This window comes from Ranitomeya variabilis, chromosome 4 (genome assembly GCF_051348905.1).
Source record: "Ranitomeya variabilis isolate aRanVar5 chromosome 4, aRanVar5.hap1, whole genome shotgun sequence".
Taxonomy (NCBI): Eukaryota; Metazoa; Chordata; class Amphibia; order Anura; family Dendrobatidae; genus Ranitomeya; species Ranitomeya variabilis.
In genome coordinates, this window is record NC_135235.1 from 436,958,149 (window position 1) to 437,534,864 (window position 576,716).

Consider the following 576,716-nt stretch of genomic DNA (forward strand, 5'->3'; position numbering starts at 1 on the left):
TTTCCCATTTTCTAGTACACGTCATGGTAAAACCAATGATGTTGTTCAAAAGTGCAACTCTCCCCGCAAAAAATATGACCTCACATGGCCATATTGACGGAAAAATAAAAAAGTTATGGCTCTGGGAAGGAGGGGAGCGAAAAACGAACACGGAAAAATGGAAAATCCCAAGGCCATGAAGGGGTTAATATCACTGATTGTTTGCGTTAAGACGTTAGTAAAGGTAATTTTAAATACTGTATTTTTACACGGTGAATCAATTGTTTTATTATATCTGTACAGAAATTTTTTTTTTTTAGCTGTGATTTATTCCTGGGAGAGAGGATAAATCAATTTTTCAAGCTTTTGTCTAATGTGTTTTGGTACCTTAAGATTGTGAGCTGTGAGAAGGGAGGCTGGAGAGGGAGGTCACCTTACAGTTTATCTGCTTAAGGCCAGGATCACACACAGCGAGATACGTCTGAGTCTCACAGGTTAAAACCAAGCTCTGGCACCGGCACTCCAGAGCGGAGCATGCAGCCGCACAGCAATACATGGAGCTGCATGCTCCGCTCAGGAGTGCCAGTGCGAGAGCTTGTTTTTAACCTGCGAGACTCGGCCGTATCTCGCTGTAGTGTGACCCCGGCCTTAGGCTGGAGTCACACTCAACGTATAAAAAATTGGTCCATTTTAAATAAAAAGTGAGTGATTGTGATTTTAGGGTGAAAGGAATGGCAGCAGAAAATAGAAGTATTACATAAAAGAAGATCATTTGAAAGATTGAGAGTACTTAACTGTATAAGTAAAAAAAAAATGGGAAAGTAACTTGGACATTTTTTACACAACAGTGTTTGGTCAGTATTTTACATCAGTAGTTGTAAATTAAAATCAAGAGTGAAGCCTTTATGAAAAAGGACTATAATTGAAAAATTATAACCCGTCTTCTCTGTTTTAGTGCTGATCCAGGTGTAGGCATGCGAAATGATGAAATACTGGCCATAAGCAGCTCACAGCCATTAGGGAAAGTAAAACTCAATATTCCTTTTTTCCTAAGTATATACGTGATAATAATATCAGGGGACATGTTATTATTTTATATGTATATCTGCAAACAAAGTTCAAAATGAATTGCCAGTAAAAGATACACCTTTGTACTGATCTTTTAATTGTTTATTTGCTTATTAAAATTATCATGAGAGAACTTTCAAAATTATTGTTTACTGAAAAAATTCCTATAAGGTGCTGTAGATTCTATTCAATTCCATTAGATAGCTGCCTATGCTGCTGCTTCTGAGTGAGAGGTTCCAGAAGCAAAATTATTATTTTTTTAAATTTGCTTCAACAGTTGTGGCCAAAAGTATTGACACCCCTGTAATTAATAATAATCTTTATTTTTATATAGCGCTAACATATTACACAGCGCTTTACAGTTTGTACACATTATCATTGCTGTCCCCGATGGGGCTCACAATCTAAATTCCCTATCAGTATGTCTTGGGAATGTGGGAAGAAACCAGAGTGCCCGGAGGAAACCCACGCAAACACGGAGAGAACATACAAACTCTTTGCAGATGTTGTCCAAGGTGGGATTAGAACCCAGGACTCCAGCGCTGCAAGGCTGCTGTGCTAACCACTGCACCACCGTGCTGTAATTCTGTCAGATAATACTCAGTTTCTTCCTGAAAATGATTGCAAACACAAATTCTTTGGTATTATTATCTTCATTTAATTTGTCTTAAATGAAAAACACAAAAAGAATTGTCCTAAAGCCAAGTTGGATATAATTCCACACCAAACATAAAAAAGGGGGTGGACAAAAGTATTGGCACTGTTCGAAAAATCATGTGATGCTTCTCTAATTTGTGTAATTAACAGCACCTGTAACTTACCTGTGGCACCTAACAGGTGTTGGCAATAACTAAATCACACTTGCAGCCAGTTGACATGGATTAAAGTTGACTCATCCTCTGTCCTGTGTCCTTGTGTGTACCACATTGAGCATGGGGAAAAGAAAGAAGACCAAAGAATTGTCTGAGGACTTGAGAAACCAAATTGGGAGAAAGCATGAGCAATCTCAAGGCTATAAGTCCATCTCCAAAGACCTGAATGTTCCTGTGTCTACTGTGCGCAGTGTCATCAAGAAGTTTAAAGCCCACAGCACTGTGGCTAACCTCCCTAGATTTAGACAGAAAAGAAAAATTGACAAGAGATTTCAACGCAAGATTGTGCGGATGTTTGATAAAGAACCTCGACTAACATCGAAACAAGTTCAAGCTGCCCTGCAGTCCGAGGGTACAACAGTGTCAACCCGTACTATCCGTCGGCGTCTGAATGAATAGGGACTGTATGGTAGACCCCACTTCTTACCCGAGACATAAAAAAGCCAGGCTGGAGTTTGCCAAAACTTACCTGAAAAAGCCTAAAACGTTTTGGAAGAATGTTCTCTGGTCAGATGAGACAAAAGTAGAGCTTTTTGGGCAAAGGCATCAACATAGAGTTTACAGGAGAAAAAAAGAGGCATTCAAAGAAAAGAACACGGTCCCTACAGTCAAACATGGCTGAGGTTCCCTGATGTTTTGGGGTTGCTTTGCTGCCTCTGGCACTGGACTGCTTGACCATGTGCATGGCATTATGAAGTCTGAAGACTACCAACAAATTTTGCAGCATAATGTAGGACCCAGTGTGAGAAAGCTGGGTCTCCCTCAGAGGTCATGGGTAGTGTTGAGCGATACCATCCGATACTTGAAAGTATCGGTATCGGAAAGTATCGGCCGATACCGGCAAAGTATCGGATCTAATCCGATACCGATACCCGATACCAATACAAGTCAATGGGACTCAAGTATCGGACGGTATCCCTGATGGTTCCCAGGGTCTGAAGGAGAGGAAACTCTCCTTCAGGCCCTGGGAACCATATTAATGTGTAAAATAAAGAATTAAAATAAAAAATATTGCTATACTCACCTCTCCGACGCAGCCTGGACCTCACCGAGGGAACCGGCAGCGTTCTTTGCTTAAAATGCGCGCTTTTCCTTCCTTCCGTGACGTCACGGCTTGTGATTGGTCGCGTGCCGCCCATGTGGCCGCGACGCGACCAATCACAGCAAGCCGTGACGTAATTTCAGGTCCTGAATGCCTATTTCTGCATTCAGGACCTGAAATTACGTCACGGCTTGCTGTGATTGGTCGCGTCGCGGCCACATGGGCGGCACGCAACCAATCACAAGCCGTGACGTAATTTTAAAAATGCGCGCGTTTCCTGCCTCCCGTGACGTCATGGCTTGTGATTGGTCGCGTCGCCCATGTGACCGCGACGCGACCAATCACAAAGCCGGAACGTAATTTTAAAATACTGAATGCCTAGAAGGACCTGAAAATTACGTCACGGCTTGCTGTGATTGGTCGCGTCGCGGCCACATGGGCGGCACGCGACCAATCAGAAGCCGTGACGTCACGGAAGGAAGGAAAAGCGCGCATTTTAAGCAAAGAACGCTGCCGGTTCCCTCGGTGAGGTCCAGGCTGCGTCGGAGAGGTGAGTATAGCAATATTTTTTATTTTAATTCTTTATTTTACACATTAATGTTGTTTCGATACCGATACCCGATACCACAAAAGTATCGGATCTCGGTATCAGAATTCCGATACCCGCAAGTATCGGCCGATACCCGATACTTGCTGTATCGGAATGCTCAACACTAGTCATGGGTCTTCCAGCAGGACAATGACTCAAAACACATTTCAAAAAGCACTAGAAAATGGTTTGAGAGAAAGCACTGGAGAATTCTAAGGTGGCCAGCAATGAGTCCAGACCTGAATCCCATAGAACACCTGTGGAGAGATCTAAAAATGGCAGTTTGGAGAAGGCACCCTTCAAATATCAGGGACCTGGAGCAGTTTGCCAAAGAAGAATGGTCTAAAATTCCAGCAGAGCATTGTAAGAAACTCAGTGATGGTTACCGGAAGCGGTTGGTCGCAGTTATTTTGGCTAAAGGTTGTGCAACCAAGTATTAGGCTGAGGGAGGGTGCCAATACTTTTGTCTGGCCCATTTTTGGAGTTTTGTGTGAAATGATCAATGTTTTGTTTTTTGCTTCATTCTCTTTTGTGTTTTTTCATTTAAGACAAATTAAATGAAGATAATAATACCAAAGAATTTGTGATTGCAATCATTTTCAGGAAGAAACTGAGTATTATCTGACAGAATTGCAGGGGTGTCAATACTTTTGGCCACAACTGTATATTGAACAAAAATCTAAACGCAGCACTTGATTTTGCTCCCATTTTTCATGAGCTGAACTCAAAGATCTAAGACGAATATTGTTCACAAACGTGTTTAACTCTGTGTTAGTGGTTAGAGTTGAGCGAATTTGTTTAGGTCTCTGATTATTCGGCAAGTTAAAGCGCTTACCAAATAAGCTACAGAGGGAACCTGGATACCTGGAGCGCTCCGGGTGATCAGCTGTTTGGTGATGCAGCTGCATGTGTCACGGCTGTGTGACACGTGACAAGACAAGACATGAGCACTACTGAGAAGGGTGCACAGGTAGGTTCCCACACCATACGTATAGATAAGAACCCGGCACTCAACTTAAGTATATGATGCACTTAAATGTATTCGTAGTACCAACAAGACGTTTCTGTCAAAGGAGACCTTCATCAGTTACTACAATAATAGAAAATAAACAAAATAGAAGCAATAGTTACCATAGTCCAAACACATAATATACAAAAACTACAAAAAGAGAACCAAACAAAGTATATACAAAAAAGTAGAAAATGGTCATAATGCAAGCTGAGTAACAATATCCATACATGCAGACGGAGCCACAGGGTATCTAGTTGGAGAAGATAGATAGATGGAGTACTGGAGAAAAATTCATACCGTACTGGCGTAGTAGATAGAAATTTGTGAAGGTAAGTGATAAATCCGTTACCACGTAGTCTGATTACTCAGAGTTAAATGGCCATCTAGTCGGATAGAGGGAGATCCATACTTTTAGGCAAAGTGTCCAGGAGAAGACGCGGAGTCCACCGCTTGTCTTTGTGGATAGCATGCTCCAGAACTCCACCTATGCAGAGGTTACCTCAGGTCAGCCTGTGAGGGAGCGCAGGTTCGGTGACGTCACCACTAGTTACTGAGCCTGCGCCCGCTCCGTCTCATTCATTTCCCAGTAGCTTACAGCCGGGGGTGGTGGCATTAGCAGCGTTCCTGGTTGTAAGCTTCATCTCCCCCAGATACTGCGTCGTACAATCATTATATTGGACTATGATGGATTTTTATTACAGAAGATCGAGGGCTTCACTTTGGAATGGCAGAACAATAAAATGGTAAAACTGTGTATTGTTTTATTTCATTAAAATACTTTTTTCTGCATGTGTGTGTGTGTTTATTTAACCCTTTAATTACTATAGGATTAGTAATGGAGAGGGGTCTTATTGACACCAAAGCACCAGAATTGCAGCATCTAATAGATGTGCCTTTTCTAGGCAGCCGCGGGCTACTATTTTTAGGCTCGGGGGCCTATATCAATGGCCCCTTACCAGCCTGAGAATACCAGCCCCCAGCTGTGAGCTTTAGCAAGGCTGGTTGTCAAAAATGTGGGGGACCCCATGCCTTTTTTGTAATTATTTATTTAAATAATTTTTTAAAAAGCGTGAGGACCCCTCTATTCTTGATAACTAGCCTTGCTGAAGCTGACAGCTGGCTGTTGCAGCCCCCAGCTGTGAGTTTTGTCTGGCTGATTATCAAAATTAGGGGGGAACCCACCCTGTTTTTTTTTTAATTTATTATAGCGCAGGAGCAGCAGATGAATACTCCCATCCGCCGCTCCTGCTCTCACTGTAATTAGCGGCTGTAGGTGTCAGATGATGGGAGCAGTAGTCCCATCATCTGACACCAGTAATCGGAGGTGAAGTTTGCACCTCCGATCACAGCTGAGCGCTCCCCACTGTCTCATGACAGCGTGGGAAGTGCGGCTCTCTGACCAGTGGGGAGGATTTCCCCGCTGATCAGAAGTGGTGTTTGCCGCGCTATCATCCATATGACAGCATGTCAAACACTGTAATGTCAGAACCCCGATTCAAGTGAATGGGGATCGGGTCCGCTCTGCTGGATGACAGACTGTATGGATGCATTGTGCAGCCTGCCATCTAAATGTGGCAGAGCCGGGTGTGACGTCACATCTCTCCTTGACTTTTCTGCAGCAAATACGCTGCAAGAAAAGTCAACCTTGCGTATCTTGCCTCGTTTTTTCACCATCCATTCAAGTCAATGGGTGGAAAATGCTGGAAAAACGCTGAAAGAAGTGACATGCTCTATGTCCAAAAAACGCATTAAAGCACAAAATACTGATCACACAAAAACCAATGTGTGTCCATGAGATTTCTGAAATCTCATAGGCTTTTTGCTGGTACTGTAAAAAGCAGCTGAAAATTAGCATAAAAAAGCAGCAAAAAAAGCAACAAAAACGCCCTGTGTGAACTTACCCTAAATCTCAAAACTATCAAGGCATTCTGGAGACAAGTGTGTTGCCCAATGTCATAAAGATTGGTCTGTGTAGCAGATCATGATTCCAACAACAGGATAGTGATTCAAAACATGCACCACATCTGCCTAAAAAGTGCAATCAAAATGTAATATGTACTCCAAATTGGTATCAATAAAACCCTCAGCATACCACTTTAAAAACAAGCTATCACTCAACTCTGATGAAAAAATAAAAACATTACAAATGGTGACACAAACCAAATTTTTTTACAAACATATTTTTAATAATTTAAAGGGGTATTCCCATCTCCAAGATCCTATCCCATTATGTAGCAGGTTAATAATAATAACATTAGCAAATACCTCTAATTAGAAATGTAGTGTAGTTCTTCTGATCCGCTATGTCTCTTTCCACATGCAGGGAATTGCAGGACCTTAGGTATCCATGATTATGACCACTGATATATTGACAGTTAGTTAGCCAGTTGCTAGTGGTCGTAGCCATGGATACCCAAGGTCCTGCAATGCCTGCACATGGAGAAAGAATCATAGCGAATCAGAAAAACTATGCTACATTTCTAAGTGAAGGTATTTGCTAATATTAATATTATTACACCTACTACATATTGGGATTGGATCTTAGAGATGGGAATATCCCTTTAAATAATGAAAATAAAAATCTATGATGTTTGGCATCACCATAATTATACTGACTAGGGGAATCACGTTTTCAAGTCATTTTTTACAATACAATGACTATTGTAAAAACAAAATACAAAAAGATGGTATTGCATTTTTTTCCCCCTTTCCTCCCACTTTTAATTTTTTTTTACAGTTTCTCAGTTAAATTGTATGGTAAAATGGAGTCATTCAAAACTGCTACTCATCCCACAAAAAAACAAGTCACGCACCGCTATTTTGTGTTATGCATCTGCCATAGTCCGTTATATTTTCTTTCTTCTCCACATTGGGCTTTGCAAGTAGCCTGACATGCTCCCATGTGTTGTAATTCCTAGAGCTGTAAAAGGCCTCCCAAGACACACACCTGCGTCTTGGTATTTTATGATGACTTGCTACTAGTAACACTTTCGGTTGTCTGTGTACAATTCCATTTCTAAGTCATCAGGATGTCTCCCTTCTGTCTGTGATTTCCCATCCATGAGTTACTTGTCTGCGGTTTCAGTAACCTTGTTTCTTGTCAGTGGAGGACATCACCTTCTTGTTTGCATCTTTCAGGATGACTCCTGTCTGCTTGCGGCTTCCAGAACCCCCTTTAAGACTTTCTGTTTGCTTCTACATGTCTGCTTGCATCTTTCAGGACATCTATCCACTTGCGGCCTACAGGACTCCATTAAGACCTTCAATTTGCTTCTATGTGTCCGACTGTGACTTCCAGAAGTCTCCTGTCTGTTTTCAGTTTCAAGGACCCCATATGACTTTCAGTTTGCCTCTATGTGTCTGCCTGCGGCTTACAGGATGTCTCCTGTCTGCTTGCAGCTTCCATGACCCCTTTGAGACTTTCACACATTTTAAATCTTTCAGCTTGTGTCTGTATGTCCACCTGTGGCCTCCAGTAACTCTGCTAGGTGTTTCCCGTGTGCTATACCTCCCTGCTGCACTGATACCAGTGGGCAGTGCGCTCCCCTGCACCTTGGGCTTAGAGCAGGGATGGGGAACCTCAGGCCCTAGAGCCATTTACGGCCCTTGTATCAGGTCCCCGAGCAGATTCTCTGGGACCGCATTCTTGGGCAGGGAGGTGTATTTTGATTGCAACCAGCTCATTAATTTCTTCTTGATCTGTTAGAACCTTGGCAGAAAAAAGATTCCCCACCCCTGGCTTAGAGGATCCACCTCACATAGTGAGCCCGCATTTTGGAACATGTAAAATTAAAAATTAAAAAGTTATGACTTTTGGATTAAGGAAATAGAAAAATGTCAATATAAAAGCAAATATTGGCTACTTAGGGATAGGGTTAAATTATTCTGTTAGATGAACATTTACCCCTTCCTAATACATTCTAAATGCTACCCTAGTTAAAGAAAAGGTTGTAGCATTAGTGATTAACAGTAGCACAAGTTTAAGTGAAATAAAATCATTAGCAGATGATGTTACAGTTTTCTATCTGCCTCTCATGACATCAGCAGATATACATTTTTCTTGCCTGGCCTTGTACGTGTTCATGACTCCATAGTTCTTGTTTACATAATTCCACTCCAGTGTACAGTCCTGCCTTCTATTTCATATTCCAATAGGGTTATGATTGATTTACTGGGAACCATAAATAGAAGAGATAACAAAGACCTGAGGGATGGACTCTGTATTTGCCCATTATCTCCTGTCACTTACAAGATTTGTGCGTAAACCTCATCTTCACATGTGGTTACCTACTGATGAGATGGGTTTATGTTGTGAATTTGGATTCTGGGCTCCCCCGGTGGCCGCTTGTGGAATTGGACTTGTCATCCTCTTTCCTGTTTCACCTGATTCCATCAGTAGTGGGTGTCGCTATTTAAGCTCATTTCTCTGGTGGTTTCTTGCCGGTCAACAATGTTATCTGATGCCTCTCAGTGCTTGTTCCTGCTTCTAGACTACTACTAGATAAGTTGGACTTTTGTCCATGTTTTGTTTTGCCTATTTGTTCCAGTTCACAGCTGAGGTTTTGTTACTGTGTCTGGAAAGCTCTCGTTGATCAGGGATTGCTACTCTGGCGTTATGAGTTAATGCCAGAGTTTAAGGTAATCTCTGGATGGTGTTTTGTTAGTGTTTTTCTGCTGACCATGAAAGTATACTATCTGTCTTCTGCTATCTAGTAAGCGGACCTCAAATTTGCTAAGACTATTTTCCTGCTGCGTTTGTTGTTTCATCTGAACTCACCGTCATTATATGTGGGGGGCTACTGTCTTCTTTGGAATATTTCTCTAGAGGTGAGCCAGGTCTTATATTTCCCTCTGCTAGCTATTTAGGTCTTAGGCCAGAGCTGGGCATCTAGCGATAAATAGGAAATGCTACCTGGCTATTTCTAGTTGCGCGGCAGGCTTAGTTCATGGTCAGTATAGTTCCATCTTCCGAGAGCTTGTCCCTCTATAGGCTTGCTATGATCTCTGCCTGCAGAGATCATGACAGTTTGACCGGCCAATAAAGTGTTAAAGACCCAGGTTGAGAAAGGAGAGTTATAAGAAGTCTGCTGAAATTTTTTTTTTTTTTTTCCTCCAGTCTGCCTTGCTGCAGTCTTTTATGCATGATATTTTCCGCGATTTTCTGGATAAATTTATGATAATATATCTGGATGATATTCTGATTTTTTCTGATGACTGGGACTCTCATGTCCAGCAGGTCAGGAGGGTTTTTCAGGTTCTGCGGTCTAATTCTTTATGTGTGAAGGGGTCTAAGTGCGTTTTTGGGGTCCAGAAAATTTCCTTTTTGGGGTATATTTTTTCTCCCTCTTCCATTGAGATGGATCCCGTCAAGGTGCAAGCTATTTGTGACTGGACTCAGCCCTCCTCTCTTAAGGGTCTTCAGAGATTTTTGGGCTTTGCCAACTTTTACCGCCGATTTATTGCTGGTTTTTCGGATGTCGTTAAACCACTGACTGATTTGACCAGACAAGGCGCTGATGTTGCTAATTGGTCCCCTCATGCTGTAGAGGCCTTTCAGGAGCTTAAGCGCCGTTTTGCCTCTGCCCCTGTGTTGCGTCAGCCTGATGTGAATCTGCCTTTTCAGGTTGAGGTTGACGCTTCGGAGATCGGAGCTGGGGCAGTGTTGTCGCAGAAAGGTTCCGACTGCTCCGTCATTAGGCCTTGTGCCTTCTTTTCTCGCAAATTTTCGCCCGCAGAGCGGAATTATGATGTTGGGAATCGGGAGCTTTTGGCCATGAAGTGGGCGTTTGAGGAGTGGCGCCATTGGCTCGAGGGGGCTAGACATCAGGTGGTGGTATTGACTGACCACAAAAATTTGATTTATCTTGAGACTGCCAGACGCCTGAATCCTAGACAGGCGCGCTGGTCTTTATTTTTTTCTCGCTTTAATTTTGTGGTGTCATACCTACCGGGTTCTAAGAATGTTAAGGCAGATGCCCTTTCTAGGAGTTTTGACCCGGACTCTCCTGGTAATTCTGAACCCACAGGTATCCTTAGGGAGGGAGTAATTTTGTCGGCCGTTTCTCCTGATCTGCGGCGGTCCTTGCAAGAGTTTCAGGCGGATAGACCGGATCGTTGTCCGCCTGATAGACTGTTTGTTCCGGATGATTGGACCAGCAGAGTCATCTCTGAGGTACATTCTTCTGCATTGGCAGGTCATCCCGGAATTTTTGGTACCAGGGATTTGGTGGCAAGATCCTTCTGGTGGCCTTCTCTGTCACGAGATGTGCGAGTCTTTGTGCAGTCATGTGACGTTTGTGCTCGGGCCAAGTCTTGTAGTTCTCGGGCTAGCGGACTGCTGTTGCCCTTGCCTATTCCTAAGAGGCCTTGGACACACATCTCGATGGATTTTATTTCAGATCTGCCTGTTTCCCAGAAGATGTCTGTCATCTGGGTGGTCTGTGACCGTTTCTCTAAAATGGTCCATTTGGTTCCTCTGCCCAAGTTGCCTTCTTCTTCTGAGTTGGTTCCTCTGTTTTTTCAGAATGTTGTCCGATTGCACGGTATTCCTGAGAATATTGTTTCTGACAGAGGTACCCAATTTGTGTCTAGATTTTGGCGGGCATTCTGTGCTAGGATGGGCATAGATTTGTCTTTTTCGTCTGCTTTTCACCCTCAGACTAATGGCCAGACCGAGCGGACTAATCAGACCCTTGAGACATATCTGAGGTGTTTTGTCTCTGCTGACCAGGATGATTGGGTTGCTTTTTTGCCATTGGCAGAGTTCGCCCTCAATAATCGGGCCAGTTCTTCCACCTTGGTGTCCCCGTTTTTCTGTAATTCGGGGTTTCACCCTCGATTTTCCTCCGGTCAGGTGGAATCCTCGGATTGTCCTGGAGTGGATGCGGTGGTAGAGAGATTGCATCACATTTGGGGGCAGGTTATGGACAATTTGAAGTTGTCCCAGGAGAAGACTCAGCGTTTTGCCAACCGTCATCGTCGTGTTGGTTCTCGGCTTTGTGTTGGAGATTTAGTGTGGTTGTCTTCTCGTTTTGTTCCTATGAGGGTCTCTTCTCCTAAGTTTAAACCTCGGTTCATCGGCCCTTATAGAATATTGGAGATTCTTAATCCTGTTTCTTTCCGTTTGGACCTCCCTGCGTCCTTTTCCATTCATAACGTTTTTCATCGGTCGTTATTGCGCAGGTATGAGGTACCTGTTGTACCTTCAGTTGAGCCTCCTGCTCCGGTGTTGGTTGAGGGTGAGTTGGAGTACGTTGTGGAGAAAATTTTGGACTCTCGTGTTTCCAGACGGAAACTCCAGTATCTGGTCAACTGGAAGGGTTACGGCCAGGAGGATAATTCTTGGGTCAATGCATCTGATGTTCATGCTTCTGATCTTGTTCGTGCCTTCCATAGGGCTCATCCTGGTCGCCCTGGTGGATCTGGTGAGGGTTCGGTGCCCCCTCCTTGAGGGGGGGGTACTGTTGTGAATTTGGATTCTGGGCTCCCCCGGTGGCCGCTTGTGGAATTGGACTTGTCATCCTCTTTCCTGTTTCACCTGATTCCATCAGTAGTGGGTGTCGCTATTTAAGCTCATTTCTCTGGTGGTTTCTTGCCGGTCAACAATGTTATCTGATGCCTCTCAGTGCTTGTTCCTGCTTCTAGACTACTACTAGATAAGTTGGACTTTTGTCCATGTTTTGTTTTGCCTATTTGTTCCAGTTCACAGCTGAGGTTTTGTTACTGTGTCTGGAAAGCTCTCGTTGATCAGGGATTGCTACTCTGGCGTTATGAGTTAATGCCAGAGTTTAAGGTAATCTCTGGATGGTGTTTTGTTAGTGTTTTTCTGCTGACCATGAAAGTATACTATCTGTCTTCTGCTATCTAGTAAGCGGACCTCAAATTTGCTAAGACTATTTTCCTGCTGCGTTTGTTGTTTCATCTGAACTCACCGTCATTATATGTGGGGGGCTACTGTCTTCTTTGGAATATTTCTCTAGAGGTGAGCCAGGTCTTATATTTCCCTCTGCTAGCTATTTAGGTCTTAGGCCAGAGCTGGGCATCTAGCGATAAATAGGAAATGCTACCTGGCTATTTCTAGTTGCGCGGCAGGCTTAGTTCATGGTCAGTATAGTTCCATCTTCCGAGAGCTTGTCCCTCTATAGGCTTGCTATGATCTCTGCCTGCAGAGATCATGACAGGTTTAACATTGAGAATGAGAACATGAATAAGGAAATCTCACCCAAAATAATCTTATGTTAATTTGCATATGCAAGTTATAATGCAGTTTCTATTATATAATTAAAACTTAGTTTAGATGCCAATTTTGTTAAATTTGACACATGGCTAATTTTGCACTAAATTAGTTAGACTTTTATTGGCTTCATCACTTCAATTTAAAAGGAATGGGTCACTTATTTTTCCAGTGTTATTTATGTACTGTCCTGGTCTCCATACTTTCTGTTTGATCTAAACAGGCATGTGACCGCTGCAGGCAACCACTGCTCACAAACAACGAAAATCTTGTCACCACATTGAAAAAAGTTCTTGATTTTTAACCCCTTATCAAAATTCTCATTATATGTATGGCGCAAGTCGATGGCGGGTATATGGAGTTCACCCCATAACCTGCAGGTAATGGCTGTGTGGACCTGCCTCTAACAGCCGCTGCGGAGTAACTGATCTGTAAACACCGTAAACAGAAAAAAATTAAAATTGCCAAATGCTGCAATACTACAAAAATGCTGTGTCATATGTATCCCAAAATGGTATCAAATGTTGTCTCTCCCTGCCAAAATTAAGCCCTAACATAGCTTTATAAAAAAAAATGAAGGTGTTATGGGTAGAGATGGATGAACCCGGACAGAAATTTTGCCGTTTGCACTGGACAGTGAGTGTTTGGGGCCTGAACGCCAAACACGAACTTTCTCTTGATGTGGTTGTCCGTCGGTGCGCAGAGGATAGAAAGATTTTTTTTTCATTTCTTAGCAGTTCGGGAAACCATTATTTACAATGGGGTTCGGGTGGAAGTTCATGTACTGTCCTGGTACCCGAACAGAACTTTTATAAAAGTTCTGGTCAGGTTCTAGAAGCCGAACTTTTACTGGTCCACTTATCCCTAGTATGGGTCTTGGAAAATGGTGAAACAATCAAAATGCTTTTTTTTTCAAATGTCAGATTTTTTTCACCACTAAAATAATAAAAAAACTAGATAAGTTTAATATCGCTGTAATCTAACTGATGAGGAGAATCATATTGTTGGGTCATTTTTACCACACAATGAACACCAATAAAAACAATTCTTGCTGGTTGGTAGGTGATCAAATACTTATTACATACAATAAAATGCAAATTAATGATGTAAAAATCACACAATGTGATTTTCTGGTTTTATTTTTAGAGTCTGTCTCTCACAGGTGAAGTGTGCCTACGATAACAATTACAGACCTGCAAAATCGTCAGAGTATCAAATACTTATTATTACCATTGTATATACATTGTTAAATTACTTGGATACAGTATCTAATTTTATGATTGATGTAAGCACAGTATTTGAATACTATTCCTATCTTCCCTCTTTTTATGTTTATTATTATTTATTACATTAATATAATAAAACGATAGGAATTCAGTAACACAAGTGACTTCTATGGAGGGGTACAGACAACTCAGCCACTTTATTCATTAAGAACAGATGGGGTATATTAACCCCTTCCCGACCTTTGACGCCACGTAGGCGTCATGAAAGTCGGTGCCAATCCGACCTGTGACGCCTATGTGGCGTCATGGAATGATCGCGTCCCTGCAGATCGGGTGAAAGGGTTAACTCCAATTTCACCCGATCTGCAGGGACAGGGGGAGTGGTACTTCAGCCCAGGGGGGGTGGCTTCAACCCCCTGTGGCTACGATCGCTCTGATTGGCTGTTGAAAGTGAAACAGCCAATCAGAGCGATTTGTAATATTTCACCTATAAAAATGGTGAAATATTACAATCCAGCCATGGCCGATGCTGCAATAGCATCTGCCATGGCTGGAGACCCCGATCTGCCCCCCCCCCACTGCCACCGATCGCCTCTCCAGTCATCCTTTCTGCCCCGTCCTCCTGTCCACTCCCCTCCGTCCTCCTGCCCGCTCCCCCATCCTCCTGTCCGCTCCCCCCGTGCTCCGATCCCCCCCCGTGTTCTGATCCCACCCCCCCATACTTACCGAGCTCTGATGTCCCTCCCGATGTCCGTCCGTCTTCTCCATGGGCGCCGCCATCTTGGAAAATGGCGGGCGCATGCGTAGTGCGCCCGCCGAATCTGCCGGCCGGCAGACTCGTTCCCTGTACATTTTGGTCGCTGTGATAGGTTCTATCACAGCGATCAAAATAAAAAAAATAGTAAATAACCCCCCCTTTATCACTCCCATAGGTAGGGACAATAATAAAATACAGAAAATATAATTATTTTTGTTTTTCCATTAGGGTTAGGGTTAGGGGTAGGGTTAGGGTTAGGGTTGCACTTAGGGTTAGGGTTGCACTTAGGGTTAGGGTTGCACTTAGGGTTGCACTTAGGGTTAGGGTTGCACTTAGGGATAGGGTTGCACTTGATGTTGCACTTAGGGTTGCACTTAGGGTTAGGGTTGCACTTAGGGCTAGGGTTGCACTTAGGGTTAGGGTTGCACTTAGGGTTAGGGTTGCACTTAGGGTTGCACTTAGGGTTAGGGTTGCACTTAGGGTTAGGGTTCCACTTAGGGCTAGGGTTGCACTTAGGGCTAGGGTTAGAATTAGGGTTAGGGTTAGAAATAGGGTTAGAATTAGGGTTAGGGTTGCAATTAGGGTTAGGGTTACAATTAGGGTTAGAATTAGGGCTAGGGTTGGAATTAGGGTTAGAATTAGGCTATGTGCACACGGTGCGGATTTGGCTGCGGATCCGCAGCGGATTGGTCGCTGCGGATTTGTAGCAGTTTTCCATCACGTTTACAGTACCACGTAAACCTATGCGAAAACCAAATCCACTGTGCCCATGGTGTGGAAAATACAGCACGGAAACGCTGCGTTGTATTTTCCGCAGCATGTCAATTCTTTGTGCGGATTCCGCAGCATTTTACACCTGCTCCATAATAGGAATCTGCAGGTGAAATCCACACAAAAAACACTGGAAATCCGCGGTAAATCCACAGGTAAAGCGCAGTGCGTTTTACCTGAAGATTTTTCAAAAACGGTGCAGAAAAATCCACACACAAATCCGCAACGTGAGCACATAGCCTTAGGGTTAGGGTTGGAATTAGAGTTAGGGTTGGAATTAAGGTTAAGACTAGGGTTAGGGGTGTGTTGGGGTTAGGATTGTGGTTAGGGTTGGGATTAGGGTTTGGGGTGTGTTGGGGTTAGTGTTGGAGTTAGAATTGAGGGGTTTCCACTGTTTAGGCACATCAGGGGGTCTCCAAACGCGACATGGCACCACCATTGATTCCAGCCAATCTTGCGTTGAAAAAGTCAAATGGTGCTCTCTCCCTTCCGAGCCCCGGGATGTGCCCAAACAGTGGTTTACCCCCACATATGGGGTACCAGCGTACTCAGGAGAAACTGGACAACAACTTTTGTGGTCCAATTTCTCCTGTAACCCTTGGGAAAATAAAAAATTGAGGGCTAAAAAATTATTTACTTGTTCTCACCCACAAAGCTCTCCACAGTGCGGCACCCCCCTACATCTCCTCCCTCATTTCTGTCTATCGGCCTAGCCGACCGCTGCGCTCTGCAAACGACTTTCGACTAACCTCTGCACTAATCCGTACCTCACACTCCCGACTCCAAGACTTCTCCCGTGCTGCGCCAATCCTCTGGAATGCTCTACCCCAAGATATTAGGACCAGCCACAATTTGCATAGTTTTAGGCGCTTGCTCAAAACACATTTGTTCAGAGCTGCCTACCACATTAACTAATCAAGGTCATTTTATGTTTGTGTGTGTGTAGCCCATTCGCTATCTCCATCTACCCCCCACTCCCTGAAGATGGCTGGGCCATCATTGTAAATACATCACTGTAAATACACACCTGTACTTTTTATCTCCCCACCTTATTGTAGATTGTAAGCTCTCACGAGCAGGGTCGTCTTATTTTGTTTTATTCTGCTTTATTACTGTATTGTTAACATTGTTACCTATGACTGTTGTGTTTGAAACTGTTAAACTGTAAAGCGCTGCGGAATATGTTGGCGCTATATAAATAAAGATTATTATTATTATTATTATTATTATTATTTTTGAGGAAAGAAAAATGATTTTTTATTTTCTCGGCTCTGCGTTATAAACTTCTGTGAAGCACTTGGGTGTTCAAAGTGCTCACCACACATCTAGATAAGTTCCTTGGGGGGTCTAGTTTCCGAAATGGGGTCACTTGTGGGGGGTTTCTACTGTTTAGGCACATCAGGGGCTCTGCAAACGCAACGTGACGCCCGCAGACCATTCCATCAAAGTCTGCATTTCAAAACGTCACTACTTCACTTCTGAGCCCCGGCATGTGCCCAAACAGTGGTTTACCCCCACATATGAGGTATCAGCGTACTCAGAACAAATTGGAAAACAACTTTCGTGGTCCAGTTTCTCCTTTTACCCTTGGGAAAATAAGAAACTTATTGCTAAAAAATCATTTTTGTGGCTAAAAAAATCATTTTTGTGACTAAAAAGTTAAATGTTCATTTTTTCCTTCCATGTTGCTTCTGCTGCTGTGAAACACCTGAAGGGTTAATAAACTTCTTGAATGTGGTTTTGAGCACCTTGAGGGGTGCAGTTTTTAGAATGGTGTCACTTTTGGGTATTTTCAGCCATATAGAACCCTCAAACTGACTTCAAATGTGAGGTGGTCCCTAAAAAAAATGGTTTTGTAAATTTTGTTGTTAAAATGAGAAATCACTGGTCAAATTTTAACCCTTATAACTTCCTAGCAAAAAAAAATTTTGTTTCCAAAATTGTGCTGATGTAAAGTAGACGTGTGGGAAATGTTATTTATTAACTATTTTTGTCACATAACTCTCTGGTTTAACAGAATAAAAATTAAAAATGTGAAAATTGCAAAATTTTCGCCAAATTTCCATTTTTTTTTACAAATAAACGCAGAAATTATCGACCTAAATTTACGACTAACATGAAGCCCAATATGTCACGAAAAAACAATCTCAGAATCGCTAGGATCCGTTGAAGCGTTCCTGAGTCATTACCTCATAAAGGGACACTGGTCAGAATTGCAAAAAATGGCGAGGTCATTAAGGTCAAAATAGGCTGGGTCATGAAGGGGTTAATCTTGCAGGTAACCAATGCATTATATTATAATATTCTACAATTTCGCACATAGAGATATATGGTGAATAATATTTGGCATATATTACAAGCAGATCCAGTCCTCAAATCCAATACTTTGCTGTATAAATATTGTTTTCAGACTTTTTAAAAAAATGTATTTGGCTACATGCAACAACTCTAAAGGAAACAAAAAGAAATGCTTCATAATCTTCTTCAAGAACCATATATCAGAGTTCTTTTCATAGTGTCTATGTCAAAGGTTGCTGTTATCTTATGATTCTCTGATTATCTCGATATAAAATATAATAAGCAAATAACATTTTATTAATGGATAACTAAATAAAGATTTAAGGATATTCAAGACTATTGGCAAGTGTTATCATATCACTTACATGCTTAGATTTATCTGTAACTCATCATTTTTTTTCTAGCAGACTTCAAAAGTGCCATCTTATAAGAAAGCTGGATTGTGAAATATTGGTAATAGGAAGAATTGTACAATGATAATGGTAATCAGGGCTGTCATCAGAGCAGGGTGTAATGCAATGACAGAACACCACAGGCTGTTTACCCCTTAACGACCAGGGGTATTTCAGTTTTTTAATTTTTGTTTTTTTGCTCCACTTCTTCCCAGAGCCATAACTTTTTAATTTTTTTGGTCAATACGGCCATGTGAGGGCTTGTTTTCATGCGGGACAAGTTGTCAGTCATTTTAAACAATACCATTGGTTTAACTGATCATGTACTAAAAAGCAGGAAAAATATTCCAAGGGTGGTGAAATTGCAAAAAAAGTGCAATTCCACAGTTGTTGTTTTTATTTTTTTACCATGTTCACTAAATGATAAAACTGATCTGCCATTATGATTCTTCAGGTCATTACGAGTTCATAGACACCAAACATGTCTAGGTGCTTTTTTATTTATTTTCTATTTGCCAAAACAAATAAAATGGCGTCATTTTCCGAAACCTGTATCATCTCCATTTTTCATGATCTGGGGCTGTGTGAAGGCTTATTTCTTGCATGCCGGGCTAACATTTTCATTGATACCATTTTGGTGTAAATACAATCTTTTTATCGAATGTTATTACATTTTATTGCAATGTAGCGGAGACCAAAACAACATAATTCTGTCGTTTTGATATTGGCCCTAATTGTAGAAACCTAATTGCATCTGGTTAGTTCTCATTCATACATAGAACTATGAAGTGTTAGGCTATATGCCCACATTGCGGATTCATTTGCTGATTTTTCCGCACCGTTTTTGGAGCCTCATAGTTCAATCCATTAATTTTCATCAAATTCAGAGCTTCATTTAAAAAACAGACTCCCACAACTTTCATAAAGTCTAATTTTGTAATAATTTCTGTTGAAAGACTAAGGTTACTTCCAGCAGACTAGGGAAAGGAAAACTAAGGCACATCCAGCAAATTAGCGGAAGGACCTATTGGGCATTTCTAGCAAAAAAGGGGAAGGAAGACTAGGGCAATTCCAGCAGACTAGGGGAAAAAAGACTAGGACACTTCCAGCAGACTACAGAAAGGAAGACTAGGGCACTTCCAGGAAACTAGGGGAAGGAACACTTGGGGCACTTCCAGCAAACTAGGGGAAGGAACACTTGGGGCACTTCCAGCAAACTAGGGGAAGGAACACGGGGCACTTCCAGCAAACTAGGGGAAGGAAGACTAGGGCACTTCCAGCAGACTAGGGGAATGAAGACTAGGGTCACTTACAGCAGACTAGGGGAATGAAGACTAGGGTCACTTACAGCAGACTAGGGGAAGGAAGCCTAGGGCACTTCCAGTAGACTAGGGGAAAGAAGACTATGAACACTTTCTGCAGACTGGTGGAAATAAAACTAGACAATTCATGCAGACAAAGGGAAAAAAGACTAGGGCCACTTCCATCAAACCAGAGGAAGGAAGACTCAGGACACTTCCAGCAGACTAGGGAAAGAAAGACTAGGGCCACTCCCAGCAGACAATGGGAAGGAAGACGAGGACTACTTCCTGAAAAGCATAGCTTCTAATGTACTACAAAAGACCCTGCTAAATCCCAGCCAAATATCTATATAACAGCAAAGCTGTATGCTACCCTGCAGTCATAAATGCTTCAGATGCGGTATGAGTAAGCGATCAGTCCAATTATAACCTTAAAATGACCTACCAGCCCAAATACAAAATTTGTTTGTATGTAACTAAAGTATAAACACCATACCTGGTGCCTTGCATTTGTTCCTTGCTGTTGCATTTGCCAAGTGCTGGAGCTATATTATCTGTTTAAAAAATGGCACTGCAGTCGCACAGCTAGCTTGTGGAGTGTGCAGTCTGAACCATGCCCTTCACTAGCACACCCCTCCCCCACACACACTGTCATTGACAGGAGGGATGAAAGCATTGCTAATATCATCATCACTGGTCCATCCTATAATAGTGGAAGTTCATTTCTAGGATGAGCGAGGAGGTGGAAAAAGATGAACAGCATTTTCTCAGCATAGCATTAATAAGTGTCATAAATAAGAATCATACACAATAGGACTTTTAACTTCTGACATTGTGCCCAACAGAGCAAAACTTCATAAATCGCTTAAAGGGGATGTCTATTGAAAACAAGTGATCGGCAGAGCCAAGGGAATGAATGGAGTTTAGGTTGCACATGCTCACTGCCACTCCATTGTAACAGGGATAAAAGTTTGAATTCTGCAGAATGGTGCTGGTCTGAGTGGTCGGACCCCTACTGACCAACAAGTTCTATCTAGGTGATAACTTAAAGTGCTTGTCTGATGAAAACAAGTAAAGTCCGATCAACAGCTGCCAATGTTGTTACCTTTCTGACAACTCTCTGTACACAGTTGCAGGACCAATCAATATATTAAATGAATAGGATGCATCCATTGTGTGGCACATCAACAGCATAAGTGGTAATTTATCTTCAAATATAAAACATATACAGTATACAATGAGTTTTGGCTAGAGTAGCCTTCATTCAGCTTGTCTAGCTGAAATGCATTCAATACCCATTGTGTGTTTTATATTTCGAATAAATTACTGCTTCTGTTGTCGATCTGCCACATCATGGATGCCTTTTCATTTGCTACAGTGAAGACCATTGGTTGGGTAGGGAAGCCATTTTGGACACTGAGAAAGAGCCCACCACATAGGAACAGCAGCAGCTGAGATAGATCAAAAGCATCAGTACATTAGTTATGTGTAAGCAAATCTTTAATCTAGGCTGGAGGATCGATTTACATCTGTTAGCCAATATCTTGCCAAGGTTTCAATAGTCCATGTTCAGGAGAAAGTTGAAACTCTAGCTTTAGGTCAATAATCTATCTTCATTGAAGAGAAGTCGATGTAGAATTCTCTGAATACCCCCACCACTTCCCACTTTTGCTAAAAGGTTTCAGCTCATAACTCAGTGAATGGAAATAGTTTTTCACTTTCTCCCATGTTCCCCACTTCGAGGAGAAATTTAGACTAATTGTATTTCATTCCAAAGTATCTTCCTATTCATATACATCTCATGCTTTGATTATTATTGTGAAGAAATTAAATATATAAGTGAAAAACAATAACTGTAAAATGAAATGCCAAAATTGTCACTATAAATAAGACTCAAAGAAATAGTTGCATAAAATATGCACATTTTTATTTCAGGAATTATTGACATGGCAGTGTTGCATTTGAATTTCCAAGATTAATTCTACAAAAAGCAATAAATCCCCAAAAATGTGATTCACAAAAGTTTATATTAGCCGCACTCACAAAATGTATTATGAAGCAGCGATACCTGCTTTTTATCCCATGCCATTTGCAGTATGGGTTGATAGGGGAATTCCAGTTTCAACTATTGTATCTGCAGTTGTTTTATGTAAGAGGAAACATTCTCAAACCTTTGAACCTAAATCTGACCATGATACGACAGTAGTAAAAAATCCAACCCTATTGGATTTTGGGTCATAAATCTTCTGTAGCTGTAGGTGTGATGTCTCAACGTAACACCACCGTCTTAAAGGTGGTTGTCTAGTTAAAACAAGTTCTTAGAATAAGTAATAACGTTAATTGGTGGGTGTCCAACCACTGGGACTTGTACCAATCCCTGATGGGGATATTTAGCAAAATGGAGCGGCAGGATGGATGCCAGAACATCACTCCATTCATTCGCTATGGGGCTGCTGGAAAGAGCCGATCAACCCCATAGGGAATGATTAAAGCTGCAGGTCGAGGAGGCGCACTGGCAAATAAACGTTGCCCTTTCTGCCGATTGGTGCACGTATTGGCTACAGGACCCGAACGATCAACAACCTATCACCTATAATGTGGATCGGTGATGACTTTTTCACTAGACAATGCCTTTAATATATGTTTTAACACATGTTGTTGTATAGCTCATGCCTAAAATATTTCTTATGGAGAAAGGGGCATAAGATTGTGCATCAGAAAAGTCTATGAACCTGGCTTTTAAAAATAAGCTACTGTACATATTTTCTATCTTAGTCAATATAAGTGCCAGCCTTGTTACATGTTTATTACAAATCACAATTTCTTAAAGGAATCATTCAGGCATCAAATATTGGTGACTTCCTCAGGCTAGACCCTGGATATCTGATCGGCGAGGTCCAACACCTGTTAACTCCACCGATCATCTGTTTCCAGCCCCGGTAGATGTAAGCAATTAATAAGGCTGAACAGTACAGCTCTGTGCATTGTGTAGAGGCAGCTGCCAAGAACTGCATGTGATCTTCTGTTCAAGAGCATAGGAACAGTTCAGGGCGGTGGCAGCTACATGTTGAAAGGAGCTCTGCTTTTCAGCTCCATTCAGTTTTTGCATCCGACTCCCACTGGAGCCAATAACATCTGATTGGTGGGAGTACTGGGTGTTGAACCTCCTACTATTTGATATTGATGACCTATCCTGTAAATTAGATGTTCAGACAACCCCTTTAAGTCTGGCATTTTATAAGCCAGTTTTACTTTGAAGTGGGTGAAGTACAAACTGACAAATTTATTAAGCGGCGAACACATCTTTATGAATTTGGTGGATCTTTTGTTGTATTTAGGAAATTATGAATTATGAGCTGAATTATTAGGCTGTAAAATACAAAACATAGGAAGCAATAAAAATTAGCAATATGATCCTGAGTAAAAATAAAAAGGATCGAAATAAGTATATCCATCACAAGTCAGAATTTTTTTTATATCTTCAGGTACAACTTCAAGGTTAAGACCATTTGATTTCAAACTTTTTTCCAACCGGTAAAGAAAGATTCCCAATCTTCAGAAGCTGAATAAAGACAAGGAAGAATGGAAAATGTATTACATGAATACTTATTATTGAAATTGTATTGGGATAAAACTTTACAGATATCACATGTTTTGTTTGCCCTTTATTGAAGCTAACATGCAAGACTAGGTTCACCAAATGTAGACATATATGTGCACCAGTGTATTATGGGTCTGCCTAACCTACAAGTTGTACAAAGTTGTAGTATGGCACCACTAGCCTTATCTAAGCCTATTGGGTCATTTGGTGTTTTTTTGTCCAATTCTGAATGGATCTGAAAAAAAGTGGCATCTAATACTATATTGCAGAGTGTGACAAATCCGCCACTTGCTGTGTCCTAGGGACGCTGTGAGAGACAGTTCAGCCTCCCTGTGGATAGCAGGGACATGTCAGGCTGTATGTGTTGTGAGTGACAGCTCAGTCACCCTATCCTATGGATAGCAGGGATGTGTTAGGCTGTCAATGTTGTTAGTGACAGCTCAGTCGCCCTATGGATAGCAGGGACGTGTCAGGCTGTCAGTGTTGTGAGCGACAGCTCAGTCACCCTATAGATAGCAGGGACGTGTCGGGCTGTCAATGTTGTGAGTGACAGCTCAGTCACCCTATGGATAGCAGGGGCGTGTCAGGTTATCAATGTTGTGAGTGACAGCTCAGTCGCCCTATGGATAGCAGGGGCGTGTCAGGCTGTCAATGTTGTGAGTGACAGCTCAGTCACCCTATGGATAGCAGGGGCGTGTCAGACTATCAATGTTGTGAGTGACAGCTCAGTCGCCCTATGGATAGCAGGGGCGTGTCAGGCTGTCAATGTTGTGTGTGACAGCTCAGTCGCCCTATGGATAGCAGGGGCGTGTCAGACTATCAATGTTGTGAGTGACAGCTCAGTCGCCCTATGGATAGCAGGGGCGTGTCAGGCTGTCAATGTTGTGTGTGACAGCTCAGTCGCCCTATGGATAGCAGGGGCATGTCAGGCTGTCTGTGTTGTGAGTGACAGCTCAGTCACCCTATGGATAGCTGGGGCGTGTCAGGCTGTCAATGTTGTGAGTGACAGCTCAGTCACCCTATGGATAGCAGGGGCGTGTCAGGTTATCAATGTTGTGAGTGACAGCTCAGTCGCCCTATGGATAGCAGGGGCGTGTCAGGCTGTCAATGTTGTGAGTGACAGCTCAGTCACCCTATGGATAGCAGGGGCGTGTCAGACTATCAATGTTGTGAGTGACAGCTCAGTCGCCCTATGGATAGCAGGGGCGTGTCAGGCTGTCAATGTTGTGTGTGACAGCTCAGTCGCCCTATGGATAGCAGGGGCGTGTCAGACTATCAATGTTGTGAGTGACAGCTCAGTCGCCCTATGGATAGCAGGGGCGTGTCAGGCTGTCAATGTTGTGTGTGACAGCTCAGTCGCCCTATGGATAGCAGGGGCATGTCAGGCTGTCTGTGTTGTGAGTGACAGCTCAGTCACCCTATGGATAGCTGGGGCGTGTCAGGCTGTCTGTGTTGTGATGAGTAACAACTTAGTCACCCTATGGATAGCAGGGGTGCTGCAAGTGACAGCTCAGTTGTCCAATGGATGGCAGGGGCATGTCAGGCTGTCAGTTCTGTGTTTGGGTTTCCTTCAGGTGTTTTCCTTTCCAGATAATTGCCAGGCTATTTAACTGTCTGGCAATGTTAAATCATTGCCAATTGTAGCTGCAGCTAAGTGTTGTGCTTACTCTGTGCTCTGTATTTTGACATCCTAATGTTTTGTTGCTGGACCTTGCATTTGCCTTTTGAATACCCGTTTTGTATAACCCCTTTTGTATTTGACGTATTCTGAGTTTAGTAACAAGACCTTGAACTTTGCCCCTGGCTATCAGTTTGTCTTATCCCACTGACTTCGATGTACTTTCCTGGCTTTTGACCTTGGACCTCTTGACCACTCTGTATTATGGCTAGTTCATAAGTAGTGACTAGTGTCACAGAGAGTTTTTTTCCCCCTAAAGATATGATTTTATGGGGCAATATCTTTACTATGGTATCACACTAAGCTCAATGGTATTCAGAGTTCCTACATCTTTGCCATGTGCTTGGAGTCTTAACAGATATGGATACTTTCGGGGCACTGCTTTTTCCTTCAATCAATGCATTTTTGGCTATGAAACAATAGGGTATTATTAAAAAAAGTAGTTTTGTTTGGCTACATCTGCCTCTATGTATAAAAGTGCATTGCCAGCTGCAGAATGACATCCACAGTGAATCCAATACAGATCTCATACAACGCCATTATCTCTGATCTACTAAACAATTTTCTGAGATGATTTATGACCAAATTAAAGTTGTATTTGATGCTTATTTTGTCATAAATTAGTTAAAAAGATTGTTTAGGAGAGCTGAGATAAGGATCAGCGTAATTAGACAAGCTCTGACGGATTTCACTGGGAACAGCAATCTGCGGCTGAGTGTGAACTATATACAGAATTAATGAAGGGAAAATTAAAGGCTTGAATCAATGACTGACTGGATACTACTTGAGGACATATGTTTGGTTGGGCCAGCTTGCTACTTTAGCAATTGACAATCACATGCTCTGGCAGTACAATAAATACCTTTGTCTTTGGGATGTACTTGAAATTCTCATTGGCAGCACCATTAACCAGAACGCTTGTAGGAACAACTGGTACACCAAACACTGCTACATCCTTCAGTTTCAGTTTCTCTGCTTCAGGTTTTATTTGTATCACTTCATTTTTAAGAATATTCTGTGGTTTAGAAACGAGTGTGTGAATAATAAAAATGAACTGAAACTAGAAAACATGAATTAATCGATTGTAAATATATATCTTACATTTTGTGCCATGAAGAGAATTACGCTATAATCACCCTTCTTATGTGTGTCTAAGCTGTCTCCATCATCCCAGTATAGATCCCCTTTAGCAGCTCCATTTGCTGTAAGTGCTACAAAAAGGAATAGACTGTTCTTGCGGGTTTCTTCAGTAGTCATTCCTGGCTCCTGTGGATCAAATATGATAATGTATATAACAAGAAGAAACATCATTTTTATTCGATACTTAAGCAGGTTATGTGGCTCATAGAATTATCCACATTAATGTTTACTACATGACATCAAACTGGGCTGTAGTTCTGGCTGATACTCCCATAGTTTTCACATATGCCGTTTTACGCTATGGAATTCACTGGTAAGTAAAAAGGCCAAATAAAAGTACTAATGGCTATCTTTGTCAGTGTTGTGACCTGCCACTTCACTCCACTTCTCTTGACCATGTTCATGTGGCTAAGACAGAACTAGAAGGCAATGGGACCAGTCTGAGAATCAGTGGGGGCTCCATTGTTGTGATCTAACTGCTATCACCTTTCTTCTATATTGGTGAAAACTTGTTGAGGCTTCCATATTCACTTTTTGTTATAGATAGAACTGGGGTTTTCTCAGTAACTGAAAAGGGAAAGGTGGCAGCAGTCTAAGTCTACATTGAGCGAGAGGCAAGCAATTTATGGATTTCAAGAATATACTTTTATACATTTAAATGGAGTGTCTGATAATGCTGTAAGAAATAGGGTGCTATGCATAGATATCACCTCTCACACAGATACATGTGCTTCTCACAAAATTAGAATATCATCAACAAGTTAAAAAGTTAACTTATTTCAGTTCTTCAATACAAAAAGTGAAACTCATATATTGGATAGAGTCTTTAAACACGGGCTATTTATGTTAATGTTGATGATTATGGCTTACAGCCAATGAAAACCCAAAAGTCATTATCTCAGTAAATTAGAATACTTTATAACACCAGCTTGGAAAGCGATTTTAAAATCCGAAATGTTGGCTTCCTGAAATGTATGTTCAGTAAATGCATTCAATACTTGGTCATACTTTGCATCAATTAATGCATCAATGCAGCGTGGCATGGAGGCGATCAGCCTGTGGCACTGCTGAGGTGTTAAGGAAACCCAAGTTGCTTTGATAGCAGCCTTCAGCTCGTCTGCATTGTTGGGTCTGGTGTCTCTCATCTTCCTCTTGACAATACCCCATAGATGCTCTATGGGGTTAAGGTCAGGTGAGTTTGCTGGCCAATCAAGCACAGTGATAATGTTGTTTTTAAACCAGGTACTGGTACTTTTGTCAGTGTGGACAGGTGCCAAGTCCTGCTGGAGAATAAAATTTTCATCTCAAAAAGCTTGTCGGCTAAGGGAAGCATGAAGTGCTCTAAAAAATCCTGGGAGACGCCTGCACTGACTTTGGTCTTGATAAAACACAATGGACCTACACTAGCAGATGACACGGCTCCCTGTTATGATCCGGTGGTAGGATCACCAAACTGACCTGATAGGTAAACCTGAATAGTAGGACTAGCTCCGGGAATGTGGGAACTATACCGACTGCAATCCTGAACCTATCCACACACACTAAAGGCAGCCGTGGAGCGTTACCTAAAAACCTAGACGCCTCTTCACAGCCTAAGAAACTGGCTACCCCTAGAGAGAAAGCAAAGCCTCACTTGCCTCAGAGAAATAACCCCAAAGTTTAGACAGCCCCCCACAAATAATAAGGGTGAGTTAAGGGGAAAATACAAACGTAGGAATGAAAAACAGGTTTAAGCAAATGAGGCCCGCTAACACTAAATAGACAGAAGAAAGCAAGGGATCTGTGCGGTCGGTACAAAAACTATCAAAAACTATCCACGCAGAAAGTACAAGAACCCCCACACCGACTCACGATGTGAGGGGCGCACTCTGCACCCCAGAGCTTACCAGCAAGCGAAAAATCACATATAAGCAAGCTGGACTGAACACATCATATACTGAGAAACATATTCAAGGAAACAATGAGCAAAAAGAACTAGCAAGACTTAGCTTCTCAGAAAGAGACAGGTCACCAGGGAGATCCAGGAGAGGTCAGAACCAGTACTGAATACAACGACAGCAGGCAACAAGTAAAGGTCCAGGTGGAGTTAAATAGGAACCAGCATAGCAGGAAATGAGGCAGCTGAGCCCAGCTCCAGACCCGCAGTATCGCTAAAGGCCACCAGAGGGAGCCCAGACGGAATTCACAACAGCTCCCCAAACCATCACTGATTGTGTTAACTTCACAGTAGACCTCAACCAGCTTGGATTGTGTGCCTCTCCACTCTTCCTCCTGACTCTGGGACCTTGATTTCCAAATGAAATGCAAAATTTACTTTAATCTGAAAACAACACCTTGGACCACTGAGCAACAGTCCAGTTCTTTTTCTCTTTGTCTCAGGTAAGACGCTTCTGGTGCTGTCTATTGGTCATGAGTGGCTTGACACAAGGAGTGCGACACTTGTAGCCCATGTCCTGGATACATCTGTGTGTGGTGGCTCTTGAAGCAATGATTCCAACAGCAGTCCACTCCTTGTGAATCTACCCAAAATTTTTGAATGGCCTTTTCTTAACAATCCTTTCAAGAATGCTGTTATCCCAGTGGCTTGTGCACCTTTTTTTTAACCACACTTTTACTTTCCCTCAACTTTCCATTAATATGCTTGGATACAGCACTCTGTGCACAGCCAGCTTCTTTAGCAATGACTTTTTGTGGAGTGTGTCAGTGACTGCCTTCTGGACATCTGTCAAGTCAGCTGTCTTCCCCATGATTGTGGAGCCTACTGAAACAGATTAAGGGACATTTTCACGCTTAGGAAGCCTTTGTAGGTGTTTTTTGTAAATTATTCTAATTTACTGAGAAAATGACTTTGGGGTTTTCATTGGCTGTATAATCATCAACATTAACAGAAATAAACACTTGAAATAGATCACTCTGTAATGACTCTATATAATAAATGAGTTTCACTTTTTGTATTGAAGGACTGAAATAAATTAACTTTTTGACAATATTCTAATTTTGTGAGAAGCGCCTGTATGTGATAGGGTAACGCAGCATTGAAAGTACGGTACATCTAACAGATTACAGGGACATAATGAGAGATATGTATTATCATTAGGAGTGCTGGGATTATGTGCTTTGCTTGAGCCTTCATCTTACCTGTGAAGGTATAATATAGCCACCTCTAATATGTGTATTTATGGTGTCCAAAGGTGCTGATAGAGTAAACCATTCTCCTTTACTTTCAATCGCAGCAGCCTGTAAAAGAAAGAAGGATCAGAAGTGAAAAATAACAGTAGAAAAAATATACAATTATATGACTTTGGTGGAGTTGAGCGTGTAAATTTACTATTCAGAAAAAGCGTCGGCTATGCTAGAAGATAGTAAGTGGTTCTTAAGGGTCCCATTCGGCAGCTACTGGCTACCAATATGGCCTCTGGACAAGGGTCCTGCAAATCAATTCACTAATCTACAGACTTCTGTGCAAAAACATATAAAATTATTATTTAAACTTAATTTTAAATTAGTAAAAGCAACTCATTAAAAAATATTTTTTTTATGTTTTGATTTTCCATGCATTGTTATGGAGGCTGGCATCTTGCCTGAGCTTCTGTTAAAAGAGTTGTCTCATCTCGTTAAATGGATAAAATTGCTATGTGCTTGTAAAAACAAGCAACTTTGCCATTTACCTCTTATTGATAACTAGATGGTGGCCCGATTCTAACGCATCGGGTATTCTAGAATATGTATGTATGTGTGTATATAGCAGCCACATAGTACCGTATATACTCGAGTATAAGCCGACCAGAGTATAAGCCGACCCCCCTAATTTTGCCACAAAAAACTGGGAAAACTTACTGACTCGAGTATAAGCCTAGGGTGGAAAATGCAGCAGCTGCCGGTGAATTTCAAAAATAAAAATAGATGCTCCATACCATTCATTATTGCCCCATAGATGCTCCATATAAAGCTGTGCCATATATAATGCTCCATACCATTGATTATTGCCCCATATATTATCCATATATAGCTGTGCCATATAGAATGCTCTGCACCGTTCATTATGGCCCCATAGATGCTCCATATAAAGCTGTGCCACATATACAATGCTCTGCACCATTCATTATGGCCCTATAGATGCTCCATATAAAGCTGTGCCATATATGCTCTGCACCGTTCATTATGGCCCCATAGATGCTCCACATAAAGCTGGGCCATATATGCTCTGCACCGTTCATTATGGCCCTATAGATGCTCCACATAAAGCTGTGCCATATATGCTCTGCATCATTCATTATGGCCCTATAGATGCTCCATATAAAGCTGTGCCATATATGCTCTGCACCGTTCATTATGGCCCCATAGATGCTCCTTATAAAGCTGTGCCATATATGCTCTGCACCGTTCATTATGGCCTCATAGATGCTCCTTATAAAGCTGTGCCATATATGCTCTGCACCGTTCATTATGGCCCCATAGATGCTCCTTATAAAGCTGTGCCATATGTGCTCTGCACCGTTCAGTTTGGCCCCATAGATGCTCATTATAAAGCTGTGCCCTATATGCTCTGCACCGTTCAGTTTGGCCCCATAGATGCTCATTATAAAGCTGTGCCCTATATGCTCTGCACAGTTCAGTTTGGCCCCATAGATGCTCCTTATATAGCTGTGCCCTATATGCTCTGCACCGTTCAGTTTGGCCCCATAGATGCTCCTTATTAGGGTTGAGCGAAACGGGTCGATCATTTTCAAAAGTCGCCGACTTTTGGCTAAGTCGGCGTCTCATGAAACCCGATCCGACCCCTGTGCTTGTCGGCCATGCGGTACGCGACTTTCGCGCCAAAGTCGCGTTTCAATGACGCGAAAAGCGCCATTTCTCAGCCAATGAAGGTGAACGCAGAGTGTGGGCAGCGTGATGACATAGATCCTGGTCCCCACCATCTTAGAGAAGGGCATTGCAGTGATTGGCTTGCTGTCTGCGGCGTCACAGGGGCTATAAAGGGGCGTTCCCGCCGACCGCCATCTTACTGCTGCTGATCTGAGCTTAGGGACAGGTTGCTGCCGCTTCGTCAGAAGCAGGGAGAGCGTTAGGCAGGGTCCACTAACCACCAAACCGCTTGTGCTGCAGCGATTTCCACTGTCCAACACCACCTTCGGTGTGCAGGGACTGTGGAAGCTATTTTATTTTTTTTTTCCCCTCAGCGCTGTAGCTCATTGGGCTGCCCTAGAAGGCTCCGTGATAGCTGTATTGCTGTGTGTACGCCACTGTGGAAACCAACTGCTTTTTTCAAAGCACATATCCTCTTGTTCCTTCCTTTCTGCACAGCTATCTTTTTTGTTTGTCCACACTTTTTATTTAATTTGTGCATCAGTCCACTCCTATTGCTGCCTGCCATACCTGGCTTACATTACTGCAGGGAGATAGTAATTGTAGGACAGTCCCTGTTTTTTTTTTGTTTTTTTTGTGGGAGATTAAGATTGGCATTTCTGCTACAGTGCCATCCCTGTGTGTGCCATCTCTCACTGAGTGGGCCATAGAAAGCCTATTTATTTTTTCCGTGATTTGTGTTCTAAATTCTACCTCAACACAAAAACACTACATCAATCAGTGGGAGAAAAATATTGGCCTCAGTCAGGGCTTGTGTGCCACTGCTGTGTGTGCTATCTCTCATTCAGTGGGCTATAGCAAGCCTATTTTTTTTTTTTTTTTTTTTAATATTATTTGGTTTCTAAAGTCTCCCTGAAAAAAAAAAAAAAAACCTAAAAAAACAGTGGGAGAGTAATATTGCCCTTTCAGCTTGTGTGCCAGTCTTGACTCCTGGGTGTGCCACCTCTCTCCCTCTCATTCAGTGGGCCATAGAAAGCCTATTTATTTTTTTTTTTAAATATTATTGGGTTTCTAAAGTCTCCCTTAAAAAACAAAAAATACATAAAAAAACAGTGGGAGAGTAATATTGCCCTTTCAGCTTGTGTGCCAGGCTTGACTCCTGGGTGTGCCACCTCTCTCCCTCTCATTCAGTGGGCCATAGAAAGCCTATTTATTTTTTTTTTTAAATATTATTGGGTTTCTAAAGTCTCCCTGAAAAAAAAAAAAAAAACATAAAAAAACAGTGGGAGAGTAATATTGCCCTTTCAGCTTGTGTGCCAGTCTTGACTCCTGGGTGTGCCACCTCTCTCCCTCTCATTCAGTGGGCCATAGAAAGCCTATTTATTTATTTTTTTAAATATTATTGGGTTTCTAAAGTCTCCCTTAAAAAACAAAAAATACATAAAAAAACAGTGGGAGAGTAATATTGCCCTTTCAGCTTGTGTGCCAGGCTTGACTCCTGGGTGTGCCACCTCTCTCCCTCTCATTCAGTGGGCCATAGAAAGCCTATTTATTTATTTTTTTAAATATTATTGGGTTTCTAAAGTCTCCCTGAAAAAAAAAAAAAACATAAAAAAACAGTGGGAGAGTAATATTGCCCTTTCAGCTTGTGTGCCAGTCTTGACTCCTGGGTGTGCCACCTCTCTCACTCTCATTCAGTGGGCCATAGAAAGCCTATTTATTTTTTTTTTTAAATATTATTGGGTTTCTAAAGTCTCCCTGAAAAAAAAAAAAAAACATAAAAAAACAGTGGGAGAGTAATATTGCCCTTTCAGCTTGTGTGCCAGTCTTGACTCCTGGGTGTGCCACCTCTCTCCCTCTCATTCAGTGGGCCATAGAAAGCCTATTAATTTTTTTTTTTAAATATTATTGGGTTTCTAAAGTCTCCCTTAAAAAACAAAAAATACATAAAAAAACAGTGGGAGAGTAATATTGCCCTTTCAGCTTGTGTGCCAGTCTTGACTCCTGGGTGTGCCACCTCTCTCCCTCTCATTCAGTGGGCCATAGAAAGCCTATTTATTTATTTTTTTTAAATATTATTGGGTTTCTAAAGTCTCCCTTAAAAAACAAAAAATACATAAAAAAACAGTGGGAGAGTAATATTGCCCTTTCAGCTTGTGTGCCAGGCTTGACTCCTGGGTGTGCCACCTCTCTCCCTCTCATTCAGTGGGCCATAGAAAGCCTATTAATTTTTTTTTTAAAATATTATTGGGTTTCTAAAGTCTCCCTTAAAAAACAAAAAATACATAAAAAAACAGTGGGAGAGTAATATTGCCCTTTCAGCTTGTGTGCCAGTCTTGACTCCTGGGTGTGCCACCTCTCTCTCATTCAGTGGGCCATAGAAAGCATTTTTTTTTTTTTTCCTTGATTTGTGTTCTAAAATCTACCTCAACACAAAAACACTACATCAATCAGTGGGAGAAAAATATTGGCCTCAGTCAGGGCTTGTGTACCACTGCTGTGTGTGCTATCTCTCATTCAGTGGGCTATAGAAAGCCTATTTATTTATTTATTTTTTTTCTTATTATTTGGTTTCTAAAGTCTCCCTGAAAAAAAAAAAAACAAACATAAAAAAACAGTGGGAGAGTAATATTGCCCTTTCAGCTTGTGTGCCAGTCTTGACTCCTGGGTGTGCCACCTCTCTCCCTCTCATTCAGTGGGCCATAGAAAGCCTATTTATTTATTTTTTTAAATATTATTGGGTTTCTAAAGTCTCCCTGAAAAAAAAAAAATACATAAAAAAACAGTGGGAGAGTAATATTGCCCTTTCAGCTTGTGTGCCAGTCTTGACTCCTGGGTGTGCCACCTCTCTCCCTCTCATTCAGTGGGCCATAGAAAGCCTATTTATTTTTTTTTTTAAATATTATTGGGTTTCTAAAGTCTCCCTTAAAAAACAAAAAATACATAAAAAAACAGTGGGAGAGTAATATTGCCCTTTCAGCTTGTGTGCCAGGCTTGACTCCTGGGTGTGCCACCTCTCTCCCTCTCATTCAGTGGGCCATAGAAAGCCTATTAATTTTTTTTTTTAAATATTATTGGGTTTCTAAAGTCTCCCTTAAAAAACAAAAAATACATAAAAAAACAGTGGGAGAGTAATATTGCCCTTTCAGCTTGTGTGCCAGTCTTGACTCCTGGGTGTGCCACCTCTCTCTCATTCAGTGGGCCATAGAAAGCATTTTTTTTTTTTTCCTTGATTTGTGTTCTAAAATCTACCTCAACACAAAAACACTACATCAATCAGTGGGAGAAAAATATTGGCCTCAGTCAGGGCTTGTGTGCCACTGCTGTGTGTGCTATCTCTCATTCAGTGGGCTATAGAAAGCCTATTTATTTATTTATTTTTTTTCTTATTATTTGGTTTCTAAAGTCTCCCTGAAAAAAAAAAAAAAAAACATAAAAAAACAGTGGGAGAGTAATATTGCCCTTTCAGCTTGTGTGCCAGTCTTGACTCCTGGGTGTGCCACCTCTCTCCCTCTCATTCAGTGGGCCATAGAAAGCCTATTTATTTTATTTTTTTAAATATTATTGGGTTTCTAAAGTCTCCCTGAAAAAAAAAAATACATAAAAAAACAGTGGGAGAGTAATATTGCCCTTTCAGCTTGTGTGCTAGTCTTGACTCCTGGGTGTGCCACCTCTCTCCCTCTCATTCAGTGGGCCACAGAAAGCCTATTTATTTTTTTAAAAAAATATTATTGGGTTTCTAAAGTCTCCCTTAAAAAACAAAAAATACATAAAAAAACAGTGGGAGAGTAATATTGCCCTTTCAGCTTGTGTGCCAGTCTTGACTCCTGGGTGTGCCACCTCTCTCTCATTCAGTGGGCCATAGAAAGCATTTTTTTTTTCCTTGATTTGTGTTCTAAAATCTACCTCAACACAAAAACACTACATCAATCAGTGGGAGAAAAATATTGGCCTCAGTCAGGGCTTGTGTGCCACTGCTGTGTGTGCTATCTCTCATTCAGTGGGCTATAGAAAGCCTATTTATTTATTTATTTTTTTTCTTATTATTTGGTTTCTAAAGTCTCCCTGAAAAAAAAAAAAAAAACATAAAAAAACAGTGGGAGAGTAATATTGCCCTTTCAGCTTGTGTGCCAGTCTTGACTCCTGGGTGTGCCACCTCTCTCTCTCATTCAGTGGGCTATAGAAAGCCTTTTTTTTTTTTTTTTTTTTAATATTATTTGGTTTCTAAAGTCTCCCTGAGAAAAAAAAAAATAAAAATTAGGTGGGAGATTAATATTGACATTAGTGCTTGAGTGACAGTCCTGCGTGTGTGTCATCTCTGTGATTTTGTGCCACAGAAAACAGAGTGTGTAACATTGTGCCTGATTTTCCTTGTGGTCTCACCAACCTGTTAAGGGATATTGAAATCATACTGAAGTTATAGCTCACCGTGTAAGTTGTTTGACAGCAACAAATAAAGTTACTTTGGTTAAGATTTTAAAACAATGAGGAAGTCTGGTGCAAGAGGTCGTCGTGGGCGTTCATTGTCAGCTGGTAATGATGGTAGTGGTAGTGGAGCATCAGGTGGTCGTGGGGATAAAAATATTCCACCTAAGTCTGGAGCTGTGGAGCCAGTTTCGTCGTCAGGCTACACAAGGCCTCGAACGCTCTCTTTTCTGGGAGTAGGAAAACCGCTTTTAAAGGCGGAGCAGGAACAGCAAGTTTTGGCTTACATTGCAGACTCAGCCTCTAGCTCTTTTGCCTCCTCTTCCGAAACTGGTAAATGTAAAAGCAGCGCGTCGCTTGTGGATGTTCACGGTCAGGGACAAGTCGCTTCCTTGTCCTCCTCAGCAAAAACTACAACAAGAGAGAAGGATGCAGCAGGCGACACAACGGGTCACTCCATGGAGCTCTTTACACATACCGTCCCTGGCTTAGAAAGTGAAACATTTAACAGGCCATGCCCATTACAAGTATATTCTGACATGGAGTGCACTGATGCACAGCCACAGCCAGAGTACTATGCTGCTCCTTTGACTCAGACCACCACATTGCCCTCTCAGGGTACAGATCCACAATCAGACCCTGATGAGACTATGTTGCCCCGCCACGAACGCTATACCACCGACCGACACAGTGACACAGACGAAGTTGCACACGAGCTCGAAGAGGAGGTAATAGATGACCCAGTTATTGACCCCGATTGGCAGCCATTGGGGGAACAGGGTGCAGGCGGCAGTAGTTCAGAAGCGGAGGTGGAGGAGGGGCCGCAGCAGGCATCAACATCGCAACAGGTTCCATCTGCCGGGCCCGTATCTGGCCCAAAACGCGTGTCAAAGCCAAAACCTGTTGGAGCACAGCGTTGCCATCCGGTTAAAGCTCAGTCTGCAATCCCTGAAAAGGGATCCGAGTCTAGGAAGAGTGCAGTCTGGCATTTTTTTAAACAACATCCAACTGATCAGCGCAAAGTCATCTGTCAAAAATGTTCAACTAGCTTAAGCAGAGGTCAGAATCTGAAAAGTCTAAATACTAGTTGCATGCATAGACACTTAACCACCATGCATTTTCAAGCCTGGACTAACTACCAAACGTCCCTCAAGGTTGTAGCACCCTCGGCCAATGAAGCTAGTCAGCAACGCAACATCCCTTCCGTCACTGTAAGGCCACCATTTTCCGCACCACCGGCAGTATCTGTGCAGGTTTCTTTGCCAGCCAAAAGCAGTCAGGGTCAGGGAATCACCAGTTTTGTAGGAGGAAATATTGCATCTAGGGCACCGGCGGAAACAATACCGTCTCCAACCGTCTCTCAGTCTGCCATGTACACCGGCACACCCGAAAGTTCCACGATCTCCAGCTCTCCAGTCCAGCTCACCCTACATGAGACTCTGGTTAGAAAAAGGAAGTACTTATCCTCGCATCCGCGTACACAGTGTTTTAACGCCCACATAGCTAGACTAATCTCGTTAGAGATGATGGCCTACCGGTTAGTTGAAAGCGAAGCTTTCAAAGCCCTGATGGAGTACGCTGAACCACGATACGAGCTACCCAGTCGACACTTTTTTTCCAGAAAAGCCATCCCAGCCCTGCACCAGCATGTTAAACAGCGCATCGTCCATGCACTCAGGCAATCTGTGAGTACAAAGGTGCACCTGACTACAGATGCATGGACCAGTAGGCATGGCCAGGGACGTTATGTGTCCATCACGGCACACTGGGTGAATGTGGTGGATGCAGGGTCCACAGGCGACATCAATTTAGGGACAGTTGTGCCTAGCCCACGGTCTAGGAAACAGTTGGCTGTAGATGTTCGCACCCCCTCCTCCTCCTCCTCCTCGTCCTCCTGCAGAAGCTACAGCTCTTCCACAGAACGCAGTCTGCCAACCACTCCATCGGCAGATGACACTGTTGCACACCAGTTGTCCCATTATGGGCCAGCTACTGCCAAGCGTCAGCAGGCTGTATTGGCTATGAAGTGCTTGGGCGAAAACAGACACACCGCGGAAGTTCTGTCCGAGTTCTTGCAACAAGAAACACAGTCGTGGCTGGGCACAGTAGATCTTGAGGCAGGCAAGGTAGTGAGTGATAACGGAAGGAATTTCATGGCTGCCATCTCCCTTTCCCAACTGAAACACATTCCTTGCCTGGCTCACACCTTAAACCTGGTGGTGCAGTGCTTATTGAAAACTTATCCTGGGTTCTCCGACCTGCTCCTCAAAGTGCGTGCACTTTGCTCACATATCCGACGTTCACCTGTACACGCCAGCCGTATGCAGACCTATCAGCGGTCTTTGAACCTTCCCCAGCATCGCCTAATCATAGACGTTGCAACAAGGTGGAACTCAACACTGCACATGCTTCAGAGACTGTGCGAACAGAGGCGTGCTGTTATTTATTTGTGGGAGGATACACGGGCAGGCAGTAGGATGGCAGACATGGAGTTGTCAGGTGTGCAGTGGTCTAAGATACAAGACATGTGTCAAGTCCTTCAGTGTTTTGAGGAATGCACACGGCTGGTTAGTGCAGACAACGCCGTAATAAGCATGAGCATCCCCCTAATGCGTCTGCTGATGCAAAGTTTGACGCACATAAAGGAGCAGGCGTCTGCACCAGAGGAAGAGGAAAGCCTTGATGACAGTCAGCCATTGTCTGGTCAGGGCAGTGTACAGGACGAGGTAGCGGGCGAAGAGGAGGTGGAGGACGAGGAGGATGATGGGGATGAGTATATTTTTAATGCCGAACCTTTCCCGGGGGCACAGGAAATTGGTTGCGTGTCACGGCCGGGTTCTGGTTTTTTGAGGGACACAAGTGACGTAGATTTGCCTGCAACTGCCCCTCAACCAATCACAACCGGAGATTTGACAACTGGAACTTTGGCCCACATGGCGGATTATGCCTTACGTATCCTAAAAAGGGACACACGCATTACGAAAATGATGAACGATGACGATTACTGGTTGGCCTGCCTCCTTGATCCACGCTATAAAGGCAAATTGCAAAATATTATGCCACATGAGAACTTGGAACTAATATTAGCAACCAAACAATCAACTCTTGTTGACCGTTTGCTTCAGGCATTCCCAGCACACAGCGCACGTGATCGTTCTCACACGAGCTCCAGGGGGCAGCAGACTAGGAGTGTTAGGGGTGCACACATCAGAAGTGGCGTTGGACAGAGGGGTTTTCTGACCAGGTTGTGGAGTGATTTTGCTATGACCACAGACAGGACAGGTACTGCTGCATCAATTGAAAGTGACAGGAGACAACATTTGTCCAGTATGGTTACTAACTATTTTTCATCCCTTATCGATGTTCTCCCTCAACCGTCATTCCCATTTGATTACTGGGCCTCCAAATTAGACACCTGGCCAGAATTGGCAGAATATGCATTGCAGGAGCTTGCTTGCCCGGCAGCAAGTGTCCTATCAGAAAGAGTATTCAGTGCTGCAGGTTCAATATTAACCGAAAAAAGGACTCGTCTGGCTACCCAAAATGTTGACGATCTAACATTCATTAAAATGAACCACAACTGGATTTCGAAATCTTTTGCCCCACCTTGCCCGGCCGACACCTAGCTTTCCTATGAAAGGCTCTTGCCTGTGAATTACTTTTCTAATGTCTAATTTGCTGCAGCTGATTGTACAGCATACGACATGTTTACACCTCCCTAAATGGCCAAACTCCCCACACGGGGCCGTGGTATCGCGACTTGGCGCAAGCACCCGTGAGACTGCTGTTTGTCTGAAGAGGTGGGTGTGCTCGCTTTTGGTTGACGGCATTGCTACTGGGTCCCTCATAGTACAATGTAGTGTCTCTGGCGGTGGTGGTGCACACCCAACGTCAGACACACCGTTGTAACATGAGGGGCCCTGGGGCGGTCCCGCCGGCCTCTAGAGAGTTCCCCCCTACCCCAGCTCAAAATGTGCTCTACCACATGCAAAATTATGTCGCACAGCTCCACCAATCTTTAGTCTATTCGCTGACATCATTCAATGTCTGGCACTGACAATACAAATTTGTAGACATCTACGATGCAACTTAAAGTAGTCTGTGTCTGTGTCCTATATTGGCACCATTAAATAGTTACTGCCAAATTACTATGTCAGAAACTCAGCAGATGAGCCCACCCCTGTACCTAAGTATGCCACCTTTTTTTTTGTTTTGGTTGTTTTGCGAGACATTAACATCTATTTATATTTTGGGAGTACTGGGACAGACACTCCTTGCACTACTCCTCCACTCACCACCAAGCTGCCCGTGTATCCATGTAACCGCTGTAAAACTGCCATGAGCCTATTGTTTGTTATTTTAGGCCTTTGAAGCCTGTCTGCGGTCCCTCCTTCCACTAGTCCTCCACTGACCAGACCACTGCTGCCCGTGTACCCCTGGAACCAATTATAAAGTGCCTACAGCCAGCCCATTTTTTTATGTTAGGCCTTTGAAGCCTGTCTGCGGTCCCTCCTTCCACTAGTCCTCCACTGGCCAGACCACTGCTGCCCGTGTACCCCTGGAACCAATTATAAAGTGCCTACAGCCAGCCCATTTTTTTATGTTAGGCCTTTGAAGCCTGTCTGCGGTCCCTCCTTCCACTAGTCCTCCACTGACCAGACCACTGCTGCCCGTGTACCCCTGGAACCAATTATAAAGTGCCTACAGCCAGCCCATTTTCTTATGTTAGGCCTTTGAAGCCTGTCTGCGGTCCCTACTTTAAATACTCCTCCACTGACCACCAAGCTGCCTGCCCGTGTATCCATGTAACCGCTGTAAAACTGCCATGAGCCTATTGTTTGTTATTTTAGGCCTTTGAAGCCTGTCTGCGGTCCCTCCTTCCACTAGTCCTCCACTGACCAGACCACTGCTGCCCGTGTACCCCTGGAACCAATTATAAAGTGCCTACAGCCAGCCCATTTTCTTATGTTAGGCCTTTGAAGCCTGTCTGCGGTCCCTCCTTCCACTAGTCCTCCACTGGCCAGACCACTGCTGCCCGTGTACCCCTGGAACCAATTATAAAGTGCCTACAGCCAGCCCATTTTCTTATGTTAGGCCTTTGAAGCCTGTCTGCGGTCCCTACTTTAAATACTCCTCCACTGACCACCAAGCTGCCTGCCCGTGTATCCATGTAACCGCTGTAAAACTGCCATGAGCCTATTGTTTGTTATTTTAGGCCTTTGAAGCCTGTCTGCGGTCCCTCCTTCCACTAGTCCTCCACTGACCAGACCACTGCTGCCCGTGTACCCCTGGAACCAATTATAAAGTGCCTACAGCCAGCCCATTTTCTTATGTTAGGCCTTTGAAGCCTGTCTGCGGTCCCTCCTTCCACTAGTCCTCCACTGGCCAGACCACTGCTGCCCGTGTACCCCTGGAACCAATTATAAAGTGCCTACAGCCAGCCCATTTTCTTATGTTAGGCCTTTGAAGCCTGTCTGCGGTCCCTACTTTAAATACTCCTCCACTGACCACCAAGCTGCCTGCCCGTGTATCCATGTAACCGCTGTAAAACTGCCATGAGCCTATTGTTTGTTATTTTAGGCCTTTGAAGCCTGTCTGCGGTCCCTCCTTCCACTAGTCCTCCACTGACCAGACCACTGCTGCCCGTGTACCCCTGGAACCAATTATAAAGTGCCTACAGCCAGCCCATTTTCTTATGTTAGGCCTTTGAAGCCTGTCTGCGGTCCCTACTTTAAATACTCCTCCACTGACCACCAAGCTGCCTGCCCGTGTATCCATGTAACCGCTGTAAAACTGCCATGAGCCTATTGTTTGTTATTTTAGGCCTTTGAAGCCTGTCTGCGGTCCCTCCTTCCACTAGTCCTCCACTGACCAGACCACTGCTGCCCGTGTACCCCTGGAACCAATTATAAAGTGCCTACAGCCAGCCCATTTTTTTATGTTAGGCCTTTGAAGCCTGTCTGCGGTCCCTCCTTCCACTAGTCCTCCACTGGCCAGACCACTGCTGCCCGTGTACCCCTGGAACCAATTATAAAGTGCCTACAGCCAGCCCATTTTCTTATGTTAGGCCTTTGAAGCCTGTCTGCGGTCCCTACTTTAAATACTCCTCCACTGACCACCAAGCTGCCTGCCCGTGTATCCATGTAACCGCTGTAAAACTGCCATGAGCCTATTGTTTGTTATTTTAGGCCTTTGAAGCCTGTCTGCGGTCCCTCCTTCCACTAGTCCTCCACTGGCCAGACCACTGCTGCCCGTGTACCCCTGGAACCAATTATAAAGTGCCTACAGCCAGCCCATTTTTTTATGTTAGGCCTTTGAAGCCTGTCTGCGGTCCCTCCTTCCACTAGTCCTCCACTGACCAGACCACTGCTGCCCGTGTACCCCTGGAACCAATTATAAAGTGCCTACAGCCAGCCTATTTTCTTATGTTAGGCCTTTGAAGCCTGTCTGCGGTCCCTCCTTCCACTAGTCCTCCACTGGCCAGACCACTGCTGCCCGTGTACCCCTGGAACCAATTATAAAGTGCCTACAGCCAGCCCATTTTCTTATGTTAGGCCTTTGAAGCCTGTCTGTGGTCCCTACTTTAAATACTCCTCCACTGACCACCAAGCTGCCTGCCCGTGTATCCATGTAACCGCTGTAAAACTGCCATGAGCCTATTGTTTGTTATTTTAGGCCTTTGAAGCCTGTCTGCGGTCCCTCCTTCCACTAGTCCTCCACTGACCAGACCACTGCTGCCCGTGTACCCCTGGAACCAATTATAAAGTGCCTACAGCCAGCCCATTTTTTTATGTTAGGCCTTTGAAGCCTGTCTGCGGTCCCTCCTTCCACTAGTCCTCCACTGGCCAGACCACTGCTGCCCGTGTACCCCTGGAACCAATTATAAAGTGCCTACAGCCAGCCCATTTTCTTATGTTAGGCCTTTGAAGCCTGTCTGCGGTCCCTACTTTAAATACTCCTCCACTGACCACAATGCTGCCTGGAGTGCCTGCCTGTGTATCCATGTAACCGATGTAAAACTGCCATGACTGCCTACTGTTTGTTATTTTAGGCCTTTGATAGCCTGTCTGCAGCCCCTACTTGCAATACTCCTCCACTGACCACACCAATGCTGCCCGTGTACCCCTGGAACCTATTTAAAAGTTCATAGAGCCTAGTTATATATTTTATTTACTATTAATAAGGCCATGATGGACTACGCTGTACCACGCTACAAGCTAACCAGTCGACACTTCTTTTGCGAGAAAAGCCATCCCAACCCTCCACCAGCATGTAGAAGACCGCATTGTCCATGCACTCTGGCAATCTGTGAGTACAAAGGTGCACCTGACAACAGACGCATGGACCTGTAGGCATGGCCACGGAAGATTACGTGTCCATTACGGCGCAATGGGTTAATGTGGTGGATGCATGGTCCACAGGGGACAGCCTACTAAGTCTGTCTGCAGTCCCTAATTCAAATTGTCCTCCACTGTCTAAATCGGAGCTTCCACCTTCTGGCTTTCGGCCTATAGTATCAGAAATTAAACTGCATTTGGCCTTCAACTTTGGTTAGGGCCTACTAACGGCTTCTGCCCCTCCCTGGTGTTGCCCTCAACTAAATAAAGCTGAGCTTCAACCTTCCGGCTCTCATTAAGTGGTTTTAAAAAAAACAAAATGGTGGTTAGGGCCTACTAACGGCTTCTGCCCCTCCCTGGTGTTGCCCTCAACTAAATAAAGCTGAGCTTCAACCTTCTGCTCCAAATTACCATTTTAAAAAATGCAATAGGCTTTTCCGGCCTACTAAAGGTGTCTGTCTGTGTGCCCCTGCCTGGTGTTGCCCTCAACTAAATAAAGCTGAGCTTCAACCTTCTGCTCCAAATTACCATTTTAAAAAATGCAATAGGCTTTTCCGGCCTACTAAAGGTGTCTGTCTGTGTGCCCCTGCCTGGTGTTGTCCTCAACTAAATAAAGCTGAGCTTCAACCTTCCGGCTCTCATTAAGTGGTTTTAAAAAAAAAAAATGGTGGTTAGGGCCTACTAACGGCTTCTGCCCCTCCCTGGTGTTGCCCTCAACTAAATAAAGCTGAGCTTCAACCTTCTGCTCCAAATTACCATTTTAAAAAATGCAATAGGCTTTTCCGGCCTACTAAAGGTGTCTGTCTGTGTGCCCCTGCCTGGTGTTGTCCTCAACTAAATAAAGCTGAGCTTCAACCTTCCGGCTCTCATTAAGTGGTTTAAAAAAAAAAAAATGGTGGTTAGGGCCTACTAACGGCTTCTGCCCCTCCCTGGTGTTGCCCTCAACTAAATAAAGCTGAGCTTCAACCTTCTGCTCCAAATTACCATTTTAAAAAATGCAATAGGCTTTTCCGGCCTACTAAAGGTGTCTGTCTGTGTGCCCCTGCCTGGTGTTGTCCTCAACTAAATAAAGCTGAGCTTCAACCTTCCGGCTCTCATTAAGTGGTTTAAAAAAAAAAAAATGGTGGTTAGGGCCTACTAACGGCTTCTGCCCCTCCCTGGTGTTGCCCTCAACTAAATAAAGCTGAGCTTCAACCTTCTGCTCCAAATTACCATTTTAAAAAATGCAATAGGCTTTTCCGGCCTACTAAAGGTGTCTGTCTGTGTGCCCCTGCCTGGTGTTGTCCTCAACTAAATAAAGCTGAGCTTCAACCTTCTGCTCCAAATTACCATTTTAAAAAATGCAATAGGCTTTTCCGGCCTACTAAAGGTGTCTGTCTGTGTGCCCCTGCCTGGTGTTGTCCTCAACTAAATAAAGCTGAGCTTCAACCTTCTGCTCCAAATTACCATTTTAAAAAATGCAATAGGCTTTTCCGGCCTACTAAAGGTGTCTGTCTGTGTGCCCCTGCCTGGTGTTGTCCTCAACTAAATAAAGCTGAGCTTCAACCTTCCGGCTCTCATTAAGTGGTTTTAAAAAAAAAAAATGGTGGTTAGGGCCTACTAACGGCTTCTGCCCCTCCCTGGTGTTGCCCTCAACTAAATAAAGCTGAGCTTCAACCTTCTGCTCCAAATTACCATTTTAAAAAATGCAATAGGCTTTTCCGGCCTACTAAAGGTGTCTGTCTGTGTGCCCCTGCCTGGTGTTGTCCTCAACTAAATAAAGCTGAGCTTCAACCTTCCGGCTCTCATTAAGTGGTTTTAAAAAAAAAAAATGGTGGTTAGGGCCTACTAACGGCTTCTGCCCCTCCCTGGTGTTGCCCTCAACTAAATAAAGCTGAGCTTCAACCTTCTGCTCCAAATTACCATTTTAAAAAATGCAATAGGCTTTTCCGGCCTACTAAAGGTGTCTGTCTGTGTGCCCCTGCCTGGTGTTGTCCTCAACTAAATAAAGCTGAGCTTCAACCTTCCGGCTCTCATTAAGTGGTTTTAAAAAAAAAAAAGGGTGGTTAGGGCCTACTAACGGCTTCTGCCCCTCCCTGGTGTTGCCCTCAACTAAATAAAGCTGAGCTTCAACCTTCTGCTCCAAATTACCATTTTAAAAAATGCAATAGGCTTTTCCGGCCTACTAAAGGTGTCTGTCTGTGTGCCCCTGCCTGGTGTTGTCCTCAACTAAATAAAGCTGAGCTTCAACCTTCTGCTCCAAATTACCATTTTAAAAAATGCAATAGGCTTTTCCGGCCTTCTAAAGGTGTCTGTCTGTGTGCCCCTGCCTGGTGTTGTCCTCAACTAAATAAAGCTGAGCTTCAACCTTCTGCTCCAAATTACCATTTTAAAAAATGCAATAGGCTTTTCCGGCCTACTAAAGGTGTCTGTCTGTGTGCCCCTGCCTGGTGTTGTCCTCAACTAAATAAAGCTGAGCTTCAACCTTCCGGCTCTCATTAAGTGGTTTTAAAAAAAAAAAATGGTGGTTAGGGCCTACTAACGGCTTCTGCCCCTCCCTGGTGTTGCCCTCAACTAAATAAAGCTGAGCTTCAACCTTCTGCTCCAAATTACCATTTTAAAAAATGCAATAGGCTTTTCCGGCCTACTAAAGGTGTCTGTCTGTGTGCCCCTGCCTGGTGTTGTCCTCAACTAAATAAAGCTGAGCTTCAACCTTCTGCTCCAAATTACCATTTTAAAAAATGCAATAGGCTTTTCCGGCCTACTAAAGGTGTCTGTCTGTGTGCCCCTGCCTGGTGTTGTCCTCAACTAAATAAAGCTGAGCTTCAACCTTCTGCTCCAAATTACCATTTTAAAAAATGCAATAGGCTTTTCCAGCCTACTAAAGGTGTCTGTCTGTGTGCCCCTGCCTGGTGTTGTCCTCAACTAAATAAAGCTGAGCTTCAACCTTCCGGCTCTCATTAAGTGGTTTTAAAAAAAAAAAAGGGTGGTTAGGGCCTACTAACGGCTTCTGCCCCTCCCTGGTGTTGCCCTCAACTAAATAAAGCGGAGCTTCAACCTTCTGCTCCAAATTACCATTTTAAAAAATGCAATAGGCTTTTCCGGCCTACTAAAGGTGTCTGCCCCTCCCTGGTGTTGTCCTCAACTGAACAAAGCTGAGCTTCCACATTCTGGCTTTCGCCCTATACTATCAGATATTAAACTGCATTTGGCCTACTAGTGTGGTTAGGCCCTTGAAACAGTGTCTGCTGCTCTTGGGTTTGCTACTCCACTGAACAAAGCAATGCCGCCTGTTTAGTCCTGTTACCAATTTTGAACTGCATGTAGCCTACTTTATTCTTTGGCCCTATATCTGTTTCCTCCTCATCCTGCCCATTGCCCAGCCACTGCTAAATGAGTCTGCTGGTACATTGACCTAGACCACTACATTCCCCTTGTACTCTACACAGCCAGAATCTGACCCTGCTGAAAGTAAGGTTCCCCTTCCCGCATGTTATACCACCTTACACAGGGACAAAGAGGAAGGTGCAGATGAAAGTGCAGGTTCCTTCATCAGGTGGGGGGGCATACTCGTTGGCGACGTCACTGGCACAGGGCCCCTCAGAGTACGCAAAAGTGTCGCTGCTGGTGGGAGGCGCCCCCGCCATGCAAACACACCGCCATACTTTGAGGGGCCCTGTGCCAGTGGCAATGCGAACGAGTGGGCCCCCCCCTGCTTGCTCAGGATCACAGCACTTGCAACGTTTAAATACTTACCTTTCCCTGCAACACCGCCGTGACGTAGTCCGCATTTCCTGGGCCCACGAAAAACTTGAGCCAGCCCTACTCCCCCCACAACTTTCCCCCAATTCCCTATGCCCAACTATTATTATACAGTTAATTAAGATTGGCAAGCTTCAGAAACAAGAATGGATGTTTTTGGCATTAAAATGGGCACTGTAGGTGTTTTCCTGGCCTCCACTCACTGCCGACTATGCTTCCCCATTGACTTGCATTGGGTTTCGTGTTTCGGTCGATCCCCGACTTTTAGCGATAATCGGCCGACTGCACTCGACTCGACTCTGGACAAAATCGGGTTTCCCAAAACCCTACTCGATCTTAAAAAAATGAAAGTCGCTCAACCCTACTCCTTATATAGCTGTGCCATATATGCTCTGCACAGTTCAGTTTGGCCCCATAGATGCTCCTTATATAGCTGTGCCCTATATGCTCTGCAGCGTTCAGTATGGCCCCATAGATGCTCATTATAAAGCTGCCCCATATACAATGCTCTGCAGCGTTCAGTTTGGCCCCATAGATGCTCCACATAAATCTGTGCCATATATAACGCTGGTGCTGCTGCTGCAATAAAAAAAAAAAACACATACTCACCTCTCTTGCTTGCAGCTCCTCAGCGTCCGGTCCCGGCGTCTCTCCGCACTGACTGATCAGGCAGAGGGCGGCGCGCACACTATATGCGTCATCGCGCCCTCTGACCTGAACAGTCAGAGCGGAGAGACGCCGGGAAGACAGAGCGGCGCCCGGCGTGTGGAACGAGGACAGGTAAATATGCGATACTTACCTGCTCCCGGCGTCCCGCTCCTTCCCCCGGACAGCTGGTCTCCGGGTGCCGCAGCCTCTTCCTCTATCAGCGGTCACCGGCACCGCTGATTAGAGAAATGAATATGGGGCTCCACCCCTATGGGAGTGGAGTACATATTCATAAGTTTAATGAGTGGTCCCACGTGACCGCTGTACAGGGGAAGAGCTGCGGCACCCGGAGACAGTGTGACGGGCAGGGGGAGCATCAGGATCGCCGGGACTAGGTAAGTATGCCTCAGCGCCCTCTCCCCCTCACCCGCCGACCCTGCCACAGACCGTGACTCGAGTATAAGCCGAGAGGGGCACTTTCAGCCCAAAAATTTGGGCTGAAAATCTCGGCTTATACTCGAGTATATACGGTATATAGCACAGGCCACGTAGTATATAGGAGCCATGTAGTATATAGCAGACAAACAGTACATGGCCTGTACTATATACTATGTGGCTGCTATATACATACATACATACATATTGTAGAATACCCGATGCGTTAATACAGGCCACGCAATATATAACAGTGGCAACGCAGTATATAACACAGCCCAAACAGTATATAACACAGCCCACGCAGTATATAGCAGCCACGCAGTATATAACACTGGTCACATAGTATATAACACAGGCCACGCAGTATATAACACTGCCCACGTAATATATAGCACAGCCCATGGAGTACAAAACACAGCCCACATAGTATCTAACACTGGCCACGTAGTATATAACGCAGCCCACGCGGTATATAACACAGCCCACCTAGTATACAGCAGTGTGGGCACCATATCCCTGTTAAAAAAAACAATTAAAATAAAAAACAGTTCTATACTCACCCGCAGGGATCCAGCGAAGCTCTGGCGATGCACGCGCGGCTGCCGCCATCTTCCGTTCCCAGGATGCATTGCGAAATTACCCAGATGACTTAGCGGTCTTGCGAGACCACTAAGTCTTCTGGGTAATTTCGCAATGCATCTCTGGGAACGGAAGATGGCGGTAGCCACGCGCGCCTCGACGGAAGGTGAGAATAACAGGTTTTTTGGTTTTTTATTATTTTTAACATTACATCTTTTTACTATTGATGCTGCATAGGCAGCATCAATAGTAAAAAGTTCAGGACACGCAGGGTTAATAGCAGCGATAACGGAGTGCGTTACCCGCGGCATAACGCGGTCCGTTACCGCTGGCATTAACCCTGTGTGAGCAGTGACTGGAGGTGAGTATGCGGGCGCTGGGCACTGACTGCAGGGGAGTAGGGAGGGACTAATCGGACTGTGCCCATCACTGATTGGTCACTACAGCCATGACAGGCAGCTGGCGAGACCAATCAGCGACGCGGGATTTCCGTTACAGAAGTTGAGGACAGAAAGACGGAAGTACCCCTTAGACAATTATATATATAGATACTCTGAACTCTCAAGACTTGAGGGATTTTTATTTCTATAGATATCTGATCATTTAGCCACCTCTGCACCTCTTAGGTTACTTAAGTTTTTTTTTTACATGTGTGTTTATCGCGGTTTTAATGCTGTGATTTTTTTTTTGTCTCATTGCTATTTTGTGTTTTAAATAAAGCTGCCTTGTTTTTGATACTTCCTGGTATTTAGCTTTGACAAAGCTTTATTGATACAGTCATGTGCATATTACATACATTTTACTGCATTTCTGCAGCAGAAACACTCTAAAAACACATGCATTTTCTTCCTACGGATTTTCTGCATCTAAAATAATTCTATGGGAAAAATATGCACTTAAAACTCAGCGTACCCGCAAAAGAAATTGATTTGTTGCAGATTTCAAACATGCTTCACAGGTCAGTTTACACCATGTTAAAAACACAATGGCCATGAGATTTCTTCAATGAAGCACTCCTCCTCCCATCAAAGTTTTTAACCTTGTAATATATTACAGTCATCACATTATACAGTACTTTGTACTTACAATTGCTTATTTTGCCTTTCTACCCAGTTAATTATTTTTTCTCTGATCAATGTAGAAACTGGAAGTCTCTTTTCCCTGCATTTATCATTTTGCTCTTCAATTCCTGACCCAGCTGCTCTGATCATTTCCCTGCCAGGGACTTTTGCAATTACATCAGTCATACAAGGAAAATGTATCTCCTGTTTCTACCCTAGCTAGAAGGATTCAGCTAGTCAGTCTTTAATCACGTGATGTCAGACCTAATGGAAAAGAGATGAATTATCTGGGTAGAAAGGCAAAATGAGCAATTGTAGCAATTGTATGTACACAGTGCTATATAATATGATGATTGCAATGTATTAAAAGGATAAAGACTTTGATGACAGTGCTTCTTTAAGGCTCGTTCACACGTTCAGTATTTGGTCAGTATTTTACCTCAGTATTTGTAAGTCAAAACCAGGAGTGGGGTATAAACATAGAAGTGGTGATGTATTTCTATTAAACTTTTCCTCTGATTGTTTCACTCCACTCCCAATTTTGACTTACAGATACTGATGTAAAATACTGACCAAATACTGAATGCGTGAACATGACCTAAGTCCCATCCACGTTGCTGGAATTGTAAGGCATTGTGATTTTTGTGCAGTGTAAATATGCAATGTCAAAGATTCAGCAAAAACTTAATGTGGGACCTTCCTAACACCGTATAGAGATAGGCTTTACAGCAGCCACATACACCATGGGAATCTGTAGCCTGGAGATGTTTATGACACATCATTTTTTCTGATATTAAACTTTAGAAAAACTTAAAGTACAAAATAGTTGAAAAACTAAAATACATACCGTAACCAGATTATACCACACTCCAGCAGGAAAATATCCCTTTACGTCAGTGTTCCCTTCTTCCAACACAGGAGTGATATATAATGCTTCTCCCCAAAGAAACTGGCGATCAATTGTCCAGGTATTTCTATCAGTGGGAAATCTGGTGAAGACATGCAAACCATTAAATTATGTTACTTTTCAAAATGTATAATTAGGAAAAATCCCAAACTCCAGAAATGTAAATGTACTTACTCCATAAAAAGAGCTCTCGCCACAGTATCTCCTAAAGTATGAGCCTTGTGGAATAACGTGTATAGATAGGGAAGCAACCTATAACGCCTTAGCACAGCTCTCCTGATGGCTTTTTGGGATTCTTTGCTATATACATATGGCTCCTGTGACTGAAAATACACAAATAAGAAGAATGTTATGTACAGTATGATACCAATGTGCACGGATACGTGATATCCAGGGGATCTCGCAGAGGTCCCACCATTGCCAACAAGTTGTCAAGGAGCTGCCAGAGCTGACCAGCCAGGGGATGTTGCAGAAATCCCATCGATGTCTCCTTTTTCTCTTGAACCAACACTCTACTGCCTTCAATCGTCAAGCCAATTATGCATTTGACTGATGATTGATGGATGAGGCCACGGCTGTTTTTGCTGCTAGGCAGGTTATCTTGTGCTTCCCAGTGAAGTATAATATATACACATCTGATTCCAGCACATGGAATATATGCAGTCATAGCTGATAATGTTGACACCTTTGAAATTGTTCCAGAAAAGGAAGTACTTCTCCCAGAAAATTATTGAATTTACATACGTTTTGTTAAAAACATGTTTATTTCCTTGGTGTGTATTGGAATGGCACAAAAAAAACAGGAAAAAAAGGCAATTTGAACTTTTCACACACAACCTCCAAAATAGGCCGGACAAAATTGTTGTCACCTTTCCAAAGTTGTGAGTAAACAACTTTATTTCAAGCATATGATGCCCATCAAACTCACCTGTGGCAAGTAACTGGTGTCGGCAATATGAAAATCATACCTGAAACCACATAGAAAGTGTAGAAGTTGACTCAATCGTTGCATTGTGCATCTGTGTGCCACAATAAGCACGGAGAACAGAGAGAAGAAGAGAACTGTCTGAGAACTCGAGAACCAAAATTCTTGAACAATATCAACAATCTCAAGCTTACAAGCCAATCTACAGAGATTTTGATGTTCCTTTGTCCAAGGCGCGCAACTTAATCAAGAAGTTTAAAACCCATTGCACTGTAACTAATCTCCCTGGATGTGGACGGCAGAAAAAAATTAATGGAAGACTGCAACAAAGGATAGACTGCAGTTTGCCAAAATATATGTGAGTAAGCCAAAATCCTTCTGGGAAAGTGTCTTGTAGACAGATGAAAACAAGATAGATGTCACGCTTGCGCCCAGACTGGATGGCGTGAGCATGGGATTGTAGCCCCACTGTGCCATAAACCAGACTACCCTGGAAGGGGCATGACTAAGCAGCTACCTTGGTGTTCACTGGAGCCTCTGATGGCAAGGTCAGGCTTGTGCGGCAGGTAGCTGCCAGGTACCACTCCAGGGCGGTATCTGGCTGAAGCAGCTGATCCCACTGAGGGATGAAACATTAGTGACAGGTGCAAGCAAGTATGGACGAGCACGACTGGTACTCTGGCAGGCATGGCTGGCACTCTGGCGGGCACGGCTGGCAGGCAGGCATGGCTGGCAGTCTGGCAGGCAGGCGGGCATGGCTGGCACTCTGGGAGCCAGGCGGGCACAGCTGGCACTCTGGAAGGCAGGCGGGCACGGCTGGCACTCTAGGCAGGCAGACGGGCATTGCTGCCACTCTAGGCAGGCAGGCATGGCTAGTGGGACTGGAACTGGTTCGGGTAGGAAAGGAACATAGGCAGGTATGAATAGGGAACAGATAGGAATCAGTTCAGACTGGAGGGAAGGAACTGCTTCAGGAGACATGGGAGCACAGGCAGGAATGAGTAGGATAAGGGAGCAGGTATGAACCAGAACAGATTGGAAGGACAAGGACACACAGGGCATGGAGCGGGAGCAGAGCAAAGCTGCAGGATGCGGAGAGCAGGGCAGAGCCGCAGGAGGCAATACAGGAGGAGAACAGAACCGCAGGTTGCGGTGAGCAAAGTGGAACTGCAGGTTGCGGTGAGCAGTGTGGATCCGCAAGGTGCACAGCAGAGCAGAACCACAAGGTGCACAGCAGAGTAAAACCGCAAGGTGCGCAGCAGAGCAGAACCACAAGGTGTGCAGCAGAGCAGAACCCCAAGGTGCGTAGCAAAGAGCAGAACTAGAGCAGAGTAGAGCCGCATGATGCAGAGCAAAGAACAGAGCCGCAGGTTGCAGAGCAAAGAGTACAGCCGCAGGTTGTGGAGCAAAGAGTAGAGTGGCAGGATGCAGAGCAAAGAGCAGAGTCGCAGGATGTGGAGCAAAGAGCAGAAGGAGTGAACACAAGGAAACACAAAGCAGGATAGGAAAGGCTACAGACAGGGTATAGGACTCAGTTCAGACAGGTACAGGTACAGGAATAAGGACTCAAACCAGGCTATGTAGCCCCCTGGGAAGGCAGAAATGAGAGACACAGAATACAGGTACGGGCCAGGGTACGAAGCCCCTCTGGGTGGCAGAAACGAGAGATACAGCAAGACAGGCACAGGGGCCAGGGTACGAAGCCCCCTGGGTGGCAGAGACAAGAGAAATAGCAGGACAGGACCTGGCAACTCGGTAGCCAAAGACAGACTGACAGTTTCTTGCTCAGGAATGTTACAGTAGAGCTTTTTGGCAAATCATATAATCTTACTGTTAACCAAAAACAGAATGAGGCATACAAAGAAAAGAACAAAGTATCTACAGTCAAATATGGTGGAAGTTCAAACATGTTTTGGGGTTGTTTTGCTGCTTCTAGCACTGGGTGCCTTGACTGTGTGCAAGAATGAAAACACCGTGTGCACAGTCACACAGTGGTGCATAGACTTGGTTCCCAAACCATCAATATAAATAAAAGGATGTCTGGCACTCAACTTCAGCAAACGTAGATGAGATTTATTTGTAGCACTCGAAACGTTTCAGTCCATAAGGACTTTCATCAGTCACGTGCCAATATTAGCCAATGGGGCTAGGTTCATGGGAAAGAAGTAGAACACACGCAATGTACAAAAGCGCCGCCACACCTTGGGGCATGAGAGGTAAAGATAGCTCTAACTTAGAGAGAGTGCTGCTGTGGTGGGGCGATGACCACCGTTTGTGCTGAAGCACCCGCAGGCTGAAGAGGATGGTGACAGGAGTAAGGGGCTCACCCTCCAGACACGGAATCCACCGCTAGTCTAACTAGATATTCTGCTGCATATTCAAGTGCGAAAAATCTACTGCATTTTACAGTTTCATATTTTAGTCTAGGTTCACATTTGTACAGTGCATTCCGCTTGAAATATATGCCTAAATTGTCAAAAAACTGTATTCAGACATATATATGGCAGCATGAGTCTAAAATGAGCAAGATGTAGTAAAACATGTTCTTTTGATCACACTTTTGCTAAGTTTACATCCTATTGTGTGGCTTTTAGATGTCAAATAAAAATGTAAGGGTTTTTTTGGTCCCAAACAAAGTATAAAAGAAATATACATTTTTTTCTTCATTATTCTTAGTGGGAGACGTTTTGCAACATGCCTATAGCAGTTTCAATACGTCTAAAATGTATATGTTTTCCTAACTATAGGAGTAAAGCTTGGTTTGAAAAAAAAAAAAAATAGAAAAAAAGATGATGTTAAATGTAACTATAACAAGTAGGGATGAGCAGACCCGTGGATGTCCAGGTTTGCCGGGTTCGACCGAACTGTAATTCAAAGTTCAGTTCGGCATTTGAACTTGACTTCAAACCTAATAGAAGTCAATGGAGACCCAGTGGTTCAAAATGGCTGTAAAATGGTCATAGTAAGGGCTAGGGGGCTGCAAAAGGAAGCTAAATGGGGGTAAGAGCAGGACAACTGCCCTGCAAACAAATGTGGATAGAGAAATGACTTAAAATAACATAGAATAAAAAAATAATCCTGAGTCAGGAGGTGAAGGTCCAAGTGGTGGAGGTGGAGTAGGTGGAATAGTTGGAGGTGGAAATGGCAGTGTAGGTGTAAGAGGTGGAGGAAGAGGCAGCCAACACTGTTTTTTTTTGGTTTTTGATTTTTTTTACATTTATTTATTGGGGTGTTCTCTGAAAACAGGCTCTATGTGGGGACTCTGCCTAAAGTGTAATAATCTACTGGCCACTCTCTCTCTGTATAAAGACTATGTAATACTCTGCACTTTTTTGTGACGCAAAGAATGAGGGGACGTGTTGCTGGTGGTGGTGGTGTAGATGCTGTGGGAAGAGAGAGGACCTTGATGACCTTTTATCAGGCCCCGAGCAGATTCTCAGGGACCCCATTCTTGGGCAGGGAGGTGTATTTTGATTACAACCAGCTCATTAATTTCTTCTTGCTCTGTTAGCACACACACACAGTGTTCACTACTAAACACTGAAGGGCACGCAATTAAAAATTACGTCCTGAAACCAGTGCCAGAGTCAGGATGTACTTTGTGGGCGGAGTTTGTAAGGCCCCTGAAGGATAGTATAAATATCCAAATGGCCCTTGGCAGAAAAAAGATTCCCCGCCCCTGTTCTACGGGATAATGGGGAAGGAGAGAGTAGGTTCAGGGATTTCAGAAGTTATGGAGTTGATCAAGCCATAGCTCTGGTAGTGAAGGTGGCGGCAGGTTTATTGCTGGCTGTAAGCTGTTCTGAAGAGATGGGTTTTCAAGTTCCACTTGAAAGGTCCGAATGTGGGGATAATCAGATGTGCTGGGGTACAGAATTCTAGAGGAAGGAGATACTTAGGAGAACTCTTGCAGGATTGTGTAGGTGAGAAGGAGATGTTGGGAGGACCGGAGATTACATGATGGGAGATATCGGAAGATTATATCAGAGATATATGGGGGTGACAGATCATGGATGGCTTTGTAGGTCGATGTTAGTAGCTGGAAGTGGATTTATTGTGAAATTGGAAGCCAATGAAGTGATTTGCAGAGGGCAGAAGTGGAGGAGTAGCGAGAACAGAGGTAGATTAGTCAGGCAGCAGAGTTAAGGGCAGACTGGAGAGGTGCAATGATGTAACGGGGATGATGAGGTCCTAGACCCTAAATTAAGTCAAAGCCAGTGATGTGGGCAGTTTGGAGGAAGAGGTGTTGGTCATGCTGACCCAGCTGTACAGCAAAAGAGAGAGCAGGGTGTGAAAGCCATCCGGCTGTTGATGGGGATCAAAGAATAGACAGATGAGTGTTTGGTGCCACTGAATCTCAAGCCCAGACTAGTGGTGTGAGATAACAGACGAAACCTCGTTGGTTTGACACATATTCATTGCCTGGCGCATGTTCTGAATTTGGTGGTGTAGCTTCCTTAAAAATTACACAGAAATGTCAGAGCTGCAGCAGAAAGTGCGGGCAATCTGTGCGCGCTTTCGGCGTTTTCACCCTACTGCTGTTCAACAGTCTGCCTTGCAATGTCCCACATGACTTGTCAGTACCTTTGGCTGAATGGAGAAGTATACCAGCCACACCCAGCCATTGTTATACTTCACTGCAGTTTGTTCATTCTTTTTGCCATTCCCAATGTTTTGAGGCCTCCCCAAATTAAAATAAAAATGAGTGTTTTGCAGAATACACCCATACAGGCTATTTTCAGAGTACCGCCAATAAGGAAGTTTTGCACAGTACCCCATCACAGGCCGTTTTGCAGAGTAACCTCGCAGAGGCTTTTTTGCAGAGAAACCGCACACAGCTTTTTTGCAGAGTACCCCCACAGACACAGGTGCAGAGTAAGGCCTCTTTCACACTTCCGTCATTGGCTGTGCGTCATAGTGCAGTGAAATGATGTGTCCGTGAAAATAGAGGAAAATAGTTGTGAAAATAGAGGAAAACGTGTGTGACGCATCCAGTATTATGACGGATGCGTCTACTGAGTTCCTGGAGAGAGAGAGAGAGAGAGAGAGAGACCTTTTCCCCGGGTTTGAATATGCTTCCAATACAAATGACTAGCACACTCCAAAGTGTTGTGATGCAAAAAGGGGGATTTATTTACATACAGTAATCACAAACGTTTCGGTCGATACTGGACCTTCATCAGTGTGATAATTATAGCAGTATACTTGGTGGAGCCCCCAGATTAAGTTAACATTGCATCCAAAAAAAAGGCCTTGAAAGATATGGGCCACGAGAGCAGTGGAACCTGTCCACTGGAACGGAATACACGCGACTGTGTACCTCCCCTCCTAGGCTGTGCTGAACATTTTCTATACCATACGAATATGCTCAGAAGTAAAAACTGCATCCCTCACTTGATTTCTGCATTTCACAGTGTGCGCAGGATCCAGTTTCCATAGGCTCCCATTCTGTGGAACGACGTATGCCGCAGGAGGCGTCGGGGAACGTTTTTTCTACTGCAGACAAAAAACGTTTCATGGAACTTTTTTTGGAAAAGACGGCCGTCAGATTCCGCAGGATTCAGTGCACGACGGATGAAACGTGTCGCCATCTGTCGTGATACGTCACCAATACAAGTCTATGAGAAAATGCAGGATCCTGCAAATTTTTTTGCAGGATCCTGTTTTCTCAAAACACGACATATCTCGACGCGACTACAAAGATGCAAGTGTGAAAGAGGCCTAAAAGCAAAAGTGTTTTTTAGGATCAGTACTCACACAGGCACTGATACAGTTACAGTTAATTAGTGTCAAAATGTATAATTTGTGGAGAAAGGTTAAAATTAGTGAACCTAGGTCTTTTTTAAACTTATGCAACTATGTAACTAAAAAGTGTTTTTAGGCACAGTACTCCAACATACACAGGTGCAGACAAGAAAAAAATGGTTGTAAAAACTTGAAAACACAATACTTGCACAGACACGAGTGCAGAGTATTAAAAATTGGTTAGGCACACTACTCCCAGAGACATGGGTTCAGAGTATTAAAAATTTGGTTACACACAAACTACACACACAGACAAGGTTGCAGAGTATTAAAAATTGATTATGTACACTACTCGCACAGACACACGTGTAGAGTATTCAAAATTGGTCAGGCACACTAACTAATAAAGTGTTATATTTTACCATAAAGACTATGTGATCGTCCTTCTCTTTCTGTTTTTAGTACAGACATGGGTGCAGAGTATTTAAAATTGGTTCTGCACACTACTCACACAGACATGGGTGCAAAGTATTAAAAATTGGCATGTCACTCTACTCACACAGACACGGGTGCAGAGTATTAAAAATTGCTTAGGCACACTACTCGCACAGACACAGGTGCAGAGTATTAAAAATTGGTTAGGCACACTACTCACACAGACACGGGTACTGAGTATTTGTAGATTGTATGCTCTTACGGGCAGGGTCGTCATTATTTTTGCTTTAATTATTGTATTATCTTTAACGTTGTAACTTATGACTGGTATATGAACTGTTGAATTGTAAAGCGCTGTGGAATATGTCGGTGCTATATAAATATAAATTATTATTATTAAAAATTGCTTAGGTACACTACTCGTACAGACATGCGTGCAAAGTATTTAAAATTGATTAGGCACACAGGGGTGCAGAGTATTAAAAATTTGGTTAGGCATACTACTCGCATAGACAAGGGTGCATAAAATTAAACATTTGTTAGGCACACTACTACCACAGACACAGGTGCAGAGTATTAAAAATTGGTTAGGCATACTACTTGCAGAGACACTGGTGCAGAGTATTAAAAATAGCTTAGGCACACTACTCGTACAGACATGGGTACAGAGTATTTAAAATTGGTTAGGCACAATACTCATACAGACAAGGGTGTAAAGTATTAAAAATCGGTTACACACACTACTTGCACAGACACAAGTGCAGAGTATTAAAAACTGCTTAGGCACACTACTCATACAGACATGGGTGCAAAGTGTTTAAAATTGGTTAGGCATACTACTTGCATAGACACAGGTGCATAGTATTAAACATTGGTTAGGCATACTACTCGCATAGTCATGGGTGCATAGTATTAAACATTGGCTAGGCACACTATTGCCACAGACACGGATGCAGAGTATTAAAAATTGGTTAGGCATGCTACTTGTACAGGCTTGGGTGCAGAGTAAGAAAACTTTGTTAAGCTAGTTTCACACTAGCGTTCAGCAGGGCTGCGGACTTCCTCCGTGAAGCCCCGCCCACTGCCGTGCCTTTTCATTCAGCTCCGCCTACGGCTGCATGCGGCATGTTTACCCTATCTTTAACATTGGGTATGCAGGCCATGCAGATGTATGCGGATGCCGCCGCATGAGTCGTTTTGACTGTGCGACGACCGCACGAAATTGCAGTTCGTTGCGTTCGATAGGGTACGCACTCCGCATGCAGCCGTAGGCAGAGCTAAATGAAGAGGCACAGCAGTGGGCGGGGCTTCACAGAGGAAGTCCGCAGCCCTGCTGAACGCTAGTGTGAAACTAGCCTTAGGCACACTACTCAGACAGACATGGGTGCAGAGTATTTAAAATTGGTTATGCACACTACTTGCACAGACACAAGTGCAGAGTATTAAAAACTGCTTAGACACACTACTTGCATAGACACAAGTTCAGAGTGTAAAAAATTGGTTATGCACACTACTTGACAGACACAAGTGCAGAGTATTAAAAACTGCTTAGGCACACTACTTGCACAGACACAAGTTCAGAGTATTAAAAATTGCTTAGGCACACTACTCGTACAGACATGGGTGCAGAGTATTTAAAACTGGTTAGGCACACTACTTGTACAGACATGGGTAATAACAGATTGGCATAATTATTTAGAATATATATATATATATATATATATATATATATATATATATATATATATATTTGTCTCCAGGAATGTCTCAGGGGACTGACAAAGGCTGGTTCCGAAACATGTGTTGTGAGCCCCTCCCCTTTCATTGGTGTGCAATTTAAAGGTAATACTTTTTTTTGCTATGCTATTGTGTGTGTCATTTGGGCTATAATGCCCGTATTTGGAGTCTTCCCCTGTACACTGTGTTATTGCACTAAGTCACATCCTTAGCATTACCCTATACTTTTGTATCTGCACACCATACACAACATAACATATGGTTTTACTACAGGGCTTAGTATGTATGTATTGTGTTACGGATATGTAAATTATACTTTGTCGTTTCCCCCACCTTTTTCCTTGGTATCTAATAAAGTATTATATTTTACCATAAAGACTATGTGATCATCCTTTTCTTTCTGTTTTTAGTACAGACATGGGTGCAGAGTATTTAAAATTGGTTCCGCACACTACTCACACAGACACGGGTGCAGAGTATTTAAAATTGCTTAGGCAAACTACTCACACAGGCATGTGTGCAGAGTGTTAAAAATTGGCTGGGCACACTACTCGTACAGAGATGGTTGCAGAGTATTAAAAATTGGTTAGACACACTTCGGACAGACATGGATGCAGAGTATTAAAAATTGTATAGGCACACTACTCACACAGACGCAGGCAAAGAGTATAAAAAATTGGTTACGCACATTACTAATACAGACACAGACGTAGAGCACAAAAACTTGGTTATGTACAAGGTGTCCAGTATGAACCCTGAACTTTTCAGTTCAGGTTTTATCCTCTGTAGTAACAATCTGTCTGCCAATTTTTTTCAAAAACAGTGTGCAAGTTTAACTAGAAAAATTGGGGTTTTGAAGGCAAAGGTCTGTCACACCAAATATGGATTTGATTTAGATTTCTCTTTTGTTATTTCACTTTGCATTTTGTTAATTGGAAAAACAAAATATTAACACTTCTATTTTTGAAAGTATTCTTGCATTGTACCATTTTTTCAAAATTTTCCTTTGCACAGTACTGTATGTCAACTTATTTTCTTACCACTGCATCCATTGTGTTGTGATTCCTCATAAATGGATAAAAAGCTCCGACTTGACTCCAGCGCACACAAAGTTCTTCTGTTACATCTCCCACAAATCCACAAAGATCAGTTCCAACTAAAGGAATCCCATACATATTAAACAGTAGTATAGCTGTGAAGAAGCAGACAAAAAACTCACGTTAGAATTATTACAGCATACAGTTGGGTCTCTTCATGTCTAATGTCAATTCAAGAGGGAGAGAATGCTTAGACAACCCCTTAAAGGAAATATCAGGAATAATATTAAAAACATCATACCAGGTATAGAATAATACAACTGTTCCCAGGTGCTCTCGACATCTCCTGTCCAATGACCTGCATATCGACCATGACTGGCAAAGGTAGATCGAGAAATCACAAAGGGACGTTTTCCTCTAATCTTTATCAAAGCACTGCCATAATAGATGAAAAATTCTCAATGAATTAAAAATATTTTGATTTTGCTGCACATTGGCAGCCTACTTCTGTAGTTCATACTCCTTAAACATTGATTTGTTGAGACCCAATTCATTAAGACTGGCTTTTTTATGTCAGTTTTAATGAAGACTGTGCAGGAATGAAATGTTCAGAATTCATCGAAGGGCATTTGTCAGTAGAATCAACCCTCTTAAGCTGTCTATATGAGCATAGAGGTCATAGAAACTTGAATCAAATGATACCCTGATATTTGCAATTCAATGACTTATTCAAGAGAAATCCACATTTTTTTATTATGTAAATGAGCTGATAAGATCTATGAGTGGGGCAGCGATGTCACTGAAAATATGCCTCTAGAGCTTGTTTTATTTTTCAGTAAATATATTTATTGAAATTTTAAACAGGAAAAACAATAAAAAGAATCATTACAATGTCCAGAGCTATATATTACGCCTCTGAAAATGCAGCACAAGTGTAGTTGAACAAGGACTCTGGCACATAAAGGGTACATGCTTCTCATCTTGAGAATCACCTCGGGACATGGACCTTATATACAGAATACTGAACCTGTAAGAAAAGCAATTGTAGAATAGGAGAAAAGGAAAGAAAGAGAAAAAGAGAAAAAGAAAGGGGGGGAGGGAGGGAATGGGGGAGAAAGGAGGGAGAGGGGAGAGGGGGTTAAGGGAGACCCAGCAATGTACACGCCCACGTATTGAGAATCATGAGTATGTACGCAGCCAAGTCAGGAACCCTGTGCTCTCCTTGAAGGATTGCCAGAGGAACCAGGTGCGTCCCTGGTCATATGCAGCATCACCATCACCCGCCATCAGCGACTCCAGACGATGTAATCTATCCATTTCAGCTATCCGTTCCTCCGTGGAGGGAACCTCAGTGGACCTCTAATGTCGGGGAATTAGAGCTTGTTTTAAATTAAAAGCTCTCCGGTATCCAACGTCTTCAGATACAATAATCTTTTCAAATTCCTGTAATTTCTACAACTTGAATCAACTGCTCCTCAGACCTTGCTGCTTAACCTATCCTTTGCTGTAAGCATTACAAACTGGTATTCAGTGACTATTCATATAAAGCTGCAACCATATCTGCATTATCCTTTGATTTCTACAATCTGAATCTCCTGCTACCGGTTATTTAACTTATTGTCTGCTGTATGTCTTACAATTTGCAATCTAGAGACTGTTCACATTACACTTAATCATCTCTGAAAAAACTCCTGTGGTTTGTGCATCCTTTATCTACATCCTGATTCAGATCTACCAATTAAAAAAAAATCAGATAATTTTTATCGAAAAAACAACTTCATTACATTTTCCATTTTCCAAAACTTATCAAAATATTGCCCCAAAAAAGTAACACAGTAATGCTTAATGCACTATCCATATAAGACAATTTGAAAGTTGCATATTTCTATGTGGACACTGTAAGTCAAGCCTTTTGTCAAACTAGATGCAATATCAAGTAACAGTATTTCCTATTTTTAAGCAAAGATACATTGACAATTTTTACTCCCTCTCTCCATTATTATATATTTATATCCAAAAGCTAAATGCAACCTCTATTAATATTCATTTAGATATTTCATAAAAGTGCTAAATATATCAGCATCATCTGTTCTCTCAGACCTGCCATTTTATTTGCTTTCCAGTGTTTGTCTACAGTCTTGGCTCTGTGGCTTCTGGAATATATTGCTGTGCTTTCTTGCCTGCCATCCATCATGGCCCATTATTGTGGTCCTTGCTGCAGTGCTATCATAGCCTATCAACCTCGATTCTTGTGTACAACCTGACCTGAGGTTAAGTGGATCCTCATCACCAAAAGAGACCTCACAAACTTATCGTTGTTCCCATCACCAATTTTTTAACCATCCCTATACTCCTCTACACCTCTCCATACATCATTATTCGATAAAACTTTTTGGAAGCTCCAAAAGATTTTGGTTAGTTTAGGTAGCAGCCAGGAGATATGCAAAATCTCTTGGGAACCATTTTTCTGTAGCCTACCAATTTCCTGGGAAAATTGGTAAGTACCGTGCCTTTAAAAAGTATTCAAACCCCTTGAACTTTTCCACATTTTATTCACATTACACACAGAAACATAATTTGTTTTAATTCCATTTTATATGTTATGCCAACACAAAGTATTTGTGGTTATGGAAAAGAAATGCTGCATGGTTTTCTAAGTATTTTAAAAATATAAATCTAAAAGTTTGAAGCGCATTTATATTCAGCCCCCTTGAGGTAATCCATTGTAAGACCCCCTTTTACTGAAATTTCTATTTCAAGTCTTTTAGGGTATGTCTCTACCAGCTATGCACATCTAGAGACTGAAATTTCTCCCCATTCTACTTTGAAAACTAACTCTAGCTCAGTGGGATTGGATGGAAATAATCTGTGTACATCAATTTTCAAGTGTTCCACAGATTCTCAATGGGATTTAGGTCTGGACTTTTACACATGAACATGCTTTGATCTAAACCATTGTAGCTTTGGCAGTATATTTAAAGTGAATCTATCACCTTATTTTTCCTATCTAAACTATTAATATGAGCATACAGGTTATAGACAGCTATATCTTTATGCCTTATATCAGATGCCGTAGTGTTGATAAATCATCTTTTATCACTTCATATAAATAACCTCTTCCAGGCTATGGGAAAGATGTTGCCTGGAAGATAACTCTGCCAGCAGAGCTTATTTTATATGTACAGGGAGGTAGCAGTGTGATGTGTAATTTCCGCTCTCTGATCTCAATACAGAACTCTGTGCGATTATAACCGACACATCTACAGGTTCCTATCCTTCAGCTTCCAGCTCACAGGCAGACAGCAGAGCTCAGAGAGAAGCAAAAATTGTGTTTGCAAGAAGACAATTGTAATTTCTCCTGTTCTGTGTTAGTCACTTGGCTCACACTGGTAGCTCCCCTTTTATGTAAAATAAATTCTGCAGGCGGAGTTATCTTCCAGGCAACATCCTCCCCATGGCCTGGAAGAGGTCATTTACATATAAGACAAACATGGATTTCTCTGGAATAAGACATCAGATCGCACATATCAAGGTGTCTTTTTATTCAGCTTCCTATGACCTACATGCTTATATAGACCGCTCAGGAGGGTTGATTCTAGTGACAGATTCCCTTTAAGGTCATTGTCCTGCTGGAAGGTGAATCTATGCCCCAGGATTGCCCTGTATTTATCTCCATTCATGTTTTCATCAACTCTGACCAGCTCTCCTGTTCCTACTAAAGAAAAGCATCCCCATGGGATGATGCCACCACCACCATGTTTGATGTTGGGGATGTTGTTTTCAGGGTGATGTGATATATTAGTTTTCCTCCACGCATAGCTTTTGTATTTAGCCAAAAAAGTTCTACTGTGGTCTCATCTGACCTGAACACATTCTTCCACATGCTAGTTGTGTCCCCAACATAGCTTTCTCCAAGCTGCAAACAGGACTTGTTATGGCTTGCTTTCAAAACTGGCTATCTTCTTGACACAAGAATCAGACTTATTGTACTGAGTATATGACTAATAGTTGTCCTGTGGAATAGATTCTGAAACCTGAGCTGTGGATCTCTCCAGGTCCTTCAGAGTGATTATGGGTCTCTTGGCTGCTTCTCTAATTAGTACCCTCCTTACTTAGATATATGGCTGTGTTTTGGTAGATTTGCAGGTGTGCCATACTCCTTTAATTTTTGGACTATGGATTGAACAGTGATCCATGAGATGTTTAAAGCATGTGATGCTTCAAACTCACCTGTGGCAAGTAAAAGGTGTTGGCAATATACAATCACACCTGAAACCAGATAAAAAAAGGAGAAGTTGACTCTATATGTGCATTGTGTGTCTGTATGTGCCACACTAAGCTTGGAGAACAGAAAGATGAGGAGAACTGTGAGGATTTGAGAATCAAAGTTGATGAACAGTGTCAACAATCTCAAGGTTACAAGTCTAGCTCCAGAGATCTTGATGTTCCTTTGTCTACGGTGGGCAACATAAGCAAGAAGTTTACAACTCATGGCACTGTAACTAATCTACCTGGACGTGGATGGCAGAGAAAAAATGATGTAAGGTTACAATGCAGGATTTCCATGATGGTAGATAAGCAGTCCCAATCAAGTTCCAAAGAAACTCAAGCTATCCTGCAAGCTCAGGGAGAATTATTGTTAGCGGGATCTATCCGTCAACATTTGAATTAAATCAAATGTTATGACAAGAGACCCGGAGAATCCCACTGCTGATGCAGAAACATAAAACAGCTACACTGCAGTTTGTCAAAATAAATGTGAGTAAGCCAAAATCCTTCTGTAAAAGCATCTGGTGAACAGATGAGATAAAGATAGGGCTTTTTGGTAAGGCAGGTCATTTTATTTTCTGCACAGGTTGGCACTGAGGATCCCTGCGAAGGTACATTTAAAAATAAAAAACTCCCCTGGTACAATTTCATAAAACGGACTGCAGGTGTGTAGCGGTGCTGATTATTTTTCTCTTTATTCACGTGCACATCATTTTATTGTTTACCGAAAATGGAATGAGTCCTACAAAGAAAAGAATACAGTACCTATAGTCAAATATGGTGGAGGTTCAAAGATGTTTTTGGATTGTTTTGAGGCCTCTGGCACTGGGTGCCTAAATTGTGTGCAAAGTACCATGTCATGTAAAGAATACCAAAGGATTTTGGGTCACAATGTAGCACCCAGTGTCAGAAAGCTGGGTTTGTGTCCTAGGTCATGGATCTTCCAGAAGGACAATGACTTCAAACATACTTCAAGAAGCACCCAGAAATGGATGGCAACAAAGCTCTGGAGAGTTTTGAAGTGGCCAGCAATGGGTCAAGATATAAATCCCATTGAACACCTGTGCAGAAATCTTAAAATTGCCATTTCGAATAGGCACCCTCAAATATGAGAGACATGGAGCAGTTTACAAAAGAAGTGTTCTGTCCTCACTAAATGAGCCAGGCTCATATAGCTATACAGGCAGATAAACCGCTATACTGGGGTCCAATAAGGAGACTGTGGTTGAGTCTGTGCTTTTATTGAACGTGATAGTAAATTGGAAACTAGGAGCAATCATAAGACATGCAATGAAGTGCATGATACAGCAGAAATACATATTACACGTTATAAATTGTGCATGAAGGCTTACAAAACTAGTACAAAACTGACTAAGCTAGATGTTTCAGCTTGAATGCAGGGTGAAGGGAAATAGAGGCTGAGCTACCATAATGTATTGCAAAGGGGAGGGGAATCAGACATAAGAAATAGAAAATAGGACCATAAATATGACTTTGGCCGCTAGAGGGAGCCAAAACAGTACAGACAAAATAAAGATTATAAAACTTCTGAATATGCAAGTTTTCTATATTCGTACTAATGAATAACTGCGGCATTATGCAAAACAAATAATTAGAGGTAACAAATTAGATGTTGGAGACAGTACAAGAGTGGTCCAAAATTCCAGTTGAGAGTTGTAAGTGTCATGATCCAGACCCGGTTTTGAGTCCTGTTTTCCCTTTTTCCCGATCAGGTCATGTCAAGAGTTAACCTTTCTCAGCCTCTGTTTGGGTTCAGGTTGGCTATTTATCACCGCTGCTTCCTGCAGGTGATGTCAGTTATAGTTTTTGCCTATTACTGCTGTAGCTGACTCTGATTGCTCTGATTTGTCCTGCTGCGTTGCTGTCTGAACAAATGTCTCTTTTTTCTCCTATTCCCATCTTGACTCCATGTTTCTCTTCAGTGTGCTGACTCCTTGGTTTTGACTTGGCTTGTATCCTGACCTGCTTCTGTCTTTTGTCTTTTTGGCTTATCCGCTCCTGACCGATACTGACTCCCTGGCTTGACTGTGACTGTGAGTTTGCTTATTCCTTTGGTACTGTGCTACAGTCACAGCAGTGAGGCTGCCACCTGTGGTAGCCTCACTGCTGCCCTGCAGGCCAGCATTGTTTAGATACAGTCCTGCTTCCACTCTACTGCCATCTAGTGGACCCTGCACCTACCTGCATTGCAGCGTGACAGTAAGAAGCTTGTTGATGGTTATAGGAAGCGATTGATTGCAGTTATTTATTCCTAAGGGTGTGCAACCAAATTTTTGGAACTTTTGGCCCATTTTTGATGTTTTATGTGAAATTATGTTCAACTTGTCTTTTTTCCCTGTTTTTCTGTGTAGTTCCACTACACGCAAAGGAAGTAAATATGTGTATAACAAAACATATAATTTCAATATTTTTCTGGGAGAAATACTTCATTTTCTGGACCATTTTCAAAGGTGTCATCACTTTTGGACATGACTGTATCACCTCCTTAACACTTCATAAATACTTGCTATTTTGTGTTGATTTGTCACGAAGAATCCCAATAAAATACATTTACGTTTGTGATTATAACGTGAAAAAATGTGGAAAACTTCATTATGAATATTTTTTCAAAGCACTGTAAAACCCATTATGAATTTTATTATCTCAAAAGCTTAGATATTGAATTTGTGGTCTAATCAGGTTGGAAATGCTACATGGTATTACCATGAAAAACCAAAAGGTATGAAATGGGATATTTTTTTTCTGTCTGTTTGCATCATGTACATATAAAGGTGTGGCCTGCCTTTCTCTTGATCTGGGCATTATTGATGTGGTTTCCTTTGGCTGTGTGTCCACTAGTTGGGCTCAGTCCTTCTCAGCTCTCATCTACATACGTATCACTTGACAAACTGTAAGGTTATTAACATTAGAGTTAGGACTGTGCCAATTATGGTTACCGTGGAGTGGTGCAGCTGGCTTTTGCATTTTTTTTTTTATCAAAAAACATGTTAACTATAAGTACCGTTTATTATTTTCATGCACTCTGCTATTTATTTATTTACTGAAGGGTATTCAATCATTATGTTTCTGTCTTTGTTTTTTTCATGGTATTACCATGGGTTTAGTTTATGTTATGTACGAGTAGAAGATTTTCTTTCCATATCTCGATAACTTACTTATGAGATGCTATAGCTTCATGGAACCCGTACATGTTATGAAGGTTGTAGTGTGATGAGAGATATTGGTTACTGGAAGCACAGATAGTAGTATCCCTTAGTACACCTCCTACTACCCCTGTAATTAAAGTGAATAGAGAAAAATTAGTGTAAGATACTTGTCAACTATTTCCAACCAGTTCTCACACCTATTTTATTGGTATAAAAATGAGATATAAGTTTATGCACCACACGCTGCAAGATAATTTTCACTGCCCTATGTAGGAGAAATAGGCCAAAGGAGCAGGTATGTGCTTCCTAGAGGTATGGCGTCTTATAGAGAGTCATTCATTATTCACTAACATCCTCACAAGGAGTAACTTATGGCGCTTTTCAGTTTTTATGCCATCAAACTTCCAGGCAGTCCTGTATTGTGGAGAATGAACAACCAATATAGCCCAATATAAACATTGTAGCCCCCTAATAAATACAATGAAAGATAATTACTGTCTCCATTTATATTTAGAATTGAGAGTCCTCAGTGGTTGATACCTTTTAATGGCTAACTGAAAAGATGGTAACAAATTGCAAGCTTTCGAGACTACATACGTCTCTTCATCAGGCAAAGACTAAAACAAATTCTGAAGAATCACATATTTATGCATAAATGCATAAATATGTGATTCTTCAGAATTTGTTTTAGTCTTTGCCTGATGAAGAGACGTATGTAGTCTCGAAAGCTTGCAATTTGTTACCATCTTTTCAGTTAGCCATTAAAAGGTATCAACCACTGAGGACTCTCAATTCTAAATATTTTTCTATCTACTGGCTAACACGGTACCAAGATACTGTATATTCCTTTCCTGTGTCTCCATTTATATAATTGTAGTGCCTAATGTAAAAAAGCACAACCTTATTTACATATGTTGAAATCTAAAATCTCAATCGTACAGTTTGACCAAAAGTATTGCATTTTGGTTTAAAAGTGTGATTACTTCTGTCTGGTTGTTGTGGTGCCATTTTCCTGGTGATTTTAGTAAAGCAGAGCAAATTGTTGTCAGTTATAAGGATGAAAATTGTGTATCACACTGTTTTATTTCTTTAGGTGTCAGTTTTCAACATTTTTTGGGCTAAATATTTTGCATATTTTGTCATGGGTAGTCAAATTTTTGGGTAGTCAATTTTATTTTGTTTGTGTGTTTTTAGTTTAAAATATCGCAAAGACAAAGCCAAATTTATCACCAGATGTCAGGAAGATTATTATTCTGAGAGTGAAGTCTCAGAGGAAGCAATGGAATTCAACTGTTCTCAGAGTCAAGTGTCACATATAATAAAGAAAGTTATGGAGCAGCTGACAAACCTAAAAGTGGACGACCACAGAAAACTTTATCCAAAGTTCATCACATTATTAAGAAAAAGTAAGTATCTGATGCCCATAAAAGTGCTGTACAGATTTTGCACAAAATGAACAAAGAATATGAAGTGAAAGCGAGTCGCCACACTGTGGCATGATGGCTAAGAGCAGTAGAGTTGAATGCACAGGTTCCAGTCAAGAAGCCTTTCATTGCTGCAAAGAACTGGAAGTTCCGACTTGAGTTAGTCAAAGAATGCAGCCAATGGAAAGTGTCAGATTGGTTTAAGGCAGGGATGATACATTTTTTTGTGCCAAGGGCCATTTGAATTTTTATAGCACCCTTCAGGGGCTGTACTAATTCCGCCCATAAAGTACGCTTTGATGCTAGCACTTGTGTCAGGATGTAATCTTTCCTTGCACGTGCCTCAGCATTCAGTTGTGAACACTGCATATGGAGCACCCCCAGACGCAGGGCCGCGGGGTACTCGATACCGGGCCTCTCTGTCTCGGTCTTGGGGTTGTCACGGTGGCTAGACCTGGTCCGTGACCCTGCTAAGGGGCGTCCAATGAAAGATGAGATGATAGTGCGTGTTTTAGGTCGCGATGAATAATGAGGACACAGGGTTGCAGTCTCTTTACCTCTTTACTGAAGGCTTCAGGATCCGCAATCCAGAGTACTGCTAACAGGGCTCGCTGAGACCGGCCGGTCCGAAGGCACATCCAGAGTTCCCTTTGCAGGTGGAAATCAGTGCCTACCTTCTAGCGCCTGTGTGTTGTAGTACTTCCCTGCTGAGCACCACAGGATAGTCCTCACAACTGTTGTGTCTGTTTCTGATGTTCTTTCTCACAACTCGTATCTGTTCTGATGTTCTTCTCTGTCCCCCAGATGATATGGCTAGGACGCACCCGTATGACGGGTAGGCCTGGAGTTCTTCCGGGACCCTAGTGTCGCCCCTCTCCCACAATTGCCTCCTATGTCTGCTTAGGTGATTTAGGTGAGACAGCCAACCTATAATTAACTGTTCTGCTGTTGGTTTGAAGTAATGCTTGGAGCCCAATACTTCCTCGGCGTTCCGGCCACCGGCTACGCGCCTCAGTAGGATGTTGCCTCGATCTTACGGCATGACTCCTACTGGTATTATCTCCTTTTTGCTGTGATCTCGTTTCTCACTCTCCACAATAAACCTCGCTTCTTGTGCTTTCTTGAGATACCGCCGCAATGTAGTGCAGGCGCGGTTCCTTAACGCTCTGTCTTGTTCGCTAGGCCTCTGTCAGGATCCCACCCCTGACAGGGACCCCCCTGAATCTTTCCCCGCAACACCCTCTGCCACAGGATGTTGCCTGGTTCCAACCCAGTCAGCTTCTCACTAACTTCTTATCCAACCCCCAGTTTTACCAGATTGTGAGGAGTGGCCTAATACATAGTACCCTTTGCTCCCCCTGGAGGCCAGATTGTGAAGTGTATTGGTGTCTGTGATACCTGGTCAGGTGAACTCCTAAAGTGCCATCGGACATACCATCACTCCCCTTCGTGGCGGAGCAACAGTACTGCAACGACCAGGACTCTGGGGCGCTGCACATACACCTGCTCACAGAGCAGGAAGAAAGTAATGGGCCAGCTGCCATCAAAATACAGCTGCCAGCCCTTAGTACTGCAGTCACTAGGAATCTACCAGGGGGCTGGATAAAAGGTCATTGAGGGCCATAAACGGCCCTCGGGCCTGAGGTTCCCCACTCCTGGTGTAAGGTGTTGTGGTCAGATGAATTCAAGTTCAATCTGCTTGGTAGTGATGGCAAGTAATATATATGCCACCCAATTAGAAAACATAATGATGTAATGTAACAAACACCTACAGTGAAACATGGTGGTGGCAATGTTATGCTTTGGGGCTGCTTTTTTGCATTTGCCATTGGCCCTTTACATAGAATTGATGGAAATATAAACGCTACCATGTACAAGGATATACTGGAGAATGTAATGCTGCCACATGGTAAAACCAAAGTAGGCAGGAGCTGGAAATTCCAGCAAGACAATGATCCTAAGCACACATCCAATTTAGTGAAAAAATTGGTTAGCAAAGAAAAATGTTCACCTGTTGCAATGGCCATGCCAATCACCTGCTTTAAACCCGATAGCATACCTTTAGGATGAGTTAGAGAGACGAGTTGGGACCCATACCCATAGCAACAAAGATGAATTATTTGCAAATGAAATGGAACAAGATCCCTCAAGATGTTGTGAATACCCTAGCGGCTTCAATGCCGCATCAGTGAGGTGCAGTAATTACAGCAAGAGGTTATGCTACAAAATACTAAGTTATGACATTGTAAACAATGAATTACTTTCTATGTTGTCATCAATAAATAGCATATGCAAAACTTTTGGCAGTCAGTTTTCTTTAATTAAATGACCCTTCTAAGGGTATGTGTCCACGTTCAGGAAACGCTGCATTTTTGACGCAGCGCTGAGCCGCAGCGTCAAAAATGCAGCATCCAGATGTTACAGCATAGTGGAGGGGATTTAATGAAATCCCGTCTCCACTGTGCATTAAAAAATGCATGCGTTTTCCCCGCAAAAACGCACATGTGTTGTGTTTTTTCAGAACGCAGCATGTTGCTACAATGAGCAAAACACGCAGGAACACCGCAGGTGACCTGCCAGTGACCTCAGGTGCATTTTTGGTCAGGATTTTACCTGCATAAAATCCTGACCAAAGCCTGAAGCAAACCTGACCGTGGACACATACCCTTAAGGCTATGTGCACACGTTGCGGTTTTTACAGCGGAACCGCAGCATTTCTGCAGCTGCGGGTCCGCAGCAGTTTCCATTGCGTTTACAGTAAACATGTAAACCAATGGGAAACCGCAAACCGCTGTGCACATGCTGTGGGAAAAAACGCGCAGAAACACAGCGGTTTACAACCCGCAGCATGTCACTTCTTTGTGCAGAATCGCTGCGATTCTGCACACATAGAAATGCATTGATCCGCTTACTTCCCGCATGGGGCTGTGCCCACGATGCAGGAAGTAAGTGGATAATGTGCGGTTGCTAGGAAACTCTCCTCCAGGCCCTGGTAACCATATTTGTGGTAAAAAAAAAGAATTAAAATAAAAAATAATGCTATACTCACCTCTCAGCGCTGCACGCGGCCATCCGGTCTCAGGTTTGCTGTGCGAGCAGGACCTGCGATGACGTCGCTGTCACATGACGGTGACGTCACGAAGGTCCTTCTCGCACAACATCTTTGGAAACGGACGTCAGAGGGTGAGTATAACCATTTTTTTTATTTTTTTTAACATTACTATTGATGCTGCATATGCAGCATCAATAGTAAAACCAAAACCCGCAGCGGAAACCGCAAGACAAAATGTGATAAATCTGCAGGGATAACCGCAGCGGTTTTGCCCTGCAGATTTATCAAATCCGCTGCGGGAGAACCCGCAGGGACCTGAACCTACGTGTGCACATGGCCTAAGCCTTTTGGTTAAAATTAAGGTCTTGCATAATGATAACTTTTTGCACTTTCAATTCATCACCAGGAAAATGGCATCACAACAACCAAACAGACGTAATCATACTTTTAAAAAAAAAAAACTTTTGGTTGCTACTGTATATGAAACCTATGTATCTATTTAGAGGTTTCACATATGTATGGAGTTTCAGAGTTTAGCATATGTAGATAAGGCCCCCTTCACATATCCATATAAAACCAGTACCTGGCATGGTCGCGCAGTGGATAGCACTGTAGCCTGGCAGCACTGGGGTCCTAGGTTCAAGCCCCACCAAGGACCACATCTGCAAGGAGTTTGTATGTTCTCTCTGTGTTTGCGTGGGTGTTCTCCGGTTTCCTCCCACATTCCAAAGACATACTGATAGGGAATTTAGATTGGGAGCCCTGTCAGGGACAGCGATGATAATGTGTGCAAACTGTAAAGCGCTGCGGAACATGTTAGCGCTATATAAAAATAAAGATTATTTATTAAGATTATTACCTGAAAAAACAGTACCAGTACGGACATGTAAAGATCACCATAGGTTATAATTAGTGATGAGCGAGTGTACTCATTTCTCGGGTTTTCTCGAGAACGCTCGAGTAGTCTCTGAGTATTTGTTAGTGTTCGGAGATTTAGTTTTCATCGCTGCAGCTGAATGATTTACAGCTATTAGCCAGCTTGATTACATGTGGGGATTCCCTAGCAACCAAGCAACCCCCAAATGTACACAGGCTGGGTAGTAGCTGTAAATCCTTCAGCTGCGGCGATGAAAACTAAATCTCCGAACACTAACAAATACTCGGAGATCACCCGAGCGTGCTCGGGAAAACCCGAGCAATGAGTACACTCGCACATCACTAGTTATAATGGGTACAAGGGGTATCTGGACTGTAAACATAAACATGTGAAAAGGACCTATGGAGGTGTTTTTTTATATTAGCCTCTAAAATGTTATCACTGGAGACAGTGGAGATAATTACTTATTCGGTGAAGTCCGGAGCTGTACGTTCTCCACCGTCTCCTAATCTCTAAAGCTACTTACTATACTTCCAGTTGTACCAGTGTGCATCAGTAGAGAGGAGCCAGATAGGAGACCATGCCTGCCCACTGTGTGCATGTTTACAATGGACTGTGTGAGCGTGTAGCACAGCCAGTGTCGGTGCGCATCCACACACAGGGAAGAATTCACTCTAGGAAGCGAGCGCGGTCCATCAGAAACAGAGGAAGTCCACAAGATGCAAAATGAGGGACGTAACAGTTTACAAAGCTCTTAACCAAGCCAAGGCACCAGTTTAAAATGCATCTTGGGGGATGATGGTCTAGAAGCTAAAAATTAGTCGATATGTAATTGTAAAGCCTGATTTTAAAAAGAAATACATTATTCCACCAGTGCTGCACTTTGTATTGAAATTAATGTGTTCCCGAACTTTATAGTGTGAAACTTACTTGGGACATATGGAGGATTTTCAAATGTGTCGTTTGGACAGTTATCCACAGAACCATGTACGTTGTTAGCTGGTTCATTCATATCCTGTGACAAAAAATATGTATTAAGACTTTGGATCCTGTGAGGAGCATAATTAATGTCGAGATTTTTTTCAACTATTAATACATTTTGCCATGGGAGGGTAGTCCTTCTCTTTGTTGTCATCCTACAGGTATGGCATCATTTGGGCAATTACCAGGAAGGATATGTAGAATATGTTCCTCCTCCAGAAGAGCTCCCTGATATCTGGATATTTGTATAAGATTAGTACCATCAACAGGCATCTCGTAGATAAGGCATCTCAAACATCCAGTCAGAACCCTACTTTATATACAAAAAAGGCAATAGCTCCAAAATATTTATGTTTGTGGATGAATGTTTCTGGTTTAGCTGTCAATACAATCATGTTTCAAGGTTATTTGAAAGGTTGACCATTCACTTGGAGGTGGTACTAAACAGACACTCTCTTACTTCTGGATAAAAAAAATAAAAAAATCTCTTTTTTATATGAATTTCTAGGCATATAGAGGTGCAGTATCCACCACATGCACTACAAATAGAACAAAAATATGCTATGTATGACCTGTCCAGACATTTATAATAGTAAATAGTAAGAAATAATAGGAAATTGAGATGATCTTTAGAAAAAAATTTGAAAAAATGTTCAAATACAGACATGCCAAACTCACAGGTTATAACAAGATCATCAAGCAGATTTGATGTTATATCTGTAAAGAGTTCTCCAACAAAGAACAATGTAAAAAAAATCTGAAAACATATGTTTATGGTATATGTCAGTTTTTATATGTAACCCCTTCATGACCGGGCGACTTTCAGGGTTTTTTCATCTTCGTTTTTCCCACCCCTCCTTCTAAGGCTGGAGTCACACACACTGAATAAAAAATCTGTCCGATTTTGTCTGCCTAGAATATCACAAATGTTCTCCGTATGGTGATGCGTATGTCATCCGTGTGCTATTGCGACGATGCGTTTTTTCTTAAAAAAGTATCCGAGTCTCATCCGTATGTCATTGGTATGGTGAGATTTTCTCACATACTTGCAAAATGAGCAAATAATGGCTGAGCCTTTCCTGTCACCTGGCCAATGCCTGAGAATTTCTCACAAGTTACACGCATGGTTCGTGTGCTGTGCGATTTTTTTCTCGCACCCATAGACTTGCATTGGCGTTTCTCAGCTGAGATACGCGGACAATCACAGCCTGCTGCGATTTCACTCGCAAGTGTAATACGGACGAGAAAAAACGGATGATGTGAGCTGCTCCATAGATTAACATTGGTCCGAGTGCTATGCGATTTTTTTTATCGCTTAGCACTCGTCCGTATTACGCTGTAGTGTGACCCCGGCCTAAGAGTCATAACGCTTATACTCTTCTGTCCACAAAACTGAGCGAGGGCTTGTTTTTTCGCGAGACAGGTTGTACTTTTAAATTACACCATTCATTTTATCATGTGACTCACTGGAAAGTGGGAAAAAAACTCCAAGTGCATTGAAATTGCAAACATGAAGCTATTTTTTTATTTTAGTAGTGAAAAATAAATTTGGAAACTTGTAAAAACACTTAAAAGTTTTGCTTATGTTGCCATTTTCTGAGACCCGTCACGTTTTACATTTTTGGGATATGGGGCTGTATGAGGCTGGGGTCACACTACAGAAGTATATGGACGAGTAAGAGGTGCAAAAACAACACATTGCACACGGACCAATGTTTCCCTATAGGGCAGCTCCCATCAGCCGTATATTTCTTGGTCGTATTTTACGGGCTGAGAAAATCACAGCATACTGTGTTTGTCAGCGTATTGTGCAAAAAATCCACCAATGAAAGTCTATGGGGGGAGAAAAACACGGATTACACACTGACCATGTGTGACTTGCGAGAAATATGCACCGGTGTTCTATAGAAAAGCCGGGAATTCAGTGCCGTGTATAGTAAATTCACAATGACCGGTTTGAATAGAATAGATGGAATAAATGTCTACACATAGAATAGGTATATACTGTATATATATATATGTCATTGACACACACATATATATATACAGTACAGACCAAACATTTGGACACACCTTTTAAGATTTTTCTGTATTTTCATGACTATGAAAATTGTACATTCACACTGAAGGCATCAAAACTATGAATTAACACATGTGGAATAATAGACAACAAAAAAGTGTGAAACAACTGGAATTATGTCTTTATTCTAGGTTCTTCAAAGTAGCCACCTTTTGCTTTGATGACTGCTTTGCACACTCTTGGCATTCTCTTGATGAGCTTCAAGAGGTAGTCACCGGGAATGGTCTTCCAACAATCTTGAAGGAGTTCCCAGAGATGCTTAGCACTTGTTGGCCCTTTTGCCTTCACTCTACGGTCCAGCTCACCCCAAACCATCTCGATTGGGTTCAGGTCTGGTGACTGTGGAGGCCAGGTCATCTGGTGTAGCACCCCAGCACCCTCCTTCTTGGTCAAATAGCCCTTACACAGCCTGGAGGTGTGTTTGGGGTCATTGTCCTGTTGAAAAATAAATGATGCTCCAACTAAAAGCAAACCGGATGGAATTAGCATGCCGCTGCAAGATGGTGTGGTAGCCATGCTGGTTCAGTATGCCTTCAATTTTGAATGAATCCCCAACAGTGTCACCAGCAAAGCACCCCCACACCATCACACCTCCTCCTTCATGCTTCACGGTGGGAACCAGGAGTCCATCCATTCACCTTTTCTGCGTCGCACAAAGACACGGTGGTTGGAACCAAAGATCTCAAATTTGGACACATCAAACTAAAGCACAGATTTCCACTGGTCTAATGTCCATTCCTTGTGTTCTTTAGTCAAAACAAGTCTCTTCTGCTTGTTGCCTGTCCTTAGCAGTGGTTTCCTAGCAGCTATTTTACCATGAAGGCCTGCTGCACAGTCTCCTCTTAACAGTTGTTGTAGAGATGTGTCTGCTGCTAGTACTCTGTGTGGCATTGACCTGGTCTCTAATCTGAGCTGCTGTTAACCTGCGATTTCTGAGGCTGGTGACTCAGATAAACTTATCCTCAGAAGCTGAGGTGACGCTTGGTCTTCCTTTCCTGGGGCGGTCCTCATGTGAGCCAGTTTCTTTGTAGCGCTTGATGGTTTTTGCCACTGCACTTGGGGCCACTTTCAAAGTTTTCCCAACTTTTCAGACTGACTGACCTTCATTTCTTAAAGTAATGATGGCCACTCGTTTTTCTTTACTTAGCTGCTTTTTCTTGCCATAATACAAATTCTAACAGTCTATTCAGTAGGACTATCAGCTGTGTATCCACCAGACTTCTGCACAACACAACAGATGGTCCCAACCCTATTTATAAGGCAAGAAATCCCACTTATTAAACCTGACAGGGCACACCTGTGAAGTGAAAACTATTCCCGGCGAGTACCTCTTGAAGCTCATCAAGAGATTGCCAAAAGTGTGCAAAGCAGTCATCAAAGCAAAAGGTGGCTACTTTGAAGGACCTAGAATACAAGACATAATTTCAGTTGTTTCACACTTTTTTGTTAAGTATATAATTCCACACGTGTTAATTCATAGTTTTGATGCCTTCAGTGTGAATGTACAATTTTCATAGTCATGAAAATACAGAAAAATCTTTAAATGAGAAGGCGTGTCCAAACTTTTGGTCTGTACTGTATGTATATATATATATATATATATATATATATATATATATATATATTTTTTTTTATTTATTTTTTTTTAATACAGAGCTCGATAGCTTAACCCCTTCATGACCTTGGGATTTTCCGTGTTCATTTTTCACTCCCCTCCTTCCCAGAGTCATAACTTTTTTATTTTTCTGTCAATATGGCCATGTGAGAGCTTATTTTTTGTGGAAAGAGTTTTACTTTTCAGCGACATCATTGGTTTTACCATGTCGTTTACTAGAAAACAGAAAAAAAATTCCAAGTGCGGTGAAATTGCAAAAAAAGTGCAATCCTACACTTGTTTTTTGTTTGTCTTTTTTGCTAGGTTCAATAAATACTAAAATTGACCAGTTATTTTGATTCTGCAGGTCATTAGGAGTTCATAGACACCAAACATGTCTAGGTTCTTTTTTATCTAAGTGGTGAAAAAAACTTCCAATCTTTGCTAAAAAAAAAAAATTGCGCCATTTTCCGATAACTGTAGCGTCTCCATTTTTCGTGATCTGGGATCAGTTGAGGGCTTATTTTTTGCGTGCCGAGCTGGCGTTTTTAATGATACCATTTTGGTGCAGATACATTCTTTTGAGCGCCCGTTATTGCATTTTAATGCAATGTCGGGGCGACCAATAAAAGTAATTTGGGCGTTTCTAATTTTTTTCTCGCTACGCCGTTTAGCGATCAGGTTAATGCTGTTTTTAGTTTATAGATCAGATGATTCTGAACGTGGCGATGCCAAATATGTGTAGCTTTGATTTTTTTTTTATTGTTTTAGTTTTAATGGGACGAAAGGGGGGTGATTTAAACTTTTTTTTTTTTTTTAACTTTTTTTTACTTTTGCCATGCTTCAATAGCCTCCATGGAGCCTAAAAGCTGGTACAACTGGATCAGCTCAGATACATAGTAGCGATCATCAGATCACTCCTATGTAGCTGAATTACAGGCTTGCTATGAGCCCCGACCACAGGGTGGTGCACACAGCAAGTCGGCATCAGCAACCATAGAGGTCTCAAGGAGACCTCTGGTTACTATGCTGACACATCGCTGACCCTCGATCATGTGATGGGGGCCGGCGATGCGCTCATTTCCGGCCCGATGGCCAGAAGCGATAGTTAAATGCCGCTGTCAGCGTTTGACAGCGGCATTTAACTAGTTAATAGCGGCGGGTGGATCGAGATGCCACCCGTCGCTCTTGCGGGCACATGTCCGCTGTTCAAAACAGCTGTCCCACGCTAGAGTTCATATAAGTTTATGCCACCAGGGGGCGCAGCACCGCAAGTCAATGAAGCTGCATTCCATTCATTCCCCAGTTTTTACAGCCAGGGGCAGCTGCATTATCAGGCTCCTGGTTGTAAAATTATTTAACCCCTTCAGATGGATTTACATCGTGGGACATGACTGTACGGCGGACAGGTATGGGATATTGGTGTTTTTTTATTTTTCCATTTTTTTAGATGATTGAGGCTCGTCAGTTGGATTGAGAGTACAATAAAGATATTAAAACCCCATGTGTATTTATTTCATTAAAATACTTTATTCATAATGTGTGTGTTTATTTAACTCTTTATTACTATTGGATTAATAATGGATAGGTGGCTTATTGACATCTCTCCATTATTAACCTGGCTTAATGTCACCTTATTACCCCATATCCCACCGCTACTCGGGAGTGGGAAGAGAGTGGCTAAGTGCCAGAATAGGTGCATCTTACAGATGCGCCTTTTGTGGGGTGGATGGGGGCAGATGTTTTTAGCTGGTGGGGGCAATAACCATGGTCCCTCTCTAGGCTATTAATATCTGCCCTCAGTCACTGGCTTTCCCACTCTGGCAGAGAAAATTGCGCGGGAGCCCATGCCAGTTTTTTCCTTGATTTATCCCTTTATTCTAACACCTAGAGCTCCCAAATTTTACACACAGACACTTCTAACATTATTAGTGAAAAATATGTAAAAATATAAAGGATATGAAAAGGTTTACTGTATGTAAACTGTTATGATCCTAGTGGCAAGGATCGCAAGTAGGACTAGCTAAGTAACTAAACCGACTACAAACTCTGGGGAAGTGGTAACTGAATTGACCGCAACCTGATCCTATCCGCAAACAACTATAGGCAGCCGTGGAACGTTACCTGAAAATCCTAGACGTCTCTTCACGGCCTGAGAAACTGACTATTCCTAGAGGGAACAAAAGTCCTCACTTGCCTCAGTGAAATGACCCCCAAGATATAGAATAGCCCCCCACAAATATTAACGGTGAGTTAAGGGGAAAGCACAAACGCAGAGATGAAATTGGATTTAGCAAATGAGGCCCGCTAACACTAGAAAGCAGAAAATAGAAAGGGAACTGTGCGGTCAATTAAAAACCCTATTCAAAATATCCACGCAGAGATCGCTCGAGCCCCCGCACCAACTAACTGTGCGGGGGAAGCAACTCTGTACCCCAGAGCAAACCAGCAGAAGAAATCACATATTAGCAAGCTGGACTACACTCATCATACACAGAAATCATATTGCAGACTGATGAGCAAAAAATAATTAAACAGAACTTAGCTTCTCCTGAAGAGACTGAAACCGAAGATAATCAGGAGTAATCAGAATAGCACTGAGTACATTGACAGCCGGCAACAAGTGGAAGTGAAACAGAGCTAAATAGGAAACTCCCAAGTGAATAACGAGGCAGCTGATCAGCCACAGACCCGCAGGATAACAAACAAAGCCACCAGGCGGAGCCCAAAACAAAAGTCACACAATACCACCTGTGACCACAAGAGGGAGCCTGAAAACAGAGTTCACAACAGTACCCCCCCCTTGAGGAGGGGTCACCGAACCCTCATCAAAACCCCCAGGGCGATCAGGGTGAGCCACATGGAAGGCACGAACCAAATCGGCCGCATGAACATCAGAGGCGACAACCCGGGAATTATCCTCCTGACCATAGCCCTTCCATTTAACCAAATACTGAAGCCTCCGTCTAGAAATACGAGAATCCAAGATCTTCTCCACCACGTATTCCAATTCTCCCTCAACCAGCACAGGGGCAGGAGGCTCAACCGGAGGACCCACAGGCACCACATACCTCCGCAACAACGACCGATGAAACACATTATGAATAGCAAACGATGCTGGGAGGTACAAACGAAATGACACAGGGTTAAGGACTTCCAAAATTTTATAAGGACCGATAAACCGAGGCTTGAACTTAGGAGAGGAGACCTTCATAGGAACAAAGCGAGAAGACAACCACACCAAGTCCCCAACGCGAAGTCGGGGACCCACACAGCGACGGCGGTTGGCCAAACGCTGAGCCTTCTCTTGTGACAGCTTCAAATTGTCCACAACATGATCCCAAATCTGATGCAACCTATCCACCACAACATCCACTCCAGGACAGTCAGAAGGCTCCACCTGACCCGAGGAAAAACGAGGATGAAACCCCGAATTACAAAAAAAAGGAGAAACCAAAGTAGCAGAACTAGCCCGATTATTAAGGGCAAACTCGGCCAATGGCAAAAAAGTCACCCAGTCGTCCTGATCAGCAGAAACAAAACATCTCAAATAGGTTTCCAAGGTCTGATTAGTTCGTTCGGTTAGGCCATTCGTCTGAGGATGGAAGGCCGACGAAAAAGACAAATCAATGCCCATCTTAGCGCAAAAGGTCCACCAAAATCTAGACACAAACTGGGATCCTCTGTCGGAAACAATATTTTCAGGGATCCCATGCAAACGAACCACATTTTGAAAAAACAGCGGAACCAACTCGGAGGAGGAAGGCAACTTAGGCAAGGGCACCAAATGGACCATCTTAGAAAAACGATCACACGCCACCCAGATGACAGACATTCTCTGAGAGACCAGGAGATCTGAAATAAAATCCATGGAAATGTGCGTCCAAGGCCTCTTCGGGACAGGCAAAGGTAACAGCAAACCACTGGCACGAGAACAGCAAGGCTTAGCCCGAGCACAAATTCCACAAGACTGCACAAAGGAACGCACATCCCGCGACAAGGAAGGCCACCAAAAGGACCTGGCCACCAAATCTCTGGTACCAAATATTCCAGGATGGCCCACCAACACCGAAGAATGAACCTCGGAAATAACTCTGCTGGTCCATCTATCCGGGACAAACAGTCTCTCCGGTGGACAACGGTCAGGTCTATCCGCCTGAAACTCCTGCAGCACTCGTCGCAAATCTGGGGAGATGGCAGACAAAAATCACCCCTTCTCTGAGAATACCAGCCGGCTCTGAATCTCCAGGAGAGTCAGGCACAAAACTCCTAGAAAGAGCATCAGCCTTTACATTCTTCGAACCAGGCAGGTACGAGACCACGAAATCAAAACGAGAGAAAAACAACGACCAACGAGCCTGTCTAGGATTCAGCCGCTTGGCCGACTCGAGATAAATCAGATTCTTGTGATCAGTCAAGACCACCACACGATGCTTAGCTCCCTCGAGCCAATGTCGCCACTCCTCAAATGCCCACTTCATAGCCAACAACTCCCGATTACCGACATCATAATTCCGCTCGGCAGGCGAAAACTTTCTTGAAAAGAAAGCACATGGCTTCATCACAGAGCCATCGGCGCTTCTCTGCGACAAAACAGCCCCAGCTCCAATCTCGGAAGCATCAACCTCGACCTGGAAAGGAAGAGAGACATCTGGCTGACATAAGACCGGAGCCGAAGAAAACCGGCGCTTCAGCTCCCGAAAGGCCTCCACAGCCGCAGGAGACCAGTTAGTAACATCAGAACCTTTCTTGGTCAAATCCGTCAAAGGCTTAACAACACCAGAAAAATTAGCGATGAAGCGACGGTAAAAATTAGCAAAACCCAAGAACTTCTGAAGACTCTTAACAGATGTAGGCTGCGTCCAGTCATGAATAGCCTGAACCTTGACTGGGTCCATCTCAATAGTAGAAGGAGAAAAAATGAAACCCAAAAAAGAAACCTTCTGGACTCCAAAAAGACATTTTGAGCCCTTCACAAATAAAGCATTGGCACGCAGGACCTGAAACACCATCCTGACCTGCTTAACATGGGACTCCCAATCATCAGAAAAAAACAGAATATCATCCAGATACACAATCATAAATTTATCCAGATATTCGCGGAAGATGTCGTGCATAAAAGACTGAAAGACAGAAGGAGCGTTTGAAAGTCCAAAAGGCATCACCAAGTACTCAAAATGGCCTTCGGGCGTATTAAATGCAGTTTTCCATTCATCACCCTGCTTAATACGCACAAGGTTATATGCACCACGAAGATCTATCTTGGTGAACCAACTAGACCCCTTAATGTGAGCAAACAGATCAGACAACAATGGCAAAGGATACTGAAATTTGACCGTGATTTTATTTAGAAGGCGATAATCAATACAAGGTCTCAGAGAACCATCCTTCTTAGCCACAAAAAAGAACCCCGCACCAAGAGGGGAGGAGGAGGGGCGAATAAGTCCTTTCTCCAAAGACTCCTTTATATAACTCCGCATGGCAGCATGCTCCGGCACTGACAAATTGAAAAGTCGTCCCTTAGGAAACTTACTACCAGGAATCAAATTTATAGCACAATCACAATCCCTATGAGGAGGTAGAGAACTGAGTTTGGGCTCATCAAATACATCCTGGTAGTCTGACAAAAACGCAGGGACTTCAGAAGGAGTGGATGAAGCAATTGACACCACAGGAGCGTCGCCATGAATTCCCTGACAACCCCAACTTGACACAGACATTGCTTTCCAATCCAGGACTGGATTATGAGTCTGCAACCATGGCAGACCCAACACGACAACATCATGCAAATTATGCAGTACAAGAAAGCGAATCACCTCCTGATGAACAGGAGTCATGCACATGGTCACTTGTGTCCAGTACTGAGGTTTATTCGTAGCCAATGGCGTAGCATCAATTCCCCTTAGTGGAATAGGGAATTTTAAAGGCTCCAAAACAAAACCACAGCGCCTGGCAAATGACAAGTCCATCAGATTCAGGGCAGCACCTGAATCTACAAAAGCCATAACCGGGTAAGATGACAAGGAACAAATCAGGGTAACAGACAAAATGAACTTAGGCTGTAAAGTACCAATGGTGACAGATTTATCAACCTTTTTTTTGCGCTTAGAGCATGCTGAGATAACATGAGCTGAGTCACCACAGTAAAAGCACAACCCATTTTGCCGTCTATAATTTTGCCGTTCACTTCTGGTCAGAATTCTATCACATTGCATAGACTCAGGTGTCTGTTCAGAAGACACCGCCAAATAGTGCGCAGGTTTGCGCTCCCGCAAACGCCGATCAATCTGAATGGCCAGAGTCATTGACTCATTCAGACCTGCAGGCGTAGGGAACTCCACCAAGACATTCTTAATGGCCTCAGAAAGACCTTTTCTGAAATTTGCAGCCAGGGCACACTCATTCCACTGAGTAAGCACCGACCATTTCCGAAATTTCTGGCAGTACACCTCTGCTTCATCTTGCCCCTGAGAGAGGGCCAACAAAGCTTTTTCAGCCTGGTTCTCAAGATTAGGTTCCTCAGAGAGCAATCCAAGGGCCAGAAAAAACGCATCAACACTGAGCAATGCAGGATCCCCTGGCGCCAATGCGAAGGCCCAATCTTGAGGGTCACCACGCAAGAAAGAAATTATAATTTTAACTTGCTGAACGGAATCACCAGAGGAACGAGGTTTCAAAGAAAGAAACAATTTACAATTGTTCTTAAAATTCAGGAACCTAGATCTATCTCCAGAAAACAACTCCGGAATAGGTATTCTAGGCTCTGACATAGGACTGTGAACAACAAAATCCTGAATACTTTGTACCCTTGCAGCAAGATGATCTACACTGGAGGCCAAACTCTGAATATCCATATCAGCAGCTGAGTTCAGAGCCACACCAAGATTAAGAGGAGGAGAGAAGCTAGACACACAGCAGCTAGACACACGGCAAAAAAAAAAAAAAAAAAAATTCTCAAGGCTTCTTTTCTCCTGCTTCTGCCATGCAATTAACACTTTACCAGCCGGCTGTACTGTTATGATCCTAGTGGCAAGGATCGCAAGTAGGACTAGCTAAGTAACTCTGGGGAAGTGGTAACTGAATTGACCACAACCTGATCCTATCCGCAAACAACTATAGGCAGCCGTGGAACGTTACCTGAAAATCCTAGACGTCTCTTCACGGCCTGAGAAACTGACTATTCCTAGAGGGAACGAAAGTCCTCACTTGCCTCAGTGAAATGACCCCAAAGATATAGAATAGCCCCCCACAAATATTAACGGTGAGTTAAGGGGAAAGCACAAACGCAGAGATGAAATTAGATTTAGCAAATGAGGCCCGCTAACACTAGAAAGCAGAAAATAGAAAGGGAACTGTGCGGTCAATTAAAAACCCTATTCAAAATATCCACGCAGAGATTGCTCGAGCCCCCGCACCAACTAACGGTGCGGGGGAAGCAACTCTGTACTCCAGAGCAAACCAGCAGAAGAAATCACATATTAGCAAGCTGGACTAAACTCATCATACACAGAAATCATATTGCAGACTGATGAGCAAAAAATAATTAAACAGAACTTAGCTTCTCCTGAAGAGACTGAAACCGAAGATAATCAGGAGTAATCAGAATAGCACTGAGTACATTGACAGCCAGCAACAAGTGGAAGTGAAACAGAGCTAAATAGGAAACTCCCAAGTGAATAACGAGGCAGCTGATCAGCCACAGACCCGCAGGATAACAAACAAAGCCACCAGGGGGAGCCCAAAACAAAAGTCACACAATACCACCTGTGACCACAAGAGGGAGCCTGAAAACAGAGTTCACAACAGTAAACCATGTCTGTTTGATAAGGAGAAAGGCAAAAGCCGGCAATTGAATTACCAGCTTTTAAGCTATCTAGCTCTGTATTAAATATATATATATATATATATATATATATATATATATATATATATTTACAGTATATATATATATATATATATGTATATATATATATATATATATATATATATATATATATATATATATATACTGTATATAAGCCTATTCAATGTGTAGACATTTATTTTATCTATCAGTGGCGTATCCAGAGGGGGGCAGCCGGGGCATTTGCCCCGGGCGCAGCTGACAGGGGGCGCCAGCGGGGCCGCCTGATGATGTGGCATTGCGGCTGTCTCATCAAAGCCAGGCTCCTCGTCGGCACCGGCGCCCAGCGGCATTCTGCCGCCCCCACAGACCAGTAAGATAGTCCCGTGCTGCTGCGCTAGTACCCGCCCGGTTCCGGTTCGCTTGCTTGCCTGAGAGTGAGAGTGACAAGAGGAGTCCCTTCAGCTTAAGCCAGCGCCTGGCCTGCGCGTGCGCCCCTGACAACTGCTGAGAGGCGCTGACCGCCGCTGGCACTTCCGCATCAGGGAAGCGCCAGCAGCGGCTGACGTCACTGAGCGTGTGACAGGCTGCCGTTGCTGTTTCATTAGTCGTTGCGCCGCAGCTCCAGGTAACTCGTCACTCACTCGCTGCCTGTGTGTTGTTTGTTGCCGTGCCCGTGCGTGGTTGGAGTTGGATCGTGACGTCGTCGGTGGTGCCGGTGGTAAGTGCTCCAGACCGCGGCCGCGGGGACCGGGTGGAGCTGAAGTCTGAACTAAGTTAGTTTGAAGACACCGAACCGAAGAGCCTGCCTGCATGCATGATAGGGGGAGTGTCATGGTTCTCAATGGCAAGAGAACATAGTAAAGCATACAAAAAGGACTAGCTCTTGGAAGATGGGAACTCGAGCTGACTGTGAGCTAAACCTACCGCACAACTAACAGTGGCCGGGTAGCGTGCCTACGTTTTATCCCTAGACGCCCAGCGCCAGCCGGAGAACTGACTGACCCTAGCAGAGGAAAATACAGACCTGGCTTACCTCTAGAGAAATTTTCCCCAAAAGGCAGACAGTAGCCCCCACATATATTGTCGGTGATTTCAGAGGAAATTGACATACGAAGTATGAAGATAGGTTTAGCAAATTGAGGTCCGCTTACTAGATAGTAGGAAGACAGAAAAGGGAACTTCACAGTCAGCTGAAAACCCTTTCAAAACACCATCCTGAAATTACTTTAAGACTCTAATATCAACTCATGACACCAGAGTGGCAATTTCAGCTCACAAGAGCTTCCAGCCTCAGAAATAATCAATCACAGAGAACTGGAAGAAAAATGCAAAACAAACTTAGGACTACAAGTCCAACTTAGCTGATAGTAGTCTAGGAGCAGGAACGTGCAACAGAAAGGCTTCTGGTAACATTGTTGGCCGGCATAGAAATGACTGAGGAGCAAGGTTAAATAGAAAACTCCCAAATCCTGATGGAAACAGGTGAACAGAGGAGATGAAGCACACAAGTGCAGTACCACCAGAAACCACCGGGGGAGCCCAGAAACCAAATTCACAACAGTACCCCCCCCTCAAGGAGGGGGCACCAAACCCTCACCAGAACCACCAGGGCGATCAGGATGAGCCCTATGAAAGGCACGGACCAAATCGGAGGCATGAACATCAGAGGCTGTCACCCAAGAGTTATCCTCCTGACCGTAGCCCTTCCACTTGACCAAATACTGAAGTCTCCGTCTGGAAACACGGGAGTCCAAGATCTTCTCGACAACGTACTCCAACTCACCCTCAACCAACACCGGAGCAGGAGGCTCAACGGAAGGCACAACCGGTACCTCATACCTGCGCAACAATGACCGATGGAAGACATTATGAATAGAAAAAGATGCAGGGAGGTCCAAACGAAAGGACACAGGGTTAAGAATCTCCAATATCTTGTACGGGCCGATGAACCGAGGCTTAAACTTAGGAGAAGAAACCTTCATAGGGACAAAACGAGAAGATAACCACACCAAGTCCCCAACACAAAGACGACGACCAACACGACGACGGCGGTTGGCAAAATGCTGAGTCTTCTCCTGGGACAACTTCAAATTGTCCACCACATGCCCCCAAATCTGATGCAACCTCTCCACCACAGCATCCACTCCAGGACAATCCGAAGACTCCACCTGACCGGAAGAGAAACGAGGATGAAACCCCGAATTACAGAAGAAAGGAGAAACCAAGGTGGCAGAACTAGCCCGATTATTGAGGGCAAACTCCGCCAAGGGCAAAAAGGCAACCCAATCATCCTGATCCGCAGACACAAAACACCTCAAATAAGTCTCCAAGGTCTGATTAGTTCGCTCGGTCTGGCCATTAGTCTGAGGGTGGAAAGCAGACGAAAAAGACAAATCAATGCCCATCCTAGCACAGAACGCTCGCCAAAATCTAGACACGAATTGGGTTCCCCTGTCAGAAACGATATTCTCCGGAATACCATGCAAGCGCACCACATTTTGAAAAAACAGAGGAACCAGCTCGGATGAAGAAGGCAATTTAGGCAAGGGAACCAAATGGACCATCTTAGAGAAACGGTCACACACCACCCAGATGACAGACATCTTCTGAGAAACAGGGAGATCAGAAATAAAATCCATGGAGATGTGAGTCCAAGGCCTCTTCGGAATAGGCAAGGATAACAACAATCCACTAGCCCGAGAACAACAAGGCTTGGCCCAAGCACAAACATCACAAGACTGCACAAAACCTCGCACATCTCGCGACAGGGAAGGCCACCAGAAGGACCTAGCCACCAAATCCCTGGTACCAAAGATTCCAGGATGACCTGCTAACTCAGAAGAATGGACCTCCGAGATGACTCTACTGGTCCAATCATCAGGAACAAACAATCTACCAGGCGGGCAACGATCAGGTCTATCCGCCTGAAACTCCTGCAAGACCCGTCGCAAATCTGGGGAAACAGCAGATAATATCACTCCATCCTTAAGGATACCTGTAGGTTCAGAATTACCAGGGGAATCAGGCTCAAAACTCCTAGAAAGGGCATCCGCCTTCACATTTTTAGAACCCGGTAGGTAAGAAACCACAAAATTAAACCGAGAGAAAAATAACGACCAGCGCGCCTGTCTAGGATTCAGGCGCCTGGCGGACTCAAGATAAATCAAATTCTTGTGGTCGGTCAATACCACCACCTGATGTCTAGCCCCCTCAAGCCAATGACGCCACTCCTCAAAAGCCCACTTCATAGCCAAGAGCTCCCGATTACCAATATCATAATTTCGCTCAGCGGGCGAAAACTTACGAGAAAAGAACGCACAAGGTCTCATCATGGAGCAGTCGGAACTTTTCTGCGACAAAACCGCCCCAGCTCCGATTTCTGAAGCGTCGACCTCAACCTGAAAAGGAAGAGTAACATCAGGCTGACGCAATACAGGGGCGGAAGAAAAGCGGCGCTTAAGCTCCCGAAAGGCCTCCACAGCAGCAGGGGACCACTCAGCAACATCAGCACCCTTCTTAGTCAAATCAGTCAACGGTTTAGCGACATCAGAAAAACCAGTTATAAATCGACGATAAAAATTAGCAAAGCCCAAAAACTTCTGAAGGCTCTTAAGAGAAGAGGGTTGCGTCCAATCACAAATAGCCTGAACCTTGACAGGGTCCATCTCAATGGAAGAGGGGGAAAAAATGTACCCCAAAAACGAAATCTTTTGAACCCCAAAAACGCACTTAGAACCCTTTACACACAAGGAATTAGAGCGCAAAACCTGAAAAACCCTCCTGACCTGTTGGACATGAGAGTCCCAGTCATCCGAAAAAATCAAAATATCATCCAGATACACAATCAAAAATTTATCCAAATATTCACGGAAAATGTCATGCATAAAGGACTGAAAGACTGAAGGGGCATTTGAAAGACCAAAAGGCATTACTAAATACTCAAAATGGCCCTCAGGCGTATTAAATGCGGTTTTCCACTCATCCCCCTGCTTAATTCGCACTAAATTATACGCCCCACGAAGATCAATCTTAGAGAACCACTTGGCCCCCTTTATTCGAGCAAACAAATCAGTAAGCAGTGGCAAAGGATACTGATATTTAACCGTGATTTTATTCAAAAGCCGATAATCAATACACGGCCTCAAAGAGCCATCTTTTTTAGATACAAAGAAAAAACCGGCTCCTAAGGGAGATGACGAAGGACGAATATGTCCCTTTTCCAAGGACTCCTTAATATATTCCCGCATAGCAGCATGTTCAGGCACAGATAGATTAAATAAACGACCCTTTGGAAACTTACTGCCCGGAATCAGATCTATAGTACAATCGCACTCTCTGTGAGGAGGTAGTGAACCAATTTTAGGCTCCTTAAAAACGTCACGATAATCAGATAAAAATTCCGGAATCTCAGAGGGAATAGATGACGAAATGGAAACCAAAGGTACGTCCCCATGAGTCCCCTGACATCCCCAGCTTAACACAGACATTGCTTTCCAGTCGAGGACTGGGTTATGAGATTGCAGCCATGGCAATCCAAGCACCAACACATCATGTAGATTATACAACACAAGGAAGCGAATAATCTCCTGGTGATCCGGATTAATACGCATATTTACTTGTGTCCAGTATTGTTGTTTATTACTAGCCAATGGCGTGGAGTCAATACCCTTCAGAGGTATAGGAACTTCCAGAGGCTCTAAATCAAACCCACAGCGTTTGGCAAAGGACCAATCCATAAGACTCAAAGCGGCGCCAGAGTCGACATAGGCGTCCGCGGTAATAGACGATAAAGAGCAAATCAGGGTCACAGATAGAATAAACTTAGACTGTAAAGTGCCAATTGAAACAGACTTATCAACCTTCTTAGTACGTTTAGAGCATGCTGATATAACATGAGTTGAATCACCACAATAGAAGCATAACCCATTTTTTCGCCTAAAATTCTGTCGTTCGCTTCTGGACAGAATTCTATCACATTGCATAATCTCTGGCGCCTTCTCAGTAGACACTGCCAAATGGTGCACAGGTTTGCGCTCCCGCAAACGCCGATCAATCTGAATAGCCATTGTCATGGACTCATTCAGACCTGTAGGCACAGGGAACCCCACCATAACATCCTTAATGGCATCAGAGAGACCCTCTCTGAAATTTGCCGCCAGGGCGCACTCATTCCACTGAGTAAGCACAGACCACTTACGAAATTTTTGGCAGTATATTTCAGCCTCATCCTGCCCTTGAGACAGGGCCATTAAGGCTTTTTCAGCCTGAATCTCCAAATGAGGTTCCTCATAAAGCAACCCCAAAGCCAGGAAAAACGCATCCACATTGAGCAACGCAGGATCCCCTGGTGCCAAAGCAAATGCCCAGTCCTGAGGGTCGCCCCGGAGCAAGGAAATTACAATCCTGACCTGCTGTGCAGGATCTCCAGCGGAGCGAGATCTCAGAGACAAAAATAATTTACAATTATGTTTGAAATTCTGGAAGCGAGATCTATCCCCGGAGAAAAATTCAGGTAAAGGAATTCTAGGTTCAGATATAGGAGCATGAATAACAAAATCCTGTAAACTTTGAACCTTCACAGCGAGATTATCCAAACCTGTAGCTAAACTCTGAGGATCCATATTAATCAGGTGAAATCAGAACCATTCAAGGATTAGAAGGAGAGAGAGACGAAGGCTGCAGTAAGCAGAGATGCTAGTGAATCAACTAATGAGCAAACTCAGGAAAAAAAAAAAAAAATTCTCTGCAGGGTTCTTTTCTCTCCTTTCTTCTGCCAATTATTTTAACCCTTTTTGGCCGGCCAAACTGTCATGGTTCTCAATGGCAAGAGAACATAGTAAAGCATACAAAAAGGACTAGCTCTTGGAAGATGGGAACTCGAGCTGACTGTGAGCTAAACCTACCGCACAACTAACAGTGGCCGGGTAGCGTGCCTACGTTTTATCCCTAGACGCCCAGCGCCAGCCGGAGAACTGACTGACCCTAGCAGAGGAAAATACAGACCTGGCTTACCTCTAGAGAAATTTTCCCCAAAAGGCAGACAGTAGCCCCCACATATATTGTCGGTGATTTCAGAGGAAATTGACATACGAAGTATGAAGATAGGTTTAGCAAATTGAGGTCCGCTTACTAGATAGTAGGAAGACAGAAAAGGGAACTTCACAGTCAGCTGAAAACCCTTTCAAAACACCATCCTGAAATTACTTTAAGACTCTAATATCAACTCATGACACCAGAGTGGCAATTTCAGCTCACAAGAGCTTCCAGCCTCAGAAATAATCAATCACAGAGAACTGGAACAAAAATGCAAAACAAACTTAGGACTACAAGTCCAACTTAGCTGATAGTAGTCTAGGAGCAGGAACATGCAACAGAAAGGCTTCTGGTAACATTGTTGGCCGGCATAGAAATGACTGAGGAGCAAGGTTAAATAGAAAACTCCCACATCCTGATGGAAACAGGTGAACAGAGGAGATGAAGCACACAAGTGCAGTACCACCAGAAACCACCGGGGGAGCCCAGAAACCAAATTCACAACAGGGGAGGGGGGAGGGAGAGGGAGCAGCGGCGCCGGCCAGGGCAGCCTGCAGGGCAGGGGCAACAACGCAAAATGGGTATGTGTGTCTGTCAGACTCACTGTTGTCGTGAGAATGTGAGTCTGACGACTGTGAAGCTTAGCAAAGCACGGCAAAACCTTAGGGGCAGGCACTGGCAGCTCAGCTGGATGAAAGACTGGTCTGAGGGAACATATCATGATATGGGGGGGAATGGATGCGGATGGGTTTCAGAAATCAGGACATTAAGGGGGCACAACAAATCAGGACAGTATGGGGGGCACTGTGGCACAAATCAGGACAGTATGGGGGTACAAATCTGGACATTATGGGGGCACAAATCTGGACATTATGGCCCATACTGTCCAGATCTGTGCCCCCATAATGTCCAGATCTGTGCCCCCATACTGTCCAGATCTGTGCCCCCATACTGTCCAGATCTGTGCCCCCATACTGTCCAGATTTGTGCCCCCATACTGTCCAGATCTGTGCCCCCACACTGTCCAGATCTGTGCCCCCATACTGTTCAGATCTGTGCCCCCACACTGTACAGATTTGTGCCCCCATACTGTCCAGATTTGTGCCCCCATAGGGACAGGAATGTACCTTGCCTTGGTCATACAGTTTCAATAGAGTTAATATTCAAATGGGGGAGGTTGAGGGGGGGGGGGCGCCGAACTGATCCTTTGCCCCGGGTGCAGGAAAGGCTAGATACGCCTCTGTTATCTATTCTATTCTTACCTGTCAGTGGAATTTTACTGTACACAGCACTGAATTACCGGCTTTTCTATAGAACATCGGTGCGTATTTCTCGCAAGTCACACGCATGGTCCGTGTGTAATCCGTATTTTTCTCGCCCCATAGACTTTCATTGGCGGATTTTTTGCACAATACGCTAACAAACGCAGCATGCTGCGATTTTCTCAGCCCGTACAATACGACCAAGAAATATACGTCTGATGGGAGCTGCCCCGTAGAAAAACATTGGTCCATGTGCAATGCGTTGTTTTAGCGCCTTTCGCTTGTCCATATTCCTCTCTAGTGTGACCCCAGCCTCATACAGCCCCATATCCCAAAAATTGAAAAGGTGACGGGTCTCAGAAAATGGCAACATAAGCAAAATTTTTGAGTGTTTTTACAAGTTTCCAAATTCATTTTTCACGACTTAAATAAAAAAATAACTATTCATGTTTGCAATTTCAATGCACTTGGAGTTTTTTTTCCCACTTTCCAGTGCGTCACATGATAAAATGAATGGTGTAATTTAAAAGTACAACTTGTCTCGCAAAAAAACAAGCCCTCACTCAGTTTTGTGGACAGAAAAGTATAAACGTTCATATTTTTAAAAAAACTTTTTTTTAACTGTATTTAATAATCCCCTTAGGGGACTTGAAGCTGCAATCATCTGACCGCTTGTACATCAGCACTGCTATGTATAGTAAAAATCAAGATATTCTATGAACGTAAGCTACAGGCTATTTTCACGGAAAAATAGTCATGACAAGCACTGAAGTCTTCAGCAGACACCCAGTTGCCATGGCAATCCATCAGCACACCACAATAGTGTCCAAAAGACATACTGATAGGGAATTTAGATTGTGAGTCCCATTGGGGACAGTGATGATAATGTCTGTAAAGCACTGTGGAATAATATAGCGCTATATAAGCAATGCATAATAAATGAATAAATAAAATAAATGTTACGGGTGCGTCAATGGGCCCATGGAATGACTCGCTCTACTGTCATTTGTGTTTAAATGTCCTGCTCTGCTCTACCCATGGCTTTTATAGGTACATGATGGCTGATTAAATCAGCCATCATCTGCCAGGAAAGATGTGGGCAAGGCATTGAAGCGTTCCAGAGTCATTTCCTGACACTGGTCAGAATTGTAAAATTTGGCCTGGTCATTTAGGTGAAAATAGGCTTGGGGCCTGCAGAAGTTAAATGTGTTTATTTATGGTGACACACCTTCCACTAGAAGCAACCCACCAGATGGAGACCCAACTTGAAGTCTCCACATTTATAAAATTATTGCCAACCACCACTAAAGTGGCTTCAATTTCCAGAGAGTAGAAACAATATAATAGATCTCTGACACACCTTCCACTAAGGGGCAACGCACCAGATGGAGACACAATTTCAAGTCTCCACAATTCAAAAAAGTGTTTGTAACATCAGCAGCAGTAGCAACAGCAGTCACAGAAGCCATGACAATGGTGACACAGACTGCAATAATGCGAGATCAATGCATGACACTAAAATTACACCATCGCCCAGTCTGCGACTGGGGTGCAAAAGTCATTGGAGATCCATGACTTGTTCATTTTAATGAAAGTTAGGCAGTCTAAACTTTCAGGGGACAGCTGGATCCACTTATCTGTAAAGACACCACCAGCAGCGTTAAAGACACGTTCTGAGAGAACGCTGGCTGTTGGGCATAACAATACCTGCAAGGAGTGACAGGAGAGCTCAGGCCTCTTTTTCCATTTTTGAACACTAAAGTGCAAAAGGGTCCAACCCCCCCAATTGCATTGAGATTGAGCTCCAGATACTCCTGTACCATCCTCTGCAGTCGTTCACAATGTGTCAGACTTGCGTATGCCGCTTACACTGCTGCTGCTAATGTTTTTGTGATGACGCCTTGACATTGCCAGGGTTGGACATCTAGAACTGCGATGTACACTGTGTTCCTCACTGCAGTCTTGGGGAAAACCATTCTTAAGATTGTCTACAAGAGTGTTTCAATACTCCAGCATGTGCGCTTCTCTTTCCAGAAGGGGAAGCATCTGGCTAAATTTACTCTTGTACCGTGGATCTAAAAGAGTGGCAACCCAGTAGTCAGCACTATTTCTAACCCAAAGAAATTGGGCATCATGTTTAAAATAGTGCACCAAAAGGCGCTCATGTTTCGGACGCTTCTATGAGGTCCAAGTCCATGGTGTGTTGGTGGCGGGGTAACACTCAAGATTGTTTCCCTTGTACCCTCCTGCCAGCCACAGACAACAGAGAGGGGATCATTATCCTATTCATCTCCTGTTGCGTGTCCATCACTTATTCTTCCTCATCCTCCTCTTTTTGTTCCTCGGCTACTGCACCCTCACTAACAGTTTGTCTGGCACCATGAGTCACCCTTGATCAATGGTTGCCACCCTCCCATGGCACCCCTGTGCGATGACAGTCCAGAAATTTGAGATATTGTTATTTCTTTCGCATCCTCCTTTGCTTCAAAGTTTTCCTTTGGGACCATCACCTCCTCACACAGACTATTCAAAGTTGGCTCCAGCATGTAGATGACCGAAATAGTGATGCTGATGACAGCATCATCAGCACTAACCATCTTAGTAGCCATTTCAAAACTGTGCAGAAGGGTGCATGGGTCCTTCATCTGTGCCCACTCTACAAGCGTGATTTGCACCACATCCGTACTGCTTTGGCCGAGGCCATGCAAAAGGACATACTGCAACAGGGCTCGTCGCTGCTGCCACAGTTGCTGCAACATGTGCAAAGTAGAATTCCACCATGTCGAAGCATGATTAACCTTTAGGCCGAAAGACCTCGGTAGTGATGCAACTCGATGACTTGCGGGGTGCGATTGTCGGAAGTGAGCACACAGCGACCGTGCTTTCTGCAACACTGCATCCAGTCCAAAATAGTGGTGGAGAAAGTGCTGTACCACCAGGCTGAGGACTTGAGCCATGCAAGGCCTGTGTGAGAGGTTGCCCTGGCATAGGGGCACCGTTAACGCACACGGCTTTCCCTGATTCCAGGTTCAGTGGAGACAGCCATTGCTCTAGCTCAGCCTGGATACGTGTCCACAACTCTTGGGCTGTGTGACTGCGATCTCCAAGGTATATTAATTTGAACACTGCCTGATTGCAGTGAGCCATGGCTGGGCAAGAAGGAGGTGGGGAGAATTCTATCTGCACTGTTGGAATGCATGTGTGATTAAGGGAGAGGTTAAGGGCCCAGGTGGAGGTTCTTGAGGAGGTGGAGGAGCAAGAAACAGTGGAGGAAGTGTTAGATACAGAGGTTTGTCCCGCAAGCCTTGGCGATTCAAAGACTTGTGGAGCAGCCCTTTGACTGCCTTCCCCCACAGCCTCCAGAGTCACTCAGTGTCCAGTCAACTAGATGTACAGCCCCTGCCCATGTTTGATCGTCCAGTTGTCAGTGGTGAAATGCACCCTGGCAGACATAGATTTTTTCAGGGAATGGGTGATGTTGTCTGTAACATGCTGGTGTAGTGCAGGCACAGCTTTTTAGAGAAGCAATGGCGACTGGCCAACTGCTACTGGGGGATTGTGACGGCCATCAACTTTCTGAAACCATCTGTATCCACCAAGCGGAAAGGCAGCATTTCCATGGCCAACAAATTGGAGATGATGGAGTTCAAGCTCTTAGCTTTGGCATGTATAGGAGGAAATATTCTTTTACATTACCACAACTGCTGGACCATGGGCTGGCTGCTGTGCTGAGAAAGGGTGAAGAACGGAAAACAGGACAAACTTCAGGACTGTGAGTGAAGTGTAGGTGGAGATGTTATAGTGGATTGAGAAAGATGTGTTGTGCTAGGTGACACAAAAATAGCAGTCATGTCCACTTCTGTAACAGCTGATGGGTTCTCATTCTCAGGGGAGCCACATTCGTCTGGTGACGAGGGTCTGGATTCTGCTCAGACCCTACTTTGTAGCAGCCCTGGATCCAACATGAAAAATATTTTGGCATCGGTGCAGATGCTTTCCTCCTCTGGATTCTGTGAATCTTTGGAGCAGACCTCTGATGCCCATGGAATAAAATGTGTGAACAGTTCTGCACAATGGCTCATCTCTGGTTCCCCACAGTCAGTTGGGTGTTTGAAAATTTGTGAAGCATGGGGAAACAAAAGTGATGGGGTGCCATATCTGAGGATTGTACTGTGTGTGACGTTAAGGTGAAGGAAGAAGAGGAGAGACTACTTTATGCAGCGCTTGCCATCCACTGGCATGCTCTTTCTGGCCCTCATCTACAAAGCATACCGCTATGCGGCTGCCAAAAAAAGGGAGTCCAGTAGTCCGTCCAGTAACAGATGTTGTCAGTGGTCTTTGGATAGGATGAAACGGTGTTTGTTCAGTTGAGCTCTCATTAAAAATAACATCTAACCCACGTACACGTCGAACACCAATCCTATTCCCTTTTCCACCATAATTTTGCTTCTTCCCACTCATGTTGTATGTACCCCTCCCCTCTTTTAATCTCTTGTTTCACAACCTTAGGCCCCACACCACCTGTCAATCACCTGTCAATAAATGAACAATCACTATTTATATTCTTAGGCCTCTTTCACACGTCAGTGTCTCCGGTACGTGTACTGACAGTTTTCTCACGTACCGGAGACACTGACACACGTAGACCCATTCAAATGAATGGGTCTATGCACATGTCTCCGTGTTTTCACAGACCGTGTGTCCGTGTTGAAAACACGGAGACATGTCCGTGTTTCTCTGGCAGCACTACAGCAATACGTCCTGCACACGTGCACACGGAGAACAGTGTGCACTCTCCTCCGTGTGCACGTAGGGCCCGCAGGAGAGACAGCGCTACAGTAAGCGCTGTCCCACCTGTGTGGTGCTGAAGGCTGCATTCATCTCTTCTCCCCCGCAGGAGAGAAGAGATGAATGATCAATTTTTTGTTCTTTTTTGTGAAAAATAAAGTTTGCTGGGACCTCCCGCCTCCCATCCCCAGTGCGCCGCCCGGCCCCTTGCATAGAAATACTTACCCAGCTCCCGCGATGTCTCCTCTCTCCTCTCAGCGCCGGGAGCCTGTCCTGTATGAGCGGTCACGTGGTACTGCTCATTACAGTAAGGAATATGCGCATATTCATCACTGTAATGAGCGGTCCCACGTAACCACTCACACAGGACAAGCTGCCAGCGCTGAGAGGAGAGTGGAGACATCGCGGGAGCTGGGTAAGTATTCATATGCAAGGGGCCGGGCGGCGCACTGGGGATGGGAGGTGGGAGGTCACAGCAAACTTTATTTTTCACAAAAAAGAACAAAAAATTGATCATTCATCTCTTCTCTCCTGCGGGGGAGAAGAGATGAATGCAGCCTTCAGCACCACACGCATGGGGGACAGTGCTTACTGTAGCACTGTCTCTCCTGCACGTGTGGTCCTCAGGTGGCACACGGGCGGCACACGGCTGCCGCACGTGTGCCACACGGATGTGCCACATGAGCACACAGACACACGGACACGGATAACTCCGGTACCGATTTCTCCGGTACCGGAATTATCTGGACGTGTGAAACCGGCCTTAGATAGTGTGTCTGAACAGCACTCTTATACCTAACAATTTTGATGAGCAAATGTGTCCTCCTGATTCCTCACTGCATCACAGTTTTATCACAAACGAGTTGGATTAACAAATTGGGCCTCCTGGCTGCACCCCAATATTAGGCCTAACAATTTTTAAGTGGAAATCTGGCCTTGTGATGTCTCATTGAAACACAGTTTTATCACAAACGATTTGGATTAGCTAATTGGGCCTCCTGAGACTGCAACACAATTTTTGCACAATCTAGTTAGAGGTTGAAAGTCCGATTTCACATAAGACACGATCCTATCTAGCTAACTGACAGGTTCACTTGCAGCACTGTCAGGAGCGGCTTCTCTGCACTGTGACACTGAAAAAATGGCACCAGCAAAACAAAATGTCAGCTTTTGATATAGTGAAGGACATGTGACTTTGTCATCCAATCACAGAAGACCTTGTGTTATGACTTTGTAGATGGGTTTGCGCACTGATTGGCTGCCAGAATGTACGCACATTAAGTTATTAAAGACACAGGTCCTTCTCACTTCCGAAGCCCTTTAGTCCTATTGCCTGTCATAGAGGTCCCCTTTGAGAGTATTGCCATGAATGTAATATGTCTCCTAGTTAAATCTACATGGAGCCCTCAGTACATCCTAGTGGTCATGGACTGTGCAACCCGGTACCCTGAAGTGGTACCACTAAGGAACTCTTCGGCTAAGAGTATCGCTCTGGAGCTTGTCCATATCTTTGCTAGGACATGCCTGCCAAAGAAGATTTTGATAGACCAGGGAACCCCCTTTATGAGCAAAGTGATGATGGAGCTGTGTAGAGTCCTCCAGATTGCCCAGCTGCGAACCTGAGTTTACCATGAGCAGAATGATGGCCTGGTGGAGCGCTTCAATAAGACCTTGAAGGTCATGCTCAAGAAGGTCATTGGAAGGACAATCGAGACTGGGACTATCTGCTTCCATTTCTGCCATTATGCCAGAAAGGCCAAATTTACTTTCCTGAACCCTGCTATGGTTTATGCTGTTCCACAATAAACCAGCAGGTGATTTACCACAAGAAGCATTCCTGTGTCTACCTCGGGAAGCAGCTGAGTGAGTCAACCACTCACACATGGTGTTTTGAATGCAGGCAGCATTCCAGGAACATGCATAGAGGCTGTGGACAACTCCATGTCCTGGGTAAAATCCACCATCCAGTACGAGATGTCCGGCAGCATGGAGGCGATTTTGAAGCATCTGGTCCAGGTTCGGCAGCAGCAACAGCTGGCCAGTTAACATCTGCAAATGGTGCAACATGAGACAAATTTACTTTTGGAACAGCAGTTTCAATAGCAGCAGCAGTGACAGCAGCATGAGGCGCTAACGCAGCAAATGGAACTCCTCACAGAGGCGGTTCGTGGGAGGCGGTTCGTCTCATCCAGGTGATGACTAATACATCTGGAAAATGGTAAGACGAGTCATGCAAAACATGACAGCGGGGAATGATGTGGAAGCCTTTCTGACTTTTTTCGAGAGGGTGGCTGAACGGGAGAAACGTCCGCCAGAGCAATGGGCGAAGGTGTTGGTGCCATATTTGTCTGGAGAACCTCAAAAGGCGTATTATGACTTATCCCTCTAGGATGCCAAAGAATACGCCAAATTAAAAACTGAAATCTTGGCACGCCTGCGAGTAACGATGTTCGTTAGAGCTCAGCGAGTCCACTGCTGGGTGTATGCTGGCAACATACCCACCCTCTCGCAAAAGTTTGACTTGTTGCACCTAGTCCAAAAGTGATTGCAGCCTGAGACTTCCACTCTTGCCCAGATGGTGGACCGGGTGGTGATGGACAGGTTCATCCACTCCCTTCCCAGGCCAATACAGACTTGAGCTGCCCGGTGCAACTCCCGGAATGCGAACAAACTGGTTAGCCTGGTTGAGAGATACCAGGTTACTGAGAAATCCCTCGGGAAACCAGACATCGCCACTTCCCTGTACTGGGATACCCAAAGGGGGCTGGCTTACCATGGAGGGTCGCTAGACTTACAAATGGGGGGCATCCCAATCCCACAGAGGGGTTCCCAAAGGCTGTTACTAAGGACGTGGTCTGTTGGCGATATCACAATCTTGGACATGTAGTCGCCCAGTGTCATAGGTCCCCCTGAACCAATGGACTGCAGCCTAGGCAGGCGCTGCTCCTATTATTATGCCTATCTGGCCTGCTGTGTGGACTGTCAACCCAGTGAGGGGTCGCAGTCATGTACCATGTCCATCAATGGGGTAATGGTCTTGGACTTTTGGACTCTGGCAGTCTAGTGACCCTAATCAGTGCTACACTGCCTCAGCAGTTGATCCCTAATAAGTTTGTGGGCATCCATGCATACACGGAGACGCCAAGGACTACTCTGTAGCCAGAGTGACCATGAGAACAGACTGAGGCATTATGAAATTGGGGTAGTAAAAAACTGTCATACTGGGGCAGGATTTTTCACTGTCCCGGACAAAAGGCTGGTCCCTCTGGAAGAGACTCCGTCAAAAGTGAAAATGGAGGAGTTTCCCCTATGTGTCCTCGCTGGAGAGGAGGATGAGATGGTGACAAAGGAGTCCATCTTCCCTGAGCTAGAAGTGTTTGAAGAGAACTTTGGGACTGCTAAACTTAGAGATCTTACATTGAAGGGGATGTTTGATAATGTATGTAATGGGGATGTTCAAGAGCTGGGGGCTGACATCAGGTTCCCTCCTTTTGCAGTCATTGGTGATTTGTTGTATTGGGTGACCAAACTGTCAGTGTAGGGTTTTAAACATGGCCCATTTGCATGTTTTGGGGAGACATCTGGGGTGGAAAAAACTCAGGAGAGAGTAATGAGGAGGTTCTATTGGCCAGGATGTTACCGAGACATCCTAAATTATTGTAGGTCCTGCCCCACTTGTCAGATAGCCACTCTTACTTTTCACTTCTGAAGCCCCTTAGTCCCATTGCCTATGATAGAGGTCAGCTTTGAGAGAATTGACATGGACCTAGTAGGTCCCCTAGTTAAATCTGCATGGAGCCATCAGTACATCTTAGTGGTCATGGACTACATGACCCGGAACCCTGAAAAAGTGACACTAAGGAACTCTTCGGCTAAGAGTATTGCCCTGGAGCTTGAACATATCTTTGCTAGGACAGGCCTGCCAAAGGGGATTTTGACAGACCAGTGAACCCCCTTTATGAGCAAAGTGATGAGGGAGCTGCATAGAGTCCTCCAGATTGTCCAGCTGCGAACTTCAGTTTACCATCCGCAGACCGATGGCCTGGTGGATCACTTCAAGGTGGTCATTGAAAAGAACAGTCGAGACTGGGACTATCTGTTTCCCTTTCTGCTGTTATGCCATGTTTACTTTGCTGAACCCTGCTATGGTTTATGCTGTTCCACAATAAACCAGCAGGTGAATCATCAAAAGAAGTGTTCCTGTGTCTACCTTGGGAAGCAGATAAGTGAGTCAACCCCTCACACTATGATAAAAACAGATACCACATGTAAAGGGGGTCTAAGGTTGTGCTTTTTTATATTAACCACTAAAATATACACTGCTATGTATAGTGAAAATCATCATCTTCTATGAATGCCAGCTACAGGCAGACTTTCACAGTAAAATCATAACAAGCATGGAGATCTTCATCAGACCCCTGGCTGTCATGGCAACTCATTGGCACCCCGCAATCATATCATAGGTGCGTCGATGGGCACATGGAATGACTCACTCCGCTGCCAACACATGCTAAATGTTCTGCGCTGCTCAACTGATGGCTTTTATAGGTACGTGATAGCTGATTAAATCAGCCATCATATGCTGGGAAAGATGCGGGCAATTCATGATGTGGATGTATGTTATATGTCATGGATGGGTTAATACAATTCGCACAAAACTTCAGACCTGATTTAGCTTTGTCAACTTGGGCTATTTGTTATTTTGGTGCTATCATGCATAGATTCATGACAACAAAATGCTATTTTTTAGTATAAAACTGTTATGTAACTAAAAGTTTAAAAAGTAAAGGGGTCAGAATATTTTTTGAAGAGTCAGTGGCAACAAGAAGCAAATTGTTAAGAAATTTAGATGGCACTGTTCCTGTTGTGCTGAGTCACAAATGTGACGCTGAGTCACTACTTAAGGAAAACCTGTGAGACCAGGTAGTTAAGAGGTACAGGGTCAGTTACCAAGAGGGCTAGTCATAAACAGAGTGTAAAGGCCCCGTCTCACATAGCGAGATCGCTAGCGAGATCGCTGCTGAGTCACAAGTTTTGTGACGCAACAGCAACCTCAGTAGCGATCTCGCTATGTGTGACACGTACCAGCGATCAGGCCCCTGCTGCGAGATCGCTGGTCGTGTCGGAATGGCCTGGACCTTTTTTTGGTCGTTGAGGTCCCGCTGACATTGCTGAATCGGTGTGTGTGACACCGATCCAGCGATGTCTTCACTGGTAACCAGGGTAAACATCGGGTTACTAAGCGCAGGGCCGCGCTTAGTAACCCGATGTTTACCCTGGTGACCAGCGTAAATGTAAAAAAAAACAAACACTACATACTCACCATCTGTTGCCCGTCAGGTCCCTTGCCGTCTGCTTCCTGCTCTGACTGCCGCCGTAAAGTGAGAGCACAGCAGTGACGTCACCGCTGCGCTCTGCTCTCACTGTACGGCGGCTCAGTCAGAGCAGGAAGCAGACGGCAAGGGACCTGATGGGCAACAGATGGTGAGTATGTAGTGTTTGTTTTTTTTGGTAACCAGGGTAAACATCGGGTTACTAAGCGCGGCCCTGCGCTTAGTAACCCGATGTTTACCCTGGTTACCCGGGTGCTGCAGGGGGACTTCGGCATCGTTGAAGACAGTTTCAACGATGCCGAAGTCGTTCCCCTGATCGTTGGTCGCTGGAGAGAGCTGTCTGTGTGACAGCTCCCCAGCGACCACACAGCGACACAACAGCGACGCTGCAGCGATCAGCATCATTGTCTGTATCGCTGCAGCGTCGCTGTGTGTGACGGGGCCTTAAGACAAATGCATAGTCAGTTCACAGTCCAAGGTCAGAATTCCAGGAAGCTAACGGATCAAGACAGGTGCTAGGCAAATGAACGGCCAAATGCAAGGTCAAAGGATGGGCAGCAAAAGATCAGAAACAGAGCACTGGAAAACAAGGCACACACACACTAGAGAGCTAAAGCTATGACTGGCAATAACATTACTATTCAGCTAAATAGCCAGGTAATCATCTAGAATGGGAGACACCTGGAAGAAACCCAGCAAGCCCCTGCCTTGATTGGTGGCTGGATTGTCACTCTCAATACTGCCAGATCAACAAACTTGTGCCTCAGATTGGACGGCTGAGCTGTCACAATACTGATAGCTCAGCATGCCCCTGCCTCAGACTGGATGGCTGAGCTGTCACTCACAATACTTACAGATCAGCATGACCCTGATTCTATAGGGCAGCTGAGCTGTCACTCTCTGCGTCCAGGACACAGTGAGTGGTGGAATCATGACAGTTCCACTGGGCAAGCATCTGAGCTTTTCTCCAGTCCATCTCCATGTCATATCTGGCTTCACAATGATGCTGTGTTACTAAGAAAACCTGTAACTCTACAGCTTATTAAATGCTAATTACGGTAAATGGGAAAAACCTGAACCACCCTACCTATTAAATTTAATTATATAGTGCCTAAAATATATATGTATATATATTTTACTCAGAGACAATGTTAAATTGTTATGAAAGGTTTAGGAAAGAAAAACAAACTTTTGGCATAAACATTTTGATACTTTGATAGTGGCTGTACAGAAGGTCAATTAGATGTCATGTCACAAAAGCTTTGGACTTGCATTTAATTTACGGTATATGATGAAACTTAAACAGTGCACTTAAAATGGTTGAAGTACCATATATAGTTTAAGACTAAAAACTGAGAAGAACCTTTTGATGGAAGAACCTGTCCAACTGGTCTAGAATCGGTATATCAAACAGAATACAATTATTCACTAAATAGATATGTAAGGATAGATGACAGGTTGTTTTTAAAGGCACTCTTGAACTATTATGGAGTGTCTCGCATTTGTGATAATGCAAGGAGAGGGAGATCAGCTGCACATGTAGGTCTGTCCATATATACATTTCAATAAACCTCTGTTCTTACTGTTTTCAAAATGCAATTCGCCTCTTCAGAGAGGAAAAGGACTAGAACTCTAGTGCCAGCTATTGGAAGTAGCAATCCTAAAAGTCAATATTGACCCATCAACGAATCTCGCCTATGACTAAGGATAAAACCAAAACAAACTCAATTTGCAGACACGGTGTTTAGGGGTCCTACCCACCATCAGTGCAAAGTGTGAGATCTGGTTTGGCTGGACGGGTTCCAAGGGCTAACGTTTCTCCTTGTGAAGAGTGACAATGACAAGCCAAGCCTGACATGTCAATGTGAAGAGACTTTTAAGCCTTGAAATGCTCTTCTGAGAAATTAAATATGCAAATTGTTTCTTCTGAGAGAAAGAGAACTAGAACTCTAGTGCCACCTATTGGAAGAAGTAATCCTAAAAGTTAATACGGTCCCTTTAACGAGCCTTGCCACATGACTTTGGCAATGCAAAAGCATTGCAGAGTATTAGATCAGCGATCAGGGCAGGCAAAGTTGATGCCCCACGGAGGGATAAGGTAAAAAATAAAAATACAGTTTTAGAAATTTAAAAAACATATTTAAAAAAATCACAAACTAAAGAACAAAACGTCTGAAAAAATATTACAAATAATAAATACATATATTCATGTAAAAAAAGCTAAACCAAATACAGTGACATTTGGTATTGGCATGTCAGGAATAACGTCATCTATAAAACTGTCACACTAGTTAACCCCTTCAGTAAACACCGTAAAAAAACATGCTTTTTCATGATACCTTTGAACAAAAAAGTGGAATAGAATATGATCAATAAGTCATATGCAAATAAAAATAGTATAGCTGAAAACATAATCTTGCCCTGCAAAAAAACAAACCACCATACAGCTCTCAGTGGAAAAATAAAAAAGTTATAGCTCTCAGAACAAAGCGATGCAAAAACAATTATTTTTTCTAAAAAATAGTTTTTATTGTGTAAAAGCTGCAAATCATAAAAGAGTACACATATTTGGTATTGATGTGTCCAGAATGACCCAATCTATAAAACTGTCACTCTAATTAACCCCTTCAGTAAACAAAAAATAAATAAAAAACATGGCAAGAATACCGCCGAACAAAAAGTGGCAGAAAATGCTATCAAAATGTCGAATGTATATAAAAATAGTATAGCTGAAAATGGCATTATGTCTTGCAGAAAAAGTAGGCATACAGCTCCAACAGTGGAAAAAATAAAAGCTCTCAGAATATAGCAATGCAAAAACAATTCAATTTTTTCTAAAATAGCTTTTATTGTGTAAAAAAAGATTCCCCATATGAAGGAACTTACATTCCGAAGCGCGCGTCGGGGTGCGCAGTATCAAGACCTTGGCGGGATTTAAAGGTATACTCCCCTAATATATACTTTTTTGATCTCCTTATACATATGTGCATGGCACTTTAAGGATATGTATTGTATAGTATTTTGCACATGCACATGGCACTTTGAAATGGATGTTATATAGTATCTTGTGGATTTCCAAATATATGCACTTTACTTCACTTTTCTGATGCTATACACTGGTTTATATGGGATCCAAAATGTTATGTCTTTATTTCTCTCATTTTATGTAGTAATTTAATACACTTCCTTATTTATTTTATATATTGACTTTTAAATTAATTAAATAATAATAATTTTTTTTTTTTAATTTTTACATATAGATATATTTTTTGTACCATGTTTGGCATCTGTACTTCCTAGGGAAAATATTATAAATTTATATCAATTTTGTGAAGTATATCTTATCCGCAATACGCAACATTGGTCTTTTATTATACAAATTTAATCGATATCTACTATACTTTATTTATAGTGTATTTTCTATATAAAATTAATAAATAAATATGTACAGACTTAATTAATATATATTACTTTTCATCTGTAGCACATTTCTTGATACGCGCACATCTCTCCCATATATTTTAATTGTATATTTTTTATGCTTGTCTATTGTCAGACTGTTTCCAATAAAGATTTACTGCTTTACTATATATCATCACTATATATTCCTTGCTTCGGTGGATCTCGGCCTTTATTTATATTTAGAGCACAGACTATTGCGTAAAAAAGGCAAAACATACATGTTGTATCAGTGTAATTATACTGACCTGAAGAATAAATCAGCCTTATGATTTTACTACACGGTGAATGGCATTAAAAAATCAATTCCTGAATTGCTTTTTTTGTTCACTTTGCCTCCCAAAAATTGAAACAGAAAGTGATCAAAAAACGATATGTGACCAAAAATGGTACCAATAAAAATGTCAACTTGTCCCGCAAAAAACAAACCCTCACATGACTCTGTCAGCAGAAATATAAAAAAATTATAGCTCTCAAAATATGACAATGCACAATAAAAAGTGTTTTTTAGTGTGTCCCAGAAGCCAAGCAGAAAAAAAACAATATAAATGTGGTATCGCTGTAATCACATCGACCCAAAGAATGAGATTGTATAATCACTTATACAGCATGAGATATAGCGTAAAAGATAAATAAAACCAAATCCTCATCTATTGTTGATTTGTTCATTCTGCCTCCCAAAGATCGCAATAAGGCTCGGCTCACATTTATCGTGCACTATACGCTGAGCGCTTAAGTGGGGTTTCCAAGTAAATCTCTGAAACATATGATTCAGACAGAACCCCCGGCGGAAAATTCCCTATAAAGAGACAGATGGAGATACTTTGGACTGATGTGCACCTCTGAAAAGAAGAACAACCCTGAACAGAGGCCAGATGGAGTCCATAATAACTCTGTTGACTCATTATAGTGAATGTATCCCTCAGGGGTTTCATCTGAATCATATAATTTGGAGATTTAGATGGAAACCCGTATTTAAGTGCTCAGCGTAGAGCATAGGAAAAATGTGATCCAAAATGTCATGTTATATGTTCTCAATAAAAGCGTTAACTGAATCCACAAAAAAAAACAAGTTTCCACTCAGGTTCATCATCTGTTAATGGAAATATAGTGGATTTCTACATTACTGGTAGTACAAAGTCTTTGGAAAAGTGATATGGCTCCTCTCCACCCCCAAAAGAAATCCAATGAATTCTGCACTCCCAAATCCAAATTACCCCACCTCCTTCTAAGCTATACAATGTACCTATACCACATTTAGAATCCACATGTTTGACATTTCTGTAGCGATGAGCACTTGCATAATTTACAGGATGCATGGCTTCAAAAGCACGAGTTGGGTACAATGCACCTGCCCTATACTTGGCATTGCCATGCGGATGTAAAATTTTCACTCAGCAACATCTGTAGTTGTTTGTTTCTGTAAAACACCCATGGAGTCAAAATCAATAGACCTGTAGATAATATCCCAGAGCCAGAGGGGTGTAATTTCTAATAAAGGTTCGGTATATGGCATTCTGGGACTAAAACACATTTTTTGTGGTAATAATGTAAGTATTTTTTCTTCACTGTCCAATGGCATAAAATTCTGTGAGGCCTATGTGGTGTCAATATGATCTCTTCACCCTTAGATGAATCCATTAGGGAGTGTAGTTTATAAAATGAGGTAATATAGGGGGGGGGGGTTGCTGCTGTTGTGGCACTTCAGGGGCCCTGCAAATGTGACATAACACCCGCAAACCATATCAGCAAAATCTGCACTATATTATGGCGCTCTTTCACTTCTGAGATTTGCATTGTTTCTCAAAAGTAGTTTTTCACCACATATGGGGTATTGTCACACTCAGGAGAAATTGCGTGGCAAATTGAACCATTCGTTTTCTAATGTTTCTCTTGTGAAAATGAAAAATTTGAAGCTAAAGTAACATTTTTTGGGAAAAAAACTTAATTTTCATTTTCATGGCAAAATGTTATAAAATTCTGTGAAGCACCTGTGGGTTCACGGTGCTCACCGCACATCTAGATAAATTCCTTGAGGCATATAGTTTCCAAAATTGTGCACTTGTAGGGGGCTTCCACTGTTTATGCACATCACATTGCTTTGCAAACACAACATGGTGTCCGCTATCTATTCCAGCCAATTTTCTGTTCCAAAAGTCAAATGGTGCTCTCTCACTTCCAAGTCCTGCTGTGTGGCCAAAGAGTAGTTTTACACCACATATTGCATATCGCCATATTAAGGAGAAATTGCACAACAAATTGTATGGCCATTTTCTTCTGTTACCTTTGTCAAAATAAAAAAATTAGGACGAAAACATTTTTTGTGGGAAAACTGTGATTTTTTTATTTTTACGGCTCAAAGTTATAAAATTCTGTGAGGCACCTGGGTGTTGAAGGTGCTCACCACACATGTAGATAAATTCCTTGACAGGTGTAGTTACCAAAATGGTGTCACTTGAGGGGAATTTACACTATTTAGACACATCAGAGGCTCTGCAAATACAACATGGCATCCTGTTATGTTGGGCTGGTGGTTAGGAGCACTAGAAATGACCAGATGAGCAAACTAACAATACAGGACGAGCTCTGGGAAATGGGAGCTCTGCTGACCGCAACCCCTAATGCTATCACAACAACTAGAAATAGCCGTGGAGCGTTCCTGACTCTGCCTAGACGCCTCTTCACAGCCTAAGAGCTAACTACCCCTAAAGACAGAAAATACAGCCTACCTTGCCTCAGAGAAATTCCCCAAATAAATAGGCAGCCCCCACATATATTGACTGTGAGTTAAGATGGAAGTCACAAACACAGGAATGAAATAGGTTTCAGCATAGGAGGCCAGACTGAACTAAACAGACTGAGGATAGAAAAGGTATCTTTGCGGTCAGCATAAAAAACTAACAAAAAACCACGGAGTGTGCAAAAGAAACCACCACACCGACTCACGGCGCGGTGGTGCCACTCTGCATCCCAGAGCTTCCAGCTAACAAGATTAAATATAACAGCAAGCTGGACAAAAACACAGTGGTAACAAATAAGCTAGCAGGGACTTAGCTTTTGCTGAAGTAGACAGGTCATCTGAAAGATCCAAGAGAACTGAACCAGTACTAGGACATTGACAGCTGGCATCAAGTAACGATCTGAGTGGAGTTAAATAGAGCAGCCAGCCAAGACCTGAACGAGATCAGCTGGAGAAGGAATCTCAGAACCAGCAGCTCCACTCACAGCCACCAGAGGGAGTCCATGAACAGAACTCGCCGAAGTACCATTCATAACCACAGGAGGGAGCTCGAGAACAGAATTCACAACAGCATCCTCCATCAGATGTCAAATGGTGTCCTTCCCTTCCGAGCACTGCTGTGCACCCAAACAGTAGTTTTCCTCCAAATATTGGGTATCGTGTGCTCAGGAGAAATTTTCACAAATAAACACAAAAACTATCGACCTAAATATACCACTAACATGAAGTACAATGTGTCACAAAATAAATGTCTCAGAATCACTGGGATCCATTCTCGTGTTCCAGAGTTATAAGCTCATAAAGTGACACTGTGTCAGAATTGAAAAAAAACAGTCGTGTCAGGAAAGTCAGAACAGGCTTCAGGGTGAAGGGGTTAAAAAGCAATACAGATAGATGAAAAAAAGGCCCAAATGCAGGTTAAACAATTTCTGGCTGCTTTGTGTCTAATGCGCATCGACAGCTGCCTGTGGGTATAATATGACTGTGTTAATATTCCATTTAGTTATTTTGCCTCAAATTCCAACCTTGATATATTTCCGAATTGTAAATAGTTTCATTTACCAAAAATTGCTTTAAGTGCTGTCTCACTACAATAAAGTTGATGATCTATCCTTATGTATGCAGTATTCAGTTTTTGTACCCATGTCTAGCTGAAGTGTTACATTGCATGGTCCAAACCAAGTAGGCATTGTGAAAGGTAGTCAATGTTTAGAGACAATTTTCGGAGGTCGGTCCATCATTTGAATTACGTCACCATGGTCACTCTACATCTGCAAATCTGCAACACATTTATTCAAACTAAATTATTTATTATATCTCTTAAACCTTTTGAAGCTGATATATGTACTTAAAAAATTCATATGAGCATAGATGTTAAATAATTTAATAAAGATAAACTGAGCTAAAAATTTTATTATTAAGAAGCTTTCATAAAGAAACTTATTAAACAGTGTACGCAGTCTATATAATGATATCTAGTGACAGATCCCTTTTAGGTTTTGCTATATATAATGTCTAGTACTAACAAAAAGAAGAAAAAAAGTACAAAGAAATGATTATTAATTTATTACTTACAATCCACATGCCATCAAAAGGCACTTTATCGTGAAAATCCTTGAGCATTTCGTACCACCATTTATGTGCTTCTGGGTTTGTGAAGTCAACAAACACTGTTAGACCAGGCCAAACCTAAATAGAATACATTATTAAATATGTAAATTGTTGCCATACATTCTAACAAATGCATAATTGTGTTTCTTATTTAAAATTGTATCATTATAAAAACATAAAGCATAATGTGAGTTCAAGATAAGATGTTTAGGTTTGCTGTGTAGGGTTAGCATTAAAACGGGCTGTCCACTTTAGAGCTGAAAAAAAAATTGAAGTGATACACACTTCATCGATTATCATCAACTCCCATTTCTAAGCTTCTTTGATCCTCTACAAGTCCCTAAGTCCCGGTCTACAGGCTAAGACCCCTCAGCCAATCACTGGCCATTTCATTGACCCACTTTAGACAGTGATGGGCTGGAGTTTTCACATATCCGTATATCAGGGAAAAGTCAGACTGGGGTGTCTGTGGCCCACCAGGGGAACGGACTCTAGGGACCCTGTTATGATCCTTAGTGGATGAGGATCACGAATTACTCCAGCTAAGTAACAAACATAGGACAAGCTCTAGGGAGGTGGCAAACTGGACTAACCGCAAATCTGAACCTATCCAAACACACTAGAAGTAGCTGGTGAACGTGCCTAAAAAATCCTAGACGTCTCGAACCAGCCTGAGGAACTAACTACCCCTAGAGAGAAAGAAAGACCTCTCTTGCCTCCAGAGAAATAATCCCCAAAGATATAGAAGCCCCCAACAAATAATAACGGTGAGGTAAGAGGAAGGCACATACACAGGGGTGAAAACAGATTCAGCAAATGAGGCCCACTAACACTAGACAGCAGAAAACAGCAAGGGGTCTGTGCGGTCAGCAAAAAACCCTAACAAAATATCCACACTGAGATTTCAAGAACCCCCGCACCAACTAACGGTGTGGGGGGAGAAACTCAGTCCCCTAGAGCAACCAGCAAGCGAGGAGATCACATCTTAGCAAGCTGGACAAGAAACATGATGAATGCTGATAATCAAAAAATGAACGGACAAAAACTTAGCTTGTCTTGGAGAGTCTGGGAGCAAGGTAATCACAAGGAATCTGAAGAGCACTGAATACATTGATAGCAGGCAAGGAACTGAGTATCCAGGTGAGTTAAATAGGAAACGAGCCAAGGATAACGAACCAGCTGATGCAGCCAACCTGCAGAAGACAACACTACACAGTACCGCTTGTGACCACTAGAGGGAGCCTAAAAATAGAGTTCACAACAGTACCCCCCCTTGAGGAGGGGTCACCGAACCCTCATCAAGATCCCCAGGGCGATCAGGATGAGCCGCGTGGAAGGCACGAACCAAATCGGCCGCATGAACATCGGAGGCGACAACCCAGGAATTATCCTCCTGACCATAGCCCTTCCACTTCACCAAATACTGAAGCCTCCGTCTAGAGATACGAGAATCCAAAATCTTCTCCACCACGTACTCCAATTCACCCTCGACCAGCACCGGAGCAGGAGGGTCAACAGAAGGAACCACAGGTACCACATACCTCCGCAACAAAGACCTATGGAACACATTATGAATGGCAAACGATGCTGGGAGATCCAAACGAAAAGACACCGGGTTAAGGATTTCCAAGATCTTATAAGGACCGATGAAGCGAGGCTTGAATTTAGGAGAGGAGACCTTCATAGGAACATACCGAGAAGACAGCCACACCAAATCCCCAACACGAAGTCGGGAACCCACACCGCGGCGGCGGTTGGCAAAGCGCTGAGCCTTCTCCTGTGACAACCTCAAATTGTCCACCACATGGTTCCAAATCTGCTGCAACCTATCCACCACAGAATCCACCCCAGGACAGTCAGAAGACTCAACCTGACCCGAGGAAAAACGAGGATGAAAACCAGAATTGCAGAAAAAAGGCGAAACCAAAGTAGCAGAACTAGCCCGATTATTAAGGGCAAACTCGGCCAATGGCAAAAAAGTCACCCAATCATCCTGATCAGCAGAAACAAAACATCTCAAATAAGTTTCCAACGTCTGATTAGTTCGCTCGGTTTGGCCATTAGTCTGAGGATGGAAGGCCGACGAAAAAGATAAATCAATGCCCATCTTAGCACAAAAAGTCCGCCAAAACCTGGACACAAACTGGGATCCTCTATCAGACACAATATTTTCAGGAATGCCGTGCAAGCGAACCACATTCTGAAAAAATAGAGGAACCAAATCAGAGGAGGAAGGCAACTTAGGCAAGGGCACCAAATGGACCATCTTGGAAAAACGATCACACACCACCCAGATGACAGACATTTTCTGAGATACTGGAAGATCCGAAATAAAATCCATGGAAATGTGCGTCCAAGGCCTCTTCGGGACAGGCAAAGGCAAAAGTAAACCGCTGGCACGAGAACAGCAAGGCTTAGCCCGAGCACAAATCCCACAAGACTGCACAAAGGAACGCACATCCCGCGACAAGGAAGGCCACCAGAAGGACCTAGCCACCAAATCTCTGGTACCAAAAATCCCAGGATGACCGGCCAACACCGAAGAATGAACCTCGGAAATAACTCTGCTGGTCCATCTATCCAGAACAAACAGTCTCTCTGATGGACAACGGTCAGGTCTATCCGCCTGAAATTTCTGCAGCACTCGTCACAAATCTGGGGAAATGGCAGACAAAATCACTCCCTCTCTGAGAATACCAGCCGGCTCAGAAACTCCCGGAGAGTCAGGCACAAAACTCCTAGAAAGTGCATCAGCCTTCACGTTCTTCGAACCAGGCAGGTATGAGACCACAAAGTTGAAACGGGAGAAAAACAGCGACCAACGAGCCTGTCTAGGATTCAGGCGCTTGGCAGATTCGAGGTAAATCAGGTTTTTGTGATCAGTCAAGACCACCACACGATGTTTAGCTCCTTCGAGCCAATGTCATCACTCCTCAAATGCCCACTTCATAGCCAACAACTCCCAATTACCAACATCATAATTCCGCTCGGCAGGCGAAAACTTTCTTGAAAAGAAAGCACATGGCTTCATCACAGAGCCATCAGAGCTTCTCTGCGACAAAACAGCCCCTGCTCCAATCTCAGAAGCATCAACCTCAACCTGGAAGGGGAGAGAGACATCTGGTTGACATAAGACTGGAGCTGAAGAAAACCGGTGCTTCAGTTCCCGAAAGGCCTCCACGGCCGCAGGAGACCAATTAGTCACATCAGAACCCTTCTTGGTCAAATCCGTCAAAGGTTTAACCACGCTAGAAAAATTAGCGATGAAACGACGGTAAAAATTAGCAAAACCCAAGAACTTCTGAAGACTCTTAACAGACGTAGGCTGAGTCCAGTCATGAATAGCCTGGACCTTGACTGGGTCCATCTCCACAGTAGAAGGAGAAAAAATAACTCCCAAAAAGGAGACCTTCTGTACTCCGAAGAGGCATTTTGAGCCCTTCACAAATAAAGCATTAGCACGCAGGACCTGAAACACCATCCTGACCTGCTTCACATGGGACTCCCAATCATCAGAAAAGACCAAAATGTCATCCAGATAAACAATCATAAATTTATCCAGATATTCTCGGAAGATGTCATGCATGAAGGACTGAAACACAGAAGGAGCATTAGAGAGTCCAAAAGGCATCACCAAGTACTCAAAATGGCCTTCGGGCGTATTAAATGCTGTTTTCCATTCATCTCCCTGCTTAATGCGCACAAGGTTATACGCACCACGGAGATCTATCTTAGTGAACCAACTGGCCCCCTTAATCCGAGCAAACAAATCAGACAATAGTGGCAAAGGATACTGAAATTTGACTGTGATTTTATTCAGAAGACGATAATCTATACAAGGTCTCAAAGAACCGTCCTTCTTGGCCACAAAAAAAAATCCTGCACCAAGAGGGGAAGAGGATGGGCGAATATGTCCCTTCTCCAAAGACTCCTTTATATAACTCCGCATCGCGGCATGCTCTGGTATAGACAAATTAAAAAGTCGTCCCTTAGGGAATTTACTACCAGGAATTAAATTTATAGCACAGTCACAATCCCTATGAGGGGGCAGGGCACTGGACCTGGGCTCATTAAATACATCCTGGTAGTCAGACAAAAACTCAGGGACCTCAGAAGGAGTGGAAGAAGCAATAGACACCAACGGAGTATCGCCATGAATTCCCTGACAACCCCAACTTGACACAGACATAGCTTTCCAATCTAAAACTGGATTATGAGCCTGCAGCCATGGCAGACCCAAAACGACAACATCATGCAAATTATGCAGAACGAGAAAACGAATCACCTCCTGATGTACGGGAGTCATGCACATGGTCATTTGTGTCCAATACTGAGGCTTATTCTCAGCCAATGGCGTAGCATCAATTCCCCTCAGAGGAATAGGAAATTCCAAAGGCTCCAGGACAAAACCACAGCGCCTGGCAAACGACAAATCCATCAGATTCAGGGCAGCACCCGAATCCACAAAAGCCATAACCGGGTAGGACGACAAAGAACAAATCAAAGTAACAGACAAAATAAATTTAGGCTGTATCGTACCAATGGTGACAGGTTTAGCGATTTTTTTTAAACGTTTAGAGCATGCTGAGATAACATGAGTAGAATCACCACAGTAAAAGCACAACCCATTTTGACGTCTATGACTTTGTCGCTCAATTCTGGTCAGAGTTTGGTCACATTGCATAGACTCAGGTCTCTGTTCAAAAAATACCGCCAAAGGATGAACAGATTTGCGCACCCGCAAACGCCGATCAACCTGAATAGCTAAAGCCATAGAATCACTCAGACTTGTAGGGGTGGGAAACCCCACCATAACATTCTTAACGGCCTCAGAAAGACCTTCTCTGAAATTTGCAGCTAGGGCACACTAATTCCATTGAGTAAGCACCGACCATTTCCGAAATTTTTGACAATACACCTCTGCTTCATCCAGACCTTGAGAGATAGCCAGCAACGCTTTTTCTGCCTGATTCTCAAGATTAGGCTCCTCATAAAGCAGTCCAAGAGCCAGAAAAAATGCATCTACATTAAGCAATGCAGGATCTCCTGGCGCCAGAGAGAAGGCCCAATCCTGAGGGTCGCCGCGCAACAAGGAGATAACAATTTTAACTTGCTGAGCGGAATCACCAGAGGAACGAGGTCTCAGAGACAGAAATAACTTACAATTATTTTTAAAATTCTGAAACCTAGATCTATCTCCAGAAAACAACTCAGGAATGGGTATCTTTGGTTCTGACATAGGGCTATGAATAACAAAATCCTGAATACTTTGCACCCGTGCAGTAAGATGATCCACACTAGAAGTCAGAGTCTGAATATTCATGTCTGCAGCTGAGCTCAAAACCACCCAGAGTTCAAGGGGATGAAAGAAACTAAACAGACTGCAGCAAAGGAAAAGCGGGAAAAAAAAATGTACTCAGGTCTTCTTTTTATCCCACTTCTGCGATGCATTAAACACTTTTTGTGGCCTGCTATACTGTTATGATCCTTAGTGGTTGAGGATCACGAATTACTCCAGCTAAGTAACAAACATAGGACAAGCTCTAGGGAGGTGGCAAACTGGACTAACCGCAAATCTGAACCTATCCAAACACACTAGAAGTAGCCGGTGAACGTGCCTAAAAATCCTAGATGTCTCGAGCCAGCCTGAGGAACTAACTACCCCTAGAGAGAAAGAAAGACCTCTCTTGCCTCCAGAGAAATAATCCCCAAAGATATAGAAGCCCCCAACAAATAATAACGGTGAGGTAAGAGGAAGGCACATACACAGGGGTGAAAACAGATTCAGCAAATGAGGCCCACTAACACTAGACAGCAGAAAACAGCAAGGGGTCTGTGTGGTCAGTAAAAAACCCTAACAAAATATCCACACTGAGATTTCAAGAACCCCCGCACCAACTAACGGTGTGGGGGGAGAAACGCAGTCCCCTAGAGCAACCAGCAAGCGAGGAGATCACATCTTAGCAAGCTGGACAAGAAACATGATGAATGCTGATAATCAAAAAATGAACGGACAAAAACTTAGCTTGTCTTGGAGAGGCTGGGAGCAAGGTAATCACAAGGAATCTGAAGAGCACTGAATACATTGATAGCAGGCAAGGAACTGAGTATCCAGGTGAGTTAAATAGGAAACGAACCAAGGATAACGAACCAGCTGATGCAGCCAACCTGCAGAAGACAACACTACACAGTACCGCTTGTGACCACTAGAGGGAGCCTAAAAATAGAGTTCACAACAGGACCCACCCTACAGCTATAGGCAAATATCTGTAAGCTGTTATCCTTGTTATAGTGGTGCATCAACTGTAAAAGACAGGCGGACCCTGCACATCTACTGTGCGCCACCATAACTGGGATGTATAATTACGGTAGTTTACATTAAAGGGTTCTTTGGTTAAAACAAGTTATCACTGATCCATGGGCTCCACAGGATAGGTGATCGCTTAGGTCCAACCATTAGAAACGCCACTGATTGGAACAATGGGGTAGTTTTATCCATGATTGGACATTTTAGAATGGAGCGGTAGGTGGGATGTCTGATCGCAGCTCCATTCAATCTCTTTGGGGCTTCTGGAAAACAACAAGTGCGGCCACTTAGGAAATTAATGGATCTGTGGCTGCAGATACTATACATAGCTGGTTTTGAGGCATACAAGATTTTGTACCTTGCCCACGAGTGGCTGGCCAGTTTCATTGGTAATATAAACTCCTCTGTTAAGTCCATCTTCATATGGTAGATATCTTCTTTTAGGGCTAGTAAGGCCAATAGCTGGTTCCTAATAAACAGACATAAAAACAGGCATAAGCAAATACAATTATATAATAAAAGTAAAGATACAGAGGATCTGGAATTATTTTTAATTCATATCCCAATGCCCATGTAAACATGTTTTCAAAAAACTTCTTTGATGAGGTCATAGGATGAAGTGCAAGTAGATACCTTACACTCGCAACTCAGTTTAGACTCAATGAGTCTACAATTAAAAAAGTAACCAGCATTTAAATCTATTTTTTTTATATAAATCAATAGTATAAGTTAAAATAAGGAAATGAAAAATATAAAATAAATACTAAAAAAAATAAGTATGTTAAAATAAATCAATTTCTCTAATAAACTTCGTAGTAAATCTTTATTACAAAGTTAATCAGAGAATTCTGCTTCTGTTTCCTCTTGGGCTGATCACCCGCTCTTAAAGCACCACTACAGTGTTTTGGTTTGCTTTAAATGTAAGTCCCCTACTCACCCTTCAGCATCTTCCACATTTTTCGTCAACACTCCAGTCCCGTGACACAGTTTTGTGAGAGCAGCTCTCAATGTAAGCCTACGAGAGCCTGAACAAGGCTCTTATAGACTTGTACTGAAAATGACATCCGTGCCACTCTATGAAACACTGGATTTGCTGGAGACTGGAGACACTTTTAGCTGGAGACTGGTGGGAGTGACGCTGAAAAATGATGAAGGTGGCAGCAGGTGCATATCAGACAAGGGAATTACATTTAAAGCATCACTCCAATGGTGCAATAAAAAATACACTGGAGTGGTGCTATAATTCACAGGTAAAAGCTGTCGTCCATGAAGGAAGATTTCCGCATTACTAAGGGGTGGGATGAAAATTGATGCAGACACAGACATCCTGCTGCAAGTTTTCCTGATATTGCACTTAAATTTTAAAGGGATTGTCAAGTCAAGATATACTGATGATCTATCCAAAGAGTAGATAAATAATACATACTCAATAGGGGCCTAACATCCGGCATCCCTACCGATCAGATGTCAAAGTTTCCAATGGAAGCCAGATATAAACAAATTGAACAGAGCTGCATTGCACAGCTTCATTCAATGTGTAGCAACCACGGCTATAGCCTTTAACCCTTTCACGACATATAACGTAACCTCACATCATATGTCGCATCCCTGCCTTTGATGCCGGCTCGCATTTCGAACCCGCAGTCTTTCCCCGTACATGATGGCTGATTTAACATTTGATCCAGCCCTTAGTGGGTGGTAACTATTGTTTATACATAAGGCTGGATTATCATATGTAATGAACAGCCATGAGTAAGATTTTTTTTAATGTTCATTTTCCAATAACAAAGCTGCAAGTTTTCCTAAGACTGAGAACAGAGTGCTGGAAATCCTCTTTTTTTCTACAATGGCTATGTGTTCTATCCACGAGAAACATGGACAGCACACATACGAGAAATTCATACATGTAAAAGGGGCAGAGCAGAGGCCTTATGGATTTGTGTCAATGTTTGCAGAATGTCAAGGTGAAGGACTTAAACTTACACTTTAGCTGCAAATATTGTAGGACATTTTTAATGAATATTATTTAGAAAGTTGCTTTAATTTGTATTTAGGAAGTAAATGAACAATGAAAAAAAAAATCACATAGGTGTAAATTTAAAGCTTTCAATTCTTACCACAATTACGATGTATTTCATGCCATCTTGATGCAATTCATTCACCATTTCTGGCAAATCTCCAAAACGCTTTGGGTCAAAAGTAAAATCTAGATATGCATCCATATAGTCAATGTCATTCCACTGCACATCCTAGAAATTATAAAACACATATCTGAATATTGGTTCCAGAACAGTAGTGATTACAGATGGAAATTTACTTGCACTATGGTTAATGTAATGTTCATGCTTTAAAATCTTAACATCTGCATTCCCATGATTGCTATAAGAACTCACGCGCGGTGATGTCAGTCAGGTAATAGGAGTTGACCGTGAGACACTGAGGAGCGCTAGCACACGCTGCTCAGTGTCTCTTCTGATGGCAGGCTGTATAGTTGCATAATGCAACAATGCAGGCTGCCATCTGGATGTAGCAGAGCTAGACACATTGTGGGACAAATGGATTATTATCTTTTCGGTGGACAGGTGAGGAATATTGCTGTTTATTATTTTAATTCTGTTACAGGAGTCTATGGCTTCAGTGGACTGGGCGATGACGTGAGTATGGTTTAGTTTAGATTCATTAAAGGAATCTGTGTCATTCTTTCAATTAAAGGACTTTATTCTGGGTGTGTATTTTTTAATACAATATATGGGGTTAGTAATGGGGGTATCTTATAGATGCCTGTCCATTACTAACCTCTGGGCTTGACGTCATCTCACAATACAAAGGTGATATCAACCCCTCAACTATCACCTCACTTGCCACCTCACCAGTGCAAGTGGGAAGAACGAGGCTTATGGATGTGCCATTTCTGGAGCGGCTGAAAGATAATGTTTTTAGTCTGGGAGGGGCCAATATACATGGTCCCTTCCTAGGTTATTAATCTCAGCCCGCAGCTGTCTACCTAACCTTTGCTGGTTATTAAATATAGAGGGATCCTATAATAATAATAATCTTTTATTTTTATATAGTGCTAACATATTCTGCAGCGCTTTACAGTTTGCACACATTATCATCTGTCCCTGATGGGGCTCACTATCTAAATTCCCTATCAGTATGAATATTAATTTCTCTGCAATAGCGCGCACTTTGTCCTGCCGCAGCCACTGACTTCCAGCAGCGGCCGGGCGATCACGGGGGCTCACTATTTAAGAGAAATTAATAATTACCTCTCTCCACGCCCATAGGTGTCTAGCACAGTGAATATACATTCCCTTAAGTAGTGGGGACACGTGATCGCCCCGGAGCTGTAGCTGCTGGCACCGACAAAAGACGCAGGGAAAGTAAGTAGAATGGTTTCTTTTTTTAAGCTTTTCTGATGGGGGCAATGCATACAAGGATAGGGATGAGCAACCATACATACCAGGACAGGGATGAGGGGCCATGCATACCAGGATAGGGATAAGATGATCATGCATACAAGGATGGGGATGAAGGGACCATGCATACAAGGATGGGGATGAGGAACTATGCATACCAGGATAGGGATGACGAACCATACATACCAGGATCGGGATGAGGAGGCTATGCATACCAGGATAGGGATGAGGGGGCCATGCATACCAGAATAGGGATGAGATGGCCATGCATACAGGATAGGGATGAAGGGGTCATGCATACAAGAATGGGGATGAGGAACCATGCACAGCTGAATAGCGATGAGATGGTCATGCATACAAGGATGGGGATGAGGAACCATGCATACCAGGATAGGAATGAAGGGGCTGTGCATACCAGAATGTGTATGAGATGGCCATGCATACAAGGTTGGGGATGGGGATGAGGAACCATGCATACCAGGATAGGGATGAGGGGACCATGTATACAAGGATGGTTATGAGGAACCATGCTTACCAGGATAGGGATGAGGAGGTGGTGCATACCAGGATGGCTATGAGGGGACAATGCATACCAGGCTTAAGCTAGAGTCAATAAGTTTTCCCAGTTTTTTGTGGCAAAATTAGGTGCCTCGGCTTATACTCTGGTCGGCTTATATTCAAGTATATATGCTAACTAAAAATTGGCATCTTCATAAGTATCCACTCCTTTTGCAAAGAAGCCCTTAAAAATGTTCTTATGTAAGCAATTACCTTCATAAGTCACATGCTTAGAGAAAGGAAGTCTCCTGTATATAATCTAAGTGTCACATGGTTTGTTAGCATATACACACCTTTCCTGAAAGGTCACAGAAGCTGCAACACCATTAAGCAAGTGGCACCACTAACCAAACAAAACCATGAAGACCAGGGAGATCTCCAAACAAGTCAAGGACAAAGTTGTTGAGAAGTATAAGTCAGGGTTGGGTTAAAAAAAATATCCCAATCTCCGATGATCCCCTGGAGCATCGTCAAATCCATTACCATCAAATGGAAAGAATATTACCACAACACACCTGCCAAGAGAGGAACGCCCACTGAAACGCTCAGCCCGGGCAAGTACGGCATTAATCAAAGAGGCAGCACAGAGATCACGGTTTTCCTGAAGGAGCTGCAGAGTTCCCAAGCAGAGACTGGAGTATCTGTCCATATGACCACAATGTAACACTCACGCTCAGGCTGGTTGGCATGAGCAAGGATCGTGGTCCCACTGTGCCACAAACCAGTCTTACCCCGGAGGGGCATGACAAAGCAGCTACCTTGGTGTTCGCTGGAGCCTCTAGTGGTGAAGTCAGGCTTGTGCGGCAGGTAGCTGCCAGGTACCACTCCAGGGTGGCTTCTGGCTATTGCAGCTGACCCCCAAGGGGACAAGACACTGTAACGACAGGTGCAAGCTAGTACTTTAAATATACTGTCTGGTTCAGCTGATACACAGACAGGCAAGTACTGGCAGCCACGCTGGAATGCAGATAGGTTGGTGTAGGCGTGCACAGCTGATACTCTGACAGGCAAATGGGCACAGCTGATACTCTGGCAGGCAGGAGCCAGGGCAGACTAGACGGACAGGAACAGGTTCAGGAAGGAATGGGACACAGGCAGGTACCACTGGAATAAATGGACAGGTAGGACCCATTTCAGATTAGACAGACAGGAACAGTTTCAGAAAGGAATGTTGGACCCAGTTCAGACTAGGAGCATTTTCAGGAAGGACTGTGACACAGACAAATACGACTCAAATACAAAAACAGATAGGACCCAGTTCAGACTGAACAGACAAGAAGTCCAGGTGAGGAACAAGTGCAAAGCCACAAGTGTGGAAAAGATGCAGAACTGCATGAGTGGTACAGATGCAGAGCCACAAGTGTGGTACAGATACAGAGCCGCAGGTGTGGAACATATGCAGAGTCGCAGATGTGGAACAGATGCAGAGCCACAGGTGTGGAACACATGCAGAGCCGCAGGTGCGGACAAGCAAGGAAATTGCTGAAGCGGTCACGCAGGAAACTGCAGATGTGATCAGGCAAAAAACCGTGGACGTGGTGAAGCGTAGGACAATAACAAGGGCAAGTACACACAGGACAGGCAGAATAGAGTTCACACTAGAGCAATATCAGGACAGGTATGAGCAGTACACACAGGACCAGATTCATATAGGTACTTACACTGAAGTAGCAAGTGTACACAGACATCATTAACGTTGTACAGAGACAACAGAATAGAGATAGGTGCGGGTTCAGACACTGCAGGAATTTTTTAGATAAGTGTCAGTACAGACACTGCAGGTCTTTAGAGATAGAAGCAGGTTCAGACACTGCAAGTTTAAGGAATAGGAACAGGGACAGACATAATAGGGTAGGGAAAGATCCAAACTTGGATACAAACAAGTTCAGGGATAGGTCCTAATTCAGACAAGGACAGACACAGGTACAGGTTCAGGGTTCATGCCTGGGTATACAGCCCCCAGGGTGGCAGAAATGGGAACAGGCAAGATTAGAAACAGGACAGGACCTAGCAACTCAATAGTTGCACACAGACTGAAAGAGAATGTTGCTCAGGCCCCTTCCCATTGGTAGAGGTGCCTTAAGTACCAGATGCCTCTTAGCAATAGGCTGGGGACACATTAGCAATGCGCACACTGTCTCTTTAAGAATCTAGAAGGGCAGATGCAGCCGCACTAAGCATGCAGCCAAGAAGTATGAACACTGCAAGCAGAGGACACAAAGCTTACAGCATACAGCAAGCAGAAGACAGAACTCACTGCATGGCCTGGAGTGATGAGTAAGTCGGTGTACCCGCCTGGTGGGAGATGGGAAGCCATGCAGTGATGCCGGCAGGGATGTTACACACAATAAGCCATATACTTCATAGAGGTGGCCATTATGAAAGAGTGTGCAGAAAAAAGTCTTTACTTACACACAAAATTGTATGGAGGAAGGTGCTGTGGTCAGATGAGATCAAAATTTAACTTTTTAGCTACCAATGTAAACGCTATGTCTGGCACTAAACTACACAGCTCATCACCTCAAGAACACCATTCCACAGTGAAACATGGTGGTGGCATCATCATGCAGTGGGAATGTTTTCAGCGGCAAGTAGAGGGAAAATGGTCAGAGACAAGGGAAAGGTGCGTGGTGTGAAATACAGGGATGCTCTTGAGCAAACCTGTTTAAGTCTGTCAGGGATTTGAGACTGGGACGGAGGTTCACCTTCCAAAAAGACAATGACCCAAAGCATACTGCAAAATCAGAACTCGAGAGGTTTAAGGGAAAACGTAAATTGTTTGGCTTGGCCCAGTCAAAGCTCAGAACTTAATCCAATTGATAATCTGTGGTCAGACTTGAAGATTGCTGTTCACTAGAGGAAACCATCATACATGAAGGAGCTGGAGAAGTTTTCCCTTGAGGAATGGCCAAAAATCCCAGTGGCAAGATGTGGAAAGCTCATAGAAACGTATCCAAAGTGATTTGCAGCTGTAATGGCCACAAATGGAGGCTCTAGCTAGGACACTGAAGTTTTCAGCTATTTTATCCTATTTGTTGTTTGCTTCACAATAAAATGAAAACCAAATGTTCACAGTTGTAAGTATGTTCTTTATGTGAACTAATGTAAACCCTCAAAAACAAACAGTGAAATTCCAGGTTGTGAGATAGCAGAATACGAAAAATCCCAGTAGTGAAGAATATTTTTGCAAGCCACTGTAACTAATCACAAAAGTAATATCCACCCAATATACAGTGCCAGATACAAAAGTTGTATCCTCCTAAATAATAACCACCAAATATACATGACTAATTACAAAAGTAATAACCACCCAATATACAGCGTCAGATACAAAAGAAATACCCTCCTCATATAAAAAAAACCTGACACAAAAGTAATAACCACCTAATATACAGTGCCATCCATTTAACAGTGTGTATAATAAGACTCATGCCGGGTCAGTGTCAGCATCTGGCCAACCAAAACAGGTGCTGGAGCCCACAGTGCCTGGGATGGAGGGTTTTGTGGGTTGAAACTAACTTGGAAATATTTTCTTGCATTTATATCTGTCAATACTACAGCAGTAAAGTGTACAAGCAAATACATGTTGACAATTCATAAAGGGACTAATAAAATATGTGAAAAAACAGTTTATAAATTATATTATAAAAAAAATCTAAACCTCAAAGTTATAAAAAAATGAAACATCAACTGTTACCACAAAAACACACGTTGACTGAAGAGTCCAAAGTGTTTTATATTTCTAAGGCAAAATTGAAACAAAAACAGAAAAAAAAATAAGTCTATTCCTCCATTGTGTTAAATTTACACTATTATTCATTATATTTAGGCAAGGTTTCGATATATCAGTTGAGTAGAGCACCTTGTGCACTAGTATATAACTGGATAAGAAAGCACTCCAAGATACATTGCTACTCCATCTTTAACCCCTTAGTGACCAAGCCCATTTTAACCTTAATGACAAGACTAAATTTTTGAAATCTCACCAGTGTCACTTCATATGGTAATAATTCTGGAACACAACATATCCCAGTGATTCTGAGGTTATTTTTTCATGACGCATTGTACTTTAAGTTTGCGGTAAAATTAGGTCGATATGTTTTGCATTTATTTGTGAAAAAATTGGAATTTTGATGCATATGTATCACGCTGGAGGGAAGGAAAATGGACAGCTGGACAAAGGTCAACAATACCATCATAGAAACTAATGTGTATAATGTGCCGTTACTATCAAAGAATAGAATATTATAATTTGTTACCAGAGGTATTTTAGCATCTTTCATTTTTTTCACAGCTTGTCGAGTTATTTTAGAGCTAGTGTAACCCCAGCGACAGAGGTGGAATCCAAGGCCCCAAAATGGAGGCATAAAGGGATACCCTGTAATGCAAAATTAGAGCATTCATTAGAGACATAGAAAATAATCCAGTTGCACAAAAGATATGTACTGTATCTATCAAGTTCAGCTAACGAATGAAAAAGATGAATGAAGGCAGTGGGAATTAATACATTAGATTTGTTCTCCTATCCACAGCAAGGAATAAGGTTATAAGGCATTCTGTCCTAAAATGAAAAATTTCTCTTCTGATCCGTAATGGCAATCACACTGAACACTGAATCAACAAACATTAGAACGCTATACAGGTCCTTCTCAAAAAATTAGCATATAGTGTTAAATTTCATTATTTACCATAATGTAATGATTACAATTAAACTTTCATATATTATAGATTCATTATCCACCAACTGAAATTTGTCAGGTCTTTTATTGTTTTAATACTGATGATTTTGGCATACAACTCCCGATAACCCAAAAAACCTGTCTCAATAAATTAGCATATCAAGAAAAGGTTCTCTAAACGACCTATTACCCTAATCTTCTGAATCAACTAATTAACTCTAAACACATGCAAAAGATACCTGAGGCTTTTAAAAACTCCCTGCCTGGTTCATTACTCAAAACCCCCATCATGGGTAAGACTAGCGACCTGACAGATGTCAAGAAGGCAAGAAGAGGGTAAGACCCAGAAAGAAATTTCACAACAAATAGGCTGTTCCCAGAGTGCTGTATCAAGGCACCTCAATGGTAAGTCTGTTGGAAGGAAACAATGTGGCAAAAAACGCTGTACAACGAGAAGAGGTGACCGGACCCTGAGGAAGATTGTGGAGAAGGACCGATTCCAGACCTTGGGGAACCTGAGGAAGCAGTGGACTGAGTCTGGTGTGGAAACATCCAGAGCCACCGTGCACAGGCGTGTGCAGGAAATGGGCTACAGGTGCCGCATTCCCCAGGTAAAGCCACTTTTGAACCATAAACAGCGGCAGAAGCGCCTGACCTGGGCTACAGAGAAGCAGCACTGGACTGTTGCTAAGTGGTCCCAAGTACTTTTTTCTGATGAAAGCAAATTTTGCATGTCATTCGGAAATCAAGGTGCCAGAGTCTGGAGGAAGACTGGGGAGAAGGAAATGCCAAAATGCCTGAAGTCCAGTGTCAAGTACCCACAGTCAGTGATGGTGTGGGGTGCCATGTCAGCTGCTGGTGTTGGTCCACTGTGTTTCATCAAGGGCAGGGTCAATGCAGCTAGCTATCAGGAGATTTTGGAGCACTTCATGCTTCCATCGGCTGAAATGCTTTATGGAGATGAAGATTGCATTTTTCAGCACGACCTGGCACCTGCTCACAGTGCCAAAACCACTGGTAAATGGTTTACTGACCATGGTATTACTGTGCTCAATTGGCCTGCCAACTCTCCTGACCTGAACCCCATAGAGAATCTGTGGGATATTGTGAAGAGAAAGTTGAGAGACGCAAGACCCAACACTGGATGAGCTTAAGGCCGCTATTGAAGCATCCTGGGCCTCCATAACATCTCAGCAGTGTCACAGGCTGATTGCCTCCATGCCACGCCGCATTGAAGCAGTCATTTCTGCCAAAGGATTCCCGACCAAGTATTGAGTGCATAACTGAACATTATTATTTGATGTTTTTTTTGTTTGTTATTAAAAAACACTTTTATTTGATTGGCCGGGTGAAATATGCTAATTTATTGAGACAGGTTTTTTGGGTTATCAGGAGTTGTATGCCAAAATCATCAGTATTAAAACAATAAAAGACCTGACAAATTTCAGTTGGTGGATAATGAATCTATAATATATAAAAGTTTAATTGTAATCATTACATTATGGTAAATAATGAAATTTAACACTATATGCTAATTTTTTGAGAAGGACCTGTACATTTACATAAGTGTTTCACTGATTTTCTTTTTTTTAAAAAATCTTTGAGGCTTTTTGAAGTTTTTAACTGTCACCAGCTCCTGAGGTGACTCCACATTTTAACTCCTATGATCAGTGGCGTAACTACAGAGTTATGGGCCCCGATGCGAACTTTCAAATGGGGCCCCCCATACCAAAATATATAGGTGAATTAGAAATGGCGACACACAAACGTCATCTGCGTTAGTAATACAAGCACCATTACAGAATTACATATGTGTATGGCTATAATATGTGTTATGTGGCTATGTGGGATCATTATGGGATGTCTGCAGCTAGCCAGACTCTGCTCCACTATGCATATGGCTATAATATTTACTCTGTGGCTATGGGGGATCATTATGGGATGGCCGCACCCAGCCGGAAATCTGCATCCCATAAATTGGTGCATGGTTCCCACACCTCTAAGCTCCTGCCCGCAGAGTACATGACATGTGTGCTCCATACCTCCCAACTTTTGAAGAAGAGAAAAAGGGACAAAGTTTGCGGTGCGTGCAGTGTGCCGCGGCAAATTTTAGGCCACGCCTCTGACCACACCCATTTCACAACTAGTCACACCCAAATCCACATCCCAACCACACCCATTTAGCACTGCTGATCACACTGTTCCATAAACAATAATTATAAACAAAAAAATATGGCCACACATGATGCTCCATACTGTATAATGGCCCCACATGGTGCTCCATACTGTATAATGGCCACACATGATGCTCCATACTGTATAATGGCCCCACATGGTGCTCCATACTGTATAATGGCCACACATGATGCTCCATACTGTATAATGGCCACACAGTGCTCCATACTGTACAATGGCTACACATGGTGCTCCATACTGTACAATGGCCACACATGATGCTCCATACTGTATAATGGCCACACATGATGCTCCACACTGTACAATGGCCACACATAGTGCTCCATACTGTACAATGGCCACACAGTGCTCCATACTGGAAAATGGCCACACATAGTGCTCCATACTGTACAATGGCCACACATGGTGCTCCATACTGTACAATGGCCACACATGATGCTCCATACTGTACAATGGCCACACATGATATTGCCTACAGTATAATGGCCACACATAGTTACTCCTACACACGTGGCTGAGCTCCGTACACCTTGCACATGCGGCTCCCCTCCGTACACCTCGTACACACACGGCTCTGCTCCGTACACCTCGTACACACACGGCTCCGGACACCTCGTACACACCTGGCTCCGCTCCGTACACCTCATACACACCCGGCTCCGCTCCGTACACCTCATACACACGCGGCTCCGGTCCGTACACATCGTACACACCCGGCTCCGCTCCATATACCTCATACACACACACGGCTCCGCTCCATACACCTCATACACACCAGGCTCCGCTCCGTACACCTCGTACACACCCGGCTCCACTCCGTACACCTCGTACACACCCGTGTTATGATCCGGTGACCTTGGAGCCGCATGAGACTTTCTCAGGAGTAGGTGGAACCTGTACTGACCGCAAACCCTAAACTGCCACCGCAACTAGAAGTAGCTGTGGGGTGTGCCTAACACATCCTAGACACCTCGACACAGCCGGAGGACTAAATACCCCTATAGATGGAAATGGGAATTCTATCTTGCCTCAGAGCAGAACCCCAAAGGATAGGCAGCCCCCCACAAATATTGACTGTGAGTATTAGAGGAAAGACACACACAGGCAGAAATCAGGATTTAGCAAAAGAGGCCACGCTAGCTAAATAGGAAAGGATAGGACAGAATACTAAGCGGTCAGTATTAAAACCCTAAAAATATCCACAGCAGATAATACAAAAATTCCACCATCTAACTAAAGACATGGAATGTATATCTGCATCTCCTGAGAATCCAACTTGACTGAAATATCCAAACACATTCTAAGCTAGACAAGAAAAAACACTGAATAGTACTGAATTGTAAAGCACACAGCATGTGTGCTGTAGAAACAAAACCAGACGCTTATCTTTGCTGATTTGGAGCAGGGCAGGAGGAACCAGACAGAGATGCAAAACCAAAAGAACAATGGACAACTGGCAAGGGCTAATGAATCCTGCACACCTAAATATCCTAGTCAGAGCTGCAATCAGCAGGGACACCTGCCCAGGATTGCAACCCAGGGACAACTGCATTACTACCAACAACCACCAGAGGGAACCCAAGAGCAGAATTCACAACAGTACCCCCCCCTTGAAGAGGGGAGACCAAACCCTCACCAGAGCCCCCAGGCTGATCAGGACGAGCCAGATGAAAGGCACGGACCAAATCAGCAGCATGGACATCAGAGGCAAAAACCCAAGTATTATCCTCCTGGCCATAACCCTTCCATTTAACAAGGTACTGAAGCCTCCGCCTCGAAAAGCGAGAATCCAAAATCTTCTCAACCACATACTCCAACTCCCCATCAACCAACACAGGGGCCGGAGGATCAACAGAGGGAACAACGGGCACCACATATTTCCGCAATAAAGATCTATGGAAGACATTATGGATAGCAAAAGAAGCCGGAAGGGCCAATCGAAAAGACACCGGATTAATAATCCCAGAAATCCTATAAGGACCAATAAAGCGAGGCTTAAACTTAGGGGAAGAAACCTTCATAGGAACATGATGGGAAGACAACCAGACCAGATCCCCAACCCGAAGCCGGGAACCAACACACCGACGACGGTTAGCAAAACGCTGAGCCTCCTCCTGAGACAATACCAAATTGTCCATCACATGAGCCCAAATCTGCTGCAACCTGTCAACCACAGAATCCACACCAGGACAGTCAGAAGGCTCAACCTGCCCCGAAGAAAAACGAGGATGAAAACCAAAATTACAAATTGAGGGCGAAATCAAGGTAGCCGAACTAGCCCGATTATTAAGGGCAAACTCAGCCAATGGCAGGAAAGCCACCCAATCATCCTGATCAGCAGACACAAAGCATCTCAGATAAGTTTCTAAAGTCTGATTAGTTCGCTCGGTCTGGCCATTTGTCTGAGGATGAAATGCGGAAGAAAAAGACAAATCAATGCCCAGCTTAGCACAAAAGGCCCGCCAAAACCGAGAAACAAACTGGGACCCTCTGTCGGACACAATATTCTCCGGAATACCATGCAAACGAACCACATGCTGAAAAAACAACGGAACCAAATCAGAAGAAGGCAATTTAGGCAAAGGCACCAAATGGACCATCTTAGAGAACCGGTCACAAACAACCCAGATGACAGACATCTTCTGGGAAACCAGAAGATCAGAAATAAAATCCATAGAAATATGCGTCCAGGGCCTCTCAGGAACCGGCAAAGGCAAAAGCAACCCACTAGCACGGGAACAACAAGGCTTGGTCCGCGCACAAGTCCCACAGGACTGCACAAAAGAACGCACATCACGTGACAAAGAAGGCCACCAAAAGGACCTACCAACCAAATCTCTGGTACCAAAAATACCAGGATGGCCAGCCAACACAGAACAATGAACCTCAGAAATCCCTCTACTAGTCCAACTATCAGGAACAAACAGTTTCCCCACTGGACAGCGGTCAGGTTTGTCAGCCTGAACTTCCTGAAGAACCCGTCGTAAATCAGGGGAAAGGACCACCTCTTCTTTCAGAATGCCGACCGGTTCAAGGACCTCAGGAGAATCAGGCAAAAAACTCCTAGAGAGGGCATCAGCCTTAATATTCTTAGAACCCGGAAGATACGAAACCATGAAATCAAAACGGGAAAAAAACAAGGACCATCGAGCCTGTCTAGGATTCAGCCGCCTGGCAGACTCGAGGTAAATCAGATTTTTATGATCGGTCAAGACCACAATACGATGCTTAGCTCCCTCGAGCCAATGTCGCCGCTCCTCAAACGCGCACTTCATAGCCAACAACTCCCGATTGCCGACATCATAATTGCGTTCAGCGGGCGAAAACTTACGGGAAAAGAAGGCACACGGTTTCATCAAGGAACCAACAGGATCCCTCTGAGACAAAACGGCCCCTGCCCAAATCTCAGAAGCGTCAACCTCAACCTGAAACGGAAGAGAAACATCTGGTTGATGCAACACCGGGGCAGAAGTAAATCGGCGTTTAAGCTCCTGAAAGGCAGAGACAGCCACAGAGGACCAATTCGTCACATCAGCGCCTTTCTTTGTCAAATCGGTCAGGGGTTTAACCACACTGGAGAAGTTAGCAATGAAACGGCGATAAAAATTAGCAAAGCCCAAAAATTTCTGAAGGCTCTTCACAGATGTGGGTTGAATCCAATCATGAATGGCCTGAACCTTAACCAGATCCATCTCTATAGATGAGGGAGAAAAAATAAAGCCCAAAAAAGAAACCTTCTGCACTCCAAAGAGACACTTAGACCCCTTCACAAACAAAGCATTATCACGAAGGATCTGAAATACCATCCTGACCTGTTTCACATGAGACTCCCAATCATCGGAAAAAATTAAAATGTCATCCAAATATACAATCATGAATTTATCAAGATAAGTCCAGAAGATATCGTGCATGAAGGAGCATTAGAGAGCCCGAATGGCATCACAAGGTATTCAAAATGGCCTTCGGGCGTATTAAAAGCAGTTTTCCATTCATCACCCTGCTTAATACGAACAAGATTATATGCCCCCCGATGGTCAATCTTAGTAAACCAACTAGCCCCCTTAATCCTAGCAAACAAATCGGAAAGCAGAGGTAAAGGGTATTGAAACTTGACCGTGATCTTATTCAAGAGGCGATAATCAATATAGGGTCTCAAGGAGCCATCCTTCTTAGCAACAATAAAAAATCCTGCTCCCAACGGTGAAGAAGATGGCCGAATATGTCCTTTGTCCAAAGACTCCTTAACATAACTCCGCATGGCGGTATGTTCAGGCACAGACAGGTTGAAAAGTCGGCCCTTAGGAAACTTACAGCCTGGAATCAAGTCAATCGCACAATCACAGTCCCTATGCGGTGGAAGGGAACTTGACTTGGGCTCATCGAATACATCCTGAAAATCAGACAAAACTCTGGAATTTCAGAAGAGGAAGAAGAGGAGATTGACATCAAAGGAACATCATTATGAACCCCCTGACATCCCCAACTAGTCACAGACATAGACTTCCAATCCAACACAGGATTATGTGCCTGCAACCACAGAAAACCCAGCACGATAGCATCATGTAAATTATGCAACACCAGAAATTGACAATCTTCCTGATGGGCTGGCGCCATGCACATGGTCACCTGTGTCCAGAACTGGGGCTTATTTTTAGCCAAAGGTGTAGCATCAATGCCCCTTAAAGGAATAGGGTTCTGCAAAGACTGCAAGGGAAAACCACAACGCCTGGCAAACTCAAAGTCCATTAAGTTCAAGGCGGTGCCTGAATCCACAAACGCCATGACAGAAAATGATGATAATGAGCAGATCAAGGACACCGATAATAAAAATTTAGGTTGTACAGTACTGATGGTAAATGAACTAGCGATCCTCTTTGTACGCCTAGGGCAGACTGAAATGACATGAGAAGCATCGCCACAATAAAAACACAACCTATTCTGACGTCTGTATCCCTGTTGTTCCGTTCTAGACAGAATCCTATCACACTGCATTGACTCAGGCATCTGCTCTGAGGACAACGCCACAGCGCGCACAGTTCTGCGCTCCCGCAAACGCCGATCAATCTGAATGGCCAGAGACATAGAATCACTCAGACCGAAAGGCGTGGGAAACCCCACCATAACGGATTCAGAAAGACCCTTTCTGAAAATTGCCGCCAAAGCATCATCATTCCATTTAGTCAACACAGACCATTTTCTAAATTTCTGACAATAGAATTCTGCCGCTTCTTGACCCTGAGACAGGACCAACAAGGTCTTCTCCGCTTGATCCACAGAATTTGGTTCATCATATAATAATCCTAAAGCCTGAAAAAAGGCGTCTACATTAAGCAAGGCCGGATTCCCAGATTCCAGGGAAAATGCCCAATCCTGAGGATCACCACGCAGCAGGGAGATGACAATTTTAACCTGCTGAATGGAATCACCAGAGGATCGAGGTCTCAGAGCAAAAAACAGTTTACAGTTGTTTTTAAAACTCAAAAATTTCGACCTGTCCCCAAAAAACAAATCAGGAGTAGGAATCTTAGGCTCTAAAACTGGAGTCTGAACAATATAATCAGAAATACCCTGTACCCTAGCAGCAAGCTGGTCTACACGAGAAGCTAATCCCTGAACATCCATGCTAGCACAAGACTCCTCAGACACCCAGAGAAAAAGAGGGAAGAAAAGACAAAGCAGGCTACAGAAAAAAAAATGGCTCTTTCTTCCCTTCTTCTGAGATGCATTTAACTCATTGTTGGCCAGTTGTACTGTTATGAGCCGGTGACCTTGGAGCCACGTGATACTTTCTCAGGAGTAGGTGGAACCTGTACTGACCGCAAACCCTAAACTGTCACCGCAACTAGTAGTAGCTGTGGGGTGTACCTAACACATCTTAGACACCTCGACACAGCCGGAGGACTAAATACCCCTATAGATGGAAATGGGAATTCTATCTTGCCTCAGAGCAGAACCCCAAAGGATAGGCAGCCCCCCACAAATATTGACTGTGAGTATTAGAGGAAAAGACACACGCAGGCAGAAATCAGGATTTAGCAAAAGAGGCCATGCTAGCTAAATAGGAAAGGATAGGACAGAATACTAAGCAGTCAGTATTAAAACCCTAAAAATATCCACAGCAGATAATACAAAAATTGCACCATCTAACTAAAGACATGGAATGTATATCTGCATTTCCTGAGAATCCAACTTGACTGAAATATCCAAACACATTCTAAGCTGGACAAAAAAAACATTGAATAGTACTGAATTGTAAAGCACACAGCATGTGTGCTGTAGAAACAAAACCAGACACTTATCTTTGCTGATTTGGAGCAGGGCAGGAGGAACCAGACAGAGATGCAAAACCTCCAAGAACAATGGACAACTGGCAAGGGCTAATGAATCCTGCACACCTAAATATCCCAGTCAGAGCTGCAATCAGCAGGGACACCTGCCCAGGATTGCAACCCAGGGACAACTGCATTACTACAAACAACCACCGGAGGGAACCCAAGAGCAGAATTCACAACACACCCGGCTCCACTCCGTACACACCTGGCTCCGCTCCGTACACACCCGGTTCCGCTCCGTACACCTCGTACACAGCCAGCTCCGCTCCGTACACCTCATACACACGCGGCTGCGGTCCGTACACATCGTACACACCCGGCTCCGCTCCATACACCTCGTACACACCCGGCTCCACTCCGTACACCTCGTACACACCCGGCTCCGCTCCGTACACCTCGTACACACACGGCTCCGCTCCGTACACCTTGTACACACACGGCTCCGCTCCGTATACCTCATACACACACGGCTCCGCTCCGTATACCTCATACACACACGGTTCTGCTCCGTATACCTCATACACACACGGCTCCGCTCCGTATACCTCGTACACACACGGCTCCACTCCGTACACCTCGTACACACACGGCTCCGCTCCGTACACCTCGTACACACCCGGCTCCGCTCCGTATACGTCATACACATACGGCTCCGCTCTGTATACCTCATACACACACAGCTCCGCTCCATACACCTCATACACACACAGCTCTGCTACATCCACACAAACCCCTCCTGACCTCACACAAAAGCTTACCCTCCTCCAGCACGATGACAACCAGCACTGCACTACTGTGTCCTGCACTACACGGAAGCCCTTGATCATGTGACTCTGACTCCTCCCCTCCTGTGACCTCATCACAGGTCCTGTGAGCACAGAGCAGCTGCAGCCATAGTTGTGGTGTGCGGCTCTCTGCGGTGGAGGGGCTCTGCTGCGGGACAAGTGCAGTCCCACCCGTGATCGCGCATGCACTGAGAGAGTGCACGCGCACCAGGGCCTGTAAAGAAGATTTATTTAAAGGGCCGGTGGCCCATTTTGTAGCTCAGAGTTCTTAGGGGCCTGCCCAGTCTGCTGGACTGGGCGGGCCCCTAAGCACTGCGGGCCCCGTCGCAATTGCGACCCCTGCGACCGCGGTAGTTACGCCCCTGCCTATGATAGAAAAAAGGCTTGTTGCCTTTAGATATTTAATTAAAGTTTTTAGCAATAAAATAGGGCTTATGTTCTATTAGTCTGTAAGGATGGTGGACTGTGCTGTAGCGTTCCTACCCCTGATGACACCAGTCACTTCATGTGTATTGTTTAAGGTGTATTATGTCATGTGTCTTTGTAGCATATTGTCATGTGGTTATGTTGTAATGTTAGTATTGTGCAGTGTTGGTGTATAGTATAGGATACAGCATCATAAGATAGGTAGTATAGAGATAGATAGTAGACTGTAGCATAGGTAGGGACATAAGGGTATGCTAGAGTTAAAGTGGTATTCCCATTTCGAAGATCCTATCCCAATATGTAGTAGGTGTATTAATAATAATATTGGAAAATACCTCCGATTTGAAATTTAGAATAGTTTTTCTGATTCACTATCTTTCTTTCCTTTTGTGTAAGCATTGCAGGACCAACTAACTAACAAACTAATTGTTACTATATCAGTGGTCATAACTAGGGTTGAGCGAAACGGATCGTTCATTTTCATAAGTCGCCGACTTTTGGCAAAGTCGGCGTCTCATGAAACCGAGCCGATCCCTGTGTGGGGTCTGCCATGCGGTACGCGACTTTCGCGCCAAAGTCGCGTTTCAATGACGCTAAAAGCGCCATTTCTCAGCCAATGAAGGTGGACGCAGAGTGTGGGCAGCGTGATGACATAGATCTCAGTCCCCACCATCTTAGAGAAGGGCATTGCAGTGATTGGCTTGCTTTCTGCGGCGTCACAGGGGCTATAAAGGGGCGTTCCCGCCGACCGCCATCTTACTGCTGCTGATCTGAGCGTAGGGAGAGGTTGCTGCAGCTTCTTCGGAAGCAGGGATAGTGATAGGCAGGGTACATAAAGCTACAAACCGCTTGTGCTGTAGCGATTTCCACTGTCCAACACCACCTTTTGATTGCAGGGACAGTGGAAGCTACATTTTTTTTTTCCTCAGCGCTGTAGCTCATTGGGCTGCACTAGAAGGCTCCCTGACCCTGATAGCTGCGTTGCTGTGCCTGTGTGTACGCCGCTGTACAAACCAACTGCTTTTTTCAAAGCACAAATCCTGTTTTTCCTTCCTTTCTGCACAGCTATCTTGTGTGTTTGTCCACACTTTTGTGTGCAGCAGTCCTTTTTATAGCTGCCTGCCATACTTTTCTGAGATAACTGCAGGGAGATAAATATTGGCAAGTCTGCCTCTGTGCCATTGCTGTGTGTGGCATCTGTCTCTCATTGTGTGGCACCGAAAACACTGTGTAATACTTGGCCATTTTTTTTTTTTTTGGGTACATTCTCCCTTTTCCAAAAAAAAAAAATTAGTGGGAGATAAATATTGGCAAGTCTGCCTCCGTGCCATTGCTGTGTGTGGTATCTGTCTCTCATTGTGTGCCACCGAAAACACTGTGTAATACTTGGCAATTTTTTTTTTTTGCTAAATTCTCCCTTTTCCAAAAAAAAAGTTAGTGGGAGATAAATATTGGCAAGTCTGCCTCCATGCCATTGCTGTGTGTGGTATCTGTCTCTCATTGTGTGCCACCGAAAACACTGTGTAATACTTGGCCATTTTTTTTTTTTTGCTAAATTCTCCCTTTTCCAAAAAAAAAAAAAAGTGGGAGATAAATATTGGCAAGTCTGCCTCCGTGCCATTGCTGTGTGTGGCATCTGTCTCTCATTGTGTGGCACCGAAAACACTGTGTAATACTTGGCCATTTTTTTTTTTTTTTGGGTACATTCTCCCTTTTCCAAAAAAAAAAAATTGTGGGAGATAAATATTGGCAAGTCTGCCTCCGTGTCATTGCTGTGTGTGGCATCTGTCTCTCATTGTGTGGCACCGAAAACACTGTGTAATACTTGGCCATTTTTTTTTTTTTTTGGGTACATTCTCCCTTTTCCAAAAAAAAATTAGTGTGAGATAAATATTGGCAAGTCTGCCTCCGTGCCATTGCTGTGTGTGGTATCTGTCTCTCATTGTGTGCCACCGAAAACACTGTGTAATACTTGGCCATTTTTTTTTTTTTGCTAAATTCTCCCTTTTCCAAAAAAAAAATTAGTGGGAGATAAATATTGGCAAGTCTGCCTCCGTGCCATTGCTGTGTGTGGTATCTGTCTCTGATTGTGTGCCACCGAAAACACTGTGTAATACTTGGCCATTTTTTTTTTTTTGCTAAATTCTCCCTTTTCCCCAAAAAAAATTAGTGGGAGATAAATATTGGCAAGTCTGCCTCCGTGCCATTGCTGTGTGTGGTATCTGTCTCTCATTGTGTGCCACCGAAAACACTGTGTAATACTTGGCCATTTTTTTGGGGGGGGGTACATTCTCCCTTTTCCCCAAAAAAAATTAGTGGGAGATAAATATTGGCAAGTCTGCCTCCGTGCCATTGCTGTGTGTGGTATCTGTCTCTCATTGTGTGCCACCGAAAACACTGTGTAATACCTGGCCATTTTTTTTTTTTTGCTAAATTCTCCCTTTTCCCAAAAAAAAATTAGTGGGAGATAAATATTGGCAAGTCTGCCTCCGTGCCATTGCTGTGTGTGGTATCTGTCTCTCATTGTGTGCCACCGAAAACACTGTGTAATACTTGGCCATTTTTTTTTTTTTGCTAAATTCTCCCTTTTCCAAAAAAAAAATTAGTGGGAGATAAATATTGGCAAGTCTGCCTCTGTGCCATTGCTGTGTGTGGTATCTGTCTCTCATTGTGTGCCACCGAAAACACTGTGTAATACTTGGCAATTTTTTTTGGGGGGTACATTCTCCCTTTTCCAAAAAAAAAATTAGTGGGAGATAAATATTGGCAAGTCTGCCTCCGTGCCATTGCTGTGTGTGGTATCTGTCTCTCATTGTGTGCCATCGAAAACACTGTGTAATACTTGGCCATTTTTTTTTTTTTGCTAAATTCTCCCTTTTCCCCCAAAAAAATTAGTGGGAGATAAATATTGGCAAGTCTGCCTCCGGGCCACTGCTGTGTGTGGTATCTGTCTCTCATTGTGTGCCACCGAAAACACTGTGTAATACTTGGCCATTTTTTTTTTTTGCTAAATTCTCCCTTTTCCCAAAAAAACAATTAGTGGGAGATAAATATTGGCAAGTCTGCCTCCGTGCCATTGCTGTGTGTGGTATCTGTCTCTCATTGTGTGCCACCGAAAACACTGTGTAATACTTGGCCATTTTTTTTTTTTGCTAAATTCTCCCTTTTCCCCCAAAAAAATTAGTGGGAGATAAATATTGGCAAGTCTGCCTCCGTGCCATTGCTGTGTGTGGCATCTGTCTCTCATTGTGTGGCACCGAAAACACTGTGTAATACTTGGCCATTTTTTTTTGGGGGGGGTACATTCTCCCTTTTCCCAAAAAAAAATTAGTGGGAGATAAATATTGGCAAGTCTGCCTCCGTGCCATTGCTGTGTGTGGTATCTGTCTCTCATTGTGTGGCACCGAAAACACTGTGTAATACTTGGCCATTTTTTTTTTGGGGGGGGTACATTCTCCCTTTTCCAAAAAAAAAAAAAAAGTGGGAGATAAATATTGGCAAGTCTGCCTCCGTGCCATTGCTGTGTGTGGCATCTGTCTCTCATTGTGTGCCACCGAAAACCACTGTGTAATACTGGGCCTTTTTTTTTTTTAGGGTAAATTCTCCCAGAAAAAAAATAAAAAATAGTGGGAGATTAAGATTGGCATTTCTGCTTGAGTGCTGGTCCTGTGTGTGCCATCTGTCTCAAATTATTGGGGCACAGAAAACCTAGTGTGTAACATTGGGCCTGATTTTCCTTTCAGTGTCAGGCACCTATAAAGGTATATATAAATCCTACAGAAGTTTGAGTTCACCTGATAAGTTGTTTTACAGTAACAAATAGCGTTACTTTGGTTACGTTTTGCAAACAATGAGGAAGTCTAGTGGAAGAGGTCGTGGCCGTGGGCGGTCATTGTCAGCTGGTAATGATGGTAGTGGTGGTGGAGCATCAGGTGGTCATGGTAAAAGCAGTACAGCACCTAAGTCTCGAGTTGTTGAGCCAGGTTCGTTGTCTGGCTACACAAGGCCTCAAACGCTCTCTTTTCTGGGAGTAGGAAAACCACTTTTGAAGCCGGAGCAGGAGGAACAAGTATTGGCTTTCATTGCTGACTCTGTCTCTAACTCTTTCGCCTCCTCCTCGGAAAGTGCCAAATGTCAGAGCAGTGCATCGTCAGTGGATGCTCCCGGTCAGGAACAAGTCGCTTCCTTGTGTCCTTCACTAAAAACAACAGTGAAGGATGCGTCAGTCGACACAACAGGTTACTCCATGGAGCTCTTTACACATACCGTTCCTGGGTTACTGTTATGACCCCAATGGCGAGGGTCTCAGAGAAATAGGTAAGTCTGCGAAGTACAAAAATCCAGCTCATAGGGCAGTGGTAACTGGGTTGACCATATATCTACTCCTAAACGCCAACACTAGAAGTAGCCGGGGAACATGCCTACGTTGGTCGCTAGATGTCTCGCGCCAGCCGGAGAACTAACTACCCCTAGAAGAGGAAAACAAAGACCTCTCTTGCCTCCAGAGAAAGGACCCCAAAAGTAGGATACAAGCCCCCCACAAATAATAACGGTGAGGTAAGAGGAAATGACAAACATAGAAATGAACTAGGTTTAGCAAAGAGAGGCCCGCTTACTAATAGCAGAATGTAGTAAGATAACTTATATGGTCAACAAAAACCCTATCAAACATCCACGCTGGAAATTCAAGAACCCCCGAACCGTCTAACGGCCCGGGGGGAGAACACCAGCTCCCTAGAGCTTCCAGCAAGGACAGGATACAGATTAAGTACAAGCTGGACAAAAATGCAAACAAAAACAAATAGCAAAAAGCAAGAAAGCAGACTTAGCTTAATCTAGCAGGAACCAGGATCAGTAGACAAGAGCACAACAGATTAGCTCTGATTACAACGTTGCCAGGCATTGAACTGAAGGTCCAGGGAGCTTATATAGCAACACCCCTGAACTAACGGCCCAGGTGAGCATACAAGGGATGACTGACATACCCAGAGTCAAATCACAAGTAACCACTAGAGGGAGCCAAAAAGCAAATTCACAACAGTACCCCCCCCTTAGTGAGGTGTCACCGAACCCTCACCAAGACCACCAGGGCGATCAGGATGAGCGGCGTGAAAGGCCCGAACTAAATCGGCCGCATGCACATCAGAGGCGACCACCCAGGAATTATCCTCCTGACCATAGCCCTTCCACTTGACCAGGTACTCAAGCCTCCGCCTGGAGAGACGAGAATCTAAGATCTTCTCCACCACGTACTCCAACTCGCCCTCAACCAACACCGGAGCAGGAGGCTCAGCAGAAGGAACCACAGGCACAACGTACCGCCGCAACAAGGACCTATGAAATACGTTGTGAATGGCGAACGACACCGGAAGATCCAGGCGAAAGGACACAGGATTAAGGATTTCCAATATCTTGTACGGACCAATGAAGCGAGGCTTAAATTTGGGAGAGGAGACCTTCATAGGAACAAATCGAGAAGACAGCCATACCAAATCCCCAACACGAAGTCGGGGACCCACACCGCGGCGGCGGTTGGCAAAACGCTGAGCCTTCTCCTGTGACAACTTCAAGTTGTCCACCACATGATTCCAGATCTGCTGCAACCTATCTACCACAGAATCCACCCCAGGACAGTCAGAAGGCTCCACATGTCCCGAGGAAAAACGAGGATGGAAACCAGAGTTGCAGAAAAATGGCGAAACCAAGGTGGCGGAACTAGCCCGATTATTAAGGGCAAATTCAGCCAACGGCAAGAAGGTCACCCAATCATCCTGATCAGAAGAGACAAAACACCTCAAATAAGCCTCCAGAGTCTGATTAGTTCGCTCCGTTTGTCCATTAGTCTGTGGATGAAAAGCGGACGAAAACGACAAATCAATGCCCATCCTACCACAAAAGGATCGCCAGAACCTGGAAACAAACTGGGATCCTCTGTCCGACACAATATTCTCAGGAATGCCGTGTAAACGGACCACGTTCTGGAAGAACACAGGAACCAGATCGGAAGAGGAAGGCAGCTTAGGCAAAGGAACCAAATGGACCATCTTGGAGAAACGATCACATATCACCCAGATGACAGACATGCCCCGAGACACCGGAAGATCAGAAATGAAATCCATAGAGATGTGTGTCCAAGGTCTCTTCGGGACAGGCAAGGGCAAGAGCAACCCGCTGGCACGAGAACAGCAAGGCTTAGCTCGAGCACAAGTCCCACAGGACTGCACAAAAGACCGCACATCCCTTGACAAGGACGGCCACCAAAAGGACCTGGCCACCAGATCCCTGGTGCCAAAAATTCCCGGATGCCCTGCCAACACCGAGGAATGAACCTCGGAAATGACTCTACTGGTCCACCTAGCAGGTACAAACAATCTGTCAGGTGGACAAGAGTCAGGCCTACCAGCCTGAAATCTCTTCAACACACGTCGCAGATCCGGAGAAATAGCTGACAAGATAACTCCTTCCTTAAGAATACCCACAGGTTCAGCGACTCCAGGAGCATCAGGCACAAAGCTCCTAGACAGAGCATCGGCCTTCACATTCTTCGAACCTGGTAAATACGAGACCACAAAGTCAAAACGGGAGAAAAACAATGACCAGCGGGCCTGTCTAGGATTCAGGCGTTTAGCAGACTCGAGATACATCAGATTTTTGTGATCAGTCAAAACCACCACACGATGCTTAGCACCCTCAAGCCAATGACGCCACTCCTCAAATGCCCACTTCATGGCCAACAACTCCCGATTGCCCACATCATAATTTTGCTCTGCAGGCGAAAACTTCCTAGAGAAAAAGGCACAAGGTCTCATAGTAGAGAAACCAGGACCTCTCTGAGACAAAACGGCCCCTGCCCCAATCTCCGAAGCATCCACCTCAACCTGAAAGGGCAGTGAGACATCAGGCTGGCACAAAACAGGCGCCGAAGTAAACCGGCGTTTCAACTCCTGGAAAGCCTCCACGGCAGCAGGAGCCCAGTTAGCTACATCAGAGCCTTTCTTGGTCATATCCGTCAAAGGTTTAACAACGCTAGAAAAATTAGCGATAAAACGACGGTAAAAGTTAGCAAAACCCAAGAACTTCTGAAGACTCTTAACTGACGAGGGCTGAGTCCAATCATGAATAGCTCGGACCTTGACTGGGTCCATCTCCACAGCAGAAGGGGAAAAAATGAACCCTAAAAAGGGAACCTTCTGTACACCAAAGAGACACTTTGAGCCTTTAACAAACAAAAAATTTTCACGCAAAATCTTGAAAACCATCCTGACCTGTTCTACATGCGAGTCCCAATCATCAGAAAAAACCAGAATATCGTCCAGATAAACGATCAAAAATTTATCCAGATACTTCCGGAAAATGTCATGCATAAAGGACTGAAAAACTGAAGGCGCATTAGAGAGCCCAAAAGGCATCACCAAGTACTCAAAATGACCTTCGGGCGTATTGAATGCGGTTTTCCATTCATCTCCCTGCTTAATGCGCACAAGGTTGTACGCACCACGAAGATCTATCTTGGTGAACCACTTGGCACCTTTAATCCGGGCAAACAAGTCTGACAACAGCGGCAAAGGATACTGAAATTTGACAGTGATCTTATTTAAGAGCCGATAGTCAATACAAGGCCTCAAAGATCCGTCCTTTTTGGCCACAAAAAAGAATCCCGCACCAAGAGGGGAAGAAGAAGGACGGATATGCCCCTTCTCCAGAGACTCTCTAATATATGAACGCATAGCGGTATGTTCAGGTACCGACAGGTTAAATAATCTTCCCTTAGGAAACTTACTGCCTGGAATCAACTCTATTGCGCAGTCACACTCCCTATGAGGAGGCAGTGCACTGGACCTGGACTCGCTGAAAACATCCTGATAATCAGACAAATACTCCGGAACTTCCGAAGGCGTAGAAGAAGCAATAGACACGGGCAGGGAATCCCCATGATTTCCACGGCATCCCCAACTTGACACTGACATGGCCTTCCAATCCAAGACTGGATTATGGGTCTGCAACCATGGCAACCCCAAAACAACCAAATCATGCATTTTATGCAAAACAAGAAAACGTATAACCTCCCGATGTTCAGGAGTCATACACATGGTAACCTGTGTCCAAAACTGCGGTTTATTATCTGCCAACGGCGTAGCATCAATACCCCTAAGAGGGATAGGATTTTCTAATGGCTCAAGAACAAAACCACAGCGCTTGGCAAATGACAGATCCATAAGACTCAGGGCAGCACCTGAATCTACAAACGCCATGGCAGGATAAGATGACAGTGAACAAATCAAAGTTACAGATAGAATAAATTTAGGTTGCAAATTACCAACGGTGACAGGACTAACAACCTTAGTTAGACGTTTAGAGCATGCTGAGATAACATGTGTAGAATCACCACAGTAGTAACACAAGCCATTCTGGCATCTATGAATTTTCCGCTCATTTCTAGTCAGGATTCTATCACATTGCATTAAATCAGGTGTTTGTTCAGACAGCACCATAGGTGAATTTGCGGTTTTTCTATCACATTGCCTTAAATCAGGTGCCTGTTCAGACAACACCATAAGGGAATTTGCGGTTTTGCGCTCCCGCAACCGCCGGTCAATTTGAATAGCCAGGGCCATGGAATCATTTAGACCTGTGGGAATAGGGAAACCCACCATCACATTCTTAATGGCTTCAGAAAGGCCATTTCTAAAATTTGCGGCCAGTGCACACTCGTTCCACTGAGTCAGCACGGACCATTTCCGAAATTTTTGGCAATACACTTCAGCCTCGTCCTGGCCCTGAGACATAGCCAGCAAGGCTTTTTCTGCCTGAATCTCAAGATTGGGTTCCTCATAAAGTAAACCGAGCGCCAGAAAAAACGCATCAATATCCGCCAATGCCGGATCTCCTGGCGCCAGCGAGAAGGCCCAATCCTGAGGGTCGCCCCGTAAAAAAGAAATAACAATTTTCACTTGCTGAGCGGAGTCTCCAGATGAACAGGGTCTCAGGGACAAAAATAATTTACAATTATTCCTGAAATTTCTAAACTTAAATCGGTCTCCGAAAAACAATTCAGGAATCGGTATCTTGGGTTCTGACATAGGATTTCTGGTAACATAATCTTGTATGCCCTGCACACGAGCAGCAAGCTGGTCCACACTTGTAATCAAGGTCTGGACATTCATGTCTGCAGCAAGCTTGAGCCACTCAGAGGTAAAGGGGAAAAGAAAAAAAAAAATGAGAGAGAGAAAAAAAAAACTCAGAATTTTCTTTCCTATAATCCCGCTTCTGCAATGCATATAACATTTAATACTGGCCTGGCAAACTGTTATGACCCCAATGGCGAGGGTCTCAGAGAAATAGGTAAGTCTGCGAAGTACAAAAATCCAGCTCATAGGGCAGTGGTAACTGGGTTGACCATATATCTACTCCTAAACGCCAACACTAGAAGTAGCCGGGGAACATGCCTACGTTGGTCGCTAGATGTCTCGCGCCAGCCGGAGAACTAACTACCCCTAGAAGAGGAAAACAAAGACCTCTCTTGCCTCCAGAGAAAGGACCCCAAAAGTAGGATACAAGCCCCCCACAAATAATAACGGTGAGGTAAGAGGAAATGACAAACATAGAAATGAACTAGGTTTAGCAAAGAGAGGCCCGCTTACTAATAGCAGAATGTAGTAAGATAACTTATATGGTCAACAAAAACCCTATCAAACATCCACGCTGGAAATTCAAGAACCCCCGAACCGTCTAACGGCCCGGGGGGAGAACACCAGCTCCCTAGAGCTTCCAGCAAGGACAGGATACAGATTAAGTACAAGCTGGACAAAAATGCAAACAAAAACAAATAGCAAAAAGCAAGAAAGCAGACTTAGCTTAATCTAGCAGGAACCAGGATCAGTAGACAAGAGCACAACAGATTAGCTCTGATTACAACGTTGCCAGGCATTTAACTGAAGGTCCAGGGAGCTTATATAGCAACACCCCTGAACTAACGGCCCAGGTGAGCATACAAGGGATGACTGACATACCCAGAGTCAAATCACAAGTAACCACTAGAGGGAGCCAAAAAGCAGTGAAACAGTTTACAGGCCATGCCCATTAGAAGTTGAATCGGACATGGAGTGCACAGATGCACAGCCACAGTCAGATTACTATGCTGTTCCTTTGACTCAGACCAGAACATTGCCCTCGCAGGCAGAATCAAAACCAGCGGAGACTATGGTGCTCCGTCATGAACGCAATACCACCGGCTTACACGGTGACACAGACGAAGTTGCACACAACATAGAAGAGGAGGTCATAGATGACCCAGTTGTGGACCCCGATTGGCAGCAATTGGGGGAACAGGGTGCAGGCGGCAGTAGTTCTGAAGCGGAGGAGGAGGAGCCGCAGCAGGCATCAACATCACAACAGGTTCCATCTACCGGGCCCGTATCTGGCCAAAAACGCGTGGCAAAACCAAAACCAGTTGGAGGACAGCGTGGCCATCCGGTTAAAGAAGCTCAGTCTGCAATGCCTGAAAAGGTATCCGATAGTAGAAAGAGTGCAGTCTGGCATTTTTTTAAACAACATCCAAATGATCAGTGCAAAGTCATCTGTCAAAAATGTTCAACTACCTTAAGCAGAGGTCAGAATCTTAAAAGTCTAAATACAAGTTGCATGCATAGACATTTATCCACCATGCATTTGCAAGCCTGGACTAACTACCAAACGTCTCTAAAGGTTGCAGCACCCTTGGCCAATGAAGCTAGTCAGCAACGCTACATCCCTTCCCTCCCTGTAAGCCGACCATTTCCCACACCACCTGCAGTATCTGTGCAGCTTTCGTCGCCAGGCCAAAGCAGTCAGGGAATCACCAGGTTAGTAGTAGGAAACACTGCATGTAGGGCACCGGCAAGAATACCATCTCCAACCCTCTCTCACTCACCCATGTCCACCGGCACCACCGCTAGTTCCACGATCTCCAGCTCTCCAGTCCAGCTCACCCTACATGAGACTCTTGTTAGGAAAAGGATGTACTCATCCTCGCATCCGCGTACACAGGGTTTGAATGCCCACATTGCTAGACTAATCTCATTAGAGATGATGCTCTACCGGTTAGTTGAAAGCGAAGCTTTCAAAGCGCTGATGGACTACGCTGTACCACGCTATGAGCTACCCAGTCGGCACTTCTTTTCTAGAAAAGCCATCCCAGCCCTCCAACAGCATGTTAAAGACCGCATCGTCCATGCACTCAGGCAGTCTGTGACTACAAAGGTGCACCTGACAACAGATGCATGGACCAGTAGGCATGGCCAGGGACTAGTGTTGAGCGATACCGTCCGATACTTGAAAGTATCGGTATCGGAAAGTATCGGCCGATACCGGCAAAGTATCGGATCCAATCCGATACCGAAACCCGATACCAATACAAGTCAATGGGACTCATGTATCGGACGGTATTCCTGATGGTTCCCAGGGTCTGAAGGAGAGGAAACTCTCCTTCAGGCCCTGGGAACCATATTAATGTGTAAAAGAAAGAATTAAAATAAAAAATATTGCTATACTCACCTCTCCGACGCAGCCTGCACCTTACCGAGGGAAGCGGCAGCGTTCTTTGTTTAAAATTTGCGCTTTTCTTTCCTTTACTGAAGTCCCGGCTTGTGATTGGTCGCGTGCCGACCATGTGGCCGGGACGCAACCAATCACAGCAAGCCGTGACGTAATTTCAGGTCCTTCAGGATTTTAAAATTACGTTCCGGCGTTGTGATTGGTTGCGTCGCAGTCACATGGGCAACGCAACCAATCACCAATCAACGCAACCGATTTAAAACTGCCATGCCTGCCTATTGTTTGTTATTTTAGGCCTTTGTTAGCCTGTCTGCGGCCCCTACTTGCAATACTCCTCCACTGACCACACCAATGCTGCCCGTGTACCCCTGGAACCTATTTTAAAAGTTCATAGAGCCTAGTTATATATTTTATTTACTATTAATAAGGCCATGATGGACTACGCTGTACCACGCTACAAGCTAACCAGTTGACACTTCTTTTGCGAGAAAAGCCATCCCAACCCTCCACCAGCATGTAAAAGACCGCATTGTCCATGCACTCTGGCAATCTGTGAGTACAAAGGTGCACCTGACAACAGACGCATGGACCTGTAGGCATGGCCACGGAAGAGTACGTGTCCATTACGGCGCAATGGGTTAATGTGGTGGATGCATGGTCCACAGGGGACAGCCTGCTAAGTCTGTCTGCAGTCCCTAATTCAAATTGTCCTCCACTGTCTAAATCGGAGCTTCCACCTTCTGGCTTTCGGCCTATAGTATCAGAAATTAAACTGCATTTGGCCTTCAACTTTGGTTACGGCCTACTAACGGTGTCTGCCCCTGCCTGGTGTTTGTCCTCAACTGAATAAAGCTGAGCTTCAACCTTCTGGCTCTCATTAAGTGCTGTGTTTTTAAAAATTGGTGGTTAGGGCCTACTAACGGTGTCTGCCCCTCCCTGGTGTTTGCCCTCAACTGAATAAAGCTGAGCTTCCACCTTCTGGCTTTCGGCCTATAGTATCAGATATTAAACTGCATTTGGCCTTCAACTTTGGTTACGGCCTACTAACGGTGTCTGCCCCTGCCTGGTGTTTGTCCTCAACTGAATAAAGCTGAGCTTCAACCTTCTGGCTCTCATTAAGTGCTGTGTTTTTAAAAATTGGTGGTTAGGGCCTACTAACGGTGTCTGCCCCTCCCTGGTGTTTGCCCTCAACTGAATAAAGCTGAGCTTCCACCTTCTGGCTTTCGGCCTATAGTATCAGATATTAAACTGCATATGGCCTTCAACTTTGGTTACGGCCTACTAACGGTGTCTGCCCCTCCCTGGTGTTTGTCCTCAACTGAATAAAGCTGAGCTTCAACCTTCTGGCTCTCATTAAGTGCTGTGTTTTTAAAAATTGGTGGTTAGGGCCTACTAACGGTGTCTGCCCCTCCCTGGTGTTTGCCCTCAACTGAATAAAGCTGAGCTTCCACCTTCTGGCTTTCGGCCTATAGTATCAGAAATTAAACTGCATTTGGCCTTCAACTTTGGTTACGGCCTACTAACGGTGTCTGCCCCTGCCTGGTGTTTGTCCTCAACTGAATAAAGCTGAGCTTCAACCTTCTGGCTCTCATTAAGTGCTGTGTTTTTAAAAATTGGTGGTTAGGGCCTACTAACGGTGTCTGCCCCTCCCTGGTGTTTGCCCTCAACTGAATAAAGTTGAGCTTCCACCTTCTGGCTTTCGGCCTATAGTATCAGAAATTAAACTGCATTTGGCCTTCAACTTTGGTTACGGCCTACTAACGATGTCTGCCCCTGCCTGGTGTTTGTCCTCAACTGAATAAAGCTGAGCTTCAACCTTCTGGCTCTCATTAAGTGCTGTGTTTTTAAAAATTGGTGGTTAGGGCCTACTAACAGTGTCTGCCCCTCCCTGGTGTTTGCCCTCAACTGAATAAAGCTGAGCTTCCACCTTCTGGCTTTCGGCCTATAGTATCAGAAATTAAACTGCATTTGGCCTTCAACTTTGGTTACGGCCTACTAACGGTGTCTGCCCCTGCCTGGTGTTTGTCCTCAACTGAATAAAGCTGAGCTTCAACCTTCTGGCTCTCATTAAGTGCTGTGTTTTTAAAAATTGGTGGTTAGGGCCTACTAACGGTGTCTGCCCCTCCCTGGTGTTTGCCCTCAACTGAATAAAGTTGAGCTTCCACCTTCTGGCTTTCGGCCTATAGTATCAGAAATTAAACTGCATTTGGCCTTCAACTTTGGTTACGGCCTACTAACGATGTCTGCCCCTGCCTGGTGTTTGTCCTCAACTGAATAAAGCTGAGCTTCAACCTTCTGGCTCTCATTAAGTGCTGTGTTTTTAAAAATTGGTGGTTAGGGCCTACTAACAGTGTCTGCCCCTCCCTGGTGTTTGCCCTCAACTGAATAAAGCTGAGCTTCCACCTTCTGGCTTTCGGCCTATAGTATCAGATATTAAACTGCATTTGGCCTTCAACTTTGGTTGCGGCCTACTAACGGTGTCTGCCCCTGCCTGGTGTTTGTCCTCAACTGAATAAAGCTGAGCTTCAACCTTCTGGCTCTCATTAAGTGCTGTGTTTTTAAAAATTGGTGGTTAGGGCCTACTAACGGTGTCTGCCCCTCCCTGGTGTTTGCCCTCAACTGAATAAAGCTGAGCTTCCACCTTCTGGCTTTCGGCCTATAGTATCAGATATTAAACTGCATTTGGCCTTCAATTTTGGTTACGGCCTACTAACGGTGTCTGCCCCTCCCTGGTGTTTGTCCTCAACTGAATAAAGCTGAGCTTCAACCTTCTGGCTCTCATTAAGTGCTGTGTTTTTAAAAATTGGTGGTTAGGGCCTACTAACGGTGTCTGCCCCTCCCTGGTGTTTGCCCTCAACTGAATAAAGCTGAGCTTCAGTCTTTAGGCCGCTTGGCCTAAAGTATCAGATATTAAACTGCATTTGGCCTATTAGTGTGTTTGGGCCCTTAATACAGTGTCTGCTGCTCCTGGGTTTGCTACTCCACTGAACAAAGCAATGCCGCCTGTTTAGTCCTGTTACCAATTTTGAACTGCATTTAGCCTACTTTATTCTTTGGCCCTATATCTGTTTCCTCTTCATCCTGCCCATTGCCCAGCCACTGCTAGATGAGTCTGCTGGTACATTGACCTAGACCACTACATTCCCCTTGCACTCTACACAGCCAGAATCTGACCCTGCTGAAAGTAAGGTTCCCCTTCCCGCATGTTATACCACCTTACACAGGGACAAAGAGGAAGGTGCAGATGAAAGTGCAGGTTCCTTCATCAGGTGGGGGGGGCATACTCGTTGGCGACGTCACTGGCACAGGGCCCCTCAGAGTACGCAAAAGTGTCGCTGCTGGTGGGAGGCGCCCCCGCCATGCAAACACACCGCTGTACTTTGAGGGGCCCTGTGCCAGTGCCAATGCGAACGAGTGTGTCCCCCTGCTTGCTCAGGATCACAGCACTTGCAACGTTGAAATACTTACCTCTCCCTGCTCCACCGCCGTGACGTAGTCCACGATTCCTGGGCCCACTAAAACCTTGAACCAGCCCTACCCCCCACAACTTTTGCCAAATGACCCCCAAGTTCCATTGAACAACTATTATTATAAAGTTAATTAAGATTGACAAGCTTCAGAAACAAGAATGGATGTTTTTGGCATTAAAATGGGCACTGTAGGTGTTTTCCTGGCCTCCACTCACTGCCGACTATGCTTCCCCATTGACTTGCATTGGGTTTCGTGTTTTGGTCGATCCCCGACTTTTAGCGATAATCGGCCGACTGCACTCGACTCGACTCTGGACAAAGTTGGGTTTCACAAAACCCGACTCGATCTTTAAAAAATGAAAGTCGCTCAACCCTAGTCATAACCATGGATATTTAAGGTCTGTGATATCTTAGCTATAAGGGTCTGGATTTGGTCTTCTTCTGCCTTGAGTGACATCTGATTTTGATATATCTGGTCCACTGTGGACAACTCTAGTATAGAATCATATTAGATTTAGACTCCCTGACAGAAGTTATGTCGCTTATCCATGTTATGTAAATAAAAGCTTATAACCTGACGTTAAATTCATCCATTGGTTGTATAAATTATTCTTTTGAAAGCTGAAACCCTCCAAAATGTGGTTTAGGTTAAGAAAATAAATTGGCATCAATGCAGAAATATTGATCAGTTAATGGACACAGAATGGTCAGATTTTGGCAAGACAAAAGTTTTGTCGCCTGGTCATATAATACACCCAATCCTAGTTTACATCCTCACCTGTGCTCAGTAAATGATCGGTTAATTAGTGTGTGCATAAAAAGAAACCCAGCACCCCAGACCTTCACTTGAACTCATTTCAACTTGAGCTCTGACAACATGCCAAAAACCCACCCTGCGACCAAAGCCTGGATTATCAAGAGGCTGAACACCAGATCAACTGCAGAGGTGGCTGGCACTTTTAATGTGTCTCAGCGTCAAGTACAAAGAATTAAAAAAAGATTTGAAGAGACTTGAGATGTGTTTGACAAGCCCAGGTCCGGCAGACCCCACAAGACAACTGCTCAGGAGGAACGTTTGTTGGTTAGAAAATCCAAATCAAGCCCCTCTTCCACTGCAGCAGAGCTCCAACAGGCCTGGTCACCTCAAGTCTCTGTGTCAACTAGTACAGTTTGTAGGATTCTGTTTCGAAATGGCCTCCATGGTCGAATCAGTGCCCAGAAGCCAGCACTAAACAAAAGGCAAATAGAAAACCATGTGGCATTGGCAAAGTCCCACAGCCTGCTAAACAGATGGACACTGGAAAAGTGGCAGAAGGTGGATTTCTCTTCAGTAGAATTACACCACAGCCGCCGCAAATACTGCAGGAGACCTACTGGAGCCCGTATGGATCCAAAATGCACCCAGAAAACAGTTAAATTTGGTGGTGGAAAGATCATGGTCTGGGGTTACATTCAGTATGGGGGTGTGCAAAACATTTGCAAGGTGGAAGGCAATATCAATAGCCTAAAATATCAAGAAGTATTAGCTACCTCTTATATTCCAAATCATAAAAGGGGTTTATAAACTGTAGTACCAAGTGGGTTGTCTATAAGGCTACATATGAGTGCGGTATGGAGTATGTGAGAAAAACCAAGAGAGAATTGCGCAGAAGGGTCTGCGAACATGTCCGAGACATTCTGAACAAAAGAGATACCCCCTGTGGCTAACCACATGAATGTACATCATGGAGGTGATCACAAGAAAATCAAATTTGTGGGGATTGAAAAAATCATTCCCCCAGCAAGGGGAGGTGACTGGGATAAACTGATACTTCAAAAAGAAAGCAAGTGGATTTTCTGTTTGAAAACACCACAACCGAATGGCTTGAACGAACAACTATCATATAGTGGTTTTCTTTAAAAACACAATAGGGGCTTCTACCATCGGCCCACTACACATGACTCCTTACATTTCATACACACACCCTTACCCTATTCTTTTTGCAATATCGCAGGGCCATGTAGGGATATGGTAATAGGGAGAGAAATCGTTGAGTGGGGGTGCCATTCGCGCAGGATTTGTAGGGTGCCAACCTCCGCGTCAGGCAGGTAATCAGGAGTGTAGCCTGACAGTGTAGGATAATATAGGTTTTCAATACATTGGCGTATACTCCTCTCCCCCCCACCTCCTCTCCTTAAGAATTAATTAAATAACTACTTTTAAAATGTAATATGCAATAATATAGTAGTATACAATATATGTCCTTGGCATACAAGTTACGTATAGGGTTCACATATACCCCTTTGTATATCTTTTTTCTGCCTTTTTTGTATTGTAGGGCCTAATAGGGTGAGCTAAATAGGGATAGCCGCCGTTGAGTGGGGGCGTCAACTGCGCAGGATCCCTAGGGTGCCAACCTCCGCGTCAGGTAGGAAACCAGGAGTATAGATCTACATCAGGATAAATATAGGGCATTCCTGTGGTCTGTGGCATCCCTCACTATATACAATCATTTAACACAAAGAGGTATGAACCTTTGGGGCATGTATTTTCATACTATCTCTCTGGCCTCATTTCTCCATGATCCATGTTGGTACTCCCATATAAAAAAATCGGGGAAAATCCGGACCGTACTATTGTGGAAAAACAAAACGATACTATAATTTGCATAAAGATGAATTGCTCTGTTTAAATATAGTCGCGCGGAATCATTTCCCTATAAAGCATACCAATGGGTTTCTCCATGCAGACTAATAGGTTTGATGCCTCCGTAATACATATCCATGTGGCTCACCTTTTTTCATACTTAATGTCGCCTCACAATTATGTTTTGTAAAGGAACAAGGCATTGCTATGTTTCTTTAAGAGTTTGCATGTCACCGCTGATGGTTTATGCGTCTCATGCACTGCGCATGCGCATTAGATGCACCACGCAGACCGGAAGTGAGACTTGTAGACTGGAAATGTGCTGCACGCCGAGGATGCTGTACATCGCACGCGTCCCGGATCTACAAGGTATACATAGGACACAAGCAGGTACTGTGTAATGCAGCCAGACAGGTACTCTTGCACTCCCCTGATGAGTCCGAGACAGGACAAAACGCATCGGGAGACGCCATTTGATAACAGAGGCCATTAACCCTTCCTAAATGAAGATGAATGGGTTAGATCCAACCATTTTAATGAGACATCAGTGTGTATTTGGGCTAGATAATCATTACTAAAGCACCATATACTTATGCTATGTTACGGATGTCTTGTTAATCTAATGTCAAAATATTACGCATGGGATTCTCATATTAACCATGAAGTTATGAGACCCAAGACTGATGATGATTTTCTCTGTGCCTACTTCTGATCTCTAAGTGTCAGGTCTCTGAAAATGTTTTATTACCTTTTTATTAGTGTTGAGCGATACCGTCCGATACTTGAAAGTATCGGTATCGGAAAGTATCGGCCGATACCGGCAAAGTATCGGATCCAATCCGATACCGATACCCGATACCAATACAAGTCAATGGGACTCAAGTATCGGACGGTATTCCTGATGGTTCTCAGGGTCTGAAGGAGAGGAAACTCTCCTTCAGGCCCTGGGATCCATATTAATGTGTAAAAGAAAGAATTAAAATAAAAAATATTGCTATACTCACCTCTCCGACGCAGCCTGCACCTTACCGAGGGAAGCGGCAGCGTTCTTTGTTTAAAATTCGCGCTTTTCTTTCCTTACGTGAAGTCCCGGCTTGTGATTGGTCGCATGCCGCCCATGTGGCGGCGACGCAACCAATCACAGCAAGCCGTGACGTAATTTCAGGTCATTCAGTATTTTAAAATTATGCTCCGGCTTTGTGATTGGTTGCGTCGCAGTCACATGGGCGACGCAACCAATCACAGCAAGCCGTGACGTAATTTCAGGTCCTTAAGGATTTTAAAATTACGTCCCGGCTTTGTGATTGGTTGCATCGCAGTCACATGGGCGACACAACCAATCACAAGCCGTGACATCACGGGAGGCTGGACACGCGCGCATTTTAAAATGGGCGCGTGTCCAGCCTCCCGTGACGTCCCGGCTTGCGATTGGTTGCGGCGCGGTCAACCAATCACAAGCCGGGAGGCTGGACACGCGCGCATTTTAAAATGGGCGCGTGTCCAGCCTCCTGTGACGTCCCGGCTTGTGATTGGTTGCGGCGCGGTCAACCAATCACAAGCCGGGAGGCTGGACACGCGCGCATTTTAAAATGGCTTCCCGGCTTGTGATTGGTTGACCGCGCCGCAACCAATCACAAGCCGGGACGTCACGGGAGGCTGGACACGCGCCCATTTTAAAATGCGCGCGTGTCCAGACTCCCGTGACGTCCCGGCTTGTGATTGGTTGCGGCGCGGTCAACCAATCACAAGCCGGGAAGCCATTTTAAAATGCGCGCGTGTCCAGACTCCCGGCTTGTGATTGGTTGACCGCGCCGCAACCAATCACAAGCCGGGACGTCACAGGAGGCTGGACACGCGCCCATTTTAAAATGCGCGCGTGTCCAGCCTCCCGGCTTGTGATTGGTTGACCGCGCCGCAACCAATCACAAGCCGGGACGTCACGGGAGGCTGGACACGCGCCCATTTTAAAATGCGCGCGTGTCCAGCCTCCCGTGACGTCACGGCTTGTGATTGGTTGCGTCGCCCATGTGACTGCGACGCAACCAATCACAAAGCCGGGACGTAATTTTAAAATCCTTAAGGACCTGAAATTACGTCACGGCTTGCTGTGATTGGTTGCGTCGCCCATGTGACTGCGACGCAACCAATCACAAAGCCGGAGCGTAATTTTAAAATACTGAATGACCTGAAATTACGTCACGGCTTGCTGTGATTGGTTGCGTCGCCGCCACATGGGCGGCATGCGACCAATCACAAGCCGGGACTTCACGTAAGGAAAGAAAAGCGCGAATTTTAAACAAAGAACGCTGCCGCTTCCCTCGGTAAGGTGCAGGCTGCGTCGGAGAGGTGAGTATAGCAATATTTTTTATTTTAATTCTCTCTTTTACACATTTTTACATTAATGTTGTTTCGATACCGATACCCGATACCACAAAAGTATCGGATCTCGGTATCGGAATTCCGATACCCGCAAGTATCGGCCGATACCCGATACTTGCGGTATCGGAATGCTCAACACTACTTTTTATGCATTACTGCCCTTTTCCAAGATGGCGTCTTTGGTCTCATGTGCACTGTGTCTTCCTGCTATAAAACTCCACCCCAGCCTTCAGTCTGTGCTAGAGTATTCTGCCTTGCATCCAGCTCCTGACCTCTGGTGACTCCCTGGCTATATAGCTGTGCAGCGCCCCAGAGTCCTGGTCGTTGCAGTACTGTCGCTCCGCCACTAAGGGGAGTGATGGTACGTCTGATGGCACTAAAGGAGTTCACCTGACCAGATATCACAGTCACACATTACACTTCACACTCCGGCCACCAGGGGGAGCAAAGGGTTCTATGTATTAGGCCACTCCTCACACTCTGGTAAAACTGGGGGTTGGATAGGAAGTTAGACAGAAGCTGACTGGGTTTTGCCCAGGTAACATCTAGTGAGAGAAGAGCGTTGCTTGGGAAGATTCAGGGGGTCCCTGTCATGGGTGGGATCCTGACAGAGGCCTAGCGAAAGGACAGATCGTTACGGAGCCGTGCCTGCACTTCATTGCGGCGGCATCTTAAGAAAGGACACGAAGCGAAGTATATTGTGGAGAAGTGAGAAACGAGATCACAGCAAAAAGGCGACAGAACCAGTAGGAGTCATGCCCCGAGATCGGCAACATCCTACTGAGGCGCGTAGCCGGTGGCCGGAACGCCGAGGAAGTATTGGGCTCTACGCATTACTTCAAACCAACGGCAGGGCAGTTAATTTTAGGTTGGCTGCCTCACCTAAATCACCTAATGAAGACAACGGAGGCAATTGTGGGAGAGGGGCGTCTCTAGGGTCCCTATAAAATAATTCCAGGCCTACCCTGTCATACGGGTGCATCCTATCCATATCATCTGGGGGATGGAGAGAAAATACAGAAACATACACAACAGTTGTGAGGACTATCCCGTGGTGCTCAGCAGGGAAGTACTACAACACCCAGGCGCTAGTAGGTAGGCACTGATTTCCACCTGCAAAGGGAACTCTGGATGTGCCTTCGGACCGGCCGGTCTCAGCCAGCCCTGTTAACAGTGCTCTGGATTGTGGATGCCGAAGCCTTCAGTAAAGAGGTAAAGAGACTGCAACCCTGTGTCCTTGTTATTTACTGCGACCTACACCACCACCTACACCTTTTATTGGGCGCCCCTTAGCAGGACCACGGACCGGGTTGGGCCACTGTGACATCCTCAGAACCGAGAGAGACCCGAGTACCCCGTCGCCCTGCGTCTGGGGGCCGCACCAACTTGGCATCACAAACAGGATCTACTTAAGCCTGAAGAATCAGGTCATGTGTGCCTTGGAACTGTGATTGAATTGTGCTTGAACCGTGATTTATTGCAAAGACTGTGTATTGCTATTTGCCGCCAAAAGTTCCCGCCAAAACCGCCGCCATTACAGCGCACCGAGGAGCGCAGGAGAAAGAAGAAGGGTGTGGATTTGTGGGCGTGGACAGACTGACGAGCGTGAAGAGCAATGGCCGCCCAGTCTAAGTATTTCTGCACCTTGAGGACGTGTCCGTCAGCAGCCGAGATCCGCCTCCTGATTCTCAATGGAGGGCGGAGACAAAGAAAACGAAACCGCCCATGAAGGAGAGAGCGGGAAAAAGACCAGGAAGTGAGCCACGTGGAGGACACCATGGCCAGTCGCTCAGACCCAGAATGCGGGGTTGAAGCAGAGGACTCCCCCAGCTACCCGGAAGAGCACAGCAGCCAGATCTCCACACTTGGAACCGGCCTCCTGCAGATCAAGATGGAGGAATTGATTGAGCAGCTTCTCCAACTACGGATGGAAACCAAGGCTGCACCCCAGGAGACCCCAGCGGAGGATTCCCCGACATGAGTTCCTGTACCGCTGCCCGAGCTACTGCCGATGTCTCCGCCAGTGGAGCCAGCCACAAGGGAGGACGCCGCGCCGGCCGGTAAGCCCGCCGACCCTGCCCTACTAGCGGAGGATCTGCTGATAGGCCCCGTCGCAGCACCACCTCCCCCTGGGACCCATAGACTCCAGCACCTTGCACCCTGGGATCAGGCCACCGTTATGGAGCACCTCCTCAAGGCCCCGATCTCACCGATCACCGTGGCGGGAGAGGTCTATGCAGAGTGGACCGTATGCCGCTGGGTGAACCCAGGATCAGACTTCATGGGGTTCCCCGGGGTGAAGACGCGTGAAGGGGAGATGGTGGAGGCCCTTAGCTGGGAGGAATACCAGGCCCAGCTAGACCAACGGTGGGAGAAGGAGGAGAAGGAGTACCAGGCCCGGTGGGAGGCTCATCACCAGCGGGACCTAGCGGTGAAGGACCGGGCCCGCAAGGACCGCACCACCCACCAGGCCCCACGTAAGCAGGGCACCGTTATAGCCTTCAGACTCTGTGGGGGTTGGGGCTTCATTAAAGAGCCAGACCTGTATGCCGAGGTCTTTGTGAACCGACGAGATGGGGAGTCCCACCTCAGAGAAGGCCACCCGGAACGGGATCTTTACCCGGGAGACATAGTCACCTATACCAGGCACTTCGGGGAGAAGGGATGGTTCGCGCTGAACGTGCACAAACAACAAGGCCTAGTAACATTTACACCAAAAAGCGCCAAGGAAAGTGTCTCCCATGGCAGTGGTGCCCCCTCGTGGTCAGGCTACGGTTACTACAAAGACCACCGTTGCTACCCCGACGTGCACCATCGTCAAGACTACGACCTGCACTGTTGCCACCACCGCCACTGTGGTGGCTAGAGAACTGACCGCAGTGATGGCTAGTGCCCAGGCCATCTCAGGATCCAAAACTGTGGGAACCCAGACCCCTGTCTGGAGTGAGGGAGCTCCTGGTACAACATCTGGTAGTCGCAAGTATCTGGGCGGATGGCCTCGTCCATTGCTACCTGTGGAACTACGGCCACCAGAGCAAGAGTAAACCTCGGAGCCATGAAACTGTATATAGTCCTTTCAAATTGTTTTTCGTGTTTTGCTGCTAAAACCCAACTACGGTTAATTCTTAAAGGGATCCCTTCGTTTACCCCGGGATCCCTGTTGCTTTATGTGTGTGCAAGTTTCTCACGTTTAACAAAGACTGCCGAATCATGGACGGTGAATGATTCACAAACTGCTGCTGTAAATAGTTGCACCTTCTTAAAGGTGCCCTCTACTGGTTTTACAAAGGAAGGAGCTTTTTGAAGAGACTGTTCCTGGATACAGCGCAGAAGCTCTTGTTTATTGCAGACTTGCAACCTGAGAGTTGCACTACCTCAAAGAGACTTGAGATGTCCCTCTTAAAGGGAATGTTCATTGTTGTCATAAGCCGAAATATAATGTTGCCTTAAGAAAGTTAAATGGTAATAATGTTTAACATAGTAGTAGTATGTAGATTGAAAGATAATGATAAGGAATCGAGATGTTGATAATGACATGTGAATAAAATTGAAGTTAAAGTGATTATCGGAACTAATGATAGAGAGCCAAGGAAAGATGCAGTAGGCCCGTGGGGGTAGATGAGAGAGTCCTGCATAGGAGAAAGAGAGCTCAGGAAAATGTTGATTTGCACTTTTAGTTTTATAGTAGGCCTTTAGTGGGTACCTGCCTTACGCCCTTAAAGGAAAAGTTAAATTATTGTTCAGAATTTGCACTTAGTAGATAAAATGCCCGGCTGGGTAATAATGACCGTTATTTATAGTCAGTTATTTAATGAGTGTTATTTAAAATCTTAAGTACTATGTCCATATGTTTTTGTTTGTAACGTTCAAGTGTCGTTACCTCCCATAAAGGGAAGCACTGTTAATTTTCTTGTTTATTGCATTTCATAATTTTGTATGTCTTTTGCTAACATGTATTGTTGTTCTTCTTTCCCAGTCCGGGAGTACTGGATTTAACCGGGGGGGGAGTGCAGCGCCCCAGAGTCCTGGTCATTGCAGTACTGTCGCTCCACCACTAAGGGGAGTGATGGTATGTCTGATGGCACTAAAAGAGTTCACCTGACCAGGTATCACAGTCACACATTACACTTCACACTCCGGCCACCAGGGGGAGCAAAGGGTTCTATGTATTAGGCCACTCCTCACACTCTGGTAAAACTGGGGGTTGGATAGGAAGTTAGACAGAAGCTGACTGGGTTTTGCCCAGGTAACATCTAGTGAGAGAAGAGCGTTGCTTGGGAAGATTCAGGGGGGTCCCTGTCAGGGGTGGGATCCTGACAGAGGCCTAGCGAAAGGACAGATCGTTACGGAGCCGTGCCTGCACTTCATTGCGGCGGCATCTTAAGAAAGGACACGAAGCGAAGCATATTGTGGAGAAGTGAGAAACGAGATCACAGCAAAAAGGTGATAGAACCAGTAGGAGTCGTGCCCCGAGATCGGCAACATCCTACTGAGGCACGTAGCCGGTGGCCGGAACGCCGAGGTAGTATTGGGCTCTACGCATTACTTCAAACCAACGGCAGGGCAGTTAATTTTAGGTTGGCTGCCTCACCTAAATCACCTAATGAAGACAACGGAGGCAATTGTGGGAGAGGGGCGTCTCTAGGGTCCCTATAAAATAACTCCAGGCCTACACCGTCATACGGGTGCGTCCTATCCATATCATCTGGGGGACGGAGAGAAAGAACAGAAACATACACGACAGTTGTGAGGACTATCCCGTGGTGCTCAGCAGGGAAGTACTACAACACCCAGGCCCTAGTAGGTAGGCACTGATTTCCACCTGCAAAGGGAACTCTGGATGTGCCTTCGGACCGGCCGGTCTCAGCCAGCCCTGTTAACAGTGCTCTGGATTGCGGATGCCGAAGCCTTCAGTAAAGAAGTAAAGAGACTGCAACCCTGTGTCCTCGTTATTTACTGCGACCTACACCACCACCTACACCTTTTATTGGGCGCCCCTCAGCAGGACCACGGACCGGGTCGGGCCACCGTGACATCCTCAGAACCGAGAGAGACCCGGATCCGAGTACCCCGTCGCCCTGCGTCTGGGGGCCGCTCCACCTGCTCCTGTGAACTGATGGGGTTATCCTGCTACTCTGCTCTGAGTTCCTGCTGCATGCACCAGTTCCAGTAATCCTCCTTCATCTGCTGCTCGTGTTTGCTTCCATCTGCATTTGCAGGACATGTAAGTTGTTTCTGCTCTGCAAGAACCTGAGACTATTACCCAGACCTCCCTGGTTGAGCTAAGATATTATTTGAACTGCCTTATAAGCATATCTATCTGTGTTGAGGACTAAGCAAGGACTTATTCGTGTCAAGTATCCTCAAGAATAATTGTGCTTCATAGACTTTCTGCGTGATTGCATTTTCCTCTGAAGTTTCCTATAGACTGCTGAGCTGCATTTGATATTTGCACCAAGTGTTGTGGACTTGAGTTTCTCTCTGCACCTGTCTGAATCACCGTGTGATAATATAGACTTTACCACTTATAAAACTGTCCTATAGTGGTCTTGTTCCACGCAAAGAGTCTCCTGAGTTATCCCCTATAATTATTACAGGATACTCTAGCCTAAAAAAAAAAAAAAGGAGACTGCTGGAACAATGACTGCAGAAAGCAGACTAGAGCAGGTGTTTTCCATAATTAGATCACTGCAGAAAGATGTGGAAGGTCTGCAAAAGAAGTTTGGAAGCTTTGAACTCAATCAACAAGTGTTTGGACAGACTTTGCAGGACTTAAGCACCCGCATAGCAGCCCAGAAAAACAAACTTGCTGGCATAGAGTCCCAGTATGGACGGGCTTTTCAGGACATAAGCACGCAAATAGCTGCACAAGCGACTTTTCCCTCTGGGCAACCGCCACCAGCTAGCCCACCTAAGTTGCCCCATTCAGATTTAATGGTGATCACGACAAATTTCGTGGCTTTGTGAATCAATGTATGCTATATTTTGATGTGCATGCTGACCGTTTTCCTAATGATAGATCCAAAGTATTGTGTGCAATAATTCTGCTGACCGCACGAGCGCTCACCTGGGCGAATCCGATGATTGAGTCTCGTGACCCACGGTTAAATAACTTGGATGATTTCAAGGCCACTATGGCATTAATGTTTGATGATCCTAATTGCTGTGCAACCGCTGAATCTGCTTTATTGTCTTTACGCCAGGCAAAACGTTCTGTTATTGAGTATGCTACTGAATTCCGGAGATTAGCGGTAGATACCAATTGGGACAGTTATGCACAATTGCCTATTTTTAAAAGGGGTCTGTCTAGTATTGTAAAAGATGAACTAGCTCGCTCTGAGTCACCACAAGAGCTAGAGACATTTATACAGCATTGTGTGCGCATTGACATTCGCCTTACTGAGCGTAGGCAGGAGAAGTTTGCTGCATATAACCATATTTCTAACTTTTCCCTTCCTTCCAAAGAGCATGCAGGTAAAACATCTCGGGAGGTGGAGGAGGTGCCCATGCAAATTGATTCTGTTCAGAGGCGCGAGATCAATGAGCGCCAGGAGCATCGCCTTCGTGAAAGTCTATGTTTCTACTGCGGCCAGTCTGACCACTTCTTGATCAATTGTCCTAAGTGTCCTAGACAGCCTAACAAGGTGCTAGCCGCAGTAGGGGAGTATGACAACTGTGATGATGAATCTGACATCTCTGAATGTAGCCTGCCTTTAAACACTGTATTCCATTCACTTTCTATGACTTCACCCCCCAAGGAGCTTAAGGAAAAGAACTCTCACTGTTCTCTCCCTATTAAGATCCTGTTTTCAGGACAGTGGATTTCCAGTGCAGCTATGATTGACTCTGGTGCAGGTGGCAATTTCAGGGATATCGCATTTGCCAAGGAACATGGTATTGAAATTCAGCAAAGAGCCTCTCCAATTACCATGGAAACAGTGGATGGGTCACCTTTAATCTCTGGGCCTGTGGATCAGGAGACCGTACCCCTTGAAATTTTGTTGGAGCCTAATCATCAGCAGCAACTTTTTTTCTTGCTAATTTCTTCTCCTCATTTTCCTGTGATTTTAGGCATTCCTTGGTTGCGTTCTCAGAACCCAATTATCAACTGGGAGACCAAGGAGATTATCTTTCCAATAAGGAGCAACTCAGCGTTAACAGAAGCTGTCCCTGAGTCCACGGCTACGGAACCACATGTACAGGTATTTTCTTTACCTCCAGCATATAAAGAGTTCTCTGACATCTGTGACAAGAAGAATGCACATCAGCTTCCTCCACACAGGCATTATGACTGTCCCATTGAGTTGCTTCCTGGGGCAGCTATTCCTTTTGGTAATGTATACCCTTTAGCGGCACATGAGCTTCAAGCCTTAAAGGAGTATATTGATGAAAATCTGGCCAAAGGCTTCATACGTCCTTCTTCCTCACCAGCAGGGGCACCTATCTTTTTTGTAAAGAAGAAGGATGGGACCCTGAGAACCTGTGTTGACTATCGGGAACTCAATAAGGTAACCGTACGAAACTGTTACCCTTTGCCTCTGATTCCCGAATTACTGGAAATAGTCCGCCATGCTAAGGTGTTCTCTAAACTGGGCTTATAATTTGGTGCGTATTCGTCCAGGGGATGAGTGGAAGACAGCATTCAGATGCCGGTATGGACACTTTGAATCTCTTGTGATGCCCTTCGGGCTTTGTGACGCCCCTGCAACATTTCAACACCTTGCTAATGACATTTTCAGAGATTTGTTGGACCAGTTTGTAGTGATCTATTTGGACGATATGCTAATCTTTTCTGATTCTCTACAGGAACATGAAGAACATGTCAAAACTGTTTTAAGACGTCTGAAAGAGAACCATCTGTATATTAACCCGGAGAAATGCGAGTTCCATCGTTCTGAGATACAGTTCTTAGGTTATATCATCTCTCCCCAGGGGCTGAACATGGAATCTGGTAAGATTCAGGCTATCCTTGACTGGCCAGTACCCAAGAACGTTAAGGAGGTCCAACGTTTTATTGGTTTTGCAAATTTCTACAGACGCTTCATTCGAAACTTTTCTGATATTGTCCGTCCCATTACTTCCTTGACAAAGAAGGAAAAGCCCTTTAAGTGGTCATCACAGGCTCAAGAAGCTTTTGATCGGCTTAAGATCTGTTTCACATCAGCACCGCTGTTGATACACCCAGATCCAACACTTTCTTTCATTGTGGAGGTGGACACTTCTGATAATGCTTTGGGGGCTATTCTCTCCCAAAGAACTGGAGAAAAGGGTCTGCTACATCCTTGTGCTTTCTTTTCCCATAGACTAACCTCAGCAGAGAAGAATTACGACGTGGGAGACAAGGAATTGCTGGCTATTATTGCGGATTTCAAAGAATGGAGGCATCATCTGCAAGGAGCTGCACAACAGATCATAGTGCTAACTGACCATCGCAATTTGGAGTTCCTTAGATCCGCTAGATGTCTTTCTCCTCGTCAGGCTCGTTGGAACTTATTTTTAAATCAATTTAACTTTGTTATCTCGTACCGTCCAGGTTCTCATAATGGGAAGGCTGATGCTTTATCCCGAATTCATGCTGCGGATTCCGTACCTGGAACCCCATCCAAGACCATTCTATCTGATGCCAATTTCATCGGAGTTATCAACGATCAGGACTTGTGGAAGGAGTGCAGGGAGGCCTATGACGGTGATGTATTTCTGGCCAACCCACCTGTGGATATTAATCTTGTCTTTAAGGGTGGCATGTGGTTCAGAGATCGATGTATCTACGTCCCTGAGGTCATCCGTCTGCAGATCCTCAAGTTGGTACATGACTCCAAGTTGGCTGGTCACAGGGGGGTACAGAAGACACAAGAGTTCCAGAGCCGATTCTTCTGGTGGCCAACTTGCCTGAAGGATACCAAGGACTATGTTCTCTCTTGCGAGGTATGTGCTCATTACAAGACTCCTCATGTGGCGCCTATGGGTCTTCTACAACCATTACCTGTTCCGTCCCGCCCTTGGAGGTCTATATCAATGGACTTTATTGTGAAGCTGCCTACATCGGGAGGCATGAACAAAATCATGGTTATAGTTGATCGCCTGACTAAAGCTGCTCATTTTGTCCTGTGCACCGGCCTCCCCTCAGCTAAAGATACAGTGAACTTGGTTATACAGAATGTCTTTCGGTTGCATGGGGTTCCGGATGAGATCATCTCTGACCGTGGAGTGCAGTTTACTTCAAGATTCTGGAAAGGGTTTTGCTCTACACTCAATATTAATGTCGGTCTCTCTTCCGCTTACCATCCCCAGACAAATGGTCAGACTGAGCGTACCAACCAGACGCTGGAACAATATCTAAGATGCTATGTCAGCCATCTCCAGGATGATTGGTTGGAGTTGCTGCCGTTAGCCGAATTTTCATATAACAATTCTCAGAGCGCCTCCACTAAATTTACACCTTTCTTTGCCAATCTGGGTTATCATCCGTGTATCTTACCTAGGTCTCCAATTAATTCTCCAGTTCCGGCAGTGGAGGAAAGGCTGACTGCGATGAGGCAAAATCTGGAGGTTCTGAAGGAATCCCTGACCACAGCTCAAGAACGTTATAAGAGATCAGCTGATAGATTCCGTAAACCTGCACCCATATTCAAGGTAAGAGATTCCGTGTAGTTAGCAACTAAGAATCTGAAGTTAAACGTTCCTTCACAAAAACTTGGACAGAAATTAATTGGCCCTTTCAAGATCAACGGTATTGTGAGCTCTGTGGCCTGCTGGCTGAAGCTACCTAGGACTATGAAGGTACACCCAGTTTTTCATGTATCTTTACTAAAGCCTGTGTTGTGATTCGGTTCGTGGGCTCCCCCGGTGGTCTCTTGTGGTACTGGTGTCCTGCAAGCTTTGCCTTCTCAGTTCACCTGTTCCTATCAGGATGTGGGAGTATCCTATTTAACCTTGCTCCTCAGTCATTCTAATGCTGGCCATCAATGTATCCAGAGTGATTCTGTTGCATGTTCCTGCTCCCAGTTTTCTGCTCAGCTAAGTTGGACACTTTAGTCCTTAAGTCTATTTTTGTATGTTTTGTCCAGTTTGCACTTATGTGAATCTCTGCAGCTGGAAGCTCTTGTTGGGCTGAAATTACCACTCCAGTGGCATGAGTTGTCACATGAGTTAAGGTAATTTCAGGATGGTGTTTTGAAGGGTTTTGCAGCTGACCGCGAAGTCCTCTGTTGTATCTTTCTGCTATTTAGTTAGCGGGCCTCTCTGTGCTAAATCTGCTTTCATACTACGTGTGTCTTTTCATCTGCTCTCACCGTTATTATATGTGGGGGGCTGCTATCTCCTGTGGGGACATTCTCTGGAGGCAAGCCAGGACTGTGTTTTCTTCTACCAGGGGTAGTTAGTTCTCCGGCTGGCGTGCGGCATCTAGAGACAACGCAGGAATGCCCCCTGGCTCCTTCTAGTGTGGTGTGTAGGTTTAGCATCGCGGTCAGCTCTAGTTTCCATCACCCGAGAGCTTGTCCGTTTATTCTATGCTTCTGATGTTTCCTTGCCATTGGAAACCATAACAGTATGGCCAGCCCAAATGTTTAATCTATAGGCTGAAGCAGGAGAGAAAAGGAACTGTGTGAAACCTTTTTTTTTTTTTTTTCCTTCCTCTGAAGTTGCACTCCAGCTCTAATTGCAGTCTCCTGTTTTCCTCTCCTCTTAACCCCTGAATGGCTCAGACTTTATCTGTTGAAATATGGATCCCCAGAGTCTGGCTACCAATTTGAATAATCTTGCCTCTAAAGTTCAGAATATACAAGATTTTTTGTTACATGCTCCTCGGTCTGAACCTAAAATTCCTATACCGGAGTTTTTTTCTGGAGATCGATCTTGTTTTCTAAATTTTAAATACAATTGTAAATTGTTTCTTTCGCTGAGATCTCATTCTGCTGGAGATCCTGCCCAGCAAGTAAAAATTGTTATTTCTTTACTGCGGGGTGACCCCCAAAATTGGGCATTTTCATTGGCACCAGGGGATCCTGCGTTGCTCAGTGTGGATGCGTTTTTTCTGGCTTTGGGGTTGCTTTATGAGGAACCAAATTTGGAGATTCAGGCTGAGAAAGCCCTAATAGCCCTCTCTCAGGGGCAAGATGAAGCCGAAATATATTGCCAAAAATTTCGAAAATGGTCTGTGCTTACTCAGTGGAATGAGTGCGCTCTGGCGGCAATTTTCAGAGAAGGTCTCTCTGATGCTGTAAAAGACGTCATGGTGGGGTTTCCTGCGCCTACTGGTCTGAATGAGTCCATGACAATGGCAATTCAGATTGATCGGCGTTTACGGGAACGCAAACCTGTGCACCAGTTGGCGGTGTCTTCTGAAGAGGCACCACAGAGTATGCAATGTGATAGCTTTCTGTCCAGAAGCGAACGACAGATTTATAGGCGCAAAAATCATTTGTGCTTCTATTGTGGAAATTCTACTCATGTTATATCAGCATGCTCTAAACGAACAAAGAAAGTTGATAAATCCTCTGCTATTGGCACTTTGCAGTCCAAGTTTATTTTGTCTGTAACTCTAATTTGTTCGTTATCTTCTATTGTTGCGGATGCGTATGTGGATTCTGGCGCCGCTTTGAGTCTTATGGATTGGTCCTTTGCCAGGCGCTGTGGGTTTGATCTAGAGCCTCTGGAAGTTCCTATACCTTTAAAGGGTATTGATTCTACACCATTGGCTAGTAATAAACCACAATACTGGACACAAGTGACTATGCGTATGACTCCAGACCATCAAGAGGTGATTCGCTTCCTTGTACTGTATAATCTACATGATGTGTTGGTGCTGGGATTGCCATGGTTGCAAACTCATAACCCAGTCCTTGACTGGAAAACAATGTCTGTACTAAGCTGGGGATGTCAGGGAAATCATGGGGACACATCTTTGGTCTCCATTGCTTCATCTATTCCCTCTGAAATTCCTGAGTTTTTGTCTGATTATCGTGAGGTTTTTGAGGAATCTACTCTTAATTCTCTTCCTCCTCACAGAGATTGCGATTGCGCCATAGATTTGATCCCTGGCAGTAAATTTCCTAAGGGTCGTCTATTCAATCTGTCTGTACCTGAACATGCTGCCATGCGAGAGTATATTAGGGAGTCCTTGGAAAAGGGACATATTCGTCCTTCTTCGTCTCCTCTTGGAGCGGGGTTCTTTTTCGTAGCTAAAAGCGATGGTTCTTTGAGACCTTGTATTGATTATAGACTCTTGAATAAGATCACAGTCAAGTATCAGTATCCTTTGCCATTGCTGACAGATTTATTTGCTCGCATTGAGGGGGCGAAGTGGTTCTCTAAGATTGATCTTCGCGGTGCGTATAATTTGGTGCGAATTAAGCAGGGGGATGAGTGGAAAACCGCATTTAATACGCCCGAGGGCCATTTTGAGTATTTGGTGATGCCTTTTGGTCTGTCAAATGCCCCTTCGGTCTTTCAGTCTTTTATGCACAATATTTTCCGTGAATATCTGGATAAATTTATGATTGTGTATTTGGACGATATCTTGATTTTTTCGGATGACTGGGAATCTCATGTTCAACAAGTTAGGAGGGTTTTTCAGGTTTTGCGGACCAATTCTCTGTTTTTTAAAGGTTCAAAGTGTGTTTTTGGGGTTCAGAAGATTTCTTTTTTGGGGTACATTTTTTCCCCCTCTTCTATTGAGATGGATCCTGTGAAGGTTCGGGCTATTTGTGACTGGACGCAACCGACTTCTCTTAAGGGCCTTCAGAAATTTTTGGGCTTTGCTAACTTTTATCGTCGATTCATAACTGGTTTTTCTAGCGTTGTCAGGCCTTTGACTGATTTGACTAAAAAGGGTGCTGATGTTGCAGATTGGTCTCCTGCTGCTGTGGAGGCCTTTCGGGAGCTTAAGCGCCGTTTTTCTTCTGCTCCGGTGTTGTGCCAGCCTGATGTTTCTCTTCCTTTTCAGGTGGAAGTTGATGCTTCCGAGATCGGAGCGGGGGCGGTTTTGTCGCAGAAAAGTTCACATTGTTCAGTGATGAGACCTTGTGCGTTCTTTTCTCGAAAATTTTCGCCCGCCGAGCGAAATTATGACGTCGGTAATCGGGAGCTTTTGGCGATGAAGTGGGCATTCGAGGAGTGGCGTCATTGGCTTGAGGGTGCTAAACATCAGGTGGTGGTCTTGACTGATCACAAAAATTTGATTTATCTTGAGTCGGCCAGACGTCTGAATCCTAGACAGGCGCGCTGGTCGTTGTTTTTCTCCCGGTTTAATTTTGTGGTTTCGTATCTGCCAGGTACTAAGAATGTGAAGGCGGATGCCCTTTCTAGGAGTTTTGAACCTGATTCCCCTGGTGATTCTAAACCTACGGGTATACTTAAGGATGGGGTGATATTGTCTGCTGTCTTCCCAGACCTGCGACGTGCTTTACAAGAGTTTCAGGCGGATCGGCCTGATCGTTGTCCGCCTGGTAGATTGTTTGTGCCGGATGAGTGGACCAATAGAGTCATCTCGGAGGTTCATTCTTCTGCGTTGGCAGGTCATCTGGGAATTTTTGGTACCAGAGATTTGGTGGCTAGGTCCTTCTGGTGGCCTTCCCTGTCTCGGGACGTGCGTACTTTTGTGCAGTCTTGCGATGTTTGTGCTCGGGCCAAGCCTTGTTGTTCTCGGGCTAGTGGGTTGTTGTTGCCCTTGCCTGTTCCTAAGAGGCCTTGGACACACATCTCTATGGATTTTATTTCTGATCTCCCTGTTTCTCAGAAGATGTCCGTCATTTGGGTGGTGTGTGACCGCTTTTCTAAGATGGTTCATTTGGTGCCCTTGCCCAAGCTGCCTTCCTCATCTGAGTTGGTGCCCCTGTTTTTTCAGAATGTGGTTCGGCTGCATGGTATTCCGGAGAATATCGTTTCCGACAGGGGATCCCAGTTTGTGTCCAGATTTTGGCGGGCGTTTTGTGCCAGGATGGGCATTGATTTGTCTTTTTCGTCTGCATTTCATCCCCAGACAAATGGCCAGACGGAACGTACTAATCAGACCTTGGAGACTTATTTGAGGTGTTTCGTGTCTGCTGATCAGGATGACTGGGTCTCCTTTTTGCCGTTGGCTGAGTTTGCCCTTAATAATCGGGCCAGTTCTGCCACTTTGGTCTCCCCTTTCTTTTGCAATTCAGGGTTCCATCCTCGTTTTTCATCTGGTCAGGTGGAGTCTTCGGATTGTCCTGGAGTGGATACCATGGTGGATAGGTTGCATCTTATTTGGGGGCAGGTGGTGGACAATTTGGAGTTGTCCCAGGAGAGGACTCAACGTTTTGCTAATCGCCATCGTCGTGTTGGTCCTCGTCTTCGTGTTGGGGACTTGGTGTGGTTGTCCTCCCGTTTTGTCCCTATGAGGGTCTCTTCTCCTAAGTTTAAGCCTCGGTTCATCGGTCCTTATAAGATTTTGGAAATTCTTAACCCTGTGTCTTTTCGTTTGGACCTCCCAGCATCCTTTGCTATCCATAATGTCTTCCATCGGTCATTATTGCGGAGGTATGAGGTACCACTTGTGCCTTCTGTTGAGCCTCCTGCTCCTGTGCTGGTTGAGGGTGAATTGGAGTACGTGGTGGAGAAAATCTTGGACTCCCGTGTTTCCAGACGGAGACTTCAATATCTGGTGAAATGGAAGGGCTACGGTCAAGAGGATAATTCTTGGGTTACAGCTTCTGATGTTCATGCTTCTGATTTGGTCCGTGCCTTTCATAGGGCTCATCCAGATCGCCCTGGTGGTTCTTGTGAGGGTTCGGTGCCCCCTCCTTAAGGGGGGGGTACTGTTGTGATTCGGTTCGTGGGCTCCCCCAGTGGTCTCTTGTGGTACTGGTGTCCTGCAAGCTTTGCCTTCTCAGTTCACCTGTTCCTATCAGGATGTGGGAGTATCCTATTTAAACTTGCTCCTCAGTCATTCTAATGCTGGCCATCAATGTATCCAGAGTGATTCTGTTGCATGTTCCTGCTCCCAGTTTTCTGCTCAGCTAAGTTGGACACTTTAGTCCTTAAGTCTATTTTTGTATGTTTTGTCCAGTTTGCACTTATGTGAATCTCTGCAGCTGGAAGCTCTTGTTGGGCTGAAATTACCACTCCAGTGGCATGAGTTGTCACATGAGTTAAGGTAATTTCAGGATGGTGTTTTGAAGGGTTTTGCAGCTGACCGCGAAGTCCTCTGTTGTATCTTTCTGCTATTTAGTTAGCGGGCCTCTCTGTGCTAAATCTGCTTTCATACTACGTGTGTCTTTTCATCTGCTCTCACCGTTATTATATGTGGGGGGCTGCTATCTCCTGTGGGGACATTCTCTGGAGGCAAGCCAGGACTGTGTTTTCTTCTACCAGGGGTAGTTAGTTCTCCGGCTGGCGCGCGGCATCTAGAGACAACGCAGGAATGCCCCCTGGCTACTTCTAGTGTGGTGTGTAGGTTTAGCATCGCGGTCAGCTCTAGTTTCCATCACCCGAGAGCTTGTCCGTTTATTCTATGCTTCTGATGTTTCCTTGCCATTGGAAACCATAACAAGCCTGTATCTCCTAATACCTTCCAGGGACATGTTGTGCCACCTCCGCAGCCTGTGGTGATTGATGGGCAAGAACAATTTGTGGTGGAGGAAATTGTTGATTCCAGGATTCGCAGGAATCAGCTCCAATATCTGATAAGATGGCAGGGATATCCCCCTGAGGAAGACTCTTGGGAACCTGTCGAAAACATCAATGCCCAATAGAAGATTTCTCGTTTTCATCAGAGATTCCCTGAGAAACCAGGTCCAGGATCGTCCAGAGGCCGGTTCTAAGGAGGGAGTAATGTCAGGACTCTGAAAAAATTTTATTACCTTTTTGTGCATTACTGCCCTTTTCCAAGATGGCGTCTTTGGTCTCATGTGCACTGTGTCTTCCTGCTATAAAACTCCACCCCAGCCTTCAGTCTGTGCTAGAGTATTCTGCCTTGCATCCAGCTCCTGACCTCTGGTGACTCCCTGGCTATATACCTGCTCCTGTGAACCTGTGGGGTTATCCTGCTACTCTGCTCTGAGTTCCTGCTGCATACACCAGTTCCAGTAATCCTCCTTCATCTGCTGCTCGTGTTTGCTTCCATCTGCATTTGCTGGATATGTAAGCTGTTTCTGCTCTGCAACAACCTGAGACTATTACCCAGACCTCCCTGGTTGAGCTAAGATATTATTTGAACTGCCTTATAAGCATATCTATCTGTGTTGAGGACTAAGCAAGGACTTATTCGTGTCAAGTATGCTCAAGAATAATTGTGCTTCATAGACTTTCTGCAGGATTGCATTTTCCTCTGAAGCTTCCTATAGACTGCTGAGCTGCATTTGATATTTGCACCAAGTGTCGTGGACTTGAGTTTCTCTCCACACCTGTTTGAATCACCGTGTGATAATATAGACTTTACCACATAAAACTGTGTCCTGTAGTTGTCTTGTTCCACGCAAAGAGTCTCCTGAGTTATCCCCTATAATTATTACACTAAGCCTCGTATGCTGCTATTTACAATGCTGATTGAAATTAATATTGACTTATATACGCAGGTGTTTTCTGATCTACAGAAGTGATATGATTACTGGACTACAAATATATTTGTAGTGTCTAAACAAGTAACGGATTACTCTGTGGTCAGTGGGTCAGGAACAGCCCCATAGCTAGACAATACTATAAGAGGCTGATATTGCGGTTATGTAAATATAACATGCACGGCATTCTGCCCATTAGCGTATAGCCGGTTTGGAGAAGCAATAATTACATTTGCCAAAAACTAGACTGGCGTATGGTTATCAGTTTTTTAAAATCCCTTTTGTGTCTTGGGGATGGTTCAGTAGCCCTCCCTTTCCCGCTTTCTCACTGTGGTGTTTTTGGTATCACGTTGTTTTCTTTGTTTTTTGGTTTTTAACTAATAAAGTAAAAGTTAAGTTTTAGTCCATTTGCTACTTACATTTATTTTTTGGTGGACCATATCCTGCTATTCAATCAGGACAATAGGCAAGCAGCTTAGTGAGAAGGCAACAACTATTGGCACTATTACTAGAAAATGGAAGACACAAGATGAGTATCAAACTTCTTCAGTCTGGGGCTTCATGTACGGTCTCACCTCATAGGGTAAGGATGATTCTGAGACATGTCAGGAATCAGCCCAGAACTACATGGGAGGGCATGGTTAATGACATGAAGAGAGCTGGGACCACTGTTTCAAATATTACCATTAGTAACACACTACACAGTCATGGATTAAAATTCTGCAGGGCACACAAGTTATCCCTGCTCACGCCAGGACATATCCATTCCAGTTTGAAGATCGCCAATGACTATTTGAATGATCAAGGAGACATGGGAGAAGGTCATGTGGTCAAATGAAACCAAAATAAAACTTTTTGGTATCAACTCCACCCGCCGTGTTGCGAGGAAGAAGAAGGATGGCTGCAACGCCAAGAACACCGTCCTAACTGTGAAGTATGGTGGGAGAAACATCATACTTTAGGGGGGGGGGGTTTGCAAAAGTGACAGGACGACTGCACCGTATTGAAAAGAGTATGGATGGGGTCATGTATCGTGAAATTTTGGCCAATAACCTCCTTCCCTCAGTAAGAGCATTGAAGATGGATCATGGCTGGGCTTTCCATCATGACAATGGCCTGAAACTCACAGCGTCAAACCTAATAGTTAATATTTCTCAGTTCAATTAAAATGTCAATGTCTGTAGTGAATAAAGATAGTTATCTGTAGCTTGGATATTGTATTTTTGAACCAAACAGCTACTGTATCAACAAAAAATTACCTTTTTTTCTCCAGAAATCAAATTGCCTTCAGGCAACTTGTTATAAAATATGTCAAGCAAAAAATTTATGAATTAAACAGTTTTCTTACCGATGACATCCTGGTATTGCTTTACAACTGTTTTTGGGTCCGGACCCAGAAAGACATAAAAATCTAAAATCCCTCCTGTAGTTCTCCAGGTTAAAGCAGGAGCGGGTTGTAGTATGATATCTAGATGAATATTAACAAATATTATTTTGTGTAAAATGTTATGTAGTGTTTGTCATTAGTATGTAGAATATTACAGATGGCATATAATGTATATATTGCATCATTAGCACTTTTCATCATCACAGATTATCAATTATTAGCTTATTTCATGTTATATTACATACTTACCCATAGCATTGCTGTTAAGCAGAAATACTCCATGAGCTAAACCATCTTTTTCAAATGCAACATAAAAAGGGTGAGTGCCATACAGGTTTGCATCCTTCTAGAAATATGAGAATCAAACAGACGCTGTTACACATATAGGAAAATGATAAAATAAAAGGTTATATCAAGATAGTGTACTGTGTTTTGCCACACTTATTACACAACTCCTCAAATGCTAAAGTATCCCAGATAAAATAATAAAACAATTTCTCACCTCCATGCCGAAGATATTCCAGATGTGCCACCGGTGGTCATGTGGCTTTTCTTATACTATATGACAGCTGCAGCCAATCAAAAGCCTTTTATCAGCGGTAGCCATCACTCTTACGTGAGATGGAACAGTTTTAACTTAAAGAGTAACTGTTTTTTTTTTTTCATAAATGAATAGTATACATTGAAATAAGTAACTGTTATATATCTTATTAGAGAAATCTGCTTCTTTCTCCTTCAGGACTGATCTTTTCTTCTCAAAATTCTCAGTTCACAGCTAAAATCTGTCATCAGTGAATATATATTACCACATTTCTGAGATAGGAGATGACAGTTAGTGCTCATAAAGTTCTATGGAGAAATATAACTTTTGCTTCAGGAGATCTTGCAGCAGAATGTCTGTCTCTGCCTCTAGCTCCTCCCATCTCCATAGAATTTTTTGAACACCAACTGTCATCTCCTATCTGTGTTCATTGAATATAGATCTTACAGATTGTACCCATGAATTGAAAGTGAAAGATCAGTCCAAGAGGAGAAAGATGCACATTTCTCTAATAAGATATTTTACAAAGTTTCTTGTTTTCATTTGTACTATTGACTTATTAATTAAAAATTTCATAAATGAACAATGTGAGGATTTTGCAAGTCTTTGTGAAAAGCCTGGACAACCCCTTTACCAAACTAAATGATAGATAGATAGATACAGTAGATAGATAGATAGATAGATAGATAGATAGATAGATAGATAGATAGATAGATAGATAGTCGGATTCCACCTTCCTTACCCGAGGTATTAAGTCTCTATTCCAAAATGTTAATCTTGTCCAGTTCAAGTCAAGGTTAATTGAAGTAAGATGTTCACCCAGTCCATACAGAAAGTTTGAAGAAAGAGAGGTGGATATCTGAATAAATTGGTCTGCAAATAGCAATGGAGCCAGAGAAGTATTTAATCTAAAGGAACAAAAATGAAGAGATCTGCTATAACACAGAAAAGGCTGGGCTCACATCAGCGCTTTAAATTTAGTTCTGCTTATTATTAGGATTAATATGGTGCCAACCATCAGACCTGCAATGGAGCCTCCAAATTAACCTCATTTTTTGGCCATAAAGAAATATTCAAATGTCAATAAATGTTTAATGGGCCATGTTCACAGGGCACAAAGGTGCCATAGACATATCTGTAGCTAAGTGGACTTATCTCATTCCCACTTGAGTAAGAAAATCTAGATCTGCAGAGGTTCTCTTTTTTTTTTACAATATTTTTTAAGTTTTGTTGCCATATTTATTTTTACTTTATATATTTTTTATATTATTTGTCGTGTTTATTATTTTGATGAGTTTTCTATTTTTTATATACTGATTCTAGAAGATATACATATGAAAACAATTGACGTGCTGAAGATCTTTTCTTAAATCCACACCATTAATATCAATGGGCTACTAATGTGGATTTGTAGGAACATAATGCGTATTAAACCAAAAGATGGATTAGCCCTATTATAATTCAGTAGTGCTAACATGGAGGCTTTCTACAATAATAAGTGTATTTGAAAATTCACAACATGACCATTATTCTGGGCCAACTTACATTAATTCAGCTCTTCATTCCCTTCATCATAAGTTATCCAGTTTAACATGTAGCCCATTTATTTTGTGCTACTGTATATCTTATAATATGGGTGAAACTGCTGGCTCTCTCCCACAGTCCAGCTGATAGAAGCTGTAGGATGTGCTCTCCCGTCTTCTACATCATCTTTATCACATGTGGGGCTCATGCACATGACTGATTTTCTTAAACAAGCGCTACCCATGGTTTTCACGGAGAGCACTCATACCTATTATATTCTGTGGGGCTGTGCACAAGTCCAATTTTTTCCTTGGACCAAGTGGTCGGTGGAAAAAATTGGAGACATATCTGATCTTGATCTGAGTGTCATACCAAATCGTCAAAGCAAGTCTGTGGGTACCTGAAAAAAAATGGATCTTATGCCATTCGAGGGCGGTCTGATTTTCCCAGACTAACAGAATGGAGAAGGTGGATGATTTTTTTTTCTCTCCTTGTCCAAGAAAAACTGGTGGCACTCTTATCAGTGTTTGATCAGAGTAATCAGACCATTTTTCTTGGATGTGGAGAAAACAGTGGTATGACCCTACCCTCATAGTAACAGGGCTAGATTGTAGAGAGGGTAGAGGAGTAACTGCATTGTGGCCTCCAACAATTGAGGTCCCAGAGGTCATCTCCATCATCTCAGTTTAAGATTATGGCAAAATATTAAGCATCAGTTTTGCTCAGATTACTTGCAGTTGCCTAAAGTCACCACTTATAACTATCCTTGGTGTGGCCACTGTGTCTATTCGTACCAGTTGCTATTCTACCAGCAACACTTTAGCCTATATTATTTTCTTCTAAATTGTAGCATTATAACATATTTGTGATATTATATAACACCCCATCATCACACTGAACCAGCATTCATCAACAGACTTTACTTGAATTCCTTAAATATCCAGTTTTCCCTAAAAACCCTTACATGAATATCAGGCACATTTCAGCCTGATTAAAGTGCACTTTAGGGGGAAAGTAGACCATTCATATTATGCTCCGCTACTTCTCTGGCCCAATTTCGACTAAATTGACAACATTTGTTGACAATATTGTAAAAGATGCTTTTAGTCATCTGTCTTGTAGTTTTAAATTACAGATTTTGGTAGGTATGTATTTCAGTAAGAAATGTGCATAAAATTGGCATTCTAATATTGTACAGAAACATAGTACCCAGTGCTGTAGGGTAAAATATTCCTCCGCATTCCTACCGTAGATTGACTAGAACATTTGTATACATCCTCAGGCTTATATGGAAAAGCTACAGCAATAAATATTGAAAATAGTCTTATGCTCAGCTGCTCATATAAAAGCTCATCCATATTTATAAACTCTGCTTTACCCAATATATACAGTATATATATATATATTTATTTATTATAATTATTATTATTATTATTATTATTTATTTATATAGCACCATTAATTCCATGGTGCTGTACATGAGAAAGGGTTACATACAAATTACAGATATCATTTACAGTAAACACGTTTACAGTGACAGACTGGTACAGAGGGGAGAGAGGACAATATATATATATATACATATATATATATATATATATATATATATACATATATATATATATATATATAATGTTTTATTAACTTTTGCATAGTAAAACACTGAAAAAATATTTGTTTTTCTGTCCATATGCCATATTTTCCGGCGTATAAGACAACTTTTTAACCCCTAAAAATTGACCCAAAAGTCGGGGGTCGTCTTATACGCTGGGTACGGCGTGTGCAGGGAGCGATCCTGGATGTTCCCAGGGTCTGAAGGAGAGGAGACTCTCCTTCAGGCCCTGGGATCCATATTCATGTAAAAAATAAAGAATAAAAATAAAAAATATGGATATACTCACCCCTCCGAGAAGCCTGGCTGTCACCGCTGCAAGCGTCTGCCTCCGTTCCTAAGAATAGCAGAGCGTGAAGGACCTTCGATTACGTCGCGGTCAGTTGACCGGTCACATGAGCGGTCACGGACCAATCACAAGACCGTGACGTCATCGTAGGTCCTTCACGCTCTTCAATTCTTAGGAACGGAGGCAGACGCTTGCAGCGGTGACAGCCAGGCTTCTCGGAGAGGTGAGTATATCCATATTTTTTATTTTTATTCTTTATTTTTTACATGAATATGGATCCCAGGGCCTGAAGGAGAGTCTCCTCTCCTCCAGACCCTGGGAACCACACGCCGTATAAGATGACTGGGCGTATAAGATGACCCCCGTCTTATACAGCGGGCATATCCCAAATTCCATATTTTATATGGAAAAGTTGGGGGTCGTCTTATACGCCCAGTCGTCTTATACACCAGAAAATACGGTATTTTAAGAATATAAGTGTATGTGCACACATTGAGTATTTGCAGCATATTTTTCTGCACCAAAAACTTGGCAGGAAAAACAATGCATAACATACATGCATTTTTATGCAGCTTTGACATATTTTTTTATGCATTTTTATGTGTTTTTACTTGCATAGTTTTTTTATTAATCTGAAGGGCTAAAAAAGCTAAAAAAAAATTTGCTAAAAAAATTGACACGCTGTAGAGTTGAAAAAACACATTGTTGGTTTAAATTTGTAAGGAAAAAATAAGCAGCATGTGCATGAGATTTCAGGAATTTCATTAAAGGGGTACTCCATGGAGATAAAAATGTTTTATAATGTCCCTGCCCTCATAAACTATAAAGATGAGATGATCAGTGCATTTCTATTATCTTTAGAACACTTGTAATTCTATGTGACAGGAGCTGCTCCTCATTGCTCCTCCTCCAGTCTGGGACAATACTTCACACAGCAGTGTGAAGTTCCCCACTGTGAGTAACAACCAGTCTGAAAAGAGGGGATGTGGTCACGCCTCCTGTTCTATGCAGAGAAATGGAAGATGAGAGACTCCAGACCCAACAATGCAGACAAGCTGAAGGAGGCTATCAAAGCAACCTGGGCTTCCATAACACCTCAGCAATGCCACAGGCTGATCGCCACGCTTCATTGATGTAGTAATTGATGCAAAAGGAGCCCTGACCAAATATTGAGTGCATTTACTGATCATACTTTTCAGTAGGACAACATTTCGGATGTTGAAATAATTTTTCAAGCTGGTGATATAAAGTATTCTAATTTACTGAGATAATGACTTTTGAGCTTTCATTGGCTGTAAGCCATAATCATCAACATTAACAGAAATAAACACTTGAAATACATCATTCTGTTTGTAATGACTCTATATAATATATTTTGTATTGAAAAACTGAAATAAATTAACTTTCTGATGATATTCTAATTTTGTGAGAAGCACCTGTATAAAAATTTTTTACCAAGTCATATTTAGCAAAGCTAATAGAAATTCTGGCATTTATCCATTGCAGTCAATTACAGATCAGCTACACGGACAGTTTTCACATTTAGCCGCTGAAAATCCTGGGGAAGGAACTGATGTGAATTTTTATATTAATTGCATTTGTAATCGAACACATAAATAAAATAAGTCTGTGTGACTTGATGTGATTTGACACATGCCCAGTAGTTTTGAAACTGCCACCAGGTTATTGCTATCCCATCTGAGAGCAGCATGATGCAGTGACAAATAGCCTGAAACCAGTGATGTGTCAATTACTGTGCTGCTTGCTGCAATTTTGATAAATTACCTATTTCATCTGCTGCACATCTACCAGTTCTCTGAATGCTGAGCTTTGTGTAACCTTGGCCACAGGATGGTGGGGGCAGGATGGAGGACTACATGGCAGCAAGGTAACTAGTCCTCTAATGACAATCTCCTGCTGATAAAACAGGAATTTTATCAAAAGTACGGCAGTAAGTCATACATCACTGGATTCAGAGTCTCTGTCTCTAAATTATGCTGCTTTCAGATTACGCAGAAAAGAAATGGTGATAGATTCCCACTAATATCAGTTTGGGTAGGTTCATACTCAGCAAATTCATTACAGAAAGTAGACTCTATATAATATATGAGTTTCACTTTTTGTATTGAAGAACTGAAATAAATGAACTTTTTGATGATATCCTAAGTTTGTGAGAAGCACTTATACCTGTTGTTCATAGGAGAACTTGCAGACAATTCTTTCTTTCTTTGGCAATACCGTTTACCAATAATTACAAATGTAATACAAGTGGCCAGGTACAATGTTTTGGTGGAGGTTAGGAGTAGTAGTCTGTGCTACTTTGCTAGATTCAAGAAATCCAGAGGATGTGATGAGGGATTAGATCTTGACTCCTATCCTCCACCAAAAAAATTCTCTAGTCTTAGTCAAATATTTATGAATAATTGCATAAGAAGACGGTTGCCTAACTAAAGGCCCCGTCTCACATAGCGATTTACCAATGATCACGACCAGCGATACGACCTGGCCGTGATCGTTGGTAAGTCGTTGTGTGGTCGCTGTGGAGCTGTCACACAGACAGCTCTCTCCAGCGACCAACGATCAGGGGAACGACTTCGGCATCATTGAAACTGTCTTCAATGATGCCGAAGTCCCCCTGCAGCACCCGGGTAACCAGGGTAAACATCGGGTTACTAAGTGCAGGGCCGCGCTTAGTAACCCGATGTTTACCCTGGTTACCAAAAAAAACAAACAGTACATACTCACCATCTGATGTCCGTCAGGTCCCTTGCCGTCTGCTTCCTGCTCTGACTGACTGCCGCCGTACAGTGAGAGCAGAGCGCAGCGGTGACGTCACTGCTGTGCTCTCACTGTACGGCGGCACTCAGTCAGAGCAGGAAGCAGACGGCAAGGGACCTGACGGACATCAGATGGTGAGTATGTACTGTTTGTTTTTTTTTACATTTACGCTGGTAACCAGGGTAAACATCGGGTTACTAAGCGCGGCCCTGCGCTTAGTAACCCAATGTTTACCCTGGTTACCAGTGAAGACATCGCTGGATCGGTGTCACACACACCGATTCAGCGATGTCAGCGGGACCTCAACGACCAAAAAAAGGTCCAGGCCATTCCGACATGACCAGCGATCTCACAGCAGGGGCCTGGTCGCTGGTACGTGTCACACATAGCGAGATCGCTACTGAGGTCGCTGTTGCGTCACAAAACTTGTGACTCAGCAGCGATCTCGCTAGCGATCTCGCTATGTGAGACGGGGCCTTAAGTCATAAAGGCAAAATCACGCACCAGAAATGTGCTGAGGAAACTCTAGTGCTTGCTTCTAAATGAACTCTCTGGGTTTGAGCTTCTGAGGCCGTCACTGATCCCCAAAACAGGGGGTTCCAAAGTTTTCTTTGAGAATGGAATAGTAGTGAGCATTTGTGACCACCACTCTTATAGACAATGAATAAAGCAGTGGTCACACAAGTTCACTAGTCCTCCATTCCCAAAGGGGACCTTGCAAATTTAAATACCCAGAGGAACATTGCATTGACCATAAGTCTCCATTTGATGATTTGGCACGCTCCACAAGGAGAAAGTTTACCCCTGAGATCCCCTGTCAAAAGTCTCCTACCTAGCCAAATTGCCTCTCCTGCTTTGCACTGGTGAGGGGCAAACACCCCAAAACATGTGCCTTCAAATAGTGTTTTCTGGTTTGACTTTTATATTAAATCATGTTGCAAGGCACTTTAGAGAGTCAATAGGGACTTATAGTATTTGAACATTCAATCGGCTGCATTAGAGTTTCTGTCCTTTTCCTCTCAGCAGTGGAAATTTGCATATTCAAATTCCTAGAGGAACACTGCATCGATTATAAATCTCCTTTTGCCATCTTGGTATGCTTCTCCAGAAGAAACCTTACCCCTTACACCTCCTGTCAAAAAATCCTCACAAAGCCTAATCGGACCTCTTGCATTGCACTAATGAGGGGCAAAAATCTTGAAACACATGTCAGCAAACGGAGAGTAGAACAAAGCCAACTCACAAGTTTTCTCCATTACTTTTCCGATTGATGATTATGCCAAAGGGTTCTTCAATGATTTTTACATCATATTGCTTATTAGTTGGTGAACCATGAACATGTGGTGTTTCAATTGGAACTTCATAACGTTTTCGAGTTGGATCTTTTATCTTGAATAAAAAATAATAGAGAATTTAAATAAGCATATAAATACCAACAGTTATCTATAGATAGAGTGTAAATACCATGGTGTCAGTTTCTATTTACAGCAACATAACCTTTGATTAAAAAAGGTAAAGCTGAAAGAGTATAATTAAAAATGCACGTTTGTGTACATAAGAAATAAAAGTATTTGCAGTCATTATTTCTTGCTTCCAAAATTTTCCAGAAACTTTCCCCTCTGCAGGCATGGAGCACGTCATTCCACATGCCCATTGGTGTGCCTGTGACGTGATCGCGGGGCACTGATGGGTTATCATGACAACTGGAGATCTGCTGAAAACCATTGTGCATGTCTTTACAATCCTCCTATGGAAGCCATTGTTTAGCTGGAATTCAAAGAAGATCGTGATTTTCTGTATACATACATTAGCACAAGTGATCAGGCGATTTAAGCCCAAAATCCCTAAGTACAGTAAAAAGTGGAAAAAAAAGTTTTAAAAAACCCCAAACAAAGTTCAAATCACCCCCTTCTGCCCCATCAAAAAATACACATATTTGGTTTTGCTGCAATCATAAAAGTACAATTTATCAAAATTTAAAATAAACTAGTCTAATCCTTAATTTGAGTAAAAAAAATTAAAAATCTAAACTCCAGAATTATGGGGGGGGGGTTTTGCAATAAAATGTAATAGTAGGCGATCAAAACATTGTATGTACCCTAAAATGATATCAATAAAAACATCAGCTAAGGGGGAAAAACATAAGCCCTCACACAGCCCAATATCCTGAAAAATGAAAATGTTAACGGGTCTCAAAAAATGGCGAAGCAAAAAATTTTTTTTTTCTTTTTTTACACCACTAAAGTAAAAAAAAACCTATACATGTTTGGTATTTCCGTACTCATACTGACATGGGAAATCATATTGGCTGGTCAGTTTTATCATATAGTGAACATGGTAAATAAAAAAATAAAAAACTATTGTGCAATTGCATTTTTTTGCAATTTCAACTCATTTGTAATTTTTTTCCTGATTTCCAGTGCATCGCACAATAAAATGAATTATGTAATTTAAAAGTAAAACTTGTCTTGCAAAAAAACAAGTCCTCATACGGCTATGTGGGTGGAAAAATAACAAAAGTTATGGCTCTTGGAAAAAGGGTAGTAAAAAATGAAAGCGGAAAAAGAAAAATCGCCCGAGAGTGAAGGGGCTAATGTACTTACCTACCACTGCTCTCTCCAGTGTTCAGTACTGTTCTTTTCTGATTCTCATTATTGTTATTGCTCTGCACACTGTCAGGGTCAAACTCCGTGACCCGGAAGTCACTTTTGCAATGTAAGTCTTGCGGCATCAAAACAAGGTTCCTTAAGCTTTCATTGTAAGGGAAGAGTCACATGGTGGTAAAACTCAAATGAGGATCACAATGCAGTGCTTGGACTGGCTAGCGGCTCTTCTTACCTGAGCATGACAGCAAGTATGTCACGCTCAGGTTAAAGGAGCCTCTAGCCAGTTTGAGCATTGCATTGCGATCCTCATCCGAGTTATACGGCCATGTGACTCTTCCCTACAAGAGACTTCAGGCTCACACAGAGCATAGAGTGAGCCAGCTAGTCACAATTGAGGTGATATCATTCAGAAGAGGAGTAGAACGGTGCTAGACACTGGAGACAGCAGTGGTAAGGAAGTATATTAAAACACTCACACTACACTACATGCACATATATACACATTTAATAAATAAAAACCGTAGTGGGATTGCTTAGTTAAGGGCAATTAAAATGTAGGTTTTATTGACCAATAGCATATTTTAGGGAGAAAATCCCCTTCTTCAGCTGTACAATGGTCTGGGTACAGTCATATATAATGTTCAAAAAGGACCAAATGCATATGTGCGGACACAGGGAGGAGATAGCGTGAAATGACAATTCATGAAAATCGCATTTGCATCCACAAAATTCTTATTTTCTCCTGCTGACAACTTTCTTTCAAAAGGTAGAAAAGAGAACAAGAGGACTGGCAATCTTGGACCTAATTATTACTAACGGAGGAAATGGTTGAGGAAGTCAATGTGACTGGGAATTTCATAGACAGCGATCGTGTTATCCTCAAATTTTAGATTGCTAATGAAATGTATGTTCAGTAAATGAACTCAATACTTGGTCAAGGCTCCTTTTGCATCAATTACTGTATCAATGCAGCATGGAGGCGGTCAGCCTGCAGCACTGCTGAGGTGTTCTGGAAGCTCAGGTTGCTTTGAAAGCAGCCTTCAACTCATCTCATCTTTCTCTTGACAATGCCTCATAGACTCTCCCATAGACTCTCCCATAGACTCTCTATGGGGTTAAGGTCAGGCAAGTTTTCTGGCCAATCAAGAACAGTGATACTGTTGTTTTAAAACCAGGTATTGTTACTTTTGACAGTGTGGAAAGGTACCAAGTCCTGCTGGAGAATTAAATTTCCATCTCCAAAACGCTTGTCGGCAGAGGGAAGCATGAAGTGCTCTAAAATTTCCTGGTAGTTGGCTGTACTGACTTTGATCTTGATAAAACACAGTGGACCTACACCAGAGGATTACATTGGCTCTCCAAACCATCCCTGATTGTGGAAACATCACACTAGACTTCAAACAGCTTGGATTCTGTGCCTCTCCACTCTTCCTCCAGACTCGGGTACCTTGATTTCCAAAACTTCTAAAACTTTCATCTGAAAAAACACCTTGGATGACTGAGCAACAGTCTTCTGCTTGGCCCAGGTAAAACTCCACTGGCATTGTCTATTGGTCATGAGTGGCTTGACACAAGGAATGCGACACTTGTAGCCCATGACCTGAATACCTCTGTGTGTGGTGGCTCTTGAAGCAATGACTCCAGCAGCAGTCCACTCCTTGTGAATCTCCCCCAAATTTTTGAATGGCCTTTTCTTAACAATCCTTTCAAGGCTGCCGTTATCCCGGTTGCTTGTGCACCTTTTTCTACCACACTTTCCTTACACTCAACTTTCCATTAATATGCTTGGATACAGCACTCTGTGTACAGCCAGCTTCTTTAACAATGACCTTTTATGGCTTGGTCAAGTCAGCAGTCTTCCCCATGATTGTGGAGATAACGGAAACAGACTAAGGGATCGTTTTGAAAAAAGCCTAGGAAGCCTTTGCAAGTGTTTTTGTTAATTATTCTAATTTACTGACATAATGACTTTTGGATTTTCATTGGCTGTAAGCCATATCATCAACATTAACAGAAATAAACATTTGAAATAGATCACTCTGTTTGTAATGACTCTATATAATATATGAGTTTCACTTTTTGTATTGAATATTAATTAAATAAATCAACTTTTTGATGATATTCTAATTTTGTGAAAAGCACCTGTATGTAAGTATTGGATAAGAATACAGTAACTAACCAGAGCCAGTATAGGTTTGTAGCAAACAAGTCATGCCAGACTAATCTAATTATCTTCTATGATGGAATCACTGAATGGGTAGATCAGGGAATTGCTGTAGATATAGTATATCTCGACTTCATCAAAACATTTGATAAAATGTCTCATACTATTCTTAGAGAAAAAATTACCAAGAGTGGAATGGACAAGGCAATGGTTAGGTGGGTTCATAACAGGCTCAGTGATCGTACTCAAAGAGTGGTAATAAATGGTTGCACATCTAATTGGAAGGGTGGTTCACGTGGGGTTCCACAAGGCTCTGTCCTGGCCCCAGTGTTGTTCAACATTTTTGGAAAATTATTACGCTCGCCCCACAGACTGGATGGCTCGAGCATGGGGATTGTGGCCCCACTGTGCCACAAAACAGACTACCCTGGAAGGGGCGTAACTAAGCAGCTACCTTGGTGTTCACTGGAGCCTCTGATGGTGAGGTCAGGCTTGTGCGGCAGGTACTTGCCAAGTACCACTACAGAGCGGTGTCTGGCTGTGGCAGCTGATTCCACTGAGGGACTGAACACAATTAACAGATGCAAGCGAATACGGACGAGCACGACTGGTACTCTTGCGGGCACGGCTGGACTCTGGCAGGCAGGCGGGCACAGCTGGCACTCTAGGCAGGCAGGCGGGCACGGCTAGCAGGACTGGAACTGGTTGGGGTAGGACAGGAACATAGGCTGGTACAAGTGGGAAAAGGGAGCAGGTAGGTACCAGCTCAGACCAAAGGGCAGGAACCGCAGGGAGCGGAGCAGGAGCAGAGCAGAACCTCAGGATGCAGAGCAAAGCAGAACCATGGGATGCAGAGCAGAACCGCAGGATGTGGTGCAGCGCTAAACCGCAGAGGGCAGAGCAGAGCCATAGGTTATGGAGCAGTGAGCAGAGGAGAGCCGCAGGTTGCGGAGCAGAGAGCAGAGCCGCAGGTTGTCGAGCAGAGAGCAGAGCAGAGCCGCAGGTTGCAGAGCAGAGAACAGAGCAGCAGGTGGCGAGACGGGAGTGAACACAAGGAAACACACAGCAGGATAGCGTAGGCTACAGACAGGGATACAAACGGACACAGGTATAGGACCTAGTTCAGACAGGGTCAGGTACGGGACAAGGCACAGAAACAAGGATTTAGACCCGGGTACAAAGCCCCCTGGGTGACAGATACAAGAGATAAAGCAAGACAGGAACTGGCAACTCAGCAGCAAGACACTAACTGAGAAAGTACGTTGGTCAGGCATCCCCTAAGGAAGAAGTCCCCAACGTTTCTGACCTTGATAGCCACATCCAGCCTTGAGAGAGGGTCGTGAGCCACATCAAGCCTTGAGAGAGGGTCGCGAGCCACCTCCAGCCTTGAGAGAGGGTCGTGAGCCACATTCAGCTCCCGCTTCCTTACAATAATGGGAACCAAAGCTTTTCCACAAAAAATCAATCACCCCAAAGCAGTATACAAAGATCCATGGGTTCCTATAATACCCCCATTCAGTGTTCTCCTATAAAGCACTCCCAAGACACTGTCACATCCAGCTTCAAACACCTCCTCTGACAGGTGGTGTCATCTTGACTCCAGCGTACCATACTTAAATCATCTCAAAACCCCTAAGACCAGTATATGTGCATCCAGATCTGCTCTTTTGTGCAGGGCTGCTCACAAAATTCACCATTTTCAGATATGGTCTTCATAACTGTTTGCCAGCTTAGTGCAATAGTTCCAGGTGTAGCAGACAGCCGCAAGCCACAATTTATGGGATCGCGAGCCACATGTGGCTCCCGAGCTACAGGTTGGGGACCCCTGCCCTAGGGGTAGAGATGCCTTAAGTACCTGATGTCTCTTGGCAATAGGCTGGGGACACCTTAGGAAGGTGCTCCCAGTCTGTATAAGAAAGAGCAAGTGCCATGGCCACCACCCTAAACATACAGCCAGGAAGTATGCAGCAAGCAAGGACATGAGGCCCAGAGCATGGAGCCGGCAGATGACAGAACTCACATCATGGCCCAGAGGGGTAAGTAAGATGATGTATCTGCCTGATGGGAGATGGAAAGCCATGCAGTGATGCCCGCAGGAATGTTACAATATCCCCCTTTATGCTCCCTCTTTTTCAAGCCAGCTAGGATGATCTGCAGAAGAAGTATAAGACCACACACAGTCCAGCCCACCATGACATCTTTAGGGTAGAAAGAGGCAGGCGTGACATCAGGAATCTCGGAATGCCAAGTCTCTCTGTGCCCGACTAAATCAGCTCTCACTACTGAGGATACAATGACCTGGACCTCTTCTTCCAGTTCCAGGTTGATGTAAAACAGGGACTTTGAAACTTCCGTTTTGACATCTACATCAACCAGCCACCTGGAAACTGAAGACACCCTCACTGGGTCCAACTTCTGCCCGTTATCCCGAGAAAACTGAACCTCTTCCTCCAGGTTGATGGAAAACCGAGACACAAAAGCTTAAGTTCCAACATCTTCATCTGCCTGCCGCAAAGAATCTTAAGGCGTCCTTTCAGGATCCATCTTCAGCTCATTGTCCAAAGGAGAACATTCAAGCTGCAGGGATGTTCCTAAGAACAGATTACAGGTACCACCATTAGAGATGTGTGAAGAGAACGCCACTGCTTCCCTTTCTTTAGTGACATCAGCACACCATGCCTCAATGACCAGCAGATCAGGTGGAGAAGGTGACGACACTGTTGACTGACCTCGACGTATTGGAACTAGACACCTGTCGTGATTTGGTAGTTCCAAACACAGCACCACACTGGGTCTGCAGACCGGAACGGCAGGCAGGCACGGCTATCGGGTCTGGAACTGGTTCGGGTAGGACAAGAACATAATCTGGTATGAGTGGGAAAAGGGAACAGGTAGGTATCAGTTCAGACTAAAGGGCAGGAACCGCAGGGAGCAGAGTGGGAGCAGACCAGAACCGCAGGATACAGAGCTAAGCAGAACCGCGGGATGCGGAGCAGAGCAGAACTGCAGGATGTGATGCAATGCAGAGCATAATCACAGGATGCGTTATAGAGCAGACCGCAGAATGCGGTGCAGGATGCGGTGCAGAGCAGAACCGCAGGATGCTGTGCAGAGCTAAAGCCACAGAGTGCGGAGCAGACAGCAGAGCAAAGCCCCAGAGTGCGGAGCAGAGCAAAGCCACAGAGGGCAGAGCAGAGCCGCAGGTTGCGGAGTAGTGAGCAGAGGAGAACCGCAGGTTGCAGAGCAGAGAGCAGATCAGAGCTGCAGGTTGCAGAGCAGAGAGCAAACCAGAGCCACAGGTTGCAGAGCAGAGAGCAGAGCAGAGCCGCAGGTTGCGGAGCAGAGAGAAGAGCAGAGAGCGGAGCCGCAGGTTGCGGAGCAGAGAGCAAAGCAGAGCTGCAGGTTGCGGAGCAGAGCCACAGGTTTCAGGGTAGAGGTCAAATCAGAGCCACAGAGTGTGGAGCAGAGGGCAGAGCAAAGCCGCAGAGGGCAGTGCAGAGCCACGGAGCAGTGAGCAGTATAACCGCAGGTTGCGGAGCAGAGAGCAGAGCAGAACACAGACTGCGGAGCAGGGAGCAGAGCCGCAGGTTGCAGAGCAGAAAGCAGAGCAGCAGGTGGCGAGGCGGGAGAGAACACAAGGAAACACACAGCAGGAGAGGGAAGGCTACAGACAGGGATACAGATAGGCACAGGTATAGGACTTATTACGGGACAAGGCACAGAAACAAGATTCAGACCAGGATACAAAGCCCCCTGGGTGACAGACACTAGAGATGAAGCAAGACGGGACCTGGCAACTCAGCAGCAAGACACTGAGAAAGTACGTTGCTCAGGGGTGAAGATGCCTTAAGTACCTGATGTCTCTTGGCAATTGGCTGGGGACACCTTAGGAAGGTGCACACAGTCCGTATAAGAAACAGGAAGTGCCGGGGCCGCTGCCCTAAGCATACAGCCAGGAAGTATGCAGCAAGCAAGGACATAAGGCCCAGAGCATGGAGCCAGCAGAGGACAGAACTCACAGCATGGCCCAGAGGGGTAAGTAAGATGACGTATCTGCATGATGGGAGATGGAAAGCCATGCAGTGATGCCGGCAGGAATGTTACATAAATATTCTAGATAAGGGAACTGAAGGTAAACTAATCAAATTTGCAGATGAAGCAAAGCTAGGAGGGATAGCTAACACTAGAGAAGACACAAAAAGGCAGCGACTAATAGAATGGTATTTAACAAAGGAGGAATGCAAGATTCTATATCTGAAAAACTAAAATGAACAAAAGTGTATATATATATATATATATATATATATATATATATATATAAATTTTAGCAAATTAACAGTAATAAACTTATTTCTATAGTGCCAACATATTCCGCAGCACTTTACATTTTAGAGGGGACTTGTACAGACAATAGACATTACAGTATAACAATAAACACATAGATCAAAACAGATACCAAGAGAAATGAGGTCCCTGCTCGCTAGCTAACAATCTATGAGGAAAAGGGGGAGACACGAAAGGTAGATGGTTGGTAACAATTGCTTTCGTTGTTTGGACCAGCCAAAGTGAAAGAATCGGATGTTCATGTAATGCTGCATGAACCGGTTATCAGCCTAAGTATGTAACAGTACAGACACAGAGGCTATTAAATGCATAAAGCATGTGAGAAGATGATACGAGGAACCTGCTTAGGCCAGGGTCACACTAGACCGTAATACGGACGAGTGCTATGCGATAAAAAATCGCATAGCACTCGGCCCAATGTTAATCTATGGTGCAGCTCCCATCATCCAATATTTTCTCCACCGTATTTCGGATCCGAGGGAACTCGCATCAGGCTGCGATTGTCAGCGTATCTCGGCCGAGACTCGCCAATGAAAGTCTATGGGTGCGAGAAAAAATCGGATTACACACGGACCATGCGTGTGCATTGCGAGAAATACGCAGCGGTGTTCTATAGAAAAGCCGGTAATTTTGCACATACACACTACTAACATTAGTAGTGTGGAATATGCAAAAAAAAAGTGGATATGAGATGGTTTACTGTATGTAAACCATGTCTCATATCCTGTCGGGTTTGTGAAGGAGAAATGCAAAGCCGGCAATTGAATTACCGGCTTTTCACAGATATCGCGCTGAATGAAATATATTGTAAACCAGAAATAAATAATGCCTATAGGTCAAGAGAGAATCAAAGTATAACCAAATAACCTATAACTCTCAATAAGCTATATAAAACAATACTTTATTAATTAAAACCATAGAACACAACCACAGACATACCAACACTAACAACCGTGCTCTCTAGCTAATATCCTATCCTGGGGACACTGGATGCCTACTGCCTAGCAGTGGAGGTTGGCACCCTACATATAAACGAGATTGGCGCCCCCACTCAACGATGACTTACCCTAAATCTCCTATTGCTGCCCTATATATAGATGTGTAACAGCCGGGCAACCAAATATCCAACAGGAAATAAGATTAGGGTAACTAGATATCAGTAATCAGAATTACCCACTGGTAAGTAGGGCAAAAAATATATGTTTTTTTGATAGGGTGAGAGACACAGACATACAAAGTGCAAAATTAGTGCAGAATAAAGTGCTGAAAAAGTGAACAATTATTTCTAGCTAAACTGCTCCCTAGCCTCAGTACCTGCCTTGCTGTGGAGGTTGGCACCCTACTGTACAGCGGAATTGGCGCCCCCACTCTGCGACGGCTGTCCCTTGGATACCCTATGGGTAGCTCGAAGCAGTACCACAAACTAATATAAGTATATTTGATAAATTTATATCAGGAAAGGCAGAAATAGATGAACACACTGATTAAAAAATCAGTACCACATGCCACAGGCTGACAATGCACCTATAGAGTGTATAACCAAATCAAAGATATCATAACACTCATATATATAATTCCATATGAATTATTTTAGAGAGGCAATTCTCTTCAAAGAGGCTGTTATCCCAAGAGACCAATCATATAACACTCTTATATGGGACTATCTGCCTCATTTATAGTTCTTATCAAGATTATTTTGGCACATATATATGAATAACAGTGCAATGGAGCAGTAGACTAGAAAGGGTACTCATCGTAGTTCAGAAGATGTCATGGTGCGCCTCTACGCGTTTCACCTTACGGATCATCAGGAGGCTTTGATGTATGGATGTGTCATGGAATAACCAGCTCACTCATACTTATATAGATTCTGAAGTTGATAGATAATAGTAGCTACTAGAGGCATGACTACCCCTATCTTTAACATGTCTGCTGTATCAAACCTTTTGTAACACGGGAGTCTATTAAAAGGTATATGTTGTGCATATACTAGCCGCCATGTTGTTGTGGCCCCTCTGGTATATACATTCAATGTACTCCATACCGATTCCTGTTATCTCTTGTGCGCCAGTTAGGCCTCGCTGTGCTTGGCGTGCGTCTCAGCTGGAGCGCATATGACCGCGCCTTCATTAGGGCGCATGACCGGAAATGGTCAGCGCTGCCCAGGACCGTGATTGCGCATGCCCGATGGTATGTATTTACTAGGCGTACGTTCCAGCTGGAGCGCATATAGCCGCGCCTTCCATAGAGCGCATGACCGGAAGTGGTCAGCGCTACCCAGGACCATGATTGCGCATGCCCACATGGTGTGTATTAATGCTTAAAACAAAGCTCTGCTACAGCCGGAAAATCCCACTAGGACGCACATATCCGCGTCAGCAGCAATGCGCCGGACTTATCGGCTTCACTCCAAAGCGTCTATGGTTGCTAAGTAACGGGAGGTTCATAAAAGTAGCAGCGATCATGTTAATAAATATAATGCTAATCATAGGGAGACCTGTTCTAGAGCTTATACAAGCGCACTATAGTTTGTCATGTAAATACTTTGTTGTAGAAGGTCTAATATATTAATAACAAGGCACCGACTACACCCAATTTATTCATAGCGCTATGAAACACCATTTAAAGCTGAATATATTTCTAGTGCTACAATTATATTACTATATAAATAATTTGTGAGGAAGAATAACATATACAAAAAATAATAAGTGTTGATATTCACGGTAAATACCGTGTACCCTCTATAAACATGGGTCAGTAGAAGTGACATAGCAAATATATATATAGATACAGTAGTCCAGGTAGCCCTTCATGAAACAACAGTCGCATAGTAGGGACATTCAGTAAGTTTTTTGTATCTAGTGGCCTCATTAGCGCGAGAAGGGACAAAATAAGTCAATCAGAGAATAATAAATGAATGAATGAACAAAATAAAATAAAATAAAAATCAGCCAAGAAGAGGATGAATAGATTATTATAGGAAACATGCAAAGGACTGGTTTTCATTCAGTCCAGCTGGTGCTATACAATTTATACGATGGATCCATGCACATTCTTTCTGTAACAGCAGTTTATCAAAGTCGCCACCTCTTGGATTTGGCGTATAGACTTCTATTACACTAAAAGCAATCTCCTGCAAATTGCCCCGATGTGTGTCATTCATATGTTTGGCGATAGGTGTATCACGTCCATGTTTTATATCGCCTATGTGTTCACCAACTCTCCTCCTAAATTCCCTCTTCGTTTTGCCCACGTAATCTTTAGGGCACCCACAGGTAGCAATATAAACCACGCCTTTGGTCTTACAGTTTGAAAAATCACGAAGATAATATTCTTTGCCAGTAGATGAACTAGTGATGGATTTACATGGTTTCATATGTCTACAATTGACACAGTTGCCACATTTGAAAAAGCCACAGGTTTTTCTGTCAAGCCATGTGCCCTTGATAGCAGGTCTTTTAAAATGACTATGCACTAAGTTATCTTTTAGGGAGAGGCCCTTTCTGTATGTTATTTGGGGCTTTGCTCCAATCATATGGGTCAAGTCTGGGTCAGCAGATAAAACATCCCAGTGTTTTTCCAGGATCTTGGCCACTCTTGTATGCTGACAATCATAGGTACCAATGATCCTGATGGTCTCCAAATCAGTAGTTCGTCTCTTGCTCTGAGTTTGTAGCAGAGCATTCCTGTCCTGCACAAGGGCATGATTGAAAGCTGCCTCTACAACACCTCTGGGGTATCCCTTTTCCCTAAAGCGATTTTTCATATCCCCTGATTGGTCTAAAAACGTGTTGGTATCTGAGCAATTTCTTCTTAATCTTAAGAACTGACCTTTCGGAATACCTCGTTTGAGAGCTTGCGGATGGTGGCTCTCCCATCTCAGTAGGCTATTACTACTTGTAGGTTTACGAAAGATCTGTGTTTTTAGTGAGCCATCACCATTTATCTGAACAGACACATCCAGGAATGACAGTGCTTGTGAATTAATTTCGCAAGTAAAAAGCATACCTATGGCATTATCATTTAGTTGTTGAATAAAATTACCAAAGGCTTCCTGCGTCCCCTGCCATATAATGAAGACATCGTCAATAAATCTGTACCAGACCCCCACATGTTGATTCCACCACCTCACATCATCAGGAAAGACAATCGTTTCCTCCCACCAGCCCAGGAACAAATTAGCATACGATGGGGCGCAGGGACTCCCCATCGCTGTGCCCCTGAGCTGGTGGAAGTACTTCCTGTCAAACATAAAATAATTTCTCGTGAGTGTGAAGTGTAGGAGATCCAGTACAAAGCGATTGTGTGCCATACACTGGGTTGCTCTTGTCTTTAAGAAGTGGCTCACTGCCGCTAGGCCTAAGTCATGTGGGATGTTACTATAGAGAGCCTCCACGTCTATCGAGGCCAAAAAGGAGCCCTCAGCTACATGTATGCCATCCAATTTAAAGGGAACCTGTCACCACGTTTTTGGAAGATGGGATAAAAATAGCGTTAAATAGGGGCAGAGGTGGGCGTTACATTAGTGTGTGTGTTATGCGTTTATTACCCACCTAAGTTGCCGAAATAACTTTGCAAAGTCTCCGTTTTCGCCTGTCAATCAGGCTGGTCAGGTCACATGGGCGTGGTGTCTTCACCCAGATTTGGCGTAGTTTTCCGTTGGTGGCGTAGTGGTGTGCGCATGCCCAAAGTCCGGAATCCTCTTCCAGGGGATTTAAAATAGCGCGGTGTTCGTTATTGCATTGGTGATCGGTGGGCGCGGCCATCTTCCTTTGGCCGCGCGTGCGCAGAAGCGGCGCTCTGCTAGCCGCGGCTTCAGGAAAATGGCCGCCGCGATATCCATCTGCGCACGCGCGGCATCCCGCGGCCATTTTCCTGAAGCCGCGGCCAGCAGAGCGCCGCTTCTGCGCACGCGCGGCCAAAGGAAGATGGCCGCGCCCACCGATCACCAATGCAATAACGAACACCGCGCTATTTTAAATCCCCTGGAAGAGGATTCCGGACTTTGGGCATGCGCACACCACTACGCCACCAACGGAAAACTACGCCAAATCTGGGTGAAGACACCACGCCCATGTGACCTGACCAGCCTGATTGACAGGCGAAAACGGAGACTTTGCAAAGTTATTTCGGCAACTTAGGTGGGTAATAAACGCATAACACACACACTAATGTAACGCCCACCTCTGCCCCTATTTAACGCTATTTTTATCCCATCTTCCAAAAACGTGGTGACAGGTTCCCTTTAAGTAGCAAATCTGAGGTATCTCGAATGTAGGACGGAAGGGCTTGAACAAATGGTCTCAAAATTTCATCTATGTACACACCACAGTTTTGTGTTAGAGAGTCAGAGCCTGATACTATTGGCCGTCCTTTAATTGGGTTCAACCCTTTATGCACCTTAGGTGTTGTGTAAAAGGTGGCAGTAAGAGGATAAGTTGGTAACAAAAATTCAAATTCACTCTTAGATATCAAGTTACTCATTTTAGCTGTTGTCAACAGATTCTCTAACTCATGCTTATAAATGAGAGATGGATCTTTGGGTACTATTTCATATGTGCCAGTATCTCTCAATATAGTGTAGCACATGTGTAAATAGTCCTCAATTGTCATAATCACCAAGTTACCTCCTTTGTCGGAGGGCTTGATGACTAGATCATTACTTTTCACAAGCCTGGACAGTGCTTCATGTTCCCTCTGTGTCAAATTTGAACCATATGGCCCCGTGGGAATTTTCCGTAGATCCCTCTCTACCAGTTTTAAAAAAATATCAATACTGGTTACGTCTCCTTGTGGTGGCATTTTCTTACTTTTGTTTTTAAGTTTGGTAAAAGGACATAGATCATTTTCCTGGCTATTTTCTTCCAATAGGCCCATCAGAGCCATGTACCCCTCTAGGTCCTCATTAGCCAGACCTAGTCTCTCGCATTCAAGTCTATTGTTGGCTGCAAAGAATTTTTTCCACTTTAGTTTTCTACAAAACAGATTGATGTCTTTCAGCCAGCTAAAACAATCATATCTGTTTGTAGGTACAAAGTTGAGCCCCTTCAAAAGGAGACTATAATCATCTCTGGTTAGGACATATTTGGAGAGGTTGATTATCTGGCCCCTGTTTAGACCTTGGGTCGTAGGTAATAGCCTGTCCGTGCATTCCTCTCTAAAAAAGAGACCGATGAGGATGCTGAGGATGAGGACACATTGTTGCCATTGGGAGGGCCTCTCCCTGGCTGTTGTGATTGACCCCCTCTTTGGTGCCCTCTGGGATGATATTTTCCTCTGCCTCTCCATCCCTGTCTAAAGCGTCTGTTTACTCTCGGGGTGAAATTCCCTTGAGGGCGTTCTGTGTCAGATGTCTCAATGTCAGATGAAGAAATGTCAGAGACACTATTGCAACTAAAACTGTATGCCTGATTATCACTGAACGCCTTCAAGTCTCTTTGAAACTGCTGTTGCTTTCTATCTTTGATGAAAGATTGGTATTTCTCAACCGAAGTTTGTAGAAGGCCCTCCCTTCTATTAAAATCGGGATCTGCCTTATGTTTCAAAATGTTGTCAATTGATTTATTCAACTGCTTGGAGGAAAGCTCAAAAAGCTTCCTTTCCTCCTCAAGGAGTAAACACATAAATCTAATTGATGACTCAATAGACTCTTTTAGCCACTTGGTCAGTAGTTCAGATGAAGCTGTCCTGGGAGATGGATTTAGATTAATTCTCAAGCCTCTGGGTATCACTCTATTTTTAATATAGTTTTCCAGGGCTTTTATCTCCCACCAAGATTTAATGTGTTCTTTGTAATCTCCGTATAGGTCTCCAAATAATGATTTAAGTGACTGACTGTTGCTGTTCGGCCCTAAATCACTATTAGTGCTAAAGGCCTGATTGGCTTCCTCTACCCATGCTTCTGTGTTCACGGGACCTGACAAAAAACTTGCCATGCCACCTCGAAGTATATTGTAAACCAGAAATAAATAATGCCTATAGGTCAAGAGAGAATCAAAGTATAACCAAATAACCTATAACTCTCAATAAGCTATATAAAACAATACTTTATTAATTAAAACCATAGAACACAACCACAGACATACCAACACTAACAACCGTGCTCTCTAGCTAATATCCTATCCTGGGGACACTGGATGCCTACTGCCTAGCAGTGGAGGTTGGCACCCTACATATAAACGAGATTGGCGCCCCCACTCAACGATGACTTACCCTAAATCTCCTATTGCTGCCCTATATATAGATGTGTAACAGCCGGGCAACCAAATATCCAACAGGAAATAAGATTAGGGTAACTAGATATCAGTAATCAGAATTACCCACTGGTAAGTAGGGCAAAAAATATATGTTTTTTTGATAGGGTGAGAGACACAGACATACAAAGTGCAAAATTAGTGCAGAATAAAGTGCTGAAAAAGTGAACAATTATTTCTAGCTAAACTGCTCCCTAGCCTCAGTACCTGCCTTGCTGTGGAGGTTGGCACCCTACTGTACAGCGGAATTGGCGCCCCCACTCTGCGACGGCTGTCCCTTGGATACCCTATGGGTAGCTCGAAGCAGTACCACAAACTAATATAAGTATATTTGATAAATTTATATCAGGAAAGGCAGAAATAGATGAACACACTGATTAAAAAATCAGTACCACATGCCACAGGCTGACAATGCACCTATAGAGTGTATAACCAAATCAAAGATATCATAACACTCATATATATAATTCCATATGAATTATTTTAGAGAGGCAATTCTCTTCAAAGAGGCTGTTATCCCAAGAGACCAATCATATAACACTCTTATATGGGACTATCTGCCTCATTTATAGTTCTTATCAAGATTATTTTGGCACATATATATGAATAACAGTGCAATGGAGCAGTAGACTAGAAAGGGTACTCATCGTAGTTCAGAAGATGTCATGGTGCGCCTCTACGCGTTTCACCTTACGGATCATCAGGAGGCTTTGATGTATGGATGTGTCATGGAATAACCAGCTCACTCATACTTATATAGATTCTGAAGTTGATAGATAATAGTAGCTACTAGAGGCATGACTACCCCTATCTTTAACATGTCTGCTGTATCAAACCTTTTGTAACACGGGAGTCTATTAAAAGGTATATGTTGTGCATATACTAGCCGCCATGTTGTTGTGGCCCCTCTGGTATATACATTCAATGTACTCCATACCGATTCCTGTTATCTCTTGTGCGCCAGTTAGGCCTCGCTGTGCTTGGCGTGCGTCTCAGCTGGAGCGCATATGACCGCGCCTTCATTAGGGCGCATGACCGGAAATGGTCAGCGCTGCCCAGGACCGTGATTGCGCATGCCCGATGGTATGTATTTACTAGGCGTACGTTCCAGCTGGAGCGCATATAGCCGCGCCTTCCATAGAGCGCATGACCGGAAGTGGTCAGCGCTACCCAGGACCATGATTGCGCATGCCCACATGGTGTGTATTAATGCTTAAAACAAAGCTCTGCTACAGCCGGAAAATCCCACTAGGACGCACATATCCGCGTCAGCAGCAATGCGCCGGACTTATCGGCTTCACTCCAAAGCGTCTATGGTTGCTAAGTAACGGGAGGTTCATAAAAGTAGCAGCGATCATGTTAATAAATATAATGCTAATCATAGGGAGACCTGTTCTAGAGCTTATACAAGCGCACTATAGTTTGTCATGTAAATACTTTGTTGTAGAAGGTCTAATATATTAATAACAAGGCGATCGCTGCTACTTTTATATGATATGTGCGTCCTAGTGGGATTTTCCGGCTGTAGCAGAGCTTTGTTTGAAGCATTAATACACACCATGTGGGCATGCGCAATCATGGTCCTGGGTAGCGCTGACCACTTCCGGTCATGCGCTCTATGGAAGGCGCGGCTATATGCGCTCCAGCTGGAACGTACGCCTAGTAAATACATACCATCGGGCATGCGCAATCACGGTCCTGGGCAGCGCTGACCATTTCCGGTCATGCGCCCTAATGAAGGCGCGGTCATATGCGCTCCAGCTGAGACGCACGCCAAGCACAGCGAGGCCTAACTGGCGCACAAGAGATAACAGGAATCGGTATGGAGTACATTGAATGTATATACCAGAGGGGCCACAACAACATGGCGGCTAGTATATGCACAACATATACCTTTTAATAGACTCCCGTGTTACAAAAGGTTTGATACAGCAGACATGTTAAAGATAGGGGTAGTCATGCCTCTAGTAGCTACTATTATCTATCAACTTCAGAATCTATATAAGTATGAGTGAGCTGGTTATTCCATGACACATCCATACATCAAAGCCTCCTGATGATCCGTAAGGTGAAACGCGTAGAGGCGCACCATGACATCTTCTGAACTACGATGAGTACCCTTTCTAGTCTACTGCTCCATTGCACTGTTATTCATATATATGTGCCAAAATAATCTTGATAAGAACTATAAATGAGGCAGATAGTCCCATATAAGAGTGTTATATGATTGGTCTCTTGGGATAACAGCCTCTTTGAAGAGAATTGCCTCTCTAAAATAATTCATATGGAATTATATATATGAGTGTTATGATATCTTTGATTTGGTTATACACTCTATAGGTGCATTGTCAGCCTGTGGCATGTGGTACTGATTTTTTAATCAGTGTGTTCATCTATTTCTGCCTTTCCTGATATAAATTTATCAAATATACTTATATTAGTTTGTGGTACTGCTTCGAGCTACCCATAGGGTATCCAAGGGACAGCCGTCGCAGAGTGGGGGCGCCAATTCCGCTGTACAGTAGGGTGCCAACCTCCACAGCAAGGCAGGTACTGAGGCTAGGGAGCAGTTTAGCTAGAAATAATTGTTCACTTTTTCAGCACTTTATTCTGCACTAATTTTGCACTTTGTATGTCTGTGTCTCTCACCCTATCAAAAAAACATATATTTTTTGCCCTACTTACCAGTGGGTAATTCTGATTACTGATATCTAGTTACCCTAATCTTATTTCCTGTTGGATATTTGGTTGCCCGGCTGTTACACATCTATATATAGGGCAGCAATAGGAGATTTAGGGTAAGTCATCGTTGAGTGGGGGCGCCAATCTCGTTTATATGTAGGGTGCCAACCTCCACTGCTAGGCAGTAGGCATCCAGTGTCCCCAGGATAGGATATTAGCTAGAGAGCACGGTTGTTAGTGTTGGTATGTCTGTGGTTGTGTTCTATGGTTTTAATTAATAAAGTATTGTTTTATATAGCTTATTGAGAGTTATAGGTTATTTGGTTATACTGAATGAAATATAAATACAGAATATATATATATGTGTCTCAATGACATATCTATATATATATATATACTGTATATACGTTTTCCCGAACATTTGAGCACATAAATCCATTAGATGTCGGTTTTGCAAGCTTGCGAGAAAATCTCGGCATACGGATGCCATACGGATGTCACACGGATGTCACACGGATCATTTGATGCGAGGAAATCGCATCCTCGCACTGCACACGGATCACTGTTTTTGAAACATTTGTGCGATTCTCGGCCGTGAAAAACGGACCGTTTTTTTATACGTTAAGTGTGTCCCCGGCCTTATGGTAAAAATGTTGAATGGGCAACACAGGGATAGTTAGGTTAATGCGTTGAGGCGGTAGGCCAGTCTGAACAAATGCATTTTTAGGGCACGCTTAAAACCGTGGGATTGGGGATTAATCGTATTAACCTGGATAGTGCATTCCAAAGAATTGGTGCAGGACATGAAAAGTCTTGGAGATGGGAGTTTCTGATTATTGAGGATTTTAACCTCAGGTCATTAGCAGAACGGAGGTCATGGGTAGGGTGGTAGGCTGAAACAAGGGAGATGTAGGGTGGTGCTGAGCCATGGAGTGCTTTGTGGGTGAGGGTAATAAGTTTGTACTGAATTTTGGAGTGGATGGGTAACCAGTGTAATGACTGGCAAGTTCAGAGAAGAGCTACCAGGATGGTGAGCGGACTGCAAGCTATAGTCTACGATGAACAGTTAAAGGATCTGGGATTGTTTAGTTTGCAAAAAGTAAGGTTAAGAGGAGACTTAATAGCTGTCTACAAAAGGGCTGTCATAGTGTAGAGGGATCATCCATATTCTCATTTGCACATGGAAACATGAGAAGAAATGGAATGAAACTGAAAGATGCAGATTAGATATTACAAAAATATTTTTGACAAACTTTTTGACAGGGGACGATCAATGAGTCGAACAAGCTGCTACGAGAGGTGGTGAGTTCTCCTTCAATGGAAGTCTTCAAACAGAGGCTGGACAGACATCTGTCTGATATGTTTTAGTGAATCCAGTATTGAGCAGGGGGTCGGACACGATGACCCTGGAGGTCCCTTCCAACTTTAACATTCTATGAGTCTATGATTCTTATTGTAGCTAGATTTCAGGACCGATTTCCCTGCTCTTTTAAAGACTCCAAGAACAGTGATCCTACTGTGGGCTATGTCAGTAGAAGTAACTCATAGAAAATGAAAGCATGTTAAATATAATTTAAGTAGATTAAGACCATGTGAAAGAAGCTACAGTAAATACAGACTCAACAGGACAACTTGTCATACAATATATGCACAAACATAAAAAATTGACGATAAATAGTCCAAGGTAATAAAAAGTATAACATTTCATTCATGAACAAAAATATTACAGGACATTTGGTCAATTGTGTCACATCCGGTTACGACATCCCTTCCGATTCGCTCTGCCAATCCATTCATTAGCCCCACTTTTTAAACACTGCATGGTCACTCTAGCAATGCTCCCTGAAGGTATTTATACATCTTGTTCATGATGACAGGGCACTTCCCCTGACGAAGCTGGTTGACAGCGATACGCGTGGGGCTCTCTCACACCCCCGTGTTATCACATCTTTCTCTTGCCCTTTACCTCCCTCCCCCTCTTGAGCTGATGGCTTTGCTCTTCACTGTCGGGTATTTGACCCTTTATACTTTTGACAGACTTATTACAGCAGCCTGCTGTCTTCTAATTTTCTTAGAGGACAGGTCTTTTGGGGTGATTGCACATGTACGGGAGGTGGGATTATTGTCCTTGTGTGGTGTTTGGATCCATGGCTATGATACTGTAGGCTTGTGGGGACGCCAACTTTGCCCTCAGTTATGTAATTTATTTATAACATGTCTTTCTGCCATAATAATGCATTAGAGTATGTCATTTTTGCATTCTATGTTTGATTGACTCTGGCTCTTTTTTGCACTCAGTTGCACCTTTACGGATCCATTTTGGATTCTATGATTTTGTACCATTTGTCATACCCACATGGACACTAATTGCAATAGGGGGTGTTGTGATTTTTTGGTTTTAATTGTTTTTATCTTGTTGTCTTGCCATTAATAAAGATGTTTTTCTATACACAATATATGTAGGTGTGCACGTTTTATACGCATGTCTTTTTTTCATAGTTTCCCCCTGAAGAAGGTAGGACCGAAATGTGCATCGGGGTGGACGCGCAACTCCCTGAAACTTTCCTACAGTACTTGGTGTTTAAAGTATCCTACATTGATTCTTACAAGTTCATACAGTGCGCACTGACAATGTATATTAACATATTTCACATAAATACCTTAGCATCTTATTATAGCATATTGCATTGGTACCTAATAGGATAATCTGCATGATATTATACTGTATTGTATTAATACTCTGAAGGGATGCCCTGCATGACATTATATTGTATTGTATTGGTGCTATGGCAAGAATGTTTTGAACAATGTAACGTCCCTTCTATATCTGGTTCTATGCCAGGAGATAAGGAATATATACACTCACATTTCTGGAATTATTCCTATTGCATGCCCCTTTCCACAGCCTGTCACAGCACATATATTTGTGTCACCTCTCTCCTCCCATTTTGTCCTTTGATGTTTTTGAATAAAATGTGAGACTTTTTTATTACCTTAGACTATTTACTGTCATTTTTTTTTGTTTGTGGGCTATGTCAGTAGACAATAAAACCTACAATGTATTTGACAGTAGGCACTGGAACCTGGGATTTTTTCTTTATTCTCATTTTTATGACCATTGTTGCGACACATGTCTTAACACCTTGAACTTTTAATCTCAAGGTGATTCCCAAAAAGATACCTGTTTCTGGTCACTTCTGTACCCTAACAAGCTACTATAGTTGTTCTGACTTTCACGACATAAGGTGAAAACATCCACTATACTTAGTGTAATCAGTGAAACCAGAACACATGAGCTGCGCGCACGGTGAACAAGCCCGTAGAGACATGTTCACACCACCAAGAGACTTGAAAACACAAAAAAGCAAAGTAAAACCAAAAACACTCTGTTGCAAAAAAATCACAGTAGACAGCAAGTGCTGGTAAAAAGATGGAAAAAACAGGGTATTTGGTTGATACATTTTTTGCAAAAAATGTATATTAAGCCGCTATACCAAACGTCAAGGTATACCCATATCAGAGCAGTCCTAGCTAATGTATGTAATCCCTATCTGATGTATTTAAAACCTGGTCATATGTACAATACCTGTATGAGCAGGATTCAGAAAAGGAATGTCCATGTGGACACGCTGGACAGAACGGCTCCTGTGCTCCTGCTCATACAGGTATTGTACATATGACCAGGTTTTAAATACATCAGATAGGGATTACATACATTAGCTAGGACTGCTCTGATATGGGTATACCTTGACGTTTGGTAGAGCGGCTTAATATACATTTTTTGCAAAAAACGTATCAACCAAATACCCTGTTTTTTCCATCTTTTTACCAGCACTTGCTGTCTACTGTGATTTTTTTGCAACAGAGTGTTTTTGGTTTTACTTTGCTTTTTTGTGTTTTTTAGTGTAATCAGTGTAACTGCACGTACAATACTACTGTATGTGGCGCTTTGCATGTTTTGCAGTTATTTTGGGTATATTATTCAGAGGGTTATTTATGTACTTTCTTTCCCACAAAAGACAGTACCCATCAAAAATAGGAGTTTTCCTTGTTTTTATTGGAATGTGCACATTGTAGATTCAGACTGAATGTAGCAAAACCATGAAGGATAATATATAGAAACAAGGAGTTAAGAAACATGTGTGAAACAAATCAGAGTACATGTAAAACTTTAGACTCCTCAAATCCCCACCACCACCCCCATCTCCCAATGACAGCTTTAAACATCATTGGCATTCTCTCATTCTTGTTTCATGAGGCTGGTAAATCTGATGAATTTATCCCCTGCAGCGAAGGAAATTTTTGGTCTGCATTTCATGGGATGATCTTCATGAAATATAATTTCATCATAGAGAATGGTGGCTTTCAAGACTGCACTTGAGGATACTGTGATGCATCACTAACGGGTTGGGGAATACTCACTTATTCGCGATATAACACACACCAAGAATGTATTTTATTTAACAAAAGTCCATGCCTGGTTTTTTATACCTCCATAAAACATGGTAGGGCATTTGAACGTCACAGGACCGACATGTAGTCCATTTCAGCTGCGGTTATGTTCATACAGTTCATTATAGACATCAACGGAAAATAACAACCACCGACAGTCTGTTCCAATAGCAGATACTTCTCTGCTATTATAACCCCCTTGCTTGAATTACGTTCGTGGAGCTCCTGCTCCACACACTGACCTCCTGTCAGTCCTCTCTTCTGGGGAAGCTGTCGAACTGGGATCACCGTCCCTGTGACCATTGCACTCCCGACAGTCCAGATCCTCATATGGACGGTAGCTCCCCCAAACACAGTGCCATCTCTGACTCTGCAAACACAGCCTCTCTGTGTGCTGTTCAGGACGTCCGTCCCCACTTGCAACACACAGGCCACCAGGTCCAAAGCCTCACCATGTGCTCTTCAGGAAGTTAGCATCTCCAACACATAGGCCTTCCAGGACCTTACACATGGGCCAATCAAGTGCATACACTCTCTAACATGTGACCACACCATGGTCACATTATGTACCTGTAACCACTCCCATAGGTGGGAGATGTGTGTGGTTAGTCAGATCCACCCAGCTCTCCGACTAACCCTGTAAGCATCCCTTTAAAGCTACACAAACGCAAGGCTTGTAGGACTGCCGGTCCCAGAGCAACATTATCGGCTTACAGCATAGAGGAACTCCTCTGCGACATATACTGGCCATTTACAATAATGTCGGACGTTGTCTCACAATCATAGATATGCCTGCAACTGCCATGCATTCCCATGGCCTCAATATGCCTCTGTTGCGTATTCTGAGGACCTGTAATAGGGGTAACTGCATCACAATACCTTCAAAGTTCTAGCAAATTTCTGGATTGACTGACCTTCACGTCTTAAAATAAAGATGCACTGTCAATTATCTGCACTTAAGTGGTTCTTGCAATATTCTGGCTTAAAACAGTTGTGGAATATTGCTCAGCACTATATGGAACTGTGCACCGACTTCTGCAAAACTCACCTGAAGATCGCAAACATTTTCTGAATGGCGGTGATTCCACAAATGACCTTTTGACAAGGCATACCTGTTCATTGGAAACATTGGATTTCTCAAAGTACCCTCTTTTGCACTAATGAAGCTGATTGTGGGAATGCCAGGTAAGGAAGGAAATTCCTGTAAGGAATTGTTCACACATTGTATTTTTGCCGTGTTTTTTATGCAAATTAAAAGCTGTGTATTACAGCACTTGCAAAAGCTATGAGATTTCAGAAATGATTTTTTATTCTCACTGAATTGGAAAACTGCTGTATTTTGAAAATTTGCAGCATGTCACCTCTTTCAGCATTTTTGCTGCGTTTTTTCACCCATAGAAAGCAATGAGTAGGTGCAAAAAAAAGCAGCAAAAATTAAGATATCAGGTTTCGCTGCGATTTTGGTGCAGAAAACTCAGGAACTACAAGCACGTAACTATATAAGAATTAAAAACGCAGCAAAAAATGCAGCAAAACCTGCAGTTTTTTTTTTCTTTACTGCCAAGTAGTGTTGAGCATTCCGATACCGCAAGTATCGGGTATCGGCCGATACTTAGTGGTATCGGAATTCCGATACCGAGATCCGATACTTGCCGCGTATCGGATACCGGAATCGGAAGTTCCCAGGATTCAAACTTCACAAATTTGTACGAAATCAGCCAATGAGAATGACTCCAAGTGTGGGCACATCCTGTTCAGCATGGAGGGCCTGAAACTACTGGCAAGGCTGTGATTGGCTGCTGAAATGATGTCATGATGCAGTTTAAAAGTCTCTGGCGTCATTTTGCGCTCACTCTGCTGTGAATTCAGTTAGTGACAGGACGCTGTTTGCTGACTGAGGGCCAGTTTAGAGATAGCGATTTGCTTCTTTGTGCTTTCCAAAGGCTAATTTAGCAACCGCTGTGTTCACCTACTAATCACCTTGCTTTTGCCTTGTAGCGCTGTTTTCACAGCGATCTGCAAGGTCTGTGTGTGTGTGTGTGTGAGTGCAGCCCACTCTCTAGTCTGAGTGCAGCCATAGGCCATCCATAGCTGGTTGTATTCAGTTCAGGGAGGGTGGTTCATTGCCTCATACTGTTCTTTTTTTTTTTTTTTCAAGTAGTGTATAGTGTTGAGCATTCCGATACTGCAAGTATCGGGTATCGGCCGATACTTGCTGTATCGGAATTCCGATACCGAGATCCGATATTTTTGTGATATCGGGTATCGGTATCGAAACAACATTAATGTAAAAATGTGTAAAAGAGAGAATTAAAATAAAAAATATTGCTATACTCACCTCTCCGACGCAGCCTGCACCTTACCGAGGGAAGCGGCAGCGTTCTTTGTTTAAAATTCGCGCTTTTCTTTCCTTTACATGAGTCCCGGCTTGTGATTGGTTGCGTGCCGCCCATGTGACCGGGACGCAACCAATCACAGCAAGCCGTGACGTAATTTCAGGTCCTTCAGGATTTTAAAATTACGTTCCGGCGTTGTGATTGGTTGCGTCGCAGTCACATGGGCGACGCAACCAATCACAGCAAGCCGTGACGTAATTTCAGGTCCTTAAGGATTTTAAAATTACGTCCCGGCTTTGTGATTGGTTGCGTCGCAGTCACATGGGAGACGCAACCAATCACAAGCCGTGACGTCACGGGAGGCTGGACACGCGCGCATTTTAAAATGGGCGCGTGTCCAGCCTCCCGTGACGTCCCGGCTTGTGATTGGTTGCGCCGCGATCAACCAATCACAAGCCGGGAGGCTGGACACGCGCGCATTTTAAAATTTTAAAATGCGCGCGTGTCCAGCCTCCCGGCTTGTGATTGGTTGACCGCGGCGCAACCAATCACAAGCCGGGACGTCACGGGAGGCTGGACACGCGCCCATTTTAAAAAGCGCGCGTGTCCAGCCTCCCGTGACGTCACGGCTTGTGATTGGTTAATGGCGGCCATGTTGCCGGGACGCGGACCAATCACAGCAAGCCGTGACGTAATTTCGTCACGGCTTGCTGTGATTGGTCCGCGTCCCGGCAACATGGCGCCGTGACCAATCATAAGCCGGGACGTCACTGGAGGCTGGACACGCGCGCTTTTTAAAATGGGCGCGTGTCCAGCCTCCCGTGACGTCACGGCTTGTGATTGGTTAATGGCGGCCATGTTGCCGGGACGCGGACCAATCACAGCAAGCCGTGACGTAATTTCGTCACGGCTTGCTGTGATTGGTCCGCGTCCCGGCAACATGGCCGCCCTGACCAATCACAAGCCGGGACTTCACGTAACCAAGTAAAAGCGCGAATTTTAAACAAACAACGCTGCCGGTTCCCTCGCTGAGGTCCAGGCTGCGTCGGACAGGTGAGTATAGCGATATTTTTTATTTTAATTCTTTCTTTTACACATTTATATGGATCCCAGGGCCTGAAGGAGAGTTTCCTCTCCTTCAGACCCTGGGAACCATCAGGAATACCGTCCGATACTTGAGTCCCATTGACTTGTATTGGTATCGGGTATCGGTATCGGATTGGATCCGATACTTTGCCGGTATCGGCCGATACTTTCCGATACCGATACTTTCAAGTATCGGACGGTATCGCTCAACACTAGTAGTGTAGTCTGCTGCTCATTTTTAAAAAAAATTCCTATTAGTGTCTTTCCACCCGTCTCCAGCTAACTTGTGGAAAAACACTACATAGGATAACGTAGAGGAGGGTTTTTGGGCCTTGCAGCGCCGTTTACGGCTGTCTGCACGGTCTCCGTGTGACTGCAGCTCGCCCTGTAGTCTGTGAGCAGCCATAGCCTGGTTGTCTCCAGCTCAGGGTTCTTCACTGCGTCATACCGTAAAATCAATTTTCCTTTTGTTTTAAGTAGTGCAGGCTGCTGCACATTTTTTCAAAAAATTCCTATTAGTGTCTTTCCACCGGTCTCCAGCTAACTTGTGGAAAAACACTACATAGGATAACGTAGAGGAGGGTTTTTGGGCCTTGCAGCGCCGTTTACGGCTGTCTGCACGGTCTCCGTGTGACTGCAGCTCGCCCTGTAGTCTGTGAGCAGCCATAGCCTGGTTGTCTCCAGCTCAGGGTTCTTCACTGCGTCATACCGTAAAAACAATTTTCCTTTTGTTTTAAGTAGTGCAGGCTGCTGCACATTTTTTCAAAAAATTCCTATTAGTGTCTTTCCACCCGTCTCCAGCTAACTTGTGGAAAAACACTACATAGGATAACGTAGAGGAGGGTTTTTGGGCCTTGCAGCGCCGTTTACGGCTGTCTGCACGGTCTCTGTGTGACTGCAGCTCTCTCTGTTGTCAGTTCAGCCCAAAAAAAATAAATAAATAATAAAGTTCACCAAACACACCAGTGACACCACTTTACATTTGTGTAGGCCACATTAGCTCATATTAAAGTCTAGTCCACACTTTAGAAAATTAGTGTTTCTTATACCTGTTAGGAGTTGTTCAGGAATAAGCACACAAAGCCGTTAGTACTTTTCTGCTTATCTTTATCAGTCAACCAAGATGAAGAAGGCAGTGAGTAAGGCACGTGGGCGTGGGCGCGGAGCAGGGAGAGAACGTGAGGATTCTGTGCCTGCTGTGGGCACCAGTGACTCATCAGCACCCACTTTCACCAGGGAACGGTCCTTCATGCGCAGCTTTGTCGCAGAGCGCCGTACACCGCTGCTGCGTGAAGAACAAATTGAAGCCGTTGTCGGATGGATGGCAGCTAATGCATCAACTTCAATTAGTGCCACATCCTCTCAGACACAGAGCACTGGAGAGCAGCCATCTGTCTCTTCACCACCTGCCAAATTGCCCAGGCAGACAGAGATCCCAGGACAGGAGTCGTCTCTACTTCTGTTCTCTGAATCTCTTGGCTTGGAAACAGGGGGCCAGCCAAGCAGCATTGGAGAAATGGAAGAAGAGGCAGGGTGCAGTGATGACCAACAGCTTTTTCTCTCTTCCTCTGAAGAGGCGGGTGGGCCAGTGGCTCCGGTCACCACATCGCAGGACGCATCCGCTGATAACACTCAGGTGCCACTTTCTGGTGCGTGCTCTGCTGCTGAGACTACCCAGGAGGAGCAGTTGGGGGCAGAGGGTAGTGTAGATGATGAGGTCCTTGACCCATCTTGGCGTGAGGGACAGGAAGGTGGTGGGAGCAGCTCTGAGGAAGAGATTCCCCGTACGGCCCAAAGAGGGAGAGGGAGGGGGAAGACTGCGGATCCTGCAGCCTCCGCTTTGGCACCCGTTAGGAGCATGTCTCTTCCAAAAGCCAAAAAGGGCGCTCCCAAGACTTGCAGTGCCTGGTCCTTTTTTGACACAGTTGCAGATGACATTTGCTATGTCAAATGCAAGGTGTGTCATCACAAAGTCAAAAGAGGTCGAAATGTCAGCAACCTCAATACCTCCAACATGTGGAAACATGTGCGCACCAGGCACGTGGCGGAGTTAGAAAGACACACTGAAGAGCTAGGCCAACCAACAGCGGCAGCTACCACCTCTTCAGCTCGTGTTGCCTCTTCCTCCAGCTCACACGCAGCTGGTTCGGCTTCCTCCCAGGATCGCCGTGGAAGAACCTCTGGCCCTGTTGTCCAGAGACCCGCTGTAATTCCACCCGCAGCACCACTTTCCCAGTCATCCACACACTCCCAGCCCAGTGTACAGCAATCGGTAGTACAGGCATGGGAGAAAAGGCGGCCTTTCTCGTCAAACCACCCACGAGCACAGGCTCTGACTGCAGGCATTGCCAAACTTCTGTCACTGGAAATGCTGTCATTCAGGCTGGTGGAGACTGACAGCTTCCGTGACTTGATGTCATTGGCAGTCCCACAGTACAATGTGCCCAGCCGCTTTTACTTCAGCAGGCAAGCCGTCCCTGCCCTGCACAAGCATGTGGAGGGACACATAAAACACGCGCTACTGAATGCCGTCAGTAGCAAGGTCCACCTCACCACCGATGCGTGGACCAGTCAACATGGACAGGGGCGATACCTTTCCCTCACTGCCCATTGGGTTAATGTCGTTGAGCCGGGTACAGATCGTGCGAGTGGCGCAGGACGTGTCCTGCCCACTCCAAGGATTGCAGGAATCCATTCTGTACGCATTGACTCCTCCTCTTACACCAGTTCCTCAGAATCATCGCTGCAGGAGCCGTCACAGTCCACCTCCACATGGACCCGTGATGAACGTTTACCTGTTACGACCGACATGAGCACAGCCGTGGCCAAACGTCAACAGGCCATCTTGAAATTAATTTCTTTGGGGAATCGAGGCCACACAGCGCAGGAGCTCTGGAATGCCATCAAGCAGGAGAGCGATGTGTGGTTTGTGCCAGCGAATCTCCAGCCAGGCATGGTAGTGTGTGATAATGGCCGAAATCTGGTGGCAGCTCTGGGCCTCGGCAACCTCACTCACATCCCATGTCTGGCACATGTGCTCAATTTGGTCGTGCAGAGTTTTTAGAGTGTGCTCACTTGCGGCGTTCCAGCACGGCAAAAGCGCGCATTGCGGCTCTGCAGCGCCGACACCGCCTGCCGGAACATCGCATCATATGTGACCTACCTACCAGGTGGAATTCCACATTACATATGTTGGAGCGGTTGTGTGAGCAGCAGCAAGCTGTAATGGACTACCAGCTGCTTCAGGCGCAAAGAAGTCGCACTCAGCGCCATTCAGACTTCACAACCACAGAGTGGGCCACTATGAATGACGTCTGCCAGGTTTTGCGTCCCTTCGATTATTCCACGCGGATGGCGAGTGCAGATGATGCACTAGTCAGCATGACTGTCCCCCTTATCTGCCTGCTTGAAAAATCACTGCAAGCGCTAAGGGATGATGTTGTGGAAGAGGTGGAGGATGAGGATTCAGCATTTCCATCATCTTCTGGACAGTCAGCGCCACGTGGTTCCTCACAAACGCGTAGGCAGGGGACAGTTTGTGAGGAGGATGAGGAGGAGTCAATGGAGGAGGAAGACATCCGTCCAGAGGAGGGAGTTACACAATTGTCCAGTAGTCAGTGTGTACAGCGAGGGTGGGGTGATGGCGAGCGGGCAGAGATCACGCCTCCAGCAGGGGACAGCATTTCTTGGGCAGTTGGCAGTCTGCAGCACATGGTGGATTACATGCTGCAGGGCCTGAGAAACGACCGTCGCATCGCCCACATTCTCAACATGTCTGATTATTGGGTGTTCACCCTCCTCGATCCTCGCTACCGGGACAACGTAGAAAGCCTCATCACACCGTTGAACCGGGAGCGAAAAATGCGGGAGTACCAAGACACACTGGTGAATTCCATCATCTTCTCCATTCCAACTGAGAGAAGTGCTGCTAGTGCATTACAAAGCAGCTCAGTGCGTCCAGGCAGTGGTGGAGGCTCTGCACAAAGAGGGAGCAGAAGCAGTGCCTCTGCCCAAGGCAAGACCAGTATGGCCCAACTATGGCACAGTTTTCTGTGCCCGCCACAAAAGTCTACACCATCACAGACGGCTCCAGTCAGCAGGAGGCAACGGTTCCGTCAGATGGTGACAGACTACATGTCTTGCCCTCTTGCTGTACTCCCAGACGGCTCTTCACCTTTCAAGTTTTGGGTCTCAAAGCTGGATACATGGCCAGAGCTAAGCCAGTATGCATTGGAGGTGCTGGCTTGCCCTGCGGCTAGTGTATTATCGGAACGCGTCTTTAGTGCTGCAGGTGGTGTACTAACTGACCGTCGCATGCGACTATCCTCCGATAACGTTGACCGGCTTACTTTCCTGAAAATGAACAAGGCCTGGATCTCGCAGGAATTTGCCACTCCTCTTCCTGATTAAATAATTAGGTGACTGTCTACGTTATCCAGGTCTCCTGTTGTGTTCATCTTTCTACCACCTGAACTTAAATTCCTGGGCTCCAACACCGCCAGTTGAGGCTCTGAAGTGCCGTCTGCACAGTCAAAACATACGACCCAGTGTTATTGGGTTTCAGTAACGTCAGCTGATCCCCAGCTGTGTAGCCGGCAATGTGTCCTGCGACCGCCACGCTGACACAACAACTGAAATGTAAGGGAACCTGTCCCCCCCCCCCAAGGCGTTTGTTACTGAAAAAGCCACCTTGTGGAGCAGTAATGCTGCACAAGGAAAAGGTAGCTATTTTTGTTTAGCTCCTTGCACACGCAGAACTTAACACTTATAAAATGTGTCCACTGATACCGTAAAACCGTCCCGGTGGTGGGACTTTCCTTCGTAATATGACGCAGCACAGCTGTCATTCCTACCCCCTTGGCACCGAGCCCCGGCTTCTCAGCGTTGTTTGATTCCGTCCCGGAGCCTGCGCTGTTATGTTATCCCTTGGCCAGGCACACTTAGCGCTGCCCATCTTCTGACATCATTTGGTGTCAGGCTGGCTGCGCCTGTGCGGCCGCGCTGGCCGAGAGCCCGCCTCGCATTGTCTTCTGATTTAATCCCACTGGGGGCCTGAGATCCATGGACATGCGCAGTGCATATCTGAACCTCCGCCTCTCACTCATCTCCCTATGCCTTCTTCAGACTGTGCGCCATCAGCTGATCCCTAATAGCATGCCACGGCCGTGACGCCGCACAGTCTGAAGAAGCCATAGAGAGGGGAGTGAGAGGCGAGGATATGCACTGCGCATGGCCATGGATCCCAGGCCCGCGGTGGGATTACATTAGACGACACTGCTAGGCGGGCTCTCGGCCAGCGCGGCCGCACAGGCGCAGCCAGCCTGACACCAAATAATGTCAGAAGATGGGCAGCGCTAAGTGTGCCTGGCCAAGGGATAACATAACAGCGCAGGCTCCGGGACGGAATCAAACAACGCTGAGGAGCCGGGGCACGGCGCCGGGGGGGTAAGAATGACGGCTGTGCTGCGTCATATTACAAAGGAAAGTCCGACCTCCGGGACGGTCTCACGGTTTCAGGGGACACATTTTATAAGTGTTTAGTTCTGTGTTTGCAAGGAGCATAATGAAAAGAGCCACCTTTTCCTTTTGCATCTTTTGTGCTGCACAAGCTGGATCTTTCAGCTACAAACGCCTTGGGGGGGGGTTAAAGGTTCCCTTTCGACTTTCTCCAATCAGGCTTCGGCCTACATTGTGTTCCTCTGCTTCTCCTGCTGTCCCTGGGCTCCAACACCGCTAGTTGTTGCCTGGTAGTGCTGTACGCACAGTCCCAACAGTCCCTCCTCTGTTATTGGGGTTCAGTAACGTCAGCTGTTCCCCAGCTGTGTGTGTGGCAATCCCTCCTATCTCCTCCACCTCCTCCTCCTCCTGTCCCTGGGCTCCAACACCGCTAGTTGCCGTCCAGAAGTGCTGTCCGCACAGTCCCAACAGTCCCTCCTCTGTTATTGGGGTTCAGTAACATCAGCTGTTCCCCAGCTGTGTGTGTGGCAATCCATCCTATCTCCTCCACCTCCTCCTCCTCCTGTCCCTGGGCTCCAACACCGCTAGTTGCCGTCCAGAAGTGCTGTCTGCACAGTCCCAACAGTCCCTCCTCTGTTATTGGGGTTCAGTAACGTCAGCTGTTCCCCAGCTGTGTGTGTGGCAATCCCTCCTATCTCCTCCACCTCCTCCTCCTCCTGTCCCTGGGCTCCAACACCGCTAGTTGCCGTCCAGAAGTGCTGTCCGCACAGTCCCAACAGTCCCTCCTCTGTTATTGGGGTTCAGTAACGTCAGCTGCTCCCCAGCTGTGTGTGTGGCAATCCCTCCTATCTCCTCCACCTCCTCCTCCTCCTGTCCCTGGGCTCCAACACCGCTAGTTGCCGTCCAGAAGTGCTGTCCGCACAGTCCCAACAGTCCCTCCTCTGTTATTGGGGTTCAGTAATGTCAGCTGTTCCCCAGCTGTGTGTGTGGCAATCCCTCCTATCTCCTCCACCTCCTCCTCCTCCTGTCCCTGGGCTCCAACACCGCTAGTTGCCGTCCAGAAGTGCTGTCCGCACAGTCCCAACAGTATCTCCTCTGTTATTGGGGTTCAGTAACGTCAGCTGTTCCCCAGCTGTGTGTGTGGCAATCCCTCCTATCTCCTCCACCTCCTCCTCCTCCTGTCCCTGGGCTCCAACACCGCTAGTTGCCGTCCAGAAGTGCTGTCCGCACAGTCCCAACAGTCCCTCCTCTGTTATTGGGGTTCAGTAACGTCAGCTGTTCCCCAGCTGTGTGTGTGGCAATCCCTCCTATCTCCTCCACCTCCTCCTCCTCCTCCTCCTGTCCCTGGGCTCCAACACCGCTAGTTGCCATCCAGAAGTGCTGTCCGCACAGTCCCAACAGTCCCTCCTCTGTTATTGGGGTTCAGTAACGTCAGCTGTTCCCCAGCTGTGTGTGTGGCAATCCCTCCTATCTCCTCCACCTCCTCCTCCTCCTGTCCCTGGGCTCCAACACCGCTAGTTGCCGTCCAGAAGTGCTGTCCGCACAGTCCCAACAGTCCCTCCTCTGTTATTGGGGTTCAGTAACGTCAGCTGTTCCCCAGCTGTGTGTGTGGCAATCCCTCCTATCTCCTCCACCTCCTCCTCCTCCTGTCCCTGGGCTCCAACACCGCTAGTTGCCGTCCAGAACTGCTGTCCGCACAGTCCCAACAGTCCCTCCTCTGTTATTGGGGTTCAGTAACGTCAGCTGTTCCCCAGCTGTGTGTGTGGCAATCCCTCCTATCTCCTCCACCTCCTCCTCCTCCTGTCCCTGGGCTCCAACACCGCTAGTTGCCGTCCAGAAGTGCTGTCCGCACAGTCCCAACAGTCCCTCCTCTGTTATTGGGGTTCAGTAACGTCAGCTGTTCCCCAGCTGTGTGTGTGGCAATCCATCCTATCTCCTCCACCTCCTCCTCCTCCTGTCCCTGGGCTCCAACACCGCTAGTTGCCGTCCAGAAGTGCTGTCTGCACAGTCCCAACAGTCCCTCCTCTGTTATTGGGGTTCAGTAACGTCAGCTGTTCCCCAGCTGTGTGTGTGGCAATCCCTCCTATCTCCTCCACCTCCTCCTCCTCCTGTCCCTGGGCTCCAACACCGCTAGTTGCCGTCCAGAAGTGCTGTCCACACAGTCCCAACAGTCCCTCCTCTGTTATTGGGGTTCAGTAACGTCAGCTGTTCCCCAGCTGTGTGTGTGGCAATCCCTCCTATCTCCTCCACCTCCTCCTCCTCCTGTCCCTGGGCTCCAACACCGCTAGTTGCCATCCAGAAGTGCTGTCCGCACAGTCCCAACAGTCCCTCCTCTGTTATTGGGGTTCAGTAATGTCAGCTGTTCCCCAGCTGTGTGTGTGGCAATCCCTCCTATCTCCTCCACCTCCTCCTCCTCCTGTCCCTGGGCTCCAACACCGCTAGTTGCCGTCCAGAAGTGCTGTCCGCACAGTCCCAACAGTATCTCCTCTGTTATTGGGGTTCAGTAACGTCAGCTGTTCCCCAGCTGTGTGTGTGGCAATCCCTCCTATCTCCTCCACCTCCTCCTCCTCCTGTCCCTGGGCTCCAACACCGCTAGTTGCCGTCCAGAAGTGCTGTCCGCACAGTCCCAACAGTCCCTCCTCTGTTATTGGGGTTCAGTAACGTCAGCTGTTCCCCAGCTGTGTGTGTGGCAATCCCTCCTATCTCCTCCACCTCCTCCTCCTCCTCCTCCTGTCCCTGGGCTCCAACACCGCTAGTTGCCGTCCAGAAGTGCTGTCCGCACAGTCCCAACAGTCCCTCCTCTGTTATTGGGGTTCAGTAACGTCAGCTGTTCCCCAGCTGTGTGTGTGGCAATCCCTCCTATCTCCTCCACCTCCTCCTCCTCCTGTCCCTGGGCTCCAACACCGCTAGTTGCCGTCCAGAAGTGCTGTCCGCACAGTCCCAACAGTCCCTCCTCTGTTATTGGGGTTCAGTAACGTCAGCTGTTCCCCAGCTGTGTGTGTGGCAATCCCTCCTATCTCCTCCACCTCCTCCTCCTCCTGTCCCTGGGCTCCAACACCGCTAGTTGCCGTCCAGAACTGCTGTCCGCACAGTCCCAACAGTCCCTCCTCTGTTATTGGGGTTCAGTAACGTCAGCTGTTCCCCAGCTGTGTGTGTGGCAATCCCTCCTATCTCCTCCACCTCCTCCTCCTCCTGTCCCTGGGCTCCAACACCGCTAGTTGCCATCCAGAAGTGCTGTCTGCACAGTCCCAACAGTCCCTCCTCTGTTATTGGGGTTCAGTAACGTCAGCTGTTCCCCAGCTGTGTGTGTGGCAATCCCTCCTATCTCCTCCACCTCCTCCTCCTCCTGTCCCTGGGCTCCAACACCGCTAGTTGCCGTCCAGAAGTGCTGTCCGCACAGTCTCAACAGTCCCTCCTCTGTTATTGGGGTTCAGTAACGTCAGCTGTTCCCCAGCTGTGTGTGTGGAAATCCCTCCTATCTCCTCCACCTCCTCCTCCTCCTGTCCCTGGGCTCCAACACCGCTAGTTGCCATCCAGAAGTGCTGTACGCACAGTCCCAACAGTCCCTCCTCTGTTATTGGGGTTCAGTAACGTCAGCTGTTCCCCAGCTGTGTGTGTGGCAATCCCTCCTATCTCCTCCACCTCCTCCTCCTCCTGTCCCTGGGCTCCAACACCGCTAGTTGCCATCCAGAAGTGCTGTCCGCACAGTACCAACAGTCCCTCCTCTGTTATTGGGGTTCAGTAACGTCAGCTGTTCCCCAGCTGTGTGTGTGGCAATCCCTCCTATCTCCTCCACCTCCTCCTCATCCTGTCCCTGGGCTCCAACACCGCTAGTTGCCGTCCAGAAGTGCTGTCCGCACAGTCCCAACAGTCCCTCCTCTGTTATTGGGGTTCAGTAACGTCAGCTGTTCCCCAGCTGTGTGTGTGGCAATCCCTCCTATCTCCTCCACCTCCTCCTCCTCCTGTCCCTGGGCTCCAACACCGCTAGTTGCCGTCCAGAAGTGCTGTCCGCACAGTCCCAACAGTCCCTCCTCTGTTATTGGGGTTCAGTAACGTCAGCTGTTCCCCAGCTGTGTGTGTGGCAATCCCTCCTATCTCCTCCACCTCCTCCTCCTCCTGTCCCTGGGCTCCAACACCGCTAGTTGCCGTCCAGAAGTGCTGTCCGCACAGTCCCAACAGTCCCTCCTCTGTTATTGGGGTTCAGTAACGTCAGCTGTTCCCCAGCTGTGTGTGTGGCAATCCCTCCTATCTCCTCCACCTCCTCCTCATCCTGTCCCTGGGCTCCAACACCGCTAGTTGCCGTCCAGAAGTGCTGTCCGCACAGAGCCAAACACCTCGCCAATGTGTTAGTGGGGTTCAGTAATGCCTGCTGCTCCCCTGCTGTGTATACGGCAACGTGTCCTGCGACCGCCACGCAGGGACAACAAGTTAAATTTAAGGGAACCTGTCCCCCCCCCCCCAGGCGTTTGTTACTGAAGGAGACACCTTGTGCAGCAGTAATGATGCAAAGGGAAAAAGTGCCTCTTTTCGTGGTGCTCCTTGCACATGCTGAACCTAACACTTTTGAAATGTGTCCCCTCACACGGTTAAACCGTCCGGTCGGTGGAACTTTCCTTTGTCATGTGATGCAGCACAGCCGTCATTCTTACCCCCTTGGCGCCGTGCGCCTCCTCCTCAGCGTTGTTTGAATCTGTCCCGGAGTCTGTGCTGTTATGTTATCCCTTGGCCAGGCACACTTTGCGCTGCCCGTCTTCTGACATCATTTGGTGTCAGGATGGCTGCGCCTGTGCGGCCGCGCTGGACGAGATCCCGCCTCGTAGTGTCTTCTAATTAAATCCCACTGCGGACCTGTGATCCATGGACATTAGCAGTGCATATCTGAACCTCCGCCTCTCACTCATCTCCCTACGCCTTCTTCAGACTGTGCGCTGTCAGCTGATCCCTAATAGCATGCCACGGCCGTGACGCCGCACAGTCTGAAGAAGCCGTAGGGAGGGGAGTGAGAGGCGAGGATATGCACTGCTCATGCCCATGGATCACAGGTCCGCAGAGTGATTACATTAGATGACACAGCGAGGCGGGATCTCCTCCAGCGCGGCCGCACAGGCGCAGCCATCCTGACAACAAATGATGTCAGAAGACGGGCAGCGCTAAGTGTGCCTGGCCAAGGGATAACATAACAGCGCTGACTCCGGGACAGATTCGAACAACGCTGAGGAGGAGGCGCACGGCGCCAAGGGGGTAAGAATGACGGCTGTGCTGCGTCACATGACAAAGGAAAGTTCCACCGACCGGACGGTTTAACCGTGTGAGGGGACACATTTCAAAAGTGTTAGGTTCAGCATGTGCAAGGACCATAATTAAAAGAGCTAAGTTTACCTTTTTCAGCATTAGTGCTGTACAAGATGGCTCTTTCAGCTACAAACGCCTGGGGGGGGGTTAAAGGTTCCCTTTCAACTTGCTCCAGTGCAGGCTGCGGCCTACACTCTGCTCCACCTGCAGAGCCCGGGCTCCAACACCGCTAGTTGCTGTCCGGAAGTGCTGGCTGCACAGAGAAAAACACCTCGCCAATGTGTCAGTGGGGTTCAGCACCGCCAGCTGTTCCCCTGCTGTGTAGCCGGCAACGTGTCCTGCAACAGCCACGCAGACACAAAGCTGCCGCCAGTGCAGGCTTCGGCCTACCCTCTGCTCCCTCTCCTCCTCCTGCTGACCCTGGGCTCTAACACCGCCAGTTGGGGCCCGGTACTGCTAGCTGCACAGAGAAAAACACCAGCCAATGTGTCAGTGGGGTTCAGCACCGCCAGCTGTTCCCCTGCTGTGTAGCCGGCAACGTGTCCTGCAACAGCCACGCAGACACAAAGCTGCCGCCAGTGCAGGCTTCGGCCTACGCTCTGCTCCCTCTCCTCCTCCTGCTGACCCTGGGCTCTAACACCGCCAGTTGGGGCCCGGTACTGCTAGCTGCACAGAGAAAAACACCAGCCAATGTGTCAGTGGGGTTCAGCACCGCCAGCTGTTCCCCTGCTGTGTAGCTGGCAACGTGTCCTGCAACAGCCACGCAGACACAAAGCTGCCGCCAGTGCAGGCTTCGGCCTACACTCTGCTCCCTCTCCTCCTCCTGCTGACCCTGGGCTCTAACACCGCCAGTTGGGGCCCGGTACTGCTAGCTGCACAGAGAAAAACACCAGCCAATGTGTCAGTGGGGTTCAGCACCGCCAGCTGTTCCCCTGCTGTGTAGCCGGCAACGTGTCCTGCAACAGCCACGCAGACACAAGAACTGAAATTGAAGGGAACCTGTCCCCCCTCCCCCAGGTGTTTGTATGTTTTACAGCCACCTTGTACAGCAGTAATGCTGCATGTGTGCAAGGTGGCTCAGAAACTTATTCTCCTCGCACATGTGGAACTGAACACGTCTAAAATGTGTCCTCTGTGACCATTTAACCGTCCCGGAGGTGTGACTTTCCTTTGTAATGACACGCTGCAACCCCCTTGGTAGCGCTGCCCATCTTCTGGCATCATTGTTTGGCTGCCTGCGCCTCTGCGGCCGCCCTGCCCGACACAACGCCCCTCGGTGTCTTATTTATTTGGACTGCGAGGGTGTGATTGATGGGCATGAGCAGTGCATATGTTCGCCTGTCCCTCATCTCCTTCCGCCTTCCTCAGACTGTGAAGCGGGTGTAAGGACCCGAGTGTGAGAGGCCAACATATGTACTGCGCCAGGCCATGAATCCCAGCCCCGCAGTGTTTTAACTATGTCAAGACACTGCGGGGCTGGGATTCATGGTCATCGCAAACCGCAACGGCCGACATTAAATGATGCCAGAAGATGGGCAGCGCTAACAGCGCAAGGCCAAGGGATAAAACAACAGCGCAGACTCCTGTACAGCAAATAACAACGCTCAGGAGGCTGCGCCCAGCACCAAGGTGGGATTCTTGACATCTGTGCTGCGTCTCATTACGAAGGGAACTCTCGCCTCCAACACAGTTTGACTGTATTAAGGGCTAAATGTTATACGTGTTTAATTCAGCGTGTGCAAGGAGAAAAATTAAAAGAGCAACCTTTGACTTGTGCAGCACTACTGCTGCATAAGGCATGGCTCTTCTAGTTTGTAACCCCTGAGGGGGGGTTAAAGGTTACCTTTAAAATTGGTTCAATTAGGCTTCGGCCTATACTCTGCTCCCCCTGCAGATCCTGGGCTGTAACACCGCCAGTTGGTGCCCCGAAGTGCTGGCTGCACAGAGAAAAACACCTCGCCAATGTGTCAGTGGGGTTCAGCATCGCCAGCTGTTCCCCTGCTGTGTAGCCGGCAACGTGTCCTGCAACAGCCACGCAGACACAACAGACCCAAAGCTGCCACCAGTGCAGGCTTCGGCCTACACTCTGCTCCCCCTGCTGACCCTTTGCTCCAACACCGCTAGTTGGGGCTCTAGGAAGACAAGCTTGAATAGGTCCCCATCCTGGTTCCAGCACCGTCAGCTGGTTCCGGGCAGAGCCTTTGGCTTAGGTGCCTCCCTCTGGGTATCTGAGTTCCACCAACGTCAGGTGGTCCTTGGTAGTGCTTTCAGCACGGGTACCTCCTGCTTAGTAACCAGGTTCCAGTAACGTCAGCTGGTCCTCGGTAGTTCCATTGGCTCTTGGACCTTCGGGTAGCCATCCGAGTTCCAGTTCCATCAGCTGTTTCTCGGCATTTTCTCAGCCTACTTGTACCTTCTGCTACATTTCCAAGTTCAAGACCCTAAAGACGACGACCCGGAACACCACCCCTAAGATGACGACGACACCAGAGACGACAACCACTGAGATGACGACGACCCTGGAGACGATGACCCTGAAGACCACCCCGATGACGAGGACCCCGGAGACAACGACCCTGGAGACGACGACGACGACCTGGAAGACCGAGAAGCAGAAGAACAAGAGGCTGCAGAACAAAGAGCAGAAGAACATTAAGCATAAGACTAAATATCAGAGCAAAAGATATTATCTAAATTATAAGCAGAAGAAGACTAAGCAGTGTATGGGGGTGAGTCCGTTCCTCCTCGTGGTGCCCCTGGATAAAGCCTGATGATGCAGGCCAAACTGAACGCGGACAAATGTAACTGTTTTGTGACAGGCAGAACGGAAGGTGTAATCTTCAAACTTTTATAGATAACAACTACGGGAATGCCTGTCACAAATAAGAATATGATGAAGAAGTTGAATATGAAGAAGATAATAGTAAAATAAAAAGAATATGAACAATGTATGTAACAAAAAAAAAATAGGTAGAAGATGAAGAAGAAGATGAATAAGGTGAAGAAGTTGATGTCAAAGAAGCTGATGATGAGGATAATGAAGAAGAAAGTGTGGGAGAAGTAAAAAAGAAGGTGAAGGGCATGGAAGTAGTGAAACATCAATATCTGACAAAATAAAAAAAAAATTAACATAGTCAAAATCTTTCTAACGCCGAACGTCATAAAAAACAAAACAAAATCCTGCTATTCTATTAGATTGGGCTAAACCTCTGTGCCTTTAATGCCTCCGCCAAGTCCCCCAATACATCCTACATTATTCTTAGTTGTTTTCCTTCATGTAGAATGAACCTACAAGTTAAGAAAGGGTTTATTTTAATTCCGATATTTTCGTCCCATTGACTTGCATTGGGATCGGGTATCGGTACCGGATTAGATCCGATACTTTGACGGTATCGGCCGATACTTTCCGATACCGATACTTTCCGATATCGGAAGGTATCGCTCAACACTACTGCCAAGAGAACAGGTTTTGCCTGCAAAAATATGCCCCAAAACTGGAACGTGTCAACATAGCCTAAGCCTGTCATCAGGGCAAAAGGAGGTACTTTTGAGAAGTCCAAGGTTTAACACATATTCTGGTTTGTTTCACACGTTTTTTCTTTACTTTCAATATGTTCCTTTGTGGTTTTGCTGCCTTCAGTCTGAATCTACAATGTGCTCATTCCAATAAGAACAAGGAAAACCATTCCATGAAGAGGTGTGTCCAAACTTTTGACTGGTACTGTATACCAATAATGATAAATCAAGACATTTATTGAATTTGTACATTATGATAAAAACTTACAGTAAATCGCAGTCTGATGTCCGTCTCGTAGAAAACGTCAAGTTGTAAGACCATTACATCATTGGGCATGAATGTTTTGCTTGAGCGTTCAAGTGTTGAAGAACATCCATTCTCTGTGTTGACAACGTTGGTTGCTTTGTAGCTTGGGTAGTTGACAGGGAAATAACATGAGGGTTGTTCAGATTCTTGACCGTCAATTACATTAACGTAACAGCATCCACGGTCTTCACATTCAACTTTGCTTAATACCTTTTCTGGGCCACAGTCAAAACGGTTTGATGGTTCTAAATGACATATTGAAGGGTGACGGTCTTGTCCAAAACATGGCGTACAAAACAAAAAAAGCAGATGTAGACTCAGTGCTGTATTCTTACAAAGGGATTTCTTATTTACTCTCAAAAAATTCATCATGATGATTTGAGAGGCAATTTTCTCTGAAATGGAACACATAAAGTTTAGATATAACTACTTTTAGAGCCTAAATAATTAAATTAAAGGAACTTGTTACATTGAATTGTCTGAACTTCAGGAAGGATGTTATAGAGCTAGGGATGCTGTACAGAAAAAAATCACTAAAATCTCTACTATTTCTTAAAGCAATATGACCTAGTTAGTGACAGCCTTCATTTTATTACTTTTAATGCAGATATAGCTAAGGAAGACCTCCTGCCGGACTCCTAAACACAGAAATAGGTCAGCACACTGATTGCAGCAGACACTCGACTGATACTATTTACAAATCCAGACTTGGGCAAGTTTTTATGGCATTTTAGCAGTGTTTATTCAGTAGTTTTTTGCGTTGTTTAAAGGGGTGTCCACTTCTATAGGAGAGCTTCCTAAGCACATCACATATTGTGAACAGTGTGATCATGTGTTATGGGTATATAAATGATACCTGTCATAGTAGTTCTGTCTGTGATGATTATGGGATGACTGCTGAAAAGTATATTTTATGTCATGAAATAAAAATGTGCTCCTTTTTTTAATTAAAAAAAAAAAACATTTAAAATAAATACTTTATTTAAACCATAGATCATTTTGGTCAATGTTTCTTTAGGCTAAGTTCACATGTTGCACTTTTTGTGCAGATTATTCCACAGCAAACCTGCAGCAAAATCAGCTTTTGCTACCTGCTTCTTAATTACAGATTTGCCCCAAATGTCACCTTTTCCATTACAAAGGTCTGGGTGAATAATATTAAGAATTACCGTTAGTATATTTGCTACAATTTTAGTCAATCATGTATATTTTAAACTATAGATGTGCAAAAACTGGTGCATTATGGATGTCATCTGGATGTAAAAAATGGATGTATGGCTTGTACACAGATGTAAGGATGATAATACTAATGAAAATTGTCATTTTTTTTCTGAATGAAAATTGGACAATTTATTATACACTCGTCTGAACCCAGCTTAACAGTAATTTTTAGGCTATGTGCACACGTTGCGGATTTTGCTGCGGATCCGCAGCGGATTTGACGCAGCGGATTCGCAGCAGTTTTCCATGCGTTGTACAGTACCATGTAAACCTATGGAAAACAAAAATCTGCAGTGCACATGCTGCAGAAAAAAACATTCAGAAACGCAGCGGTGTTTTTTCGCAGCTTGTTAATTCTTTGTGCGGATTCCGCAGCGTTTTACACCTGCTCCTCAAAAGGAATCCGCAGGTGTAAAACCGCAGGTGGAATCCGCACAAAAAAAAGCACAAAAACCACGGTAAATCCGCTGCAAATCCGCGAGTAATCCGCAGTGCGGTTTACCTGCGGATTTTGCAAAAACAGTGCGGAAAAATCTGCACACCAATCCGCAACGTGCGCCTGATATTGGGTCTATTGTGTGTGGTGCACCTTACTCGTTCAGGTGATTTATATGAAAATCTGGCGGTCAACTATTGCATGATCGTGCAATCTTGAACTTTGGAGTTCTGTTCTGTGGAGCACAACCCATAGGCCACAAACGATGATAGAATATTCTGTTCTGTGCCCCAGTGACCTGGGTCCCATACTGTTTACTGTACCATGAGGATGAGTATACAAGCTGATAGTCCTTGTTAGGTAAATCTGTCAGCTGGTGTTTGCTACCTGATGTGAGAGCTATTTAGTGTTCATGTTCTAAAACTTCCACAGTATTGCTATGCAATAGTACTAATGAGCCAGCAGTCTGGAGTGATGCTGTAATATTCATTATTTGAGGAGCGCACTATGCCAGTGTACATAGAAAACATTGGGCCCCATTGCACAAGTCCTATTTGGGCTCCCCACCAAAAAAAAATCTATATATATTTGTCGGAGTAGGTGGGGTGTCACAGTGTATATGTGCAGCCACAGAAGGGTACACCTCCTAACTTTTACACAATATTCTGCCTCTATTGAAGCCTCTTAGTGTAGTCACCCACTAGGATAACCCTTTCATGGCCCCCACAGAGTATGATGGCAACAAAAATGCCCCCCCCCCACTCACCGCATGAAATGCCTATTTCTGCATTCAGTATACATAAAAAGAAAATACTGAATAAACAAAGGCACCGCGCCAACTAAATAAATAATGCGTGAGTGTACAAAGTGAGCATCTACCTGAACACAGCGTGACGCACAATGAAAATATAAAAAGTAACAATAACAAAGTGGATGCCTGTTATTTCCAAAGTTTCCACATAGAATGCATGGCTGCTATTAAGAAAGAAAACACACTTACTGGCTAATGATGTAGCTGTTTGTGAAGGTAAGAGCACGTTTTCAGAAGAGCTGCAGTAGTAGGAACAGGATCGCCAGCGGCCACAGAAATGAAACTAAAAATCCAGTATCCAGAATGGCGATGCCCAGGACAGTGACGTGGGGCGGCACAAACACCCAAAAGTGAAGGGAGCGTCCTCCCTGGTGAGTGTGTGCCCGCCGCACACGTCAGGAACACCGCTTGCCGGCACACGTGGACCAGGAGAAGCTGGTGCACAGAGCGGTGAAAGAGGGGGCGTGGTGAAGGTGACGTCACCAAAAAGAAAAAACAAAGGACGGATGCCGCACAGGACCACAATTGCCTACGCGTTTCGAAGGTCTACGGACCTTCTTCGTCAGGGCCCTTAATAGCAGCCATGCATTCTATGTGGAAACTTTGGAAATAACAGGCATCCACTTTGTTATTGTTACTTTTTATATTTTCATTGTGCGTCACGCTGTGTTCAGGTAGATGCTCACTTTGTACACTCACGCATTATTTATTTAGTTGGCGCGGTGCCTTTGTTTATTCAGTATTTTCCTTTATTATTCGACAGAATTAGCACAGTTACTGTCTAGGTACCTGCAGCCTTCTCCTTCATTCCCCTGGGAGCGCCGGTGTGTGTTTATTTTCTTGTTGGTTTTCTTATACATAAAAAGAAGTCTAGCACTCAACTTCAGTAGACGTGAACAACGTTTTATTTGTAGCACTCGAAACGTTTCAGTCCTTTCTGGACAGGGACCCCTCGTCTAACATTCGCCATGAGATTGAAACTATCCTTCAGAAATATCTACACCTTGGGGTCTTAGATCAGAAAACTTGTAACTACCTAACAAATTCCGATCCTATTGTCCCGGTTTTCTATACTGTTGTGAATTTGGATTCTGGGCTCCCCCGGTGGCTACTGGTGGAATTGAACTTGTGACATCATCTTCCCTGTTCACCTGTTCTGATTAGATCTGGGTGTCGCTATATAACCTGGCTTCTCTGTTAGATGCTTGCCGGTCAACAATGTTATCAGAAGCCTCTCTGTGCTTGTTCCTGCTCCCAGACATCTACTAGATAAGTTGGACATTCGTCCATGTTTTGTTTTTGTATTTTGGTTCCAGTTCACAGCTGCAGTTTCGTTACTGTGTCTGGAAAGCTCTTGTTGATCAGGAATTGCCACTCTGGTATTATGAGTTAATGCCAGAGTCCTAAAGTAATTTCTGGATGTGTTTTGTTAGGGTTTTCTACTGACCATGAAAGTATGCTTTCTGTCTTCTGCTATCTAGAAAGCGGACCTCAAATTTGCTAAAACTATTTTCCTGCTGCGTTTGTTGTTTCATCTCATATCACCGCCAATATATGTGGGGGGCTTCTGTCTCCTTTTGGGCATTTCTCTAGAGGTGAGTCAGGTCTTATATTTCCCTCTGCTAGCATTATTTAGTTCTCCGGCCGGCGCTGGGCATATAGGGATAAAAAGTAGGACATGCTACCTGGCTACTTCTAGATGATGCGGTAGGTTTAGTTCATGGTCAGTACAGTTACATCTTCCAAGAGCTTGTTCCTATAGAGGCTTATGCTAGTTCTCTGGCCATGGAGATCATGACAGTTTGACCGGCCCACTAAAGGGTTAAAATCCTTGGCTGAGAAAGGAGAGAAATAAGAAGTCTGCTGAGAGTTTTTTTTTTTTTTTTTTTCTCTGTGCTCTTAATTGGATCACTTGCCAGTCTGTCTATGCTGCAGTCTTTCTTTTTTTTCTCTCTCCTTATAATCTTTGAATGGCTTTGTGTTCACCTGTTAATAATGGATCTTCAGAGTGTAACTGCAGGTTTGAATAATCTCACCACGAAAGTACAAAATTTGCAAGATTTTATTATTCATGCTCCGGTATCTGAGCCGAGAATTCCTTTGCCGGAATTCTTCTCAGGGAATAGATCTAGCTTTCAGAATTTTAGAAATAATTGTAAGCTATTTTTGTCCCTGAAATCTCGTTCTGCTGGAGACCCTGCACAGCAGGTTGGGATTGTGATTTCCTTGCTCCGCGGCGACCCTCAAGACTGGGCTTTTGCATTGGCACCAGGGGATCCTGCGTTGCGCAATGTGGATGCGTTTTTTTTGGCCTTGGGCTTGCTGTATGAGGAACCTCATTTGGAACTTCAGGCAGAAAAAACTTTGATGTCCCTATCGCAGGGGCAAGATGAAGCTGAAATTTACTGCCAAAGATTCCGTAAATGGTCTGTGCTTACTCAGTGGAATGAGTGTGCCTTGGCGGCTACTTTCAGAGAGGGTCTCTCTGATGCCATTAAGGATGTTATGGTGGGGTTCCCTGTGCCTGCGGGTCTGAATGAGTCCATGACAATGGCCATTCAGATCGATAGGCGTCTGCGGGAGCGCAAACCTGTGCACTATCTGGCTGTGTCCACTGAGAAGACGCCAGAAAGCATGCAGTGTGATAGAATTCTGTCCAGAAGCGAGCGGCAGAATTTTAGACGGAAAAATGGGTTGTGTTTCTATTGTGGGGATTCTACTCATGTTATATCAGCATGCTCTAAGCGTACTAAAAAGCTTGATAAATCCGTTTCCATTGGCACTTTACAGTCTAAATTTATTTTGTCTGTGACCCTGATTTGCTCTTTGTCATCTATTACTACTGACGCCTATATCGACTCTGGCGCCGCTTTGAGTCTTATGGATTGGTCCTTTGCCAATCGTTGTGGGTATGATTTAGAGCCTTTGGAAACTCTTATTCCTCTGAAGGGGATTGACTCCACCCCATTGGCTAATAATAAACCACAATACTGGACACAAGTGACTATGTGTATTAATCCGGATCACCAGGAGACTATTCGTTTTCTAGTGCTGTATAATCTACATGAGGATTTGGTGCTGGGATTGCCATGGCTGCAGTCTCACAACCCAGTCCTTGACTGGAGAGCTATGTCTGTGTTGAGCTGGGGATGTAAGGGGACTCATGGGGACGTACCTTTGGTGTCCATTTCATCATCTATTCCCTCTGAAATCCCTGAGTTCCTGTCTGATTATCGTGACGTCTTTGAAGAACCCAAGCTGGGTTCACTACCTCCGCACCGTGAGTGCGATTGTGCTATAGATTTAATTCCGGGTAGTAAATACCCAAAGGGTCGTTTATTTAATCTGTCTGTGCCTGAACATACTGCTATGCGAGAATATATAAAGGAGTCCTTGGAAAAGGGACATATTCGTCCATCGTCATCTCCCTTAGGAGCCGGTTTTTTCTTTGTGTCAAAAAAAGACGGCTCTTTGAGACCATGTATTGATTATCGGCTTTTGAATAAAATCACGGTTAAATATCAATACCCATTGCCGTTGCTGACTGATTTGTTTGCTCGCATAAAGGGGGCCAAGTGGTTCTCTAAGATTGATCTCCGTGGGGCGTATAATTTGGTGCGGATCAGGCAGGGGGATGAGTGGAAAACCGCATTTAATACGCCCGAGGGCCACTTTGAGTATTTGGTGATGCCTTTTGGTCTTTCTAATGCCCCTTCAGTCTTCCAGTCCTTTATGCATGATATTTTCCGCGATTTTTTGGATAAATTTATGATAGTGTATCTGGATGATATTCTGATTTTTTCGGATGACTGGGACTCTCATGTCCGGCAAGTTAAGAGGGTTTTTCAGGTTTTGCGGTCTAATTCTCTGTGTGTCAAGGGTTCTAAGTGCGTTTTTGGGGTTCAGAGAATTTCCTTTTTGGGATATATTTTTTCTCCCTCTTCCATTGAGATGGATCCTGTTAAGGTTCAAGCTATTTGTGATTGGACGCAGCCCTCTTCTCTTAAAAGTCTTCAGAAATTTTTGGGCTTTGCCAACTTTTATCGTCGATTTATTTCTGGTTTTTCGGATGTCGTTAAGCCATTGACCGATTTGACTAGACAGGGTGCTGATGTTGCTAATTGGTCCCCTGATGCTGTGGAGGCCTTTCAGGAGCTTAAGCGCCGTTTTTCTTCTGCCCCTGTGTTGCGTCAGCCTGATGTGACTCTTCCTTTTCAGGTTGAGGTCGACGCTTCTGAGATCGGAGCTGGGGCAGTGTTGTCGCAGAAAAGTTCTGACTGCGCCGTGATGAGGCCTTGTGCCTTCTTTTCCCGTAAATTTTCGCCCGCTGAGCGGAATTATGATGTTGGGAATCGGGAGCTTTTGGCCATGAAGTGGGCGTTTGAGGAGTGGCGCCATTGGCTCGAGGGGGCCAGACATCAGGTGGTGGTATTGACTGACCACAAAAATTTGATTTATCTTGAGACCGCCAGGCGCCTGAATCCTAGACAGGCGCGCTGGTCATTATTTTTTTCTCGGTTTAATTTTGTGGTATCGTACCTACCAGGTTCTAAGAATGTTAAGGCGGATGCCCTTTCTAGGAGTTTTGAGCCTGATTCACCTGGCAACTCTGACCCCACAGGTATTCTTAAGGAGGGAGTTATCTTGTCAGCCGTTTCTCCAGACCTGCGGCGGGCCTTGCAGGAGTTTCAGGCGGATAGACCGGATCGTTGTCCGCCTGATAGGCTGTTTGTTCCTGATGATTGGACCAGTAAAGTCATCTCTGAGGTGCATTCTTCTGCGTTGGCAGGTCATCCTGGAATTTTTGGTACCAGGGATTTGGTGGCAAGATCCTTCTGGTGGCCTTCCCTGTCACGAGATGTGCGAGGCTTTGTGCAGTCTTGTGACGTTTGTGCTCGGGCCAAGCCTTGTTGTTCTCGGGCTAGTGGATTATTGTTGCCCTTGCCTATTCCTAAGAGGCCTTGGACACACATCTCGATGGATTTTATTTCAGATCTGCCTGTTTCTCAGAAGATGTCTGTCATCTGGGTGGTGTGTGACCGTTTTTCTAAGATGGTTCATTTGGTTCCCCTGCCCAAATTGCCTTCTTCTTCCGAGTTGGTGCCCCTGTTTTTTCAAAATGTTGTTCGTTTGCATGGTATTCCTGAGAATATCGTTTCTGACAGAGGAACCCAATTTGTGTCTAGATTTTGGCGGGCATTTTGTGCTAGGATGGGCATAGATTTGTCTTTTTCGTCTGCTTTTCACCCTCAGACTAATGGCCAGACCGAGCGGACTAATCAGACCCTGGAGACATATCTGAGGTGTTTTGTGTCTGCTGACCAGGATGATTGGGTTGCTTTTTTGCCATTGGCGGAGTTCGCCCTCAATAATCGGGCCAGCTCTGCCACCTTGGTTTCCCCGTTTTTCTGTAATTCGGGGTTCCATCCTCGATTTTCCTCCGGTCAGATGGAATCCTCGGATTGTCCTGGAGTGGATGCGGTGGTGGAGAGATTGCATCATATCTGGGGGCAGGTGATGGACAATTTAAAGTTGTCCCAGGAGAAGACTCAGCTTTTTGCCAACCGTCACCGTCGTGTTGGTCCTCGGCTTTGTGTTGGAGATTTGGTGTGGTTGTCTTCTCGTTTTGTCCCTATGAGGGTCTCATCTCCTAAGTTTAAGCCTCGGTTCATCGGTCCGTATAAAATATTGGAGATTCTTAACCCTGTTTCCTTCCGTTTGGACCTCCCTGCATCCTTTTCTATTCATAACGTTTTTCATCGGTCGTTATTGCGCAGGTATGAGGCACCGGTTGTGCCTTCCGTTGAGCCTCCTGCTCCGGTGTTGGTTGAGGGTGAGTTGGAGTACGTTGTGGAAAAAATCCTAGACTCCCGTGTTTCCAGACGGAGACTCCAGTATCTGGTCAAGTGGAAGGGATACGGCCAGGAGGATAATTCTTGGGTCACTGCATCTGATGTTCATGCCTCTGATCTGGTTCGTGCCTTTCATAGGGCCCATCCTGATCGCCCTGGTGGTTCTGGTGAGGGTTCGGTGCCCCCTCCTTGAGGGGGGGGTACTGTTGTGAATTTGGATTCTGGGCTCCCCCGGTGGCTACTGGTGGAATTGAACTTGTGACATCATCTTCCCTGTTCACCTGTTCTGATTAGATCTGGGTGTCGCTATATAACCTGGCTTCTCTGTTAGATGCTTGCCGGTCAACAATGTTATCAGAAGCCTCTCTGTGCTTGTTCCTGCTCCCAGACATCTACTAGATAAGTTGGACATTCGTCCATGTTTTGTTTTTGTATTTTGGTTCCAGTTCACAGCTGCAGTTTCGTTACTGTGTCTGGAAAGCTCTTGTTGATCAGGAATTGCCACTCTGGTATTATGAGTTAATGCCAGAGTCCTAAAGTAATTTCTGGATGTGTTTTGTTAGGGTTTTCTACTGACCATGAAAGTATGCTTTCTGTCTTCTGCTATCTAGAAAGCGGACCTCAAATTTGCTAAAACTATTTTCCTGCTGCGTTTGTTGTTTCATCTCATATCACCGCCAATATATGTGGGGGGCTTCTGTCTCCTTTTGGGCATTTCTCTAGAGGTGAGTCAGGTCTTATATTTCCCTCTGCTAGCATTATTTAGTTCTCCGGCCGGCGCTGGGCATATAGGGATAAAAAGTAGGACATGCTACCTGGCTACTTCTAGATGATGCGGTAGGTTTAGTTCATGGTCAGTACAGTTACATCTTCCAAGAGCTTGTTCCTATAGAGGCTTATGCTAGTTCTCTGGCCATGGAGATCATGACACTATACGCTACCTAAAGTCCACAAAAATTTAGAGAATCCGCCTGGGAGGCCGATTGTAGCCTCCACCGACTCCCTTTTATCCCCCATTGCAAAATATTTGGAGAAAATCCTCACTCCACTCATACAAAAATCCAGATCTTTCCTTTTGGACACAGGATCCTTCCTTAACCTCATTCGGGATACCCATTCCATACCTACAGATGCCCTTCTAGTAACTATGGACGTAAAAGACTTATACACTTCGATTCCCCATACGGAAGGCCTCCACTCTATACGCCGCCTTCTGGAGGATTCCGAACTTCTAACAGATCAGGTGTCACTATGCATCGATCTCTTGAGTATCATTTTGACACGGAATTTTTTCCTTTTCCAAGAGACATTTTACTTACAGATAAGGGGGACCGCGATGGGCTCGCACGCAGCACCTCCTTATGCTAATGCCTACATGATGGACTTTGAGGAGAGTAGCATTTACAAAAACCCGCTATTTCAGGACAACGTCATACTATGGAAGCGCTATATAGATGACGTGTTCTGTCTATGGCGTGGTTCCACCGATACTCTTCAAATCTTTTTTGACACGCTGAACACGTCATGGCCCGGCATCAGTTTTACCATGTGCCACAGCCCAGAAAGGATGAACTTTCTGGATACTCTGGTTATCAAGGATCCTAATGGTCTCTTGAGTACGGATCTATACACTAAAGACACAGACCGTAACAGCCTCTTACATTTCACTAGCTTCCACCCTCCCGCCACCAAGAAGTCAATACCTAGGGCACAATTTCAAAGAGTTAGTCGCATCGTGTCAGACACTACGGTAAAAGAATCCCGTCTTCAAGATATGACTAAGAAATTTGAGGCTAGAGGCTATCCCCTTCCCCTTTTGGATAACTCCAGGATAGCGTCTGATAGATCCGTTAGAGATTCGAATAAGCGTATTCCATTTGTCCACACATTCCACCCTTCCGTCTACATAATTCACAAGGCAATACGTAAACACTGGCCACTCCTGTCCACTGCATATCCTGAGGTTCCTGAGTTTAAACAACCATTCATGCCATGTTTCAAACGTGCCCCTAGTCTGAGAGACACTTTTGTCAAAGCCGACATAGGTCCCAACACCACAATACGTCAATGTTTTCTCAACAATCCAAGGGAAGGGACCTTCCCATGTTTGCATTGCGCGCAGTGTAACAATGTCCTTAAGGGGGATAAAATTACACATCCTCACTCTGGTAAAGAATTCAAGATTCATGGATACTTTACATGCAACTCAGCATTCGTTGTCTATGTCATCAAATGCCCTTGCGGACTCCTATACGTAGGTGAGACATCTCAACCAATCCGGGACAGGGTGTCCAAACATAAGTCTACGGTACGTTGCAAAAACCTTTTATTGCCTATACCCCACCATTTCATTACCAAGGGTCATAATATATCTCAACTCAAATTCAGGGTCCTTGAGCAGGTACCACCCCCACGCCGTGGTGGTAACAGAATCCTTACCCTAAAAAAACGTGAGGCGTTTTGGATCCACACCCTTGATACATTGTCCCCAAAGGGTTTAAACAGAGATTATGAACTGTCTGCCTTTATTTAAATGTGTATTGCCTTCCATGCTATGTAACTTTTGTTTTTTAGCACCTGTTTTAGTTCTATTCTCTAACATACTCTCTTGTTCTCCCTAGAGTCGTCTCTACTAGATTGAATGAAGGGGCACGCTAATCCTTCCACCTGATACCCTGCCACTCCACTACGGATCTATCATCTCCTGTGGATATCTTGTCACATCCTCCTTTAGGGCACGGTCATCTGTTATGGATTGATATAGTCATCACCACCATTTCACTGTATATTCTTTTACAGGTGTTCTGTCTCTATATCAGCGCGACACTCTGATTTTATATCCCTATACAGGTCACCCCAGCTCTTCACATATACGCCACCACAACATATGTGGTTTTTTTCTTTTTCTTTTTCTTTTTCTTTGCTCATTATACCCGGTTCCATCCATCTGCATAATACACTCGGTACTACTGAGCGATCGGCTCACAATGCGCAGCTGATGTGCGCACACTCCCCCTTTCCCCCCCCCCTTTGTTTCCTCCCCCAGTGTGGATACACACACAGTGGAACGCACATCATAGCCTACATTTACACCGCCATCTTCTTCCTGTCTGCGCTACTACCCGCAATGTCACTTCCGGTTACAGCGGTCCCGCCCCCTATACACGTGGCTCCATCCCTGGACGCCATATATTCTCCATGGGGCTTCCTCCTCCACAGACAAGCGGTGGATGCCGTGTCTGGAGGCTATGCCTTTTCCTCCCTCACCGGCACCATACTGGTAAGATTGCCGCCCCTATACGGGACGGTTTAACAGCCACCATGCCTGGTTTTTACTATAAGTCACTATACATGACTTTACTGTCTCTCCAGCTCCTAGGCACCACCTGGCGGACTAGTTTCCACTACGAGCATACCTCACCAAAGGTATCATCTTATACACCTCCTTTAGGGCACCCCCGTATCTCCACCTGGGTACTATATACATCTATATCATTTGTCTGCCCCACAGATTCTACCCTTCTTGTGCCATATTGAGTTCCTCATTTTGTTCCCTCTTTCTCTCACCGGCACTAAACTGGTAAGATTTTCGCCCCTATAACGGGCTCGCTTGCAGCCACCATGCCTCCTTTTTTACAACGGTCATTGTAGGTTACTTTACTGTTTCCCCAGCTCTCAGGAGCTATATTCCACCTGGCGGATCAATATCCACCACGAACATACCTCCATTTAAGGTACTATCCTATACTCATCCCTAGTAACACCCCTGTATCGTTACCATTTATATTTATATAATACACATCATCCTTATTTGTCTGCTTTACAGTCTGTACCTCATCGGTGCCTTATTAAGTTCCTCCTCTATGTGAGTATCACACACATACCACTATTCTCACATTACTATAGGACCGTACTTACCACTTTTTTCTTTGTTTGCCTACTTTTTCTTTCCATAACAGATCTTGGTTTATAGCCCCCATCTCCCCACTCTTTCTAGGCCTGGTCCCACGGGCCCACATTGGCACGGTATGTTCTAACTGCTCTTACTTATCACGGTTCAGCGCTCTACAGCTCCTTGTTCTCTTATACTGGATATAGCTATTTGACGGCTTCCACTGCATGTATATCTATTTCCCCATGTTGCGATGTATCATGACCTTAAACTTCTGGTAGACTTTGTATGTTTACCTGTTATGTTAGTTATATTAATGTTATTGTATATACTTTATTTACTATTTTTTTCTGTACTGGCTGTACTATTTATTTTTTCCTTATGATATTGTAGTGACTGATGAAAGTCCAGAAAGGACTGAAACGTTTCGAGTGCTACAAATAAAACGTTGTTCACGTCTACTGAAGTTGAGTGCTAGACTTCTTTTTATGTATACTGACGGTTTGGGAACCTAGTCTATGCACCACAATATAGCTGTGCACACGGTGTTTTTTCTTATTTCTGCATTCAGGACCTGAAATTACGTCACGGCTTGCTGTGATTGGTCGCGTCGCGGTCACATGGGCGGCACGCAACCAATCACAAGCCGTAATTTTAAAAATGCGCGCGTTTCCTGCCTCCCGTGACGTCACGGCTTGTGATTGGTCGCGTCGCCCATGTGACCGCGACGCGACCAATCACAAAGCCGGAACGTAATTTTAAAATACTGAATGCCTAGAAGGACCTGAAAATTACGTCACGGCTTGCTGTGATTGGTCGCGTCGCGGCCACATGGGCGGCTCGCGACCAATCACAAGCCGTGACGTCACGGAAGGAAGGAAAAGCGCGCATTTTAAGCAAAGAACGCTGCCGGTTCCCTCGGTGAGGTCCAGGCTGCGTCGGAGAGGTGAGTATAGCAATATTTTTTATTTTAATTCTTTATTTTACACATTAATGTTGTTTCGATACCGATACCCGATACCACAAAAGTATCAGATCTCGGTATCGGAATTCCGATACCCGCAAGTATCGGCCGATACCCGATACTTGCGGTATCGGAATGCTCAACACTACTGATGAGTGTCATGCAAGTGTCATGTGATTTTCATGCAAGTACATTCTGATTTTTCATACCTAGCATCCAATTTACATCCAATTTACATGGGATTGCTATCCGATTGCAATGCGATTTTAACATGAGCTTTTACATAGAGTAATTCTCTATGTAATTTACACATCGATTTCCAAGGAAATATTCTTCAAGATTATATATACAGGGTGGGCCATTTATATGGATACACCTAAATAAAATGGGAATGGTTGGTGATATCAACTTCCTGTTTGCGGCACATTAGTATACGGGAGGGAGGAAAACTTTTCAAGATGGGTGGTGAACATCGCGGCCATTTTGAAGTTGGAAATTTTGAATCCAACTTTACTTTTTTCAATGGGAAGAGGGTCATGTGACACATCAAACTTATTGAGAATTTCACAAGAAAAACAATGATGTTCTTGGTTTTAAAGTAACTTTATTCTTTCATGAGATATTTAAGTTTCTCATTGTTTACAGCCATTGACATGTCGCAGAGGTTAACACGTGACGAGTGGATAGAAATTGTGTTGATATCTGGTGAACGCAGTACCCGGGTCATTGCAGCAGATTTCAATGCAAGACACCCTACAAGACCACCCATCTCCCATGCTACAGTTAACAAACTGCTTGCCAAATTTCGTGAAACAGGTTCTGTGCTTGATTTGTCAAAATGTGGACGAAAGAAAACTGTCACTAATGAATAAACATCAGTGGCTGTCATAGCTTCATTCAGCAAGAGCCCAGAGCGTAGCACTCACCACATGTCACTGGAGAGTGGCATTAGTCGAACATCCCTTCGTCGGATATTAGCTACTCACAAATGGCACCTTTACAAAATCCAGCTGCTGCAGCATCTCAACGAGGATGACCCAGATCGGCGCACTGAATTTGCAGAATGGGCAAAGCAAAAATTGGAGCAGGACCCTCAGTTTACACAATTGGCAATTGGCAATTGTCTATGCTGTGAAGATACGAGATGTGCAGCATCTGAAACAACGGATACTGGAAGCCTGTGCTAGCATTTCTTCTGCAGTGTTGCTATCAGTGTTTCAAGAGTGGGAGAAAAAGGTTGCATTGACAATCCAACATAATTTGCAGCACTTTGAACACATTTTATAAGTGGTCATAAACTTGTAAATAACTCATGACAGAATAAAGATACATTAAAACAAAAAGTTGGATCCAAAATAGCCCACTTCAAAAAGGCCGCCATGGTCACCACCCATCTTGAAAAGTTTTCCCTCTCCATATACTAATGTGCCACAAACAGGAAGTTGATATCACCAACCATTCCCATTTTATTTAGGTGTATCCATACAAATGGTCCACCCAGTATATTACAAAATACTGTATATATATATATATATATATATATATATATATATATATATATATATATATATACAGTGGGGAAAAAAGTATTTATTCAGCTGCCAATTGTGCAAGTTCTCATACTTAAAAAAATGAGAGAGGCCTGTAATTGACGTCATAGGTAAACAACAGCTATGAGAGTCTAAATTGGAAAGCAAATCCAGAAAATCACCGTGTCTGATTTGGCAAAATTTATTTTGCAAATTATGGTGGAAAATAAGTATTTGGTCACTTAAAATCATGCAAGATTTCTGTCTCTCACAGACCTGTAGCTTCTTCTTTAAGAAGCTCCTCTGTCCTCCACTCATTACCTGTATTAATGGCACCTATTTGAACTTGCTTTCAGTATAAAAGACACCTGTGCACAACCTCAAACAGTCACACGCCAAACTCCAATGTGGTGAAGACCAAAGAACTGTTGAAGGACACCAGAAACAAAATTCTAGCCCTGAACCAGGCTAGGAAGACTGAATCTGCAATACGCAAGGAGCTTGGTGTGATGAAATCAACTGTGGGAGCAATAATAAGAAAATGGAAGACATATAAGACCACTGATAATCTCCCTCGGTCTGGGGTTCCACGCAAGATCTCAACCCGTGGGGTCAAAATGAGGTGAGCAAAAATCTCAGAACCACATGGGGGACATAGTGAATGACCTGCATAGAGCTGGGACCACTGTAACAAAGGCTACCATCAGTAACACACTACGCCACCAGGGACCCAGATGATGCAGTGTCAGACGAGTCCCCCAGCTTAAGCCAGTACATGTCCGGGCCCATCAAAAGTTTGCTAGAGAGCATTTGGATTATCCAGAAGAGTATTGGGAGAATGTCATATGGTCTGATGAAACCAAGGTAGAATTGTTTGGTAGAAACAAAACTCATTGTGTTTGGAGGAGACAGAATACTGAGTTGCATCCAATGAACACCATACCTACTGTTAAGCATGGGGGTAGCAACATCATGCTTTGCGGCTGTTTCTCTGCAAAGGGACCAGGATGACTGATCCATGTTGAAAAAATGAATGGGGCCATGTATCGTGAGATTTTGAGTGCAAACCTCCTTCCATCAGCAAGGGCATTGAAGATGAAAAGCGGTTGTGTCTTTCAGCATGATAATGATCCCAAGCACACCACCAGGGCATCGAAGGAGTGGCTTCATAAGAAGCATATGAAGATCCTGGAGTGGCCTAGCCAGTCTCCAGATCTCAACCCCATAGAAAATCTTTGGATGGAGTTGAAAGTCCATGTTGCCCAGTGACAGGCCCAAAACATCACTGCTCTAGAGGAGATCTGCATGGAGGAATGGGCCAACATACCACCACAGTGTGTGCCAACCTTGTGAAGACTTACATAAAGCTTTTGACCTCTGTCATTGCCAACAAAGGATATATAACAAAATATTGAGATGAACTTTTGTTAATGACCAAATTCTTATTTTCCATCATAATTTGCAACATACCGTATTTTTCCAACTATAAGACGCACTTTTTCCCCAAAAAAATCGTGAGGAAAATGGGGGGGTGCGTCTTATAGTTGGAATGCAGGCTTACCAGCAGTGCGGCGGCAGCAGAGGTGCGGGGATGATGTGGCGCGGTGAGCGGTATGGCGTGAGCAGAGTCCCTTCCACATTTGAGGTGATGCCGCGGCCCGGTATTGAAGGAGAGCAGCAGAGCTGGGTGAGTCACGGCTTTCCCGGTGGCGGCAGCCATCTTCCTGAGGCCGCGTGTGCGCAGATTGAGTTTTCTGCTTCCCGGGGCTTCAGGAAAATGGCCACGGGAGGCCGCGCGTGTGCAGATTGAAATCGCGGTGGCCATTTTCCTGAAGCCGAGTTCGCAGATTGAGATCTCGGCTTCAGGAAAATGGCCGCCGCGATCTCCATCTGCGCACATGTGGCCTCCCGCAGCCATTTTCCTGAAGCCCTGGGAAGCAGAGTACTGAATCTGCGCATGCGCGGCCTCAGGAAGATGGCTGCCGCCACCGGGAAAACCGTGACTCACCCAGCTCTGCTGCTCTCATTCAATACCGCCGCGGCGTCACCTTAAATAGGGAAGGGACCCTGGCCACCGCCACCTGAGGAAGTGACTGCACATCTGCCACCGCCACAGCACTGCCGCAACCTCCCCATGGACACCAGGCCATGGCATCGCCCACCTAAGCAGGAAGGGACCCTGCTCAGGTGCACGCCGTACCGCCCACCGCTTCAGCATCACCGCACCTCTGCTGACACCATGCCTCCTGTGACCCTGCTCTGCCACTGCCTGCCCTCAGGTAAGAGATCTTATATTTGGACAATAAGACGGACCCCCATCTGATAAAAAATCTTTTTTTCTGCAATCTTCACCCCAAATTTGGGGTGCGTCTTATGGTACGGTGCATCTTATAGTCCGAAAAATACGGTAAATCTTGCAAAATCAGACAAGGTGATTTTCTGGATTTGTTTTCTCATTTTGACTCTCATAGTTGTGGTCTACCTACGATGTCAATTACTGGCCTCTCTCAATTGGTGATTGACTAAATACTTTTTTCACTACTGTACATATTGCAAGATGACTGCTGGACACATAATGGATGGGAAATATGTATCACAAAGGCACATGTCTATACATATTACTAAGTGAAGTTATTCAGGCATGTTAGACCCAGCTCTAATTGTGAGCATCTGAAGTGTTAGGGCATGTCAGCTGCTCACCATATCTCCACATCTGGGTGTGGATCACAAAATAAAATGGAGTCTGTTTCTTTGACACATGGCATGTGTGCCTGGAAGTAAGAAGACCTTCTGTGTGATGCCCCTAGACTGAGCCAGTATACTGGATGGCAGGTACTAAATTGGGCTGAAATTCAGCCCTGGCATTTGAAATCACACAGGCCCATATTGTCCCCGTCCCCTAGCACTAGATGGGATATATTACTAACTAGATTGTGGCCCGATTCTAATGCATCGGGTATTCTAGAATATGCATGTCCCCGTAGTATATGGACAATGATGATTCCAGAATTCGCGGCAGACTGTGCCCGTCGCTGATTGGTCGAGGCAACCTTTATGACATCATCGTTGCCATGGCAACCATTATGACATCTACGTCGATACTGTGCCCGTCACTGATTGGTCGAGGCGAATTCGTGGCAGACTGTGCCCGTCGCTGATTGGTCGAGGCAACCTTTATGACATCATCGTCGCCATGCTGTGCCTGGCGGCCTCGACCAATCAGAGATGCGGGATTTCCAGGACAGACAGAAAGACAGACAGACAGACGGAAAAAACCTTAGACAATTATATATATAGATATTACGCTGGATGGCGGAAAAGAAAATTTACTACAAGACCAATATTTCAAATGATACCCGTGGCCTGGTGGGGTAAGTGACAGAGTCAGCAACTTTGTGCTCCATCACAACTCTTAACAGTATGAGTATCTTGAGAACACCGATTCTGTTAACAACGTTGCAGACAAGGCAGCCCACAACCAGACAGGCCCTTGTTGCATTTGCCAGAATTGCCAGATGGCCAGTCCGGCCCTGCTGGATGCTATATAGCCTGTGTGCCCTGGACTGTCTGAATCTGATCTGAATATTACACCTATATATTCTGATAAGCATAGTGTCCTTCTGACCCCCTCCACCTTCCCCCTTCCTGACCTCCTACAAAGAAAGATAGGGCTGGTTGGGCCCAATCTGCTCCCTGACAGGAAACAACAGCTACATTCTGAAGACTGAAGTTTTTCAGAGCAGTTTGGAAGAGTAAATAACACCTGTGGGAATCTTGAGAGGTCTGAACTGGAGCCTGTTGGGACACCATCAAGACACTTCACTATTACAGGCTCATCTTGAAATTCACCTATGACAGACTCATCCCAGCACTGTGCTGCTTCTGCTAATTAGGAATGATAATACTGCAGGAGTGTGTGCTCAGCGAGGATTGGATAATTAAAAGTCCCGCCCTCCTGTGGCTCGCAATGGCTGGACTCTCTCAGCTGCCTGTCACAAAGACACTCCTCCTTATCGCTCCCTCCACATACCGCTCATGTTTGAATTTTTGAATTTTGCACTGTTTATTTGCAGTAAAAACTTTATAAAGAAAACTCGGGCCTCTGCCAGTATTTTTTCCAGCAAACAATGTTCATTTAATCTATAAATCTTCGAATAAAAATAAGTTCCACAATTGGAACAAAAATGAGATAATCTTATAACTGTACCCATGCTGTGTACTGTGTAATGGCTGTGTCTCACCATGCCTGAACATACCACACCTCCTGGACAGGGGAGGAAGGAAAAGAGAGTACACAGGCATTACAGCATGGAATCTAAGCTGATTTTTTCTATGTGGTAAAGCTTTTTCTGCTTGTTATTAAACATGTTTTACCTCACAGAATGCAGCAGCTGCGATCCTATGCCCTGGTCAGTACCTGTGATATGTTCATACTGTGTTCCTGCATGGTCAGGCACAACCATTACACAGTACACAGCAGGGGCACATTTATAAGATTATTTTAGCACAGAAACACATCCTATTATGCAACTTTTTTTTATGAAGATCTATTATTTAAAATGTACTTTGTACATGGGAAAATCCCTTTAAGTATTACAATATACACACGCAGCCAAAATTGTTGGTACCCCTCGTTTAATGACAGAAAAGCCCAGAATGGTCACATAAATAACTTGAATCTGACAAAAGTAATAATAAATTAAAAATCTATGAAAATGAACAAATGAATGTCAGACATTGCTTTTCAACCATGCTCCCAAAGAATAAAAAAAATATAACTCATGAAATAGGCCTGGACAGAAATGATGGTACCCTTAACTTAATATTTTGCTGCACAACCTTTTGAGGCAATCACTGCAATCAAACGACTCCTGTAACTGTCAATGAGACTTCTGCACCTCACGACTAGTGTTGAGCGATACCGTCCGATACTTGAAAGTATCGGTATCGGAAAGTATCGGCCGATACCGGCAAAGTATCGTATCTAATCCGATACCGATACCCGATACCAATACAAGTCAATGGGACTCATGTATCGGACGGTATTCCTGATGGTTCCCAGGGTCTGAAGGAGAGGAAACTCTCCTTCAGGCCCTGGGAACCATATTAATGTGTAAAATAAAGAATTAAAATAAAAAATATTGCTATACTCACCTCTCCGACGCAGCCTGGACCTCACCGAGGGAACTGGCAGCGTTGTTCGCTTAAAATTCGCGTGTTTACTTCCTTACGCGAAGTCCCGGCTTGTAAATTGGTTGCGTGCCGCCCATGTGGCCGCGACGCGACCAATCACAGCAAGCCGTGACGTAATTTTAGGTCCTTCAGGATTTTAAAATTACGTTCTGGCTTGTGATTGGTCGCGTCGCGGTCACATGGGCGACGCGACCAATCACAAGCCGTGACGTCACGGGAGGCTGGATGCGCGCTTGTCCTGCCTCCCGTGACGTCACGGCTTGTGATTGGTCGCATCGCATCGCGACCAATCACAAGCCAAAACGTAATTTTAAAATCCTGAAGGACCTAAAATTACGTCACGGCTTGCTGTGATTGGTCGCGTCGCAGCCACATGGGCGACGCGACCAATCACAAGCCGGGACATCACGGGAGGCAGGACAAGCACGCATTTTAAAATGCGCGCGTGTCCAGCCTCCCGTGACGTCACGGCTTGTGATTGGTCGCGTCGCCCATGTGACCGCGATGCGACCAATCACAAGCCAGAACGTAATTTTAAAATCCTGAAGGACCTAAAATTACGTCACGGCTTGCTGTGATTGGTCGCGTCGCGGCCACATGGGCGGCACGCGACCAATCACAAGCTGGGACTTCAAGTAAGGAAGTAAACGCGCGAATTTTAAGCAAACAACGCTGCCGGTTCCCTCGCTGAGGTCCAGGCTGCGTCGGAGAGGTGAGTATAGCAATATTTTTTATTTTAATTCTTAATTTTACACATTAATGTTGTTTCGATACCGATACCCGATACCACAAAAGTATTGGATCTCGGTATCGGAATTCCGATACCCGCAAGTATCGGCCGATACCCGATACTTGCGGTATCGGAATGCTCAACACTACTCACGACAGGTATTTTGGCCCACTCCTCAAGAGCAAACTGCTCCAGTTGTCTTGTGTTTGAAGGTTGCCTTTTTCAGACGGCATGTTTCAGCTCTTTCCAAAGATGCTCAATAGGATTTAGGTCAGGGCTCATAGAAGGCCACTTCAGATTAGTCCAATGTTTTCCTCTTAGCCATTCTTGGGTGTTTTTAGCTGTGTGTTTTGGGTCATTATCCTGTTGCAGCAACTGAGACCAAGCTTTCTGACACTGGGCAGCACATTTCTCTCTAGAATCCCTTGATAGTCTTGAGATTTCATTGTACCCTGCACAGATTCTAGACACCCTGTGCCAGATGCAGCAAAGCAGCAGCAGAACATAGCAGAGCCTCCTCCATGTTTCACAGTAGGGACAGTGTTCTTTTTGTGATTTGCTTTATTTTTCCATCTGTGAATATAGAGCTGAAGTGCCTTGCCAAAAAGTTCCATTTTTGTCTCATCTGTCCATAGGACATTCTCCTAGAAGCTTTGTGGCTTGTCAACATGTAGTCTGGCAAATTCCAGTCTGGATTTTTTATGATTTTTTTTCAACAATGGTGTCCTCCTTGGTCGTCTCCCATGAAGTCCACTTTGGCTCATACAACGACGGATGGTGCAATCTTACACTGATGTTCCTTGAGCTTGAAGTTCACCTTTCATCTGTTTAGAAGTTTTTCTGGGCTCTTTGGTTACCATTTGTATTATCCATCTCTTTAATTTGTCATCAGTTTTCCTCCTGTGGCCACGTCCAGGGAGGTTGGCTACAGTCCCATGGATTTTAAATTTCTGAATAATATGTGTAACTGTAGTCACAGGAACATCAAGCTGCTTTGAGATGGTCTTATAACTTTTACCTTTAACATGTTTGTCTATAATTTTCTTCCTCTGGTCCATATTGAGTGTGATACACACCATATCACCAAAAAGCACAGTGAGTATCTGTAGCCCTATATACAGGCCCACCACACGCTGACAATCAAGGGTATTGGATTTTGAGGCTGATCAGGAGCACGGACAACGTCTCTCCTAGATGCTGAGGAGTCCTGTGACCTCCGGTCAGGGCAACTGCCGCTCCTTCCACTTGAGCGGCTACTCCTCTTAGTGTGCAGGTGACCAGGCATAGCACCTGGTAAGACTTCCTGCTGCTGCTGTAAGGGTTGCTGCTGTTCCATACCATCCTCCATAGTGGAGAGCTCTATAGATCTGAGTGATTCCCCTGTGGTTATCTGTAATAATTATAGGGGATAACTCAGGAGACTCTTTCGTGGAACAAGACAACTACAGGACACAGTTTTATAAGTGGTAAAGTCTATATTATCACACGGTGATTCAAACAGGTGCAGAGAGAAGCTCAAGTCCACAACACTTGGTGTAAATATTAAACGCAGCTTAGCAGTCTATAAGGAACTTCATAGGAAAATGCAAACACGCAGAAAGTCTATGAAGCACAGTTATTCTTGAGGATACTTGACACGAATAAGTCCTTGTCTTAGTCCAAACACAGATAGATATGCTTATAAGGCAGTTCAAATAATATCTTAGCACAACCAGGGAGGCCTGGGTAATAGTCTCAGGTTTTTGCAGAGCAGCAACAGCTTACATGTCCAGCAAATGCAGATGGAAGTAAACACAAGCAGCAGATGAAGGAGGATTACTGGAAACTGGTGTATGCAGCAGGAACTCAGAGCAGAGTAGCAGGATCACCACACAGGTTCACAGGAGCAGGTATATAGCCAGGGAGTCACCAGAGGTCAGGAGCTGGATGCAAGCCAGACTACTCTAGCACAGACTGAAGGCTGGGGTGGAGTTTTATAGCAGGAAGACACAGTGCACATGAGACCAAAGACGCCATCTTGGAAAAGGGCAGTAATGCACAAAAGGTAATAAAAAATGTTCAGAGTCCTGACATTATCCCTCCATTTAAGGAGGGATCTACTACGCTCACTGCCTCCTCCGGTACTCATTGTACTCATTGTGTGCTACTCCCCCCCACACCCCACCTGGACCCGCCAAAAGCCCCTGTATCCCAGCCGGCATCCATGCCATGGGCGCCGCCATCTTGGATCCGGCGCTCAGCACTGGTGTCATGCGGGAATGCCCATTCCCAGCATGACTTGAGCGCGACGCCAGCCGCACACCTGGAAGTCAGGCAACAGAGCCGAAGGCAGCCAACAGAGGGGGGAGAGCAGCGTGGCAGCCGCAAAAGAGCCCCAGGACCTCAGACTGTGCTAGACCGACACCCGCACATGTGCTTAAGCCCCACAGGACCAGGGAACGGTGCTTCCACAACCTGAAGGCCGACATGCAGGCGCCCTGCCTGCTCTTTCAGCGCCGGGACAGGAGTGGGTGAGTGGAACATCCTCAAAAAGAAACCACAGTAATTTCAGCACTAGGGCTCTTGTCAGGACAGGAAACCCAAATGAAGCGAGGGAACGGTACCGCCCTTTTATTTTCAGTAGGTTTCCTGTCCTGGCTCTCTCATGTTCCCTCTCTCAGGTGTTCTGTCATGGTGGAAGGGAAAAAAAAAAATATATATATATATATGCTGTATATATATATATATATATATATATATATATATATATACACTCACCGGCCACTTTATTAGGTACACCATGCTAGTAACGGGTTGGACCCCCTTTTGCCTTCAGAACTGCCTCAATTCTTCGTGGCATAGATTCAACAAGGTGCTGGAAGCATTCCTCAGAGATTTTGGTCCATATTGACATGATGGCATCACACAGTTGCCGCAGATTTGTCGGCTGCACATCCCAAAGATGCTCCATACAAGGCAGGATGGATCCATGCTTTCATGTTGTTTACGCCAAATTCTGACCCTACCATCCGAATGTCGCAGCAGAAATCGAGACTCATCAGACCAAGCAACGTTTTTCCAATCTTCTACTGTCCAATTTCGATGAGCTTGTACAAATTGTAGCCTCCATTTCCTGTTCTTAGCTGAAAGGAGTGGTACCCGGTGTGGTCTTCTGCTGCTGTAGCCCATCTGCCTCAAAGTTCGACGCACTGTGCGTTCAGAGATGCTCTTAGGCCTACCTTGGTTGTAATGGGTGGCGATTTGAGTCACTGTTGCCTTTCTATCAGCTCGAACCAGTCTGCCCATTCTCCTCTGACCTCTGGCATCAACAAGGCATTTCCGCCCACAGAACTGCCGCTCACTGGATTTTTTTTCTTTTTCGGACCATTCTCTGTAAACCCTAGAGATGGTTGTGCGTGAAAATCCCAGTAGATCAGCAGTTTCTGAAATACTCAGACCAGCCCTTCTGGCACCAACAACCATGCCACGTTCAAAGGCACTCAAATCACCTTTCTTCCCCATACTGATGCTCGGTTTGAACTGCAGGAGATTGTCTTGACCATGTCTACATGCCTAAATGCACTGAGTTGCCGCCATGTGATTGGCTGATTAGAAATTAAGTGTTAACAAGAAGTTGGACAGGTGTACCTAATAAAGTGGCCGGTGAGTGTATATATATATACAGTATATTGTCATGGTTCTCATTGGCAAGAGAACATAGTAAAGCATACAAAAAGGACTAGCTCTTGGAAGATGGGAACTCGAGCTGACTGTGAGCTAAACCTACCGCACAACTAACAGTGGCCGGGTAGCGTGCCTACGTTTTTATCCCTAGACGCCCAGCGCCAGCCGGAGAACTGACTGACCCTAGCAGAGGAAAATACAGACCTGGCTTACCTCTAGAGAAATTTTCCCCAAAAGGCAGACAGTAGCCCCCACATATATTGTCGGTGATTTCAGAGGAAATTGACATACGAAGTATGAAGATAGGTTTAGCAAATTGAGGTCCGCTTACTAGATAGTAGGAAGACAGAAAAGGGAACTTCACAGTCAGCTGAAAACCCTTTCAAAACACCATCCTGAAATTACTTTAAGACTCTAATATCAACTCATGACACCAGAGTGGCAATTTCAGCTCACAAGAGCTTCCAGCCTCAGAAATAATCAATCGCAGAGAACTGGAACAAAAATGCAAAACAAACTTAGGACTACAAGTCCAACTTAGCTGATAGTAGTCTAGGAGCAGGAACATGCAACAGAAAGGCTTCTGGTAACATTGTTGGCCGGCATAGAAATGACTGAGGAGCAAGGTTAAATAGAAAACTCCCACATCCTGATGGAAACAGGTGAACAGAGGAGATGAAGCACACAAGTGCAGTACCACCAGAAACCACCGGGGGAGCCCAGAAACCAAATTCACAACAGTACCCCCCCCTCAAGGAGGGGGCACCGAACCCTCACCAGAACCACCAGGGCGATCAGGATGAGCCCTATGAAAGGCACGGACCAAATCGGAGGCATGAACATCAGAGGCTGTCACCCAAGAGTTATCCTCCTGACCGTAGCCCTTCCACTTGACCAGATACTGAAGTCTCCGTCTGGAAACACGGGAGTCCAAGATCTTCTCGACAACGTACTCCAACTCACCCTCAACCAACACCGGAGCAGGAGGCTCAACGGAAGGCACAACCGGTACCTCATACCTGCGCAACAATGACCGATGGAAGACATTATGAATAGAAAAAGATGCAGGGAGGTCCAAACGAAAGGACACAGGGTTAAGAATCTCCAATATCTTGTACGGGCCGATGAACCGAGGCTTAAACTTAGGAGAAGAAACCTTCATAGGGACAAAACGAGAAGACAACCACACCAAGTCCCCAACACAAAGACGAGGACCAACACGACGACGGCGGTTGGCAAAATGCTGAGTCTTCTCCTGGGACAACTTCAAATTGTCCACCACATGCCCCCAAATCTGATGCAACCTCTCCACCACAGCATCCACTCCAGGACAATCCGAAGACTCCACCTGACCGGAAGAGAAACGAGGATGAAACCCCGCATAACAGAAGAAAGGAGAAACCAAGGTGGCAGAACTAGCCCGATTATTGAGGGCAAACTCCGCCAAGGGCAAAAAGGCAACCCAATCATCCTGATCCGCAGACACAAAACACCTCAAATAAGTCTCCAAGGTCTGATTAGTTCTCTCGGTCTGGCCATTAGTCTGAGGGTGGAAAGCAGACGAAAAAGACAAATCAATGCCCATCCTAGCACAGAACGCTCGCCAAAATCTAGACACGAATTGGGTTCCCCTGTCAGAAACGATATTCTCCGGAATGCCATGCAAGCGCACCACATTTTGAAAAAACAGAGGAACCAGCTCGGATGAAGAAGGCAATTTAGGCAAGGGAACCAAATGGACCATCTTAGAGAAACGGTCACACACCACCCAGATGACAGACATCTTCTGAGAAACAGGGAGATCAGAAATAAAATCCATGGAGATGTGAGTCCAAGGCCTCTTCGGAATAGGCAAGGATAACAACAATCCACTAGCCCGAGAACAACAAGGCTTGGCCCGAGCACAAACATCACAAGACTGCACAAAACCTCGCACATCTCGCGACAGGGAAGGCCACCAGAAGGACCTAGCCACCAAATCCCTGGTACCAAAGATTCCAGGATGACCTGCTAACGCAGAAGAATGGACCTCCGAGATGACTCTACTGGTCCAATCATCAGGAACAAACAATCTACCAGGTGGGCAACGATCAGGTCTATCCGCCTGAAACTCCTGCAAGACCCGTCGCAAATCTGGGGAAACAGCAGATAATATCACTCCATCCTTAAGGATACCTGTAGGTTCAGAATTACCAGGGGAATCAGGCTCAAAACTCCTAGAAAGGGCATCCACCTTCACATTTTTAGAACCCGGTAGGTAAGAAACCACAAAATTAAACCGAGAGAAAAATAACGACCAGCGCGCCTGTCTAGGATTCAGGCGCCTGGCGGACTCAAGATAAATCAAATTCTTGTGGTCGGTCAATACCACCACCTGATGTCTAGCCCCCTCAAGCCAATGACGCCACTCCTCAAAAGCCCACTTCATAGCCAAAAGCTCCCAATTACCAATATCATAATTTCGCTCAGCGGGCGAAAACTTACGAGAAAAGAACGCACAAGGTCTCATCACGGAGCAGTCGGAACTTTTCTGCGACAAAACCGCCCCAGCTCCGATTTCTGAAGCGTCGACCTCAACCTGAAAAGGAAGAGTAACATCAGGCTGACGCAATACAGGGGCGGAAGAAAAGCGGCGCTTAAGCTACCAAAAGGCCTCCACAGCAGCAGGGGACCACTCAGCAACATCAGCACCCTTCTTAGTCAAATCAGTCAACGGTTTAGCGACATCAGAAAAACCAGTTATAAATCGACGATAAAAATTAGCAAAGCCCAAAAACTTCTGAAGGCTCTTAAGAGAAGAGGGTTGCGTCCAATCACAAATAGCCTGAACCTTGACAGGGTCCATCTCAATGGAAGAGGGGGAAAAAATGTACCCCAAAAACGAAATCTTTTGAACCCCAAAAACGCACTTAGAACCCTTTACACACAAGGAATTAGAGCGCAAAACCTGAAAAACCCTCCTGACCTGTTGGACATGAGAGTCCCAGTCCTCCGAAAAAATCAAAATATCATCCAGATACACAATCAAAAATGTATCCAAATATTCACGGAAAATGTCATGCATAAAGGACTGAAAGACTGAAGGGGCATTTGAAAGACCAAAAGGCATTACTAAATACTCAAAATAGCCCTCAGGCGTATTAAATGCGGTTTTCCACTCATCCCCCTGCTTAATTCGCACCAAATTATACGCCCCACGAAGATCAATCTTAGAGAACCACTTGGCCCCCTTTATTCGAGCAAACAAATCAGTAAGCAGTGGCAAAGGATACTGATATTTAACCGTGATTTTATTCAAAAGCCGATAATCAATACACGGCCTCAAAGAGCCATCTTTTTTAGATACAAAGAAAAAACCGGCTTCTAAGGGAGATGACGAAGGACGAATATGTCCCTTTTCCAAGGACTCCTTAATATATTCCCGCATAGCAGCATGTTCAGGCACAGATAGATTAAATAAACGACCCTTTGGAAACTTACTGCCCGGAATCAGATCTATAGTACAATCGCACTCTCTGTGCGGAGGTAGTGAACCAATTTTAGGCTCCTCAAAAACGTCACGATAATCAGATAAAAATTCCGGAATCTCAGAGGGAATAGATGATGAAATGGAAACCAAAGGTACGTCCCCATGAGTCCCCTGACATCCCCAGCTTAACACAGACATTGCTTTCCAGTCGAGGACTGGGTTATGAGATTGCAGCCATGGCAATCCAAGCACCAACACATCATGTAGATTATACAACACAAGGAAGCGAATAATCTCCTGGTGATCCGGATTAATACGCATATTTACTTGTGTCCAGTATTGTGGTTTATTACTAGCCAATGGCGTGGAGTCAATACCCTTCAGAGGTATAGGAACTTCCAGAGGCTCTAAATTAAACCCACAGCGTTTGGCAAAGGACCAATCCATAAGACTCAAAGCGGCACCAGAGTCGACATAGGCGTCCGCGGTAATAGACGATAAAGAGCAAATCAGGGTCACAGATAGAATAAACTTAGACTGTAAAGTGCCAATTGAAACAGACTTATCAACCTTCTTAGTACGTTTAGAGCATGCTGATATAACATGAGTTGAATCACCACAATAGAAGCATAACCCATTTTTTCGCCTAAAATTCTGTCGTTCGCTTCTGGACAGAATTCTATCACATTGCATAATCTCTGGCGCCTTCTCAGTAGACACCGCCAAATGGTGCACAGGTTTGCGCTCCCGCAAACGCCGATCAATCTGAACAGCTATTGTCATGGACTCATTCAGACCTGTAGGCACAGGGAACCCCACCATAACATCCTTAATGGCATCAGAGAGACCCTCTCTGAAATTCGCTGCCAGGGCGCACTCATTCCTGTCATGATCTCTGCAGGCAGAGATCATAGCAAGCCTATAGAGGGACAAGCTCTCGGAAGATGGAACTATACTGACCATGAACTAAGCCTGCCGCGCAACTAGAAATAGCCAGGTAGCATTTCCTATTTATCGCTAGATGCCCAGCTCTGGCCTAAGACCTAAATAGCTAGCAGAGGGAAATATAAGACCTGGCTCACCTCTAGAGAAATATTCCAAAGAAGACAGTAGCCCCCCACATATAATGACGGTGAGTTCAGATGAAACAACAAACGCAGCAGGAAAATAGTCTTAGCAAATTTGAGGTCCGCTTACTAGATAGCAGAAGACAGATAGTATACTTTCATGGTCAGCAGAAAAACACTAACAAAACACCATCCAGAGATTACCTTAAACTCTGGCATTAACTCATAACGCCAGAGTAGCAATCCCTGATCAACGAGAGCTTTCCAGACACAGTAACAAAACTTCAGCTGTGAACTGGAACAAATAGGCAAAACAAAACATGGACAAAAGTCCAACTTATCTAGTAGTTGTCTAGAAGCAGGAACAAGCACTGAGAGGCATCAGATAACATTGTTGACCGGCAAGAAACCACCAGAGAAATGAGCTTAAATAGCGACACCCACTACTGATGGAATCAGGTGAAACAGGAAAGAGGATGACAAGTCCAATTCCACAAGCGGCCACCGGGGGAGCCCAGAATCCAAATTCACAACAGTACCTCCCCCTCAAGGAGGGGGCACCGAACCCTCACCAGATCCACCAGGGCGACCAGGATGAGCCCTATGGAAGGCACGAACAAGATCAGAAGCATGAACATCAGATGCATTGACCCAAGAATTATCCTCCTGGCCGTAACCCTTCCAGTTGACCAGATACTGGAGTTTCCGTCTGGAAACACGAGAGTCCAAAATTTTCTCCACAACGTACTCCAACTCACCCTCAACCAACACCGGAGCAGGAGGCTCAACTGAAGGTACAACAGGTACCTCATACCTGCGCAATAACGACCGATGAAAAACGTTATGAATGGAAAAGGACGCAGGGAGGTCCAAACGGAAAGAAACAGGATTAAGAATCTCCAATATTCTATAAGGGCCGATGAACCGAGGTTTAAACTTAGGAGAAGAGACCCTCATAGGGACAAAACGAGAAGACAACCACACCAAATCTCCAACACAAAGCCGAGAACCAACACGACGATGACGATTGGCAAAACGCTGAGTCTTCTCCTGGGACAACTTCAAATTGTCCATAACCTGCCCCCAGATGTGATGCAATCTCTCCACCACCGCATCCACTCCAGGACAATCCGAGGATTCCACCTGACCGGAGGAAAATCGAGGGTGAAACCCCGAATTACAGAAAAACGGGGACACCAAGGTGGAAGAACTGGCCCGATTATTGAGGGCGAACTCTGCCAATGGCAAAAAAGCAACCCAATCATCCTGGTCAGCAGAGACAAAACACCTCAGATATGTCTCAAGGGTCTGATTAGTCCGCTCGGTCTGGCCATTAGTCTGAGGGTGAAAAGCAGATGAAAAAGACAAATCTATGCCCATCCTAGCACAGAATGCCCGCCAAAATCTAGACACAAATTGGGTACCTCTGTCAGAAACAATATTCTCAGGAATACCGTGCAATCGGACAACATTCTGAAAAAACAGAGGAACCAACTCAGAAGAAGAAGGCAACTTGGGCAGAGGAACCAAATGGACCATTTTAGAGAAACGGTCACAGACCACCCAGACGACAGACATCTTCTGGGAAACAGGCAGATCTGAAATAAAATCCATCGAGATGTGTGTCCAAGGCCTCTTAGGAATAGGCAAGGGCAACAGCAGTCCGCTAGCCCGAGAACTACAAGACTTGGCCCGAGCACAAACGTCACATGACTGCACAAAGACTCGCACATCTCGTGACAGAGAAGGCCACCAGAAGGATCTTGCCACCAAATCCCTGGTACCAAAAATTCCGGGATGACCTGCCAAAGCAGAAGAATGTACCTCAGAGATGACTCTGCTGGTCCAATCATCCGGAACAAACAGTCTATCAGGCGGACAACGATCCGGTCTATCCGCCTGAAACTCTTGCAAGGACCGCCGCAGATCAGGAGAAACGGCCGACAAAATTACTCCCTCCCTAAGGATACCTGTGGGTTCAGAATTACCAGGAGAGTCCGGGTCAAAACTCCTAGAAAGGGCATCTGCCTTAACATTCTTAGAACCCGGTAGGTATGACACCACAAAATTAAAGCGAGAAAAAAATAAAGACCAGCGCGCCTGTCTAGGATTCAGGCGTCTGGCAGTCTCAAGATAAATCAAATTTTTGTGGTCAGTCAATACCACCACCTGATGCCTAGCCCCCTCGAGCCAATGGCGCCACTCCTCAAACGCCCACTTCATGGCCAAAAGCTCCCGATTCCCAACATCATAATTCCGCTCTGCGGGCGAAAATTTGCGAGAAAAGAAGGCACAAGGCCTAATGACGGAGCAGTCGGAACCTTTCTGCGACAACACTGCCCCAGCTCCGATCTCCGAAGCGTCAACCTCAACCTGAAAAGGCAGATTCACATCAGGCTGACGCAACACAGGGGCAGAGGCAAAACGGCGCTTAAGCTCCTGAAAGGCCTCTACAGCATGAGGGGACCAATTAGCAACATCAGCGCCTTGTCTGGTCAAATCAGTCAGTGGTTTAACGACATCCGAAAAACCAGCAATAAATCGGCGGTAAAAGTTGGCAAAGCCCAAAAATCTCTGAAGACCCTTAAGAGAGGAGGGCTGAGTCCAGTCACAAACAGCTTGCACCTTGACGGGATCCATCTCAATGGAAGAGGGAGAAAAAATATACCCCAAAAAGGAAATTTTCTGGACCCCAAAAACGCACTTAGACCCCTTCACACATAAAGAATTAGACCGCAGAACCTGAAAAACTCTCCTGACCTGCTGGACATGAGAGTCCCAGTCATCAGAAAAAATCAGAATATCATCCAGATATATTATCATAAATTTATCCAGAAAATCGCGGAAAATATCATGCATAAAAGACTGGAAAACTGAAGGGGCATTAGAAAGACCAAAAGGCATGACCAAATACTCAAAGTGGCCCTCGGGCGTATTAAATGCGGTCTTCCACTCATCCCCCTGCCTGATCCGCACCAAATTATACGCCCCACGAAGATCAATTTTAGAGAACCACTTAGCACCCTCTATACGAGCAAACAAATCAGTAAGCAATGGCAATGGGTATTGATACTTAACAGTGATCTTATTCAGAAGCCGATAATCAATACATGGTCTCAAAGAGCCGTCTTTTTTTGAGACAAAGAAAAACCCAGCTCCCAAGGGAGAAGAAGATGGACGAATATGTCCCTTTTCCAAAGACTCCTTTATATATTCCCGCATAGCAGCATGTTCCGGCACAGACAAATTAAACAAACGACCCTTTGGATATTTACAACCCGGTATCAAATCTATGGCACAATCGCACTCACGGTGCGGAGGTAACGACCCAAGCTTGGGTTCGTCAAAGACGTCTTGATAATCAGAGAGGAACTCAGGGACTTCAGAGGGAATGGACGACGAAATAGAAACCAAAGGTACGTCCCCATGGATACCCTTACATCCCCAGCTCAACACAGACATTGCTCTCCAGTCCAAGACTGGGTTGTGAGACTGCAACCATGGCAATCCCAGCACCAAATCGTCATGTAAATTATACAGCACCAGGAAACGAATAATCTCCTGGTGATCCGGATTGATACGCATGGTTACTTGTGTCCAGTATTGTGGTTTATTATTAGCCAATGGGGTGGAGTCAATCCCCTTCAGAGGAATAAGAGTCTCCAAAGGCTCTAAATCAAAACCACAACGATTGGCAAAGGACCAATCCATAAGACTCAGAGCGGCGCCAGAGTCAACATAGGCGTCCGTGGCAATGGATGACAAAGAGCAAATCAGGGTTACAGACAAAATAAACTTAGACTGAATGGTGCCAATGGAAACAGACTTATCAAGCTTCTTTGTACGCCTAGAGCATGCCGATATAACATGAGTAGAATCCCCACAATAGAAACACAATCCATTCTTCCGTCTAAAATTCTGTCGCTCGCTCCTGGACAGAATTCTATCACACTGCATACTTTCTGGCGTCTTTTCCATAGACACCGCCAGATGGTGCACCGGTTTGCGCTCCCGCAGACGCCTATCAATCTGAATAGCCATTGTCATGGACTCATTCAGACCTGCAGGCAAAGGGAACCCCACCATAACATCCTTAACGGCATCAGAGAGACCTTCTCTGAAAGTTGCCGCCAAGGCGCACTCATTCCACTGAGTAAGCACAGACCATTTACGGAATTTTTGGCAGAAAACTTCAGCTTCGTCTTGCCCCTGAGATAGTGCCATCAAAGTTTTTTCTGCCTGAAGTTCCAAATGAGGTTCCTCATAAAGCAAGCCCAAGGCCAGAAAAAACGCATCCACATCGCGTAACGCAGGATCCCCTGCTGGCAATGAGAAGGCCCAATCTTGAGGGTCACCCCTGAGCAAGGAAATCACAATCCTAACCTGCTGAGCAGGGTCTCCAGCTGAACGAGACTTCAGGGACAAATAAAGCTTACAATTATTTCGGAAATTCTGGAAGCTAGCTCTATTCCCTGTGAAGAACTCCGGCAAAGGAATTCTCGGCTCAGATACCGGAGCATATACCACAAAATCTTGTAAATTTTGTACTTTCGTGATGAGATTATTCAAACCCGCAGTTACACTCTGGAGATCCATTATAGTCAGGTGCACACAGAGCATACAGAGATTAGGAGGAGAGAGAGAAAAAAGACTGCAGCAAGGCAGACTGGAGGAAAAAAAAAAAAAAAAATTCCAGCAGACTTCTTATAACTCTCCTTTCTCAACCTGGGTCTTTAACACTTTATTGGCCGGTCAAACTGTCATGATCTCTGCAGGCAGAGATCATAGCAAGCCTATAGAGGGACAAGCTCTCGGAAGATGGAACTATACTGACCATGAACTAAGCCTGCCGCGCAACTAGAAATAGCCAGGTAGCATTTCCTATTTATCGCTAGATGCCCAGCTCTGGCCTAAGACCTAAATAGCTAGCAGAGGGAAATATAAGACCTGGCTCACCTCTAGAGAAATATTCCAAAGAAGACAGTAGCCCCCCACATATAATGACGGTGAGTTCAGATGAAACAACAAACGCAGCAGGAAAATAGTCTTAGCAAATTTGAGGTCCGCTTACTAGATAGCAGAAGACAGATAGTATACTTTCATGGTCAGCAGAAAAACACTAACAAAACACCATCCAGAGATTACCTTAAACTCTGGCATTAACTCATAACGCCAGAGTAGCAATCCCTGATCAACGAGAGCTTTCCAGACACAGTAACAAAACTTCAGCTGTGAACTGGAACAAATAGGCAAAACAAAACATGGACAAAAGTCCAACTTATCTAGTAGTTGTCTAGAAGCAGGAACAAGCACTGAGAGGCATCAGATAACATTGTTGACCGGCAAGAAACCACCAGAGAAATGAGCTTAAATAGCGACACCCACTACTGATGGAATCAGGTGAAACAGGAAAGAGGATGACAAGTCCAATTCCACAAGCGGCCACCGGGGGAGCCCAGAATCCAAATTCACAACACATTCCACTGAGTAAGCACAGACCACTTACGAAATTTTTGGCAGCATATTTCAGCCTCATCTTGCCCTTGAGACAGGGCCATTAAGGCTTTTTCAGCCTGAATCTCTAAATGAGGTTCCTCATAAAGCAACCCCAAAGCCAGGAAAAACGCATCCACATTGAGCAACGCAGGATCCCCTGGTGCCAAAGCAAATGCCCAGTCCTGAGGGTCGCCCCGGAGCAAGGAAATTACAATCCTGACCTGCTGTGCAGGATCTCCAGCGGAGCGAGATCTCAGAGACAAAAATAATTTACAATTATGTTTGAAATTCTGGAAGCGAGATCTATCCCCGGAGAAAAATTCAGGTAAAGGAATTCTAGGTTCAGATATAGGAGCATGAATAACAAAATCCTGTAAACTTTGAACCTTCACAGCGAGATTATCCAAACCTGTAGCTAAACTCTGATGATCCATATTAATCAGGTGAAATCAGAACCATTCAAGGATTAGAAGGAGAGAGAGACGAAGGCTGCAGTAAGCAGAGATGCAAGTGAATCAACTAATGAGCAAACTCAGGAAAAAAAAAAAAAAGAAAATTCTCTGCAGAGTTCTTTTCTCTCCTTTCTTCTGCCTATTATTTTAACCCTTGGCCGGCCAAACTGTCATGGTTCTCAATGGCAAGAGAACATAGTAAAGCATACAAAAAGGACTAGCTCTTGGAAGATGGGAACTCGAGCTGACTGTGAGCTAAACCTACCGCACAACTAACAGTGGCCGGGTAGCGTGCCTACGTTTTTATCCCTAGACGCCCAGCGCCAGCCGGAGAACTGACTGACCCTAGCAGAGGAAAATACAGACCTGGCTTACCTCTAGAGAAATTTTCCCCAAAAGGCAGACAGTAGCCCCCACATATATTGTCGGTGATTTCAGAGGAAATTGACATACGAAGTATGAAGATAGGTTTAGCAAATTGAGGTCCGCTTACTAGATAGTAGGAAGACAGAAAAGGGAACTTCACAGTCAGCTGAAAACCCTTTCAAAACACCATCCTGAAATTACTTTAAGACTCTAATATCAACTCATGACACCAGAGTGGCAATTTCAGCTCACAAGAGCTTCCAGCCTCAGAAATAATCAATCGCAGAGAACTGGAACAAAAATGCAAAACAAACTTAGGACTACAAGTCCAACTTAGCTGATAGTAGTCTAGGAGCAGGAACATGCAACAGAAAGGCTTCTGGTAACATTGTTGGCCGGCATAGAAATGACTGAGGAGCAAGGTTAAATAGAAAACTCCCACATCCTGATGGAAACAGGTGAACAGAGGAGATGAAGCACACAAGTGCAGTACCACCAGAAACCACCGGGGGAGCCCAGAAACCAAATTCACAACAGTATATATAAAGTACACAGTATAAATGAGTACAAACCCTTGGAAAAATAGAATTTTAATCTATATCTCACTGAATACAAGAACAGTTTTCAGGATTTTGACAAGACTAAGTTTAATAGAGCACTTTTTTAACCCATAACTAGTGTTGAGCGATACCGTCCGATACTTGAAAGTATCGGTATCGGATAGTATCGGCCGATACCCGAAAAGTATCGGATATCGCCGATACCGATACCCGATACCAATACAAGTCAATGGGACACCAAGTATCGGAAGGTATCCTGATGGTTCCCAGGGTCTGAAGGAGAGGAAACTCTCCTTCAGGCCCTGGGATCCATATTAATGTGTAAAATAAAGAATTAAAATAAAAAATATTGATATACTCACCCGTCCGGAGGCCCCTGCACCTTACCGCTGTTAACCGGCAGCCTGCTTTGCTTAAAATGAGCGCATTCAGCACCTTCCATGACGTCACAGCTTCTGATTGGTCGCGTGCCGCTCATGTGACCACCACGCGACCAATCACAAGCCGCGACGTCATTCTCAGGTCCTAAATTCCTAGAATGAGGAGTTTAGGGCCTGGGAATGACGTCGCGGCTTGTGATTGGTCGCGTGGCGGTCACATGAGCGGCACGCGACCAATCAGAAGCCGTGACGTCATGGAAGGTGCTGAACGCGCTCATTTTAAGCAAAGCAGGCTGCCGGTTACTACCAGGGCGCGTCAGAGGGTGAGTATATCCCTATTTTTTATTTTAATTCTTTATTTTTTACATGGATATGGATCCCAGGGCCTGAAGGAGAGTTTCTTCTCCTTCAGACCCTGGGAACCATACACTGGGAACATCCGATTACGATTCCCGATACCACAAAAGTATCGGATCTCGGTATCGGAATTCCGATACCGCAAGTATCGTCCGATACCCGATACTTGCGGTATCGGAATGCTCAACACTACCCATAACATGAAAGTAAGGATAATAATAACTTTCATTACAAAATCTTCAGTTTTTTCAAAGTAGTTTATGCACAAATTAATACACCCCACATCAATACCTACTACATCTAGTATTTTGCTTGACCTCCATTATTTTTAAAGGAGCTTTCCCATGAACAAAGTTCATTTTAATCAATAGATCTTGGAATATTAAGAAATTCCACAATTGGTTCTGTTCCAAAAAATGTTCCTGTGCTAAGATAATCTTATAAATGTGCCCCTGCTGTGTAATGTGTAATGGTCGCGTCTGACCGTGCCAAAACATGGTCTGATCATACCAAATTTCCTGGGCAGGGGAGGAAGCAAAAAAGAGTACAGCAATTACAACTTGGGATCTCACATAATTCTTTCTTTGAGGTAAAAAAACGGAGGGAAATGCTTTATCTCACAAAAAGAATCTGATGTGATCCAATGCTGTGCTATCTGTATACTCTCTTTTACTTCCTTCCCTGCCCAGGAGATGTGGTATGATCAGACCTTGTTCTGACATGGTCAGACACAGGCATTGCACAGTACACAGCACGGGCACATTTCTATGATTATCTCAGCCCACGAACTTTTTTTATACACATCCAATTGTGGAAATTATTATTATTCCAAGATGTATTGATTAAAATTTGTTTGTGGGAAAACTCCTTTCAGTGCAGCATCAAATCTTGTAGGCATGGACTGAACAAATTGGTGACATAACTTCATTTAGGATGTATAGTGATGCTCCACTTGACTCTTTAGAATCCCACAAACAGTTGAAACTAGAAGTTTACATACGCTATATAAAAAGACACATGTGCATGTTTTTCTCAATATCTGACATGAAATCAGAATAAACCTTTCCCGTTTTAGGTCAATTAGGATTACCATAATTATTAATATTTGGCAAATGCCAGAATAATGAGTGTTTCAAATGTATCATGGCATCCACATTCTATTCCAGCCAAAATAGCGCTCCAAAACTCAAACGGCGCTCCTTCCTTTCCGAGCCCTTCCGTGCACCCAAACAGTAGTTTTCCACCACAAATGGGATATTGGCTTACTCAGGAGAAATAGCACAACAAATTGTTTGCTCCATTTCATCCTGTTCCCTTGTGAAAATGAAAAATGTGGGGCAAAAACATTTTTGTGAGAAAAATTACATTTTTTTCACAGCTAAAAGTTATAACATTTTGTGAACCATCTGTAGGTTGAACGTGCTCTCCGCACATCTATATAAATTCCTTGAGAGGTGTAGTTTCTAAAATGGGGTTACCTGTGAGGGTTTCCACTGTTTAGACACCTCAGAGGCTCTGAGAATGCAAAATAGTGTCCTCTATCTATTCCAGACAATTTTGAGTTACAAAGATACAATCATGCTTCTTTCCTTCAGATCCCTGCTGTGTGCCCAAACAGTGGTTTCCCACCACATATTAAATATTGGCATACTCAGTAGAAATATTATGCACAATATGCACAATAAATTTTATGATCCATTTTCTCCTGTTAGGCTGGTTTCACACTTGCGTTTTGATCTGCAGCGTTTGTAAAAAAACTGCAGGTGGTGAAAAAACGCATGTAAACGCGCGCAAACGCTGCATTTTTTAGACGCATGCGTTTTTGCATGCAGTAAAAAAACGCGGCATTTTGACGCGTTTACATGCGTTTTTTCCTGCGTTTGCATTTTTTAAACGCATGCTGAGAAGTGTGTGACAGCTGCCAATCATCAAAATCAACTAGAAAACCCACTATTAATAGAATTAGCTAGGGTTAGGGTTAGGGTTAGGGATAGGGTTAGGGTTAAGATCCCTAGGGTTAGGGTTAGGGGTAGGGGTAGGGTTAGTGTTAGGGGTAGGGTTAGGGTTTGGATCTGTAGGGTTAGGGTTAGGGGTAGCTTTTTATTAGAAGAATGTCCTGGTCACCAGGTCACTGATAAGCCACCCCCCACCATCAAAGTGATAAAGGGATCTTATCGCCTCACCGCGACTCAATGTACTGTAAGTACAGATCACCCAGCTTTCCTTTCAGCACCCGGGGTTTACAGGCACGAGCGAGTGCTTTAGCGCAGCTACTGGCTGTAACATGATTTAACCCCTTCAGATGGATTTACTTCGTGGGACCTGACAGTTCATCCGAAGGTATGTATATTGTTGGTTTATTATTTTGCCAAGCGAGGGTCTTCCGGATGGATTGAGAGAGCAATAAAATACTAAAACAACCTGTTTGTTTATTTCATTAAAATACTTTTTAATAACGTGTGTGTGTGTTTTTTAACCCTTTCATACAATTGGATTAATAATGGATAGGTGACATAATTGACGCCTCTCCATTATTAATCTGGCTTAATGTCACCTTACAATAGCAAGGTGACATTAACCCTTCATTACCCCATATCCCACCACTACACGGGAGTGAGAAGAGAGTGGCCAAGTGCCAGAATAGGCGCATCTTCCAGATGTGCCTTTTCTGGGGTGGCTGGGGGCAGATGTTTGTAGCCAGGGGGGGCCAATAACCGTGGACCCTCTCCTGGCTATTAATATCTGCCCTCAGTCACTGGCTTTACCGCACTGGCGGAGAAAATTGCGTGGGAGCCCACGCCAATTTTTTCCGCGATTTAACCCTTTATTTTACAAGCTACAGCGCCCAAATTTTGCACATACACACTACTAACATTAGTAGTGTGGAATATGCAAAAAAAAGGGGATATGAGATGGTTTACTGTATGTAAACCATGTCTCATATCCTGTCGGGTTGGGGAAGGAGAAATGAAAAGCGGGCAATTGAATTACCGGCTTTTCACTAACACCGCTGCGTATTTCTCGCAAGTCACACTGCTGGTCCGTGTGGAATCCGTATTTTTCTCGCCCCCATAGACTTTCATTGGCGTATTATTTGCGCAATACGCTGACAAACGCAGCATGCTGCGATTTTGTACGGCCGTAGAAAGCCGTATAATACGGATCCGTAATATATGGCTGATAGGACCAGACCCATTGAGAATAATTGTGCTGTTTGTTTGGCGAGTTTTACGGACGTATTTTCTGCGCTCTTACGTCCGTAAAACTCGCTAGTGTGACGCCGGCCTTAGATGGATAGATAGATTGATAAACATGTTACAATTGTGATTTTTTTTTTTCCACACAATCATTGGTTTCTAAAAGGATTGTAGATAGGCTCACCTTTCTAACCCTGCTTGCCAAAAGGTTTAAAGTACAAAACCTCTTCTCTTTCATCACTTATTCAATTAATAATTAAAATTTGAAACATTTCACATGCATTAACCTTTGCAAATTTTTAATAACAGATTAGTTAGGTCATGATTATAAATTATTGTTTTTGGTTCTTCATTATTCTAGAAAAGTTACATAATAATGGACGCATGTGAATGATGACAACTCCTATGCCGCGCTCCACAAGATGTTGGCACTGTTCATAAGCAACATAAACTTAATTGAAAGTCTGCATTAACTTTTGAGCAGTACAATATTCTTATACTTGTTCTCCATATACTAATGAAAATCATTCACTAAAGACTTTTTGCTAGCAGTTTTTACTTTATATTATACAAATATATCTTATACTGTTTAATAGTTTCTAAAAAATAAAATGCATCCATTTAGAACAAATTAAAGACTTTTACAAAGGTGTAATAAGATTTTGCATCTACATACCAATCCAGGCTTCACGTTTTCTACCATCTGCTTACTATTAAAACAGTTCCTTTAATAGAAGTAGATCATGTGACTACCTAGGAAAAAGAGCTGATATAGCAAAAAGATTGAAAGCTAGGGCATAGAGCACAAAGAAATAGCAATAAACATATTACACAAACATATTATCTGTTCTGATCAGACAACCGATTTAAGGTGTAGTTATATCCTTTAATGTGCTTCTGATTAGGTGATCACCTGAACCAAATCTTATTTAACGAAGGAAAGTATAAAAAAAACCCTGCTGTGGTGTTCACAATCCTCTTCAAATAGGACAAGCTGGATGGAAAAACAAGGGCAAGTAATATCCCAAAAGTAATAGGAATGAAAAAATAACTTTTAACCATGTCAAAGGAGTTGAAAAGAAAAGTCTTGAGTGAGGAAAAGAAGGACTCAATTCTGCCTTTACTAGCAGAAGTACACAGTGAGCACCATGTTGCCTCTATCCTTAAACTTTCTAAGACGGCAGTCCAGTACCACAAGGTCAAGCACCAGACATTGGGGACAACACAGCTACAGACCGACAGAGGGCGAAAACGACTCTCCACTGACCGGGATAATCGTCATCTTAGTCTACGTTCACATTTGCGGTCGGCGCCGCAGCGTCGGGCGCCGCAGCGTCGCCGCATGCATCATGCGCCCCTATATTTAACATGGGGGCGCATGGACATGCGTTGCACTTGCGTTTTGCGACGCATGCGTCACTGCGGCGCCCGCGTCCGGGCGCAGAGGACGCAGCAAGTTGCATTTTTCCTGCGTCCAAAATCAACCAAAAGAAGGACGCATGCGTCGCAAAACGCAGCGTTTTGCTGCGTTTTTGTTTGCGTTGTGCGTTGCGTCGCCGACGCTGCGGCGCACAACGCAAATGTGAACGTAGCCTTATTCGAATGTCACTCAGCAACCGCAGGAAGACATCAAGTGACCTACAAAAGGAATGGCAAATGGCAGCTGGGGTGAAGAGCAGAGCAAGAACAGTTCGCCACAGGCTCCTAGAGGCAGGACTCAAGTCATGTAAAGCTAGAAAAAAGCCTTTCATCAATGAGAAGCAATGGAGAGCCAGGCTGGACTTTGCCCAAGAGCATTAGGATTGGACCATAGAGGACAGAAGTAAGGTAATCTTGTCTGATGAGTCTAATTTTCTGCTTTGCCCAACACCTGGTCATCTAATGGTTAGATGGAGACCTGGAGAGACATACAAGCCACAGTGTCTTGCACTCACTGTGAAATTTGGTGGAGGATCGGTGATAATCAGGGGATGCTTCAGCAAGGCTGGATTTGGGCAGATTAATCTTTGCAAAGGATGTATTAATCAAGTCGCATACAAGGTTATCCTGGAAAAACAGTTGATTCCTTCTGCTCAGGCAAGGTTCCCCAACTCCGAGGACTGGTTTTTCCAGCAGGACAATGTGCTATGCCACACAGCTAGGTCAATCAAGGTGTAGATGAAGGACCACCACATCAAATCCCTGTCATGGTCAGCCCAATCTCCAGACCTGAACACCATTGAAAACCTCTGGAATGTAATCAAGAAAAAGATGGATAGTCACAAGCCATCAAACAAAGAAGAACTGTTTACATTTTTGTATCAGGAGTGGCATAAGGTCACCCAAAAGCAGTGTGAAAGACTGGTGGAAACCATGCCAAGACGCATGAAAGCTGTGATTAAAAATCATGGTTATTCTGCAAAATATTGATTTCTGAGTTAAAACATTAGTATTGTTGTTTCTAAATGATTATGAACTTATTTTTTTGCATTATTTGATGTCTGCAAGCAATGCATTTTTTTTGTTATTTTGACCATTTCTCATTTTCAGAAAATAAATACAGAATTTATTGTTTTGAATTTTGGAGACAAGTTGTCAGTAGGTTATAGAATAAAAGAACAATTTAAATTTTACTCAAAATTATACCTATAAAGAGAGAATTCAGACAAACTGAAAATTTTGCAGTGGTCTCTTAATTTTTGCCACAGCTGTATAAATATATATATACAGTACAGACCAAAAGTTTGGACACACCTTCTCATTTAAAGATTTTTCTGTATTTTCATGACTATGAAAATTGTACATTCACACTGAAGGCATCAAAACTATGAATTAACACATGTGGAATTATATACTTTACAAAAAAGTGTGAAACAACTGAAAATATGTCTTATATTCTAGGTTCTTCAAAGTAGCCACCTTTTGCTTTGATGACTGCTTTGCACACTCTTGGCATTCTCTGAGCTTCAAGAGGTAGTCACCGGGAATGGTCTTCCAACAATCTTGAAGGAGTTCCCAGAGATGCTTTTCACTTGTTGGCCCTTTTGCCTTCAATCTGCGGTCCAGCTCACCCCAAACCATCTCGATTGGGTTCAGGTCTGGTGACTGTGGAGGCCAGGTCATCTGGCGTAGAACCCCATCACTCTACCTCTTGGTCAAATAGCCCTTACACAGCCTGGAGGTGTGTTTGGGGTCATTGTCCTGTTGAAAAATAAATGATGGTCCAACTAAACGCAAACCGGATGGAATAGCATGCCGCTGCAAGATGCTGTGGTAGCCATGCTGGTTCAGTATGCCTTCAATTTTGAATAAATCCCCAACAGTGTCACCAGCAAAGCACCCCCACACCATCACACCTCCTCCTTCATGCTTCACGGTGGGAACCAGGCATGTAGAGTCCATCCGTTCACCTTTTCTGCGTCTCACAAAGACACGGTGGTTGGAACCAAAGATCTCAAATTTGGATTCATCAGACCAAAGCACAGATTTCCACTGGTCTAATGTCCATTCCTTGTGTTCTTTAGTCCAAACAAGTCTCTTCTGCTTGTTGCCTGTCCTTAGCAGTGATTTCCTAGCAGCTATTTTACCATGAAGGCCTGCTGCACAAAGTCTCCTCTTAACAGTTGTTGTAGAGAAGTGTCTGCTGCTAGAACTCTGTGTGGCATTGACCTGGTCTCTAATCTGAGCTGCTGTTAACCTGCAATATCTGAGGCTGGCGACTCGGATTAACTTATCCTCAGAAGTAGAGGTGACTCTTGGTCTTCCTTTCCTGGGGCGGTCCTCATGTGAGCCAGTTTCTTTGTAGCGCTTGATGGTTTTTGCCACTGCACTTTGGGACACTTTCAAAGTTTTCCTAATTTTTCAGACTGACTGACCTTCATTTCTTAAAGTAATGATGGCCACTCGGTTTTCTTTACTTAGAATTTGTATTATGGCAAGAAAAAGCAGCTAACAGTCTATTCAGTAGGACTATCAGCTGTGTATCCACCAGACTTCTGCACAACACAACTGATGGTCCCCTCCCCATTTTTAAGGCAATAAATCCCACTTATTAAACCTGACAGGGCACACCTCTGAAGTGAAAACCATTCCCGGTGACTACCTCTTGAAGCTCATCAAGAGAATGCCAAGAGTGTGCAAAGCAGTCATCAAAGTAAAAGGTGAAGAACCTAGAATATAAGACATAATTTCAGTTGTTTCACACGTTTTTGTTAAGTATATAATTCCACATGTGTTAATTCATAGTTTTGATGCCTTCAGTGTGAATGTACAATTTTCATGGCCATGAAAATACAGAAAAATCTTTAAATGAGAAGGTGTGTCCAAACCTTTGGTCTGTACTGTGTATATATATATATATATATATATATATATATATATATATATATATATATATATATATATATATGTATATATATATATATGTATATATATATATATATATATATATATATATATATACTTATATATACTGTGTATATATATAATTTTGTCCTTATTGACAGCATCTTTTAATATCTTGTATACTTTGTCTTTGCATATCTTGTTTGACAATATGGTTTGATAATTTCTAACTTTTTTGTCTTTTCCATTTACGTAAACTATAATAATTCACTTGATGATAATGTGTGAAGCTATCTCCCACTTTTAATATATCCAAAACCAAGGTAAATTCTAGGTGATGCAATAAACACAAACATTCATTGTCAAGTTACAAAACTGATACATTGATCTTAAGTAGAATGAGGTGTACACTGGTTGGAATTCAACTGACACTGGAATGGAATGGCTGCTGTCATGATCCCAATGGCAGGGAATAAAACACATAACACGGGCAAAAACAGGACGAGCTCTAGGGTGATGGAACCTGAGCTGACCGCGATCCTGAACCTCAACACTCAACTAACAGCAGCCGGGGAACGTTCCTGGGGGGACTCTAGACGTCTCGCGCCAGCCGGAGATCTAGCTACCCCTATCAGAAGAATCACAGACCTATCTTGCCTCCAGAGAAATATTCCCACAGAAATAGCAGCCCCCCACATATAATGACGGTGAAATGAGAGGAAGGCACAAACGTAGTTATGAAAACAGATTCAGCAAAATGAGGCCCGCTTAAGCTAGATAGCAGAGGATACAAAAGGTGAACTGCGCGGTCAGCTTAAAACCCTTCAAAATACCATCCTGAAATTACTTGAACTCATGTGCCAACTCATGGTACATGAGTGGTAATTTCAGCCCACTAGAGCAACCAGCAGCAGAGAATTACATATCTGCAAGCTGGACTAAAAACATGAAAGCAAACATGAAACAGGGAAATCCAGACTTAGCTTGTCTTGAAGGCCTAGGAGCAGGTAGCAAAGGTAACAGAGACACACTGATACATTGATAGCCGGCAAGGGAATGACAGGAAAGCCAGGTTAAATAGGAAACACCCAGCCTCTGATGGACAGGTGGAAACCAGAGACCGCAACCCACCAAAGTCACCCAGTACCAGTTGTAACCACCAGAGGGAGCCCAAAAACAGAATCCACAACAGGCTGCCAGACATGTAGAGAAGCTGATTTTTATAAAACTGTGCAGTGGTCTCTTAATTTTTGCCAGAGCTTGATATCCTACTATATAATTGTCTAAGGGGTACTTCCGTCTGTCTGTCCCGGATATTCATTGGTCAATGCCTCTGTCTGTCATGGAATCCAAGTCGCTGATTGGTCTCGGCAGCAGCCTGTCATGGCTGCCGCGTCCAAACAGCGACGGCCACAGTCCGATTAGTCCCTCCCCTACTCCCCAGCAATCACTGCCCGGCGCCTGCTCCATAATCCCCTTCCCCTCCAGTCACCGCTCACACAGGGTTAATGGCAGCGGTATCGGGCCGCAGTGTAACGCACTCAATTACCGCTGCCATTAACCCTGTGTGTCCCCAACTATTTACTATTAACGCTGCCTATGCAGAATCAATAGTAAAAATATGTCATGTTAAAAATAATAATAATTAAAAAAAAAACCTGCTATACTCACCATCCGCCGCCTTTCGCGCTCCTAGCGTCGCTATGGTGACCGCTCCATGCAAGTGGCAGCTTCTGGTCCCAGGATGGTATGCCAGAAGGACCTTCCATGACGTCACGGTCATGTGACCGCGACGTGATCACAGGCCCTGCGAGAAGGACCTTCCATGACGTCGCTGTCACATGACCGTGACATAATGGAAGGTCCTTCTCGCAGGGCCTGTGATCACGTCGCAGTCACATGACCGTGACGTCATGGAAGGTCCTTCTGGCATACCATCCTGGGACTGGAAGCTGCCGCCTGCGGTCATCACGGTCATGTGACCGTGACGTCATAACAGGTCCTGCGCGAGAAGGACCTGCCATGACGTCACGGTCATGTGACCGTGATGTCATCACACCCTGGGACCGGAAGCTGATGCCTGCACCGCGCACAGGGCCAGGACTTCAAAGGGCCTATGGAGGGTGAGTATATGTTTATTTTTTATTTTAACTCTTTATACTAAGTGGCTCTGTGCTGTATACTCCGTCGCTGTGCAATATACTACGTGACTGGGCAATATACTACGTGACTGGGCAATATACTACGTGACTGGGCAATATACTACGTCGCTGTGCAATATACTACGTGGCTGGGCAATATACTACGTCACTGGGCAATATACTACGTCGCTGTGCAATATACTACGTGGCTGGGCAATACACTACGTGACTGGGCAATATACTACGTGGCTGGGCAATATACTACGTCACTGGGCAATATACTACGTGGCTGGGCAATATACTACGTGACTGGGCAATATACTACGTAGCTGGGCAATATACTACGTCACTGGGCAATATACTACGTGGCTGGGCAATATACTACGTGACTGGGCAATATACTACGTAGCTGGGCAATATACTACGTCACTGGGCAATATACTACGTGGCTGCGCAATATACTACGTGACTGGGCAATATACTACGTGGCTGGGCAATATACTACGTGGCTGGGCAATATACTACGTAGCTGGGCAATATACTACGTAGCTGGGCAATATACTACGTGGCTGCGCAATATACTATGTGGACATGCATATTCTAGAATACCCGATGCATTAGAATCGGGCCACCATCTAGTATATATATATATATATATATATATATATATATATATATATATATATATATATATATATATATATATATATATATATATATATAGCAGCAATGCAATATAACATTTATATATTCCATTTTCACATACACCTTAGCGTGCTTAGCTTGAAGTTGTGTTTGTTTGTATTCTTGTGCTATGCTGTCCAGTAGCCTGCACTTGTACATTAATTTCATTTTAACTAGGAAGCTCAGAATTATTTCATTTTTTGCATGAAAATCAAGACAGTAAATACATGTTCAGGCTGCAAGAAACATTGGCAGATACAATATATTGTATATCTGAACATTTGTAATCGGTATGGGATAAAAAGTAACAAAATTAGTAAAAAATAAATAAATAAATTATACTCATTGCAGAGATCAGCTACTCCAGTTCCTCTATTTCTTGGGTTCCTGTTGGGCTCCTCTTCATGATCCTTTTAATCTGTTTATTTCATTTCAATCCCAAACCCTTAGACAACCCAAGTCAACCATTAACCCAGTCTAAACTATTGCCTTATATTTCCATTTTGATACACTCAGTATAATGTTTAACACTTCAAATAGAATCTTCATCTCATAAACTTTGTGAATCTCATTCAAATAGTAATAGACTGCATTAGACACTGTGCACATAGGACATTTATTTTCTCCACCCACTATAATCCCACTAAGTAAATTTATATTTCAGCATTATTAAAATTCACACTTCTTTTACTAGACCATAACAAGGTCAAGAAGAAATATTTCCATATACTCAAAAATGTTTATTTTTTTCCCATCACAACACCCATTTAAAATGTGTGCAGTATGTTAAGTATACATACTCATCATGCTTGTTTATATCATGGGGTGAAAATATTGAAGACTAGAAAATTATTTTTAAGAAATTAGAGAATGTGAAGAAGAGATACATTTGTACTTTTGTATCGTGCGTTTAAAGGGGTTTAAATGGGTTGTCCAAGAAAAATGAAAAGATTCCCTGATGCTTTGATTTCTAAAAAGTAACTAAACAAATTGATACTTGCTAACACCCACCTGTATCTAGCACAGGCTGCTTCATGGTCTACATCATTCTAGGAAGTGGAATGTCACTGTTCCAGCAGCCACAGGTGATGTTGAACAGTGCATCGTCAGAAAAATATCCAATGATGCTCTGCTCAAGTAATTTTTCCACTATTTTGCTAAAGAAGTGTGTACAAATAGAGGATCTCTGCATAGAATGACTAAGTACAGCACCTTGTAGGGAAGAAAGCCCTTAATTTAAATTGTACCTTTAATGTCCAAATCTATTGCTGCTTTTGCCAAAAATTGTTTTATGTTCAAATATGCTAATAAGATATTTGGTGTAGCCTCTGAATTTCTGGAGGGCACTTCAAATTACTTTACCCCTGTCCTTTGCAGTCCAATCCATTCACCTCGTATAAAGTTATTGTCTCTGATGAAGCCCCTTTCAGACTTAGAACATCTGGAAGAATGATTGCCCACAAAAGAAAAGATAAGCGCTACCTAGAGTTCTGTGTCATGCTAATAGTAAAGTATTCATATGTTGGGTTGTTTTTAATACATGAAGTGGGCTCACTCACAAATTTGCCTAAGAACACATCAATGAACAAAGAACAGTCTCTAAACATCTTCCAAGAGAATCTTCTCCTTACAATCCAAGAGCAATTTGGTGAAGAGCAATGAATTTTCCAATATGACGAAGCACAACGTCAGAAGACAAAAGTGATAACTAAGTGGCTTGATGAACAAAACAATTACATTTTGAGTCAATGGGCAGGAAATTCTTCAGATCACAATCCCATTGAGAGACTGTGTTCAATTCTAAAAAATGTGGGTGAGCAAGCAAAAACACAGAGATTGGGATAAAGCGTTAAAATGTTTCACCCATACAGTATTCCATGCTCTGGGGTACATTTCTGTGATATATAAAACTCCAAAAAAGCATTAAAAATGTTGCTGGATTAAATTACTCACTCATACAGTATTCCATGTTCTGGGATATATTTCTGTGATATACAGCACTCAAACAAAGAGTAATTTTTTTTTCTGTATTCACTTAATCATTCATACAGTGTAGTGTGCTTAGTGAGAGACAGCGGAGGTGGCAGTAGCTTGTGGTCTGGAACTGGCCGCTTTGCTAGAACCACCCAGGCCTGAACCCAGGCAGCCACCTTCACCACTGGGATACTTGCAGACTGCGGAGGTAAGAGTCAGAACCCAGGAACTGGTGAGCGGACTGCGGTGCTTAGACTGGTAGGAACAGGCAAGGAGGCGAACCAGGATTAGGGCTGGAGAAATGCTAGGGGGCCTGCTAGCCGAAAGGTACCGACAGTTGGCATCCTTGGGGGTCCACAGAAGACCACAGCAGTTGAAGGGGGTCCATCGAAGAGTTTGAGACCCATCATCACATCTCGTTCAAACAGCAGGCAATAGAGACAAAACCCTTGCCTCGAAGGCTGCAAGAGCTGATGTCTAGAACCTGGTCAACTAGGACAGTTGACCAGGTTCTAGACATCAGCTCTTGCAGCCTTAGGATAGGTATTTCCTGGCTTTGAACTGTCTGAAAAGCCCTTATGAGTGTAGGATTACAGCAACTACAATTTAAAAATATTTGAATGAGGCTTGTCAGTTGTTGCCTTTCAGAGGTCTATGAATGACCCTCCTTTTAATTTTTTCCTTGCTTTGCACTTTCTGCAAAGCTTTTATTACATCAACTGCACTTTCGAATTATTTACATTAAATACATTTTTCTGGATTCAATTAGTCATCCATACAGTTGATGTGGTTATTGTTACATTACGATGATATGTAAAACTACAAAAACGCACTGAAAAATATTTCTGGTTAGAGTATTACGTTCTCTAGGGTACATTTTGATGGTATATAACTCTCAAAAAAATTGTTCAGAAATTTTTTAGTATTATATTGCTCATCCATAGAGTACTACGTCCTCTGAGGTACGTTTCGATGGTATGTAACCCTAGAAAACAGTTTACAATTTTTTTTAGGTATTATATTGCTCATCCATAGAGTATTATGTGTTCTAGAGTACAGTTCGGTGGTATATAACACCCCAAACATTTTTTCCGATATTATACCGCTTATCCATAGAGTATTCCATGTTCTGGGGTACATTTCTGTGGCATATAACACTCCAAAAAAGCATTCAAAAATGTCTCTGTATTCAATTACTCAGCCATAGCGTATTGCATGCTTTATGGTACATTTTGGTGGTTTTTAGCATTCCAAAATGATTCTGGATTGAAGTAATAATCCATACAGTGTAACTTGCTTAGTGGGCGATAAGCAAGGACGGACTGGGACTGAAATTCAGCTCTGGTATTTGAAATCACACAGGCCCATGCTGTTCCCACCCACGAGCACCAGATGGGGATATATTACTAATATTATCCTGCCTGGAGGAAATCAGGATTTACTATAAGAACAATATTTATAACAATACCAATAATATTTCTATATGAGATTAAATAATTATAATATCAAAATAATAATATTTCAATATTACAGACAAATACCAACAAACTATAACCAAATATTAGCAGCATATACAGTATTGTATACCATATATACCATGATCGTTAAAGGGGTTCAGGTTAAAGTTTATGTAAGTTCAGACTTCTGAATCCTCATAGCGCACACTGCAAAGATTTTCCGGTGCCGGCATTGGAAGTGGGTCATCATGTGACCATAAGTATGCGATTTTCATACTTCTGGCCACATTCCAACTAATTGTACTTGGTTTTGCTAATTTCAATGGAGCAAACCCGTGCAATCTAGTAAACATGCGACCGCATATATGCAAATCCCCCACATATATATAAATCCATATGATATCCCCCATAACCATCCCATACATCATGATGGTCACCACAGCTCCAACAGAGTATAACATATACCATAGACCTCCAGACAGTATAATGTCCACCACACCCACCCCACACAGTATGATGTCAACAAAACCATCTTACACAGTGGGGCTAAGTGCACATTAGTGTATCTGTGCGCAGCGTATCATCTGCATGCACAAACACATACCAAAATGCATGCAAACGCATGGTTACGCTGCATTTTTTAGCCGCATCAGCTTACGCATGACGCAAAAAAATGCTGCGTGTTCATGCATTTGTATGTGTTTTTGCCTCCATTTGCGTTCTTTATGCGCATCTGTTCGATATTTCCAGGAGGGCGTGTCTTCATGAGCATGTCTCAATCAGTTCCTGGACATGCGCAGTCCGAAGTACGCAAGCGCATCAAACTCATGCGTACGCATGTCCTTGCGCACCAATGCATTCCCATAGACAGTAATGCATTGCTTTGACGCACTCATCTGCATGCGCATGCCTGCGGATATTTGACACCTAAAAAATGCAACATGTTGCGTTTGCTGCACACCGTGAAACGACGTATGCGGACGCATCTGCATGCGAACTGATGCATACGCAGTTGAGTGGCCCAACCAGGGCAATGGGGTACTCGGTACTGAGTCCGGTCTCAAGGGGAGGATGTCATGGTGGCTGCGACCCAGTCTGTGGCCCTGGGGCTCAACATTAAAGGGAATGGTCTTTAAAGGGGAAAATGTTCAAAGTCTACCTGTGGTGTTCGGTCAGTAGTGGGGACCGACGCTGCGTTGAAGGGGTCCCCTGGGGGACGTTGAGGCAGCACAGCTGTTACACTTCCTACAGGTGAAGCGGGGTCCCCAGGGGTCTGTTGTGAATTCTGCTCTTGGGCTCCCTCCGGTGGTTGTAAGTGGTAGCGCTGCTGTCTCTGAATCGCAGTATTTATCAGGTGTGTTCACTTTTTGCAATTCTGACTGGGCTATTTAGTCTTGCTTCACCCTTTAGTCAGTGCCAGTTGTCCATTGTTCCTGGAGGATTCACATCTCTGCCTGGTCTCTCCTGCTTTGCAGTTCATTTCAACAAAGATAAGTTCTGGCCTTGATTTTTTGCTGTCCACATGCTGTGGTCTTATTGTTCAGTTCTTTTCCATGTTTTTGTCTTGTCCAGCTTGGTCTGTATAAGGATTTGTTTAGCCAAGCTGGTATCTCTGGAGATGCAGATATACCCTCCATATCTTTAGTTAGCTGTGGAGATTTTGTATTTTCTGTGGTGGATATTTTCTAGTGTTTTAATACTGACCGCATAGTACTCTGTCCTATCCTTTCTATTTAGCTAGAAGTGGCCTCCTTTGCTAAATTCTGATTTCAGTCTGTGTATGTTTTTTCCCTCTCCTCTCACAGTCAATATTTATGGGGGGCTGTCTGTCCTTTGGGGATTTTCTCTGAGGCAAGATAGTTTTCCCTTTTCTATCTCTAGGGGTAATTAGTCCTCCGGCTGTGTCGAGATGTCTAGGGAGCGCTAGGTACATTCCACGGCTACTTCTAGTTGCGGTGTTAAGTTCAGGGTCTGCGGTCAGTACAGGTACCACCTTCTCCAGAGTACGTCTCATGCTGCTCTTAGGCCACCAGATCATAACAGTACAACTGGCCTACAATGAGTTAACCGCATCTCAGAAGAACGGAAGGAAAGTGCTGAGCCATTTTTTTTTCTGTAGTCTGTTGTGTTTTTTTTTTCTTCCCTCTTTACCTCTGGGTGGCTCAGGAGTTCGGCGCTGGTATGGATGTTCAGGGATTAGCTTCTCGTGTGGATCAACTTGCTGCTAGAGTACAGGGTATTTCCGATTATATCGTTCAGACTCCGGTTTTAGAGCCTAGAATTCCAACTCCTGATTTGTTTTTTGGGGATAGGTCCAAATTTCTGAGCTTTAAAAATAACTGTAAACTGTTTTTTGCTCTGAAACCCCGTTCCTCTGGTGATCCCATCCAGCAGGTTAAAATTGTTATATCTCTGTTGCGCAGGGACCCCCAGGATTGGGCATTTGCCCTGGAACCTGGGAATCCGGCGTTGCTTAATGTAGACACCTTTTTTCAGGCGCTTGGGTTATTGTATGATGAACCTAATTCAGTGGATCATGCTGAGAAGACCTTGTTGGCCCTGTCTCAGGGTCAAGAAGCGGCAGAATCATATTGCCAGAAGTTTAGAAAATGGTCTGTACTGACTAAATGGAATGAGGATGCCTTGGCGGCAATCTTCAGAAAGGGTCTTTCTGAATCCGTTAAAGATGTTATGGTGGGGTTCCCCACGCCTGCTGGTCTGAGTGATTCTATGTCTCTGGCCATTCAGATTGATCGGCGCTTGCGCGAGCGCAGAGTTGTGCACACTATGGCATTGTCTTCCGAGCGGAGTCCTGAGCCTATGCAGTGTGATAGGATTGTGTCTAGAGCTGAACGACAAGGATTCAGACGTCAGAATAGGTTGTGTTTTTACTGCGGCGATTCTGCTCATGTTATTTCTGATTGCCCTAAGCGTACCAAGAGAATCGCTAGTTCTGTTACCATCAGTACTGTACAACCTAAATTTCTGTTATCTGTGACCCTGATCTGCTCATTATCGTTATTTTCTGTCATGGCATTTGTGGATTCAGGCGCCGCTCTAAACTTAATGGACTTAGAATTTGCCAGACGTTGTGGTTTCCCCTTGCAGCCTTTGCAGAGTCCTATTCCTTTGAGGGGCATTGATGCTACACCGTTGGCTAAAAATAAACCTCAGTTTTGGACACAGCTGACCATGTGCATGGCGCCAGCCCATCAGAAAGATTGTCGTTTTCTGGTGTTGCATAATTTGCATGATGCTATTGTGCTGGGTTTCCCATGTTTACAGGTGCATAATCCGGTATTAGATTGGAAATCTATGTCTGTGACTAGTTGGGGTTGTCAAGGGGTTCATGTTGACGTTCCTTTGATGTCAATTGCCTCCTCCCCCTCTTCTGAAATGTTCCTCTTCCTTTTCAGGTTGAGGTTGACGCTTCTGAGATTGGGGCAGGGGCCGTTTTGTCTCAGAGGAATTCTGATGGTTCCTTGATGAAACCGTGTGCCTTCTTTTCTCGAACGTTTTCGCCTGCAGAACGCAATTATGATGTCGGCAATCGTGAGTTGTTGGCTATGAAGTGGGCATTTGAGGAGTGGCGACATTGGCTTGAGGGGGCCAAGCACCGTATTGTGGTCTTGACCGATCATAAGAATCTGATTTATCTCGAGTCTGCCAAACGGCTGAATCCTAGACAGGCCCGATGGTCCCTGTTTTTCTCCCGTTTTGATTTTGTGGTCTCGTATCTTCCGGGTTCTAAGAATGTTAAGGCTGATGCCCTCTCTAGGAGCTTTTTGCCTGATTCTCCTGGGGTCCTTGAGCCGGTCGGTGTTCTCAGGGAAGGGGTGATTCTTTCTGCCATCTCCCCTGATTTACGACGGGTTCTTCAGGAATTTCAGGCTAATAAACCTGACCGCTGTCCAGTGGGGAAATTGTTTGTTCCTGACAGATGGACTAGTAAAGTGATTTCGGAGGTTCATTGTTCTGTGTTAGCTGGTCATCCTGGGATTTTTGGTACCAGAGATTTGGTTGGTAGGTCCTTTTGGTGGCCTTCTTTGTCATGGGATGTGCGTTCTTTTGTGCAGTCCTGTGGGACTTGTGCGTGGGCCAAGCCATGCTGTTCCCGCGCTAGTGGGTTGCTTTTGCCTTTGCCGGTCCCTGAGAGGCCTTGGATGCATATTTCTATGGATTTTATTTCGGATCTTCCGGTTTCCCAGAGGATGTCAGTTATCTGGGTGGTTTATGACTGATTTTCTAAGATGGTTCATTTGGTACCTTTGCCTAAGTTGCCTTCCTCTTCTGATTTGGTTCCGTTGTTTTTTCAGCATGTGGTTCGTTTGCATGGCATTCCGGAGAATATTGTGTCTGACAGAGGTTCCCAGTTCGTTTCTAGGTTTTGGCGGTCGTTGTGTGCTAGGCTGGGCATTGATTTGTCTTTTTCTTCCGCATTTCACCCTCAGACAAATGGCCAAACCGAGCGAACTAATCAGACTTTGGAAACTTATTTGAGATGCTTTGTGTCTGCTGATCAGGATGATTGGGTGGCTTTCTTGCCATTGGCCGAGTTTGCCCTTAATAATCGGGCTAGTTCTGCTACCTTGGTTTCACCCTTCTTTTGTAACTCTGGTTTTCATCCTCGTTTTTCTTCGGGGCAGGTTGAGCCTTCTGATTGTCCTGGGGTGGACTCTGTGGTTGACAGGTTGCAGCAAATTTGGGCTCATGTTGTTGACAATTTGGTGTTGTCTCAGGAGGGGGCTCAGCGTTTTGCTAACCGTCGTCGGTGTGTTGGTTCCTGGCTTCGGGTTGGGGATTTGGTCTGGTTGTCTTCCCGTCATGTCCCTATGAAGGTTTCTTCCCCTAAGTTTAAGCCTCAGTTTATTGGCCCTTATAGGATTTCTGAGATTATCAATCCAGTGTCTTTTCGTTTGGCCCTTCCAGCCTCTTTTTCCATCCATAATGTTTTTCATAGATCTTTGTTGCGGAAATATGTGGTGCCCGTTGTTCCTTCTGTTGATCCTCCTGCCCCGGTGTTGATTGATGGGGAGTTGGAGTATGTGGTGAAAAAGATTTTGGATTCTCGTTTTTCGAGGCAGAAGCTTCAGTATCTTGTCAAATGGAAGGGTTATGGCCAGGAGGATAATTCTTGGGTTGTTGCCTCCAATGTTCATGCTGATGATTTGGTTCGTGCCTTTCATTTGGCTCATCCGGATCGGCCTGGGGGCTCTGGTGAGGGTTTGGTGACCCTTTAGTCAGTGCCAGTTGTCCATTGTTCCTGGAGGATTCACATCGCTGCCTGGTCTCTCCTGCTTTGTAGTTCATTTCAACAAAGATAAGTTCTGGCCTTGATTTTTTGCTGTCCACATGCTGTGGTCTTTTTGTTCAGTTCTTTTCCATGTTTTTGTCTTGTCCAGCTTGGTCTGTATAAGGATTTGTTTAGCCAAGCTGGTATCTCTGGAGATGCAGATATACCCTCCATATCTTTAGTTAGCTGTGGAGATTTTGTATTTTCTGTGGTGGATATTTTCCAGTGTTTTAATACTGACCGCATAGTACTCTGTCCTATCCTTTCTATTTAGCTAGAAGTGGCCTCCTTTGCTAAATTCTGATTTCAGTCTGTGTATGTTTTTTCCCTCTCCTCTCACAGTCAATATTTATGGGGGGCTGTCTATCCTTTGGGGATTTTCTCTGAGGCAAGATGGTTTTCCCTTTTCTATCTCTAGGGATAATTAGTCCTCCGGCTGTGTCGAGATGTCTAGGGAGCGCTAGGTACATTCCACGGCTACTTCTAGTTGCGGTGTTAAGTTCAGGGTCTGCGGTCAGTACAGGTACCACCTTCTCCAGAGTACGTCTCATGCTGCTCTTAGGCCACCAGATCATAACAGGGGTCCTATGGTGTGTGGCTGAGGTGATATGTGCCGGTGAATAAATGGAGGAGACAAGTTGTAAGTCTTTACCTGGTCTACTGTAGGTTGCTGGCCACAGTCCAGGGTACCAGGCACGGATGGTTGTGTTCCAGCCAGCTCAGAGGCAACAGAGAGTCTCCCTTTCCAGGTGAGGTCCGTGACTCTTTCTTCTAGCGCCGCTAAGTCCCTGCCGCCTGAAGCTTTTTACAGGGTCCTCCAGTTTCCCCCTGTCCTGGGACAGGTACCTGCACAACGGGCAGCTTGAGCCGTTTTACAGGGACTCTAACATGCCCTGGGCTCCTTAGTTGCTGCTGCATCTCAGGCATGGTCTGGGCTAATTACATACAGTTCCTAGCCCTCTGGTTCTGCTCTGTGTCCTAGAGTCCCACAAAAGCCTCAGGCTCCCGGTACCCAGTACTGCGCTTCGGCTCTGAGGGTACCCAGACACAGTTCCCCTCTGAGCCCTGTTCCTCTCCTTTGCTCCTTTCCTCTCTAGGCACTCCACATCCAACCCTTCCAGGTTATCTGTCCTTTACCCAGAGGCTGCAGCTCCTTCGTTGTTGCCAGCCCTCTCACATCTGCTCCAGACGTCCTTCCACTTCAGGGTCTCTCCTAGACTCCCTTTCTGCTTGGTCTCCCTGGACCAACTGCCTGTGAAAAACTAACTATCTCCTCCTCCAGGTCAGGATACATATAGCTTAGGGAAGCTCCCCTGAATCCGGGTCTTGAGCTCCCCCTCCTGTCCTGGATTTGGAATATGTTGTGTGTGGGTGCCTTACCTGGTGAAGAGAACTCCATTGCCTCTGAGCATGACATTACCCTCCCCGAAGGAAAAGCAACATCACTGCAGCAACCAGTCACCTGAGGTGCTGCACTCCCCCCCCCCCCCTGTTAACACCAGTACTCCAAGACTGGGAAAGGAAAACAGGCATTACAGGTTTAGGCTGGTTTCACACTTGCGTTTTGATCTGCATGCGTTTTTGAAAAAACGCATGTGGTGAAAAAACGCATGTAATCGCGGCAAAACGCCTGCATGCGTTTTTTTTGTTTTTTTTTTCCCCCATGAAAAAATCAACTAGAAAATCCACTAATAGTAGAATTAGTTAGGGTTAGGGGTAGCTTTTTATTAGAAGAATGTCCTAATGAAGAATGTCACCCTAACCCTACCCATAAGCCCTAAACGTAACTGAAATACGTGGCACTGAAATACGTGGCACTGAAATACGTGGCACTGAAATACGTGGCACTGAAATACGTGGCACTGAATACGTGGTACGTGGCACTGAATACGTGATACGTGGCACTGAAATACGTGGCACTGAATACGTGGTACGTGGCACTGAAATACGTGGCACTGAATACGTGGTACTGAAATACGTGATACGTGGCACTGAAATACGTGGCACTGAAATACGTGGTACGTGGCACTGAAATACGTGGTACGTGGCACTGAAATACGTGGCATTGAATACGTGGTACTGAAATACGTGATACGTGGCACTGAAATACGTGGTACGTGGCACTGAATACGTGGTACGTGGCACTGAAATACGTGGCACTGAATACGTGGTACTGAAATACGTGATACGTGGCACTGAAATACGTGGCATTGAAATACGTGGCACTAAAACAAGTGATACGTGGCACTTAAATACGTGGCACTATGACTGTCACAAAAAGGTTAATTAAACGGTTAGGGGTGAGGTTAGGGGTAGAGTTAGGGTTAGGGTTTGGATCCCTTTATCACCTTGATGGTGGTGGGTGGCTTTTCAGTCTGTTTTCTGGGTTTTTTCTATAAAAACGCATGCGTTTTTAACGCAAACAAACGCATGTGCTTAAAAACGCATGCGTTTACATAGACAGCAATGCATTTTTTGCTGCGAAAAAACGCATGCGTTTTTTCGCGGCAAAAAAAACGCGCAAAAAAATACTACAGGTTGCATTTTTGAAAAAGAACGCATGCAGAAAAAAAACACATGCGTTTGAAAATGCGACCAAACGCGTACAAAAAAAACGCATGCGTTTTCAATGTTAAGTATAGGGGAAAAAAACGCATGCGTTTTTTGTGCAAAAAACGCTGCAGACAAAAACGCAAGTGTGAAACCAGCCTAAGGCTACGTTCACATTAGCGGCGGGCGCCGCAGCGGAACCGCATGCGTCATGCGCCCCTATATTTAACATGGGGGCACATGGACATGCGTCGCACTTGCGTTTTGCGCCGCATGCGTCGCTGCGGCGCCCGCGTCCGGGCGCAGAGGACGCAGCAAGTTGCATTTTTGCTGCGTCCAAAATCAATTAAAAAAAGGACGCATGCGGCGCAAAACGCAGCGTTGTGCATGCGTTTTGCTGCGTTTTTGTTTGCGTTGTGCGCTGCGGCGCCGACGCTGCGGCGCACAACGCAAATGTGAACGTAGCCTAAGACAATTTTTGAACATGCATGTCAGCAGTTGAACAAGTTAACTAAAGCATCCCTTTATGGGAGGTATAATTCTTGAACATTGCAAGACGGTCCCCCATAGCCACCTCACACAGTATGATAGATCCCCTATAAACTATGGAGATACTCCATAGCCCCAATACTGTAGGAAGGCCCCCCACTGAACCCTATATAGTACGATGGTCCACCTCACAGCCCCCTGTACAGTATGATGCTCCACCTCACAGTCCCGTGTATAGGATTATGGCCTCTCCAACAGCCCCCCAACACACTTGCATTAATATGATCAGGGACTTAACTTCAGCAGGCACCCAGATCCTGGAGCTAAGGGAGATACAAAAGTCCTTTTGGCATAAATGAAATGTTTTTAAACAATTGCAATAATTGAGGGCCTCATTAGAGCTTTTGCTTTGGGCCCCATGCCGTTCATGTTACACCACTGCACATGATCACCAACTCTCTGTGCCAGCATTGCAGAATCATCATAGTACGCAAGCTCTATGAGGATTCAGAAGTCCGCAGTCACATAGAGTCACTGCGTGCTTTAACTTCAAGCTTGGACCACTACTTTCACCAAAACAACTGTACTAAGACTGAAAATACCACCATACAGTGACTAAATAATGGTAATATCAGTTTTACACCAGCGCTCTGCAGACAATATACAAGTGCTTCTCACTAAATTAGAATATCATCAAAAAGTTAATGTATTTCAGTTCTTAAATACAAAAAGTGAAACTGAAATATTATATAGAGTCATTACAAACAGAGGGATCTATTTCAAATGTTTATTTCTGCTAATGTTGATGATTATGGATTAGAGCCAATGAAAACCCAAAAAGCATTATGTCTGTAAATTAGAATAATTAACAAAAAACACCTGCAAAGGCATCCTAAGCATTTAAAAAGGTCCCGCAGTCTGTTTCATTAGGCTCCACAATCATGGGGAAGACTGATGACTTCACAGATGTCCAGAAGGAAGTCATTGACACACTCCACAAGGAGGGTAAGCCACAAAAGGTCACTGCTAAAGAAGCTGGCTGTTGACAGAGTGCTGTATCCAAGCATATTAATGGAAAGTTGAGTGGAAGGAAAAAGTGTGATAGAAAATAGTGCACAAGCAACTGGCAAAACCACAGCCTTGAGAGGATCATTAGGAAAAGGCCATTCAAAAATTTGGGGGAAATTCACAAGGAGTGGACTGCTGTTGGAGTCATTGCTTCAAGAGCCACCACACACAGATGTATCCAGGACATGGGTTACAAGTGTCACATTCCTTGTGTCAAGATACTTAAGACCAATAGACAACACCAGAAGCGTCTGACCTTGGCTAAGGAGAAAAAGAACTGGACTGTTGCTCAGTGGTCCAAGGTGTTGTTTTCAGATGAAAGTAAATTTTGCATTTCATTTGGAAATCAAGGTCCCAGAGTCTGGAGGAAGAGTGGAGAGAAATCTAAAAACTCTCCCTTTAGGGCTCAAGCACACCTCTCCTAACCCACGACCAGTCCATGCTTTAGCGGTCCGTGCTCAGATGTCGGCATGAGCTCTTAAGGCTTTAAGACTGTGAGAAGGAGCTCACTGATGGATCCTCAGTTAACTAGTTCTACAGCCAGCAATAGGCAGTACAGCGCAGAAGCTATAGAGGCAAACTGCAAAATATTCAATGAAACTCAGTTGCAAATATAATTTTTACCAGCAAGTATATGTGTTAACCCCAAGGGTGGTTTGCACGTTAATGACCGGGCCAATTTTTACAATTCTGACCACTGTCCCTTTATGAGGTTATAACTCTGGAACGCTTCAAAGGATCCCAGTGATTTTAATATTGTTTTCTCGTGACAAAATGTTAGTGGTAAAATTTCTTTGAAATTACCTGCGTTTATTTGTGAAAAAAACAGAAATTTGGTGAAAATTTTGAAAATTTTGCAACATTTCCCACATGTCTACTTTACATCAGCACAAATTTGGAACCAAATTTTTTTTTTGTTAGGGAGTTATAAGGGTTAAAACTCAACCAGCAATTTCTCATTTTTACAACACCATTTTTTTTAGGGACTACATCACATTTGAAGTCACTTTGAGGGATCTATATGGTAGAAAATACCCAAGTGTAACACCATTCTAAAAACTGCACCCTTCAAAGTGCTCAAAACCACATTCAAGAAGTTTATTAACCCTTCAGGTGTTTCACAGGAATTTCTGGAATGTTTAAAAAAAATGAACATTTAACTTTTTTTCACAAAAAGTTTAATTTAGATCCAATTTGTTTTATTTTACCAAGGGTAACAGGAGAACAGGACCCCAAAAGTTGTTGGACAATTTGTTCTGAGTATGCTGATACCCTATATGTGGGGGTAAACCAATGTTTGGGCACATGGCAGAGCTCAGAAAGGAAGGAGCGCCATTTGACTTTTCAATGCAAAATTAACTGGAATTGAGTAAGGACGCCATGTCGCGTTTGGAGAGCCCCTGATGTGCCTAAACATTGAAACCCCCCACAAGTGACACCATTTTGCAAGGTAGACCCCCTAAGGAACATATCTAGATGTGTGGTGAGCACTTTGACCCACCAAGTGCTTCACAGAAGTTGATAATGTAGAGCTGTAAAATAAAAAATCATATTTTTTCGCAAAAATTATCTATTTGCCCCCAATTTTTTATTTTCCCAAGGATAACAGAAGAAATTGGACCCCAAAACTTATTGTGCCATTTGTCCTGAGTATGCCGATACCCTACATGTGGAAGTAAACCACTGTTTGGGCGCATAGCAGAGCTCGGAAGGGAAGGAGCGCTGTTTGACTTTTTAATGCAAAATTGACTGGAATTGAGATGGGACGCCATGTCGCGTTTGGAGAGCCCCTGATGTGCCTAAACATTGAAACCGCCCACAAGTGACACCATTTTGGAAAGTAAACCCCTTAAGGAACTTATCTAGATGTGTGGTGAGCACTTTGACCCACCAAGTGCTTCACAGAAGTTTATAATGTGGAGCTGTAAAAATAAAAAATCATATTTTTTCACAAAAATGATTTTTCACCCCCAATTTTTTATTTTCCCAAGGGTAACAGAAGAAATTGGACCACTAAATTTGTTGTGCAATTTCTCCTGAGTACGCTGATACCCCATATGTGGGGGTAAACCACTGTTTGGACATATGGCAGAGCTCGGAAGGGAAGGAGCGCTGTTTGACTTTTCAATGCAAAATTGACTGGAATTGAGATGGGACGCCATGTCGCGTTTGGAGAGCCCCTGATGTGCCTAAACATTGAAACCTCCCACAAGTTACACCATTTTGGAAAGTATACCCCCTAATGAACATATCTAGATGTGTGGTAAGCACTTTGATCCCCCAAGTGCTTCACTACAGTTTATAACGCAGAGTCGTGAAAATAAAAATTCTTTTTTTTTCCACAAAAATTATATTTTAGCCCCCAGATTTGTATTTTCCCAAAGGTAACAGGAGAAATTGGACCCCAAAAGTTGTTGTCCAATTTGTCCCTCATATGTGGGAGAAAACTACTGTTTAGGCACATGGCAGAGCTTGGAAGGGAAGGAGCGCCGTTTGGAATGCAAACTTAGATGGAATGGTCTTCAGGCATCACATTGCGTTTGCAGAGCCCCTGATGTACCTAAACAGAAGAAACCCCTACAAGTGACCCCATATTGGAAACTAGATCCCCAAGGAACTTATCTAGATGTGTTGTGAGAACTTTGAACCCCCAAGTGTTTCACTACAGTTTATAATGCAGAGCCGTGAAAATAAAAAATATTTTTTTTCCACAAAAATTATTTTTTAGCCCTCACTTTTGTACTTTCCCAAGGGTAACAGGACAAACCGGACCCCAAAAGTTGTTGTCCAATTTGTCCTGAGTACGCTGATACCCCATATGTTGGGGTAAACTCCTGTTTTGGTGCACGGGAGAGGTCAGAAGGGAAGGAGCACTGTTTTACTTTTTCAATGCAGAATTGGCTGGAATTGAGATCGGACGCCATGTCGCATTTGGAGAGCCCCTGATGTGCTTAAACAGTGGAAACCTCAAAATTCTAACTGAAACCCTAACCCAAACACACCCCTAACCCTAATCCCAACCCTAACCATAACCCTAACCACACCCCTAACCCGAATATGCCCCTAACGCTAATCCCAACCACATCCCAAACCCCAACACACCCCTAACCCTAATCCCAACCCTAATGGAGCGCCCCCACACCGCCGCAGGGCCGAGGGGTACCCGGAGCCGGGCCTCTAGGTCTCAGTCCTGGGGTTGTCACGGTGGCTAGGCCCGGTCCGTGGCCCTGTCTGTCAGTGGGGGACGTCCGGTGCAATAAGTGGTGTAGTAACGGTGTAGCGGTGCAGTTGTGGGGTGCAGGTCGCGGTAAATAACGAGGACACCAGGTTGCAGTCTCTTTACCTCTTTACTGAAGCTCTCTAGGTCCTCAGTCCAGAATACGGCTCACCAGGCTGCGCAAGTCCGGCCGGTCCAATGGCACTTCCAGAGCTCTCCTTGCAGGTGGAAATCGGTGCCTTCCTTCTAGCGCTATGTGTTGCAGTCCTTCCCTGCTGTGCTTACGGAAAGTACCCCACAACTGTTGTGTCTGTTTCTCGTGTTCCCTCACAACAACTTAATTCGCAATGATCTTCCTCGTCCCTCCAGATACTATGGTAGGAACGCACCCGTATGACGGGGAGGCTCGGAGATCTTCCGGGACTCTATCTGCGCCCCTCTCCTGTTGGTACCCCCCTTTGCCTTCCTGGGTGATGCGTGAGACAGTCCGCCTAAAGCTAACTGCCCTGCCGTAGGTCTGAGGTATGGCTTGAAACTCTTTACCTCCTCGGCGTTCCGGCCACCGGTAGTGCGCCTCAGTAAGGTGCTGCCTCTTTCAGCACAACCCTCACTGGTATCTCCTTTCGCTTGACTTCGTTTCTCACTCAGCACAATCTATCTCGCTTCTAGTCCTTTCTTGAGTCCCGCCGCTTCCAGGAGCCTGCGCGGACCCGTTACGTTCTTTCAATGCCAAGCCTCTGCCAGGATCCCACCCCTGGCAGAGACCCTACAGTCTCTCCCTTCACAACACCCCCTGCCACAGGGTGTTGCTCCGTTCAATCCCGTCAGCGTTCTCTCTAACTTCCTGCCTGACCCCCAGTTTACCCACTATGGTGGGGAGTGGCCTAATGAATAGCACCCTTAGCTCCCCCCGGAGGCCCAGCTGTGAAATGTATTGGTGACTGTGATACCTGCTCAGAGAACTCCTTCAGTGCCATCGAACGCACCATGGCCCCCCTTAGTGGCTGAGCCATGATACTGCAACGACCAGGACTCTGGGGCGCTGCACTCCCCCCTGGTTAAACACAGTACTCCGGGACTGGGAAGAAAAACAACAATACAGGTTAGCAAAAAGACATACAATTTTGTTGAGTGCAAATAACAGTAAGTATACTTAAGTAAGCTTCCCTTTATGGGAGGTGAGGACACTTTTAACGTTACAAACATAATCAACATTATAAATTACAGAGCATAAATAACTTCTGTTACCCAACCGGGTATTCTACTTAGTGCAATTTTTAGAACAATAACTTAACATTGCCTTTAAGAAACTCACACTCTTAGTTTATCAAAGGCCTTCCTATAATCACATTATAAGGCATTTCAACTTTACATTCTCCTTCTTGTGAACCTGCAGGACCGCCTGTCCCTACGGCACCAGACCTACTGCCTCTCCTTTCTTTTACAGGACCGCCCTGTTCAGCCAGGGCCTACTGCCTTTCGCTACTATACACAGTATAGACATAACATTCCTTTCATTTAAAGAACTCTGAGCCCGCTCTACTCGGCTCCTTTAAGGACTCACTCTCTAACCCCTACGGGTTCACTCTCTGTCCTTAGTAACAAAGTAACTTTTCAATGGGGACGCGGGGTTTACCTTCTATCCTCACCTTCATTATTACTTCTTTTACTTTCAACTATGCAGGCTTCTACATCTACCCCTACGGGCTCTCTGCATCTTTCCTTTCTACAAAACATTATTCAGATTTCACATTTCAACAACTTCAACACATATAACTCGGCATGTAAAACAGTTACATTTCTTTTCAAGGCATCATTATGGCATTACTGTTCTGCAACAGTATCTCTCTCAAGTTCAGTTTCTCACTTCCCCTTTAAGAGGAGACCAAGTCTTTCTGAGGTAGCTCGTCTTCTCAGCCTACCAGTCTTATGCAAAGTTCCAGCCCGGGATCTTCACAAAGTGTCTTTAACTAGGACTAGTAGGAAAGGTTTCTTCGCAAAGTGTCTTTAACTCAAACAAATAGGGCAAATATCTTCGCAAAGTGTCTTTGGCTAAAACCAGTAGGGAGCACCTTTAAGAAGGTGCAACTTTTTACAAGGGAGAGTTTGAATCATGCGCAGTTCATGATTTCTGCAGTTTTTTAAACTTGTGCAAAACTTTGAGAACAACAATAGTGGCCCCGGGTCAACAAGGGGTCACCTTTAACCCTAGACGGGTTTAGTAGCAAACAGGAACAGTTAAAGGAATGAACAGTTAACTATTTACATTTTCATGGTATCGAGGTTTATTCTTCTTCTGGTGGCTTGGGTTCCTGGACCCCAGCCGCCGTGGTGCCAGTGTCCGCGGTCCGGACATGCAGATGGACTCGACTGGCCAACTCTGGGGCTGCTACTAGGCGTACTGTTGCAATGGTGACAAGATCGGGTACTCCCGGGACCAGGTCTGGGGTAGCAAGTGCTGCGGCTCCAGACATACACCGCCGAACAATCCGTGCATACCACCCGAGGGGGTTCAAGTGGCGGCTGTAGGTCACTGGATCCCCCTTTTGTAACGGTTCTCCGCTTCGGCCACAACAGGGAGCCCTCACATTACAATGTGCAACAAAAACATCAGTATCCAGTCCCGGCTCGTGTATGAGGCCCCACCCCCTTTTTACATGGTAGGCCAACACAGTGCCCCGCCTTACCGCGTCTCTGTCATCCCATGCCGGGGGGGGTTGTTGTACTTTCGATGAGCCCATCGACTCAGCTCCTTTCCGTCCTTTCCACTGCAGAATCAAGCACTGTCTATATTGTTCCCATGTAAGCACCGCAAGAGTGGACCCGTTCTCCCGGGATCCATCCGCTCTAAACCAGGGGGTGTCCCACCGAAGAACTACTCCATCTAAGCTCACATCCACGGGTTCCCCCACTCCAGTCGACAGCGGTGGCACCATCCTCCCTAGGTCATCGGGGGATAGCACCATTAGCCCTGCCGAGATAAGTCGCTCCCTACTGAGATGGAGGTGGGTCATGGAAGCGGGCTCGTGGAGGGGAGCAGGGACGTCGGCCATACCTGCGCCTAATGTGGTTCCATCGGTGTCGCTCCGGTCCGTTAACGAGGACACTGGAGTCGGCTGCAGCCCGGACCGGGGCTCCTCCAATGGGATGCTCAGATTCGGCTCCGCTTGCTGTGATTCCTCCTCCTCTAACTCCGAGGTCGGGATTGGTGGACATAGCTCCGCTGTCGGGTCCGCGGGCTTCCGGTCCATCTCCGGTGAAGAAAGGCAGGCCGGAACCGCTTCTTCCTCGCTCAGGCACTCGCCGTTCATCATTGCTGCCTGATAGTCGGTGGCAGTGCATGCACCTAACTCCGCCATTTCTCCGAGGTCGAGCTTCTCCGTCGCCAACTTCTTGCCGTTGCATATCAAGGGGTGTTTCTCTTCTGCTCTGGGGCAGGTCATCTCTTTGCAGCCAGAAGTGCAGGGGGCGGTAGCCATTTCTCGCGCCACACTGGGAGTCTCCGCCCATAACACACCCTCCTTCTCCTGGGGTGTAGCAATGGCGGCGCCTTTTGGCGGGAACTTTTGGCGGCTAATGGCGCAGCACAATCTTGCAATAAAGCACAGTAAATCACAGTCTCTAGGCACACATGACCTGATTCTTCAGGCTTAAGTAGAATCCTGTTCGTGATGCCAAGTTGGAGCGCCCCCACACCGCCGCAGGGCCGAGGGGTACCCGGAGCCGGGCCTCTAGGTCTCAGTCCTGGGGTTGTCACGGTGGCTAGGCCCGGTCCGTGGCCCTGTCTGTCAGTGGGGGACGTCCGGTGCAATAAGTGGTGTAGTAACGGTGTAGCGGTGCAGTTGTGGGGTGCAGGTCGCGGTAAATAACGAGGACACCAGGTTGCAGTCTCTTTACCTCTTTACTGAAGCTCTCTAGGTCCTCAGTCCAGAATACGGCTCACCAGGCTGCGCAAGTCCGGCCGGTCCAATGGCACTTCCAGAGCTCTCCTTGCAGGTGGAAATCGGTGCCTTCCTTCTAGCGCTATGTGTTGCAGTCCTTCCCTGCTGTGCTTACGGAAAGTACCCCACAACTGTTGTGTCTGTTTCTCGTGTTCCCTCACAACAACTTAATTCGCAATGATCTTCCTCGTCCCTCCAGATACTATGGTAGGAACGCACCCGTATGACGGGGAGGCTCGGAGATCTTCCGGGACTCTATCTGCGCCCCTCTCCTGTTGGTACCCCCCTTTGCCTTCCTGGGTGATGCGTGAGACAGTCCGCCTAAAGCTAACTGCCCTGCCGTAGGTCTGAGGTATGGCTTGAAACTCTTTACCTCCTCGGCGTTCCGGCCACCGGTAGTGCGCCTCAGTAAGGTGCTGCCTCTTTCAGCACAACCCTCACTGGTATCTCCTTTCGCTTGACTTCGTTTCTCACTCAGCACAATCTATCTCGCTTCTAGTCCTTTCTTGAGTCCCGCCGCTTCCAGGAGCCTGCGCGGACCCGTTACGTTCTTTCAATGCCAAGCCTCTGCCAGGATCCCACCCCTGGCAGAGACCCTACAGTCTCTCCCTTCACAACACCCCCTGCCACAGGGTGTTGCTCCGTTCAATCCCGTCAGCGTTCTCTCTAACTTCCTGCCTGACCCCCAGTTTACCCACTATGGTGGGGAGTGGCCTAATGAATAGCACCCTTAGCTCCCCCCGGAGGCCCAGCTGTGAAATGTATTGGTGACTGTGATACCTGCTCAGAGAACTCCTTCAGTGCCATCGAACGCACCATGGCCCCCCTTAGTGGCTGAGCCATGATACTGCAACGACCAGGACTCTGGGGCGCTGCACTAACCACACCCCTAACTCCTACACACCTCTAACCCTAATCCCAACCATAATCCCAACCTAATCCCAACCATAGCCGTGAGTGTGGCCCAGATATTCCTCACTCTGATCCTCCTTCCTCCAACCATGCTGAATGCCCTGAGACAACTGATTCCACACTTGGACACTCTCAAGAGCTGTTCAGTTTTCCATTTCAAGAATCTGAACTCTCGGCCGGTCAATTTGAAGTGGGGACAGCTGAGATCGCATGTACAGATGCCCAAAGCTTTGATCAGCCCCGGTCACGTGAAGGCAATGGTGGGAAAGTGTCAGAAGAGGTGGACGATGATGAGACACAATTGCCAGAAAGTCAGGAGGAGGAGCAGGGTGCGGTTGTGGAAGACGAGGTGGTGGATGATTATGTGACTGACCCAACCTGGCAGGAGGACATGCAGAGCGAGAGCAGCAGCACACATGGGGAAGGATGCATATCAACCCAACAGCCAGGAAGAAGCAGTGTGGTGGCCACAGACAGAAGGCGTGCATCCGTTCCCCGTAGCACCAACATGAGGGAATTAGTCATTCCAACTGTTAGATCTTCCCGAGTTTGGTTATTTTTTAAAGACTCTGCCAATAACACCAAACAGGCAATTTGCAGCACCTGCCATGCATGCATCAGCAGGGGTAGCAAAACAACCAGCCTGACCACCACCAGCATGATCAGGCACATGGCAGCAAAGCACCCAACTTTGTGGGCCGAACCCCAGGCTCCAGGACCACTGCCTGCAGGTCACACCACTGCTTCTTCCACTGTTTTGCGGAGAAGCCAATCACCAATGCACGGTGTGCATGTGAAGATGCCTCTAGCCCTGAACCTGTTGTGGCCCATAGTCAAGCAGCACCATCATCAAGCCCATCCATGTCCTTGTCCCAGCACACCCTTCAGTTTTCTATAACCCAATCTTTGGAACGCAAGCGGAAATACCCCACCAATGCCCCACAGGCCACAGTCCTAAATTCTAATATTTCTCTTCTACTTGTGCTAGAAATGCTGCTTTATAGGCTTGTTGAGATGGAAGCTTTCCACAACCTGATGGCGGTGGCCATCTCAAGGTACTCGGTCCCCAGTCGCCACTATTTCTCCCGGTGTTTCGTACCGGCATTACACCAGCATGTGTCACACAACATTACCCGTGCCCTCAACAATGCTGTTACAGGGAAAGTCAACATAACTACGGACACGTGGAAAAGTGCTTGTGGGCAGGGACGGTACATCTCACTGACGGCACACTGGGTTAACATAGTGGAAGCCAGGACCCAGTTGGACCTTGGGATGGAACACATCCTCCCCATGCCAAGGATTGCTGGTCCTACATCAATCATGGTTGTCCCCACAGTCTACAGCTCCTGCATCTCCTCCTTTTCATCCTCCATCTCTGAAATCAACACATCAGTCAGAAACTGGAAGCACTGCAGCACTGCCTCAGCCAAGCGGCAACAGGCTGTGCTGAAGCTAATCTGCATAGGTGACAAACCGCACAATGCAGAAAAGTTGTGAACAGCACTGAAAGAGAAGTCAGATATTTGGATGACACCGCTGAACCTACAGCCAGGCATGGTTGTGTGTGACAATGGCCGTAACCTGGTGTTTTCTGAAAAGCTACCCGGAGCTGCTGAGCTGCTAGTGAAAGTACACTGTCTGTCTGCCCATTTTAGAAAGTCAGTTTCAGCTTCAGCCACCCTTGCCCTGCTTCAGCAGTGTTTGCAGCTTCCAGCTCACCGGCTGGTGTGTGATGTCCCCACGCGCTGGAACTCTACGCTGCTTATGTTGGAAAGGCTTTGTGAGCAGAAAAGGGCAGTTGTTGACTACCAACATCAACAAGGCCGTCGATATTCAGTTCAGACTCCACACATAAGACCTCAGGAGTGGACATGGATGTCCGACATATGTATTATCCTCCAAAACTTTGAGGACTGCACCAAGATGGTGAGCAGCGATGACGCCATAAGTATTGTCATCATCCCGCTTCTCAGCATTCTGAAAACCTCTCTGCTCACAATTAAAGAGGATGCATTGCAGGCAGAGCACAAGGACATGGAGCAAGGAACCATACAGGGGGATTACACTCAGCCCAGACTCATGTCTTCTCAACGTGGATTGGTAGTCAATGAGGAGGAAGAACAGGAGCTACTTTCATGCGCTATAGACGGTACTACAAACACAGCTGACATACCGTCTGTTCAGCGGGGATGGCCTGAGGACAGGGAGGAGGAGGAGGATGAGGATGAGGACAGCATGGTCAGTCGTCCTGTTGGTGAGGACACGGAAGTCTTGCCTGTTAGCAGTCTGGCACGCATGGCTGACTTTATGTTGCGCTGCGTTTCACGTGACCCTCGCATTATAAAAATTTTGGGTGACACTCAGTACTGGTTGGTGACTCTTCTAGACCCATGCTACAAGGAGAACTTTCAATCTCTTCTACCAGAGGCAGAGAGGTGTACTAAAATGTTGAAGTACCAGAGGGCCCTTGTAGCAGAATTACTTAGAAAATTCCCATGTGAGAACGCTGGCAGCAGACATCAGAGTTTGTTGTCCAACCAAGGAGTCCAAGTGAGAGAGACAGAAGTGCAATCCAGCTCAGGTAGGGGAAGAATGGCAAAGTTCTGGGACAGTTTTCCCAGACACTCCCATCGTGATGGCACAGAAGCAAGGGGTGCTGTCACAAGAAGTGCAATGTTTGTGAAGATGGTGAGGGAATACCTTGCAGATCGTACAAATGTCCTCCGTGATTCCTCTGTGCCTTTTAATTATTGGGTATCCTAGCTGGACACATGGCATGAACTGGCTCTCTACGCCTTGGAGGTCCTGGCATGCCCTGCTGCTAGCGTTCTGTCAGAGCGGGTTTTTAGTGCTGCTGGTGAAATTATAACAGATAAGCCCATCCGCCTGTCAACTGAAAATGCTGACAGGCTGACTCTTATAAAAATGAACAAGGGCTGGATTGGAAAAGATTTCTGTACACCACCAAGTGAAAACAGCGAAACATAACCTCAAATACATTCTCTCTTTTGGGGAGGTGTATTCTCATGCACCTTTTCACAACCACACATGGGTACACTTCCACATTTGGTCTGTTTGTTATCCTCCTCCTTATCCTCATCCTCATAATCCAGAACCACTAGATGACCAGGGTGAACATGCTCTGTACTGTTATAGACCGGTCAATTTTGGGCACGGGGCTGTGAAGGCACTATTTTATTTAGTAAAAACAGGACCCCACATTGGGGAATTGGGCATTACATTACATAAGTCTGTCTCCTGCAATGTGTCCTTTAACTGCCACTAGATGACCAGGGTGAACGTGCTCAGTACTGTTATAGGCCGGTGAATTTTGGGCAAGGGGCCTGCGATGGCACTAGTCTATTTTTAAAAAAGGTACCCCCATTGAGGAATTGTTTGGCAGCTCATGCACTCCATTTTAAGTCTCAGTGACCCACACCACTACATTGGGCTTACTTCTTAACTCTGTCTCCTGCAATGTCTTTTGTTTAACTGCCACTAGATCACCAGGGTGAATGTGCTTTGTACTGTTATAGGCTGGTGAAATTTGGGCAAGGGGCCTGCGATGGCACTAGTCTCTTTTTAAAAAAGGTACCCCCATTGGGGAATTGTTTGGCAGCTCATGCACTCCATTTCAAGTCTCAGTGACCCACACCACTACATTGGGCCTACTTCTTAACTCTGTCTCCTGCATTGTGTCCCTTACCTGCCACTAGATCACCAGGGTGGATGTGATCTGTGAGGTGCATTTTGGGCAAGGGGGCTGTGATGGCACTATTTTAATGTATAAAGAAAGGACCCCACATTGGGGAATTGGGCATTACATTACATTGGGCCTACTTCTTAAGTCTGTCTCCTGCAATGTGTCCTTTAACTGCCACTAGATGACCAGGGTGAACGTGCTCAGTACTGTTATAGGCCGGTGAATTTTGGGCAAGGGGAGTGTGATGGCACTAGTCTATTTTTAAAAAGGGTACCCCCATTGGGGAATTGTTTGGCAGCTCATGCACTGCAGTACAAGTCTCAGAGACACACACCACTACATTGGGCTTACTTCTTAACTCTGTCCCCTGCAATGTCTCTTGTTTAACTGCCACTAGATCACCAGGGTGAACGTTCTTTGTACTGTTATAGGCCGGTAAATTTTGTATAGTATATTTTTAAAAAAGGTACCCACCATTAGTGAAACCACATCCTTGTTGGCAAAGACTTCATAACATTTGTGTACCTTAGGCTACGTTCACATTTGCGTTGTGCGCCGCAGCGTTGGCACCGCAACGCACAACGTAAACAAAAACGCAGCAAAACGCATGCACAACGCTGCGTTTTGCGCCGCATGCGTCCTTCTTTTGATTGATTTTGGACGCAGCAAAAATGTAACTTGCTGCATCCAATGCGCCCGGACGCGGGCGCCGCAGGGACGCATGCGACGCAAAACGCAAGTGCGACGCATGTCCATGCGCCCCCATGTTAAATATAGGGGCGCATGACGCATGCGGCGACGCTGCGGCACCCGACGCTGCGGCGCCGACCGCAAATGTGAACGTAGCCTAAGACAGATGCCAAAACTGGGGTACCTGTACATGTACAGTGTGCTGATACCTGCATAATTGGGGACGCCCATGCAGTGTAGGTAATCTCCCAGGGGTTCTCTGTCTTGGTGTTGCTTCTCTGATATTTCAGACGGATGATGTTTAAAAGCCTCTTGGTGATTATCTAAGTATACTGTATGTAGTTAATCTTCATATATACGTAATAACTAAATTTATTTAATCCTTATATGTACTTATTAACCTGTGTATGTTAACATATACAAAAGTGTACGCATTCACACTATTCAATCATACTATTCCTTGAATTTTGTAGTTTGCAATAAAATTGCATTGTATTACAAGTATTAGCCTTTTTTAAAGCCGTATCTAAACCTTAGTGTTAACAACATGGCAAATAAAATTCCCAAATTCTCCTGCAAATAATTGTGCAAAGAGGGAACCATCATACCATTAAAAAATACAAGTGGATTTTCATGGGCCCATCCAGTATGTGGGTTCCAAGGCATAATGGGGTGCATATGACTATGCAACAGGGCTGGCCTTGCTGCCAATGTGTAAAACAAAGGAGTATGGGAGCACAAAATGAATATTGTGAAGTGGATTTTCATGGGCCCATCCAGTATGTGGGTTCCAAGGCGTAATGGGGTGCATATGACTGACTATGCAGCAGGGCTCGCCTTCCTGCCAACGTATAAAACAGAGGAGTATGGAGCACAAAATGCATATTGTGAAGTGGATTTTCATGGGCCCATCCAGTATGTGGGTTCCAAGGCCTAATGGGGTGCATATGACTATGCAGCAGGGCTTGCCTTTCTGCCAATGTATAAAACAAAGGCGTATGGAGCACAAAATGCATATTGTGAAGTGGATTTTCATGGGCACATCCAGTATGTGGGTTCCAAGATGTAATGGGGTGCATATGACTGACTATGCAGCAGGGCTGGCCTTGCTGCCAATGTGTAAAACAAAGGAGTACAGGAGTACAAAATGCATATTGTGAAGTGGACTTTCATGGGCCCATCCAGTATGTGGGTTCCAAGGCATAATGGGGTGCATATGACTATGCAACAGGGCTGGCCTTGCTGCCAATGTGTAAAACAAAGGAGTATGGGAGTACAAAATGAATATTGTGAAGTGGATTTTCATGGGCCCATCCAGTATGTGGGTTCCAAGGCGTAATGGGGTGCATATGACTGACTATGCAGCAGGGCTCGCCTTCCTGCCAATGTATAAAACAAAAGAGTATGGAGCACAAAATGCATATTGTGAAGTGGATTTTCATGGGCACATCCAGTATGTGGGTTCCAAGATGTAATGGGATGCATATGACTGACTATGCAGCAGGGCTGGCCTTGCTGCCAATGTGTAAAACAAAGGAGTACGGGAGTACAAAAAGCATATTGTGAAGTGGATTTTCATGGGCCCATCCAGTATGTGGGTTCCAAGGCGTAATGGGGTGTATATGACTATGCAGCAGGGCTTGCCTTGCTGCCAATGGGTAAAACAAAGGAGTACGAACTACAAAATGCATATTGTGAAGTGGATTTTCATGGGCATATCCAGTATGTGGGTTCCAAGGCCTAATGGGGTGCATATGACTGACTATGCAGCAGGGCTGGCCTTGCTGCCAATGTGTAAAACAAAGGAGTACAGGAGTACAAAATGCATATTGTGAAGTGGACTTTCATGGGCCCATCCAGTATGTGGGTTCCAAGGCATAATGGGGTGCATATGACTATGCAACAGGGCTGGCCTTGCTGCCAATGTGTAAAACAAAGGAGTATGGGAGTACAAAATGAATATTGTGAAGTGGATTTTCATGGGCCCATCCAGTATGTGGGTTCCAAGGCGTAATGGGGTGCATATGACTGACTATGCAGCAGGGCTCGCCTTCCTGCCAATGTATAAAACAAAAGAGTATGGAGCACAAAATGCATATTGTGAAGTGGATTTTCATGGGCACATCCAGTATGTGGGTTCCAAGATGTAATGGGATGCATATGACTGACTATGCAGCAGGGCTGGCCTTGCTGCCAATGTGTAAAACAAAGGAGTACGGGAGTACAAAAAGCATATTGTGAAGTGGATTTTCATGGGCCCATCCAGTATGTGGGTTCCAAGGCGTAATGGGGTGTATATGACTATGCAGCAGGGCTTGCCTTGCTGCCAATGGGTAAAACAAAGGAGTACGAACTACAAAATGCATATTGTGAAGTGGATTTTCATGGGCATATCCAGTATGTGGGTTCCAAGGCCTAATGGGGTGCATATGACTGACTATGCAGCAGGGCTGGCCTTGCTGCCAATGTGTAAAACAAAGGAGTACAGGAGTACAAAATGCATATTGTGAAGTGGACTTTCATGGGCCCATCCAGTATGTGGGTTCCAAGGCATAATGGGGTGCATATGACTATGCAACAGGGCTGGCCTTGCTGCCAATGTGTAAAACAAAGGAGTATGGGAGTACAAAATGAATATTGTGAAGTGGATTTTCATGGGCCCATCCAGTATGTGGGTTCCAAGGCGTAATGGGGTGCATATGACTGACTATGCAGCAGGGCTCGCCTTCCTGCCAATGTATAAAACAAAAGAGTATGGAGCACAAAATGCATATTGTGAAGTGGATTTTCATGGGCACATCCAGTATGTGGGTTCCAAGATGTAATGGGATGCATATGACTGACTATGCAGCAGGGCTGGCCTTGCTGCCAATGTGTAAAACAAAGGAGTACGGGAGTACAAAAAGCATATTGTGAAGTGGATTTTCATGGGCCCATCCAGTATGTGGGTTCCAAGGCATAATGGGGTGCATATGACTGACTGTGCAGCAGGGCTGGCTTTGCTGCCAATGTGTAAAACAAAGGAGTACGGGAGTACAAAATGCATATTATGAAGTGGATTTTCATGGGCCCATCCAATATGTGGGTTCCAAGGCCTAATGGGGTGCATATGACTATGCAGCAGGGCTGGCCTTGCTGCCAATGTATAAAACAAAGGAGTACGGGAGTACAAAATGCATATTGTGAAGTGGACTTTCATGGGCCCATCCAGTATGTGGGTTCCAAGGCGTAATGGGGTGTATATGACTATGCAGCAGGGCTGGCCTTGCTGCCAATGGGTAAAACAAAGGAGTACGAACTACAAAATGCATATTGTGAAGTAGATTTTCATGGGCCCATCCAGTATGTGAGTTCCAAGGCCTAATGGGGTGCATATGACTGACTGTGCAGCAGGGCTGGCTTTGCTGCCAATGTGTAAAACAAAGGAGTACGGGAGTACAAAATGCATATTATGAAGTGGATTTTCATGGGCCCATCCAATATGTGGGTTCCAAGGCCTCATGGGGTGCATATGAGTATGCAGCAGGGCTGACCTTGCTGCCAATGTATAAAACAAAGGAGTACGGGAGTACAAAATGCATATTGTGAAGTGGACTTTCATGGGCCCATCCAGTTTGTGGGTTCCAAGGCGTAATGGGGTGTATATGACTATGCAGCAGGGCTGGCGTTGCTGCCATTGGGTAAAACAAAGGAGTACGAACTACAAAATGCATATTGTGAAGTGGATTTTCATGGGCCCATCCAGTATGTGGGTTCCAAGGCCTAATGGGGTGCATATGACTGACTATGCAGCAGGGCTGGCCTTGCTGCCAATGTGTAAAACAAAGGAGTACAGGAGTACAAAATGCATATTGTGAAGTGGATTTTCATGGGCCCATCCAGTATGTGGGTTCAAAGGCTTATTGGGGTGCATATTAATTGGTAGCAGGGCAGGCCTTGAATTCAATGCAACACTTTTTCAGGAGTCCCCCCTGGACATCTTATGACAGGGGTATTGTTGTGCGTCGTAATTCTTGGGAGCCGATCCACTTACAGCATAGGCTACAACAGCTTAGGAGACCCACTGTTTCATAATGGCCCTTTAAGAAGAAATAAAGGGAACCTGTCACCCCCCCCCCCAGGCCTTTTTAACTAAAAGAGCCACTTGTGCAGCAGTAATGCTGCATTCTGACAAGTTCTGTGTGCTGAAACTGCCGAAATAATCCGTTTTATAATTTGTCCAAAATACCTTGTCTTCCGTCAAGGAGGCAGGCCTTTCCCCCCTGCTTTAGGCACCACACAGCTTTCACTCACATCTTCTTGGCGCCGGGCGCCGCCTCCTCACTGGTGTTTTGAAATGATGCGGCGCCTGCGCTCTTTTCTCCTGCCTTGGGCAGGCGCAGTGAGCGCTGGCCGTCTGTCCTCTGTGCGTACGTACGCCCTGCCTGTGAATCCCAGCCCTGCAGTGTCTTATGATTTATTCATTCTACGGGGCTGGGATTCCTCGGCATGCGCATTGCGTGTCTAAGCCTCTCACCCTCTCCCACCGCCTGCCTCCTTGACGGAAGACAAGGTATTTTGGACAAATTATAAAACTGATTATTTCGGCAGTTACAGCACCCAGAACTAAAAGAGCCACCTTGTCAGAATGCAGCATTACTGCTGCACAAGGTGGCTCTTTTAGTTAAAAAAGCCTGGGGGGGTGACAGATTCCCTTTAATGCCGCCTAATGCACCAGTAAAAATAGGCTCTGTGACTTTAAGAGTCCCTCCTTCGTAAATGAAACAAGATGGGTCTGCTTATGTGTCACACGCCACATGGCCAGCTAGGGGTGTTAAATGTTACAATGACATTTCCCAGTGAATGCATTTGTAGTAGTTGAAAGCAATGTTCAAGTTGAAAAATGCTTCAAAAACGCTGCGTCTGAACTAAGCCTAAGTGGGGGAGGAAATTTTCGGTCTGGGGTTAAATATTTGGCCTTACAAGCAAGTAATTAACCTGCAAAGGATGTACCTTGAAATATTTCCCAGCAAAACCTGTTTTTTCGGGAAAAATGGCATGAATCTCTGAAAAAATTGATTAAAGCTGTGAACTAGGAGTCAGGAATGCTTCCAGGGGCGATCCCCATGATGTCCCTTTGTCATTGAGCAGTGTTTCCATCATTTTCAGACGTTTTTAGACCTTAAAAGGACCCCCGGGGGGGGGGATCGGGGTAAAAATACTCGGGTCTCCCATAGACTAACATTGAGCTCATTGTTCTGGCCGAGTACCCGAGTATTCCAATCTGCTCGACCCGAGCAACGAGCACCCAAGCATCTTAGTGCTCGCTCATCACTAACTACTACCATAATTATTTTTAATTTTACAACAAAGATATTTTGTCATACAGTTTTTCTTGCCTTAACAATATTTTCAGTAAAACATTTTTCATTTCCTGAAAAGTGTACAGTTAAAAAAAATTAAATAATGGAGAAAAAGGTGTGTTACTTGTTATATATAGCATACTGTAGAACTTGATTCATGTGAAATTTCATTGGTTTGAAATAAAAAAACAAAATTCCCCTGCTACAGTACAGGTGTACAACTTGGTACATGGTCCCTAGCCACCACTTTTGCTCCTGTTGTAGTGTCCCATCTTGTACCAGCACGTGTCCAGGAATATCACCCTTGTCCTTACCAATGCAGTTACTGGAGTTGTCAACTTAACGACCGACAGGTGTACAAGCGCTTGTGGCCAGGGACGCTACATTTCTATAATCGCACACTGGGTGAATATTGTGGAAGCTACCGACGCTGAGGATTGCTCGCCTTACTTTTATCAGGGCTTCAGACTGTGCCAGAGTTAGTGAAAGGAATAACAGATGAGACAGATCTGTGGCTCTCACCTCTGAACCTTCAACCAGGTATGGTTGCGTGTGATAATTGCTATAATCTGGTGGTGGCTGTGAAGCTTGGCAATTTCACACATGTACAATGCTTGGCCCACGTGCTCAACTTGGTCAAGGTACACTGCATCAGTGCCCATTTCCGCATGTAAGCTACATCTGTCTCCGTCCTGGTATGCAAGTGCCAGCATACTGGTATATGACATGACCACGGGCTGGAACTCCATACTGCACATGTTGCCAAGGCTTTGTGAGCAGCAGAGGCCAGTTGTGTAATATCAGCTCTAACACGCCTGTCGGTCTTCGAGTCAGCCTCCACACATAAAAACTAAAGAGTGGACATGGATGTCTGACATTTATGTAGCTCTCCAAGACTTTGAGGACTCCACAAAGATGGTGAGTGACAATGACCCATTCATCAGTGCCAATATCCCGCTTCTGTGTCTAGTAATACAGTCGCTGCTGACAATGAAACATGAAGCTTTGTATGCAGACCAGGTGGAGATGTAGGAAGACATGAGATTGGGAGATACTACCTAGCCCAGCTTCATCTCATATGCTCATCGCAAATTGGGTAACAATAAACGGGTGAAAGTGGAGATAGAGGATGAGGAACAGGAGCTGACTGAGAATACAAAAGAGGCTAGTACACACACAAGCTTGGTCCCCTCTCTCTTACGTGGATGGGTTGAGAAGGTAAAAGAGAAGGAAGAGATGGAGGAGATGGAGTGCAGCCATAATGGTGGAGACAGTGAAGTGTTGGTTGTGGGGACCTTGGTATACATGGCAGACTTTATGTACCGCTGCTTTTCCTGTGACCCTCGCTTTACATTCATCTTGGCCAAAAAAAGAGTACTGGCTGTTCACCTTGCTAGACTCACACTACAAGAGAACCATGCATATCTCCTTCCTGAGGCAAAGAGGTCTTCTGAAATGGCGATATAGCTAAAGGCCATTCTGGAAAATAAATTGAAAAATTCTCATCAAACAAATGCTAGCTGCAGGGTGCAAGATTCTTTGCCCAACTAAGGAGGAGAGGTGAGGGAGACAAACACGACGTACAGCTGGGGTACACTGTCGAGAACTGGGCCAATCTTATGACACCTTCTCTGCATCCAGGCCCTGATGACTGTGTATTTTTGATGAGGGAAAAGTTTTTAAAGACGGTCAAGCAATACCTCTGCAACCTTCAGCTACTGGGTCTGAAAACTGGATACCTGGCACGAGATGTCACTCTGTGCCTTGGAGGTGTTATGCTGCCTTGACATTAGCGTCTTGTCTGAGCAGGATTTTAGTGCCATCAGGTGGGTCATAACAGATAAGCGCTTTTACCTGTCAAAAGAAAATGCTGACAGGCCCAGTCTGATAACAATGAATAAAGCCTGGAATAGACTCGACTTTTCTATACCATCAGATGACAGCAACACATAAAGTGTTTTTAATGTTCAATATTTAAATGAGGCCTGCCAGTTGTTACCTTCTAGGGTCTATGGATGACTGGATGACCTTACTTATAATTTTTTCCTGGCTTTGAACTTTGTGTAAAGCCTTTGTGAGTGTATAAGTGCAACTTTTTAAAACAATTTTTTTATGCACTGCAGTTAGTGCCTTGAAGGGTGTATGTATGACCCTGTTTGTAATTAGTGGCAGGCTTTGCACTGTTTGCAGAACTTTTATGAGTGTAGGAGTACAATAACTACACTTTGTTCACAATATTTGATTGAGGCACTACAGTTGGTGCCTTCAAGGGTGTATGGATGACCCTGCTTGTAATTTTGGGCAGGATTTGCATTTTGTACATCGCCTTTATGAATCTAGAAGTACCCCTACATTAGAATTTGAACAGAATGTGTATGAGGCCCTCCTTTATGTCTAACAAGGGGTGTATCTGAATCCCTAATTTTTGGCACTTCTTGCTTCCCTCATAAATTACACTGAAATTTCCCTTTTTTTAAAAAAAAATAAAAAAATGTGTTTACTTAAATTATATTTTTTAAAATCCTTTTTCAATTTAGCCTTATATAGAAGTCATTATACAGGAAAAAATGTTTTTTTCTCTTGTCAAATTTGAATGTTTTATTGTCAGTCCTCAAAGTGGAGTAAAAGTGTAACACCATTGTTCTCAGCAGCGATCTGGGAGTCTGAGATGTTTCCAAGGATCTTCCCTATGCTGTCCTCCTTCTATTCAGCACTTTTTCCATCCATTTCCACTGCACCCCCCCCAGACCTCCTTGTAGGCTTTGCCTGAAAACTGCTCAGTTTTCCCATTTACTCCCATTATGTTTGTTACTCAAAACGAGCAACTGAGTATTATAAATTGCTTGGTTCCAGTAACGAGCATCCGAGCATTTTAGTACTCGCCAATAATATTCTTATTAGTGATGAGTGAATATACTTGTTACTCGAGATTTCCCGAGCACGCTCAGGTGTCCTCCGAGTATTTTTTAGTGCTTGGAGATTTAGTTTTCTTCGCCGCAGCTGAATGATTTACATCTGTTAGCCAGCATAAGTACATGTGGGGGTTGCCTGGTTGCTAGGGAATCCCCACATGTAATTAAGCTGGCTAAGGCCGGTTTCACATTTGCGGTTGTGTCCGCAGCGTTTCTTCCGCAAATATCCGCATGCGTTGTGTATTCCTATATTTAACATTAGGGACGCATGCGTCTACGATCGTTCTGCAGCGCCCCAGAGTCCTGGTCGTTGCAGTACTGTGGCTCCGCCACTATGGGGAGCTACGGTGCGTCCGATGGCACTGAAGGAGTTCATCTGATCAGGTATCACAGACACCAATACATTTCACAGCTGGGCCTCCGGGGGGAGCTAAGGGTGCTATTCATTAGGCCACTCCCCACCATAGTGGGTAAACTGGGAACTAGAAGCGAGATAGATTGTGCTGAGTGAGAAACGAGATCAAGCGATAGGAGAACACCAGTAGGGGTCGTGCTGTAAGACCGGAGCAACACCCTACTGAGGCGCACTACCGGTGGCCGGAACGCCGAGGGAGTATCATAACATTCAGCTTCAAGCAATACTCTAAACAGCGGCAGGACAGTCAGTCTAAGGCGGGCTGTCTCACACAAATCACCTATGAAGTCTTGGAGGGCACCTTGTGGAGAGGGGCGACTCTAGGGTCCCGGAAGAGCTCCGAGCCTACCCGTCAAACGGGTGCCGTCCCAACCAGAACAACAGGGAGGGACGGAGGATTAGAAGAGCATCATTTAATCGAGTTGTGAGGGAACTTAAGAAACAGACACAACGGTTGTGGGGACTTTCCGTAAGCACAGCAGGGGAGGACCGCAACACATAGCGCTAGAAGGAAGGCACCGATTTCCACCTGTGAAGTGAGCTCTGGAGGTGCCATCGGACCGGCCGGACTTGCGCAGCCTGGTGAACCGTATTCTGGACTGAGGACCCAGAGATCTTCAGTAAAGAGGTAAAGAGACTGCAACCTGGTGTCCTCGTTATTTACTGCACCGCACCACCACCACCGTCATTTACACGTATTATAGACTGTGCGCCCCACGGCAGGGTCACGGACCGGGGCCTAGCCGCCGTGACAACCCCAGAGCAGAGACTCCGAGGCCCGGTACCGGGTCACCCCTCGGCCCTGCGGCGGTGGGGGCGCTACAACTCATCTTTTGGCGCGTTTTACGACGCATGCGTCGTTTCGTCGTCTGCGGTTTGGCGCGGTACACACTACCTGTAGTAATTTTAGAGGCGTCAATTTGCCACCTGGAATTGTATGCGATTGATTGTGTAAGGAATGCGCCAAAAAAACGCATTGCTGTCTATGTGAACGCATGCGTTCACAAGCACACGAAAGGCCGTACTGGGGGGGCCACGGCACTTAAGGGGAGGCCGCCATGACGGGGTTACGTGGGACCTGGGGAGCTGGAGCAGTTTTGATGGGGTACAGAGGTAAGGGTTAATCGGAATACGAGGGGTGGCTTAATGGCATTTTTTGAATGTAGAGGGTGGAACTGGGGGACTGCGGGGAGGGGGCACATAAAAGGGGGCACGCTCCTCACGCAGGCATCCATTTTAGGTACCTGCGTGACAAGTAAGGAATCTCTGCGGCCCGCAGGCACTACTCACCAGCATGGATGTTGAATCGATCCTCCAGCATCTCCGGGCGGCAGCCAGCTCCCAGGGTACAGACTGGCTGAATGCGTCCGTGAACAGCCTTCTCCAGGGGACAGCCGAGGCATCTTCGCAGGCGCAGCAGGATGGGCGCCGGCCGCGGAGGACCAGGCCTCCATCGCGCCTAAGCCCCAAAGTGATCCCCAGGGCCCGGCACCGAAATAGGAGCCCCTCCGGTAAGCAGCGCTGGCCCCTCCACCTCGCAGCGCAGCGCCAGGAGGAATCCTCCAGAACGGCGGGGCCTACACCGGGGGGGCGGATCCTTCCTCCCCTCCTTCTGTAACCGGGCGGCGAGGGGCGACAGGAGCAGGAGCCGGAACTGCGGCCGTCAACATGCCCGCTGGCGCCGCTCAGCGAGGGAGGCAGCGACAGCCGAGGAGACGGGGGTCAGGTGCAATGGCCCCTCAGCGCCGGGGACAATGCGGGCGGCAGTCGGCCGGCTCTGACAGCAGCGTGCGGCCCTCAGCAGCGCACAGCTCCGGAGTTCTCAGCACAGCAGCGCCCTCTGCTGGTGGTGGCCAGGATTTTACAGGAACAGCGCCCTCTGCTGGTGGTGGCCGGGATTTTCCAGGAGCTGCACCCTCTGCTGGTGGTGGCCGGGATTTTCCGGTTTCGGGCAGGCAACATTCCGTTGCTTTGGGAGGCAGTGCCAGGGACGTATCCGTGGCAAGGAGCCACACATCTTCCAGCGGGCGGCAGGATGCTGGCTCGGCCTATTCCCCATCCGCAGCGCCAGGGCAGTCGACGGCATCACCGGGTCGCCACTACATGGATACGGCCGCCAGGAGTTCGGCGGTTAACATTGCGGATCAGGCCGGACTGGATTCAAGACACCTTCGGCCGGGAGCTGGACCTTCGGCTGCTGGGCTCACAGCACCCAGGCAGCTAGGTGAGAACATTTGCCCTATAATTAATATGCCAGGCATAGTTTCCCCTGAAGCTAGGAATATTGATATTACTTCAGGAGTCGCTAGTGGGGGTATGGGTTTAATCCTTAGAGGTTTAGGGGAGCTAGCGGGCTTGTGGGGGTCCGGGTTTAGCAGGGGGTCTTTGCCGTCAGCAGCTTGGTTGGGAAACACGGGATCGTTTGAGGGGTCTAGAGAGTTGAACGAGATTACGGGTACGTCCAGCAGTGCGGGTCCTGCGTCAAACACTGGGGGCTCATCAAGGGAGAATGGCGGAACGGCAACGGCGTTATCCGTAGGGCCTGGGTCAGGGATTGATGCGTCAGGTGAAGGAGATTAGCGGAATAAGGAAAAGGAGGACGTCCCGCAACTGGACGATGCGGCTAGGGGAGAGGTTTATGTCTGCTTTAAGGGCCCATTAGGGGCACACTTAAAACAAGAAGTTAGGGACAAAATCTGGAAAGGGGAGTACATAGAAATATTTTCTCTTTTACCACTAGAGAGATTTAACTTGGATAGACCTAGAAGGGAGGACTCTAAGAAAGAGGATGAGGAGAAACGGAGATATAGACTGATTCCCAGATCGTTTTCAAATTGGCTCCAAGCTTTCGCTATTATGGCTAGCGTAATCGGGGAGAAGGCCCCGGAAAATTGCTCGGCATTATTCTGTTATTTAGATGCCATAGGGGAGGCATACAGGACCTCCGGGGGACAGTGTTGGCTACGCTATGACGAACAGTTTCGTCAGCGGAAGGATTTTAGGCCAAATATCAGGTGGGATCACAAGGACATAGCGTTGTGGATGAGAGTTATGGTCCCGTCCCGTTTAGGTCAGGACAGCCAGCCTTTTCATGGGGGCGTCGGGAGTTCGGGACAGTCAGGATACTCGGCAGCTTTGCAGAAGGGACTGTGTTTCGCCTTCAATGATGGGGTATGCAGATTCGGGAGCAAGTGTAAATTTAGACACGAGTGTTCATCGTGTGAGGGGGTGCATAGCGCCTCAAAATGTTTCAGAGGCAACAGGCAAAAAGGTGGAGATTCAGCTGAAAAAAGGGGTGACTCCGGTGCAGTGGGTCGTGATGGAGGCCTTTCTAAGTAGATACCCCGATAGGTCAGCTGCGGTTTTGTTGCGCGACGGTTTTAAGGAAGGTTTCAAAATTCCTTATGTTGAACAGGACGTTAGTTTAAAAAGAAAAAATTTGAAATCGGCGTTACAATTCCCGGAAGTCGTGTCAGATAAGTTAAATAAGGAAGTTGCTCTGGGAAGGATGGCAGGCCCGTATGTCGCCCCCCCCGTTTGCAAATCTGAGGGTGTCACCTCTTGGCGTGGTCCCTAAGAAAGAACCTAATAAATTTAGGTTGATCCATCACCTATCGTTTCCAAAGGGATCTTCGGTTAATGATGGTATTGATCCCAAGTTGAGTTCGGTGTCGTACTTATCATTCGATTCAGCGATGGAGTGGGTTCGAGCATGCGGAAAGGGGGCTAAGCTGGCAAAGACCGACATCGAAGCGGCCTTTCATTTGTTGCCTGTTCATCCCGACAGTTTGCATTTATTGGGTTGTTTTTGGGATGGCGGCTTCTTTGTTGATTGTTGCCTGTCCATGGGTTGCTCAATTTCCTGCGCTTACTTTGAGGCCTTCAGCACGTTCCTAGAATGGGTGGTGAAAGATGTGTCTGGGATTCGCTCATGTTCGCACTATCTAGACGACTTTTTGTTTATAGGGCCAGCGGAATCAGCAGATTGCTCGATTTTGTTGCACACAATGGAGAGTGTGGCAAAAAACTTTGGGGTGCCTTTAGCGGAGGACAAAACAGTTGGCCCGGTGATAGTGTTGAGCTTCCTAGGCATTGAAATTGACACGGTAGCAATGGAGTGTAGGCTACCCACAGATAAGCTTACCGCGTTGCGTCAGGATGTGGTCAATGCGATTGGTTTGAAGAAGATAAATTTACGCGGTTTGCAATCGCTGTTAGGGAAACTGAACTTTGCCTGCAGGATTATGCCGATGGGTCGAGCGTTCTGCCGCCGCCTATCCTTGGCAACAGTAGGGGTAAAGTCCCCTTTGTATTTCATCAGGATAAAGAAAGAGTTTCGGGACGATTTGAAGGTGTGGGCGGATTTTCTTGACAAGTACAATGGCAGATCTCTGTGGATTCAGCCTGTTGCATATGCCGCCTCCTTGGGCATTTTGGTTCATGTTGTCGAAAAGAGCGGCTTTGGTCTTTTCTTTCGTGGTAGCTGGTCAGCAGCGGCTTGACCAGAAGAATGGAAGGAGGAAGGGTTGACAAACAAACAGCTACTGCTGCATTTGTTCCCCAGGGTGGCTGCGTTGGCCCTGTGGGGTGACAAATTGAGGAGCTTGAAGATTTCTTTTCATTGTGAGCATGTAGGAACGGTGACGGCGGTAAACTCATTGTCAGCGGCTACGCCTGCAGTAGTGAAGGTCTTGCAGCACTTGGTTTTCCTGGGTCTTAAGTTTAATTTATGGATTGTATCTGAAGTAGGCTTGTCAGCGCCTGATCCAATAGTTGTTGCTCTTTCTCAATTTCAGTGGCAGCTTTTCTGGGATTTGGCACCCCAGGCGGAGAGCGCGGGTCTGGATTGTCCGGTGGAATTGTGGAACTTGCCGCGAGGGCCGTAACGGAGTTATTTACCAAATCGCTCGCGGATTCATCTTGGTCTCATTATAATCAGGCTTGGAGCCTGTGGGAATCCTGGATGTCAAGTTTGGATTAGGATATAGAGGAGGAGTATGGTTTGTTGTTGTTCCTCGGTCATCATTGGGAGGCAGGTTGGTCGGTTACAGGTTTGAATAAGTTTTTGGCGGGGCTAGCCTTCAACCTTAAATGCAGGGGGTGTAAGGATATAACGAAATCCTTTTTGGTTCGGAAAGTTGTTCGGGGTTGGAAGAAAGGCTGGAAGGCCTCGGAGGGTCGGCGACCCGTGTCTTTTGGTCGGAAGTTGCAGGAGGTGTGTTTTTCCGAATGGGAAGTGGTTTTGTTCTGGGTAGCCTTTTCTTTGGCCTTCTTCGGGGCAGTTAGGTGAGTTGGTTAGCCCGTCCGTTAGTAAAAAAGGTACTTTGTTAAGAGAAAACGTTGATGTTGAAGGGAACAAGGTGGTGGTGTTTGTTAAGGCCTCAAAAACGGACGTGTATGGGAAAGGGTGCAAAGTGGTGCTGTTCAATGTTGAAGGTTCACCGGTGTGCCCGGTGGCATCCGTGAAGAAGTACATGGCAAAGGGCGGTGTGTTAGACGAGCCATTCTTGGTGCACGAAAATGGGTCTTTCTTGTCCCGTTTTCAGTTTATTTCGGTATTTAGGAAATGTTTGGCGGCAGCGGGCTTACCTGCAACACAATATAGCGGTCACTCGTTCAGGATCGGGGCAGCGACTGAAGCTGCTAGGTTGGGCCTTGGTGAGGATGTGGTTCGGAGAATTGGGAGGTGGGAATCTTCAAGATTCCGGTCGTATGTTCGCCCAAATCTATTGTGAATTAGGGGTTGTAGTGAGTTAATTGTTTGTTGCCTTTCTTTCTTTGTTGCAGGGGCTGATCCAGTGCTCGTCTGGATCATGGGGCACTCGTATGTGGTGTGGGCTGCGTTGCATGCTGCGGTTCGTCAGGACGGTCGTCAATTGGGTCTTTCTCGAGAGACAGTGACATTACGATGGATCGGTAAAAGGGGATGGTTTGGAAGGAATGGTTACCTGAATTCCATTGTTTCGTTAGACTGGATAGAGTGCCGGAGATTGTGGTGATTCACCTAGGGGGGAATGATTTGGCTAAACGGTCTTGTAGGGAGCTGATTAAGGATATTAAATTTGATATCCTGAGGTTCTGGGTCATGTTTCCAATGGTGTTGTTGGTGTGGTCCGACATCATTCCGCGTAAAAGATGGTGAGGTGCTAGATCCCGTGAGGGGGTGAATAGGGCCCGGATCAAAATAAACAGGGCTATATCTCGGTTCATGGTGAGGAATGGTGCATTGGCTGTGAGACATGTGGACTTGGAATCGGGTCAAGGAGCTTACTGGAGACCCGATGGCGTGCACCTGAACGCGGTGGGAAATGACATGTGGTGATTGGCTATCCGCAGTGGCATTGAATTAAGCCTGAAGGTGTGGAGGGACATGAATGGCTAAGGTGTCAGGCCATTCGTGTTTTTGGCAGGGGTGGAGGTCCTCAAGGTCGGTGAAAATGGTAAATGGTGGTTCAATGGGGGGGGATCTTGAGAGGTCCTGGACCCCCCATGAGAGAATTTAACAAGGCGCGGTCCGATTATCCCGCGTGAGGTGGATTTATGGGCCCCTGGCATGGGGGTGGGTTCGGTGGACCAGGATTGGTTGTTATCTATCCCTGAGCTGGTGCTTTACGGCTGGGGGTAAGACTTATCCTGGGCTGAACATTGTGGAATTTGGGATGCTGAGTTTTATAACTTTGGGGCCTCGAGGACCGCCCCTCCTATTCTGGGTTGTTATAAAAGTTCTGTTATTTTATCTTAATAAAATGGCTGCTGTGGCCAATTAAATCCAACATATGTCTCAATCCGTTGATTTGCGTACGATCGAATTTTATTATTTAGGTTGTTATGGGGCCTGTTTAAGGGGATTGGGGGAATTTTTTCCAGGTCACGGAACTCACGTATACCTTATGTCATGCGTTTGCTTGCGTTTGTGAACGCATGCGTTGCACCAGAGAAAAACATGTCTAGACACTAATTAGTCACCCCCCACATATAAGGTGATAAAGGGAGGGAGTGGACATTTGCAGGTCACTACTCAGCAGACACTGAAGCAGACGAGACACAGGCTACATACTTGGAGGAAAACAAGACACTGAACAATGTGAGTATATCCTATCCAATGCCTTTATTTTCTATTTTCTGTCTCTACATGTCCTAATTTCTGCCATTTCTTTCTTTCTGCATGCATCAGAATGTCTGCTTCTTCTTCTGATGAGGATCAAACGCCTGGGCCTGCACAAGCGGAAAATGTCAGCGAAGTGAGTACTCACCTCCTCAGATTAGTAAGTATTCACTGTCACATCTACACATATGACAATTTTTGTTTTTCATTATTTTAAAGCTCTTCTTCTACTGCGGCAGAGACTGGGCAGGAGCAGCGTAGTCACGGTCGGGTGGCACGGCGGCAGCGTGTAAGTATACCTGGCTGACTGTTTATTGTATCCTCACTTTACAATTCTTGAATCTTCATTTCTTTACTTTTCTCTTTCTTTCCCTTTTGCTTCTGCACTATTTTTTTTTTTTACTTTCAATATTCATGCCATTTCTCTGCTTCTGTTTTCTTTCTTCCTTATGTTAATATCTCCAACATTAATGTCCTTTTTTTTTTTTAGGTTCCAGAACGGGATGAGGACCTAATAGACAATGACCACCTCATCTCCCTGGTCCATGAGCGAGTCCCGTTGTGGGACACCCGGGATCCACTGTACTCCAACAACGTGACGATCCGGCGCCTATGGAATGAGGTGGCCACAGCGTTGTGGGATGGCTGGGACAATGCCCCGACTCGGGTCCGAACTGCATTTGGTAAGTATTGCAATGTAGTGTGATGCAGCCAAGACCTTGGCCGTGCTCACACAACTGTGTATGATGAGAGAAAGTCATTAAATTTTCTCTCAGCACACACAGTTGTGTGAGCACGGTGAAAAGACCATTGGCTAACCATTATGTTTTGTTTTGTCAACAGTGGCCAAAGTCAAAACACGTTGGCGATCGATGAAGGACCGCTTCAACAAGGACCTGAGCCAAGAGAGCCGTGTTCCCAGTGGTTCTGGAGCAAGGATCTGAATATACAAATACCACCGCATCCTTTCATTTTTGAGACCGGTCCTTGCACAGAGAACGTAAGTATAATGGTGAAAAAAAAAAGATGTTTTGTAATGCATTTGGCTGCCGTCACACTAGCATTTTTTTATCACTATTTTGCATCAGTATTTGTAAGCCAAAGTCAGGAGTGATTGATAAATGCAGAAGTGGAGCATATGTTTTTAGTATACTTTTCATCACATAGTTCCACTCCTGTTTTTGGCTTACGAATAGTGATGTAAAATACTGACCAAATACTGTTGATGTGTCACGGCAGCCTACACAACAGATCTATAGTCATCAAGTCAGGTGTCAGAAATAATGAATTCATGATGCACAATGGCTCATGAATTCATTATTTCTGACACATGTCCTGCTGAGTAATAGATATGCCTTGTATCACCTCCATCGTCCCTTCATATTTTGCATCAGTATTTGTAAGCCAAAATCAGGAGTGATTGATAAATGCACAAGTGGAGCATATGTTTTTAGTATACTTTTCCTCGTACTGTAGTACTGATTTTGGCTTGCAAAGATTGATGTAAAACTCTGTCCCAATACTGCTGGTGTGACCTCAGCCTTAATCTCTGTTTATATTACACAGGACTTTGCGTTTTGTAAATGTTTGGTCTTACATTTTTTTTATTCTTTTTTCACAGCACATGGAGCACCACTGTTGGCCCAGGTTCTGGAGCGGTCCTTCATCAGTCAGCCACGGACCCGTCCCAGCCATCCTCCAGCGCTGCAGCTAGTGGGCCTGCCACACTAACTGGAGACCAGGAAGCTGGTCCATCAGGTGATCCCCTTCCCCAGTCCTCTGCCTCTGCCCATTTTTTGGGGGGCTCCTCCCGGCAGCGGCAGAGGGCCGCGGACAGGTCACTCATGCCCGAGTTTTTGCACTTGAGCTCGGTCTTCCACGAGGGACTCAAGGCGATGGGTGACCGAATGGATACTGTCATTAGCCATATGAATACACGTATCCATGAGGTTACCACAGCCCTTGCCCAAGTGAAAGCCGACCTCCAGAGGCCAGCACATCATTTTTTTAATCAAATTGAACAGGGCATGTCGGAACACCTTACTCCCGATCTCCAGATTAGTGTTATGCAGGCCTGCAATGCTGCTTACGTGCAGGCTATGCAGCAGAGTCGGTATTTTCAGCAGACAGTGGGGGCATTTCCACCTGTGCCCACACTGTCACGCTTTACCTCAATGCCGAGCTCTGCTGCAAACCAATGCACGGCCACCTCCATTCCAAGCATTGACGGACACCACTATAGTACCACCACCATGCCGAGTGCTGTAGGACAGCCCACCACCACCACCATGACAATTGCTGCTCCTGCTTGGACCTCCTCCAGTGCCACCACCATGCGGCAGCTGCAGGACCCTGGCATGGCCTTCACTACTGCCACCACAAGAGCAATGCCACTGCCGGACCCTGCCCTGGCATTCCCAGCCACCACAAGAGCAATGCCGCTGCCGGACCCAAAAATATTATTTTTTTTTGCCCCCAATAAGGTTTGGTTAATTGTGTATTTCGCCGTTGGCAACACACACCGTGCGCCAAATCCAAAAATGTGCCGAACACTTTTTTTGGGTCACCTCCTAGCTCCAGTAGTTAGTTTATACAACACTGAAGCTTTGTGTGTGTTTGGTATAGAGATATGAGGTTGCCCAAAAAAAACAAATGGTATTTTCTCCAAAACCTCTTCTTTCCGTTTACTCTGTAACTTTTTGTCGCAGACTGAAGACAAAATGGTGGTAATACACAGCTGAATACACAGCGGAACTATACTCAACAGATCGTGTCTTCAAGAAATCATTAGCTAACACCTGACCTGGTGAGTTGAGAAATGCCTTGTATTACCTCCATTTTATCTTCTTTGTACATTAAATCTATTTCACACAAAGTGAAGGGAAGATGGAGGTTATACAAGGCATATCTATACTCACCAGGACATGTGTCAGAAATAATGAATTCATGAGCCATTTATTTGTGCATCATGAATTCATTATTTCTGACACCTGACTTGATGACTATAGATCTGTTGTGTAGGCTGCTGTCACACCAACAGTATTTGCTCAGTATTTTACATCACTATTAGTAAGCCAAAACCTGGAGTGGAACAATGTGAGGAAAAGTATACTAAAAACATATGCACCACTTCTGCATTTAACAACCACTCCTGGTTTTGGCTTACAAATACTGATGTAAAGTGCTGAACAAATACTGAGAATGTGATGGCATCAAACAGCCATCGTCTCTACAGTCTGCGTCAAATAGCTACTGGTGAACCGAGTCAGGACGCAATGACGTCAACAACCTAAGCCCAAAAACCCAAAGTGGTTTGTAAAGGAAATACATAGGAGACATGGGGAAGATAATAAAACACAATTATTTTATTACAAGAAACATTAACATTTAAAACATAACTGTTACAGACCAGAAGCCAACAGGACATTTTATGCCATATTGTCCTGCCATGCCACACGTCCAATGTCAGAATCAAAAAAGGCAGCAAATTGGTTCCGCATGTGGCCAACTTCAACAGTTGACCGCAGTGGGTGATGGCGGTAATCAGGCAAAGGGTTTGCAACTTGTTCATCAAGATCAATGGTGAGTTGCTCCTTAGCCAGAATGTAATTGTGGAGAACCACACAGGCTTTTACCACCTCATCAACTGTCTCCATTTTAAGATTTATGGCTGTTGCAAGAACACGCCATTTGGACACCATAATCCCAAAGGCACACTTTACTGTTCTGTGGGCCCTGGTTAGTCTGTAGTTATAGATCTGTTTTGTGTGGTTCAAGTCCCGACTTGAATAGGGCTTCAGTAGATTTTCACTCATCTGAAATGCCTCATCCCCAACCATTACAAATGGCATCAGTGGGCCTTGAGTGTTGGGGAGAGCTCGTGGCTGTGGAAAATTAAAATTTTTGCCATAAACACGTCGGCCCATATCCGAGTTTTTGAAAGTCTGTGAATCGTTGCCACAGCCAAAAGCACCAATGTCCATGGCAATGAAGCGACAGTCCGCATCGGCTATTGCCATGAGAACTACTGAAAAATATTTTTTGTAGTTGAAGAACTGTGATCCCATTCTGGCTGGTTTGATAATCCGGATGTGCTTCCCATCCACCGCACCCAAACAGTGGGGGAAATCACACACAGTCCAGAATTTTTCAGGTATTTCCATCCACATGTCCTCAGTGGGTATGGGTATAAATTCTTCACGGAGAACATTCCACAGAGCCCGGCAGGTGTCAAAAACTATTCCAGACAGGGTTGAAATTCCCAGGCGGTACTGGAAGTGGAGAGATGACAAGCTCTCTCCAATTGCAAGAAATCTGTAATAAAATAAAGAAAAAATAATTTACAAAAATGCAAAGAATACATGTCAGACCAACAATAATTATGACTGGCATTTGTTTAGAATTATTACGTGCCTTAAGGTAACCAGGAGACGTTCCTCTGCTGGAATTGCTCTACGGAGCTGGGTGTCCTGTCTCTTGATGACTCCTTGAACACGAACAAGCAACTCCAAAAAAGAGTCTTGCGACATCCTGGTATATTCCGGGAATTTGTCCGGGTTGTCATTGAGCTCGCCATACAGTGTGTGATATGCACCACGGCTCTCCCACAGTTCTATAATGGGGTGTTGCCAAAAACGCCTACGCCGTGTCCTTCTCAGTCTTTCACGGTTTCGGTGTTGCTCCCAAGCAAACGCACAGGCAATAAAAAGCTTGATGCTTAGATCCAGGTTGAAGTAAAAGCTATCTATGGGAAGATATGGGAAGGGTCTATATATAGAGATCCCATAATACACGCCCTCTGTAGTCCCATTGGCGGGGTCTGGTTATCTAAATTTTTCTCTTGTAAAATGTTACACCATGCGCAATAAAACGCAAACGCATGAAAAACGCATAAAAAGCATGTACACGCAGCATTTTAAAGCCGCATGCGTTTACGCATGCGCATAAAAACTGCTGCATTTGTATACGCTTTTCTGCGTTTTTCCTGTACTTCCGTTTGCGGATTAAACGCTGCGGATTCTAACGCAAATGTGAAAGTAGCCTAACAGATGTAAATCATTCAGCTGCGGCGAAGAAAACTAAATCTCTGACCACTAAAAAATACTCGGAGGACACCTGAGCGTGTTAGGGAAATCTCGAGTAACGAGTATATTCGCTCATCACTAATTCTTATCATTTCCATATATTGAAATTGTGGAATGCCGACTGGTGTTTTATGTCCATTCAATTGCGAGGTGAGTGGTCCAATTTCTGTAGCACACTGTTGCTCTTGTAAATGGCTTGGTGGGTCTTCTGAATCCTCTAGTTCCAGAGAGTAAACCAAATTAAAATTTGCTATCCAGCTGACTGTGGTTCATTCTAGATTTGCCAAATCAGATCTCATACTTTGCAGTATTGAGGGGCAGTACCACAAAATATTACGTCTGTAAATTAAAGGGCCACTATCACCCCCCTCCAGCCGTTATAAACTAAAAGAGCCACCTTGTGCAGCAGTAATGCTGCAGTCTAATAAGGTGGCTCTTTTAGTTTTTGATTCAGTTATTCCCTCAATAAAGCGTTTTAAAATTTGTACAAAATAACCTGTCCTTAGACCTGGAGGCGGTCCGAAGCTTCCTCGGTGAATCTCCCAACGGCCGTCACTCTTCTCTTCTGGGGATGTGGTCGCCGCCCCCTGAGCGCTGTTTCTTCTTAAATCCGGCGCCTGCGCTGTGCGTGCCTGCCTGTGACAGGCGCAGTCTTCATTGTCCGTCATAGGTCAGATGCAGGGTGCCTGACTGCGCCTGTGCGGGCAGTGCGGCCACCCTGTTGCTGAATCCCCGCCCCGCACTGTGTTATTCATTATGCACAGTGCGGGGCTGGCATTCCTGGGCATGCGCACTGCGCTGTTCAGACGCTCCCCCAGCTCAGACGCTCCCCCAGCTCCCCCGCCTTCCAGTGTTGTTATTTGCGGCTGCTTCATTCCAAACGCTGGCAAGGAAACCTGTATATTACGGCAACGCTGGAAGGCGGGGGACCGGGGGAGCGTCTGAACAGCGCAGTGCGCATGCCCAGGTACCCCAGCCCCGCACTGTGCATAATGAATAACACAGTGCGCGGCGGGGATTCAGCAACAGGGTGGCCGCACTGCCCGCATCGGCGCAGTCAGGCACCCTGCATCTGACCCATGACGGACAATGAAGACTGCGCCTGTCCCAGGCAGGCACGCACAACGCAGGCGCCGGATTTAAGAAGAACAGCGCGCAGGGGGCGGCGACCATCGCCCCAGAAGAGATGAGTGACGGCAGTTGGGCGCTTCACAGAGGAGGCTTCAGACCTGCCTCCAGGTACAAAGATAGGTATTTGGGGAAAATTATAAAACGCTTTATTGAGGGAATAACAGAAGCAAAAACTAAAAGAGCCACCTTGTTAGACTGCAGCATTACTGCTGCACAAGGTGGCTCTTTTAGTTTATAACGGCTGGAGGGGGTGACAGTGGCCCTTTAAGGTTCTGGTTTGGCTTTTAACTTAAACATATGGCAAGGCTCATTAAAGGGATAATATTGAATTTTAGGATTTCTACTTCCAATAGGTGGCACTAGAGTTCAAGTCCTCTTCTTTGAAGAGGCAACTTGCATATTTAATTTCCCAGAGGCGCATGCATGGCTTATAAGTATTCTCACTTTTATGTGCCTGGCATGTCATTCTATACAAGGAGAAATGTTACCTCTTAGATCCCAGTCTTTAGCCTCTAATCTAGCCAAATCAAATATCATACTTGGCACTGATGATTGGCAACACCTCTAAACACCGTGCCTGCAAATTAAGATTCTGGTTTGGTTCTTATTCTAAATCATATGGCAAGGCTTGCTAAAGGGTAGATGTTGAGTTTTACGATTGCTTTTTCCAATAGGTGGAACTAGAATTCAAGTCCTCTTCCTCTATGAAGAGGCAATTTTCATATGTTTTTCTCTGAAATGCTGCATCAAACATACCTGACTGAAGTCATGCAGCCAGCATCTAATACATGCTGCATCACTGAGTAATTAACATCCTCCTGGCATGTCAGAGTCATACAGTAGCTGCAAACATGCCTAGTGCCCCATGAATAATTTCCTCCCAGCATAAATCCTGTTCATTTATAGCTGCCTGAGATTCCATAAACAGGTCCGTGCTGGTGGGTGGGGCTTATTGGTCCTAAGTTCCTGGAACAGCATAGTTAGAGAAGTTAGAAATGGCTGGGCAAAGCTTGAAGGCATGCTAGGATATTACTGGCATTCTCGATGTCTGATTGGGTCTTTTGTTTTCTCCTCATCGGCTTAGCGTGCTTGGATAAGAACACTGTTTGCAGAGTCTGGTTTATTTATTATTTATTATGCTTAGCTTATATAGCGCTATCTAATTCTGCAGCGCTTCACTTACATTATCATCACTGTCCCCATTGGGGCTCACAATCTAAATTCCCAATCAGTATGTCTTCGGAGTATGAGAGGAAACCGGAGTACCCAGGGAGGACATACAAACTCCTTGCAGATGTTGTCCTTGGTGGGATTTGAACCCAGGACCTCAGTGCTGTAAGACTGCAGTGCTAACCATTGAGCCACCGTGCTGCCCATTTTGACCCCTCCATCATGTTCTGCATCTTGGGGGATCTATTTTCCAAACTGAAGTCATTTGTGGAGGGTTTCCAATGTTTAGGCACAACAGGGACTCTCCACTTCCCTTCCTGCCATGCGCCCTAACAGTAGTTTTCTCACACATTTGGGTTATTGTTGTACTTGGGAGCAATTGCACAACTATTTTGGGAGTCCATTTTTCATGTTACCATTGATAAAATAAAAAATGTGAGCCTAAACTAAAAAAAAGGGGGAAAAAAGTTAAATGTTAATTTTTTCCTTTCATATTGCTTCAGTTCCTGTGAAGCACCTGAAGGGTTAATAAACTTCTTGAATATTATTTTGAGCTTCTTGAGGGGTGCAATTTTTAGAATGGTGTTACTTTTGCGTATTTTCTTTCATATAGGCCCCTCAAAGTCACTTGAAATGTGATGTGGTCCTCATAAAAAATGGTGTTGTAAATTTTGTTGAAAAAATTAGAAATCACTGGTCAACATTTAACCCTTCTAACTTTCTGAAAAAAAAAAATGTTTCAAAAATTGTGGTAATATAATGTATCTCTCTGGCTGGACATAAAGGACATAAAAATTAAAAGTTTGAAAATTGCAAAATTTTCTACATTTTTTGGCAAATTTCCGATTTCTTTCACAAATAAACGTAAGACATATCAAACAAATTTTCCCACTGTCATGAAGTACAATAAGTCACTAAAAAGTATCTCAGAATCAGTGGGATCCATTGAAGCGTTTCAGCGTTATTACCACATAAATTGAGTCTGGTCAGAATTTGGCCTGGTCATGAAGTTGAAAAAAGGCTTTGGGGTGAAGTGGGTAAAGAGAGTCTGTCAGCAGGTTTTTGCTACTTCATCTTAGAGCATCCTAATGTAGGCAAAGAGAAACTGAATCCAAGGATGTATAACTTAGTTAGATCAAATCAGAGTTTTTAGTTTTTAGCATTGAAGCAAGGCTGAGAAAGCTAACCCCACCCACACCAGGCTCTCCATATACAAAGTCCATAGACAGGTGGTTTTTACAGTAGGAGGCAGAGTCGGATCAGGAGGCTCACGCTGCTGTGTCCAAGCAATGATAAAGGTCCTTGTGCTAACAAAACCTGGAGCTTGACAAGAAAGGCATCTGCTGAAATCTGTGTTTGAACCCCTACCTCATGCTGGGTTCAGATTATATAACAAAAACCTGCTGACAGATTCCCTTTAATGTACATAAGAGGTGGCTTCCTATTTTCATTGGTGTTAGTTCAGTAGTTATATAAAGCAAAACCATGAATTAGAGCAGTATATAGACACGTTTATTAATGAGGGTTGTGATAGTTTTATTGTTTACTACTATTCATTCTTCTTCTGTGTGTTAAAGGTTGTCATTAATTTTTACTCAGACAGCCAACCATCCTGCTTTGCTAACTTTGGAACCCCAATAACAGTGAGTGGAGAAAGACGATTGTGCTCTGCTACCACTTCATGACCATATAGCAAGACCAAGCCCTGTTCTTGGGATAGTGTACAAATTGCCTCTTCAGAGAGGAAGAGGATTCTATAGCACCACCTGTTGGAAGCATTGATCCTACAAGTCACAAGCCACTATCAACCCTTTAACGAGCCTTGAAATGTGGCTTAGGATAAAAGCCAAATCAGAATCTCAATTTGCAGAAGGGGTAGCATTTCTAGTTGTAGAGCATAACATACCAGCCCTGGCATGCCAAGGTAAGGAGGCTTATTTACCATGCAGTGCTCCTCTGGGAAATTTAATATGCAAATTGCCTCTTCAAAGAGGGAGAGGACTTAATATATATAGAACCACCTGTTGGAAGCAGCGATCGTACAAGTCACTGTTGACCCACTAACGAGCTTTGAAATGTGACTTAGGATAAAAGCCAAATCAGAATCTCAATTTGCAGACATGGTGTTTCGGGGTACTGCCACTCGGGGTAACATTTCTGCTTTTGGAGAGGGTTGGTGTGACCCACCTTTATCAGGTATTTATTGATATCCTGTGAGCATGTCAGAAATGTACATTTAACCCATCTTTACTATAGATAAGAGTTTGATTAGTAAAAAAAAGAAAACATTTTTGGGGGGTTCATTTATTTTAATATACATCCAACTAAGGCCTGTTTCACACATCAGTGTCTCCGGTACGTGTAGTGACAGTTTTCTCACTTACCGGAGACATTGACACACGTAGACCCATTCAAATGAATGGGTCTATGCACATGTCAGCATGTATTCACGGACCGTGTGTCCGTGTGCAAAACACGCAGACATGTCCATTTTTACCCGAACACATCGGCCGCAAAACGTGCCAGACACATGCACACAGAGAACAGTGCACACTGTCCTCCATGTGCACGGACGGCCACCAGGGAAGAAGTGGTACTGTAAGTGCTGTTCCCCTGCGTGTGGTGCTGAAGCCGGCTATCATCCATTGTCCCCTGCTCTGCCAGTGAGCAGGGGAGAATGTATGAAAAAATCTGACGTTGGGTCCCCCCTATGTTTTTAAACCAACTCGGCAAAACTCACAAGTGTGGGCTGCTATTCTCAGGCTGGTAAGGAGCCATGGATATGGGCTCACCCAGCCTAAAAACAGCAGCCCCTAATTGCCCAGAAAAGGCGCATCTATTAAATGCGCCAATTCTGGAGCTTTGCCCGGTTCTTCCCACTTGCCCTGTAGGGGTGACAAGTGGGGTAATGAGGGGTTAATGTCACTTTCCTATTGTAAGGTGACATTAAGCCGGCTTAGTAATGGAGAGGTGTCAATAAGACACCTCTCCATTACTAATCCTATAGTTGTTAAAGGGTTAATAAAACACCACACAGAAAGAATAAAGTCTTTTAATGAAATCATACACCACAAAGTATCCCATCTTTATCAGTCTGCCAATCCAAGTTAAGCCCCCGATCTCCTGTAAAAAAACAAGTAAAAATAATAAACCAACAATATACCCATACCTGTCCGGTGTACAATCAGTCCCACGGCGCAATCCATATCTGGGGAATGTACAGTTTACAACCGGGAGCAGTGCTAATGCGACCGCCCCCAGCTGTAAACTACTGGGGACTGGGAGACGCTGCTGGCGCAGGCTCAGTAACTAGCGGTGACATTACTGAGTCTGTGCTCGCTCACCAGAATTAACTCCTGTGACCTCAGGACCGTGGAAGAATGCAAGTGATGAGGTTACCGCAGTTCAAGCTCTATCACAGTGACCTCATCACTTGCATTCTCCCACGGTCCTGAGGTCACATGAGTTCATGCCAGCGAGCGAGCACAGACTCAGTGACTTCAGCGCTAGTTACTGAGCTTGTGCCCGCTGCATCTCATTCATTCATTCTCCCCGCTCGCCGGTCGAGCAGGGGTGAAGGGATGACAGCCAGTTTCAGCACCACACAGGGGAACAGCGTTTACAGTAGTGCTACTTCCCCTGCGGCCGTCCGTGTGGCACTGATGCGGCACACGGGCAGCACACGGTTGCCATGTGTGTGCCGCATGTAGTACACAGATGGACACACAGACACTGATATCTCTGGTACCATTTTTTCCAGTACTGGAAATATCAGGACGTATGAAACCTGCCTAACACCAACACCATACAGATTAAAGACAACTGATTTTATATAACCAGAACTTAAATGTATTTAATAAAATCATTATCAATCCTGTTTATCAGCATTATAGATTTTTTTCATATTCATTTCAATGTATTTGTAACCCCTTTCTGACATTGGGCGTACATTTATGCTGATGTCGGACTCCCTCCCTTTGATTTGGGCTCTGGTGGTGAGCCCACATCTTTCCTGGAACATGTCAGCTGTTTTGAACAGCTGGCATGTGCCCTCAATAGCCACGGGTGGAATCGTGATCCACCCGCGGCTATTAACCAATTAAATGCCGCTGTCAAACTCTGACAGCGGCACTTAACTTGTGCTTCTGGCCATCAGGCCGGAAATCTGCCCACCGGTGACCCCGTCACGTGATCGTGGGTCACCGGTGGCTTGGCATGACATGAGGTGCCATGGAGACTATTTAAGCATGCCAAAAGTAAAAAAAAAGTTTAAAAAAAATATGTAAAAGTTTAAATCACCCCCCTTTCCCCCATTCAAAATAAAACAATAAAAAAAAAATCAAACATACACATATTTGGTATTGCCGCATTCAGAATCGCCCAATCAATAAAAAAAGGATTAACCTGATTAATTTTTCTCGAGTAGCTAGAAAAAAGTCAAAATGCTAGAATTACCTTTTTTTCATTGCCACTACATTGCATTAAAAAGCAATAATGGGCGATCAAAAGATCGTATCTGCACCAAAATGGTATCATTAAAAACCTCAGCTCGGCATGGAAAAAATAAGCCCTCACTCAACCCGAGATCACTGAAAATGGAGACCCTACAGATATCGGAAAATGGTGCGCTTTTTTTAACAAAGTTTGGAAATTTTTCACCACTTAGATAAAAAAGAACCTAGACATGTTTAGTGTCTATAAACTCGTAATGACCTGGAGAATCAGAATGGCAGGTCTGTTTTAGCATTTAATGCTCCCAGTAAGAAAGCAAAACAAAAAACAAGTGTGGGATGCACTTTTTTGCAATTTCACTGCACTTGGAATTTTTTTCCTGTTTTCGAGTACACGACATAGTAAAACCAATGGTGTTGTTCAAAAGTACAACTTGTCCCCGTAAAACAAAAGCCCTTACATGGCCATTTTGACAGAAAAATAAAAAAAGTTATGGCACTGGGAAGAAGGGGAGCAAAAAATGAAAATGCAAAACCAAAAATATCTCTGGTCATTAAGGAGTTAGTTATGTATACTTAAAGGGAACCTGTCATCTTGTTTTCCCAATATAATTTACAGCCACCACCTTTCAGGTCTGTTGCACAACATTCTAGTAAGCTGTATGTCTGTCTCCAATCCCCTCTGCATAGCACAAAGAGAACCTTTTATTATACCCACATATGGCTCAATCCAGTCCAATGGGTTCTGCTGATCTTGATTTAGTGCCTTTTCTTTTCTTATGATTGCCGTCCTCCTTTCCTGCTCCATGTGGACGAAGTGTTCTACATCATCAACAGTGTCCCCCAATCGCGCTCATGCACAGGTGTACTTCGCTCTACGCTGGTGATTTATTCTACTTTTGATGGAGTAACCTGTCACCAGGTTTTAATAATATAAAGTACTGTGACAGGTTCCCTGTAAATAACTCCACCAAAAATAGAATAAATCACCTTCTCTAGTGACTTCCTTTAAAAAAAAAAAAAAAAAAAAATCAATCATCTTGAGTCATTAAATTCAAGGATAGGCATTTAACCCGTAAGACTGGCTTTTCTACTCCACTTACACTCCCATTTTAGTTACAACTACTGTCGCTAAGGATCAGAAAAAAAGTCTATGAATATTAATCACAAGAAGAAACCTTTCGCACTGACAGCAGCAAGGTATGTTCATGTACATTTTAATCTTTATGCTGTGTTTTGAGATTATCGTTTGTCTGCTTAGTTGAAATATTAACATAAACTGTATAAAGTAATGAAATATATCACTCATTAAGTAATACAAGGAGTTAACAAAAGCTTTTAAACCTGGAGCATAAAATCACTAGACGTAAAGGATATGACCATGGTGTTGTTATGTTATTGCAGGGTAAAGTCTCTAATCTTTCATGTGTCATCATTTCTTGGCTTAATCTGCCTATAAAAAGGTTACCTTGACAAATGCTGACAAAAGTTTGCAGAGAAGTTGAATTTATTTATAATTGTCTAGATGTGAGTGTGAGAATAATAGTTGTCTCTTCATAGGCTGTTTTCGACTTTTATAACTTTAAAGTCTTGCTGTTAAAGACACCAATATATTTTTACTAAATAAAGAACAAATTTTAATATTTTTTAAGCTATGTTTCAAACTTTAAGAATTGCCTTGTATACACATACTCGAGTCTTGCTAAAAACCTCATGTGAGTTAAGTTTCTGATTAATATCTTGGCATTTTAGCTAAACTGGGATTTTTAGAATGTGATATTGTTAAATGTTGTTTGCTATATTATTATTGTTATTATTATTATTAGAAATGCACACAGGGTAATAGCGTTGAGTTGGTGATAAAAAATAGTAGTTAATTGATTACTGTGTGCACACTTTTCATGAAATGAAACCATGCAGGAAGTCTATAATCTAAAAGGTCAATATTGAAAACATGCAATACAATAATTTGAAATTCCGGATGAATTTTGGAATCAAATGTTTGGCAAAAGGCAACAATGTAAAGGTGGCCATACACATCATTAGGGGCGTACATACCGCACGTGCAGCTGGTGCAACTGCATCGGGGCCCAGAGGTGTAGAGGGCCCTTGCAGGCAGGAGCGTACTACCCATAGCGGCAGACCATGCAGCCGCTGTGGGGCCACTCATTTAAGATAACGGATGGGAGTAAGAATGGCCCGGAGTCATGCAGCATCAGGCCCCTCTCCCTCCCTCCAGTAATAAGAGGATACTGGAAGATAGCGGTGCACGGAGTGTGAGAATTCAAAAAGGTGGCGTCTCATGCAGGGAGAGACACTGGCCAATGAACACTTTCCCCACCAGACTGACAGCGCTCACTGGCTGCCAACTCTGTTCTCCTGCATGGCACATCCTGATGGTGAGTGTTCACCTTTAGTCAGGGGGCCCAGGCCACACAGCACACAGGGGACAACAGTGGAGAAGAGGTCAGGGAGGAGGCTCACTGCATGGGACAGCACTGCCACAGGGCACGGAAATCCTCTCCGCTGTGTCTCCATCCCCCACAGTGGTTTCTGCAGCTCTCTCCAGCTGATCTCTGAACTATGCAGCTGACTTCCTCCATGTCTCATCTGAACACCTGATATTATGTATTAGTATGTGTGTGTTTGTATATTTACATATGTGTGTATGTATGTACAGTATATGTATGTGTGTGTACCTATGTGTGTGTATGTGTGTGTGTATGTATGTACAGTATAAATGTATGTCTATGTGTGTGTATGCATGTATGGTATATGTGAATATGTACAGTATGTACGGTATACAGCTCTGGCAAAAATTAAGAGACCACTGCAAAATGTTCAATTTGTCTGATTTTTCTCTTTATAGGCATATTTTTTAGTAAAATGTAAATTGTTCTTTTAGTCTATAAACTTCAGACAACATGTTTCTGAATTTCCAAGCAATACATTTTGTATTTTTTTTTCTGAAAAGGAGAAATGGTCAAAATAAAAAAAACCCAGTGCTTTCAGATCTCAAATAATGCAAAGAAAACAAGTTCATAATCATTTAGAAACAGCAATACTAATGTTTTAACTCAGGAAGAGTTCAGAAATCAATATTTTGTGCAATAACCATGATTTTTGTTTATCACAACCTTCATGCGTCTTGGTATGCTTTCCACCAGTCTTTCACACTGCTTCTGGCGCAAAAATGTAAGCAGTTCTTCTTTGTTTGATGGTTTATGACTATCCATCATCCTCTTTATTACATTCCAGAGGTTTTCAATGGGGTCCAGGTCTAGAGATTGGGCTGCCCATGACAGGGTTTTGATGTGGTGGTCTCTTAATTTTTGCCAGCGCTGTATGTGTATGTCTATGTGTGTATGTGCAGCGCCCCAGGGTCTTGGTCGTCGCAGTGGTATTGCTTTCCTCTCGGGGAGAGTGATGCTACGTTTGGAGGCAAAGAAGGATAACTGCATCCAGGTATCACAAACATGCAACACATTTCACACTCCAGGCCACCAGGGGGAGCTTCTGCTCCTATTTATTAGGTCACTCCCCACATAGGTAAAACAGGTCGCCTGTAGGGAAAGTTAGTCAGTTGCTGGCTGAGCTCAGCTCAGTTAGTTGGTCCCTGACAGGGGTGGGATCCTGTCAGAGAACGAAGGAGAAAGGACACGGAGCTGTGCATGCCCTCAGAGCTGCAGCCCCAGAAAGAGACATTCAGAAGGCAGAACTGTATTGCAGCGAGTGTGAAGGACGTCGTAGCAAAGGAGAGGATACCAGAAGGGGACCTTGCACAGGCTGCCTCCTTCTGAGGCGCAGAATCCTGGTAGCCGGAACACCGAGGGAGTAAGGACCTTTATGCTTTGCTCCAGAGACCGGCAGGACAGCTAATTGCAAGTTACCTGTCCGCCCTACACCCAGGAGGCACGGTGGCAACCTATGGAGGCTGGGGTGTGCTAGAGTCCCTATAAACAGCCTCAAGCCACCAGTCATACAGGTTTGTCCTATCCTATATGGGGGACAGAGACAGAGACACTACATCTGTGAGGACCTTATGTGAAGCCTTAGGCAGTAAGGAACTACAACACTGCAGCGCAAGGGAAGGCTACTGATTTGCACCTGGACAAGGGGACTCTGGACTTGCCTCCAAACCGGCCGGGCTCTGCCTGCCCTGTGATCTGGTGCCCTGGACTGTGGATGCTGAAGTCTTCAGTAATGGTAAAGAGACTGCAACCTTGTGTCCTCGTTCTTCTCTGCGCCTCTCACCATCCACCATCTACACACCGGGAAGCCCTGGGGACATACTTCACCTGTGGGAAGGTATACCATCTAGCTGCCATAACATCACCCCAGCGGACCCCTTAAAGCAGCGTCGGTCACCCTGACCGAATACCACAGGTGGCGTCACGAACATTCCCCTTAAAGACCTTTTCCTTTTACACGGACGTCCCAGGGCCACGGACCGAGTCAGCCACCGTGACATCCCCCTGTGAACCAAAGGACCCGGTACCGAGTACCCCACGGCCCCATGGGGGTGCTCCATATGTATGTACTGTATATGTGTATGTCTATGAATGTATACATAATTTCTATATGTCCAAAAAGGTCAGTAGTTGTTAGACACCCCATCCCAAATACATCAACCTGGTCCATTGCAGTTAGTTGCCGCTGGACAAGAAATGATTCCAACTCACAAATACTAAATTTAAAAATAGATATTGTGATGCCACGATCACTAGTGGGTTGGGGAATACTCGCTTGACAGCGATATAACACACACAGCAAGACCGTATTTCCTTTAAAAGTTGAATTGGGTTTAATGCTCCTTAAACCCCAGCGGCACAAACACAAAATAACAGCCTTCAGATCCGGCAAAACAAAGAAGAGTGTTCATAACATGGCACTGTTCCATCAGGACTGTAACCATATCGGTAGAGGCCAATATTCAGGCTCGCTCTGAAGCCAGACACACACAGTCTGGATTACCTGCTTGACAGCATTGCAAGTTTTCACCGGTTGGCATCACATGGGTCCTGACCTTCGGAGAAGCTGCCTTACGGGGATCACCAACTTGCCTGGCAGGCACACATCAGTCAGTTCCAGACCCACCGAAGGATGGTAGCTTCCCCCAACCCAGATAGCCATCACAGTCTCTGCAGGCACATGTCTACACCATGTGCTTCCCAGAAATCCGGTCCACACAGGACCTTCCAAGCAGAGAGAGAGCCTGCGACCCCACCATGGTCACATTATATATTTGTAATCACTCCCAAAGGTGGGACGTGTGTGTGGTTAGTCAGACCCGCCCAGCTGTCCAACTAATCCTGTAAGCCTCCCTTTAAAGCTACACAAATACTTGTGGGAGTACAGGTCCCAGAACAGCATACTTCAGGCATACAGCACAAACTCTCTCATGCCGGATGTTGTTTCACCATCATAGATATACCTGCAACTGCCATGCATTCCCATGGCCTCAATACGCTTTCGTGCATATTCTGAGGAGACCATGCAGCACCCCCTACCTGTAACAGGGGTCACTGCATCACAATATTTATTTATGGAAAATAAAAGACAATGATAAGATAACTATTAAAAAAACAGTGCTATGAACCTCCAAAAAAGGGAGGGAGAGCCACAGCATAATAGAAATAAAAATATGAGGGGACCAAAAGTATATGTAAACTGGTTATAGAACCACTAAACAATACTTGAATGCACAACAATAAATTTTGTGTTAAAAAGTCAACTAATGCTTTTTCTATTCCAAGCCCTGCCATGTGCCAAAACAGTAGTCTTATTCCTGATTATGGGGATAGGGTCATATGGAATTTTTTTTATATGTTGTTGATGTGTCAGATATTTGTCTGAAAATTTCATTGAGGTATTAGGAGCGATACATCACTAATATAGAACTATAGCACTGCCTTTAACAGTTGGTTTGATTATACATTTGTTATTGTTTCTGAGTGAACCAAAAGCCTGACTCTCAGTGACTGCAAGATTCTTATGGCCTAAATGGTGTTGGGATAGAAGAATTGTTTTTATCCCTAATGATTAGGTTGATACTTGCCTTGTATGGTGCAAGTTTGAAGATATACATTTTTCAAGGATAGCGTAGAACCAATCGGGTTATTGAAAGTTCAGGAATAGAAGTACCATCCCATAGGAAGGATTCTATTCATAGAGGTCTCTTCTTGTAATCTGAAGTGAGTCTTCAGCCTAGTATGGCAATAAAATCATTACATTTCTACTGCAACTGGAATGTGTTACAGTTGGGAGTTGGAGAGAAGGAAAGACCTCTCTGGAGGACAGATAGTTCAGCGGGGTATAAGGCGTACATCAAAATGTTAACCACCAGGTTTGAGACCTTACCTGGGATCGTGTTTTCATTCATACACTTGGATTGATGCAATGACCTCTGGAACACCCGCCAGGGCAGCGGGGTACTCGGTACCGGGTCCGGTCTCAAAGGGGATGTCACGGTGGCTGCGACCCGGTCCGTGGTCCTGGGCGCCCAATAAAAGGGAAAGTCTTTTAGGGGTTTTATGAATAGAGTTCATGTTCATGATGCCACCTGTAGTGTTCGGTCAGTAGGGACCGACGCTGCTCAAAGGGGTCCTCTGGGGTGATGGTATGCAGCCAGATGGTATAACTTCCCACAGCTGAAGTATGTCCCCAGGGCTCCCGGAGTATAGGTGAAGATGGTGGATGGTGTGATGAAGAACGAGGACACGGGTTTGCAGTCTTTACCTAGTTTACTGTAGCTTCAGACAACCGAAGTCCAGGGCACCAGACCACTGGACAAGCAGGGTCTGGCTGGCTTGGAAGCTAATCCAGAGTCTCCTTCACCAGGTGGAGATCAAAGCCTTCCTCCAAGTGAGGTGGTGATGTCGTCCCTTGCTGCCTAAGGCTTCACGTAAGATCCTCACAGTTCCTCTCTGTCCCCCATAAAGGATAGGACACAACCCGTATGACAGGTGAACTAGGCCTTTTTATAGGGTCTCATGGATGACCTGAGCCCTATAATTATCACTGTGTCTCCTGAGTATAAATGCGGACACGTGATCTGCAATCCAGCTGTCCTGCCGGTTTCAGCTATGCCACTTTAGAGTTCAGCAAGGCCACGGTCTTCCGGCTACTGGAATCTGCACTAGCAAGGGAGGTAGCCTCTTCTCAGCTCTGCTCCCTGGTGTTTCTCTCCTTTGCTTTCTCCCTCCTATTATCCTTCTACAAGCTGTCCATGCTTTCTGTTCCTTTCCTCCAGGAGCTGTGGTTCCTCGGACCACACGGCTCCTTCAGACTTTCCTGGCACTCACTGCCCGTCTGCTCTCTTCAGGTCCCCTGACAGTCTGCCCTGTTTTCTGTCTGGGACAAACTGTCTGCTTCTCTGTCTCATGACAGACTGCTCTCTATCTTCCCTCCAGCCAGAATATAAGGAAGTTCCCCTTAATCCGGGTTCAGAGTTCCCCCTTCTGGCCTGGAGTGTGAACGTGTTGTATGCAAGATTTACCTGGTGAAAGATATCCTTCATCGCTTCCAAGCGTGACACCACTCTCCCCAAGGGGAAAGTAATGCCACTGTGACAACCAGGACCCTGGGGAACCACACTCCCCCTCCCCCGGTTTAAACCAGTACCCCTGGACTGGGAAAAAGAAAAACAACAATTGACAGGTATTAATAAGACATGCAAATTTTTGCTATGTATAATGACAGGTGCAAAACAAACTAATATTAACTTTGGCTTCCCTATTCGGGAGGAATTAATTTCTTTAACGTTACAAACATATTTATACTAGTGTAAATAACTTCTTAAGGCTATGAAACAGTAACTACCCTTACGGGTATGCTATCTTTAAGACTTCAAAGTGCATTTTCATTTTCACAACACAGTGCAATTACCCTCTAAAGGTTTACTATCTTCACAATAAAGGTGCATAACATTTCTCATTAACCGCTGACTACCTTTACAGGTATTCTACATCAGACTCACTTAATTCAAAAGTGCAAAGTTACATTTACTAAATACTCTGGCTCATCAAATTCAATTCTCTCTAGCATATCAAAATGAATTCTAACTTTCTAACTTTACTCAGTACTAAGGTAGTGCAATTGTCTCATTCAAATTAATATTCAATATTCAAGTCCACCATCAAATAAAGTTTGTAAACAGCAGCAACGATGAGAGAGACCCATTATCAACCCCCAACATAGGCTACAAGGTGTATCCAGACCCATTTTTCTGCCGCGCCAATGGGTTTTGCTTCAGGTCTCTATGTAAATATATCAACAATTAAAGGTAACTTTGGAACAGTTCTCTTAAAGGTTCTACATAAAACCAGTAGAAAGCACCTAAGGAGGTGCCAACTATTTACAGGAAAGTTTTTGAATCATTCACTGTTCATGATGCTATTGTTCTTTAAACAAATAACTGGAACCTTGATCAGGTTATCAAACTTTCAAACTGGGACAACAAAGGAATAATCCAACAGTGTTAAATCAACTCTTTTCAGTCATGTTCATTTTCAAATTAGAAAGCAAACTGTTTATTTCCTTTTCCAAGGTAGCTGGGAAGGATGGCTACTTCCTGGACAGGAAAGCTGTGCGTCATAACATTCCATAGGTACTGCACACCAGGGTCTGCTAGATGATTCCACTACTGGAGTCTGTGTGCTTTGGTCACGTTTTGGCGTTGGCCTGGCCTGGGCTGTGACTTTAACAGAGGCTGAGGGTGGTACACGCTTTTTGCAGTCTAGTGCATACCATCCTTTTTCTCCAATGTGACGGGTGTAGGTCACACGGTCGCCAATGTTCAGGTCCCTGTCAGGGTGTCCCTCAATTAGGTGTGACTCCACATCCCTGCGATTGACGAAGATCTCATTTATCGTGCCAGCTTCCTTAATAAAGTCCCAGCCACGCTGTTTGTTAAAGACCACAACTTCCCACAGCCGCAGTGGTCCTCTTTCCAACCATGAGATCTTACATACACGGGCCTTACACGCTAGGTTATTCTCCTCAAATGCCCCTGCACGATTTAAAGACTCCTGTCGCTCCCTTTCCTCCCAGGGCCTGCAGTGCTCCTGCCAGGTAATCATGGGGATCTCCCCCTGAAGCGTGATCATATCCTCCTCCGCAGGGCCCTCTGCAAAAATCATGGGCTCCGGAGAGCCAGCCTGGGGCCCACTAACGGGGATCAGTGGCGCTGTCTCTGTTCGTTGGTGTTCCATGGTATCCGGAGACATGTCCGTCCGCCCGGTGGTTTCGTCAGGATCGGGAAGGGGTCTAGCAGGGTGTCATCTGGCCCAGAAGATGGTGTCGAGCTGCCGGCCGGGATATCCTCTAGGTACGGTGGTGTGTTGTCGAGGGCCTCATCACCCTGGTCGGATGTATACAGCGGGGGAGGTGAGTTGGGAAAGTCACTTGGGCCTTTCACTGTCGGGGTTGTCAGGGTCTTGCCCCTTACCTCTGCCTCCGGAGCTCTGGAACTCCTCTACAGCTCCGGACCGGTAAGGGTAGTCAGTGGTCGTCCGGCAAGACTTCCGATTAAGGCCTCTCTCCACCCGGCCATGGTTTCCTGCTGCAACCGCGTAAGTTGTCAGGTCAGTTCCTCCACTTCTTTCCACAGGAGGTCCAGTTTCATTGTCGGCGACGGGTGCAGTTCTTGCAGATCCCAGCTGGGAGAGTCCTCTTGCTCCATCCCACGCTTCGGGGTCCGCTCACCTCCTTCTGCTATCTTGACTACCGGTTCTGCCTCCTCGGTGCTGCTTCCAGCGGTTTTACAGTACCACACCCATCTTTGTGGGCGGTTCCTTTTCTTTTCTCCGCCATCCCAGATCAGGAGGCAGACCTCTCTAGTTGATGGGCATATTTCTCTCACATAATAATACTGATGAGGGGTGGCCATAGTTTTCACGCCGTTCCTCCAGGTGCCGCCCACAACAACGCGCCCATTTCCTCCTGCACGCCACATGGTGAAATAATGGCGGCGGTTTTGGCGCAATTTATAATCCAATATTCGCACAGTTAATCACAGTCTCTAAGGCACACATGACCCAGTTTGCTGAGTCAATCCATCCTGTTCGTGATGCCAAAAATGGAACGCCCGCCAGGGCAGCGGGGTACTCGGTACCGGGTCTGGTCTCAAAGGGGATGTCATGGTGGCCGCGACCCGGTCTATGGCCCTGGGCGCCCAATAAAAGGGAAAGTCTTTTAGGGTTTTATGAATAGAGTTTGTGTTCGTGACGCCACCTGTGGTGTTCGGTCAGTAGGGACCGGCGCTGCTCAAAGGGGTCCTCTGGGGGGAAGTATGTCCCCAGGGCTCCCAGTTTATAGGTGAAGATGGTGGATGGTGTGATGAAGAACGAGGACATGGGTTTGCAGTCTTTACCTGGTTTACTGTAGCTTCAGACAACCAAAGTCCAGGGCACCAGACCACGGGGCAGGCAGGGTCCGGCCGGCTTGGAAGCGAATCCAGAGTCTCCTTCACCAGGTGGAGATCAAAGCCTTCCTCCAAGTGAGGTGGTGATGTGGTCCCTTACTGCCTAAGGCTTCACATAAGGTCCTCACAGTTCCTCTCTGTCCCCATAAAGGATGGGACACAACCCGTATGACAGGTGAACTAGGTCTTTTTACAGGGTCTCTTGGATGACCCGGCCCTATAATTTTCACTGTGTCTCCTGGGTATAAATGCGGACACGTGATCTGCAATCCAGCTGTCCTGCCAGTTTCAGCTATGCCACTTTAGAGTTCAGCATGGCCACAGTCTTCCGGCTACCGGAATCTGCACTAGCCAGAGAGATAGCCTCTTCTCAGCTCTGCTCCCTGGTGTTTCTCTCCTTTGCTTTCTCCCTCCTATTCTCTTTCTATAAGCTGTCCGTGCTTTCTGTTCCTTTCCTCCAGGAACTGTGGTTCCTCGGATCACACAGCTCCTTCAGACTTTCCTGGCACTCACTGCCCATCTGCTCTCTTCAGGTCACCTGACAGTCTGCCCTGTCTTCTGTCTGGGACGAACTGTCTGCTTCTCTGTCCTATGACAGACTGCTCTCTAACTTCCCTCCAGCCAGAATATAAGGAAGTTCCCCTTAATCCGGGTTCAGAGCTCCCCCTTCTGGACTGGAATGTGAGCATGTTGTATGCAAGATTTACCTGGTGAAGGATATCCTTCATCGCTTCCAAGCGTGACACCACTCTCCTCAAGGGGAAAGTAATGCCACTGTGATGACCAGGACCCTGGGGCGCCACACCTCCACATTGGTTTCCTTCTCATGGTCATAAAAAATGGGATTTGCTGTGAGAGCCTTGTCATCTTGGTCCAAAGTTGGATTGCCAGGTCCATGTGGTGGAGTAAGTCATAGACGTCCTGCCAATGCAGTACGACAAGTCCAAGATATATAAAATAAAAAAGGACCATGTTTGCATGTCCTGATGCTGTCAGCAGTGTAAAATCAGAGCTGACTAGTGGCAAATGTCGTAAGAGAGGGTTTAGACATAATATTAACCCATTAAGCACCTAAGGATTTTAAAAGCAATAATGAGTAGTTCATCTTCTACGTAGCTCTGGACCTACCACAAGTCTTGATATCTCTTCAGCTACTACGGACTTAAATCCAGTTACCAGCACTTACTAGAAAGCTCAATCATGCTTCTGTAGGTGCTGTCCACACTTATAATCACAATCAAAAGTGTTGACACCGTTGAAATTGTCCCAGTAAATGAAGTATTTACCACAGAAAAGTATTGTTATTACACATCTTTTGTTATACACATGTTTATTTTCTTTGTGTGTATTAGAAAAAAACAGATAAAAAGGCAAATTGGTCATAATTTCATAGAAAACCCCAAAAATGAGCCAGACAAAATTGTTGGCACCTTTCCAAAATTGTGGGTAAACCACTTTGTTTTAAACTCTTGTGAAGAATTCTTGGTGTTGTTCACACTATTGCATCCACTATCAAGTTATCTGATAATTAAGTTGCCTCTGCCAACAAGATACCATCTATGCTTTTACTGTGTGTAACTGCACTCCTGCTGCAAAATGCCAGTTTGCAATTGGTGATGAGCAAATTTGTTCAGAAAGTGATAGCCAAACATAAATTCGGCACGAATATGGCACATTCTGATTTGTGATTGGAAAATTGAGCAAAATTTTATAAAATTGGAAAAAATTGGTAACATTCGGTAAAAGTGCGGGAAAATATTTGCGTTGCCACAAAAGAATTTTCAGCACTTTCGCAATGGTGGTGTATTATGAGGAGTGTTTGGCACGTGTTTGATGAGGGAAGGGGGTTTGCAGAGCTCAGAGACATTTTTGTAAACAGTAATTTTTTTTCTCCTAACTTTTTGTGTGCACATTGTGCCTAGCCAGTCAGGGAGCAGGAAACACCCACAATGTCCCGACACAATGACTTGTGTCATTGGTTGCTGAAATCACATGTCCTACTCCATATAAATAGTGAACATCTTGTTTTAGCACCATTTTGACACTGTAACAGCGCAGATACGCTGCTCCTGACGCTGGCACTGTTAGCAGCAAGATTTTAGCTAGTTAGCTAGGCAGTTGTATATTAGTCAGATAGTGTATACTGTAGCTAGATAGTGTCCAGTGTGGCTGTTAAATTTACCTTAAAGCATTTTTTTTGCCATTACTGAGGTCCACTAGCAAAATGAGAAACAGCCTGCTATATCCCACCTTGTCATTTTGTGGCGGTGATATGAACCCGTCTGCAGAACTAACGCTCATTAAAAAAATATATAATTTCTCTGTTGCTAAATATGATACAGCCCAACGTATCCCACATTGCCATTTAGTGCTGTGGTGAAATGAAACTGTCTGCAGACCCAAGGCACATTAAAAAAAATTATATCGTATTTTTCGCTTTATAAAAAACACACCTGATTATAAGACGCACCCCCAAATTTGGTGAAAAAAAGAGAAAAAAATAATTTTATGTTAAATGGGGGTCTGTCTTACAAATCATACACACTGCCCCCTGTGCTGCGGGCACACTGCCCCATCTCATCCTGGATATGGCCCCCATCACTAAAAGCCCCCCCGCTGGCATGCACATGGCCCCCCTCTCTCTATATGGCCCCCTGCTGGCATGCACATGGCCCTCCCCTCTCTCTATATGGCAGGCACATGACCCCCCCAGTCACTACATGCCCCCCTGCAGGCACGCACATGGTCCCCAGTCACTACATGCCCCCTGCAGACATGCACATGGCCCCCCCAGTCACTACATGTCCCCCTGCAGGCACACACATGGCCCCCCAGTCACTACATGCCCCCCTGCAGTCACACACATGGCCCCCCAGTCACTACATGCCCACCTGCAGGCACAGACATGGCCCCCCAGTCACTACATGACCCCCTGCAGGCACAGACATGGCCCACCCAGTCACTACATGCCCCCCTGCAGTCACACACATGGCCCCCCAGTCACTACATGCCCCCCTGCAGGCACACACATAGCCCCCCAGTCACTACATGCCCCCCTGCTGGCATGCACATGATAAAATAGCAAACTCTTAACTCACTTTCTGATGATGGCTCCCTGCTCCCAGCTCCTCGGTTGCACTTCCTGTTTCCCAGGCATCAGATCATGTCACCTGGGCACACAGTGATGATATCACTGTGCTGTGCCGATCACATGATCAGATGTAGGCACAGACACAGGAAGAGCCACGGGAGAACTGGGAGCAGGGAGCCATCATCAGAAGGTGAGTTATGTGTTTGCTATTTTATCATGTGCCTGCCAGCAGGGGGGCATGTAGTGACTGGGGGGGCTATGTGTGTGCCTGCAGGGGGGCATATTCATGATGGGAGGAGGGGGAGTGCAGGCACATGTAATATGTACTGCTCCCCTGTCAACCAACTCGGGCGGCTTCAGCACAGAGGTGATGGACAGCAAGTGCAGTGAATATTACATGAGGCTAATGAGCGGAGCTCAGGACCCCCCGCTGTGTCTGCATCCTGCAGCCTGCCCACTCCAGCCCCCTGACACCACTTCAGAGCCACCCTCTCCTCTACAGCATAGCACATCACACAGATTCGGATTATAAGACACACCCCCCACTTTCCCTCAAAATTTGGAGGAACAAAAGAGCGTCTTATAATCCGAAAAATACGGTAATTTTTCATTTGCAAAAAGTTAGACAGCCCACCGTATCACACTATCATTTTGTCGGGTTGAAATTAAACTGTAGAGGCCTGATTCAGGGGCCACCAAAAAATTCTTATGTTCCTAGTGTCATACAGTAGCAGATATGACTTTAAATTAGTTTGTAGCATCTAGTGTATTATAGAGGCCTGATCCAGAAGCTACAAATATTCTTCTGTTCCTAGTGTAATACAGTAGAGAACCTGACTTTGTAACAAACTAGATGCTGCAAACTATTTCAGAGGCCTCTTAGAGAGGCCACAAAAATTGTTCTGTTCCTAGTGTCATACAGTAGGGGATCTGACTTTAACATAGTTTGTAGCATCTAGTCAGTTATAGAGGCCTAATCCAGAGGCCACAAAATTGTTCTGTTCCTAGTGCCATATAGTAGGGGATCTGACTTTAAAATAGTTTGTAGCATCTAGAGTTATAGAGGCCTGATCCAGAGGCCACAAAAATTCTACAGTTCCTAGAGTCATACAGTAAGGGAACTTAATTTAAAATAGTTTGTAGCATCTAGTGTGTTATAGAGGCCTGATCCAGGGGCCACAAAAATTGTTCTGTTCCCAGTGTCATACAGTAGGGGACCTGACTTTAACATACTTTGTAGCATCTAGTGTGTTATAGAGACCTGATCTAGAGGCCACACAATTGTTCTGTTCCTAGTGCCATATAGTAGGGGATCTGACTTTAAAATAGTTTGCAGCATATAGTGTTGTAGAGGCCTGATCCAGAGGCCACAACAATTCTACAGTTCCTAGTGTCATACAGTAGGGGACCTGACTTTAAAATAGTTTGTAGCATCAAGTGTGTTATAGAGGCCTCATCTTATATATACTTTTGTTAATGGGAAAACCCCTTAAGAAGGGCACACAAGTTCTCAGTGGGGTTTTGGTCAGAGGAGAAAAGGGGCAAAGTCATTATTCTGTCATCTATAAGGCCTTTACTGGCAAGCCAGGAAGCGTAGCACTTCGATGCACACAATTGAGCATTGTCCCAAATAAAAAATCATGATTTTGTTGAAAGGTGCAGACTTTTTTTCAGGTATCAATTATTGAAGAAAGAGTCTTCTAAAAACTGGCAGTAGATTTGGGACCCAGTTAGCTCATATTTAATAATACCAGCCCATAGCAGAACCCCACCTCCACCTTGCTGGCATCGGAGTCAAAATGGAGGTTTGTGCCCGTTACTGTTCTATTCACGGGTCCACCCATCTGTTCTATCAAAAAACTTTCTCATCTCATCAGTCCATGAAACCTTTGCAAAATCTGTTTTCAGATATTTATTGGCCTGGTATTTAAGTTTCAACTAATGTGTCTTGTTCAATGTTGAACGGGATTCAGTCCTCCCTAACTTGGCCATATGTCTAAGCACTAAACACCTTGTATTTATTGGAAGTCTAGGGAGATTGCAGTTCTGGAATATGACAGCATTTTGAGTATAATGGGTTCATAGTTGCTTCATGTTTGATTCTTCCTAAATCTTAGGCATTTAATGGCCATCTTTTTTTCTCAACACGACCCTGTTGAATATTTGCAGCAAAACTGCAATATCTTTACAATTTCAAGAGTACTGTGAGACTTTTAACAATTTTTGACTTTTTAGAGTCAATTAAATCTCTTTTTGGCCCCATTTTGCGTGAGGAAAACAAACTGCTTTATCATTTTAAAATCCCTAACAATGGTGTTGATATCATTAGGTCACATCCTCCCTCATTACACAAATACACATCCCTTGATATGCTATAAACCAATAAGGATGCAAGTTTATACAGTAAGGACCATATAGCTTCCTTAGGAACCTTGAGTACTGCAGAAATTCTTTTGCAACCTTTGCTAGATCTGTGTCTTGCTGCAATTCTTAACTCCTTGGCCAGATCTGTGCCTTGCCATAATTCTGTCTCTGAGCTCCTTGGCCAGTTTCTTTAACCTCATAATTCTCATTTGGTCTGATATGCACTGTGAGCTGTGAGGTCTTATATAGACAGGTGTGTGCCTTTCCAAATCAAGTCCTATCAGTTTAATTAAACACATCTGGACTCCAATGAAGAAGTAGAACCATCTCAAGGAGGATCACAAGGAAATGGACAGCATGTGACTTAAATATGAGTGTCTGAGCAAAGGGTCTGAATACTTATGACCATGTGACATTTCAGTTTTTCTTTTTTAACAAATTTGTAAAAATTTCTACATTTCTGGGGTTTTTTTTCAATCAAGATGGGGTGCAGAGTGTACATTAATTTAAAGGGGTATGAATACTTTCCGTACCAACTGTATGCTGAACTCTTTACAATAACAAAAAAGTGAGGGGGGAATAACCAAAGAAAGGAAAAATATATTTATCCATGATGTGGAACTACTGGTTTGCCATTGAATTTGATTTAGGAATAATCAAATTTGCAGGATTTTCTGCTCTTTACCTTTGTACACCCAAGGGTGGACTTTGTTAGACATAATATTTAAATTGCAGATAGTCTTCATTGGCAACAGTTGAGCAAGCTAGCAATTTAGTTATACAAGGCATATACTGTATGACAAGTTATGTTTGCAAGCAAGAATTCAGGTACTGGATAAACAGACAGTAATAAAAAAAGGCTGTACTCATTTAGAATAGTACACCTTAGCAAAACTGATACACAACAATTATTAGCAACACTATAGGGCTCAGAGAGCAAGTATCAGACATCATCTTCCAAGACATTAGTAAGTCATCAGTGCTAATTCCTAATACACAGGATTGCAGTGTAAGAAAGTAGACAAGAGAGAAGATGAGTGTAGTTGATGCCTAGCTGAGTAACTGCAAGCAAACACCGCCTTCTGTTGGTCAAAGGCGAATGTGAAAGAAAAAGGAGAATTACAGTAGTAGGAACTTAATAGTGGGAACTTTTTTTCTGACAGGAAGAGTTTAAAGACTACACGAGGTCAGGAGACACTTGTGCCGCAGTTACTAACTATAAAAGGCTTGGCCGGGCCAAAAAGAGGCAGTTGGCACCCGAACCTGTAACAAGACATGTCGTGTGGCTGTCAAATGGGCTTACAGCCACCAACGCCACAGAGGGGTCCACAACCAGTCAGATGCCAGAGAAGGCATGAGCTCTGAGGAAGATCAGTGCACCATGCCAGTAGATGTCTGTAACCAGCCCCAGTAGAATACTGTATATCACAAAAATGTGTGTAGTAGTGAGACACAGGTTCAGAAATATTTGGATAGTGACACAAGTTTTGGAATTTTAACGGTATATCAAAATTAAGTCAAGTGTCACGCTCGGACGCGCTCAGTTCAATGGGATAGAAAAAGGGGAGGAAGGCCCTAACAGGAGGGAGCAGGAGATGGGACACCTGGCACCAACCTGTGCCTGTCCCTAAGCTTCCCTAACACACTATGTGGGTCCATTTCCCGCGCCACCATCCCATGCCTAGTTCCTGTCCGTCACCTCTATCAACCCTGGCTAGTGGACTGGCCAGCAAGGATGCTAGCTTTGCCACTGCAGATGGTAACATAACAGGGAAGAGACAAACAGGGGACAGACAAAAAAGGTAACTACACAGCTCGGGCTTTGCTGCTAAGCTCCACAACAGCAGAGAAAACAGCACCAGGATAGCAGAACTCCCACAGCAGTAACATCACTGTCACAGGTGAACTCCACACACCTAGCTTGCTATCATAGAACTAAAACTCTATAACCAACGATCAGCTGATAGGTCATGTGACTATTTAAAGGGAAGTGGGAGTGGTTACAAAACAACATCAGCTAAACAAAACTAACAGCAAGAGACTGACATTAACTCTTGCTAGACCAAAAGGAAAAAAAACATTTACATTTCAGCAGACCCAGAGCTGTCACGAATCCCTCAATGATTTGTGACATCAAGATACACCTATATAACACTGGTATTCAGTAATTTTGGTGCCAACGATGTCTGAACAGTTTTGTATTAAGTTTATGGTGCTGATTAAGAATATGACTTCAAATTTGCCAGACTGGCTCTAGTTTCTGAAATATTTAATAATGAAATATCCCATATAATTTTTTTTCGATTTCAATTTATAGGCTTACAATGCTATAAAAGTGAATTTTTGAAGCCAGAAGTCTACTGTAATTAATTAATTTTCCTACTTAACTATTAGTAGCCAAAAGTAATAAAGACGCTCAGAGAAAAGCCCTTTCATTGTACAAATCAGTCCCTGACAATTGCTCTCTTTTACGCATTTACGCATTAGGTTATTACACTTGGGGCTATTTAGTTTGGAAAAACGAAGACTAAGGGGTGATCTTATGTTAATGTATAAATATATGAGGGGACAGTACAAAGACCTTTCTGCTGATCTTTTTAATCATAGACCGGTGACAGGGACAAGGGGGCATCCTCTACGTCTGGAGGAAAAAAGGTTTAAGCATAATAACAGACGCGGATTCTTTACTGTAAGAGCAGTGAGACTATGGAACTCTCTGCCGTATAATGTTGTAATGAGTGATTCATTGCTTCAATTTAAGAGGGGACTGGCTACCTTTCTGGAAAAGTATAATATTACAGGGTATATATATTAGATTCCTTGATAAGGCGTTGATCCAGGGAACTAGTCTGATTGCCGTATGTGGGGTCGGGAAGGAATTTTTTTCCCCATGATGAAGCTTACTCTTACCCCCACATGGGTTTTTTTTGCCTTCCCCTGGATCAACATGTTAGGGCATGTTAGGCTATGGGTTGGACTAGATGGACTTAAAGTCTTCCTTCAACCTTAATAACTCGGTAACTATGTAACTATGTAACTATGTAACTATGTAATAACATAAAAATAAAAGTAAAAAATAAAAGTAATCCTCACCTATTCATCGTTAATCCATAATAAGGAGATCCCACAATAATCCCTAACTCTGCTACATTCGAATGCTAGTAGTATATAGCGGATGGTAATCCAATCTCAAAAGGTAGGGACTGGCGCATCGGAATAGGTGTGTATAACAAAACTAATGTACTTTATTAGGATCAATTAAAATTCAACAATACAAACACATAAAAGTGCACGTGCAAAGACAAACTAGTTAGCATTGGTACTGCACACTTAAATCATATTAGTCACCTAGGAACCCATAGGATATCTAATCCTTATTGGCGTAATTGGGTACCTGTGCTCTATGCCACACCAGGCTGAAATTAAAGGGGTTGTCCACTACTTTCAATTATCCCCCCAATGTATCCCCCCGGGGCCCCTGATGAATTGTGTAAATACCTTCCGTTGCCGTTTTCGCCTGTGAGCGGCGCTATGCTGGTGGCTGAGTCTGGGTCACGTGACCCCCAAGCTGCAGCCGCCGCTTATTTCCGCCGATGTCACGTCAATTTCCAGACTCTGGAAATTGACGTGACGTCAGTAGCAGGCATGACCCCAGGCTCCACAGTCAGCAGTCACTCATAAAGAGTGACTGGGCTGTGGGCGGCGCTGGAGGCTGCAGGGCTGTACTAAGGGCGGGCGGGGCTAGGTAGTAGGCAGGGATGTGAATGCTGTGCTGGGATGGGCGGGCGTGGAGGAGTCTCCGGGATGTTCCTGCGACTGTGCCGTGGTGCCGGTGCCTGTGCTGTGCCGTGGTGCCAGTATGTGCTGGCGCCGGGATGTGCCGGTGCCTGCGCCGTGATGTGCCGTGGTGCCGGTATGTGCTGGCACCGGGATGTGCCGGTGCCTGCGCCGTGATGTGCCGTGGTGCCGGTATGTGCTGGCGGCGGGATGTGCCGGTGCCTGCGCCATGATGTGCCGCCGCCGGGATGTGCCGTGGGGCTGCGCCGGGCTGTGCGGTGGGTCCGTTGGCCATGCAGGGGTCTGCGGCGGGCGGGTGTCATTGCTGTATGTCTCTGTGTGCAGGCATCGTCCAATGGGACTACAAGTCCCATCGGGCTCTGCCTGCTACAGTGACAGTGAGTGACACATTAGCCGATGATGGGACAGTAGTAGTCCCATCATCCGGCTAATGTGTTCAATGTTAAAAAAAATATATATACAATACATACAGACATACAGTACATACAGACATACACCATGTGACAAGCAACATATAACACGCAACATGTGACAACATGGGACATGTGACACGCGACATGGAACACGTGACATGCACCATGCGATGACTTGCACCATGCAACAACATATGACATGCAACATATGACAAGCACCATGCGACAACATGCAACATATGACATGCACCATGCCACGACATGTAACATGCGACGACATGCAACATACGACATACACCATGCGACGACATGCACCATGCGACTACATGCGTCATGTGACAACATGTGATGACATGCACCATGCGACGGAATGCCACATGCGACGACATGCGCCAATGTGACAACATGCGCCATGCAACGACATGCACCATGCGACGACATGCGCCATGCGCCGACATGTGCCATGCGACGACATGCGCCATGTCACATCATGCGACATGCACCATGCGACATGCTACATGTGACAACATGCGACGACATGCAGCATGCGACGACATGCAGCATGCGACGACATGCAGCATGCGCCATGTGATGACATGCGCCATGTGACGACATGCGCCATGCAGCATGCGACATGAGACAACATGCGGCACCATGCGACGACATGCGCCATGCGACGACATGCGACATGCACCATGCGACGACATGCACCATGCGACAACATGCACCATGCGACAACATGCACCATGCGACGACATGCGCCATGTGACATCATGCGACATGCACCATGCGACATGCACCATGCGACATGTGACAACATGCGACGACATGGAGCATGCGACGACATGCAGCATGTGCCATGCGACGACATGCGCCATGCGCCGACATGCGCCATGCGCCGACATACGCCATGCAGCATGCGACATGAGAACATGCGGCACCATGCGACGACATGCAACATGCGATGACATGCGCCATGCGACGACATACGCCATGTGACATCATGCGACATGCAGCATGCGACATGCACCATGCGACATGCTACATGTGACAACATGCGACGACATGCAGCATGCGCCATGCGACGACATGCGCCATGCGAAGACATGCGCCATGCGCCGACATGCAGCATGTGATATGCGACATGCCACATACAGTACATACATACAGTACATACATACAACATACATATAGACATACAGTACATATAACATAGATTACATACTCACCATCACTTGTCACTTTGTTCCCCGAAGCCAGTGTCATCTGTAAAAAATATTAAAATAATAAACAAACAATATACTCCCTGATCCGCAGAAATCCAATTAAAACGAGTGTCCCTCGACGATCTCCGTGGAGAGCAGGAGCATCAGCTGATGCTACCTCTTTCCAGGGGCTCCAGGAACACAATGAGGGGAGGAAGGTATCCTTCCACAATGTAATCCCCACAATGTATTCCTACGCCCCTGTGAAAAAATAGTCCCTAGTCTCACTTTATGGCATTGCTGTGTGAGAAAGTTCCCATGCAGCTTTTTTCCATAAAGTGAGACCAGTGAACTATAGTAACCTCAGTGATGCACTGCAGGAGCCATTGTCTCCTGTCAGTGTGTCACTGAGGGTCCTATAGAGCAGTGACATCACCCAATGTCACTGTTCTATAGGGGAGATCGTCGTGAGACACTCGTTATTAATTGGACTACGGCAGACAGGTAGTATACGGTTTATTATTTAACGTTTTTTGCAGGCGCTGAAGTATGGTAAGTATGGTTAAATTAATAATAATAAAATACTTTTTTCCTAATGTGTGCTTGTTTTATTAACCCTTTATTACTATTGTATTAATAACGGATAGGTGTCTTATTGACGCCACTCCGTTATTAACCCAGCTTAATGTCACCTTACAATAGCAAGGTGACATTAACCCCTTATTACCCCATATCCCACCGCTACACGGGAGTGGGAAGAGAGGGGCTAAGTGCCGGAATTGGCGCATCTTACAGATGCGCCATTTCTGGGGCGGCTGCGGACTGGTATTTGTAGCCGGGGGGGACCAATATCCATGGTGCCTCTCTAGGCTATGAATATCAGCCCGCAGCTGTCTGCGTAGCCTTTCTGGCTATAAAATATAGGGGGACCCCACGTCATTTTTTTTGGGATCCCCCTATTTTAATAGCCAGTAAAGGCTACGCAGACAGCTGCGGGCTGATATTCATAGCAGGCTACAAATATTGGCCCCCGGCCGTCGGCTTTCCACCTCTGGCGCAGAAAATTTCGTGGGAGCCCACGCCATTTTATTTTTTTTTTAACTGAAACATATTGTTCATTAACCCCTTTCTGCCAGGTGAAGGAATAGTACGTCAGCTGGCAGGATCCCCTGCTTTAGGTGGGCTTCGCGGTGAGCCCACTTCAAAGCCGCAACATGTCAGCTGTTTTCAATACAAAAAAAAATGTACATGATCGCTAAACGGCGTAGCGAGAAAAAAAAATCAAAAGACAAAATTACGTTTTTTTGGTCGCCGTGACACTGCATTAAAATGTAATAATGGGCGATCAAAAGAACGTATCTGCACAAAAGTGGTATCATTAAAAATGTCAGCTCGGCACGCAAAAAATTAGCCCTCACCCGACCCGATATCTCAGAACATATAGACGCTACAGGTATCAGAAAATGGCGCAATTATTTTATTTCTTTTTAGCAAACTTTGGAATTTTTTTTCACCACTTAGATAAAAAATAACCTAGACGTGTTTGGTGTCTATGAACTCGTAATGACCTGGAGAATCATAATGGCAGGTCCGTTTTAGGCTGTGTGCACACGTTGCAGATTTCGGTGCAGAATTTTCTGCACAAAATCTGCATCTCCTTGCAGAAAACGGCGCTGCATTTTGGATGCATTTTTTTCACATTTTTATTCATGTTTTTTGCGCGGTTTTGATGCAGGTTTCTTGTGTGGTTTTGATGCAGTTCTTGGTGCGGTTTTTGCGTGTTTTTTGTGCGTTTTTGTATGCATTTTTGAAAGCTAAATAAAGATGTATTATTGAACAAGAAAAAAAGGTTTGTGATGTCATTATTGTCCAACCCACACTCAATTACACACAGATAGATAGACATAGATGATAGATGAAATGGATAGACAGATCTACATATAGAGAGATCTATAGATGCATACATCTACCTATTCCTATATCTATCTATAGATATATCTGGATAGATATATCTATTGATAGATGTATGGATAGTGTAGGGTGTGTGTCCACTGTCCGGATTACATCCGAATTAGCTGCAGATTGGATGCTGCGTACTTGTAGTCCCATCGGATGATGCCTGCACACACCCCAAAAGACCCCCCGAACAGCCTCGCACACACCCGAACAGTCCCGCACAGCGCCGCACACATCCAAACAGTGCCGCACACATCCAAACAGTGCCGCACACATCCATACAGTGCCGCACACATCCAAACAGCCCGCAGACCCCGCACACACCTGAACAGCCCCGCACAGCGCCGCAGACCCCGCACACACCTGAACAGTCCCACACACATCCGAACAGCCCGCAGACCCCGCACACACCTGAACAGTCCCGCACAGCGCCGCACACATCCGAACAGCCCGCAGACCCCGCCCGTACACACATACACGCACACAGTCACCGCCCACACACTTCCCTCCTCCCGAACGGCAGCGTTTCTCGGACCCACATCCGCATCTAAACTGCACATCTTTTTTACATCTGCGGTTTTGCTGCGGATGTGCCCGACTCAATGAAAGTCTAAGGGTGCATAAACGCTGCAGTTTGGCACAAAAGAAGTGACATGCTCCGGAAAAAAAAAAAGCTGCGTTTCGGTGCGGCCTTTTCCGCAGCATGTGCACAAGTCTGCGGCTCCCATAGACTTACATTGGTTGTGCACTACACTGCAGATTTGATGCAATTGTGTGCGGCAAAAAACACTGCGGATCTGCAATCAAATCCGCAACGTGTGCACACAGCCTTAGCATTTAGTGAACCTAGCAAAAAAGCCAAGCAAAAAACAAGTGTGGGATTTGCACTTTTTTTGCAATTTCATCGCACTTTGACTTTTTTTCACATTTTCTGTTACACGACATGGTAAAACCAATGATGTCATTCAAAAGTAGAACTTGTCCCGCAAAAGATAAGCCTTCTCATGGCCATATTGATGGAAAAATTATGGCTCTGGAAAGAAGGGGAGCGATAAACGAAAAAAGCTCCAGGGGTGAAGGGGTTTAGAAACATGGATATGGACATATATATGGAAATAGACATAGATATATAGATATATCTGTATCTATCTATCTATCTATCTATCTATCTATCTGTCTGTCTGTCTGTCTGTCTATCTATCTATCTTATCTTATCTATCTATCTATCTATCTATCTAGCTATCTATCTATCTATCCCATATCTATCTATCTATCTATCTTATCTTATCTATCTATCTATCTATCTATCTATCTATCTATCTATCTATCTATCTATCTATCTATCTATCTAACCCATATCTATCTAACTATCTATCTAGTTATCTATCCCATATCTATCTATCTATCTACTATCTATCTATCTATCCCATATCCATCTATCTATCCCATATCTATCTATCTATCTATCTGTCTATTTGTTATCTATCTATCTATCCATCCATCCATCCATCCATCTATCCATCTATCTGTGTGTAATGGAGTGTGGGTTGGACAAATGTAAAAGAGGAGGTTGGACAGAAATGACATCACAAATCTTTTTGAAGATAGAGGGGGGAGAGGAGGGAGGGGTTGGGGTGTGTTTTGGAGTGGGTGTGCCAGGTGCAGAGTTACAGGCGAGTGCAATGCATCATGGAACTTGTAGTATTAGAGCACAGTAAGTCAGGAGAAAGGAAGTTGTCGATTAACCCCATGAGAGCTGGATCCAGCACTGAAGATGTGCTGCTACAGCATGATAAAAGGTAATATTGCTAAAATAAAGACAGTGGATGTTTTCAGTGGCACATAATAGCAAGATTTATGAAAAAAAAATGTTTATTGTAGTGGACAACTTCTTTAAGTCAATGTGTCTGATCAAACCTACGTTGGATACAGAGTAATGTGTACAGTCCACACAGGCACACAAGCAAAAAAAACTGAATCACTGCTTGTCTAAAAATAGGTTATGTTTAATATTCATAATAGACCGCTCGTAATGAATCATGCAATTGGAGCCTATAAAAGCAGTGTACAATATTCACATACACAAGTGGTTAATCTCCCACAATCAATATTGCATGCTTTTTGTAAACTCAGTGATCAGGCTGTATATCTCTGGTATGTCGCTATTCAGGGATCACAGCCCCCATCTGCCGATCACCAGCAGCACATTAGAAATTATAATCAATATGGCAAAGTATGATTAATACAATGAAGTTCACCAGAGATCACCAAATCGGGTGAAACTGTTCTTTTTGTTTATACTGTCGCAATGGTCCTTGAAGTGAAAGTAAAGAGAGTGGAAAGAGGGTTAAAGTAGGGACAATAACATGCATACAGTTGTTATGTTCTATACAATAAGTTACCGTCCAGGGACTCTACTCTCTATCATACTTTGCCATATTCAGATGCTGTGGTGAGTGGTGAAATGAGGAATGTGACCGCTTACCACCGCCACCGGATCACACCAGCTGCAGTGCCGAGAGGTGACGCAATTAAGGTTACTGCAGGTCACAGGCAGCACATCTCACGGTAAGCTCTGTGTGATCCAGCCTATGAACTGTAACCTTACTGTAAGGTCACCTCAGTTCATAGCTGCTGGTTCTCACGCTGTGCAGCACCAGTATCGGACTGATAAACAACCGAGTCCAGCACTCATGCATTCATCAGTCCGACACTAGAGCAACCATGAGACACAGTGGCTGTGAACTTAGGTAACTCTAAATTCTACCAGAGTTCATAGCCACCAGGTTTCTTGGCAGCTGTGCTCTTGCGGTCCTGCCTCACAGTGATGACTTGATCGCAAGAATGAGACTGCAGAAGTTACTTGTGGTCATTTTTCATGAGCGTGACATTATCGCCCTTGAGAAATGACCTTGAATAACCTTTGCAGTCTCGTTCTCACGGTCTCATCATTACTATGAACCAGGACCATGAGAGTGATGCTGTTGAGGTTGCTTTTGGTAATTTCTCAAGAGTGTAATGTCTTCGTCTATGAGAAATGACCTCAAATGACCTCTGCAGTCTCGTTCTCATGGTCATGGCTCACAGGCAATGATGCTACTGATATGATTGCCAGTGAAAAAATTGGTGGACGACGTGGGAGCTAGTTGCATGTTGTTGGACCTGCGGAGAATTTTTTTTTTTAATAAATTGGTAAACCAGGGAATGTGTGGGGGAGTATTTATTGAAATAAAAATAATGTTCCTGTGTGTATTTCTTTTTCTCTATTGCTAACTTATGGGCTTGATGGCAGCTGACATTACAACACCACACCGACACATCTTCTTTATTTTTGAATTGCCTGTACACAATAAAATTATCTTCTTACAACATTTACCTGGGTGCCAAGTTTTCTACAAGACATTACAAAGTTGACATCAACCCCAAACACAATTACCCTGCTTGTCAAGGCACCAGGACAAGCAGGAAAGAGCCAAGCAGGAAGATAAAGAATTGGTGCATCTAATGGATGTTCCATTTCTGGGGCAGCTGAGGGCTTCTATTTTTAGGCTGGGGGGGTCAATATACAGGGCCCTTCCTAGTCTAATAAAATCAGTTTACTATTAAAAATAGGGGGGACCGACCCATGTAACTTTTTAGGGTCCTCCTATGGGCTGATATTAATAGGCTGGTAGGCTGCATGGATATTTGTCCTTTCCAGTTTAAAAATATCAGCTCACAGCTATCTTTCTCTCAACTGGTTTTAAAAATTAAAGGGACCTCGCCTCATTTTTTTTTAATTATTCATTTATTTTTACTATCATGCTCAGTCACATGTTGCACTGGCCACTCACAGCCATGCCATTTCTTGACATAGCTGTGATGGACCTAGAAGGGCTCATAGCGTTAAAATTTGTTGATTAGGCATACGGATCCAAACAGGAAACCGGACATACTGTAAGCGGTCCATGTTTGGGGTCCGGTACCGGACACTAGAAGTCCAGTACAAACCCTAAACTTTCCAGTGTGGGTTTCACTCATCCCTAATTCTAAAGTGTACAAGCCTATACTTTCTACTCAGATTCAAACAAGTGCAGTAAAGTTGATTGGACGGCACTTCACAGTACAGTAGTACAATGACCCAAAATACACTGCGAAAGTAACTCATGAGTATAAAACAAAGAAGTGGAATATTCTGCAATGGCCGAGTCAAACACCAGATCTCAACCCTAGTGAGCATGCATTTAAAGATTAAACAATAACTACAACTTCATCAATCCAAGTATCATTTTAATCAGTATAACAGCACCAACCTGACAGTCTGTAGGATACTCAGCACAATACTGCTGACAGGTTCACTTTACGACAAAACTTATGGCAGAAAGACCCACAAACAAGCAACAACTGAAGTTAGCTGCAGTAAAGGCCTGGCAAAGCATCACAAAGGAGGAAACACAGTGTTTGGTGATGTCCATGGCCTCCAAACTTCAGGCAGTCATTGCTGGCAAATTATTCTCTACAAAGTCTTAAAAATTAACATTTTATTTATGTTAAGTGAATTTTTCCAATTACTTTTGAACCCCTGAAATGTGGAGTCTTTGTAGAAAAATGGTTGCAATTCCTAAATGTTTCACATGATATTTTTGCTGCAGGTATCCCGTTTGCTTGTGCGCCTTTTTCTACCACAATTTTTCCTTCCACTTAACTTTCCATTAATATGCTTGGAATCAGCATTCTGTGAACAGCCAGCTTTTTTAGCAATGACCTTTTGTGGCTTACCCTCCTTGTGGAGTGTGTCAATGACTGCCTTCCTATCATCTGTCAAGTCAGCAGTCTTCCCCATGATTGTGGAGCCTACTGAAACAGACTAAGGGACCTTTTTAAATCCTTAGGAAGCCTTTGCAGGTGTTTTTTGTTAGTTATTCTAATTTACTGAGATAATGACTTTTGGGTTTTCATTGGCTGTAAGCCATAATCATCAACATTAATAGAAATAAACACTTGAAAAAGATCACTCTGTTTGTAATTACTCTGTATAATATAAGAGTTTAACTTTTTGTATTGAAGAACTGAAATAAATTAACTTTTTGATGATATTCTAATTTTGTGAGAAGTACCTGTATCTATTCTATGTGTATGTAATCCATCTATTCTATAATGTCAGGTCCTGCTGTGATTTTACTGTACGCGGCTGCTGAATTGCCTGCTTTTTATTTATTTATCTATCCTATTCTATCTATCTATCATATACTGTATATGTGTTTTAAGAATATTTCCCTTGAAAACTTTGTGTAAATGACAGAGAATTGCACAATGTAAAAGCTTATGTGAAATTCGCATTGCAATCGGATGTAAATCATATGCTAGGTGGTAAAAATCAGATTGTACTCGCATGACACTCGTCTGTTTTTTCGGGCCTAATATCTGATCTTTTTTCTCACACATATCAGTACGAGCCCCAAATCGCAGCATGCTGCAATTTTTCTCTCAGTACGATTTCAGCTGAGAAAAAAAATCACAGATGAGATGTAACAAATGAATAACATTGGTCAGAGTGCAATCCGATTTTTTTATCGGATTGCACTCATCCATTTTTCTCGCAAATGAGTATGAACCCTAAGAGATACTGATGCACACAGGTCGTGAGCATAAGTAATTTTGATTATTGAGACAGTAAGCAAGATTTTTATACCATATACACACCAAGTAACACTCTATCCCAGGTTCCCATGGGAAATTCCACCAAACTCCACCTTCTCAGGAGAATGATAAAATGATGTCATGATAAAATTAATTTCTCATCCCTTTTGTAGCATACTCCCCATAACACATGGTTTCTAAAAGCATTGCATATGAGATTACAAAATATAATATTTTGGGCAAAATCTGAAAAATATTAACCCTTCTATGTTAGTGTGGAGGTATTAGCTGCTTCTTGTATAATTACCTGTATTACTTGACTATTGAATGACTGTGTTTTTTAGTGGAACACAATAAAAAATAGATTAGCATTTGCAAAAGGGAAATGCTGTCACATCATAATGAGCACTGCATGTTCCCACACAGCATCAATGTGAACATAAGTGAAAATATTTGTGCCATCAAAAATATATTGAGCTATTTATACATTTGGCATTTATCGAAAATTATTTTTTTTCTTCGTAGTCATTTTGCAATACTGGTGTAACTGCATTTATTTATTTCAGTCTCCATGCCTAAGGCAGCATGGGTGATAAATATAGCCTTGTTGCCTCATATAATGGGAAGCTCCTTCATGACTCTAAATATAGCAATTTCCCTGTACAATGGCTTGAGAAAGTATTCACCCCCTTGGCATTTTTCATGTTTTGTTACCTCACAACCTATAATTTCACAGTTTTTTGTGGGCTTGTATCAGTTTATGCAAAGGACATGTCAATAACTGTGAATATTTCATTTTCTTTTTATTGTGAAGCAAACAACAATTAGGACAAAATAACTGAAAATTTCAGTGTGCATAACTATTCACCAACCCAAAAGTAAATGCTTTGTAGGGCCTCATTTTGTGGCAATTACAGCTGCAAGTCGCTTTGGATAAGTCTCTTTGAGCTTTCCACATCTTGCTAAGGTGATTTTTGCCCATTCCTCAAGGCAAAACTGCTCCAGGTCCTTCAAGTTAGATGGCTTCCCCTGGTGAACAGCAATCTTCAAGTCTGACTACAGATTCTCAATTGAATTAAGGTCTGGGCTTTGACATAAGCCACCACAAAACACAAATTTTCCCTTAAACCAGTCAAGTGTTATTTTAGCAGTATGCTTTGGGTCATTGTCTTGTTGGAAGGTGAACATCCATCCCAGTCTCAAATCACTGATAGACTGAAGCAGGTTTTACTGAAGAATATCCCTGTATTTCACATCATCCATTTTCCTCTTGACTCAGACCATTTTCCTTGTCTCTGCTGCCAAAAAACATGGTGTTCTTAGGGTGATGAGCTGTGTTGGATTGGCAGCAGACATAGGGTTTACCTCAGTGGCCAAAAAGTTAAATTTTGGTCTCATCTGACCACAGCACCTTTGCCATACATTTGGGGAGTGTCCCACATATCGCTTGGTGAACTAAAAACGAGTCTTACAATTTTTGTACGTAAAGGTTTTTTTCTGCCCACTCTCGCATATAGGCCACCTCTATGAACTGTATGGCTTATTGTGGTCGTATGGACAAATACTTCAGTCTCTGCTTGGGAACTCTGCAGCTCCATTGGAATAACTTTTGGTCTCTGTGCTGCCTGTCTGATTAACGTCCCCCAGCCCGAACTGAGATTTTGGTGGATGGCCCCCTCTTGGCAGGTTTGTTGTGGTACCATGTTCTTTCCATTTGATGATGATGTATTTGATGGTGGGGGATCATCAGAGATTGGGATATTTTTTTATAACCCAACGATGATTTGTACTTCGCAACAACTTTGTCCCTGACTTATTTGGAGATTTCCTTGGTCTTCTTGGGGTTGTTTGGTTAGTGGTGCCTCTTGCTTAATGGTGTTGCAGCCTCTGTGACCTTTCAGAAAAGGTGTGTGTATGACAGACCATGTCACACATAGATTGCACACAGGTGGTCTTCCTGTCACTAAGCATGTGACTTATGAATGTAATTGATTACATCAGAAATTTTCAGGGGCTTCATAGCAAAAGGGGTGAGTACATATGGACGTGCCAATTTTTAGTTATTTGATTGCATCAATTTAATTTATGCCTATATTTTTCTCACTTCATTTTACCAACTTAGACTACTTAGTGCTGATGCATCACACACAAATTGTAATGCAAAAATATTTAAACATAGGTTGTAATTAGGGTTGAGCGAAACGGGTCGGCAATTTTCAGAAGTCGCCGACTTTTGGCAAAGTCGGGTTTCATGAAACCCGACCCGACCCCTGTGTGCGGTCGGCCATGAAGTCGGCGATCTTCTGAATCTGGAATCGGAATTCCGATACCGATTCCCGATATGTTTAAGATATCGGGAATTGGTATCGGAATTCAGATTTAAGTGTAAAATAAAGAATTAAAATAAAAAATATCGCCATACTTACCATCTGATGCGCCCTGGTACTAAGCGGGAACCTTCCTTCCTTAGAATCAGCCTTCCAGGACCTTGCGGTGACGTCGCGGTGACATCGCGGCTTGTGATTGGTCGCGCGGCCGCCCATGTGACCGCTCGCGCGACCAATCAAAAGCCGCGACGTCACCGTGACGTAACCGAAGGTCCTGGAAGGGCTGATTCTTAGGAAGGAAGGCTGCCGGAAAGAAGCAGGGCGCGTCCGAGGGTGAGTATATACCTAATAGGAATATACTCACCCTCGGCTTCTTTCCGGCAGCCTTCCTTCCTAAGAATCAGCCCTTCCAGGACCTTCGGTGACGTCACGGTGACGTCGCGGCTTTTGATTGGTCGCGCGAGCGGTCACATGGGCGGCCGCGCGACCAATCACAAGCCGCGACGTCACCGCGACGTGACCGCAAGGTCCTGGAAGGCTGATTCTAAGGAAGGAAGGTTCCCGGTTAGTACCAGGGCGCATCAGATGGTAAGTATGGCGATATTTTTTATTGTAATTCTTTATTTTACACTTAAATATGGATCCCAGGGCCTGAAGGAGAGTTTCCGCTCCTTCAGACCCTGGGAACCATAGTATCCCATTGCACTGCATTGGGTTTCGAGTTTCGGCCGACCCCGACCCCGACTTTTTTATAGGATCGGCCGATTTCACTCGACCCGACTTTTGAAAAAGTCGCGTTTCGTGAAACCCGACCCGATCCTATAAATGTAAAGGTCGCTCAACCCTAGTTGTAATGTAACAAAATATGTAAAAAGCCAAGGGCGGTGTGGGGGTGAATACTTTAGCAAGTCACTATATATGTGCAGCAATGTTGCTTTTATTGCACTTGACTGAACTTGGCACGTTAAAAAAAATAAGTTTTACTTGCCATGGTTATATTAAACTTTCCTGGTTATGAAGCAATAATGGGCCAAGGGTGTCGGAAGTGAAGGCAGGCGGCCATATAGAACTGCACTGGAAGCCAGACCAAAGCCGCACAAATCAAATTGCTCATCTTATTGGTAAAATTGTGCAGAATTTTTTTTTAAGCTAGGTTCATGTTAACAGTAGTATACTGCGCAGTCACTGATCACTTGACAAAACTCCATTAACAAGGTTTTGTAGTGTGCTTATTGGCCATGCAGGTAAAAATTGTATATATTTCACCTGTAAAAAAAAAAAACCCTCAAAGCCAAAGCCATGGCAGGTCATGGTGTGATGTGTTGCAGCAAGACGATTTAGTGTCATTTTTTGCTGTATTTTCTAAAGTCATGTATGTGTATACATTACAGTTTAGAGCAACATTAGAGCCAGAAATTTTGCTGGATCCTGTTCCAAATTAAGTAGTCTCAGGCTGTTAAATAGCAGACATAGACAGAATAGGGCCCCTGTACAAAAGCAGAATATGGGCCTTTTGTAGTCCAATAGCTCATCATAATGAACAACTCCATCTTATTTGGAGAATGAATGGACCCCCTTACCTATTGGCCCCCTATGCAGCTACCCAGATTGAACCAATACTATGTCTACCCCTCAACCAAATCCCTGCATATTTCCTCCTACCAGTTGACATCCCCAGTGCCTTTTCTGATTAGTAGTCTATGCCGAAACAATGCCATCGCACCAGAATCACTAATTAGAAGAAGAGGTGCTAGGAATGCCAGGAGGTAAGACAATATTTACAGGACTCTGGTCACCACAAACGATTCATGGACCAGGGTAATGCTAATCTTTGAGGTTTGGTACAAAGCTTGGAGGCCCAGCACCTTTTTACCTTAATAACTAATGTTACTTATTATTTATTTGTATTTTTTTTAGGTAGATAGCTAGATAGAAGGATAGATAGATAATAGATAGATAGTTAAGAGATAGATAGTTAAGAGATAGATAGATAGATAGATAGATAGATAGATAGATAGATAATAGACAGATAGATGATAGACAGATAGATAGATAGATAGATAGATAGATAGATAGATAGATAGATAGATAGATATGGGCTAGATAGATAGATAGATAGATAGATAGATAGATAGATAGATAGATGATAGATAGATAATAGATAGATAGATAATAGATAGATGATAGATAGATAGATAGATAGATAGATAGATAGATAGATAGATAGATAGATAGATAGATAGATAAGATAGATAGACATATAGATAGATAGATAGATAGATAGATAGATAGATAGATAGATAGATAGATAGATAGGTAATAGATAGATAGATGATAGATGAATAGATAGAAGGATAGATAGATAGAAGGAAAGATAGATAGTTAAGATATAGATAGATAGATGATAGATGTACTAATGTGATGTGTTTTTAATGTGTTAATAAAAATAATGCAGTGTTAGATTTAAAAAAAAAAATGTATTATCAGCTGCTGTAATGAAATCCTTTCTAGATGAACTTTGATCAATTTATTTATTTAGATAACTGCATGGAAATTCACTAAGCCCTTGGGGTGAAATTCCAACAATGCAATGACATCGATGAGAACTAGGGTTAGGCATAGAAGTTAGTACTGTAACACTTCCGGCTTTGCTTATTTCCTATCCCTTATTGAAGAGTTATTCATCATTGGTGTTTGCTCCAGTACAAAACCACAGCTTTGTTGTGACGGTGAGTCTTACTGTGTGTCAATGACATTATGATGAAGTTATTTCTATAGTACATTACTGATTACAATACTCATAATCAAAAGATTTAAATGAGGCTTAAAAGGTGGATGGAAATTATGTACACTTTAATCAATAATTTAAATATTATTTATAATATTTATAATATAAATTTATAATTTAAATATTATTATTATTGTTAAATTATTTTTGCTGTTTTAGTTACTATAATAAAAAATAACTATGACAACGCAATCACAGACTGACCCTGAGTTAATGGGCCTGGAGGATGAAGAGCTATGGGAAATGATTGAAAGGCACAGATGTAAAATTGTACAAAGACTGTCCCCAGAACGCCTCACACCATATCTGCGTCAAGCTAGAGTCATAGATGCCATGGATGAAGAGGATATTCTACACTGTGCAAAGTTTTCTACAAGGGCCATGAGAATGGGTGAGTCTTATAAGCAAACCTGAAAAACAGTTGTGTGCAGTATAGGTTGAAAAATGTATTATTCTAGACAGCACGGTGGCTTAGTGGTTAGCATGATTGCTTTGTAGCGCTGGGGTCCTTAGTTCAAATCCAACCATGGACAACATCTGCAAGGAGTTTGTATGTTCTCCCCATGTTTGCGTGGGTTTCCTCCGGTTTCCTCCCACACTCCAAAGACATACTGATAGGGAATTTAGATTGTGAGCCCCATTGGGGACAGATAAAGTACTGCGGAATATGATGGCGTTATATCAGTAAGCATACTATGTGTGTAGAGCAGACATCTGCAGGAAGCACAGTCACTGCATCTTCTCCATAAGTAGAACAAAGTAATATAGGCTTTTAACGCACACGCAAAATATTCCAGTTGAAACAATTAGGATCTTCTTTAAGGTTATAATCATATGTAGTCAATATAATATCACTTGACTGTGATCAATACAAATGGTACTTATCATTAAAAAATATTAACATTTCACAGTAAAACGTTTGGCCATGGGGTTCACCATTTGCTAAAACAAAGGAGCAGAAATAAATACAGGAAAAACGTGCCAATTTTATTTATACACCATCAAAAAATGTGTTGACAGTATTGTACAGGTTGTTCCCATAACATAAATTCCAAATATAGGTGCATATTATTTACGGGGTTTTTATGTCTATTTAAAAAAGTTTGAAACAAAAATGTATTTATTTTTTATTTGTATTTGTTTTGTACCATTATTTTCACATATCATAGAGGGAACTGTCAGTAAGATCAACCCTCTGAAATCTAATTATTAAAAAGTTGAATAAAATGATACCTTGATATTTGAGATACGATGGCTTATTCCAGAAAAATCTTCATTTTTCTTAAAGAGAACCTGACAGCAGATACATATGTTGCCCAATCCACGGATTACAGTAGCTGCTGTAATCTAACCCTTTCTAGATGAACTTTGTTCATTATTTTATTTATTTTACTATATGGGCTGGTCTCTGTTCTCCTTGCTTGATGCGTTCTCTCCTTTGCAATGCGCACTGACAGTGTGCCCTCTTGCCGGCTCTTTACTTCTCTGTAGACCCAGTGAGGGAGTGCAGCCAGTGCACATTCAAAAAAATAAAGCACGGGGAGCACATACTGAGCATGTGTCAGAATTGAAAACAGGCACATGCTCAGTAGAGCAGCTGCTAGCCCAGCCCCTACAACAAACGTCAGTGATAACAATTTGTTTCAAGGTGGTGTCAGCAAATTAGGCAGTGACAGCAGTGACAGCCCACTGATGATATCCAATTTACCTTTTTATTATTTTGTATCTTCCTCAGGGTCAGCATACTCCATTTTTTGCATTTTTATTTTCTAAAGCTATGATCACAGTATGATTTTGCCTTGTTTATTTATGTTGTTTTTTTCAGAGAATTTCCAAAATAGATGTAAATCACCTTATGTGGCTGTAATTTAGCGAGATCATGGGAACAGCAAAAAAAAAAACAACACAAATCCATGGTGTGAACAGATGGCAAAAGTTTTTCAGTTTCATAATTTTCAGATGAAAAACAAATGTTTATGTTCCTTTATAACATAAGCTTTCTTTTTTATGTAGGGCACCTACTGGATATACTTCATACACGAGGGAAGAATGGTGCCATTGCTTTCTTGGAGAGTTTAATGCTGTTGAACCCCAGATTTTATACCCTCATTACTGGGAAAGAGGCAAACAAAGATCCCAATAGCTTTACGAGTAAGAAATGTTTCTTTTTATTATACTTTAGTTCAGTCTTATTTCTAAACTCATATATATTTTTGCAATTAATGCTCAAAATCACCATTGAATGCTGTAATGTTGGGCGTGTTGCATATATGCTTTCTTACAAAATCACAATAAACTTGTTAATAAATATCTTTTATCTGCAGAACTTATCGACAGCAGCCAGTTAAGTATTTTTCTCATGAACACACTAAGCAGTCTGCAGGAAGAATTGATGCAGGAGAAACAAGTCAAAGGGACATTGGTCCACCATTTACACAAAATGCGAGAAAAGCAACAACAGTTAAAGGAGGAAGGAGAAAGCATGCGAAGTATGGAGCATGAAAATCAACGACTCCGCAGAGAGATGGATGCCCAGAGTCAAATGATAAGCAAGTTGAAAGATGAGCAGTATGAGCTTTCCATGCGCTACTCCCATGCATTACAGGAGAAGGACAGTGTACAGAGCAGGAATAGTGAACTGCAGGATCAGGTTAGCATTTTATTTGCTGTTTCAAAAATGTAGATCATCCATCCTGAAATACTGCCACCTGATATCGTGTATGTATGCTTATTTATGAAGGAAACTGTTTAAAGGGAATCTGTCAGGTCATATAACGCTATTAACCCTAGAACGCATACCTGGGGCCTTGCAGGCCTGCCAGGTTACTTGTTTTTTATTTTCTGTAAAAGTACGGTACTTTAGTTACAATTTTGAAAATCTAGGTAATCCTCAGGTATATAGTTGTTAGTAATTTCCAGTTATTCATATATTTTTATGTTACAGACATTTCGGTATAACAACCTTTTTTTGGGACTACCCCATATTCACGCACCTGGGGCCTTTTAGGCCTGTACTAGGTTTACATGTGATACACAGATTTGCTTATCAAGGCAAATTACGGAGGCAATGATCTGATGTGGAATACGATTTCTGGAACATCCAGAGCAAAGAGAAAAAAAAAGAAAGCGCTGCTATATTTGTCCAGCAAAGAAGAAAAGAAAATCGGAGCGTTTCTGTTCTACTTGCGGACAAAATGTATGCAAGGAACATTCAGCCGAAAAAATAATATGCGAGAATTGTCGGGGGAATATGTAAAGTTACAAATAAATATTCCTGCACCAAGTTTGCTACAACCAAAAAATGTTTTCATAAAAAAATTGCATATAGAATGCCTATATTTGGCGTGCCTGTTTACTTACTTTTTTGTGGTTTTATGCACATAATTATGTTTTGAAATATACACATCTTAGGCTGTGTTCCCAGTAGCGCTGGGGTTCGCCAGAAGGGGATCCATAATGGATCTGACCTCCTGGTAACTCCAGGATTCCGCCAGCCTTAGCTGGGGTCACCAGGAGGTCAGATCCATTACAGATCCCCTCCTGGCGGACCCCAGCGCTAGTTGGAATGCACCCTTACCTTGCAATTGTAAAATAAATTTTGAAAAGTATTTTTATTTGAGTTATTCCATGATAATTGTAAACAGGCCTAAAAGGCCCCAGGTGCGTGAATGTGTAGATTTCTATGGGTATGCGTTCTAGGGTTAATCTCCAGATATTGGGTTGATCTGCAGGGTAATGGTGTTGGGAAAGTGCTCAGCCTCTGTACTGAAAGTGCGACACTTATAAGAAAGTGCATAAGTGCAGAGCTGGCTGTCGGTCAAAGTGACTGGGCATAGGTACAGCTGCCTCTCTTAGTGCTGCTGTGCCGGTACGCCTCTATAACTGAAAGCCGGTGGCTCCAGCAAGGAAACAAGTGCCACACTTTTGTACTGCAGCCAGGCTCCTTCTTAAGATTATTAACCTCAAGATTAACACTATATCTGCAGGTTAATAGCATTATACGTAGTGAGCGGCTCCCTTTAAGAAGTAAATGTCAAGACAAAAAGAAAGCTGATGAAAAAAATAAAATTTATGCTGTACTGAATATCAGCTAGTAACTACAGATAGATAGTAACTAGGGTTGAACGCGCACTAAAATGCTAGTATACGAGTATAAAGGAGTCGATGGGAAATCAAAGCATTTTTCTGGCTGGAAGTCTAGTCGGTAGTGAAAATGTTGAAATGGCTGGAAAAAGTGCTGAATAGAAGGAGAAGCCTGGAAGCATCTCTGACTCCCAGATCATTGCTGAGAACAATGATGTCACACTTTTTCTCCACTTCAAATACTGATAATAAAACATTCAAAATCGACAAGAAATTGGAATTTACAGGAAAAAAGTGTTACAAAACATTCTTTCCTGAATAATGACTTGTATATAAGACAACATTTTTAAATGATTTAAAAAATAATAATTTTGGTAAGCAAAAATTGAAATCTTTATTAAAAAATTGGAAATGTCAATGTAATTTATGAAAGAAGCATGAACTGCCAAAATTTTGATGGAAGAGGGACTCAGATACACCCTGTATTAGACATAAAGGAGGGCCTCATTTACATTCTGTTCAAATTGTCATGTAGAAGTACTCCTAGACTCATAAAGGCTATACTCTAAGTGCAAAGGCTGCCAAAAATTAGATTAGAAACAGGGTCATCCATACACCCTTGAAGGCACCAACTGTAGTATTTCATTCAAATATTGTGAACAAAGTGTAGTTCTGGTACTCCCACACTCTGGTACTCCCACACTCCCCTGTGCAAAGCCTGCCAAAAATTACAAGCAGTGTCACCCATACACCCTTGAAAGCATCAAACGTAGTACCTCATTCAAATATTACGAAAGTGTAGTTGTGTTACTTCCACACTCATAAAGGCTCTGCACACAGTTCAAAGCCAAAAAATATATAAGATGGTCATCTATACACCTGTAAAGGCACCAACTTGAGTGCCTTATAAAAAAATTAAGAAAGTGTAGTTCTGGTATTTCTAGACTGGTAAAAGCTCTGCACACAGTGGAAAGTCAGAGAAAAATTATAAGCCGGTCATCCATAAACCCTTGAAGGCACCAACTGGAGTGCCTCATAAAAATTGAGAAAGTCTAGTTTTCGTACTTATACACTCATAAAGGCTCTGCACACAGCACAAAGCCAGAAAAAAATTTAATAGGGTCATCCATAGACCCTTGAAGGCAAGAACTGAAGGCCTCATTCAAATATTGAAGATTAAAAACACTTTATGTGATGCTGTATCTGATGGTGTGGAAAAGTTGAAGGTCACAGGGGAATTAGGGAGTATTCTGATTTTGTCTGTCAGTTATTGCTTGACCATCTTTAAAAACTTTTCACTCCTTGTCAAAAATACCCAGTCACCAAGGCCTGGATGCTGGGAGGCTGTCATGAAATTGGCCCAGGCAGTGACAGTATACCCATGCCTCTGCTGTACCTGGTTTGTGTCTTTCTCGCCTCTCCTCCTTGGCTGGGCAAGGAAGAGTGCCCCCTGCTCCCAGCGTTGGCTTATGGGAATTTTTTACACAATTGCTTTCTAGTATAGCACCATTTTAGCAGACCTCTCCATCTCAGAAAGAAGAGATGCAAGGTTTTACTTGTAGAGTGGGTGAACAACAAGTACTATTTTTTTCCAAAATGAACACAACATGAGGGTCACGGGAAAGGCAGCAGTACATAAATTCGGCCATATGTGCCATGCTCTCTACAGCCAACACTTCCCTGTCTCCACTATGATGATGACTGTCACGCCGTATGCGGCGATAAAGGGGCAGGACGGCCTACTGGGACCCGCACCTGTCCCTGCCTCTATAATGGGGCCCTGGCTTTCCCTTATCTCAGGGGTACCTATGATGGTTAGGAGGCCTGAGCCGCCAGCGAATCCCTGTCTCCTGTGCAGGCCCTATCAGTGGCCCCCTCTCCCCCCAAAGGAGGTGGACTGCACCAGTGTAACAATACAGCAAATAACAGGGTATACAGACAAGGTAACTAATAGTCTCAAACTCACCAAATGCTCACACAACCACAGAGGAAACACAGAGAAGGGAAGAGAAGGAATAAACTAGGAAGGAAAACAGGTTTAACATGCAACCAAAACAGCAGACACCAATCTCTGTAAATAAACCTCCAACTCCAACACTACGCTCCTTCAACCTCCAAGCCAGGCAGTAGAACTGATCACTGACCATAGCTGAAGTCAGGACTGGGTCTATATAGAGGATCAGATTAGAAAATCCACTTCAGCTGAGTGACCCAGCTCTCAGCAATAAAGTTAACTCCTGCACTGCTGGCACAAAGCAGCCAGGTCAGAATACAGGTGAAGAGCTTCTGTTCACTGTGTGTGAACGAGGCCCAGAGCGCTGCGGTTCTCTAGAACCTCTCTGTCGTGGTAGCCCTGTGACAGTACCCCCCCTTCTACGAGGGACCTCCGTAACCTCAGGACCAGGTTTCTCAGGATGAGCTGTATGAAATGCCCGAACCAACCTAACCGCATGGACATCGGCAGCAGGTACCCACGTCCTTTCCTCAGGACCGTACCCTCTCCAGTGTACCAGATATAGGGCAGCACGGTGGCGCAGTAGGGCAGCACGGTGGCGCAGTGGTTAACACTGCAGCCTTGCAGCGCTGGAGTCCTGGGTTCTAATCCCACTCAGGACAACATCTGCAAAGAGTTTGTATGTTCTCTCCGTGTATGCGTGGGTTTCCTCCGGGTACTCCGGTTTCCTCCCACATTCCAAAGACATACTGATAGGGAATTTAGATTGTGAGCCCCATCGGGGACAGCGATGATAATGTGTGCAAACTGTAAAGCGCTGCGGAATATGTTAGCGCTATATAAAAATAAAGATTATTGTAGGGATCGACGAACTAAATGAGAATCCATAACCCTGGAAATCTGGAACCCGAGATTTCCATCAACAAGGACTGGAGATGGAGGTGAAGGGGATGGATTAGATGACACCACAACCTTCTTGAGTAAGGAGCGATGAAAAACATTATGGATCTTAAATGACTGAGTGTTTAAACTAAGGATTGGGGGGGAGGGTATTCAATTTATAGGAGGGGAAGATAGTGCAGATAGAGACCTGGGCACAAATAAGGAAGTTGGGGTGGTGGTGGCATGGGAGGTGGGGTTAGAACAGTTAGTAATTTAAGAAAGAATAGAGGTACAGAGAGGAACATCAAGTGAGGAACATCAAGTGCATGTATACTAATGCCAGAAGCCTCGCCAACAAAATGGACGAATTAGAACTAATGTTGTTGGAGCATAATTATGACATGGTGGGGATATCTGAAACATGGCTGGATGAGAGCCCTGACTGGGCTGTTAACTTGCAGGGCTATAGCCTGTTCAGAAATGACCGTACAGATAAGCGAGGGGGTGGGGTGTATCTATATGTAAAATCGTCCTTAAAACCCATCCTGCGTGATAATATAGGTGAATTTAATGAAAATGTAGAGTCCCTGTGGGTGGAGATAAGGGGAGGGGGAAAAAATAATAAATTATTGAAAGGGGTTTGTTATAAATCTCCAAAAATAATGGAAGCAATGGAGAATATCCTCGTAAAGCAAATAGATGAAGCTGCGACTCAAGGAGAAGTCATTATTATGGGGGACTTCAACTACCCTGAAATAGATTGGGGAACAGAAACCTGCAGTTCCAGCAAAGGTAATCGGTTTTTGACAACTATGAGAGACAATTACCTTTCACAACTGGTTCAGGACCCAACAAGAAGGGGGGAACTGCTAGACCTAATATTAACCAACAGGCCAGACCGCATATCAAATATAAGAGTTGGGTGTCACTTGGGGAATAGTGATCACAAAATAATAAGTTTTTGTGTATCCTTTAATAAGATGTGTAGTAGAGGGCTGACAAGGACACTAAACTTCAGGAGGGCAAATTTCCAATGGATGAGAAAGGATCTTGGTGCAATTAACTGGGACGATATCCTGAGACATAAAAATACACAAAGAAAATGGGGGACGTTTATTAGCATCCTGGATAGGACCTGTGCACAGTATATACCGTATGGGAATAAACATACTAGAAATAGGAGGAAACCAATATGGCTAAATAGAGCTGTAAGGGGCGCAATAAGTGACAAAAAGAAAGCATTTAGAGAATTAAAGGAAGTAGGTAGTGAGGAGGCATTAAATAAATACAAAAAATTAAATAAATTCTGTAAAAAGCAAATCAAGGCAGCAAAGATTGAGACAGAGAGACTCATTGCCAGAGAGAGTAAAAATAATCCCAAAATATTCTTTAACTACATAAATAGTAAGAAATTAAAAAATGATAGTGTTGGCCCCCTTAAAAATAGTCTGGGTGAAATGGTGGAGGAGGATGAGGAAAAAGCCAATATGCTAAATGACTTTTTTTCATCAGTATTTACAAAAGAAAATCCCATGGCAGACAAAATGACTAGTGATAAAAATTCCCAATTAAATGTCACCTGCTTAACCCAGCAGGAAGTACGGCGGCGTCTAAAAATCACTAAAATTGACAAATCTCCGGGCCCGGATGAGATACACCCTCGAGTACTGCAGGAATTAAGTACAGTCATTGATAGACCATTATTTTTAATCTTTAAAGACTCCATAATAACAGGGTCTGTACCACAGGACTGGCGTATAGCAAATGTGGTGCCAATATTCAAAAAGGGGACAAAAACTGAAATCGGTAATTATAGGCCAGTAAGCTTAACCTCTACTGTGGGTAAAATCCTGGAGGGCTTTCTAAGGGATGCTATACTGGAGTATCTGAAGAGGAATAACCTCATGACCCAGAATCAGCACGGGTTTACTAGGGACCGTTCATGTCAGACTAATTTGATCAGCTTCTATGAAGAGGTAAGTTCCGGACTGGACCAAGGGAGCCCAGTGGATGTAGTGTATATGGACTTTTCAAAAGCTTTTGATGCGGTGCCACACAAAAGGTTGTTACATAAAATGAGAATAATGGGGATAGGGGAAAATATGTGTAAGTTGATTGAGAGCTGGCTCAGGGATAGGAAACAAAGGGTGGTTATTAATGGAGCACACTCGGACTGGGTCGCGGTTAGCAGTGGGGTACCACAGGGGTCAGTACTGGGCCCTCTTATTTTTAACATATTTATTAATGACCTTGTAGGGGGCATTCAGAGTAGAATTTCAATATTTGCAGATGACACTAAACTCTGCAGGGTAATCAATACTGGGGAGGACAATTTTATATTACAGGATGATTTATGTAAACTAGAAGCTTGGGCTGATAAATGTCAAATGAGCTTTAATGGGGATAAATGTAAGGTCATGCACTTGGGTAGAAGTAATAAGATGTATAACTATGTGCTTAATTCTAAAACTCTGGGCAAAACCGTCAATGGAAAAGACCTGGGTGTATGGGTGGATGACAAACTCATATTCAGTGGCCAGTGTCAGGCAGCTGCTACAAAGGCAAATAAAATAATGGGATGCATTACAAGAGGCATAGATGCTCATGAGGAGAACATAATTTTACCTCTATACAAGTCACTAGTTCGACCACACTTAGAATACTGTGCACAGTTCTGGTCTCCGGTGTATAAGAAAGACATAGCTGAACTGGAGCGGGTGCAGAGAAGAGCGACCAAGGTCATTATAGGACTGGGGGGGTCTGCAATACCAAGATTGGTTATTACACTTGGGGCTATTTAGTTTGGAAAAACGAAGGCTAAGGTGTGATCTTATTTTAATGTATAAATATATGAGGGGACAGTACAAAAGACCTTTCTGATGATCTTTTTAAGCATGGACCTGAGACAGGGACAAGGGGGCATCCTCTACGTCTGGAGGAAAGAAGGTTTAAGCATAATAACAGACGCAGGTTCTTTACTGTAAGAGCAGTGAGACTATAGAACTCTCTGCCGTATGATGTTGTAATGAGTGAATCATTACTAAAATTTAAGAGGGGACTGGATACCTTTCTGGAAAAGTATAATGTTACAGGGTATATACACTAGATTCCTTGATAGGGCGTTGATCCAGGGAACTAGTCTGATTGCCGTATGTGGAGTTGGGAAGGAATTTTTTTCCCCAAGGTGGAGCTTACTCTTTGCCACATGGGTTTTTTTTGCCTTCCTCTGGATCAACATGTTAGGGCATGTTAGGTTAGGCTATGGGTTGAACTAGATGGACTTAAAGTCTTCCTTCAACCTTAATAACTATGTAACTATGTAACTATGAAAAGCAACGGAATTCACGACGGCCACAATCCTATAAAGGCCAATGAACCTAGGGCCCAATTTCCATGAGGGAACTCTCAGCTTAATATTTTTCGAGGACAACCAAACCCAATCACCCACACACAGGTCCGGACCTTCCACACGTCTCCGATCAGCGGCATTCTTATACCTGGAACCCATCCTCTTTAATTTTTCAAGAACCCCTTGCCATACGGACGTGATGGATGAAGAAAACCTCTCCTCTTCAGGAACACCTGAGGAATCCCTCCTATTAAATGAACTAGATTGAAGATGAAAACCATATGCCTCGAAAAACGGGGACTTACCAGTAGACTCATGAGTACGATTGTTTATAGAAAATTCTGTTAACGGTAAGTACTTAACCCAGTCCTCCTGAATGTAACAAATTTGTCACGCCCCCCAGAGAACCTGTCAGGTAACGCAATTTTAGGCTCCAGCGAAGCTTGTGGAGGTGTAGCAACCCCTGCAGTGGCCACTGGAGTGCGCTGCACAACCGCCGAGTGGAGGTCAGCCTCCTCTAGACTGTTGCTGCATTTGTCCAGCTAAAGCAGCAATGGGGTCCATATTGGACCAAGAAAATTTTTATGGTCAGTGATACTGTCACGCCGTATGCGGCGATAAAGGGGCAGGACGACCTACTGGGACCCGCACCTGTCCCTGCCACTATAATTGGGCCCTGGCTTTTCCTTATCTCAGGGGTACCTATGATGGTTAGGAGGCCTGAGCTGCCAGCGTATCCCTGTCTCCTGTGCAGGCCCTATCAGTGGCCCCCTCTCCCCCCAAAGGAGGTGGACTGCACCAGTGTAACAATACAGCATATAACAGGGTATACAGACAAGGTAACTAATAGTCTCAAACTCACCAAATGCTCACACAACCACAGAGGAAACACAGAGAAGGGAAGAGAAGGAATAAACTAGGAAGGAAAACAGGTTTAACATGCAACCAAAACAGCAGACACCAATCTCTGTAAATAAACCTCCAACTCCAACACTACGCTCCTTCTACCTCCAAGCCAGGCAGTAGAACTGATCACTGACCATAGCTGAAGTCAGGACTGGGTCTATATAGAGGATCAGATTAGAAAATCCACTTCAGCTGAGTGACCCAGCTCTCAGCAATAAAGTTAACTCCTGCACTGCTGGCACAAAGCAGCCAGGTCAGAATACAGGTGAAGAGCTTCTGTTCACTGTGTGTGAACGAGGCCCAGAGCGCTGCGGTTCTCTGGAACCTCTCTGTCGCGGTAGCCCCGTGACAACGACTCTCCATAACCTCCTACTCCTCTCTCTTTTCCTCATTCCCCTTCTTAGCTCATCCACGTATGAGAAACTAGACAAAGATTTGTGGGTGCAAGCCTCTGTTGCGCTAGCAACCAGCTCATGCCCCGCCTCCTTGGCCTCCAACTCCTCTTTGTTACCCAATTCGCGCTGAGCAGATGAGGTGACATTGGGATAGGTAGAATCTCCTTTTCTCATGTCTTCCTCCATCTCCACCAGGTCTTCCTCATGATTAATCGTGAGCAGCGACTGTTTAAGTAAGCACAGAAATGGGATCGTCATGCTGATTATGGCATCATTACCATTCACCATCTTTGTGGAGTCTTCAAAATCTTGGAGAACCACACAGACATCAGATATCCATTCTTCAGTTGTTATGTGCAGAGGCTGAGCAGAATAACGATGGGCATGTTGGAGCCGGTATTTCATTGGTATTTGCCTCTGCTGCTCACTTGCCAGTATGTGTAGCATGAAGTTCCATCATATGGGCATGTCGTATACCAGTCAGTAAACTGGCACTTGCATGTGCTGTTGCAGCACTGCCAGAGCGACAGCTGTAGCTGACTTGCGTAACTGGGAGCTGTCGAGGTTTTAAGAAATCATTGAACCACCATGTTGAGCATGTGGGCCAAGTATTTGAGCTTGCCAAGTTTCACAGCCGCCACAAGATTATGGCCATTATCACACACGACCATGCCTGGTTGTAGGTTCAGTGATGAGAGCTATAGATCTGTCTGGTCTGTTATTCCTTTCAATAACTCTGCAGCGGTGTGCAGTTTGTCTCCTAGTTTCCGCAATCTAAAATGTTATATACCTCAAAATGGTACGGATAAAAAATCAAATTCTCAAAAAATAGCAACATGACCCACCAAACCCTCTCCTCCCCTTCCTAAAAAAAAATCCAAAAACTAAATCTGCACTGTGTGTGCCAAACTGTTTTAGGCTACTTTCACACATCAGGTTTTTGCCTATGTGTGGGAACATTAGTGGATGCAGATACAGTGCTGTGTGTGGGAACATTAGTGGGTGCAGGTACAGTGCTGTGTGTGTGAATATTAGTGGGTGCAGGTACAATCCGGCGAGTTTTGAAAAAAACGGTTCCTTTTTTTTCGCCAGATCCGTTTATTTCTCATAGAGTTGTACTAGCGCCGGATTGTGCCTGATGGCCTCACGTTTCATCCGTTTTTTGCTGAATCTGTCAAAAAAGCTGTTTCCGGCAGACGGAGAAAACGTACAGAGGAACATTTTTTCTGTCCGGCAAAAAGACGCCCAGTGACTGACCCGGCGAAAAACATATGAAACTGAGATGTGAAATGATGAATTCGGCCTCCGAAACCGTTTTTTTATGCATTTCTCCATTGATCATGCACATTTTCCGTTCTGGAGTGTCTGTCTCTCTCTCTCTCTCTTCCCTTCCCCCCGGGTTAATAAAAAAAAAACGGATCCAGCAAAATAAAATGGATCCGTTGCATCAGTTTTTCACAATTTACAACTGATCCGTCAAAAAACTGATGTGTGAAAGTAGCCTTAGGCCAGTTTCACACTTGCGTTTAGAGCAGCTGCGGAGGGCTGCGGACTTCCTCCGTGAAGCCCCACCCTCCGCCGCTAGCTCCGCCTACTTCTGCATGCGGCCGGCATGCGGCCTGTGTACCTATATTTAACATTAGGTACGCAGGTCGTGCGGCTGTGTGTGGAGGCTGCCGCATGCGTTGTTTTGACGCTGCAGCGGCCAGCGTAGGACGCAGCCTGTAGCATTTTTTTTTTTTATCCGCAGCTTCAAAACGACGCATGCGGCAGCCTCCGCATACAGCCGCACGACCTGCGTACCTAATGTTAAATATAGGTACACAGGCCGCATGCCGGCTGCATGCAGAAGTAGGCGGAGCTAGCGGCGGAGTGCAGGGCTTCACGGAGGAAGTCCGCAGCCCTCCGCAGCTGCTCCAAACGCAAGTGTGAAACCGGCCTTAGACAGTCTTAATAAAACTTAGGCCAGTCATGTCCACAAATTGCGAATGTGACTAGCTCTGTGTGATAGTCCTCACATCTAGTGAGTGCAGGAGCTGCCTGCTATTTATATGCATGTGCACTGATACAGTTGTTATATTAGGGCGGTGTTTTTTCTGTGAGCAGTTTGTAGCACAAACGAACAGCACACTTATGTAAAAAACAATCATTTGAATGACCCCTAAACCACAGTTAGCATCCTGATCAATAGCATTGCTGTAGAGGGGATAACCCACTGAACAATTTATGGGGCGTGTATATCATGACGAACAAGCTGGTCACAAGGTATTTGTCACTAATCTGGCATATTTGCAATTTTCACTCTGCAATACCTACTGCATGCTTATTTCTGGAAAACACCTAAGGAGTCAAACTATTCACTACATCCGTAGATGAACTCCAAGAGGGGTATAATTTCCAAAATGAGTTACTTGAGGGGGACATTTCTGCCATTCTGACACCTACAAACAATTCCAGGACCAATGTTGTAAAATTCTGCGAAAAACCTGCGGGCTCAAGATGCTTATGAGTGTTAATATGAGTATCTGAGCAAAGAGTCTGAATACTTATGACCATGTGATATTTCAGTTTTTCTTTTTGAATAAATTTGCAAAAATTACTACATTTCTGTTTCTTTTTTTAGACAAGATGAGGTGCAGAGTGTACATTAATGAGAAAAAAAGAACTTTTTTGAATTTACCAAATGGCTGCAATGAAACAAAGTCCACTACTGGGTTTTTGTTGATAATAATCCCAAGATATTTAAATGTACTAACTACTTGTAATCCATATGATATGGGACCAGATAAATTGTTTACTAGTAGCATGACTAAAGACTTGCCTCAGTTTATAGTAAGACAGAAACATTCTCCAAAGTGATTAATCAAATTATTTGCCCTAGAAAGGGATCGCTCCACCTATGACAAAAAAAGGACTAGGTCATCAGCATATACAGTAATTAGGATTCACATTTAAGCCTCCTACACGTTAGAGCACCACTATTCGTTTAAAAAAGTTTCTTGAGTGATATTTTTCCATCATAATCATAATTATGGATGGTCCACTACAGAAGTAATACAGAAGACAGTGCAAAGCCATATGCTCTACATTTTTAACAAATCCAGAAAAAAATTGCACAAAAACTCATATAGTGCTTCTACACTTCCGACCCTTGAAGTGTGTCCAAGCAGCAGTTTTTGATCACGCATGAGGTATTGGCATACTTAGGAGAAAATGAACCCCAAAATTGGTTGTGCAATTATCCCTTGTGAAAATTAAAACTTGAGGTAAATGTAATGTTTCATTCTCACAGCCCAATGTTATAAAATTCATTGAAGCACGCAAAGGGTGCAAGATTCTCATAACAGCCATAAATGAATTGCGTGAGTTATGTAGCTTTTATAAATGGAGGTTTTTCATGTTTTGGTGCAATATTTTGGATATTTACATAAATAAACCCAAATCATAATGACCTAAATTCACAATTAACTTAAAGTGCAATGGAACTGATTAATCAAGACCGGCATTGTTGGTCTTTGATAAGGGGACATGCGGGTGTTAGACACTCTTGATTCATGAAGAGGTGCAAGCCTCTTCATGAATCCAGAGCATCTAACAAGTGGTGTGCAGCTCTGTGTGCCACACCAAAAGTCTTACTCAAGTCAGGGACTGGAGTAGGATTTCTGGCGTAGGGAATGCCATAGCTTGTCATTAATTTGATGAGCTGCAGCGTCACACACCGGCTGCGTTCCCGTACCACTCCAGCTCTGTCCATTTTATGTGAGCTGGTAGAAACTCAGAGTTGTGCCTACATTTTGCAACTTTTCAAAGCTTTTATGCCAGAATTCTGGCGTGAAAGCTTTGATGATTTGGGGCCAATGCGTAATGAAAACATCAATCTTAGAATCATTGAGCTACGCATAAGCATTTCAAAGTTATTACCATAAAAAGTGACAAGTCAGATTTAAAAAAAATTGGCCCTGTCAGGAAGATGAAACATGTCTTCTGTGGGAAGGGGTTGTCCAGGCATGGGACAAAAGTCACATAGAGTGACTATAGACTGCCAAAATATGACACTGTGTTTTGTGCATGATTCACAAGTATTCCTCATGCAAGCAATTTCCAAAATTGCAGTCCCGAGCCAACTAGACTCTTTATGCACCAGAAATACCAGGTAATGGCGACAGTGTGCGCAAGAGACGCTATCATGATTCAGCAACGTGCAGTCACATAGATCAACCGCAGACTTTTGTCCCATGGACAACCACTTTAGGTCTTGTGACAGTGAGACAGTGACATTTTAAAGCCATAGGACAGTCATCATGTGTTAGAACAGGAGGCTCTGTGCATCCGATCAGTGTTGGGGCAAGAGCAGCTGCCAATATAGAATGGCAAAATGCTGCTGACTGACAGTAGTTTCTCCTGGAAGTATTCCTGACTGACAGTAAATTCTTGGCTAGCCCTTAGGAGATATTTTGAATGCGTATGAAAGAAAAAAAGACAAATTTTTGTATATCTTATTTTAAATTGAGATATTTGTACAGGTTGCTACCACTGTACAGTGATTATAAAGTAACAAATATTCAGTATGGCACCGCCTCCTACACACAACCTTAGGGTTTGCTCACACTAGCGTATAGTGTATAGGTCAGGGGGATGAATTTTTCTCACTTGTCATCCGTGTGCAGTCCGTATACAATCCATTTTTTACTCAGCAGATACTGTATTAATCTTTTACAGCACCATTCACAGCTTTACTGATGGTTCGTATAACGTTGGTCCAAGTGTATTACGATTTTTTTATCGTATTACACTCATCCGATTTGTATGCAAGAAGGAACGAGTCCTAAAGGGAATCTGTCAGTAGGATCAGCCTTCTGTCCACATGATCACTCAAGTCATAGGAAGCTGAAAAAAAATGATACCTGAAATTCTCATTTTTCTTATATGTAAATGAGCTGTTGTTTGTATGAAAATCTGCCTCTAGATTACCGTATATACTTGAGTATAAGCCGAGAATTTCAGCCCATTTTTTTAGGCTGAAATTGCCCCTCTCGGCTTATACTCGAGTCATATCCAGGGGTCAGCAGGGGAGGGGGAGCGGCAGCTGTGTAATCATACTCACCTGCTCCTGGTGCGGTCCCTGGTTCCCCAGCGCCGGCAGCTTTTTCCTGTATTGAGCGGTCACATGGTACCGCTCATTACAGTAATGAATATAGACCCCACTCCACTCCCATAGGGGTGGAGCCGCATATTCATTACTGTAAAGTGCGGTACCATGTGACTGCTCAATACAGGAAGAAGCTGCCACGCCGGAGAAGCAGGGACCGCGCCAGGAGCAGGTGAGTATAAGCAGTGTGCGATATTCACCTGCTCCCCATTCCACCGTCGCCGGCCGCCGCTGCGTCTTCTGCATCCTCTGCACTGACGCTCAGGTCAGAGGGCACGGTGACGCGATTAATGCGCGCCACCCTCTGCCTGAACAGTCAGTGCAGAGGACGGGGAAGACACAGTGGGAGTCGGCGCTGGAACACGGAGCAGGTGAATATAGCAAGTGCCGGGGGCCTGAGCGATGAGAATATGTGATTTTTTTTTTTTATCGCAGCAACAGCATATGGGGCAAATGTCTGTATGGAGCATCTTATGGGGCATAATCAGCATTTATGGAGCATTACATGTGGCAAATGACTGTATGGAGCATCTTATGGGGCCATAATCAGCATTTGTGCAGCATTATATGGGGCAAATGTCTGTATGGAGCATCTTATGTGGTCATAATCCGCATTTGTGGAGCATTATATGGGGCAAATGTCTGTATGGAGCATCTTATGGGGCCATAATCAGCATTTGTGCAGCATTATATGGGAGGCATATAAGGCCATCTTATTGGGCCCATCATAAACTGTATGGAGCATTATATGGGGCGTATTTTGTATGGCGCATTATATGGGGCCTATTTTGTATGGAGCATCTTATGGGGCCCATCATGAACTGTATGGAGCATTATATGGGGCTCCTGATTCAATATGGATATTCAAAACACTTACCGGTAACCTACTGATGTCTCAATTAATTTTACTTTTATTGGTATCTATTTTTATTTTTGACATTTACCGGTAGCTGCTGCATTTTCCACCCTAGGCTTATACTCGAGTCATTAAGTTTTCCCAGTTTTTTGAGGAAAAATTAGGGGTCTCGGCTTATACTCGGGTCGGCTTATACTCGAGTATATACGGGTATTTTAAATCAAAGTGGGCCCTATCAGTGTGATGTGTAATGGCCACACTCTTCTCTCCTGATCTCACTGCAGAGCTGTGTGTGATTATGCCCTACACATCAGCAGCTTCCATCTCACAGGCAGCAGTGTTGCAATACAGCAGAGCTGTGAGAACTGCAGCTGCTAATATGTTTGCTATAATACAAAGTTCAGTTCTGCTGTACTGTGTTAGTTACATGTCTCACACTGGTAACTGATGTACTACATTTCCCTATATCTGTATATGAATAGTAAATCTAGTATTAAATCTTTTTCTATAGTTCTATTCTGTGAAAGAGGAGCTACATAGAGTGAGAATGGAGCTACAATTAGCCCAAAGCTGGACAACCCGAGACCAGTGTGAAGAAGAGTTGCAAGTTCTTCAAAAAGAAAACAAGACACTAAAAGAGAACTTGGAAAGACAGACTAGATTGGTGAGAAACTAATTATAAGTTCTGTACATTAGAATTATGAACAGTATCATATTTTTTGGCCTAAAGACACTTTGTTTATCAGAATAAACACTTCAAAGAATGCCAATGGTTTAGAGTACATCCCTACGATCAGGAAGAACAGTGTTTTAGACATAGCTCACCTGTGCTGCATCCAAAACGCTGCATTCTACATTACAAGCACAGTGGATGGGGTTTATAGAAATCCCACGTCCATTGCGCATCTTTTCATAATCAATACTTTCTCTAAGTAGATGAAGATTGCCACTTAGAATTCCTATTCAAAATAATAATAAACATGTCACTTGCCAATGCCATGAGCAATGAGAAAAGAGAGTGATTTAATTGTACTTGAATGCAATCATGTTTCGATCCTAGTAGTTTAACCTCTTAGATGCCATTGTTAATAGGAACTTTGACATGTAAGGTGTTTGACAGATAATCAGGGTTAGCTAACAGGTTATGTTAGGGCAGATCTATCTCCAGCTTAAACGTTTCTGGAATTCAGTTTACAGCCATTGACAATGAGAAATACACAACAATCTCCAAACTTTTTCTCACTGTTCATTGAGAACTTACGCATACCGTCCACACATTTAGGCGATTCATTCATGAAGGCAGACAGCAGAATTCATAGCTGCATTGTCAGTTGTTTGTTCCAGTGATCTAGAATGCGGTCACACCCTATGAAATCTTTCAGGCCGTAAGACGTTAACCCCTTCTTTACCATTTTCCCTTCTTTTTCTTCCTGCCTGTCAAATAACTCTGTGCCTTCCAAATGAATAAAGTTAGCTAATTAATTATACTGTAGGTATCAGCAAACATATTTTTCCCTGTCTTAACTTCGGATACCACCACAAATGCAGTTGGTGACATTTCACGGATTGGTTCACTGCAACTTTGACATTTGTTGGTAAAACGTGGTTGAGATGCTGATATAGTGTTGGTCAGCGAGTTATGAGGCATAAAAAGGACAGGAGAGTTTCATTCTTCGCTGGAATGGAAAATACAGTATTAAACTTCTGTTTTGCCCAAGCAATTACTCAAATTATTATTATACTTGTATAATAGTATTATAACATAGTTAATCCTGTAGCCAGTACTGATGAGCAAGTATACTCGTTGCTCGTTTTTTCCCGAGCACGCTTGGGTGATCTTCAAGTATTTGTTAGTGTTCGGAGATTTAGTTTTTGTGAGGATTAGACGTCAAATCTATGAGGTGGACCCACTGGACCGTGACAACGAACCCCCCACGGGCGAGCTGACCAAGTGCACCACCCCCTATACAGGGAGCGTTAGGGGCAGGCCCGAGGGAGACTATCACCACGGCAGCTGGTAGAAAGGACTGATGGGTAGACAGAAACGGGGAGAGCGTGGGATAGCGGAGAGGATGGAGGAGACGAACAAGAGGACTAACCACGAGAGCAAGGACCGGAGGAGGGACACGGAAGACAGGCTGGAGACTGGAACACGGATAGGAGAACGCCGGAGAACATACTGGCAGGCAGGCAGGGAAACTGGAACGCAGGCTGGAAGGAAGACACAGGAGGAAATGCTGGCAGGAACACAGGAAAACAGGAACTAGGAGGAAACAAGGAGAAGACCCAGATTAGATACGGAAGTGAGCGGTGAGCAACCAGACAGGGTAGAACACCGAGCAGCCGGAATCACTTGACGGAGGCAAATGACAATCAGGCACCGCCGATAGGAAGAGGCGGCCTGATAAGGAGAGTACAGGCATACCTTCCGGGTCAGAGTGCACAAGGCGGCGCAGAGGACACGGCCAGGCTTCAATGAAAGCGGTGTGCGCGTGCGCCGAGGAATCCAGAACGCGCGCGCACCCGAGGAGGAGTGGGAGCCGAGCGCGCAGGGAGCGAAGACCGGAAGCAAGCAGGGACGCGCTGGGATGCCGCAACGAGGTGAGTATGAGGTACATGCGGCGAGGAAGGCGGGACTGTGACAGTTTTCATCTCTGCAGCTGAATGATTTACGGCTGCTAGCCAGCCTGAGTACATGTGCAGGTTGCCTGGTTGCTAGGGAATCCCCACATGTAATCAAGCTGGCTAGTAGTCGCAAATCATGCAGCTGCTGCAAGGAAAACTAAATCTCCGAGCAGTCATGAAGACTCGGAGACCACCCGAGCGTGCTCGGGAAAACCAGAGCAACGAGTATACTCGCATATCACTAGCAGCCAGCACTTGTACTCACCATTGTAAAAATCTCTTAATACCAACCATTTAGGCTCTAAGCCCCTTAATGACCCCGATACGTCTTTTAACTGACCTGAGATATAAGAGAACAGCATCCCCATACAGGTGACAATCCAGCAGTTGTCGGCTGGACACTATAGCTGACAATTCGCTGTATCAGCCACGATCAGTGTTGGCACCATCCATATCTGTTTAACCCCTTAGGTGCTGCTGTCAATAATGACTATATCATATAAATGTTTAAAAGAGTGTGGGGGCTTCTTCTTTATCCCTATCGGCACCCTGAGATCATGATTGTGTGGCCCTGGTGTTTGTTATGGCAATTCACTAGCAAATAGCGGCCTTAGAGCCTGCAGGTTACACTGACCTGTTTAAAAGTCAGCAATATTTAAATGCTAAAAATCAAGTTTTTCATTCCTATCATGTCACACTGTATTAATTCCTCAAAAGCACCTGAAGGGTTAATAAACTACGAGACAGCAATTTTCAGTATGTCAGGGGGTGCTGTTTTTAAAATGGCATCAGTTTTGGCGGGTTCCATTATATAGGACCCACAAAGTCACTTCACACCTGGATAGGCCCCTAAAAAAATAAATTTGTAAATTTCCTTGAAAAAATGAACAATTACTGCTTTATTTGTAAACCTCCTAAAATGCTAACAAAATAAAATAACATTTGACAAATGGTGCTGATGTAAAGCCAACATGGGGGAAATATTATTTATTAATGTTTTGCTATGGTATGACTATCTGAATTAAAGAGATAATCAAAGTTTGAAAATTGCAAATTTTTTTTACATTTTTGTCAAATTTCCGATATTTTTTTATAAATAAACACAAAACTTATCGACCTAAATTTACCATTATCATAAAGTATAATGTGTCACGAAAAAAACAATCTCAAAATCAGTGGAATTTGCCAAAGCGTTCCAGAGTTATTACCACATAAAGTGACACTGGTGAGATTTTTAAAATTTGGCTCTGTCACTAAGGGGTTAAACCTGCTAGTTGTATATAGCCAGGATAGCCAACTGAGACATTCATATATATCATGATTTACTTGCATAAGCCCAGACGGGACAATATAGTGGCAGAAAACTGGCACTATTATTTGACACATTTCTACTTGTGAATCATGCAAATTGTCTCTTGAGAGAGTAATTTGCATATTCAATTTCCCAGAGGAGTATGCATGGCTTATAAGTCTCCTCGCACTGACATGCCAGGCTTGGCTTGTCACTCTGCACAAGGAGAAATGTTACCCTTTAAACTACTTGTGAAGCAGAGAGTTATCATTCCTATTCTCCGATAGTCAGGGGCATCCAGAGATTTCCAATTGGTCAAACCCACTGCAGTTCCCCGGGTTGGTTTTTACTTTCCGTATCAAAAAGACTATATCATAGTCCTGAATGCAACTTATTCACTAACTGAAAACAAAACAACTCTTCCTCAAAAAGAAATAAAATAATGTTGTTCATTTAAAGGGCCACTGTCACCCCCCTCCAGCAGTTATAAACTAAAAGAGCCACCTTGTGCAGCAGTAATGCTGCATTCTAACAAAGTGGCTCTTTTAGTTTTAGGTTCAAGTATACCCCAAAAAAAGCGATTTGATACTTAGCCACCATTGCTGTCTCTAGCCAAGGAGGCAGCTCCTCACTCCCCAGCTCGAAACGCTCCTCTGCCGTCACTCACATCTTCTTGGTCTTTCTGCGCCGCCCCCTCAGTGCTGTTTATGTTTTCAAACCGGCGCCTGCGCTGTGTAGTACTGTTCTGCGCAGGCGCAGTAAGCTCTGGCCGTCTGCCGTCCAAGCCAGGCTTGCACACTGCGCCTGCGCGGCATTGCGGCCACCCACCTTTGGAATCCCAGCCCCGCACTGTGTTATGCATTATGCACAGTGCGGGGCTGGGATTCCTTGGCATGCGCACGGCGTGTTTCACCCTGTCAGCCCGGTCCCCCGCCTTACTGCGCCTGCGCAGAACAGTACTACACAGCGCAGGCGCCGGTTTGAAAACGTAAACAGCGCTGAGGGGGCGGCGCAGAAAGACCAAGAAGATGTGAGTGACGGCAGAGGAGCGTTTCGAGCTGGGGAGTGAGGACCCGCCTACCTGGCTAGAGACAGCAATGGTGGCTAAGTATCAAATCGCTTTTTTGGGGGTATACTTGAACCTAAAACTAAAAGAGCCACCTTGTTAGAATGCAGCATTACTGCTGCACAAGGTGGCTCTTTTAGTTTATAACGGCTGGAGGGGGGTGACAGTGGCCCTTTAAATGTATATTTCTATTTAAAAATAACAAAATCACATCACAATTACTTATACCACATACACATGGCAGAAAAAAAGGAAAATAATTAGCTATTCTTAACCCAGCCAACCCCACTCCACCTGCCAAGAAATGTTATAAAGTATAACCAATAAATGGTGTGTCCTCAAAATGGTGCTAATAAAAACTACAACCCATCCCAAAAATAATACAATTCTTAATTGCGCAAATGTGATAAAACATTAAACACATTACAATATTTTATAGTTTATCTTGCAGGATATAACAGGGAGAATTATCTTTATTTTTATTCTTTTCTTCCAAAAGATGAATTTTCAAAAAAACCCTTCCATTGGCCCCGCATCTTATGTTTATGTAAAAATGGACCTCCTTAGTTGATTGAGCCCCATAGCAGCTTGCTATTACTGCTGCACTGGTAGTTATAACCATTAGTACGGTATATTAGCAAATTTATTAACAACTCTGCCTATATCAGTTACAGTACTATTTCTATCTTCTTAGTTTTGCCTTCTTGTGCTGATTTCTTTATTATTGTGTATTTTAGTCAATTTAATAACCTTTTTAAAGATTTTATTGAAGGGGCTCTATGCATTATTAGTTATTCCCGATGAAATGGAAACCTTACTGATTGCTGTTGTTTGGATGGCTATAAAATCCCCCCCTGAACTCAATAAGGGGCTCCATCTGAATGAAACTATGTTCACATGTCCGGTAATCATCAGCTAAAACAGATCCAGCAGCAATCTGTTAACAATCTTTTTTGTCTAGCTAAAACAGAAATGATTCCAACTGGATCCGGAGTTTTTTGCCATTAAAGTCTATGGGAAGTTGATCAGTTTATTGTCATGAAAAGGATTCATATTTTGCTCACTGGAGCAGTTTCAAATGGAACAAAACTGATGGCTATTTAACTAATCAGTCTCCCATATACTTCTATGAATTCATTGGAAATCAGTTTTTTTTTAGTTGGACAAACAAGTTATTAACAAATGGCTGCTGGATCCATTCTAAATGATGATTACTGGACATGTGAAAGTAGCGTTAAACAGCATCTGCATCTCCAACCAATTCATTGTTTATGGGATTGCCGGTGATAGCCGAGTACAGACTTGAAGAAAAATTTAACAAAGTACATCATCTGTAATCTTCCTTCATCCTTGACATTCAGGTGTAAGGCCTGCCATGCACATTAAATGGTTGCTGGACTAAAAGTGGTTCAGCCGATAGCTCAACGAGCAGCCATCTTACCTGTCTCTTCCATACACCGAAGAGCTCATCCATCCGAGTGCTCCTGTGCTCTCCATGATTTTGGAGACAGCTTAGGTCTGAGAGACAATATGATCATCAATCCGAAATCAGCATGTCAGATTGATACCTCCGGCGCTCCCATACACGTTAATGAAATCTTTTAGCCTGATGTTGCTGTGATTAGCCTAATATTGTTTGACCTCTAGTCTACGCAACACAATCCCCGCAGACTGTGTCTAATTATGAGAGATGAGCAAATTGGTTTGGTGGAAATAAAATTTATTTTGAATTGGTAGGAATTTGGTAAACCTGGTGAATCTGAACAATTTGTGATTCTCTTAGCTCTAACTGACAAAAATGGTTGCCTCCATTTTACACATTACAGAAGATTTAATCAGCCGGAGAAAGCTCACATGACCGCGAGCACAGCCGGGCTGTCTTCCCCATTGTGCCTAGCAGTGATCACATAGCATAGCAAATCCTATTTATTGCTTTATTTTCTTCTGCTAGTTTGATCCTGTTGATATAAGAGTTAGGGTATGTGCACATGACACCTTTTCCAGGCGAATTCCACCCGAATCCTTGCCAAAAGCGCTAAAAAAACCACCATAAAAAATGAACATATACACAGTAGTGTCAAAACAACTTGCTTTCCATATATTTTGGCTTTTGTATCTTCTTCTAAGCATTTCAGGCTTCAAAAACTGTGAAGCAGCTAAAGAAGTGACCAGTCTATTCTTTTGGCGACTCAAAAGAGACGTTTAAGGGAAAACATAACCGGCGTTTTCCTGTACCGTCTTCTGCATAAACAATGTGGGTATGCCGGTGTCTAAAAGACATTATGCGTATATATATACCCTAAAGGTAAGTTGACAAATACTGTTTTTCTTATTTTTTGCTGTGATTAAAAAAAATAAATAGCCTGAAATGTTACTATAAACATGCATGCATTCAGTCGGGAAGAAAAAGCATAAAAGTTACAACATTTTAAACATATGGTTAAAAATACCATACAAAATAGTCATTATTTAAGTAGTAAAAGTAACATGAAAATGCTTTTTTTCTAAATTCCCTATTTCTTTGCTGATTATTTTGCATTAAGGTGGACGGACAAAAACCGTCTTCAGATGAGACATTACCAGATTCAGAAGTTTTAATGGCTCAGCTAAGGACAGCCCGAAAGAAAATTGCCACTGTTGAGGCATCTGAAAAACTGGTATGTGTATTTATTTTTTCATTCTTTAATACAACTTTCCAGCCCAGAGAATAATTTTATCTCTACATTACTAATCCATAGACACCCCACCGGGTGCACTGATTTTCATCCCCACTGCTGCAGTTCCCAATTGCTCATGCTACTTCCTGTGTCCAAAATGTCTTCTGCTGTCACATGGGAAGCACAGTGGAAAGCCTGAATGTTGATTTCCTGAAATTCTTATTGACAAAAGTATGTTGCCCTATGTTATTGGTAGACTCATGCACTTTGACATAAGTAGTGGAGATACGTGCCTACATATTCTGGGGTTTCAGCATTTTCACTGAAACAAATTTTATGCTCTTGGACTTCACATGCTAATAAGGGCATAACTCAATGCTTGTAGGTGATCTAGCAGTCACTACAACAAAACATGTTGAGTGTTTTGCCTTTCTTTTTTAAATCCTTTATATACAGCTCTGGCAAAAATTAAGAGACCACTGCAAAATGTTCAGTTTGTCTGATTTTTCTCTTTATAGGTATATTTTTGAGTAAAATGTATATTGTTCTTTTATTCTATAGACTTCTGACAACATGTATCTGAATTTCCAAGCAATAAATTTTGTATTTTTTTCTGAAAAGAAGTGGTCAAAATTAAAAAAAAACCCAGTGCTTTCAGACCTCAAATAATGCAAAGAAAACAAGTAAAAAAAACATTTAGAAACAACAATACTAATGTTTTAACTCAGGAAGAATTCAGAAATCAATATTTTGTGGAATAACCATGATTTTTAATCACAGCTTTCATGCGTCTTGGTATGCTTTCCACCAGTCTTTCACACTGCTTCTGGCGCAAAAATGTAAGCAGTTCTTCTTTGTTTTTTTACTTGTGACTATCCATCATCCTCCTGATTACATTCCAGAGGTTTTCAATGGGGTTCAGGTTTGGAGATTGGGCTGCCCATGACCCATACTGTAATATCTGTTCTAAAGGTCACATGGAACTAACCAAATTGCTTTTTAAGTTGCACTTTCTCATTCAAATGTCCATATTTTGGTTAGTATTTTTCAACACCATACAGTATAAGCAGTTGGCGTACTTATTTTTTCACATAATTTACACATGATAACTCTACAAGAAAATTTCTTATCCATCTTGGTCCTAGATCATGATAGTGAATTTTTCTCAGTATTACGAGAGAAGTATTATGAGAGAACTAATGGTTTGGATTGTCCAAGTGATAATATCATGGAAATTGTATTTTTTTTAGTGGAAAGAGGAAAAAGAGACGATGCTGCAAAACTATCGACATTTACAGGATAATAATGACATTTTGAAGAAAAAAACTGAAGCTTTCCATGATCAAGTGTCTGAACTCCAGAAGGAGCGTGACCAGGTAGCACAATGTAAAAAAGATCTACTCTACAAAGTTATCTGACCTTTAAATTAAAAATACAGCCGAAAAAAATAGTACCATTTAAATGGTACCATACTTCCTTTGGATCAACTTTGAAGCAACTACTATTCTGGCTAGGTGGGTTCTGTTGGTAAACTTTCTTTGCACTCTTTCATTTGCAGGCATACAGAGCTAGAGACATGGTACAAGCTGAGATTTCGCAATTTTTGAATGAGAAGGATTCACTAAGAGAACAAGTTATGCATCTTACTGAATCTAATTCAGAACTCAAACAGGAGATTCGAAGTTTGGAGGCAAGTCTACAGATCTGGATGGTAAGATGAGATTTGGTCATGCAAAGCGGGTCCGTTTTTTATGCGTGGCTTTTTGATCTCAATCACTACTTCACATCTGAGAGTAGCACAGTGACTGACACAGATAGGGTTACATTTAAACAGGTTTACTCAAGGTGATGCAGGCAATCATAACAGTTGCACTTTCAATAGAAGAATTCAATAAACAGTTTAAGAACAAAACAAACAAAGGATGATTAGCCCCTTAACGACCACCGATACACCTTTTAACATCAGCAATTAAGGGTACTTATTCCTCAGCACCGCTTTTTATCGGCGCTGAGAAATTAGGTTATAGCGTCCCCCAGCGTCGGAAATTCTCTGTGTTCTGGGACATGATTTGGATCGATTTTTACCGAACCCAGTTTTGCGATCACCGTTATTCAAGGAATAACGGCGACCGCAAAAAAAAGTCTGATTTCCCAATTAATTTATCTCTCCTCTGATATGATCTAGCACATCAAAGAGAGAAATTGGGTCCCCCAAACCCCCCGCGTACCTCCGGTGTCCATGGACCCTCCTGCATCACCTGGTCCTGTCTCCAGGAAGAAAATGGCGAGCGCATGCGCAGTGCGCCCGCTGAGATCTGCTGGTTCATTTTGAACACTCTGATAGACCCTATCACAATGATCAAAATAAAAAAAATGTAAATCAAACCCCTTTTTATGACCCCCTTAGTTAGGTAAAAATAATAAAATAAAGTATTTATTTTCATTTTCCCATTAGGGTTAGGGTGGGGCTAGGGTTAGGGTTGGGGCTAGAGCTAGGGTTAGGGTTGGGTTAGAGTTAGAGTTGGGCTATGGTTAAGGTTGGGCTAGGGTTAGGGTTGGGGCTAGAGCTAGGGTTACGATTGGGGCTAGGGTTAGGGTTGGGGCTAGGGTTGGGGTTATGTTTAGGGTTGTGTTGGAGTTAGGGTTATGATTAGGGTTATGGTTGTGGTTATGGTTGGGATTACGGTTAGGGTTAGGGATATGTTGGGGTTAGGGTTGTGGCTAGGGTTATGGTTGGTATTAGGGTTACGGGTGTGTTGGGGATAGGTATGGAGTTAGAATTGGGGGGTTTCCACTGTTTAGGTACATCAGGGGGTCTCCAAATGCGACATGGCACCCTCCATTGATTCCAGCCAATTTTGTCATACAAAAAGTCAAACAGTGCTCCCTCTGTTCTGAGCCCTGCCATGAACCCAAACAATGGCTTTCCCCCACATACGGAGTATCAGCGTACTCAGTAGAAATTGCACAACAAGTTTTGTGGTCAATTTTCTCCTGATACCCTTGTTAAAATAAAAAAAAATTGGTTCCAAAGTAAATTTTTTGTGAAAAACTTAAAATGTTCATCTTTTCCTTCCACATTACTTTAGTTCTTGTGAAGCACCTGAAGGGTTTATTAAACCTTGAGGGGTGCAGTTTTGAATGGTGTCACTTTTGGGTATTTTCTATCATATTGACCCCCAAACTCTCTTCAAATGTGAGGTGGTCCCTAAAAAAATGGTTTTATAAATTTTGTTGGAAAAATGATAAATCGCTGGTCAACTTTTAACCCTTTTAACGTCCTAACAAAAAAATTACATTTCCAAAATTGTGCTGATGTAAAGTAGACATGTGTGAAATGTTATTTATTAACTATTTTGTGTGACAGCACTCTCTGATTTAAGGGTACAAAAATTAAGTTTGAAAATTGCAAACTTTCCGATGTTATTACTCAAGGTCTTTTTATGGTTGACTCAGGCATCCATATGTGCCTGAGTATTCAGGAAGCATAGGTCCTACTATGTACCACATGTTTCTCAGGAGTTAGATTCATCATTCATTTTACTTACCTCCAGCCAGTTGCCTAGTTTTCTTTTCTACAAACTCTTGCCTGTTTTCCAGCAACCACCAGTATTTCTGATCTCAGACCAGTGAATCCTCTCTCAGCTCTACTGTTTCAAACTAAAAGTAAATTGTTCATTTCTGCTATCAAAGTACTTGTTAGCTCATGCGCACTATTAACCATATCCATTCTACAACTTCTTGTTTGCATACGTCTCTGCTATTAACCATATCTCTGCTGCACGTTCCAGACTGCATGTAATTCACCACTGTTCCTGTATGTGACTGTCCATCAGCATCTAGTACTTTTAGCTTCTTTTGCCCATTTACTGTCCTTCATACCCTGCTATCCTGATCTTCACTGATCCATGTGCTGTCTTTTTCTGTTGCATCAAATGTGCTGGTCCATCCTGCTTACCCAGAGCTACGGCTTATAGATGCCACCTTGCCAGGTGAGTCCATAGCACATAGCAGTATTCAGTTACGTAGCAACCACTATGTTGCCGGAGGCTGGTAGTAGGGTTAACTTTGGTATTCCCTGGTGAATATATGTATGTCACAGCAATATTTGATTCTTTTGAGATGTATTTACATGGGTGCAAGTAGGGCCCACTGATTTGTATATACAGGCATCGTGTTTATAGAGTGGAACTAAATTCTGGACTTTATACAGCTTGCTGTGCATTAAGCAGATAATTATAAGATTTAGCCTAAATATTTCTTACTCTCTGCCTTTCTCTGACAGATGAGGAAAGACTATGAAGAATCCGCAGAGCAAATATACAGCTGTCAGAAGTTTAAACATCAAAGGCTTGTGCGTATGGATGCAATTTGTCCTTCTGATGATGGTGACAAGGGGTCCTATTGCAGCACATCTGAGGTTTGTTAAATCATTTTGCAATGTAGTTAATGTTTAATTTACCATATATTATCTTTTCAACAGATTAAAGTTTGCTGCAGTATGCAATTCATATCATAAATAACGTTGAGATGCTATTCGGCAGCAGAATAACTTCCCTAGTGAATAATCAATGCCATTTAATCAACAATCATATGCATTGTTACTCCTCATTATCATGTTCATCATGTGCACCATAGAATGTCAGCTCTTGACAATTCATTAAAAAGTAGGGGAAAGTATCCAAAAGTGGCTGTCCTGCTGCTCTACAATATGAGCCGGACTAAAGAGAGAAGGGTGGGGAATGTATTTTTTACCTTTCTAGACTATTCATTTGTTTGGGTAGGGCTTTCTGCTTCTAAAAATGGGTTATGTATAACATATCTGCCTGTGTGTACTAGTATTAGTGCATTAATATTCATCCCCTTTGCACAATAACGTGACAGTCAGAACATAATATGGAAATAATCTTAATAATAAGACCAGCCACCTCATTAGCTGCTTTTATAATTCCTTTCAGTGCTCACCATTAAATGGATCACTGGCTGTGACAGCCATATATTGACTGTGTCCATAGGTACTACATAGGATTCCCAGGACGTCAGGAATCCTTCACCTAATCGTGCACTCATGGATTATAATGGCAGGGAATCATCCCAGTAAATCAATTACAGAAATGGTAAACTTGTCTGAGCAGTTAATAGGGGATGGTGGAATATGGGTGCGTCTGAGTAGTCAACAGTCACAGACGGAAAAACAAGAGAAAGATGTAGTACCATCAGATATTTACCTTTGATACCTTAAAGACCCAGCATGTTAACCATTTGTACTTCACGTGTTATTTTAACCCCTTGGAAACTTGGGCTTAAGCTGAATTTAGACTGAACAATCTTTTCTAAGATATGAACGCATCAAGAATCATATATTGTTATAAGATTGAAAAATGTGTTAGTAATCAATCAGCGTAGGGTATTATCATTAAGGCGGATCACTTAAATATGATAAATATGTATAAATATAGTGAAAGACTAGCAACGGTAAATTCCATTTTGACTTGCACTTGGTCATGTCATCTAAGCTTCTTTTTATCATTCTATTTTAGTCTTGGCAGGACCTAGGTTGTCAGACAAACAGTGACATTGGTGGCCGTATTTCTTGCAGTACCCTTCATGATGATTATCTTAATGATCTTTCTAAAAGGTTAGTGGCGCAAACGCATGTAGAAGCAAATGTTACCATTTTTGCCATATCAGAATTAGAATGTAATTAATAATATGAGTGATAATAAAAAGAAAAAGAACCTACCATAATAATTGTCATCTAATATGTAGAGTGAGGCAGCACACCCAGTGAAATAAACCTTTCATTTACCCATGGGATGTTTCAGCTCCAATAAGCTTGTCTCAAGATGCTATTAGTTACTTTTGAGAATGATTGTAGACATTTTGGCTCACTGCAGACAGTTCAGAATGGAGAGTTCCCTGCTGGAGCCGTGACTTACATCCATTCACAGAACAGTAAAAAGTGGGAAGACATTGATCTGCTAGTGAACCCCAGTGATCCTGAGAAAGGGACTCTGGATCCTGAGAATGTAGATCTGAAGAACCTTGTCTTGAGTGGAGGACAGATGTGTATGCTCAGCCTCTGCTCTATTCATTGTCTATGGGAGTGATGGAAATAGTCCTGTGCTATATTCAACTTTCTCCGGCAGTCCCCCAGACAATGGATGGAGTGAAAGTCGAGCAGACTGCTGCTCCGTTCATAAGGGATTCTACACCCATTCTTGGGATAACGAGCCCTTTTCTTGGGATCGATGGGCATCTCAGTGGTGGAATCCCCTAACGTCCAGTAAGTTATTTTATGAATAAGGGACAACTTTCTGCAAACTCTACAAACCTACAGTGGCATGTAAAAGTTTGGGCACCCCTGATCAAAATTACTGATATTGTGAACAGTTAAGCAAGTTGAAGATGGAATGATCTCTAAAAGGCCTAAAGTTAAAGATTACACATTTTCTTTGCATTTTAGACTAAAAAATATATTTTCTTATTGGACTGATACAAAAGTTTGGGCAACCTTCATGGTTTGTACCTAGTAGCACCCTCTTTTGCAAGTATCACAGCTTGCAAATGCTTTCTGTTGCCAGACAAGTCTTTCCATTCTTGTTTGAGGGATTTTCATCCATTCTCCCTTGTAATATTCTTCTAGTTCTGTGAGAATCCTGAGAAGTCTTGCATGCACTGCTGTTTTAAGGTTTAGCCACAGATTTTCAATGATGCTCAGATCAGGGGACTGTGAGGGCCACTGTAAAACCTTCAGCTTGCACCTTTTGAGGTAGTCTATCACGGATTTTGAAATGTGTTTAGGATCATTATCTATTTATAGAAGCCATTTTCTTTTCAACTTCAGCTTTTTTACAGGTGATGATATGTTTGCATCAAGAATTTGTTGAAATTTATTTGAATCCATTCTTCCCCCTACCCATGAAATGGTCCCTGTGCCATTGGATGCAGCACCACCCCAAAGCATGATTGATCAACTCCCATGCTTAATGGTTGGTGAGATGTTCTTTTTCTGAAATTCCGTGCCCTTTTTTTCTCCACACATACCTTTGATCATTGTGGCCAAAGAGTTCTATGTTAACCTCATTGGTCCACAGGATTTGTTTCCAAAATGCATCAGGCTTGTTTAGATGTTCTTTTGCATACTTCTGACATTGAATTTTATAATGAGGACAAAGGTGGGGATTTCTTCTGATGACTATTCCATGCAGGCCATTTTTGTGCAGGTGTCTCTGAAAAGTAGAGCAATGTACCACAACTCCTACTGCTAAATCTTTTTAAATGTATCTTGCAGTCAAGCAGGGGTTTTGATTTGCATTTCTAGCAATCCTATGAGCATCTCTCATAGAAATTTTGCGTGATCTTTCTGCAGTTTCCTTGCACAAGGTTAGAAGAGGCTGTTTTTTATAAAGCTGGGAAATTTTCATCGCCTCGCCTTTCCTAACGATGATAGTGAACAAGCCATAACACTAACAGGCTAATTAAGGTCTGAAACCTTGGCAAAGGCTATCTGAGGAAATAAATCTCCAGCAGTGCCCAAACTTGTGTATCAGCCCATTTTCTTTTTTGTAATTTTTAAAATGTAAAAAATGACACTATATATACTGTATGTTAATTCATAGTTTGGATGCCTTCAGTGTGAATGTACAATTTTTATTGTCATGAAAATACAGAAAAATCTTTAAATGAGAAGGTGTGTCCAAACTTTTGGTCTGTACTGTATATTTCCTTTTTTTGCCTAAAATACAAAGGAAATGTGTCCGTGTATCAGTCTGTCATTGTTAATTTTGTTTACTGTAAGTGATATTTGTATTTTGATGTAACCCCGTCTCATGTACAGCACCATGGAATTAATGATGCTATATAAATAAATAATAATAATAATAAATCTTAGATTTTATCCCTTTTTAGAGATCATTTCACCTTCTACTTGCTTAACTAGTCACAATAACAGTAATTGTGACCTGGGGTACCCAAACTTTTATACAGTATGTCACTGTATGTGTGCTAATGCAGCCTCAATACAGCTAGTTATAAGTTGGATTTCCACACATGGATTTTCAAGTATATAATGAGATAAGTCTCGGTAAAAAAAAATATGCCCAATTTTTTTAAGTTTTTTTTTTCAGTTTTAGGCTAGATTAATACACTTCATTTTTAACCTTTTCTTTGCTAGCTTCAGTTTACTGTCTTTTTAAGCAAAAAATGCTACAGCCACATATTACATTAAAGTGTCTATAGTGAAATATAAAATACATTACATACAAAGCAATTTAATTTGTAGTGTTTCTCGGGATTGGGTATGGCTTTGGCGGCCTTTTTACCTTTTTTGGGAAAGCAAAAATAAAGTAATAGGGTATGGCTCCACGGTCCGGAGGGGCGGCGGTATCGCCGCAGCGGCGAAGCCGCTCGGCGCTAAGCCCCGCCCCCTTTCTGGGACGCGATCATGCTGGATGTGTACAGTACACATCCGGGATCATCGCACCACTCGCCATAGGGCCCTGTGATATGCCTTGCGGGGACGCTGCGTCCCCGCAAGGTGTACGGACATGCTGCGATCTGAAAAGACGCGCAGCATGTCCGGAGTCGCAGGGCCGCCGCGTGCGGGTTTCCACGCATAGTGGAGACGGGATTTCATTAAATCCCCTCCACTATGCTGGAACATCTGGACGCTGCTTGTTTGATGCTGCAGCGTCAAACAAGCAGCGTTTACTTACCGTGGAAACATACCCTAAGGGTATGTGTCCACGTTCAGGATTGCATCAGGATTTGGTCAGGATTTTTCATCAGTATTTGTAAGCCAAAACCAGGAGTGGAACAATTAGAGGAAAAGTATAATAGAAACATATGCTCCACTTCTGCATTTATCACCCACTCCTGGTTTTGGCTTACAAATACTAATGAAAAATCCTGACCAAATCCTGATGCAATCCGGAACGTGGACGCATACCCTAATTGAAAGTAAATACTAAATTAAGCACAATTGCTTTTACCTGCAATAGTTTGTTTCTGTATCAGGGAGATGTGAGTTTGTAAATTATCTACAGTAGATTGTAAGGCTGCATTCACAGATTGCAGCAGTAGTGCATATTATTCAAAGCATTCTAACTTTTTTTTATTTTTCTGTCGACATACCCTTAAGAGGTCTTTTAAAGTGTGAGCAATTCTGTAATTTTTGGGGTTTTTTTACGTCGTTCATTGCGGTAAAACTGACCAGGTAATATGATTCTTCAGGTCAGTACGATTATAGCAATACCCAAATACTACATTATTTCTTATTTTATTAACTAATATATTTAATATATTTTTTTGAGATCCTAAACTTTTTTATTTTTCTATTGACAAACCTGTTGGGAGGGCTTGTTTTTTGGGTGTCAAGCTGTCTGATTTTTTGGAATCATTTTGCTTCACGTATTTTTTGATTGTTTTTTGTTGGATTTTATTGGGTGAGCAGCATCAATCAAAAACTGTAATTCCTGCATTTCTTTTTATTGGAAAGCTTTTGGAGGGTATAATAATTTAATATTTTGATAGATCAGACTTTTGAGGATGTAACAGTACTAAATTATTTTTTTATTTCTTTATTTCTGAATTATTTTTTTTTTACTATTTTAAATCCAATTTTGGACTGCAGTATTTTGCAGTATATAATGAATTGTACAATATCCTATATAGTCCAGTCACGGGTCAAAACAGATTGCTGCAACAGTAGCCTTCAGTCAGATGCCAACCATTGCAGCCTAATGGCATCCCAACAACTTGCTCTGATTGCTGCTGTTAGCAGCCAGCACTCGCAATGTATGGAGTAGGCTCAGTGCCATAAACCGCTCCATACACTTACACCCAACAGGTGCTGTACATGTAGGGCATATTTTGGGAAGGAGTTAAAGTTTACATATGATTATAATTACAATTGAAATTAATTGCACAAGCAACGGGCAAATCTATTAATATTTGGAAGACGGGTCAAAAGTCCCTACTAATAAAAGTTGGTTGCAAGGGTGGACACATTCAGCTCCGCGTATCATAGTATGTAAGCAACTTTTATTATGTGCAAATATTAAAACTAAACTAATACGATTATAATGTCAAACAAATACCATAAAAGAATTGTTGCTGTTCTTTATTTCTTCCACTTACAACAGTTGTTCCAATGAACTTCCTGATCTTCTTGAGACAGAAAGAACAGTGGTAGACTTTGAATATGAAACCGAATACAAGAAAGGTAAACTGGATTGAAAATTTAAAGTGGTTAATTCACTTTGGGGTTTAAGTTGGTCACAAAAATACCCACTCACAAAATCATGACTTGGTACCAGTATTCAACTGTGTATTTACAGACGGAATTCTATCTCAAATTGCACCAAAAATGTGGACTAAATAACAAATCTACTTATTTTAGACATTTTTGTTATTTCTACCTTTTTGAATGTTTGTGCGATAGAGCTTTAGCTAAGATTTCCTTTTCCCAAGGATCAGAATTCAGTGCGGAAATCCACTTCACTCCACATCATACACCTACAGCTTTTCTTAACATGTCTTAGGCTACGTTCACATTTGCGTTGTGCGCCGCAGAGTCGGCGACGCAACGCACAACGCAAACAAAAACGCAGCAAAACGCACGCTAAAACGCTGCGTTTTGCGACGCATGCGTCCTTTTTGGCCGAAATTGGACGCAAAAAAAATGCAACTTGCTGCGTCCTGTGCGCCCTGACGCGTGCGCCGCAAAAAACGCATGTGTCAAAAAACGCATCACAACGCATGTCCATGCGCCCCCATGTTAAATATAGGGGCGCATGACGCATGCGGCGACGCAGCGGCGCCCGACGCTGCGTCGCACAACGCTAATGTGAACTTAGCCTTAATCTGTTACTTTTTTAATTTGTAGTAGTGGTAATCCAAAATTCCACCAAAATAAATATTTAAATTGTTTTCTGATTAGACTTTTTTTGCGAAACTTTTTCTCATTTAAAATAAAACTTTTCATGGTTCTGTGATCACACCCCAATATATTAGCAATTTCAAAAGTGCTGCATCCCTTTGTGAGACTTTTGACTTTTCAGGGTAGGCTAAATGTCTTTTTTGTTGCATTTTGCCTGATGAAAAAAGGGGCCTAATAATTCTGCAAATCTTGATAAAGGGTGTTGATATCTTTAGTCCTTACCCTCCCTCATTACACAAATACACATCATCTGATCTGCTACATCCAATACGTATCCAAGCATATACAGCTTCAAATTTGAAAATATACTTAAAAATGATGATGTGGTCAAAATACTCACTTGCCTAATAATTGTGCACACAGTGTACATAATACAGGTTTGTTCTATACATAGACACATATGGTCTAAACCTCTCCTGACAGATTATACCGAAATTATTATTTTAAAAGCTAGTCATCTTTCAAAATACATTTTTGGTCTTGTCGAATCAGAAGGAAAGGATCAGAAAGACAGGTGTGCACATAATTCATTACACAAATATGCACACAAATTCTCACATTTATACACATTATATATACTCATGTACAGTTATATGAAAAAGTTTGGGCACTGTAACAAAACAGTCTGGGATCGCCTTTGCTGGGGTCAAAGGTCATGTGGTTTGTGCATTGAATTCTGAGGCGACAGCAGGTTTCCAAGTTGACTGACCTCAGGTCAGGTTTATTAAAGTGAAAGCAAATACAGAAAACAAAACATAAAAATAAATCCTAGCCTGTCCGGCGCTAACTAAACAAATACGTTGCTATCTAACAACTGGGGGGGCTTCTCCCTCCCAACTAACATTACACAGATCATGAGCACAGCTCTCACTCACGTTTGTCTCACACAGACAGGCATTCTGTGTGCCCCAGGCTGATGCTGAAAACCCCCAGCTGGTCATCCTTTATTCCTACACTTATTAACCCCTGAGTATCCTGAAAATACTGAGCGGCCTAATTCACATAGGACAAGTACCTGGGCGAGATATACCTGCCCCCGACTACCAGACCGACATGACTCTTACATATCCTCCCCCCCACTCAGACCACTCAGGTCGAGCAAGAATACTCTCGAAACAGTGTACACGGGACAGGGCATCAGCGTTCCCCATCTGAACCCCGGGGCGGTGCTCCACCATGAAAGAGTAAGCCTGCAGGGCAAGGAACCACCGGGTTACCCGACTATTACGGTCCTTGTGGAGGTGCATCCACTTGAGAGGGGCATGGTCCGTGACCAGCCTAAACTTCCTACCTGTCAGGTAATATTTGAGGGAGTCGAGAGCCCATTTGATGGCTAGGCACTCTTTTTCAACCACGGCATACCTCTGCTCATGTACATTCAGTTTCCGACTGAGGTAGAGGACCGGATGTTCGACTCCGTCCCTTACCTGGGAAAGTACAGCTCCGACACCAGTATCAGAAGCATCAGTTTGCACCACAAACTCGCTGCTGAAATCAGGAGTCACTAGTATGGGCTGAGAGCACAAAGCCCGTTTCAGACTGTGGAAGGCCTCTTCAGCCGCTGAGGTCCATTTTACCATGACGGAATCCCTCCCTTTGGTAAGATCCGTCAAGGGGGTAGCCATGGTCGCAAAGTTGGGTATGAACCGGCGATAATAGCCGGCAATGCCCAGGAAAGCTTGAACTTGTTTCTTGTTCACTGGTTGCGGCCAGCCCTGAATGGCCTGTATTTTGTCGATCTGGGGTTTAACCACTCCTCTGCCAATCATGTAGCCCAAGTATCGGGCTTCTTCAAGGCCGATGTAACATTTCTTGGGATTCGCCGTTAAGCCTGCGTCTCTCAGGTCATCAATCACCGCCTGTATCTTCCGGAGGTGAGCTTCCCAGTCCGTGCTGTAAATTATGATGTCGTCTAGGTAGGCAGAAGCGTACTGCCTGTGGGGCCTCAAGACTCGATCCATCAATCTCTGGAACGTTGCTGGGGCTCCGTGAAGTCCAAACGGCATGTAGATATACTGGAACAGCCCTTCCGGTGTAGCAAATGCCATCTTCTCTCTGGCCGCCTCGGCCAGAGGGATTTGCCAGTACCCCTTTGTTCGATCCAGGGTCGTAATGTATCGGGCTTTACCAAGCCGGTTGATCAACTCATCGACCCGGGGCATAGGGTACGCATCAAATTTAGAAACCGCATTCAGTTTCCTAAAGTCATTGCAAAACCGTATAGAGCCATCCGGCTTAGGTATCAACACGATTGGACTTGACCAGGCGCTGTGCGACTCTTCAATGACTCCTAAGTCCAACATTGCCTTCACCTCCCGGGAGACGGCTTCACGGCGTGCTTCCGGAATCCGGTATGGCTTCACATGAACTGTGACACCAGGCTCTGTGACAATCTCATGTTTCACTAGCCTAGTCTGGCCAGGTTTTTCCGAGAAAAACTGTTGGTTCTGTAACAAAAACTGCTTAACCTCAGATTTTTGTCGTTCAGAGAGAATCTCGGCAATCTGCACCTCCGGTACGGTCGGTGAGCAAACTGGACGGGGCAGATCCGCTGTTAGGGCAGCGCGGTCTTTCCAGGGTTTTATCAGATTCACATGATAAATCTGTTCTGGTTTTCTCTTACCAGGCTGGTGCACTTTATAGTTCACTTCACCAACTCGTTCCACGACCTCAAAGGGGCCCTGCCATTTCGCCAGAAATTTACTATCCACCGTAGGGATTAGGATCAACACCCTATCCCCGGGTGCAAACGTACGGACCTTGGCGCCTCTATCATAACTTAGCCTCTGGGCTCCCTGGGCCTGTAACATATGTTCCCTAACAATGGGCATGACAGTAGCAATACGGTCCTGCATTTGCATTACATGGTCTATCACCGTTTTAAAGGGAGTGACTTGACCTTCCCAGGTTTCTTTTGCGACGTCCAACAGTCCACGGGGACGACGGGCGTATAATAGCTCGAAAGGCGAGAATCCTGTGGAAGACTGGGGAACTTCCCTAATGGCAAACAGCAAATAGGGTAACAAGTAATCCCAGTTCTTCCCATCTTTGTCTATCGCCTTCCGGAGCATCTGTTTTAAGGTTTTATTGAACCGCTCAACCAACCCATCTGTTTGAGGGTGATAGACAGATGTACGCAACGGATCTATTTGTAAGAGTCTGCAGAGCTCCTTCATTACCCTCGACATAAAGGGAGTCCCCTGGTTGGTGAGTATATGTTTTGGAATTCCTACCCGACTAAACACTTGCACCAATTCTTTGGCGATCGTTTTGGTAGCAGTGTTACGCAAAGGGATGGCTTCCGGGTAGCGAGTGGCATAGTCCATGATGACGAGGATATGTTGGTGCCCACGTGCGGACCGGGGAAGGGGCCCAACCAAATCCATCCCAATTCTCTCAAAAGGGACCCCAATGATAGGGAGGGGTACCAAAGGGCTACAGAACCGAGGTTTAGGTGCCGAGATTTGGCACTCTGGACAGGACTCACAATAGTTACGCACATCATTGTGTATTCCAGGCCACACAAAACAATGCGATATCCTTTCTATGTTTTTTTGTACCCCCAGATGTCCCCCCATTATATGTCCGTGGGCCAGGTCCAGTACCTTCCGCCGATAAGGTTTGGGTACCACTAACTGCTGCACAGTGTCTTCCCCTTTTTTTTCTACCTGGTAGAGTAAATCATTTTCAAGAACCATGTACGGGTATGCTAGCCTAGTGTCAGGTTCTACGGGTACACTATCTATCATTTTTACATTTTTCCTAGCCTGAGTCAGGGTAGGATCTTTCATTTGTTCGCTGTGGAAGTCATCCAACTGGACTCCCAAATCGGGCAGGCAGGGTGCTGGATGGCTGTCTGCCTCCGCCCCTCGCTGAGTTTCCTCAGTTTCCTCAGTTTCCTCCGTTTCCCCCGCCATAATGGAGAAGGGGTACTGAGGGTTAGTATCAATAACCTCCCCAGCAACATCTTCCTGTGGGGTCTCGTCTAGGAACTCGGGACCTCCAGATGGCATGGGGGAAGGTTCACAGCTACGGTGAAGGAGCAACTGATTCTCCCATAACTGCCAGAAATGGGGAAAATCCCTGCCCAGGATTATATCATGTAGCAATGTGGGAACGAGTCCCACTTTGTGTTGCACAGACCCATAGGGAGTGGAAATCGGTATGACCGCTGTTAGGTATGAGCAGGTGTCACCATGCACACACGTTACAGAAAATTTGTCAGACGAACCAGATGGAAGTGCCACCAGACTAGCTTTCACCAGAGTCACCACACTTCCAGAGTCTAGTAATGCCACAACATTTTTCCCACCAACCGATAATTCACACAGGTGTTTCGCTGTATCATTTTGACCCTCATTCACACTCACTAGCCGGGTCACCAAAGACATGCGTTTTTTAGAGTCTGTAACTTCGCACTGCATGGGTTCGGTGGTAACAGGACAGTTCGCAGAGACATGGCCCCTCTCATGGCAACGAAAACACCTAACAGGCCCCCTACTGAGACCACCATCCCATACTCTCGGTCTCGGAGTGCGAGCAGTCCCGGGTTCCTCCCCCACAGTTTTTGGCGATTTTCCTTCACCCGTAGTCGCTGGAACAGTCTTACCGGTTCCACGAGGAGAAGGCACAGACCGGGTGCTAGCGGTTTCGTCGGGAAGTCCTTCTGCCACTGAATAACGCTCGACCAACTCCACAAGTTGATCCGCTGTCGTGGGATTTCCTTGGCTTACCCACCTTTTCAGCGCTGGAGGTAGCACTCTCAGATACTTGTCCAGGACAACCCGCTGGATTATTTCTGGGGTTGTCAGTACCTCGGGTTGCAGCCATTTCTTTGTCAAGTAGATCAGGTCGAACATCTGAGACCGCGGCGGTTTATCTGGCTGGTATGTCCACTGATGTACCCTCTGTGCACGGACAGCAGTCGTTACACCTAGCCGGGCCAGGATCTCAACTTTCAGCTTCTCAAAGTCCTGAGCGACTTCCGGGTCCAAGTCATGGTAAGCTTTTTGGGCCTCGCCGGAGAGAAACGGAGCAATCAAATCGGCCCATCGTGCCTTCGGCCACTTTTCCCTCAACGCCGTCCGCTCAAATGTTGTCAGGTATGCTTCGACGTCATCTTCGGCAGTCAACTTTTGCCAGTACCGACTCACATGGATCCTTCTGGACTCTGCTTCCGGGTCTACCTCAGGCATGCTCACCAGGCGCTGCGCCACCTGTTGGAGAAGGTGGCGGTCTGCAGCCGTCATGTCCACTAATTCCTTCAGCTGTGCGGCCATCAAGCGATTAGCTTCATGCTGTGTGGCAGTGGCCTGCACTAGGGCTTTCACCACGTCTTCCATACTGTCGCCTGTGCCACGTGTTGCCCGCAATTCTCCACCACAATGCAACAAAACAGTCCGGGATCGCCTTTGCTGGGGTCAAAGGTCATGTGGTTTGTGCATTGAATTCTGAGGCGACAGCAGGTTTCCAAGTTGACTGACCTCAGGTCAGGTTTATTAAAGTGAAAGCAAATACAGAAAACAAAACATAAAAATAAATCCTAGCCTGTCCGGCGCTAACTAAACAAATACGTTGCTATCTAACAACTGGGGGGCTTCTCCCTCCCAGCTAACATTACACAGATCATGAGCACAGCTCTCACTCACGTTTGTCTCACACAGACAGGCATTCTGTGTGCCCCAGGCTGACGCTGAAAACCCCCAGCTGGTCATCCTTTATTCCTACACTTATTAACCCCTGAGTATCCTGAAAATACTGAGCGGCCTAATTCACATAGGACAAGTACCTGGGCGAGATATACCTGCCCACGACTACCAGACCGACATGACTCTTACAGCACCCCTATTAATCTTAAGCTTAATGTTTTATAAAAACTGTGTTTTTTTTTGCAACAGCTATTTCAGTTTCATATATCTAATAACTGTTGAACACAGTAATGTTTCTGCCTTGAAATGAGGTTTATTGTACTAACAGAAAATGTGCAATCTGCATTCAAACAAAATTTGACAGGTGCATTATGCAGTATGGGCACTTCACCAGAAAAGTGACATTAATATTTAGTAGATCCTCCTTTTGCAAAAATAACAGCCTCTAGTCACTTCCTGTAGCTTTTAATGAGTTCCTGGATCCTGGATGAAGGTATTTTTGACCATTCCTCTTTACAAAACAATTCCATTTCAATTAAGTTTGTTGGTCGCCGAGCATGGACAGCCCTCTTCAAATGATCCCACAGATGTTCAATGATATTCAGGTCTGGGGACTGGGATGGCCATTCCAGAACAGTGTAATTGTTCCTCTGCATGAATGCCTGAGTAGATTTGGAGCGGTGTTCATTGTCTTGCTGAAAGATCCATCCCCTGCGTAACTTCAACTTTGTCAATGATTCATGAACATTATTGTCAAGAATCTGCTGATACTGAGAGGAATCCAGGCATCCCTCAACGTTAACAAGATTCCCGATGCCGGCATTGGCCACACAGCCCCAAAGCATGATGGAACCTCCACCAAATTTTACTGTGGGTAGCAAGTGTTTTTCTTGGAATGCTGTGTTTTTTGCCGCCAGGCATAATGCCTTTTTGTATGACCAAACAACTCAATCTTGGTTTTATCAGTCCACAGGACCTTCTTCCAAAAAGAAATTGGCTTCTCCAAATGTGCTTTTGTATACCTCAGCCGACTCTGTTTGTGGCGTGCTTGCAGAAACGGCTTCTTTCACATCACTCTCCCACACAGCTTCTCCTTGTGCAAAGTGCGTTGTATAGTTGACCGATGCACAGTGACACCAAGTTGATGCTGCAGCTCTCTGGAGGTGGTCTGAGGATTGTCCTTGACTGATCTCACCAATCTTCTTCTCTGCCTTTCTGATGTTTTTCTTGGCCTGCCACTTCTGGCCTTAACAAGAACTGTACCTGTGTTCTTCCATTTCCTTACTATGTTCCTCACAGTGGAAATTGACAGGTTAAATCTCTGAGACAGCTTTTTGTATCCTTCCCCTGAACAACTATGTTGAATAATATTTGTTTTCAGATCATTTCACAGTTGTTTTGAGGAGCCCATGATGCCACTCTTCAGAGGAGATTCAAACAGGAGAACAACTTGCAAGTGGCCACTTTAAGTAGCTTTTCTCATGATTGCATACACCTGGCTATGAAGTTCAAAGCTCAATGAGGTTACAAAACCAAAAAAAGTGCTTTAGTAAGTCAGTTAAAAGTAGGAGTAGTAGGATAGGAGTATTTAAAACAAGAAAATGATAAGGGTGCCCATACTTATGCACCTGTCAAATTTTGTTTGAATGCAGATTGCACATTTTCTGTTAGTACAATAAATCTCATTTCAAGGCAGAAACATTACTGTTTCCAACAGTTATTAGATTTATGAAACTGAAATAGCTGTTGCAAAAAACAATTTTTATAAAACATTAAGCTTAAGATTAATAGGGGTGCCCAAACTTTTTCATATAACTGTATAATACACAAATATGTATATACATACATATATATATACATATTGTATATAAATAAATGTACATATATATGTGTGTGTTTATACTGTAATGATGCGGTAGCACCCGTACACAGTGAAGAGGCAGTGACCCACAAAGTTCCCACACAATGGTCCTTCTTCTGGGATTATGGTTTGGGGTGGCATAATGTATGGCAGTCTCTAGTCTTTATTCCAGGTACACTAACAGTTTGTGTTACATTGATTTGGTTATGGAACGGGTGAAGCAGTCATTTCTCCATAGTGTCTCATGAGCCGTTCTTCAGCATGACAACACAGGACACATGTTGCTAGTGCTACTTTGAGCAGCCTATTTGGCCTAAATGTGTTACCATGGCCCGCAGCGTTTCCAGACTTATCTTCCATTGAGCACACCTAGGAAATCATTTGGCAACAATTGCAATTTGTAGCTTGATGATTTTAAAGCCCAAGTGCATTAAGTGTGGCAGGACATTCCTCAGAGAACAATTAATAACCTCACTGATAGCAGCCAAGGTGCGTATATGCGTGCATTTCTGTGTGTGGTGGTCATAACAGATACTGATTAGTGATGAGCGAGTGTGCTCGTTACTCGGGTTTTCCGAGCATGCTCAGGTGGTCTCCGAGTATGTATGGTGTGCTCGGAGATTATGTTTGAGTTGCCACAGCTGCATGATTTTCGGCTGCTATTCAGCCTGAATACAGTCGCTCATCACTAATACTGATTAAATCTATTTATTTTACTCACTTATATGGCACCATGAATTCCACAGCGCTTTACAGACATTAACAACACTGTCCCCATTAGGGCTCACAATCTAAACTCCCTATTAGTATGTCTTTGCAGTGAGGGAGGAAAACGGAGAACCCAGAGGAAACCCATCCAAACACCAGGGAAGAACCTTCAATCTCCTTACAGATGTTGTCCTTGTTGGGAAATGAACCCAGACCCCAGTGCTGCAAAGCAACACTGCTAATAATAATAATTTAATTTCTATAGCGCCAACATATTCTGCAGCACTTTACATTACAATCTATGAACCACTAAGGCCTCTTTCACATTTCCGTCGGTACAGGGCCATCGCAAACCGTCGGCCCGACGTACCGACGGACGTTGTGCAAAATTGTGCACAACGTGGGCAGCGGATGCAGTTTTCCGACGCATCCGCTGCCCATTATGAAGTCCGGGAAGGAGGGGGCGGAGTTCCGGCCGCGCATGCGTGGTCGGAAATGGCGGATCTGACGGACGAAAAAACGTTCCCTTGAACGTTTTTTCATCACGACGGTCCGCAAAAACACAACGCATCCGTTGCAAGATGGATGCGACGTGTGGCCATCTGTCGCAATCCGTCTTCAATAAAAGTCTATGGCAAAAAAAACGCATCCTGCAGGCAACTTTTGCAGGATCCGTTTTTTTACCAAAACTACGGATTGCAACGGATGGCAAAAAACGGAAGTGTGAAAGAGGCCTAAGCTACCGTGCTGCCTTAAACCAAGATGTTTTGAAATTTTGTTTCTATTTTTTCAGCATTTGCTTATCAATAACATATATATCTATCTTGTAATTCTGGCAATTCAGATACACACATATGCTTATGTCTTAGAATCTTCTTGATCAGCAGGATAATGTAAATGCCCCCTACTATGCTCATTAATATTGATAGTGGCATTAGCCTACAAAGCCAAACTGGATTGTTAATTGCCTCCAAAAATGATGGAGAAGAATTTTTCACATATTACAGCTTTTATTTCATTCTACATACATTGACTATGTAGCTTGGCTGCTCCAGTACAAAGTGAATTAGCAAACATTAATTCAATTAGTACGTGGTAACTTGATTCAGGAAAAGTACAATAATCGTTATCTTTTATTGTAGGTCTTGAACTATTTTCACACTTGAATATAAGTAATAGAAGTTTGGATTTTGGTTACCTTGAAAGGTTTGTAATATTTTTATATATTTTTATATGCATGACGGTCTTGCACTCTTCAAAATAATTATGACAGTGATGAAGAATCTAAACTTCGGGACAGATGGACTAATTTGATTTAATTTTACAAACAATACAGTGAATAATAATGCCATGCACTTACTAAACCAGGTTGGTTTTACATCCTGTAGGAACAAATCTAAAACAAAAAGGCAAATGAGGAAATTTCCCTAAAATAATAAAGTTCAACATCAATTTTAGTTAACTTAATCTATATAATGAATTAGCAAAGGTCACAACAGTAACTCTGCGTAATGTATGTTTTTTTTACTGTGCAGCATTTGTCCAACATCCTACTTGCCGTTCTCTGATCGTTGGGGTTGCGAGACTCTGAACCCCGCCATTCAGCTTTTACCGATGGTGGCCTGTAATTCTCGGATGCTGCTGGAACACAGCAGCTCAGTTACAACTATAGTGGCTGCATAAGACAGATCCACCCCCTATTCATTTGAATAAGGGGTGGATCTGCAGTACCCAGCTGCTGCCACTATAAAAATGACAGAGCTGTTGAGTTCCAGTAACATCCGAGAACTTTGCTTCACCGCTGGCACTGGTAACAGCTGATCGGTGAGGTTGTCAGATGTCACACCACCACCAATGCTAAGGATAGGCAATCAATAAAAAATGAATGGCCAATCCTTTAATGAACTTTATTTTTTTTCCCCACTAGAGGACTTCACAATACAATGTACGATTGCTTATGTAATACCCAGTATACCAAAGCATTATTTCCTGTCAGTGATAAACCTACAGGCAATCTATTACACTGTGACATTGGTACAGCCTAAAAGAAGCAAAGCAGGGCATCAACAAGGCAAGAGAGGGAGCCTATTTGTTCTTGATGACTACCTAGATGGCCCAGACAGATTGACTGATATAAAAGTCTAACCACATGGTATCTGAGTTATGATCAGTCCTAGCTGTTGCAGCAGCATGTTAGCTCTACATTACTGCCAGTAACCATTGTCATCTTGTGCAAAGCTCCTATGTCAATCCTATCTACTGGGTGTCTTTTATCACTAGCTATTTCATACTGTTATTGAAGACTAACAACTGACCTTTATGCAAACATTAAATGGATAAATAATTCCATTGAGAATAAAACATCTGTTATATTTAGAGCAATCTAAAAACTTGGATTGGAAATCATGATAAAAACTGCACCTTATTATTATTATTATTATTATTATTTATTTATATAGCATCATTAATTCCATGGTGCTGTACATGAGACAGGGCTACATCAAAATACAAATATCACTTACAGTAAACAAACTAACAATGACAGACTGGTACAGATGGGAGAGGACCCTGCCCTTGCGGGCTTACATTCTACAGGATTATGGGGAAGGAGACAGTAGGTCGAGGGTTGCAGTAGCTCCGATGGTGTTGAGGTGGCCATGTGGCCATTACCAGTTGTAAGCTTCTTTGAAGAGTTGGGTTTTCAGGTTTCTTTTGAAGGATCCAAATGTGGTGGATAACCAGTCTTGTTGGGGCACAGAATTCCAGAGGATGGGGGATATTTGGGAGAAGTCTTGGAGGCGATTGGGTGAGGAGCGAATAAGCGTGGAGGAGAGAAGGGCCAGAGAGGTAGATCTGAGTTTCATCAGCATATAGATGGTACTGGAAGCCATAGGACCTTATGAGTTGTCCCTGGCCAAGTGTATAGATTGAGAAGAGTAAGGGCCCTAGGACAGAGCCTTGAGGGACACCAACAGAGAGGGGGCGATATGAAGAGGTAGTATGGGAGTAGGAAGCGCTAAATGTACAGTTGGTATAGTATGAGGAGATCCAAGATAGACCTTCACAGCATGTGTTAAATTCCCTGCCAGTTATGATATATTAGAATCAATTGCTACAATGTGAAATCATTTAAAGAAGGAGGGATTCCTGAGCTGTTAGAAAAAAAGACTAATAGAAAGTGTCACGGCGGTAACTCACATGCCTCCTCAGTGCCGCCTTACTCACCATGGTCACCGTGCAGCTTCTCCTTGTGTTAGGCCATCTCAGAGAGTTTTCCTTTTGCAGCACTTCTCAGCACTGCTACACCTGCAAGTCCTCTCCATTTGCTTTATGGAGGTATAGTCGGTCTGTGCAAGAATTTAACCCTGCTGTTTGACTAGGTTCCCAGGCCTATGTCATGGCAGCAGGGTCTATATTAGGCAGCTCCTCCACCACTCTCTGCTCGAAAGTTTGTTCCTAGCCTGCTTAGCATCTTGTTTATACATTTCTCTACATTCTGTCTCCCAATATTGACCTGGCCTGTTTACCCACTCTGTTTGACGTCTCCATCCCTGACTCTGGCTTTGTACTATGAGCAAATGCTGCCTGCTGACCTTAGACCATCTGACTACTCCTCTGACTTGACCTCTTGTACCTCGCACCCATGCCTCTGACCCTCCGGTCAGCTGCTGCAGTCCCAGGGACTGCCATGGAGTGGTACCTGGTGTCTACCGCCAGCCCAGGCTATCCTTACCATCAGAGGCCCTAGTGAAGACCTGGTAGACACTTATGTGAGAACATATAGTCCCTTAAAATAATCTTTTCATTAATGATCTCTAGAAAAAGAAAAAACAACAAAAACCTAGTGTAACAAACAGTTCACATTAATGAATCTATCAGATACAGAAATATCTAAAATCAGACCATGGATTACTACACATAATACAGTTGCTACTATAATAATATCCAGACATAATACCAACCTGTAAATACCTACAGAGGCCCTTACTAATATCCTAGACTGATTCTACATAACTGCGGAGATTGGCACCCTAAAAGGTATGAGATGTGGTGCTCCCACTCATCGGCGGCTGCCCCTGTCTAAACTGGCTGTCCCTGTTATACGCAGGCGGGAAAAGACAGGTGCATAAAAAGAGATGAAAAATAATATAAAAATACGTATGGAGTGTGACAGACTTTGTCTAAGGTAGATAAACGATAAAGGCGCAATAACCTAAAAAGAGAGTCCTTAGACAATTATGGAAATAATAGTTCCTCTCTAATAGGGAGATAATAGTGCCTGTCTTGTAGGTGTTTAGATATTTCTGTATCTGATAGATTGATTGCTAAGTGTTTGTTACACGGCGTTTTTCGTGGGTTTTTTAGGAATCATTAATAATAAAAAGATTATTTTAAGAGACTATATGTTCACACACATCGTTTTATTCCCTTGTTATATAAATCTATTTCCAAAAACTGGTAGATACTTCCCTCCAGGCTAAGTCAGGCCAGTGGCACAGTGGGTCCGTACCCACCAGCGTTACGGAATCAATTGGCACCTTCAGGATTTGCAACAAATCTGAGGATTCTCTTTAAAGTCGAAGATTTGTAAAGAATCATTTATTTCTAATTCCACTATATGTTTGTATGTTTTTTCTGAAAATACTGTAATTATACAGAATATGCCAGAAGTATTACTGAAATTTGATGTTTGCAAAGGTTTATACATACTTTTTTAATATAAATTTCACTTTGATTCTTCAAAGTTTGTAGTTTTTTTGAGAAGTATCGTTTCCCCTTGCGGATATTGACATGCTAAGCATGCCGAGATGAGGAGACTTAAAGCCGCAATGCTCCTCTGTGAAATATGCTAATTATGCAAATTGTCTCTTCAGAACTAGAACTCAGGTGCCAGCTATTGGAAGGTAGCAATCCTACAAGTCAATGTTGACCCTTTAACAAGCCTTGTCACATGACTTAGGATAATAGCCAAACCAGAATCTCAATCTGCAGACACTGTGTTTTGGGGTACTGCCCCTCGTCAGTGCAAAGCGGAGATCTGGTTTGGCTGTGTGAGAGGCGTCCAAACCAGATCTCCGCTTTGCACTGATGAGGTGCAGTACCCCAAACTGATTTCTCAGTTACAGAGATATGAACTGGCCATATAAAAGTGTTGCTGGATTTGTCTTTGAAAAAGTTACATGCTCATATAAATAGTTTGGGATGTGAATTAAAGCTCACCTATTCCATTTATTGTAAGAATATTTGTACTTATCTGTATAACAGCTATGGTGTTCTGCTCTTACATGCAGCCCTGTACGGAGGCGGTGCGCTCAGAGAATGTCCAGTCGAGTGACAACAATTGCTTTTCAGGGAGATGACCTGCTGAAACAAATAAGTATAATTGGAGGAAACAGAACAGGAATCTTTATCCATCAAGTTACCCGGAAATCAGCTGCTGATGAAATGTCACTAATACCAGGAGTCCAGATCATGGCGGTACGTTACATTATTTACTCTGGGGCAATGGAAATTCGCTTTGGAAAAAATTGTAATGAAAACATAAGTGTACCTTAATGGATGGCATAACAAAACAGCTGATTGAGCAGACATTTTATACCATTACTCCGCCGGTTACACTTCACTTTGCTACATTTCTAAATATTTTTTAATATACTATAGTAAAAAAGCTATTAAACCTAAAATTTCTTGGTCAAAAGAATATGTTTAGGGAGCCCTTACACAGATATAGCACAGCAACATTGAGGTAAGATGTTAGCTGTATTTTTTTTTCCAATCTTATCAATATTTGAGAAAATCAGATCAAACTCTGATCAGAGAGCGATTAGAGAAAATACGGTGCTGTGGCCCTAGCTTTTTATCAGGTCATATTCTACTATTGTTTTAAGGTCATTACATTTTTATTTTTCCTATCCTTAAAGGAGTTTTCCGATCCAAATCGATAAGTCTGCAGTTACTCTGTGTGACTGCAGACTTAGGAATCCCTCCAGCGCGCATTGTGCGCTGTGGGGATTTGCCGGCTTCTTACCTAGGCCTGGAGAGTATGTATGGGTTATGCAGGTGCATCTCACAAAAATTAGAATATCATCAAAAAGTTAATTTATTTCAGTTCTTCAATACAGAAAGTGAAACTCATATATTATATAGAGTCATTACAAACAGAGTGATCTATTTCAAGTGTTTATTTCTGTTAATGTTGATGATTATGGCTTACAATCAATGAAAACCCAATAGTCATTATCTCAGTAAATTAGAATAATTCATAACACCAGCTTGAAAAATGATTATAAAATCCGAAATGTTGGCCTACTGAAATGTATGTTCAGCAAATGCACTCAGTACTTGGTCGAGGCTCCTTTTGTATCAATTACTGCATCAATGCAATGTGGCATGGAGGCGATCAGCCTGTGGCACTGCTGAGGTGTTATGGAAGCCCAGGTTGCTTTGATAGCAGCCTTCAGCTCGTCTGCATTGTTGGGTCTGGTGTCTCTCATCTTCCTCTTCACAATACCCCATAGATTCTCTATGGGGTTAAGGTCAGGCAAGTTTGCTGGCCAATCAAGCACAATGATACTGTTATTTTTAACCCCTTTACCCCCAAGGGTGGTTTGCACGTTAATGACCGGGCCAATTTTTGCAATTCTGACCACTGTCCCTTTATGAGATTATAACTCTGGAACGCTTCAACGGATCCCGGTGATTCTGACAATGTTTTCTCATGACATATTGTACTTAATGATAGTGGTAAAATTTCTTTGATATGACTTGTGTTTATTTGTGAAAAAAATACAGAATTTGGTAAAAATTTAGAAAATTTCACAATTTTTAAACTTTGAATTTTGATGCCCTTAAATCACACAGAGAGGTCACACAAAATACTTAATAAGTAACATTTCCCACATGTCTACATTACATCAGCACAATTTTGGAACCAAATTTTTTTTTTGTTAGGGAGCTATAAAAGTTAAAAGTTGACCAGCGATTTCTCATTTTTACAAGACCATTTTTTTAGGGACCACATCACATTTGAAGTCACTTTGAGGGGGTCTATATGACAGAAAATACCCAAAAGTGACACCATTCTAAAAAATTCACCCCTCAAGGTGTGCAAACCCACATTCAAGAGGTTTATTAACCCTTCTGGTGCTTCACAGGAATTTTTGGAATGTTTAAAAAAAATGAACATTTAACTTTTTTTCACAAAAAAATTACTTCAGATCCAACTTTTTTTTTCCCAAAGGTATCAGGAGAAAATGGACCCCAAAAGTTGTTGTGCAATTTGTCCTGAGTACGCCGATACCCCATATTTGGGGGTAAATTACTGTTTGGGCACATGGCAGAGCTCGGAAGGGAAGGAGCGCCGTTTAACTTTTCAATGCAAAATTGGCTGGAATTGAGATCGGACGCCATGTCGCGTTTGGAGAGCCACTGATGTGCCTAAACAGTGGAAACCCCCACAAATGACACCATTTTGGAAACTAGACCCCCCAAGGAACTTATTCATCTAGGGATGCAGTGATCATATTGACACCATGAGTGTGTCACAGAATTTTATACCATTGGGGAGCCATGCGGAGAGACTCAGGAGGAACGAAGCGCTATTTGACTATTCAAGTGAATGGGTCTGTGCACGTCAGTATGTTTCCACGGACCGTGTGTCCGTGGGCAAAACACGCTGACATGTCCATTTTTTTATGTCAGCGCGGGCCACCAAACATCCAGCACACGTGCATATGCATAACACACATGGATGTCATGCATGTGACACGCATCGGCGCCGGGGAAGAAGCATTACAGAAAATGCCCTGCTTGTGCCGATCGCCGGCAGAGCAGGGAAGAATGATGAGAGCCATGTTCAGCACCCGGTACCGGGGAACAGTGCTTACTGTAACGCTTCTTCCCTGGCGCTCATCCTTGTGCTACTGATGCAGCACACAGATGCCACACGTGTGCCGCAAGTATTACACACACGAACACTGACATCTCCGGTACCGGAAATATGAGGATGTGTAAAAGAGGCGTTATAGTGGGGTTTTATGTTACATAAAAGATGCTTTTTATTTCAAAAAATAGTTTTTGCATCACCATATTTTGAGAGCTATAATTTTTCCATATTTTGGTCCACAGAGTCATGTGAGGTCTTGTTTTTTGCGGGACGAGTTGACGTTTTTATTGGTACCATTTTCGGGCACATGACATTTTTTAAACGCTTTTTGTTCTGATTTTTGGGAGGCAGAATGAACAAAAACCAGTAAATCATGAATTTCTTTTGAGGGGGCTTTATACCGTTCTGCGTGTGGTAAAATTGATAAAGCAGTTTTATTTTTCGGGTTAGTACAATTACAGTGATATCTTGTTTATATCTTTCTTCATGTTTTGGCTCTTTTATGCAATAAAAACTATTTTATATAATAAATAATTATTTTTCATCGCTTTATTCTGAGAGCGATAACATTTTTATTTTTCTGCTGATGGAGCTGTATTGCAGCTTGTTTTTTGCGGGATAAGATGACTTTTTCAGCGGTACCATGATTATTTATATCCATCTTTTGATCACGTGTTATTCCACTTTTTGTTAGGCAGTATGATGATAAAGCATTGTTTTTTTGCCTTGTTTTTTTTTTTTATGGTGTTCAGTAAAGGGGTTAACTAGTGGGACAGTTTTATAGGGCGGGTCGTTGCGGATGTGGGGATACCAAATATGTGTACTTTTATTGTTTAGATTTTTTTTATTTAAATATTTATTTAGTGATAGAATAAATATAAATTTTTTTAATTATTTTTTTATTATTTTTTAAAATATTTTTACAATTATTTAAAACAATTTTTTTAAATTCATTCTTATTTTCACACTGTCTCCCACTATAGGACAATCATTTTTGCAGACTGATCGCTTCTATAGCATGCGGATCTGCATGCGGATCTGCATGCTATAGAAGCTGTCAGCGCTGCACATTTTGCACACTGACCTTTGGCTTAGAGACTTCCTGAGATGCACTGCACATGACAGGAAGTCTCTCAGCTCTGGACACCCAGATGTCATCATGACGACATCGGGTGTCCATGGCAGCGATCGGGACCCCGCGGCATGCCCTTTGCCGGCTCCGGAACGCTGCGATCGTGTTTGATTGCAGTGTTCCAGGGGTTAAAGTGCCAAGAGCGGTCCGCTCCCAGCACTTAGCGCCGGGTGTCAGCTGTGAGAATCAGCTGACACCCGGCCCCGATCGGCCCCACACCACTCGTGTGCGCGGGCCAATCGGCTACGACATACTATCCCGTCCATGGTCAGACGGGCCCAGCCCACATGGACGGGATAGTACGTCAGATGTCAGAAAGGGGATAAAACCCGGTATTGGTACTTTTGGTAGTGTGGACAGGTGCCAAGTCCTGCTTGTGAATTAAATTTCCATCTCCAAAAAGCTTGTTGGCAGAGGGAAGCATGAAGTAACATAGTAACATAGTAACATAGTTATTAAGGTTGAAGGAAGACTTTAAGTCCATCTAGTTCAACCCATAGCCTAACATACCCTAACATGTTGATCCAGGGGAAGGCAAAAAAAACCCATGCGGTAAGAGTAAGCTCCACCATGGGGAAAAAAATTCCTTCCCGACCCCACATACGGCAATCAGACTAGTTCCCTGGATCAACGCCCTATCAAAGAATCTAATATATATACCCTGTAACATTATACTTTTCCAGGAAGGTATCCAGTCCCCTCTTAAATTTAAGTAATGACTCACTCATTACAACATCATAAGGCAGAGAGTTCCATAGTCTCACTGCTCTTACAGTAAAGAATCCACATCTGTTATTATGCTTAAACCTTTTTTCCTCCAGTCGTAGAGAATGCTCCCTTGTCCCTGTCTCAGGTCTATGATTAAAAAGATCATCAGAAAGGTCTTTGTACTGTCCCCTCATATATTTATACATTAACATAAGATCACCCCTTAGCTTCCGTTTTTCCAAACTAAATAGCCCCAAGTGTAATAACCTATCTTGGTATTGCAGACCCCCCAGTCCTCTAATAACCTTGGTCGCTCTTCTCTTCACCTGCTCTAGTTCAGCTATGTCTTTCTTATACACCGGAGACCAGAACTGTGCACAGTATTCTAAGTGTGGTCGAACTAGTGACTTGTATAGAGGTAAAATTATGTTCTCCTCATGAGCATCTATTCCTCTTTTAATGCATCCCATTATTTTATTTGCCTTTGTAGCAGCTGCCTGACACTGGCCACTGAATATGAGTTTGTCATCCACCCATACACCCAGGTCTTTTTCATTGACGGTTTTGCCCAGAGTTTTAGAATTAAGCACATAGTTATACATTTTATTACTTCTACCCAAGTGCATGACCTTACATTTATCCCCATTAAAGCTCATTTGCCATTTATCAGCCCAAGCTTCTAGTTTACATAAATCATCCTGTGATATAAAATTGTCCTCCTCTGTATTGATTACCCTGCAGAGTTTAGTGTCCTCTGCAAATATTGAAATTCTACTCTGAATGCCCCCTACAAGGTCATTAATAAATATGTTAAAAAGAAGAGGGCCTAATACTGACCCCTGTGGTACCCCACTGCTAACCGCGACCCAGTCCGAGTGTGCTCCATTAATAACCACCCTTTGTTTCCTATCCCTGAGCCAGCTCTCAATCCACTTACACATATTTTCCCCCTATCCTCATTATTCTCATTTTATGTAACAACCTTTTGTGTGGCACCGTATCAAAAGCTTTTGAAAAGTCCATATACACTACATCCACTGGGCTCCCTTGGTCCAATCCGGAACTTACCTCTTCATAGAAGCTGATCAAATTAGTCTGACATGAACGGTCCCTAGTAAACCCGTGCTGATACTGGGTCATGAGGTTATTCCTCTTCAGATACTCCAGTATAGCATCCCTTAGAATGCCCTCCAGGATTTTACCCACAGTAGAGGTTAAACTTACTGGCCTATAATTTCCGAGTTCAGTTTTTGTCCCCTTTTTGAATATTGGCACCACATTTGCTATACGCCAGTCCTGTGGTACAGACCCTGTTATTATGGAGTCTTTAAAGATTAAAAATAATGGTCTATCAATGACTGTACTTAATTCCTGCAGTACTCGAGGGTGTATCCCATCCGGGCCCGGAGATTTGTCAATTTTAGTGATTTTTAGACGCCGCCGTACTTCCTGCTGGGTTAAGCAGGTAACCTTTAATTGGGAATTGTTATCACTAGTCATATTGGCTGCCATGGGATTTTCTTTTGTAAATACTGATGAAAAAAAGTCATTTAGCATATTGGCTTTTTCCTCATCCTCATCCACCATTTCACCCAGACTATTTTTAAGGGGGCCAACACTATCATTTTTTAGTTTCTTACTATTTATGTAGTTAAAGAATATTTTGGGGTTATTTTTGCTCTCTCTGGCAATGAGTCTCTCTGTCTCAATCTTTGCTACCTTGATTTGCTTTTTACAGAATTTATTTAATTTTCTATATTTATTTAATGCCTCATCACTACCTACTTCCTTTAATTCTCTAAATGCTTTCTTTTTGTCACTTATTGCGCCCCTTACAGCTCTACTTAGCCATATTGGTTTCCTCCTATTTCTAGTATGTTTATTCCCATACGGTATATACTGTGCACAGGTCCTATCCAGGATGCTAATAAACGTCTCCCATTTTCTTTGTGTATTTTTATGCCTCAGGATATCGTCCCAGTTAATTGCACCAAGATCCTCTCTCATCCGTTGGAAATTTGCCTTCCTGAAGTTCAGTGTCCTTGTCACCCCTCTACTACACATCTTATTAAAGGAGACATGAAAACTTATTATTTTGTGATCACTATTCCCCAAGTGACCCCCAACCCTTATATTTGATATGCGGTCTGGCCTGTTGGTTAATATTAGGTCTAGCAGTGCCCCCCTCCTTGTTGGGTCCTGAACCAGTTGTGAAAGGTAATTGTCTCTCATAGTTGTCAAAAACCGATTACCTTTACTGGAACTGCAGGTTTCTGTTCCCCAATCTATTTCAGAGTAGTTGAAGTCCCCCATAATAATGACTTCTCCTTGAGTCGCAGCTTCATCTATTTGCTTTACGAGGATATTCTCCATTGCTTCCATTATTTTTGGAGATTTATAACAATCCCCTATCAGTAATTTATTATTTTTCCCCCTCCCCTTATCTCCACCCACAGGGACTCTACATTCTCATTAGATTCACCTATATTATCACGCAGGATGGGTTTTAAGGTCGATTTTACATATAGACACACCCCACCCCCTCGCTTATCTGTACGGTCATTTCTGAAAAGGCTATAGCCCTGCAAGTTAACAGCCCAGTCATGGCTCTCATCCAGCCACGTCTCAGATATCCTCACCATGTCATAATTATGCTCCAACAACATTAGTTCTAATTCGTCCATTTTGTTGGCGAGGCTTCTGGCATTAGTATACATGCACTTGATGTTCCTCTCTGTACCTCTATTCTTTCTTAAATTACTAACTGTTCTAACCCCACCCCCCATGCCACCGCCACCCCCAACTTCCTTATTTGTGCCCAGGTCTCTATCTGCACCATCTTCCCCTCCTATAAAATGAATACCCTCCCCCCCAATCCCTAGTTTAAACACTCCTCCAACCTTCTAGCCATTTTCTCCCCCAAATTTTGCTCTAAAATTTCCTGGTAGATGGCTGCACTGACTTTGGTCTTGATAAAACACAGTGGACCTACACCAGCAGATGACATGGCTCCCCAAATCATCACTGATTGTGGAAACTTGACACTAGACCTTGGAAGTCAAGGTCCAAGAGTCTGGATGAAGAGTGGAGAGACAGACAATCCAAGCTGCCTGAGATCTATTACATCATCAAATAATTAAAGGGAATCGGTCACTAGATACTCGCTACCTAATCTAAGAACAGCAGAATGTAGCGGAACAGACTTTAATTCAAGAGATCTCTCACTTACTGGGCTGCTTGCTGTAGCTTTGATAAATCACTGTTGTATCAGTAGCAGATTATCACTATAGGAATAGTAAATTTGCTGCAATGTAGTTCTCCCTATTTAAAAGCTCTGTAGAACTCTGCCCGCAACGCTGATTGGCAGCTTTCTGCCTATGCACAGTGTATATTGTAAGCTGCCACTCAGTAGTGTGGGCGAGGGGATTATACAGAGCTCAGTATTCAGAGAACTGGTAGATCTGCAGCAGATAAAATAGTTTTTAATCAAAGCTGATTATACTGGTAATATATCGGTGGAATCAGGGTCTCTTCCCCTGCCCCTGCTCTCAGATAGGGTAGGAAATACCTTGTCAGAAAATATTCCCTTTAAGAAAATGTAACCAGTGCCACATAGGGATGCCAACTTATTGTCAATATGCAGGTTGCCAAATCGATAGCTAAATTGTCAAAGAAACCAAAGTCAGCTATAACATAGGAAGAATTAAGTGTACGCATTTTATATATAGAAGCCTGCATACATTTTTAAATATTAATGTCTAAATTTAATTTGTATCATTTCGAAATGCAGGTAGATTTTGATGTTATGAACCCTGCTTATAAGGTAGACCTAGAAGGCATGACCTTTGAAGATGCCCACTGCACCCTCAATAGGGTGAATGGTTTCTGCAGCCTTTCTGTCCGATGCAACATGGACGGTAAGAGGACATGTTTAGTATTGTAGATTATATTGGAGCCTTGCAATTGCACTTTCACACATAACATTTTATTTTACATCATGTTCTGACCTGTAGTCAGATCGATAGTACAGTTTCCATTACAGTTTTAGAGTATAGGGCAAATAGACTCCTAATAAAATAGGTCATAAACTGTGATGATATTGTTATCTATAAGCATGGTAAAAGATGAATACATTGCTTTTCCAAATGAGATATATGCAGTTTCATTCTGTTTTGTAAACTTAGGAATAACTTACAATATTTTTAGACAAATATACCTTTATACAAAGCAGTTCTTCTCTAAAAGCAAATCGACCCTGCAGCTGAATTATGTGTGCACCACCTAAGGCTAAGCTCACATGTTCAGTAATCATCTGTTCGAAACCTATCCAGCAGCAATGTTTTATCTTTGCAGGACAAAAAAGTTGTGTAGACACAGTTTTTCAGTCCAGATAAAAAAAAAATTATTGCAACTGGATCTGGTTTTTTTACAATTAAAGTCTATGGAAAACCAATCCATTAAATAGTCATCCGTTTTTCTTCTATTTGAAACGGATTCATATTTTTGCCAACAGATGACTTCCGGACATATGAACTGTCAGGTAATCATCCATTCGAAACTGATCCAGAAAACCAAAAACAGATCCATTTCACGGAAGTAAAACAGATGACTATTTAAAAAAAAATCCGTTTTCCATAGACTGCAGTGTTTAAAAAGAAACAGATCCAGTTGCAATCAGTTTTTTTTAGCCGGACAAAAAAGTTGTGTCTGCACCACTTTTTTGTTCTGCAAAGATATCTGAATTGCCAATAGCTCTCTAAAACAGGAATGCTGGGACACAAGCTGAACACCATACAGAGATGTTCACTTAACAAGATAAAACTAGACATATCCTAATTTGTATCTTAAAATATATATATATTTAGTTCTTTTTTTTCTGATTTCAGATTATCGAAAACTATTGAATAACAGAGAGAATGGCTTATTAACCTCTGGTGACTCATTTTATGTCCATGTAAACCTTTCAATGCCTGCACGTGTTGAGGGTGGCCTGCAAGTAAAATGTGGAGAAATTTTACACATCACAGATACCATGTACAAAAATCGTTGCCAGTGGTTTGCTCACAGAGTCAACGCTTACAATATGAAGGATGGAGAATCGGGGATTATTCCCAACTATCGCCAGTAAGTATACCCGTTTTGTTTGCTTCATAAGAGAGATTATAACTAGGGTTGAGCGAAACGGATCGTTCATTTTCAAAAGTCGCCGACTTTTGGCAAAGTCGGGTTTCGTGAAACCCGACCCGACTCCAGCGTGGGATCGGCCACGTGGTCGGCGATCTTGGCGCCAAAGTCGCGTTTTGTATGACGCCTTCCCCGCCATTTTTTCAGCCAATTAAGGAGTGTGGGCAGCGTGATGACATAGGTTCCGGCCTGGTTCCACAAAACCCAACTCGATCCTAAAAAAGCAAAAGTCGCTCAACCCTAATTATAACATTTTGGGAAAAAAAAATATTTTCCATTTTATAATAAATTATTTTGATGGCTCACCTGCTGAAGTGGATTTGCTAAGCAGGAGGTCTCATTGACAGGCTTGAACCATAGAAGTTGGTTCAGCAAAATACAGCAGAGTTGTATAAGCCAGATGGCACGGAACAGCATAGCTGGATTAGTAAGTTAACACCTGGATCGGTGTGGAATACACTTTACAGCACATACTGTAGAATAGCAGAGCTGTGTATGCTGGATGGCTAGAGGGTCAATGGAGCTGGAAATCTGGATGGCACGTGGTAAAGAGGAGCTGAATGTGCAGTTGTCTTGATACTGCAGATTCAAGTATGCAGATTGGAAACTTGCAACAACAGAGCTGAGAATGCAGGAAGGCACCTTGGTATAGCAGAACCAAGTGTGGAAACTAGCACTTGGAGCAGCAGAGCTGTATATGCAGACAGACACCATGATACAGAGCTGAGTGTGCAGAATAGTAAAGAAAAGATTGTCAAAAGGCACAATTTTGAGGATGTGTACCAGACCATCCATATGACGAAGCTGGGTTAAAGAAGTCGGTAGGAGTCCTGGCATGAGGTAGCTAGCATTCACTGAATTACCTGAATACTTAAGTGGCATGCAGCTGGCTGAGCCTGCCTTAAAAGGTGAGTAATATTAGAGATGAGCACCAGGTTTCCAAAGTAATGCAGCATACGCAAGAGCAAAGGAAATCGACGGCTAGGAAAGGAAAACATGGAGCCTGACTCGAGCCAGAACAGTTGAGCAACAATATGTATGGGGCCTTCCAAATCTCCCACAACAAACGGTGTTGGGGAAGAAAGATCAGTCAACCTCCAGAGGTGTCTAGCAGTGGCTTATCCCTCACCCTGTTGAGAACATACTGAAAGGTTCCCTTTAATTAAAGCACAAGTGTCCAGTGGGTGGTTTTGAGCCCGCAAGTGCTTAGACTCACGTCTGTAAACTCTGTCCCACACTCCCACCTTCATCTCAAGAGTCCATCACACTCTTCAACACTAAAACATTGTGTTGTGCTCTCCTTGCTCTGGGCAATATTATTTGTGGAATACTGCCCACCCTTGTGCTGTATACATGGAAATTGGCCAGATGCACTGAGCTAGAAGAGTACGGCGCGTCCACTGTCCCTGAGTAAAGTAAATGAATAAAAGCGTATTCATAGGAAAGAGCTTTTTACACAGAGGAGTGTGTGTCTTATTTTCTCCACAACAGCATTAGATGAAAACAGTATTCCACCTAAAGAGGGGAGAATGGTAACATCACGGCTTTTGTAGAATTAATCCAGGTGTTTAATTCCTTCATCATGAAAAAGCTGCAACTTTTTGATACTTGCAGGGTTCTCTCTGAACTATACAGTATACCATAGTATCTAGTAGGAGTTATGGCTACCAAAGCTATTCATGTTTTTTGTTTTATCTTAATTTTAAAATTTGAGCTTATTTGTTCTGTTAAAGTCTTAACATCAACTCAACAGTTAATCAAAAGAAAAACAAAACACATTATGGGACTGATTCATCAAGCAGTTTTTGCCAGTGTTCACACCAGTCCAGGCCAGAAAACTGCATAAATTATGACCAAAATGTACTAATACATTTCTTGCAAGAGCATACAGAAGCTAAAAGATGCACTAAATTCATTAAGAGCCTGATGTAATTATCATTCATTAAGTGCCTGATAATAAATTTTACACATCTTACTCCATTGCACACTTGATGAAGACTGGTGCACAAAATGCCACTCTTGATTAATCAGGGCCAGAGTTTTAAATGTTTTACAGTTCAGATTCACATAAAATGGCTTGTTTACCTAAACTGTCCAAAGTTTCCACATATGAGAAAAATGGATTGATTATTCTAATCAGTTATTGATCAGAGTGTGGTACGAGTGTCATCTGAGTTTCTTGTGGGCGTAGAAAGTTTAAAAAATATTTTCTCCACCTTCTCCATTCTGTGCTCCAAAGGTACTAAGAGGGTCCCTTCTAAGTTCTAAACTTTGAACTGTTAAATTCTATTTTAATAATAAACTTTCCCTAAATCTTGCTTGTTTAATTGATTGGCTGTGTTCTTATATTGCAGAGCTCAGCAGCAATTAATAACATCTATACAGCGCATGACTTGGCAAAATGGGATACCACGCATGGTGAGTAGTAAAGAAATGACATGCAATTGCATGGATCAGAGACTATTTATGCAGCGCATACTTTATACATATATTATATGTACAGTGCCTTGTGAAAGTATTCGGTTCCCTGGAACTTTTCAACCTTTTCCCACATATCATGCTTCAAACATAAAGATACCAAATGTAAATTTTTGGTGAAGAATCAACAAGTGGAACACAATTGTGAAGTTAAACGAAATTTATTGGTTATTTAAAATTTTTGTGGATATTCAAATACTGTAAAAGGTTGGTTATTGAGTTGTCTTTCTCGTGGGCTTACCATCCAGAGACCAATGGTCAGACCGAACGGACCAATCAATCGTTAGAACAGGTTTTGTACTGCTAAGCTGCTCCCAGTTAAAAGGACTGGTCCGATGCCTTACCTTTAGCAGAATTTGAGTTTAATAACCATTTTAACCACTCCACAGGTAACTCCCCTTTCTTCTGTAACCACGGGTTTAATCCACACTTTGGGGAGTTTTTTCACCTGGACTCCGGTTGCCCGGGGGCTGATATTGCTGTACAGCAGTTGGGGAATTTATGGCAGGGGGTCCAAAAGAATATTGGGGAGGCTCAGAGGAAATTTTAGCTTTTTGCAGGCAGGAGACAGACTGTGGGACCCACCCTTCGGATTGGGGATAAAGTGTGGCTGTCCACTAGGAACATTAAACTTAAGGTTCCTTCGGCTAAATTGGGGCTTAAGTTTATTGGACCTTATGGGATCAAGGAGGTGGTTAATCCAGTGGCGTTTCGTTTGCGTCTTCCAGCGCCTTTTAAGATACCCAATGTATTCCATAGGGCCCTACTGAAACCATTGGGGGCTGTGGAAGAAGCATCGTTGGGTCCCTCCCCACCTGTGTTGGTGGATAGTCAGGAGGAGTTCGAGGTGGAGCGCATCGTGGAATCCCGGTTGGTCCACCATTCCCTCCAGTATCTTGTGCACTGGAAGGGGTATGGTCCTGAGGACCGATCCTGGGTTCCTGCCCGATCGGTTCTTGCTGATCATCTGGTGCGCTCCTTTCATGCCTGGTTTCCTGGGAAACCTGGGGGTCCAGTGGCCCCCCGTTGAGAAGGGGGTACTGTCATGACTTTGGACATGATGGTTCCACCTCCATCCTGGTCAGGTCAGGGTTAATTCAGTCTGCCTCTCTTTGGTTTTGGGGCAGCTACTTAATGTTGGAAGTACCTGCATTTAGTGTCGGTGATACTTCCGTATACTCAGTTAGTGGTTGCTGAGCTAGGTGACTCGTCTTTAAACATGTGCCTCTGTGCTTGTGTGCCTTGCTGTTTATGATTTGGTTTGTCCCATGACTTCTGCCTCTGTATCCTGCTTTGGTACTGCACTGTCTCTCCTGGTTATCTGACCCCCTTGGCTTGTCCCCGTTTACTCTTTGTCTTGTCCCTAGGTACTGCGAGTTCATCTGGCTTCTGACTCTCGGCTCTCCTTGACATTTACTGTCTTTGCCCTGTGCTCTGCATGCTCAGTGTCCTTCCCTGCACTCACGTGCGGTGACTCCGTCCCCTGGTCACGTGATCGCTCAGTGCCAGGTCCTGTGCTCACTACACTAGTCTAAGGTCCTTGTGCACTGTGTGCTTTCTGCCTGCACTCCCTGCACTCCCTGCACACATTTATGTGCCCCCTGCTAGCGCTCCCTGGGCAGCGCCAGTGACACCTTAGGTGTCATTACAACAGCGAGTAAACTGTTGCCTGATTCTTCTGAATCTTGAGTTTCTTATGGCTTGAGACAACAAGACTTGTGCCAATATGGTTTTGTAACCATTAACCTTGTGTAGTCATAAAGAAACTGTAACCACTATGATTGCCTGACTCAACCTGTGATAACCAGTTTCAAGTTAATCTTTCTGTGACTAGGTCTGTTACTGCGCCATCCTCAACCTGGGAGCAAAGTTTGGGGTCAAAGGACTACGCTACATCTTTCTTTTTGCCCACTTACAGATACTTTTATATGTGAAAATATATTTGTAAGAAAAAATAACAAAAGCTCTGATTGGAGATATTGTGAGTTTTAACATCCAAAAGACATACATTTACATATAACAATAATCTTAATCTTTCGAGACTATTTGTCTTTCCTTTACTTCATAGTCCCAATATTTATATAAAACTCAGAAGAATAATTATTGTAGTTATAAAAATCAATATATATTTTGCTTTAGTTTATGCTATGAGTATGATAAACTTGTGACATTAGATTTAAATATGAATTAAACTATTTACTTCTCTTTACTTCTTTTTTTTCAAATGGCCTTATTTTTGCTTTAATTTCTTCTTTGATATATCTCATTATTTCCCCAGCCTAAAAAGCATGTTCGAATCATCAGCACAGATCGTTGTAGTTCTCACTTACTCTGGACATCTCTAAACTGTGGCACGTGTAGATGTGAAGGTACAGTTAATGATTGTTTTTTTTATGGTCTCCAGTTACAACATAGCTACATACTAAATAGTATCATTATTTCCATAGTGAAACTGTGGAGTTATGGTTTTTTTATTTACTTTACTATACATAGGACTGCTATCATGCTGAAACACAAAAATATCTAAAGAACTGACTAAAGGATATAATTGTACATGAGACACAGAAGCTGAATTCGCCTTTGTTTAGCTAGTGTGTTCACAGAGGTGACAAAGTATAAAAAGCCACAGTAAAAACACAAGCTGAACAAAGGCTGAACCTTACCACGCTACATGCTTGAACAGAGTTGTGGCTTTTCTTTTCTTCTTATGTAAGGTAATGAATAGGTGCACTCTTACTTTTTTATTTTCATTTGTTTCCATTTTTATGCTTTCACTAAATAGTTTGGATTTGTTTACATGGAGTATTTTTAAAGTTATAAAAAGCCGCTTTCTAATGTTTCAACTGTGGATTTTAAGGTCGCACTGACACACGTGTTCTTGCAGACTAGACTCAAGCAATGAAGGTTGTAACATTAGAAATGGATATTTAATTTGCCCCATACAATGAGGATTGCATTGTTAGAAACAGAAAATATTCACATCTGTGGTGGACCCTAGAGGGCTTTGGATTGTGCTATAATTTTGCTAAAGGGTTATTCCCATCTCAAAGTAGCTGCTTGTAGGTCTCGGTCACCAGAGGTGGTGTTATGAAATCAGCCAAGCACAGCCGCGCTAAGCTGTTTGCATAAGAACAAGGAGATGCATGGGAATTGTGAGAGTAATACTGTCACATCTCCATCAGGACCTGCTCCTGCAACATCTGCTCATATTGTCAGGTGCCGCCATATTCATTTTGCGGGCAGCGCTGGTGATAGAAGAGATGTTGGAACTAGCTCTATATGGCACCGGCTCTGTCTAGCCACTTAGATTTGTGTGGCTAGGACCTGCAGTGCCATGAAGTCTGGTAGTATGGGTTTGTGTGCTATCCAACTGGAGTTATCAGCTCCCTGTGCCAGCCGATTGGAGCGCCCACACCCTACTTTAGCTTCCAGCTTACTGCTGGAAGCTGCCAGATATAGTCTTGTGCTTCTCTGGTTCAGTCCTGCTGTAAGTTCCTTGTTGTTTCATTGCTACTTGTTTTGACCTCAGCTTATGTTTTGTGACTATTCTTATGGATCCTGATTTTGTCCTTTTATGCAACATCCTACGCATCTCCGGACGGCAGTGCTCCTGTAGATAGCAATCCACTGGATCCTGTTGTAAGTCTAGATCTCTGTTTAGGAGTTAAATGGTGTCGAGTTTCTCTAGAATCTGTCAGTTGGAGTGGCTTGTGCCAAGTCTGTCCTTTGAGCCCGTGGCCTCAGACAGACGTTACAAATACTAAAAGTGCAACTTTGCAATGCTGTTTCTGTAACACTCTTTCAATTCCATGGGCTTTACACAAACAGAATAGTTCAGCAGTACTTGGCCATTTTCATAAACTTTCCCCTGGTAGCCGGACCCTAGAATCATTTATTCCCATACCTGCCATGAAATGCAGAAAGGGGAATAATCCTTTAAAAATTAAAATAAAGGATTACCATAATCCTTATCATACCCCTAGTGCTGTCAGCTTGCAAATTCATATGGATCTAAATGTCCCAGTTCTCTGTAAGAATATAGTGGATAGTTAAGTTAGGAGGTTTGATTTTATAGCTATCAGACCACAATCTATCACCAGGGAGTGTTTGAAGTCATGTATAAAAGTCTACATTGCCATATAAATTCAGTGGCAGATAGAGCTCCTATGTCACTGATTTTATATATGATGAGCTCATTGGGCTGGAGATGAACAGAAATACTCTCTCCTGTGATAAAACAGGTAGGGAAATGTGTTTCACCAGAAAGTAACAGCTGAGAGCCCCTATTGTTGTGTTTGTGTACTCACAAACTCAAAAATTATACATGTTGGACAGCTGAACAGGTTATTCCAGGAGGCCTTAATACATTTTTGTTCCGCACACATCCATACTTCAGTTTCCTAGTAGTTTCACGTAATACTAGTATATAGAACTAGCATTATAGAAATGTTGATTGCTTTTCTACATACAGTTGTGCTCAAAAATTTACTTACCCGGGCAGAATTTTTGCTTTCTTGGCCTTTTTTCAGAGAATATGAATGATAACACCAAACCTTTTTTTCCACTCATGGTTAGTGGTTGGGTGAAGCCATTTATTGTCAAACTACTGCGTTTTATCTTTTTAAATCATAATGACAACCCAAAGCATCCAACATCCTGATCAAAAGTTTACATACCCCATTCCTTAATACCGTGTATTACCCCCTCTAACATCAATGACAACTTGAAGTCTTTTGTGGTAGTTGTGGATGGAAAAGCTGCGCACTCTTCTTGGAAAAACGCCTCCAGTTCCTGTAAATTCTTGGGCTGTCTAGCATGAACTGCGCATTTGAGATCTCCCCAGAGTGGCTCAATGATATTGACGTTAGGAGACTGAGATGGCCATTCCAGAACCTTCACTTTGTTCTGCTGTAGCCTATGATAGGCCAACTTGGCCTTGTGTTTTGGATCGTTGTCATGTTGGAACGTCCAAGTACATCCCATGCGCAGCTTCTGGGCTGATGATTGCAAATTTGCCTCCAGTATTTGCTGATAACGTGCTGCATTTATCTTTCCTTCAATTTTGACCAAGTTTCCTGTGCCTTTGTAGCTCACCCCCAAAACATCAGCAATCCACCTCCGTGCTTTACAGTAGGAATTGTGTTCCTTTCATCATAGGTCTTGTTGGCCTTTCTCCAAATGTAACAAATGTAAGTTCAATTTTAGTCTCATCACTCCAAATTACCTCGTTCAGAAGTTTTGAGGCTTGTATCTGTGCTGTTTTGCATATTGTAGCTGACATTCTTTGTGGCATTTGCAAAGTAATTACTTTCTTCCGGCAACCCGACCATGCAGTCCATTTTTCTTCAAGTGCTTCCTTATTGTGCATCTTGAACTAGCAATTTCGCTAGTTTTCAGAGAGTCCAGTATTTCAGCTGATGTTATTTGTGAGATTTCTTTGCATCCCGAACAACTTTCCTGACAGTTGTGGACGATTTTTGTTGTTCTACCTGACTGTGGTTTTGTTTTTACAGACCCCCTCATTTTCCATTTTTTAATCACAGTTTGAACACTGCTGACTGGCATTATCAATTTCTTGGTTATCTTTTTGTATCCCTTTCCTGTTTAATACAGTTCAACTAGGCTTTTCCCATAGATTCGTTGACAATTCTTTTGCTTTCCCCATGAATCCCAATCCAGAAACGTCAGTGGTTGGATGAAAGATGTAAGAGTCTGTCTGGATCCCAGAAGCTCACTCAGCTTTTATGCACACACTGATTACAAGCAAACAGGTCATAGGTGAGGATGTTACCTTTAGTAGCCATTCAAACCCATTTGTGTCAACTACTGTGTATAATGGGTTGGGTGGTGGAACCACTGTGCCAAAGCCCAAGGAAGACCTGAAGGGGCGTGAGTAGGAGCCTCACCCAATCTGACCAACGACCCAGCAGTCCGTGGAGAGACAAGGGAGGTGATCAAGGAGCTACTCAGGACTGACCTTGGGTAGATGGTGGCTGACCCTAGAAGTGGATAGCTTGAATGGCCCAGGGAAATGTCCAACAGATGCAGAAAGGCAGAGAAGATCACAGGAACTGCAGGTGCAGACAGGATGGTCTAACGGAGGAATGAACACTGATGGGTGCAGCTGGCTTGGCTACCGTAGAGGTGAGCACTGGCAGGTGCAGCTGGCTCAGCTGTCATTGAGGTGAGCACTAATGGGTGCAGCTGGCTCTGCTGCCATTGAGATGAGCACTGGTGGGTGCAGCTGGCTCAGCTGCCGTTGAGGTAAGCACTGGCAGTTGCAGCTGGCTCAGCTGCCATTGAGGTGAGCACTGGCAGGTGCAGCTGGCTTGGCTGCCATTGAGGGGAGCACTGGTGGGTACAGCTGTCTCAGCTGCTGTTGAGGTGAGCACTGGTGTGTGCAGCTGGCTCTGCTGCCTTTTAGGTAAGCACTGGAGGGTGCAGCTGGCTCTGCTGCCATTGAGGTGAGCTCTGGCGGGTGCAGCTGGCTCTGTTGCTGTTGAGGTGAGCACTGGCGAGTGCAGCAGACTTGGATACAAGTGTAGGGACCTGAGAACAGACAAGTGTGTTAAGAACAAACTCACAACATTGCACAGGCACATCCATGTTGGAGGAGGCGGTTTAAATAGAAAGAGACCTCCAGCAATTGGCTGGGGACACTTTAGAGGAACGAGCGTGGCCCCTTTAAGAAAGAGGAAGGGTGCACACGTGCGCTCTAAGCACAGTGCCTGGAGACCTGCTAGGAGTGCATGCACCCCGGGAAGCTGCAGACCAGGAAGGGGCAGGACGGGAGCCTTGGTGGTGAGTACGCTGAAATCTCTGCAGGGAGAGAGGAACTGCAGGCAGAGATGTGGGCACTACACTGTGCATGTTATCAGGCCAAAATCACCAGGGTATGTAAACTGTTGATCAGGGTCATTTGGATGTTTTGGGTTGTCATTATGATTAAAAAAGAGAAAACACAGTAGTTTGACAATAAATGGCTTCACCCAACCACTATAGATGAGTGGAGAAAAATTTTGGTGTTATCATTCATATTCTCTGAAAAAAGGCCAAGAAAGCAAAAATTCTGCTGTGGTATGTAGACTTTTGAGCACAACTGTATATTATATCTGTCAATAAAATATATGAAACATTTCTTTTCTTCATTTAGAACCAAGTTCTTCACTTGGAAGAAGCTGCTTAACACTAATGCCATACACTCTGGTAACTCACCACAAGATTGGAGTTCCTCGTCCTGTCCTTTTGGTCCCCTCAATTCTTGGAAGAATCTTGAGTGACAAACTATGTGCCAATAAAGACTTCACGAAGTGTGACACTGGTATATGATACTTATTCTCAATAACACTGGATTCTGCAATAAGCATTTCATTGAACTTTTCCCATTTAAGATCACCATAGATATTAGATTTCCTCTCTGTACATACACACACTAAGGGTATGGCTCCACGGTCCGGAGGGGCGGCGGTATCGCCGCAGCGGCGAAGCCGCTCGGCGCTAAGCCCCGCCCCCTTTCTGGGATGCGATGGTGCCGGATGTGTACAGTACACATCCGGGATCATCGCACCCCTCGCCATAGGGCCCTGTGATATGCCTTGCGGGGATGCTGCGTCCCCGCAAGGTGTACGGACATGCTGCGATCTGAAAAGACGCGTCAAACAAGCAGCGTTTACTTACCGTGGAAACATACCCTTAATGTTACACATGCACTGTATGTTACACATACTCACATGGCATGTGCAACACAGCATGTTGCACATATACTGCCTAGGTTAAACACAATGCACATTCCACACACTGCATGTTCCGAATTCTCACTCACAAACTTCATGTTCCACACAAATACACAAACTGCTTGTTCCACACGTACAAACAGTGTATATTCCATACACTGCTTCTCACACACACTGCATGTTATACAGTCACACAGTAAGTTGTATTTAGACAGCACTAACACAGACTGCATATTTCGTACCCACACACGCACACACTCACATACATTTGTAGAGTACATACCAGTCTCTCTTTTCCTTTTTAATTCCTACAGTCTCTCATCATCAGCTTCTCCTGACCTCGCAAGGTGACCATGATGTTACCAATGTTACTTCTCCACTTTTAAGATTTATTATCTGGCATTCAGTTTTATTGCAAACTGTTTTATAAAACGTGCAGTAACTTATTAGGCATACTGCAAATCAAGCAGAAATAAACATTTCAATGCTTCTGTATGAAATATGCATACAGACATACTTCACCACGTATTTCCGCATTAGTATATTGTTTACATTTCCCCAGATCTGACATATAGGTCAGGCACATTTTGGTGGCTGCATAGAATGCCCTAAATTTCCAATTTTTCACACCATATTGTAGATACAGTACAAGCAACAGTATGGCCCCATAAGCTGTTATGGGTGTTGTAGTACATATTAGAGTAAATTAACTACTAAAGGGGATAAGGGGATTTAAATGATTCTTGTTGCTCAGACTAAAAAATTGTTGACAAATATCATGAGACTTAAAATATAATCATACAGAATTACTAAATGTACATTTTCACAATTTCACATTCATTTCAGAGTGCTTGACAGATGCTGAATATGCAACAAGATACCAGCGTGGAGACATTATTGGGGAAAAGGAGGGGGAAAGCATACGCTGCTATTTTACTAGGCAGAATGTTGAAGCAGTAGCCCAACAGGTGAGTTAATTGCTGCTGTTATATTTTTCAATAGAAAATAATGTTGCTAAGAATAGGTGTTCTGATATATTTGTATACTTTTATTCATAATGCAGAATGCACACTGCCTTTTGGAGCTTGGACTCTCCTGTCTCTCCGCTCTGATTCGTGTGGGAATATATCCTATCATATTACATATCCCACTAAATGAAAAGAGTATTAAGAAATTAAAGTGAGTACATTTTGTTGCATTTCATGAGTACAGTTTGGAATTATATTTGTATGAACTTGTAAGTAGGCAGATGAATGACAAATTTGTTTTTACACCATGTCAGACTATTAGACTGGACTGTTTGAAAAGGATCCTGGAAAAAAGTTAAAGGGAATTCTCAAGTTATTAAAGGGAATCCGTAAGCAGTTTTTTGCTATGTAAACTGAAGGTAGAATGCTTTAGGGACAGAGACCCTGATTCCAATGATGTATCAGTTACTAGACTGTGTGTTGTTGTTTCAATAAAATCGTTCTTTTATCAACAGGAGATTATCACCACAGGACTAGCTGCCATGTGCCTTCTAGTCAGCTATGTGTAAACCCACCTCCTCTACTGATTAGTAGCTTACTTTCAATGTACTTAGAAAAGTTCCCACAAGTGGTATGGGAGGGGTTAAACAGGGCTTAGCATTTAGAGCACTGCTAGATCTGCACCAGAGAAAACTGTGATTGTATCAAAATGACAGCATGCAGTTAATGACACATAGTTGGAATCAGAGTCTCGGTCCCTAAGGATCCTGCTCCCATATAACTTAGTAAAAGAATGATGACAGATTCTCTTTAGTTTGCTTGAAATAGTATGAAAATAAGCATATTGTTGGGATCTCCCAGAGCAGGTCTCTTAACCACAGCTCTCACTGCCCAAAGTTGTGGGCTTGTTCAAATTCCCTATCCTTTCTATGGGTGAATATGGTGATGACAGTGTAGAACTCAGGACAAATAAGTGATAGCTGAATGTGTTACAGCAGAACTTGTGCTGACCTTTATCGTTCTATTAATGCTACAGTTCTGCTGCTCACCAGAACTGGCACTCAAGGAGAAGAGCCCACCCCACCAGAAACCAGGAAGTAAGGAGACAGGAGACACCATAGCTCTGAGCTGCTCAAAAGACAACTTGAGAATACTCCTTTAAGACCCTCAAAAAACATTAGACTAAAGTTGGCTGACCCCACCAATTTTGGTGGATCATCTGACAATCTAATGTGTATAGCTGCCACCCAACTTTTCCCTGATAGATGATGTAATGGAAAAGAAGGATGGGCACTTTGGATTTTTTTTTACGCAGGGTAAACAGACCTGCAGTGCGTTTTTTGCATCTGCAGCATGTCGATTTTTCATGCATGTACCTTGAGTTTCTCAATGGAATTGCATTTGATGCAGAAAATCTGATGGTAAAAGACACATACACATTTTCAATCCGTTTTTGCTGTGGAAATGCACTAAAAATCATGTAGGTTTACAAGACCGTTTTGTCAAAGTCAAGGAAGTATCAAAAACCAAGCAGCTGCATTTAAAACATGACATACCAAAGACAAAAAAATTAGGGTTAAAAAAGTAATAAAAATGCATGTTTAAAAAACACACTCAGAAATGCAATGAAAAAATCTAATTCAGATAGTAGGGGCAGAAATGATGCAGAAAATCTTCACCAAATACTAATTGTAGGAACTTAACCTAAGGTTTGGGCAACACAGCAACTTGTGGCCATGTGACATAAGATTGTAATATACATATTATGTGTGTGTATATGTTGTATAATTTTGACAGTTCTCTCTGCATTCTTTAGAAAAACACGGCAATGGTGGGGAAAGTGTGAAGATCTGCTCCTGGAGTGCGCTCAAAGGGAGGAGGCTGAGCTGGATTCTCTACCCTCTTTGTACAGGACGGTGTATCCCGATAGCTGGAGTGACACAGACTCTCTTCTTTGCACAGTTAAAGAAGCTATTTTGGATGAACAGAAGAGAACTATTTGGTTGGAAAATCAGCCTTGCTAACCTTGAAAAAAACAAACCTTTTTTTAACAAATACTAGTTCACCATCTACTTTGCCCTGCAGATATTACCATGAAATCTTGACCCTAAAATCTGTGCAGATTATTTTTAACATTTTTAAATTTGAAAACTCACAACAAATATGGTGTGTGGACTTGGCTTTAGAAGCCTGTAACAGGTGGTGTCCGGCTCAGTAAGTCACCTTCCCATCATGAACTCTGGAATTGAAAAACTCAACACAAAAACACACTATACCCTTTATTATACTTCAAGGGGGGCTTCTATTTGTGTGGCCACAATTGATTATAGTGGAACAACTGAGCATTTCACAAGGTCTAGAGCTAACCATAATCCTTATGAATGAGCATCATGGTCATTCCTTTCCATTGGGGCCACGCACCTGTGCCTTATTCAGGCTGTGACACACACCACAACCAGCGTGATGCCTGCACCTCTCAACTATGTGAGCCACACTAAAATATGGCACTTGCACTCCACCCACTCTCCTCCTGCTTTCATTTTACTTTGTGGGACATGTACCACCCTCTACCCCTTCATATAATTTTTCTTCCTTACACTTAGTTAAGATGACACTTTGCACTTCTAGATGGATGGGAGCGACATAATTAATTATTTATCATCCATACAGAAAAAAGTAAATATTTATTGAGCACAACTGCAGACTTAAAGTGATTTTATTATATTAAGCATGTCATAGTTTATTTTATCTACAAGTGACAAGGTTTTGTGTTATGTTAGATGTTAGTACTAGTTTGACCTTGTACATGTTTGGAGTTTTTTTTTGCCACACTATTGGGGTATTAGTATGGGCATTTATGATTTGTTGTAATTATGTCTATTTGGATTGAAAAAGAGATTTTATACCATGAAACACGTTATCTGTGTAACAATAAACATCTTAGTTGCTTATACATGCTTGAACACCGAGTCATTGGGAAAAGAGCAGCATCCTGGGGATTGTTTCGTGGCAACCAACACCTTTCTACATTTCTCTCGATTTAGTCTGTAAGCCTTTGCATATTTATTTTCTAATGGTTGCAGTGTCTATGTACTTATGGATAAACACTTAAGATGTATCATTACTAGGGATGACCGAAAGTACTTGGTGATACTTGGATATCACTCGAGTATCTGGGTGGTCGGATGAGCTCATTACTCCACGAGCATTGAGCTGTGCTCAATTTCAAACTTGAATCCCCACCCCACATGTTTAATGCCTGTTACACAGCTAATAAGCCTTTTGGGATTGTGAGTTGCCCACTAGGGCAATGGGGATACTCGGTACTGGGTCTGGTCACTCTTAAAGGGGATGTCACGGTGGCTGCAACCCGGTCCAAGGCCCTGGGCACTCACTTAAAAGGGAAAAGTCTTTACCTGGTTTACAGGTAGAAGCAGTCAACAGTCCAGGATACCAGGTACGGGTGGTGATGTGGTCCGGCCGGCCTGGAGGCCAAGGGGACCCCTCTTCCATGTGAGGTCCGAAAGCCTTCCTACTCGCACTAGTATGCGAGGTCCCTGCTGCCTATAGCTTGCTGGCAAAGTCCTCTCACTCCTGTCCGAGAACAGGTACCCGTATGATGGGCAGCTTGAGCTGTTTTACAGGGTCTCTATCATGACCCGGGCTCTTCAGGTGCTGTTTCACCTCCAGGCGTGGTGTGGGCCAATTACATACAGTTCTAAGCCCTCCAGTTCTGCTTTGTGTCCTAGAGTACAACAAAGCCTCAGGCTCCCGGTGCCCGGTTCCTGCGCTTCAGCTCTGAGTGTGCCTGATCACAGTTCCCTCTGAGCCCTTTTCCACTCCTTTGCTCCTTCGCTCAATGGCTTCACTACATACAACAACCCCTCCGGTTCTCGTCCTTCCCTGGAGCTGCAGCTCAGTCCTGGCTGCACGGCTCCGTAGACTGCTCTCTGCTCCAGACTTCCTTTCTCCTCGGTGTCTCTCTCTAACTGAACTAACTCCTCCTCCAGACCAGAATACTTAAAGCTGAGAGAAGCTCCCTCGAATCTGGGTCCTGAGTTCCCCCTTCTGACCTGGATTCAGAATGTGTTGTGCGTAGGTGGTTACCTGGTAAAGAGAATCCTCCTTGCCTCCAAGCATGATATCGCCCTCCCTGAAAGGAAGGCTACATCACTGTAACAACAGGTTACCTGGGGTGTTACAATTGCCTATGAGTCACTCTAATGTTGAAGCCATCTTGGTAGTGGCATTACTGTGATTGGCTGGCCATATGACATCATCGGTGTTATAAAAGGACAGGCGCTGACAGGCTCGGCACACTGACACCATTGCACAGCTCTGTGACAGTTGTTAGTGGCAGGAGAGAGTGCTTGTCTAGGTCATAGTATAATGAATCAGAATCTTGTAGTGTTGATACTGGTGCTGAAGTTGAGCCATCATACTGAGAACCCTTGTGAGGGCTAATTGTTGTGAATTAGACTTTTTTGGCTCCCTCTTGTGGTCACTAGTGGTATGACTCTGAGATTGTCTTTCCCTAGTTTGGCACCCACCTGGGTCGTTAGTCCAGGGGTGTTGCTATATGAACTTCCTGAATTCTTAGTCTGGTGCCTGGCATCGTTGTAATCAGTCCTTTCTGTTTGCTCCTGTCTGCTGGTCCTGGTTCATGCAAAATTAAGCTAAGTCCTGCTTCCTTGTTTTTTGGTTATTTGTATTGCTCTTTGTTATGACCCCAGTGGACAGGGTCTCAGAGGAACGTGTAAGTCTGCAAGATACAAAAATCCAGCTCATAGGGCTGTGGTAACTGGGTTGACCAAATAGCTACTCCTAACGCCAACACTAGAAGTAGCCGGGGATCATGCCTACGGTGATCGCTAGATGACTCGCGCCAGCCGGAGAATCTAACTACCCCTAGGAGAAGAAAACAAAGACCTCTCTTGCCTCCAGAGAAAGGGACCCCAAAGCAAGATACAAGCCCCCCACAAATAATAACGGTGAGGTAAGAGGAAATGACAAACACAGAAATGAACCAGGTTCAGCAAAGAGAGGCCAGCTTACTAATAGCAGAATATAGCAAGATAACTTATCTGGTCAACAAAAACCCTATAAAAATCCACGCTGGAGATTCAAGAACCCCCGAACCGTCTAACGGTCCGGGGGGAGAACACCAGCCCCCTAGAGCTTCCAGCAAAGGTCAGGATACAGATAGGAACAAGCTGGACAAAAATACCAAACAAAACAAAAGCAAAAAGCAAAGAAGCAGACTTAGCTTGAAAAACAGGAACCAGGATCAGAGGACAAGAGCACAACAGATTAGCTCTGATTTCAACGATGCCAGGCATTGAACTGAAGGTCCAGGGAGCTTATATAGCAACGCCCCTGAACTAACGGCCCAGGTGAGGATATAGGAAAAGACAGACGCTCCAGAGTCAAATCACTAATGATCACTAGAGGGAGCAAAAAGCAAAATCACAACAGTACCCCCCCCTTAATGAGGGGTCACCGAACCCTCACCACGACCACCAGGGCGATCAGGATGAGCGGCGTGAAAGGCACTAACTAAATTGGCCGCATGAACATCAGAGGCGACCACCCAGGAATTATCTTCCTGACCATAGCCCTTCCACTTGACCAAGTACTGAAGCCTCCGCCTGGAGAGACGAGAATCCAAGATCTTCTCCACCACGTACTCCAACTCGCCCTCAACCAACACCGGAGCAGGAGGCTCAGCAGAAGGAACCACAGGCACAACGTACCGCCGCAACAAGGACCTATGAAACACGTTGTGGATAGCAAAAGACACAGGTAGATCCAGGCGAAAGGATACAGGATTAAGAATTTCCAATATCTTGTAAGGACCAATAAAACGAGGTTTAAATTTGGGAGAGGAAACCTTCATAGGAACAAAGCGGGAAGAAAGCCACACCAAATCCCCAACACGTAGTCGGGGACCCACACCGCGGCGGCGGTTGGCAAAGCGCTGAGCCCTCTCCTGTGACAACTTCAAGTTGTCCACCACAAGATTCCAGATCCGCTGCAACCTATCCACCACAGAATCCACCCCAGGGCAGTCAGAAGGTTCCACATGACCCGAAGAAAAACGAGGGTGGAAACCAGAGTTGCAGAAAAACGGCGAAACCAAGGTGGCGGAACTAGCCCGATTATTAAGGGCAAACTCAGCTAACGGCAAGAAGGTCACCCAATCGTCCTGATCAGCAGAGACAAAACACCTCAAATAAGCCTCCAAAGTCTGATTAGTTCGCTCCGTCTGTCCATTAGTCTGAGGATGGAAAGCAGACGAAAACGACAAGTCAATGCCCATCCTACTACAAAAGGATCGCCAGAATCTGGAAACGAACTGGGATCCTCTGTCTGACACAATATTCTCAGGGATGCCGTGCAAACGAACCACGTTCTGGAAAAACACAGGAACCAGATCGGAAGAGGAAGGCAGTTTAGGCAAAGGAACCAAATGGACCATCTTGGAGAAGCGATCACATATCACCCAGATAACAGACATGCCCTGAGACACCGGAAGATCAGAAATGAAATCCATGGAGATATGTGTCCAAGGTCTCTTAGGGACAGGCAAGGGCAAGAGCAACCCGCTGGCACGAGAACAGCAAGGCTTAGCTCGAGCACAAGTCCCACAGGACTGTACAAATGACCGCACATCCCTAGACAAGGAAGGCCACCAAAAGGATCTGGCCACCAGATCTCTGGTGCCAAAAATTCCTGGGTGACCTGCCAACACCGAGGAATGAACCTCGGAAATGACTCTGCTGCTCCACTTATCAGGCACAAACAGTCTGTCAGGTGGACAAGAATCAGGCCTATCAGCCTGAAATCTCTGCAACACACGTCGCAGATCAGGAGAAATAGCTGACAAGATAATACCATCCTTAAGAATACCAACAGGTTCAGCGACTCCAGGAGCATCAGGCACAAAGCTCCTGGAAAGAGCATCGGCCTTCACATTCTTTGAACCTGGTAAATACGAGACAACAAAGTCAAATCGGGAGAAAAACAATGACCAGCGGGCCTGTCTAGGATTCAGGCGTTTAGCAGACTCGAGATACATCAGATTTTTGTGATCAGTCAAGACCACCACACGATGCTTAGCACCCTCGAGCCAATGACGCCACTCCTCAAATGCCCATTTCATGGCCAACAACTCCCGATTGCCCACATCATAATTTCGCTCCGCAGGCGAAAACTTCCTAGAGAAAAAGGCGCAAGGTCTCATAACAGAGCAACCAGGGCCTCTCTGCGACAAAACGGCCCCTGCTCCAATCTCTGAAGCATCCACCTCAACTTGAAAGGGAAGCGAGACATCAGGCTGGCACAAAACAGGCGCCGAAGTAAACCGACGTTTCAACTCCTGGAAAGCCTCCACGGCAGCAGGAGCCCAATTAACCACATCGGAGCCCTTCTTGGTCATATCCGTCAAAGGTTTCACAATGCTAGAAAAGTTAGCGATAAAACGACGGTAGAAGTTAGCGAAACCCAAGAACTTCTGAAGACTCTTAACTGACGAGGGCTGAGTCCAATCAAGAATAGCTCGGACCTTGACTGGGTCCATCTCCACAGCAGAAGGGGAAAAAATGAACCCCAAAAAGGGAACCTTCTGTACACCAAAAAGACACTTTGAGCCCTTGACAAACAAAGAATTTTCACGCAAAATTTTAAAGACCATCCTGACCTGCTCCACATGCGAGTCCCAATTATCAGAAAAAACCAGAATATCATCCAGATAAACGATCAGAAATTTATCCAGATAGTTCCGGAAAATGTCATGCATAAAGGACTGAAAAACTGAAGGGGCATTAGAGAGCCCAAAAGGCATCACCAAGTACTCAAAATGACCTTCGGGCGTATTGAATGCGGTTTTCCATTCATCCCCTTGCTTAATGCGCACAAGGTTGTACGCACCACGAAGGTCTATCTTGGTAAACCACTTGGCACCTTTAATCCGGGCAAACAAGTCAGACAACAGCGGCAAAGGATACTGAAATTTGACAGTGATCTTATTTAAAAGCCGATAGTCAATACAAGGCCTCAAAGATCCGTCCTTTTTAGCCACAAAAAAGAATCCCGCACCAAGAGGGGAAGAAGACGGACGGATGTGTCTTTTCTCCAGAGACTCCTTGATATATGAACGCATAGCGGTATGTTCAGGTATCGACAGATTAAACAGTCTTCCCTTAGGAAATTTACTGCCTGGAATCAAATCTATTGCACAGTCACATTCCCTATGAGGAGGCAATGCACTGGACCTGGACTCGCTAAAGACATCCTGATAATCAGACAAGTACTCCGGAACTTCCGAAGGCGTAGAAGAAGCAATAGACACAGGCAGGAAATCCTCATGAATACCACGACAGCCCCAACTAGACACTGACATAGCCTTCCAGTCAAGGACTGGATTATGGGTCTGTAACCATGGCAGCCCCAAAACAACCAAATCATGCATTTTATGTAGAACGAGAAAACGTATCACCTCGCGGTGTTCAGGAGTCATGCACATGGTAACCTGTGTCCAATACTGCGGCTTATTTTCTGCCAATGGCGTAGCATCAATACCCCTAAGAGGGATAGGATTTTCTAATGGTTCAAGAATAAAACCACAGCGCTTAGCAAATGAGAGATCCATAAGACTCAGGGCAGCACCTGAATCTACAAACGCCATGACAGGATAAGATGACAGTGAGCAAATCAAAGTTACAGACAGAATAAACTTAGGATGCAAATTACCAACGGTGACAGGACTAACAACCTTAGATATACGTTTAGAGCATGCTGAGATAACATGTGTAGAATCACCACAGTAGTAGCACAAGCCATTCCGGCGTCTATGAATTTTCCTCTCATTTCTAGTCAGGATTCTGTCACATTGCATCAAATCAGGTGTCCGTTCAGACAACACCATGAGGGAATTTGCGGTTTTTCTATCACATTGCATCACATCAGGTGTCTGTTCAGACAACAACATGAGGGAATTTGCGGTTTTGCGCTCCCGCAACCGCCGGTCAATTTGAATAGCCAGGGACATGGTATCATTCAGACCTGTGGGAATGGGAAAACCCACCATAACATTCTTAATGGCCTCAGAAAGGCCATTTCTAAAATTAGCGGCCAGTGCACACTCGTTCCAATGTGTCAGCACGGACCATTTCCGAAATTTTTGGCAATACACCTCAGCCTCGTCCTGGCCCTGAGACATAGCCAGCAAGGCTTTCTCTGCCTGAATCTCAAGATTGGGTTCCTCATAAAGTAAACCGAGCGCCAGAAAAAACGCATCAATATCAGCCAATGCCGGATCTCCTGGCGCCAACGAAAAAGCCCAATCCTGAGGGTCACCCCGTAAGAATGAAATAACAATTTTTACTTGTTGAGCAGAGTCTCCAGACGAACAAGGTTTCAGGGACAAAAATAATTTACAATTATTCCTGAAATTCCTAAACTTAAATCGGTCTCCGGAAAACAGTTCAGGAATCGGTATCTTAGGTTCTGACCTAGGATTTCTGGTAACATAATCTTGAATGCCCTGCACACGAGCAGCAAGCTGGTCCACACTTGTAATCAGGGTCTGGACATTCATGTCTGCAGCAAGCTTAAGCCACTCTGAGGTAAAGGGGAAAAGAAAGAAAAAAAAAAATGAGAGAGGGAAAAAAAAAACTCAAAATTTTCTTTCTTATAATCCCACTTCTGCAATGCATTAAACATTTAATACTGGCCTGGCATACTGTTATGACCCCAGTGGACAGGGTCTCAGAGGAACGTGTAAGTCTGCAAGATACAAAAATCCAGCTCATAGGGCTGTGGTAACTGGGTTGACCAAATAGCTACTCCTAACGCCAACACTAGAAGTAGCCGGGGATCATGCCTACGGTGATCGCTAGATGACTCGCGCCAGCCGGAGAATCTAACTACCCCTAGGAGAAGAAAACAAAGACCTCTCTTGCCTCCAGAGAAAGGGACCCCAAAGCAAGATACAAGCCCCCCACAAATAATAACGGTGAGGTAAGAGGAAATGACAAACACAGAAATGAACCAGGTTCAGCAAAGAGAGGCCAGCTTACTAATAGCAGAATATAGCAAGATAACTTATCTGGTCAACAAAAACCCTATAAAAATCCACGCTGGAGATTCAAGAACCCCCGAACCGTCTAACGGTCCGGGGGGAGAACACCAGCCCCCTAGAGCTTCCAGCAAAGGTCAGGATACAGATAGGAACAAGCTGGACAAAAATACCAAACAAAACAAAAGCAAAAAGCAAAGAAGCAGACTTAGCTTGAAAAACAGGAACCAGGATCAGAGGACAAGAGCACAACAGATTAGCTCTGATTTCAACGATGCCAGGCATTGAACTGAAGGTCCAGGGAGCTTATATAGCAACGCCCCTGAACTAACGGCCCAGGTGAGGATATAGGAAAAGACAGACGCTCCAGAGTCAAATCACTAATGACCACTAGAGGGAGCAAAAAGCAAAATCACAACAGCTCTTATTTTTTGTCCAGCTTGTACTAAATGTGATTCCTGATTTTGCTGGAAGCTCTAGGGGGCTGGTATTCTCCCCCCGGGCCGTTAGACGGTTCGGGGGTTCTTGAATATCCAGCGTGGATATTTTTGATAGGGTTTTTGCTGACCGTATAAGTCATCTTACTATATTCTGCTATTAGTCAGTGGGCCTCTCTTTGCTAAATACCTAGTTCATTCTTACGTTTGTCTTTTCTTCTTACCTCACCGTTATTAGTTGTTGGGGGCTTGTATCCAACTTTTGGGGTCTTTTCTCTGGAGGCAAGAAAGGTCTATCTTTTCCCTTCTAGGGTTAGTTAGTTCTCCGGCGGCGCGAGACGTCTAGAACCAACGTAGGCACGTTCCCCGGCTGCTGCTATTTGTGGAGCTAGGATTAGCTATACGGTCAGCCCAGTTACCACTGCCCTATGAGCTGGTTTTTTGTGTTTGCAGACTTGGTATTTATTGCAGAGACCCTCTGCCATTGGGGTCATAACAGCTAATCCTTTGCTTTTCTATATGTATCACATACATTCTGCATTTAGTTTAGGGAGGGAGTGTTGTAAGAGCAGGGAGAAAGAGCAGAGTACTCTGAGAAGGCAGGGATTAGAGCTTTGCATTACCTTGCAAAATATATAGCTGCGGAAGTTGATTTTTTCTTTTTGTATGTGAAAAAATGTAATATATTGTGATTAGTGATGGACGAGCACTAAAATGCCCGGGTGCTCGTTGCTCGGGTCGAGCAATTTGTAATACTCGGGTACTCAGACAGAGCAAAGAACCCAATGTAAGCCTATGGGAGACCCGAGCATTTTTACCGCGATCACCCCCCGGGGGTCTGCAGCGCCCCCACCGCCGCAGGGCCGAGGGGTACCCGGTACCGGGCCTCTGAGTCTCTGCTCTGGGATTGTCACGGTGGCTAGACCCGGTCCGTGACCCTGCTGAGGGGCGTGCAATGAAGGTGGAGGTGTGGGATGTCGTCATGGTGTGGTGAAGTGCCGGTCGCGGTAAATAACGAGGACACCAGGTTGCAGTCTCTTTACCTCTTTACTGAAGGCTTCAGGATCCTCAGTCCGGAATACGGTTAACCAGGCTGCGCAAGTCCGGCCGGTCCGATGGCACCTCCAGAGTTCCCTTTGCAGGTGGAAATCTGTGCCTACCTTCTAGCGCTTGTGTGTTGCGGTCCTGATCGCCTGGTTCCTTCTGTTGAGCCTCCTGCTCCGGTGTTGGTTGAGGGCGAGTTGGAGTACGTGGTGGAGAAAATCTTGGATTCTCGTCTCTCCAGACGGAGGCTTCAGTATCTGGTCAAGTGGAAGGGCTATGGTCAGGAGGATAATTCCTGGGTGGTTGCCTCTGATGTGCATGCGGCCGATTTAGTTAGTGCCTTTCACGCTGCTCATCCTGATCGCCCTGGTGGTCTTGGTGAGGGTTCGGTGACCCCTCCTTAAAGGGGGGGTACTGTTGTGAATTAGACTTTTTTGGCTCCCTCTTGTGGTCACTAGTGGTATGACTCTGATATTGTCTTTCCCTAGTTTGGCACCCACCTGGGTCGTTAGTCCAGGGGTGTTGCTATATGAACTTCCTGAATTCTTAGTCTGGTGCCTGGCATCGTTGTAATCAGTCCTTTCTGTTTGCTCCTGTCTTAGTTATGACCCTCTGCCATTGGGGTCATAACAGTATGCCAGGCCCAAGTTGAATGTTTAATGCATTGCAGAAGTGGGATAATAAGAAAGGAAATTCTGAGTTTTTTTTTTTTCCTCTCTTTCTTCCTCCCCTTTACCTCTGAGTGGCTTAAGCTTGCTGCAGACATGAATGTCCAGACTCTGATTACAAGTGTGGATCAGCTTGCTGCTCGTGTGCAGGGCATACAAGATTTTGTTACCAGTAGTCCTATGTCTGAACCTAAAATACCTATTCCTGAACTGTTCTCTGGAGATCGATTTAAGTTTAGGAATTTCAGGAATAATTGTAAATTGTTTCTTTCTCTGAGACCCCGTTCGTCTGGAGACTCAGCTCAGCAAGTTAAAATTGTTATCTCTTTCTTGCGGGGTGACCCTCAGGATTGGGCTTTCTCGCTAGCGCCAGGAGATCCGGCATTGGCGAATATTGATGCGTTTTTTCTGGCGCTCGGATTGCTTTACGAGGAACCCAATCTTGAAATTCAGGCAGAAAAAGCCTTGCTGGCTATTTCTCAGGGCCAGGATGAAGCTGAAGTGTATTGCCAAAAATTTCGGAAGTGGTCCGTGCTTACTCAGTGGAATGAGTGTGCTCTGGCCGCGAATTTCAGAGGTGGCCTTTCTGAAGCCATTAAGAATGTGATGGTGGGTTTCTCCATTCCTACAAGTCTGAATGATTCCATGGCGCTGGCTATTCAAATTGACCGGCGTTTGCGGGAGCGCAAAACTGCTAATCCTCTGGTGGTGTTGTCTGAACAAACACCTGATTTAATGCAATGTGATAGAATTCAGACTAGAAATGAACGGAAAAATCAGACGGCAGAGTGGGTTGTGTTTTTACTGTGGTGATTCTACACGTTATATCAGCATGCTCTAAACGCCTTACAAGGGTTGTTAGCCCTGTCGCCATTGGTAATTTGCAACCTAAATTTATTTTGTCTGTGACTTTAATTTGCTCATTGTCTTCCTACCCTGTTATGGCGTTTGTGGATTCAGGTGCTGCCCTGAGTCTTATGGATCTGTCGTTTGCCAAGAGCTGTGGTTTTGTTCTTGAGCCATTGGTAAATCCTATTCCTCTTAGAGGTATTGATGCTACGCCATTGGCGGAAAATAAACCACAGTTTTGGACACAGGTAACCATGTGCATGACTCCTGAACATCGGGAGGTGATTCGTTTTCTTCTTCTGCATAAAATGCATGATTTGGTCGTTTTGGGTCTGCCATGGTTACAGACCCATAATCCAGTCTTGGATTGGAAGGCAATGTCTGTGTCAAGTTGGGGCTGTCAGGGAATTCATGGTGATTCCCCACCGGTGTCTATTGCTTCCTCTACTCCTTCGGAAGTTCCTGAGTATTTGTCTGATTATCAGGATGTATTCAGCGAGTCCAGGTCCAGTGCTCTTCCTCCTCATAGGGACTGTGACTGCGCTATAGATTTTATTCCGGGTAGTAAATTTCCTAAGGGAAGATTATTTAATCTGTCTGTACCTGAGCATACCGCAATGCGTTCGTATATCAAGGAATCTCTGGAGAAGGGGCATATCCGTCCTTCCTCTTCCCCTCTTGGTGCGGGATTCTTTTTTGTGGCCAAGAAGGACGGATCTTTGAGACCTTGTATTGACTATCGGCTTCTGAATAAAATCACTGTTAAATTTCAGTATCCTTTGCCTCTGTTGTCGGACTTGTTTGCCCGGATTAAAGGTGCCAAGTGGTTCACCAAGATAGATCTTCGTGGTGCGTACAACCTTGTGCGCATTAAGCAAGGAGATGAATGGAAAACTGCATTTAATACGCCGGAAGGTCATTTTGAGTACTTGGTGATGCCTTTTGGGCTTTCTAATGCTCCTTCAGTGTTTCAGTCCTTTATGCATGATATTTTCCGGAAGTATCTGGATAGATTTATGATTGTTTATCTGGATGATATTCTGTTTTTTTCTGATGATTGGGACTCGCATGTAGAGCAGGTCAGGATGGTGTTTCAGGTTTTGCGTGAGAATGCTTTGTTTGTTAAGGGCTCAAAGTGTCTCTTTGGAGTACAGAAGGTTCCCTTTTTGGGTTTTATTTTCTCCCCTTCTGCGGTGGAGATGGACCCAGTCAAGGTCCGAGCTATTCATGATTGGACTCAACCCACGTCCGTTAAGAGTCTTCAGAAGTTCTTGGGCTTTGCTAACTTCTACCGTCGTTTTATCGCTAATTTTTCTAGCGTTGTTAAACCTTTGACGGATATGACCAAGAAAGGTTCTGATGTTGCTAACTGGGCTCCTGCAGCCGTGGAGGCTTTCCAAGAGTTGAAGCGCCGGTTTACTTCAGCGCCTGTTTTGTGCCAGCCTGATGTCTCACTTCCCTTTCAGGTTGAAGTGGATGCTTCTGAGATTGGGGCAGGGGCCGTTTTGTCGCAGAGAGGCCCTGGTTGCTCTGTAATGAGACCATGTGCTTTTTTCTCTAGGAAGTTTTCGCCTGCTGAGCGGAATTATGATGTTGACAATCGGGAGTTGCTGGCCATGAAGTGGGCATTTGAGGAGTGGCGTCATTGGCTCGAGGGTGCTAAGCATCGTGTGGTGGTCTTGACTGATCACAAAAATCTGATGTATCTCGAGTCTGCTAAACGCCTGAATCCTAGACAGGCCCGTTGGTCATTGTTTTTCTCCCGTTTTGACTTTGTGGTCTCGTATTTACCAGGTTCAAAGAATGTGAAGGCTGATGCTCTTTCAAGGAGCTTTGTGCCTGACTCTCCTGGAGTCGCAGAACCAGTTGGTATTCTTAAAGAGGGAGTAATCTTGTCAGCCATTTCTCCGGATTTGCGACGTGTGTTGCAGAGATTTCAGGCTGGTAGACCTGACTCTTGTCCACCTGACAGACTGTTTGTTCCTGTTAAATGGACCAGCAGAGTAATTTCCGAGGTTCATTCCTCGGTGTTGGCAGGGCATCCGGGAATTTTTGGCACCAGAGATTTGGTGGCTAGGTCCTTTTGGTGGCCTTCCTTGTCGCGGGATGTGCGGTCATTTGTGCAGTCCTGTGGGACTTGTGCTCGAGCTAAGCCTTGCTGTTCTCGTGCCAGCGGGTTGCTCTTGCCCTTGCCTGTCCCGAAGAGGCCTTGGACACACATTTCCATGGATTTCATTTCAGATCTTCCGGTGTCTCAGGACATGTCTGTCATCTGGGTGGTATGTGATCGCTTTTCCAAGATGGTCCATTTGGTATCTTTGCCTAAGCTGCCTTCCTCTTCCGATCTGGTTCCTTTGTTCTTTCAGAATGTGGTTCGTTTACACGGCATTCCTGAGAATATCGTGTCTGACAGAGGATCCCAGTTTGTTTCCAGGTTCTGGCGATCCTTTTGTGCTAAGATGGGCATTGATTTGTCGTTTTCGTCTGCCTTTCATCCTCAGACTAATGGACAAACGGAGCGAACTAATCAAACTTTGGAGGCTTATTTGAGGTGTTTTGTTTCTGTGGATCAGTATGATTGGGTGACCTTCTTGCCGTTGGCTGAGTTTGCCCTTAATAATCGGGCTAGTTCCGCTACTTTGGTCTCGCCATTTTTCTGCAACTCCGGTTTACATCCTCGTTTTTCCTCGGGACATGTGGAGCCTTCTGACTGTCCTGGGGTAGATTCTGTGGTGGATAGGTTGCAGCAGATTTGGAATCATGTGGTGGACAACTTGAAGTTGTCACAGGAGAAGGCTCAGCGTTTTGCCAACCGCCGCCGCGGTGTGGGTCCCCGACTTCGTGTTGGGGATTTGGTATGGCTGTCTTCTCGATTTGTTCCTATGAAGGTCTCCTCTCCTAAATTCAAGCCTCGCTTCATCGGTCCTTACAAGATATTGGAAATCCTTAATCCTGTGTCCTTTCGCTTGGATCTTCCGGTGTCGTTTGCCATTCACGTGTTCCATAGGTCTTTGTTGCGGCGGTACGTTGTACCTGTGGTTCCTTCTGTTGAGCCTCCTGCTCCGGTGTTGGTTGAGGGCGAGTTGGAGTACATGGTGGAGAAAATCTTGGATTCTCGTCTCTCCAGACGGAGGCTTCAGTATCTGGTCAAGTGGAAGGGCTATGGTCAGGAGGATAATTCCTGGGTGGTTGCCTCTGATGTGCATGCGGCCGATTTAGTTAGTGCCTTTCACGCTGCTCATCCTGATCGCCCTGGTGGTCTTGGTGAGGGTTCGGTGACCCCTCCTTAAAGGGGGGGTACTGTTGTGAATTAGACTTTTTTGGCTCCCTCTTGTGGTCACTAGTGGTATGACTCTGAGATTGTCTTTCCCTAGTTTGGCACCCACCTGGGTCGTTAGTCCAGGGGTGTTGCTATATGAACTTCCTGAATTCTTAGTCTGGTGCCTGGCATCGTTGTAATCAGTCCTTTCTGTTTGCTCCTGTCTGCTGGTCCTGGTTCATGCAAAATTAAGCTAAGTCCTGCTTCCTTGTTTTTTGGTTATTTGTATTGCTCTTATTTTTTGTCCAGCTTGTACTAAATGTGATTCCTGATTTTGCTGGAAGCTCTAGGGGGCTGGTATTCTCCCCCCGGGCCGTTAGACGGTTCGGGGGTTCTTGAATATCCAGCGTGGATATTTTTGATAGGGTTTTTGCTGACCGTATAAGTCATCTTACTATATTCTGCTATTAGTCAGTGGGCCTCTCTTTGCTAAATACCTAGTTCATTCTTACGTTTGTCTTTTCTTCTTACCTCACCGTTATTAGTTGTTGGGGGCTTGTATCCAACTTTTGGGGTCTTTTCTCTGGAGGCAAGAAAGGTCTATCTTTTCCCTTCTAGGGTTAGTTAGTTCTCCGGCTGGCGCGAGACGTCTAGAACCAACGTAGGCACGTTCCCCGGCTGCTGCTATTTGTGGTGCTAGGATTAGCTATACGGTCAGCCCAGTTACCACTGCCCTATGAGCTGGTTTTTTGTGTTTGCAGACTTGGTATTTATTGCAGAGACGATCTGCCATTGGGGTCATAACAGCTAATCCTTTGCTTTTCTATATGTATCACATACATTCTGCATTTAGTTTAGGGAGGGAGTGTTGTAAGAGCAGGGAGAAAGAGCAGAGTACTCTGAGAAGGCAGGGATTAGAGCTTTGCATTACCTTGCAAAATATATAGCTGCGGAAGTTGATTTTTTCTTTTTGTATGTGAAAAAATGTAATATATTGTGATTAGTGATGGGCGAGCACTAAAATGCCCGGGTGCTCGTTGCTCGGGTCGAGCAATTTGTAATACTCGGGTACTCAGACAGAGCAAAGAACCCAATGTAAGCCTATGGGAGACCCGAGCATTTTTACCGCGATCACCCCCCGGGGGTCTGCAGCGCCCCCACCGCCGCAGGGCCGAGGGGTACCCGGTACCGGGCCTCTGAGTCTCTGCTCTGGGATTGTCACGGTGGCTAGACCCGGTCCGTGACCCTGCTGAGGGGCGTGCAATGAAGGTGGAGGTGTGGGATGTCGTCATGGTGCAGTGAAGTGCCGGTCGCGGTAAATAACGAGGACACCAGGTTGCAGTCTCTTTACCTCTTTACTGAAGGCTTCAGGATCCTCAGTCCGGAATACGGTTAACCAGGCTGCGCAAGTCCGGCCGGTCCGATGGCACCTCCAGAGTTCCCTTTGCAGGTGGAAATCTGTGCCTACCTTCTAGCGCTTGTGTGTTGCGGTCCTCCCCTGCTGTGCTCACGGGATAGTCCCCACAACTGTTGTGTCTGTTTCTCGTGTTCCCTCACAACTCGATTCTGATGTTCTTCATGTCCCCCAGATCTTATGGTTAGGACGCACCCGTATGACGGGGAGGCTCGGAGCTCTTCCGGGACTCTAGCATCGCCCCACTCCTGTTGTTACCCCCCTGTGTCTTCCTAGGTCAATTGGGTGAGACAGCCCGCCTATAACTGACTGTCTTGCCGTAGGTTTGAAGTTTGGCCTGGAGCTCTATACTTCCTCGGCGTTCCGGCCACCGGTTACGCGCCTCAGTAGGATGTTGCCTCGTCTTACAGCACGACTCCTACTGGTATTCTCCTTGTTGCGTTGATCTCGTTTCTCACTCAGCACAATAAACCTCGCTTCTTGTCCTTTCTTGGGGTACCGCCGCTATATCGTGCAGGCGCGGTCCCGTAGCGTCTCTCTGGTTGCTAGGCCTCTGTCAGGATCCCACCCCTGACAGGGACCCCTCTGAATCTTCCCCTACAACACCCTCTGCCACAAGGTGTTGCCTGGTTCCTACCCAGTCAGCTTTCTGATCTAACTTCCTATCCAACCCCCAGTTTTACCAGACTGTGAGGAGTGGCCTAATGCATAGTGCCCTTAGCTCCCCCTGGAGGCCAGACTGTGAAATGTATTGGTGTCTGTGATACCTGGTCAGATGAACTCCTTCAGTGCCATCAGACGTACCATAGCGCCCCTTAGTGGCGGAGCAACAGTACTGCAACGACCAGGACTCTGGGGCGCTGCAGGTCCTTTTAAGGTCTAAAAATGTCTGAAAATGATGGAAACACTGCTCATGTGACACGGGAACATCATGGCAAATGTCCCTGAAAGCATTTCTGACTCCTAGGTCACAGCTGTAAACAATGTTGTCAGAGTTTCACGCCATTTTTACTGGTGCACCAAAAAAACACACAAAACTAAACCTAAATGGATTTTGCTGGGAAATATGGTAAGCAACATCAAGAGTAATGACTTGTATATAAGGCAAAATAATTAACTCCAAACAAAAATGTTCCTCCGCCACTTGGGCTATGTTCACCTGCAGAGTTTTTGATGCATTTTTCAACTTTAGCATTGCTTTCAACCAATACAAATGTATTCACTGGGTAAAGTCATTGTAACATTTAACAACCCTAGCTAGCCATGTGATGTGTGACACATAAGCAGACACATCTTGTTTCATTAATGAAGTAGGGACTCTTAAAGTCACAGGGCCTATTTTTAGAGGGGCATCAGGCGGCATTAATCTTCTTAAAGGGCCATTAAACAGTGGGTCTCTTATACTGTTATTGCCTGTGCAGTGAGTGGCTGAGCTGCCAAAAATTAGGACGCACCTCAATACCCCTTTCACGAGACGTAGAGGAGGGCCTCCTGAAAAAATGTTGCATTGAATGCAAGGCCTGCCCTGCACCAAAGTTACATGCACCCCAATAACCCTTTCAGCAGATGTACTTGAGGGTCTCAGGACAAAATTTGTCCCATTAGAAAAGTGTGTCTTCCATACTGTTTGCTTATGCAGTGAATGCAAGGCCTGCCCTGCACCAATGTTACATGCACTCCAATAACCCTTTGAAAGCACGTGCTAGATGGCCACATGAAACAAAAGTTCCCTGTGATGGTGTGATATGTTATGTGGGTATCATTTTTGTGTATATTTCTATTTTAGAAAGCTCATGAACACCCGAGCCTTACACTATGGCTGGTCCAAATAACTAAAGCAATTGTTACCATCCACCTCTCGTGTCTCCCCTTTTCTTCATAGTTTGTAAGCTTGCGAGCAGGGCCCTCATTCCTCCTGGTATCTGTTTTGAACTGTGATTTCTGCTATGCTGTAATGTCTATTGTCTGTACAAGTCCCCTCTATAAGTTGTAAAGCGCTGCGGAATATGTTGGCGCTATATAGATAAAAATTATTATTATTATTTATTATTTTACTTGTTTTCATGGTGTTCTCTTGTAGGATGAGTTATTTGCTAATTGATGAATGGCTGTGGTTGCCATCTGATATCAGCCCCCACAGTACTGTATTGCTGTCTTCTCACAGGGTCAGTGAATAAACCTGTTGCTGGATTGTTGGACTTTTATCCTGTTACTGAACTGCATTCGTGTTCTGGACTATCTTATTCTTTGTGTGGTGGATCGTATATGGACCTTTCGTATTTTTGCCTAAGTAAAGGTCTTGGAATTGTTTACTATACTCTAGCTCTGTTGATTGTGTGATACCGGAGAAGGACCCCGTGACATTCGCATTATTTTTTTTTTAAATAAATTTTGTCCATGAAGTGAATGCAAAGCCAGGCGATAATTTGCAAGCACCACAAACCTCCTTGGAAGAAACGTGGAGGAGGATCTCATAAAAAAAAATTTACATTACAAAGGAGCGCTTCACCTATACTTGGAATGCCCATACACTAAGTGCATGGGCTGACAAACATTTCCCCATGGGGGTAAATTTTTTTAAAATTTGTTTACGGCCATTATACACCCTTGCAAAAAACTAGAGTGGCTGTAGCATCACAGAATACATTCACCCTCGTGTTCTAGTGGTAGTGTCTGAATAGACGTGGAGGATGTCCTCCTATGAATGTTTTCCCAATTTTAAGGAGCGGGTCTCCTATACTTGTAATGTCCACACACTAAGTGTAAGGGCTGACAAATAGTTCCCCCTGGAGGGCCTCCTTTTTTTAAAAAAAATTATTTGTGGGCATCATAAACAACCTTGCCAAATATTAGAGTGACTGTTGCATCATGGAATACGTTCACCCTCGTGTTCTAGTGGTGGTGTCTGAATAGACGTGGAGGATGTCCTCCTATGAATGTTTTCCTAATTTAAAGGAGCGGGTCCCCTATACTTGTAATGCCCAAACACTAAGTGTAAGGGCTGACAAACAATTCCATCAAGAGTAACCTTATTTATTTTATTGATAATACAGATAAAATGCCAAATGTATTTATCTTAATCTTAAAACCATGAGACAACCACAAACAAGTATTCACAAAATATCACACAACCGTGCACTTCTAGATATCCCCTGCAATATTAGTCCTATATCAATTGCTACCTGTCAGTGGAGGTTGGCACCCTAAATAATGATACGAGATTGGCGCCCCCACTCACCGTCGGCTGGCCCTATATCTCCTAGAATGAGTCCTAATTATAGTGTCTCATCCGGACCAGCAGTTGTACTTGACAGGAAAGATATAAATAGACTCAAGCCAAACAGGAATGGCATGATTAAAGCAGGGTGCAGTACACGGACAAAAACAATGGTGCAGAAACAAAAAAGTGCATGTGAAAACAAACAGTAACTGACTCACACTGTCCCTTGCTGATATATACCTGCCTACCTGCGGGGGTTGACACCCTACTTGTCAGCGGATATGGCACCCCCGCTCAGCGATGGCTGACCCTGGTTCACCCTCTTGATATATACTGTTAACCTAATGGGTTAACTGAGTGATAACCATGTCTAGAGCTGAGAATTAAAGGCAATGTGAAAAGTATCGATACTCAGCTCTGATTACCAGCTGAAAGTAACACACAAATGCAAGGCATGCCAGTAGTGAGTAAGAAACATGATACTTATCAACAGATGATGGTTTATACGCCTCTACGCTTTTCACCTCTACGGATCATCAGGAGGCCATGATATGTGGATGCTGCATGGAATCAAGATTGCTCCACTTATATACATGTACAAATAACCATGTAGGCAGTGCTTAAAGTGAGCGGTAGAGGCAGATGTAGAGCCGCCATTTTGTTGTAGTTCAGTTAATTCACAAAGGGATAACCATAGGCCTTATTCAGCAGATCTATAGGTACGACACTACCAAAAGCCCTCCTTGCTCTATAATCTATTTAGGCATGTATCATGTGTGCTGGCTGAAGCGTCCTACCTATCTCATTATACCGCCCAGGGAGTGCTATCCGGCGTGCGTGTCAGCTGCACCGCATACCATTGCGCATGTCAGCATGGCGCCGCCCTTACAGGTGATACCTCCGGTGTTCGCATCGGCCGAGTAGTGTATTGCACATGCCCGCATCAATGGGAGGGGCCGGCGTGACATAGCGATAGAGTTGTACACGCCCACCGATTTGCCATTTGCTAGTGCGCATGACAGAGTTCAGATGCTAACCACTGTCCTTTACAGCACACCCACCAACTCCATAGCTCACTGCACATGCCCGAAAGCAGAGGCCGGCCGGCGCAATCCACTGCCTAAACAGCGATCACCCCCGGCTTATTCCTGCGCATAACTGCTAAGATCACTGCGTGTCTACCAGATTTCACAGTGTCGCACAGGACAGAGTACAGCGCCGATAAGCGCCACAACACGGCGCAATTGTGCCCTCCTCCGGCATTAAATGGTTCAGAAATCTGCGGATATGTAACTCTCCATTATAGAAGAAAAAGGCACTCCCTTTTTAAGAGCTACTTTATATATATATATATATATATATATATATATATATACACCAAACCTTCTATCCGATAAATGAGACATACCATATTACATCATATATATTAGAAATGTGACCAGGATAACAATAGTCATGTATATATAGTGGAGAATATTTTAAAAGAACTAAGGAAAACCACAAATACAAATAATAATACCAAAAAGATAAATTTTTACAGTCGATACTGCATTTCCCTGTATCCTACAGGACTGTTGTGAACTCTGTTTTTGGGCTCCCTCTTGTGGTCACAAGTGGTACTGTGTGAGTGTTGTCTTTGGGCTCCCTCTAGTGGCTCTTTGTGTCATTCTGCAGGTCTGAGGTTGGATCAGCTGTCTCGTTATCTGTTAGCTGGTTCCTATTTAGTTCAGCTGGACTCTCAGTGGTTGCCTGCTGTCGTTGTATTCAGTGCTATTCTGATTGCTCCTGTCTACATCCGTTATCAGTCTCTCCAAGAGAAGCTAAGTTTTGTTTGCTTATTTTTGCTCATCTGTGTTCAAGATGTGTCCTAGTATATGATGTGTTTTGGTCCAGCTTGCTAATATGTGATTTCCCTGCTTGCTGGTGCTCTGGGGTGCTGAGTTGCTCCCCCCACATCGTTAGTTGGTGTGGGGGTTCTCGCATTCTCTGCGTGGATATTTTTGCATAGGGTTTTTTACTGACCGCACAGATCCCTTGCTATTTTCTGCTATCTAGCGTTAGCGGGCCTCATTTGCTTAACCTGTTTCATCTCTGCGTTTGTCTTTTCCTCTTAACTCACCGTTATTATTTGTGGGGGGCTTCTATATCTTTGGGGTATTTCTCTGAGGCAAGTGAGGTCTTACTTTCTCTTTAGGGGTAGTCAGTTTCTCAGGCCGTGAAGAGACGTCTAGGATTTCAGGAAACGTTCCACGGCTACCTTTAGTGTGTTTGGTTAGAATCAGGTTTGCGGTCAGGCCAGTTATCACATCCCCAGGGCTTGTCCTATTATCTCTGACTTAGCTGGTTAGATTTGTGATCCTAAGCCACTGGGATCATAACAGTACAGCAGGCCCGAAAAGTGTTTAATGCATCGCAGAAGTGGGATAAGAGAAGTCCTGAGTACAATTTTTTTTTTCCTCTCCCTTTGCTGCAGTCTGTCCAGCTTCTCTCATCCCCTTAATCTCTGGGTGGCTTTGAGTTCAGCTGCAGACATGGATATTCAGAGTCTGACTTCTAGTGTGGATCATCTTGCTGCAAGGGTGCAAAGCATTCAGGATTTTGTTGTTCACAGTCCTATGTCTGAGCCAAAAGTACCTATTCCTGAGTTGTTTTCTGGAGATAGATCTAGGTTTCTGAATTTTAAGAATAATTGTAAATTATTTCTTTCTTTGAGACCTCGTTCCTCTGGTGATTCCGCTCAGCAAGTTAGAATTGTTATCTCCCTGTTACGTGACGACCCTCAAGATTGGGCCTTCTCCCTGGCGCCGGGAGATCCTGCATTGCTGAATGTGGATGCGTTTTTTCTGGCGCTTGGATTGCTTTCTGAGGAACCTAATCTTGAGAACCAGGCAGAAAGAGCCTTGCTGGCTCTCTCTCAGGGCCAGGATGAAGCTGAGGTGTATTGTCAAAAATTTCGGAAATGGTCGGTGCTTACTCAATGGAATGAGTGTGCCCTGGCTGCAAATTTCAGAGAAGGTCTTTCTGAAGCCATTAAGAATGTTATGGTGGGGTTCCCCACGCTTGCAAGTCTGAATGACTCAATGGCTTTGGCCATTCAGATTGATCGGCGTTTGCGGGAGCCCAAGTCTGCGCACCATCTGGCGGTGTTTTCTGAACAGAGACCAGAGTCTATGCAATGTGACCGAATTCTGACCAGAATTGAGCGGCAAAATCATAGACTTCAAAATGGGTTGTGCTTTTACTGTGGTGATTCAACTCATGTTATCTCAGCATGCTCTAAGCGTGTAAAAAAAATTGCTAAATCTGTCACCGTTGGTACTATACAGCCTAAATTCATTTTGTCTGTTACTTTAATTTGTTCTTTGTCATCCTACTCGGTTATGGCTTTTGTGGATTCAGGTGCTGCCCTGAACCTGATGGATTTGTCGTTTGCCAGGCGCTGCGGTTTTGTCCTGGAGCCTTTGGAATTCTCTATTCCACTGAGGGGTATTGATGCTACACCATTGGCTGAGAATAAGCCTCAGTATTGGACTCAAGTGACCATGTGCATGACTGCTGTACATCAGGAGGTGATTCGCTTTCTTGTGCTGCATAATCTGCATGATGTGGTCGTTTTGGGTCTGCCATGGCTGCAGGCCCATAATCCAGTTCTGGATTGGAAAGCTATGTCTGTTTCAAGTTGGGGTTGCCAGGGGATTCATGGCGATGCTCCTTTGGTGTCAATTGCTTCTTCCACTCCTTCTGAGGTCCCTGAGTTTTTGTCGGACTACCAGGATGTATTTGATGAGCCCAGATCCGGTGCCCTGCCTCCTCACAGGGATTGTGATTGTGCTATAAATTTGATTTCTGGTAGTAAGTTCCCTAAGGGACGACTTTTTAATTTGTCTGTACCAGAACATGCCGCAATGCGGAGTTATATAAAGGAGTCTTTAGAGAAGGGACATATTCGCCCGTCCTCCTCCCTCTTGGTGCAGGATTCTTTTTTTGTGGCCAAGAAGGATGGTTCTCTGAGACCTTGTATAGATTATCGTCTTCTAAATAAAATCACGGTCAAATTTCAGTATCCTTTGCCATTATTATCTGATCTGTTTGCTCGGATTAAGGGGTCCAGTTGGTTCACCAAGATAGATCTTCGTGGTGCGTATAACCTTGTGCGTATTAAGCAGGGGGATGAATGGAAAACAGCATTTAATACGCCCGAAGGCCATTTTGAGTACTTGGTGATGCCTTTTGGACTCTCTAATGCTCCTTCTGTGTTCCAGTCCTTCATGCATGACATCTTCCGAGAATATCTGGATAAATTTATGATTGTGTATCTGGATGACATTTTGGTCTTTTCTGAGGACTGGAAGTCCCATGTGAAGCAGGTCAGGATGGTATTTCAGGTCCTGCGTGCTAATACCTTATTTGTGAAGGGCTCAAAATGTCTCTTCGGAGTACAGAAGGTTTCCTTTTTGGGTTTTATTTTTTCTCCTTCTACTATTGAGATGGACCCAGTCAAGGTCCAGGCTATTCATGACTGGACTCAGCCTACATCTGTTAAGAGTCTTCAGAAGTTCTTGGGTTTTGCTAATTTTTACCGTCGCTTCATTGCTAATTTTTCTGGCGTGGTTAAACCCTTGACGGATTTGACCAAGAAGGGTTCTGATGTGACTAATTGGTCTCCTGCGGCCGTGGAAGCCTTTCGGGAGCTGAAGCGCCAGTTTTCTTCGGCTCCAGTTTTGTGTCAGCCTGATGTCTCTCTTCCTTTTCAGATCGAGGTTGCTGCTTCTGAGATTGGAGCAGGGGCTGTTTTGTCGCAGAGAAGCTCTGATTGCTCTGTGATGAAGCCATGTGCTTTCTTTTCAAGAAAGTTTTCGCCTGCCGAGCGGAATTATGATGTTGGTAATCGGGAGTTGTTGGCTATGAAGTGGGCATTTGAGGAGTGGCGACATTGGCTCGAGGGAGCTAAGCATCGTGTGGTGGTCTTGACTGATCACAAAAATCTGATTTATCTCGAGTCTGCCAAGCGGCTGAATCCTAGACAGGCTCGTTGGTCGTTGTTTTTCTCCCGTTTCGATTTCGTGGTCTCGTACCTGCCTGGTTCGAAGAACGTGAAGGCTGATGCTCTTTCTAGGAGTTTTGTGCCTGACTCTCCGGGAGTTTCAGAGCCGGCTGGTATCCTCAGAGAGGGAGTGATATTGTCTCCCATTTCCCCAGATTTGCGACGAGTGCTGCAGAAATTTCAGGCGGATAGACCTGACTGTTGCCCACCAGAGAGACTGTTTGTCCCAGATAGATGGACCAGCAGAGTTATTTCCGAGGTTCATTCTTCGGTGTTGGCAGGCCATCCTGGGATTTTTGGTACAAGGGATTTGGTGGCTAGGTCCTTCTGGTGGCCTTCCTTGTCGCGGGATGTGCGTTCCTTTGTGCAGTCCTGTGGGATTTGTGCTCGGGCTAAGCCTTGCTGTTCTCGTGCCAGCGGTTTGCTTTTGCCTTTGCCTGTCCCGAAGAGGCCTTGGACGCACATTTCCATGGATTTTATTTCGGATCTTCCAGTCTCTCAGAGAATGTCTGTCATCTGGGTGGTGTGTGATCGTTTTTCCAAAATGGTCCATTTGGTGCCCTTGCCTAAGTTGCCTTCCTCCTCCGATTTGGTTCCTCTATTTTTTCAGAATGTGGTTCGCTTGCACGGCATCCCTGAAAATATTGTGTCTGACAGAGGATCCCAGTTTGTGTCCAGATTTTGGCGGATCTTTTGTGCTAAGATGGGCATTGATTTGTCTTTATCGTCGGCCTTCCATCCTCAGACGAATGGCCAAACCGAGCGAACTAATCAGACCTTGGAAACTTATTTAAGATGTTTTGTTTCTGCTGATCAGGATGATTGGGTGACTTTTTTGCCATTGGCCGAGTTTGCCCTTAATAATCGGGCTAGTTCTGCTACTTTGGTTTTGCCTTTTTTCTGCAATTCTGGTTTTCATCCTCGTTTTTCCTCGGGTCAGGTTGAGCCTTCTGACTGTCCTGGGGTGGATTCTGTGGTGGATAGGTTGCAGCAAATTTGGAACCATGTGGTGGACAATTTGAAGTTGTCACAGGAGAAGGCTCAGCACTTTGCCAACCGCCGCCGCGGTGTGGGTCCCCGACTTCGTGTTGGGGATTTGGTTTGGCTGTCTTCTCGGTATGTTCCTATGAAGGTTTCCTCTCCTAAATTCAAGCCTCACTTCATCGGTCCTTATAAGATTTTGGAAATCCTTAACCCGGTGTCATTTCGTTTGGACCTCCCAGCGTCGTTTGCCATTCATAACGTGTTCCATAAGTCTTTGTTGCGGAGGTATGTGGTGCCTGTGGTTCCTTCTGTTGAGCCCCCTGCCCCGGTGCTGGTTGAGGGCGAATTGGAGTACGTGGTGGAGAAGATCTTGGATTCTCGTATTTCGAGACGGAGGCTTCAGTATTTGGTTAAGTGGAAGGGCTATGGCCAGGAGGATAATTCCTGGGTTGTCGCCTCTGATGTTCATGCGGCCGATTTGGTTCATGCCTTCCATGTGGCTCATCCTGATCGCCCTGGGGTTTTTGATGAGGGTTCGGTGACCCCTCCTCAAGGGGGGGGTACTGTTGTGAACTCTGTTTTTGGGCTCCCTCTTGTGGTCACAAGTGGTACTGTGTGAGTGTTGTCTTTGGGCTCCCTCTGGTGGCTCTTTGTGTCATTCTGCAGGTCTGAGGTTGGATCAGCTGTCTCGTTATCTGTTAGCTGGTTCCTATTTAGTTCAGCTGGACTCTCAGTGGTTGCCTGCTGTCATTGTATTCAGTGCTATTCTGATTGCTCCTGTCTACATCCGTTATCAGTCTCTCCAAGAGAAGCTAAGTTTTGTTTGCTTATTTTTGCTCATCTGTGTTCAAGATGTGTCCTAGTATATGATGTGTTTTGGTCCAGCTTGCTAATATGTGATTTCCCTGCTTGCTGGTGCTCTGGGGTGCTGAGTTGCTTCCCCACATCGTTAGTTGGTGTGGGGGTTCTCGCATTCTCTGCGTGGATATTTTTGCATAGGGTTTTTTACTGACCGCACAGATCCCTTGCTATTTTCTGCTATCTAGCGTTAGCGGGCCTCATTTGCTTAACCTGTTTCATCTCTGCGTTTGTCTTTTCCTCTTAACTCACCGTTATTATTTGTGGGGGGCTTCTATATCTTTGGGGTATTTCTCTGAGGCAAGTGAGGTCTTACTTTCTCTTTAGGGGTAGTCAGTTTCTCAGGCCGTGAAGAGACGTCTAGGATTTCAGGAAACGTTCCACGGCTACCTTTAGTGTGTTTGGTTAGAATCAGGTTTGGGGTCAGTCCAGTTACCACATCCCCAGGGCTTGTCCTATTATCTCTGACTTAGCTGGTTAGATTTGTGATCCTAAGCCACTGGGATCATAACACAGGACCCCCTGGGAGGTCACTTTTTTTAAAAAAATAAAAAAATTCTTAACGGGCATCATAAACACCCTTGCCAAAAATTAGAGTGACTGTTGCATCATGGAATACATTCATCCTCATGTTCTAATGGTGGTGTCTGAATAGACATGCAGGATGTCCTCCTATGAATGTTTTCCCAATTTAAAGGAGCGGGTCTGCTATACTTGGAATGCCCATACACTAAGTGCATGAGCTGACAAACATTTCCCCATGTGGGGTACATTTTTTAAAATTTTTTTAAGACACTCTTGAAAAAAAATGGACTGGCTGTAGCATCACAGAATACGTTCACCCTGGTGTTCGAGTGGTGGTGGATGAGGAGGATGAGGAGGACACCAAATACCCAAAATCAGGAAACGTATACCCATGTGTGGGTGTCCCAAAAAGACACTGAATTGGAGGTTATGTTTTGCTGTTATCATTTGGTAGTGTAGAGAAGTCTGGCCCAATCCAGCCCTTGTTCATTTTTATAAGAGTCAGCCTGTCTGCATTTTCAGTTGACAGGCGAATGCGCTTATCTGTTATAATTCCACTAGCGGCAGGGCAGGCCAGGACCTCCAAAGAGAGCCAGTCCATGCCATCTGTCCAGATTGGATACCCAATAATTAAAAGGCACAGAGGAATCACAGAGGCTTTCCAAACATTCTACTCCTTGTGACATTACCGCACACCTCTGGACCAGGGCAATGGGAGGGTCTGAGAAAACTGTCCCAGAACTTTGCCAGTGTTGCCCTGCCACTGCTGGATTGGAGTTGGGTCTCTCTCGCCTGTACTCCTTGGTTGTCCAACTCACTGTGATGTCTGTTGCCAGCGTTTTCAGATGGGAATTTTTTTAATAATTCCACAACAATGGCCCTCTGGTACTGCACCATTTTAGTACACCTGTCTGCCTCTGGAACAAGAGATTGAAAGTTCTCCTTGTAGTGTGAGTCTAAAAGTGTCACTACCCAGTAATGACTGTCACCCAAAATTTTTACAATACGAGGGTCACGGGAAAGGCAGCACAACATAAAATCAGCCATGCGTGCCAGACTGGTAACAGGAAAGCCTTCCGTGTCCTCAACAACAGGACAAGTGACCAAGGTGTCCTCCTCCTCCTCAAACTCCTCCTCCCTGTCCTCAGGCCATCCACACTTGGCACTGGTATTGTCGAGACCCTGGGTATACCGGGTAAGCACCCCTTTACCCCTAACACACCATGTTCACCTCTCCCCACCTCCGTTACACCCTCCACTCACCCATTCTCACAGAAAAAACACATGACAAGAAATACTTTTTGGAATAACTTGGCCACAGCAGCCTTTTATTTAACACATAAAATAAATAACAATTACACACAATAAAATATTACTCATGTACTAGGAAGAGTCCTTGAAGCTACAAAGAATCTGGCGAATACCCAAAACATAACTGTGAACATAACCGTAAACACATAATTACTCCCAGCCGATACAACCCTGGCTCGGGAGCACCGATAAACCCAAAGGTTTAACTGTTCACGAAAACTTCACTGGGATTCGGCCACCCCAGCCGAAAGTCCCCCCACCATTCGCCAGATCCAAACCTGTTAAACTCCGAAAACAGGGGACCCATATGCCAATGGATCCCCAGAACCAATTTCCACCAACTCCAAGGACTCCCCCCAGCCGCCACAACGAGGGCCGATGAACCACTCAAAGGCCCGAGACCCCCCCAGAACGGAAAGCCATGGCCCTTTCAATACCTTCTTGTAGGCCTAAAGCCCAAAGATCACAACCCACCGCATTTAAATGCACACCGTCAGCCAACCAATAACCACCTTCACCCTTTTCTAACTCAAAATGCCGAATGGCCACACCCCCATTCCGGGACACAAATGATGACACCGCTCTGTTCACCTTCACCCTAGCCTTGTTAATTTTAAAACAAGACCGCATGTTCCGCCAACGCGTACGTGGCACAATATCCGACCACACAACTGTTAGGCCAGGATACAACACCCACAACCGCAGCAAATCCTGTTTAATGTCCCTAACCAATTCCCGGAAAGGTCGTACCCCTAAATCGTTCCCCCCGGCGTGCAAACAAAGATGTCAGGTGCCCTATCCAAACTCACACTGTTGTGCACCTCTTTCAAAACTCCGCTCCAAAGCATACCCCGGAAACCAAGCCACCGAACCACGGCCACCGTTCGCTCAAAACCCAGTTGTCTACCCTGGCTCCGCACGTCAGCCCGCAAAGCTCCCCAATAAACGAACGAGTGACCGAAGATCCACACCAAAACCGGCGAAGACCCTGAAACAACAAAAAATAAACACTTAGAAAAAACCAACCAGCCAAGCAAATACCCCCAACACACAAGGCATTAACATTCTGCGGAAACCCGGTGAGGCCTAACATAACTGCGATACTTATTGGACTGCCACCGTCCAATTCGGCGAATGTCCTCACCCCCCAAACCGCGCAATGCGGCCTCAGTTGCCGCCCCAATCCGAAAAGAGTGAGGTGCAAAACATGAACTGTCTAACCCCAAACATTGCACCCCCTTCCTGAAAACCACCGTAAACTGATATCTGGACAAAAACGTACCATCAGCATGACACAATAAAGCACCATCCCTTTTGGGCCTAAGCCTAACAAAGCTAGCTAAACAACTCACCGGACACATAGCTGAACCAGCAACCCTCCCCAATACTACTCTCTGACCCCGACCCTCCTGATCGGTTTTTGACTTCCGCAACCAAAATTCCACCCGATCGGGAGACAACAACACATCTTTAACTAGAACACCCCCCACCACCTGCTTACTGGGAGCGACCAGCTCCCCCAATCTAAGCGCCCCGAAAAAGGCAAACGAAAAAGCCAACCTGAAGAGACAGCATTCAAATTCCGACGAACATACAGAAGGCAGAATCTCACCTAATCGCTCCAACAAGGCGAAAGACACAGGGCGCCTGGTATCCCCTTGACCCCGACGCCTACGAAAACCTTTAACCGCCTGTGTAACCAAAAATACCTTAGACAAATCTCTCTGCCCTCGTAACTTAAAACCAAATGCTAACGCTGCCAAAGTACGTGACACCTTAGCCGCAGACCAACCTTCCGATGCCCAAACACTTAACCAGGATAACAACGCTCCCACCTGATCCTGCGCGCTCGCCCCATAACACCCTGCCACCATGAAACCTTCCCAGGACAACCACACCGCCTGATAGGCATCCCATGTACTAGGAGCTAACGACGACCTAATCAAACCTTCAGCGTCTCGAACACCACCTGCCAGAGCTCCACAGGGCATCTCAAGCCGACGACCTCTGCCTCCGGGGCCAACAACCGAAAACGGTCGAACTGTGAACGAGAAAGGGAATCAGCAATTGAATTACAAGAACCCGGCACATGGGATGCAGTCACATGCGCATTCAACCTTAAGCATGTCAATACCAACTGCCTCAGAACACGCACCACCGGGGGCGATGACGCCGCAAGCCCGTTGATAGCACAGACGACACCCAAGTTATCACAATTAAATCGCACACGCTTATCACGGAAATCCTTTTCCCATAAATGGACCGCCACCAGGATAGGAAAAATCTCTAACAAGGCAATATTCTTGACCAAACCTGCAGCAACCCAGGCCTCAGGCCATTGTTCCGCACACCATTGCCCCTTAAAATATGCTCCAAAACCGATTCCTCCTGCGGCGTCCGTAAACAACTCCAGCGTGTCACTATCCATCACCTCATCCATGATCAAAGAGCGTCCATTATAATCCGACAAAAACGTATTCCAGATCAACAAATCCTCCCTCACCTCTGCAGACAATCTGATGAAATGATGCGGGGCCCGTACTCCAGCCGTAGCACAAGCCAATCTCCTGGAAAAAACTCTTCCCATGGGCAAAACCCGACAAGCAAAATTAAGCTTCCCCAACAAAGACTGCACCTCCCGCAAAGACAACTTTTTCAAACGACAAGCCCTGGCCACTTCGGCCCGAAGACCTGTTACCTTCTCCATCGGCAAGCGAACCTCCCACCGCACCGTGTCAATCACAATGCCCAAAAAACAGAGACACGTGTCCGGGCCCTCTGTTTTTTCAGGAGCTAACGGAACACCAAAACGATTAGCCACCCACTGAACCGCATTCAACAACCTGCGACAACGATCGGACCCTGCAGGGCCAACGCACAAAAAATCGTCCAGGTAGTGAATAATGGAATCACAACCGGACACATCGCGGACCACCCACTCCAAAAATGAACTAAAGGATTCAAACAAAGCGCAGGACAACGAACAACCCATCGGTAGACACCTGTCCACGAAAAATCCACCATTCCAAAAACAACCTAACAACCTAACACTGGATGGGTGAACCGGCAACAAACGAAACGCTGACTCAATGTCCGTCTTGGCCAGCAGCGCCCCTTTACCAGACCTGCGCACCCAAGCCACTGCCTCATCAAAAGATACATATACCACAAAGCAAAGCTCCGGTGCTATACCATCGTTAACAGATAAACCACGTGGATAGGACAAATGATGAATCAGACGAAATTTCCCGTGCTCTTTCTTAGGCACAACACCCAACGGTGACACCACTAAGTCCGACAATGGTGGCACCCTAAACGGGCCCGCCATACGACCCAGCGCCACTTCCTTGCCTAATTTCTCAGTGACCACCGCACTGTGCATCAAAGCAGAACGTAAATTTTTAACCCCTTGTGGCACTACAAAACTGGGCGCCTGTATCACGAAACCATCCTGAAAACCTGAAAATATTAACTCGGCCTTCACCTTATCAGGGTATCTACTTAGATAAGGGGCCATCTTTTCCAAACTCACCGGAGTCACCCCCTTGGGTATTACCAGCCCCGGACTTGGGCTTGCCTTTCCTAAAACATTTTGCGGCTCCATGAGAGGCGCCACTGCAATGGGAGCAGAGATGCTTAAATTTGCAGTTGGCCCCAAACTTGCATTGCCCTTCATTAAACTGCCAGCATAATCCCGGTTTTCGCTCTCCAGAATTACCCGACTGGGCCCCGGAACCCGACCCACCGGCATGGCTAGCTAGGCCTGAGGATCCGGATACCCCCTGAAAGGAATGCCCGAATTTATACTGTGCCATGACCCTCAGCCACAAGCCGATATCCTTCTGATCCCACCTTATCGCAGGCCGAATAGCTTTTCGCTGCCGAAATTGCTCATCATACCTGAGCCACGCCTGCCCCCCATAGACCCGATACGCCTCGCCGATGGAGTCCATGTAGCAAAACAACCCACCGGTGTTTTCCGGAGCCTTTTCAGCAATTACGCTGGCTAAAATTGCAAACGCCTGCAGCCAATTGGAAAACGTTTGCGGTATCAGCCGCCACCTTCACTTTTCCTCATCCTCCTTTTTACTTTCCTCTTTTCTACCCTTATCCAAATTAAACTTCTCTAGCGGAAGCAATGAAAATATCTCAACGTACTCATCTTTTCCAATTTTTTCTTTCACCTCCTTTTTAAGATGAGCCCCCAAAGGACCCTCAAAACATACAAAAACCTCTCCATGAGCCCTATCATCCAAATGCACCCTGCACTCCTTCTCCTTCTCAGTTTGTACCGACACGGACACTGGCGACGCTGGCACCTGCGTCGCTGCCACACCAATCAGGGGCCCGCAAGGGGGTACCCAAGCGGCCAGCTGCCGCTGCTCCAACAAACCCCTATCCAACCTAGCCAACAAAGCCTGCACATTATCCAAAACTTCCCGTACACCTGCGCCTTCCGCAAAACCCGACCGACTAACAACATCCGCACCGACTACACTACCCCGCGTACCACCAGTAACCGGTACGGAGACATTTTGCAGACATGAACTATACACAGACAAATACTCACCGGGCTGCGAGGAGGCTGTGACCCCTCCAGCCGGAATGCCGGTCTCCTGACGATCCTGCAGCCCGACCGCTGGCCTCGGCGAAGCCTGCCGCGAACGTTGCCTCTCGAACGTATGGCCCGGTGCCACCACTGAGGAAGAGGTCGACCCTCCGCTTCGGACTGGAGTGCTACTCCTTCCCGACCTTCCAGCCGAATCCCCTTGTCCTGCAAACGCCATCCCAGGAGCCGCAGATGCGCCCCCGCTGAAGTCCGGTTGCGCAGGATAGCCCCCTGCCAGCGGTGGCTGGACCGGCACATCACCGGGTTGTAATGTGCCGTCCGCTCCACTGGTAACTCCAACGCTGCTCATATCATGAGGGGCCGGCCGCGCGACAGGAGCATCGCCGCTGCGGCCTCCCGTACTGCAGAGCCTCCCTCGCTGCCCGGCGCGCGCTGGCTCCGCCCCCCTTCTGCCACGAGGCAGAGGCCTAGCAGCCGCCGATGGGGCCCGCGCGGCTATAGGATTCCTCCCAGGCCGGGGCCTGCTGGCACTGCTACTCACCGGCGCCCGGCCTGGAGGGTCCCTGGAGGGGCTCCTGCGCCTGCGCTGGCCTCTGGGAGCCATATCTGGGGACAGTCTTTCCGGGGGCCTGCATCGCCGAGCACGCCGCTCCAAAGGGTGAACCGCTGCAGCCACCGAGCTCCCGCCGAGGATTCCTGCTACTTGCGCTTCCAGCCAGCCATCAGGGTGCGAAGCAGCCGCCGCCCTGAGGCTCTCCAAGGCCCGATCTAACGCCGACATAGTAAGTGGTGTGCTCTGGGGCTTCGGAGAGCGGGAACTAAAAGGCCCCACCCTCTACTAACCCCATAATACCCTCATCCCTAATCCCTCCTCCCAATTACCCTAAATACCCACCTCCAACCCATTGTCATGCTGGCCTCCGCCCAGGCCTTGGGTGAGGGGGTTGGGCGGCCTTGCTCCGGCCACTACTGAACAGACGGTGTGACAGTTGTGCTTGTAGTACCATCTATACCGCATGAAAGTAGCTCCTGTTCTTCCTCCTCCTTTTCTTCCTCATTGTCAACCAATCCACGTTGGGATGACATGAGGCTGGGCTGTGTGTAATCACCCTGCATGGTTCCGTGCTCCATGTCCTCGTACTCCGCTTCAATGCATCCTTTCATTGTGAGCAGAGAGCTTTTCAGAATGCAGAGAAGAGGGATGGTGATGCTAATTATAGCGTCATCGCAGCTCACCATCTTGGTGGACTCCTCAAAGTTTTGTAGGATAGTACAGATGTCTGACATCCATGTCCACTCCTGAGGTCTTATGTGTGTAGTCTGAACTGAATAATGATGACCTTGTTGATGCTGGTAGTCAACAACTGCCCTCTTCTGCTCACAAATCCTTTCCAACATATGAGAAGAGTTCCAATGCGTGAGGACATCACACACCAGTCGGTGAGCTGGAAGCTGCAAACTCTGCCGAAGCACGCCAAGGGCGGCTAAACCTGTAGCTGACTTTATAAAATGGGCACACAGTCAGCGTACTTTCATAAGCAGTTACGGCAGCTCTGGGTAGGTTTTGAGAAAACGCTGAACCACGAGGTTAAGCACATGGGCCAGGCATGGCACGTGTGTGAGCTTGCCTCGCCTCAGAGCCGCCAACTGGTTCTAACCATTGTCACACATGACCATGCCTGCCTGTAGGTTCAGCGGTGTCAGCCACAGATCTGACTGCTCTTTCAGAGCGGTCCACAACTCTTCAGCATTGTGCGGTTTGTCACCCAAGCAGATTAGCTTCAGTACAGCCTGTTGGCACTTGGCTGAGGCAATGCTGCAGTGCTTCCAGCTTGTGACTGATGTGCTACTTTCGAAGATGGAGGCTGAAGAGGAGGCGGAGGAGGTGCAGGAGCTGTAGACTGTGGGGGCAACCCAGATTGACGTAGGGCCCGCAGTCCTTGTGTTTGGGAGGACGTGCACCATCCCAAGGTGTGACTTGGTCACGGCTTCCACTATGTTAACCCAGTGTGCCGTCAGTGAGATGTACCGTCCCTGCCCATAAGCACTTGTCCACGTGTCCATGGTTAGGTAGACTTTTCCAGCAACAGCATTGTTGAGGGCCCGGCTAATGTTGTGGGACACGTGCTTGTGTAATGCCGGGACGGCCCACCAGGAGAAATAGTGGCGGTTGGGGACCAAATACCTTGGGACGGCCGCCACCATCAGGTTGTGGAAAGCTTCCATCTCCATGAGCCTAAAAGGCAACATTTCAAGTGCAAGCAGATGAGAAATTTGTGAATTTAGTACTACGGCCTGTGGGGCGTTGGAGGCGTACTTCCGCTTACGTTCCAATGACTGTGGTATGGACAACTGATGGCTGTGCCCAGAGACAAGGACGTGGACATGCTTGATGATGATGCTATTTGAGTCTGGGTAATGGCAGGTGCAGGGCAGGAGGCATCTTCACATGCACCGTGGACAGGGGCTATCACGCACAACAGTGGACGAAGGAGTGGGGTTACCCTCAGCCACTGTTCCTGGTGCCTGTGATTTGGCCCACAAAGTCAGGTGCTTTGCTTCCATGTGCCTGATCATGCTGGTGGTGGTCAGGCTGGTAGTTTTGCTACCCCTGCTGATGCAGGCATGGCAGGTGTTGCAAATGGCCTGTTTGGGGTTATCGCAGAGTCTTTAAAAAACAACCAGACTCGTGAAGACCTTTCAGTTGTACTGGCAACTTCCGTCATGTTGGTGTTGCGTGGAACGGTTTCCCGCCTCCTGTCTGCGGACACCACACTGCGTCTTCCTGCCTGTTGTGGTGCTATGCCTTCATCCACCTGTGTGCTGCTGTCCTCGCTATACATGTCCTCCTGCCAGGTTGGGTCAGTTTTTATATCATCCACCACCTCTTCTTCCACTTCTGCACCCTGATCCTACTCCTGATTTTCTGGCATTTGTGTCTCTTCATCGTCCACCTCTTGTGACACGTTAACACCGTCGCCTTCGTGTGACCGTGGCTGCTCCGATATTTGGGCATCGCTACATGGAATCTCATCTTGCCTCGCTTCAAATGGTCCGGGATAGAGGCCAGAATCGATAAATGGAAAAGTGAACAACTCTTTGGAGTGTTCAAGTGTTGGATCAGTTGTCTCAGGGCACTCAGCATGATGGCAGGAAGGAGGATCAGGGTGAGGAATATGCGGTCAGAGTCACAGCTACTCAGACTTGACCGTGTGGAAGACAGGGTGCTGGTGGTGGTGGCAAAATGACTGGAAGCATTATCCGCCATCCAACTACCATTTCACGCTGCTCTGGTGTGAAGAGTGCTGTTCTGCCGTGCCCTATGAATACTGACAGGAATCTGTTGCGAGAAAATGTGGGTGTTTGTTGTGGCCCACTTTCAGCTTGCTAACGGCCTCGACCTCTGCATGCACCATCACAATCACATCCACTACCCCGTCCCTTGCCACACACCTTGCCCATTTGAATAAAAAGGTGAATGCAAGCCTCGACTCTAATCTAATGACACAATTTGTAGGCCACAGACAGATGAGGCATGTCACAGAGATACCAGACTGTTCAATATGTGTCCTGTATTTTTTTATTTTTCTCCCAAAATAGTGTAAAGACCTAGGGTAGCACACAGCCAAAAAAGTGGAATGTAGGCCTGAAAAGCAACTATTTGGAGAGCACAGATAGACCAGGAGTCTGACGGAGATAACAGACTGTAATATATGTGGCCTGCATTTTTTTATTTTTTACCCCAAAATAGTGTTTAGAGCTAGGGTATCACACAGCAAAAAAGGTGAATGGAAGCCTCAAAAGCACACTTTGTAACCCACAGATAGATGAGGCGTGTCATGAAAATACCACACTGTAATGTATATTGCCTATATTTTTTAATTTTTTACCCCAAAATAGTGTTTAGAGCTAGGGTAACATGCAGCAAGAAAGGTGAATGGAAGCCTCAAAAGCACACTTTGTAGCCCACAGATAGATGAGGCGTGTCACGGAGATACCACACTGGAATATATGTGGCCTGTATCTTTTTATTTTTTACCCCGAAATAGTGTTTAGAGCTAGGGTAACACACAGCCAAAAAAGTGGAATGTAGGCCTGAAAAGCAACTATCTGGAGAGTACAGATAGACTAGGAATCTGACGGAGATAAAAGACTGTTCAATATGTGGCCTGTATTTTATCATTTTTTACCCCAAAATATTGTTTAGAGCTAGGGTAACACACAGCAAAAAAAAGTGAATGGAAGCCTCAAAAGCACACTTTGTAGCCCACAGATAGATGAGGCTTGTCACAGAGATACCACACTGTAATATTTGTGGCCTGTATTTTAAATTTTTTTACACCTAAATAGTGTTTAGAGCTAGGGAATCACACAGCTAAAAAACGTGAATGAAAGCCTCAAAAGCACACTCACTTTGTAGCCCACAGATAGATGAGACGTGTCACGAAAATACCACAGTGTAATATATGTGGCCTGTATTTTTTTTTTACTTTTTACCCCAAAAATATTGTTTAGAGCTAGGGTAACACACAGGAAAAAAAGGTGAATGGAAGCCTCAATAGCACACTTTGTAGCCCACAGATAGATGAGGCGTGTCACGGAGATACCACACTGTAATATATGTGGCCTGTATTTTTAATTTTTTTACCCCAATATAGTGTTTAGAGCTAGGGTAACACACAGCAAAAAAAGGTGGAGGCCTCAAAAGCACACTTTATAGCCCACAGATAGATGAGGCGTGTCACCAGGGCTGTATTTAGAGTTTATGCTGCCCTAGGCACTTTTAGTGCTGCCTCCCCCATTGGTGAGTGTGACTAATGCAGACACTGTCGGCAGTGACTTAGGCTACTTACACATCAGTGATTTTCGCCATTCGCGGCAGATCTGGCAGTTTTTCCGCATCCGAATAAAAACAAACCTTGCTCAGGTGCCCCACCCCCGCATTCTGGTGCCCTAGGCACGTGCCCTCAAGTGCCTAGTGACAAATACGGCACTGCTGCCAGGTTACACTCAGCAGGCATGTGGAGCTTAGAGGGCCACAGACAACTGGGAGGCATGGGTTACCTGACCATTGAGGCAGGGGCAAGTAACATTCGACCCTCCAGCCACGGGGCACAGCAGTGCAGGAGGCACAGGGCACCACAATACATGGGGCACTGCAGTGCAGGAGGCACAGGGCTCCACAATGCACGGGACACAGCAATGCGGGAGGCACAGGGCACCACAATACACGAGGCACTGCAGTGCAGGAGGCACAGGGCACACAACACACTGGGCACTGCAGTGCAGGAGGCACAGGGCACCACAATATACGGGGCACAGCAGTGCAGGAGGCACAGGGCACCACAATACACAGGGCACAGCAGTGCAGGAGGCACAGGGCATCACAAATCACGGGGCACTGCAGTGCAGGAGGCACAGGGCAGCACAATGCATGGGGCACTTCAGTGCAGGAGGCACAGGGCACCACAACACTCAGCGCATTGCAGTGCAAGAGTCACAGGGCACCACAATACATCGGGCACAGCAGTACAAGAGGCACAGGGCACCACAACATATGGGGCACAGCAGTGCAGGAGGCAGAGGGCACCACAATACCCGGGGCACAGCAGTGCAGGAGGCACAGGGCACAATACATGGGCCACAGTAGTGCATGAAGCAGAAGGCACAGAGGTGCATGGGGAGAGGATACAGCAGTACATGGAGCACAGTACTGTAGGGGCACAGTAGCATAGTGTACAGTAGTGTAGGGGCACAGGGTACAGTAGTGTAGGGGGCAAAGCAGCACATGGGGCACAGGGTACAGCAGCACATGGGGCACAGGGTACAGTAGTGTAGGGGGCACAGCAGCAGAGTACAGTACGGTAGGTGGCACAGGGTACAGTAGTATGACGGGGCACATGGATACAGTAGTGTAGGGGGCACAGCTGCACATGGGGCACAGGGTACAGTATTGTAGGGGGCACAGTAGCACAAGGTACAGTAGCATAGGGGGCACAGGGCACAGCAGCACTTGCCCCCTGGTCACTATACAGATTGGAGCAGGGCGCTCGATATTCACGGTACCGCCTCCCCCTCCCCAGTGTCCAGTTCCTTTGTGTGGCTGGTGGCCGGAGCTGACAGGGAGATACCACAAGAGCTGCAAATTTCTGTACTGGGGCAATCAGGAGGAGAAACTGCGGTGTTGCCATAGCAACAAGTAAGTGCCGGCCATTGAGGGGGCGTTTCTCTAGCAACCCCAAGGGATGGAGAGAACCAGTACTGAGCCAAGGTACTTACTGGCATTGGGAGAGGCGGCAAATGCTGGGACACCACCATTTTCTCTTCCTCCTCTGCCCGCTCCTCTCGTCACTTCAGTCCTCCGAGCAGCAGAGAGCGCCGCTCCTGGCACAGCCGCTCTGCAGCCACCAGCCAGAAGAACCCGGTCCTCCAGCACCATTGAGATGAGGGTGGAGCGTCCTGCTTCCAGGGCTGCTCTTTCCATTGCAACAAGGACTGTGAATGAACTTCAATCCAATATTGCAGCCAGCATGCAGCCAGCGGATAAGGAAAGGGTGAATCAAACACCCGAAAACCCCGCCTCTATGGCTGAAAATTGGTCCGTCCAAATTCAGGTGACAGAGTCCCTTTAAATATGTGGCCTGGATTTTTTTTTTAGGCCCACCAAAATTGTGTCAATAAGTAGGCTATGACACTAAAAAAAAATGTTGGAGTACTAAAATTGTAAAATATTTAGCGCAATAATATGCGATGTGTGTGGCGGACAAAACACCAATAAATATAAGAACTGTAGCTAAATATTTTTTGGCCAGATAAAAAATTTTTGGTCAGCAAAATGGTGTCCAAAAATGTTCTAAGAAAAAATACTACAGTGCAAAAAAAGGGCAGAATTTTTTGCGCACTCAGATGTGATGCCTGTGACAAAAAAAGCAGTTTGAAATTGTTAGATTTTCACGCTGTTGTTTTAAAATGACCTGGCTGTAGTCTGCAGTGTGACCAAGCAAATAAATGTAGACAAAAAGGGGGGCTCTGGATTGTTTTGTAATAAAATTAGCAGGATTCAGGTGCCAAAAAAAATTATTCCTAGCCACAGATACCTGCAGCTAGGTATATATATAATAGGCAGCAACAGACAGTAATGGACCCTCTTGATGTATGCACTGAGATCTATATACACTATATACCGTGATACTCGGGCGAGTACCGAGTAGAGGCGAGCATGCTTGCTCATCACTAATTGTGATCCAATGAGTATTACGTGCTTTAGGCCGGTTTCACACGTCAGTGGCTCCGGTACGTGAGGTGACAGTTTCCTCACGTACCGGAGACACTGACACACGTAGACACATAAAAATCAATGCATCTGTTCAGATGTCATTGATTTTTTGCGGACCGTGTCTCCGTGTGCCAAACACGGAGACATGTCAGTGTTCGTGGGAGCGCACGTTTTACACGGACCCAATAGAGTCAATGGGTCCGCGTAAAACACGGACCTCACACGGACATTCTCCGTCTGGGGTCCGTGTGCGTGCAGGAGACAGCGCTACAGTAAGCGCTGTCCCCCCCACATGGTGCTGAAGCCGGTATTCATATCTTCCCTGTAGCAGCGTTTGCTGTAGAGAAAATATGAAGAATAGTGTTAAAAATAAAGATCCATGTGTCCGCCGCCCCCCCACCCCCTGTGCGCCCCCCCGCTGGTCAGAAAATACTCACCCGCTCCCTCGCTCCTTCCTGGTCTGGCCGCGCCTCCTACTGTATGCGGTCACGTGGGGCCGATCATTTACAATCATGAATAGTCGGCTCCGCCCCTATGGGAGGTGGAGCCACATATTCATGACTGTAAATGATCGGGCCCACGTGACCGCATGCAGGAGAAGCCGCGGCCAGACCAGGAAGCAGCGAGGGAGCGGGTAAGTATTTTCTGACCTGCGGGGGGGGCGCACAGGGGGTGGGGGGGGGGGCGGCGGACACATGGATCTTTATTTTAAACACTATTCTTCATATTTTCTCTACAGCAAACGTTGCTGCAGGGAAGATATGAATCGCAGCTTCAGCACCATGCAGAGTGGGTACCACACGCTCCGTGTGGTACCCACTCGCCATACGGGCGGCACACGTGTGCCGCACGTATGGCCTCCGTGAGTTCCCAGGCACACGGACACGGATAACTCCGGTACCGATTTATTCCGGTACCGGAATTATCTGGACGTGTGGGACAGCCCTTATAGTACATTTTTGTGTTATAGAACACTCAAAAAAAGTTTAAAAAGGGGTTACATCTTCTACTCAAATGTTCACATTAAAATTTTTACATCCCATTAAGCTTGTTCGAAAGTCCCCAGGCCAAGATTAAGAATGTGTCAAGAGATTATTAAATAATGGTCTATGAACTATATCTGTTGAATTTTTTTTCTGGATTAAATTACTCACGCATTCAGTATTCTGTGCTCGGGAACACATTTCTGTGCTATATAACACTCAAAAAAAGCATTGACAATTTTTTAATTACTCACCCATAGGATATACAGTATATTGTGCCCTGCAGTACATTTCTGTGATATATAACACTTCAAAAACAGTTAAAATAATTTTGCTGGGTTAAATTCCTCACCAATACAGTATTGTGTGGTCTGATGTACATTTCTGTCATATATATAACACTCAAAAAAGTGTTAAAAAATGTATCTGGATTCAAGTACTAGGTCCTGTGGGGTATATTTTGGTGGGGCATACCCTTCCAAAAAAGCGTTAATTTTTTTTGCTGGGTTAAGTTACTCACCCATACAGTATTTCGTGATCTGGGGTACCTTTCTGTGATATACAATACTCCAAAAATGCGTTAAAACATTTTATGTGGATTCAATTACTCATCCGTAGAGTATTACATCATGTGGAATACATTTCGGTGGTATATAACCCTCCAAAAAAGCATTCAAAAACTCCAAAGACATACTGATAGGGAATTTAGATTGTGAGCCCCATTGGGGACAGTAATGATAATGTATGTAAAGTGCTGTGGAATAAGATAGCGCTATATAAGCAAAGCATAATAAATAATATAACCCTCCAAAATGCATTCAAAAATGTATCTGTATTTAATTACTCATTTTAAATAATTTTGCTGGGTTAAGTTATTCACACATACAGTATTCAGTGGTCTGGGGTACATTTCTGTGATATACAACACTCAAAAAAAGAGTTAAAATATTTATCTGGATTGAATTATTCACGCAGGCGTGTACTATGGAGGACAGAGAATGAACTTCAATCCAATATTGCGGCCAGCATGCAGCCAGCGGGTAAGGAAAGGGTGAATCAAACACCCGAAAACCCCGCCCATATGACCCAAAACTGGTCCCGCCAAATTCAGGTGACAGGTTCCCTTTAAAATAAACTTGGTTTCAAGAGACCTAGCATTTAGAAAATGCATAAAGCATGCGGTAAGGAACGGGGAAGTGGGTGCACGCAGGCACCGAGGATGTGGGGCAGGTGTTACTACACCTGTTGCTGGAGCACAAGAAACACGTCCATCCACAACACATGGGTTCCTAACCCACTTTGCAGGGAGGCATGGTACACTACTTCTGAAGCCAGAACAGTGTGACCAGGTGGTCAGTTGGATAGCATATAATGCTTCCAACATGGTTAGCAGCACCATCCAGTCTTCCACACAGAATGGTCATGTGTGAGAATGGGTGTAACCTGGTGGCGACTGTGAACCTTGACAAGCTCACACAGGCACCATGCTTGGCACATGTGTTCAACTTGGTAGTTTGGACTTTGTTCTGACTACCCGCCTGTTTACCCCCTTCAGCTCCGATCCGTTATCATCCCGATACTCTGACCTCAGAACGTTACCTGACTACACTTTTGTCTCTTCCTTCTGTTTATGACGTACCCTCCTGTCTTCTGACCTTGGACTCCTTGACAACTCTGACTAACGGCTTGGCTGCAAGAAGTGACTAGCGTCACATTACATCTGGCCACTACATTTTTCTTTTTCGCCAGTATGGATCCTGTTCACACACTTTGTGATCAGGTGGCGAATTTGATGCAGATGACTTAAGATCTGGAGAAGGATTGCCAGAGTCTGTGTCACGGGGGTACTGGGTAGACTACAGCTGATTACCCGGGCCCCTGCGATATCCTTCATACTAGGGAAAACCCTGTCTGTCCCTCTCCCAGAATTTACACTGATTGTGTGCTTGTCTGGGCCGCCAGGCCTGACCCTGACTCCTGTTTCAGCCCTATGCTGAAACCTCCACCCGCCACCCAGTGATTAGACCACACACCAACCTCCACAGAAAGCACAGACAGGGAAAACTAAAAAACGCATCACGCCGTAGACACACAAGAAAACACTATAATGTGCACAGGGCAAAATAAACACAAATATAGGACAGAGAAATATGACAAAGGATAATACACCACCAGATACAATATTTCTTCTCCTAGACCACCACTCCAAACCGAGATCACCAGGCACAAGACACAAGCTATAATCGGCGATGCCCAAAGTCCAGAATGACTATTTAAAGGCCACGGGCGTGACCCAGCCTCCAACCAGATTACCAGCTAGATTAACCCCGGACAACCTGGATAAAATCTAGCCGGCGCCACTGAGCGTATAACGAACGAATGAGGAATTACCGCTGTCTGTCGGATGCCCTAGTTTGAATAGCGTCCGACATGACAGTCTGGAGTCATTGCAATATCAGTTGCAGGGTTAGATATATAATTTGATGAAGACCTCCCATAGCTCCTCACTGCCGGCAGTGGCTATGACGTCAGTACCCTCTGATGTACAGTTGGTCTCTCCTGAACCAGTCACATCCCTCCCTGATACATTTTCGGGAACAAAAGACCAGTTTAGGGTATTCAGGGAGAGCTGTAAGTTATTTTTTACCCTTGCCCCCGGTTGCCAGGGAAGGAGTTTCAGAGGGTGGGAATAATCATGTCACAACTGCGAAGGGGTCCTCAGACCTGGGCATTTTCTTTGTCCCTACAAGCCCCAGAACAGTTTTCCACTTTAGCCTTTTTTGACAGTTTAGGTCTGATCTATGACGAACCTGACAGAATCTAGGTCGCAGAGGCTAAGATCATGAACCTGGCACAAGGGGGTCTAACAGCTGAGGACTACTGTACTGAGTTCCGGCAGTGGTCCACCGAAGTTCTATGGTACGATGCTGCTCTTAGGTGCCAGTTCCAAAGAGGGCTTTCCGGGACACTCAAGGATGCTCTGTTCCTCAATGATGCCCCTTGTTTTCTGATGGAGGCCATGACTCAGGCCATACAAATGGACTGCAGAATCCGTGAGAGAGATGCTGAACAGCAGGCCGCATGTTATACTTCCCCGGAGCAGGTCCATTTACCCAAGGTTAGAGTTGCCAGTCTTCGTGTTGCAGAGAGAAGACGGAGACAAGATCTCGGACTCTGTCTATACTGTGGTCTCTCTGAACATTTTGTTAAGAATTGCCAAACTCGTCCTCAAGCCACCAAACCATCGGGAGAATGTCTGAGTCTGGGTGATGACAAAGGAGGTCACCCAGACTCCCAGGTACTTTTTTCTTCCCCAGACTGATTAATATGATGATTTCCTTCAAGAGCCAGGTGTTATCAACATTGGCATTCAATGACTGTGGGTCTGCTGCTAACTTTATTGATTCAGGACTAGTTCTGTAGTTAGGTTTAGGGACAGTTAGTTTAGAAAGACCCATTCAAATCATCGCCCTTGACAAGACACCGTTAGCTCATAATTTGGTCAAGAGAGCAACGGTGGATTTCACTCTCCAAGTGGGAGCACTCCACTCTGAATCCATCTCCTAATTTTGTTGGATAATTTACTTGCTTGGGGTTGCCATGGTTGCAGACTCACAATCCAGTTATTGATTGATGTCTGAAAGAGATTGTGAAATGGAGTCCCAACTGTTCCAAGAAATGTCTATAAAATGTGGAAATATGCTCCGCTAGTCTGGAGGGTCTTCTGGGGTACCTGAAGGACTTCGGAGATGCGTTCGTGGATAAAGAGGTGGAGATACAACCTCCCCATCATCCCTATGATAGTGCTATTGATCTTGGCATCAAATTGCCAAAAGCTCGCCTTTACAATTTGTCGGGGCCTGAGAGGGCCATCGTGAAAGAATAGTTTGAGAGTTTACAGAAGGGTCATATCTGTCCTTCCCCTGTAGCTGCTGGATTATTCTTTATTAAAAAGAAAGATGGGAGTCTCCGTCCTTGCTTTGATTTCCGAGAACTAAACAAGATCATGGTTAAAAATACCTACCCACTTCCATTGATCCCTGACCTACAGTACAGACCAAAAGTTTGGACACGCCTTCTCATTTAAAGATTTTTCTGTATTTTCATGACTATGAAAATTGTATATTCACACTGAAGGCATCAAAACTATGAATTAACACATGTGGAATTATATACTTAACAAAAAAGTGTGAAACTGAAATTATGTCTTCTATGTATTCTAGGTTCTTCAAAGTAGCCACCTTTTGCTTTGATGACTGCTTTGCACACTATTGGCATTCCCTTGATGAGCTTACAGAGGTAGTCACCGGGAATGGTTTTCACTTCACAGGTGTGCCCTGTCAGGCTTAATAAGTGGGATTTCTTGCCTTATAAATGGTGTTGGGACCATCAGTTGTGTTGTGCAGAAGTCTGGTGGATACACAGCTGATAGTCCTACTGAATAGACTGTTAGAATTTGTATTATGGCAAGAAAAAAGCAGCTAAGTAAAGAAAAACGAGTGTCCATCATTACTTTAAGAAATCAGTCAGTCCCAAAAATTGGGAAAACTTTGAAAGCGTCCCCAAATGCAGTGGCAAAAACCATCAAGCGCTACAAAGAAACTGGCTCACATGAGGACCACCCCAAGAAAGGAAGACCAAGAGTCACCTCTGCTTCTGAGGATAAGTTTATCCAAGTCACCAGCCTCAGAAATCGCAGGTTAACAGCAGCTCAGATTAGAGACCAGGTCAATGCCACACAGAGTTCTAGCAGCAGACACATCTCTGCAACAACTGTTAAGAGGAGACTTTGTGCAGCAGGCCTTCATGGTAAAATAGCTGCTAGGAAACCACTGCTAAGGAAAGGCAACAAGTCGAAGAGACTTGTTTGGGCTAAAGCACACAAGGAAATTAGACCAGTGGAAATCTGTGCTTTGGTTTGATGAGTCCAAATGTGAGATCTTTGGTTCCAACCACCGTGTCTTTGAAAAGGTGAACGGATGGACTCTACATGCCTGTTTCCCATCGTGAAGCATGGAGGAGGAGGTGTGATGGTGTGGGGGTGCTTTGCTGGTGACACTGTTGGGGATTTATTCAAAATTGAAGGCATACTGAACTAGCATGGCTACCACAGCATCTTGCAGCAGCATGCTATTCCATCTGGTTTGCGTTTAGTTGGACCATCATTTATTTTTCAACAGGACAATGACCCCAAACACACCTCCAGGCTGTGTAAGGGCTATTTGACCAAGAAGGAGAGTGATGGGGTGCTACGCCAGATGACCTGGCCTCCACAGTCACCAGACCTGAACCCAATCGAGATGGATTGGGGTGAGCTGGAACGCAGAGTGAAGGCAAAAGGGTCAACAAGTGCTAAGCATCTCTGAGAACTCCTTCAAGATTGTTGGAAGACCATTTCCGGTGACTACCCCTTGAAGCTCATCAAGAGAATGCCAAGAGTGTGCAAAGCAGTCATCAAAGCAAAAGGTGGCTACTTTGAAGAATCTAGAATATAAGACATAATTTCAGTTGTTTCACACTTTTTTGTTAAGTATATAGTTCCACGTGTTAATTCATGGTTTTGATGCCTTCAGTGTGAATTTACAATTTTCATAGTCATGAAAATACAGAAAAATCTTTAAATGAGAAGGTGTGTCCAAACTTTTGGTCTGTACTGTATATAATCAGCTTCTGGGGGCCAGGGTGTTTTCTAAACTTGATCTTAGAGGGGCTTACAATTTGATATGCATCCGGATGGGTGATGAGTGGAAAACGGCGTTTTTAACATCTGAGGGTCTGTTTGAAAACCTTCTCATGTCTTTCAGATTATCTGATGCATCTGCTGTGTTTCAAAATTTTATGAATGACATTTTTTCTGATTGCATTGTCAGACTTGTTGTAATATACCTTGATGACATTTTAATTTTCTCGCCAGACTTGGAGACTCACCAGAAACATGTCCGTGTGGTGTTACAAAGAATGAGGGAGAACTCTCTGCTAAATTAGAGACATGTGTTTTTTTCTGTTCAGGAAATCTCTTTCTTGGGGATTATCTTGTCAGCAGAAGGGTTTAAGTTGGACCCTGGGAAGGTGCAGGCCATAATTGATTGGGTTCAACCTCGTGATCTTAAGGCTTTGCAGCGTTTTCTGGGATCGCCAACTATTATAGAAAATTTATCAAGGGGTTTTCACAAATTGCTAAACCACTTATTGACCTTACACATAAGGGGGTGAATCTCAAGGTTTGGTCGCAGAGTGCTATCAGCGCTTTTGAAAGATTAAAAGTGTTTTATGTCCGCACCCTGATTCTGCTCCAACCTGATCTCCAAGAACTGTTCATTGTGGAGGTGGATGCTTCAGAGATCAGAGTTGGAGCAGTCTTATCACAGGGACCCAAAAATTTTCACCGGCGGAGAAAAATTATGTTGGGAATCGGGAGCTACTTGCTGTCAAATTGGACTTTGAGGAATGGAGGCATTTTTTGGAGAAGGCGGTTCATCCAGATACGGTGATCATGGATCACAAGAATTTAGCTTACATTGAATCAACTAAAAGGTTAACTCCTAGACAGGTCAGATGGTCCTTGTTTTTCTCTCGATTTAATTTTTCTATTATATTCAGGCCAGGGTCTAAGAATGTGAAAACTGATGCCTTATCTCGTAGTCTAGATTCTATTTCTCCTCCAGAACCTCCATCCTCCATTATTTCTCAGGTTATTGTGGTGTCTATGGTAACCTCGGAGCTGGAAGAGGAGATTCGTAAAGCCCAGTCGTTGGCTCCTTCTACTTCCCAAGGGTCCAAATTATTTGTGCCTGTGTACCTAGATTGCGGGTGTTATTAAAGGAATTTCATGATTCCATTTTAAGTGGCCATCCTGGGGTTACTGCCACAAGGAAAGCCATCGCTAGACTTTTTTTGGTGGCCATCCATGCATAAAGATATTAAGGATTTGTTATCTGCCTGTGAAGTCTGTGCACGCAGCAAAGTCAGTCATAGCTGGCCATCTGGGGAATTGGCTCCATTGCCTATGTCAGAAAGACCATGGACTCATTTGTCCATTGATTTCATTACTGATTTGCCTCTGTCAGATGGGAAGACTGCTATTTAGGTGGTAGTTGATTGATTCAGCAAACAAGCTCACTTTGCTCCTTTGTCAGGATTACCTAATGCAGAGACACTCTCCAGGTTGTTCATCTCTCATATTGTAAGATTACATGGGATCCCTCTGAACATTGTGTCTGATAGGAGAGTACAATTTGTGTCTAAATTTTGGAGAGCTTTTTGCAATAAGCTAAGGATTGACTTGTCATTTTCATCTGCTTATCACCCTGAAATCAATGGTCAGACTGAGCGGACAAATCAATCTTTGGAACAGATTTTAAGGTGCTTTGCGGCAGTGCGACAGGAGGATTGGTCTTCGTTTTTACCTGTTGCTGTTTGCTTTCAACAGCCGAGTAAACCAATCTACAGAAACCTCGCCATTCTTCTATAATCATGGTTTTCATCCACATTTTGGCAAATTTTCTAGGATTAGTTCTGAATGCCCTGGGGTGGAGGTCGCCGTGCAGAGACTTGGGGATGTCTGGAGGGAGGTTCAAAAGAATATTGAGACTGCTTAGATTCATCAAAAACAAAAGGCCAATAGAAGACGGTTGGTGGGTCCTGCATTTAAGATTGAGCATAAGGTTTGGTTGTTGTCTAGGAACATTAAACTTAAAGTGCCGTCGGCGAAATTGGGTCCAAAGTTTATTGGTCCATATGAGATACTAGAGGTGGTCAATCCTGTGGCATTTAGGTTAAAGCTTCCTCCATCCCTTTGCATCCCTAACATATTCCATAAATGCCTATTAAAGGAGTATATCCCTTCTGCATTGTCTGCCTCACCACCGCCTCCTCCGATTTCTGTAGACGGTAGCCTGGAATATGAGGTTCAGAGGGTTGTGGATTCTCGGAGGGTCCGTAATTCCCTCCAGTACCTCTTCCACTGGAGGGGATACAGACCAGAGAAGAGATCCTGGGTCCCTGCTCGAGATGTGAAGGCCAATTGGTTAGTCAGGGCCTTCCATCGAAAAATTTCCTGGAAAGACTGGGGGTCCGGTGACCCCCTAGAAGAGGGGGTACCGTCACGGTTCCACCCCTCAGGGTGTCTGGGATGCAGTTACTTACAGCTCGGCCGTCCTATCTGGTATAGGGGTGTGCTGAAGATGTCAGTACTGTGATTGACAGCTTGGCCATCCGATCTGGTACAGGGGCGTGCTGAGCTGTCAGTGTGTTGATTGACAGCTCGACTATCCAATCTGAGACTGCGAGGCGTCGGATGTCTGATGTGTTCATTATTCCACTTAATGGCCATGTTTCTTAACTGGGCTGAGTTTCCAAGAACACTGCCAGACTTACAATTCATCTTGTGAGGTTTGTGCTGTGCTATCTGTGCCTTGAGTTCTATATGTTTGATCTGTTGCCTGACCTTGGACTTTGTTCTAACTACCCGCCTGTTTACCCACTTCAGCTCTGATCTGTTATCCTCCCGATACTCTGACCTCGGAACGTTACCTGACCAAGCTTTTGTCTTTTCCTTCTGTTTATGACGTACCCTGTGGCTTCTGACCTTGGAATCCTTGACCACTCTGACTCATAGCTTGGCTGTGAGAAGTGACTAGCGTCACAGAGTCCTTTCCTTTATGCACCAGGTAATGACAGGCATAGTCCAATTCCAGTTTCAACAAAACAACTTTACTCAGTCTGTCCAGTTCAGTCACAGAAACAGCACAAGGTTCTTTACAGATCATCAATCTTCCATTCGCTGTACTTTTCCTCACTTCTCCAGGAATATCGCAGGGTCATATCGTCGCCTTTGGTACCACAGCTTCCTGACTGGCCAGCCTAACTCGCTTCAGAAATTCTCCATTTGTTTCGCCCCAGACATTTGGGATGGTTCCCATGAAATTAGCTGCTACCATCTTGATGCTGCCCTATATTCCTCCACCACCATGTGACTATCAGCCTATAGGCCCCGGACAGCAGGACTCCCCAGCTTGAACATTACGGGACACAACTGTCCTGTCCTGGCTCCTAGCCTTCTCTGACTAACTCCAGGAAGCTCCCCCAGCTAACAGCCAGTTGGCCCCTCCTAACTAACTAAATCCTATTGGTCTATCTAATTCCTCACTTACTCTATTCTCTAGTGGGCTAATCTGAATCCTATACTTTCCCTACATTTATACAATACAAGGAATATATATATATTGGCATCACATTACACAGTATAGCAATATTATAATACACATATCACATATCAGACATACACAATATAGCAGCATTGTAGGGCATATTAAAAGTACCAGCTTCTCAGGAATGTAGAAACATGGGCAAGGGGAATGGGGCACAAACCAGTCTTTGTACACCCCTTACATAAAGACACAGACACCTTTAATATTCTTAATTAAACCATACTTACAACCTCACCTATTCCCCCGATGACCTTGATCTCCTGTAATAAAAGTAAAATAATAAACCAACAATATACCCATACCTGTCCGTCATTGTGTCCCACGCAGTAATTCATATCTGGGGGATATACAGTTTTCAACCTGGACGGTGCCATGATGCGACCATCCGGGCTGAAACCCACTGGTGAATGAGCTACTGGGAGTGGAGTTTCAGTGACTAGCGGTGACATCACTGAAGCTGCGTTCCCTCACAACCTGAACTGCGATGAACTATAGATTGTGGGAAAATGCACTGTCATTTTCCCACAGTCCAGAGTTTACAGCAGTCCAGGCTGTGAAGGAGCGCAGCTTCAGTGACGTCACTGCTAGTCACTGAAGCTGCTCTCAGCAGCTCATTCACCAGTGGTTTTCAGCCGGGATGGTCGCATCTTGGCACCAGTAGGTTAGCTACCAGGGGGGCAGAGGGTGCCGGCGCCCCAGGCCCGATGCTCTGAGGGGGCCAACCCGGAGCTACGCTACTGTAACTGTATCGGCGCGTGCACCACGCCGATACAGTTACATGCTGCGGCAGAGCAGGGAGAATCAATCTCCCTGCTCTGCCGCCCGGCCGCTATGGGCACCTGAGCAGGCGGGGGGCCCGGTGCCAGCAGTGGGTCCTCCGCCGTCATCGGAAGATCAGCTGTACCAGCATTTAGCAGATACAGCTGATCGCATTGATAGGAGAAGGAGAGCTGCGCTCCTTCTCCCATCATCCCCCTGTCAGTGTTGGCGTCTGATGTCGCAGACACTGACAGCGGGCGTGATGACATCATTGCCCGGCACCCGTGGTCTGGAGATCAGCGGGAGCAGCGCAGGAACCAGGAGGAAGAGAGGTATTTATTTTTTATGGGTGCTGCTGCTTTATTACAGGGTCTGCCTATGGGGATCTGCCGCCTTATGACAGGGTCTGCCTATGGGGGGGCTGCCTATGAGGGGCTGCCTTATTACAGGGTCTGACTATGGGGGCTGCCTTACTACAGGGTCTGACTATAGGGGTGCTGCCTTATTACAGGGTCTGACTATGGGGGTGCTGCCTTATTACAGGGTCTGACTATAGGGGTTTTGCCTCATTACAGGGTCTGACTATGGGGGGTGCTGCCTTATTACAGTGTCTGACTATGGGGACTGCCTTATTACAGGGTCTGACTATAGGGGTGCTGCCTCATTACACGGTCTGCCTATAGGGGTGCTGCCTTATTACAGGGTCTGACTATGGGGGCTGCCTTAATACAGGGTCTGCCTATAGGGGTGCTGCCTTATTACAGGGTTTGACTATGGGGGGTGCTGCCTCATTACAGGGTCTGACTATGGGGGTGCTGCCTTATTACAGGGTCTGACTATGGGGGCTGCCTTATTATAGGGTCTGACTATAGGGCTGCTGCCTCATTACACGGTCTGCCTATAGGGGTGCTGCCTTATTACAGGGTCTGACTATGAGGGTGCTGCCTTATTACAGGGTCTGGCTATGGGGGTGCTGCCTTATTACAGGGTCTGCCTATAGGGGTGCTGCCTTATTACAGGGTCTGACTATGGGGGCTGCCTTGTTACAGAGTCTGACTATGGGGGTGCTGCCTTATTACAGGGTCTGCCAATGGGGGTGCTGCCTTATTACAGGGTCTGCCTATGGGGGTACTGCCTTATCACAGGGTCTGACTATGGGGGCTGCTTTATTAGTGTCTGCCTGTGGGGGCTGCCTTATTACAGGGTCTGACTATGGGGGCTGCCTTATGCTATAGAGTCTGCCTATGGGGAGTGCATTATACTATATTGTGGACTATTTGGTGCATTATGCTACTGTATATGGAGGCTATCTAGGGGGCCATCATACAGTATGGAGATAACAGTGAACGGGCCATCATACAGTGTTGGAGCCATCAAACAGTTTGGGGGCTACTAAGGGGTCAGTATACTGTGTGGGTGGTACTATACAGTGAGGGGGTATTATACTGTGTATAAGAGAGCAACATGCTGTGTATAGGGGAGCTGTACAGGGGGAGACTTGGGACATTATTAAATGTAAAGTGGGCACTTATTGTTATATTGGAACTCAGGTTACTGTGACTATCAAAGGGGCACACAGGGCATTATTACTTTCTAGGAGGCAAAATATGGGCACTGTTTTCTGGGGCACTCGCACCCTGCATTACTATATTATAGAGGGGTGCTTTAGAATTTAGAGGGCACAGAGAACCACACAGCAGGTGCAGTAATAGGGACACATACGGCAGCAGCGGCTCAGTATTGGGGTATCAGTTGCAGTAATAGGGAGATACGGCAGCAGCGGCTCAGTATTGGGGTATCAGGTGCAGTAATAGGTACACATATTGCAGCAGCGGCTCAGTATTGGGGTATCAGGTGCAATAATAGGGACACATATGGCAGCAGCGGCTCAGTATTGGGGTATCAGGTGCAGTAATAGGGACATACGGCAGCAGCGGCTCAGTATTGGGGTATCAGGTGCAGTAATAGGGACATACGGCAGCAGCGGCTCAGTATTGGGGTATCAGGTGCAGTAATAGGGACACATACGGCAGCAGTGGCTCAGTATTGGGGTATCAGGTGCAGTAATAGGGACACTTACGGCAGCAGCAGCTCAGTATTGGGGTATCAGGGGCAGTAATAGGGACACATACGTCAGCAGCGGCTCAGTATTTGGGGTACCAGGGGCAGTAATAGGGACACATACGGCAGCAGCTCAGTATTGGGGTATCAGGTGCAGTAATAGGGACACAAACGGCAGCAGCGGCTCAGTATTGGAGTATCAGCAGGATGAGGAGTTTGTGCAGGTTGTGAATAAATGATGATGGGGCTGGAATATGAGAAGTTAAATGTGTCTTTGTTGTATTGTCTGCAAACGAGTTGTACTGGAAGAAGTTGTCATGTCGGTCTGGGCCAGATGGAAAAGACAGGAAAAATGAACAATTCAATCAGAAAGAACATCAGCGGTAAGACATTATCTGTAACTGTGGTGTGATCTCTTATATGTTCTGTAGGACTTGTATCCACAACTGACCATATGGCGGTAATATCCATGTTGGTCTTTATTTAGAGATTATTTTCAGTAACAGCGCGGTCATCTGCTGAGGTTCTCCTCCACTATTAGGGTATGTTTCCACGGTACGTAAACGCTGCTTGTTTGACGCTGCAGCGTCAAACAAGCAGCGTCCAGATGTTCCAGCATAGTGGAGGGGATTTTATGAAATCCCGTCTCCACTATGCGTGGAAACCCGCACGCGGCGGCCCTGCGACTCCGGACATGCTGCGCGTCTTTTCAGAACGCAGCATGTCCGTATACCTTGCGGGGACGCAGCGTCCCCGCAATGCATATCACAGGGCCCTATGGCGAGGGGTGCGATGATCCCGGATGTGTACTGTACACATCCGGCACCATCGCGTCCCAGAAAGGGGGCGGGGCTTAGCGCCGAGCGGCTTCGCCGCTGCGGCGAACCCGCCGGCAAGCCGTACCGTGGAGCCATACCCTTAGGGCGCGTCACCGAGTTGTAATCAAGGTTACCTGGTTAGGGGCCCACTCAGAAGTTTCGCCCCCCCTGAACCCTAGCTATGCCTCTGCTTGGCACCATCCTGGTTGAAAACTGTATATTCCCCAGATATGGATTACTGCGTGGGACACAAAGATGGTATGGGTATATTGTTGGTTTGTTATTTTACTTTTATTACAAGAAATCGAGGGCTTTGCAGGAATTAGGTGTGGTTGTAAATATGGTTTAATTAATAGTAATAAAGGAGTCTGTGTGTTTCTTTCAATTAAAGAATTTTTTACTGGGTGTGTTTTCTTAACAATTTCACTATGGGGTTAGTAATAGGGGCGTCTTACTGATGCCTCTCCATTACTAACCTCGGGGCTTGATGTCACAAAGGTGACATCAACCCCTACAACTATTACCCCACTTGCCACCGCTACAGGGCAAGTGGGAAGAGCAAAGCTAAGTGCTGGAATTGGCACATCTTAGTCCAGTCTCACATGTCCAGATAATTCCGGTACTGGAAAAATCGGTACTGGAGTTATCCGTGTCCGTGTGTTCACGTGGCACATCAGTGTGGCACACGTGCGGCAGCCGTGTGCCGCCCGTGTGCCGACTGAGGACCACACGGACCGTGCAGGAGACAGCGCTGGAGTTAAGCGCTGTCCCCTGCTTTTGGTGCTGAAGCCGGCATTCATTCCTTCTCCCCAGCAGCGTTCGCTGGAGAGAAGGAATGAAAAATCAAGGTTTTGTTATTTTTTTGTGTTTAAAATAAAGTTTGTGGTCACCTCCCGCCTCCCACCCCCTGTGCGCCCGCCCGCTTGCATTAAAATACTCACCGAGCTCCTGCGATGCCTCCTCTCAGCGCCGGCAGCTTGTCCTGTGTGAGCGGTCACGTGGTACCGCTCATTACAGTGATGAATATGCGGCTCCACCCCCAAACTTTATTTTGAAAGAAAAAAAAGCAAAACGTCATTTTTCATCTCTTCTGTTCTGCAAGCGCTGCTTTCAGCCGAGCAGGACAGAAGGGATGAATGCCGCCTTCAGCACCACAAGCAGGGGGGACAGCGCTTACTGTAGCGCTGTTTCTCCTGCGGCGGTGCGTGCACACGGAGAAGAGTGCACACTATTCTCCGTGTGCACGTGTGCGGGACGCTTTGTGGACCGTGCTGCCGGAGAAAAACGGACATGTCTCTGTGTTTTGCACATGGACACATGGTCGGTGAAAACACGGAGACATGTGCATAGACCCATTCATTTGAATGGGTCTACGTGTGTCAGTGTCTCCGGTACGTGAGAAAACTGTCACCACACGTACCGGAGCCACTGACGTGTGAAATCGGCCTTAGAAATGCGCCTTTTCTGGGGCGGCTGAGTGCTGATGTTTTTAGCCAGGAGGGGGCAATATCCATGGCCTTTTCCTAGCCTATTACTATCAGCCCCCATTTTAATAGCCAGTAAAGGCTAAGTATACAGTTGTTAGCTGATATTAATAGCCTGGGGAGCTCAATGGGTATTACCCCCTTCCCAGGCCATAAACATCTGCCCCCAGTCGTTGGCTTTCCTTCTGCTGGTTTTGAAAATTGCGTGGGAGCCCAAGCCATTTCTTCTGGAAAAAAAAAACTTTAATACATGTACAGTAATTTGCACACACTGTACTAATTGAATTTGACACTGACATCTATCTATATATCTGCCTATTCTATATGTATTTACTGTATGTAATCCATCTCTTCTATTCTGTCGGCTCCTGCTGTGATTTTACACTAGCGCGGGTGCTAAGTAAAAAAGGAAAACAGCACAAAAAACTAAAAAAAAGTGGACTTTATTGCCCAAATGGCGTGGCAACGTTTCAGATATAGTATCCTTTCTCAAGCAGTGAATACATAGAAGTGACTGGTTTTTATAGGAAACACATACATTTCTCATTAATACAATCATTAAGAACAATAAGAAAAATTTATAAAAAGTGCATAAGTGACAAGTGATACATAAAGTGCATCAGTGCGTATTCAGAAAATCCTTTAAGATTTATTATTCACACATATAAATCATTATGAATAATATACTATAATCACAAAAATTCCATAAATAATCAATTAAATGAATTTCCACAACCAGGTGTCGCATCCCATGAACCATAATTAGATCAAACTGCTTGAGAAAGGATACTATATCCGAAACGTTGCCACGCCGTTTGGGCAATAAAGTCCACTTTTTTTGAGTTTTTTGTGCTGTTTTCCTTTTTTTACTTCTATTTTGAAAGCCATTTGAACATTGGCTGGGGAAGCTTTGCATGACTTTAAGGCAGTATCTGATGCTGTTCCAATTTTTTTCTCTCTCTCTATATATATATGTATTCTATGTGTATATACCGATTCTATCTATTCTATTCTAACATGTCAGTGTGATTTTACTGAATTATCGGCTTTTCAAATGTGATCGGCGTGTAAATATCGGACAGCACTCGCATGGTCCGAGTGCTATGTGATTTCATCCTCGCAACCATAGGCTTCTATTGCGGGATGCAATCAGAATTCTGATTACAAGCACAGCTTGCTGCGACCTTTTTCCAGTCCGATCGTGATCCGATCCGAGCTGGAAAAAAAAACGCAGATGAAGACACAATCATAGACTAACATTGGTCTGAACTCAATCCGATTTTTTATTGGATTGCATTCGTCCGATTTCATCACAAGTGGGAATGAGCCCTAAATCTCTGAGTGACGTGATTCAGATGAAATGTCCATGGGATCCATTCACTATAGTGAGACAGCAGAATTACTCTGGACTCCGTCTGGCCTCTGTTCAGCGGTGTGCTTTTCAGAAGTGCACAAAACTGTGGTCGACCGTGTTTTTATGCATACTTCGAAAGATGGGCACAGCTGATCCTAAGCCAGATGGCGTCCACTGTGTCCCCATCTGCCTCAGGATAGGGACTCTTTCATTAGGATTTCCATCTGAATTACATATTTCAGAGATTTGCATTACAGAACTGGAGCATATGTTTCTGTTATACTTTTCCTCTAATTGTTTTACTCCTGGTTTTGGCTTACAAATACTGATGAAAAATCCTGACCAAATCCTGATGCAATCCTGAACGTGGACACATACCCTTACTGCGATCTTTGGGAGGCAGACTAAATGAATCAACTGCAGGTCAAGAATTGGTTTATTTTTTACGCCATTCCTCGTGTGGTATAAGTGACTTGACAACTTTATTTTTTGGATCGTTGCTATTACAGTGATATCAGATTTAGATCTTTTTTATGTTTGGCTGCTGTCACACTAAAAAACTTTTTCTTTTTCAAAAAATGGTTTTGTATCGCCATTTTTATTGAGAGCCACACGTTTTCCATATTTCTGCCAATAGAGTAATGTTAGGGCTTGTTTTTGTGGGACAATTTGATGTTTTTTTGCTACCATTTTCAGTCACATGATGTTTTTTAAACGCTTTCTATTATTATTTTTGGGAGGCATAATGAACAAACACCAGCAATAATAATAATCTTTATTTTTATATAGCGCTAACATATTCCACAGCGCTTTAGGGTATGTGCACACGTCAGGATTTCTTGCAGAAATTTCCTGAAGAAAACCGGAAATTTTCCGCAAGAAATCCGCATTTTTTTTTGCGGTTTTTCCCTGTTTTTTTCACGTTTTTTTTAGCATTTTGCAAGCGTAATTAGCTTGCAGAATGCTAAAGTTTTCCAAGTGTTTGACAAGTGTGACCAACGTTTTACTATAGATGCTGCTTATGCAGCATCAATAGTAAAAGATAGCATGTTTAAAAATAATAAAAAAAATAAAAAAAATGGTTATACTCACCTGCAGACAGCCGATCTCCTCAGCAGCTTCCGTTCCTATAGATGGTGTGTGTGTAGGACCTTCGATGACGTCGCGGTCACGTGACCACGATGTCATCGCGGTCATGTGACCGCGACGTCATCGCAGGTCCTTCATACACACCATCTATAGGAACGGAAGCGGCAGCATGCACCGCTGAGAGGCGGGAAGACTCCGGGGGCCATCGAAGGTGAGTATATGACTATTTTTTATTTTAATTCTTTTTTTTTTACCAATTATATGGTGCCCAGTCTGTGGAGGAGAGTCTCCTCTCCTCCACCCTGGGTACCAACCGCACATGACCTGCTTACTTCCCGCATGGTGGGCATAGCCACATGCAGAAAGTAAGCAGATCAATGCATTCCTAGGTGTGCGGAATCCCCGCAATTCCGCAAATTTAATGAAAATGTTGCTTTTTTTTCCACGGAAAAAAATGCAACATTTGCACAAGAAATGCGGAATACACTGAAAATAATGGGAGGCATATGTAAGCGTTTTTTCGCATTTTTTCGCGTTTTTATCACATTTTTATAGCGAAAACAACTGAACGTGTGCACATGGCCTAAGGCGCTATAAAAACGTGATAAAAACGCGAAAAAAACGCTAACATATGCCTCCCATTATTTTCAGTGTATTCCGCATTTTTTGTGCAAATGTAGCCTTTTTTTCCGCGAAAAAATCGCATCGCGGAAAAAAAAGCAACATGTTCATTAAAATGCGGAATTGCAGGGGATTCCGCACACCTAGGAGTGCATTGATCTGCTTACTTCCCGCACGGGGCTGTGCACACCATGCGGGAAGTAAGCAGATTATGTGCGGTTGGTACCCAGGGTGGAGGAGAGGAGACTCTCCTCCACGGACTGGGCACCATATAATTGGTCAAAAAAAAAAGAATTAAAATAAAAAATAGTCCTATACTCACCTTCGATGTCTTCCCGCCTCTCCGCTGCATGCTGCCGCTTCGGTTTCTATAGCTGGTGTGCGGTGAAGGACCTGCGATGACATCACGGTCTTGTGATTGGTCGAGACCGGTCATGTGACCGCTCACGTGACTGCGACGTCATGGAAGGTCCTGAACCACACCGGCATTTATAGGAACGGACGCCTGCAGGGGAGGATAACCATTTTTTTTATTTTTTTTATTATTTTTAAACATTCTATCTTTTACTATAGATGCTGCATAGGCAGCATCTATAGTAAAAAGATGGTCACACTTGTCAAACGCTATGTTTGACAAGTGTGACCAACCTGTCAGTCAGTTTTCCAAGCGATGCTACAGATCGCTTGGAAAACTTTAGCATTCTGCAAGCTAATTACGCTTCCAGAATGCTAAAAAAACGCAAAAAAAAAAAATGCGGATTTCTTGCAGAAAATTTCCGGTTTTCTTCAGGAAATTTCTGCAAGAAATCCGGACGTGTGCACATACCCTAACAGTTTGCACACATTATCATCGCTGTCCCTGATGGGACTCACAATCTAAATTCCCTATCAGTATGTCTTTGGAAGGAAACCGGAGTACCCGGGGGAAACCCACGCAAACATGGGGAGAACATACAAACTCATTGCAGATGCTGTCCTTGGTGGGATTTGAACCCAGGACTCCAGCGCTGCAAGGCTGCAGTGCTAACCACTGAACCACTACAATTGATAACACATTTATATCATATTTTGTGTTTTGGCACTTTTACACAATAAAAAATATTTTATAGAAAAGTTAATTATTTGTACATCGCTATATTCTGAGAGCTATAACCTTTTTTTTTTTCGCTGATGGAGAGGTATGGCGGCTTATTTTTTTGGAGAACAAGATGATGTTTTCAGCTATACCATTTTAATTTACATTTGTCCATTGATCACATTTTATTCCATTTCTTGTTTAGCAGTATGATGAAAAAGCATAGATTTTGCCTCATTTTTTATGGTGCTCACTGAAGGGGTTAACTAGTATGACAGTCTTAGACCGGCGTCACACTCAGCGTATGTAAATACGGTCCTTTTTTTACGGCCGTAATACGCAGAAAAGTCCCCAAAATAGTGATCCGTATGTCATCCGTAGGCAGGGTGTGTCAGCGTATTTTGCACATGGCATCCTCCGTATGTAATCCGTATGGCATCCGTACTGCGATATTTGCAAAACCGACATCTAATGGATTTATGTGCTCAAATGTTCGGTAAAACATATATACAGTATATATATATATATATATATATATATATATATATATATATATATGTCATTGAGACACATATATATATATATATATATATATATATATATATATATATATATATATATATATTCTGTATTTATATTTAATTCAGCACGATATATGTGAAAAGCCGGTAATTCAAGTGCCGGCTTTTCATTTCTCCTTCACAAACCCGACATGATATGAGACATGGTTTACATACAGTAAACCATCTCATATCCCTTTTTTTCTGCATATTCCACACTACTAATGTTAGTAGTGTGTATGTGCAAAATTTTGGTGCTGTAGCTTGTAAAATAAAGGGTTAAATGGCGGAAAAAATTGGCGTGGGCTCCCGTTCAATTTTCTCCGCCAGAGTGGTAAAGCCAGTGACTGAGGGCAGATATTAATAGCCTAGAGAGGGTCCATGGTTATTGGCCCCCCCTGGCTACAAACATCTGCCCCCAGCCACCCCAGAAAAGGCACATTTGGAAGATGCGCCTATTCTGGCACTTGGCCACTCTCTTCCCATTCCCGTGTAGCGGTGGGATATGGGGTAATGAAGGGTTAATGTCACCTTGCTATTGTAAGGTGACATTAAGCCAGATTAATAATGGAGAGGCATCAATTATGACACCTATCCATTATTAATACAATAGTACGAAATGGTTAAAAAAACACACACACACACACACACACACACATTATTTAAAAGTATTTTAATGAAATAAAGACACAGGGTGTTGCAATATTTTATTAGACTCTTAATCCACCTGAAGACCCTTGTCACCTGAAACAAAGTTTAAAAAAAACGAATAACAATATTCCATACCTTCCGTCGTTCTGTCCCACTTTGTAAATCCATCTGAAAGGGTTAACTAATTTTACAAGCAGAAGCCTGTTAATGCAGCCGCTTCTGCCTGTAAAAACCTGGGGAATGAATGGGAAGCAGGGTGACCTGTAGTTACCTTGAGTCGCGGTGAGGCGCCCCCTGCTGGATGTCCTCATATGAACTCGAGCGTGGGAAAAATTCCAAGGCTCCAGTTCATGAGGACATCCAGCAGAGGGTGCCTCACCGCGACTCAAGGTAACTACAGGTCATCCTGCTTCCCATTCATTCCCCGGGTTTTTACAGGCAGAAGCGGCTGCATTAACAGGCTTCTGCTTGTAAAATTAGTTAACCCTTTCAGATGGATTTACAACGTGGGACAGAACGACGGAATGTATGGAATATTGTTGTTTGTTTTTTTGTAACTTTGTTCCAGGTGACAAGGGTCTTCAGGTGGATTAAGAGTCTAATAAAATATTACAACACCCTGTGTCTTTATTTCATTAAAGGACTTTGTAATTATGTGTGTTTTATTAACTATTTCGTACTATTGTATTAATAATGGATAGGTGTCATAATTGACGCCTCTCCATTATTAATCTGGCTTAATGTCACCTTACAATAGCAAGGTGACATTAACCCTTCATTACCCCATATCCCACCTCTACACAGGAGTGGGAAGACAGTGGCCAAGTGCCAGAATAGGCGCATCTTCCAGATGTGCCTTTTCTGAGGTGGCTGGGGGCAGATGTTTGTAGCCAGAGGGGGGCCAATAACCATGGGCCCTCTCTAGGCTATTAATATCTGCCCTCAGTCACTGGCTTTACCACTCTGGCGGAGAAAATTGCACTGGAGCCCACGCCAATTTTTTCCGCCATTTAACCCTTTATTTTACAACCTACAGTGCCAAAATTTTGCACATACACACTACTAACATTAGTAGTGTGGAATATGCAAAAAAAAGGGATATGAGATGGTTTACTGTATGTAAACCACGTCTCATATCCTGTCGGGTTTGGGAAGGAGAAATGAAAAGCCGGCAATTGAATTACCGGCTTTTCTATAGTACACTGCTTCGTATTTCTCGCAAGTCACACTGCTGGTCCGTGTGTAATACGTATTTTTCTCGCCCCCATAGACTTTCATTGGCGATTTTTTGGTGCATTACGGTGACAAACGCAGTATGCTGCGATTTTGTACGGCCGTAGAAGACCGTATTATACGGATCGGTAAAATACGGCTGATAGGAGCTGGGCCATAGAGAATCATTGGGCCGTGTGTTATGCGTATTTTACGGGTGTATTTTCTACGCTCATACGTCCGTAAAACTCGCCAGTGTGACGCCGGCCTTAGGCTATGTGCACACGTTGCGGATTCGGCTTAGGAATTTCTGGTGCGGATTCTGTCTCTTCTGGCAGAAAACGCACCTGCAGTTTTTTGTGCGGTTCCGCAGCGTTTCTTTGTGCGTTTTTGCTGCGGTTTTCTTGCGGATTTGCTGCGTTTTTTACCCCTGCGATTTTCTATAATGGAATGGGTACAAAAACGCTGCAGATTCACAAAAAATAATTGACATGCTATTTCTTTAAAACCGCAGCGTTTCCGCAGCGGATTTTCCCCAAAGTGTGCACAGCATTTTTTTTTCTCATTGATTTACATTGTACTGTAAATCAATTGCGGATCTGCAGCGTTTCTGCACTGCAAAAAACGCTGCGGATCCGCAGAGAATCTGCAACGTGTGCACATACCCTTAGGCTATGTGCACACGTAGGAAATGTGGTGCAGAATTTTCTGCACTAAATCTGCATCTCCTGGAAGAATCCGCAGGTGCGTTTTTTATGCGTTTTTAGTGCGTTTTTTGTGCATTTTTTGTGCAGATTTTGCACAAAACCACTGCAGGTTTCTATTAATGGAGGGGTGCAGAAACGCTGCAGAAACGCACAAAAGAAGTGACATGCACTTCTTTGAAATCTGCAGCGTTTCTGTGCAGATTTTTCTCCACCATGTGCACAGCTTTTTTTTTTTTCACATTGATTTACATTGTACTGTAAATCACAGTGCAGTTCTGCAGCGTTTCTGCAGCAGAAAAATCTGCTACAGTTCTGCACCAATTCTGCACTAAATCTGCATCTTGTGCACATACCCTTAGGCCGGCGTCACACTCAGCGTATGAAAATACGGTCCGTTTTTTACAGCCGTAATACGCAAAAATGTTCCCAAAATAGTGATCCGTATGTCATCCGTAGGCAGGGTGTGGCAGCGTATTTTGCGCATGGCATCCTCTGTATGTAATCCGTATGGCATCCGTACTGCGATATTTTCTCGCAGGCTTGCAAAACCGACATCTAATGGATTTATGGGCTCAAATGTTCGTTAAAACATATATACAGTCTATATATATATATATATATATATATATATATATGTCACTGAGACACACATTATATATATATATATATATATATATATATATATATACATTGTATTTATTTTTAATTCAGCGCGAGATAGCACAAAAGCCGGTAATTCAATTGCCAGCTTTTGCTATCCCCTTCACAAACCCGACAGGATATGAGACAAGGGCTCCTGGGTGTAAAATGATTTAACCCCTTCAGATGGATTTACATCGTGGGACTTGCGGAACGACGGAAGGTATGGGATATTGTTGATTTTTTCTTTTTCTTTTTTTACAGAACGAGGGTCTTCAGGTGCATTAAGAGTATAATAAAATATTACAACACCCTGTGTCTTTATTTCATTAAAGTACTTTGTAATAATGTGTGTGTTTTATTAACTATTTCGTACTATTTGATTAATAATGGATAGGTGTCATAATTGACGCCTCTCCATTATTAATCTGGATTAATGTCACCTTACAATAGCAAGGTGACATTAACCCTTCATTACCCCATATCCCATGGCTACACTGGAGTGGGAAGAGAGTGGCCAAGTGCCAGAATAGGCGCATCTTCCAGATGTGCCTTTTCTGGGGTGGCTGGGGGCAGATGTTTTTAGCCAGGGGGGCCAATAACCATGGACCCTCTCTAGGCTATTAATATCTGCTCTCAGTCACTGGCTTTACCACTCTGGTGGAGAAAATTGCGCGGGAGCCCACGCCAATTTTTTCCGCGATTTAACCCTTTATTTTTCAAGCTACAGCGCCCAAATTTTGCACATACACACTACTAACATTAGTAGTGTGGAATATGGAAAAAAAAGGGATATGAGATGGTTTACTGTATGTAAACCATGTCTCATGTCGGGTTTGTGAAGGAGAGAGGAAAAGCCGGCAATTGAATTACCGGCTTTTCTATAGAACACCGCTGCGTGTTTCTCGCAAGTCACACTGCTGGTCCGTGTGTAATCCGTATTTTTCTCGCCCCCCATAGACTTTCATTGGCGTATTTTTTGCGCAATACGCTGACAAACGCAGCATGCTGCGATTTTCTACGGCCGTACAATACCGTATATTACGGATGCGTAATATACGGCTGATAGGAGCAGCCCCATAGAGATTCATGGGGCCGTGTGTAATGCGTATTTTACGGACGTATTTTCTGCGCTCATATGTCCGTTAAACTCGCTAGTGTGACGCCGGCCTTATAGGTCAAGAAGTTCTGGACATGGCAATACCAAACGTACTTTAAAAAAAACAAAAAAACAAAATAATACGTATTTAGCCCCTCCACTACCTTGTTTTTCTGTTTTTGAGTTTCCGTTTTTTTGCTCCCCTTCTTCCCAGAGCCACAAAACTTTTTTTATTTTTCCATCAATATGGCCATGTGAGGGCTTGTGTTTTGTGGGATGAGTTTTAGGCTAGGTTCACATCGCATTAGGGCATTCCGTTTAACAGATCCGTTAAATGGATGCCCTAATGGTGTCCCAAATTGTCTTATTTTTTGCGATCGCGCTAACGCATGTGTTAACACATGGTTGCATTGTGTCGGCATGCGTTAGCAATAGAGTTAGCTGTGCGTTCGCCGTAACGCACCCGAAAATGCGGTAGTCCGGGTTCGAAGGTGCGTCACAATGTAACGGATCATCGCTAATGCATGCCGATTTTGACATGCGTCAGGATGCGTTACGCTAATTGAAGTCTATGGGCGTGTTAACGGATCCGTTACATAGCGTTAGTGCCGCTTAGAAACAGATCGGTTAAACGGCATGCCCTAACGCGATGTGAACCTAGCCTTACTTTTAGACGACATCATTGGTTTTGCCATATAGTTTACTGGAAAATGGAAAGTGCAATTCCACAATTATTATTATTATTTTTTTAACCATGTTCACTTAATGCTAAGGCCTCGTTCACATTTCCGTTGGTACGAGCCCGTCGCAATGCGTCGGGCTGACGTACCGACGGACGTTGTGAATTCTCTGCACGACGTGGGCAGCGGATGGACACATCCGCTGCCCATTCTGCAGTCCTGGGAGGAGGGGGAGGAGTTTTGGCCGCGCATGCGAGGTCGAAAATGGCGGACTCGTCGCACAAAAAAACGTTACATTGAACATTTTTTTGTGACGACGGTCCGCCAATTACCGATGCATCCAGTGCACGACGTATGGAATGTGTGTCCACACGTCACGATGCGTCGGTAATACAAGCCTATGTGCAAAAAACGCATCCTGCGGGCAACTTTGCAAGATACGTTTTTTGCACAGAACGACGCATTGCAACGTCTTCAAAAAGACGGAAGTGTGAAAGTAGCCTAAAATTGACATGCCATTATGATTCTCCAGGTCATTATGAGTTTGTAGATACCATACATGTATAGGGTATTTTTAAGTGGTAAAAAAAATCCAAAGTTTCTCAAAAAAAAAAAAAAAAAGTTGCCATTTTAAGAGACCCGTAGCATATCCATTTTTCGTGATCTGGGGTTGGGCGAGGGCTTATTTTTTTGCGTGCCGAGCTGACGTTTTTCTTTATACCATTTTGGTATAGGTACGATCTTTTGATTGCCCGTTATTGCATTTTAATGCAATGTTGTCGGTGACCAAAATAACACAATTCTTGCGTTTTGATTTTTTTTCTTGTTACGCCATATACCAATCAAGTTAATTCTTATAACAATTACGGTATATTGATTGGGTGATTCTGAACGCGGCAATGCCAAATATGTGTTTTTTTATTGTTTTATTTTGAATGGAGCGAATGGGGGTGATTTGAACTTTTGATTTTTTTAAAACTTTTTTTTTTACTTTTTACTTGCTTCAATAGTCTTCTTGGGAGATTAGAAGCTGCTATCATCTGATCACTTGTGCTACATAGAGCAGGGCTATGGTATTCTCACTTGCTATCAGCGCCGACCGATGCTCATAGCTATCTGGCTATGACAACCACAGTGGGGCTATTGCAGACCCCGGGTTGTCATACCAGCCCATCGGCGACTTGCAGTCATGTGACACGAGCACCAATGAGTGGGATTAGTGATGCACTTCCGGAGCAAGCATGTTAAATGTCGCTGTCAGAGACTGACAGCAGCATTTAACATGTTAACAGCCATGAGTGGATCAGTAAGGCCGGGGTCACACTAGACCGTAATACGGACGAGTGCTATGCGATAAAAAATCGCATAGCACTCGGCCCAATGTTAATCTATGGTGCAGCTCCCATCATCCGATATTTTCTCCACCGTATTCAGGATCCGAGTGAAATCGCAGCATGCTGCGATTGTCAGCGTATCTCGGCCGAGACTCGCCAATGCAAGTCTATGGGTGCGAGAAAAAAATCGGATTACACACGGACCATGCGTGTGCATTGCGAGAAATACGCAGCGGTGTTAGAGAAAAGTCGGTAATTCAATTGCCGGCTTCTCATTTCTCCTTCCCAAACCCGACATGATATGAGACATGGTTTACATACTGTAAACCATCTCATATCCCCCTTTTTTTTCCATATTCCACACTACTAATGTTAGTAGTGTGTATGTTCCAAATTTCGGCGCTGTAGCTATTAAATTTAAGGGTTAAATCGCGGAAAAAATTGGCGTGGGCTCCCGCGCAATTTTCTCCGCCAGTGCGGTAAAGCCAGTGACTGACGGCAGATATTAATAGCCAGGAGAGGGTCCATGGTTATTGGCCCCCCCCGTGGCTAAAAACATCTGCCCCCAGCCACCCCAAAAAAGGCACATCTGGAAGATGCGCCTATTCTGGCACTTGGCCACTCTCTTCCCACTCCCGTGTAGCGGTGGGATATGGGGTAATGAAGGGTTAATGCCACCTTGCTACTGTAAGGTGACATTAAGCCAGATTAATAATGGAGAGGCGTCAATTATGTCACCTATCCATTATTAATCCAATTGTCTGAAAGGGTTAAAAAACACACACACACATGATTAAAAAGTATTTTAATGAAATAAACACACCGGTTGTTTTAGTATTTTATTGCTTTCTCAATCCATTTGCATACCCTCGCTTGGCAAAATAATAAACCCACAATATACATACCTTCTGATGATCCCTCACGTCCCACGAGGTAATCCATCTGAAGGGGTTAAAATATTGTACAGGCAGGAGCCCTGCTAATGCAGCTGTGCTCGTGTCTGTAAGCCCCGGCGAATTAAGGAAATGTAGGTCAATGACCTATAATTACCTTCAGTCGCGGTGATGCGCCCCCTGGTGGATGTCCTCATATGACCTGGAGCGTGGGAAAAAGTTCCCAGGCTGCAGTTCATGAGGACATCCAGCAGAGTAACCGACTAACAACATCCGCACCGACTACACTACCCCGCGTACCACCAGTAACCGGTACGGAGACATTTTGCAGACATGAACTATACACAGACAAATACTCACCGGGCTGCGAGGAGGCTGTGACCCCTCCAGCCGGAATGCCGGTCTCCTGACGATCCTGCAGCCCGACCGCTGGCCTCGGCGAAGCCTGCCGCGAACGTTGCCTCTCGAACGTATGGCCCGGTGCCACCACTGAGGAAGAGGTCGACCCTCCGCTTCGGACTGGAGTGCTACTCCTTCCCGACCTTCCAGCCGAATCCCCTTGTCCTGCAAACGCCATCCCAGGAGCCGCAGATGCGCCCCCGCTGAAGTCCGGTTGCGCAGGATAGCCCCCTGCCAGCGGTGGCTGGACCGGCACATCACCGGGTTGTAATGTGCCGTCCGCTCCACTGGTAACTCCAACGCTGCTCATATCATGAGGGGCCGGCCGCGCGACAGGAGCATCGCCGCTGCGGCCTCCCGTACTGCAGAGCCTCCCTCGCTGCCCGGCGCGCGCTGGCTCCGCCCCCCTTCTGCCACGAGGCAGAGGCCTAGCAGCCGCCGATGGGGCCCGCGCGGCTATAGGATTCCTCCCAGGCCGGGGCCTGCTGGCACTGCTACTCACCGGCGCCCGGCCTGGAGGGTCCCTGGAGGGGCTCCTGCGCCTGCGCTGGCCTCTGGGAGCCATATCTGGGGACAGTCTTTCCGGGGGCCTGCATCGCCGAGCACGCCGCTCCAAAGGGTGAACCGCTGCAGCCACCGAGCTCCCGCCGAGGATTCCTGCTACTTGCGCTTCCAGCCAGCCATCAGGGTGCGAAGCAGCCGCCGCCCTGAGGCTCTCCAAGGCCCGATCTAACGCCGACATAGTAAGTGGTGTGCTCTGGGGCTTCGGAGAGCGGGAACTAAAAGGCCCCACCCTCTACTAACCCCATAATACCCTCATCCCTAATCCCTCCTCCCAATTACCCTAAATACCCACCTCCAACCCATTGTCATGCTGGCCTCCGCCCAGGCCTTGGGTGAGGGGGTTGGGCGGCCTTGCTCCGGCCACTACTGAACAGACGGTGTGACAGTTGTGCTTGTAGTACCATCTATACCGCATGAAAGTAGCTCCTGTTCTTCCTCCTCCTTTTCTTCCTCATTGTCAACCAATCCACGTTGGGATGACATGAGGCTGGGCTGTGTGTAATCACCCTGCATGGTTCCGTGCTCCATGTCCTCGTACTCCGCTTCAATGCATCCTTTCATTGTGAGCAGAGAGCTTTTCAGAATGCAGAGAAGAGGGATGGTGATGCTAATTATAGCGTCATCGCAGCTCACCATCTTGGTGGACTCCTCAAAGTTTTGTAGGATAGTACAGATGTCTGACATCCATGTCCACTCCTGAGGTCTTATGTGTGTAGTCTGAACTGAATAATGATGACCTTGTTGATGCTGGTAGTCAACAACTGCCCTCTTCTGCTCACAAATCCTTTCCAACATATGAGAAGAGTTCCAATGCGTGAGGACATCACACACCAGTCGGTGAGCTGGAAGCTGCAAACTCTGCCGAAGCACGCCAAGGGCGGCTAAACCTGTAGCTGACTTTATAAAATGGGCACACAGTCGGCGTACTTTCATAAGCAGTTACGGCAGCTCTGGGTAGGTTTTGAGAAAACGCTGAACCACGAGGTTAAGCACATGGGCCAGGCATGGCACGTGTGTGAGCTTGCCTCGCCTCAGAGCCGCCAACTGGTTCTAACCATTGTCACACATGACCATGCCTGCCTGTAGGTTCAGCGGTGTCAGCCACAGATCTGACTGCTCTTTCAGAGCGGTCCACAACTCTTCAGCATTGTGCGGTTTGTCACCCAAGCAGATTAGCTTCAGTACAGCCTGTTGGCACTTGGCTGAGGCAATGCTGCAGTGCTTCCAGCTTGTGACTGATGTGCTACTTTCGAAGATGGAGGCTGAAGAGGAGGCGGAGGAGGTGCAGGAGCTGTAGACTGTGGGGGCAACCCAGATTGACGTAGGGCCCGCAGTCCTTGTGTTTGGGAGGACGTGCACCATCCCAAGGTGTGACTTGGTCACGGCTTCCACTATGTTAACCCAGTGTGCCGTCAGTGAGATGTACCGTCCCTGCCCATAAGCACTTGTCCACGTGTCCATGGTTAGGTAGACTTTTCCAGCAACAGCATTGTTGAGGGCCCGGCTAATGTTGTGGGACACGTGCTTGTGTAATGCCGGGACGGCCCACCAGGAGAAATAGTGGCGGTTGGGGACCAAATACCTTGGGACGGCCGCCACCATCAGGTTGTGGAAAGCTTCCATCTCCATGAGCCTAAAAGGCAACATTTCAAGTGCAAGCAGATGAGAAATTTGTGAATTTAGTACTACGGCCTGTGGGGCGTTGGAGGCGTACTTCCGCTTACGTTCCAATGACTGTGGTATGGACAACTGATGGCTGTGCCCAGAGACAAGGACGTGGACATGCTTGATGATGATGCTATTTGAGTCTGGGTAATGGCAGGTGCAGGGCAGGAGGCATCTTCACATGCACCGTGGACAGGGGCTATCACGCACAACAGTGGACGAAGGAGTGGGGTTACCCTCAGCCACTGTTCCTGGTGCCTGTGATTTGGCCCACAAAGTCAGGTGCTTTGCTTCCATGTGCCTGATCATGCTGGTGGTGGTCAGGCTGGTAGTTTTGCTACCCCTGCTGATGCAGGCATGGCAGGTGTTGCAAATGGCCTGTTTGGGGTTATCGCAGAGTCTTTAAAAAACAACCAGACTCGTGAAGACCTTTCAGTTGTACTGGCAACTTCCGTCATGTTGGTGTTGCGTGGAACGGTTTCCCGCCTCCTGTCTGCGGACACCACACTGCGTCTTCCTGCCTGTTGTGGTGCTATGCCTTCATCCACCTGTGTGCTGCTGTCCTCGCTATACATGTCCTCCTGCCAGGTTGGGTCAGTTTTTATATCATCCACCACCTCTTCTTCCACTTCTGCACCCTGATCCTACTCCTGATTTTCTGGCATTTGTGTCTCTTCATCGTCCACCTCTTGTGACACGTTAACACCGTCGCCTTCGTGTGACCGTGGCTGCTCCGATATTTGGGCATCGCTACATGGAATCTCATCTTGCCTCGCTTCAAATGGTCCGGGATAGAGGCCAGAATCGATAAATGGAAAAGTGAACAACTCTTTGGAGTGTTCAAGTGTTGGATCAGTTGTCTCAGGGCACTCAGCATGATGGCAGGAAGGAGGATCAGGGTGAGGAATATGCGGTCAGAGTCACAGCTACTCAGACTTGACCGTGTGGAAGACAGGGTGCTGGTGGTGGTGGCAAAATGACTGGAAGCATTATCCGCCATCCAACTACCATTTCACGCTGCTCTGGTGTGAAGAGTGCTGTTCTGCCGTGCCCTATGAATACTGACAGGAATCTGTTGCGAGAAAATGTGGGTGTTTGTTGTGGCCCACTTTCAGCTTGCTAACGGCCTCGACCTCTGCATGCACCATCACAATCACATCCACTACCCCGTCCCTTGCCACACACCTTGCCCATTTGAATAAAAAGGTGAATGCAAGCCTCGACTCTAATCTAATGACACAATTTGTAGGCCACAGACAGATGAGGCATGTCACAGAGATACCAGACTGTTCAATATGTGTCCTGTATTTTTTTATTTTTCTCCCAAAATAGTGTAAAGACCTAGGGTAGCACACAGCCAAAAAAGTGGAATGTAGGCCTGAAAAGCAACTATTTGGAGAGCACAGATAGACCAGGAGTCTGACGGAGATAACAGACTGTAATATATGTGGCCTGCATTTTTTTATTTTTTACCCCAAAATAGTGTTTAGAGCTAGGGTATCACACAGCAAAAAAGGTGAATGGAAGCCTCAAAAGCACACTTTGTAACCCACAGATAGATGAGGCGTGTCATGAAAATACCACACTGTAATGTATATTGCCTATATTTTTTAATTTTTTACCCCAAAATAGTGTTTAGAGCTAGGGTAACATGCAGCAAGAAAGGTGAATGGAAGCCTCAAAAGCACACTTTGTAGCCCACAGATAGATGAGGCGTGTCACGGAGATACCACACTGGAATATATGTGGCCTGTATCTTTTTATTTTTTACCCCGAAATAGTGTTTAGAGCTAGGGTAACACACAGCCAAAAAAGTGGAATGTAGGCCTGAAAAGCAACTATCTGGAGAGCACAGATAGACTAGGAATCTGACGGAGATAAAAGACTGTTCAATATGTGGCCTGTATTTTATCATTTTTTACCCCAAAATATTGTTTAGAGCTAGGGTAACACACAGCAAAAAAAAGTGAATGGAAGCCTCAAAAGCACACTTTGTAGCCCACAGATAGATGAGGCTTGTCACAGAGATACCACACTGTAATATTTGTGGCCTGTATTTTAAATTTTTTTACACCTAAATAGTGTTTAGAGCTAGGGAATCACACAGCTAAAAAACGTGAATGAAAGCCTCAAAAGCACACTCACTTTGTAGCCCACAGATAGATGAGACGTGTCACGAAAATACCACAGTGTAATATATGTGGCCTGTATTTTTTTTTTACTTTTTACCCCAAAAATATTGTTTAGAGCTAGGGTAACACACAGGAAAAAAAGGTGAATGGAAGCCTCAATAGCACACTTTGTAGCCCACAGATAGATGAGGCGTGTCACGGAGATACCACACTGTAATATATGTGGCCTGTATTTTTAATTTTTTTACCCCAATATAGTGTTTAGAGCTAGGGTAACACACAGCAAAAAAAGGTGGAGGCCTCAAAAGCACACTTTATAGCCCACAGATAGATGAGGCGTGTCACCAGGGCTGTATTTAGAGTTTATGCTGCCCTAGGCACTTTTAGTGCTGCCTCCCCCATTGGTGAGTGTGACTAATGCAGACACTGTCGGCAGTGACTTAGGCTACTTACACATCAGTGATTTTCGCCATTCGCGGCAGATCTGGCAGTTTTTCCGCATCCGAATAAAAACAAACCTTGCTCAGGTGCCCCACCCCCGCATTCTGGTGCCCTAGGCACGTGCCCTCAAGTGCCTAGTGACAAATACGGCACTGCTGCCAGGTTACACTCAGCAGGCATGTGGAGCTTAGAGGGCCACAGACAACTGGGAGGCATGGGTTACCTGACCATTGAGGCAGGGGCAAGTAACATTCGACCCTCCAGCCACGGGGCACAGCAGTGCAGGAGGCACAGGGCACCACAATACATGGGGCACTGCAGTGCAGGAGGCACAGGGCTCCACAATGCACGGGACACAGCAATGCGGGAGGCACAGGGCACCACAATACACGAGGCACTGCAGTGCAGGAGGCACAGGGCACACAACACACTGGGCACTGCAGTGCAGGAGGCACAGGGCACCACAATATACGGGGCACAGCAGTGCAGGAGGCACAGGGCACCACAATACACAGGGCACAGCAGTGCAGGAGGCACAGGGCATCACAAATCACGGGGCACTGCAGTGCAGGAGGCACAGGGCAGCACAATGCATGGGGCACTTCAGTGCAGGAGGCACAGGGCACCACAACACTCAGCGCATTGCAGTGCAAGAGTCACAGGGCACCACAATACATCGGGCACAGCAGTACAAGAGGCACAGGGCACCACAACATATGGGGCACAGCAGTGCAGGAGGCAGAGGGCACCACAATACCCGGGGCACAGCAGTGCAGGAGGCACAGGGCACAATACATGGGCCACAGTAGTGCATGAAGCAGAAGGCACAGAGGTGCATGGGGAGAGGATACAGCAGTACATGGAGCACAGTACTGTAGGGGCACAGTAGCATAGTGTACAGTAGTGTAGGGGCACAGGGTACAGTAGTGTAGGGGGCAAAGCAGCACATGGGGCACAGGGTACAGCAGCACATGGGGCACAGGGTACAGTAGTGTAGGGGGCACAGCAGCAGAGTACAGTACGGTAGGTGGCACAGGGTACAGTAGTATGACGGGGCACATGGATACAGTAGTGTAGGGGGCACAGCTGCACATGGGGCACAGGGTACAGTATTGTAGGGGGCACAGTAGCACAAGGTACAGTAGCATAGGGGGCACAGGGCACAGCAGCACTTGCCCCCTGGTCACTATACAGATTGGAGCAGGGCGCTCGATATTCACGGTACCGCCTCCCCCTCCCCAGTGTCCAGTTCCTTTGTGTGGCTGGTGGCCGGAGCTGACAGGGAGATACCACAAGAGCTGCAAATTTCTGTACTGGGGCAATCAGGAGGAGAAACTGCGGTGTTGCCATAGCAACAAGTAAGTGCCGGCCATTGAGGGGGCGTTTCTCTAGCAACCCCAAGGGATGGAGAGAACCAGTACTGAGCCAAGGTACTTACTGGCATTGGGAGAGGCGGCAAATGCTGGGACACCACCATTTTCTCTTCCTCCTCTGCCCGCTCCTCTCGTCACTTCAGTCCTCCGAGCAGCAGAGAGCGCCGCTCCTGGCACAGCCGCTCTGCAGCCACCAGCCAGAAGAACCCGGTCCTCCAGCACCATTGAGATGAGGGTGGAGCGTCCTGCTTCCAGGGCTGCTCTTTCCATTGCAACAAGGACTGTGAATGAACTTCAATCCAATATTGCAGCCAGCATGCAGCCAGCGGATAAGGAAAGGGTGAATCAAACACCCGAAAACCCCGCCTCTATGGCTGAAAATTGGTCCGTCCAAATTCAGGTGACAGAGTCCCTTTAAATATGTGGCCTGGATTTTTTTTTTAGGCCCACCAAAATTGTGTCAATAAGTAGGCTATGACACTAAAAAAAAATGTTGGAGTACTAAAATTGTAAAATATTTAGCGCAATAATATGCGATGTGTGTGGCGGACAAAACACCAATAAATATAAGAACTGTAGCTAAATATTTTTTGGCCAGATAAAAAATTTTTGGTCAGCAAAATGGTGTCCAAAAATGTTCTAAGAAAAAATACTACAGTGCAAAAAAAGGGCAGAATTTTTTGCGCACTCAGATGTGATGCCTGTGACAAAAAAAGCAGTTTGAAATTGTTAGATTTTCACGCTGTTGTTTTAAAATGACCTGGCTGTAGTCTGCAGTGTGACCAAGCAAATAAATGTAGACAAAAAGGGGGGCTCTGGATTGTTTTGTAATAAAATTAGCAGGATTCAGGTGCCAAAAAAAATTATTCCTAGCCACAGATACCTGCAGCTAGGTATATATATAATAGGCAGCAACAGACAGTAATGGACCCTCTTGATGTATGCACTGAGATCTATATACACTATATACCGTGATACTCGGGCGAGTACCGAGTAGAGGCGAGCATGCTTGCTCATCACTAATTGTGATCCAATGAGTATTACGTGCTTTAGGCCGGTTTCACACGTCAGTGGCTCCGGTACGTGAGGTGACAGTTTCCTCACGTACCGGAGACACTGACACACGTAGACACATAAAAATCAATGCATCTGTTCAGATGTCATTGATTTTTTGCGGACCGTGTCTCCGTGTGCCAAACACGGAGACATGTCAGTGTTCGTGGGAGCGCACGTTTTACACGGACCCAATAGAGTCAATGGGTCCGCGTAAAACACGGACCTCACACGGACATTCTCCGTCTGGGGTCCGTGTGCGTGCAGGAGACAGCGCTACAGTAAGCGCTGTCCCCCCCACATGGTGCTGAAGCCGGTATTCATATCTTCCCTGTAGCAGCGTTTGCTGTAGAGAAAATATGAAGAATAGTGTTAAAAATAAAGATCCATGTGTCCGCCGCCCCCCCACCCCCTGTGCGCCCCCCCGCTGGTCAGAAAATACTCACCCGCTCCCTCGCTCCTTCCTGGTCTGGCCGCGCCTCCTACTGTATGCGGTCACGTGGGGCCGATCATTTACAATCATGAATAGTCGGCTCCGCCCCTATGGGAGGTGGAGCCACATATTCATGACTGTAAATGATCGGGCCCACGTGACCGCATGCAGGAGAAGCCGCGGCCAGACCAGGAAGCAGCGAGGGAGCGGGTAAGTATTTTCTGACCTGCGGGGGGGGCGCACAGGGGGTGGGGGGGGGGCGGCGGACACATGGATCTTTATTTTAAACACTATTCTTCATATTTTCTCTACAGCAAACGTTGCTGCAGGGAAGATATGAATCGCAGCTTCAGCACCATGCAGAGTGGGTACCACACGCTCCGTGTGGTACCCACTCGCCATACGGGCGGCACACGTGTGCCGCACGTATGGCCTCCGTGAGTTCCCAGGCACACGGACACGGATAACTCCGGTACCGATTTATTCCGGTACCGGAATTATCTGGACGTGTGGGACAGCCCTTATAGTACATTTTTGTGTTATAGAACACTCAAAAAAAGTTTAAAAAGGGGTTACATCTTCTACTCAAATGTTCACATTAAAATTTTTACATCCCATTAAGCTTGTTCGAAAGTCCCCAGGCCAAGATTAAGAATGTGTCAAGAGATTATTAAATAATGGTCTATGAACTATATCTGTTGAATTTTTTTTCTGGATTAAATTACTCACGCATTCAGTATTCTGTGCTCGGGAACACATTTCTGTGCTATATAACACTCAAAAAAAGCATTGACAATTTTTTAATTACTCACCCATAGGATATACAGTATATTGTGCCCTGCAGTACATTTCTGTGATATATAACACTTCAAAAACAGTTAAAATAATTTTGCTGGGTTAAATTCCTCACCAATACAGTATTGTGTGGTCTGATGTACATTTCTGTCATATATATAACACTCAAAAAAGTGTTAAAAAATGTATCTGGATTCAAGTACTAGGTCCTGTGGGGTATATTTTGGTGGGGCATACCCTTCCAAAAAAGCGTTAATTTTTTTTGCTGGGTTAAGTTACTCACCCATACAGTATTTCGTGATCTGGGGTACCTTTCTGTGATATACAATACTCCAAAAATGCGTTAAAACATTTTATGTGGATTCAATTACTCATCCGTAGAGTATTACATCATGTGGAATACATTTCGGTGGTATATAACCCTCCAAAAAAGCATTCAAAAACTCCAAAGACATACTGATAGGGAATTTAGATTGTGAGCCCCATTGGGGACAGTAATGATAATGTATGTAAAGTGCTGTGGAATAAGATAGCGCTATATAAGCAAAGCATAATAAATAATATAACCCTCCAAAATGCATTCAAAAATGTATCTGTATTTAATTACTCATTTTAAATAATTTTGCTGGGTTAAGTTATTCACACATACAGTATTCAGTGGTCTGGGGTACATTTCTGTGATATACAACACTCAAAAAAAGAGTTAAAATATTTATCTGGATTGAATTATTCACGCAGGCGTGTACTATGGAGGACAGAGAATGAACTTCAATCCAATATTGCGGCCAGCATGCAGCCAGCGGGTAAGGAAAGGGTGAATCAAACACCCGAAAACCCCGCCCATATGACCCAAAACTGGTCCCGCCAAATTCAGGTGACAGGTTCCCTTTAAAATAAACTTGGTTTCAAGAGACCTAGCATTTAGAAAATGCATAAAGCATGCGGTAAGGAACGGGGAAGTGGGTGCACGCAGGCACCGAGGATGTGGGGCAGGTGTTACTACACCTGTTGCTGGAGCACAAGAAACACGTCCATCCACAACACATGGGTTCCTAACCCACTTTGCAGGGAGGCATGGTACACTACTTCTGAAGCCAGAACAGTGTGACCAGGTGGTCAGTTGGATAGCATATAATGCTTCCAACATGGTTAGCAGCACCATCCAGTCTTCCACACAGAATGGTCATGTGTGAGAATGGGTGTAACCTGGTGGCGACTGTGAACCTTGACAAGCTCACACAGGCACCATGCTTGGCACATGTGTTCAACTTGGTAGTTTGGACTTTGTTCTGACTACCCGCCTGTTTACCCCCTTCAGCTCCGATCCGTTATCATCCCGATACTCTGACCTCAGAACGTTACCTGACTACACTTTTGTCTCTTCCTTCTGTTTATGACGTACCCTCCTGTCTTCTGACCTTGGACTCCTTGACAACTCTGACTAACGGCTTGGCTGCAAGAAGTGACTAGCGTCACATTACATCTGGCCACTACATTTTTCTTTTTCGCCAGTATGGATCCTGTTCACACACTTTGTGATCAGGTGGCGAATTTGATGCAGATGACTTAAGATCTGGAGAAGGATTGCCAGAGTCTGTGTCACGGGGGTACTGGGTAGACTACAGCTGATTACCCGGGCCCCTGCGATATCCCTCATACTAGGGAAAACCCTGTCTGTCCCTCTCCCAGAATTTACACTGATTGTGTGCTTGTCTGGGCCGCCAGGCCTGACCCTGACTCCTGTTTCAGCCCTATGCTGAAACCTCCACCCGCCACCCAGTGATTAGACCACACACCAACCTCCACAGAAAGCACAGACAGGGAAAACTAAAAAACGCATCACGCCGTAGACACACAAGAAAACACTATAATGTGCACAGGGCAAAATAAACACAAATATAGGACAGAGAAATATGACAAAGGATAATACACCACCAGATACAATATTTCTTCTCCTAGACCACCACTCCAAACCGAGATCACCAGGCACAAGACACAAGCTATAATCGGCGATGCCCAAAGTCCAGAATGACTATTTAAAGGCCACGGGCGTGACCCAGCCTCCAACCAGATTACCAGCTAGATTAACCCCGGACAACCTGGATAAAATCTAGCCGGCGCCACTGAGCGTATAACGAACGAATGAGGAATTACCGCTGTCTGTCGGATGCCCTAGTTTGAATAGCGTCCGACATGACAGTCTGGAGTCATTGCAATATCAGTTGCAGGGTTAGATATATAATTTGATGAAGACCTCCCATAGCTCCTCACTGCCGGCAGTGGCTATGACGTCAGTACCCTCTGATGTACAGTTGGTCTCTCCTGAACCAGTCACATCCCTCCCTGATACATTTTCGGGAACAAAAGACCAGTTTAGGGTATTCAGGGAGAGCTGTAAGTTATTTTTTACCCTTGCCCCCGGTTGCCAGGGAAGGAGTTTCAGAGGGTGGGAATAATCATGTCACAACTGCGAAGGGGTCCTCAGACCTGGGCATTTTCTTTGTCCCTACAAGCCCCAGAACAGTTTTCCACTTTAGCCTTTTTTGACAGTTTAGGTCTGATCTATGACGAACCTGACAGAATCTAGGTCGCAGAGGCTAAGATCATGAACCTGGCACAAGGGGGTCTAACAGCTGAGGACTACTGTACTGAGTTCCGGCAGTGGTCCACCGAAGTTCTATGGTACGATGCTGCTCTTAGGTGCCAGTTCCAAAGAGGGCTTTCCGGGACACTCAAGGATGCTCTGTTCCTCAATGATGCCCCTTGTTTTCTGATGGAGGCCATGACTCAGGCCATACAAATGGACTGCAGAATCCGTGAGAGAGATGCTGAACAGCAGGCCGCATGTTATACTTCCCCGGAGCAGGTCCATTTACCCAAGGTTAGAGTTGCCAGTCTTCGTGTTGCAGAGAGAAGACGGAGACAAGATCTCGGACTCTGTCTATACTGTGGTCTCTCTGAACATTTTGTTAAGAATTGCCAAACTCGTCCTCAAGCCACCAAACCATCGGGAGAATGTCTGAGTCTGGGTGATGACAAAGGAGGTCACCCAGACTCCCAGGTACTTTTTTCTTCCCCAGACTGATTAATATGATGATTTCCTTCAAGAGCCAGGTGTTATCAACATTGGCATTCAATGACTGTGGGTCTGCTGCTAACTTTATTGATTCAGGACTAGTTCTGTAGTTAGGTTTAGGGACAGTTAGTTTAGAAAGACCCATTCAAATCATCGCCCTTGACAAGACACCGTTAGCTCATAATTTGGTCAAGAGAGCAACGGTGGATTTCACTCTCCAAGTGGGAGCACTCCACTCTGAATCCATCTCCTAATTTTGTTGGATAATTTACTTGCTTGGGGTTGCCATGGTTGCAGACTCACAATCCAGTTATTGATTGATGTCTGAAAGAGATTGTGAAATGGAGTCCCAACTGTTCCAAGAAATGTCTATAAAATGTGGAAATATGCTCCGCTAGTCTGGAGGGTCTTCTGGGGTACCTGAAGGACTTCGGAGATGCGTTCGTGGATAAAGAGGTGGAGATACAACCTCCCCATCATCCCTATGATAGTGCTATTGATCTTGGCATCAAATTGCCAAAAGCTCGCCTTTACAATTTGTCGGGGCCTGAGAGGGCCATCGTGAAAGAATAGTTTGAGAGTTTACAGAAGGGTCATATCTGTCCTTCCCCTGTAGCTGCTGGATTATTCTTTATTAAAAAGAAAGATGGGAGTCTCCGTCCTTGCTTTGATTTCCGAGAACTAAACAAGATCATGGTTAAAAATACCTACCCACTTCCATTGATCCCTGACCTACAGTACAGACCAAAAGTTTGGACACGCCTTCTCATTTAAAGATTTTTCTGTATTTTCATGACTATGAAAATTGTATATTCACACTGAAGGCATCAAAACTATGAATTAACACATGTGGAATTATATACTTAACAAAAAAGTGTGAAACTGAAATTATGTCTTCTATGTATTCTAGGTTCTTCAAAGTAGCCACCTTTTGCTTTGATGACTGCTTTGCACACTATTGGCATTCCCTTGATGAGCTTACAGAGGTAGTCACCGGGAATGGTTTTCACTTCACAGGTGTGCCCTGTCAGGCTTAATAAGTGGGATTTCTTGCCTTATAAATGGTGTTGGGACCATCAGTTGTGTTGTGCAGAAGTCTGGTGGATACACAGCTGATAGTCCTACTGAATAGACTGTTAGAATTTGTATTATGGCAAGAAAAAAGCAGCTAAGTAAAGAAAAACGAGTGTCCATCATTACTTTAAGAAATCAGTCAGTCCCAAAAATTGGGAAAACTTTGAAAGCGTCCCCAAATGCAGTGGCAAAAACCATCAAGCGCTACAAAGAAACTGGCTCACATGAGGACCACCCCAAGAAAGGAAGACCAAGAGTCACCTCTGCTTCTGAGGATAAGTTTATCCAAGTCACCAGCCTCAGAAATCGCAGGTTAACAGCAGCTCAGATTAGAGACCAGGTCAATGCCACACAGAGTTCTAGCAGCAGACACATCTCTGCAACAACTGTTAAGAGGAGACTTTGTGCAGCAGGCCTTCATGGTAAAATAGCTGCTAGGAAACCACTGCTAAGGAAAGGCAACAAGTCGAAGAGACTTGTTTGGGCTAAAGCACACAAGGAAATTAGACCAGTGGAAATCTGTGCTTTGGTTTGATGAGTCCAAATGTGAGATCTTTGGTTCCAACCACCGTGTCTTTGAAAAGGTGAACGGATGGACTCTACATGCCTGTTTCCCATCGTGAAGCATGGAGGAGGAGGTGTGATGGTGTGGGGGTGCTTTGCTGGTGACACTGTTGGGGATTTATTCAAAATTGAAGGCATACTGAACTAGCATGGCTACCACAGCATCTTGCAGCAGCATGCTATTCCATCTGGTTTGCGTTTAGTTGGACCATCATTTATTTTTCAACAGGACAATGACCCCAAACACACCTCCAGGCTGTGTAAGGGCTATTTGACCAAGAAGGAGAGTGATGGGGTGCTACGCCAGATGACCTGGCCTCCACAGTCACCAGACCTGAACCCAATCGAGATGGATTGGGGTGAGCTGGAACGCAGAGTGAAGGCAAAAGGGTCAACAAGTGCTAAGCATCTCTGAGAACTCCTTCAAGATTGTTGGAAGACCATTTCCGGTGACTACCCCTTGAAGCTCATCAAGAGAATGCCAAGAGTGTGCAAAGCAGTCATCAAAGCAAAAGGTGGCTACTTTGAAGAATCTAGAATATAAGACATAATTTCAGTTGTTTCACACTTTTTTGTTAAGTATATAGTTCCACGTGTTAATTCATGGTTTTGATGCCTTCAGTGTGAATTTACAATTTTCATAGTCATGAAAATACAGAAAAATCTTTAAATGAGAAGGTGTGTCCAAACTTTTGGTCTGTACTGTATATAATCAGCTTCTGGGGGCCAGGGTGTTTTCTAAACTTGATCTTAGAGGGGCTTACAATTTGATATGCATCCGGATGGGTGATGAGTGGAAAACGGCGTTTTTAACATCTGAGGGTCTGTTTGAAAACCTTCTCATGTCTTTCAGATTATCTGATGCATCTGCTGTGTTTCAAAATTTTATGAATGACATTTTTTCTGATTGCATTGTCAGACTTGTTGTAATATACCTTGATGACATTTTAATTTTCTCGCCAGACTTGGAGACTCACCAGAAACATGTCCGTGTGGTGTTACAAAGAATGAGGGAGAACTCTCTGCTAAATTAGAGACATGTGTTTTTTTCTGTTCAGGAAATCTCTTTCTTGGGGATTATCTTGTCAGCAGAAGGGTTTAAGTTGGACCCTGGGAAGGTGCAGGCCATAATTGATTGGGTTCAACCTCGTGATCTTAAGGCTTTGCAGCGTTTTCTGGGATCGCCAACTATTATAGAAAATTTATCAAGGGGTTTTCACAAATTGCTAAACCACTTATTGACCTTACACATAAGGGGGTGAATCTCAAGGTTTGGTCGCAGAGTGCTATCAGCGCTTTTGAAAGATTAAAAGTGTTTTATGTCCGCACCCTGATTCTGCTCCAACCTGATCTCCAAGAACTGTTCATTGTGGAGGTGGATGCTTCAGAGATCAGAGTTGGAGCAGTCTTATCACAGGGACCCAAAAATTTTCACCGGCGGAGAAAAATTATGTTGGGAATCGGGAGCTACTTGCTGTCAAATTGGACTTTGAGGAATGGAGGCATTTTTTGGAGAAGGCGGTTCATCCAGATACGGTGATCATGGATCACAAGAATTTAGCTTACATTGAATCAACTAAAAGGTTAACTCCTAGACAGGTCAGATGGTCCTTGTTTTTCTCTCGATTTAATTTTTCTATTATATTCAGGCCAGGGTCTAAGAATGTGAAAACTGATGCCTTATCTCGTAGTCTAGATTCTATTTCTCCTCCAGAACCTCCATCCTCCATTATTTCTCAGGTTATTGTGGTGTCTATGGTAACCTCGGAGCTGGAAGAGGAGATTCGTAAAGCCCAGTCGTTGGCTCCTTCTACTTCCCAAGGGTCCAAATTATTTGTGCCTGTGTACCTAGATTGCGGGTGTTATTAAAGGAATTTCATGATTCCATTTTAAGTGGCCATCCTGGGGTTACTGCCACAAGGAAAGCCATCGCTAGACTTTTTTTGGTGGCCATCCATGCATAAAGATATTAAGGATTTGTTATCTGCCTGTGAAGTCTGTGCACGCAGCAAAGTCAGTCATAGCTGGCCATCTGGGGAATTGGCTCCATTGCCTATGTCAGAAAGACCATGGACTCATTTGTCCATTGATTTCATTACTGATTTGCCTCTGTCAGATGGGAAGACTGCTATTTAGGTGGTAGTTGATTGATTCAGCAAACAAGCTCACTTTGCTCCTTTGTCAGGATTACCTAATGCAGAGACACTCTCCAGGTTGTTCATCTCTCATATTGTAAGATTACATGGGATCCCTCTGAACATTGTGTCTGATAGGAGAGTACAATTTGTGTCTAAATTTTGGAGAGCTTTTTGCAATAAGCTAAGGATTGACTTGTCATTTTCATCTGCTTATCACCCTGAAATCAATGGTCAGACTGAGCGGACAAATCAATCTTTGGAACAGATTTTAAGGTGCTTTGCGGCAGTGCGACAGGAGGATTGGTCTTCGTTTTTACCTGTTGCTGTTTGCTTTCAACAGCCGAGTAAACCAATCTACAGAAACCTCGCCATTCTTCTATAATCATGGTTTTCATCCACATTTTGGCAAATTTTCTAGGATTAGTTCTGAATGCCCTGGGGTGGAGGTCGCCGTGCAGAGACTTGGTCCATATGAGATACTAGAGGTGGTCAATCCTGTGGCATTTAGGTTAAAGCTTCCTCCATCCCTTTGCATCCCTAACATATTCCATAAATGCCTATTAAAGGAGTATATCCCTTCTGCATTGTCTGCCTCACCACCGCCTCCTCCGATTTCTGTAGACGGTAGCCTGGAATATGAGGTTCAGAGGGTTGTGGATTCTCGGAGGGTCCGTAATTCCCTCCAGTACCTCTTCCACTGGAGGGGATACAGACCAGAGAAGAGATCCTGGGTCCCTGCTCGAGATGTGAAGGCCAATTGGTTAGTCAGGGCCTTCCATCGAAAAATTTCCTGGAAAGACTGGGGGTCCGGTGACCCCCTAGAAGAGGGGGTACCGTCACGGTTCCACCCCTCAGGGTGTCTGGGATGCAGTTACTTACAGCTCGGCCGTCCTATCTGGTATAGGGGTGTGCTGAAGATGTCAGTACTGTGATTGACAGCTTGGCCATCCGATCTGGTACAGGGGCGTGCTGAGCTGTCAGTGTGTTGATTGACAGCTCGACTATCCAATCTGAGACTGCGAGGCGTCGGATGTCTGATGTGTTCATTATTCCACTTAATGGCCATGTTTCTTAACTGGGCTGAGTTTCCAAGAACACTGCCAGACTTACAATTCATCTTGTGAGGTTTGTGCTGTGCTATCTGTGCCTTGAGTTCTATATGTTTGATCTGTTGCCTGACCTTGGACTTTGTTCTAACTACCCGCCTGTTTACCCACTTCAGCTCTGATCTGTTATCCTTCCGATACTCTGACCTCGGAACGTTACCTGACCAAGCTTTTGTCTTTTCCTTCTGTTTATGACGTACCCTGTGGCTTCTGACCTTGGAATCCTTGACCACTCTGACTCATAGCTTGGCTGTGAGAAGTGACTAGCGTCACAGAGTCCTTTCCTTTATGCACCAGGTAATGACAGGCATAGTCCAATTCCAGTTTCAACAAAACAACTTTACTCAGTCTGTCCAGTTCAGTCACAGAAACAGCACAAGGTTCTTTACAGATCATCAATCTTCCATTCGCTGTACTTTTCCTCACTTCTCCAGGAATATCGCAGGGTCATATCGTCGCCTTTGGTACCACAGCTTCCTGACTGGCCAGCCTAACTCGCTTCAGAAATTCTCCATTTGTTTCGCCCCAGACATTTGGGATGGTTCCCATGAAATTAGCTGCTACCATCTTGATGCTGCCCTATATTCCTCCACCACCATGTGACTATCAGCCTATAGGCCCCGGACAGCAGGACTCCCCAGCTTGAACATTACGGGACACAACTGTCCTGTCCTGGCTCCTAGCCTTCTCTGACTAACTCCAGGAAGCTCCCCCAGCTAACAGCCAGTTGGCCCCTCCTAACTAACTAAATCCTATTGGTCTATCTAATTCCTCACTTACTCTATTCTCTAGTGGGCTAATCTGAATCCTATACTTTCCCTACATTTATACAATACAAGGAATATATATATATTGGCATCACATTACACAGTATAGCAATATTATAATACACATATCACATATCAGACATACACAATATAGCAGCATTGTAGGGCATATTAAAAGTACCAGCTTCTCAGGAATGTAGAAACATGGGCAAGGGGAATGGGGCACAAACCAGTCTTTGTACACCCCTTACATAAAGACACAGACACCTTTAATATTCTTAATTAAACCATACTTACAACCTCACCTATTCCCCCGATGACCTTGATCTCCTGTAATAAAAGTAAAATAATAAACCAACAATATACCCATACCTGTCCGTCATTGTGTCCCACGCAGTAATTCATATCTGGGGGATATACAGTTTTCAACCTGGACGGTGCCATGATGCGACCATCCGGGCTGAAACCCACTGGTGAATGAGCTACTGGGAGTGGAGTTTCAGTGACTAGCGGTGACATCACTGAAGCTGCGTTCCCTCACAACCTGAACTGCGATGAACTATAGATTGTGGGAAAATGCACTGTCATTTTCCCACAGTCCAGAGTTTACAGCAGTCCAGGCTGTGAAGGAGCGCAGCTTCAGTGACGTCACTGCTAGTCACTGAAGCTGCTCTCAGCAGCTCATTCACCAGTGGTTTTCAGCCGGGATGGTCGCATCTTGGCACCAGTAGGTTAGCTACCGGGGGGGCAGAGGGTGCCGGCGCCCCAGGCCCGATGCTCTGAGGGGGCCAACCCGGAGCTACGCTACTGTAACTGTATCGGCGCGTGCACCACGCCGATACAGTTACATGCTGCGGCAGAGCAGGGAGAATCAATCTCCCTGCTCTGCCGCCCGGCCGCTATGGGCACCTGAGCAGGCGGGGGGCCCGGTGCCAGCAGTGGGTCCTCCGCCGTCATCGGAAGATCAGCTGTACCAGCATTTAGCAGATACAGCTGATCGCATTGATAGGAGAAGGAGAGCTGCGCTCCTTCTCCCATCATCCCCCTGTCAGTGTTGGCGTCTGATGTCGCAGACACTGACAGCGGGCGTGATGACATCATTGCCCGGCACCCGTGGTCTGGAGATCAGCGGGAGCAGCGCAGGAACCAGGAGGAAGAGAGGTATTTATTTTTTATGGGTGCTGCTGCTTTATTACAGGGTCTGCCTATGGGGATCTGCCGCCTTATGACAGGGTCTGCCTATGGGGGGGCTGCCTATGAGGGGCTGCCTTATTACAGGGTCTGACTATGGGGGCTGCCTTACTACAGGGTCTGACTATAGGGGTGCTGCCTTATTACAGGGTCTGACTATGGGGGTGCTGCCTTATTACAGGGTCTGACTATAGGGGTTTTGCCTCATTACAGGGTCTGACTATGGGGGGTGCTGCCTTATTACAGTGTCTGACTATGGGGACTGCCTTATTACAGGGTCTGACTATAGGGGTGCTGCCTCATTACACGGTCTGCCTATAGGGGTGCTGCCTTATTACAGGGTCTGACTATGGGGGCTGCCTTAATACAGGGTCTGCCTATAGGGGTGCTGCCTTATTACAGGGTTTGACTATGGGGGGTGCTGCCTCATTACAGGGTCTGACTATGGGGGTGCTGCCTTATTACAGGATCTGACTATGGGGGCTGCCTTATTATAGGGTCTGACTATAGGGCTGCTGCCTCATTACACGGTCTGCCTATAGGGGTGCTGCCTTATTACAGGGTCTGACTATGAGGGTGCTGCCTTATTACAGGGTCTGGCTATGGGGGTGCTGCCTTATTACAGGGTCTGCCTATAGGGGTGCTGCCTTATTACAGGGTCTGACTATGGGGGCTGCCTTGTTACAGAGTCTGACTATGGGGGTGCTGCCTTATTACAGGGTCTGCCAATGGGGGTGCTGCCTTATTACAGGGTCTGCCTATGGGGGTACTGCCTTATCACAGGGTCTGACTATGGGGGCTGCTTTATTAGTGTCTGCCTGTGGGGGCTGCCTTATTACAGGGTCTGACTATGGGGGCTGCCTTATGCTATAGAGTCTGCCTATGGGGAGTGCATTATACTATATTGTGGACTATTTGGTGCATTATGCTACTGTATATGGAGGCTATCTAGGGGGCCATCATACAGTATGGAGATAACAGTGAACGGGCCATCATACAGTGTTGGAGCCATCAAACAGTTTGGGGGCTACTAAGGGGTCAGTATACTGTGTGGGTGGTACTATACAGTGAGGGGGTATTATACTGTGTATAAGAGAGCAACATGCTGTGTATAGGGGAGCTGTACAGGGGGAGACTTGGGACATTATTAAATGTAAAGTGGGCACTTATTGTTATATTGGAACTCAGGTTACTGTGACTATCAAAGGGGCACACAGGGCATTATTACTTTCTAGGAGGCAAAATATGGGCACTGTTTTCTGGGGCACTCGCACCCTGCATTACTATATTATAGAGGGGTGCTTTAGAATTTAGAGGGCACAGAGAACCACACAGCAGGTGCAGTAATAGGGACACATACGGCAGCAGCGGCTCAGTATTGGGGTATCAGTTGCAGTAATAGGGAGATACGGCAGCAGCGGCTCAGTATTGGGGTATCAGGTGCAGTAATAGGTACACATATTGCAGCAGCGGCTCAGTATTGGGGTATCAGGTGCAATAATAGGGACACATATGGCAGCAGCGGCTCAGTATTGGGGTATCAGGTGCAGTAATAGGGACATACGGCAGCAGCGGCTCAGTATTGGGGTATCAGGTGCAGTAATAGGGACATACGGCAGCAGCGGCTCAGTATTGGGGTATCAGGTGCAGTAATAGGGACACATACGGCAGCAGTGGCTCAGTATTGGGGTATCAGGTGCAGTAATAGGGACACTTACGGCAGCAGCAGCTCAGTATTGGGGTATCAGGGGCAGTAATAGGGACACATACGTCAGCAGCGGCTCAGTATTTGGGGTACCAGGGGCAGTAATAGGGACACATACGGCAGCAGCTCAGTATTGGGGTATCAGGTGCAGTAATAGGGACACAAACGGCAGCAGCGGCTCAGTATTGGAGTATCAGCAGGATGAGGAGTTTGTGCAGGTTGTGAATAAATGATGATGGGGCTGGAATATGAGAAGTTAAATGTGTCTTTGTTGTATTGTCTGCAAACGAGTTGTACTGGAAGAAGTTGTCATGTCGGTCTGGGCCAGATGGAAAAGACAGGAAAAATGAACAATTCAATCAGAAAGAACATCAGCGGTAAGACATTATCTGTAACTGTGGTGTGATCTCTTATATGTTCTGTAGGACTTGTATCCACAACTGACCATATGGCGGTAATATCCATGTTGGTCTTTATTTAGAGATTATTTTCAGTAACAGCGCGGTCATCTGCTGAGGTTCTCCTCCACTATTAGGGTATGTTTCCACGGTACGTAAACGCTGCTTGTTTGACGCTGCAGCGTCAAACAAGCAGCATCCAGATGTTCCAGCATAGTGGAGGGGATTTTATGAAATCCCGTCTCCACTATGCGTGGAAACCCGCACGCGGCGGCCCTGCGACTCCGGACATGCTGCGCGTCTTTTCAGAACGCAGCATGTCCGTATACCTTGCGGGGACGCAGCGTCCCCGCAATGCATATCACAGGGCCCTATGGCGAGGGGTGCGATGATCCCGGATGTGTACTGTACACATCCGGCACCATCGCGTCCCAGAAAGGGGGCGGGGCTTAGCGCCGAGCGGCTTCGCCGCTGCGGCGAACCCGCCGGCAAGCCGTACCGTGGAGCCATACCCTTAGGGCGCGTCACCGAGTTGTAATCAAGGTTACCTGGTTAGGGGCCCACTCAGAAGTTTCGCCCCCCCTGAACCCTAGCTATGCCTCTGCTTGGCACCATCCTGGTTGAAAACTGTATATTCCCCAGATATGGATTACTGCGTGGGACACAAAGATGGTATGGGTATATTGTTGGTTTGTTATTTTACTTTTATTACAAGAAATCGAGGGCTTTGCAGGAATTAGGTGTGGTTGTAAATATGGTTTAATTAATAGTAATAAAGGAGTCTGTGTGTTTCTTTCAATTAAAGAATTTTTTACTGGGTGTGTTTTCTTAACAATTTCACTATGGGGTTAGTAATAGGGGCGTCTTACTGATGCCTCTCCATTACTAACCTCGGGGCTTGATGTCACAAAGGTGACATCAACCCCTACAACTATTACCCCACTTGCCACCGCTACAGGGCAAGTGGGAAGAGCAAAGCTAAGTGCTGGAATTGGCACATCTTAGTCCAGTCTCACATGTCCAGATAATTCCGGTACTGGAAAAATCGGTACTGGAGTTATCCGTGTCCGTGTGTTCACGTGGCACATCAGTGTGGCACACGTGCGGCAGCCGTGTGCCGCCCGTGTGCCGACTGAGGACCACACGGACCGTGCAGGAGACAGCGCTGGAGTTAAGCGCTGTCCCCTGCTTTTGGTGCTGAAGCCGGCATTCATTCCTTCTCCCCAGCAGCGTTCGCTGGAGAGAAGGAATGAAAAATCAAGGTTTTGTTATTTTTTTGTGTTTAAAATAAAGTTTGTGGTCACCTCCCGCCTCCCACCCCCTGTGCGCCCGCCCGCTTGCATTAAAATACTCACCGAGCTCCTGCGATGCCTCCTCTCAGCGCCGGCAGCTTGTCCTGTGTGAGCGGTCACGTGGTACCGCTCATTACAGTGATGAATATGCGGCTCCACCCCCAAACTTTATTTTGAAAGAAAAAAAAGCAAAACGTCATTTTTCATCTCTTCTGTTCTGCAAGCGCTGCTTTCAGCCGAGCAGGACAGAAGGGATGAATGCCGCCTTCAGCACCACAAGCAGGGGGGACAGCGCTTACTGTAGCGCTGTTTCTCCTGCGGCGGTGCGTGCTCACGGAGAAGAGTGCACACTATTCTCCGTGTGCACGTGTGCGGGACGCTTTGTGGACCGTGCTGCCGGAGAAAAACGGACATGTCTCTGTGTTTTGCACATGGACACATGGTCGGTGAAAACACGGAGACATGTGCATAGACCCATTCATTTGAATGGGTCTACGTGTGTCAGTGTCTCCGGTACGTGAGAAAACTGTCACCACACGTACCGGAGCCACTGACGTGTGAAATCGGCCTTAGAAATGCGCCTTTTCTGGGGCGGCTGAGTGCTGATGTTTTTAGCCAGGAGGGGGCAATATCCATGGCCTTTTCCTAGCCTATTACTATCAGCCCCCATTTTAATAGCCAGTAAAGGCTAAGTATACAGTTGTTAGCTGATGTTAATAGCCTGGGGAGCTCAATGGGTATTACCCCCTTCCCAGGCCATAAACATCTGCCCCCAGTCGTTGGCTTTCCTTCTGCTGGTTTTGAAAATTGCGTGGGAGCCCAAGCCATTTCTTCTGGAAAAAAAAAACTTTAATACATGTACAGTAATTTGCACACACTGTACTAATTGAATTTGACACTGACATCTATCTATATATCTGCCTATTCTATATGTATTTACTGTATGTAATCCATCTCTTCTATTCTGTCGGCTCCTGCTGTGATTTTACACTAGCGCGGGTGCTAAGTAAAAAAGGAAAACAGCACAAAAAACTAAAAAAAAGTGGACTTTATTGCCCAAATGGCGTGGCAACGTTTCAGATATAGTATCCTTTCTCAAGCAGTGAATACATAGAAGTGACTGGTTTTTATAGGAAACACATACATTTCTCATTAATACAATCATTAAGAACAATAAGAAAAATTTATAAAAAGTGCATAAGTGACAAGTGATACATAAAGTGCATCAGTGCGTATTCAGAAAATCCTTTAAGATTTATTATTCACACATATAAATCATTATGAATAATATACTATAATCACAAAAATTCCATAAATAATCAATTAAATGAATTTCCACAACCAGGTGTCGCATCCCATGAACCATAATTAGATCAAACTGCTTGAGAAAGGATACTATATCCGAAACGTTGCCACGCCGTTTGGGCAATAAAGTCCACTTTTTTTGAGTTTTTTGTGCTGTTTTCCTTTTTTTACTTCTATTTTGAAAGCCATTTGAACATTGGCTGGGGAAGCTTTGCATGACTTTAAGGCAGTATCTGATGCTGTTCCAATTTTTTTCTCTCTCTCTATATATATATGTATTCTATGTGTATATACCGATTCTATCTATTCTATTCTAACATGTCAGTGTGATTTTACTGAATTATCGGCTTTTCAAATGTGATCGGCGTGTAAATATCGGACAGCACTCGCATGGTCCGAGTGCTATGTGATTTCATCCTCGCAACCATAGGCTTCTATTGCGGGATGCAATCAGAATTCTGATTACAAGCACAGCTTGCTGCGACCTTTTTCCAGTCCGATCGTGATCCGATCCGAGCTGGAAAAAAAAACGCAGATGAAGACACAATCATAGACTAACATTGGTCTGAACTCAATCCGATTTTTTATTGGATTGCATTCGTCCGATTTCATCACAAGTGGGAATGAGCCCTAAATCTCTGAGTGACGTGATTCAGATGAAATGTCCATGGGATCCATTCACTATAGTGAGACAGCAGAATTACTCTGGACTCCGTCTGGCCTCTGTTCAGCGGTGTGCTTTTCAGAAGTGCACAAAACTGTGGTCGACCGTGTTTTTATGCATACTTCGAAAGATGGGCACAGCTGATCCTAAGCCAGATGGCGTCCACTGTGTCCCCATCTGCCTCAGGATAGGGACTCTTTCATTAGGATTTCCATCTGAATTACATATTTCAGAGATTTGCATTACAGAACTGGAGCATATGTTTCTGTTATACTTTTCCTCTAATTGTTTTACTCCTGGTTTTGGCTTACAAATACTGATGAAAAATCCTGACCAAATCCTGATGCAATCCTGAACGTGGACACATACCCTTACTGCGATCTTTGGGAGGCAGACTAAATGAATCAACTGCAGGTCAAGAATTGGTTTATTTTTTACGCCATTCCTCGTGTGGTATAAGTGACTTGACAACTTTATTTTTTGGATCGTTGCTATTACAGTGATATCAGATTTAGATCTTTTTTATGTTTGGCTGCTGTCACACTAAAAAACTTTTTCTTTTTCAAAAAATGGTTTTGTATCGCCATTTTTATTGAGAGCCACACGTTTTCCATATTTCTGCCAATAGAGTAATGTTAGGGCTTGTTTTTGTGGGACAATTTGATGTTTTTTTGCTACCATTTTCAGTCACATGATGTTTTTTAAACGCTTTCTATTATTATTTTTGGGAGGCATAATGAACAAACACCAGCAATAATAATAATCTTTATTTTTATATAGCGCTAACATATTCCACAGCGCTTTAGGGTATGTGCACACGTCAGGATTTCTTGCAGAAATTTCCTGAAGAAAACCGGAAATTTTCCGCAAGAAATCCGCATTTTTTTTTGCGGTTTTTCCCTGTTTTTTTCACGTTTTTTTTAGCATTTTGCAAGCGTAATTAGCTTGCAGAATGCTAAAGTTTTCCAAGTGTTTGACAAGTGTGACCAACGTTTTACTATAGATGCTGCTTATGCAGCATCAATAGTAAAAGATAGCATGTTTAAAAATAATAAAAAAAATAAAAAAAATGGTTATACTCACCTGCAGACAGCCGATCTCCTCAGCAGCTTCCGTTCCTATAGATGGTGTGTGTGTAGGACCTTCGATGACGTCGCGGTCACGTGACCACGATGTCATCGCGGTCATGTGACCGCGACGTCATCGCAGGTCCTTCATACACACCATCTATAGGAACGGAAGCGGCAGCATGCACCGCTGAGAGGCGGGAAGACTCCGGGGGCCATCGAAGGTGAGTATATGACTATTTTTTATTTTAATTCTTTTTTTTTTACCAATTATATGGTGCCCAGTCTGTGGAGGAGAGTCTCCTCTCCTCCACCCTGGGTACCAACCGCACATGACCTGCTTACTTCCCGCATGGTGGGCATAGCCACATGCAGAAAGTAAGCAGATCAATGCATTCCTAGGTGTGCGGAATCCCCGCAATTCCGCAAATTTAATGAAAATGTTGCTTTTTTTTCCACGGAAAAAAATGCAACATTTGCACAAGAAATGCGGAATACACTGAAAATAATGGGAGGCATATGTAAGCGTTTTTTCGCATTTTTTCGCGTTTTTATCACATTTTTATAGCGAAAACAACTGAACGTGTGCACATGGCCTAAGGCGCTATAAAAACGTGATAAAAACGCGAAAAAAACGCTAACATATGCCTCCCATTATTTTCAGTGTATTCCGCATTTTTTGTGCAAATGTAGCCTTTTTTTCCGCGAAAAAATCGCATCGCGGAAAAAAAAGCAACATGTTCATTAAAATGCGGAATTGCAGGGGATTCCGCACACCTAGGAGTGCATTGATCTGCTTACTTCCCGCACGGGGCTGTGCACACCATGCGGGAAGTAAGCAGATTATGTGCGGTTGGTACCCAGGGTGGAGGAGAGGAGACTCTCCTCCACGGACTGGGCACCATATAATTGGTCAAAAAAAAAAGAATTAAAATAAAAAATAGTCCTATACTCACCTTCGATGTCTTCCCGCCTCTCCGCTGCATGCTGCCGCTTCGGTTTCTATAGCTGGTGTGCGGTGAAGGACCTGCGATGACATCACGGTCTTGTGATTGGTCGAGACCGGTCATGTGACCGCTCACGTGACTGCGACGTCATGGAAGGTCCTGAACCACACCGGCATTTATAGGAACGGACGCCTGCAGGGGAGGATAACCATTTTTTTTATTTTTTTTATTATTTTTAAACATTCTATCTTTTACTATAGATGCTGCATAGGCAGCATCTATAGTAAAAAGATGGTCACACTTGTCAAACGCTATGTTTGACAAGTGTGACCAACCTGTCAGTCAGTTTTCCAAGCGATGCTACAGATCGCTTGGAAAACTTTAGCATTCTGCAAGCTAATTACGCTTCCAGAATGCTAAAAAAACGCAAAAAAAAAAAATGCGGATTTCTTGCAGAAAATTTCCGGTTTTCTTCAGGAAATTTCTGCAAGAAATCCGGACGTGTGCACATACCCTAACAGTTTGCACACATTATCATCGCTGTCCCTGATGGGACTCACAATCTAAATTCCCTATCAGTATGTCTTTGGAAGGAAACCGGAGTACCCGGGGGAAACCCACGCAAACATGGGGAGAACATACAAACTCATTGCAGATGCTGTCCTTGGTGGGATTTGAACCCAGGACTCCAGCGCTGCAAGGCTGCAGTGCTAACCACTGAACCACTACAATTGATAACACATTTATATCATATTTTGTGTTTTGGCACTTTTACACAATAAAAAATATTTTATAGAAAAGTTAATTATTTGTACATCGCTATATTCTGAGAGCTATAACCTTTTTTTTTTTCGCTGATGGAGAGGTATGGCGGCTTATTTTTTTGGAGAACAAGATGATGTTTTCAGCTATACCATTTTAATTTACATTTGTCCATTGATCACATTTTATTCCATTTCTTGTTTAGCAGTATGATGAAAAAGCATAGATTTTGCCTCATTTTTTATGGTGCTCACTGAAGGGGTTAACTAGTATGACAGTCTTAGACCGGCGTCACACTCAGCGTATGTAAATACGGTCCTTTTTTTACGGCCGTAATACGCAGAAAAGTCCCCAAAATAGTGATCCGTATGTCATCCGTAGGCAGGGTGTGTCAGCGTATTTTGCACATGGCATCCTCCGTATGTAATCCGTATGGCATCCGTACTGCGATATTTGCAAAACCGACATCTAATGGATTTATGTGCTCAAATGTTCGGTAAAACATATATACAGTATATATATATATATATATATATATATATATATATATGTCATTGAGACACATATATATATATATATATATATATATATATATATATATATATTCTGTATTTATATTTAATTCAGCACGATATATGTGAAAAGCCGGTAATTCAAGTGCCGGCTTTTCATTTCTCCTTCACAAACCCGACATGATATGAGACATGGTTTACATACAGTAAACCATCTCATATCCCTTTTTTTCTGCATATTCCACACTACTAATGTTAGTAGTGTGTATGTGCAAAATTTTGGTGCTGTAGCTTGTAAAATAAAGGGTTAAATGGCGGAAAAAATTGGCGTGGGCTCCCGTTCAATTTTCTCCGCCAGAGTGGTAAAGCCAGTGACTGAGGGCAGATATTAATAGCCTAGAGAGGGTCCATGGTTATTGGCCCCCCCTGGCTACAAACATCTGCCCCCAGCCACCCCAGAAAAGGCACATTTGGAAGATGCGCCTATTCTGGCACTTGGCCACTCTCTTCCCATTCCCGTGTAGCGGTGGGATATGGGGTAATGAAGGGTTAATGTCACCTTGCTATTGTAAGGTGACATTAAGCCAGATTAATAATGGAGAGGCATCAATTATGACACCTATCCATTATTAATACAATAGTACGAAATGGTTAAAAAAACACACACACACACACACACACACACATTATTTAAAAGTATTTTAATGAAATAAAGACACAGGGTGTTGCAATATTTTATTAGACTCTTAATCCACCTGAAGACCCTTGTCACCTGAAACAAAGTTTAAAAAAAACGAATAACAATATTCCATACCTTCCGTCGTTCTGTCCCACTTTGTAAATCCATCTGAAAGGGTTAACTAATTTTACAAGCAGAAGCCTGTTAATGCAGCCGCTTCTGCCTGTAAAAACCTGGGGAATGAATGGGAAGCAGGGTGACCTGTAGTTACCTTGAGTCGCGGTGAGGCGCCCCCTGCTGGATGTCCTCATATGAACTCGAGCGTGGGAAAAATTCCAAGGCTCCAGTTCATGAGGACATCCAGCAGAGGGTGCCTCACCGCGACTCAAGGTAACTACAGGTCATCCTGCTTCCCATTCATTCCCCGGGTTTTTACAGGCAGAAGCGGCTGCATTAACAGGCTTCTGCTTGTAAAATTAGTTAACCCTTTCAGATGGATTTACAACGTGGGACAGAACGACGGAATGTATGGAATATTGTTGTTTGTTTTTTTGTAACTTTGTTCCAGGTGACAAGGGTCTTCAGGTGGATTAAGAGTCTAATAAAATATTACAACACCCTGTGTCTTTATTTCATTAAAGGACTTTGTAATTATGTGTGTTTTATTAACTATTTCGTACTATTGTATTAATAATGGATAGGTGTCATAATTGACGCCTCTCCATTATTAATCTGGCTTAATGTCACCTTACAATAGCAAGGTGACATTAACCCTTCATTACCCCATATCCCACCTCTACACAGGAGTGGGAAGACAGTGGCCAAGTGCCAGAATAGGCGCATCTTCCAGATGTGCCTTTTCTGAGGTGGCTGGGGGCAGATGTTTGTAGCCAGAGGGGGGCCAATAACCATGGGCCCTCTCTAGGCTATTAATATCTGCCCTCAGTCACTGGCTTTACCACTCTGGCGGAGAAAATTGCACTGGAGCCCACGCCAATTTTTTCCGCCATTTAACCCTTTATTTTACAACCTACAGTGCCAAAATTTTGCACATACACACTACTAACATTAGTAGTGTGGAATATGCAAAAAAAAGGGATATGAGATGGTTTACTGTATGTAAACCACGTCTCATATCCTGTCGGGTTTGGGAAGGAGAAATGAAAAGCCGGCAATTGAATTACCGGCTTTTCTATAGTACACTGCTTCGTATTTCTCGCAAGTCACACTGCTGGTCCGTGTGTAATACGTATTTTTCTCGCCCCCATAGACTTTCATTGGCGATTTTTTGGTGCATTACGGTGACAAACGCAGTATGCTGCGATTTTGTACGGCCGTAGAAGACCGTATTATACGGATCGGTAAAATACGGCTGATAGGAGCTGGGCCATAGAGAATCATTGGGCCGTGTGTTATGCGTATTTTACGGGTGTATTTTCTACGCTCATACGTCCGTAAAACTCGCCAGTGTGACGCCGGCCTTAGGCTATGTGCACACGTTGCGGATTCGGCTTAGGAATTTCTGGTGCGGATTCTGTCTCTTCTGGCAGAAAACGCACCTGCAGTTTTTTGTGCGGTTCCGCAGCGTTTCTTTGTGCGTTTTTGCTGCGGTTTTCTTGCGGATTTGCTGCGTTTTTTACCCCTGCGATTTTCTATAATGGAATGGGTACAAAAACGCTGCAGATTCACAAAAAATAATTGACATGCTATTTCTTTAAAACCGCAGCGTTTCCGCAGCGGATTTTCCCCAAAGTGTGCACAGCATTTTTTTTTCTCATTGATTTACATTGTACTGTAAATCAATTGCGGATCTGCAGCGTTTCTGCACTGCAAAAAACGCTGCGGATCCGCAGAGAATCTGCAACGTGTGCACATACCCTTAGGCTATGTGCACACGTAGGAAATGTGGTGCAGAATTTTCTGCACTAAATCTGCATCTCCTGGAAGAATCCGCAGGTGCGTTTTTTATGCGTTTTTAGTGCGTTTTTTGTGCATTTTTTGTGCAGATTTTGCACAAAACCACTGCAGGTTTCTATTAATGGAGGGGTGCAGAAACGCTGCAGAAACGCACAAAAGAAGTGACATGCACTTCTTTGAAATCTGCAGCGTTTCTGTGCAGATTTTTCTCCACCATGTGCACAGCTTTTTTTTTTTTCACATTGATTTACATTGTACTGTAAATCACAGTGCAGTTCTGCAGCGTTTCTGCAGCAGAAAAATCTGCTACAGTTCTGCACCAATTCTGCACTAAATCTGCATCTTGTGCACATACCCTTAGGCCGGCGTCACACTCAGCGTATGAAAATACGGTCCGTTTTTTACAGCCGTAATACGCAAAAATGTTCCCAAAATAGTGATCCGTATGTCATCCGTAGGCAGGGTGTGGCAGCGTATTTTGCGCATGGCATCCTCTGTATGTAATCCGTATGGCATCCGTACTGCGATATTTTCTCGCAGGCTTGCAAAACCGACATCTAATGGATTTATGGGCTCAAATGTTCGTTAAAACATATATACAGTCTATATATATATATATATATATATATATATATATATGTCACTGAGACACACATTATATATATATATATATATATATATATATATATATATATATACATTGTATTTATTTTTAATTCAGCGCGAGATAGCACAAAAGCCGGTAATTCAATTGCCAGCTTTTGCTATCCCCTTCACAAACCCGACAGGATATGAGACAAGGGCTCCTGGGTGTAAAATGATTTAACCCCTTCAGATGGATTTACATCGTGGGACTTGCGGAACGACGGAAGGTATGGGATATTGTTGATTTTTTCTTTTTCTTTTTTTACAGAACGAGGGTCTTCAGGTGCATTAAGAGTATAATAAAATATTACAACACCCTGTGTCTTTATTTCATTAAAGTACTTTGTAATAATGTGTGTGTTTTATTAACTATTTCGTACTATTTGATTAATAATGGATAGGTGTCATAATTGACGCCTCTCCATTATTAATCTGGATTAATGTCACCTTACAATAGCAAGGTGACATTAACCCTTCATTACCCCATATCCCATGGCTACACTGGAGTGGGAAGAGAGTGGCCAAGTGCCAGAATAGGCGCATCTTCCAGATGTGCCTTTTCTGGGGTGGCTGGGGGCAGATGTTTTTAGCCAGGGGGGCCAATAACCATGGACCCTCTCTAGGCTATTAATATCTGCTCTCAGTCACTGGCTTTACCACTCTGGTGGAGAAAATTGCGCGGGAGCCCACGCCAATTTTTTCCGCGATTTAACCCTTTATTTTTCAAGCTACAGCGCCCAAATTTTGCACATACACACTACTAACATTAGTAGTGTGGAATATGGAAAAAAAAGGGATATGAGATGGTTTACTGTATGTAAACCATGTCTCATGTCGGGTTTGTGAAGGAGAGAGGAAAAGCCGGCAATTGAATTACCGGCTTTTCTATAGAACACCGCTGCGTGTTTCTCGCAAGTCACACTGCTGGTCCGTGTGTAATCCGTATTTTTCTCGCCCCCCATAGACTTTCATTGGCGTATTTTTTGCGCAATACGCTGACAAACGCAGCATGCTGCGATTTTCTACGGCCGTACAATACCGTATATTACGGATGCGTAATATACGGCTGATAGGAGCAGCCCCATAGAGATTCATGGGGCCGTGTGTAATGCGTATTTTACGGACGTATTTTCTGCGCTCATATGTCCGTTAAACTCGCTAGTGTGACGCCGGCCTTATAGGTCAAGAAGTTCTGGACATGGCAATACCAAACGTACTTTAAAAAAAACAAAAAAACAAAATAATACGTATTTAGCCCCTCCACTACCTTGTTTTTCCGTTTTTGAGTTTCCGTTTTTTTGCTCCCCTTCTTCCCAGAGCCACAAAACTTTTTTTATTTTTCCATCAATATGGCCATGTGAGGGCTTGTGTTTTGTGGGATGAGTTTTAGGCTAGGTTCACATCGCATTAGGGCATTCCGTTTAACAGATCCGTTAAATGGATGCCCTAATGGTGTCCCAAATTGTCTTATTTTTTGCGATCGCGCTAACGCATGTGTTAACACATGGTTGCATTGTGTCGGCATGCGTTAGCAATAGAGTTAGCTGTGCGTTCGCCGTAACGCACCCGAAAATGCGGTAGTCCGGGTTCGAAGGTGCGTCACAATGTAACGGATCATCGCTAATGCATGCCGATTTTGACATGCGTTAGGATGCGTTACGCTAATTGAAGTCTATGGGCGTGTTAACGGATCCGTTACATAGCGTTAGTGCCGCTTAGAAACAGATCGGTTAAACGGCATGCCCTAACGCGATGTGAACCTAGCCTTACTTTTAGACGACATCATTGGTTTTGCCATATAGTTTACTGGAAAATGGAAAGTGCAATTCCACAATTATTATTATTATTTTTTTAACCATGTTCACTTAATGCTAAGGCCTCGTTCACATTTCCGTTGGTACGAGCCCGTCGCAATGCGTCGGGCTGACGTACCGACGGACGTTGTGAATTCTCTGCACGACGTGGGCAGCGGATGGACACATCCGCTGCCCATTCTGCAGTCCTGGGAGGAGGGGGAGGAGTTTTGGCCGCGCATGCGAGGTCGAAAATGGCGGACTCGTCGCACAAAAAAACGTTACATTGAACATTTTTTTGTGACGACGGTCCGCCAATTACCGATGCATCCAGTGCACGACGTATGGAATGTGTGTCCACACGTCACGATGCGTCGGTAATACAAGCCTATGTGCAAAAAACGCATCCTGCGGGCAACTTTGCAAGATACGTTTTTTGCACAGAACGACGCATTGCAACGTCTTCAAAAAGACGGAAGTGTGAAAGTAGCCTAAAATTGACATGCCATTATGATTCTCCAGGTCATTATGAGTTTGTAGATACCATACATGTATAGGGTATTTTTAAGTGGTAAAAAAAATCCAAAGTTTCTCAAAAAAAAAAAAAAAAAGTTGCCATTTTAAGAGACCCGTAGCATATCCATTTTTCGTGATCTGGGGTTGGGCGAGGGCTTATTTTTTTGCGTGCCGAGCTGACGTTTTTCTTTATACCATTTTGGTATAGGTACGATCTTTTGATTGCCCGTTATTGCATTTTAATGCAATGTTGTCGGTGACCAAAATAACACAATTCTTGCGTTTTGATTTTTTTTCTTGTTACGCCATATACCAATCAAGTTAATTCTTATAACAATTACGGTATATTGATTGGGTGATTCTGAACGCGGCAATGCCAAATATGTGTTTTTTTATTGTTTTATTTTGAATGGAGCGAATGGGGGTGATTTGAACTTTTGATTTTTTTAAAACTTTTTTTTTTACTTTTTACTTGCTTCAATAGTCTTCTTGGGAGATTAGAAGCTGCTATCATCTGATCACTTGTGCTACATAGAGCAGGGCTATGGTATTCTCACTTGCTATCAGCGCCGACCGATGCTCATAGCTATCTGGCTATGACAACCACAGTGGGGCTATTGCAGACCCCGGGTTGTCATACCAGCCCATCGGCGACTTGCAGTCATGTGACACGAGCACCAATGAGTGGGATTAGTGATGCACTTCCGGAGCAAGCATGTTAAATGTCGCTGTCAGAGACTGACAGCAGCATTTAACATGTTAACAGCCATGAGTGGATCAGTAAGGCCGGGGTCACACTAGACCGTAATACGGACGAGTGCTATGCGATAAAAAATCGCATAGCACTCGGCCCAATGTTAATCTATGGTGCAGCTCCCATCATCCGATATTTTCTCCACCGTATTCAGGATCCGAGTGAAATCGCAGCATGCTGCGATTGTCAGCGTATCTCGGCCGAGACTCGCCAATGCAAGTCTATGGGTGCGAGAAAAAAATCGGATTACACACGGACCATGCGTGTGCATTGCGAGAAATACGCAGCGGTGTTAGAGAAAAGTCGGTAATTCAATTGCCGGCTTCTCATTTCTCCTTCCCAAACCCGACATGATATGAGACATGGTTTACATACTGTAAACCATCTCATATCCCCCTTTTTTTTCCATATTCCACACTACTAATGTTAGTAGTGTGTATGTTCCAAATTTCGGCGCTGTAGCTATTAAATTTAAGGGTTAAATCGCGGAAAAAATTGGCGTGGGCTCCCGCGCAATTTTCTCCGCCAGTGCGGTAAAGCCAGTGACTGACGGCAGATATTAATAGCCAGGAGAGGGTCCATGGTTATTGGCCCCCCCCGTGGCTAAAAACATCTGCCCCCAGCCACCCCAAAAAAGGCACATCTGGAAGATGCGCCTATTCTGGCACTTGGCCACTCTCTTCCCACTCCCGTGTAGCGGTGGGATATGGGGTAATGAAGGGTTAATGCCACCTTGCTACTGTAAGGTGACATTAAGCCAGATTAATAATGGAGAGGCGTCAATTATGTCACCTATCCATTATTAATCCAATTGTCTGAAAGGGTTAAAAAACACACACACACATGATTAAAAAGTATTTTAATGAAATAAACACACCGGTTGTTTTAGTATTTTATTGCTCTCTCAATCCATTTGCATACCCTCGCTTGGCAAAATAATAAACCCACAATATACACACCTTCTGATGATCCCTCACGTCCCACGAGGTAATCCATCTGAAGGGGTTAAAATATTGTACAGGCAGGAGCCCTGCTAATGCAGCTGTGCTCGTGTCTGTAAGCCCCGGCGAATTAAGGAAATGTAGGTCAATGACCTATAATTACCTTCAGTCGCGGTGATGCGCCCCCTGGTGGATGTCCTCATATGACCTGGAGCGTGGGAAAAAGTTCCCAGGCTGCAGTTCATGAGGACATCCAGCAGAGGGCGCATCACCGCGACTGAAGGTAACTATAGGTCATTGACCTACATTTCCTTCATTCGCCGGGGCTTACAGACAAGAGCACAGCTGCATTAGCAGGGCTCCTGCCTGTACAATATTTTAACCCCTTCAGATGGATTACCTCGTGGGACGTGACGGATCATCAGAAGGTATGTATATTGTGGGTTTATTATTTTGCCAAGCGAGGGTCTGCAAATGGATTGAGAGAGCAATAAAATACTAAAACAACTGGTGTGTTTATTTCATTAAAATACTTTTTAATCGTGTGTGTGTGTGTGTTTTTTAACCCTTTCAGACAATTGGATTAATAATGGATAGGTGACATAATTGACGCCTCTCCATTATTAATCTGGCTTAATGTCACCTTACAGTAGCAAGGTGGCATTAACCCTTCATTACCCCATATCCCACCGCTACACGGGAGTGGGAAGAGAGTGGCCAAGTGCCAGAATAGGCGCATCTTCCAGATGTGCCTTTTCTGGGGTGGCTGGGGGCAGATGTTTTTAGCCACGGGGGGGCCAATAACCATGGACCCTCTCCTGGCTATTAATATCTGCCGTCAGTCACTGGCTTTACCGCACTGGCGGAGAAAATTGCGCGGGAGCCCACGCCAATTTTTTCCACGATTTAACCCTTAAATTTAATAGCTACAGCGCCGAAATTTGGAACATACACACTACTAACATTAGTAGTGTGGAATATGGAAAAAAAAGGGGGATATGAGATGGTTTACAGTATGTAAACCATGTCTCATATCATGTCGGGTTTGGGAAGGAGAAATGAGAAGCCGGCAATTGAATTACCGGCTTATCACATATATCGCGCTGAATTAAATATAAATACAGAATATATATATGTGTGTGTCTCAATGACATATATATATATATATATATATATATATACTAGCTGAAGAGCCCGGCGTTGCCTGGGCATAGTAAATATCTGTGGTTAGTTATAGCACCTCACTTCTCTTATTTTCCCATCACGCCTCTCATTTTCCCCATCACATCTTTCATTTTCCCCCTCACATCTCTCATTTTCTCCCTCACACCTCTCATTTTCCCCCTCACTCCTCTTATTTTCCCCCTCACTCCTCTCATTCCCCCCTAACACTTGTCATTTCGACCTCACATCTGTCATTTTCCGATCACTCCACTATTTTCCCTCACTCCTCTCATTTTGCACTCACACCTTTTCATTTTCACCTCACACCTCTCATTTTCACCTCAGTATATACATGTTTGTCATCTCCCTTATATATAGTATACACCTGTATGTCATCTCCTGTATATAGTATATACCTGTATGTCATCTCCCCTGTATATAGTATATACCTGCTGTGTGTCATCTCCCCTGTATATAGTATATACCTGTATGTCATCTCCTCCTATATATAGTATATACCTGTATGTCATCTCACCTATATATAGTATATATCTGTGTGTCATCTCCTCCTGTATATAGTATATACCTGTATGTCATCTCCTCCTATACATAGCATATACCTGTATGTCATCTCCTCCTGTATATACTATATACCTGTAGGTAATCTGCTCCTGTATATAGTATATACCTGTATGTCATCTCCTCCTGTATGTAGTATATGTACCTGTATGTCATCTCCTCCTCTATATAGTATATACCTGTGTGTTATCTCTCCTGTATATAGTATATATCTGTGTGTCATCTCCCCTGTAAATAGTATATACCTGTGTGTCATCTCCTCCTGTATATAGTATATATCTGTATGTCATCTCCTCCTGTATTAGACCTCGTTCACACGTTATTTGGTCAGTATTTTTACCTCAGCATTTGTAAGCTAAATTGGCAGCCTGATAAATCCCCAGCCAACAGTAAGCCCACCCCCTGGCAGTATATATTAGCTCACACATACACATAATAGACAGGTCATGTGACTGACAGCTTCCGGATTCCTACATTTGTTGCTCTTGTAGTTTGTCTGCTTATTAATCAGATTTTTATTTTTGAAGGATTATACCAGACTTGTGTGTGTTTTAGGGCGAGTTTCGTGTGTCAAGTTGTGTGTGTTGAGTTGCGTGTGGCGACATGCATGTAGCGACTTTTGTGAGATGAGTTTTGTGTGGCGACATGCGTGTAGCAACTTTTTGTGTGTCGATTTGCATGTGACAGGTTAGTGTAGCAAGTTGTGTGCAGCAAGTTTTGCGCATGGCGAGTTTTGCGCGTGGTGAGTTTTATGTGTGGTGCCTTTTGAGTATGTGCAAGTTTTGTGTGAGGCAACTTTTGCACGTGTTGCAACTTTTGTGCATGTGGCAATTTTTCCGCATGTGCAAGTTTTGCGTGTGGCGAGTTTTCCATGAGGTGAGTTTTGCACGTGTGGCGAGTTTTGCATGTGGAGAGTTTTGCGCGTGGCGAGTTTTGAGCGGCGACTTTTGTGTTTCGACTTTTATGTGGCGAGGTTGGTGTATGTGTGGTGAAATGTGCGCTGAGGGTGGTATATGTGTTCGAGCACGTGGTAGTGTGTGGCGCATTTTGTGTGTGTGTTCATATCCCCGTGGTGGTGTGGTGATTATCCCATGTCGGGGCCCCACCTTAGCAACTGTACAGTATATACTCTTTGGCGCCATCGCTCTTACTCTTTAAGTCCTCCTTGTTCACATCTGGCAGCTGTTAATTTGCCTCCAACACTTTTCCTTTCATTTTTTCCCCATTATGTAGATAGGGGCAAAATTGTTTGGTGAATTGGAACGCGCGGGGTTAAAATTTCACCTCACAACATAGCTTTGACGCTCTCGGGGTCCAGACGTGTGACTGTGCAAAATTTTGTGCCTGTAGCTGCGACGCCTACAACACTTTTCCTTTCACTTTTTCCCCATTATGTAGATAGGGGCAAAATTGTTTGGTGAATTGGAAAGCGCGGGGTTAAAATTTCACCTCACAACATAGCCTATGACGCTCTCGGGGTCCAGATGTGTGACTGTGCAAAATTTTGTGGCTGTAGCTGCGACGGTTCAGATGCCAATCCCGGACATACACACATACATACATACACACATTCAGCTTTATATATTAGATATACTGTATATCTGTTTCAATGAACATTTGAGCACATAAATCCATTAGATGTCGGTTTTGCAAGCCTGCAAGAAAATCTCGGCATATGGATGCCATACGGATGTCACACGGATGTCAAAAGGATCATTTGATGCGAGGAAATCGCATCCTCGCACTGCACACGGATCACTGTTTTGGAAACATTTGTGCGATTCTCGTCCGTGAAAAACGGACCGTTTTTTTATACGTTGTGTGTGTCCCCGGCCTAAGGTTAAAGCTTTTCACAGGTCAGCTCACACATTGCTTACTGTGGGAACCGCCGCCAGTGACCTGCAGTAACCTGAATTATGTCACTTCCGCCGCATTCTCAAACTAAGCTCAGCAGACAGGTGAGGATTACTTTGATTTTTTATTTTTATGTTAATAAATGGGTAAAAGAGGGTAATGGTTGGGGAGTGGAGGTTTTTTTTCCAATTAAAGGCCGGCCTCACACTCAGCGCAGAAAAGTCCCCAAAATAGTGATCCGTATGTCATCCGTAGGCAGGGTGTGTCAGCGTATTTTGCGCATGGCATCCTCCGTATGTAATCCGTATGGCATCCGTACTGCGATATTTTCTCGCAGGCTTGCAAAACCGACATCTAATGGATTTATGTGCTCAAATGTTCGTTAAAACATATACAGTATATATATATATATATATATATATATATATATATATATATATATATATATATATATATATATATATATATATATATATGCCATTGAGACCCATATATATATATTCTGTATTTATATTTAATTCAGCGCGATATATGTGAAAAGCCGGTAATTCAATTGCCGGCTTTTCATTTCTCCTTCACAAACCCGACAGGATATGAGACATGGTTTACATACAGTAAACCATCTCATCTACTTTTTTTTTTTGCATATTCCACACTACTAATGTTAGTAGTGTGTATGTGCAAAATTTGGGCGCTGTAGCTTGTAAAATAAAGGGTTAAATGGCGGAAAAAATTGGCGTGGGCTCCCGCGCAGATATTAATAGCCTAGAGAGGGTCCATGGTTATTGGCCCCCCCTGGCTACAAACATCTGCCCCCAGCCACCCCAGAAAAGGCACATGGAAGATGCGCCTATTCTGGCACTTGGCCACTCTTTTCCCACTCCCGTGTAGCGGTGGGATATGGGGTAATGAAGGGTTAATGTCACCTTGCTATTGTAAGGTGACATTAAGCCAGATTAATAATGGAGAGGCGTCAATTATGACACCTATCCATTATTAATCCAATAGTACTAATAAAACACACACACATGATTACAAAGTATTTTAATGAAATAAAGACATGTTGTTGTAATATTTAATTAGACTCTTAATCCACCTGAGGACCCTCGTTCTGTAACAAAGTTAAAAAAACAAACAACAATATTCCATACCTTCCGTTGTTATGTCCCACGAAGTAAATCCATCTGAAGGGGTTAAATCATTTTACAGCCAGGAGCTGTGCTAATGCACTCGCTCGTGCCTGTAAACCCCCGGGTACTGAAAGGAAAGCTGGGTGACCTGCAGTTACCTTGAGTTGCGGTGAGGCGCCCTCTGCTGGATGTCCTCATATGAACTCGAGCGTGGGAACTTTTCCAAGGCTCCAGTTCATGAGGACATCCAGCAGAGGGCGCATCACCGCAACTCAAGGTAACTACAGATCACCCAGCTTTCCTTTCAGTACCCGGGGTTTACAGGCACGAGCGAGTGCATTAGCACAGCTCCTGGCTGTAAAATGATTTAACCCCTTCAGATGGATTTACATCGTGGGACATAACGACGGAAGGTATGGAATATTGTTGTTTGCTTTTTTGACTTTGTTTCAGGACGATGGTCTTCAGGTGGATTAAGAGTCTAATAAAATATTACAACAACATGTGTCTTTATTTAATTAAAATACTTAATAATGTGTGTTTTATTAACCATTTCGTACTATTGGATTAATAATCGATAGGGTGTCATAATTGATTTTTCCGCAATTTAACCCTTTATTTTAGCAGCTACAGCGCCCAAATTTTGCACATACACACTACTAACATTAGTAGTGTGGAATATGCAAAAAAAAAGGGATATGAGATGGTTTACTGTATGTAAATAATGTCTCATATCCTGTCGGGTTTGTGAAGGAGAAATGAAAAGCCGGCAATTGAATTACCGGCTTTTCTCTCTAACACCGGTGCGTATTTCTCGCAAGTCACACTGCTGGTCCGTGTGTAATCCGTATTTTTCTCGCCCCCATAGACTTTCATTGGCGATTTTTTTGCGCAATACGGTGACAAACGCAGCATGCTGCGATTTTGTACGGCCGTAGAAAGCCGTATAATACGGATCAGTAAAATACGGCTGATAGGAGCTGGGACATAGGGAAATCATTGGGCCGTGTGTTATGCGTATTTTACGGACGTAGTTTATGCGCTCATTCGTCCGTAGAACTCGCTAGTGTGAGGCCGGCCAAACCCCTTCATAACTGGAGCTTTTTTTTGGTTTTGTGTTTTTGTTTTTCGCTCCCCTCCTTCCCAGAGCCATAACTTTATTTTTCCGTCAATAAGGCCATGTGAGAGCTTGTTTTTTGTGGGACGAGTTGTACTTTTGAATGACACCATTGGTTTTACCATGATGTGTACTAGAAAATTGGGAAAAAAATTCCAAGTGCGTTGAAATTGCAAAAAAAGTGCAGTCCCACACTTGTTTTTTGTTTGGCTTTTTTGCTAAGTTCACTAAATGCTAAAAATGGCCTGCCATAATGATTCTCCAGGTCATTACGAGTTCATAGACACCAAACATGTCTAGGTTCTCTTCTATCTAAGTGGTGAAAAAAAATTCCAAACTTTTGTAAAAAAAAAAAAATGTGCTATTTTCCGATACCTGAAGCGTCTCCATTTTTCGTGATCTCGGGTCAGGTGAGGGATTATTTTTTGCGCGCCGAGCTGGCGTTTTTATTGATACCATTTTGGTGCAGATACGTTCTTTTCATCGCCCGTTGTCGCATTTTAATGCAATGTCACGGTGACCAAAAAAAACGTAATTTTGACGTTTTGAGTTTTTTTCTCACTACACCGTTTAGTGATCAGGTTAATCCTTTTTTTATTGATAGATCGGGTGATTCTGAAAGCAGCGATACCAAATATGTGTACGTTTGATTTTTTTTATTGTTTTATTTTGAATGGAACGGAAGGGGGGGTGATTTTAACTTTTATTTTTTAATATTTTTAAAAACATTTTTCTTCAACTTTTGGCATGCTTCAATAGTCTCCATAGGAGACTAGAAGCTGTCATAGTCCGATCGGCTCAGCGACATAGAGGAGATAAGTTTGCTTCTATGTAGCGGAATTGCTATGAGCGTCGACCACTGGGTGGCGGTCATACCATCCAGCACTGACAACCATAGAGGTCTCCAGGAGACCTTGGGTTGTCATGCCGACGAACCGAGGACCCCCGATCACGTGATGGGGGTCACTAGTGTGTGTATTTGCAGCACAATTGCCGGAAGCGGGTGGATCGCGATTAGACCCGCGGCTATTGTGGGCACGTTAGCTCAAAACAGCTGACATGTCCCGGAAAAGATGTGGGATCACCGCCAGAGCCCACATCAAAGGAGGGGATACCGACATCGGCGTACTATTACGTCCGATGTCGGTAAGGGGTTAAAGGACGTCTTTTGTGCGTCTTTATTAATTTTGACTACAGGATTAATGGGTGTTTGATAGACGTCTTTCCATTACAAACCCCTGGGCTTGATGTCAGAGGCCATAAACAGCTGACAACAACCCCAACACAAAAATCCCCCCCTTGCGTGATGACATACGGATTAAAAAATCTCCACAAAATTCAAGCTTTTTAGAAGCAGTTTTCCAATCAGAAAAATCCATGACAGAAAACTCTGTCTGAACAGAGCCATGGTGCGTTTTGGGGGCATTTTCTACAGAATGCAGCTTGTCCTGGATTATGTACAGGCGGTTTCCCATAGGCTTCTGTATGGGAATAAAAAAAACCTGTCAGAATTTTAAAAAAATGTCTAAAAAACAAATTTATACAAGTGTTCACGTAAAAAAACTGAAGGGAACCGAAAAAAGGCAAATGTGAAACGATATAGGAAAACCTGGTGCGGACCCGAACTGTGCACGTTATTGAGGCTGCTCTGCTCTCCGTGCACCCGTTACTGCAGCAGCCGCCATGTTGCTGACGCCGGTGTCCGCCATACACTGACAGAAGCTGTCCGTGACCGAAATTACCTCATGACTGCCGCCCACAAACAATACAGGCAGCCACACAAAAGAGCCGTCAGCGCTAACCAAGCACACCCGTGACGTCACTCTCGGCTGTCAGTCACGCCGCATCCTCCTCCGAAAGCTACAAGATCACTGCCAGGCAAGGAGAGACGGTGACAGACGAATGGGAGGAAGAGCTGGGGCAATATTAGGGGCGGAGACTTTGGGCGTCCAATCAAATAGAGCTAGAGGTCCATCCTTCCATATTAGCATCGTCTCTAGCAACAGGTGGTGACGTCACGGGGAGCGCGCTGCGCGGCCCCGCGGTGCTAAATATGGAGCTGTCCGCTGTCGGGGAGCGAGTGTTTGCGGCTGAATCGCTTCTCAAAAGACGTATCCGTAAGGTAGGCGGATGGGGGTCGTTTGCGGCTTTTTTTTAGCATTTGCTTTTCTTTTCGTTTGCCTTGTTTTGCATCGTTTCTCCACACTAGGCCTCAATCCTCGAAATAGCATGATTTTCTAGCCGAATGCAGATAGGGGGCGCTGGGGAGCACCAGGAATAGGATCTGAATGCTGGCCTGCAGTATGTCTGCCATCGGCTGTGGGTGGATAGCAGAGATCTCGGCAGATTGAGGAGCGTTTTGGTAGCAGCAGAGTGACAAGGGCTCAGATCTCCAGTCTACATGTCTTGTAGTGGTCTCCTGCCTCTTGTGAGGGGCTGCGCCAGACTGGGTGTGCAGGGGAGACCACTGACAGCTCCTGGCATTATTGTCTGACTATATACTGCTGTGTGTATATGGCAGTGGCCTAAGGATGGCGCTGATGAGCCCCAGTGTATACAGTGTATATGGCAGTGGCCTAAGGATGGCGCTGATGAGCCCCAGTATATACTGTATATATGGCAGTGGCCTAAGGATGGCGCTGATGAGCCCCAGTGTATACTGTATATATGGCAGTGGCCTAAGGATGGCGCTGATGAGCCCCAGTGTATACAGTGTATATGGCAGTGGCCTAAGGATGGCGCTGATGAGCCCCAGTATATACTGTATATATGGCAGTGGCCTAAGAACGGCGCTGATGAGCTCCAGTATATACTGTATATATGGCAGTGGTCTAAGGATGGTGCTGATGAGCCCCAGTGTATACTCTATATATGGCAGTGGCCTAAGGATGGCGCTGATGAGCCCCAGTATATACTGTATATATGGCAGTGGCCTAAGGATGGCGCTGATGAGCCCCAGTGTATACTGTATATATGGCAGTGGCCTAAGGATGGCGCTGATGCGCTCCAGTATATACTGTATATATGGCAGTGGTCTAAGGATGGCGCTGATGAGCCCCAGTATATACTGTATATATGGCAGTGGCCTAAGGATGGCGCTGATGAGCTCCAGTATATACTGTATATATGGCAGTGGTCTAAGGATGGTGCTGATGAGCCCCAGTATATACTGTATATATGGCAGTGGCCTAAGGATGGCGCTGATGAGCTCCAGTATATACTGTATATATGGCAGTGGCCTAAGAACGGCGCTGATGAGCCCCAGTATATACTGTATATATGGCAGTGGCCTAAGGATGGCGCTGATGAGCTCCAGTATATACTGTATATATGGCAGTGGCCTAAGAACGGCGCTGATGAGCCCCAGTATATACTGTATATATGGCAGTGGCCTAAGGATGGCGCTGATGAGCTCCAGTATATACTGTATATATGGCAGTGGCCTAAGAACGGCGCTGATGAGCCCCAGTATATACTGTATATATGGCAGTGGCCTAAGGATGGCGCTGATGCGCTCCAGTATATACTGTATATATGGCAGTGGTCTAAGGATGGCGCTGATGAGCCCCAGTATATACTGTATATATGGCAGTGGCCTAAGGATGGCGCTGATGAGCTCCAGTATATACTGTATATATGGCAGTGGTCTAAGGATGGCGCTGATGAGCTCCAGTATATACTGTATATATGGCAGTGGCCTAAGGATGGCGCTGATGCGCTCCAGTATATACTGTATATATGGCAGTGGCCTAAGGATGGCGCTGATGAGCTCCAGTATATACTGTATATATGGCAGTGGTCTAAGAACGGCGCTGATGAGCTCCAGTATATACTGTATATATGGCAGTGGCCTAAGGATGGCGCTGATGAGCTCCAGTATATACTGTATATATGGCAGTGGCCTAAGGATGGCGCTGATGAGCTCCAGTATATACTGTATATATGGCAGTGGTCTAAGGATGACGCTGATGAGCCCCAGTATATACTGTATATATGGCAGTGGCCTAAGAACGGCGCTGATGAGCTCCAGTATATACTGTATATATGGCAGTGGCCTAAGGATGGCGCTGATGAGCTCCAGTATATACTGTATATATGGCAGTGGTCTAAGGATGGTGCTGATGAGCCCCAGTGTATACTCTATATATGGCAGTGGCCTAAGGATGGCGCTGATGAGCCCCAGTATATACTGTATATGTGGCAGTGGCCTAAGGATGGCGCTGATGAGCTCCAATATATACTGTATATGGCCGTGGTTTGATGAGCACCAGTATATATGGCAGTGGCCTCAGGATAGCGCTTGGCCTCAGGATAGCGCTTATTAGCTCCAGTATATGCTGTATATATGGCCCCCTTCTGATGAGCTCCAGTATATACTGTGTATATGACTGTAGTCTGATGACTACCTGTGTATAATGTATACATGGCAGTGGTCTAAGGATGGCGCTGATGAGCTCCAGTATATACTGTATATATGGCAGTGGACTAAGGATGGCGCTGATGAGCTGCAGTATATATGGCAGTAGGCTAAGGATGGCACTGATGAGCCTTAGGCCACTGCCATATAGACAGTATATACTAAGGATGGCGCTGATGAGCTCCAGTATGTACTGTATACATGGCAGCGGTCTGATGAGCTCCAGTATATATGGCAGTGATCTGATGAGCACCTGTTTGTGTCAGTGATCTGATGAGCTCCAGTATGTACTGTATATATAGCATTGATCTGATGAGCACCAGTATATACTGTATACATGGCCGCAGTCTGATGAGCACCAGTATATATGGCCGCAGTCTGACCATCAGTTTATACTGTATACCGTAACCCCTTTTATATTTTCTGCTTCATGACAGGGCCAGGATGTAAATTGTCATAACAAGAAGTCGCCTCTTCCTGTTCAGACATAATGTTATGGCTGCATCTGATCACTGGACACTGACTGCAGCTGTCACTTGATCGCAATGATAAATGCTGGTGTGGTCGGAGAGTAGTTTTTTATATCTTACACCAGCCACCCTGGGCTTATTGTGACAGTAGTGATCCTGAACCCAGGACATATCAGAGTAGGAACACTCACAGCCTAACCTTCCACAGCAGAATCTGCATGTTATCGTACTGAACTTGGCTTGGTTTTTATCTGTGAGATGCATTTTGGCATACTACATGTTTATAAATCTGCATTGCTGGTCCGTGCAGAAAAAATTCTGCAGCGTTCTGACGAAATTTGGCTGTTACAGTAATCTGCAGATTTCTCGTTTCCCTTTTGAGCATTCCTGCGTGTATCAAACATGGCGTAAAGAGTCATGCACCTGTTACATTCCAGAGAAGGTGCCAGATAAGGGCATTTTCACATCATATTTAATGGCGTGTTCTCATCTTCTGTGTCCATGAGCTTCCTTGTTGCAGGGATAGATAAGCTCTTTAAGATTAAAGGGAATCTTTAAATGTGTTATCATCGATAGGGGGAAAAGGATCTCCCTCCAATTCTGCCTTCAGAGCTTATCTTAAATGTAAGGGGTGGTTACCAGTGTGAGACATATAATGACTGAGTCCTCTGCTCTTCTGATCTACATGTCTCACAAGGGTAACGCCCCCTTTCATTTAAAATAAGCTTTGGAGGCAGATTCTCTTGCAGATCTGTGTCCCATAGATTTTAACAGCTCATTAACATATTAAGAAAAACGTGTTTTTGGTTTTTTTTTCTAGAATTAGAAATCAGTTCACTTTTACATACAGTAATTCTGTCATTTAAATATAGTTTTCAAGGCAAATATTCTTTAATAGATGGGTAGCAATATGTTAGTGAGATTTATAATCATTGCCTTGCATGTGTAGTTTACTGTACATGTATTTAAGCCATAAATAAATCAAAGTTAAGAAATGGTGTGGGGTCACCCGAAATTTTAATAACCAGCTGAAAGAAAGCAGACATCTGGGGCCTGATGTTTATAGCCTGGGAAGGGAGTAATAAACATGGATCTTCCCAGGCTATTAATGTGAGCTCAGAGCCTTATTAACTTGGCCTTTACTAGTTATTTAAAATGGGGTGGGGACCGCCCTGGTGTGGGGTTATAGTATTGGGGTTGTCAGCTTTGTATTGGCAGCTAACATCAAGCCCAGGGTCATAGTCTTAGGGTACGTGTCCACGTTCAGGCTGGCCGGCGGTTTGGACGGAGCGGCAAACCCGCTCGGCCCCTTCTGTAGACTCGATGATGCCGGATGCGTTCATTGCACACATCCGGCATCATCGCACCCCACACATGGAGCCCTGTGCTTTACCTTGCGGCGGCGCAGCGTCACTGCAAGGTAAACGGACATGCTGCGATCTAAAAGACGCATCACATGTCCTGAATCGCAGGGCCGCCGGATGCGTGTTACCACGCATAGTGGAGACGGGATTTCATAAAATCCCCTCCACTATGCTGTAACATCTGGACGCTGCGTGTTTGACTCTGCGGCTCTACGCAGCGTCAAACACGCAGCGTTTCCTGAACGTGAAAACATACCCTTATAGACATCTCTCCATTACTAACCCCTGGACTGCCAATACAAGGCTGAGAGCTGGGGTGGCTGAGAGCTGGGGTGGCTGAGAGCTGGGGTGGCTGAGAGCTGGGGTGGCTGAGAGCTGGGGTGGCTGAGAGCTGGGGTGGCTGAGAGCTGATGTTTTTAGCCTGGGGGGCAGTATCCATGACCCCATCCTAGCCTATTAATGTCAGCCCGCAGCTGTTTGCCTAGCCCTTGCTGGTTATTAATTATAGGGGCCCCATGTCATTATTTTTTGTGTTGGTCCCCCATTTTAATAACCAGTAAAGGCTAAGTATACAGCTGATATGAATCCCCTTGGAAGCTCCATGTTTACCACCTTCATAGGCTGTAAACATCTGCCTCCAGCTGTCTGCTGTCTCCCAGCTGGTAATTAAAATGATGGGGGACCGCACTCCATTGTTTTTTTTTCTCTAAGTTATTTAAGCTAAATCCATGAATATTAAGCTTCACAAGCACTGCACTAGTTATATATTTGTGACTGACCTCTTTCTATCTATTCTATTCTGATGGTTCACACAGTTGATTTACTGTACTCGACTGATGAGTGCGTGTAAAAATCGGTTGTCACACGCATGGTCCGTGTGTGTGTTTTGTTTAGTTTTTCGCATCCATTGACTTGCATTGGCAAGTCTCAGCCTATATATGTGGCCAATTGCAACATGCTCCAATATTTTTCTCAGTCCGATCTGAGAAAAATAATTGCAGACAAGCAGGAAATCATAGAATAAAAATTGTCAGAGTTCAATCCAATTCCCCACCCCCAAGATGAAAGGCAATATTGCCTTGCGCAGGCGTGTACTCCGGAGGACAGAGAATGAACTTCAATCCAATATTGCGGCCAGCATGCAGCCAGCGGGTAAGGAAAGGGTGAATCAAACACCCGAAAACCCCGCCCATATGACCCAAAACCGGTCTGGCCAAATTCAGGTGACAGGTTCCCTTTAAGGTTAAATTCACATATCTGTGGGCTGCTTTCTGAGTAAGGAGGACAAAAAAAGGACAAATTAAAAATTGATCGCCTGATGAAAATCTATAGGTCAGGTGTTTCACCTGTATAGCATTAATTGGTATTGCAAGCTAATAGATGTGTGTGTGTGTGTGTGTATATATATATATATATATGTATATCTCTATCTCTAATCTCTCAGCTTCTCTACATGTCTGACAGCCATTCCATTCCATTCCAGTGTCAGTTGAATTCCAACCAGAGTACACTTCATTTTACTTAATGTGCTTCTTCTGATTAGGTGATCACCTGAACCAAATCTTATTTAACAAAGGAAAGTATAAAAACCCTGCTGTGGTGTTTACAATCCTCTTGCGATAGGACAGACTGGGTGGAAAAACAAGTGCTAGTAATATCTCAAAAGTAATAGGAATGAAAAAGTAATTTTTTACCATGACAAAAAGAAAAACCTTGAGTGAGGAAAAGAAGGGCTCAATTCTGGCTTTACTAGCAGAGGGACACAGTGAGTGTCATGTTGCCTCAATCCTTAACATTTCAAAGACTGCAGTCCATTACAACAAGGTCAAGCAGCAGACATTGGGGACAACAAAGCTACAGAGCAGCAGAGGGCGAAAACAACTATCCATTGACCGGGATAACCGTCATCTTATTCGAATGTCACTCAGCAACCACAGGATGACGTCAAGTGACCTGCAAAAGGAATGGCCGCTGGGGTGAAGTGCGCAGCAAGAATAGTTCGTAACAGTCTCTTAGAGGCAGGGCTCAAGTTATGTAAAGCTAGATAAAAAGCCTTTCGTCAATAAGAAGCAAAGGAGAGCCAGGTTGAAGTTTGCCAAAGGCCATAAGGATTGGACCATAGAGGACTGGAGTAAGGTGATCTTTTCTGATAAGTCTAATTTTCAGCTTTGCCCAACACCTGGTCTTCTAATGGTTAGACTGAGACCTGGATAGGCGTAGAAGCCACAGTGTCTTGCACCCACTGTGAAATTTGGTGAAGGATCGGTGATGATTTGGGGATGCTTCAGCAAGGCTGGAATTGGCAGGTTAATCTTTGCGAAGGACGTATAAATCAAGCCGCATACAAGGTTATCCTGGAAAAAAACAGTTGATTCCTTCTGCTCAGGCAATGTTCCCCAACTCTGAGGACTGTTTTTTTTTTTCAAGCAGGACAATGCGCCATGCCACACAGCTAGGTCAATCAATGTGTGGATGAATGACCACCACATCAAATCCTTGTCATGGCCAGCCCAATCTCCAGACCTGGACCCCATTGAAAACCTCTGGAATGTAATCAAGAGGAAGATGGATAGTCTCAAGCCATCAAACAAAAATGAACTGCTTATATTTTTGTTTCAGGAGTGGCACAAGGTCACCCAAAAGCTTTGTGAAAGACTGGTGGAAAGCATGCCAAGATGCATGAAAGCTGTGATTAAAAAATCATGGTTATTCCAAAAAATATTAATTTCTTAACTCTTCCTGAGTTATAACATTAGTATTGTTGTTTCTAAATGATTATGAACTTGTTTTCTTTGCATTATTTGAGGTCTGAAAGCACTGTTTTTTTTTTTTGTTGTTTTTTTTTTAACCATTTCTCCTTTTCAGAAAATAATTACAAAATTTATTGCTTGGAACTTCGGAGACATGTTGTCAGTAGTTTATAGAATAAAAGAACAATTTTTACATTTTACTTAAATATACCTATAAATAGAAAGATCAGACAAACTGCAAAATGACACGCTTATTAAAAAAGGATCCAGCAAGTCTTTTTTTCACATACCGGAAAAATGAGTCTGATGTGCAGAATTGGTTTCACTTTCGTTGCACAATTTTCCCTTACTTTTATGATTCTCGGCTGCACATCCTACACAAGGGTACGTGCTGCTGACTAATAACTATTTCGACGCCCACACGAGATGCGATCAATAAGAAAGAAGCGTTTTCTTGTTTCTCGTCTGATAATCCCTGAAATTTACACTGGGCAGCAATTATCAGAATCGTCTCTGTAGTTTGGATATTATTAATATCAATATAAAAAATTTACTGTGTGAGAAACATGTTCACAAAATCTTTAGTTTCTTTATCGGGATCTTTGCTTGGGCTCAACAGTGACTTTCCCTGCAGTCCAGGAGTAAAGGCCAAACTTTTCTTTATTCTAAGTATCACAGTTAACCAATGTCGGAAAGTAGTTAGCGATTCACAAATGGGTTTCCTCACCTACAGTATTCGGTGGATCGGCCTTCACATCCCAAGGTTATGCAGCTTTCTTGGCTTTCTGACCCTGCTTGCTTTGTTGTCAGGCCTGTCAGAACAAAAACTTGGAACAAGGATGAATTCTCATTGCCATGCAATAAAGGAGGAGGGGGGGGGGGGGGAGGACAGATTTACCTGTGGCCAAGCATTTTTGCAGCCTGTCACGGATCCCAGGGAGGATATCGTTATTCTTGGTCCTGGGGGTGGGCCAGGCTCTGGCCTCATGGAGTTCCCGCCTATCCGGTGCCCCAGGTAGTGGACTTCTCTCATGCCCATCTGGCACTTTCCCGGCTTGATGGTTGAAATTCTTCCTATTTCCTGACATAGCCCTGATCACAGCATCACGGACATGAAATTGCTGGTATTGAAAGATAATTTCACATCCGAGAGACACGGAAGAATATGGGAGTACAAACTTATGGTGACCTGTGCCACATTCAGAGCAGGAATGAATGTGTCACATGGATTCGTCTTTTTACATCAATTACGGAATGTGCTCCTCAGACCATTTGGGGCATCATAACCCTGGACCAGACCTCAATCAGAGGACAATAAAACTTTCACACTCCTTATCTATGAACTGCTGCATTATTTACTGCCACAGCTGTTTTCTCCCCTTCCCTCATTACTAGATCTGCTTCACATCACTTGTCATCTTTGCTGCATTCTGTGTCCTGTTGTGTATTATGTGACTCTTCAGATTTTCTGTTAAGGTACCTTCACACGAAGCGACGCTGCAGCGATAGCGACAACGATGTCGATCGCTGCAGCGTCGCTGTTTGGTCGCTGGAGAGCTGTCACACAGACCGCTCTCCAGCGATCAACTATGCCGAGGTCCCCTGGTAACCAGGGTAAACATCGGGTAACTAAGCGCAGGGCCGCGCTTAGTAACCCGATGTTTACCCTGGTTACCAGCGTAAAATCTAAAAAAAACAAACAGCACATACTTACATTCACGTCCCCCTGCGTCCACTTCCTGACTGACTGAGCGCCGTACAGTGAGAGCAGAGCGGTGACGTCACCGCTGTGCTGCTTTCACTTTCACTTTGCGGCGCTGAGTCAGAGGAGGAAGCAGACTGCAGGGGACGCAATGTGAGTATGTGCTGTTTGTTTTTTTTACATTTTACGCTAGTAACCAGGGTAAACATCGGGTAACTAAGCGCGGCCCTGCGCTTAGTAACCCGATGTTTACCCTGGTTACCAGTGTAAAATATCGCTGGTATCGTTGCTTTTGCTTTCAAACACAACGATACACAGCGATCGGACGACCAAATAAAGTTCTGGACTTTATTCAGCGACCAGCGACATCACAGCAGGATCCTGATCGCTGCTGCGTGTCAAACGAAACGATATCGCTAGCGAGGACGCTGCAACGTCACGGATTGCTAGCGATATCGTTATAATGTCGTTTCGTGTGAAGGTACCTTTATTCTGTGCCTGATGAAGGGACCTGAGTAGTCTAAAAAGCTTGCTATTTATTGCCATCTTTTCAGTTAGCCATTAAAAGGTATCAGCCTCTGAGGACTCTCGGATTTTATTTTTTTGGAAGAACTCTAGACCTTTTTATGATTTGCCACAAGCAAGATTAAAGGCAATAAACATATTGACTTGTATATTTTATTTCAGTTGCTAGGTGTTTCTTAATCAATCCTAGTCTAAATTCTAAAATGAAAAATTACATGGCCAGCTCTCTATGGCTGTTTTGCTTGTAAACCGTATTGCCAAACCTTATCCAGCCTATTGCTGGTATGTTGAAACCTTTCCACCTACAACACTATCATAATATTTATAGAACCAAAAAACGGAGTAAACCAGCCCCACAAAGCAAAGGAAGTTACATGGGAATAATAGAAAATTCGTATCGATATCAACAAATAGGGGTTAAACACTCCATTATTTCCCCTAGTCAGAGTATTTCAAGAGTCCTTCCCATGAACTTACCCATACTGTGAATGGATGGCTCCCCGAGGTGCTCAGTTGCCCCTTGACGCGCGTTTCGCCGCCTAGCTTTTTCGAAAGGGGGTTGAACCCATGTTCCCATGTAACTTCCTTTGGATGTATTAGCTTCCCTGGAGATTGCTCAGTTTTCCTGCATGTTTTCTCCTCAAAATCTCCTTTTGTATTTGCTATGATAGCAGTTTACTGAGAGTATGTATTTGTGTCTATTGTTGTGACTTTTTGTGATAATAAAGCATTTGTATATTTTATCATGCTTTGTGGGGCTGGTTTACTCCGTTTTTTCGTTCTATATGTTTTTTGGAGTTGTCCTTATAACCCGGTATACTTGGGTAATACTAGGATAGGGGTGATACGAGTGTCCTCTCAACCCCCAGTTGTTTAATACGCTTATTGATCAGTGTTTGGATACTATCATAATATTATAGAATTTACTTAACACTTGGTCATTTTTCATACTGTCCAGGTTTTTATTTTATTTTTTTATTCTATATAAAGTGATATATATATATTTTAATTATTATTTTTGCTCTCTAGGGTCGAATGGAGTATTTGGTGAAGTGGAAAGGCTGGTCTCAAAAGTAAGAGAATAACTTATATTGATAGTTTGTTGTTCATAATTTGAGTATAACAAAGAAAGGGTTCACCGTACCTTGTATTACCGTTTCTAGCCTTGACGATACTTGTAATTAAGTTTCACACATCCAGGGAACGCTAATATGTTGCTCTAATGGCAAAACCCTGTCTGACAGGTTGGGTCAGGACACCAGCTAAACTGCCTTATGTGAGGTAGCCCAGGTCAGACCACCAAAGGTAGGACAGTTATTGCAATTGGATCACAGTTTGTGTATCATGGATGTGTGAAAAGAATATTTTATATGTGCAGCTCTCTCATCTCTACAGATAATTGTGGGGAGAGGGACCAACACACACACCCACTTAACAATAATAGAAGATATATGCTGTCTGTAACATTTAGGCCGGTTTCACACGTCAGTGGCCCCGGTACGTGTGGTGACAGTTTCCTCACGTACCGGAGACACTGACACACGTAGACACATTAAAATCAATGTGTCTCTCCAGATGTCAGTGATTTTTCGCGGACCGTGTGTCCGTGTGCAAAACACGGAGACATGTCAGTGTTTGTGGGAGCGCACGGATCACACGGACCCATTAAAGTCAGTGGGTCTGTGTAAACACATACCGCACACGGATGCCGTCCGTGTGCATTTTTCCTGTCATAGGGTTAAAATTGTAAAAATTGCTGCAATACACGGACACACGTACAGCTCACGGACATCACACGGATAGTCTACGTGAGCACACGGATAACTCCGGTACCGTTTTCTCCGGTACCGGAATTATCTGGACGTGTGAGACTGGCCTTAAAAAGACTCTGTTCAATCAAGGTATAGGTGCTCATTTCATCATTATGTGACCAAACACCTTCTCACTTAGTTGTTTTCCATCTATCTCCTCCCTTCCCTGACACTGTGAAGCCAGAGCTGTCAAATCAAAGAAGAGGGACAAAGAAGCAGGTGTGAAGGTGCATTTGAATGAGTGGTCACACCTTTTGTGCATCTGGTGTTGGGACTTTGTCATCACAGAATGAGTGTTCAAACCTGAGTCCCTTTAACTTTTGGTAATAATTCTTACCGCCATGGTCATTGGGAGGTATGCAAAAAGTGGAATCGCACAGACAACTTGCTTCTGATCCCTGACATGTGCTGCACCTTGATACCAAAATACAAGTTGGATATTCAAAGCCATAAATTGAAAGGGTTGCCCAGACTTAGGAGAATACATGTAGTTTGCAGGCACTCTGAGTGACGATTCGTGACCGCATGCAATGTGTACATGGTCATGATGCACCAGTATTCCTGGTTCGAGCAGGTAGTCATTTGCATACTTGCGGTCAGATGCGATTAGTCTTATCCTATTTCGCTCAAGTCACTTCTATTGAGAGAAGCCAGACATGCCTAGTTCCGGTACCATATAGATGGCCACTGGGAAGAAGCGCTACAGTAAGCGCTGCTCCCCGGCGGCTGGTGCTGAAGATGGCTCTCATCATTTTCCCCTGCTCTGCCAGCGATCGGCGCAAGCAGAGGAGAATGATGACAGTTATAGTAAAGTCGGAACGATGACAGCAGGTGGGGGCTTTTTGAGACTGTTGTTTCCATCATTCGACACTTGCTGCCGCTAATAACAGTGACAGCAGGAGAGGAGGATGGGGGTATCCCTCAGCCGCCGCCTGCGATCTAACGAAATAAATGAATGAAAAACCTGACTTGGGTTCCCCCTTATTTTCTTGAACCAACCAGGCAAAACTCACAGCTGGGGGCTGTAACCCTCAGCTGTCAGCTTCTCAGCTTCAGCAAGGTTGGTTATCACGAATAGAGGGGTCCCCATGCTGTTTAATTACTTAATTAATTTTTTAAAAAAAACAGCGCGTGTTTTCCACCCCCCCCCCCCCCCCCTCCATTCTTGACAACCAGCCTTGCATAAGCTCACAGCGGTTGGTATTCTCAGGCTGGTAAGGGGCCGTAGATATTGCCCCCAACCTAAAAAACAGCAGCCTGCAGCTGCCCAGAGAAGGCGCATCTACTAGATGTTTTCTGGCGCTTTGCTCGGCTCTTCCCAATTGCCCTGTAGCGATGGCAGGTGGGGTTGATATTTGTGGCGTTGATGTCACCTTTGTAATTTGTCAAGTGACATCAAGCCCACGGCTTAGTAATGGAGAGGTGTCTATAAGACACCTCTCCATTACTAATCCTATAGTTATATGGTAAATAAAGACACAGCCAGAATAAAATCCTTTATTTGAAAAAATTACACACTCCTTTATTAATCTCAATTGAACCATACTTACTGCAATGCCTAATTCCCCGAAGCCCTCGATCTTCTGTAATAAAAATGTAAAATAAAAAAAAACAACAATATTCCATACCTGTCCGTCTTTCTGTCCCATGTCGAAATCCATGTCTGGGGGCTAAATAGTTTTCAACCTGGACGGTGCCAAGATGCGACCGTCCTGGCTGAAAACCACTGGTGAGTGAGCTGCTGAGAGTGCAGCATCATTCACCAGTGGTGACATCACTGGCATTTTCCCACGGGCATGAGGTCACCGCAGTTCAGCCCGGCCTCGATGAGGTCACCGCTGGTGAATGATGCTGTTCTCCCAGCAGCTCATTCACCAGTGATTTTTAGCCGGGACGGTCGCATCTGGGCAGCGACCGGGTTTAAAACTATTTAACCCCCAGACATAGATTACGGCGTGGAACAGAACAACAGACAGGTATGGTATACTATTCTTTGTTTTTTTGTTTGTTTTTTTTATTACAGGAGATCGAGGGCTTTGGGGAATTGGGTGAGGTCTTAAGTATGGTTTAATTTAGGATATCAAAGGAGTCTGTCTTTTTTTTTTTTTTTTTTTTTTTTTTAATAAAGGATTTTATTCTGACGGCCTTTATTTAACTATATGATTAGTAATGGATAGGTGTCTTATAGACACCTATCTATTAATAAGCCGTGGGCTTGATGTCACCTGACAAATTACAAAGGTGACGTCAACCCCACAAATATTAACCCCACTTGCCACCACTACAGGACAAGTGGGAAAAACCATTCAAAGCGCCAGAACTGGCACATTTAATAGATGCGCCTTTTCTGGGCAGCTGCAGGCTGCTGTTTTTGGTTGGGGGTGGGAGGGCAATATCCATGGCCCCTTATCGGACCGAGAATACCAGCCCCCCAGCTGTGAGCTTTAGCAAGGCTGGTAGTCAAAAATGGGGGGACCCGACAACGTTTTAAAAATTTTATTTAACCCCTTCCCGACCTGTGACACAGCGTATGCGTCATGATAGTCGGTGCCAATCCGACCTGTGACGCATATGCTGTGTCACAGAATGATCGCTTTCCTGCAGGCCGGGTGAAAGGGTTAACTCCAATTTCACCTGACCTACAGGAACGGGGGGAGTGGTACTTCAGCCCAGGGGGTGTGGCTTCGCCCCCCGTGGCTACGATCGCTCTTATTGGCTGTTGAAAGTGAAAGGGCCAATCTGTAATATTTCACCTATGAAAATTGGTGAAATATTGCAATCCAGCCATGGCCGATGCTGCAATAGCATCTGCCATGGCTGGAGACCCCGATCTGGCCCCCCCCCCCCCCACCGACTGACGGCGGCGATCTGCTGCCGCAGTCAGTGTTCCCTACCCCTCCGTCCTGTCCTAAACGCCTTCCTCTCCCCTCCGCCCCCCCCCCCCCAGCTGTCCGATCGCACCCCCCCATACTTACCTAGTCCCGGTGTCCTCGGTCTTCTCGCATTGGCGCCGCCATCTTGGAAATCGGCCAGCAGATTCGTTCCCTGTACATTTTGATCGCTGTGATAGAACCTATCACAGCGATCAAAATAAAAAAAAAAAGTAAATAAACCCCCCCCCCCTTCCTTTATCACCCCCATAGGTAGGGACAATAATAAAATACAGAAAATATATTTATTTTAGTTTTTCGGTTAGGGTTAGGGTTAGGGGTAGGGTTAGGGTTAGGGGTAGGGATAGCGTTGCACTTTGGGCTAGGGTTGCACTTTGGGCTAGAATTAGGGTTAGGCTATGTGCACACGGTGCGGATTTGGCTGTGGATCCGCAGCGGATTGGTCGCTGCGGATTCGTAGCAGTTTCCCATCACGTTTACAGTACCACGTAAACCTATGGAAAACCAAATCCGCTGTGCCCATGGTGCGGAAAACACAGCTGCGTTGTATTTTCCGCAGCATGTCAATTCTTTGTGCGGATTCCTCAGCGTTTTACACCTGCTCCATAATAGGAATCCGCAGGTGAAATCCACACAAAAAACACTGGAAATCCGCGGTAAAGCGCAGTGCGTTTTTACCTGCAGATTTTTCAAAAACGGTAAGGAAAAATCCGCACACAAATCCGCAACGTGGGCACATAGCCTTAGGGTTAGGGTTGGAATTAGGGTTAAGACTAGGGTTAGGGGTGTATTGCGGTTAAAGTTGGGGTTAGTGTTGGAGTTAGAATTGAGGGGTTTCCACTGTTTAGGCACATCAGGGGGTCTCCAAACGCGTCATGGCGCCAACATTGATTCCAGCCAATCTTGCGTTGAAAAAGTCAAATGGTGCTCTCTCCCTTCCGAGCCCCAACGTGTGCCCAAACAGTGGTTTACCCCCACATATGGGGTACCGGCGTACTCAGGAGAAACTGGACAACAATTTTTGGGGTCCAATTTCTCCTGTAACCCTTGGGAAAATAAAAAATTGCGGGCTAAATTATTTTGAGGAAAGAAAAATGATTTTTTATTTTCACGGCTCTGCGTTATAAACTTCTGTGAAGCACTTGGGGGTTCAAAGTGCTCACCACACATCTAGACAAGTTCCTTTGGGGGTCTAGTTTCCAAAATGGGGTCACTTGTGTGGGAGCTCCAATGTTTAGCCACACGGGCTCTCCAAACGTGACATGGTGTCCGCTAACGATTGAGCTAATTTTTCATTCAAAAAGTCAAATGGCGCTCCTTCCCTTCCGAGCCCTGCCGTGCGCCCAAACAGTGGTTTACCCCCACATATGAGGTATCGGTGTACTCAGGAGAAATTTCCCAACAAATTTTAGGATCCATTTTATCCTGTTGCCCATGTGAAAATGAAAAAATTGAGGCTAAAAGAATTTTTTTGTGGAAAAAAAAAAGTACTTTTTCATTTTTACAGATCAATTTGTGAAGCACCTGGGGGTTTAAAGTGCTCACTATGCATCTAGATAAGTTCATTGGGGCGTCTAGTTTCCAAAATGGGCTCACTTGTGGGGGAGTTCCAATGTTTAGGCACACGGGGGCTCTCCAAACGCGACATGGTGTCCGCTAAAGATTGGAGCCAAATTTTCATTCAAAAAGTCAAATGGCGCTCCTTCCCTTCCGAGCCCTGCCGTGCGCCCAAACAGTGGTTTACCCCCACATATGAGGTATCAGCGTACTCAGGACAAATTGGACAACAACGTCCATGGTCCAGTTTCTCCTTCTACCCTTGAGAAAATAAAGAAATTGTTGCTAAAAGATCATTTTTGTGACTAAAAAGTTAAATGTTCATTTTTTCCTTCCATGTTGCTTCTGCTGGCTGCTGTGAAACACCTGAAGGGTTAACAAACTTCTTGAATGTGGTTTTGAGCACCATGAGGGGTGCAGCTTTTAGAATGGTGTCACTTTTGGGTATTTTCAGCCATATAGAACCCTCAAACTGACTTCAAATGTGAGGTGGTCCCTAAAAAAAAAAAATGGTTTTGTAAATTTTGTTGTAAAAATGAGAAATCACTGGTCAAATTTTAACCCTTATAACTTCCTAGCAAAAAAAAATTTTGTTTCCAAAATTGTGCTGATGTAAAGTAGACATGTGGGAAATGTTATTTATTAACTATTTTGTGTCACATAACTCTCTGATTTAACAGAATAAAAATTCAAAATGTGAAAATTGCAAAATTTTCAAAATTTTCGCCAAATTTCCGTTTTTTTTTTTCACAAACACAGAAATTATCAACCTAAATTTACCACTAACATAAAGCCCAATATGTGACGACAAAAAAATCTCAGAACCGCTAGGATCCGTTGAAGCGTTGCTGAGTTATTACCTCATAAAGGGACACTGGTCAGAATTGCAAAAAATGGCCAGGTCATTAAGGTCAAAATAGGCTGGGTCATGAGGGGGTTAAATTATTAAAATAACAGTGGGGGCCCCTCTATTCTTGATAACCAATAGTGATGAGTGAATATACTCATTACTCGAGATTTCCCGAGCACGCTCAGGTGTCCGCCGAGTATTTTTTTAGTGCTCGGAGATTTAGTTTTTCTTCCACAGCTGAATGTTTTACATCTGTTAGCCAGCTTGATTACATGTGGGGATTCCCTAGCAACCAGGCAACCCCCACATGTACTTATGCTGGCTAACAGATGTAAATCATTCATCTGCAGCAATAAAAACTAAATCTCCGAGCACTTACAAATACTCGGAGGACCCCCGAGCGTGCTCGAGAAATCTCGAATGACGAGTATATTCGCTCATCACTAATAACCAACCTTGCTGACAGCTGAGGGTTGCAGGCCCCAGCTGTGAGTTTTGCCTGGTTGGTTCAATAAAATAGGGGGGAACCCATTTCGGGTTTCTCATTCATTTATTTCGTTAGATCGCAGGCGGTGGCTGAGGACAACCCCTATTAGCCGCTCCTGCTTTCACTGTTAATAGCGGCAGCAGGTGTTGGACGATGAGTAAGAGTCCCAAAAGCGCCCACCTGCTGTCATCATTCGGACTTTAATATAACTCTCATCATTCTCCTCTGCTCTTGCTGATCGCCGGCAGAGCAGGGGAGAATGATGAGAGCAGTCTTCAGTACCTGCTGCCGGGGAACAGCGCTTATTGTAGCGCTTCTTCCCCGGCGCTGATGCGTGTCACACTGAGGACCTCAATGTGTGTTCTCCGTGTGCAGGACGTTTTGCCGTCCGTGCTTAGAGTAAAAAAATGGACATGTCTACATGTGGGGCACACGGTCCGTGGAAACACACTGACGTGCACAGACCTATTCATTTAAATGGGTCTACCTGTGTACGTGTGAAAACTGTCACCACATTACCGGAGACACGGATGTGTGAAAGAGGCTTTATCCTGTTTCTCTCTATTCACTTCTAATGAGAGAACCCAGACATGTCTAGTTGGCATGTGACTGTAATTTGCATAAATGTGGTTTCCAGACCTTCCACTCACCAGCAGAGTGCAGTGCGCACACTATTGTAATTCTGCCGTAGCATAGTGACCGCAGACTCTTGTCCCAAGCCTGGACAACACCTTTTAAAAGCACTAAAACCATGTCATGGTTAGGGCAACGCCACACGGTGCAGTCATACGGTGCTGTAGTTTATGCACAAATAAGCATAGTTTTCACACTTCTGACTTTTTTTCTTTTTTTTCTTCCCCTTTGGTCATCTTCCAGGTACAGCACATGGGAACCTGAAGAAAACATCTTGGATGCTAGATTAGTTGCAGCTTTTGAGGACAGGTAAAGAAAAAATATAATTTTTTTTTTTTTTCTATCCTAAATTTGAAAAATATGCTTAAGGTTGGTAACACAAAGTGGCTATTTATCTCTTACCCCAGAGAGCGAGAGAGAGAATTGTATGGGCCAAAAAAGAGGGGTCCCAAGCCGAAGACTTTCCTTCTTAAGGTAACATTTGCGTATCATTCATTTATGCTCTGACTGACGCTGACTTTAAAGGGCCTCTGTCATCACAGAATGACTGTGCAAGCCATGTTCGTGTGTTCACCATCCAAACTGCTTGTTTTCCTTTTATCTCACTCCCCCTCGCCTCCTATCTTGATTGGCTGCTCTTGCTTTAGAGAGCCAGAGAAGTGCAGAGAAGGTGGATAGGTGCCCTTAACCCCTTCCCGACCTGTGACACAGCGTATGCGTCATGAAAGTCGGTGCCTTCCCGACCTGTGACGCATATGCTGTGTCACAGAATGATCGCGTCCCTGCAGATCGGGTGAAGGGGTTAACTCCGATTTCACCCGATCTGCAGAGACAGGGGGAGTGGTGCTTCAGCCCAGGGGGGGTGGCTTCACCCCCCCGTGGCTACGATCGCTCTGATTGGCTGTTGAAAGTGAAACTGCCAATCAGAGCGATTTGTAATATTTCACCCCAAAAAACGGTGAAATATTACAATCCAGCCATGGCCGATGCTGCAATATCATCGGCCATGGCTGGAAAACCTAATCTGCCCCCACCCCACCCCACCGATCGCCCCCCCAGTGCTCCGGTGCGCGGTCCGCCCCCCTAATTCGTTCTGTCCGCTCCTCCTGTCCGATCCCCCCCCGTGCTCCGGTGCCCCCTCCCTGTGCTCCGGTCCCCCCCCCCCGTGATCCGATCACCCCCCCTTCATACTTACCGGGCCTCCCGATGTCCGTCCAGCTTCTCCATGGGCGCCGCCATCTTATAATATGGCGGGCGCATGCGCACTGCGCCCGCAGAGTCTGCCGGCTGGCAGATTCATTTCAGAAGTATTTTGATCACTGCGATATAGCCTATCGCAGTGATCAAAATGAAAAAAAAGTAAATGACCCCCCTTTATCACCCCCATAGGGACAATAATAAAAATAAATAAAATATTTTTTTTTTTTTCTGCTAGGGTTAGGGTTAGAACTAGGGTTAGAATTAGGGGTAGGGTTAGGGTTAGGGGTAGGGTTAGGGCATGTGCACACAGTGCGGATTTGGCTGCGAATCCGCAGCGGATTGCCGCGGATCCGCAGCGGATCCGCCGCGGATCCGCAGCGGATCCGCAGCGGATTGGCCGCTGCGAATTCGTAGCAGTTTTCCATCAGGTTTACAGTACCATGTACACCTATGGAAAACCAAATCTGCTGTGCCCATGGTGCGGAAAATACCGTGCGGAAACGCTGTGTATTTTCCGCAGCATGTCAATTTTGTGCGGATTCCGCAGCGTTTTACACCTGTTCCTCAATAGGAATCCGCAGGTGAAATCCGCACAAAAAAACACTGGAAATCCGCTGTAAATCCGTAGGTAAAACGCAGTGCCTTTTACCTGCGGATTTTTCAAAAATGGTGCGGAAAAATCTCACACGAATCCGCAAAGTGGGCACATAGCCTTAGGGTTAGGGTTGGAATTAGAGTTAGGGTACCGTCTCACAGTGGCACTTTGATCGGTACGATCTGTGACGTTCCAGGGATATCCATACGATATCGCTGTGTGACACGCAGCAGCGATCAGGGACCCTGCTGAGAATCGTACGTCGTAGCAGATCGTTTGGAACTTTCTTTCGTCGCTGGATCTCCCACTGTCATCGCTGGATCGTTGTGTGTGACAGCTATCCAGCGATGCGTTCACTTGTAACCAGGGTAAACATCGGGTTACTAAGCGCAGGGCCGCGCTTAGTAACTCGATGTTTACCGTGGTTACCAGCGTAAAAGTAAAAAAAAAAAAAAAAAACGTACATACTCACATTCCGGTGTCCTTCAGGTCCCTTGCCGTCTGCTTCCCGCTCTGACTGTCTGCCGGCCGGAAAGTGAGAGCACAGCACAGCAGTGACGTCACCGCTGCGCTCTGCTCTCACTGTACGGCGGCACTCAGTCAGAGCGGGAAGCAGACGGCAAGGGACCTGAAGGACACCAAAATGTGAGTATGTACGTTTTTTTTTTTACTTTTACGCTGGTAACCACGGTAAACATCGAGTTACTAAGCGCGGCCCTGCGCTTAGTAACCCGATGTTTACCCTGGTTACCCGGGACCTTGGCATCGTTGGTCGCTGGAGAGCGGTCTGTGTGACAGCTCCCCAGCGACCACACAATGACTTTCCAACAATCACGGCCAGGTCGTATCGCTGGTCGTGATCGTTGGTAAATCGTTATGTGAGACGGTACCCTTAGGGTTGGAATTAGGGCTAGGGTTGGAAATAGGGTTAAGATTAGGCTTGTGGTTAGGGTTAAGGATAGGGTAAGGGTTGTGTTGGGGTTACAGTTGTGGGTAGGGTTGGGATTAGGGTTAGGATTAGGGTTGGATTTAGGGTTCCGGGTGTGTTGGGGTTAGGGTTGTGGTTAGGGGTGTGTTGGGGTTAGGGTTGTGATTAGGGTTATGGCTACAGTTGGGATTAGGGTTAGGGGTGTGTTGGGGTTAGTGTTGAAGTTAGAATTGAGGGGTTTTCACTGTTTAGGCACATCAGGGGTCTCCAAACGCAACATGGCGCCACCAATGATTCCAGCCAATCTTGCGTTCAAAAAGTCAAATGGTGCGCCCTCCCTTCCAAGCCCCGACGTGCGCCCAAACAGTGGTTTACCCCCACATATGGGATACCAGCGTACTCAGGACAAACTGGGCAACAACTATTGGGGTCCAATTTCTCCTGTTACCCTTGCAAAAATAAAAAATTACTTGCTAAAACATAATTTTGAGGAAAGAACAATTATTTTTTATTTTCACGGCTCTACGTTATAAACTTCTGTGAAACACTTGGGGGTTGAAAGTGCTCACCACACATCTAGATAAGATCCTTTTGGGGTCTAGTTTCCAAAATGGGGTCACTTGTGGGGTGTTTCTACTGTTTAGGCACATCAGGGGCTCTGCAAATGCAACGTGACGCCCGCAGACCATTCCATCAAAGTCTGCATTTCAAATGTCACTACTTCCCTTCCGAGCCCTGACGTGCGCCCAAACAGTGGTTTACCCCCACATATGGGGTACCAGCGTACTCACAACAAACTGGGCAACAAATATTGGGGTCCAATTTCTCCTGTTACCCTTGTGAAAATAAACAATTGCTTGCTAAAACATCTTTTTTGAGGAAAGAAAAATGATTTTTTATTTTCACGGCTCTGCGTTGTAAACTTCTGTGAAGCACTTGGGGGTTGAACGTGCTCACCACACATCTAGATAAGTTCCTTGGGGGGTCTAGTTTCCAAAATGGGGTCACTTGTGGGGGGTTTCTACTGTTTAGGCACATCAGGGGCTCTGCAAACATAACATGATTCCCACAGACCATTCCATCAAAGTCTGCATTCCAAATCGTCACTACTTCCCTTCCGAGCCCCGCCATGTGCCCAAACAGTGGTTTACCCCCACATATGGGGTATCAGCGTACTCAGGAGAAACTGGACAACAACTTTTGAGGTCAAATTTTTCCTGTTACCCTTGGGAAAATTAAAAAATTCTGGGCTAAAAAAATATTTTTGAGGAAAGAAAACACATTTTTTATTTTCACGTCTCTGCGTTATAAACTTCTGTGAAGCACTTGGGGGTTCAAAGTGCTCACCACACATCTAGATAAGTTCCCTTGGGGGTCTAGCTTCCAAAGTGGGGTCAATTGTGGGGAGTTCCTACTGTTTAGGCACATCAGGGGCTCTGCAAACGCAACGTGACGCCCGCAGAGCATTCCATTAAAGTTTGCATTTCAAAACGTCACTACTTCCCTTCCGCTCCCCGACGTGTGCCAAAACAGTGGTTTACCCCCACATATGGGGTATCAGCGTACTCAGGAGAAACTGGACAACAACTTTTGAGGTCAAATTTTTCCTGTTACCCTTGGGAAAATTAAAAAATTCTGGGCTAAAAAAATATTTTTGAGGAAAGAAAACACATTTTTTATTTTCACGTCTCTGCGTTATAAACTTCTGTGAAGCACTTGGGGGTTCAAAGTGCTCACCACACATCTAGATAAGTTCCCTTGGGGGTCTAGCTTCCAAAGTGGGGTCAATTGTGGGGAGTTCCTACTGTTTAGGCACATCAGGGGCTCTGCAAACGCAACGTGACGCCCGCAGAGCATTCCATTAAAGTTTGCATTTCAAAACGTCACTACTTCCCTTCCGCTCCCCGACGTGTGCCAAAACAGTGGTTTACCCCCACATATGGGGTATCAGCGTACTCAGGAGAAACTGCACGACAACTTTTGAGGTCCAATTTCTCCTGTTACCCTTGGGAAAATAAAAAATTGTGGGTTAAAAAATCATTTTTGAGGAAAGAAAAATAATTTTATATTTTCATGGCTCTGCGTTATAAACTTCTGTGAAGCACTTGAGGGTTCAAAGTGCTCACCACACATCTAGATTAGTTCCTTGGGAGGTCTAGTTTCCAAAATGGGGTCACTTGTAGGGGAGCTCTAATGTTTAGGCACACAGGGGCTCTCCGAACGCAACATGGTGTCCACTAACGATTGGAGCTAATTTTCCATTGAAAAAGTCAAATGGCGCGCCTTCCCTTCCAAGCCTTGCCGTGCACCCAAACAGTGGTTTACCCCCACATATGAGGTATCGGCGTACTCAGGAGAAATTGCCCAACAAATTTTAGGATCCATTTTATCCTGTTGCCCATGTGAAAATGAAAAAATTGAGGCTAAAAAAATTTTTTTGTGAAAAAAAAGTACTTTTTCATTTTTTACGGATCAATTTGTGAAGCACCTGAGAGTTTAAAGTGCTCACTATGCATCTAGATAAGTTCCTTGGGGGGTCTAGTTTCCAAAATGGGGTCACATGTGGGGGAGCTTCAATGTTTAGGCACACAGGGTCTCTCCAAACGCGACATGGTGTCCGCTAACGATGGAGATAATTTTCCATTCAAAAAGTCAAATGGCGCTCCTTCGCTTCCGAGCCCTGCCGTGCCCACAAACAGTGGTTTACCCCCACATATGAGGTATCAACGTACTCAGGACAAATTGGACAACAACTTTTGTGGTCCAGTTTCTCCTTTTACCCTTGGGAAAATAAAAAAATTGTTGCTAAAAGATCATTTTTGTGACTAAAAAGTTAAATGTTCACTTTTTCCTTCCATGTTGCTTCTGTTGTTGTGAAACACCTGAAGGGTTAATAAACTTCTTGAATGTGGTTTTGAGCACCTTGAGGGGTGCAGTTTTTAGAATGGTGTCACTTTTGGGTATTTTCAGCCATATAGAACCCTCAAACTGACTTCAAATGTGAGGTGGTCCCTAAAAAAAAATGGTTTTGTAAATTTTGTTGTAAAAATGAGAAATCACTGGTCAAATTTTAACCCTTATAACTTCCTAGCAAAAAAAAAAATTATTTCCAAAATTGTGCTGATGTAAAGTAGACATGTGGGAAATGTTATTTATTAACTATTTTGTGTCACATAACTCTCTGGTTTAACAGAATAAAAATTCAAAATGTGAAAATTGCAAAATTTTTGCCAAATTTCCGTTTTTTTCACAAATAAACTCAGAAATTATCGACCTAAATTTACCACTAACATGAAGCCCAATATGTCACGAAAAAACAATCTCAGAACCGCAAGGATCCGTTGAAGCGTTCCTGAGTTATTACCTCATAAAGGGACACTGGTCAGAATTGCAAAAAATGGCAAGGTCATTAAGGCCAAAATAGGCTGGGTCATGAAGGGGTTAAATGTGTGTGTTTTTTTTTGTTTTTTTTGTTTTGTTTTTTTTTCCCTCTCGCCAAGGGTGCCTGTACTGTGTTTGAACAGTCATTCTGTTTGAACAGGCTCGCGTTAAGTTGCACCCAAGTTTAAGCAGCAGAAAATGGGGAAAATAAATGTTTTTTTCACAGTAAATTAAACTTTTCTGGTGGTCTAAATGAATTAAATTGCTTTGTCAGTGTTTAGAAGACCTAGTAGAATTGATGTTATAAATTTCACTTAAACATAATAAAAATCTGCATTCACCAAAATGTGAATTTTTATTTTATTTTGCAATTTATTTCTTCTTAGATTTAGCCAAATGGCAGCCTGTGGATTCCATTTTCTAAGTTGTTGGCCATTAAAAAAACAAACTGTACTTTCCTTACTGCTAACTTCTCCGGATCCTTTCCAATATCCCTTCTGATCCACGTTACACCTATATACAGTACAGACCAAAAGTTTGGACACACCTTCTCATTTAAAGATTTTTCTGTATTTTCATGACTATGAAAATTGTACATTCACACTGAAGGCATCAAAACTATGAATTAACACATGTGGAATTATATACTTAACAAAAAAGTGTGAAACAACTGAAAATATGTCTTCTATTCTAGTTTCTTCAAAGTAGCCACCTTTTGCTGTGATGACTGCTTTGCACACTCTTGGCATTCCCTTGATGAACTTCAAGAGGTAGTCACCGAAAATGGTCTTCCAACAATCTTGAAGGAGTTCCCAGAGATGCTTAGCACTTGTTGGCCCTTTTGCCTTCACTCTGCAGTCCAGCTCACCCCAGACCATTTCAATTGGGTTCAGGTCTGGTGACTGTGGAGGCCAGGTCATCTGGCGTAGCACCCCATCACTGTCCTTCTTGGTCAAATAGCCCTTACACAGCCTGGAGGTGTGTTTGGGGCCATTGTCCTGTTGAAAAATAAATGATGGTCCAGCTAAACGCAAACCGGATGGAATAGCATGCTGCTGCAAGATGCTGTGGTAGCCATGCTGGTTCAGTATGCCTTCAATTTTGAATAAATCCCCAACAGTGTCACCAGCAAAGCACCCCCACACCATCACACCTCCTCCTCCATGCTTCACAGTGGGAACCAGGCATGTAGAGTCCATCCGTTCAACTTTTTTGCGTCGCACAAAGACACGGTGGTTGGAACCAAAGATCTCAAATTTGGACTCATCAGACCAAAGCACAGATTTCCACTGGTCTAATGTCCATTCCTTTTGTTCTTTAGCCCAAACAAGTCTCTTCTGCTTGTTGCCTGTCCTTCGCAGTGGTTTCCTAGCAGCTATTTTACCATGAAGGCCTGCTGCACAAAGTCTCCTCTTAACAGTTGTTGTAGAGATGTGTCTGCTGCTAGAACTCTGTGGCATTGGCCTGGTCTCTAATCTGAGCCTGCTGGTGACTCGGATAAACTTCCTCAGAAGCAGAGGTGACTCTTGGTCTTCTTTTCCTGGTTCCAGTCCTCATGTGAGCCAGTTTCTTTGTAGCGCTTGATGGTTTTTGCCACTGCACTTGGGGACACTTTCAAAATTTTCCCAATTTTTCTGACTGACTGACCTTCATTTCTTAAAGTAATGATGGCCAGTGGCCACTCATTTTTCTTTACCTAGCTGCTTTTTTTCTTGCCATAATACAAATTATAACAGTCTATTCAGTAGGACTATCAGCTGTGTATCCACCAGACTTCTGCTCAACACAACTGATGGTCCCAACCCCAATTATAAGGCAATAAATCCCACTTATTAAACCTGACAGGGCACACCTGTGAAGTGAAAACCATTTCTGGTGACTACCTCTTGAAACTCATCAAGAGAATGCCAAGAGTGTGCAAAGCAGTCATAACAGCAAAAGGTGGCTACTTTGAAGAACCTAGAATAGAAGATATATTTTCAGTTTCACACTTTTTTGTTAAGTATATAATTCCACATGTGTTAATTCATAGTCTTGATGCCTTCAGTGTGAATGTACATTTTTTATAGTCATGAAAATACAGAAAAAAAATCTTTAAATGAGAAGGTGTCAAATATTTTGGTCTGTACTGTATTTTTTTTTTTTTTTTTTTTTTTTAAACCCTTCTTTCCAGCTCTGACTCATATTTTTTTTTTTTTTTTTTTTAGTTCTTTATTGACTACAGGACCCTTGAAATCTGAATTTTATTTTGAGTAAAAATTTAGAATGAACTAAAAAGACATATTATTCATCAATTTGGCGAAAAGAAAATTGAACCAATACTGGCTCTTGCTCCAAAATGCGCAACTATATGAAGTGGGATAAGTAAATTAACAGTAGCAATTGTCTGACTGTGGGTTGTTTTACAATCAATCCCTGTAAATAGGTCTGTCCTAATCTTCCAAACATATTCATAAGAATATTGGCCTGCATAATAACCGCCAAGTTTTTTGAGAAAGTTTTCACTTTGGCAGAAAAACTCCAAATCCCTCCTCCATATCTTATAAGGTCTCAACCCCTTCACGACTTTATAATTTTCCATTTCTGCAGTTTCATTTTTTTTGCTCCCCTTCTTCCCAGAGCCATACTTTTTTTTTTTTTTGCACCGAAGTGATGTTTTTCACACCATTATGGGGTAGATACCATGTTTTGATCGCCTGTTATTGCATTTTGAGATGTTCACAAAACCTACAAAAAACAAAATGAGGAAAAACCTGCTGTACCTAAATAAGTAAAAAGCAAAAGTGCATTTAAATAACTCAGGCTTCTAAGGCTAGTTTCACATTTGCGTTTAAAAACGCAGCGTTTTTAACGCAAACGCAGGTGGTGAAAAAACGCATGTAAACGCGTGCAAACGCTGCATTTTTTTAGACGCATTGCATGCTGTAAAAAAAACGCAGCGTTTTGCCGCGTTTACATGCATTTTTTCCTGCGTTTGCGTTTTTGAAATGCATGCTGAGAAGTGTGTGACAGCTGCCAATCATCAATCAACAAGAAAACCCACTATAAATAGAAAGGGTTAGGGTTAGGATCCCTAGGGTTAGGGGTAGGGTTAGGATCCCTAGGGGTAGGGTTAGGGTTTGGATCCCTCACCTTGATGGTGGGGGGTGGCTTGTTAGGGGTAGGGTTAGGATCCCTAGGGGTAGGGTTAGGGCTAGGATCCCTAGGGTTAGGGGTAGGGTTAGGGTTTGGATCCCTTTATCTACTTGATGGTGGGGGGTGGCTTATCAGTGTGTATTCTTGTTTTTTTTCTATAAAAACGCATGCGTTTTAAACGGAAACAAACGCATGTGCTTAAAAACCCATGCGTTTACATAGACAGCAATACGTTTTTTTGCAGCAAAAAAAGCCTCTAGAAATTACTACATGTTGCATTTCCGCCAAAAAACGCAAGCATAGAAACGACTCATGCGTCGTCAAACGCGGCAAAACGCATGCAAAAAAAAGCGTTTTTTTGCGGTAAAACGCAGCGGCAAGAAACGCAAATGTGAAACCAGCCTTAGTAATACTGTTTTTGATCAAAAATGGCATAAAAGCCATCCCACCGTCGTCAAAGAAGCCCTGATCGGGACGGTCCTACACTGTCTAATATTAAAAACCTTACTATGTGTCAGAATTGACCTCCGTGTGTGAATAAGGGCAGACAAAAAGACCGGGTCCCGACCTGCGGACACCAGTCAGAAGCTTTAAATGTATTTACCAGCTCAGGAAAGGGAGGCCACGATCCGGCTTACACAGAATAAAAAAATCCAAACAAAAAAACACAAAATTGAGCTTGCATTAAGTTGGTATACATGCAGCACATAAATGCATGTTCACACTGGCTATTGGGACCCGGTCCTTTTGTCTGCCCTTATTCACACACTGAGGTCAACTCTGACACATCGTAAGGTTTTTAATATAAGACAGCGTAGAACAGTGCCGATCAGGGTCACCTTGTCGACGGTGGGATGGCTTTGCCATTTTTTTATTAAATAAAACAGTATAACTAGAACCCTGAGTTACTTAAATGCAATTCTCCTTTTTACTTATTTAGTTAACGCAAGGTTTTTGCTCATTTTGTTTCTGGTAAGTTTTTTTGTGTGCTTTATGGCCAATGTAAACATGCGTTTATGAGGGGGGAGGGGTTGGTGGGGGGGGGGGGGTTGTTGGGGAAAATACATGTATTGATGTCAAATGTTTCATTGAAATTTTATACTTAATAAAAATCTATTTGAGTTAAAAAAAAAAAAAAAAAAAAACACGCGTTTATGTGCTGCATGTATACCAACTTATACCAACATAATCCAAGCTTAGCTTTTTTTTTTTTTTTTTTTTTTTTACATGTTGCAGCAACGAAAAAACGTAATTGTGCCTTTTTTTTTTTTTTTTTTTCTCTCGTTACACTGTGTACCAATCAGATTAATTCTTCTTTTATATTTTAATTGGGTTTTTCTGAACTTGGCAGTACCAAATATGTAGTGGTGTGTTGTGTGGTATAGTCTATTTACTTGCTTCAATAGTCTCCTTAGACGAAGCCCTGCTATGTATAGCAAAAATCATCAGCAATGAACGCCAACCAGGGGCTAGCGTTCATATTGGATCAGCGATGACAAGCACGGGGGTCTTCTGCAAACACCCGGTTGTCATGCCGATCAATCAGGGCCCCTTGATTATGTGACCGAGGCGCCAATGGGCGGAGTTTGTGACGTGCGTGATAATGTTAAATGCTACTGTCAGTGATTGACAGCGGCGTGTAACATATTAAGGACCACGTTGGATTGCGATTCCACCCATGGCTGTTAGAGGCACTGACCAGCTGATCAAATCGGCTGTCATGTGCTGGAAAAGATGCAGGCTCCGCACTGGAGCCCACATCAAAGGTAAATACACGACCTATGACATACCATTAGGTCGTGAAGCGGTTAAAAACCACTGAGTTTTCAGGCTGTTAAAATGAGTCTGCGTGCTTGTAGCCACTGAGCAGAAACTTCAAATATTTTTTCAAAACTGTTCAAAAAACTGTGCACATGGCCAGTTTTAGCATCGAAAACTCAGCAAAAACCCTTTGTGTGCACATAGCCATTAATTGTCTTCTATAGACAGGCCGAGGAACATTCTACTCGCGCTTAGAATGTCATGTTATTACAAGCCCATCCTGTTTATGCTTAAATCATCACTCCCAATGAACAAACATTTTATTTGTCCGTCAGGTGATTGCTAGCCTGTGTAGATGTGCCTATCATAGGCCCATCTAAATGGGTCATAATTCGTAGTTGCTCAGTAGAAGTTGACCCTGATGAACTTGTCTTTTTCACATATGACACTTGTACTATGTATTTTTGAAGGATATTGTTTATTGTTGATGCTTGATGGACTTGAAATTATCATTGTATTTTAATTTTACAGGCACAGGCGAAAGCAAATGCGAAGACCTATGAATTTCGCAGTGAGTCTGCGCGAGGCTTAAGAGTTCCATATCCAGGGCATCCTTCTCCAGACATGCAGTCTAGGTCCAGAGAAGGCTTGAGAAGTATTCCTTCCTCTTCCCAGGAGAGTAGTGAAACTCAAGTTAACCTCTTTAATGAAAGGTTGGGAAGTTCAGATATTGGAGAACATTATCCTTTAAAGATTAAAAAGAAAAAAAGTCACCATGCCAAACTCCTTCACAAGGCCAATGTTCAGACCTTGAGAATGCCTCCTGCCAATCACACAAGTCAGACTGAACAAGTAAATAATTCTGCGAAAGCAGATAATTCTAGACCGCTGGAGTATCATTCCACACATGGTGTCATACAGCTTGCAAGACGTCAAAACTCAGATTTGGGATCTTCAAGTCAGATTGAACATTGTTTCATATCTAAAGAACATGGACTTGTGCAAACCACACAACATGGACTTGGAAAGTCAAGTACCGGCACCTCTTTACATAGGACAAAGAACAAGGGTGACCTCTTCAAAGATGGTGTCATCCCTAGAACTAAGATCAACTCTCAATGTCAGGAAAAGGTGTCTGACTTCTATGGGGAAGCACTGATAAAACGTGGGAGGAAGCCTTCCCTTATTGCCCGTATTCCTGTAGCCAGGATTTTTGGAGAGCCGGAAGAAGAACCATGGCGACCCCGAGTGGACAACTTGGAGAAAGTAGTAGTGACAGATGTGACTTCCAACTTTCTGACTGTGACTATAAAAGAAAGCAACACAGACCAAGGCTTTTTTAAGGATAAACGATAAGTATTTGTATATAGTATGTGAGTTGCTAAATTTCCTGTTCATGTTTTATGTTTTGGTGATTAAAAAAAAATCTATATATTTTGTTAGTTCTAATTAAAGTATTCTTTTTATTTTTTTTTATTTTTCCTCCCCCTACATTCACCCTGTGCATCCATCCAAAATCTGAGTTGGATATTCTAAATTTCCAGTGCACGCTTGTGTGTTTTTTTTGTTTGTTTTTTTGTTTTGTTTTTTTTTTTTTACTTGTATTTTATTTATTAGTTTTTTTTATTTTACATTGTACAACTACACAGACAGTGTATACACCCTGCCAAGTGGAAGGCAGTACAGTTTTTGTGCAACCATAAATTGTCGGTCTAATCAAGCTACTGAAACCATCCATGTTCAAAAATATTATCTAAAAAAACGAATTGTATTTGCCAGAACTGTGGTGTAAGACACATTGAAATGTTGCAATTTTTTTTGCTTTGACTTTGTGTTTTTATGCCCTTTCCAGCCAGCTACCACCAACCTTTAGAAAAGACGGTGGAGTTGCAGCAGAACCGGGCATGACCATTCATGCCTGACCAAATTTATGATAATTAACGCCACTAAAGTGGCGTAAATTACCGCAGATATGTTCTTCTGTAACATTTTCTAGAGGAGGCGCATGGCAGTTGAAGCATCATTTCTTAAAAGGCATATGTTCTGCAGTAAGATGTACTGAATTCCAGTTTTGATGAATCGGCCCAAAAATCTTCCAGATTTTTAGAGGGGAATTATGTGTATATATATTTTTTTTTTTCTTTTGTTATTCCATGCAACAGAATCTTGGACAGTTAAAATCTCCAAACATCCAATTTAAGGTGTCCATGCACGTTCTGTTTACAGTTGTCTCTTCTGACTCCCCCATACACATGAGCGTTGTATATTGTCAATGGAGAGGGGAGAAAGCCGCTGCCAGCGTCCCAAAAAATGTGGTTTTTGTTTTGATAGCAAAGGGGGATCTGGCCCTAAAGTCAAGTGCATGATCCTTCTATCCTCTGTCATCTTAGTCAGGAGGCCTTGTTATTTGTGGCCTGTCCCACCGATTCGACTTTCCGCTCACACACACTCAATTATTTTCAATAGTTATGAACAGAATTCTTTCTTGAAATATAAGGAATCATAAAAAAAATTATATTTTGGATATCAAGGTCCCTTGGGAGAGGATGCATTATAAGTTATTAGAGCTAAATAATTTCTTTATTTTTATGGTACCCAATCCCATTGATGTAGCCACCCAAATGAAAAGCTCCTTTTTTCTGTTTTTCTTTTCTTTTTGCACTTTAAAAGTATAAAGTTTTGTGACGTTCCTTTTCTGTGACCCAATAGAGTTCCTACAGCCGATGCTTTCCTTATGCAAATAGTGATGTCACTTATTCTTCTATAAAACAGTCATGTACAGAATGTTCTCAAAAATCCCTGTGTAATTCTTGACTTGGTCATTTTTTTTTTTTTCTATTAGTGTTTTACACTTGTATAAATGTAACCATATAGATATTATACATATAGAAGCTAATTATTAAATCATTATTACACTTATTGACTGCAATGATGTGCAATGGGCAATTTTAATACTAGCTGTGAAATCGGGTATCTACGAAAAAAAAAAAACATTAACTTTTAAAAGAAATACAGAGAATGTCTTTTTACACTACACCGTTATTGTTTTTATATTTGTACAGTTGCTTATTAAAAGGAAACTAAACATTCAGTCTATTCTATCTTCATCTGTTGCATGGTAGTAGCCATTTTGGGCTAGGAAGTGGCAGACTATAATGTCGAAAAGGATCGCCTTTAAAGTCCAGAGAAGTTTCTAAAGTGGTTGTCCAACCTATTCCAAAAGTTCCAAGTTGCAGTGATGACGAGTTAATAATCATAGGCTTTAATTTATGTAAAGGTATAAGCCGCTCCAGATGTGTCTCTGATCCTGGACCTAGCCTGCTGCAGACAATCGCAGGTCATATGACCAAAGAACTCGCTCTCGTCACATGTCCCTGAGCAAACTTCTAAAATGTGCCTGTGATGGATCCAAGTGGCTGGAGTATGTGAGTATCCAAAAAAGAAAAGAATGCCCAGCTTCACCGAATCCGTAAAAAAGAGTTTTTTTCTTTATTCACAAACTTTTAAGCATAGCGGATACAGACTTCAGCACGAACCATATGGGTAAGAATCTCAACGCGTTTCTGGAGACTAAGCTCCCTTAATCAGCTGTTTGCTGTTTGGAAGAATGGGCAAGAATTTCAGTCTTTCGATGTGCAAAACTGATAGAGACATACCCCAAGCAACTTGCAGCTGTAATCGCAGCAAAAAGTGGTGCAACAAAGTATTAAGTTAAAGGGGCCGAATAATATTGCACACCTCACTTTTCAGTTTTTGAGTTTCCACAAAAATTTAATATAACCAATAAATTTTGTTCAACTTCACAATTTTTTTCAACTTCACAATTGTGTTCCACTTGTCGATTCTTCACCAAAAAAATACATTTGGTATCTTTATGTTTTGAAGCATGATATGTGGGGAAAAGGTTGAAAAGTTCCAGGGAGCCGAATACTTTCGCAAGGCACTGTACTTGCTGTCCTGTAGTGGACAGGACTACTAGTCGGAGAACTAGCTTTAGGCCAGGATCACACATGTGAGAGATACGGCCAAGTCTCGCATGTTAATACCCGGCATTGCTGCCGTCACTCAGGAGCGAAGCGTGCGGCTGCATGTATTGCTATGCGGCCGCACGCTCTGCTCCTGAGTGACGGCGGCAATGCCGGGTATTAACATGCGAGACTCGGCCGTATTTCTCGCATGTGTGATCCCGGCCTTATAGAGAGGTGGAGAGCAGGTTTGTCCATCACTCAACTCATCAGCTAGATGTACACATTGCTAACGAAGACCTGTCGCCAGGGCAAAAATGTAGAGTTTTTGCTCTGATTTTCTTCCTACTTGTCTCCTGAGTATGACGTTTGTTTGTTCTTAATCCACTATAAGGTTCCACTACACTTTTGGTTTCATATGTTCCCTACTCCTGATAGATGGCAATTAAGAGAAGAGAAACATTTGAGCTGCTGATAGATTTCACTGACATCGTAATAATTGTATGTTGGGTGAACAGGTTGCTAATATTCCCAGAATATACATCTAATCTATTGTTAGGTTATGGTCTTGTCCTTTTTTGAAGTATGGTAGAATAGTTTTAGAGATGTGATGGTGATACCGAAGACTGGAAATTTGATCAGTGTTAATAGGCAGTGTTCGCTTAAGGGCTCATACTCCCTTGCGAGAAATACGGACTAGTGCAATCCAATAAAAAAATCAGATTGCACTTGGACTTGCATTCAATAAGTTACATCTCATCTGCGATTTATTTATTTATTTTTATTTTTTCCTCAGCTGAAATCGGACTGAGAAAAATCGCAGCATACTGCTGCGTATCTTGGGCAAGATTCGCCAATTTAAGTCAATGGGTGCGTGAAAAAAAAAAATTGCGATTTTTATGCACCGGTGTCCTTTGAAAAGCCAGCAATTCATGTCCGGCATACAGTAAAATCATACTGACAGGTATAAGTGTCTAATACTGTTAGTAGTGTGTGTGTAAAATTTGGGGCCTGTATGTATTTAATAAAAGAACGTTTTCACGGAGAAAACTGGTGTGAGCTCCCGCGCAATTTTCTGCCCCAGAGAGGGAAAGCTAGTGACTGAGGGCAGATATTAATAGTCTAGAAAGGGTCCATGGTTATTGCTCCCCTTCCCCCGGCTGAAAATATCTGCCCCCAGCCACCCCAGTAAAGGCGCATCTGTAAGATGTGCCAAATCCGTCACTTAGCCTCTCTCTTCCCACTGCCCTGTAGTGGTGGCATATTAGGGGTTAATGTCACCTTTGTATTGTAAAGTGACATTAAGCCTTGCTTAGTAATGAGCAGGTGTCAATAAGACACCTATCCATTACTAATCCTAGTTTTTAAAGGGTTAAACACACACACACGCACAATAACGTATCTTAATGAAATGAAAGAACACACAGTTTTGCCATCTTCATTCTTCTGCCAATCCAAATGATGCCCTCCATCTCCTGTAATAAATTAAAAATTTTAAAAAACAACAATATACCCATACCTGTCTGGCGTACAGTCAGTCCAATGCCATAAACCATATCTGGGGTATATATATACAGTACAGACTAAAAGTTTGGACACACCTTCTCATTTAAAGATTTTTCTGTATTTTCCTGACTATGAAAATTGAAAATTCACACTGAAGGCATCAAAACTATGAATTAACACATGTGGAATTTATACTTAATTTCAGTTGTTTCACACTTTTTTGTTATGTCTTACATTCTAGGTTCTTCAAAGTAGCCACCTTTTTCTTTGATGACTGCTTTGCACACTCTTGGCATTCTCTTGATGAGCTTCAAGAGGTAGTCACTGGGAATGGTTTTCACTTCACAGGTGTGCCCTGTCAGGTTTAATAAGTGGGATTTCTTGCCTTATAAATGGGGTTGGGACCATCAGTTGAGTTGAGCAGAAGTCTGGTGGATACACAGCTGATAATCCTACTGAATAGACTGTTAGCTGCTTTTTTCTTGCCATAATACAAATTCTAAGTAAAGAAAAACGAGTGGCCATCATTACTTTAAGAAATGAAGGTCAGTCAGTCTGAAAAATTGGGAAAACTTTGAAAGTGTCCCCAAGTGCAGTGGCAAAATCCATCAAGCGCTACAAAGAAACTGGCTCCCATGATGACCGCCCCAGGAAAGGAAGACCAAGAGTCACCTCTGCTTCTGAGGATAAGTTTATCCGAGTCACCAGCCTCAGAAATCGCAGGTTAACAGCAGCTCAGATTAGAGACCAGGTCAATGCCACACAGAGTTCAAGCAGCAGAGACATCTCTACAACAACTGTTAGGGCTTGTTTCCATTTGCGAGAAACACAGCCGTATCCCGCATGTGGAAACCAAGCTCTGGTGTCGGTACTTTGGAGCGGAGCGTGCAGCTCCATGTGTTCCTATACGGCCGCACGCTCTGCTCTGGAGTGCCTGCACCACAGCTTGGTTTTCACATGTGAGACACGGACGTGTTTCTCGCAAATGGAAACAAGCCATTAAAAGGAGACTTTGTGCAGCAGGCCTTCATGGTAAAATAGCTGCTAGGAAACCACTGCTAAGGAAAGGCAACAAGTCGAAGAGACTTCTTTGGGCTAAAGCACACAAGAAAATTAGACCAGTGGAAATCTGTGCTTTGGTCTGATGAGTCCAAATATGAGATCTTTGGTTCCAACCACCGTTTCTTTGTGTGAAGCAGAAAAGGTGAACGGATGGACTCTACATGCCTGGTTCCCACTGTGAAGCATGGAGGAGGAGGTGTGATGGTGTGGGGGTGCTTTGCTGGTGACACTGTTGGGGATTTATTCAAAACTGAAGATATAGTGAACCAGCATGGCTACAACAGCATCTTGCAGCAGCATGCTATTCCATCCAGTTTGCATTTAGTTGGACCATCATTTATTGTTCAACAGGACAATGACCCCCAAACACACCTCCAGGCTGTGTAAGGGCTATTTGACCAAGATGGAGGTGATGGGGTGCTACGCCAGATGACCTGGCCTCCACAGTCACCAGACTTGAACCCAATCGAGATGGATTGGGGTGAGCTGGACCGCAGAGTGAAGGCAAAAGGGCCAACAAGTGCTAAGCATCTCTGGGAACTCCTTCAAGATTGTTGGAAGACCATTCCTGGTGACTACTTCTTGAAGCTCATCAAGAGAATGCCAAGAGTGTGCAAAGCAGTCATCACAGAAAAAGGTGGCTACTTTGAAGAACCTAAAATATAAGACATATTTTCAGTTGTTTCACACTTTTTTGTTAAGTATATAATTCCACATGTGTTAATTCATAGTTTTGATGCCTTCAGTGTGAATGTACAATTTTCATAGTCATCAAAATAAAGGAAAATATTTAAATGAGAAGGTATATCCAAACTTTTGATCCGTACTGTAGTTTACAACCGGGAGCGGTGCTAATGCTATCGCCCCAGCTGTAAACCACTGAGGAAAGAATGAGAAACTGCCGGCTTCAGCATCAGTGATGTCAGCGCAGACTCCCAGCCTGACCCGAGGTGGACTCTTGAGAGTGGGAAAATGACAGTTGATGACAATTTATCTCCTGTAAATAACTTTTGTGGTGAACCTCTCGCCTTTTAATAATTTTTGTGTTATTACAAGGGTGTATTTTGGTCAATTAACAAAATATAACTTATACCTGCAAAGCTATTATTTCTCATTTTGAGACCAATGCATCTATTTTTCTTTTCCACATTGATTTTACAAAAGGATTGGATGATCAGCAGCAGCCTGTGGTTAGATTAAGTACCCCATAATTATTTCCATTACTTGAATGGCAGTTCTAAACTACATGGCTAAGATGTGTGTGTAAGATGGCTAAGTAGCTTATTCTGCATGAGGGTGCGGTTTTCAGATGGAAATCATGTTGTTGTTGTTTTTTTTAACTTCTCATTATCTATGGCTAATCCTGGTTAATCCAGTACCTATTACCTACTTTACTTCCCTTTTTTTTTTTTGTCAACTTGAAGAGCTGCTTCACTGTTTTTTCCCATGACCAGGGTCATTACATAGTGGCGGAGGCAAACCGAGCTAAAGAGGAAACAGAGTAATTAAATTGAAGGGTGTAGTTTGAACATTATTTCTTTTGTTTAGCTTTAGTGGTCTAGTCTGGGAATTGGATTATTGAATTTAAATGTTTTTGTGTAAATTGAGTTATAGTATGAGTATGCGTTTTTTGGACATACAGCATTTCACTTCTTTCAGCGTTTTTCACCCATTGACTTGAATGTGTGTTGAAAAAACGCAGGTATCATTATTTGCTGTATTTTTACTGCTGAAAATCCAAGGACATTAGCATGGACAAAGAGAAAAAAAAAACGCATCAAAAACGCACCAAATACGCAGCAAAAACGCCCTGTGTGAACTTACCCTTACACTTTATTTTTTTCCCTTGTGTTACAGAGAGGGCCACTCCAGGAAGTTTGTAAGTTCTTAACGAGTAACCATTGTTTACATATTTATTTTATCAATTAATAGTACACCTAAAAATGAGCAATTTATTAGTTGAATTTGCTTTTCCCTACTAGAAATCTGTCTTCAGTAAATCCAGGTTTTCACATTACTAATAGGTGATGACAGTTACCGATCATACAATTCTATGGAGAAGAGAGGAGTAGACAGACCTTTTTAAGGGGGTTTGTCAGCCCCAAAAATGGAAATTAAACCATTCATCCTTTCAGATAGAGAATGTAGGCTTTTATTAAAAAAAGGCATATATATTTTTCTTTATTGAAAAAAATATCACAAGTAAATGAGTGGGCTCTGGAGTACCCTTGGCATGACTAAGGCTGTGTGCACACGTAGCAGATTTTTTGCGTTTTTTTCGCGGTTTTCGCTATAAAACCGCAAAAAAACCCGCTAACATTAAGCATCCTATGTAACAGAATGCAATCCGCATTTTTTGTGCACATGCTGCATTTTTTTCCTGAGCGGAATCGCATTCCAGAAAAAGACGCAGCATGTTCATTAAAATTGCGGAATCGCGGCGATTCTGCACACATAGGAGTGCATTGATCTGCTAGAAATTTGCCGCGGTTTTATGCGGATTTTGTGCGGATTTGATGCGGATTTTATGCAGTTTTTCCCACTGCGGATTTCTATTACGGAACGGTGCAGAAACGCTGCAGATCCGCACAAAAGAAGTGACATGCACTTCTTTTAAATCCGCAGCATTTCCGCACTGATTTTTCCGCACAGCTTTTTTTTTACCCATTGATTTACATTGTACTGTACATCACAGTGCGGATCTGCAGCGTTTCTACGCGGAAAAATCCGCTGCGGATCCGCACTAAATCCGCATCGTGTGCACATAGCCTGATACTGCATTTGGTTTAATCTGAGCAGAAAGTAAGGTTGATTGGGTGACACCTCACAGTACAGATGGACAATTAACCAAAACATACTGCAAAAGCTACCCAAGAGTTTTTAAGACAAAGAGGCTGACTCGGTCATTGCAGAATATTTCATCACCAGATCTCGGCCCCATCGAGCATGCATTTCACATGCTTAGGGCTCATACTCACTTGTGTGAAACTCGGATGAGTCTTGCATGTTAATACCCGGCGCTGCTGCCGGCACTTAGATCAGAGCGTGTGACCGCATAAGGAATACATGCAGCCGCACGCTCCGCTCCTCTATGTCAGGTGCAGTGCCGGGTACAGTGCCGGGTATTGCCGTGCGAGACTCATTCAAGTTTCGCGCAAGTGAGTATGAGCCCTTAAGGGTATATTTCCACGTTCAGTATTTGCTGCGGAGTGGACCGTGTACAGCCGCAGCGTCCAATCTGCAGCGGCCAGATGTTACAGCATAGTGGAGGGGATTTTATGAAATCCCATCTCCACTATGTGTTCAACGACGCAGGTGGCAGACCTGCATATACGCACCTGCGGCGCGTCTTTATAGACTGCCGCATGTCTATTTATCTTGCGGAGATGCTTAGTCTCCGCAAGTTAAATAGCACGCGGTGTATAGGACGCGGTGATTCCATGTGTTCAATGAACACATGCAGAATCACCGCACGTTCAAAACCTGGCAGCGCTTTGAACAGAGCGGTTATCTGCTGCATCCAAATCGCTGCCTTAACGGAACGTGGAAACATACCCTAAGGGAAAACTTAAGGCAGAAAGGCTCACAAACAAGTAACTACTGAAGTCAGCTGCAGTAAAGGCCTGGTAAAGCACCACAAAGTCGAAAAGTCAGTGTTTGGTGACGTCTAAGGCTTCCAGACTTCAGACAGTCATTGCCTGCAAATTATTCTTTACAAAGTATTAAAAATCAACATTTTATTTATGGTAAAGTTAATTTTTCCACTTACTTTTGGAGGAGACATTTTAGAAAAATGGCTGCAATTCCTAAACGTTTCACAGGATATTTTTGTTCAACCCCTTTAATTAAACCTGTATGTCTCCACTTCAATTACATCTCAGTTGTTTAGTTTTAAATCCAAAATTGTGAGATACAGAACCCAAATCGCGAAGATTCTGTCACTGTTCAGTATTTCTGGACCTAACTATACAGGAAAAACTGCATTGATATTTGAAAAAGTTAGTTACTCTTCCCATAGTGACAAAAAAAGTTTTTAAAAAAAGTTTGCTAAAATAATCAAATATTTGCAGAAGCAGTGCCTTAAGTTTCATTTGGTTGGGTTGCATCACTTTTCTCTGCTGAAATCTTTGCAAAATTAATATACACATCTCCAATAGGAATCAATTGGAAATTACATTTTTCCCATCACCCATGACAGCACCACCTGAGAGAGGGGATCTGCCCTTCAAGGACAGAAAACCAACAGACATAAAAGAGCGGTGCCTCTCGACCATCTTAGTTGGTTTCCTGTCCTGGAGGGAAGCTTGTTAAAATGGCAGCAGAATAAAGAAAATTATTTCCAGACCTGGGCTGGTCTGTTTCTGGCAGGGCACCGTCTCTCCTGCGGCTGGTGCCAGGGACCTGGAAGTTCTGCGGTCGATCCAAAGGGGCCTGCTTTATTGGACGCGCACAATCGGCGGTACCATTACCTTATGGTCACCCGATGGCCATGCTTGCCGGCTGCTCAGGCGCAAGACACTATCCAGGAAATTGTGCCCTGATGACGTATGCAAGTGAAAAAGGAAGAAAAGCGGTAGCAGACCCATGTCTTCTAGCATGTCTCCGGCAATGCATACGCAGGGCATGCTGGAACTGATGCACCCTGATGATAAGTGCATCAGGGGTCCGGAGGGGGCATCCTTCCATGAGTTGTAGTGGGTCCCCCATGTTAAATAGGGTCTGACGGCACTGAGAGTGCTTTGCCTCCAGGTCTCCTTCCCATTTAAGATGGAGGCACAGCAGCAGGGAAGAAGGGAAGAAGCAACAGTAAGGCCTGCCAGTGTAGCAGAGTGGGTCGTGAGTCCATTGTTCCAGAGAGGAACAGTCTTGTGACTTGGTCCAGCCTCCGAATCCAGTAACCTTTAAGTAAACAATTGGTGGAGAATGATCTTCGTGAATGTTCACCATTATGTGTGGTGATGGGGTGGGGGGGCGGGATTATGTGTGGTAATGGGGTGGCGGGATTATGTGTGGTGATGGAGTGGGGGGCGGTATTATGTGTGGTGATGTGGTGGGGGGGCGGGATTATGTGTGGTAATGTGGTGGGGGGGCGAGGTTATGTGTGGTAATGTGGTGGGGGCGGGATTATGTGTGGTAATGTGGTGGGGGGATTATGTGTGGT

At 44.4% G+C, this 576,716-nt stretch overlaps 3 protein-coding genes across 6 annotated transcripts; 2 read left to right on the plus strand and 1 right to left on the minus strand.

The window, feature by feature from the left end:
- Positions 1-21,443: 21,443 nt before the first annotated feature.
- On the minus strand, positions 21,444-321,666 carry LOC143765105 (lysosomal alpha-glucosidase-like). Of its 3 annotated transcripts, none has more exons than XM_077251438.1 (20): positions 321,563-321,666; positions 221,116-221,549; positions 180,903-181,048; positions 174,199-174,364; positions 173,165-173,261; positions 172,877-172,996; positions 124,840-124,958; positions 118,721-118,852; positions 116,962-117,072; positions 110,261-110,374; positions 73,500-73,584; positions 67,226-67,343; positions 60,082-60,215; positions 59,784-59,935; positions 50,076-50,224; positions 49,842-49,983; positions 29,098-29,196; positions 25,921-26,085; positions 25,682-25,834; positions 21,444-23,102 (listed from the first exon to the last, which is right to left on the minus strand). In XM_077251438.1, exons 2-20 carry the CDS (start codon positions 221,524-221,526, stop codon positions 23,040-23,042), a joined length of 2,676 nt encoding a protein of 891 aa, XP_077107553.1. In that variant the 5' UTR covers positions 221,527-221,549; positions 321,563-321,666; the 3' UTR covers positions 21,444-23,039. The 3 variants fall into 3 exon arrangements, with proteins under 3 accessions (XP_077107553.1, XP_077107552.1, XP_077107554.1); XM_077251437.1 differs by lacking the exon at positions 321,563-321,666 and adding an exon at positions 261,466-261,536; XM_077251439.1 differs by lacking the exons at positions 221,116-221,549; positions 321,563-321,666 and adding an exon at positions 186,450-186,644.
- Positions 321,667-321,966: 300 nt separating this feature from the next.
- Positions 321,967-428,240, plus strand: CARD14 (caspase recruitment domain family member 14). Of its 2 annotated transcripts, none has more exons than XM_077251436.1 (21): positions 321,967-322,044; positions 354,988-355,219; positions 356,842-356,979; positions 357,153-357,478; positions 372,914-373,066; positions 379,928-380,041; positions 381,292-381,417; positions 381,600-381,752; positions 384,327-384,461; positions 385,582-385,679; positions 390,187-390,266; positions 400,343-400,406; positions 404,492-404,678; positions 412,716-412,842; positions 413,812-414,049; positions 416,464-416,527; positions 418,866-418,956; positions 423,741-423,908; positions 425,167-425,288; positions 425,384-425,499; positions 427,105-428,240. In XM_077251436.1, exons 2-21 carry the CDS (start codon positions 355,009-355,011, stop codon positions 427,310-427,312), a joined length of 2,919 nt encoding a protein of 972 aa, XP_077107551.1. In that variant the 5' UTR covers positions 321,967-322,044; positions 354,988-355,008; the 3' UTR covers positions 427,313-428,240. The 2 variants fall into 2 exon arrangements, with proteins under 2 accessions (XP_077107551.1, XP_077107550.1); XM_077251435.1 differs by lacking the exon at positions 321,967-322,044 and adding an exon at positions 354,667-354,769.
- A 108,272-nt stretch (positions 428,241-536,512) lies between these two features.
- CBX8 (chromobox 8) lies at positions 536,513-568,113 on the plus strand. The gene is made up of 5 exons (XM_077251440.1): positions 536,513-536,687; positions 546,823-546,866; positions 554,266-554,331; positions 554,430-554,496; positions 565,554-568,113. The coding sequence occupies exons 1-5, from the start codon at positions 536,619-536,621 to the stop codon at positions 566,376-566,378; spliced, it is 1,071 nt and encodes a 356-aa protein (XP_077107555.1). The 5' UTR covers positions 536,513-536,618; the 3' UTR covers positions 566,379-568,113.
- The last annotated feature ends 8,603 nt before the right edge of the window (positions 568,114-576,716 follow it).

Bases quoted from the DNA above. Each gene is read 5' to 3' on its own strand.
- CBX8 (XM_077251440.1), top strand. From the start codon at position 536,619: ATGGAGCTGTCCGCTGTCGGGGAGCGAGTGTTTGCGGCTGAATCGCTT. The intron at 536,688-546,822 runs GTAGGCGGATGG...TTTGCTCTCTAG, and splicing joins TCAAAAGACGTATCCGTAAG to GGTCGAATGGAGTATTTGGT. The intron at 554,497-565,553 runs GTAACATTTGCG...TTAATTTTACAG, and splicing joins CGAAGACTTTCCTTCTTAAG to GCACAGGCGAAAGCAAATGC.
- LOC143765105 (XM_077251438.1), bottom strand. From the start codon at position 221,526: ATGATGAATTTTTTGAGAGTAAATAAGAAATCCCTTTGTAAGAATACA. The intron at 67,344-73,499 runs GTAAGTTTCACA...CTTTAATTACAG, and splicing joins AAATCCTCCATATGTCCCAA to GGGTAGTAGGAGGTGTACTA. The intron at 60,216-67,225 runs GTAAGTTATCGA...CTATTATGGCAG, and splicing joins GAAGCTATAGCATCTCATAA to TGCTTTGATAAAGATTAGAG.
- CARD14 (XM_077251436.1), top strand. From the start codon at position 355,009: ATGACAACGCAATCACAGACTGACCCTGAGTTAATGGGCCTGGAGGAT. The intron at 380,042-381,291 runs GTATGTGTATTT...TATTTTTTTTAG, and splicing joins TTGAGGCATCTGAAAAACTG to TGGAAAGAGGAAAAAGAGAC. The intron at 384,462-385,581 runs GTTTGTTAAATC...ATTCTATTTTAG, and splicing joins CCTATTGCAGCACATCTGAG to TCTTGGCAGGACCTAGGTTG.